This window comes from Drosophila sulfurigaster, chromosome 2L (genome assembly GCF_023558435.1).
Source record: "Drosophila sulfurigaster albostrigata strain 15112-1811.04 chromosome 2L, ASM2355843v2, whole genome shotgun sequence".
Lineage (NCBI taxonomy): Eukaryota > Metazoa > Arthropoda > Insecta > Diptera > Drosophilidae > Drosophila > Drosophila sulfurigaster.
In genome coordinates, this window is record NC_084881.1 from 22,335,045 (window position 1) to 22,903,011 (window position 567,967).

The 567,967-nt window shown below is 38.5% G+C and overlaps 62 protein-coding genes, 2 long non-coding RNA genes and 2 pseudogenes across 88 annotated transcripts in view; 42 read left to right on the forward strand and 24 right to left on the reverse strand.

Moving 5' to 3' along the window:
- Positions 1-8,402: 8,402 nt before the first annotated feature.
- On the forward strand, positions 8,403-14,834 carry LOC133838874 (WD repeat-containing protein 81). The gene is made up of 4 exons (XM_062270117.1): positions 8,403-10,076; positions 10,134-12,604; positions 12,671-14,240; positions 14,304-14,834. The coding sequence occupies exons 1-4, from the start codon at positions 8,476-8,478 to the stop codon at positions 14,536-14,538; spliced, it is 5,877 nt and encodes a 1,958-aa protein (XP_062126101.1). The 5' UTR covers positions 8,403-8,475; the 3' UTR covers positions 14,539-14,834.
- Positions 14,835-20,508: 5,674 nt separating this feature from the next.
- On the reverse strand, positions 20,509-22,984 carry LOC133842427 (opsin Rh5). The gene is made up of 3 exons (XM_062275508.1): positions 21,877-22,984; positions 21,279-21,625; positions 20,509-21,220 (listed from the first exon to the last, which is right to left on the reverse strand). The coding sequence occupies exons 1-3, from the start codon at positions 22,134-22,136 to the stop codon at positions 20,655-20,657; spliced, it is 1,173 nt and encodes a 390-aa protein (XP_062131492.1). The 5' UTR covers positions 22,137-22,984; the 3' UTR covers positions 20,509-20,654.
- Positions 22,985-28,008: 5,024 nt separating this feature from the next.
- On the forward strand, positions 28,009-29,113 carry LOC133842445 (very-long-chain (3R)-3-hydroxyacyl-CoA dehydratase hpo-8). The gene has a single exon (XM_062275532.1). The coding sequence runs from the start codon at positions 28,191-28,193 to the stop codon at positions 28,902-28,904; it is 714 nt and encodes a 237-aa protein (XP_062131516.1). The 5' UTR covers positions 28,009-28,190; the 3' UTR covers positions 28,905-29,113.
- LOC133842418 (cysteine desulfurase, mitochondrial) lies at positions 29,098-30,727 on the reverse strand. The gene is made up of 2 exons (XM_062275497.1): positions 30,480-30,727; positions 29,098-30,425 (listed from the first exon to the last, which is right to left on the reverse strand). Exons 1-2 carry the CDS (start codon positions 30,607-30,609, stop codon positions 29,167-29,169), a joined length of 1,389 nt encoding a protein of 462 aa, XP_062131481.1. The 5' UTR covers positions 30,610-30,727; the 3' UTR covers positions 29,098-29,166.
- Positions 30,728-31,013: 286 nt separating this feature from the next.
- Positions 31,014-36,983, reverse strand: LOC133842367 (FHIP family protein GJ17503). Of its 5 annotated transcripts, none has more exons than XM_062275427.1 (7): positions 36,598-36,983; positions 35,509-36,365; positions 35,053-35,449; positions 33,187-34,246; positions 32,546-33,130; positions 32,156-32,194; positions 31,014-31,850 (listed from the first exon to the last, which is right to left on the reverse strand). In XM_062275427.1, exons 2-7 carry the CDS (start codon positions 36,216-36,218, stop codon positions 31,447-31,449), a joined length of 3,195 nt encoding a protein of 1,064 aa, XP_062131411.1. In that variant the 5' UTR covers positions 36,219-36,365; positions 36,598-36,983; the 3' UTR covers positions 31,014-31,446. The 5 variants fall into 5 exon arrangements, with proteins under 5 accessions (XP_062131411.1, XP_062131435.1, XP_062131417.1 ...); XM_062275433.1 differs by having other exon boundaries at positions 31,015-31,850; positions 33,187-34,222; positions 36,598-36,982; XM_062275451.1 differs by lacking the exon at positions 32,156-32,194 and having other exon boundaries at positions 31,014-31,852; positions 32,551-33,130.
- Positions 36,984-37,301: 318 nt separating this feature from the next.
- Positions 37,302-66,499, reverse strand: LOC133842352 (mucin-2). Of its 2 annotated transcripts, none has more exons than XM_062275416.1 (7): positions 66,090-66,499; positions 39,922-44,333; positions 39,744-39,858; positions 39,162-39,644; positions 38,138-39,096; positions 37,833-38,068; positions 37,302-37,761 (listed from the first exon to the last, which is right to left on the reverse strand). In XM_062275416.1, exons 1-7 carry the CDS (start codon positions 66,319-66,321, stop codon positions 37,611-37,613), a joined length of 6,588 nt encoding a protein of 2,195 aa, XP_062131400.1. In that variant the 5' UTR covers positions 66,322-66,499; the 3' UTR covers positions 37,302-37,610. The 2 variants fall into 2 exon arrangements, with proteins under 2 accessions (XP_062131400.1, XP_062131392.1); XM_062275408.1 differs by having other exon boundaries at positions 37,833-38,086; positions 66,090-66,498.
- Positions 48,341-66,655, forward strand: LOC133842396 (uncharacterized). Of its 3 annotated transcripts, none has more exons than XM_062275477.1 (9): positions 48,341-48,497; positions 58,938-60,182; positions 60,322-60,539; positions 60,672-60,824; positions 61,210-61,339; positions 64,043-64,249; positions 64,574-64,994; positions 65,078-65,240; positions 65,300-66,655. In XM_062275477.1, exons 2-9 carry the CDS (start codon positions 59,024-59,026, stop codon positions 65,765-65,767), a joined length of 2,919 nt encoding a protein of 972 aa, XP_062131461.1. In that variant the 5' UTR covers positions 48,341-48,497; positions 58,938-59,023; the 3' UTR covers positions 65,768-66,655. The 3 variants fall into 3 exon arrangements, with proteins under 3 accessions (XP_062131461.1, XP_062131469.1, XP_062131454.1); XM_062275485.1 differs by having other exon boundaries at positions 48,351-48,501; XM_062275470.1 differs by lacking the exon at positions 48,341-48,497 and adding an exon at positions 52,117-52,886.
- Positions 66,656-66,914: 259 nt separating this feature from the next.
- On the forward strand, positions 66,915-69,772 carry LOC133842435 (trans-1,2-dihydrobenzene-1,2-diol dehydrogenase-like). The gene is made up of 5 exons (XM_062275520.1): positions 66,915-67,066; positions 68,148-68,371; positions 68,430-68,721; positions 69,024-69,270; positions 69,451-69,772. The coding sequence occupies exons 2-5, from the start codon at positions 68,161-68,163 to the stop codon at positions 69,709-69,711; spliced, it is 1,011 nt and encodes a 336-aa protein (XP_062131504.1). The 5' UTR covers positions 66,915-67,066; positions 68,148-68,160; the 3' UTR covers positions 69,712-69,772.
- Positions 69,773-71,946: 2,174 nt separating this feature from the next.
- On the reverse strand, positions 71,947-78,148 carry LOC133838733 (uncharacterized). Its single transcript, XM_062269957.1, has 3 exons — positions 77,676-78,148; positions 74,620-76,724; positions 71,947-73,579 (listed from the first exon to the last, which is right to left on the reverse strand). Exons 2-3 carry the CDS (start codon positions 76,603-76,605, stop codon positions 72,902-72,904), a joined length of 2,664 nt encoding a protein of 887 aa, XP_062125941.1. The 5' UTR covers positions 76,606-76,724; positions 77,676-78,148; the 3' UTR covers positions 71,947-72,901.
- Positions 78,149-78,919: 771 nt separating this feature from the next.
- Positions 78,920-85,947, forward strand: LOC133850181 (ras-related protein Rab-5B). The gene is made up of 6 exons (XM_062286209.1): positions 78,920-79,110; positions 83,043-83,482; positions 83,845-83,965; positions 84,451-84,619; positions 84,694-84,801; positions 84,879-85,947. Exons 2-5 carry the CDS (start codon positions 83,217-83,219, stop codon positions 84,786-84,788), a joined length of 651 nt encoding a protein of 216 aa, XP_062142193.1. The 5' UTR covers positions 78,920-79,110; positions 83,043-83,216; the 3' UTR covers positions 84,789-84,801; positions 84,879-85,947.
- LOC133848152 (ras-related protein Rab-5A-like) lies at positions 85,570-89,136 on the forward strand. Its single transcript, XM_062283591.1, is given in 7 exon segments — positions 85,570-85,692; positions 86,254-86,334; positions 86,337-86,407; positions 86,770-86,890; positions 87,382-87,550; positions 87,625-87,732; positions 87,808-89,136. Coding segments are annotated over 6 exon segments (660 nt in total). The 3' UTR covers positions 87,720-87,732; positions 87,808-89,136.
- Positions 89,137-89,383: 247 nt separating this feature from the next.
- Positions 89,384-91,072, forward strand: LOC133850186 (ras-related protein Rab-5A-like). Its single transcript, XM_062286221.1, has 4 exons — positions 89,384-89,714; positions 90,130-90,250; positions 90,704-90,872; positions 90,947-91,072. The coding sequence occupies exons 1-4, from the start codon at positions 89,494-89,496 to the stop codon at positions 91,039-91,041; spliced, it is 606 nt and encodes a 201-aa protein (XP_062142205.1). The 5' UTR covers positions 89,384-89,493; the 3' UTR covers positions 91,042-91,072.
- Positions 91,073-91,829: 757 nt separating this feature from the next.
- LOC133850731 (ras-related protein Rab-5A-like) lies at positions 91,830-93,157 on the forward strand. 2 transcript variants are annotated; one of them, XM_062286907.1, is made up of 4 exons: positions 91,832-92,274; positions 92,335-92,455; positions 92,519-92,687; positions 92,757-93,144. In XM_062286907.1, the coding sequence occupies exons 1-4, from the start codon at positions 92,063-92,065 to the stop codon at positions 92,843-92,845; spliced, it is 591 nt and encodes a 196-aa protein (XP_062142891.1). In that variant the 5' UTR covers positions 91,832-92,062; the 3' UTR covers positions 92,846-93,144. The 2 variants fall into 2 exon arrangements, with proteins under 2 accessions (XP_062142892.1, XP_062142891.1); XM_062286908.1 differs by lacking the exons at positions 92,335-92,455; positions 92,519-92,687 and having other exon boundaries at positions 91,830-92,274; positions 92,757-93,157.
- A 58-nt stretch (positions 93,158-93,215) lies between these two features.
- Positions 93,216-95,787, forward strand: LOC133850730 (ras-related protein Rab-5A-like). The gene is made up of 4 exons (XM_062286906.1): positions 93,216-93,667; positions 93,720-93,840; positions 93,892-94,060; positions 94,129-95,787. Exons 1-4 carry the CDS (start codon positions 93,444-93,446, stop codon positions 94,263-94,265), a joined length of 651 nt encoding a protein of 216 aa, XP_062142890.1. The 5' UTR covers positions 93,216-93,443; the 3' UTR covers positions 94,266-95,787.
- LOC133848156 (protein eyes shut) lies at positions 95,221-158,586 on the reverse strand. Its single transcript, XM_062283604.1, has 15 exons — positions 157,704-158,586; positions 138,548-139,685; positions 133,420-133,568; positions 118,791-118,943; positions 115,916-118,143; positions 108,089-108,441; positions 103,534-103,806; positions 101,872-102,164; positions 101,134-101,794; positions 100,352-100,515; positions 99,559-100,290; positions 99,248-99,490; positions 96,805-97,308; positions 96,339-96,442; positions 95,221-95,795 (listed from the first exon to the last, which is right to left on the reverse strand). Exons 2-15 carry the CDS (start codon positions 139,108-139,110, stop codon positions 95,607-95,609), a joined length of 6,609 nt encoding a protein of 2,202 aa, XP_062139588.1. The 5' UTR covers positions 139,111-139,685; positions 157,704-158,586; the 3' UTR covers positions 95,221-95,606.
- LOC133850729 (MKRN2 opposite strand protein) lies at positions 96,049-161,953 on the forward strand. The gene is made up of 5 exons (XM_062286905.1): positions 96,049-96,552; positions 129,525-129,652; positions 159,848-160,288; positions 161,029-161,215; positions 161,282-161,953. The coding sequence occupies exons 3-5, from the start codon at positions 160,017-160,019 to the stop codon at positions 161,663-161,665; spliced, it is 843 nt and encodes a 280-aa protein (XP_062142889.1). The 5' UTR covers positions 96,049-96,552; positions 129,525-129,652; positions 159,848-160,016; the 3' UTR covers positions 161,666-161,953.
- Positions 161,954-162,802: 849 nt separating this feature from the next.
- On the reverse strand, positions 162,803-163,944 carry LOC133850735 (Golgi-associated plant pathogenesis-related protein 1). 2 transcript variants are annotated; one of them, XM_062286912.1, is made up of 5 exons: positions 163,797-163,943; positions 163,540-163,626; positions 163,362-163,469; positions 163,081-163,307; positions 162,803-163,013 (listed from the first exon to the last, which is right to left on the reverse strand). In XM_062286912.1, the coding sequence occupies exons 1-5, from the start codon at positions 163,809-163,811 to the stop codon at positions 162,929-162,931; spliced, it is 522 nt and encodes a 173-aa protein (XP_062142896.1). In that variant the 5' UTR covers positions 163,812-163,943; the 3' UTR covers positions 162,803-162,928. The 2 variants fall into 2 exon arrangements, with proteins under 2 accessions (XP_062142896.1, XP_062142897.1); XM_062286913.1 differs by lacking the exon at positions 163,540-163,626 and having other exon boundaries at positions 163,797-163,944.
- Positions 163,945-174,778: 10,834 nt separating this feature from the next.
- LOC133847329 (uncharacterized) lies at positions 174,779-177,033 on the forward strand. Its single transcript, XM_062282299.1, has 2 exons — positions 174,779-174,932; positions 174,994-177,033. The coding sequence occupies exons 1-2, from the start codon at positions 174,894-174,896 to the stop codon at positions 176,953-176,955; spliced, it is 2,001 nt and encodes a 666-aa protein (XP_062138283.1). The 5' UTR covers positions 174,779-174,893; the 3' UTR covers positions 176,956-177,033.
- A 4,006-nt stretch (positions 177,034-181,039) lies between these two features.
- Positions 181,040-181,526, forward strand: LOC133850739 (dynein light chain roadblock-type 1). The gene has a single exon (XM_062286919.1). It carries the CDS (start codon positions 181,160-181,162, stop codon positions 181,451-181,453), a length of 294 nt encoding a protein of 97 aa, XP_062142903.1. The 5' UTR covers positions 181,040-181,159; the 3' UTR covers positions 181,454-181,526.
- A 417-nt stretch (positions 181,527-181,943) lies between these two features.
- On the forward strand, positions 181,944-182,795 carry LOC133850050 (trypsin alpha-like). Its single transcript, XM_062286009.1, has one exon. The coding sequence runs from the start codon at positions 181,964-181,966 to the stop codon at positions 182,756-182,758; it is 795 nt and encodes a 264-aa protein (XP_062141993.1). The 5' UTR covers positions 181,944-181,963; the 3' UTR covers positions 182,759-182,795.
- A 2,726-nt stretch (positions 182,796-185,521) lies between these two features.
- Positions 185,522-188,357, forward strand: LOC133850740 (trypsin alpha-like). The gene is made up of 4 exons (XM_062286920.1): positions 185,522-186,755; positions 186,813-187,022; positions 187,124-187,375; positions 187,466-188,357. The coding sequence occupies exon 1, from the start codon at positions 185,522-185,524 to the stop codon at positions 186,305-186,307; it is 786 nt and encodes a 261-aa protein (XP_062142904.1). The 3' UTR covers positions 186,308-186,755; positions 186,813-187,022; positions 187,124-187,375; positions 187,466-188,357.
- LOC133848168 (myosin-2 essential light chain) lies at positions 187,796-188,245 on the forward strand. The gene has a single exon (XM_062283615.1). It carries the CDS (start codon positions 187,796-187,798, stop codon positions 188,243-188,245), a length of 450 nt encoding a protein of 149 aa, XP_062139599.1.
- Positions 188,358-188,970: 613 nt separating the features above from the next.
- Positions 188,971-247,260, forward strand: LOC133850734 (vesicle-associated membrane protein-associated protein A). Of its 2 annotated transcripts, XM_062286911.1 has the most exons (3): positions 188,971-189,659; positions 189,899-189,928; positions 247,184-247,260. In XM_062286911.1, exons 1-3 carry the CDS (start codon positions 189,065-189,067, stop codon positions 247,222-247,224), a joined length of 666 nt encoding a protein of 221 aa, XP_062142895.1. In that variant the 5' UTR covers positions 188,971-189,064; the 3' UTR covers positions 247,225-247,260. The 2 variants fall into 2 exon arrangements, with proteins under 2 accessions (XP_062142895.1, XP_062142894.1); XM_062286910.1 differs by lacking the exon at positions 247,184-247,260 and having other exon boundaries at positions 188,972-189,659; positions 189,899-190,147.
- LOC133843133 (trypsin delta-like) lies at positions 190,962-191,781 on the forward strand. Its single transcript, XM_062276558.1, has one exon. It carries the CDS (start codon positions 190,969-190,971, stop codon positions 191,764-191,766), a length of 798 nt encoding a protein of 265 aa, XP_062132542.1. The 5' UTR covers positions 190,962-190,968; the 3' UTR covers positions 191,767-191,781.
- Positions 192,653-193,537, forward strand: LOC133846487 (trypsin iota-like). Its single transcript, XM_062281493.1, has one exon. The coding sequence runs from the start codon at positions 192,654-192,656 to the stop codon at positions 193,482-193,484; it is 831 nt and encodes a 276-aa protein (XP_062137477.1). The 5' UTR covers position 192,653; the 3' UTR covers positions 193,485-193,537.
- Positions 194,406-195,347, forward strand: LOC133850732 (trypsin alpha-3-like). The gene has a single exon (XM_062286909.1). It carries the CDS (start codon positions 194,411-194,413, stop codon positions 195,254-195,256), a length of 846 nt encoding a protein of 281 aa, XP_062142893.1. The 5' UTR covers positions 194,406-194,410; the 3' UTR covers positions 195,257-195,347.
- Positions 197,794-198,537, forward strand: LOC133850738 (uncharacterized). Its single transcript, XM_062286918.1, has 4 exons — positions 197,794-197,963; positions 198,015-198,103; positions 198,162-198,243; positions 198,309-198,537. The coding sequence occupies exons 1-4, from the start codon at positions 197,831-197,833 to the stop codon at positions 198,365-198,367; spliced, it is 363 nt and encodes a 120-aa protein (XP_062142902.1). The 5' UTR covers positions 197,794-197,830; the 3' UTR covers positions 198,368-198,537.
- LOC133850737 (S-phase kinase-associated protein 1-like) lies at positions 200,973-202,589 on the forward strand. Of its 2 annotated transcripts, XM_062286917.1 has the most exons (3): positions 200,973-201,051; positions 201,153-201,187; positions 201,243-202,589. In XM_062286917.1, the coding sequence occupies exons 2-3, from the start codon at positions 201,167-201,169 to the stop codon at positions 201,624-201,626; spliced, it is 405 nt and encodes a 134-aa protein (XP_062142901.1). In that variant the 5' UTR covers positions 200,973-201,051; positions 201,153-201,166; the 3' UTR covers positions 201,627-202,589. The 2 variants fall into 2 exon arrangements, with proteins under 2 accessions (XP_062142901.1, XP_062142900.1); XM_062286916.1 differs by having other exon boundaries at positions 200,982-201,187.
- LOC133850909 (hypodermin-A-like) lies at positions 214,846-215,735 on the reverse strand. Its single transcript, XM_062287164.1, has one exon. It carries the CDS (start codon positions 215,713-215,715, stop codon positions 214,894-214,896), a length of 822 nt encoding a protein of 273 aa, XP_062143148.1. The 5' UTR covers positions 215,716-215,735; the 3' UTR covers positions 214,846-214,893.
- On the reverse strand, positions 216,797-217,653 carry LOC133847446 (hypodermin-A-like). Its single transcript, XM_062282493.1, has one exon. It carries the CDS (start codon positions 217,626-217,628, stop codon positions 216,846-216,848), a length of 783 nt encoding a protein of 260 aa, XP_062138477.1. The 5' UTR covers positions 217,629-217,653; the 3' UTR covers positions 216,797-216,845.
- LOC133850829 (trypsin alpha-like) lies at positions 226,995-227,825 on the forward strand. Its single transcript, XM_062287056.1, has one exon. It carries the CDS (start codon positions 226,995-226,997, stop codon positions 227,823-227,825), a length of 831 nt encoding a protein of 276 aa, XP_062143040.1.
- On the forward strand, positions 228,050-228,933 carry LOC133846450 (hypodermin-A-like). The gene has a single exon (XM_062281446.1). The coding sequence runs from the start codon at positions 228,082-228,084 to the stop codon at positions 228,892-228,894; it is 813 nt and encodes a 270-aa protein (XP_062137430.1). The 5' UTR covers positions 228,050-228,081; the 3' UTR covers positions 228,895-228,933.
- LOC133850736 (Golgi-associated plant pathogenesis-related protein 1) lies at positions 229,975-230,828 on the reverse strand. Its single transcript, XM_062286915.1, has 3 exons — positions 230,505-230,828; positions 230,215-230,441; positions 229,975-230,160 (listed from the first exon to the last, which is right to left on the reverse strand). Exons 1-3 carry the CDS (start codon positions 230,697-230,699, stop codon positions 230,073-230,075), a joined length of 510 nt encoding a protein of 169 aa, XP_062142899.1. The 5' UTR covers positions 230,700-230,828; the 3' UTR covers positions 229,975-230,072.
- LOC133848826 (trypsin iota-like) lies at positions 240,265-241,192 on the forward strand. The gene has a single exon (XM_062284524.1). The coding sequence runs from the start codon at positions 240,280-240,282 to the stop codon at positions 241,021-241,023; it is 744 nt and encodes a 247-aa protein (XP_062140508.1). The 5' UTR covers positions 240,265-240,279; the 3' UTR covers positions 241,024-241,192.
- A 519-nt stretch (positions 247,261-247,779) lies between the features above and the next one.
- On the forward strand, positions 247,780-248,643 carry LOC133845027 (trypsin delta-like). Its single transcript, XM_062279366.1, has one exon. It carries the CDS (start codon positions 247,797-247,799, stop codon positions 248,592-248,594), a length of 798 nt encoding a protein of 265 aa, XP_062135350.1. The 5' UTR covers positions 247,780-247,796; the 3' UTR covers positions 248,595-248,643.
- Positions 248,644-249,094: 451 nt separating this feature from the next.
- LOC133850271 (trypsin alpha-like) lies at positions 249,095-249,957 on the forward strand. The gene has a single exon (XM_062286318.1). It carries the CDS (start codon positions 249,112-249,114, stop codon positions 249,907-249,909), a length of 798 nt encoding a protein of 265 aa, XP_062142302.1. The 5' UTR covers positions 249,095-249,111; the 3' UTR covers positions 249,910-249,957.
- A 3,386-nt stretch (positions 249,958-253,343) lies between these two features.
- LOC133850035 (phospholipase A1) lies at positions 253,344-255,536 on the reverse strand. Its single transcript, XM_062285993.1, has 3 exons — positions 255,358-255,536; positions 255,031-255,295; positions 253,344-254,342 (listed from the first exon to the last, which is right to left on the reverse strand). The coding sequence occupies exons 1-3, from the start codon at positions 255,401-255,403 to the stop codon at positions 253,517-253,519; spliced, it is 1,137 nt and encodes a 378-aa protein (XP_062141977.1). The 5' UTR covers positions 255,404-255,536; the 3' UTR covers positions 253,344-253,516.
- A 2,072-nt stretch (positions 255,537-257,608) lies between these two features.
- Positions 257,609-258,499, reverse strand: LOC133844681 (trypsin alpha-like; annotated as a pseudogene).
- A 1,438-nt stretch (positions 258,500-259,937) lies between these two features.
- On the reverse strand, positions 259,938-260,799 carry LOC133850270 (trypsin alpha-like). The gene has a single exon (XM_062286316.1). It carries the CDS (start codon positions 260,779-260,781, stop codon positions 259,987-259,989), a length of 795 nt encoding a protein of 264 aa, XP_062142300.1. The 5' UTR covers positions 260,782-260,799; the 3' UTR covers positions 259,938-259,986.
- Positions 260,800-261,889: 1,090 nt separating this feature from the next.
- On the reverse strand, positions 261,890-262,771 carry LOC133848817 (trypsin delta-like). Its single transcript, XM_062284515.1, has one exon. The coding sequence runs from the start codon at positions 262,745-262,747 to the stop codon at positions 261,950-261,952; it is 798 nt and encodes a 265-aa protein (XP_062140499.1). The 5' UTR covers positions 262,748-262,771; the 3' UTR covers positions 261,890-261,949.
- Positions 262,772-266,040: 3,269 nt separating this feature from the next.
- LOC133850334 (uncharacterized) lies at positions 266,041-267,408 on the forward strand. Its single transcript, XM_062286393.1, has 2 exons — positions 266,041-266,332; positions 266,497-267,408. The coding sequence occupies exons 1-2, from the start codon at positions 266,168-266,170 to the stop codon at positions 267,265-267,267; spliced, it is 936 nt and encodes a 311-aa protein (XP_062142377.1). The 5' UTR covers positions 266,041-266,167; the 3' UTR covers positions 267,268-267,408.
- Positions 267,409-267,784: 376 nt separating this feature from the next.
- LOC133834954 (endonuclease G, mitochondrial) lies at positions 267,785-268,900 on the forward strand. Its single transcript, XM_062264791.1, has 2 exons — positions 267,785-268,027; positions 268,085-268,900. Exons 1-2 carry the CDS (start codon positions 267,863-267,865, stop codon positions 268,871-268,873), a joined length of 954 nt encoding a protein of 317 aa, XP_062120775.1. The 5' UTR covers positions 267,785-267,862; the 3' UTR covers positions 268,874-268,900.
- Positions 268,901-269,829: 929 nt separating this feature from the next.
- On the forward strand, positions 269,830-271,233 carry LOC133834871 (endonuclease G, mitochondrial). Its single transcript, XM_062264671.1, has 2 exons — positions 269,830-270,160; positions 270,222-271,233. The coding sequence occupies exons 1-2, from the start codon at positions 269,981-269,983 to the stop codon at positions 271,056-271,058; spliced, it is 1,017 nt and encodes a 338-aa protein (XP_062120655.1). The 5' UTR covers positions 269,830-269,980; the 3' UTR covers positions 271,059-271,233.
- Positions 271,234-271,365: 132 nt separating this feature from the next.
- Positions 271,366-277,208, forward strand: LOC133850891 (protein transport protein Sec24C). The gene is made up of 7 exons (XM_062287176.1): positions 271,366-272,012; positions 272,397-273,491; positions 273,556-274,006; positions 274,363-274,478; positions 274,540-275,407; positions 275,470-276,260; positions 276,324-277,208. Exons 1-7 carry the CDS (start codon positions 271,791-271,793, stop codon positions 276,462-276,464), a joined length of 3,684 nt encoding a protein of 1,227 aa, XP_062143160.1. The 5' UTR covers positions 271,366-271,790; the 3' UTR covers positions 276,465-277,208.
- Positions 277,209-278,151: 943 nt separating this feature from the next.
- LOC133840385 (Golgi phosphoprotein 3 homolog sauron) lies at positions 278,152-282,889 on the reverse strand. The gene is made up of 5 exons (XM_062272198.1): positions 282,133-282,889; positions 279,633-279,760; positions 279,444-279,562; positions 279,185-279,360; positions 278,152-279,128 (listed from the first exon to the last, which is right to left on the reverse strand). Exons 1-5 carry the CDS (start codon positions 282,349-282,351, stop codon positions 278,880-278,882), a joined length of 891 nt encoding a protein of 296 aa, XP_062128182.1. The 5' UTR covers positions 282,352-282,889; the 3' UTR covers positions 278,152-278,879.
- A 1,546-nt stretch (positions 282,890-284,435) lies between these two features.
- Positions 284,436-285,078, forward strand: LOC133850971 (protein C10). The gene has a single exon (XM_062264639.1). It carries the CDS (start codon positions 284,528-284,530, stop codon positions 284,876-284,878), a length of 351 nt encoding a protein of 116 aa, XP_062120623.1. The 5' UTR covers positions 284,436-284,527; the 3' UTR covers positions 284,879-285,078.
- A 193-nt stretch (positions 285,079-285,271) lies between these two features.
- LOC133850955 (tudor and KH domain-containing protein homolog) lies at positions 285,272-289,780 on the reverse strand. Of its 3 annotated transcripts, none has more exons than XM_062287226.1 (5): positions 289,625-289,780; positions 287,067-287,582; positions 286,186-287,007; positions 285,921-286,027; positions 285,272-285,861 (listed from the first exon to the last, which is right to left on the reverse strand). In XM_062287226.1, the coding sequence occupies exons 2-5, from the start codon at positions 287,378-287,380 to the stop codon at positions 285,389-285,391; spliced, it is 1,716 nt and encodes a 571-aa protein (XP_062143210.1). In that variant the 5' UTR covers positions 287,381-287,582; positions 289,625-289,780; the 3' UTR covers positions 285,272-285,388. The 3 variants fall into 3 exon arrangements, with proteins under 3 accessions (XP_062143210.1, XP_062143226.1, XP_062143218.1); XM_062287242.1 differs by lacking the exon at positions 289,625-289,780 and adding an exon at positions 288,500-288,691; XM_062287234.1 differs by lacking the exon at positions 289,625-289,780 and adding an exon at positions 287,649-287,938.
- Positions 289,781-290,169: 389 nt separating this feature from the next.
- LOC133850948 (GATOR2 complex protein MIOS) lies at positions 290,170-294,051 on the reverse strand. Its single transcript, XM_062287212.1, has 5 exons — positions 293,636-294,051; positions 293,327-293,578; positions 292,321-293,260; positions 290,585-291,631; positions 290,170-290,523 (listed from the first exon to the last, which is right to left on the reverse strand). The coding sequence occupies exons 1-5, from the start codon at positions 293,937-293,939 to the stop codon at positions 290,433-290,435; spliced, it is 2,634 nt and encodes an 877-aa protein (XP_062143196.1). The 5' UTR covers positions 293,940-294,051; the 3' UTR covers positions 290,170-290,432.
- An 8,964-nt stretch (positions 294,052-303,015) lies between these two features.
- Positions 303,016-303,525, forward strand: LOC133848177 (mpv17-like protein). Its single transcript, XM_062283623.1, has one exon. It carries the CDS (start codon positions 303,016-303,018, stop codon positions 303,523-303,525), a length of 510 nt encoding a protein of 169 aa, XP_062139607.1.
- Positions 303,526-309,173: 5,648 nt separating this feature from the next.
- Positions 309,174-310,341, reverse strand: LOC133850545 (uncharacterized). Its single transcript, XR_009895648.1, has 2 exons — positions 309,775-310,341; positions 309,174-309,649 (listed from the first exon to the last, which is right to left on the reverse strand). It is a non-coding gene; the product is annotated as an uncharacterized LOC133850545 (long non-coding RNA).
- Positions 310,342-310,432: 91 nt separating this feature from the next.
- Positions 310,433-311,085, forward strand: LOC133850544 (protein midgut expression 1). Its single transcript, XM_062286669.1, has 2 exons — positions 310,433-310,584; positions 310,853-311,085. The coding sequence occupies exons 1-2, from the start codon at positions 310,553-310,555 to the stop codon at positions 311,034-311,036; spliced, it is 216 nt and encodes a 71-aa protein (XP_062142653.1). The 5' UTR covers positions 310,433-310,552; the 3' UTR covers positions 311,037-311,085.
- Positions 311,086-328,014: 16,929 nt separating this feature from the next.
- Positions 328,015-329,899, reverse strand: LOC133844714 (ribokinase-like; annotated as a pseudogene).
- A 13,794-nt stretch (positions 329,900-343,693) lies between these two features.
- LOC133849970 (uncharacterized) lies at positions 343,694-344,218 on the forward strand. The gene is made up of 2 exons (XM_062285959.1): positions 343,694-343,896; positions 343,972-344,218. Exons 1-2 carry the CDS (start codon positions 343,767-343,769, stop codon positions 344,127-344,129), a joined length of 288 nt encoding a protein of 95 aa, XP_062141943.1. The 5' UTR covers positions 343,694-343,766; the 3' UTR covers positions 344,130-344,218.
- Positions 344,219-366,273: 22,055 nt separating this feature from the next.
- Positions 366,274-367,952, forward strand: LOC133850225 (uncharacterized). Of its 2 annotated transcripts, XR_009895606.1 has the most exons (4): positions 366,274-366,752; positions 366,824-367,032; positions 367,085-367,223; positions 367,282-367,952. It is a non-coding gene; the product is annotated as an uncharacterized LOC133850225 (long non-coding RNA). The 2 variants fall into 2 exon arrangements; XR_009895605.1 differs by having other exon boundaries at positions 367,085-367,952.
- A 121,397-nt stretch (positions 367,953-489,349) lies between these two features.
- LOC133847021 (protein no-on-transient A-like) lies at positions 489,350-490,923 on the reverse strand. The gene is made up of 4 exons (XM_062281746.1): positions 489,940-490,923; positions 489,657-489,881; positions 489,566-489,597; positions 489,350-489,508 (listed from the first exon to the last, which is right to left on the reverse strand). The coding sequence occupies exons 1-4, from the start codon at positions 490,694-490,696 to the stop codon at positions 489,401-489,403; spliced, it is 1,122 nt and encodes a 373-aa protein (XP_062137730.1). The 5' UTR covers positions 490,697-490,923; the 3' UTR covers positions 489,350-489,400.
- A 596-nt stretch (positions 490,924-491,519) lies between these two features.
- Positions 491,520-492,194, forward strand: LOC133847023 (S-phase kinase-associated protein 1-like). The gene is made up of 2 exons (XM_062281762.1): positions 491,520-491,624; positions 491,684-492,194. Exons 1-2 carry the CDS (start codon positions 491,541-491,543, stop codon positions 492,062-492,064), a joined length of 465 nt encoding a protein of 154 aa, XP_062137746.1. The 5' UTR covers positions 491,520-491,540; the 3' UTR covers positions 492,065-492,194.
- A 6,061-nt stretch (positions 492,195-498,255) lies between these two features.
- LOC133850329 (uncharacterized) lies at positions 498,256-499,466 on the forward strand. Its single transcript, XM_062286390.1, has one exon. The coding sequence runs from the start codon at positions 498,435-498,437 to the stop codon at positions 499,113-499,115; it is 681 nt and encodes a 226-aa protein (XP_062142374.1). The 5' UTR covers positions 498,256-498,434; the 3' UTR covers positions 499,116-499,466.
- Positions 499,467-522,974: 23,508 nt separating this feature from the next.
- On the reverse strand, positions 522,975-524,720 carry LOC133834916 (uncharacterized). 2 transcript variants are annotated; one of them, XM_062264697.1, is made up of 4 exons: positions 524,484-524,720; positions 524,214-524,405; positions 523,789-524,157; positions 522,975-523,714 (listed from the first exon to the last, which is right to left on the reverse strand). In XM_062264697.1, exons 1-4 carry the CDS (start codon positions 524,649-524,651, stop codon positions 523,358-523,360), a joined length of 1,086 nt encoding a protein of 361 aa, XP_062120681.1. In that variant the 5' UTR covers positions 524,652-524,720; the 3' UTR covers positions 522,975-523,357. The 2 variants fall into 2 exon arrangements, with proteins under 2 accessions (XP_062120681.1, XP_062120680.1); XM_062264696.1 differs by having other exon boundaries at positions 522,975-523,717; positions 524,484-524,718.
- Positions 524,721-524,772: 52 nt separating this feature from the next.
- LOC133834914 (bridge-like lipid transfer protein family member 3A) lies at positions 524,773-538,735 on the reverse strand. 8 transcript variants are annotated; one of them, XM_062264693.1, is made up of 19 exons: positions 537,991-538,735; positions 535,364-535,565; positions 534,692-535,291; positions 533,647-534,370; positions 533,078-533,107; positions 532,184-532,276; positions 530,980-532,121; positions 530,834-530,915; positions 529,799-529,940; positions 529,178-529,738; positions 528,993-529,107; positions 528,450-528,470; positions 527,280-527,422; positions 527,097-527,220; positions 526,884-527,031; positions 526,647-526,824; positions 526,464-526,581; positions 526,259-526,310; positions 524,773-526,126 (listed from the first exon to the last, which is right to left on the reverse strand). In XM_062264693.1, the coding sequence occupies exons 1-19, from the start codon at positions 538,032-538,034 to the stop codon at positions 526,095-526,097; spliced, it is 4,551 nt and encodes a 1,516-aa protein (XP_062120677.1). In that variant the 5' UTR covers positions 538,035-538,735; the 3' UTR covers positions 524,773-526,094. The 8 variants fall into 8 exon arrangements, with proteins under 8 accessions (XP_062120677.1, XP_062120671.1, XP_062120672.1 ...); XM_062264687.1 differs by having other exon boundaries at positions 530,756-530,915; XM_062264688.1 differs by lacking the exon at positions 528,450-528,470 and having other exon boundaries at positions 530,756-530,915; positions 537,991-538,733.
- A 766-nt stretch (positions 538,736-539,501) lies between these two features.
- LOC133834915 (UBX domain-containing protein 7) lies at positions 539,502-541,341 on the forward strand. Its single transcript, XM_062264695.1, has one exon. It carries the CDS (start codon positions 539,663-539,665, stop codon positions 541,187-541,189), a length of 1,527 nt encoding a protein of 508 aa, XP_062120679.1. The 5' UTR covers positions 539,502-539,662; the 3' UTR covers positions 541,190-541,341.
- Positions 541,342-541,501: 160 nt separating this feature from the next.
- Positions 541,502-543,962, forward strand: LOC133834918 (voltage-gated purine nucleotide uniporter SLC17A9). The gene is made up of 3 exons (XM_062264698.1): positions 541,502-542,105; positions 542,364-542,751; positions 542,811-543,962. The coding sequence occupies exons 1-3, from the start codon at positions 542,038-542,040 to the stop codon at positions 543,669-543,671; spliced, it is 1,317 nt and encodes a 438-aa protein (XP_062120682.1). The 5' UTR covers positions 541,502-542,037; the 3' UTR covers positions 543,672-543,962.
- Positions 543,963-544,335: 373 nt separating this feature from the next.
- LOC133837679 (serine/threonine-protein kinase ATR) lies at positions 544,336-552,386 on the forward strand. The gene is made up of 6 exons (XM_062268525.1): positions 544,336-544,667; positions 544,719-546,972; positions 547,033-547,326; positions 547,385-547,913; positions 547,975-552,191; positions 552,255-552,386. The coding sequence occupies exons 1-6, from the start codon at positions 544,441-544,443 to the stop codon at positions 552,378-552,380; spliced, it is 7,647 nt and encodes a 2,548-aa protein (XP_062124509.1). The 5' UTR covers positions 544,336-544,440; the 3' UTR covers positions 552,381-552,386.
- Positions 552,387-553,227: 841 nt separating this feature from the next.
- On the forward strand, positions 553,228-553,984 carry LOC133835297 (inosine triphosphate pyrophosphatase). The gene is made up of 2 exons (XM_062265293.1): positions 553,228-553,661; positions 553,719-553,984. Exons 1-2 carry the CDS (start codon positions 553,228-553,230, stop codon positions 553,849-553,851), a joined length of 567 nt encoding a protein of 188 aa, XP_062121277.1. The 3' UTR covers positions 553,852-553,984.
- Positions 553,859-555,009, reverse strand: LOC133835296 (mannose-P-dolichol utilization defect 1 protein homolog). The gene is made up of 2 exons (XM_062265292.1): positions 554,712-555,009; positions 553,859-554,651 (listed from the first exon to the last, which is right to left on the reverse strand). Exons 1-2 carry the CDS (start codon positions 554,797-554,799, stop codon positions 553,981-553,983), a joined length of 759 nt encoding a protein of 252 aa, XP_062121276.1. The 5' UTR covers positions 554,800-555,009; the 3' UTR covers positions 553,859-553,980.
- Positions 555,010-555,877: 868 nt separating this feature from the next.
- On the forward strand, positions 555,878-558,196 carry LOC133835294 (protein FAM151B). Of its 3 annotated transcripts, XM_062265290.1 has the most exons (5): positions 555,885-555,989; positions 556,110-556,277; positions 556,377-556,616; positions 556,675-556,916; positions 556,975-558,196. In XM_062265290.1, the coding sequence occupies exons 3-5, from the start codon at positions 556,508-556,510 to the stop codon at positions 557,536-557,538; spliced, it is 915 nt and encodes a 304-aa protein (XP_062121274.1). In that variant the 5' UTR covers positions 555,885-555,989; positions 556,110-556,277; positions 556,377-556,507; the 3' UTR covers positions 557,539-558,196. The 3 variants fall into 3 exon arrangements, with proteins under 3 accessions (XP_062121273.1, XP_062121274.1, XP_062121275.1); XM_062265289.1 differs by lacking the exon at positions 556,110-556,277 and having other exon boundaries at positions 555,878-555,989; XM_062265291.1 differs by lacking the exon at positions 555,885-555,989 and having other exon boundaries at positions 556,100-556,277.
- LOC133848184 (uncharacterized) overlaps positions 557,548-567,967 on the reverse strand; it is a 12,889-nt gene continuing 2,469 nt past the window's right edge. Inside the window, exons 4-10 of the mRNA XM_062283637.1 lie at positions 567,790-567,967; positions 567,456-567,735; positions 566,892-567,243; positions 563,395-563,790; positions 559,618-559,926; positions 558,765-559,549; positions 557,548-558,703 (exon numbers count right to left, since the gene is read on the reverse strand). The exon at positions 567,790-567,967 is cut by the window's right edge and continues 120 nt beyond it. Coding sequence (XP_062139621.1) covers positions 558,238-558,703; positions 558,765-559,549; positions 559,618-559,926; positions 563,395-563,790; positions 566,892-567,243; positions 567,456-567,735; positions 567,790-567,967 — 2,766 coding nt within the window. The 3' untranslated portion in view covers positions 557,548-558,237. The remainder of the gene's footprint in view (positions 558,704-558,764; positions 559,550-559,617; positions 559,927-563,394; positions 563,791-566,891; positions 567,244-567,455; positions 567,736-567,789) is intronic.

Sequence of the window (567,967 nt, forward strand, 5' to 3'; positions counted from 1 at the left end):
GCCACATACATAAATCTTTGATAGCAGCGAACGCCCCTTGAAACATAATAAGTACTACATATAGGCAATAAATGTACTAATTTGAATTCCAGACATGTCGATAAGCAGTTCCTTGAAATACCTGAATGAATTTGTGGTTATCTGAAACGGAACTTTTCTCTATGTGATTTAGGACAGTAATTATGTCAAATGTCATATTATTTGGTGCTTAGTATCAAAAAAGCTTAACTGAACAACTTGAATTTCTTATCTTGCATTTCTTAACCTGATCGCTGAAGTGCATATTATCTGAGTGAGTAGTGTGTTAAACACGTGCAACGATCCGTTCTTTTTGGATTTTACTAACCTTACTAACTGAAAGTCGTTACGAGTTCGAGGTAGTTTTTGTTTTATTTTTGTATTTTTGTTTCATGCATTAGTACATTATGGAGGGGGATTCTAGGGCTGAAGCTGGTTCTAAGCGGGTGCTAAAGTGAACGGTTTTTCTATTAGCCGAACACGCTACATTCGTACACGCCAGTTACCAGAATATATAAGATGTATACTTGACTATAAATATTATTATATTACCAGCTAAAATTGGATTGTAGTTCTTTGCATTTGCATGGTGCAAAATTGTGGGCTAAATAATTGCGGTTTACTGCGGTTAAGCAATGATAAATACAACTCAGTATATACTCAGAGATATGTATTTGTATATGAAACAGTCGAGTATTGTAGTTCATAGTTGATTAACGTAACCTGAGCTTTTTGCGCTGCCTAACACTTAATAAATGATCATTGCCAGCGGTTAATTTTTATAGTGGAAACGTGATACGAGACGAGACATGAGTGTTTTTTTTTTTTTTTTTTTTTCAGTCAGCATGCAAATGCACAACATTTCAAAAAGATCTATCTTATTCCATCTTTATTGCCCCTTAAAGTATATATAGTGAGACCCTCAACTATATAAAATGTAAATATTAACAAAGTCAGATTGCATTATTCAAGAGGGATCGATAAGGAAGATGCCCCACCTTGAAATTGTAGAAAATAGTTGTGTTATGTTTCTCCGTTTATGCGACAACTTTCAGATTAGATAGTTAACCTAAAGTACCTTAAGGGTACTATCAAAATTATGCTTTTAATCGAGGACAAGTCGATTAGTATTCAATTGGTAAGGGGTATAATTAATCGCGTGGAGATTACAAAATCTCTATCTACGAACGTCATCTGCTTATATGCAATCGAGTTAGTAACCTAAGCAGTGCTTGGTGACATTTTAATCATATATAAACTAATACTCGTATTATGGGCATTCCAGGTTTATCAGTTCAGTTGTTTCTTCATTTATTTGATTTCGTTTTTTTGTGTTCCTTGTTGTTTTTGCTTGATTTGCTATTATCAATGGCACACTTTGTCCAGACTGCAGAGCAGAGTGTACGATTGAACTCGACAAGTCTGATAATCAAGAGCAAGCACTCAAACATATACATATGTCTGTACAAACTGTATTATATGTAGTATATAAATTGAAGTGCACCCATATAGACCATGGATTTTGTTTTTGGAACTCGTGAGCGAAAAGGAAGCGAAATATTAATTGATAATAAAAACTGTTAATTTAGCATATTTATTAATTGTTAATGCTATCAGCGTCAACGACAAGTTTATTTGGATTCCTCTCGCCTAACCTCAGACTCAGAGGACACAATTTTGATTAATAAATACATAAATAAAATTGTTGACAGTTTTAATGAATGCGCGCCCCAATCACATATCAAATGGCATATCTCATCTCACGAAGATCTCTCGCAATTTTGAACTCACAATTAACCACGCATGTGATCCAATCCGATCTGATAAGGTCGGATCAGACATTTCGGGAATTGTATATTCAACATACTATATATATACTATATATCATATATGTATATCGTTGATGATGATCTTCAGTTATGTTGTTCATCATTGTCGTTGTCGCCTCTTTAATTGGCCCATAAGTCAGCGAACCATCAGGCATGAGGTCTGCAATTGAAATTGAAACTGAAATTGAAATGTTTGTACAACATTTCAATAAAAAATTATGCCAAATCATATCAAGAAATGACCGAGCGTTATTAATATACAAAATATAGCCAGAGAAATACTCTAACTAAAGAGCAACAAATTTTAAGCAAAATAATGGAACCCAACTAATTTGTATTTCAAATAATAAATGTTTACTTTATTGAGATTGTAATATTAAACAAATTTCATTTCATATAATATTATCAATAAAAGGTCAACTGATTTTTTCTGAGAATTCATTTATGAATTGTTTTTAAATTTGCCTTGCTCATTTTATAATTTATATTTATAATTTCAAATTAAGCATTCAGCATTTATTAATTAGTATAATATAATTGCACATTAAATGTTAATATTTTTATACCCGTTATAAGTGTATGGGAATTGCAAGCAAGTATTGGGTACATTTCCATTTCCATGTAAAGCCCAAAATCCGGCTCAAACCGATGCCCCATTGTCCCTGACCGAATATATTTCCGGCTCGATCTGGTCTGCTGTATATAACATAGTAGACTCCGATGACCAGTCATAGATTCCTCCAGCATCTAACTCACATTCGAGTGCGAGCATTTTGCGTTATTTTGTTCATACAAATTAATTGAAGCGACTTTGGATGTGAATATCTATTTATGGCAACCGGACTGTTGTCAATCAGTAGTGTGGGGACTGTGACCTTTGAATTGATGGAACTGGAACTCGAAGCTGAAACAGAAACTTAAACTGGGTGCCACATTTTTGCGTGTCGCGTCAATTAAAAACGCATTTCATCGAACAGTGTTGTAGTTGAAGGCAATGGAGTCCAATCCCTTTTTGCTTGAGGACGCCTCTGCACTTCTGAGATGATGCATATCAGATGCAAAACTGCAGAACTGCAGAGGATGTGACTGTAGAATATGTGCACTTGATTAGCCCATCAAAAAGAGAGCAAAACTTATGGCTCATTGCACTGGCAAGTCCCGTGACATTTTCGAAAATACTCGTAACTTGTCCAAGTGTCAAGAACAAAACACACTTCCATTTGTTTCCGAGACGATGGGAAGGGAGCTTGTCCAGCAGCTGCAGCACATCTTGTGTTCCATGTGTCAACTGCTCAGTAAATAATGCTGATCTTAATTGGGGGACGATGCCACAAATGTGGAGGCTGTTGCAAGGCCAATGAGAAGATCAACAAAATGCCCAGCCTTGAGGGTACATTTATTTTCTCTTCGCTATTCAAAACTCGTTAATTACATATATGTAAGTAATTTTTATGAGTTATTCATTTAACTCTCGTAAGTCTCTCATTCTTTTGCATTTGACAGTTAATTTTGAGGATTTTTTTGTAATTTTCCGCTATTCTATTGATTTATATACTTTTCCAACTATTAGCTATTGCGTTGCTTTTCAATCAACTTAGTGAAATGAAAATAGTTGACTAAACTAGGAAATGAGTTACTTGACAGCTTTTTAAATGAAGTATAGACCTACCAAGGTGCTACTAGTTGTTATCTGGTCATATACGAGGGTGGGCTGATAAATATTCGGCCTTACAAAGAAAATACGTTTTTTTTAAATTTTGCTTTTTTATTTCTCAACATAATCTCCTTTTAGACGTATGCACTTGGACCACTGATCCTCCAGTTTCCCAATACCTTCCATAAAATAGGATTTGTCCAGGTCCTCAAAATAGGCGTTTGTTTCACAGATTACCTGTTCATTTAAATGAAATCTCTTACCCCCAAGCCATTTTTTTAAGTTTGGAAATAAATAATAGTCACAGGGTGCTAAATCTGGAGAATAGGGTGGATGGGGTAGAATTTCGTAGTGCAATTCACACAATTTCGACATGGCGACAACGCTCTTGTGAGCGGGAGCATTGTCCTGGTGAAACAAAACTTTTTTCTTCGCCATGTGCGGCTATTTTTCTTCAGCTCCGAATCAAATCGACCCAAGAGATTGGAATAGTATTCTCCCGTAATTGTTCTGCCTTTTTCCAGATAATCCACATGAATTACACCTCGGGCATCCCAGAAAACCGTTGCCATCACCTTGTTGGCCGACAAACCGATCTTTGCCTTTTTCGGTGCCGTTTCTCCAGTGGAAATCCATTGCTTTGACTGTTCCTTACTCTCTGGTGTATGGTGATGAATCCAGGTTTCGTCAACAGTCACAAAACGACGAAAAATTGGTGTTTGTTTGCGTTAAGCAATGCCAAACTCTCCTTCGCAATGTGCAAGCGGTTGCGCTTATTTTCCATTGTGAGCAATCGCGGCACCCATCTTGACGAAAGCTTACTCATGTGTAAAAATTCGCGTAAGATGTTTCCAACGCGTTCCCGAGAAATGTTTAGAGCATTTGCAATCTCTCGCAGCTTGATTCGGCGATCATCCAATATCATTCCATGGACTTTATCCACAATTTCTGGTGTTGTCACCTCTCTGGGACGACCCGGGCGATCATCGTCAAAAATGCTTGTCCGCCCGCGTTTAAATTCAGCAGTCCAATATTTTATAGTTGACAACGATGGAGCTAAATTCTTATAAACTTTGTCTAACTCATTTTTAATATCGTCGTTGGATTTCTCTTTTAAAAACAGAAATCTTATGACAGCACGATATTCGATTTTATTCATGTTGACGACAATGCAAAAGTGAATGCGCTAAAAGTCCCGCCAAAATTACCAGTGTTGATAAAACCGCATGAAACTTTCACAGTTATCGGCTGATAGAAAACACTAATCGAATAAAATACTTACGAATTTTTAAAAATTTTTTTCTTTGTTAGGCCGACTATTTATCAGCCCACCCTCGTAATCTCATCATATAACAAGAAAATCTACAAACTTCTTGCCTAATCAAACTATATAGTAATAATTCCCTAGGAAACATATACATATATTTTTCTTTTAAGATTTTCAATTACACAATTACTCTGTTGGCAATTTTGCAAACAAACCGTTTCCATTCAAGTTTTTACACCATTTTCAACACAGTTATAAATCACAAAAAGTGTAGGCAACAATTAACAAAATAACAACAAAGAAAAGCGAATTGCGGCACAGCGAAGATTTAATACTCTTTATTAGATACAATATAAAGTTTTATTTTATTAAAATTATGATATAGTAATTCGGTCCAATTGATTTTTGCAAGATGAGAGGAGTATATAAAATTTGACCACTTTCTTCCAAACTGAGAAAAAATAGAAAAAGCAAATATAAGTAATAATACTTTAACATCTGTATTCTTAAAACAAAATTAGAACAGCCATTGAAACAAGTTAGTTAATACATATTTAAAAAAAACAAAAACAAAAAACTAGTTAATAATACAGCTCTAGTGCTGTTGTTATTGCAAGGTTCGCCACTTAACCTGGAAAACCCGCAACCGCAAGTTCTTCTCTTAGTTGTAGTTGAAGTTGTTGTTGTAGCTATTGAGAGATATCGTCACGAGACTTCAGTCACACACTTGCATGGAGTAGAGAGGAGCAAGTACCAGGCGGTGGCGGTGTCTCAATCTCTAGAGAACTGAGTTGAGTAGAGTTGAGTGATCTCAACGGGTGTCGGGAAAAAAAAATATCGAAGGCTGTCAAGTCTCAGACGTATGTCCGCTTGCAGTCGGCCAGCCTGTTTTGATCTTTACCCTACACACAACACCTTTATGTTGGGTTTTTTTTTTGTAGTTTGTGTTGTTGTAGTATTGTCACCTTGTTTTAGGTAATATTCCTCTAGTGACATTATCTTACTTATGCACACACACTATAAACGGGGCGACTTTTTGCTATCTTAAATATAGCATTTACAACGGTACTAACAATAATAATAATAATAATGGTATAGTACAGTCTAATCTTTATAGCAAGCGGCCAACAACAAGCTCGTTTTATAGATCGTTCTGGTGAAACTTTCAGTGACTTTTGTACCCTACTTTTGCTGCCATATCCTATGACCTGGCACCCCCCAATGCAGATAAGATTTGAGATTTCAAAGTGTTTTTGTAGGATAGCATACTTTTAATATCCGTTACCATAAATCTGAGTGTAGCATGTGACTCAAAAATTTATGAAAGTCGCACGCTTACAATCTAGTATCGCTAGCTAATACAATATATACTTGTAGTATGTGTCATTCCGGGTGATTATACCCAATATCTTAATTGCTTGAGCAGCTCATTAGAACCTCGCGAGCGCCCGCCGCCTTTGATAATGATTTATAAGTAATCGAAATACTTGGCAAAAATTCCCAATTATTTCCGAAACCTGTTAAATGCCCTCATTATATGCACTTGCTGCGATATCCTTTCCACCTGGCTGATTAGTAATTCACACATATAGTACATATAGAGGCAATAAAAATTGTATAAAACGCCACGCGATCATGGCGGAGGCTTGCTTATGTACTACTGCAATCTAAATATATATTTATATATCGCATATAAACATTTAATTACGACTAAAGTCTCGATTGTGTGCACAGCTTGTTAAAAGTGTGAAAAACTTGTAAGAACCTTTCGCATGCATGCAAAATACAAAAAACTGCAATTGAATTGAAGATTATAATTGTGACATTTTTAAATATTTGTGCTTCCTAATAAACACAGCCGGATCTCTGTCTCGAGAGACGGGCCTTTAATAAAGTCATTTGTTAATAATGTATTGAGATGATAATTTTCAAAAGAACGGAAGAGAATTCATATTAATTATTATTACACTTATTGACAGCTTCAGTCAAATCAACAGCAGTTTCCACTTGAGATTTTTTCGGTAGCGCATTTGCTGGGTTGTTGAGGCTGAAGAACGAGTATTTTTCCTATTTTGTAGCCTGTCTACGAGTTGCGTCTTAACGGCGTTTTTACATGGTAGCTGACCTACTCTCTCTCTCTCCATAGTATGCTGGCCATAATCTCTAGTCACAAATAAAAACTATGTGGAAAACTAACTAAACTGCTGCTCAAACATGCACACACACACACACACACCAATACGTAGAGATCTGAACACACGCAGAGTCAACAAATACAACACCTTGACCTTAGAGGCAGGTGTAACAAACCTCTATGGCTCTTTTGGCTGCCGACAAGACAAACTAAGTAAATAATTACAGACACAATTACAATAATCGCAGCATAGAAACGAAAAGCAAAGACCCCATTGATAAGATTAGATTTACACACACATGAGAAAAAGCAATAGGAAACCTGTAGATTGGAAGCTGTAGAAAATTTATTATCCAATATCTGCGTTTTCGTTTTCAAAATGATTCACATAACTGGTCAGATGATATGCACATATTAATCAGATAGTGTGTTTAATATATTCTTCTCAAATTTGAGACGCAAATTCAATAAGAAACTGGTTCTCAATTCCTCAAAAAATTCTGTTATAAAATTGGACTATGGGGTCATTATAATCTAGGGTTGCATGCCGTGTCTGTTCTATGCGGCATTTGAAACACGGTTGTGTTTGTGTTTTTGGTTTTTGTTTTGTTTATTCCTCTTAATTATCGCTTTTGCATAAATAAATAAATTCTGAATTGCGTCTGATAACGTCAATGAAAGTGAAAGTCTGTCTGGTCTGTAAATAAGTACATATATAATACACTCGTTGTTCCATTGTGCAGCAAGTGTTGCAAGTTCGCAGCAGCCAAGACTTATTTACTGTACTCGTAAGTATGTTATTAAAATAATTTTTGTTTATTTTCATCTGTTCTTTAAAATAACACAAGAGTTTTGACATTGTATAGTTGTGACCAGTCAACAATGAGCCTTCACCGAGTGTTTTCGCAGCATTTTTTTTCTCGCAGTTCCGTTGTTGCTGTTTTTTCTTTTTCTTCTTTTGCTAAGGTCGCCGCCGGCCTTTTGAACTCGACACAAATCCAAATGGCATATTATTTGGCCGTTGACCCCAGACAACCAGCAGTTTTCTAAGAGCCCGACAGTCTTACCTTTAGCACATGGGTTAATTTGTGAAAGTTACGCAGATTACTAACTATTTTCATCACTTGCAATACATGTATTATCTTTACACTTAAGTTTAATTGCCAATTTCAAATGTTATCGAGGGTAAATTAAGAGCGCGCTATACAAGCGATATCGATAAGTGCACTACAAGTATATTTTTTTAGTATATTTACGCACAGCTGATAGTGCTTTGGTGGGCTATCGATAGACTGCCAGTATCGTGATTACAGCAGGACAAACAATTATTAAAAGCTCATTTTAAAGTAAACAGTAATACAATTAAATATGTAAAATTTAATTTTAAGACAATTGCGGCTGCAATTAATATTAAAACAGCTCTTTTTTGCCTTTAAATACTTATGAATATATCGTTCGCTGTTGCGTGACTGTCGTGCCGCTTAATTGCAGCCCGAGCCCATCGCTATATTTGCACAGTGCAATTTTTGTTTGTGTTAAATTTAGTTGGTTCGTTTTGGTCGCAGGCTTTGTCATGGGCGATAGCGACGATGCGATATGGCTGCAAATCGGTATTAATCCGCAACATATTGTTTGTGACTCAGATGAGGGCGTCTACAAGCTGATTTGCGACAAAAGCTGGCTACAAACCCTCGAGCGACAGCGCAAACTTTCCCACTTTACGAATTGGCCACAGTTGGATCGAAGAGCGCATCCTACTGGACCATTGGAGCACCCCTGGACCCGCATCCTAGTGCAAACGTATCGCAAGCAACCACAACGCAAAGTTTACCCCCTGCCACCACGGACAACAGTCGAAGATCACGCCCAGTTGCCCCTAAGTTACTCACAAGCTGTGGCTAATGTGGCAAGCAGCAACTTCAAGCAATTGTGGCAGGCAGCTTACAAACAATATGCGGGCGCCCATGTCAAGCAGTGTCGCAGTGGTGCCGCCAAGGCAGCCACACACAATGCATCATCGGCTGCCACACTGCAACCGCACGATGTTGTGCTCAAAGAGTTGATACAACGCATCTACAACTGTTCGGTGCTGCACTGTCAGCAGGAGACGGATGCCACAGCCAGCTGGGAGCAGGACTTGTCGGGCGATTGTCATGCGAATGTGCTGCCCGCGTTAGTGGCCATTGAAACCAGCTGCCACTTCTGCGTCTTTCATTATCCGCCCGCTTTGGAGTGCAGTCTCTATGACTGCATCAGCTACAGTCCAGCGTTGCTGGGTCGAGGCTACAACAAGTCGCTGTTCATCATCTATCAGCTGCTACAGCTGTCGCGACAGCTACAGGCGCAGGGCTTGTGCCTCGGCGACTTGCGATTGCAGCACGTGATGCTGCGCGAGAATCTCTGGCTGCAAGTGTTGCCGCGTCTGCCTTGCAATCTGTTAATGGCTGAACCACTGGCCGCGCTAGACATGTCGCCGCTAAGCTGTTCTGAGCTGCCCGAGTCACCGGGCCATCAGCCCATGGAACCATCTATTGATCTCAAGCTGGCCTACGATCCAGACCAGTTTAATCTGCGCGAATACTGCGAAATGTGGTGCAATGGACAACTGTCCAACTTTGACTATTTGACCGTGTTGAACAATGCGTGTGGTCGTAGCTTAACGGATGCAGCGCACCATCACATTATGCCCTGGGTGACGGATTTTGCGGGACGCAATGGACTCAATTGGCGTGATCTCACAAAGAGTAAATATCGCTTGAACAAAGGCGACATACACTTGGATTTGATGTACACCCATGCCACACAGCCTGGTGCGCCTGTAGAGCAGTCGCAAGTGCCGCATCATGTCTCCGATTTTCTCTCAGAGATCACATACTTTGTGTACATGGCGCGGCGTACACCCCAGTCCATACTTTGTGCGCATGTGCGTCCCATTTGGGTGCCCGCAGAGTATCCGGTGTCGATACAACGACTGCAGGAATGGACGCCTGATGAATGCATACCGGAGTTCTATACAGATCCGATGATCTTTAAGAGCATACACGAAGATTTGCCTGATCTGGAGCTGCCTACTTGGGCCAGCTGCCCAGAGGATTTCATTTGCAAGCATCGCGAGGCACTGGAGTCGCAATATGTGAGTGAGCGACTGCAGCACTGGATCGACTTGAACTTTGGGTAAGTCTTGAGGTATTCAAAGAACAGAAAATTAAACTAATTTATGCTGTGTTATAGCTACAAATTGAGCGGCAAGGCGGCGGTTAAGTCAAAGAATGTCTGCTTGAGTCTTGTGGATCAGCATTGCAATTTGAGTCAGCGCGGAATTGTGCAGCTGTTCACACAACCGCATCCGCCACGTCGTTATGCCTCCGCCTGGTTCAGCAAAACGGCACCCAGGCTGTCGCAGCTCTATGGCCAAAGTGGTGGCCCAGTGAGCAGCAGCAATAAGCGACTGGCGCGCAGCACAGAGAATCTACAGGCAGCAGCCGCCAGTTATGGGAGCGTGGAGCACAGTTCGCCACGCATGTCATTACGTGTGCCCGACGAGCAAGCTGTCTCGGCCTCCAACTTCTATAGCATGACCAACTTTATAGAGCTGCCAGCGCAATACAATCCAGCGCTGTTGCTTCAGCAGCTGGAGACACTCGAGACGTTTTACGCACGCACCTTTCCACAACAGCAAGCGGCCACAAATCCCGAGGAGCAGATGATCAATAGCGACCTGCTGTTTGAACAGAACTCGGCAGATCATTCGTTTACGAATCAACTGTTTGCTTTCGATGCTGCTGCAATACAAACCAAGTCGAAGAATCTGCTGGTCAGCTCGAAACGACGACAGCAGAGTCTGCAGCAGTTGCAGGTGGAAAGGCGCGAACGCGAGTTGCAGGTTTTGGGCTGCCTGATTGTGGAAGTGTTTGCCATGCAGCGACTGCGTCCGCTCTTGACGAGCAACGGCGCCAGCGCCAGTTTCGAGTGTCGCTTGGCCGCATGTCGCACGCTGGCCCAGCATCATGTGCAGGAGCTGCCCAAGGCGGTGCGTCGAGTGGTGCGATTGTTGTTGCAACTGGAGCAAGGAGAGGCAACAGTTGAAGGGCTGCCAGTGCCCACGCATGCGGCACAGCTGTTGGAACCGATGTTTGCCAACACGCTGCTGCCTTTTCCCAGCCACTATTTGGCTGTCTATGGCTTGGTGCGTTCGCTGCACATGTTCCAGCACAACTTTGAGCTGCTCGAGCTGCACACGCATCTCAACTGCAACGGTGGCAATGAATGTGCTCGCTACACGGAACTGGATCGTCAGCGTGTGCTCTTCGAGCGCAAGATTGCCGAATGCAAAGTGATGTCCTGCTGTGCGCATGTGCGTCGCCTGCTGGAACCTGTCACGTTTGGCTACGAACAGTTTACGCCCGTGGAGCTGCTGCTGCCGCACATCATAGATTTGTTGCGCGACGAACGCACCTCGATTCTGACGGCTTGGCATCTCTTTGATTGCATTGCCCAGGCGCTGGGCGTGACACAGACGCAACAACAGCTCCTGCAGCCGTTGCTGAAGTTGTACGATGTGGAGAGCATCACAGCGGTGGATGAGGCAAACAGCAGCAGCGGCAACAGCAGTGGCAGTGGCAGCTGCGGCAGCAACAGTGCTGGTGGCAGCCACTTGCGTTTCTCATCGAGCAGCAGCTTCAAGTCACGCAAATCGGTAAAACTCTATCATCACAGCTTCCTGTTGCGCTTGATTGTGCGCTTTGGGTTGCGCTGCTTCCTACAACATTTCATTGCGCCATTGATTGAGGCTGTCGGTGGCTACAAGGAGCCAGAACAAGGCAATGGATATCACTATCACAGCGGCGGCAGTCGACGCACCAGCAAGAATCTCAGTTTTGCCGTCGAAGAGCCGTCGACACAGCAATTGCAGCAGCAACAACAGGAGTCGAAGCCCGATGTTGAGGAGTTGTTTACCTTCGAGGAGGATCAAGAGAACAAATCCATAGACTCCTTTGACATGCGTCCCTCGTCCACGGCGATTGCGGAGGAGGCTCGTGAATCCGCGGGCAGTTCACCCGACAAACTGGCCATCAATGAGCTGATGTACGGAGCCAAATTGTCACCGGATAAAATCTCCCTTCAAAGCCAAGGCCAGACACCGCCTCCCATGATGCCTCCACCACCAATTGGACCACGTTCACCCACCATTGAGATACCTGCCAGCGGCATTCGTCGCAGCTTCCAACTGAGTGCCATCGACTGCGACATTGGCTCACGCAAGAGCGTCGACAGCTTTGAGCTGATCAGCCAGGTCACGAGTGCTGTCAACGAGTCGACGGAATCAACGGATATCCAGCCGGAGACGGAGGGCTGTGACTCGCTGCAGGCGTCAGTTATATCCCGCATCTCGGAGGCCAAAGCATTGCAGAATAATCGCATCAGCGAGATGAGTGCAGAGAGTTTGGTTTGGCTGTCGCATCGCTTGGGTCCCGTGCTCACTGCCCGCCACATTACACGCAATCTGCTCAAGCTGCTCTCGCTCTGCTACGTTGGCCAGGAGAATCTGCTGCCCGAGATGGACGCTTCCGAGACGAGCAGCAGTGGCATTGATCTCGCTGCTGCGGATGCCGCCAATCTCAACTACTTTAGCATTGCCAATGCGCGAGTTGTTGGCGATCGCAGCGCGGCTCGTGTCCTCGAGTGTCTCATGTCCATTGCGGGTGAGTCAAACATTCAATTTTAATAATGTAAAAACATCATTTAATATTTTATCTCTTCCTTTCCAGCACTCTACGGCGAAAACTTTTTACTGTTGCAGTATTTTCCACACATCAGCGAGCTGATTGGACTCTGCTCAAAGCGCATTACTGGCAGCCTTGAGGGCGCGATCATCAGTTCGCTGCAGCTGGTGAAGTACATGCTGCCATGCCTGATGGACGCCAGCATTATGGAGCATCTGCAGCACATACTGCTCGACGCCATCCTTCTGCCCATATTGCGATTGCTAAGCTCGACTAATCTCCTGATGCCAAGTGGCTATTTGGGTCGCTCGCTGCTGGCGAGAAAGTTCCTCGATGCCTGCTATGCGCTAAGTGTTCGTTTGGGATCTGACATGACGCGGGAGCATCTCTGCCAGTCGCTGCTGACGCCATTCTTTATGATCTTCAACAAGGCCTACGGCTTGCCCAATGATTTCAGCTGCCAGCTGGCGAGTCTTACGCTGAGTGGCGGTGCTGGACAACAGCAGCGCGCACTGGAGGAGCTGCGCGATGTCTTTGGTCCAGAGTTGGCACACACTGCATACCTCGCATTCCTGCGCTTCCTGGGCGAAGCCATCATGAAGCGCTCGCTAAGCAATCTGGAGTTTGTATTGACGCTTTGCCACGAGCATGAGCAGCCCAATGCTGCACGCCGCAAATCCGAGAGCAGTCCTTCGGCTGCAGTTAATCAGGCCGATGTGGTGGATGCTTCGATGGCGCCGAATAGTTTTGGCACACAGATTGTGGGCAACCGGCTGCAGGTGGCCAGCAGCAGCATGGAACTGCTCGACATGGTGGCCTATAAGCTGGATCATATGCCTAGCACGCGACACCTAAAGGGCAACTGGTTGGCCTATTGGCGTCATGAGACCACACGCAGCGACAAGGATAATCAGGCGCTGAATCTCAAACAGATACGTCTGCAATCCTTTGTGGGGCACACGAACTCGGTGCGTGCCATTTATGCGCTCGAGAATGAGAATAGTTTCATCTCCGCTTCAAAGGACAAAACTGTGAAGTTGTGGTCACTGCGCAGCGAGGGCGACGGACGCAAGAGCAGCACCTGCCAATTCACCTACACGGCACACAAGAAGTCCATACATTCCCTGAGCTTCCTGGAATCCCTGCGCTACGTGGTGTCCTGCGATGCAGGCGTGCATCTCTGGGATCCATTTATAGGTCGACCACTGGGCATACTCGATGCCCCTAGACATAGTGCAGTGACGGTGGTCAAGTGCTTGCCCTCGCATTCACCACTTGTGGTCGCCGGCACAGCGGAGTCCACAGTTCGCATAATCGATGCCCGCTCCATGCAGTATGTGAATGAGTGGCGTGTTTGCCATGCGGCGCTGCCCAATGCCACAGTCCGTTGCTTGGCTGTCGCTCCGTCGGGCAATTGGTTGGCCGCTGGTCTCTCGTCGGGTGCCATTGTGCAGCTGGACACGCGCACCGGCATCGTGCTCAACTCGTGGCGACCCATGGAATGTGATCTGCTGCAGCTGACGGCGCCCAGCGATCAGCTGCTCATTAGTTCGGCGCTGGATCACAGTCTGGCTGTGTGGCATGGCCAAACCGGCATACTACACTATCAGCTCAAGTAAGTTGCCAGCAATTTAACATCACATCATCTTTGCTAATCCCTTCCATTCACTCCATGCAGGCCACCAGCGGAGCCAGCGCATTTCCTGCAGAGCGTGGGCACATCATTGGTCTATGCGACAACGGGGAATCGCGTTGGCGTCTATGCGGATGTGGGCAACTCGCATGCCTTGAACACCATCACCAAATTGCGTCCAGAAACATTCCGTGGCGTGCTCACCTCCCTCGCCGTGTTGCCCCTCAATCGCGCCTTTTTGACCGGCAACGAGAGCGGCAACATTGCACTCCTGTGCTAGCCAGGATTGGACAGATGATATTAAGACAGAACAAAATGATTTATCTCTATTTTTAAACGGCACCAAATATTAATCTAGATTACCTTATATATACTCGATCGAAGCAATAGGATTTAGTTACCACTTTAGTTAGAACTTACTCCAAAAACAGGACGTATTCAATTCCAGCACAACTAATTTAATTTGTTAGTTTTAGGCAATATTGTTTTTTATTGTTGATTTCGATCCACATCAAAGGTAAAAGGCAAACAAACAATACACATGTTTTGTATTATACAAGTATAAATTACACAACTATTTAAACATAAACGTTGCGTTTTATTAAATATCGAAGGAATATCCTTTTTTAAAGATACTCTATGTGTCGGCCACATCCTTGCACATTTTGAAAGGTCACCTATTGCTAGCATCACCAGGACCAATTCTATCGTTCATAATCAAACAAATATGGTTTCATTATTTGTTAATTTTTTTTATCAGAAAGCGAAAAAACCCGTACGAAAATCACAAATTCCAGGATAACTCGGGAACCACGAGGACGATTTGAATGTCCTTTGGTATGATGATGGTCCACACAAATACGCTTCGTTTGGTGCAGGATTCACAAGGATCAGACAGGATATGACCGCGACATACGTAATTTCCTGTATATCAAAAAGTCCTTGTAACTTGACTGTTTGAAGGATATTCGTCCTTTTTATTATTTCAATCGTTTTGTGTAAATTATACTTATTATTTTGCCAAATGACATTCTGATGGTACTTCAAATGTCAGAAATACGGCGTATTTCAACCAAATTCCAAAATTTTCCTAAATTTTCCCTTACAAAAAATTGAAATCCATTTTTTACGCAGGAGTTGCAAAGATCGCATAGGATGTCGCCGAGATATCAACTACTTTCTGTATACAAAAACAGCTATTTAACTAGACTGTTTAAAGAATATTTGTATATATTATATACCAATATTTACACGTTAAATTTTTATGTGTGATTGTTTTTGTTTATAATTAACGCGCCTTTAAGATATGCAACAATAATTTTGTTAACAGGATTCCTTGGGAAATATTTTATTTGGTCATAGGTCTTAGGTTGTGGTTAATAGGTATTTAAAACTGATTATATGTTTTTCCCTTTAACATAAGTATAAGCTTAAAATAACAAACAATTGTTACAAACAAAATAACAAATTGATTGTTAACGTATGAATAATGCTTATTCATAGATACATACATAGTTATTTTAATATTAAAGCAGCTGGAATATTCTCTGAAGGAGCTGTGCAGTTATTTAATTGTTAGTTCATATACAAAATAGAATTTTGTTTTTCTTGATCGATCGGAAGAGAAATATTCTTTGTTGGAATATAAATTTCTTACCTCAATTTTAAGGCTTTCCATATTATTATAATACTCTTCTTACTTCTACGTGCGAAGTATAAAAAGTCAATTTGTATTTTATTTTTTCTTGTTCCCCCCTTAATACATGTATGTATATTTTTATTCGTTTTCATTTTTTTCTCAATTTCGTCTTGCACATCGCATTGAGTTGGGGCAATGAACTTGGGGAGCAGACGAGTTAATCAACGAGTTTCGATCTTAAAGGCAACTTCCCTCTGCATCTCTGTGTGAGTGCGAACGTCTGCGAACGTAAATACACATGTACATACATATGTATGAGTGATTGTATGGAGGATGTACATACATACATATACTAAGTATATAGGGAGAGCGTTGCATTTATTTTGGGCGTCGCGACATTTCGCGTGGCTTCTTTTTATGGCAACTTTTTGCATTGGTTGTTGTTGCTTGTGCTGCTACTGCTGTGGTTTTTATTGTTGTCGCTTTATGCAGTTTACGGCAGAGTCTGGGCGACGTATGCGTAAGACAATGATTCTGGGCGCTTGTTACAATGAGGATTTACAGAGGACAATAGTGCGTCTAAGTCATTCGAGCGTGCATTGCTCTCCCAATTGCATTGCATTGAGTAACCCCCTTGCAAATCACATTCTCTCATTCAATTTGTAGATGTCTTGCATTTCACCTTGAGTTTAAGGAGTCGTTGGAGCATCCAGTCGTGCGTAAATTGCATTTACAGTGTGAACGAACTCAGCTGGAACGAGTTCGCTGGTGCCTTCAGATTTGTTGCATGTTGCAAGTGGTTCGGCATTAAGGCTCTCGAAAATACCAATAAATAATACAAAAAATCTATTTAGATAAAGCATAAACAATAGAGACAAAACAGTTAAATATTATAATATCAAATCACAATAAATTCAAGTTCAAATAAATAAACTGCGCACTAAGGCAAGCAAACAACAACAAACGTAACGCGTTCAATCATACACACACTCCCATAGCAGACGTATCAAACCTCAAACAAACGTCATGATCACGCAATCCAAAAAATATCTCGTGCGACACACAAGTATGCGGGGAATTTAAAATTTCCGAAGAATGGTTTTGCATGAAATTTCACTTACTTGCCCGAACAGGCAAACAGCGTCAAAGAGACGGGCATTGTTATGCTTGGAATGCTTTGGCATTGGAGTGAACACACCAACTATACATACCACTATGTATATGGGTGTGTTTGTGTTGAGTTTGTATGCAGGGTTGCCAGAGCGCATACCAGCGCCAAATATGCAGCAATGTGGCGTCCAGCGATCGAATCTGGCAGCCCGACAGCACTGCCATAAGACCACAAGAATGTTGAGGTTGTGTGGTGGTCTGATGATGATGTTGGTTGGGTATTAAGGTTGAGGTTGAGTCGCAACTCGAAAAATATATGTGTACACATGTTGTCAAGCTGCATGTTGTGCGTTGTGTTGTTCTTAACATTGCGCGCAGCAGGTGCGAACGGTATGGCAACAGCGGCGTTGCCAGAGTAGCAGCAGCAGAAACAGCAAAACAGCCACATTTACGCTAGGGCAGGACTCAAATTGACAATGTTACCAACATACAGACGAAAATTGGCAATAGGCGAACAGAAACGAACAATTGGCTGCCGCATGTAGTAAAGTGGGCGCTGTGTGTTGTGTGCACCAGTGTGGCCCACTCATATTTATAAATTCATGACAGTTTATGCCATCAATTTTATAACTCACACCCCGGTTGCCGGGGGCGGCGAGCCAATAAATTCTCGGAGGCCGACTACGTATTTTATAGTCGCGCATTGCAGATCTGACATAATAACTAAGAGGCGCGCAGAATGTGTAGCTACAGGTCTGTTAACCCACAGCAGCGCTGTTACTTACCCACACACAGCTTGATGTGGGTTGGGGACGGGAGCCGGAAGCCGGCAGCAACAGGCGTAATCATGCTCTCTCCCGCTCGCAGCGCTTTGTTTACCAATTATTAGCTCATAGAGTAAAGTCGATGCTTGGTCTCTTTGTGGGCGTTGCTGCATTCTATAAAATCGAATTTTTAACGTTCAAATGCTAACAGAGGCACAGCATTGGGGCATAGGCATGCAACAGTCTATCGATTTTGATGACATGTTAATTTCGAGCGCGCTCGTTGCCTGCTATTTTAACAGGCGCCCACCCCATGAATTGGCATTACATATTAGGATTGCCAAAATAATAGCAAGACGATTAATAGGCCGCAACACAATACAGCACAGCAGGCGAGCGAGCGAGCGAGAACGAAAGTGAGTGCTAGCGAGTGGCCCTGCTTATGAGTGTGTGTGTGTGTGCGTTGTGAAAGTGTGACGAGAGTGCAAGCGAAAGAGCAACAACAATTGTGTGTCCCCTGTTGCCAATGGACATGCGCAAACAATGCGCTGAACTTCTACGATATTTGAATTTCGAACGAGTTATGCGACTGGAACGAGCATTTCGTTTGGCACTTAGCCAACGCCTTGCCATTAACTGAGTGGCCAGCAACCCCAACAATGCTGGCAATAAACGACGCTGCAAATTGGCAACTGGTTTGTCCGTGCAGTGCAAGCGAGACAACAGTAGTGTGTGCGTGTGTGTGCATTGCTTTTGTGTATAGTATGGGCAATTTGAAATCGTTTTAATTTCGAAAGAAAAAAGAGCGTCGCGTGCACATCGCTGTGCGCCTGTTCGCAAACGATTAAATTCAGTTTAATCATCCACTAAACAGCTACGAGATACCGTTTCGTTCGTTATTATTATTATTACATGCAACAAGTCGTCGTCGTTGTCGTCGTCGACTCTCCACACAGAACACACAACAATAAGGGAAACAGCAGCAGCACACGACGTGCGAGAAATGGACAAGTGTTATTTTCTGCCTCTTCACACAAATTGGATAATCCGACGCGTTGAGGAGGAGCTCAGAGTCAGGCACAAATAGCAGCAGCAGCACATCAAACTATTGCAGCAGCCGCACAACTTGTGTAGAGCAACATCTCTCTAATCCTCACACACGCACACAATCAAAACACATTCAAACAACGCACACCCAACAGCAGCACTCGCTCTAGCCAGTTTGTATGTTTATCTCGCTCGCACCTGCGACCAGGTTTCTAACATCATTTCTATTGAGTTTTCATTGAAAATCTAATCGTACTGTGTGTGGAGAGCATGCTGCTAAATCTCATGCAGACCTAGTAAAAATGTTTGTTGTTTCTTAAAGAGCAAGAAGAAGCCCCAGACCAGTCGCTCTATCTGTCTGTCTGTTGTGGTGCGCCAGCTATTCAGTGGTGTGTGGTGGTGTGTTGTCTATTTGGCAATGTTGCTGGCTGTGCTGTGTGGTTCGACCGATGTCGCTCCTCCTCTGCCCTTCTCCCTTTTTTTTCGTTTACACTACTCGTAGTCGACACACAGATACACACGCATACAGGCGCACACCAATCACTCGCTGCGCTTTCTCAGCCAATCACGCTTTCAACTTTGTGTAGAAATGTTGTAAACGGCTGCTGAAAATACTGTTCGCCTGTTACCGTGTGGAACATTCGCTGAATTGAAACGCTGCTGTTGGCCACGCGGATTGGTTGGATGTGCGCAAGCAACAAAGAAGCGCAACTTTTTCAACTTCATATCGCTCGTCCATCCATCCATCCGTTCATCCATGTTTGGATGGGCCTCAGAGCCCCTGGGCAACGCAACGCATTTCATCGCAACGTTTCCCACTTTTTACACACACAATAACACCGAAGCGCAGTCGCGATATTATTGTCGAATGAGAAATGAGAATATTTTTCAATTGCCGCATTCGACATATTGACAACGCAACCTGACTGAGGCGAGACATGCTGTGGTGCTTTGTTGTGCTGTGGTGGTTGTTTGTTCGCTTGCTTGGTTGGTTGGAACGCTGTCCATTCATTGGACAACATGCTCTAAACTGGCCTGAACAACAATGCCCGAGATGTTGCCTTCAAGCCGAAAACTGCATCAAACATGTAAGAACAGTCAACTGTGATATGTGTTGCGACGCGTTTTGTATACCTTTGCAATAAGTATCAATTTGACGATCAACTTGAATTCCATTTTAAAATACTCTTTGGAAACACGACCACAAATGTTGCTAAAGAAAAATGTATCGAATCCACCAAAAAGAGATCGTTACTTCTCCAGCAAGTTTTCGTTTGGAGTTCATGTGAAGAATCTGAATCATATCAACATGCGATCTACACTAAATCCACTTGAGATCCATTATAAGATATACTAACGAATGAACATTGCGCGATGTTGCTAAAGAAATGTATCCAACAATTTTGGAATATTAACAAATGTAGCGAGAAATGTATTTTTGCCGCTAATTTACGATCAAGTGGAACTGAATGAAATGTGAAAACTAAAAACTAAAGAAATAAATAATAAAAAAATATTAGAAAGGTATATAAAATATAAAGCCAAGAAAATATAAGAAATAAAATGCTTTCTTTACTGACTTCTAAAATAATGGGTAATACGAATTTTGCGTAGTACTTAAGAAAACTTTCTTGAAAACTAATTTTTCTTATCTACAAATAAACTGGTCGACTCACCAATAAGTAAAGCATTATCAATGTTTGTTTTTCAATGCCATCTTTTTTTGTTTTTGTATTTTTGGAACTCATTTAGTTCATTGCTTGAAGTGATCAACATATATCGAGATCGAGTACATCTATTATTATTTCAAAGTGCAGATATCCAAATTCAGCTCGGTCAGTTCTGGACGCTCATGGCCAGCGTATCGCCGCTGACACTGGCCACACTCTCCTGGCCACCTGTCGCACCAGTTCCCGTTTGTTTCTCCCGTATGCCCAGCCAGGGAAGTCGTCTCTCCAGTTCCAGACGATACTTTGGATGACTTGTCGCATATACCCAGGGATCGAGACATGAAACCGATTTGCAGGCCAACATGGGCAACATGGATACAAATGGTGTAATCAACTGCTGTTCTCCAAAGCAACCAATCAGGGAAACCACCGAATACGGAGTCCAAGCGAGCACAAAGAGCATATAAATTATGAGAGCTGCCTTGGCAATCTTGAGTTCCACGCTCATCGAGTCGTTGTTCTGATTTGCGGACAACGACTTCACATTCATTTTCTTGGCCTGTTCCGCAAGCATCTGCTCATGGCTTCGTACGTGGGTGAAGAGCTTGTAATAAGAAACAATAATCACGGTCATCGGGATGGCATAGGACCACACAAAAATAGTGCGGACAAACAGTCGGTTCTCATCGGTATTGGTCAGATAATCAAAGCTGCAGGTGGTCAGGAAGCCCTCTGAGAAGAAAAACAATGTAGTTCATTAATGATTGGAATAATCAATCAATGAACTTACCTGGTAAATAGCGACCCCAGATCTGGAAGAGGGGCAGCACAGAGAAAGGTGTTGCCCACAGCCACGTGAAGATGATGCACATAAGAATTTGTCCATAGCTCAAGCGTCCATCGATGGGATTCGATATGGTTTTGTAGCGATCAAAGGCAATAAAAGCGTTTGTTATAGAAGCCCCCATGCCAGAGATGCCACCATTTAGGGCATAGATGTCGCAGCCCATTTCTCCACCGGCAATATATCCCAGGGTGGCATTAATCAGATAGTGGGGCATGTTGGAGGCCATAAACAGATCAAAGACAGCCAAATTCAGAATCAATAAATTAGAAGGCGTCCGCAGAGATTTTGAGCTAAAGAAATGTTTAAGTGTAAGCAAAATTATTATGCTGTTTCTTAATATATTTACAAATTTAAGCAAAAAAGAAAAAACAAACTAAAAAAATTATGATTACTATTTTCCTTGAGGAATAAGGATACAAATTACTTAGATGCATTGCATTTTTAACCTACTTTTAGAAACAATATATTTGTCCACGGGATGTTTTTATTATTACTTTTTCTAATAGACATTTGTTCACAATTATAAACATGGTGAACTTACGTGGAGAATATCCAGATGACGAGTCCATTACCAAAGATATTGAGGGTCATGAGGACACAGAAGGCGATGTAGATGCCAGCACGATGGTAAATGGGAGGCGTACGAAATCCTCGCCAATGAGCGTGCACCATGTGCTGGAACTCCGCGGGATAATCATGTCCCAAGGGCAGCACAGAGCCGCTAGCATCGCCCAGGCTGTCGTTCAGGAAGCTTGCATAGGGCTGAGGTCCGGTCAAGTCACCAGTATAGTTGATATACATTTTGCAGTTGAGGTCCTTTTATTATTTTTTTGATAGAAAATTCCGTCGACTAGCTCTGGTGGAGGAGGCACATGCTCTCCATTGACGTCTCGCCTTTTGGCTGACCTCTGGCCTGCTGGCGAATGGCATTTTTATAGTGACCACACTGGGTTGAGGTGCGGAATTCAATTAATGTGATTAGAAGCTTCTGCAGCGTGACTTAGCCTGGGATTAGACGCCGCTAATCTGCGTCTTAAGACATTTTTGTGCGGCTCAAATTACGTATCAACATCGCCTCCCCACGTTATCGTCGTTGACATTCAAATTCAAATTCCAACGTCTCTGGCGGGCAACGGCAGAAACGAAAACGGTTCGTTCACGTTCTCCACAACTCGCTCGCGGTCTCGCTCGCTCTCTCGTCTAAATCGTAAATTGTAGCAGAAAATACGAACGAACTTTTGTGCGAAATATGACACTAAGTAACGGGTGCCCAGCATTCGGCAGCAAGCAGCTTGTTGTTGTTCTCTCTCGGTCGGCAACTGACTGCGGCACGTGCGTCTTTCCATTTCCGCGGGTCTTTTGCTTTTGCGTGCTTCGACCTGTTTCTTTCAAAAGCAAAAATGCGCACCGGCGTCCAGCAACGTGCTGGCGGTCTCTGCGCCAGAGCGAGACAACGCTAGCAACGCAGCTGCGCGTGCACACACTGTCGTCTCGTTCTAGCACGCCGATTGCATTGCGAGTGACACAGCAGCTAGTTGGTGAGTGCTGTGCGCCTGGTTGGTTCGGCGCTGTCATTTCACAATGACCCACCTTCACGACGAAGCGTTGTTTTGACGACTGTCAGACGGCACTTTGCTTTTGCGGCTGCTTCGACTGCGACTGCGAGTACTACTGCTGCTGTCTGTCTGTCTTGTGTTGGTTGTGTTTGTACAACAAACGTGTATTGTAGCAACAAAAAACAAGAACAGCAACATTTTCATTAGGCGGACAGAAAACAACGTACACATAACAACGGAAACAGACGCAGAACAAGAACACGAACAAAACCAAAAACAACAATAATAATATACATATCGTTGTTATTTTTGTTGTTCTTGCTATTGTTTGCTTTGCTTGTGTATATTGGCATGTTGTGTGTATATCCGTAACCAAGGGGAACCTTGTACGCCCGCCCTACTCCAAAAGATACAAACGATACTCGCAATGAGCGAGTACGAACCAAGCGAACTGGAGAAATCTCCTACCATTGGAATTCTAAAAGTATTCCTTCATATACATATCATTTTTCATAATATATATAATAGATATTGTAGTCTAATAAAATATATAAGTACGTTAAAATGAATTTCTGTAATGTAGTGTAATTTCTAAAGTAATAGTCTTTAGTGTTAAAAATGTATAATCAATTTAAGTGAAATTTGGCAAAGAATTCTAAAGACATTCTTTGGTCTCTAAATTTCCATATAAATAAATAATTTCTAAATTCTAAATCGCAATATTTTCTACAGTTATAATTTCGTTATACAAATGCCTACTCCCAAGCTGTGTAGCGCACTTTCAGAACACAAGGCTAACGACGCTGACGTCTACTTGTGACTCGTATTCGTACCCGTATTCGCGTATTCGCATTCGTTCTCGTTTTCGTTCTCGCTCGGGGTTGACTTGAATTCGCCTTGACCGTAATTTGAGGCCGTTCCCATTGCCAAGTGAAGGACGCACCTTGAAACTCAAGGATTTTGCGCGATTTGCGAAAATTCGCAAACTGTTTCGCCTCGCACTGGGTCAAAGCAACAATTTTTGCAAATGTTGTGTGTGTTTTTGCTTTTGGCAATTCAAGTGGATGACATAAGCAGGCAGTTCGCTGATATACATTCGACTCAACTCAACAATTTCGGGTGGCATTGAGATGTCATGGAACAAGTTTGCTCGCTGTGTTGAGCATAGCGGAGAGAAGAGTGGAGAGTGGAGACTGAGTGTGTTGTATACACTCGATGCGTTGCGTGGCGGCCAATTTAAATGAACTCTCAGTGGTGGTTGCTTGTGTTTGAGAGGGGAAATGGTGGAGGGGAACATTGGTTGGTGGGGCAGACAACGCATTTTGGCAGCCGCAGACACTTGCTCTGCATTTTGGGCGCCTCATAGCACAGGTTGTGATTTGAGCTTTTTTGGAAGCTAAGGTTAAGGTTACTCGCTAATTGCTGCACCGCATAACGGTAACTAACCACAGTCAACACGTGCCATTGTCATCAGTGGTGTCAGTGGCGTCAGTACGAGATGTGGTGGTGGTGGTGGCATTGTTGGTGGTGCGCGAAACAACTTGAAATATGCATGTCCGTCCCGTTTAAGTTGTGCGGTCAGTCAGGCCCCAAAATCCAGTTTGGGGAACAGGCGCACACAACCCGGCAACAAGTCGCCCCGCGGCCCCAATGTCATCCCATGAGCATGAGAGAGTACAACGACCAGTCAGCCAGTGTAAATCAGAAGTGTACTTCTGCTGTCCCCCTGCTCTAATCGGACGTGAAGCGTCTTTACGTGATGATTTGTATTGACGCTGATTACGGAATGTGTATGCATAAGTATTTAGTGCTTAACACGCCCAACAAATTCAGCTTGTTAGAGAATTTTGATTAGGAATCGAACTAAATATGGGTATGCATAGGTATTGAGTACTTAATATCTTCAATTATTGAATGTGATTATATTGCTTTTTCTTAGCTTTTCAATTACTATTGATTGCTCAAATAAATTTTGCATGTATTGAAAATTTGTATTTAATTATTAACTAATTTCCGCATTTGAAACATATTGTTGGCTAAATATGAATTTTTCTATCTTTTTAATAATTACTTGTTTAGTAATACAAAAATTTATTACATTAACATAATTTTGTTCTGTTTTTCGATTCAATAATTGATTGCTAGTTCACGTTGAGTAAATATAAAGTAAAATTTGCATCTATAAAATGTATGCATAATAATTTTAAGATTTTAATTTGTGCAATAGAAAAATGAGAAATATATGTGCAACGACTAACATAAATTCAGAACAAAAAAACTACTATATATTATATATACATACATATGTACTACAAATATAAATACTCACTGGTTATCTCCACATATTCTCCACATATACATATGTATGTATATTTGTTGTCTGCGCCTGGTAGTTGAGTCCACTTCTGTTAGAGCAGTAGGGTTGCTTATATAAAAGAAAGCCAAGGCAATCATCAAATGCTGACCGCGCGCTGACCACTCTCAGCACTAGCAGAAGCAGCAACAACAAGTGCCAAACAACAACAACAACTATACGCACGCAAACTGGTTCTGCTTTGCTTGATGTTGTTGTTGGCAGCTTCTTCACAAGCACGCACATTATTAACACATACACTTCCACACACATACATACATACATATGTATTTATGTGGGGCTGCACATGTGTGTATGTTTGTAGTATGGCTGCTTTTATCTTTTGGCGACATTGATCGACATCTTGTTTGCGGTGCTGTTTGCCTGTTAATATGCATGTGGGAAAACGTTGAACGCCCACAATAATAGATGTTTTTTTTGTGCTTTACACTCTTGTATACACACAGTCTTTGATTGTTTTGGTAGTTGTTGGTGTTGTGCCGGCGTTTAGTTATAATAGTTGCAGTTGTAGTCTTTTTGCCTTGGGGCAGCCAATTTGGCCACACTGTAACACACTGCTTGCGTTTGCTGCGAACCTAGCTAAATTTTGCGCAATAAGCAAAATGACGGGCACAAAACAAAATGTCCGGGGCAAATCCGATGGGTCTCGTTGTCGCTTCCGTTGCCGGGGGCCATGATTATTAGCGCTGCGAAAAAAAATATTTAAAAAAACTCGTGAGGCGCCATTACAATCAATTCCAATTTCTAGCCAGCCCCACTCAGCACACAACACAAAAAAAACCACTCACATCGCCCCATCTTATCGTCAATAGTTTTGTGCGGCCGCGCAATTGTTGGCGCCTTTTCTGTTGGCCTGTGATGTGAGCAAACAAAATGACTACTCAAATTTGCGCAAAATGTTCGTTCGTGCTGTTGACTGCTGCAACTTGTCTGCGCGTCTGCCATTTAAGGGGATGGCGGCATCAAGGGCGTCATCACGCTATGTTGTTTGCGTTAGAAATTCAAACAAACATGTTGCTGTTGCTTTTCTACCACTCACACACACACACACAGGCGCACACAGAGAGTTACGCTGTTATATTGTTGTGACGCTTGGCAAGTCACTAGGGGGCATGTCCGGGCGCATTTGTGGGCGTATTCGGTTAAGGCAATATGTATGTTCAATGTAATTGCCGGGCTTTGTTGCTCAGGCCAGGGAAATTTGCAATTTGCCAGTGCGCGCCATCTGTGGGCCATTTCGCAAAGTCAAGCCCCCAATTAATTACTCACGAATACACACTCAGGCACAACACTCATAAGCAAGCGAGTGCAAACATCTGGCTGAGGAGGGCGACAACCTGTATGAGTTGCATTGCAACTCAAGATTACTGGCTGCACTGTATGACATCATAGTTGCAGCCCATTACACTTGAATATGTATGCAATCAACCCTGCAAGTAATAATCATTTTCAACTACTGTAAATTTCACTTAGCAGAAAGAGCAAACACACGCACACAGACACACACACACTCGTTCACATTCAACTTCTGTTCACTCACTCAACAAACACTCACTTACACAGTCATACGCTCACTCTCGCACACACACACACAAACGACCAGTCACATGGCAATTGAACCAAACCCCTGCCACTGTAACAGCGGGCATCTCGCTCGCACACACGACTTGGCCGCACCTTCTCCACCAGTGTTGAATATGCCAAGTTTTCGTTTAGCTATTTTTCCTGGGCACTTGGTAAAAAAGAGGGAATTCACTTTTGGCGGGGTCTCGTTTTTCCTGCTTTGTCCAATCGGCCTTTTTGTGGGCGCTGTCTAAACTAGTCCAATTGTATCGACCGTCGTCGTCGTCGACACCACCACGTCGCGCGCACAACCCTCGCTCGACCAGTCGTCGATGTTGATAACATGCAGCCAGCCAACAACACTGTTGATAACAATTGTTGTTGTGCTGAGTGAGGCCTGGAGAACGCTTCTTGCAAATTAATTTGTACAGTAGGCGTGGTTGTTAGGCCTCCGCCCACATGGCACGTGCTGATTACAAAATTGCCATTGCGCATAAGCCAGGCATGCTTTGCTGCACAACACACACACATTCTCAACCTTTTTTACCGTTTTCAATTCGAATTAGCTTTCGAATAACAAAAACGCCAAAATTGCCGCTGATGATGGGAAATTTTTTTGCGCCACTATTGTGATCAGCATACTAGTCAGCGCGGCGCGGCGCGATGCGATGTGATGGCCCGGCGCAACAAAAGTTGGGGAAACAATTGTGTGCCCCACACATGTGGCTGGCAGGTGTGTGCGCGCGTCCGCGTTCGACCCATGTGCACAGACCGTGCCAGACTTTTCAGACACGTTCGGTTTTCGGTTCGGTTTTCACCAGGCGAACAGCAACGACAGCAGCTGCGCGCAAAACATAAAAGTGTGCGAATGAGCCAGCTTGCTGTGATGCCAAGGCAAACAGTGCTGCCAACTCGTACAAGTGCTTGAAGGGGAAAGTAAAGTTAAATGGGTAACACTGGAATAATCGATAACAATATCTAATATTGATAAAATCATCCATTTACAAATAGCAGCACGATAAATATAAATGTAGACTTAACATTTAAAGCGTTTTAAATGGTTGTACATAATTAGGATTGCATATGTGTTTGTGCACTGCAGACATAGTTTATATCATAATAGGCCATGTTGGCAACACTGATTGCGTGTGACCGTATTGCGCAATAGAATACGCCGCAAACAACAACAGCAACACTTAACTAAAACTAGTCAGCAGCAGGTGAAAGCGAGCGGCGCTATCAGTTGAGTTTTGCTTGTGGCGCGTTCGTTCGCATATCGCGCGATCGGTGGTATTTATTGCCTGATTAGTCAATGAGCTGTGCATGTAACAAGACAAGGTGAAAGTTCACACAGCACACAAAATGTCCGCAAAAACAGCAGTTAAAACGCCTGCCAAAGAGCCATCTTCATTGACCAAACTCTATTTGTTTGGCTACAATGCTGTGCAAGTCGGCGGCTGGAGCTACATTCTCTATCAGCTGGTCAACTACTACGTGCTCCAGGGTCCCGAATTTCGTGCCCAAATCACGTTGTGGGATTACACACGCCTCGCCGTCATCATCTTCCAGAATGCTGCATTCGTCGAGATCCTGAATGCTGTCTTTGGGCTGGTTAAATCCAATCCTGTGGTCACCACATTCCAGGTCTTCAGTCGCATGATGGTCGTCGTGGGTGTTGTGATGGCCACGCCGACAGGCAAAGTCTCTCCCGGTTTGCCAATAGCGCTGTTTGCGTGGGCAATCACTGAGATCATCCGCTATGGTTTCTATGCGCTGAACATCATCAAAGTGGTGCCATCTTTTGTAGTCTTTCTGCGCTACACCACATTCATCGGGTTGTATCCCATTGGTGTGACGGGAGAGCTGTTGTGCTTCTGGTGGGCACAACGTTATGCCCGTGATCACAGTGTGTGGAGCGTGGAGCTGCCCAACAAATGGAATGCCACCTTCTCGTACTATGCACTGCTGTGGATCGTCATGCTGGGTTACATTCCCATCTTCCCCCAGCTCTACATGCATATGTTTGCATTGCGTCGCAAGATTCTCGGCGGCGGCAGTAAGAAGAAAGCCAACTGAACTTTGAACCGAAGCATTTCGAACAAAACATTTACATTCAGTTTGCTGTTTCAGCTTCGCACTTTGGAGTGAACAAGCAGTCACCTCAAGCTGACATCCAAGTTTAGACTTAATTCATTATTCATCATAACTTGACTTTTTAAGTTAGCTAATTAAGTTTCACCTTGGTTGTTGTGTACAAAAACAAATAAACTTAACCAATCACTTAACATTTTTATTCTTATTCATTTGCCACACTTTTAAATTGGGGCACGTAACACTCTTAGTGCTGTGACCATTGTATGGTCTTAAGGTCAATGCCCTCCTGTACCATTTCCCACAGCGGCGACATTTCACGCAAACGCTCCACATGCTTGATACACTTGTCTGCCGTATAATCCACCTCCTGCACCGTGGTAAAACGTCCAATGCCAAAGCGTATGGAACTGTGCGCTAAATCCTCATCGGTGCCAATGGCACGCAGCACATATGACGGCTCCAGCGACGCTGAGGTGCAAGCCGAGCCACTGCTCAAAGCCACATCTTTCAAGGCCATCAACAATGATTCACCCTCGACGTAGGCAAACGATAAATTCAAGCAACCATTGTAGGTTCGCTCCGGATCACCATTGCGTATCACATGCGGCAACGCAGTCGTAATGCGATCCATTAAACGCTTCGACAGAAAGTCCACCCACTTCTTATCGTAGTCCATCTCCTGCATCGACAATTCCGCTGCTGTACCCAAGCCCACAGCCAAGGGAGCGGGCACTGTGCCGCTACGCAAGCCACGCTCTTGGCCGCCGCCACTCTGGATGGGCTCGAGACGCACACGCGGTCGGCGACGCACATACAAGGCACCCACACCCTTGGGGCCGTAGATCTTATGTCCCGAGATGGACATAAGATCGATCTGCATGGCATTCACATCGATGGGTATTTTGCCCACCGCTTGAGCGGCGTCAGTGTGGAAAAATACTTTGCGCGAGCGACACAACTGACCAATCTCTTGGATGGGCTGCTTCACACCGATCTCATTGTTCACCGTCATTATGGAAACAAGGGAGGTGTCTGGCGTCATTGCCTCGGCCAGTTGTTCCATGTTAATGATGCCATTGGCCTCCACGGGTAAGTAGGTCACACGGTAGCCTTCGTTCTCAAGCGCACGGCAAGAGTCCAGCACACACTTGTGCTCCGTCTGTGTGGTAATCACATGCTTTTTGTTCGTACCATAGAAACGTGCCACTCCTTTCACAGCAATATTATTTGACTCAGTGGCTCCTGATGTAAAGATGATTTCCTTGGCATCGGCACCGATGAGGCGAGCAACCTGTTCGCGTGCTTTCTCCACAGCGTGTTCCGTTTCCCAGCCATAGGCATGTGTTCGCGAATGTGGATTACCATAGTAGTTGGTGAGATAAGGCAACATAGCGTCGAGCACTCGCGGATCCATCGGTGTTGTGGCCTGTGCATCCAAGTACAGCGGTCGTCCCTCCGTCTGGTCATTTTTGATGTTGAAACGTACCTGGCGCTCACGAAATTCTAGAATAAATATAAGATAAAACACTATGTAACAGCGTTTGTTGTTGTTTTTACCTTTGGAGGTGGCCGCCAATTTTGTTGTTGTTGCTGCCGCTGTTGTCGATTCCGGGCGCAGCAAGTACGCCATAGCTTTGGCATGGGGCCGCAGCATTTGCGCCTGCAATCGGCCCAGCACGTTTTGCATATTTATTTAGCACGTGTGTGAGTTGTTAACTATTTATTATTGTATTTATTATAAGTTTTTCGTTTTTATTATTTCACAATCTAATCAGCTTGCCAGTGTGACCCTAACGCTCTAGGGAAGAAGCAACGATAGCAAAGTCGATAAGTAGATGTATTGAAGCTCTAAAAATGCCGATAACAACAGCGTTGCCATACAATTGTGGGTTAGCTTGCCGCCTTCTTTCGTTATTTAAATGCAAATATTTTTTTTATTCAGAAGTACTTTTCAATTTAAAATGCTTTATAATTGTATGTGCAGTGTTTAATTAATTGGACCGATTTAATACTTTCACGTTATTTAAAAACGTTTTTTTTTTATATGTATGTACATAAAAGCATAAAATATATATTGCAAAAATAGATTTATATATGTATACATATTTAAATGGTATGCTGTGGTGTAAAAACTTTCTCATCTAATATCCAACTTCATTTATATAAAGGTGTATATGTATGTAATATATTTATATATGCCTATTGCTTGTAATTAGAATAATTTTTGTTTCTTTTTTTACATTTGAACACTTAAAAATTGTCGATTCTGTCAGCTAGCAACATGTTTTGATTACAACTTTAAACCTTATAACTAAAATATTAGATTAACGAGTGATTGTTTTCATTTTTGTTTTTCTTTTTAAAGGGTAAATCTGTTCAAAAGTGCCATTTTGTTCGTACGAAATACAGACTAATACAATTTTTGATAATTTAACAGCAAGATTACAAAATAATTGAACTGGTTTTCCAAAATAAATAAACGTCAACAAATCCGATAATCACCATTGTGCATTTGCCGTTGTTGTCAAAGCAGCTGCTCCGTTACGAGCACTACACTCTGCTCCAGCGCAATAGCCGCCAGCTCCTTTAGCCACTCATCCAATAGCACAGCACATAAGGCCAAATCACGAGAGCGCTCCGTGCCACTAGTATTGGCAATGATGCCCATCGAGGCAACGGAATCCAATGATACGGGTTCCGAATTAAAGCTTGCTGCGCCACTTTCGCCTCCAAGCAGCGTGCTTGACGAGTGGGGACCGGATAAGGTTTGTGTGGAGCTGTTGTTGCTTCCCGTGCCTGTTCCTGCGCCACTTGCCTGTGGCGTGGTGCTCAGACTTGTCTCACAGGTGTTGCCCCTTGCAGAGTCCTGCGCTGAGCCGCGAGTCACGTCCGTGTTGTTTGCTCCGCCCACAAGAGTGGAAGCGGCGCCTGTAAGATGCGTAAACATTAATTAATATTGCAAATTTTGAAATTGTTTGCTGATTAACTTGGGGGTTAAGCGAATAACGAGAATGGTAAACAAATGCGGAGTTTAGTAAGGAATTAAGGAGAGCAGCAATATGTACAAAAGCAATAATAGGAAGCGGCAAACTACTCAACAAATTGTCAACAGCTAACAGTTTACAACGACAACGAGGCATAAGAATAGCATAAATACTAATAGTTAATATAATTAAGATATCAATATAGATTTTTTTTTTTTTTGGTTTTTGTTTTAAGCGTGAAATATTTACCGGTGAAGAATGCGTAAATTTGTGATAAGCCAGATGAAGCTAAGAATTTTCGTAGGAGAAAATTTTTCATATCGATCAAAAAAAGTAAACAATAAAAAAAGAGAGACAAATTCATTATAAGCAAATGACATCTGCAGACATATTACAAAATCTAAAATGTGTATAGTGTAGAATTAATGATTACACTGCTCAATCAATCAATTTCTTGATTAATCAAGCTGTGTGTGTGTGTGTGGTGCGTGTGTTTTTTGTTTTAAGATCCCGCAACCGACTTTGTTCCAACATCCGCTGCTGCGTTCTATGTTTTCATGTTTTGAATTCTTGTGAATTTTGTTTGTAAAATAGAATAATTGTGCAATGTCCATAACTTAAGCATTTCGCTGCACTTACTCGAGGAGTTCGTTGTGGTTGCAGCTGCTGGCGCTGCCTGCGCTGTGGATGAAGCGGATCTGCGGCTAAACATACTTGTGATAGACTTGCTGATGCTGCGTCGCTTATTGTCGCTGCGTCTAAACGGATCATAGGCGCTGCTTGGGGAAGCCTGCACTGGTGTCGCTGCCGAAAGTGTGGCATATGTGGAACGTTGATGACTCGACTGCTGGTTGCTGGTGTTGTGGCCGTGCTGTTGGTGCTGCAGCTGCTGCTGATGCAGGGGCGAATTGTCGCTTACTTTGCGCGCATTGACCAAGCGAAACTCGCGATCAATCAGATACGAACGCGCTACATCGATAATTTCCAGTGAATTCTCAGCCACCGGCAACTCGGCATCAATTTGCTGCTTCAGCATGCGCAACACTTGATGGAACGACGGCGTATCCGACGTGATGGCAATGTCTGAGCGAAGCAGCAGAGAGTGCACCAAAGGTAATGGATACCAGGCAAGGCGTGTAATCAGACCAGTTAGATGCAGATTGACGTACAGCGAGTTGCTCGTGAAGGTTTGCAGTTTGCCCCAAATGGCATTGAGAAAGGGACCTGCGAAAGAAACTAGTCATTTAATATGTCGTATTTAATAAAAGCTGATTACTTACCTAAGCTTACGGTGCCCTGCGCAAACAAATCCTCCGAGAAATCTAAATCTGTGAGCAATAGTTCGTTGCGTGTGCTGTGCGAAATACGCCACGAATCGCGTCGCCCGCTGCTCAAGCTGCTGGTATTATGATGACTGCTGCTGTTGCTGTGCTCTAGATCCGTTTCGCTGGTCACAGTGGTATTATTATTATTGGTCCCTTCATTGCCATCGTCTGCATCATCTGCGGGCCGCCACTTGAACGATTCATAGCCACTCGATTCGCCAATGGATTGCAAGCTATCCAGTTGCTTCTCGCCGAGCTCACTCACAGCTGGCACAACCAACGGCGTCGCTGTGCTGCCAAATTCGCTGAAGAACTGCTTGGCTAGCTCCAAGGCATGTGCTGTGGCACGCGTTTGTCCTTGACGTGGCCATTTCTGATAGCGATAATTGTTCGCCCACTTGACGCAATCGCGTTGACATTGTGCGATTCGTGCATGCGCCTCAAAGAGATATGCTTGAATGTTGGCATACAGACTGTCACCCGCATAGTGACCATAATAGTTCCAGTTGGCGCCAATGGTTTTGCTCATCACCGGCGACGGCAAACTGGGCAACACAGCAGAAGCTGCCGCTGGTTCAGCGCTGAAATCCACGCTCTTTGGACGCGCTAAATCGCGGGCCCGCTTCATCACATCCGGTGTGAGTTCCAAAAAGAACTCGGTGGTGTTCAGATATGGATCGATTTTGTTGATCTTGTGGCGATGTGAAATAGGCACATGTTTGCCCGGCAGCATGTACTTTAACAGCAGCTCCAGCATTAGATCTTCACAGTGCAATCCCAGCAGCGTATCAAACAGCGCCATCGTAACCATGCAGAGATTGGCATCTGGTGAATGAAGACGCTCTACAAGCGCATCCAGAATACGTTCACCATCGAACTTTTCCGTGTCGAGCAAAAACTTAACAAAGGCACGCATCAGTCCCGGTTCGGTGATGGAGCGTAGGATCAGATCCAGATAGGACATGGCCGAGATTTGTGAGTCGATGTTCGTCTGAAAATGTTTGCCCTTCAGTGTCTGCGAATTGAACGCGCAAAAAGTTGTTTCGACATTTCGAGGCGAGGTGTTTTTTTTTGTTGTTTTTGGTTAGCATTGGGGTCGGCCCATAAAGATAGATAGAGGATAACACACATAAATTGTATATATTCGCTACGTTTATGCTGTCCACTTATCATGATTTGTACATTTTAGATTAAATCTATTATGAAATACTTGCATCAATTTTGAAAACTTATTGGTTTGAAAGTATCTATACTTCTTTTAAATTATATTTATCCATTTATTTGATGTGTTTTTGAAATAATGTAATAGGTATGGAATCACCTTTGGCTTTAATTAATATGTACTAACAAAAACTTGAAAATTTCGCCGCAGAAACTCTGGATTAAAGTTACGCGTAAATTATAATACTTTTTTAGAAATAAAATATATATTTATGCTAAGCAGTTCTATCATAAAGTTGCCCAAAAAAACAACCAGTAAACAGATAAGAATTCTGAGAACAAAATTACAATTATATTTTTTTCATAAAGTTGCTAAACAATTATCAGTCCAAAGTAATTTTTTGTGGATATGAAATAATTGAAATTAGTAAAAATACTTCAGTCTGCAAGGACGTTAAATTTCAGTTTGCTGATTTATCTTAATCACGATTAGTAGCTGCGCATAAACGTAGCAATATATATACTAAGTAGAAGCATCAAACAGACACATATACCACAGGGACAAGTGACAAACTTTGCAACCAACACCACAAGAAATGCATCGAAGACAAGTTTTTACGTGAAGAGCCAAGACAAGCGTAACAAACTGCAAACACTCACCTGGAGTATCGCTGGTCCAAGGACCGGCACAATAAAGCCCTGATACATGAAGTCCAACAGCTGCTGTTTGATCATCTCATGGGCCACTTGGACAACAGCATTGCAAAACTCCAGGGCATTCATAAACAAGGTCAACTCGGGTATTTCGGTGACATCATCTGGGGTAATGCGATGCCAATCAATCGAGCTAATCTCAATGCTGTTGGGCAACCGAGAATAGAGGCCACCAAGGCCAGTGACGAGTAGCGGGCAAATGGACGAGTATTGTGCAATGTAGTGGCCAATGTTGGAGTTCTTCTGCGACAGCGCCATGCAGAGCAGTAACGCATCGCGTGCCTGATGTCCCAAGCTGCCCTCACGATGCACATACGGTATGAGCAGGGAGAAGATAATGAAGCTGTAAATATTTAAAAAATTATGACTGACAATTAAAATGAGTAAACTTCAAGACTTTACTTGGTGGTGGTGCCGCTTTTGGGCTGCGGCAGGCTGCCGTTTTGTATTTGCTCCTGCACTTGCGTCTGTGCCGAGAAGAAGAACAGATCCAGCAGATGCACATTCTGCATTAGAACCACACACAACTGATTGAGCAGTATGACCAAACGTTTCTCGAGATCTGGCGGAAATATCTCGCCCTGACTCGACGCTAAGATTTTGAGCAGCGGCCGCAAAAACGGCTCGTGACATAGCAGCTGATGACGCGAATGGCTGACAAGTAACTCGTACAACTTCAGCTGCTCCAGCCGTACAGCGTTGGCATAGCGTCCTGTTGTGCTCGCCCATTCGTAGAGCTTGTCCAGCAGATTCTCGCTGAGCAGAAATTCCAGACAAGGTGCCGCTGGAGGCGCTGCATCCGTGGTGGGCAGTGACACTTTGTTGCAATGATGCAGTTCGACCAGCAGCAGCGTTACCATATAGTCCAGATGCGACACCACGCCCAGTACATCGTCATGCGTAGGCGGACCGCCCGAGTGTTGTATGATCTCATGAGCCTGTTGCCAGTGCTTGCAAAAGCTATCATAGCAGGCACGGGGATCACAATCGGTAGCCGCATCGATGGGTCGTTGAATAGTGTGGCTACTGCCAGAGTTGCCGCTGCTGCCGCCAGAGCTGCCACTGTGCCGTGTAAGACTCTGACGCAATGGACTGGTTCGTAGCCAACTCATTGTTTCCGTTGCGATTTTTGTTTTTGTTTTAATTGTTATTTTGGCATGTATTTAATTAATTCTTATCTTCCAATTTTTGTGCGCTGAGTATTCTCGTTTGCGTTTCCAGCTATACATAGATATGTATGTCGTGTACGTATTTCAAAACTGAAAGCAAACGCGAATAGATAAGCTTTGCCCATTGCATCTTCTACGAGCGACAGCAACAACAACAACAATTGCAGACTGTTTGTCAGTGTGTGTGTGGGAGAGTGAGAGGCAGCTTGCATACGTATTTGGAAGCGAGCGAGCAAGTGGCATTTTTTTTATAGTCACTGAAGCGCTGCAAATTGTTGTTGCTATTGCTGGCACTTTACACAGTTGTGTATTTGCTGCTCACCTAATGTATTCTCATCGTCATCGCCTTGCTGACTGATTCTTACACCAGGTGTTGCCTTCTTTTTTTTTATGCCAGGTACTCATGGACGCTATTCAACTAGCTCTTTTTTTGTATTTGGCACTGGGAAATGACAACGACGACGACACAGCACAGCAATCTCTGGCCCCCGTCCTTGTGTTGTGCGCACACTTGGCAGGTGGAAAAAAACGCAATTGTGCTTCAGTTACGCGGTAAACAACATGCATAAAGCCTAGTCGACACCTTAAAGCCTCATGTTGCACTATTTGGGATACGTTTTACGCGTAGTTTATACCATTTTAAAACAAAAATATTTACAACAAATAATAGAAAGTAATGAATGAATTAGTAGGCGAGCGATAGACTGTGTGGTGGTCGGCCGATAACACAGCACAATCAAAACACTGCCTGCGAATTGCAACCCTAAAATCACCTGATGACGATAGCTGTCTTGCTCACGAATCGATAAGAAATGATAAATAAATATTTAATGGCGGAAAAATTCAAAATGCTTATGCGGGATTTGCATTTTATTGAGTTTATTTATATATTTGAATATTTTTGTTGGACATACACTTTTTTATTTAGTATACGCTCATAAAAGTTACAAAGTCATGTTATAAACGCAATTTTACAAAACGAACAACAGCACATAGTTAGTAGATATGCAGTTAATAATAGTAGTGTACATTTATCGTTTGTTTTTTCATAGACTGACTATTTTGTTTTTTTTTTGTTGTAAAGCTCTTCAAACATTGATCCTTGGCGGATGTTTGTTTGCTGACAATGCAAGACTTCTTAATTTGATATAACCATTAACCAAGTTAGAGTTGCACATGTTCAAAATTCTTTGTATGATTTTGCTAACAAATAACATAGTTTAAATAAATTGTCACTAAATATTTGTAATAATAAATGATGTATTACACGACGACGGAGATAACGAGCTAGAACAGTGTATCTATCTGTCTGTGTTGTTTCCACAAATTGTCAACTCACATCGGCAACAGCGACTGACTAACACTGTTTGTCCGTGAGCTGGGCCTCTCAATGGTCATGGATTGCTGCGGCACTTGGCTATCGGTGCTAATACCCAATCCTGCATAGATTTCCTTCATTACAAACAGAATTGTGTCCTCAGATGCCCTAAAATAGAGGAAGAAAAGAGATTACTGATCGGTTTCACATAGTATATAGTAAATTTGTTAACTTCTTACCAGTAGCAGACGTGACTGCTCAGAGCGAAGATGTACTCGTTGATGAACTCCAGCGGGGCCTCTTGGAGCACATAATCCACGCGCTTTGAATCATTCAGCTTGCCAAGTGGAAAATCTAATTCAATGAATTCTGGATCTGATGTTGTAGTGGATTCTGAATCGGTTCGTTGACGCGCATGCGTCGATGTGGTCGCCACTGATGATTCGTCTTGGTCCTCAGTTTGCTTTTGGAATACCTGCGAGGAGGAGGAGCTCTAAGGCAATTGTTTAGAAACTCTCTTGGCGAAATTATATATTAAACTCACCTCTTTTTCTAGCGACTCCTCGGCCTCCTTCTTGACTTTAGTGACCGTGGCCAGGAAATTAACGCTATCCAGTGTTGTCTTGAATGTGTCCATGAATCGTTGCTTAATATCTGCACCCACGCGCGTCATTGTCTCCTTCAGCTCCAGATGCATGCGTTTGCGTCCCTTGTGATGTGGTATCAACACCGGACGTATGCCCTTCATGTCGGGATTAACCAGGGCCTCGATGCGATACGCAACCGGATCAAAGGGATGGAATATGTTGTAGAAACCCGCGCAAGTGGGTAGACGAAAATCAAGACCAAGCTTATCGATGCCACGTATGGTGACAAACATGCCAATGGGAGAGCCCAAAGCAAAGAACTTCTTGGGGTGGAATATCAACTGTGTGTAATTGATGACCGGTTGCCCAGTGCCTGCCACGCCCATTCCCATGGCATAGCTGACCTGTTTGGGTAGCATTTTATCATTGTTGGGCAACTGCACCTGGTCGGCCCCCTGTTGATACTGCTGCTTGCGCGGCAACTGATCAGGATTCTCTTTGTTTTCCTCTTCGCTTTCCTTGAGTGGCTCCTGATGGCACAGCAAATCAAAGAGGATCAACGAGCCCAAACTGTGACCAGCCAAGGAGACGCCGCCATTAAATTCAGGATGTCGCATGCGATATTTCAGATACACTTCGTTCAAGGCATCGGCCACGGTATTCATGATCTTCTGACAGTACTTGGGACTCGTGTAGAACAACACATCAAGCAGCGTGTCGTTGGTGAAGTTGCGCAAACGTGGAATGGACTCTAGCGTAATGGACTTGAGCTTCTCATCGATGCCCAACTCCTCGGAGTGCAGATGGCCATGCCATTCAATGGGCAGTACTTCGACGCGACCCACCAGACCCATGTCTGTGGAATTCTTATAGTGTGATTGTACCAGCTGCTGGGCAATAATGCGGAAATCATCAACTGGAACGAGTTTTAACAGATTAATAACTTAACTAGACAACTAATTCAATATTCTGTAAACTTACCAACTTCCTCAACGTTGCGCATCTTCAGATCGCAAGCTGACCCAATGCCATGTACCATGAATAGCAAATGATCTACGCGCTGTGATTCACCCTGTTGTATTTTGAAATCATTCAAGTCTCGCTTGACCACCAAGGGACGTGACGAGCTCTGCACGGTGCCGCCCCAAGTATCTGCATTTGACGGCGGCATAAAGTGTACAATGACGTTGGGACCATGCATCGTCACCTGCTCGCCGTTGCCCAACGGTATCTTCTTCAGCCATTCACCCGTTTCGGTGGCACGTTTGTATTCAGCCTCAAGTGCTGCCGCCGTTTCTTCGGCATATGGCACGTACTTTGAGTCGACACCTTTGTAGAACCAGGAACAGCGTCGCACCTCGATGGCCTTGCCCTCCCAGAACACAGGTGTCTTGGTGCGCTCCTTGATGTTAACATCATAGCGACCACCTTCCACGGGCACAATGCTTGATGAATCCGATTCTTCTAAGGGAGTGTGAAGGAAAGTAAAGTATTATATATTAGTAATAGCACATCTAAATACTCTATTTTAATATAATTAAGTACTTCTATAGAGCAACTTACCGCTAGTCAGGCTAGTCTCGAGTAGAGCTGAATCGTAATGACTGAATGGAGTCCACACAAATTTGCTGTCTACACTGCGCTTGTAGAACCAATGCAGCAACACAGGAGTGTAAACCTACCAATAAATAAGAAATTTTAATTTGAAATACCAACGAAAGGCGAAAGTTAGCAAACTTACAACCGTATCGGCTGGCGGCGCAATCGCCTGACCCTTTTCGCTGGCCATTCTTAATTGTTGTAGAATCTCCTCGGGTAATTCTCCCTGATACAATCGCTGCAGATCTTCTGCCTGATTAGACTCGGACTGCTGTTGCTGCTGTACTTGTTGTGGTTGCTGTGTCTGCTGTTGCTGCTGCTGTGGAGTTCCCTTTGTTGCCGTAGAGAAATCAGAGCAGGCTGAGGAAGGGGGCTCAACCTGATTTGAAGCTGATGTTTGGGAACGTCCCTCAAAGTGTTTTGTGGGCAAACCACTGTGGACTAGATCGTACTTGAGTTCTCCTGGAGCAGCGGGTTGATCCTGCAGCGGTGGATTGTTGAAAAAGTTTTGTATGCGTTGATCCTCCTGTTGTCCCGGAGCAGCGGCCGCAAAATGATCGAAGAAATTTCCTGAGGGCGGTGCAGCAGTAGAAACTGCAACTGATGCCGGAATTTGTGGTTGTTGTTGTTGAACAAGTTGTGGCGTCTCAGATGGACCGCCAAAAAAGCCCGAAAAAGAGTTTACACTTGAATTTTGATAGACGTTTGCGTTGGAATTTACAATTTGCTGTGTGTCGCTGAGCAGTTGCTCAAAGCCAAGTGCGCCAGAGACTTGGTTGCTATCAGTTGTGGTTGCCGGTGGTGGTTCCTGCACTAGCGGAGGCGGAGCTATGTTTAATTGAGCGGGCAATTCCGGGAATTGAGCAGCTTCCGTGGGTGCCGCAAAGAAATTGAAATCACTGCCACCGTTGCTAGCTGGCGTAAAGAAGCTCTGCAATGGCGATGGAGCAGATGCTGGATGTGCAATGGCGTCGCTGCTTCTGCGGAATGGATTTGCCAATGGAGCTGCTGAGCTATCCGTTGGTTTGGCTGCTGTGGGTGGCGGTGCTAGGGCTGTTACTTGTTCGGTTTCTAGCACAGGCTCAATGGTTTGCGCCTCGAAAAGTTGATTTGCGTCGGGTGCTACAAATCCTATCGGTGGTGGCAGTACTTCCTGCGGAAGTGGTGTCGTAATGGTCTGCGCGAAACGATTGAAGAATGTCGTAGTCGTTTGTGTGGTTAGCGCAGCGCTTGTGGCGTCGATGGATTGAGGTGGTAGAGCAAAGAAATCGCTGGCTGATGGTGGAGCAACGTTGCCGATTGGAGCTACAGGCTCTTGAGTAACTTGAGGTGCTCCAAAGAGACTGCTGGTTGTGAGGGTATCTGAAGTTTCCTGACTAATGTCAGCGGTAGCAGCCACAGGAGGATAAAGCTCAACTTGTTGGGTAGTTTCAGCTGTTGGCACAGGCACAAACAATGGTGTGCTTTCAGTAAAATCAGTTGACGGTTCTGTCGCATCAGCTTCGGTCTTATTTACTTCTTGAAGAGTTGCTGACGAGTCTGTCTTGGGAATGGTCGATGTTTCTATCTGCGCTGGAGCAAAGAATGAAACGCTTTCAGCTGTGGAACTTGGAAACAGTCCTATTTCCTGTGCAGCACTTGTTGGCGGTGCAGTAAACAAGGGAACTTGCTGACTGATCTGTGCTTGCAACTGTTCGATAGGAATCTGCGGCGTAAAAAGTCCTGATACGGGAGGATAAGGTAAGTTTTGTGTTGTTTCCGCTGTGGAGCTGGGCAAGAGCTGGGAAGCTGCTTCGAATGCTGTTGCTGTTGGGGGTGCAGCAAAAAGCGGAACTTGCTGAGGAGTAGTTTGATCTACCTTAGACTCAACGCGAGCTGCAAGCAATTGTGGATCAGATGGTTGATGGAGGGAAAGTTCTGGTGCTGCGTCGGTTGCAGAGCTTGAAAAGAGAGGAACTTCCTGTGTTGGAACAGTCGTAAAGAATGATGCGCTGATGGGAGGAACTTCTTGAGTTGGCTCTAGTTTAGGCGGAGTTGTTACAGCAGATGATGGATAGAGGGGAACCTCTTGTGTTGGAACTGTGCTAGATTCTGGATAAGAGGAAAGTTCTGGTACTGTTTCAGCTGCGGAGCTGGCAAAGAGATCCTGCGTTGAAACTGGTGCAAAAAGCGAAGCGCTGATAGGACCTTCTTGATTTTGTTCCGGTTTAGGCGTAGATTGCTCTGCAAGCGTTTGTGATGCAGTTGGTGGATAAAGAGGAACTGCTGGTTCTACCACAAAGCTGGCAGCGAGAGAAACCTCCTGCGTTGGTACTGGCGCAAAGAGCGATGCACTGATGGGAGCAACTTGCTGACTTGGCTGTGGATTTGCCGAAGTTGGCTCTAGTTTAGGTTGTGGTGGCTCTGACTTTGGAGGAGCTGGCTGAGTGATTGTCTGTTCAGCTGCTGGTGGATAGAGAGGTACTCCTTGCGTTGACTCCGCTGTTGAGCAAATAAATGGTTGCTGTGGAACTGGCGGAAAGGCCGACGGCGGCAATTGCTGAATTGACGGAGCTGGCTGGTGTCCAGGATATGTTGGTTGGGCTGCAAATAAATCAACTCCGGTGGTCGGTGCTCCGAAAGGATTAAAGATAGCCGCTGTTGGCGCTACCGATGTGGGTGCAAAGGGACTGGCTGTAAAACCAGCTTGTTGTCCAAAGGCTCCGATGGGCGTTGCGGTTTCCTGGGCTGTCAACGGACTTTTATAGAGACGGGTGCCCTTCTGCAGGCGATATGAAGTTTGTCCCGCTGCCGGAGGGGGTACAGCAGGTGCTGCTCCTGTTGGTGGACCGAAGGATGGAACGCTCTCAACTTGAGGTGGTAGTTGAGGTGGAAGCTGAGGTGCTGGCTGAGCAAATGGCGGAGCAGTTACTGCAAATGGTTGACTAACAGCCGGTGGAGGCGCTCCGAAAAGTGACTGAGCTACGGGTGGAGGACCTGCTGATGAAACTCCTTGAGCAGTTACTGAAAGTGGTTGACTAACAGCTGTTGGAGGAGCTGCTAAAGGTGGTTGTCCAAAAGTCGATGGAGGAGCTCCGAAGAGAGACTGAGTTACGGCTGGCGGAGCTCCTGCGTAAGCTACTGGAGCTGCTGAAGAAATTTCCGGAGCAGCTACTGTGAGTGGTTGACTAACAGTTTCAAAGGGTGATTGCGAAACGGCTGGAGCAACTGCCGGTGGTGGAGCAACTGCCAAGAACGGTGTTGATGCTGGCGGTAGTGCGGCAACTGGTGGCGGAGCAGCTGCCAAGGAAGGAGCTATAACCGCTGGTGGAACTACGGCTGAAGGTAATGAAGTAGTTGGTAGAAGAGCTACAGCTGGTGGTCCTGAGACTCCAGAGGGTAGAAAAACGGCAGCTGGTGGCCCTGAAACTGCCGAGGGTGGAACAACGGCTGACGGCGGAGCAACTGCTTCTGGAGCTGCGGCAACAGGCAGCGGATTAAAGTATCCCCCGACACCAGATGGAGCAGAAACTTCAGTAGGATTAAAGAAGCTGCCAACTGCAGGTGGAGCAGCTGGTGCGGCTACTGCAGCAGGATTGAAGAAACCACCGACAGTGGGTGGTGCAGTAGCAGTGGGTGCAAAGTAATCAGTTGATGCCTGAGCGGGTGCAAAGTAATTGCCGCCCGAGGAGGTGCTAATGTCAAAGTAACCAGGATTTGGAGCGTTGTAAGCTGCAGCTGGAGGAGCTTGCGGAGCTGACTCGGAACCGCGACCTGTAGCTGATTGCACTAATCCAGAGATGTTTTGCAGTACTCCACTTGGCACCAAGTTGGTCAGCGAGAAGAGACCGCCTCCAGACTTGCGTTCTTCCTGCACAGGAGCAGGAGCTGGAGCTGGAGCCGGTGGCTCAAATGTGGCTACAGCTGGCTGTGTTGGGTATGGTGGTGTAGCAAAGGGTAATGCAGCTGGTTGAACAGCTGCTTGCTGATGCTCGGAGAAACCGGGAATGGGCGCGTAGATCTTCTTTCTAGCGGTGTTGCGATACGTATTTTGTCCACCAGCTGTTGGTGGCACTGCAGGAGCTGCGCTTAGGTTCGGCAGCTCAGTGGGCGCATAGAATTTTGGTGGCTCCGGTGCAGCTTCACCTACAGTCGAAAGCGGTGCAGCATAGAAGGGCGGAGGCGCAACTGCAGCTGGTGGTGGCAAGTGAGCTGCTTGTTGTATGTACGTCGGTTGAATGTCCAATTGTGGCTGCTGTTCGTCTGTTGCTTCCCTCTGGCTGCCTGCGTAGATGCGTTTCGAGAAGGTAGAGAAAACGTTGGAGGCCACCGAGGGCAACGCACCAAATGAAGAGGCTGCCTGGCTAAGCAACGAGTCAGTATTGGTTGGGGGATCTAGCAAGGGATTTGCATTAGCATCGCCCGCACTTAGATATGAATTGTTGGCGCTGTTGGCTGCAGCGGCGGCGGCGACAGAAGAGTCGTCGCTGCTGCTGGCGTTCAAGTTGATCTCGTCAAGCGTTTCGTTGTCATCAATGCTTGACGATTGTCCCACAGTCACCAGCGTTTTGGGCTCTATAAAGAAAAAGGAAAGAGAGCTTGTTTAGTTAGGAAAACGCAATTGCTAACTTGGCATTATTTTCTTGCAGTGCAGCGAGTTTCATAAAAAGCCAAAAATTGACATTAGAGCTGCGCTGATGAGCTGGGGAAATGTCATGACATTTGAGTAGCCAAGCTGTTTGTTGTTGTATTTGTTGCCACGCTGTTGTTGCAACAATGTCTTGTTTGAAGAAAGTCATGGCAAGTGCAGCTACAACTGCAACTGTGGCTGTGGCTGTTGCCTAGCCAAACGTGCCATTTTGTCTTCAGTGCAAGAATTCACCTCGCTCTTGAAACGTGCTGCAAAACGTGGAACGAGGGGGGCAAAGCTGAACGGCCTCTGAGGTTTTTCACACCATGCTGGTGGCTGTGTAACCTGTGCTCAAGTATTCCAAGCATGGCAATTTGACACTCGTAAATATTTATGTTCTCAGCTTTTTGGAACAGCTGCTCGCTCCATAGACATTATTAGACATAGAGTTGCGATAGCAGTCTTAGAACTCTTGCTGGCTCGACGATAAAGTCGGGCATAACGATAAAGCAGGTACATAGCCATGTTCCATGGCGACCTAGTTATCCAAATAGTCACGAATCGAGCTGTGCATATCAGGGGGGTTTAGTTTGAATCATCTTTCAGGGGAATTCTATAACGTGTCATGTCCAATAGCAGGCTTAACGCCAAGAACGTTATTCAACACTAATTAGCGATATTTGGTTAGGGGTACACAAAATTGTATTTTATTTAAGATACAATATAAGCTTAATCGTAGATCAGATCCGTAGTAAAACACACTTACATGAGGATCAAACTTGAGTGTTACAAATTTTCCGTTTACCAATTTGTAGACTTGATGCGTGACTTAAATTTCATTTCTTTTAAAGCTGTGCATTTTTTTGGACACAAACGATGACTTCCAAAGTTTGTCTGTTGCACAGAAATTGAAATTACCAGACCTCAAACTTGTATAACTCGAGCAGATCAAACGCCTTGCAATTAGATAAACTGAATAACCATAATGTGGTAATTTTCCTAAACAACGCAGATAAGCCTCGAATTGAAGATGACGCACATCTTTCCAAAACGTATTTTGAGCATAAATTAATAAAATAGCTTAAACAAACATAATTTTTGTTCATATGCAAAAATATAAAGCCTATCAATAATCAATTTATGCTTCAAAAGAAACAACGCCTTTACTTTTCGACTCATTTAACAAATATATAGCAAAGCACGATGAATCAGAACTAATGCTAATTTATTCTACATATATGAGGTCAATAAATAATACGAAACGATTTAAGCGCGACAGGCGACGACCAGTAAAAAATAATAAAATTGTAAAACTGAGAAATGTGAGTTTGTTTTGTGCTCTTTACTTTTCATTTTGTTTTTTATTTGTATCTTTTTAGCACATTTTAGTGATGCGGTAATTTGCGGGCAAGTATATTATGCCATGAACCATAAACCTCAAGCCAATATTCCCATTGCAAAGCACTTGACATTGCCAACATTTTTTCCCTCCATCGGTTTTTTTTTATTTGTGTTGGATTTCTTGCTGCGGTGGCGTCTCGCAAAGCGTTGGCATATTTCACGGTGTCAGCAATTGTTTGGCTAATGTAACAGCCATAAAGTCGGGCAAAAGCAAACAAATAGAACAAATAACAATGACAATAACAATAACAAATAAACAGCCTAAAACAAAGATTAGCTAGTTAAAAAAAAAACGATTTGTTAAAAGGGGACGACGCGTTGCCATTAACTGCCTAACGAAAATTTCCAGTTTCGTCTTGAAAGGTTTTTTTTTTGTTTTGTTTTTGGTTTTTGTGTGTATGTTTTTTACGCTTTTTGTTGCTTAAATATTTAAAAATTAAAAAAAGGCCGCAATGACAGTGACGCATTTTCAACAAATTGTTAAAAGCAAATAATAGGCGATTGTCTAGTCACATAAGAAAAGTAGAACAACGTATTTCAAATATGGCTCGAGCCGCAAAGCCAAAAAAAGTTATACAAAAAGAAAAAAAAAACCAGTACAAAAATGAAGAGGAATTTGCTTTGGCATGACATCATAACGATCATAAACGAATCGAGGCAGCATAAGCACTTAAGTAAAAGACAAAAAAAAAAAAAAAACAACCAACGACATCAACGAAGAGGAAAAAAAAAAAACTCAAAGTGCCTGCACATAATGGCACTCAAATAAAACAATTAAGGCCCACATAAGCACGTCAAGCGAGTGAGAGACGATGAAATCATTTGCAGGATACACACAGCACACAACACCATAAAGATGCCCCAAAAGATTGCCAACAATTTGGTCGTCTTTAAGGCTCGTGCAGGTCGCATGCCAAAAATGAGGGGCTCCAAAAAAAAGCAAAAAAAAATAAACCAAGTTTAAAAAACAAAATAAACAGCAGCTTGGCATTTTTGGCATTGAACCCTCCGGCAGCCAAAAAGAAAAAAAGTAAAAAAAAAACGAGAACAAAAAGACGAAATAAGAAGAGCGAAATGAAATCAAAATAAATCTCAATAAAAATGCGTGCTCGGAACAACTGCTTTGGAGACGCTGCTCGAGACGGTTTGTCTGCCAGCGGCAAAACGATGATATAAATAAAATGCACGATTTTTCTATAGCCACTTCACACAACAACAACAACAACTCCGACAAAAAACAACGACAACCGCAACAGCGTGCAAAAAGAAAATGGGCAATGGTATTTTGATTGCTTATCATTTTATAATGTTGCCGAATCATTTATACACTAACTTTTAATTCGGTTTATAGCTTAATTCTTATGGCATTAATTAAATATTATTATTATTATTATTTTATTAACCGGATTCGCACTAACTGACTAACATTCTCATCATATTAAATTAAACTCCAACATGTGATTGGCAATTTGACATTTACTTGAGCGATGTTGAGCTAAGACCTTGCGAATAATACTTAGATAATAGCCGGAATAAACTGATAATATTAAGTTGATAAGTTGACTATTTATAATAAAATATTTAATTAAAAAATTGGCTATTTATTAAAGAATTTTTAATTGATAAGTTGCCTATTTATAATAAAATATTTAATTGATAAGTTGCTTAAAGCCTTCTTCAAAGAAAGAGAATTTTAAGTTACCAATAAAAGCTAATTGATAAGGTGCCAGAGTCTCAATGCCTATAAATACTTAAATTATGAAATCCAGCTAAGATTTTAATGGTATACGAAATACGAAAAGAAATTCTCATTTAGTCATAAAATTGCTATAAATAGTTGCAATGTTGGATACATTGTTTGTAATATTAATTGTTAAGAATCTCTAAATTCTCATCGCACGATTCCAAAATAACTTTTCCAAAAATCTAGCACATTCTTTTTGCTATCTGCCGCAAACACATTCATTCAGCTAAACCCGGTGAAATATTCTGCACACCCGAAAAGTAATCAACGTAGGGCAAGGCAAAACAAAAGACTTAGACAACGAACTCAGGTAGCAGCGAGTTCAAGTGAAATGCTGAATTTGAGGGCTTCATTTACTCAAAGTCCTCTCGCACTGTCAGCTCGGTAATTCCAGCAAATGCTAATTAAGTGAGCTCATCTCAGAGATAGGGAATGAAACAAAGACAGCGCGAAATGTAGAAAGAGATAGAGATGGAAATGGAAATGGAGGAATAGCCAAGTGTTCACTCCCACAAATGGCCTTGTGACGCATTTAAAGCGAACGGTAATTCCAATGTAGATTCTGATGAACAAGCGCTAAGCAACTATATTACTATACTATATAGTTGCTAATCTTATCGTAGTATCAGTTGTCATAATACTGTGTCAGCTGAAGGTGCGCCCAATGTTTGTGCACCATAAAAACGCATTGTCTAAACGTCCGTTTGCAACCAATTGACAAATATTGAAACAATTCATAAGCCACAAAAATTGTACAAAAAGGGCATGCAATGGGGGAACTTTGTTTCAGTTGTTCGTTGATCATAAGTGCGTACACCCACACGACAGGATATATTTAACCGGATATACAGCATATAGTTATATATACATATATAATCGTGACTTGCACGGACTTGCACCAGTTTGAAGTGGTAAACCGCATTTCGTTTATTGGCCGCAAACAAAACAAAATAAAACGCAACAAGTTGGTAACTTTTTCAATTGATTAGCACTTTTTCGAATTAAGCGCGAATTGAACCCTCTAAGTGAGTGTTTAAGTGTGAGTGTTGTGAGTTGTGAGTGTGTATTCAAAACAGATTTATACTCTCGCAAGACACGTCTCGATTGCAAATAAAATAATACTCCCCACTTTTTTTTGCTTTGGGTTTTTCATGTCCAGAAACAAGCAACGAATTGTGCAAAATCAAAATGAAAACAATAACAAAACGATAACAATCATCAAAAGGAAAAAAAAAACAAGCAAATTAATTGCATAATTATAACGAAAGCGCGAAATGCATGAAAATTGCGTGAGCCGCATAAATTCTCAACGCAAAATGTGCAATAAATAAGTTTATTGAAAGTTTGCAAAATTTACATAAAGTACGGAGAAATAAACGGCAACAACAAAATGAATAATAGAGCGTGAAATTTCAGAGCTTAAATTCAAAATATACATTATATAAGCTCGAAAACAGTACGCAAAAAAAAAAAGAAGGAGGAGAACAGGCTACGTTTGGGTGCCGAATTCTCTATACCCTGGATATGATATTCCTTGGAAACTCTTTCAACTCTTTGCAATCTTTTTAACTTTTTACTTTTGCCACAACTTGTCAAATTTCTCTTGCAACAAAACACGAGTCCTTAAGCTGAAATAGGTCTAAAATGTGTCATAAATACATTACAAGCAAAAAACAAAAACATTATGATAAAAAAAGTATATTTTGCAATTAAAAATTCAACGAACCACAGTTCCAAAGCTGAACCGCATTTGAGGAAGCACCGAACAACGCACGTAGGTCATAACGCACACGATTTTTATGTGGAAAAGACAATTTAGACAAACAATCAACAACGGACAACAACTGTTTGTCCAAAAAGCAGATGAGACAGAGACACATTTGTGGCTGTCATTAAATCAGCGACAACTTCATTCAAAGAGCGCACAAACACAAAATAAAAGGCTTACCAAAAGCAACATTAGAAAACTGAACGACTAGATGATACCCTGACTTAAGAATGCATTTTTATTTTGTTGCATAAAGTGTCAGTACTTGTTTTATGCCATATTTAAGCAGACAGAAAACATTTATTCGTTTTGAAAACTGTATTTCATTGTCTCTTATGCTAAAACTTTTGAGTATGACGAATTTATTTATTATACAAATAATTTGTAATAAAAATACATTTCTAAGAAACATTTGTATTAATCATTTTAATTACAAAATATTAAAACTACACATTCTAGACAATTTCAACCTGAATATTAGCTGCTCATTAAATTTTTACCTGCTACACACTCTAAGCAATTTATTACACCTTTTTTTTGCAGTCAACTGAATTGCACAGGGTATGCGAAATAAAATGTTGTGTTGCCTTTTTTGTTGGAACTGCACAACAAAATGTCTCGTGAAATTTGTAAAAAAAAAAAAAAAAAAAAAACAGAATACAAATAACTTATAAAAATGTCTCGCCTGAGTTTTGCTAACGCAAAGCATTTTAACAACATTGAATAAACCTTGAGACGCCAACACAACAATTAACAAGACGCAAATGCAATTTAAATTGCAGCGAAAATGTTCCAAGAGTGAAAAATGAGAGAAAGAACAGCAAACGAAAAATCAATCAAGTGACCAAAAAGAACACAAATAAGATTCATTTGTCTAAAAAAAAACTTGAAGAAACTTTCAAGTCGCTTTTTATGTCAAGCAGTTCCGCATGTCTTTTTTTTTTTGTTTTTTGTTTTTTAATTTTATTTATATTAAGTTTTAGTTCGTATTGTTTTGTTAGTGTCTTTTTTTGTTTTATTGATAGGCTAATCGATGGCATCGGGCATGTTTATGAGGTTTTATGAGGCAGCCCGACCAGACCTGGGCAACAATATTAAATTCGCTACACGCTCCATTTTGGCGACTTTGGGTAGACGAACTTCCTCCTATATGTACATATATGTTATATGTATATATATTTGTATATATTTATGCGAATGGAGAGAGAGAAGTGACAGACCTCAGTTCGCCTTGCATTATGATTTCGGCATGAATTTTGATGACGCCAGATGAGCATTATTTATATTGCTTGATTTTGTTTTCTGTTTTGATCGCTGGCTTAGTCACAACAACAAATAAAAAGGTCAACGTGCAAAGAACTTCCAAAAATGACTGTAGTAATAAAATAAAGCAATCGGGGCAATAAATTTAGTTTAGTAGTGTCGAATAACGCAAAAGTTGTTTTGGGGTAGTAGAAGAAGTCGTTTACGAAGTAGTAAATATGCAAGTTGATTTGGAAGTAGAAATAATAGTAGAAAAAAACACAAAAAAATAGTGGAAACGTTGAAAGAAAAGTGATAGTATTAGTTGATTTAGATTCTGTTTAAAAGAATAAATGTTGAAGTTAAGGAGATAATAGGAGATTAGTATAAAAGTTATAGCAGCAGTGTTTAGACACAATAAGTAGAATTTATATTTTATTGCACAGTTGGAATTAATTCATAATTTCGATGTTTAATCTATTATTATATTTTTATATCGAATTGTGAAAAGAATACTTCCACATTACATTTAAATTTTTCAGAATAATTTCTGAAGGAAATGGAATTTAAATTAATAGTTCAATATTCAATTTATTATTTTTAGTACGATTTCTGAAGAAAATTGAATGCATTTTTATTAATGCAATACTTTAATATTCAATTTATTATTGTTTGGTATAATTTCTGAAAGAAAATTCATATTTAAATTGATTCAATACTTCAATAGTAAAAAAATTCATTGAAATTAATGCAATACTTTAATTTTCAATCAAATAATAATTGGAATGATTCTTGAAGATGTTTCTTCAGTCATAAATATATATATAAATATAGTTATCGAATAATATACTCAATTTTTTGAGTATGAAATTTATTTATTTTCCTAACGTTTCTTTAACATAATATTTATTTTATAAAAATTGTCTTTAAAACATTAATACATCAAATAATATGCGTTATAAATATTACAACAATTTCGCAATAAATGCTTGAATTAGTTGCCACATAATTGCTACAATTATGAAAACATTAGCATACGCTATCATGTCTAACTATCTATTACGAGTACATGTAATATTTATGACGTTGTAAATAATAAAGTAATCTGGGTTACGTCACTTGCAGACTCTGCATAACTTTGAGCGCACAAATTTGGTTTCCCTCATATTTCAAAAGAATTGAGCACTGAATTGCTGAGTTACCTGAGATGCTGTCACTGGGTATCTATAAGTTGAGCACTTTCTAATAGATTGAGAATGCCAATACGTACTAAATCGAAGCTAAGCACACACGCATAATGTATGCACATGGCGCCTAGTTGAGATTTGGGGGCCAGCACGTTGGCACTTTATCAGCATCACGCTCTTAAGATTCCAAACTAAACAGAGCGAACGCAACTGAAACGAAGCTGACTGACGTCGCGTCGCGTCGCAACGACTCAGCTGAGTTGAGCTCAGGTGAGCAGAGCTGAGCTGAGCAGAGCAGAGCGAACTGTTGAAGTTGAGTCAAGTTAAAAATTGAGCTGAACTGAGTTGGTTTCGGTTGATGGTTGGTCGCGGTTTCTGTTTCTGCTTTCAGTTTCATTTGAGACGTTGTCGCGGCCGCAAGTGTTGATGAACACACACAGCTCAACCACAGTACACAACAACACGCAACGTGTGTGTCGCTGTTAAATGAACTAAAACAACAACAACAACAGAGAAGTGAACATTTAAACGGGTTAATCAATACAACAACAGCAGCTGGTAAAATACAAAAACAAACAAAAAGACTGCACAAAGTGCAAGTGATTAAATTTTTGTTGTTAAATTGTTGTCGTTGTTTCTTTCGCTGTTGTCGCTGCTGCTGCTGTTGCTGCTGCTCTCAGTGTTGCTTTGCATAACCGTAACCGTCGAGTCGAGATTCATAAACAATGCAAAGAAGTGCGCAAAAAGCATAAATAAAGTGCAATCGTTTTTACATTATCATTTCAATTCAATTTATATACACAGATATATATGAAAAATAATATACGTATATGTACATTTTTTATATACATATATGAATGAATATATGAGAAGAAAAAAAAAAGTGCGGCCGCAAAAACAAGTTCGTTGCCTAAGTCATTTGTTTGCCAGACAAACGTCTGGCCGTCTCTAAGCGTCTCTAAACCGTCTGATTCGCGCTCCCAACAACCAACTATCCACACTTTCAAAAACTTAATTATTTATAATACTCGCCATTTATTGCTAATATATGCAATATATACAATAAAACACAAACGTTCAGTTTTTGCCAGGCCGCAAAGCCAGCCACGTCAACAAGAAGTCGCCAACATAAGAAGCACAAACCAAAGTCACCGAGGCAAGTGGTATAAGAAATGCGAGAGAGCAACGAAAAAAAGAAGAATTCTTCTTTTTTTTTGTTTTGTTTTTGGTGTGTTTTTTGTTTGTTTGTTGGTGTGTGCTCAAAATGCCAAAAGTCACAACGAAAATCAAATACGAAAAATAAACATAGAAAACAAATCACAATAAAATATGCATAATATATAAATCAAAAGTCGTAAATAATATAAACAAATGAGGCACATCGATAAGCCAAAGCCAAATAAATCATTTACAAAATTGCTGCCATTTCAATGTCAGCCAACAACAATAACAATAACAACAGCAACAACAACAATGAGTCAACGGCGCGTGGGTTTAATCTGAAGGGTTTTCAGAGAGAAAAAGAGAGAGAGAAGTCTGTAGAACACACAAAACACAACTGCCGCAAATTTCAGTGCATTTCTGAGTTGTATTGTAAATTGCAATTTTGTGTTGTGTTTGCGTTTCAAATGGAGGCAATTTTAATACGCAACGAGTGTGATAGACTCCCAAATACCCTATAACTAGCTTGAACTTTAGAATGCGAAACAAATCAACTCAACAACTTTGCACTGATTAATTGGCATAAAGTCTCTTTCAAATTGTTCAATTTGCATACAACATTTAAAGTTCATTCTACTTCCCATTCCACCTGCAGCAGACATAGGGTATTTAATAACAACAAAAGTGCGCAAAAACGCAATTTGAATTTATAATTTTTGCAATTATTTTTCATTAATTTGTCGGGCCATAAAAAAAGCGTCAGGCAAGTGATATAAAAAATCATAGCGCATATCTCAAATGCTTACGCGCCGTGTGAGTTATATAGTGGACCCCCTGATCACTTCCCTCCCCCTCACCGTTCGCCACCCCTCACACCCCCGCTTGGGTGCTGGGAACTCGTAGAATTGCAAATGGCAGCGCGTTTCTAATTTGTTTATAGAATTTCAAATATCAGCTGCCGTTTGCTGATTGATGAACCTGCTGTTGACGTTGCTCCCTTCTCCCATCTCCCTCTTCTCTCTGTCTTTTTTTTAATTAAAAATAAATTGCCTATAAAGAATAATAAACAAATTAACAAATTACTGACAACACTGCTTCGAGTGTTTGCTCACTTTCAGTTTGTTCTGCGCTCACAGTTTGTGTACTCACAGAATTAACAATCTCACGTCAACTCGACCATCGAAAAGTGATATATTGAGTTCTCTCTGATTGATGTCAGCGATTTAAGATCTCGCAATGATGTTGTTGCGATTGTTTGATTAAGACGAGAGCACGTTTCATTTCACAATTATGAAAATATTCCAAGATTTGCCATCTGTGTGTTTGTCTGGCCTCTGCTAATATGGCACGTAAGCATTTTGAAAGTTATTCCATTAAGCGCTTTGTCTCAGATCACTTAAGACTTAGATAACAATCAGTTGGTACACAAACTGCGAGTCTCAATTAATTACTCGTTATGCGCTTTATCTTATGGGAATTATCTTGGCAAATTAAAGACTTTTACAGCGTTCTTTTAATTAAACAACAAACTGTTACACTTCTCCGGAAAACACATTAAATTCAAAGAAATAAATCAAATAAAATATATATACAAATATAATTATCATATATATAATATAAAAAACGAACATGTAAGGATTGAATAGCATAATATTACGCATTTATCATTTATTTATTAACTTTCTTCATTCTAATTGTGAAATGTTCTTAAATTTTGACATTACTTTAGAATATAGAGAAAAGACAATAATAAAATGAATGAAAGCAAACAGTGCGGTATTATAAATTACCAAATTAATATACACCCAAAATTACTACAAATATACCAAAGGTTATATTTTGTATATTTGTATAGTACTATATGCAAAATATACTACAGTGCATTAAAAAGCAAACAAAATGATTATTAAAAAATATTTAAAAAATGAATATGCCGCAAAACAACTACAAATATATCAAAGGCTATATTTAGTATATTTGTCGAGTACTATATACAAAATATACCAGAGTGCAATAAGAAAAGAAACAAACTGATTATTTAAAAATACTACAAAAGTAACAGTAATACCTCAAAAGCACTACAAATATACCAAAGGCTATATTTGGTATATTTGTATAGTAGTATTTGCAAAATATACTAGAGTGCAAACAAAATTGATATTTCCAATTCAAAATTCGTTTGTGAGTTTTTGAATTGTTATTTTGAATAACTAAATAAATGAATTCATAATTCGCTTTTCTAATTGTGAAGCGTTGTCACAACATGACTGTTCTCTTAATTATCGGAATTACCACAACGAATTGAATTTTCTCCAACGTTTAATATCGAGTAAAGGAGCTGTTTAAAAATGCAGCCTTTTTGCTTATGTAAGCCTGTTTAGTTGTATCCAATTGACGGGCGATTATTATAATTATTTTGTGGCCATAAAATTGATTACAAGTGTCAAAATGAGTTGCATGACCGACAATTAGCAATGTGATCAACTGATTTCACGCTTCAACGAAACGGACTTGACTTCGAACACCTTTAAAAATAAATATCAACAATATGTTATATTATGTATGTAGTATATATAGTATGAGCTAAGTGGAGTCTGTTAATCATCTGGAGTGACGGAAACCTGTAGTCCACATAGATTATCTCATTACGTGCAAACGTTGAGGAATGTTTTACGAATGATTTATGAGTGTTTATGAATGAATATTCGATAAAAACAACAAATCGATAGCATATCAACTTAATACGTGTCAATTGAAAGCAGAACTGCATTTCACTGAGTTTCATTCAAAGCAAAGTTTATCTCTCTTTGAAGACTCTTTGAGCTTCGATTCAAGTGGAGCGTTTGATGTCAGGGTGAATTCTATGCCAAGTGGCGGCCTCTCTCAGAGTCGATCTTCACAATTTTCTGTCGAACCGGCTGCTACACGATATGCGCATTGACCTTGCAACGCCTCCAAAATGTACAAATCAATTTTCGTATTCGAATTCGAATTCGAACACCAAAATAAAAGAGAAGCAGCAGCTGCCAACCAAAACCAAAACCAAAAGAAAAAACGAGAAAAACGAACGCAGAATATTTTAACTTAATTTATTTCCACATGTTGTTGTCTGCGTCAAGAAAAAAAAAGCGGCTTAACGTTTCAGTGTTTTTTTTTTCGGCGTGAATTAATTTATTATACATTTGGATTTGATTGCTGTTGTCTTTTTTTTTTTGCATGTGTTTAATTAATGGCAACTGTTTGAAGGAGGAGCAGTTGACCACGTTGTTGCACACACATCACGAGACAAAAAAGAAAAGAAAAAAAAAACAAAGCAACAACAAATTTAACAACAACTGAAGAGCCAAGAAATCAATCATTCAAATTGATTTGTTGCTAATTTGTTATTCAAACAAGACGCCATCCAACTCAAGTCAAACCAATAAACGCAAAATGCATTCATAAAATAATAATAAAAATAAATAAAAGTAATAAATATATATACAAAAGGTAACTAGTATCTTTGTATTGGTGCTGAAATGACGCGCAATCAAAGTGCTAATTGCATTCAGTTAATTAAATGTTAAAAGTTGAGCAAATTGAGTGAAACAACATTGGAAATGCGAGGGCAAAAAAAAACCTTAAGTGAGAATGACAAACGAAGACTGCTCGACTAGCAAATACCTTGTTCTCCTAGAAGAGATTATACGATTATCAAGATATCGTTATATAAAAGAGATTTCTAGTATAAAGCTTAATCGAGTTTTAAAATATTCGCACTGGGTATATAAGTAATTAAAATATCATTCTCTTCTCATTCTCAAAAGATCAACATATGTTTTTAGATTTTCATCTATTCAATCTATTCAATAGCTATTGGACGTTAATTAATCGATTTCTTGTTCCTTACTTTCTTTTCAATCTTAGTTTCTCTTATCATCGCATTTTTTTTTAATTAATCTATATTAGTTTCACATAATTTAAATTGCACTTACATTGCCTATGATAGAAACACAGTTTATAAAGATTGTGAATTATAAGAGGATTACGAAAATGATCTTGACTGATTAAATATAACTCTTTAATGCATTTTATGCCTCTTTAAACATTGTGAAAATGTTAGAAGCAAGTTAGGAAAAATTGACTAAATAAAATTTATTATATTTTATGAAAGTTTTTTGCCAAGAGAATGACTAACTAATTATTAAGTATAAATAAAACTTTCATACAATTTATTATATATAAAATATCCAATAAATTTGATGGAAATTTGATATATTCTTATGAAAAAGTCATTCTCTTTTCTCTCTCAAAAGTTCAACATATTTTTCTTAGTTTCCTTATATGCATTATTTAGTTAAATTTCCCTCCCATTCTTCGCCAAACTTTACAGGGTATAACACCATCAAATTGACGACTTTAATCAAGCGCAGGCATCGACTTTACTTAGTTATTATTATTATTATTATTATGGCTATGGCTTGGCTTTTTTTAGGGGCCTAACAAAACTATAAACACACATTGGTCTTCATAAAGAAGTTGTCAGAGTTGTTGGTTAGAGTTGTCTGCGTCGTTGTTGTTGTTGTTGTTGTTGTTGGTGTTGTTGTTGTTGGTGTTGCTGTTGTTATTGCTGCATTTTGTGCGTCTCACGCTTTGGTCATTTGCTAATGTCAACGGCTCAAAAGCAGCCGCCTGCTCTTCGTTTTTCTCAGCTGCAGCAGGTTTCGTCAACAACTAAAACTACTACTAAAAAAAAAACTAAAATAAAATAAAAAAAAAAAAAACTGCCGAAAACCTTGACCATATCGTTGATTTGTTTATTTTAGTTTTTTTTTCTACAATCCATTTATACATGTTTCTAATGCGCTACTTGATTTATTGAGGGGTTTTTCGTTTGCTTTAGCTGCAAAGTTAGCAAATTTATTATCAACGTTTCATTCGCTTCATTTTTGTTTTTGTTTTTTGTAGTTTTTGCAATGAAAACTTTTCACCAACTCAATTTGTGCCTATACAACATTTTTGTACATGTTTTATTTTTAATTTCATACTTTGTTTTGTTTATGTATTTAACGCTCGTTCGCTGCTCATGTTTTACATTGAGTCATGCCTATGAACATGACTTTTGTCAACTATTTGTCTTGCAGTTCATCAAGTTTCGAGCGTGGTAAGCGCATTTTTTTCCCACATAATTAGCTTTCAATAATAATAGCACAGTGCTGAATTGATGATTATCAAGATACCCTGTTAACTCCAAACAAGAGATTAACAAAAAGAAAGCAGTAAAGAAAGCTTCTCAATCACTTTTAATGGTGTTTGCTTTTTTTGGTATATTAATTTAAAGTTTTTTTTTTTTTAATTTTTGTTCTTCATTAACATGTGACGAAAATTCCCACAATTTGTGCTTTCAAATTGATTAATAAACTGTCATTAAGTGCGGTCATTAATTTTTAACTTTGGTATTTGAAATTTAGCAGCAAATTGTTTAAAAATATTTGCTTTGGCAGTGAGATTTTCAAAAAGTAATTAAATAAACTCTTTGACAGATGATTAATTATTATTGTTTAGAACAATTAAAGAAAAAACATTCTGTTCAAAAACTGGCTGAAATCTTAGCTAATGAATAGACAACAAAATAATTTCTAAAAATATTAATTTTACATTCGATTTTGCAGAAAGTGTATTTAAACTTCTCCTATATATAAAAGCCTGTTCTTCTCTTTTTTTTTGTGGTTGTTGAGGGCCCCATTATCGGTAATTATTGAAAATGTTTTTAATAGCAGAATAATCAAATAATTGTAAACACACATTTCACTTTTTCGCATTGCGAAAGTGTCCGAAACTACTTATGAAAATAACGGCAATTTGAGCGTAATAATTGTAACAAAAACAAAAATCATAATAACGACAACCAGACTCATAATACAATATAATAAAAATAATAATAATAGTAACAATAATAGCTGATAATTGCGTCAACTGAAAGAGAGTCAATCAATCAAAAACTCTCATTGGTTTGCTTTCAAAAACTGTTTGATTTATTGTTGAATTGTTTTTTTTTCATTTGCAGATTCGAGTGGAGCAAGCGAGAAGGCACTAGAAGAGAAGAAAAGAGGAAGAAGAAGCAGAAGACGAGCACAAACAGATTCCATTTCAATGATACTCCGAACGAATCTTTGGCTGCTCGCACAGTTGCTGTTGCTGGCAACGCTGCTGCAGCCACAAGTGGAGGCCAAGGATGAGGATTACAGTGGTGGAGATGTGAGCGCAGGTGGCGGAGGCGGAGACGGAGGCGATGACATCTACGATCCTGTGCAACAGGAGGCGGCAGTCGAAGACGAGGAGCAACGCAACAGCCTCGAGGCTGAGGACAACTCGCTGCAGTCCAATCAAACGGACAATGCGCTGCCCGATGCAACCACCGAGAAGCCACTTGCACCACTTGCACCACTTGCCACCGAGGCGCCAGCATCCACAGAGCGAGATGAGAACACTGCCGCCGAGGTTATGGACGATGCGCCCACACAGAAGCAGGAAACCAAAGTGCAAAAGAAGCCTGGGAAGCAATCGCAAGAATACTACTACGATGAGGAGCAGCCACAAGAGGAACAACCCGTGGCAACCACAACCACAGTGCCCGAGTATGTGCGCAAGGCCAAGGCGGAAAGGTATCCCCAGGACTATATGCAGGACGTCCAGGCGGAACAGCCAGTGGAGCAGCAAACGCAGCCCGTGCAGCACGAGGAAGAAGAAGAAATCATGTATCACGATGAACCTCAACAGCCGCAGGCGCACATGCAACAGCTGCCAACGGCCAACAAAGCGAAGTCCTTCAAGCCCAGCTCCGATGAATACTACTATGATGAGCAGCAGCTGGATCAAGTGGCGGCCACAACACCGAGAATCAGCACAACAGAATCGCCTCCGATGCCCGTGTTGCAGTCGAGATTTGGCGGGTTCATTGGTTGGCCCACTTTGACACCCAATTATGCGCCACTTCCCACCGTTGTTGCACCTGCCGCCCCAACAACAACAACTTCAACTACAACGACAAGCACAACATCTACGACAACAACCACAACAACAACGCCGGCGCCTCGCAAGCAATCGAAGCATATTCACCTGGCCAAGCCGGAACTGTTGCCAGCGGATCAGTTGCGCAACTACATCAAAGATGTGTACATTCGCATGCCGCTCGCCGTCATTGTGGATCCCTCGGCTGCGTCGCTGGAACAGGCCAAGCGACTGTACATCGATGCGTTGCAGGACAAAAATATCAACATCAAAATTGTGCTGGTCACACTGAATGCATCGGGTGAGCAAAGCAATTAAAATTATCTACTTAATGCACCACATTTAATTGTTTGTCCAAGTTAACAGCTTAATACAAAATTCAGTTTAGTTACTCCACAAAGCGTATCGATAGTAATCGATAAACAATTCTATCTTTGCAGGCATGCCATCAGCTTTCAGCTTTAATAACACACGCGAATTTATTGCGGGCTTGAACAGCACCAAGGAACACGAGGGCGGCAATGCGTTTGTGGGCGTGCTGCAGGCCGCCGAACTTGTGCCCTACGACAGTGCCATATTCCTATCGACAGCTGTGATACCGCCACACACCGAAATGGTGCAGGACACAGCCATCACGTTGCTCAAGAAACGCATACGCGTGAGTACTAACAAGAGCTTTTGAGAGAGCTTTTTGCGCCAGCAGTAAACGAAGCCCAGCTTAGCCTAGCCACGGCACACACTGTTTGTCTCGCTCTAACGTACTTGTTTTTGCCCTTTTTGCATTTTGCAGTTGTTTATGCTGTGGTATGGCGAACGCTGCGCTAGCGAGAACGAAACCGAGGAGGCTGTGGGCGGCATATTGGGCGAGGTGGCCATTCGCTCAGGCGGCGAAATCATACACATTGTGAGCACCGAACATGGACAGCACATAGCGGGCAATACGGTAAACAAAACAAAACAGAAGAAAAACAAAAAAAACAAAAGCGTTCGCAATTGTAATTGGTGTAATTAAAAGCTCGGCAAGCAAGCAAGCCAAGTGTTGAAATTGAAAGTGACGACAACAACATCGAGTGTTGCCCAAGCAGCCAAGTGAGACGCAAAATATCAGCTTGGATTACCTTTCAGGCAGGTGCTCAAGAGCACGACTTTGTTGTTGTTGCCGCTGTTGATGATGTTGCATCTTTGTGCAAAACTAGGTTATGGAAAGAAAAGTGAAGGGCAAATGTTGTAGTTGTTGTTGTTGTTGTTGTTAGAAAGGAAACACATTCCACAAGCAACAATAAGTAATCGTTTAACTTCTCTAATTTCCTCCCAACTTTATTTTGCAGTTAACACTCGTGTCGGATGAGTATCAGGGCTCCCAGGAGTTGGACCTGCCCGTGGATACTACGCTATCCAGTTTGCATGTGCGCATCGATGCCGACATGCGACGTGCAACACTGGCAACGCCCAATGGCGGTTAGTTCAAGCGTTAACCAACACTGACACACACTAAACACACACACACACACACAAAATACACATTACAATATCAGCTATTTCACTCTAACCAATTAAGCTGTTGAAGTAGCTTTTAAATCAAGAGCAGGGTTGTTTTACACACTACTTCCGGTTAGAGTGTTGCAAAAGAGCGTTCAGCGTGTACGGGTTTCAACAATTTAAAACGGGATCTTCAATGTTTTGTGTGGCACGGTCACATTAGGCTTAGCAATCGATTTAAGTCGTTTTTCTGTGTAGCTAACTTTACTATATATCAATTACGTATGTATGTATAATAATTTAACTCCATCCACACTCTTCCCCTCTACTCTCTTCACTTTACTATCCAGTGTTGTCAAATGTCTCAAGAGTCAACTGTACTTGTATTTATATGTGCTTAGCCTTAAGTTTCCCGCGATCGTTTTAACTAATCCTCTTTTATGTATATAGTCAAAAGCAATAAGCTAAATGACATTTCGCCAAATTTTTCCCACACTTTCCCCAAACGCTTTTCCTTAACCAAAACGCTAGCCTAACATTTTAACTTGTAGTACAAAATGAATTTCTTCAAATACAATATATTAATTTACCTTACAGCGATACTATACTATATATATGTTTAATGTTTTACACACACACACAAAATAAAAATAATAAATGTTTAGCTTTAAGGGTCTACAATAAAAACAAGAAACAAACAACAAAAATAAATAACAAACAACCTTTTTTGGGACTTTACAAAATTGTAGTTTGGTCGCACAACTCTTATTTTCTTCTGCACTTTTTTTGATTGTCCTTTTATGTTTATCGTCCTTTGCGCGTAAGTATTTATTTTTAAATTGTATTTCTTCACTTATTTCTAACACGAGCACAAATTGTTAACTGCTTTCTAACCCAGTGAGTACAAACAGTACTCATTAACTAATAATTGCTATCAAAATTAGTCTCATAGCCGGATCGGAGCATTAATCACTCCCAACGCAAGTCCACGTCGTGCAGTGTTCAAAGTTCAGACAAATAGATTAAATGGCCAGACACAATAATTCGCATTGTATGAGTCAAGAATTCCGCTTGGCTGAGCTGAGATTCCAATTGGACTCGGACCAGCCAGCAGCTTATCACAAAAGCTTTCTAATTGGCACACTGTCAATTGTTCAATTTCAATGTATTATTATTGCAATATTACTGGCCCATGAGTCAGTGCACTTTGTAAATACATTGCGCATTCATAAAATGTCAAAATATCAATGAATCAAGGATTTTAGCATAGCAGAGCTTCCAGTTGGAAACCGTATCAAATTGTTCTAATTGGAGCATTTGCAATTGTTTATTTTAGCTATATTACGAAAGTATTGTCGCTCCTCACTTAACTTAAACAATATGCATCTTTACACACAAAACATTTTAAATAAATTTGTGAATTTCTTGGCTGAGCTGAGATTTTCTATAGGAGTCAACGGTCAGCTGCTTATCACGACAACCTCATTAGATTCTATGCCAATTGGAAATGCTCGCTTTTATTTATTGCTATATTAGACAGCAAGGCAACATTGTATTTATTTTAGCGTGGTAATTATTGCTATAATATATTGCAACAATAAACCCTGCATATGTTTTTCTGCTAACAAACAAAATGCGAACAACACGCAAAACTTGACGAAGTTTCCCATTGATAAGGGTGAGAGTGAGAGAGAGCGCGATAGCCTAACTCGACGAAAACACGCACTCCCACAAACATATACACAAGCAGAGCAAACATTGCCGCTGTTTTTTGTACAAATCAATTGAAGTCGCTTAACCTGCCGCAATACCGAAAACATTGCAACGCATCGCAGTTAGTTAATAAAACCTAAATATAAAACCATTAGCGCACATAAGAAACACTAATGAATCACAAACAAACACATTTACACAGACACACTTTTGCCCATGTGGCAAACATTATATTTGTTTAAATAATTGCCAAATTTTGCAGTGCAGCAATAGAGTCCATTACATACATATAGAGATACACTAATACATACACATTTATTTGCATTTAGTAGTTGTCCATTGCCATGGCCAAGTTCAACAAAAGTGGCCTGACTAAATGAAATCGACCAAAACCGTCAAAACTGATGCGACACACGAATTAATATTGAAATTTATTTGCTGTGAGCTCACATTAAACACTTTAGTCAGCTAATTGTTTTAAATGTAATTTCACAACGCGAAACAAATGTTTTGGTTTTTTATTATTTTTTTTGGTGATGTCGTCAAGTTGTGTATTTTATTTTTGCAGAAGTGTTTTCCTTGCACAACAACAGCAACAATAATAACATACACACACATTCACACACGCGCGTACAACTGAGCAGCTGACTGCATAACATACACAACGACGATAGAGCTGCCAGCTAGTAAAATGACTGCGTTCGCCTTTAAATTTTTTTGCAAAATTAATAAATTACTAAAGCAGTTGGAATTTTTACTTGCACAAATAGTTAAGCATTGAAACTGGCCGTACTTTAAGTTAGTTGCGCACTTTAGTTAATTGGCTGGCAAATTATTGCGAGCTTCTTGAATGTAGCGGTCTGGCAGCTCCATGCGCACACAGCTGTGCACACGGGCACTGTGAATGGCAAAAAAACAACACCTGTTAACTCTTGTTTTCACCAAAATATATTGTATATTTTTTTGTAGATATCAATTTAAAGAAACTAGTGAAATTCAAGTCCACAAATGATACACGAAATGGCAATAACAATAATACAAATGAACTGGATGCCTACGTACCGCTCAATAAGCTGCGCAAAGCGGCAATAATCAAGCTGCAACTGACGCCCGAATTGAGCAATAACAAATACAATGTTTTTGTGCGCGCCGAACGTAAAGCTGATGTTTTTCTGGGTAAGTTATGTGAAGCAACTGAGCGTTGTTTTTAATTATATGATGGTGTATCAGCATCTCACACATTGGTGATAACAACTTGCTGCTGATAACCGTATCAACCTTGAGGGCGTCGTCATCTCAAGCTTAATTTGATTGCTGACGCCATCCTCCTTTCTTTTTTGAATACCCGCTAACCACAGCAGGGAGAGAAGGGTTCTAATTTTAACAGGACTGTTATTGAGCCTGCGACTATTATGTTAATTACTTCTGTTAGCGAGAGACATTATCAACTAAAATTGTTATTTTTTTAAATCGGTTAACGGGTTTTTTTTACTTTGGCAGGTGATATCATTAAGCGCATCGATAGCTATTACTCCCAAAGCGAGAGCCATGCCAAATGGTCTTCCCAGGCACGCATGGCCAAATTAAAGTTTCCCGAGACTCGCGAGAAACTGGAGAATGAAATTGATGTTGCACCCAAAAGTGAAGTGGAAACATTTTCGGAAACGGAACTCGTTACGAGTCTCAATCAGACACAATTTGCGGCAGCTACGGGCGAACCACAGCGCGCCAGCTTGAGTGCAATGTTGTTGCAACGTTGTGGCACCAAAATCGAATTGAATACCCAATCACAGCTACTGGTGACAGCGGGACAAATGGCGACGCTGCTTTATGAGGTGACAAACATGCGCAGCGAACGCGTCTATCAAACGGTGCAGGTAACCGACGAGCGACGTTTTCTAGTGCAGCTCAGTCCAACGAGGTGAGTGGTGTAAAAAGTGGGGGAAGATTAGATTCAGTCAGTCACCACCAAGAACTTTGTAAATTGATTGATTCTACTTCTAGCTTCAATTTGGGCGCTGGCGCAACTGCCACCGTGCGTCTCCAAGTGCTGGTGCCCACGGGAACTGCGGCGGGCACCACGGATCGCATCACGTTCACCAGCTATGGCCGTGAAACGGCAACCATGGCGGTTAGTCTGAAGGTCATCAGCAGTATTGATGCGCAGGTCAGTCAATACAATTCCAATAGTTTCTATTTCTTCAAACATTTGGCTGCATCTTATAGGATTCAACTGGACCATCGCTGTCCTGGGAGTTTGGCAATCGTTGCGACTATGTGACCAATGACGCCCAAAGCTGTGGTGATCGTTTCTGGACTCTGGACATCACGGCACAAGATTGGCAATCGGGCATATTGCGCTTGCAGACAACGCCAGCGGATGGTTTATTCTATCGGAATTATTATACCGCCGGCACCACAGAGCCACTAAAAGCCACCTATATGGCATCGTGTTGTGAACCCAAAGTTGCCATCACCGCTTTTGATGCGGCAGGAAATCAACGTAGCATTAATATCGATGTGAGAGATATTGTTTTGACCGAAGCGGCGATAGCAGCAATTTGTCTAGGTTGCATTTTATTGCTGCTGCTGATTGTCTTGCTGGTGTGGAGCATTATTTGGTGTTGCAAGCGTCGCAAGGTATCGCTTGAGCTGCCTACATATCGTTCGCATTCCACACGCAGCATGGAATAGTTTAATTTTATGAATTTTGCCAAGAACTAACAAAAACAAACTTTCAAATTTTTAAATTTGAACAATAAAAATACCAAAACAACAAGTAGCAACAGGTGAACATAAAAATGTAAAAAATACCATCAAGTATCAACAGAAAAATACCAGAAAGTAGTTAACAGCTTATCAGCAGTAGAGATGCAACAAGTGACCAATGTACTTGCAGATGGTCACTCCACATTTCTCTCGCTCTCTCTGTCACTCTTGCACACTATTTACTCTCTGTTGTTGAGTGTCTCGTTTGCTCTTTCTCCCTGTCTCTCTGCTGACTTGACACACTTACCGCGATTGAGAATGCCAGCGATGAGAGCGTTTGTGGGTTGCGGGGGCGGTGCATGCACCACTGGCGGCGCTGCTGGCAGCAGGAGCGGCTTATTGGGAAAGTCGTCAAAACTGAGACCCGTCACGGATGCGCTTAGCAATGGATTTTTAACAACACGACCTGCTGCATTGTTGTTGACGCGCGACGACGACGACAACAACGACGACACGTCACCTTTGGAACGTTCAGACATGTTTACAAAACGCGATATCACTGTGTTACCTTCACACAAGCCGCGTTTGTTGCGCAATGCTTATGTGCTAAACAGTACAAACGCTGAATCGAGCTCACAGATGGAAGCAAATGCTTTAGAAAATAAAAAGACAGTTAAAATTTACTTGCAACGCGCACAGTAAGCTCTACCAGGGCTCCATTGAGAGCACAGCAGCCGCCAGGGAGGAATAACAATCATTGTTGGGCACACACGTGAATGGCAAAAATACCAGAATGGTTTATTCAAAGAACAGCTTTCAATATACTTAATAATAATATGAAAATTTAATAAAATTAAATATATATTACATATATTATTATTATATTTCGTTGCTAATTTGCTCTTTTCAATCAGCAGTTTTTCGAATGTAAAACAACAGATAAAAATATGCTTTTCGGTATTTTTTCAACCACAAGCCACTTAAATTCCGTTAGTTGATTTTCGGCTTCGCACTTTTTTAAAAGTAACGATGTTTTCTAGATTTTGTTAAAAACATGAAAATAAAACATCTTACTAGAGTTAATCGTAGTTCATATATTTCGGTATATCAATATTGGCGCCACTGTCAAAGCGCTGTTAATGTACAGTGTATACTATTTTTGTTTTGTTCTAAATGTGTGACAGCTGAGCGAACAGCAGCAAACAAAACTCAACCCAGTGGAAAGTTTTTCGTAAATTTAGCTCGCACTTCTAATTTTACTTTATACCGGTGTAGTACAACACGGTAAGTTCTTGTATAAATTGATAGTTGTTCAAAAAGCAAGTAGCTTCAATGATAATTTTGTAATTCTAAAAATGGCCGGCAGTTAGACAACTCAAGGTCATATAATAATTTTTGTGTTTGGTAACGTAAGCTATATTTGAATAATCACTATAGGACATCTAAAACTATTTGTATATAAAGACCATAAATAGAAAATATTGATTTTAATATAGTGAAGTGGAATTTGCAATAAAATAAACTAGAATTACGTTTGCACCTGTTGCTTATACATCACTGCAAAGTTGTCGTACATATGTAAAGTGTATTAGACATTAACAGAATAACAATGACGCTAACATATATGTATGTAAGTGTGTGTATGTTAGTAATGTACAAATGGGTTGTGTGCGTCTGTAATCGGAATTTTAATATTTCCTGGTTTATAGGAGGGGCTCGTAGCAAGATAAAGCTTGCGATAAGCATTTTAAAGCTAAAAATACAATATCTAACACAATTTTAAAAATATAAATTTTTAAATAATAATAATAATAATAGAAGTTTGAGTAAAGGGATCAAATATTGAAACTGGTCAAATTCATATACAAATTTTATAATAGATACTACAAAAAATACAACATTTAATTTAAATTACTTGTTAATACAATTAACGCTGCCTAACTCACTAAAGCCATTTTCCACAGCAGAAGGTCAGCTTCAATAACATTGTGAAATTCGATGTATATTTTGATTTGCTCTCCGATTGACTGCAATTAATATTATTAACTTTGATGATGTAGCAATATATTAAAGTTGTTCATCAAATACCCTTTACAAAGGGCATTGTGATAAACAATGAAGTGCTCTGCTTACCTGCTATGCTGCCTTATCACATGGAGTGGCGCCCCCTATCGTGCCCCCAATCAAGCTTGTCTCTCTCGCTGATAACTTGGAGTAGCGCCCCCTATCGTGCCCGCAATAAAACTCAACGGCTCCTTTGGCTGCTTCTCTCACTATCTCTCTCTCTCGCGCTCTCTTACTGATAAGACGCCCCCATTTTGATATTTAACGAAGAATGCAACTAAACGAAGTATTCATTCTCTAGCTAAACGTTCACCATGTCGGGCAAACTCATCCGTTGGGGCATCGCATCAGCTGGCAAGATCAGCGAGGATTTCGTTATTGCCTTGAGCACTCTCCCAGCCAGCGATCACAAGGTTGTCGCTGTGGCCGCTCGTGACCAGGCTCGTGCTGCAGCGTTTGCAAAGAAGCATGAAATCCCCACAGCCCTTGGCAGCTACGAAGAGCTGGCCAAGAGCAAGGATGTGGGTAAGTTATACTCACAGCTTGAAGTTGATCAGCTCACTTAGGATTACTTAATTTTTAGATGTGGTTTACATTGGCGTGCTGAATCCCCAGCATTATGAGGTGTCGCTGCTGATGCTGAACGCTGGCAAGCATGTGCTCTGCGAGAAGCCACTGGCCATGAACCAGAAGCAGGTCCAGGGTATCCTGGCCGCCGCCAAGGCCAACAAACGCTTCTTCATGGAGGCCGTGTGGTCGCGTTTCTTCCCATCATACCAGCATGTGCGCCAGCTCATCCAAGCTGGTTCACTCGGTGAAATCAAGGAGGTCGTTGTCAACTTTGGCTTCCCCTTGGAAAATGTGGATCGTCTGCAGTAAGTAGTGGGATGATATATTATATTAAGTATACCAGGTGGGGTACACCAAGTTTCTTATGGAATTCCTATTGGAATGTCTGTCGGTCTGTCTGTCTATTTAAATACCAAAATTTCATAACAGGTAACAGTGACTATAATGTTAAGGTTAGAAGTTCTGTTAATTGAAGTGGAAGAGTCACTGAGCATGTTAGCTAAACCGAATTGCTTGGTTAAATAATAGGAAAATCTTTGTTATAATATCTAGAACTGAGTTATTATCGAGTTATCTTTTACTTACTGAATCCCTTTTTTACTTGCAGGAAACGTGAGTTGGGAGGAGGTGTCGTCTACGATCTGGGCATCTACACCATTCAGGCAGCACAATGGGCCTTCCAAGAGGCACCACAAAAGATCGAATCGAGCGGCACCACCAATTCCGAGGGCATTGATGATGACGTCAGTGCCACACTCACTTACAGTGGTGGACGCACGGCACGCCTACGCGTCTCCTCCAAGGAGAAACTGGACAATTTGGCCGTGATCAAGGGCACCAAAGGACAAGTGACGGTAAGGCGCAAACAAACTCAATGAGTTGGCACATTTTTCAGGCCAACTGATAACTGATAACTGCTGCTGTTCACGTTCTTAGCTCGTGCTCATGTTCGGGCATGACGTAGCAGCTGGTTATCAGCTTATCACCTCGCTCCGTTATCCATTAACACGTTCTTTGCTTCATCTGTTATTTAGCTGGTTGACTTCTGGACGCCCAACAAACTGATCGACATCGATGGCAAGGAGAAGGAGTGGCTGCCACCCAAGGGCAAGCATACCACCAACTATGCCAACTCCGAGGCCATGCGCTACGAGGCCGAGGCAGTGCGTCAATCCATTCTTGCCGGCGATGTGGAGAACAAGAATGTCAGCTATGCCGACAGTTTGCTCTTCGCTCAGATCGAGGACACCATTCGCCGACAGGTCGGTGTGCTCAACAAGTACGATGAGGAATAAATATTTGTATTTAATAACTATTATAAACCATAAAGAAATCTATTAAAAATCTGTATATTTTTTAACATTACTTCTTAACTTTGAGTATTTTATTTCGTCGGAAATTATTTCACATTTATTTAGGTGGCATCATCGAGATAAAGTGCAGTACTTCAAATCCAAATCAATTCAAGATTTATTAGAGCTTTCCCAACGATAAGATGAACTTGTTTCATTTTAGGGGACAAGTTACTATCAATTAAGAACTCAGAAAAGGAATAAATAAATGAATAATTCCTTTCATTTTCTATTATTTTATACGATATAGAAATTTATTACAAATCTGTTTATTTGAATATTATACAAATTATTGTTGATATTGTTTCTTTAAAAGATTTGATCAAATATTTATATTTTCAGCCATGAAGAAGATTCGATTAATAAAAAACAAGTAAGAAAGTTACAGTCGAGTGTGCTCGACTGTGAGATACCCGCTACCCATTTTTAATAAAGGCAAAATATTGCGGTATTAATTTGAAAATATAACGAAAGTATTAAAAACACTAAAAATATACCAAATGGTATGTTTGGTATATCAACTAAGACCCCTAGTAAGTAGGCGTTTTTGCTCAATCAAAAGTATTTCTTTAATAACTTCCACAATTTTTATCTGATCGCAATTAAATTTACAGGAATCATAACTACTATAGTAATTATTGTTTGCACCAAAATTCGCAACTCTAGCTTTAAAATTACGTTTGTTATTCGATTTGTTTGATTTGCGGGGGCGGAAGTGGGCGTGACAAAAATTTAAAACAAACTTGATCTGCGTGCAAACATAAAAAATGCTGTCGAAAAAAAATTATAGCTCTATCTCTTATAGTCTCTGCGATCCAGTGTTTCATACGGCCGGACGGACAGACACAGAGGCTGACATAGCTAGATCGTCTCTGCTGTTGACGCTGATCAAGAATATATATACTTTATAGGGTCGGAGATGCCTCCTTCTACCTGTTACATACATTTCCTGCCGGCACAAAGTTATAATACCCTTCTACCCTATGTGTAGCGGGTATAAAAAATATATCTTCCATATTGTTTCTTTTACTTTTACTTTAACGAAAACTTTACTATACGCCAGCTTTTACATTTAGTGTCATTGAAATAAACTTTAGTACTCCAAATCCAAATCAATTGACGATTTATAAGAGATGTCCCAGAGATAAGATCAGATGGGTTTCAATTGGGGGCAAGTAAATGACTTCTATGACGAATCAATAAATTATCAAAATAAACACCCAGTTATTATTATAATTATTTATATTATTGTCGCCTATTACTTAAACGAACGTTGCATTAGTCAGCACTTTTATTTAGGTATCATTAATATACACTTTGGTTTTCCAAATGCAATTTCACAATGTTTGAGAACTTTCCAAGCGGTAATCAACTTGTTCCAATTGAGCGGCAAAGTTACAATTAACTTTGTTTGGCCACAAAACACTCATAAATCAGTTAACTAACTAATCTATAAGTACAGCAAGTTCTCTGATCATTCGACACGTACAAAATAGTCATATAGAATTTCAGCACGTAATCCTGTGACGTTAAATGTTTTTCTTAATTTCCGATTTCATGTTTTTTATTTTGGCTATTAAAAAGGGGGCTCGTCTTGAACTGATAAGCCTGGGCAAGAAATGGGCTAGACATGTGACTAGAGCTATAGATAACATAGTATTTCCATACTAGACAGTTTCAGGCACAGTGGGTAATACTCATCTTGGATTTAAACAAATTCAAAATCCATATCTTATTTAAAAATAATGTATATTTTTATAATATGTGTCAACTTCGTATCGATTCACATTTTAAATTTAAAGTGCATTTTCTATTTCGAAATATTCCAATATTGCAATATTCTATTCTAAAGTTGTAGCTTTTATTATTTAGATTAAATCTAAATTTTACTAACACATTTTCAAAATATTTCCGAGTCTCTTTCTTAAAATGAAATGTCATCTGTTACATTTCAATATTCAAATATTCCGAGACTATATCGTTTATTATCTAGATTATAAATATATTTTACTAACCCATTTTGGAAATACTTTCCCCGACTCTTCTGAAACTAAAGCATTATAATATTCTGAAATTGTATCTCTGATTAGCCAGTTGTTATGAAAATTTTGCTGTCCCACGTTGGAAATACTTTTCAAGTAAAGCATTCCACAAACTCTTTAAAATGAAACCACAAAATTATTTGCTATTTTGTATTCAATATTTATTTAAATAATTGCAATTACTTTTTACTTTTATTTAGTTCACTTTATGTTTTGTTTTACTTTTATCTTATTTCTTTTAGTTTTTCTTTTTTGTATTTTTCTTGTTGTTTATCGAGTTTGCATATACATACAATAATAAGTATTACTACTTAAATCGTGTCTAATGTATATTTGTTGTTTCTGTTATTGGTTTTTATCTTGTTCTTGTATTGTTGTTGTCGCTGCTGCCATTGTGGGGTTCATTAAGGCTATACAGCCGAGGTCAAAAGAAATAGGCGGAACTTACAGAACTAACTGAATACTTAAGAACATCACGGACAGGCGATCAAATTCAATTTGTTGACATTACAAAAATAAAATTCATTCACAATTGGTCAATTTGGAAACGTTAAATGCAAAAATAATAATAATAATAAAAAACAGTTGTACAATAAATATATTGTGAAAACAAATTGGCTGAGCTCAAGTGTGAAATTCGTTGCAACAACGAGGTAAATTGTAGTTTCAAATTGAGGACGAACTTGGAAGTAGCAAGGCAGATAACCAAAAAAAAAGGAAGTTTTAAGATCCAAACCTAAGCAACGAATTAGTGACTAAATTACATTGTGTATCTTAAGGCTAAATTTAACAATTAAAACTGATTTATACAAAGGCGCTAACTCTGCTGCTGCTGATGTCGGAGCGGAGAGCGGAAAGTGGGATGGGAAAGTAGTAAATTGAATCGGAGACAAGCATTTTGCGTTTAGTGCTTTTTGAGTTGCATCTGCTTTCGAGACCGTTTACTCGATAAAAAGTAAACGGTTCTGTATAAACTATTTTATGTTTTGTTTTTGTTTGCTTTTGATTCCAACGCTGCCCACTTAAACATAATTAAGTCTTCTGCTGTGTAAAATTGCTATAAAAACTATCCCAGGATGTGACGACCATACTTAGATGACATCGCCCTCTACCGCTCCGGCTCCCGCTCCTCCTACCACTTCACCACATGCTGTAGCTAACGGTTGACGTGGCTGTGGCGTCGAGGTCAGCGTTAAGAGCTGCTGCTTGCGTTCGGGTTGCTCCACAACGGCCACAATGGGCGTGGGATTGATGAGCGGCGGCGGCAGCTCCTCGAAGGTCATGCAGCTGCCGCGTTGCGCCTCCTCCACAATGGGTGGCGTGTCAATGGAGTCAATGGTGCTATTACTTTGGCTGCTGCTGCTGCGCACTGTGGCAGCCGCATAGCCCTCGGATACCGCCACCAAGGCGGCTGTGGTGTTGCGATTGTGCTGCAGCAAATCATTGATCTGCGAGAGACGCGACGAGCTGCCAATGGGTGCATTCAAACTGATAAAATCCGCAGGCACTGTGGCGCTGCCAAGGCGTCCCATCACCGTCGAGCAATTGCTGGCGGTGACCACAGAGCAGTTGCTGCTGCTGCTGATCGAGGCTGCGACGGTGGTTTCCAGTGCATTCGTGTGCTGATATTGCGTCGCATTCGAGGCTGTCGTCGTCGCATTGCCATAAGGTGGAGCCGATGGCACCGAGCACGAACTGTACGATCCGGGCGATGCACTTCCACCGCCACTCGTGGACGTCGTCTGCTGGTAGCCGCTGTACGAGTTGAGCTGCAAGTGCAAAAAGAATCGTCAGTTAAAAACGGGTAAATTGGTTGCAGAATGGGTTTAACTCCAGCAATGTTTTAAGCAATACGCTCCTAATGCTCCCATTATTCTGACACTCTCATTTCTCTCTCACATCTTTCTCTCTCTGTGTCGCTTAATTTGATATTTTGACTGCCCTTTGCTCAAAAATTGTGTACGCTGGTTTTACAAAACTAGAGAAAACCAAAACAATTCAGTTTTTCAAGTGACACGCCTATTTTATAATTATAGGGTCGCTATTGCAGTTTACAATTTCTTTTTATCTACATTTTAATTGTTTTATATTATTAGTGTGATATCTTCCAGTCCAGCTTGACACGACTTTATTTTCTCACGAATAGAGTTTTTAATTGCTCTTAATGTTGTAAATTTTTATTATTGTGGCCAACTTAAAATTTCTTGGGTTAAAGTTTTTTAGTTAGTTGTAGAAACCCTGCAGAGATCATTTATTTTTATTGTAGTAAAGCGATGTTATTGCGTTCCCTAAAGAATTTGTTAATTAAGGATACTCCTTCCATGGATTTGAAGTCAATTACTTGTGAAAGTATGTTGAGAACATGATTTGGAATCATTTTTAATCTTCCAAGCGCCTTAAAGCTTTCTAATGCTCCCAACTCATTGAAGAGTGGATGGATTCTCTAGAAAATTCGATTCTGAAACAATATCTCTTAGTGGCTTAAGGGTTTCTAATCATTATAGAATAGGAAGAAATTATTCACTAACCCTTTTAAGATAAACAATTGGAGAACCATATTTAGGACACATTTCTAATGAGTAACCTAAAGAATTACCCTTTCAAGCACTCTTTTTATCAGGATTAAGAGCCAAAATGAGCGCATAATTCATTTAAAATCGTGCAAACAGAGACATGGCTTTGGTCTTTATGTTCCTATTGCTCCATAGTCAAAAAGACGAACAGATTCCTCCCCTCTCTTATATATTTCGGTCGAAGTTTCGAATTCGGGGTCTTCTACTGTCTGGAGGATTCACAAAGCTCTACTCACCTGAGCGCTGCCATAGCCGATGGTTTGATGATAGGTGGGCGTCAACAGCTCTCCATACGAGGGCGTGGCATTGCTACCACTGGCAAAGAGACCCGAATCAAGGCTGTCCAGCTGCGGATAGCTGCTCGCATAGCTCGACTGCTGGACAGCAGCAGCGTTGCTGCCTGTCGCTGCAACTGGCGATTGTGGTGTCTGCTGCTGTTGTTGCTGATAGTAGCTGACGCTCGTCTCGGGCGTGTAAGCTGGCGAGGCATAGCCGGAGCTGTAGTTTGATTGCGGCTGCATGAAATAGCAATGCGATGAAGCGGCAGCGGCGGCGGCAACAGCAGGTGAGACGCCACTCGCGGCGCTGCTGCTGTTGCCATACGCCAAGCCACTCTGATTGCCACTTGCCACAACTGGCGCTCCTTGGCTCTGTCGCTGCTCCATGTCCAGTCGCATCACCGTGTGTATGTAATGGGTGCGCACACGCGTCGGATTGAATTCCACGCGCCCCACCGTGTTGCCACATGCCTCACGCGTACAACCGCACGGAAACATGGCGCGATCTACCTGACACTTGATGCCCGCCTGGCTGCATGCGCAAGTCTCGGGATCACAAAACTCGCGACACGAACAGCCGCACACCTCGCGCGAATTCCTGATGTCCCGGCAATCGATCTTTTCGCTCGCATCGATCTTGCGCACACCGGCTGCCTTGAGCAGTGCCCGACGTTGCTTGGGCGTCACCGGTTGCAGGAAGCCATTGGAGCCATCGTCGGCATCGCTGCCGCTGCCCTCGCTCAAATAATCCTCCTCGGACTCTTCGCTCTCGTCGCTGCTCGAGCCGCCCAAGCGCAACTGTTGTTGCTGCTGTTGCTCCTGATTCTGGCTGCGATGTGCACGTCGAAGTTCAGCGGCGTGCTCCGCCAGCGTCATGGTCTTGAAGGCAATATGCATCGCGCCCATGCCGAGCGTGCATCCGCCGGCGGTGGGCACACAATTGAAGCCCTGTTGCCGCGGAAAGTAATAGACCTTGACGTTGTCAAAGTTGATGGAACGCTTGGCGCGTTTCTGGGTCGTGGAGGCGCTGGTGGAGGAGCAGTTGGACGTGGAGAGATCGGGCGGCAGGGCCAGCTCAATGGCATCATCCTCCAGGCGGCGCTTCAAATTGGACCGCAAAGGTTTCACCGCACTTGTGGCTACCACAGGAATTGAAGCTGAAGCAATCGTTGTCGCCGTGTTGTTGAGTCGATCGTTTTCGCTTCCCAAACCCGAATCGGAGCCTCCATCGCTGCGCAGTTCCTCTTCTTTAGTTTTCACCGGCGTCTTGGGCGTTGCGTTCCCTTCGCCCGGAGCTTCAGGCAGCACCATCGTGTGGCCATCAATGTGGTTGCCATCGCTTGTCACCGGCATTGGAGTGTCCAGCTTTAGCCAGAGCAGCTCCCCATTGTTCTCAATGCCCTCCTCCTCATCCTCGGGCTGCTGCTGCGTGAACTCATCGATGGCCAACGGATCCTCGGATATGTTATCGGAGGCGAGCGATGAATTTAACTCGTTATCGCTGATCACAATAATCTCATTGTTGGGAAAACTATCCAGCTCCAGATACTGTTCGTCCAGTTCCTCGTCATCTTCGTGCACCACATGCTGATGCACTTCGTCGTCGTCGGTGAGCGGCTCATGCGCGAAATCCGCCAGCTCATCGTCGAGTTGCAGAGGCACCATTAATTTCGCTTTAGCCGCCGCCGCTGCATGCACTTTACTTGCATCAATGATGGACGTCTTAATTTGACGCTCAATATCATCCTCATCCTGTGACTGCTGTTCGTGTTCCTGTTGCTGTTGCTCTGCCACTGCTTGCTCCTCTTCCTCTGGCTTGCCACTAGTTGTGGCAACGTCCAGCTCGCTGTTTACGCTTGTTGTGCTGCCAAACATTGTGCTGTTGCTGGCATTTTTTTGGATGTACGTAAAAATCTTCTTGATCGGACGGAACATGCTCCTCATGGCCGCCCCTCCTTTATGAAGCACTCAGATAAATGCTTCAGAGCATTCAGGCTTCCGCCGCTGTTGCTGCTTCCTCAGTACTTCAGCCTGCCAGTCAAAGGCTGCTGCTTCAAAGCCATCTGTAAGGGAGAGATAAAGACAAAGAGAGTTAGGTATTGCTTTCAAATGCAAAGAGACAAAAAGAGTTGTGTGGAAGTACGGTTTTTAGCATAGAAGAAAGCTCAAAAGCAGCTAATAAACGATCACATTATGAACACAACTTATCGGTGCAATAAAACAATAGATCCTTACTACGGTGAGAGACATTTTGTTTTGTAAGTTAAAAAAGTTATTATTTTCATTTCGATAAAGTTCTTGCATTGAGTGACATAAAGCGACGAATAAACTTTGTCATCAAAATGCAAAGAGTTGTTTTAAACTAGAATATAGAAAAATTATAATGGCCATTATTGGCTTACCCTGCGTACATCTCTATAACAACCGACAAAGAATGAAAGTCGTCGATTGCCATCAATAACAAATTGAAGACAACAACTTATCGTTGCAATAAAATGAAAGTATCCTTCTTGTTATAAGAGATATAGAGACAAAGACAGTTTGTTTTGTAAGCAAAGCTTTTAAGAATTAGAAGTGAAGTGTGCAGCAAAGCAGAAAGCTCATAGCTAGATAGATCAATGAGAAATTCAAGCACAATTCTATAGAAGAGACAAGTTATCGATATATCCTTGCGGTTGTTGTGATCAATCATATCAATCACATACTTTGTGTACATCTCTATGATAGTCAAGCAGAGTGATTGAGAAAATTCCAGGGCAAGCTCACACACACATAATTGTTGCGTGTGTATGCGGAGGTCACACCTAGAGTGAACCGACAACGACGTCGACGTTGGCGACGACGCCACGTGCAAACTGCGCCAGGATTCATGCAAATGCGAATTTTTCTATTCACGCATATGCAACAGCTTGTGGCAAATTCAATTAACATCAATTGATAGACTGCTGCTATGTGTTCAATAATGCAAATAGTTTTTATACATGTAAATTAAGCAAAATCAATATTTCTTGCACCTTTTATAGATTTGTAGATTTTACAATATGCGCTTTAAATTCCTTTTCACGGGTCACTTGATGTTAAAAGTGTAGAAACTCCTTTTTGGAATTTGCGTTGCAGCTGTGAAAACTGCGACGACGGGGAGACCACAACGTATGTTAGTGTATGCGTGCGTATACGTGTGCTGTGTGTGTGTACGACAGCAAAGGAGGCGCAGCGCAGAGATCACAAAAATCGTTGTAGTTGTGTGCGTGTGAATAATGTACGCGTGTATGTGTGTAAGTTGAGTTCGCAACAGGACGCAGTTGTTGGTTTGCACAATTTGGTAATCACTGAATGTTTTAATAGTCACAGTAATCTTAAGCCGCACTCTCAGTTCTAGTAAAAGCACAATTATTTAATCATATACATAGGCAACGATTTAACCAATTTTTTTGCTCGACGTTTTCACTTCTCTCGCCTCAAATGTTATTATTAACAGTGTGACCTCTCAAGTCCATTTGAAAATATACGTTTTGCTCTGCGAAACATACCAAAAACTTGCCATTTCCGCAAATACCATGGTTACCAATATTTAATACACGATAAAAAGAATAAGATTTAATTTCTTTTTAATAGTTTTTGTTAATTACTGTTTAAGCAAGGTTAAGGTTTAAAAACTAACGCGGGGCAGTATTTCTTCTTTTGTCAAAATTAAACAATATTCACGTTATCGCTAATAATTTAATAAAATACCTATATTTTCACGTGAATTTATTGAAATTTTCATTATTAACAGATTTTCAGCATAATTTCTGGTATAACATAGAGTTTCATAATAAATAATTGAAGTGCAAATTAAACTTATAATTATAAAATTATTTACAATATTATAGTGAAAAATTACATTCCAAATTAATTCGATTCAACGAAAGTTGAACTATATTCGGTTGGTTTCGTTGAGTTGGTGAGTCGTTCAATTATATTTTATGGTACATTTTGGTATATTCGGAAAAACAACTTGCGGTCACGTTGGATACAGCTCTAAAAAAAATTTGTAAGTGGATTCTTAAGTTTAATTGAGGAAAATTATTCGAAAACAGAGTGGGTAATTGCTATTAAAATCGCGAACTAAACATAATAATAAAAAAGAATATTTAAAAGTGCAAGTCACGTCTGACATTTGTTGTAACGCCTTGAAACTGACAAAAACAAGAGGCTGGCTGGCAACACAACTACGGCTGAGCTGAGCTGTGATGAGAGTCGTGGTGTGGAGCAGAAAGAAAGAATCAGTCGCTGTCTATCTCTGTCTGCGTGCGTTTCGTTTCACCAAGTGCTCCGTGGCTGCGCTACGTACAAAACGCAAATAAGAAATCGTAAATCACAGACAAAAACACAAAACAAAGAGCGTGTGGCAAACGGCAAAAAAATAAAGCGTGCAAAAAACAACAACAACTAGAAGCTGCAATCAAAGTGCGTAACGTGAAACACAAGTGTTTGGTAGAAAGGGCGCGCGTTTATTTCTCAAATTAATTAAGAAAGTTGTGTAAAAATTTTTCATGTCCACCATTACAATCGTCATCGATAGCAGCCGTTGCTGAGCGCTGAGAGAGAAAGAGAGCGCGAGCGCAATCAATTCGCCCCACAAAAACATACACACACACACACACATGCATACTTTGAACCTGCTGCTGCAAAAGTAGTGTGAGTAAACGAGTGCGATAGCTGTCCTCGAATTTGGGTGCGTTGTATGCGATAGCATGAGCCAGAGAGGGACAGCAGTAAGTCGCTCGACTGCAGCACCGCGCACAGTGGCAACAAATCGCGCAATAATTGTGCGTTTGTTTTTGCACATGAATGATAGCCAAAAGGGCGATATAACTGAATAATAGAAGTGCTGCAGGTGTTTAAGACAGTGAACGGAGGTCTCAGGTTATCAGCTCAGAGTTCTTGCGAGTATTCTGCCTGATTCTTTGTTTTATTCTTATTTTCATTTTTTTGCGTCTTAAAGTGCAAAGCTTCGAAATATCTCTCTGTGCATGTGTGTGTACTTTGAATTTATCTACAATCGTCGCTTATCGTTGACGCCCCCGGTTCTACTTCTACTTCATATATCATTCTTGCACCCTGTATCAAGTATAAGAAAAAAATAACAAGAGCCTTCGACAAATGTAAACAATGTCACATATTGAATTTTCTTTGTTTTTGTGCTTTTATTAAATTATCGCTGAACCAGCTAAAAAGAACTGAAATCTGCCGACGTGTTAGAAAACGACATCTCAACTTTCTGAAATTACGATCTTTTTTTTTCTCACTTGTTGAATTTTGAAGGAAAATCAATGATGGTTGGCATTGGCCTTTACCTTTTACTTAACATTACATGTTAACGAAGATCTCCCATCAGGTTATCGATAAGAATTAGCAACTGTTACTATGTCAAATGATGTGCGTATTTCTTTCTACTTGCTCTCTCAGTACCCTTTGGTCATTTGCTCTCTTTATGCCCATATGAATATTTGTATGTACGTATGTACATATGTGTATGTATGGGTGTTTAGTAGCCGTTTAGTTTTCTGTGTGAATGACGCATCGTCAGCTGTTTAAGTATTGTACGGTAATTTCCTGACTGGCCGCCGCTTTGTACTTTTGTTTTCATATTTTATTGAATTTTCTACAAACAACGAGTCGCCCGCCGCAGTGTTTATTTCTTGTGGTGATTTCTGGTACGATCGTAGTTTAATTTTGTATATTAACTGTGGTAGTGTTTGCTAAAACAATTAACAATACAGCCTGTTATTTAGAATATATTTGCTTTTCTCCAAATCATGTGATCTTTTGATTAAGTTCAATTTGAAGCGGCCGTTGCAGTGCAGCTTTATGAGAGACAAAAAGACGCCAAATGAACTGAATTGAACAAAAGCGTTATAGTAGTATAATAAAATTGCGATAAAAATGCAACGACGTCATTTGGCAAAGCAAGCGAGAGCAGAACAGCAACAAGATATACTGTTTTAACTTTGAACTGGCAAACGAGAGTGACAGAAACAGCGAGAGTATTGGAGAGTGAGATGTTTCATGCACGTGTGTGTAAGTCGAGCTTAGTGACTTCGATATTTACGACCGTGTGTGTGTGAGTGTGCACTTTGCTCCTCGAAAGCGTCGAAAGCTCAAAACGAGTATGGAATGGCAAACAATAGAAAACGTCAACTGTTAATGCGGCAAGGTTTTTTTTTTAGCGTTTTTGTTGTTGTGATGTTAGTGCTTAATTTAATAACAACACACACATATACAAACAACTGTCATTTACAGTATGCGGCGCATTCCACTTTCTCTCAGCGTCTACTTCTACTTGCAACTGTATAATTAATTTTGCATTGATTTTTATCAGGAGGCACTCTCCCTCCACATCCGCCCCTATATCTATTTCCGCCAAAGATCTTTCTGTACTCACTCACACTCTATCTCCCTTTCGCTAAACCTCCATCCGCATTGTTGTAGTTCCCGCCTTGTTCCTCCTACAGATTTCTCTGTACAGTTTAGCATCGCACTGTTAATTAATTGTGGAGACGCAGTACGCGAGTGTGGGAGTTAACAGACACACGCACACTACTATTTGCATTTATGAATTACAGCAGCAGCGAATCGACTGAATACTTAGCAGAGAATGTGCAGATTGTGATTCACAGAACACAGAGGACTGATAACAGTTCCAGTTAATGCTACTCTGTAGTTGCTCTCTATCTCACTACCTACAATCGCATGACTAACATTGGGTATAAATTATATTTTCATCGAGAATGACGCACTGTTGTGTAAACTGTTTTGTAAACTATGCTGATCCTTTGACAAACCAAACAAGCTAAGCTAATTTTAGTATACATGACAAGTTGATGAAATCGTGCTTGAATCTGATCTGAAGTCATTTAAAAGTGGTTTTCATTTATACTAATTCTTCGCTTTTGTTGTATCGTGTTGACTGTGAGTAAAGCTATCGCTATGCAGATAAGATAGAACATGTTATCGATAACAGTCTGGCGGTGTGTGCGAGTGTTTTGTTTACAGAGTGTTGCTCATGAAAGAAAAAGTAGACAGATGAGCAAACCATAAAAACCCTTTTAGTGTCTAAAGAACACACATACATGCATATTTACATAGACAGAGAGTGTACAATAATTGCGCCTAAACATTTTTAGGGCTTCGCCTGGTTGTTGCGCGTGTTTGAAGTATTTTTAGTTGCTTTGTTGTTGTGATTAGCGCAATTTGCAATTAACTATGTTTGAGTGTATGTAAATGTGTGTGTGTAAATGTTTGTCGCTGACACGCAATCATTTTCTCCTCGCCACATTCTTGACATTGAACTTTGTCGCTCAATTAGCATACGCTAGATTTTAGCTGACCAGCGTTGCCATATTATTATTATTTTTTTTTTTGAATAACAAGAAAACATGCATTTATATATTGGTCTTTAAGTGTGTGCAATATAATGATAAGATTTCGGCCTTGCCTGACCTTGTTAGAGAGCAAGATAAAAGAGAGCATTAACCGGTTTTGTGTGCTTGTACAAGTATTAGTGAGCTTTCAGCTGAAAAGCTTTACGCTTTACAAAATATGATTTATATTTGACTGTTTTGTAGGCAGTGAAGTGCCCAAGAATCAACCTTACACTTAAATATAACAAATGTAGTGCTTATCAAGAGAAATAGTTTTGGGATTTTGTCAAAACCAAATGTTGGTTTGGCACATTGTTATTTTTTTCAGATTTCTAACAATTATCGTTACAGTCCCTGTTTTTTTATTATAAAAATTACAGTTTAGCTATTAAATAAAAATTGGTATTGTATTTTCAAATTTGTATACTTTTATACACGGAAATAATTTCAGAATACTTTAAATCTCTGATTGTATTGTCGAAGAGTATTTAAATGGTTCTTGCGAACATGACCTTTACAATGGGCAAGCAATGGCAAGCTTGCTTGGCTGTCAGGTGTGCATGCGACAAAAAGGGGGGCTTTAGATATGGCTGTTAATGTGGTGTGATAAAGAAACATATACTTTTTGGCCGTCGAGCATGAGAATTATAGTTTTTGGATGCTTTTTTGTTGCCTACCAACATATTTCTTTTGGTGGGGCGTTACTCTGGCATATGTTTTGTCGAATCATTCGACACTGTTACAGTTACTGTTACTTTAATCTGCATGCTCCACTCTCCGTTGCAAGCCACAGAAACGATAACTCAGAATAATGCGTGTGTTCGACATGAATAATGAATTTCGATTAGCGGCAAGGCGGCGATGTAAATAAAGGCGCCAGAAGGCCAATGACGCGGCGCAGCGTTTTTATTTTGTTTATCAACGCGCATATTTCGAATATTATTTTCATATCTCATTCTCCCTTTTTTTTTATAGATCACACACACTAACACAGATAGCGAAAGAGAGAGAGAGAGAGAGAGCGAAGCTTGTTGACCGTCCGTAATTCTATACTGAACATATTTAGTAAGTTTTAAGCGCAATTTAGAGCAACTGCAATAGCAGCAGCAACAACAACACCAGCAAAAACAACAAGAACAACACAGCAAAATGGCAACAACACCACGCAGTGGGGGCTCTGGCTCTGGAGCCGCACAACGCCCCAATGGAACCTCGCAGAATAAAAGTTGCCAATTCAAATTGGTGCTACTTGGCGAATCGGCTGTGGGCAAATCATCGCTGGTGCTGCGCTTCGTCAAGGGCCAGTTTCACGAGTACCAGGAGAGCACGATAGGTGCTGCCTTTCTCACACAAACCATTTGCATAGAGGATACGGTGGTCAAGTTCGAGATCTGGGATACAGCCGGTCAGGAGCGGTAAGTTTGCAATGAACTGATTAAATAGATGTTAAGGTTAACGTTAATGTCAACGTAATGTTACTTTAGCTACTAATGTTAAATCAACTGTTAATGTAATGTCGCATATTCTGCTATTGATAACATGGCTGTTGCTTTAGCTGTTAATGGTACTGTTAAAATTACTAAAAATTTAAATTGTACTGTAGCTTAATCTTTCTGATTGATTATCTGAAGTATTGTTTTGTCTGTTAATGTTAACTAATCTTTACATTTGATTATACAGTTTTAGTTATCTAAATGTGTATATTATTGCTGTTGCAGTTCATTAAAAATGTATCTTGATAAGGGTTATTTATTAACAAATATTTCTTTGTTTACAGGTATCACAGCTTAGCTCCCATGTATTATAGAGGTGCGCAGGCCGCCATCGTTGTCTACGATATACAGAATCAGGACAGTTTTCAGCGTGCAAAAACTTGGGTCAAAGAACTACATAAACAAGTGAGTAATGCATTCAATCAAGCCGCTCTGCATTCTTGCCTTTTGTGCTTCAGTTCTCATTAAACGTACTTCAGCCCTGTGCTTTTTTTTTACGCCGTTTCATGCATACGTATTTATTGAATTGAAACATTGTCTCGTGCATTGAACTTATTTATCATTTCCGGCATTGTTCACGCCTCACTGCATACACGTCAAGTCATGGCCTGTTGAAGGTTTGCCAAAAGTAAAAAATCCATTTCATAAATGATGGCTAAGAATAAATGCACGAAATAGTAAGATAATAAAAATTACTATTTAAGTTTGCTTTTCTGTAATTTGTGATATAATATTGTTGAGTAAATGTTGTTACTATTTTATACTAATCAAAATTTAGAAATAAAATAATAGAATTCAGGATTTGCTCATATTCACATATTTTTCCTGCATACTTGTATTTATTTTTATGTCTTACAAATTGAAATTTATGTTACGCGCTTATTTTTCAGGCCTCACCGAACATTGTCATTGCGTTGGCTGGCAATAAGGCGGACTTGTCCAACATTCGCGTTGTTGAGTTCGACGAGGCGAAGCAATACGCAGAGGAGAACGGATTGTTGTTTATGGAGACGTCCGCGAAGACGGGCATGAATGTCAATGATATCTTCTTGGCAATTGGTAAGTGCTGCTATTAAATCAATAGATTATTGATTATTTGCAATACTAAATGATATAATTCTTGTTCATTACAGCCAAGAAACTACCGAAGAACGACAACAATCAGGGATCTGTTATAAAACCAAATGGAAATGAGCCGACTCAAACGACGAACAACTGTTGCAAGTGATGTCCCTTTGTAGGTGTGTGTGCGCCCCTAACAAAATTGATTGGATCATAGAGAATTTTACATTTAAATCGGTTAATTTTGTCATTGCAGAAAATGAAATTTCCAACGAGAGATTTGAAAAGTTTATGCTGATAATTATAAATAAAAACATTATTTAAAATTTAAAACTAATGCCGGCTCCCAGGGGCAAGCAATTTAATTTCACATAATTGATAATGATGATGATGATGGAAAACCAGAAGATAACGATAATATTAATTATAAATTAAATTAAATGATAAAGAAAACCACAAAAAACTAAACCAATCACAACAAAAAACAAAAACGTAAAGCAAATAATAAAACAACAAAAACAACAACAGCATAGTCCCGTTAAAATCAAGCGTAAAATGTTATCAAAAAGTAAACAAAACACAACGCTCCTAACATACTTCTAACTCTGGTCCACGCTCCCCGATTCCCTCACATAGTTCATAACCGCCACTTAGAGAGCTCCCTCCTACAATTTCATCTCGATCAGATGCAAAACTTCTAAATAACGCATTAGAAATAATATGGTAAAGAATAAACATGATAAATATGAAAGCGAGAGTTCACGTCGTGTCGTAGAAATGTTTAAAATTGAATTGTAAAGAAAACAAAAACGAAAAAATAATGAAAGAAACTTGATAAGTTTGTTTATAAATGGGTGACGATGATACCAGAGAAATTCCAGTTGCAGTTGTTCTCAGCAGCGTTCCAAAAAGAAAAAGAAAACACAAATAAAATAAAAAAAGTAATGATGAAGATAAAACCGAAGATCAGTTCAGTTTTGTTCAGTTCAGATCAGCAGCTGAAGATTCGCTCGTCCTCGATCTGTGGCAATGTGTGTGTCTATCCGGCCGTCAAGTTGCGATGGACACGTGTGATAGTTGCAATTTATATAAATTATATATATATACACATATGGAAAAAGAAAAAATGAAATGAAAATCTAAAAAAAAAAAATAAAAAAAATAAATAAATAAAAAAATACATGAAAAGATTGAAAAAACATACAAAGAGGAATTAATGAAATTATTCATTTTTGTTTCAAACTTTACGTTTAGCTTATTTTATTTCCACATTCTCTAGCAACAATCGAAGATTAAATGCTACTCTTTAAATCATCGTAACAAAACATAAACATAAAAGATAAACTTTCAAAAATTAAGATGAAGTTTAAGCAAATGAAGTGAAGTCTAAGAACAACAAGTAAATCTTATACATAAACGACTTTGTTTTGACTCGCTTAACAAATGCAATTTAATTTTCAATTCGATTTCAATGTATATGTATATCAACCAGCGATCAACCAAGCAAAGCAACAAAAAATATAAAAACAACAGAGAAATCAACCAATAAAACTCAAATAAAACAATACGAAAACAAAAGCAAAAACAACAAAGATAACAGCATAAGATATGGGAAAAGATTCGACTCCTAGCAAGCTGTGTCATCGCTGGTGCTGCGCTTCGTCAAGGGCCAGTTTCACGAGTACCAGGAGAGCACGATAGGTGCTGCCTTTCTCTGACACAAACCATTTGCATAGAGGATACGGTGGTCAAGTTCGAGATCTGGGATACAGCCGGTCAGGAGCGGTAAGTTTGCAATGAACTGATTAAATAGATGTTAAGGTTAACGTTAATGTCAACGTAATGTTACTTTAGCTACTAATGTTAAATCAACTGTTAATGTAATGTCGCATATTCTGCTATTGATAACATGGCTGTTGCTTTAGCTGTTAATGGTACTGTTAAAATTACTAAAAATTTAAATTGTACTGTAGCTTAATCTTTCTGATTGATTATCTGAAGTATTGTTTTGTCTGTTAATGTTAACTAATCTTTACATTTGATTATACAGTTTTAGTTATCTAAATGTGTATATTATTGCTGTTGCAGTTCATTAAAAATGTATCTTGATAAGGGTTATTTATTAACAAATATTTCTTTGTTTACAGGTATCACAGCTTAGCTCCCATGTATTATAGAGGTGCGCAGGCCGCCATCGTTGTCTACGATATACAGAATCAGGACAGTTTTCAGCGTGCAAAAACTTGGGTCAAAGAACTACATAAACAAGTGAGTAATGCATTCAATCAAGCCGCTCTGCATTCTTGCCTTTTGTGCTTCAGTTCTCATTAAACGTACTTCAGCCCTGTGCTTTTTACTCCGTTTCATGCCGTTTCATGCATACGTATTTATTGAATTGAAACATTGTCTCGTGCATTGAACTTATTTATCATTTCCGGCATTGTTCACGCCTCACTGCATACACGTCAAGTCATGGCCTGTTGAAGGTTTGCCAAAAGTAAAAAATCCATTTCATAAATGATGGCTAAGAATAAATGCACGAAATAGTAAGATAATAAAAATTACTATTTAAGTTTGCTTTTCTGTAATTTGTGATATAATATTGTTGAGTAAATGTTGTTACTATTTTATACTAATCAAAATTTAGAAATAAAATAATAGAATTCAGGATTTGCTCATATTCACATATTTTGCCTGCATACTTGTATTTATTTTAATGTCTTACAAATTGAAATTTATGTTACGCGCTTATTTTTCAGGCCTCACCGAACATTGTCATTGCGTTGGCTGGCAATAAGGCGGACTTGTCCAACATTCGCGTTGTTGAGTTCGACGAGGCGAAGCAATACGCAGAGGAGAACGGATTGTTGTTTATGGAGACGTCCGCGAAGACGGGCATGAATGTCAATGATATCTTCTTGGCAATTGGTAAGTGCTGCTATTAAATCAATAGATTATTGATTATTTGCAATACTAAATGATATAATTCTTGTTCATTACAGCCAAGAAACTACCGAAGAACGACAACAATCAGGGATCTGTTATAAAACCAAATGGAAATGAGCCGACTCAAACGACGAACAACTGTTGCAAGTGATGTCCCTTTGTAGGTGTGTGTGCCCCTAACAAAATTGATTGGATCATAGAGAATTTTACATTTAAATCGGTTAATTTTGTCATTGCAGAAAATGAAATTTCCAACGAGAGATTTGAAAAGTTTATGCTGATAATTATAAATAAAAACATTATTTAAAATTTAAAACTAATGCCGGCTCCCAGGGGCAAGCAATTTAATTTCACATAATTGATAATGATGATGATGATGGAAAACCAGAAGATAACGATAATATTAATTATAAATTAAATTAAATGATAAACCACAAAAACTAAACCAATCACAACAAAAACAAAAACGTAAAGCAAATAATAAAACAACAAAAACAACAACAGCATAGTCCGTTAAAATCAAGCGTAAAATGTTATCAAAAAGTAAACAAAACACAACGCTCCTAACATACTTCTAACTCTGGTCCACGCTCCCCGATTCCCTCACATAGTTCATAACCGCCACTTAGAGAGCTCCCTCCTACAATTTCATCTCGATCAGATGCAAAACTTCTAAATAACGCATTAGAAATAATATGGTAAAGAATAAACATGATAAATATGAAAGCGAGAGTTCACGTCGTGTCGTAGAAATGTTTAAAATTGAATTGTAAAGAAAACAAAAACGAAAAAATAATGAAAGAAACTTGATAAGTTTGTTTATAAATGGGTGACGATGATACCAGAGAAATTCCAGTTGCAGTTGTTCTCAGCAGCGTTCCAAAAAGAAAAAGAAAACACAAATAAAATAAAAAAAGTAATGATGAAGATAAAACCGAAGATCAGTTCAGTTTTGTTCAGTTCAGATCAGCAGCTGAAGATTCGCTCGTCCTCGATCTGTGGCAATGTGTGATCTATCCGGCCGTCAAGTTGCGATGGACACGTGTGATAGTTGCAATTTATATAAATTATATATATATACACATATGGAAAAGGAAAAAATGAAATGAAAATCTAAAAAAAAAAAATAAAAAAAATAAATAAATAAAAAAATACATGAAAAGATTGAAAAAACATACAAAGAGGAATTAATGAAATTATTCATTTTTGTTTCAAACTTTACGTTTAGCTTATTTTATTTCCACATTCTCTAGCAACAATCGAAGATTAAATGCTACTCTTTAAATCATCGTAACAAAAACATAAACATAAAAGATAAACTTTCAAAAATTAAGATGAAGTTTAAGCAAATGAAGTGAAGTCTAAGAACAACAAGTAAATCTTATACATAAACGACTTTGTTTTGACTCGCTTAACAAATGCAATTTAATTTTCAATTCGATTTCAATGTATATGTATATCAACCAGCGATCAACCAAGCAAAGCAACAAAAAATATAAAAAACAACAGAGAAATCAACCAATAAAACTCAAATAAAACAATACGAAAACAAAAGCAAAAACAACAAAGATAACAGCATAAGATATGGGAAAAGATTCGACTCCTAGCAAGCTGTGTGTGTATTTTTCCAATTTATAATTTTTATGTTGTATGTATGTATTTAAATTTAACATTTATAATAAAAATCGTATATATATCTCTATATATATAAAAATGAATCACAATTGTATTGCATTTCTTCACTTCATATCAAATCGTGAATTTTTACACCGCTTTTAGCTATGTATATGTACATAGTTTCAGTGTGATATATTTAGTTAGTTACTGAAAACAATGAAGTCTGGAGCTGTTTCCTATGCGGTGTCTCAGTTCGAATTATACGCTTAAAGAGAAGAGACCGAAGCTCCATTATAAGAGGGCAGGAGATGGGCAAATCGATGAAAGTGTCTTGGGTGATGGATTACCACAGAGTTGTTATTTTAGGTGCTGCTGAAGTGGGAAAATCATCGCTGGTGCTGCGCTTCGTCAAGGGCCAGTTTCACGAGTACTTGGATAACACGATAGGTGCTGCGTTTTTCACACAAACCATTTGCATAAAGGATACGGTGGTCAAGTTAGAGATCTGGGATACAGCCGGTCAGGAGCGGTAAGTTTGCAATGAACTGATTAAATAGATGTTAAGGTTAACGTAATGTCAATGTAATGTTACTTTACCTACTAATGTTAACTCAGCTGTTAATGTAATGTTGCATATTCTGCTATTGATAACATGACTGTTACTTTAGCTGTTAATGGTACTGTTAAAATTACTAAAAACTTTAATTGTACTGTAGCTTAATCTTTTTGATTGATTATCTGAAAGTTAGCATTAATTATGATGAGTAGAGTTTTGTCTATTAATGTTGACTAACCTTTTACATTTGATTATACAGTTTTAGTTATCTAAATGTGTATATTACTGCAAAGAAAATTCTACAGTTCATGCTATTACTGCTGTTGCAGTTCATTAAAAATGTATCTTGATAAGGGTTATTTATTAACAAATATTTCTTCGTTTACAGGTATCACAGCTTAGCTCCCATGTTTTATAGAGGTGCGCAGGCCGCCATCGTTGTCTACGATATACAGAATCAGAACAGTTTTCAGTGTGCAAAAACTTGGGTCAAAGAATTACGTAAACAAGTGAGTAATCCATTCAATTAAGCCACTCTGCATTCTAGCCTTTTGCTTCAGTTCTCATTAAAAGTACTTCAGCCCTGTGCTTTTTTTTACTCCGTTTCATGCATAGTATTCATTGCATACGTATTTATTGAATTGAAACATAGTCTCGTGGATTGAACTTATTTATCATTTCCGGCATTGTTCACGCCTCACTGCATACACGTCAAATCATGGCCTGTTCAAGGTTTGTCAAGAGTAAAAAATCCATTTCATAAATGATGGCTAAGAATAAATGCACGAAATAATAAGATAATAAAAATTACCATTTAAGTTTGCTTTTCTGTAATTTTATAGTAATCAACATTTAGAAATAAAATAATAGAATTCAGGATTTGCTCATATTAAATTTTTTTGCCTGCGTACTTGTATTTATCTTAATGTCTCACAAATTTATATTACGCGCTTAATTTTCAGGACTTACCGAACATTGTCATTGCGTTGGCTGGCAATAAGGCGGACTTGTCCAACATTCGCGTTGTTGAGTTCGACGAGGCGAAGCAATACGCAGAGGAGAACGGATTGTTGTTCATGGAGACGTCCGCGAAGACGGGCATGAATGTCAATGATATCTTCTTGGCAATTGGTAAGTGCTGCTATTAAATCAATAGATTATTGATTATTTGCAATACTAAATGATATAATTCTTGTTCATTACAGCCAAGAAACTACCGAAGAACGACAACAATCAGGGATCTGTTATAAAACCAAATGGAAATGAGCCGACTCAAACGACGAACAACTGTTGCAAGTGATGTTGCAATTTCCAACGAGAGATTTGAAAAGTTTATGCTGATAAACCAACTATTGTAAATAACGCATTATAAATAATGTGGTACAGAATATACATGATAAATATGAAAGCGAAAGTTCACGTCGTTAGAAAGCTACAGTCGAGTGTGCTCGACTGTGAGATACCCGCTACCCATTTTGAATAAAAGCAAAATATTGCGGTATTTTTTTAAAATATACCGAAATACAAAATATTAAAAATATACCAAATTATGCATTTTGTATCTCGATATAGTACCGCATTCAAAATATACCATAGATGGCTCAATATACCAGATTGTCAGCCAAAGCAACTAAGAGCCCCAGTAAGTAAGCGTTTTTGCCCATACAAAAGTATTTCTTTAATACCTTCCACAATTTGTATCTGATCGCAATCAATTTTCAGGACGCATAAATACTATAGTTATTATTGTAAACACCAAAATTCGCAGCTCTAGCTTTAAAATTACGTTTGTTATTTGATTTTTTTGATTTGCGGGTGCGGAAGGGGTGTGGCAAATATTTGAAACAAACTTGATTTGCGTGCAAACATAACAAATGCTGTCGAAAAAAATTATAGCTCTATCTCCTATAGTCTCTGAGATTCAGTGTTTTATACGGACGGACGAACAGACGGACATGGCTAGATCGTCTCGGCTGTTGACGCTGATCAATAATATATATACTTTATGTCTCCTTCTACTTGTTCCATACATTTACTGCCGGCACAAAGTTATAATACCCTTCTACTCTATGGGTAGCGGGTATAAAAATCGTATATATATCTCTATATATATAAGAATGAATTACAATTGTGTTGCATTTCTTCACTTCATATCAAATCGTGAATTTTTACACCGCTTTTAGCTATACATAGTTTAATTGTGATATACTTAGTTAGTTACTGAGAACAATGAAGTCTGGAGGTGTTTCTTATGCGGTGGCTCAGTTTGAATTATACGCTTAAAGAGAAGAGACCGTAGCTCCATTATAAAAGGGCAGGAGATGGGCAAATCGATGGAAGTGTCTTGGGTGATGGATCACTACAGAGTTGTTATTTTAGGTGCTGCTGAAGTGGGAAAATCATCGCTGATTGCAAATTACACGCAAGGCAAGGATCTGAGTTATAAGGAAACGACACTGATTTCCTCTTACTATCCAATCCATCCGGAGAAGACGATAAGATTAGATTGTTGGGAATTGGCTGGAAATGAGCGGTAAGTTGGTTTAATTAAAAATATGTTATAAATACTTTATAATGTAAATGCTTTAAATAGCTGGCATCAATTGGCCCCCTATTATTATAAGGATGCTCAGGCAGCGCTCGTTGTGTACGATGTGCAGGATCCTCAGAGTCTATGGACTGCCAAAGAGTGGATCAAGAAAATGCAAAATGAGGTTACTATTCTGTAAATATAACAAAAGCTTTGAATATATACCATTTTTTATCAACTGTTATAGGTCTCTCGTGATATTATCATAGCTATAGTTGGCAATAAATCAGATCTATGGGATGCATCTTGCATCGATTCTATAGAGGTCCAAAATTATGCTTTCGAACATGGTTTTATATTCATTGAGACGTCTGTTAAAACGGGTCAAAATATAAATGAGCTGTTTGCGACAATAAGTGTGTATAAGGAATTTTGCTAATACTTACACAAATGTTTTATTTATATTATATTTTTCAACATTTTAGCACAAGAACTGAAGACTAGGAAAACTCCGATGTGTTACAAACAAGAACAAACAGTATCAAAGCACAGATGTAGATGTGGGTGCATCTAAATAGAGGAATTTTTAACTACATCGAACAAAACATATTTGCTACATGCAACGGAGGCTTTATAAATCACTATATTTGGATTTAAATTCCGTATTATATTGCAAATAAAGATTTGCTATGAAACAAAGAAAGAAACAATTGACTAATAATATTACGAAGAATAATCACTTAGTTTTAAGAATTGAGTCATCTTATAATTGCGAAATATTATATTAAGATTGATCCTATGTTATTATGATACATGTTTTACTTTTAGTTATAGTTATATTGAAATGACACTGACAGACATATATAAATATATATACGTATGATATTGTATATCATAATAATCATTGGAATATTTTTAGCATTGTTGATTGCACTTAAAGTATTCCATTATGAATCCGTTCTTCGTATTTATGAAAATCTAATTAAAGAACATAATACAAATCGACTGGTGAGTATATAATAATATATAATATATTGAATCACACGCCGCAAGCAATAAAAAATAAATGCTTTAAAATCATATATACAATTCCCGAGTACTGGAATTACTCGCATTTAATTACATGCTCAGTTTATGGTCTAAGCTCATAGAGTACGTATCAAAAAACAATTATGGGACGGTTCTCCACTATCAAAAAGGTCAGCAGATTCGATGTTATGTTGCTTGGAGATAAAGAAGTGGGCAAAACATCATTACTCTCGCGGTTGATAGACGAAAATTCTATAGAGTTAAAGAAAACATCAAGCACCGCTGGAGCTGAGAATGTAGTAAAGACAATTGTGTTGCCTGATGCCTATATAAAACTTAACATTTGCGATACTCCCGGACATGAACGGTAGATATATCACTTTATAAGACAGCATAAATTCTAAATGTTTTTTACGTAGTTTTATTCACCTGCTGCGAACATATTACCAAAATTGTCAAGGTGCAATACTCGTGTACGATATACAGAATCGAGAGACCTTTGAAAAGGTTCAGGATTGGGTGTTTACCCTCAGAGAAGAGGTGAGTAACTCCAGCATAGTAAAAATATGACTTTCAATTGTTTTTCAACAGATTTCATCAGACTTCGTAATCGCTTTGGCTGGCAATAAAATGGATATGGAAAACAATCGGCATGTGTCGAAAGAAGAAGCAAAACAATTTGCAACTGTGCATAATTGTTTATTTTTGGAGACATCTGCAAAGAGTAACAAGAATGTGTCATTCATTTTCAAAGCGCTTGGTGAGTCTAATTGAATTACATATATACCTAATATTATTATAATTATAATTAATCATATATACTTATAGTCTTCGCACTACATAATCAGAAAGAAGAACGCAGTAAGGTTGTAAAAAACCAGGTATCCAGCAATGAAGTTGACCCCGAGCCTGAGGGGATGAAGAAGAAGCGAAGACGTTGTTTTTGTCTTTGCTCCATATGTTAAGCAATTCATTATGCGATACGGCAACACCATGTCGCTTATGCTTATTAAGTTGGTTGCACTTGCGGTCGGCATAAATAAGTATAGCTTACCGTTAGGAAATAGTAAAGCCTTGAAATTATTGCTTTTATTAACTCATTCTAGTTTTTATTTTGAAATCATAAGTTGAAATAAATAGTACATACTTATTGTAGTTCTCGATTACATTTTTTTCAGTTTCATTATAATTTTCCATTTTTATTTTACTTTACTCTCGCATTTTAATTGTATAATAAAGTATTGTATATGTGTATATATATATTTTTTTTTTATGATTTACTTTCTTGATTTACTACTTGTTTCATTTTATAAGAATAATATTTGTTGTATTGTATAAATTTCATGAAGAGTCAAAGTTTTTGAGTAGTTTCTTTTTTCTTGTTTGTTTTTGAAGAAAACAATAAATCATAGCGAGAGTATTATACTAACTTACTACAAGGCAACTAAACGGCTTCAATTTGAGTAGCGTTTTGCTCATTTAACATATCAAAAAATAACAGGAAAAACATTAGAATATATAACATAATAAATTTCAGTTTAATCTAAAAACTAAACAAAGTGGCAGAAAATTGTTTTAAGGGCAGTTTCAAAGTTGATAAAGAACACATAGAATTTAGATTATAAATGTGAATGAGAGTCGAATAATAAAAATAGTTTAACAAAACAAAATATGCACGTATGTATGTATGTCTGTTAAAAAATGTTGATTTAAAGGAAAGTATTTCTTCATATTTTGTCATATGCATTTTATGTTTATCATTATTCCACATTAAATATCACTTACGTAAGAGAAGTATCTGTTTTTTTTTTTTTGTTTTGGTTTTTGCTAGATTTAGCTCCTAAACTACAATTTTGTTCAAGTGTTTCTTAGTTCTGCTCAATTTATTGATAAACCACAATTTTTCTTTTTATTATAATATCATTTCTGATCCATGATATTATGCTTCTTTTTAATCTAAACTTTTTGTTTTTTTTTTTCTCCTTTTTGTCAGTTATTTCTATAAAATTTACAAAATTACGTTCCATTTCGTTAAGCTTCAAATAGCTTGTCTCCATCTGTATACATTGAATTTCATTTTTCGTTTTTATTTTTTTGGATTGGGACCTTTGCGATATATAAACTCCCTTAACATTTAGCTTATGTACTATATTTATCGGGGTTTTCTTTTGTTTCCAGTTTTTCTTGAAATTTCATCCACAATGAGTTAATTGCAATTCACATAAATATACGAATAATTCTATAATAGGTTATACAATCTTTATATTTTTATTTTCGTCTATTTCTTGTTTGATTCCTTCTTTGATTTATACAACAATCGGCTCATCACCATGCAAATCACAAGAGCCAATATTCTCGCCCTGGTACGCCGAGAAATCGCTTATAACGGCTCTCGGCTCTGCACCGAATTGTATGTCTTGAAGGCAGCCCTTAAACGGTTCAAAGAAGCGGCCTTGCGTCCGTTTGCTCACCGATTCCTGCTTGGGGGAAGCCACCTGCAAAACGAGTATTTCAAAATTCAGTTACAGTACATGTGCAGTATTGCCACATGGGCACAAAACTAAGCTCACAGGGAGTTAACAGAGCTACGTTAACACAGCAGCTATTAACGAATGCAGGCTTATGTTAGCTAACATAGTACGATCGATCATATGAGCCCTCTTAGCAGTGTCATTTGAGCCCCACAGTCTGCTTAACAGTCGATACTTATGTGTGGATGTCGATAAACTAATGTTTGCAGTCGCTGTGCATCTCTAATTAACTCTGGTTTAGTATTTTGTTTAAGCTTCTTTGGACGCGGCGCGTTCGCTTTTGCATTTATTTCGTGTTTATTTGTGAACAGAAAGTTACATTATAATGTTGATGGCGACATGTACAACGTACATCTGCATATTACTTTGTTAATGGAAACATTGTAATTTGAATAACGCAAACAGAAACGCTGAAGACTGCAGAAACCAAAAACCATTCACGTTTCTACTCGGGCACTTTAATTCATCTCATGTGCAGTGTGTTGTATATGTGTGTGTGTGTCGTACGGTGTTCGCAACTCTCTTGCTTTCGCTTATTGGCTGTGCGGTCTTGCTGTTTCTGTTGCGCACACGTTCGCTTTTGCCGGCAGTTTCGTTATACGTTGAATTGACTTCGAGTTTGGTGAAGCGCAAATCGCGCAAATGCAGTGGAAGAATTGAAAGTCACACAGAGGCAATAATAATAATAGCAAAACCAGCAGTATTAATTAATTACAAGTCGGTAAGTCTGCACTATTGCATTATTAATTTTTATGAAGCAAACACACGCAGTGTCGAAAAATTAAAGATGGTGCACCATTTGATTGCCATGTTAAGCTTGCAATTTTTAACGGTATTATACGGAGGTATGACGTCACATCGCAACCTTTCACTCTCTCTATGTCATTTATTAGTAATTACGTTAGCGAAAGACGCTCTGTTAATTCTGTGACGTCACAATATGCTGCGCGCGAAATGTATCATATGCACTTACCTAAATAGAAAATATCCTCGTAGCTAATCGTTGGCTCTTTACCCGCTCTTCGCTGCAATGCTGTTGTCGTTGGTGTTGTTGTTGTCGCTCGCCGCATAAGCTCCGGCAAACGTTCGGTGAAAATGACCTCGCCATCCAGCTGCAGTTCCAAACGTGTACGATCCAAAAGCACACTTGTGCCGTGCCAAGCGCCATCGGCAATAAAGCCACTCGCTGGGGCCTGAACTGTATCGTTATTGCTGCCCAACAGATTGCTGGCGAGCTTAAGATGCCCATTCTCCAGACCGAGACCCAAGAATTTCATTTGATTGTGCTCACTCCAGAGCAATAGACCGTCCGGTTCGATGGTGGAGAAGTTTAGCGAGATTTGTATGGCTTCGCGCGGTCGGGCAGGGGAATAGAGCACCGAAGGGCCGCGTCTTTTGTCTTTCATGGGGATGCGAGGGGGTGGCAAGATCAGGTAACTGTTGCCACGGAAGCTTGGCGTTGTCGGCTTGCTTAAAGCTTTACAGAGAGAGAGAGATAGAAAGAGAGATTGAGTGAATGAAGAGCGGGAAGTTAATGCATAAAGTATATATTGCATGCGAGTGTATAATTAAATTACAGCATCACCACGCTAGTAATGCAACGAGCTTCATAATCATATTTTTATGAACATCATTATCATATCATTATGCTATTTGTTGAGTCCCTGATCTCGTTTGCCGCCTCTTCTGCTACTTTGGCTGCCTGTCTAATCGCTTATCGCAACATCTTTTTTTTGCTTCTTTCACTTGATTCTTATGTTTCTTGCTTGTATTCGTTTCGTTTGGGTTTTTTTTATTGTTGTTGTTTTGCTACCACTTTAGCTAGACACTCCAACTTGATTGCACTTGTTGTTTCGTGTTTTCACCAGCTTGTTTATTGCTTATTGTTGTTGTTGTTGTTACTGTTGCTGTTGTTGTTATTAGTGGCATGTTAATTCAGTTTGTTAATAAGTGAAAGGCACTCAACAGCTGATTGTGATGCCAGATCAGGAGGCAATTGTTGTATAACACAAACAATAACTAAAAACATAAACCTCTTTTATAGCCCTAAACTTCTAAGCAAATAGTAATTCTTTAGAATTACCTCATACATATTCCATCTGTTTGAAACTAGAATCTTAATGAAAACAGTATAGCTATAAATGCTGATAAGATGAAAACTTCACTGAAGAAGTGTCTACGAATTGGATAACGATTCTAAACCGAAGAAACGGGAGCATCGATAAGATATGCAAAACGATAGATAGTTAAAAAAGAGTTTTAGAAACTAATTTTAAGAGGAGTATTTAAAAAAGCATACATAATCCAACAAACTATATATTTATATTCTCTGCCAACCTTGTGAAGAATGTATGTGTTAATATGAAATGAATTTACAATCTATGTTCCCTCTTTATATAATCTCATTACTTTTCGTTTTATATAATTTTGATAACTTAACTTTACATAACATTTCATTAGAAATAAAGCAGAAATTGAAGTTTATTGCCGTTGTTGAAACCACAAAGTTCTATTGTGTTTATACTATGCCTTTAGCTGACTATGAAATTGGGTTGAGTTTCGAATTTTTTCCATTATCTCAGCAGGTTCAACTCTCTGAGTCAGAGTATGCCAATTTTTCTGTATCCGATTTTATTTTTTTTTTACTACCTATTTTAGTTCACTAATTTTACTGCGATTTTGTTAGGGTTTTTTTTTGCGAATACACAACTTCCTGACCCCGCTGCGCAACGAACCGTAAGATTCATGGTGCTATTAATGGCTTTGTGTGGAGTCTCTCTTCCCGTTGTCTCCCCCCTCTCGCTATAGATCTCTAATTATAATAATAATATTGTTGTGTTGGATTTGATTTTTTGTCGTTTGCTTTTAACATTCGAAATTGAAAACTTGTTTAGATGATGAACAAAAAAAAAAAAAAAAAACAAATTAAATAAAAAGGAAAGAGAGAAGGAGGTACAAAAAAAAACAGTTTTAGGTAAAGGCAATTTCTGTACAAAATAATATCAAAGATCTGACGTTTTAAGATCTACTTGGGTAGCTTCTGTATAAACAACAATATAACTTTTACTTTGCGTGCTGACACATTGAACTTTTTTTTAACTTGGTTGTTTTTGTAGATTTATGAAACTCGTTTTTGAAGATTTTTCAAGTGAAATGATTTATGTCTTTTATTGTAGTTGTTGTTCAGTTAGTGTGCAGCTACTGTAGTTGTTGTTACGGATATTAACTCGCTAACTAAGCATCTGGCGCTTGACTAATTCGATGACGAATTGCTGTTACTTTCCTCCTCCCCCCCTTCCCAACTTACAGGAAATGACAACTCGCAACACGAGCGGGCAATTAAAAATAAAAGCTCATCCAAACACTCACACACACACACACACTTTCAATTAAAAGACGAAGGTCGTTGTACTTACCAATCTCACAGTAGAATCCGCCCCAGCCATTGGGACATGAGCAGCGTCCACTGCGCAAACAGCGTCCATTGTTCTTGCAGGGTATCAGCTTACAGGTCTCCGAGTATTCACAACGATCGCCCTTGGCATAATCCGGACAGATGCAGTGCGGCTGCAACTTCTCATCTAGCCAGCAATGACCGCCCGATTCACATGAGTCGCCACCGCAAGCGGTGCCATCGCAATCGCGAATATTGCGAGATTCTGCTCAGAGAGAAGAGAAAGGGTTATTAAAGATCGATTCCGTAGTAGAAATTTCACTCTCAACGTACCCACAATATTCGTTTCATTCAGCACAATGCGAGTGCCGCTCACAACCAGGCCACGCACACAGCCTCGGAATGGGATCGGAAAACCGGAGATGGCATTGTGCGGCAGCTTGGACACATCCTTCAAGCCGCCAATGTAGAGCAATGAATCGGGTTCGACCAGCACTTCTGCTGAGGGAGCCAAAGCGGACGAGGCACTGCCCTCCACCCACAAGGTGAGCCAGCGTCCCCGTTGAGCCATCTTGATCTTGTGCCATTCACCAATGGCCAACATGCGTACGCTGCGCACCACAGTCACATGATTGCTGGGACCCGAGATGCGGAATTCAACGACGCCGCCTTGAAGCGACAGCGACACAAAGCCAATCTTCTTGTCTTGATTGTTGTTCAGTGTGCCAAAGTAGAGCAACAGTCCACGCTCAGAGAGCGGTCGCAGTTGGAACTCGATGAAGAAGAATTGCACACGATGATGCTCCTCGAAGGTCTTGGAGCCCATCAACGGCACTGGGGAGAAGCTGCGCTGTTTCTCCACCTCGTTGAGCAGTTTCATCACAAAATGTGTGCTTGGCGTCGAAATGGGTTTGGGTGGCATAAGTTTCTTCGTGAAGTTGCGATAGCTAACCATTTGAGAGCGCTTGGAACCCATTTTGTCGCCACCATCATAGAGATATGGCCAACGCACGGCCAAATACGAGCGACGACCAGTCAGTGAGACATCGCTCAGCGAACGTATTTCTACGAAGACAAGGTATTATTCGTATATTCATTATAGTTTAGCTTTGAGATTGAGTATTACCTTCCTCACAATTCTTGCCGGTGCGTCCCACCGGACAGTCGCATTCGTAGCCATTAACGAGAGGCACACAGGTTGCCTCTTCGTAGCATTTGTTGTTGAACGAATCACAGGGATTCGAGGGTTGTGCACACAGAGGACCATACCAGCCTTCCTGGCAAATGCAGCTGTTAAAGTAAATGGGAAAATATTAAATTGGAAGTTAAGTTAAAAGATTGGAAGTAACTTAAGTGAAGTGTATTTCTAAACAGCGTTTCTAATAATGTCAAGGAACGTTTGTAATTCAATTTGAGGGGCGGTTAATGGGGATTTTTTTACTTCAAAATCATTAATATTTTTAGATCGTATTGTAACCCCCGAATAATTTTTGCTAAGAATTTTTTAATGTTCGCAAAATCATTGCAGTAGAAGTTTTCTTGTTGTAATTTTACTACTTTACTAGTATTTACTAGTATTCTAAAAACCAATAATAATTTAACTTTAATAACTTTATTGTTAAAAAAAAGCTGGGAAAAAATTGAGCCTAGTAGTAAAAAAAAGCACAAAAACATTTCTGCCTTAAACTTTCTTAAAGATTGGCCACATTTCTCTATGAAACTTAATTGATATTGCAAATAAATAATTTTAGCTTAGAGTTTTTAAATGTGAACAGTCGAATTCTTTTCGTTGCTTAAGCGCCCAATGTAAATTTATTTATTCTCGACTCTGCAGATTACGATTACCTTAAAAGCATTTTCCTAGACTGCACCACAACCTCCATTATCATTTTGATATATAGTACTCACGTGAAGGTTGCACCATGCTGCAAGCAGGCGCCATCGTGCTGGCAGGCATGTCGGTGGCACTCCCTTGTGCCACATTGTCCCACACCGCGGCCACGAACGCCGCGTGTCTCCTGCAGCGGCACCGTTACCTGTCCGGCCTTGAGATTCACATCGTAGATGCAACCCTGGAAGCCTGAGTGCAGCGGCAGATCATGCGGCAGTGTGTTGAAGTTGGCAATCTCATGGCCACCCAAATAGAGGATGGGTAGCACATCCATCCGACTGACGCTGCCCGGCGAGCGACCCGTAATATTAAACTTGCCATCCACCGAGAGCCAGGCCTGACGTCCAATGCGACCGACTTTGATTTCGTAGGGAACGCGAGGCGCATCCAGCCGGAAGTCGATAGGTTTCTGGGTGAAAATGCGACGCGGTCCAGCACCCAGATTCCATGTGAGCATAATGTAACCCTGTATGAAGCTGACGGCAAGATGATCGCTCTTCTCGTCATGATAGCCCGACTGACCGAGGAAGGCGAGCAACGAGATTTGTGACATGGTCTGGGGCAGAATTTTGAAGCTCAACTCCAGCGAATATTCCAATGGCACAGGCACAGTGTAGGCCACAAACGATGACAGTCCATTTACGCTGCCCGAGAACGAAGGCAGCGCCACCTCGAGATCTGTAAAGTGGGGAAAAATCGCAGCAATTGCAGTCGGGTCACAAAATTGCCCAAATTGCAATGATGGATTAACTCACTGTGTTCGCAGTAATGTCCGTGCTTGCCCAGCGGACAGAGGCAGAGGTAACCACTGCCCGGGAATTGCACACAGGTGCCACCGTATTGACATGGATTGTCCTCGCAAACTGATATCTCGCAGGTTGGGCCCATGTAGCCGGTGGGGCATTTGCATTTCCATTTCTCGGCCTTGTCACCGTTCTCGTCCAGCTCATTTGATTCGATCTTAATGCAAGCGGCGCCATTGCGGCAGGGACTCGACAGGCAGGCCAATGAGCCGCATTCCGTAATGCCAAAGCCATCCAGCGCATCGCTATTGCAATGAGAAAGGGAGAGAAAAGTGAGAGAGAGAGAGAAGAATGTTAGTTTCAACATCAGGCTAGTGTTAGTGTCATCTCTAATTTCATGACCTCGCTAATTCGCATGTCAATATTGGGGAGACATTTCGCCCACAGCTGTTGTCCTATCATTTTCCCCAATACACACACCCACCCAAACACACATTTGTCGCCACTTGCGTTCCACTCGTTGTCAGCCTCCATCTGCCTAGATTTCCCCACTTCTGATGGTGTTTGTGAGCTTCCTTTAATGCGTTGACGAATGGTTTCCGCCCCTTGTCGCCTAGTAGCACTTACTTTCTTTTTTCCTTTTTGCTTTTGCTTTTCAAACGCTTTCACTTGTTAAATTGGTTAAACTCGTAATGTCCTTGTAAGATTGACATTTTCTTTGCCATATTTTCTCTTTATCAAAGAGTTTATTCAGACAACGTTGCCATAGTTTTATTTGGGGTTTGTTAATGCCTTCGTAATGCGGTTAAACTGCTTAAAGTCTTAGGAAAGCTATCGAAAATTTACCGCTTGTTTGCTTTAAGAGGCTAATATATATTTGTAGGGTGCCAATACTTAATCATAATTAATTCCTAATAATGGGTATTGATTAACAATTTGACAAGTTGCTGTTTTTCTGCTCAGAGTTTTGTATTGGCTTTCATGGCATAATGCTCAAATTAAGCATTTATTAAAAGGTTCTTAGGTAATATAAAGTATGTTCTTGAAAAATATATATTTGAAGATTTTCTATTATAATTATATTAAGCTAACGTTTGATGACCCTGTTTCAGCGTTAAACTCTACTAAAATAGATTTGCTAGAAATCTTGAAAATTCACAATTTATGACTAACAAAACCTTAACCTTCCACAAGGCTGTCGATTACTTTTAATTGCCCTTTTAAGGGTGTTTTATATTCGCTATAGATTGAGGCATTATTTTATGTTTTACCTTCAAAAACATTTACCCAATTTGCACAGCTTTGGCAGCTTACATTTACTTCTTAATTTGTTCCCAACTTTTTCGCGACCCATGTTCTCAGTTCTTAGTTTTCTCAGTTTTCGGTTCACTGGCTTACTGTCCATTGATGGCTGAGTTTACTGCACCACCTGCAACTTTGTGGGGCATTCGACACGTTTTTAGCCCCAAGGCACACGCGCAACGTTGCGCGGCGCAGCATGTGGCATAAACATTTAAGCGTTGATGGTGGCAGCAGCAGCAGCTGCGTCATAACTACGCGTGCTGTTCATTAGGCCTGGTCCAGAGACCAGATCCAACTACTTGTAGTTGCCCGAGGGCTCCTCTCTCCAGTCGGTGGCAGTGGCAGAGGCAGAAGAAATGAAAGAGCACTTACCCAAATATTTCGCGCGCTTGTCCATTGATGCGGAGAGTGTGGAGGCAGCCGGTGAAACCAGTGCCGCTTTGGGCTGGCGGCAGCTCGATAATGAGGCCAATTGGCGCCTGAGGGGCGCCGCCCAAATGCAGCCAAGTGTTCAATATGACCTCGGGCGTGTGCAGGCGCGGTGGCAACAGCTTCAGCCATGTTGGTTGATCCCCGGACATGGCCAACGTGTCGTTGACGAGCAGCGAGGCATTGCAGTGCGTGTAATTGCGGCTGAAGTCCAATCTGAAAGCACACAAGCAGAGCACAGAGTTCCGAGGATGAGCACCGATAAAAGTTTCATCTCCCATCCCGCCCAATCGCATCAAAAACAACAACAACAACAAAAACACGCTTCGGGGTGTCCTGTTGGTTGTGTAGTTCACATATAAAATATTTAATATGCCGCACACTGCGGGCAACTTTTACTCTTTACTCTTCCCTTTCAATATAAAACAACAAGAGCAGACAAAAGCAAAAATGGGAAAAGAAACCGAAGAGCAAAAGTAAAAATAAAAGCACAAAACCAAAAAAAAAAAAGTTATATTCAACATGCCGAAGCGTGCAAATATTTATGACGCCCGCACAAAGATGCCTCATAAACCCCCGCATTGGGGCAGATATTTTCCCTCAACTGACCTTTTATGCGCCTTAACTCCATCGAGTCACAGTGGTGCTGAGTGGCTCATAATGACAGAAAACTCGATATTTACATCAGTCAAAAATCTCTGAACTTGACAGTTTAATTTAGTTGTATTATAGCTACTCGATTTTTACATTTATCTAAATATGTGTATTTCGATTTTGTATCTCTTTCTAAATATAATTGTACTGCCGAACCACTGTCAAATTCTGAACCACCAATTGGTTGTAATGTCAATCGAGTGTCAAATTTGTTTTTGCCTGTCCCGGACACACAAAAACCGATTCGACATTTTTTCGAACCTTTTTACATGGTGCACAAATTGTGATGATTTATTTTTTATTTTTGGAGAATTTTTTACCTGATTGTTTCATAGGGCAAATGTCACCTGCCTTTATTTGAATGCCTTTTGTTCAACGTTTTTGCGTTCAAATTGTTACGAATTTTATTTATGCGTCAGTTGTTTTGTAGTTGTTGTTCTTGTTATTGTTGTTGGATATCCTGACCGATGTTGGAGCTGAGAATTCATGACCCATTCTCTGTGCTCATTCATTATATTTGAATGCTGGTATTTAGTGCGAAATACGAGTGCCACTTGCGACACCAATAACACAAACCATTTTATTGTTACAACGCTTTTTGTGTTGCAAGATCATAGTATGAAAAACAAGGGCTGTCAGGTTTTTACCAAGCGACAAATATTGAGATATTCGTCAGGGAAAATTCAACAGCAAAAAGTGTGTTCAATGCATTTCGAACGATAGTTTACACCGGAATGGATAATGAAGAGTTACGGTTGTAAGGGGAAAAACGATAATTTTAAGTTAAATTGTATAAATGGAAAATCACATTTAAAGTTTAACAAATCCAAAAGAAGCAAAACAATTTTGTTTAATTGCATAATTAAGAGAATAATTTTAGTAGTTTTTTTTTAGCTTCCATTCCCTTTTTATAATCCCGATTAATTGCAATTGAATGTTCTGTTTTTTACTTTCCATTACATTTTTATAATTCCAATTACAATTTTATTAAACGTGACCCTGTTCAAGACTCTTCTAAAGCCCAATGCCAATGAAATTTATCGCATAATTTGTAAACTACTCGATGATATTTATAGACCTTGAGATACTTTACAGATTTTGTTCTTTATGGTTCAATTAGCTACACTTGATTAAACAATAAATTAAATTTGCATTGTTGGTGCGCACAGTTTAATTTCCCAGCGGAGGGAAAAAACTTTGTTCTTCGTGGGGTTTCGTGGGTTCTTATTTTTTTTTTTTGGCAATGAGCTTTTAAGATGGCGGCAAAGTTGTGGCAATTATTGCACTTAATTTGATTTGCATAATGTGAAATGGCAAATAATTAAGAGCAAGAGGCGCAACGCTGCGAGGGTAATTGTTATTGCTTTCTAATTACACGGAATTGTGCAAAATCCCTAAGTAAAATGTCAATTGTGTGGAGCATTAGGCTCATTAGACGTTGCCCCAAATCCTCGCCAGAAGGCAACAAAGCGACGCAAAAACCGTTCAAATTGTTGGCAGCACTTTCACCGCAGGACAATCATAATTGTGCGAGTGTGTGTGTGTGTGTGTTAGAATGTGTATGCGTGTGTGTGTGTGTGTTTGGGCTAAGAACTAGTTCAGTAAGTGCGTGTGTTCAATGCCAGTGTCGCGACTCAGCGACGAACCTAAATCGCCTTTGGGCGAATGAATGTGAAAGTCCTGCGAGCGAGTGGGAAGCGTAGGTGTTGCACCCCCTAACCCTCCTCCCCCCGCGCTGTTGGCCCAAAACGCTTGTGCATGGCCATTAAGCACGCAAGGCAAATAAAAATAGGCAACAAACATAAATTTGTTGGTCGTAAATCCAGTGTTTTGGGAACATGCCTCCGAGCTGGGACCAAGTGCTAAAAAGTAAATTTGTGGTCGATTCGATAGTCATAAAAAAAAACGAAAAAAAACAGAAAGAGATATCAAATGACCGACACTATTGCCAACTCACTTTAACACATTCATTCTCGCTCTGTCTCTCTGTCTCATTTGGTTCAATTATTTATATGGGACAAGTCTGTTCTGGTCTGGCTTTTGAGGCCAACAGACTAACAAGCCTGATATATTTATTCCTTAATGTCCTGTTTATGCTATTCGTCGTCGTCCTAAGCTGTCCTTTCGCGTTCAGGGAATTTCATTTGCTGTTGCTGGTGTTGCTTGTTGATTTTATAAAATGATTATTTGGTAATTTTCCATCAAATTGATGTGTGTCCTAAGTAATTGCACTCGACAGAATTGTAAACTTGGCAATTGCTGCATAAACGATATGATCACGTGTCCAACCAAATAGCTCTCTCTAGTCTCTCAATCGACCTCAGCTTGCCGCATTCATGTTGCTAGTTGGTTTTGTGGCTGAACTCGATGATAATGAGTGGTCAGTCGGTTATGCAGTCAGCATAGCATGAGTTGCACTCACTAATGAGAAAGTTTCATATCAGATTGCCATGCGAGGAATTTGGTTTTGAGGTGTAGATATTAGTTGCAATTAATTTCATACATGCTGCAATTGCATTTCATTCGATTCAGATCCACAAACATTGGACTCAACTTGAATAATAATTATATATATATTGCTCTTCAAAGCAAAGCTTTAAATTATCTTTACTTAAATGGGAATTGGGGAATGATAAAGTCGAAGCTTGTTGACTTAATCATAAATGTTAAATGATACAATGACAATTGAGGAACAGAGATGGTACTATACAGTACTGAGAGTATTCAAAAGAATTTGAAACCGTCTTTAATAGCAACATGAAATGACGATCGAAATATCTAAAGACAAAAGTGGATAAGTGGCTTTAGCCATGCGGCCACTTATGCATACTTCCGCATCCTTTAAACCGCACAAGGAAAAGAATATTTCTATAGCATATTTGCCATCTAAGCGTGGCATAAATTGTCAAAGAGAGGTTTTAGCATGGCTTCCGGCCACTTGGATACATTCAAGTTGTATGCCTTTGTTATCGCAATTGTCTTTTACGCCATTACATTTCTCATTTGAAAGTGCTGCAATTTCCAGGAACTGTTAGTTAAACGATTAATTACGCACGAGCCCGCATTACTCTCTTGCTGTGGCCAGGATTCCCCTTCACCCTGCCTGTCGCTCTCTCTTTGGCTTTTTCTATCTCGCTTTTTCGCTTTTTCACTGGAGTAGTTGTGGGTGGTTGAGAAAGCAGCCATTGAACTTCCGCTTCCGCTGCGAACGCAGCAAATGCGGCAAATTAAATTTCAGCCAAAAACCAACTACGCCAACTAATTACGCATGAATGCGAAGCCAAGGATCGTCGAATGCCGCGCACGTTGCCAAGATGGGAGAAGGGACAGAGACAGGGATATGAATAGGTAGAGGGACAGGGACAGGGACAGGGACAGGGAATGCGGTTCAGAGTAATGTTGGAAAAACGGAGGCAACATCGCAATTTATTGTACACTTGAAGCATTATAATTTGTGGCGGCCAAACGGCATGGAAATCGACATAAGGCAACTTTAATGGCCATCCTCCTGCAATAGTCCTTCTTGCTTCTTCTTGCTCCTTCTCGCCTTCAATGACAGTGACCCACATGTTGACCCCGACATCGTCCCCAGTGGCTGTTGCACTCGACTCTGGACACTCGACACTCGTGTCAGGCGCAGTTTAAAAAGTTAATTAACGTGCCAACCTCCCTTCTATCACAGTTGCCATGCCTACGACCCCGTGGCTTCCACTTCCACTTCCACAAATGCGACTCACACACACAAACTCCATCAACTCTGTCGCCCAACTTCTCTCTTCCCCGCACTTTTCATCAGCTCTTGGGCACCACATAATTGCATTCCGCGGCGGGGTGTTTCACTTACTCAGCTCGAATGGTAATTTCATGGCCTGTATTCACAGGCGTTTCCAGTTCGCTCAGCAGCATCGTTTGTAGACCGCACGAGAACTGGAACTGCATTAGACCCTTCTGCAGAAATAGCGCCATGTAGTGACCACCTTTTGTGCCCTGCGCTGCGGCCAGCATGATCAATCCGTTGGTCGCCCGCGTGCGCACCTTTAGCTGAATGTGCATCGGCAGCACGGCATCCAATGCCTCATGTGATGGTATGTCCTTGTAGATGCGATGCGAGACATATGAATCGCCAGAGAATGCGGCATTCCTTATCACTATTGGCAGCTCACAAAGCGGTCCCTGACGGTCAAAGCGGCAAACACACTGTGATGAGAAGAAACACCAAGATAATTAGCAATTAAGTCAAGATGCAAAAAGTGTTCTTATTCAAACTAAAGGACGTTGAGAGAGATGACCTAATAAAGCTTAAGGGGTGTTAGTATTGACAAAATGTTTATATGTAATATGTATTTATATTTTATTATTTGATATTATTTAACTTTTTTTATATTTTCAAACAATCGGACGCTTTATTAAATTTAGTTGCTGGTAGTGTTCTGATTAAATTGAATGAATATTTAACCACCTTATTTAAATATTCATTCATTTTAATCAGAACTCTACCAGCAACTAAATCGAATTTATTTTAATGTTAAAAGCGGGCCAGTATTGGTGTCATAATATGTATGTATCACAGATCTGTTATAATATGTTTTAAAATTTTGGGACTCAGTTTCCTTTTATTAAATGGTTTGAAAACTTAAAGTAATTCAAACTAGATTACCGAATGAAATTGAATGCAGTTTAAATTGAAGTTAAGTCACAGCTATCAATGCCATAACATTCGTGTTCTAAAGATTATTTATTGGTCGGTATTTGATAATTGTTATTTATATCATTGATTATATGACATAATTTGTGGCTCTGCAGCATTGCATATTTCATAGATCTATAAATATATGTTTAAATTCTGCAGCACAGTCTCCTTTTATGCAATGATTTAAAATTTATGATGCTCTTTGTTTTTTTTTTTTGCTAGACTAATGGAATAAGAAAACAATTATTTTCAATTTGTTTAAATAGATTGTTATTCTGCTTATGCATAAATTCGTTATATCAACAACAGTAAAATTTGCAGTTCAGTGAACAGGAAATTTAAATATTCCTTAAATAGAATGCAAGACGCAAGACTTTGCGGCATTTGCATAATGGAAATGTGCTCAAGAAGAAGATGCGTAACTGGAGTGTGGAGTGCATTTTCTTTTATTTTGTTTTATTTAGTGTTTTCTCAAACATATGACCAACTTCCATTAGGTTGTTGCCTTTGTGGCGCGGGTCCGTAGGCCCCAAGGCTGTTGCCAGTTGCCAGTTAACAGTTTACAGTTTACAGTTTTCCACGTTCCACGCAGTACGCAGTCTTGCACGTTTCTCTTCTCAACTCTCCAGTTGCCTTGCACTTCATTTGTTCAATTTGATGGGGTCGTCTCTGGGTGCGGGTTGTTAAAGTAAAAGTTACAATAAAAGTTTTTTGGGTGCCTTGACGTTGCGAGGTCCTTGGCGTTGCAGTTGCGTTGCACTTTAAGTGTCCCCTCGGTGGGGCATAAATTATTAAAACCAGGACAATGATGCAGCTCGACGACGACGTCGACGACGATGGTGAGGAAGAGGAAATGGAAGTGGAGAAGGTCGTGAAAGTAGCGAGCCAAAAAGTTAATTCATATTGCTTTTCAATTTATTGGAATTTTTGGCCGCGCTACAACTTATTGAAAGGACTCCCAGGACGTTGCTGCAGGACTTTTGCTGCAGCAAACTTTGTTTGGCGTTCCCCGAAAAATAAATTAAAATTTTGGTCCAATTTACTTAAGCTTCAATGGACACGAACTTTGCCATATTTATGTTAGTTTTCTCTTCGCCTTTTCTTTACTATATTGTAATTGATACGCACAGAATTTATATAATAATAAATTCAAAATTATGCTATAGAAGAATGCTGTTAAAGGACTATTTGTAGTTGAAAGTGAACATGAAAAGTCAATACTGTCCTTGATATTGAAATTTTCAATAAAATGCTCAAGACTTTAAGCAATTTTGCAACGTGCTTATTATTTTTGTCAAGGATATTATATGCTTTGCATGCCAATGTGATTATGAGCTACAGCTTTAAAATTTGGTATGCAGCTAACGTGACTTTTGAATCTTATCAGCTAAAAATAAGAGCATATTTTTAGGTGAGAGTACTCGACAACACGATATCCTATTACGTCTATTAATAATGAAGATACAATTAGAAATAAGCGTTAGCAATGTGGCCTTTAAAAGCCTTAAGAAGTAAACGTGATATTCAACATGTTAACAAAATTTAATATGCGTATGGATTACAAATTTTGACATCTCTGATGTTTTTAGAGTTTGTAATGCAAAGGCACTGAAGGAATTGTGATGCTTTCTGTTTCACACAAAAAAAAAGAAGCATTATAATACCCCATTTTGAATGAGCTGAGTGTGTAGGTATTGTAACGATTCGCACAACTTTCAATTTCTGTTTTGCGCTCTGGCAACGAACGCTATAGTAATAATGAGCATCCGAACGCTCAGATGTAGCTCAAATATTAATGGCCTGTGTGGCATAATCTCCCTCAACACACACACACAGACACCACATGCCTTCAGTCTAACAGGCAGTCAAAGGATTGAGCGTAGTAACGTTGTTGTTTTTCACATCCTGGAAAAACTCAGCGTGCAGCCGAAAGCTTTGTTGTTGTTTTCATTTTTCGTACTCAGTAAAAACATGACACAAAAATTAACGCCGGGGCGATGCGTATCGTCAGTGCTGCAGCTCAATGTTGCGTCGTTTCTGTTAGGAGGGTCAGATTGTATGTGTGTGTGTGTGTGTGTGTGTAATGCCATGGCAGCCCCCCAAGGGACAACGAATTCTGTAGCATGCTACAAGTACAACAACCGAGTACGATGCCGCGCCATTTTCACATGCATTCCGTTATGCGAAAACTTTTCATACGTCAGTCAGTTTTTTACGTGTTTTTTTCCGGCCTGCGTTGAAAAAAAACAAGATAACTTTCCCCTGATGCTTTTCCCTGCGCTCCTTCGCTCTACTCATATAACAATTATTTGAAGTGTATGCTGCAAGTTGCTTTTTTTCTTCTCTGCGTTGCCTAAATGAAGCTGCGATTTTTTTTATGGTGCTAGCTACGAGTTTAAATTAGATTTGAGAGATTTAAGAGCTGCTTCCTGCGGCGTCCCTATATGATTATGGTTATAAGAGGGTTGCAAACAAAATAATATAAAAACGGAACAGGATTTCAACTTAACTTTAAGTGCTGCAGTTTGAGTTACGTGTCCTTGAGTATTTCATCATGAGAAGATTCTTATTACTATTCCATAGTTACAGTAAAAAGAACTACACTGAAAACATTGTTAGCCGGAAATCCCTCTTACTTTTTTTTAGGGATATTAATATAGTTTCCGTAGGAATTTCACTTCTTTTAAGCGTACAAATGCTGCTAGTTGATAAGTGTTTGACGGAGAGAGTTTTCACTGTACCTACAAATATGCTGACCAAAGAAGGGAACTTTTCACACGTCACTTCAAATCACTTAAAACAGATATCAATGTCAAGCAGCAATCACTGCAAACTGATATTAAATTGATAGTATCTCGACAACTTTGACGTAATGACAGCGCAAGAGGATTCCAGTTAGTGCAATTATTTAGATACATTTGATGGCTGCATTAAGGGCGAGCATTGACACCCAAAAACTAATTGTGAGGCGCTTGGGAGGATTGTCAACAGAAGAGGCAAAATGGGTGAAAGGCTTTGCAAATGAGTGAAGTGCACTCATTGGGAACAGATGCTTGGCACAAAGACAACACTCAGGGCGCATTATGCGATGCGAGACCATGGTGAACCATCCAGTGATACTGCATGGAAGCAACCAATGCAGACAGCATGGCGGATGGGACAAGGACGACATGGATACGGACACGCAGACATGTGGTGAGCGTCTAAAAGGGCTCAACAAACTTTTCATTAGTGGCGCCGGCTTTTGGCACACAGTGAGCACGCGACAGAAGGTGGTGCCAACGGTGGGTGAGGGTGTGAGTTGGGGTGAGGGGGAGGGTGGAAAAAGCCAGGCAAACATTTGCAGAAACCCCAAACTTGGCGGCTGGCACTTGAAATGTGCTTAATGCCACTTTACGAGTGACTTTCGCTGAGTGCGAGTGCCACTTTGCGTGCACACCCGCTCCATCTCTCTCTCTCTCGCTCTCTATTTGCATCTCTTTCGCACTTGCGTTAACCGGGTGCTGTATCTCTCTCTCTCTCTCTCTCTATTTTGCGCCTTGTGTCTTTTTGACTAGACACGTTAAAAATATGCTTTTTCATAAGCTCTGCTCCTTCCACCAAAAACCCGTCATAGCCCACTAGGGTAAACGAAATGACAGCTGACATATGTAAGTGTCTGTCTAACTGTTTGACTGTGTCGCTCCCTTTCTCTCTCTGTCTTGCTATCCCTCTTACACCCTCCATCCATCTCATGCATATGTATTTGCTCTGGCTGTTGGCATTGTGTGTGTGCGTGTGGCGTCAGTTAAATTACTTGGCAACAATAAAGTGGCATATGCTCTATGAAATAATTTCCACTAGCTGCTATCTCACTCACACTAATCCACACAAAGAGCCGTCATTCGTTTTGGTTAAGCTCACTATCTCCATCTCTTTCTCTTTCGCCGACATAACTAAGTCATTCTTGCGGTGTTGTGCCACTCGCTCAACCGGCAAATTTGTTATGAAAATTAAATTTCTCTTTTTTTTTTTCGTTGCTGTTGTTGTTTGCTTCTTGTTAGCATGTTGGCCAGCTCAGGTGTTGCTGGTGTGTAAATAAGAGAACTATGTCGGGGCCAGAGAGATGTAGACAGACAAAGTCCTAGGTGCACTTTAGAGATCACAAAACTTTGGTTTGTAACTAAATTAACGCTCTGGCTAGAAATTTTAGTAGTGAAATTATAATTTACAGTGAAAAGTTGCGAAGTTTTAATTTTGCTTTGAAGCTTAGATAGATTAGATGAAATGTTCTTTGGGTGCTGCTTAATATAATTATTAATCAATTTAACTTTTCGAAAATACAAAATTATTTTTACCAAGTTATTTAGTTAACTATATTTTAGAAAAAATGCATCAACTAAAATTGTTGGAGTGATGCATTAACTTCATATAATTATCCCTTAGTTATAGAAAGTTGTGTTGGAAGACTTGGCTTGGCAAGTTCTTGAAAGATTTTGTGAACTAAACTTCAAAACCAAAATTGGACAATCAAAATTTCGAATTTCCCTTGCAACACTTTGTGGTCACATGATTTTCATCCTGAATTTCAACTGTGGAAAATAGTCCATTAGCATGTGCCAGTTTTCCCATAAAAATCAGGCAAAACTTTGCTTGCCAATTGTCGATTGCCAGTTAACCGTATTGTAAAATTGTTGCATGCCACGCTTGTGTGCCTCGTGTTTAATTTTTCAGTCACACATTTCGTATGCCAGCCTCAAATTGCATATGTGTGTGTGTCGGTTGTGTGTGTGTGTGCTGTTTGCCAAAATTTTAGGCTCGAAACTTTTTTTTGCTTTGTTTTTATGTGTGCAAAAATTACCACAAGTATTTTCATAAATAGTTGAATAGGCATACTTTGCAGCTTGTCTGCCCACAATGCTCTCGTCTCCCCTGTTTCCCCTCTGTCTGGCCCTCGTTTTGGGCCAAAAATGGGGGAAACGCTTTGTGCCTTTATTTTGTTCAACAACATTTCGGAGCTTTTGCTATTTTGTCTGATTTTGCCAGAAATGCTAACGTCAACTTGTGCAGGAGGCTACTTAGCTATTCAGTTGCCACTGCAATAGGCATTTGATGATGGCCATGTAAGAGAAAGCCTGCCAGTTCTATTGCACTTTAGCAACAACTTTCCTTGGCCAAGGACAGTAAAAGTGAAAAATAATTCAGTTGCTGCGAGCGTGATAAAAGTTTGGTAAGTCTATTTATAAGAGTTTTTGCTGATGATGCAAGGTGAGACAGCATAATGTGCAAAAAGTTGAATTTGGATGGACGTTAAGGTCTATCTAACTTTCACTCTCTGTTGACTTTTAATATTTAAATGATTAACTTGGGAAACAAGGTGTACTTAAAGTTTACCAAGATCTTTACTAAATTTTCAATTATTTTACGACACAGTTTGTAAATACATGTGCCTAAATAGACATGTCTTGACTTGCCAACCAACTATTGTTTGCCTTATAGATTGTGATTATTTGATCACATTTTCCAATCGATATAATTTGCATTAAAGCTGCATTGTAACATCTCCAGAATTGTGTCATACTTTCAAGTTAATGAATAATCCTTGTACTACTCTTGTGTTATGTTATGTATGCGAATTGTTATTGGAGCATAATTTGGTCTTGACTTGTACCATCTCAACTGTTGGTCTGCCATTGCCTAAGTGCGTGTTCGTGTGCGTGTGTGTGTGTGTGTGTGTGCGCATGTATGTTTGGACCAGAAGCCTCTTGTGTTTGGCTCCAAAGCAACCTAAGTAAGCAGCTTACAAATGTTGCAGGCTCAATATGTGCGTGCTGTTGTCTCTGCCACTTGCCACTTGTGTTTGACTCACAAGCAAGACTCGACAAGCAACATGATTATTTATGCATTGGCCTAGGCATAAGACATATCCATATGCGAATCTCTGTTTTCTGTGTGTGTTGGTGTAAATGTGTTTATCATTTCGACTTGTGTCAGTTTGTGTATGTGAGGATTTTCCTATATCGAGAGCCTTGCTTTGTTCCCACATTAAATGCTGTGATTACAGTTTCTCCCCTTAGTACGAAATGTGGGGATTTATTTATTAGCTGCAACCATTAAATTCACAACTAACCGAAACTTCCCTCCTTTATGCATAGGATATAATTTCTAATGTAGTTCTAGTTGTGTTCGGTTGGTTGTTTTAATTGCAAATGCATTGTATGCACTGTATTAAAGTATATTTGGCTTTGATGGGCCAAGTTGCAGTTCAAAGAGTGCTTTTATGCATATTCAAACTGTAAAACGTTAATGGGAATATAGTGTTTAAAAGGCACTAAAAGCTGCTCCAAGTTGATTAGAAATGTATTTAGAGTTTTAAAGCAAGCTTAATGTGCAATGCATAAGAAAATAAAGGTTTTTAATGTATCAGATCTTTAAAGCATATTAAAACCAATGAAATCATATAATTCCTTTTGTTCTGTTCAAGTTTCAAATTTATCTTATGTATAGTAGATTCAAAGGGAAAATTAGGAATATTTTATTAAATGAATTTTTTTTTAGGCGTCGCTAACTTTCCTGTTAATTACAGGGTATTAAACAGTGTTGCCATCAATCATATTAAATATTTGTTATTGTTTTGTGGTAAGTCTTGTTTGCCTATTACCAAGGTAATTTGAGTGTTCACGCTCATTTAATGGCTCCTACAATGGGCCAAACTGGAGCCCAGCCGGGGGGCGACTGCAACAGGGGTCGAGCCCACAAGGGTTGTGCCATGGCCAATTAACAACTCAATAGGGGTTGAAAATTGTGTAGCTAACTTTGGTTATTGTATGCTTGTTTTTCCACTTTCTATGTTTTTTTCTCGTTATTTTTTTTTTGGGGTACGCATCGAACAAACAAATCCATTTGAAAGTCGATCGATTGGGGCTTCAGGCTGACCTACTGCTGGAAAAGGGACAGTGGCGTAGGGGTTCAGGGGGAATGGGGAAATGGGGACACACTTACCCGAGATCCTTCCGATGTGGTCACACAAGTGCCGCCATTGTAGCAACCCAATTTAATGCAATCGACGTCGCCAGACTTTTCCTCTGCACCTCCACCACCTCCACCACCAGGAGCAACAGCTCCTCCGCCTGTTGCCACTGTGTTGGTGCCATCGGTTTCCTCGCTGCTGCTGCTCTCGGTGACGGGTGCCTTGGTCTGTGCTGGCAACTCTGGCTGCCCAGGTGTGCTATACACATACAGCGGGGACGTGGGCGGTGGCAACGTCTGCGCGGACTGTGTTGAAGGTGGCGTTGGTTGCACCGTAGCCGCGGGTTGACTTGGCAGCGGCGGTTCTGTTGGCATCGGCGAAGGTGGCAGGGTTACCACTGTCACTGGCGGTAATGTAACCACTGTTACGGGTGGCAGGGTTACCACCGCTATCGGTGGCAGAGTTGTTTCCCGCACAGGTTCCAAGGTAGTCAACGGTGGTGCAATCGGTGCATGCAGATCCTCGGTGACCATAGGTTGTGGTGTTGTTAGTTCCACCGGCATTGGCATTGTGATGGCCGGCGGTAGTTGTGTGGTGCTCGGTTCCCGTTCGTAGGGTACGCCAGTGGTTGGGTTGGTTGTCTGCACCACCGAACGTTGCGTTGTCACTACGGGTGGCAACATTGTGGTGATTGGCGGCAATGGACTCGCCTCGCCGATTGTGACCACAATGTATGGCGGCTGGGCTGTGGTTGGCACCGCCATTGGTGGTTCATAGTCTACTGGTACTGTGGTTGTCTCTTGCACAATAGGTGGTTGCACTGTGGTAAAGCGACCGGCACTTGTGCGATGTGTGGTAATGAGCACCTCGGCCGGGTAATCGGTGAAGAATGGCGCCGCTGTGGTGGGGACTTCACTCCACGGACGACGTGTCGTCTCCTCCACCGATGGTTCTTCGATACCACGCGCTGTGGTCTCGGGTGGGAAATAGGGAGTCGGCGTGGGTGGTGCGTAATCCACCGAGATGCTGGTATCGATTGTGGTCACATGATGCACGTAAATGCTGCCCGGTGTGGTCAATGGTGGACTAGGCTGTTCCACCGATTCGGAACTGCTCGACGAAGCGTAATCCACAGCAATGGTGATGCTCGGTGGTGCAGGTGGTGCTGTGGGTCGCGGGGTGGTGGCGGCTTCCTCACTGCTGACGCCGCTGCTGCCGCTGTCGCTGTCAAAGCGTCGCACTGTCGTGTATTCCTCGGAGGTAACGACCTCGGAGGAGGATTCCGCTGAAGAGGAAGTTACTCCCGGTGCGGGCAATGGCGGCAACGTTGTGTAGATGCTGTGACTCTCCTCGGACGAGGACGAGCTGGATGCAATGCTTACGGCTGGTGGTTGGGTCGTGGGCACAGCTGCTGGCTGTGGCTCTTCTGTGGGCTCCGGCTGTGGTGCAGTTGGTGGTGGTGGTGGTGGTGGTCTTAGTGTAGTCGGTTCGTTGACAACCACATGACTGTCGCTCTCCGGTGGCGCCGCTGTCACTCGCGACTCGACCGAGTTCTCCTCGGAGGAAGCCGAAGCCGAGGAAGCTACTGTGGTTTGCACCGCTGGCACTGGCGCTGTTGTGGTGGTTTCAATGGCTGCCGGTGCGGCTGGTGGTGCGCTAGGCGGCAGCGTTGTCTCTGGCGGTGTAACTGGACGCACTGTCGGTGGCGCCAGTGTAGTAGGTGGCGGTGCTGGCGTTGCCGGCACCGCTGGAGGAGCCGATGTTGCTGGCGCGGTGTAATTGCAGTCGAGTGACTCTTCGCCCACCATCAAACACTCGCAGAGCATGCCTGTGAGTAGTGGAGGACAGGAGCAGGAGAAGGTATCGACGCCATCGATGCAAACACCGCCATTCATGCAACGCGGACCCAGTTGACATTCGTCGTATTGGTATTCGCATTTCTCGCCGTGATAGTCGGGCACACAATAGCACGTGGGCACATTCTCCTCCATCAGGCAGAGCGCATTATTCTGGCAGGGATTGTCGGCACAGATAAGTATCTCCTCCTCGCAGTTGACGCCCGTATAGCCCATGGGGCAGGCACAGGCATAGGCAGCCAGCTTGTCGACGCAAACGCCGCCGTTTTGACAAGGTGCCGAGGCGCATTCATTGATCTCCTCCTGACAAATGCGGCCGTGCCAACCGGCTGGACACTCGCACGTAAACTCCAATCCGGGACCTTCGATGCATTCGCCTCCATGCTGGCAACGTGCACCGGTGCCTGAAAGAGATCAAGTGACGGTGAAAAGACGGATAAAAGGAGAAAAGAAAACAAGGAAAGAACTGAGCTTGACTTCAAGGTTCTCGCAATTCACTTTGTAGAATACTTATAAAGGAGATGCAAAGTGTTCATGAAATAAGGAAAGAACTGAGCTTGACTTTAAGGTTTTCGCAATCCACTTTGTAGAATACTATTAAGTGATATGACTACATTTGGAAATCAGCCCATTTCGTAACTAATAATATAGTTTTGAAATAACTTTGAAGTTATTATTTGCTCAGTACCCTAACACAGTTATGAAGCACAAATATAAGAAAATGATGATAGATACACTTCAATTAGATGCCATTTTTGTATAATTCTTGGAATACGTATGTCTATAATTTATATTTATATTTCGATTTGTTGCGTCAAAAAAAATAAGTATTTTAATTTTAAGACCTATTTGATTTGCCTGTGGCAAAAAGGTGTATTGTGGAAAAAATTCCAGCACTTGTAATCTTTTAAATCGCAGTATTTATACGGACGGACAGACAGACAGACATACGTATATGAATCCTACATACCTAATACCCTTCAAGCCTTTAGGCATAGCAGGGGCACAAAACACAAGTGATTTGATTGAATGGATTTGTGCTTGAACTTACCCGTGTCACAGACGGCAACATCCAGCTCACAGTGATCACCCAGATAGCCCGGCTGGCAGGTGCAGGTGTAGCCATTGTTACGGTCGCGGCACAGTCCGCCATTCTGACATGGATTTGACATGCATTCGTCCACATTTTCCTCACAATTTGACCCTGCTCGTTCGGCGTTGACGTTCGCATGATATGGCCAGGAAACAGCAACAGCGAAAGCAAAGGGCAACCAGCGAGAGATAGAGAGAGAGAGACAGACAGAGATGGAAAGATGAGAAAGTGACGTTAATTGATGGGACCACAATGCTTTCTGCCTTGTAGTATTCAGTTGTGTTCTGTTCAGGTCTTTTCAGTTTCAGTTCTGTTGAGTTCTGTTCCGTTCTTTTCAGTTTTTGTGTCACTCTGCGACATGCGCTGTCCTTTTAATTAAAAATTTATGTTTGTGGGTTAAAGTTGTCTCGCTTTCCAGAGTGTGGCGTGCAAATGGATCATAAATAAAACTTGTGTTATATATGATACATATAATATTATATATTTATTTACCCTCAGCTCAACTCAATATTTGTTATTCAATATTATGATAGTCCAGTTGTAGCTTTGGCCTTTCACAAACATAGCCAAACATGTTATGCACCATATTTATATTATTTTATTTGATTTGCGGTTTTTGCTTAATACAGTTTAAATGCCAAATGCAAAGTGAAAAGCATTTCAATTTCAATTTTAATTTTGCTATTTTACATTTGCCCTGTCTGTAATAATTAAAGTCAATGCGCAGTCAAAAGGAATAGCTCTAATTGCTGTCTAGCTATAAAAACAGGCAGCTTGTAATCCTTTTACCATGTTGTACATCAATATATTGTATAGCATGCTATTCAAAGGAGTTACATTTCTGTTTTAGTAACCTTTATTGACTTTTTCCCTTGGTTTCTCTTTGAATTCTTGGAACAAGTGCACAAAATCCAAGTGCAATTGAATGGGTTTTCATTATACTAAACATTGAAAGAGTTTTTTCTCTCTCCGTCTCCGTTTGGGTCTCTGTCTCTGTTTCACTTTTTCTCACTTTTCTCTCGAAACTCATTCTGCTGCTATTTGTGCATCTTTCACTGACAACTTTTTCGATACAAGCGCATCAATGGCAATCAAAACAAACCTTCAAGGGCTGATTTCAGTGCATGCAATATAAACAATTCAAATGTGTACACATCCAATACACACAACACACATTGTACACACTCAACATGCACTAGCACACACACACACACACTCACACTCACACTCACACTAACTGATGATGATTGTCGAGTATCTTTTAGTAAAGGGAAATTGCTTAGTCGAATTTGCAATACTCTAAACTATGAAAGAATAAGAACAGTTCATCAGAATTTTCCCTAATAGTGGATAGATTAATGCTGGATAAATGTATTATTTCATTTAATATTAATGTTTATTAAATATTTATTATAATTGCAGATAATTTATTTCCTTTAAATTAAAAAAATCATTTAATTTAGTTACCCATATATTATAAGAATATTAATTTCTAAGTATTGAACTTGTCAATAAGCTTTTACTGCTTGATGACTTCTTTAAGAAAGATCCCTTAAACTTGTCTACAATCATTCGGTATGTATAAAATCTTCCCTTGTCTTGAAGACATGCAATGAAGACAAATGTACTTAACCACACAAAATATATAGAATTTGAGGTCGATTATCGAATCACGTCTAGACAAAGGTGTCCAAATTGATTAGTCGCGTGCTTCTGATCAAATATTTATGTGTGCTTGCATAATGAATGTTGTATATATACTTGATGGCTGCTCGATAGTGCTACTACGACAACGACTTCGACTACGACGACGACTACGACTGCATGACATGACACAGTTGTTAGACTCTTCAAGAGTTGCTCAGGGCAACAACAGCAACAGCAACAATAACGAAAACAATGCTTGAAAATACTTTTCAATTTTGTGCTCAACAACGAAGGCGAAGAAGACTAGAAGTCTCCGTCGGTGGTTGCCAGCGGCAGTAACTGACGGCTAAACAACAAAACTGCACAGAATGCGTGAGTGGGAATGAGACAGGAAGTGCAAGAACAAGACAGCCAGACACTGACGTGACGGAGAGACGGATAGAAAGACAGACAGACATACAGGAAGGAAGGCATTCAGAGTTGGTTGAGCTGCTCGAAAGACTGAGAGAGCGATAAAGAGATAGAGTGAGAGTGAGAGCGCCCCATTGTGTATGCTATAGAATTCTTATGTTGTTTGTGGCACTGGCAGCAGTGCGTATGAGTGATTTTTTGCGCTACTTCCATGTGTTTGTGCTGCAAATTTATTGCCAGCGAAATGTTTTGTCTGAACTTTTTGGAAATTTATTTGCCTGCCTGCCTGTCTGCCTGGCAACTGGCTGCGTTTTAGTTATATAGTTTTCTTTTTTTTTTCTTTTTGTTTGGCAACAAGTTGCTCAAGAAATGCTCGAATAAGAAAAGAAAATATGCTTGAAAGTTTCTTTTTTGAGCGTCAAAGTTTTGCCCACTCCTACGTTTGTATCTCTCCCAAGTGTCTGTGCATCTGTCTATCTGACGGTATGAAACTTACGAAACATCGCAACAAAGTTCAAAAGCACTTCAAAGTGTCGAAACAAAAGTGTCAAAAAGCCTGCTGCACCGTGTGCTGCAGCACAAGACACAAATTCCTGCCACACTTCTTTTTTTTTTGCTAAATTAATGCGTTTAACTTTTTAATTTAATGCAGAAAATTGTGTTGCATTGTAGTATGTGGGCATGTCTACCTGCTACAATCGAAACACGGTTAACAGCACTCAGGTGCCGCTGAAGGGGCATTTATCATTCGTGTGTCCCATAAATAACACACAAATTTACAAGCAGCTGATGGACATAAAAATGTAACTATATGCAGATGTCGACTCATTCTCATAATGTATTTCTTTCGCTCTTTAGTCTTCCCTCTCTCACTCTCTTTGTATGTGTTTGTCTCTATCTGTGTATTTTTGTGCTTTGTTTATAATGCAACTGTAATGTAAGTCTATGCAAATGGGGTATAAGGTCGCCCAACAGGCGAACGAATATTAAATTTGCATAAGCACTAAATCAACACAATGAACAACTGAAGCTGGCGTCAGCAACAGTAGCATCCAACAGGACAAGAGTTTGTTACATAGACTATGATATGCCCTGTAGTTAACTCTTAATATTTAATTAACTTGAAGTGCACTTTAAAGTCTTGAATACTTTAAATAGTTTGGAAAAAGGTAAATTATGGAAACAGGAAAAACTTAATATAAACTACTTACTACTTTCTGTTTATACAAGTTTAAATTTAAGACAACAAATTCTTTTATAATAATTAAAAGATCTCATGCTAGTTGAAGCTTATTTTTCAATTGTTTATCTTGTTCGCAGTAAGACATTACAATATTAATGAGCTTTGCTTAACTGAATTTATTTCCTTTTTTCTGCGTCCATCTATTTTCTCATCTTTACACCTAACGTGCGACCTTTTGTTTGCTATTTATGTTACCCATTCTCTTTTCACTTATGTTAGTCAGGATATGAGCAAGTCAACATTATGAATAGCTACTTATACTCTCCTCATCAGATGTCAGCCACTGTCTTGCTCAATGACGTGGCTGTTTTTGCACTCAGAAGTATGTGCGTGTGGTTGCAACTTGTGTGTGTGTGCTTCTGACCAGAAATAGACTTGGAAAACCGCAGTTCTTTCGATACTCGCTCAGACCACAAAAGTCGACAAAGAAAGATGCGTGTTACATTTGTGTTGCATACTTTGAGGCTGGATGTTTCACTGGGCAAAAGATACTACAAAGTGTGGTTCCAGTGAGACAAATGGTATTGCATTTGATCAAGCATTTTTCAGCAGAAATTGCATATTGAAATTCTGTTCAGACTTGACGAAATTAAAGCGATTGTGGGCGTTGGAACAGCCGCAAATAACAAAACATGTTATCTTATTTATCAGCTCTGAGTAATGAATGTTACAGTCCAGTCTCGTATTTCATTCACCCTGCAGCAAAGCTTCAACTGGCTTCGACTCTGACTCCGTCTCCTACTCGGGCTCATCCATTAATCCAGCAGGCGTTGTTGCTGGTTTTCGGTGGCATTGCAATTCAATTTGTTTATGTGCCGTTGCCGCTGCCGTTGCTTTATGTTTTGATGGAGCCATACTTGAAATGTTACGGAATGTGATGCGATGCTCGTATTTCAATTTTATTTACTGTCGCTGTTAAATTTAACAGTTTTCGAAGTGCTGCACTTTATGGTTGCATTAAAATAAAAATAGCACGCAGTTTGACCGGAAATAAATCGATCAGCGGAATTGAACGGTGAACGAAAGTGAGTGAGTTGCAATATACTCAAGATAAAGTGTGCACGTTTTGTCAATAAATAAAGTATAGTACTTTAATTAATACTTTTGCTTTCAAAAGTCATATTATTAAAAAGGAATTTTGAATGATTCCTTTTGTAGTTTCATTAATCTTTTGACTTAATTTATCCCCCAATTACCATGTTATGTTTTCTACAGCATGCTCACCTCTTTGAGTTTGAGTAAGCGCTTTGAATATAATTCACTTTATGTTGAGCATACGACACGTTGCACAAGAGGGGAGCTCTCTCTGTAAGTGTGTGTGTGTGTTTGTGCTCTGTGTGAACCAAAGACCGCATTGCAAACGCAGTGCAACATGAGAATTTACCTTTGTTGCCAAAGGCACAACATGAAATGTCACATTACGCTCCAATTCAGAAGGAAAATGCTGAAAGTGGTCAGCCAATGGGTGCAAAAGGGATCGAAAGACTAAGAGAGAGTGAGAGAGAGAGGGAATACTCAGGGGCCAAGGCAGATACATCTCTGCAACTTTTGAACTAGCTGTCCCTTAAGCTGCTCCTTTTCTCCTCCTTCATTTAACCATTCCCTTTCTCTAGCTACCTTCCTTATTCCCTTTGCCCCGTTCATCCGCGCTGTCACCCACAATTCTTAACCTAGTTTCGATGCCACTTGCAGCATGGAACTGGACAGTGAGTGCCAGGTAGCCATCGACTTGTCAATGGTCACCTTTTTTTTTCTCCATGCAACGCCATTATGTTCTTCTATTTTTGCTCTGTTTGTGGTTTCAGCGACTGCCACGAGGCCTTTTCAACTTTATTTTTCACCCTGTTTTTTTCGGTTTGTATTTTCTGTGTTTTTTTTTTGTTATGTGTGAAGTCGTTAAAGTGAAAATCGATTTTCATTTTATTGCTGCATGTGCGTGAACAGGAGCTAGCAATGGGTTGGAATTGACGGTGGGTCTGTGGCCAGAGGCCGTTAGTTCGGTCTGGTCAATTCTAGGACAGCAGAGCGTAAGTGCTCAGGCGCAGGAGAGGAGGAGAGGGGCAGGGGGCAGAGTAGGTGGTTCGGAAATGTTCACTCTCAGCACTCGGCCGTGCCGCAATCTACGGCATGTTTTATGAATGAATTTTTCGAATTGGACGCACATTTTTTTGGTGGTTAATGGACGACACTGGTTGCCCACTCAAACCCGTTTCGTTTCCCTCTACTTCGATTGCTCTTGATTTTTTTTTTTTTTTTTACTCCTGTCGTATTTTATTTATGCCTTTTTCGGCTACGTTTTGTTGTGTTACAAATGTGAATTTACAACGCAATTCTCGGCCGGACTTTGCTTTCAACATTTGTTTCCCCCATTCACAGAGAGCAAGACTGTCTAAATATTTGAAAATGCAACATTAATCAAAATTTTATGCAACATAAAAAATAAAAAAACCAATGGCCAAAGAGCACTTTCCGATTGAATAAAAAGTGTGGGAACATGGCTCAGACATGCATAAATATTGATAAACACTCAATGGATTTGTTAAGTGCGTGGCTACAAATGGATTTAAGCGACGCGGCTTACAACAAAAAATTTCAATAAATTATTGTATTCTTGTGAGTGGATTTAAGAGCATAAAAGTTTATTGAATTTGCACTCAAAGAATTAAAAAAAATAGTCACACTAACACCATTAATTATTGATAAAAAAAAGCATACATTGTTTTCCAATCAACAATTTTGAAACATTTTCAATTATTAATACAAAAATATGTTGCTGTAAATGTTGAACAACTTTATGCTTTCTCTCTGCAAAGTTTATCAGTTTGAATAACTTTTCTGTTCATTTTTTACTCTCATGCCCTTTGCTTTCAGCTAACATACAGATATTTACGACTTGTTCCCTTACTTTTAGCATATCAGTATTTTAACTACTTTCAGTTGTGTTTTTCTTCGCTTAAAGTAAACTTTTTTCTGTCACTTTTGTGCATCCGGTGCTTGAACATACTCCAACTAGTATGCACTATATACCCTTCAATTTCCAGCTACAGCAGTTGCTGCCACATCGTCTGGCTTCTCTCTGCTCCTCCATCTGGCAACGAACTGTAAACATTTGTGCAACAAGGTAGGAACATTTGTTTTGGCATCGAAGAAGAATCACAATAAGCATGAACTCCGAAACTGTTCATATCCCATATATACTAGAACTATTGTGTATAGTATGTGCTATCATCTCCCCACTGTCGAGTGGATATTGTCGATGTTCAAATTGAAATTTGAATTTTATCTGCACACATTTTGTGCTTCTTATTTGCTTTGTTACTTATGTTATGGACGCAGGACTACGAGGGAACTTTTGGTTATGTATTCCGAATCTGGGATCGTTTAATATACAAAAGAAGCAAATAACAAAAAATATAAAATAAAATTGCATGAGTTGAATATATTGCACATTTCGTTTGCATTTTAAGTTTTCGCTCAATTCTTTGTGCATGACTTTTGTGTGAATGTGTGTGTGCGTGTGTGTGTGTGTGTGTGAGAGTATGTGCTTGAGTGTGCTGCAAGTGCAAACGAGTAACGAATAAATGCATATGTAGGATGAATGAATGAGTGCACAGCATGGCATAATTTGACTGCAAATACAGCAAACAAGAATTCACTTTTTCATAATAATTAAGAAAATTCCATTTTGTAAACTGCACAGCATATTTGTAAAGAAAATTCGAAAAATGTGTTGATGAAATGACTAGAAATTTACGATGTGTGCTGTGCATTGTACGAGAATCGAATAAGTTTTAAATAATAAATTTAACTATGCAACCAATTGTTTAAATTTCCATCATATTTTCTCTCGAATCCAATTATTAATATTTGATGGTCTGTTCCCAAAATAAGCATTATTGATGTGCGAAAAACTTGCGCTGCAATGCGCTGTGAATAAATTATGAATTTAAAATAAACAATTTCACAATTCTCTCTGTGTCCCCAGGTGCTAATAATGTTGATGGCTTAGAATTGCAGCTGGGTTTACCTTACTTAGCTGGCAATTTGTATGCGCATTTAATCCCCGCAATCTGTTTTCGGGGGCTGCGTTTAAATGCGCTGCGACAGTGAGCAATGAAATGCACTTTACTTGACTCATCTGTGGGAAACTAATCACAGCTTGCTGTGGATGGGTTCTAAAAATACGTCATGCAACCCAATCCAGTACGCAGAGGGAGGGAGAGGGAGAGAGACCCCATTAAATCAATTCAAGTATGTCACTCAGTCAGCTCAGCGGCAAGCAATTGGAATTCGTATATCCTTTGGTGGGTGGGTTGTTCGAGGAGGTTTGCCTCTGAGTTCGTTCACCACTTGAATGTCTTGTGGTGCGCATTGTTGCGCTTTCAATTGCACTTTTTCGCTGTGCCAACGAACAGCAGCAGCAGCAGGAAGTCCCCCAAGCGTTGCCAGGACAATGTCAAGCCGGGCCAAAGAATCCTGCCAAGCTCATTTTCACGGCGATTGCCGCGGCAGAAACAGTAGCTGCATATGGGCGACACCCACACACTCTTACAAATGTGTGTGTGAGTGTATGCAACATTTAACCTACATAGATGTGTTTGTATGTGTGAGTCTTACAGCTTTTAATTAATTGAATTTTGTACTATATTTTCTAGCTTGGAATTTCGTTTTCCTTTTTATTTTTTTACTCGATCTCTCTCTCTCTCTTTCTCTTCGCTCTTTTTTTCTCTCACTGCCTGCCAATTTCTATTGAATTTGCCAGTCGCGTTGCTCTTCAGCATTTCTCCTATTGAAATGCATGTGAACAATTTTCTATCGGCAGCCTGCAACGTTGCGTAAAATTAGAAAGTATTGTGCTGAAGTTCAATGGGAAAATTTATGAGTGAGAAAATCGCATTTCACTTGATCCAGCTAGCTTTTCACTGCTTTTGCTGTCTCGCCCATCTTTGCAAGGGTTTGTGGCAAAGTACGAAGTATGCAATTAATGTACTTTAGGTAGAATTTATAATATTCAACTATTCAATGAATTTTTCAGAGGAATATTTTGTGGAATTTTGAATGCATTTTCAATATACCAAATATATCCTTCGGTCTGTTTTAGTACTTTTGTGGTAAATTTTTGGTATATTTTTCTTAAACATAAGTGACGGGTATCTCTCGGTCGAGCACACTCGACTGTAGCTTTATTACTTGGTTACTTTTACTAAGAATTTACAGCACTCTTTAGCTAATGCCCTGGCATTAATTAGTATTTATCGGCATTGATTTTTCATAATTAAAACATATGTATTTAAATTCATTTTGAACCCATTTAAAGTTATTTACAGTGTGCACTTTCAACCTAATTTAGCCAGAGACATAATAGTGTGCACACAAAGTGTCATCGGGCAGCACAAATCTGGCAACATTCGATTATAAAGCTAAACCAAAACACAATAATAAACAACATTCTCTCTTTCTCTATCGCATGAAGTGTGTCAAAGGCAGGCGCATAAGAGTTCAATAAACTCGAAAAGTTTGTATTACAAAATCAATATGCAATATTATGAATATTTTATTGCTCGCCACACACTCTGTAATGCAAATAACAACAACGATTGAACCAAAACTAAATCCCCAAAAGGCAATTGATTAGCTTCAAAAATGGCGACAATTGGATGGTCACAAATGTATTTTAATGTATGGCCTAACATATTACCGATTCTCTCTCTCTCACTCTCTCTCTCTTTTTCACTCTCGCTTCCTTTCACTCTTTCTGCCTTTCACTCATACCTTGTCTCTTTCATGCTTAACCAAAACACCCTGGCAATTGAGTAAATGAAATAAAAAATTTATGCAAATCGCCGAGCCACGTGAAATTCAATGAATTTGGATTTGTTTTTTGGTCGAATCCCTCGATAAATCACCATTAGATGAATTTTTAAAGTTTCCTTTGCCCAAATCGATGCTATTTAAAGCTTTCCAATATCTCACCCTGGATTATGATTAATGGCCCAAAATGGTGAATGGGAGGCGAGTTTTGGGAATGCAATATGAAGTTTGTTATTCGCGCAATCGCTCCAAGCTGCCTCCTGTGAGCACCCAAAATTGCACAAAGGAAAATTTTGATTGGTGAAAAACAACGCACACACATAAAAAAGAGAGAAATGAAAATAAAAAACGCATCAGAAAGACAAAAATCGGTTGGTTCGCAAATGAAGCAATGAATGCATGCGCAGCTGAGGCAAATGCTTGTTTGATTGAATGAATGCGCATTGAATACGTGAAAATGCACAAGCGTATGAGATCCATTCGCAATGCTCCAATCATGCACATATTTACATATTCATATTCATATTCACCTGCTGATAGTGCACAGAAAAAGCGACAGGAAAATTACGATAAAAACAAGCAAATGAAATAAAGTATGCAGCAAAGTTAAGGTAGACAAAAAGAAAATTAAAAAAAATGAAAAAAACTGCAATGCTGCAATTTGAATGCATTTTTTTTACGTACTGCACAAATAAAATATTAAATGGGTAGATTCGTAGTATGAGTTACTTCAGAAAGTAATAGGAAAAATTAAATGTAAATTAAAAGTAAATAAATATACCAATTTATGCAATTTAAGTTAAGTCAGAAAATTCAAAGAATTAACTTTATTATTTTTAAAATTGAATATTAAGTTATTCAAAGAAGTAGTCGAAAAAATTAAATGTAAATGTAAAGTTTGAATATTTATTTGTTAAATTCTAGTTTGTGAGTTATATTAATTTAATTTTTATTTTAATTTAAAATAAATTCTTACTTAAAAATTTTTGAAATTACAAGTTGAAAGTTTAAAGAATGTAAAGAGTATGTTCAAATAATAGAGAAGTTTTATTTTTCTGTGGATTGCAATGCTTATTGTTGATTTGGTGAATTTTACCTTATTTTTTTTTGGTTTTTTACTTGAATATGAAATGCAAATTTCAATGTGAATAGGCCTGGCAATGGCTTCAACTGCAATTTGCATTGTTTTCGCGCTGAATGCCCCTCAGCTCTTTGGCCTTTTGGCCTCCTCGCTGGCAACGGTGCAATGATTGTACAAAGCCCAGCCAAGGCGATGCCTTTGCTCAGGATAAAAGGTATTGTTGTTGGGTTTCACAGTTGGATTGTGGAGAATGATGTGTGTGTGTGTGAGTGCGTATGCGTGTGTATGGCAAGGGGAGCAAGGTTATGCCGCAGTATTTGTAGATTGTTTGATAAAATGTGTGCCATTAGAGTGGAAGATTTAGGGAAAGCATTGTTGTGATGCGAAGTTGACTAACACGTGATAAAGAGCCTAAGCAGCTCATGCTATATGCATTAGTACCTACCCAAGGTTAACAATAACGTATTCGTAATATATTCTATACTTAATCTACTTACAGATATCAAACTATCAGCAGTAGTTGAAGTCAAAGCCGGGGAATCTAAGTCAAACCGATTCAAAGGAAATACGTTAAATGCGGTTTAACTTAATGCCATTTTCGGTTTGTGATAGAAACCAGGAAATTCGGTAAGTGGAACATACAAAAAACAAAAATATCTTTTTGTTTACATGATCTACATTTTTGGTGGGCGGAAAAGCTATAAGCTTTTATCTCCAACATGCAGATACCAGAGAGTTGACCACCTCAAAGAAATGCAAACATCAAAAGGTGAAATGCAGCTGAAAGGCAATGTACACATATAAAAGACCATAAAAACCCAACGCGCGAGCAGCTAAAAATATTAATTAGAATGTTGGCTGCATTTGCAGCAACATGCGCCATTTTCATTTTCATTTGCATTTCGAAATTTTTTAATGTTGGGGCGAAAAATGTGCAAATTTTACTTCATATTATATTTTTATTTGTTTTTCTTTTTTTTTCGCTTTTTTCGGCATTGCAAGGTAAAAGGCACCTCAAAAACTCAATGCGCGGTTTAATAGAACGCCAGGGGAACTTGTTCACTCTTCACTGCATACCCTGTAAGCTCGATATAGTGATGATGATTGACTTGGAAATATTTTAAACACAAATAGTTCAGTCTCAGCATTTCCTTTTCATCCTCTTCAATATTACACCATAATATCTGGAAGTATTCCTCTCTAAGTTGACTTGGAAATGTTTAATATACAAACATTTCAATTTCAGTATTTATTTCCTTCTCAAAGTATTCTCGAAAAAGCGATGATGATTGACTTGGAAATATTTCAAATACAAATAGTTTAGTTTCAGAATTTGGTCCCTTTAATATTTCAACATTAGAGCATCTCGAAGTATTCGTCTGTAGACTTGAAAAACATGTGATGATTAACTTGGAATTTGTTGAAATATAAAAATTTCAGTTTCAGCATTTATTCCTTTAAATATTCCAGCTTAGGGTATCTCGCAGTGTTCCCTACTTGAGTGAAGTGCTCGCACATGTTTCTATATTTCGCTTCTTCCACTATTTTTGCTTTGTTTCCTTTTTCTACCTTTTTGTAGCTCTTTTTGAGGCCCATTCATTCGACGCTTTTCATTTCCAAATATATGTATATATGAAATTTTTGCGTTTGCTTTTTATTTGCTGTAATACGAATATTTTTTTTCTTTCTATTTTTCCAGACTTTTGCATAGTTTATTGCTTCATTTCCGTCGCTTCGCGCGTCTGCAAAAAAATCTATTTATTATATAAATTTCTCCCTTTTTATACTTATTGTTGGCTTTACGGATGGATAGCATATTTTTGTATATTTCATGTCGTCTGTTTTTTTTTCTTTTTTGTACTTTATTTACATTTGAACGTGGCGCAGTTTGCAAAGAGCAGACGCTTAGTTTCTGGTTTTGTTGTATCTCTTCCGCTGATCCACTTAAAATTACTGGCAAACACAACACCGTGCATAATTTCATTTGTTTTGTCTACCCTTTCAATTGGGTATTGTGGTTTTTCAGTTAAATCCGTTGTCCATTAAGATGGAATAATTCAATTATGCAGATAATCTAAAGCAGCTCTTGAATTTAATCAATTATCGATAATCGCTAGATAATAGAGAGAACACTGCTTCGCTTTAACTAATTGAATTCGATTAGAGTAATCAAAACTCGTCTTAATCGTCTTCTATGCTTAATGCTATATGTTTTCGCTACGTGTTTTTTCGCTTAACGAATCTTTTATTCATGGTAATTTAATGCAATTGTTATGCTGAACAAAAATTAAGCAAGCAATCGAAATTATTGCATAAACCGGGGCGTATGCGTAATATTTCGTATTTGATATAACAAAATTGGTTAAGAGTTTGCTGGTATTGTAATGAACTTCTCTCAATTGGCCACCCAATTTCCGTTCGAGTTGTAAATTGTATTATGCTTACCGCAAATCTCACTTAACATGGCCTTAATTGACACGTGTTTTGTCTAATTCGACAACTATGCGAATTGTTGAAGCTTACATTTATTTTCATAGTACACGTTAGACTCTGCTAATCCCATCTGTATGTCAATTACTCAATCCGCCCTACACCGCCCCGCCCCGTTCCGACCTGGCCATGCCTCTTAATAAACTTTTGCCAACGTTTTGCTAGACCACAAATTTGTAGCAATTTGTATGCGGTATTAGTTGGCGTTGATGGGTAATGCATATAACACCTACACGATGGCTATAAATTTCACTAAATTTTATAAAGTCAACTCTTGAACACACACACACATACACCCACACACAAACAGAGAGATGGAGAGCCTTTTGCTAAGTGCTCCTTCTCACACGTAGCAAAAGTAAATGTGTTTATATGTACGTAACACGGACGGAAAGTACACGAAGCCAAAAGGATGAACATTAGATACATTCATGCTGAGACTTCCCATACTGGGCCAACACACACACACACACACACACACACTTAGATAAACACCCACACAATCGTGCTCTCTCATACATGGTTGGACACACAGTCGAAGGAGACTCATACCAGCAGCATTCACACGTAGCAAGTGGCAAGTTAAGCACCCAACATTGACTACCACAATAGACAACATTAAAGTTAGTTTGCCAGCTTTCGCTCTTCCTCCATCCTCTCTGTGCTTCTCTCTTGAGACACCTCCTCAACCATTTGCTAGCTGCACTTGTTTTTTTTTTGTCATTTTCTTCGTTTTTGGGGCATGATGTTTTCCTTGTGCAGTTTGACAGCTTCGAAAATTGTATTGAAAAGTTCAGTAATTATTTTGATAGCTGCTCAAAAGTTGCACATTTTCATAAACAATTTGATAGCATAATTGCTTTATACAATATTCAGAGTTAGACATTGACTTTTACAAAAAAAAAAAACTTTAATTGTAATAGTTTTGTTATGGTTAAATGTACAGTTTGGAACTGCAAATGAATTGTATTAACTTCAATAAATGAATAAATTGGCAAAGTTAGGAAAACTTTTTAATACAATTTAAATTATGTGATTGCAAAAAATATTGTTAACATATTTATTTATCTATACAGAATACAAAATTGTAACATTTAAATATGTTACAATAGTTAAACTTGTGTCTTTTTACGTTACAGAATTTCGTGTCACTTTCTTATTTGTTTAAAATATATTTATTTTCAAATTTAATATGTTGCAAACTAAATTATCAAGGGTAATTAGCTTGTCGACTTGCAAACACTTTTCGTATATATATTTAAGTTATTGTTCAAATTCTTTAGTTTCTATATTTTCTCATTTTGCCACAGTGCGCGGGCGTTGCAATAAAGAATAGATACATGTGAGCGAATGTTGCAAGAAAAACTAAAACACATGGAAAGGAAGAGAAAGCATCGTCCATTATGTTTTTCTTCTTTTTTTTTGTTCCTTGACTTGCCGCAAATTTTACAAATACGTTTGGCGTGCTTTGCAGCGAAGGAGTAAGGAGTAAGAGTCGGAGTATGAGTATGAGTACTCGTACGAATGAGTGAGTGAGTGTTTTGTGCCCACCTAGTGGCATCTCGGTTTGGTGTGTGTGTGTGTGTGTGCACTCCTCAGCCTTAACGCTCCCGGAGTGGCTGCTGTGGGCGTTGCTTGTGCACCACTCGCTACTATTTATATGTATTTTTTTCGTTTGCTTAATAAAAATACATTTTGCACGTGGTGTGTGTTGCGTTGCCCTGCCCACTTTAACAGTGGTTGCTCAGCGGGCTGTGCAACAACTTTTAGTACTTACTGTGGATATATACTATACATATTTGTTGTACCAGTCGAGTATCAGCTGTATCTGTGTTGAAGTCTGTGTCGGTGTCGGTGTCTGTGTCTGTGTTGGCATAGCGCAAAAATAAACCGCACACACTTACCAGAAAATCCTTCCGGACACGTACAATTGTAGTAGGCAACGCCATCCACACATGTGCCGCCGTTTTGACAGGGTCCCGACCAGCATTCGTCCCAATTCGTTTGGCACTGGATCCCTGTGTAGCCGTCAATGCAGTAACACGAATACGAGCTGTCGTTGTAGTCGTTGTTGTTGTTGTTGTCGCAGTTGGTGTTGTTATCGTGACACATGCGGGGACGTGGAAGAAGATGGCGGTGGTGTGGGCGCAACGGTGTGTCAATGATGCATCAAACGTTCAGCAACACAAAAAAATTTGTTTTGTTGTAGGCAAACCCATAAAAAGAAAATAGTACAAAAAAGATGAATAAAAAAGGAAAATGTAACAAGAAAACGTTTTAGATAAAAATAGTTTCACAAATAGCACAATATGGCGTAACACACTGAGAAAAACAGCCCACACAGAAGTGTCATCTCAACTTGACGGGTTTACGTAATAAACTTCAAGATGTTAGTATTATTAAAAACGAATTCATTCGAAGTGGAAGTGACATAGCGGCATGAAAAGGATAGTCTGGCGGAAAATTAGAGAAATTTATATAGAAAATATTCCTAATTATTATACCCGCTCTCCATACGGTAGAAGGGTCTTAGTTGCTTTGGCTGACAATCTTTTGTATTTTACACCATATGGTATATTTTAAATGTATATTTATATATACCAAATATAGCCTTAAATATATTTTATGTATTTTGCGATTTATTGATTTGGTATATTTAAAAACCCCGCATTTTTTTGCTTTTATTCAAAATAACTAGTGGTCGAGCACATTCAACTGTAGCTTTCTTACGTGTTTTTCTTTGATTGATTTAATTTAACAAAATTTACTACAATTTCATTGCTTCAAATGGCTGACCGTGTTCATATATTAGTCGTCAATTTAGCGTTAAATTTACTTATTAAATAAATGACTGTAAACTTGGTTAGAAACATCTGCTTTAATAAGAATAGATTTAAGTTAAGGTGCTAATAACTATTCTAAACTATTGCTACCATATTTATGGCATCATTTTATTCTGTGGCAAGTGTATTTTGTTAGTCCTCCAACGTTCAATCCTTACGACTGCTCTTATTTCACAGCCATGCATCTGTCAGTGGAATTACTACAATCAGCCTTTAGCCTTCAATGTGCTTGCAAAGCTCTTGACACATTAATATGCAAGTGTTGTGGAAGTAACTTTTTATCAGTGTGGCATGGTGTGATTGTTACACTCGTTGCTAGTAATTGAAGTGGGCCACACTTTGTGTGGTCATACAAATATATACACTCTATTTATCTAATAGAAGAATGTGTTCATGCACATACATACTATATGTACTATGTGTATATGGATTGAGCTCAGTTTGGTGCTCAGTGCTCTGGCGAGTGCTATAAACTTGGCCAACGTACTCGAAACATTACGCTTGAGTAGTGGAAATAAATATTTGGTAGCCATTTGGGATTGGTTTTTCGTACTAAGAGTGAATTGAAATTGAAACGGAAATGGCAATGGTGACGGCAACGGCAACGGCGACGGCAGCGGTGGCAGATACTAGTTACGGAACTGCAAAAGTGTCAGGGGATTGTCACCGACATGGCTCAACATGGCAGATATTTTCTAGCTTGGTCTTCTTCTTGTTCTACTCGTAACCAGCTTCACTGTCATCTCATGCAGCTTGGATAACTTTTGCAGGTACACAGCTTAATTAAAGAACTTTTGTAGTCGGACGAGCTTAGGCGGATTGCATAGTGGGTTCTCTCTCTCTCTCTTTCTATCTTTTTAAGCCTCTCTCTCTCTTTCCGTCTGTCTCTTTTATAATGGATTACATTACGTTGCATTTTGGTAGAGCGTTGCTTTGTTTGTTGTTGCCCATGCTGAAGCTCATGAGAGGCCCATTGAAAGGGTAAAGAAAAACACTTTTGTTACTAGCTTTGACTACTTGACTTCTACACCCTGGAGGCCTGTTGATTTGTTGTCCTGCCAAAAACAATTGCAGTGAGTAGATAAATGGCCTTGGGGCTCGCATTAGCTACTAACCAAGTACCATGTCCGTGTCTATGTCATGTCCATCATGTTGATGGCAACTGCATCAACTGAGCACAGCAATAATGCATGAGTGTATCGAGCTGCTCAATCAGAAGCTGAAAATATGTTTCAGCTTAATGAATTTGCTTAAAGGAGCGTCTTATCTTTGGTTATTAAAGATGTTTGTGCTGTTGTCACCATGTTGACATCATGAGATTCACAAAGAAAGGTGTATATTTATAAGTACATACGTAAGCTTAAAGATGCTGGTGTTGCTGTCATCATGTTGATTGCATAAGAAGCGCAAAGAGAGGCGCATATTTACATATGCTATCTTAAGGATTTGTTCAATTTTATTAAGCTTCCTTTAGCTGCTCATAAATTGTTGTCAACCTTTCCTATCGTAAACTTTAGCTGTTTGTTATCGCATTAATTCGATTTTTATGAAAAACCCGTCCATCCATTGTTATGTTGACTAACTCTGTAAACAATTTGCTAAACATTACACTTTGCACATTTCGCGTGCCAGTTTTATGGGCAATCATTAAACTTTGGCTCATCTTTGATATGAGTCATAAATACTGATATTTGCACAAAACTAGTCGGAACATAAACCACGATAAGCCAATAAAATATCAATGTACTCGCTTTCTCTCTTGCTTACACATCCATAATCAGAACTTTTGCCTCAAGGGCAACTTAAAGATGGGCGAAACTATTCATTTAATCCGTTTAAATCTCATGGAAATCGTGTTAAATTTAATTGCAGCTATAAATTTTTCTTGGCAACACATAAACTTCTATCCGACCAGTTGTTACCAGTTACCAGCTCCTCGAGCTCCTTTTGGCTCCTTTGGCTCCTTCGACCAAACTAAACTGGCGGTTATGTCAAGAAATTCGCGCTAGAAAACATTTCAACCGTTCCGCCATTTGGAGTCTCGCATTTGACTTGCAGCTTTGCGCAAACTTATCGTAAAAATATCGTAAACGCTTTTTATAGAGCAAATTCACTGGCTGTGAGATTGTGTGTTGTGCTCTTTCTCTCTCTCTCTCTCTCTATCTCTCACTCGATGTCTGACTGACTTGAGCGTTGGGATTTTAAGGGGTTTAGAGGTTTTTGAGCTAGCCACATTCAGCGGTCGCATATATCGCGACAAGCGAGACGAGCAAAATAAAATGCCAGTTACTTAGTTGTATAAATGTTGCCCAGAACTCCCAAAGTGGAGAGAGAGAGAAAAACAAAACCAAGACAAATGCAATGGCAGCTGTTTCAACTGCGCTTCAGCATCTTGCCACTTGTTTGTGCAATTGGCATTGAGCAATAGTCTTCATATGGCATTCACACTGTAGGATACGCGTAACTCGCACTCATATATCCTTAAGTAGCGTTGGCAGTGGCAACTGCGTTACTGATGGTTCTTGCAACATTGTGCATTGATATACTGTCGCACAAATAACTGAGCGCACACGAGTAATGCCTTTGCGAATTGTGGCATAATGACAGCGCATAAGCTGGACGAGAGCGTTGCCATGTTGTTGGCAACAAGATTAGCGTGAGATGAGGGATTGAGCATGTTGTTTAAATGCAGTGGGGGGAATTGATAATATGGAACTAGGTGACTTGAAGTTTGAAGTAAATACGAGATCATACTTTAATTGGCTCTACGCCTTTGTCTTATGCAAGACTCTAAAGAAAAATTTAATTCATTATGTGATACTCTTGAAACAAGGTTATAAATGCAAGTATTTATAAAAAGATTTGAAACTTGACTTGAGGTACAGAAAATAATGTGATTTAAATTCGTGAAATTAAAGTACTAGCTTAATAAATTGAAAGTTTTAAATCCTTTTATTAAATTTCGATTGTTTCATGGTTTCAAGACGTTGCTTTTTTTTTACTAAATCGGAAATATTGTCAACTAAATAGCGTGGCTATTTCGAAAGACTAGGTAGATAATAATGAACTAACTAATGTAAAGTTTAAAGTAAAGATGATCTTTTAAATGGTATTTCGCCTTTGCTTTATGATACTCTTCAAAGCAATATGTGCCTATTATGCTGTACTTTCACTCCTAAAACCAATTTGTGACTGCTAGACAACACATTTCATATACATATATAAAGTAGATTTCCGGTCTGTCTCAATGTCTCTACCGAAGAGAAAGTGATTTAAATTCGTGAAATGAAAATACTAGTATAAGAAATTGCAAATTTCAAATACTAATTTGAAGTATAAACTGGATGTAAATAATGTAAATATTGATAGTTCACAGTTATAGAAATTTGAACTATTGTTATTGTTATAGAAAAGTTTAGAGTACTTAACAAAATTAATATATTTCAAAAGAGATTTATGCCATTCAATTGCTACGGTTTTCGCTAATTTTGCTTATGCAATCTATCTTAACATTTTCTGCTCTTATTATTCACAATCTATCAATGCAAATTTTTTCAATAGTATGCATATTTCAATAATGTGGAACTCTACTTATTTAGAAGCTTAATAATGCATGGATTTGCTAATATAAAAAGCTTAGTTTAAGATAGATTAGCTGCATAATTAACTGTGTGTATGCATTGGACTTTGGACTTGAACACAACACTGTAAGTTAATAACGTGAAGCTTATGCTGCTGTTTCTGCTGCCAATGAAACCACTTGTTAATGGGCAACCCACTCGACTGGCAGCACAACTTGGCCTCATTTGCTAAAGGGGGCATGCTTAAAAAGGCAAATAGGGGCAGATAGAAAAGCAAATAGGGGAGGATAGAGGCAGCTGCAGCAGGAGCATCAACATGTTTGCCATATGTGGCGCTGAGGATTGTGGATGGGCAATCGATGACCAGCAGCGGAGAAGCAAACAGAAGGCGACGCTTGGCGTTGCAAGTGCCACTGCAACTGCAACTGCTGCTGCTGATGCTGCTGCTGGCGTTCAAGTGGTGCAAGTTTATTGCCACTCGAAATGTGTTGAACGGAGTTTATTGGCTTGGCGATAATAAGCGAAAAAAGCGCCTTGTTTGAAGAGGGCAACTAAGTTGCTTGTGCAGCGGCTTGTGGCATGCGGCATGTGGCATGTGGCAAACTCACCTGTTCAGGCCATCGATGCAGACGCCAAATACACACGGATTGCTGAGGCAAGCGAAACCCGCTTGACTGCCGCACACCAGCAGGCTGAGGCAGACCGTCAATAGCAGTGGACCCGACTGTCCAGTCCAGCTCTTTGCTAATGTCCTTAATGTCCTGACGATGCCGTTGCGATGTGTTGTTGTTGTAGCTGCTGCTGCTCCTGCTGCTGCTGCTGAGTTTGCACAATTTGTTGTTGGTTTTTCTATTGTATTTGTTGCTGTGGCTCTTGCTGCTGCTGTTGCTGTAGTTGTTGGCATCTTTAGCAGGTGGTTTCGTTGCAAGTCCGTTAATGGCTTCGTGGCCAACTCCAGAGTGGGTCCAGTGGTTGTTGCACCATTCGCCGTCAGTGGAGTGGTTGCTGCTCCTGTTGCTTCAGCTTCTGCTGATGCTGCTGCTGCTGCTGTTAATGTTGTTGTTGTTGTTGATGTTGATGTTGTTGCTGCTGTCGTCTTTGCATATTTAATGCATTTATTAATTAAATCACGTCTGCGGCACATTTCACTTTGCAATTTCTCTCGCTCCATTTTGCAGAAAATTCCTTAAACTTTGTTAATCATACGCCCCGTGGCGCGTTTGATTGATGCTTCTACTGCTGCTGCTGCTGTTGTTGCCGTCTCCTAGCTGCTGCTGCTGTTGTGTGTCGTTTATTTGCTTGCTGTTGTTGTTGTTGCTGTTGCTGTTGCTATTTGCATAAAAAATTCGCTCTAGTGCTTTATTAGTTTGCATTGTTTGCTCGGCAATTGTTCATTTCATCTAGAACCCCTTGCGTTTCTTTTTTGCACTTGAATGCTTCTTTAGTTGCTTTTATTGTCCGACATTATTGAGGATGCAGTCTCTGCAGTGCCTTGCATCGGAATCGTATTTCTTCTTTTTCTACTGGCCACTGGCCAACTGGGGGGAATGTCTTTGCACTGTCCCCTTCTCACTTATTATTATTATTACGATGTATTATTAGGTTTTATTTCTTTTCTTTTCCTCTTTTCGTATCCGTTTCGCTCTTTTGCTGCTGTTGCTGGTGATATTAGTTCTACTTTTTCTCCATCTGGCTTCTTACATTTTTCCAACTACAATTTCGTGATGCATGTTTTCAATTTGTAAACTGCAAAAAAAATACAATAAAAATATTAATGTAAAGTATGAAATTCTTGTTAACAATGTCTTTATTGTCTGTTGAACAAGTGCTTTGTGCTCAGCGAATGTTTTAATGGATAGACAAGTGTAATCTTTGATGTGCAGCTGGAACTACTTAGATTAACTATAAAGTAGCAAAAAACTGTTGGATTTTCTTTAGAGGAACGTATAAACTTCTTAATGAGAAAGCAGACTAAATATACTTATATACTTATACTTATGTAGCTTATGATTAAAACTTGTCTGAAAGACTGGAGATTTAAGAGAAAAGTTAATTAAGCTTATAAATTTGAGAAGTGTTAAGTTAACAATATTTCTTGCTGTTTAAATTCTCTCAAACTTTTAATATGTTTTACTCTGATTATAATATATAAACGATTAATAAGCTTCAAATTCAAAATGTATTGAAATTAAAGTTTAAAATAATTTAATATAATAATATATCAATGTGCTGCACGAAATATTGATTTCAATAATTTTGATGAAAAGAATTTATTTTAGAGAATTGCCTTATTTAATGTACATACTATATACCATTTTATTAACATGGAAAATACTTTTCCATGGCAAAAAACTACAATCGGATCTTAAATGCTTTAGGTGATCATCTATTATATGTTGTACTCTATTTTATATTTTTATAATGTTGAATTATATCGATATACCAAATATAGCCTTCGCTATATTTTGTCATATATTTGGTATATTTTTTAGAATATAATTTTGTTTAAAAGCATATTTCAAAACAATGGTTTCTTGAGCCATATACATATGACCTTTAATCTTCAACTCGTATTTCACAGCATTTCTCATTTCATTTAATTTCGCTGCGCTTCCTTGGCGTTGCACCATGTGTCAAAATAGAATGGCAACTTGTTCGCATTTCGAATGCTCGCCATATGTGTTTGTGTGAGGTACTTAGTTTTGGCCATTAAAACGAAATGGCTAGACGGAATGACTCGACCAAAGCGCACAAAATACAATACAGTGCAATGGAGCACTGCCAACGAAGAGGATAGGAGTGAGGTGGGGCAAAGAACATGTGCTGGGATAAGCTGCAGCAAAAACCTAACAACTTTTTGTTTTCCAACTGCGAGTACAGAATAAATATATTTTATGTGCGACGCCAGACAGAAAGAGGTAGAGACAGCGAGTGAGAGAATGGGGAGGGAATGATAAGTTCAAAATTGAAACCGACGACGAACTGTGCACGTCAATTAAGGCGCAAGTAGCCAAAAAAAGCGTATGTCCAAGGCAATAAACTGGCCAGACTCACAACAAAAAGAAGCACAAAAAGAAACGACAGAGAAAAAGAGCGAGAGGGAGAGTGGGGAATGGAGACAGGATCAGCATAAATCCGACTTAACGTTTGCCAGCTGGCAATAAAAGTTAGCAGCCAACGGGACGTATGTGTAATGTTGCATTTGCTTGCCAACGGCGGCGAGTGGGTAATAATGCTTGGATTATGGCAATGAGTGCAATTGCAACAGCATAAGGATGTGGTCGACAACAACAGCAACAGCAACAGCAGAAGCAGAAGCACTCGGACAATAAGAGACGCAAACACGCAATCATAAAGTTAACACAATGAAAAGAGACAAGGATGATTGAGAGGGGTTAGGGGAGGGGCAAAGGCATGCTACATATGTGGGCAATAGATCATCAACATGACGATAAGCCTGATATCCTTGTTAGCCGCAGTCCAGTTGACACACTTGCTACTTCTGGTTGCTCTCATCACGTAGCCAGAGCTGAGGCAATCTATTAGGGGCACCTCGAGTGCAGAGGGGATAGGCGAAGGCGAAAGGGAAGAGGAGTGTTTGTTTGTGTTGCTGCCACAATGCTGTTGACGTCCTATAACTTTTGTGTGACATTCTCGAGTGCTTTTTGCTGTGGAGTGGCTGACGAGAAGAGGGAAGAGTGGCGAGTCGAGTGCTCGGTGCTCGTTGTGGAATGCCAACAAATTGGTTACACCTGCAGCGGCAAATTTTCGGAAATTTTAACTAGCGTAGAGTGTGTGTGTGTGTGAGTGTGTGAACGAGAGTGCCCCATAAAAACCGTTGCGTTCTCCTGGCTCATGCTGAAAAGCTGTGTCGCCAGAGCATCTACAGCAGCCAAAGAAAACCGAAGCTGAAGTAGAAGCACGTCCTGCCTTGGTTGCCTCTCCATTTCTCTTGCTGTTTATTTTTGTTGGCTTCCTTCGCTTTACTCTGCTATTTTTCTTTTTATGGCATTTGCACAACTGCAACTTTGTGACGGAAAGAGAGGGCGAGGGAAAAGGAACTCACGTTGGGGTCGGAGTGGTGTCATTAACGTTTGGTCCGTTTGGCTGCCCGTTGGGTGTGTCAACAAAATGTTGCAGATTTTCAGATGTTGCCTTCCCAGTTTCAGGCATCAACTTCTGCTTCTGCTTCTGCCTCTGCCTCTGTTGCTCTTTTTGATGACATTAATGAATGGGCCTTGTTAGGCAAAATGTGTAATCTAGAGGGTAATTATAAGCAGGTTTATACTTCTACCAGCCAGCCAGCAATATGCGAATTTCTCGCTCTTTCCCTCTCTCTCGCTCTGTGTTTGTGCCTCTGTTGAGTGACAGCTTTGAGGAGCTCTACAAGATGGCAGCAAAGCACACACAACAGCGAAATGCGAAATGTGAAATGGGGAAATGGGAAATGCAACTGGCAACTGGCAGCTGACTGTTGGGTAGGTGATGATAATGATGAATTGCGAAATGATGTCTTTTGTGCCATTATGATGAAGGGCTCAGCTCTTGGCTCAGCGTCAAAGGCAAACATATTTTTGCATTTCAAGCACTTTTCCAGCCAAGCTGAAGACTACTTTTAAAATAGGTTTAAAGCTTTTGAACTCAAGCTGCTCAAAATAAGTTGTAGTTATTTAAAAAGAGCTTGACATACATGCTCCATAATTATCAAGATCTTTTTGAAAACGAAATGAATACTAGTTATATGCATTTCTATTTATAGTTGCTTGTGTCAAGGTTAAAGTCAAGCATGATATTTTAAAAAGTCTGAGAGGATTAGCTACACACTCTGCCCTTGAAGTTATGACAAGTTACTTGACATGTAACTCATAGAGTTCAGCTTTTTAAATCCGCTACCCATAGGGTAGAAGGGTATTATAACTTTGTGTCCCCATGTAATAGACAGAAGGAGTCATCTTCGATTTGATCAGCGTAGCGTTAAAATTGTAGTGGCTGTTGCTATCGAGTCTTAGTTGCTTTGATTGAGAATCTGGTATATTTTGTACTCTACGGTATATTTTAAGTGCAATAGTATATCGATATACCAAATAAAGCCTTCGTTATATTTTTTGTATTTCTTCAGTATCATAGTTTGGTATTTTTAAGATTAAAATCGCATTTGTTGCTTTTTTTTGTTTGCAACTTACAGTCGACCACACTTGGCTTTAGCTTTCTGACTTGTTAAGTTATAAAAATAGTTCACAGTCATTTATAGAAAATATTTGCGTGCAATATAGTGAAGAAAATGAAGTTGGATGCTGTTGAAAGTGCGCAGCATGCAGCATATCAATATCTCTAGCTTTAGCTCAAAAGTAGTTGGAAACCCCTCGGGGCGATGACCATAAATATTTGGTATATTTTCATATTTTCATAGACTGAGAAATCTCAAACGCTGCAGGCAACTTTTGTATTAGCCACTGCAGCAACTGTCAACTGTCATTGAAATCCGTCGTGAACAGAAATGCAACTAAATTTTTTGGGTTTACATTTGGCTTAAAGTGGTTGCAGTTGCCCAGTACTTTTAGTTCTAGTTTGTTGTTGTGTGTAGGCAATTTGTGCACATAAATTTAATTAAAATGTCATTGTTTATTATTCCGGATCTATTTTTTTGTTTAGCCAGTTTTGCATATTGTGTCTTTGAATTTATGCAAAGCGTCGACCGGCAAACAAAGTTGGCACAACAAGAGCAAAAAAAAGCGAAACGAATGCAAAGAATCAACTCGAAATATGCTGAGACCAAAGAATGCAAATTAGTTGAAATATCGCTCTTCCTCTCTCTCTATTTTGCCTCTGTCTCTGTCTCTATGTTTCTATGAGCTAACTTTTGACTTTGCAGAGACACTTGAAAATGTTGTTAATTAATTCCGACAAACATTGTGTAAATATTTGAGAGCACTGTAAAGGCAAACAACGCTACATGGCGCTGCTCTTGGTACTGTGCTCAGTTAATGTTGTATTGTTTGAAGACGCCCGAAAGTAGGCAACACATATTACAAATGAGTCGTAGACACGTGTGTGAGTGTGTGTGTGGGGCGCGTGAAAATCGATTTGCCGAAAATAAACACGCACACCACAAAATAATTAACTTGTCTGTGCAAGACATATGAGTAAATACATTTTGCCACTCTTCCTTCGACAACTACACAAATACAATTACAATTCAGACAAAGCGCTACTCGACTGAACCCCTAAGTAACCACCACCCAACTAGACTCTGGAGCGTACCTTCTACCACCAGCTCCTCTTGTCCATATAACACGTGTCTGGCAACCACTTCCGCTTGCCTTATTACGACTCGTTCTACATAGCTTTTTCTCTCTTTATGCCAACTTGCAGCATTGGGGCATTGGAGCGTGGGCGTGGCTCTGTTCTCTGTTCTCTGTTATTGTTGTGGCTCGTTTAAATTAATTGACTTAAATCAATTTCTGACTTTGACGTATTATGCGCAATTTCTCGACCACAGTTGCCGCAAATAATTTTCATAACTCATACGCTGCATTGGACAGCAGCTCCACAGAGCTCCCGAGTCTAAGCTGACTTTGAGATACCAAACAATTGAATAATGAATGCTTTTTTTGGCTGTACGGGGCTATGACGAAGTGCTTTATGAGTGCGGAATAAATTGACAAAAGTTTTGCTTGTTCCGTATGCCGAATTCAATCAAATTATAGACCAAAAAAAAAAGGAAGCATTGACTGTTGCTCTATGCTGTACTTGAAGTTGCTGTGTAATTTCGTTGATGTGGGCCACCGTGAAATAATTTATTAATTATACGAATTATTAAACAGCATAAAAACGCAAAGCAAACGTGATTGCTGATTGATTAAACATGAATAAAATATCGACTAATTTCTTACATCGAATTTGGAGAGTGAATTACATAATTAAATAATTCATTAAATAAAGTTTGTCAAACTTTGAAGGAAATCTTAAATCGATTTTAGAGAATGAATTACTTGAAGAATAAATTAATTATTTATTAAATAAAATTTCTCAAAAATATTGCAATGTGAAGAGTATGGTATAGTTTATATTTAAAGTCTACCTACGATCAATTCTAAATCATTTTTGAAACCATTACCTGGCCAACATATTTCAAAAAAAGGGAACACAATAACTTATTGCCACAGCAAATACTGTGATGCATTGTTGCAATTCTAGTTCTGTTTTTCTCCGGTAAGTTTTCACCAATATTTCAGTAGATTACAGCATAGTATCGTCGCTATGTTTTCGTGCCACGCCCATGTGTCGCGTGTTGAGTGCAGAGCATTTCTTTGTCTGCTATATTTGCGAAAGTGCAGAAAGCAGCAGGACATTCGAGAGATTCTTGGGCAGCAGATATATGGCCGGCATATCCTGGCACTGCATCTGTGCCAACTGGAAGATTAAGTGCCAGCACGCGCGCTTCTCACAGCATACACTGTGACTCGACACACACACACTAAGTTACACTCTTATGTATATACTCTTACACATGCTACAAGAAGATTGCGTATACGCCGCTTAGTACGAGGGACTCATATTGCTTGCTCTGGTAACTTGTGCTTGGCTCTCTTAATGCGCCCATAACTGCGAGTGGCTTTCCCTTCTTCTTCTTCTTCTTCAATTTCCCGCTCCTTTTCTTCGCTGTGTTTCCCTCCAGCTTCGTCGTCTTGCCTTGATGGCTGACCCAACGTTTGCCTTTCGGCATTAGCATTGTTTTTTGCTCACTTCTCTCGTTTATGTTACTTTTTTTTGTTGCTGGTTGCCCTTGCCGTTTTCTAAATGTGTTTTAAAAGTGTTTTGAAAATTGCTTTTGATTTTCTTTACTTTTCTTTATTTGCTGCTGTTCTGCTGCTTCTTTTTGGGTTTCGGCTCCACTCTCTGTTCTCGGCTCTGCTTTGTAAATGTTATTGTTGGCCGCATATTTTGCGTGGGGTTGCTGCTCTTCGGTTTGGTTTTGGTCAACAACCATCGCAGACTCTGTGCAAACACGTTTATGTCGTTCGCTTGTCCAATATTTATTAAAGCAATCTGTTCCTTTGGATTTCTACAACAATATTTATCTTGCAATTTATGCTCGAGCATACAGATAAATGTTACTACTTGTTGTCGACTTTGTCTAGGGGACAGATGTTTGGCCACAATTATGCTTAGTTATTCCCCTTTACGGATAACATCGCCATTGATTTGTTGCATAGGTAACCAGGGCAAAGTAATGGATTTAATATTTCGGAAATGAATGAAAATGCTTTCGAAGTTGAGCGAGCATTAAATGATGGATCGCATCAATTACTTTGGCATGCGTAAAGTGAAATGGGAAATGGATTCTTATTAAATTGTCTACCAAAAGGGAAAGGTATTGAAATATGATTGAAATAATAATTTGGAAATTAATTCAATTTGAGAACAAAGTTCACTTTACTTTTAAGCATTTAAATTCATCTTTTAAATGCCTCTAAAAATATGCTTTCCTTTAATTGTTATTTATCTATCAAAAGGGAAAAGAATTAAATTATTTTTGAAATGTAATTGAAATAATAATTCTGAAATCAATTCAATTGAAGAAAAAGGTTTACTTTAACTTCAGGCGTCTATAAATATCTTTAAAATGCCTTTTAAAATTGTGCTCTCTTTTAATTGCTATTTTCAGACCAATTATTTATCGTGAGTTGCCAGTTCTGAAATTATTTTTGTTTATGAAAACTGACTGGAATTTGATAAATGTCTTTGATAAGTTTGCTGTTTACTCAATTGTTGTTGTTTTTTCTCAAGGAATTTTCATTTTTGGTCTCTCGCAAATACGCAAACAATCGTTAATCTTCGACAAGGCAAAAGAAACGAAAATAATACAAGTTGTTTACAGTAAAGATTCGTTGGCATTGCCCAATTGTTTCCTATGCTCGTATTTCACTGACTTTTCGGATATTTACCTCTCCTTTTTTTTTCTCTTTATACCAGGTACCCATAGGGTAGAGGGGTATTATAACTTCGTGCCTGCAGGAAATGTATGCAACAGTCAAAAGGAGGCATAAAGTATATATATTAAGTCTGTCCGTATGAAGACCTATATCTCAGAGACTACAAAAGATAAAGATATACTTTTTATTAACAGCACTTGTTATTTTTGCACGCAGATCAAAAAAAGGATACTTTAATCGGGTCTTAGTTGCTTGGCTAACAATGCGGTATATTTTGTACACTATGCTAATTTTTTAAATGAAGTTCACAATGCGTATCGGGTATCTCAAAGTCGTGCACACTTGTTTGCAGCTTTCTTACTTCTTTGTTTGTTGCTATTTTCATTTTCCTTTTGCTTTTTTCGGTTGTTAAGATGGCCAAGCACTTTAACGAATTATGTGAGGCTCTTTATTTATCAAAAATCAATAAGTGCACACTGCCTCCTACTCGGAGTAGGGAATATATGTGAGGTACGTGGAAAATGTTTTGCTAGCAACAGTATTTGGGGTAAAGTCTCTACTTCGTACTTTCTGAGCTCACCGCAAAATCGTGCCGCAAAACACAATAAAATGCCAACGCAACCGCACACAAAATGTAGCATAAAACAGCATAAAGTACGGCTTCGGCCTACAGGCTCCAAGGCAATTCTCGACTGCCAGAGGGAGTGGAGAGTGAGGCGGAGGGGGGCGTGGCCGCAATCGGTTGGGATAGGCGATATGGTAACGGCTACAGCATGGATACATCGATTATACAAGGCACACAGCAAACTGGGCGACGATTACAACGAGTCTTTGCTTCTGTTTCAGTTCCAGTTGAGCTCAGCCTATGCTGTGTGTGTGTGTGTGTGTGTGTGTGCGATGGTGTGTGTTGTTCTGCCAAAATGTTGCCTCAACATGATTTCAGATAATTTCTTTTTTGCAGTCGTGTTGGTTTTTATCATTTTAAATGGCAAAATATACCCACCATCAGCTTTTGTTTATTATTGTTTGCATATTTTGGGCGCATGTTTGTTTTTGTAAGCCGTGTGCACATATTTTTGTGGTGCACTGTGTGTGATATGCAATTTGCAATTGACAAAGTAAATTAGCTTAATTTATATGCAGCTTTATAATTTGCAATTTAGTTTAACGCATGTACAACGAGGTCTTATTCCAGTTAACGAGTTCGCCCACATTACGTGTTGATTTTCATAATTTTAATGCGTAAATTGGACAGATAAAGTGGTTTTCGTAATACATTTTCCATTACACGCGCGTTGAAAGAGCAGTTCATAATCATTGTTAATAAATAATATATATTATTAATGACTTCTTTAATAATATCATTTTAATTGAGAATGTTTGCCTTGGGGTCAGTTTTGATTTATGGCTCATTTTAACCATCATAAAAAACTTTTACGAAAGAATTTTCCTCTTTCTCTATCAATTTTCATTTGCAAAGATTTCCGAAAACTTTCATGTTAGTTCTTAGTTGAATTAACTAAAAATTGTTAAGCTTGAATATTAAATAAACAAAATGCTGATTTCAACTCTGTGTTTTAAAATATAATGAGACAAGGATGTCAGATCGCAAATCCAAATGTATTATCGAATTAATTATAAAAAAATGAGCTTAGGATGCTGGCTGTTCATTTGGGTGAAACATATTTGCCACATTGTTGCTAAATCTGTGAAATGTTAAAAATGTGCAAAATTAAAAACAGCCGCAATTAAGTTTCTTTTTAATGACATTTTAAATGAGCGCTCTAAATATTTTTAATTACTCGACTATTTCCAATAAGCTGCAAATTAATGTTAATTTACGCTCGCCTTCGCTTTCGAGGGTCGCGCTCTGCGTTTAAGGTCGCCGAGGAGGAGGAGGCGGAAGTGTGGGAAGCTGGTCGGGATTGAGGCGTGGAGCGTTGGTTGGCTGCCACGCCCTAATTGCAATATTTTCAACTGATTAAGCGACATCACGTAGCTGCAATTAAATTAGCTTACAAAGTGCGCGCTGCTCTGATGAAAAACCATTTTGGGGAAAGTCAAGCATTTAACTTTGTTGTCGTTGTTGTTGTTGTTGTTGTTGTTATTATTGTTGTTGTTGTTGTTGTTGTTGTGGGGCAGCAACATAAAAATAAAATGCGCTCAAAGGAATTGGCTGGCGAGTAACGCGATGAGGCAAGTTAATTAAGAGTTGGCCAAAAGCAAAGATGGCTGAGGGACGCAACTTCAGCGACAGCGACATAAAACCGCCAACAGTGTTGTTGTTGTTCTTGTTGTTGTTACTGTTGCTGTTGCTGCTAGTGGCTGCTGTCAGCAGCTGACCAAATGAAGAGCTGACTGGACCGGGCAAACGCTTTTGTGTGTGTCTGTGGCCCCAGAGTCGGTTGAAGGGCAGGCCAATGCTGCACATCGCTCTGCGCTCGGAAGTTAACGCTGAGGAGACTCCACCTCGTATACGTATTCTCGTGTAGGCACCGTTAACCGCATGTTCTGGGTCTGCTCTTGCATGGCGAGAATTGTGGTTTGAGTGACTGAGTGTGTCAGTTGCTGCTGCTGATGGCAGCGACTGCTTTTGACTTTGATAATGTTGGCAGTTGGTTCGCGGCTTGTTGCAGTTGTTGTCAATTGGCATCGGACTTGTTATTGTAAAGTGCCAATTGAACGTGGTCTCCCTATATACACTTTCACATACGTATGCGTAGTTAGTGTCCTTTGAGCTATTAAGGATCGTTTATTGCAACTCTGTTTACTTCAGATTCAAGCAAATCTCCTCTTAATTAGCGATTTAAGCTTCAAAAGCTAGAACAACACGCAGAGCAGGAAAATTGTAATTAGTTGAATATAATGTACATTGTTACATTACATTGTCTACGGTTAATAAATAAATATTTCTGAAATTAAGTAGCTTGGTGTTATGTCATAATATTTATTAAATAAGGTTGTCTGAAATAATAAAAGGAAAAACTATTCCAGAATAAGTGTTATTTCAGTATTATTTTAAGTGTAAAGTAAACTTTTTTGTTGAGGCAAATTAAAGTTTTCTTTATTCCATTTTGGAATTATAATTTACATTTTTCCCAATGTTTATTATATTACCATATGCTAAGCATTTAATAATTTATATCAAAGTATGTAAATGCTGTAATATATTCGCACTTTGAGTTCTAGAAACATTTCTCAACATGCAAAAAATGAAGTTTTCTTTCCAGCGCCAACATAAAATCTATTTTTATGCAAATGAAATCTATTCCAAAATTAATGTTATTTCAGTATTATTTGAAATGTAATGTAAACTTATTAGTAGAGATAAACGAAAGTTTATCTTATTACAATGTAGAATTACTCTTTTAAATGTTCCCAATTTATTATGTTATAAATATTACTTTATGCCAAGTATTAAATAATTCATATCAAAGTGTTTGGTGTCAAATATTCGCACTTTGACTTTTCGTAGTATTTCCAAGCAGACAAATATAAAGCATACTTTCCAGCGCGTGCATAACATATATTTTTATGCTAATAATAAGAATGCAAATTCAAGAGACTATGAAATATATGTGTGTATAGAAAGATATGAAGAACATTTGCTAGATCTTGCACCATAAATTGAATGCCACAGAAATATTCAATGTAGAGGTCGCTTTTTGGCACTTGCCACATGGGCACTTGGCACAATCGGAAATAAGAAGAAGGCGCAGAAGGCGTCTTTTACGATTATTTAATAAAGTCATATAACTGGTGGCTGGACCTCATGCGGTGCTGGTCATAAATAACGATAACTTTATGCGTTTTTATTATACGCAGCATTTTATGAGATACAAATACAAAGCATGCGACGAGAGATACAAGATACAAGATACAAATGTATCTCGTCGAAGGCAACAAAGTTTAGTTGGTTGGTAACTTGATACACTTTCACTTCTCGTATGAGCTCTCTGTGCCCATTTAAGGTCGCTGGCAATAAATAAGCGACTTATGTGTGTGCTACACACACACCCGCATATACACACACACACACACTCATATGCACCTGCTCACACTTTTGCTACAGTTGCCAATAGCAAGTATTTGGGTTAGTAATGCCATTTACGAGCCAAAATCGCCGCATAAAAAGAAATGCATAAAAAACGAGCTTTGTTTACATTTCTTTCTCTCTTTCTCTTGTTGTTGTTGTTCTTTTATTTCTCTGAGTTGTTGTTGTTGGTGGCAAATAAATCCGTCTCCAATGTAAGCCGCAAAAAGCCAGAGAAATATGCTTTGGAATACGTCGCTGCTCGGAGTCTCTTACGAAAGAAAAGAACCTCAGCCAAATGGTCTATAGAATATGCAGAGACACAGCAAAAGAGACAGCGACCGAGTGACAGACCGAGCGAAGGTCTATTTAACTAACTGTGCATAATTCATAATTTAATTAAGAATCCAGCGAAATGAAAAAAGTTACACGAGGGACACATAGACACACGCTCTATGCGCGAGTGTGTGTGTGTGTGTGTGTGTGTGTGTGTTTGGTTGCTTGTTGTTGGCTGAGAAGCCCCGCCACAGCTGTTGGCCATGTTTGGTTTACGTTTTACCCTTGTGTCTGGCAACAGCACGAGAGCACGAGAAAGAGAGAGCGAAGAGAAAGCAGCGAGGGGGGAGTCAAGAATTTGTGTGGCAAATTCTGAAATGGCCAATGCTGCTGCTGCTGCTGTTGCTGCTGCTGCTGCAGGGCCGTAAGTCAAGCGACGCGTCAAGCAAATCTGGCCACCCAAGTGCCAAGATTGTTGCGTGTGTGTGTGTGTGTCCTCTCCCTCCCTTCCCACCATCTGTTTTTCTCTGTGTGCACTAAATACGAGAAGTCGAAGTAAACTCACAGATTTAATGGCAGGTGCCAGAAATCTTGAGGGCGTTTCAATTTCAGTTGAATTAATGGCAGCTATACCAGCCATAACATATATGAACCAGAGGTGTGAGTCAGAGGGGCAGTCGCCGCTGGGGGAAGGATAAGTAATTGCTTTGGGTATTAGTGCATTTAAAGTAGAGATGATGTTCTTCACTCACGTAAGTTATGAGGGGGTTTTTTTTCTTAGTGGCAGCAACAGCTGCTGCCCCTGATACTTTCTGAAATACTTTGCTAAAGCTGTGAGAAATATATTTGTGTGATATATACATTATACAAATTAATATTACGCCTAAATTCATATATTACATCAAGCAGCCACAGTCCATTAAGCTGATTTGCTAAAGTAGTTTCGATGTTTCGAATGTTCGAACAGCAGAAGTAAAAACATTTCAACACTTCTTATTGATTGAAATAACTAGCGTAGCAAATACATTTGTTGTTGTATATTTTCAATGTCTTTATTCGAATTTGGACACAAACTAGCAACATGTTTGTAGACTAAGTGCGGGAAAAAGTGCAAATGATATTAAGTATTTATGATCCACACTAATAATTTATCTATTTTGAGTAGAAGGCCTTAGCATCTTAGTACTCTCTTTTCTCTAAAGCTATATACAGTATTTATTTCCAATTACTATAAATTAATATGCCAATTTTACGCCATACAAAAAAAAATAAATAAATAAAAGTCATTCAGAATGACTTAAATGTTATCAGAAAATTACAAAAATAAATATGAATGGCTTTGAATTATTAAATTTTATTTTTCCTTGCTTCTACTTAACTTGAAGAATGTGTCATTTTCCTATTTGCTTGGTTTGCTAGTATGACGTTTCTTAAAATATTATTAAAAATAATAATATTCTTAATTAAATAAAAAGCTTATTTTCTTTGCTCACTATAAAAAAGGAGATCTCATTAAAACTCAGTTTTACTCATTTTTTAAGATATTCTTTTCTATAATCAATGCCATGGAGAATTTTATATTTAAACAGTTGAAGTTCTCGATAAAGTCGCCCTTATCAACCGCTTAGACAGTTCTGACTATGGGCATTGAAGAAGTGTCCAAAAAGTTTTAAGCAACTTTAATAAAATTACATATAAATTGATGCGCTCTTAAAGCTCGAAAGTTTCACATGAGAAGGCACATACACAAACACGTTGTTCGGTTGGGGTAACAAATGCCGCTTGATGCGCCCACTGAAGCTACGCACAAGTGATAACTCAATGAGAACAAGGCCTAAACTAAATTAGGTGCTTTGCCAAGATGCAGAAGAGGTCGACAACTGGGGGCTGGCACAAGATAATGTGAGCTTTAAATTTGAAATTTAACATGATTTAAACAACAGCAGCGGCGGCGGCGGCAACAACAACAATGACAAAGCAATGAGGATTCTACAAGCAATCTGAGCACGTTGAGTGGCTGAGTGTGCCTGCTATGCGTGTGTGTGTGTGTTGTTTGTTTGCTGGTGTGCAAATGTGCGACCAACTTGAAATGAGTGTGCCGCCGCAGCAACAACAACGACAACAATGCATTGTTCAGTGCGGAAGCGGAAACTTCAAAGCGTTCGCACACTCTCTGGCTTTCGGTGTGGTAGCTGCCCAGCTTGTGGGCGCGTGTGGGCGTGGCATGTCGCAGTCCCCTCAGTCAGTATTCTCTATGGTCATGTGTGTGCGAGTGTAGCATACATTTGAGCGCACCTGAGCGCGTTTGTGTCTCTGAATTAATTCGTATTCCAGCCTCTTCTGCTCAAGCAGTTGCTTTGGGACTCAACTGGAACACTGTGGGAGCAGTTCGCAGGCAACTTTGTTGTCAATTTGGCTTATTTCATTTGCTCCCTTTGTTTTTGTTGTAATTTATTTGAGCGCACCAAGTTGCAGACACCTGCAGCCAACCAAGCAGCAACACAAAAACAAGCAAACAGAAGGAAGTACGACAATATACAAAAGGAAGCGAGGCAACTAAAAGCGCGCAGATGACAATAAAAATTTTGAGCAATTTTAGCTGCCGGTTATTGTTGACATCGTAGCACAACAACACAACACAACACGCAACGCAACGCAATGTCCTTAAGGTCCTTCGCTTCGCTCTGTTCTGTTGTCTTGGCAGCCAATTGCTCTGACGCTCTTATGCTGTTGTTACTTTTGGCATTTGCCATTTGCCATTTACTGTTTTCAATTTTCAGTTTGGCAAAATCTTTGCAGTTTTTATTGCCATAAGCGGGGTATTAAAACTTGGTCATCAAACTGCAAATATTTTGTATTATTTGTTGCAGCTTTTTGTTCTGATTTTGCCGTTTAACCAAGTAAAGTTCTTTGAAAGGGTAAAGAGTTTAAACCTCTTGTAATAAACGACACTTTTAAAGTATGTGAAAAGGTATACAAATTCAATTTAATGGTATTTTTAGAACCTTTTGAATGCTTATTTCTTACACATTTCTCATATTTCAGATACTATTAGAGCACGTTTCAAATTTACAATAAAATAATCTCTACAAAAAATTTGTACTCTCTAATATATTTTGTATATCAATATACAAAATATAGCCTTTCGTTTATTCTAGTATTTTTGTGGTATATTAATTTGGTATATTTTAAAAACAATACCGTACTGTTTTGCTTTAATTATAAATGCGTAGCTTTCTTCGAATTAAAGAAGTTAAGCGAATTCACATTGAATCTTATTTCCGTAATAATAATATCAATTTTAGTATTTTTTAATATTTAGGGTATTTTGAAAATAATACCGTACTGTTTTGCTTTAATTCAAAATGGATGGCTTTCTTCGAATTAAACAAGATAAGTGAATTCACATTGATTCTTATTTGCACAATAAAATTTGTTGTTTACATTTTCTACGAGAGCATTAAGCATTCGTTGTTCTCAAAAGCGACGCTGTTGCCTTTGTTGTGCCGCGTTTATTGTTTGACTTTTGTCGCAGCATGTGTCAAAGGGTTTTCAGCCCAATTCTCACTTCCTGTTGCTCCAACTCAACTTCAGCTACATGTTATTTTTTTTTGTCGTTTTTATTTTTATATGTGCTTTGCATTTTTTTATACAGTACGTCTGCTTTTTCGGCTGAATGTTTCACTAGGTTCTCTTCTGCCAATGTGCATAATAAATATTTGATTTCAGAATTTTGCGCACTTTTGCGACGATGTCTTCGTTGACTTTTCTTTTTTAATCTTGGCCAAAATGTTGCTGCTGTAGTTGTACTTGTATGCATGTGTTAAGGGCACTCATTAAATTCACTAAAATGCGTAAGCTGAGTTTTTTTTTTTTATTTTTGTAGCTTGGTTGTATTCTCTACTCTGACTTTCTGAAGCTGCTGCCTTTTTCATGTTTTCACTGGGCAAACAATTCTGCTGTTTTCTTTTCACATTTTTGTGTAAAGTCCTGCACCAAAAAGGATGCAAGTTGTAATTTCATTTCTGACAACTGTTCACCCAAGTATCCAACATCACCCATGTGTGTGTGTATGTGTGTTGAAAGAGGAGTGTGTTTGATTCACAAGTCGCAAACAACATTGAGATAAAGTTTGTTTGGATTTCTTAGCTTCGCTTCCTTAAAATTGTTGTTTGTTATTCCTGTTGCTCTACCGTTGTTGTAACAGCAAACCAGCCAAAAGGAATTGCACAGAAAAAATATAGCAAAGAGAAATACGAAAAAAAATAAAGGCTGCACTGTGTCCTTGTCATATCCTTTATTGCATTTGTTTTGCCGCTTGTTTGCTTCGCTTTTTATACTTTCATACTCTTTCAAGTATCATTTTCACATCGTCACAAACTCCCAAGCAGATTGGACTACAAATTATTGAGGAAATTAGATTGATAAGAGACGATGGAATTTCTATAAATATTCGTTCAAGATCTAAATACTTTGAATACAATTTTTCATTTTAGAAATATTTCTTAAGCAATCTTGTAATAATTTACAAAATTTCTCTTTGTCGAAATTCCTTGACATACTAATTTCCTAAACTTATATCACTTGTTACTTTATTTAAAATATAATCCATTTACTCCCTACTGAGATTAGAGTGTCCAAACGTCGTTATGTCACATATACAAAGTTGGGTTTATCCAGCTTTTTATTGTCACAATTGCTGCTCGCAAGGAGTCGAGTGTGTCAAGTGCTCTAAATGAAATTTCTCAAATATATATTTGTGCCGTTATATTTGTCATCGTTGTTGTTGTTGTTGTTTTATTGTTTGCTTTACTTTTTACCTCCTTTACTTACATAAGTACGTCTGGGTTTTTCGCATTTGCCTAAAGTAAAACAAATTGAACTTTTCACTTTGCATTTGTCATGAAACAGCAGCAGCTGTTGAAAATCTTAAAATTTTGGCATAAAAACAAATTTAATTTACAGAATCAACAAGAAAACAAATTCCTTGACACAAACAAAAATCTTCGAAAAAAACAAGTGAATATTTTGTGTTATTAATTTCGCTCGACTCTAAATAACATAAACCAATATGTGGAGTATTTTTATTTGCTGCTGCCAGCAAATTGCTTATCGAATCTCGGATTTCGTATTTCAATTTGTGTTATTCGTTCAATTAAAAAACCGTTTTCTATGCAATTTGCAAATTGATTCATCAAATACCGGTAGTTTATTAAAAATTGTTTGTATTTGGTTGGGTAAGAAAAACACAGACTAAAATGTTGATGTTGTGGAAAACAATTTATAAACTGCAGACAATAATAATCACTAGCAAACATCTAACCAATACATTTTGAAGTTAAACGAGTTAAATGAAAATTTCAAATATATATTTGTTTTAATTATCGGTTTTAGCTAAGTCCCAAGTCATGTTTAAATTCCAACTTTCAACAAACTCGACATTTCTTTTGGTTCAAGTGTTGCTTGATTATCCAATTAAATAAATACAATTTCGCTTGACTTCTTAAGCAATTTTAATTATAACCTGTTTGTTTGACAAATTAATGCTTTTTTTATGCATGAAATGCGTTAAAGTGGGTTAAATTGCTATCCCAAGAGTTTTGTATTTGGATATTTCTTAAGTCTAACACTAAATCGACATTAAATTTTTATTATAATTTATTATGGAAATCGAACCAAAAGTGAAATTTACAAATCGGCAATCTGCTTAGGCAAATCTTTAAAGCGTCGCAATCTCATCTCATCAAAACATTCGTTTTGCGTCTCCCAAGTTGGCCACTTAATTTGCATTTAAAATAAATATATCTTGCGGCAAAAAGTTTCGAGCACCCTTGTGCGGCATCTTGAAAATTTGTTTTTGTCTTCTGTCTGGAAACTAACAAATTTGTCGAGCATTTTCTATCGACTCCGTGCAACAACCCATATCAAAAAACTGTTCACTTAATCTGTCATCTTTTCCTTAGTAAGAACTGAGGATGAGTTTGAGGTTTGTTTAGCAAATTGCCACGCCCATTGAGGCGCATTAATTGACACAGAAAAGAGAAATGTGATGGGCTGTCAGACATATAGACAGAGATAGATAGAGAGAGAGTGAGATAAAGCAACTCAAAGCCATCAACTTATTCAACTAATTTCTTGGCAATTTCTTTAATTTAATTCTTGGATATTTTCGTTTCGTTTTGCCGGTTTTCTTTATACATTTTTATTGTTTTTGCTGTGGCTGCTGGCCAAGTTTTGATATCTTTCTGCGATAAAACCAAAAATGTCACATTTAACTTTTGTGACAACGTTGACAACGTTGGCAAAAGGCAAGATGCAAAAAGCTAAATGGTAAATGGTAAAAGCCAAAAACATCAACCGCAAACAACGAGGAGGCAACCGCAAAAGTTTGCCAGCGAATCAGTTAACGCCTTTTGCATTATTGTTGACTTGGCCTATTAAAAATGAGTTTACGCTTTATCAGCTGCTATAAAATTGTAGTAGTCGAACATATGTATGTCTGTATGTTTGTGTACCTACCAAATCGGTTTGGGTCATTATCCTTGTGTTATCCTTGTGGGTGTGTGTGTCCGTTTTTTCGGCACCTCATCGATTAGCCAAGTGTTGCCATGCAACAAAGGCGGCCACTTGCCAGCAGCAGCGACACACACACTCTCTCCCGATGGCTGCGAGGTGGACTCGAAGGCAGAGGCGGAGGCGGAGAAGGACAATGCGAGGAAACCGCACAAACTATATACATACACACAAACCAACACACACTCACGGGGGGAAACTATGCACACGCGGAACCGGTGGAGGGTTTTGTTGTTGGGTAACTCTTGCCAGGAACCGAGAAAGACCACAACGTGGTTGACACACACTCACTACTGACTCACACAAACAACAACTAAATGTTGCACGTCACTTGGCGACGAGGACAACGGCGACGACCACGACGACAACGGCGATGACGACGACAGAGATAGAAATAGCGATAGCGAGCGAGAGAGCGTCAGCGTGAGCGAGATGGACGACGTATTTAAGTTCAAGTCCGAGTTGTGTTTATGTTTGCGTTTTGGCAGGATAATGCGGCGTGTACTATATCCTGATAGCCAAAAACGATATCCTTGATACTTAATGGCAATTGACAGTTTCGACAGGCAGCTACGAGATGCTGCAACTAAATCCTTTTCGTTTTTTGTCATGCGTTGCAGCACACTTCACACTACTCAACTGCAGTTTCTTGCGATACGAAAATGATGATTATGCTGCTGATAATGATGACGATAATAATTGTGATCAGGGCGATGTGTGTGTGTGTGTGTTGCTTGGAATTCACAATGCGACACTGTGTTTTGCCAAACAGTTTGTTGCCACTTGCGACAACAACACGACCGTCTGCTCGCACGGCTCGCCGTCAACTGGTTCCGCCTCGAGCTTCGGGCCACACACGTTGTTGCACGAGGCAGCTGAAGCAGCAGCAGAAGCGGCAGCAAAGGTTCTTTTTTGTTTTTGGGAAATTGCTCGATGCCTGCAAGTTTTCACCACAATGCAACTCGAGGGCTGTTCTCTCTCGCAAACTGCTTTCACACTCTCTCTTACTCTCTCTCGCTCTCTCTCTTCTGCTTTGGTGAGTTTGCGCCTGGGGTGAGTTTATATTTCGTTATGAGGTTTGTTTTCATTTTGCCGGTTTGTTTACGTTTTTCGGCTTTCCACCATCAGCCGGCTTTTCATGTGGCGAAAAACATCTGATATTTGGCCAAGTGTGTCTCCCCACACAAAAAACAAAAAAAAATTGAGTGCTCTCAGCTAGCCTTAAAGGTATGCAAGGGAATCGTTTTAAGGGCTGTGAAAAAGATTTTATTAATATTTAAAAATATCATTTAATGGAAAGTTGTACATTATTTTATGAAAGTGTATTATTGCAAAATTAAAAACATAAATATTTGAAGCTAATTATGCAACAATAGTTTTGTAGCATAATTTGTGGAATTTTAGAGATTTATATTCATAGTTATTTTAATTCACATTTGAATGCTTATGCTACATATTCCATTTAATTAATTTACATAATTGTGCCATGTTTCCATTTTATGAATTTACATAATTTCGGCAATTTTAGCTTAATCTCTATAACTATCTGACCTTATAAATATTTTTGACCACAATATGTTGTAAATGTTTTTACTCTGATTAATTCATTACCATCATTTATTTAATAGCTATGCCAGCTAACTAAATCACATCTAATCATATCCTTTGCCAGACGACTAAAGTTGCAAAACTGGCCACATTTGTTAGCTTTCAACTGTGTTAATTTCGTGCACAATAAAATTCTTTATGGCACATTAAAGTGTCACTTTGCCACACAATGACACAATAAACAACAAGCAAGCTTAGAGTCACAGTAAGATTGAGGCTAATCATGGTTGAGAACAAAGAGTTCGTGGCAGTTGCAGATGGTATGTCAATAATAATAATCGTCGTCGGTCTGACTCTGTCTGTGTTTCTGTTTCTGGTCGGTGTTTTGTGCATATTCCTGTGAGGTGAAGACCATGCCGACCGCAAAAGCTGTTTGGTTGGAATGGACAGCGGTCGCTTCAAAGTCCAGGCAAACAGCTTTGGTCACATTTCTGGCTCGCAACGATTCGGTTTATTTACAAGAAATGTTCGTTTTATTGCAGGCCTGCGTAACCGCAGCAACCAAAGGAGCACAAGCAGATTGAAGCAGCAGCAACAGAACAACTACAGAAGCAAAGGCAAAAACTGGACACAAAGTGTATCAATTATAATACGGGTGCAAGGCAAACGACGACGAAGGATTCAACATCGGGGGGAGCAGCCACATTCACAATGACAACAACATCTACAACCACAATTACCTCAGATCCGGGCATTCTGTGTTTTCATCACTGCAACGTGAAAGTTTTCTGCTTCACATTGCCACACACTTGCCCCCATTGCAACGCGCAACTCGATGCGGATGCAAATGCCGCTCCAGACAACACAACTGGAGATGCGACCATAACGAGGCTGCTGCCCTTTCGTTTACCCTATCCCTTCGTCCGTGCCACGCAACATCCCTGCGCCATTGTCCTGCGACCCTCGACGGGCGATTTTCTCAAGTGAGTATGCCATTAGGGGTCTACGAATGGGGTAAACACGAGTGGCAAAGTGTATTAATAGCTCTAGCTGAATTTCTGTAAGATATAGGGTCAACAAAATTTGAAAATGTATTTTAGATTCGTAGAAAATCTTTAAAAAATTATTTGGAAATAAAGACCTTAAAAAGTAGTTTAAAAGTTAGTTAAAAAATTTATATAAACTTTAAATAAAAGTGAGAATATTTCTAAGAATTTCGCAATACTATATTCCAAATTTAGAAAAGAATTTATAAGATAGTTATGATAAAGTCTTATAAGAAACCTTAGAATTGCGATGGAAAAAAATACAAACTTTTATTGCAATCTAAAAATTTGTTCGATATTGCTGCCAAATATTTCATAGCATACTTTTGGTTGTTCGATCGAATGGAAAAACGCAACAAACGGATTGCTTTTCTGCCTGCAAAATTGAAATTAAAGTATGCAGCTATGTTATAGTAAATCGTCAGTGTAAGACCCTCTCTCAGTTTTGTGCTGCATTCAGATAACTTTTTTATTATACAAAACCCTAAATGCGGCAGTGAATTTGTTGGTCCGTTGAGTTCAGTGAGCAGCATCCGCTTGTGAAGCCCACAAATTTCAGATTTTCGCTTTTGCATTTTAGTTTAGTTGTTTTTTTGTTGGGTGGCGAGCTCTGTAATATGCAAAATTTTGTGGGGTACGAGTTTTTGTGTGTTTCTGATTCGGTTTCTGTTCCGCAGCGATTACAGCAACGCGACAGATTTGCATATCGCGGTGACCACATCCGCCGGCGACATTGTCGAATTCGATAGGTATGGACTCCGACGGCATCGGCGCGACGATAATCCCCGCGACTGGCGGCAGTCGCTGCTAGTCGGCGATTTGCCGGAACCCTGGCACGACTACTGGGATGAGATCCTCGAGCAGGTGAGCAGTCAGGTCGCCATTTGTTTTCACTATTTGTCACTATTCTTCGACTAATTTCTTTGTTAGATATGCGGCCAGTCGTCGCGTTGGTCCATCGAATGCTACGAGGAGACTAGCCACAATTGCTACGCATTTGTCCTGGCTTTCCTGCAGGCGCTGGGCCATGCCCAGCTTAGCGATGCCGCCCGCACCAAGACCAGCTTCTGCGAGAAGTATATTGTGCCCCGCACCACCACCGCCGGCAAATACATCTCTCTCTATCGCAGACTGCGACACGCGGGCATTCATGTGCATCGTCAGCAGCCGAAGCAGTCCAAACACCGTGCCCCCAGAGTGGATATCTGCGATGGCTTGGAGAACAGCAAACTGCCAACGAACAAAACAAAGTTCGCCAACAATATGACAGCACGTTCGCTTGGGCGTCAAAAGCTTTGCACCATCGAGGAGTGACCCAGATGAAATCCAATCTCAAACATTAGAGTCTAAGATCACATAGAATTTCCTATATTCCTAGATAGTTATTTGTTCCTACGGTTTACATAACTTTTGTATTATACGAAATGCCCGCTTTGAGTTCATTTTATGTTATTCGTCCCTACATTTTATAAATCTGTATTTGTATTTGTTTAACTTTAAGAGCGATGTTAATAAGCAAACCGTTTACACTGTTATGTGTTTAATGTGATTTTAAACAGTGATTTGTCAATTAAATAAAATATATATATTATATTAACGTTATCCTTTCTTTTTATTACTGCATTTCAAGTTAACACCCATATCTTTGGATTTTAATGAAATTAGTTAGTTCTCGCGAATCTTTGTAACCATGTTTAAGGCATATCTCGCTCATATCCTTAAGGGTTTTCAAAGGACATGTGTTTTTGAAGTCATATTCAACAGCCAAATCGATTTGCATTCAACGTTTTCCACGAAATTTTCAAAAATTGTATAAGAAAATTTTTTAAGGGGGAGGCATGCAAAAATTGGTGAAAAATCACAAAATACCTCGTATCTCAGCCATCTTAAGAACTATAATGATGTCCTTTGGCACACAGATAGTGATTTTCAGTCAAAGTCGAAATATAAAATAAAAAGGACGAAAGTCCTTCAGACAACAAAGTTACAAGGACTTTTTTGTATTCAGAAATTAAGCTATAACTCGGCCGTATCCTTATCGATCCTGTCGAGCGATGTGTCCTTTTACTCGTATTAATAAGGACTACCAACTGGCCAAAGGACATTCAAATTGTCCTTGCGGTTCTCGAGATATCTAGGATTTTGCGGTTTTGAGCAGTTTTTGTTGGCCTTCGAAGCAAAATTTTACAAGTGTTGAATTTCAAAATAACTCCCATATTTTTGATTGCCAATCGATAGAATTGATCCTTACGATTGTAAGGAGACGTGTCCTTTGATGATCTTTAAGGATATGGCTAAATTAGATTAATTTTTTCCAAATATTTTTCAATTCTTTTATCTAGGGAGTACGGTAAAAAGACTAAATGAAGAAAACATAATAATAACATATGCATAACATTTACTTACCACCACACGTCAGTTCAAAAATCAACTAATAAAAAAAATTCAAACTATATTCATAAGTTGTGCTTTATTCTAAATTAAATACATGTGTAAAATATAATATTGAAGTACTCTAAATAACTATTTTAAATGGGATGTCTTGAAGGAAAAGTTGCCGTCTAATCCACAGTGTTATTATTGTGGACTAACGTTACTCTGAAACTGGTTCATGTAATTGCCTGGAGGATCGTAGTTGCACACCACAAATATGGTGTCTCCACTGCAAAGAAATGATAATAGGAAATATGTTAATTGTTTTTATCTATTACTTTTAGATATTTTCTTACCGTTTTGCAAATCCCACGCCTAATTTCTGGGAACCCTTCCAAACGACTTGGGTAAAGTGGCCAGTGTTGGATTGAAATGAAGGACTACGCCAGTTATATTGTTTGATTTCATTGTACCAGGATCTAACAGCATCGGCCCCGTCAAGATTTCCACCAGATGCCCAATAGATGTTCTCGCCGTAATTATTATTCTGACGATGCTCCATGCGATTGTTGGCCATCAGATACTAATGATAATGTTTGACAATGATTGATCAATGCTGAACAAATTGTTATGTTACCTTCGCCCATTGAGTAGCTAGTTGAGACAGTTGGGAATTTAACACCAAGGGAGCTGCACCGTGGCGAGCTCTGTATTCATTGTGGGCCTTAAGTACCTCCTGTTCAAACTGAAATTGGTTGAAAAATAATACGAATTAATTCGCATGGAATTCCACAAAGTTTTATACACTTTTTTACGGAAGCTGCTGAACTGTTGTCGAGGAGCATTGTACAAAACAATATCACAAACGAAACTCGTACAGTCATTGTTGTTGTTTTATGGAGCTGCAAATATAATATACACGTAAAGTTTTCTCCACTTCATCCACTTATCGCATTTCATCCCATCATATCATTTGTCACATTATTCTGATAATTGTTCTCATAATTGTTTTCATATGCAAATATGACGACGCGCATGAGATTAATTCACATTTATTTGGAACTTTGCTTACTGCCTGAACACTCATTTTGTTGATTGCAATTTAAGGAATTCTTATAATATATTTTAATTTTGTTTTTAATTGAAAACCGCACGTATTGCACTTGCACTTGCAAGTCTGATATTGAAATGAGAACTGAGTGGCTTGAGCCAGCAACGTTTCGCTTTTATGTGGCTTTTATTTATTTGCGTAATGCTGATAAGCAGCAAACAGCTGATCCATACTTCACTAGTCATAACTAGAGCAACTTCCCTTGTCGGCGTCGCTGACTAATCTTGCTTATCAGCCCGAATCGAGCAGCATTACAAAACAATCCCCTCAGCTGTTCAGATTTATACTTAATTATTTTTATGACATGCTGGTGTTGCAGTTTTTTCATTTTATAACTTTAAGTATACTGATACGGGATTTTACAAGAAGTGCAATGTGTACATTTAAGAGTAATTATTGACTGCTATATATGATAGAGTTAATAAGCAAATAAACTCATATCAGGGCATTTAAATATTTGGTTAGATATTATTATTTATTTGTATCTTAAGAGTTACTCACGTAGGTGACTCTCTTTAAGAGGTTTTCGGTTTTATATTTTTGTTTTTATTAAATCATGTCAAGTTTTTCACTCACCTTTATGGTTAGGCATTCGTCCATCAGGACTTAAGCCAACACATGTCACGAGATGCCATCCTTGGGCTTCAGCTTGGGCTTTAGCCTTTTGTGGTGTCGCTGCTATTCTGGCGCCTGCCTCATTAATAATCGCAATATCCATGGCACGAGGCGGGTTTCGTTATGCAAAACTGTCATGAATCGGGGCGAAAATGTAATTATATTCTCTCCTTGATGAGCCAACCAACCAGTCAGCCAACAAGCTCATCATCTTCGTCTCTCACGCTGCAGCCTCTTCTCCATTCTCGTCTTGGTTTCCCAGTCGAGTCGGTACATTTCATCTCTTGGATAGCAGCACGCAATACGTGCATATAAATTGTATAATGCTTCGCTCGTTCGTTGCCAACTTTGAGGACACGTAATCTAAAAGTAAATAAGTTTTGTCTCCTGTCTCGGCTGCATAAACTTTTCCTCATGAGTTTTGAGTCCACAAAACTTTGTATGCTGTTTTGTTGTCTCTTCGGACCATAATGATGATGTTGTTATTGAATTTAACCATTTAGGATACTTAGCCTGATCGTTCAAGTGAAATGACTTGTAAATACCCAGATAGTTGCGGCAATAAATTAAATGCATTCGAAATGCAGAACTTCAGGCAAGTTCAATTAATAAAGGAAAAAGTAAATTTTTATTTAGTGGTATTTCAAATCTATTTATTATATAAAATGAAACCTCTTTAATTTAAAGTCAAATTTGTATAAAAATGTCCAGAAACAAATAAAACAAGTACCCATTTTAAATAAGAACAAAAGAGTATTATTGTTAAAATATATCAAATTAATATACCCAAAAAAATACTGAAATATATTTGGTATATTGACATACATTCAAAATATTCATCCAGCCGAGCTATTTGCGGGGACTAAAGTGGGCGTGGCAGAATTTGAAACAAACTCGATCTGCGTTTAATGACAAGTGCTATCGAAAATTATATCTATATCCCTTATAGTCTCTGAGATCAAGTTGTTCATACAGACAGACGGATAGAAAAAGAGATAGACAGACAAACAGTCTGACATGTCTATATCGCTTCGGCTGTTGACACTGATCATGAATATATATAATTTATAGGGTCGGAGATGCCGCTTTCTGCCAGTTATATATGTTAGATATGTTATATTTTATGGAGGCAAAAAGTTATAATACCCTACTGCCCTATAGGTAGCAGGTATAAATACATGCAGTAGATTTTCATTTTTATAGATAAGAATGTTGAATATTGAATGCAGCATTTGTTTCATAAATAGAATTCCAGCAACTTCAAAGAATAACTTCCGATTTAAAATATTTAATCAGCATTTCCGTTTTTGCTTACAACTGTTATCACGAGAAAATGCGTTAAAATTTCATTAGCTCGCTTTCATTAATAATTACACACACAGATTGCAGCGCAAGCTATCAGGTAATCTTTGATCAGGGAGTCATACGCTTTATGGAAAACAATCAGATTGACAGTTGACTCACACACAAAGAGGCTAAATGGTAAAGCGGCAAATAGGGCAAACTGGGGCAATGTCATGCCACAATTTTACAGCCCTCATTTTATGAAGGTCGTGGCCACACCCCGTCACAAATATTTGTAACGCTTCCAAAATTGGGTGTGCCTTATCGGGAAACGTGAGTCAAAAAGAGCAGCCTCAGAAACGAGAACAACCAAGCCAGAAAGCCACCTATTTGTGCTCTGCTAATTGTTGTTATTCAATTAAAAATGTGGCAAAGTGTTTAGCATAAATGCGTAACACAAATTTGCGACGAAAGGCACAGAAAAGTGGCAAACACAACACACACATTTTGAGCGGAATTGGCAATTGGAAATGCGAGACTGTGAAATGAAATCAGCACAGAGACCTTGGTCAGCACTTAGAACCAATTCTTTTCTGTGTTCATTTCGAACTTTGCACCTAACATAAGTAGCAATCGGCACAATGCAGCCAAACGCTTTCTTCTGCTAATCATGTCGGATGACAAGTCAGCCGTTGTATGGCTGCAATTCTGCCGCCCAATCCGCAATCCCCAATCCCCAGACGCCCCGTTACACCCACACATTTCGACACGTTTTCGACGCATTGCAAAATCTCGACTAATGTCAAACGCTTTGTCGTCATCGTCATCGTTGTTGTCGTTGTCGACCGTCCCTAGAGAATGGCTTGCTTGACAGTTTTAATTTAGTAGCTGCATATTTCTCAATGCATTCAAGTGGTAATACTGCCTCGCCATTTTGGGCAGCTTTGAAAAGGATAAATGCAATGCCCACTTTGATGAATGGCTTGCAGCTTTCCCGAAAATAAAACAGCTTACGATTTTTCATCATAGTCTGTGAACTTGATTCATGCGCCTTTATAGTACCCATTTCTTAAGTGTATTCACCGCATTCAATTGCACTCAAAGTTTCTGTTGTTGGCTTGCTTGTCGATTATATGCTATGTAAGCGAATTCACATTCAAATTAATTTCTCCGGCCCCGGACTCGGATGCCAATAGTGTAAATAACATAGTGGAGCAAGTAACAATAGCGCTACTTGTACTAGCAAGTGTTTTACAAATATTTGCAAGCGAGCTCAACTCAAGGGTCTCAATTGACTTTGATAAGCTGCAGCCATTTGCAGAGATAACAACTGATTTCATTAAGCAAACTGTAAAATCCAGCATCTCTCTGACTCTTATCAAGGTCGACGCTGGAATGCACTATTGTTGAATTTGAATTATCTGCAGATACAAATAATTTTCTTGTATGCTTACGGAAACAGTTCAATGATTCAGATAGTTTGTTAGCTTGCAAATAAATTGCGATAAAGATTTGTATAATCTAATAAATACTTTTAAAAGCTTTAACAAAATTTAGGAAATACTTAAACGCCTTATACTTAGATACTTTCTACAGCTACGATTTACATACTACCATTAATCATTTATTGATCTGCTGCCATAAATGTCTTTCACCATCAACCGTTCAAATATTGCGCTATTGTAAAGTAAGCCAAAGTAAAGTCAATTTCCGCGATAGCCTTGTTTTCTATGCCATTCTCTCGATTTTCCTTATTTCTATCTTTTAATTTATCTCTTTCTGGCGAGTGAAGCTTTCGATACTGCGAGGCGATGTGGAAGCGCATAAAAATGAATTCACACAAATTTCTTGTGTCAACTTTGAAGTTGTTGAGCGAATTAGCAATTTGCGCAGAGCTTCTCGTTGTGGCAAACTCAAAACCAAATTGCCGTTTCGTGTTGACTTTCGTTTTGTTTTTCTTTCACTTCTTCAAGGTTTCTGTTCTTTTTTTTGTGTCGTACTTTTGGGGAAATGCTTTTTCTTGTCACTTGCGCTTTTGTTGCCAGTTTGTTGACCGTGGCGTAATGTAAATAAAAGTCTGCAACTGATTCCCTTGTAACTTTTCCCATAATTCTGAGGATTTTGTCCCACATTACTAAATTGTGAATTGGAAAATGCAATTTGAAATGTGTAAAAGCTGGGCTTAAATCCTTTCCAGTCGAATTTTACGCATAATTTGTTTGCATTGCAATTATCGGTTCATCTGTTTTCATTTTCTGCTTTGTGACTTTTACGCCGCTTTGCCATCACATGAAAATTCGATGGCCAAAATAATGGATGCACAATTTTTAGGAAAATTCTGTTTATGCATCATTTAATTATGATAATTGACGCTGACAGCGGTATTTACACGATGCCAAAGCACGAGCTCGTCGTGATGCACTCATTGCACTTTAAAATGGTCTAGTTAAGGATTATTACGCATACGCAATGTTTGCAGTGGGTGGCAGGATTTGAAAATCTATTTGAATATTTGTGGAAAATAAGCTTAGTAATCAACAAACATATTATTATGCAAATCAGCGACATTTAAATGTTTTGTATAATAAATATGTTTAGAGATTAGCGTAGCCAGTGTAAATAAGCTGAAGATTAAAAAGTGAGTGCTCATCTATTGAAATTTAAGCTCAACACTATCCGATATATGCAAAGCAGACTACATCAACTTTATTAAAACCTTCTTAATATTGAGCTGCATTTGCATTTACAAGGTTTTTCCCCCACTTTGTTGGTATTTCCGAGATACAGAGACACATTATTGTTTCTGCCGCTGAGCACTTTCCACTTTACTCTCATCTTTTACAAACAAAATACATGTTATTGCATCTCTTGCTAACCGCAGCAGTTGCTTCCTATCATTTGCATGCTGTTTTATTTCACAATTTATATGCTTACGAAATGGATATCCAATACATTTGCCTTCTACTCAAGCGCTTTCACTCACATGCTCCTGCTCTTATGCACTTACTTATATGGACAAACACGTGTCCGGTTCCGGTTGCTAAAGTGCAGAGCGGAGCAGTGCAGAGCGGCAGACGGAAACATACATACATACATATGTATCCTCATATCCTGGCGTCTTTCTTTCAGCTCCTGAGTCTATTAGATGTGTGTATTCCGAGCAAAATGCTGCAATAAAACTAAATCGAATTCAAACAGAAACTTCATTTACAGTTCATCAAGTCGACTCAACGCTGCCTCTTTCCCTCTTTCTCTCTTTCTCAGCTCTCTTCAACTCTTCAGCAAACAACATTCAGCTACCACCACTCGATATGAGCTTCTTGCTCTTAGGCAAGTCTGCCAAGTTCTTGGCTGTTGCTCTTGTTGTTGTTGTTGTTGTTAGCTAACAAAAAACTTGGAGCATGGCTTTTATGCTAAATTAAATAGGGTTAGAAAAGCAGCATACGTTATGCATATGTGCTGAGTACCCTCGACAAAATAAAGACTTTCGAGACACTCTCTAAATCATTCTGCTTATTGATAGTGTATCTTCTAGTCGTTCATTTCCCCCAACACATTTGATTTGAGCACGTGTTCAATTGGCCTCAAAATGAGTAAAAAAAAAAGGAGAAACTTCTAACGTGTATATGCTAAATTGGTTTTTGCCAATTTATGTGTGTACTTTTGCATCGCATATTGCAAACTTTTTTAACAACAGGAGGCTTAAGGTGCTCTTGTTGTTGTTACTGTGGTCTTAATATAATTATCTCAACTAGTTCACAATTGCACGAAATCAACACAATTTCCATAGCTTTATTTACCATTAAATGCTATGCGGTTCGCACGCAATTGACACAATTTCCACACAATTGCCGCAAATGCCAAAAACCAAATACAAAAATATATTTTCTAATTGTATGTGGAAAGTGTGGACACTGTTGACTGTGCGGTTGCAGCATTGAATTCATTAAATGTCTAATTATTTTTGATAAACGCCACGTGCCAAAAAATTTTGCTGAGCGCTTTATTGTCCTCTCGTTTTTTCCTCTTTTTTTTTTGCCTCACCATTTTGCATTGGAAAATTGGCAAAGCGTGCAGAGCCTTGTCAGCTCGTTTTCGGTCCAAAGTGCACAATAAACAGTTTATGCGATTTACGTATCGTTGCATATTTTCTTGGATTTTTTTTGCTCAATTTTCGCACACACTCACTTACACTTTTCTTTTCTTAAAAGGTCAGAATCGTTGACTTATTTGCGCCCGAACGCGCTACTTAAATCCCTTGAAAAGAATCTGAATGGCCAAGGCATTGAACCGTTCAAATATTCTTGAAGCTATTTCTTGAAAAATATATTAAAGCCAACTGGGAAAGGGTTAACCTACTGTTTCACATAGGTATTTGGCTTTTACTTTGAGCAAAGTAGTTTCATTGTTCAAATTGGTTAGAAGATTGCAAAATCTTGCTAATAGTTTAAAGTCTGCTGACGCATCAAAATTACATTCAAATAAATTAAATGGATACAAAGTAGAATCACTTTAAATAAACTTTCGTTTCCAGCAATTATTTCTCATAGTAAAGGTATGCAAATCAAAATGTTAAAGCCCGTTTTAAAGCTGCATGCAATAGTTTTCCATCAAATTTCATAATGAATGGTAATAATATTTTTGCTCTGCAATCAAATGCAAATATGCATATTGCGGTTATGCAGCTCTTTAATGACCTCACAATTTAATAAATAGATTTATTAAAACGAAAATGTTTTCACATTTCTAGGCAATTAGTTGGCAAGTGGAGCACGGAGCGGAGAGAGGTTGAGGATTTCGGGGTCATTCTTTCAAGTTTTGGTTGTTGTAATTTGCGTGCTAATTTCCTGCAGCACAAAACTGGTGGAAAACTGTGCAAACACTTCAAGTCGTTCCCCGTCAACATGCAGCCAACAGACTGCAGAGTGCAGAGCGAAAATCAGACAGACTGATAGAGATTTGCATATCTTTTGATGCCGTGCCAAAGGCAAGCTTAAATGCAGCTCGGCAGCAGCTACTTTGAGGTCCCTGACAAGACTCTCTGCCACATCTGCAGCACGAGTCAGCCATCCATGTCGCTGTCTGCGTGTCTGTCTGATGGCTGGGAAACGTTTCAACATCTAACACTTTGCAGCTTCAGCTCAGTTTGTTTGTGCGGTTGCAGCTGCCAGCTGCAAGTTGCTGCTGCCAAAGCCAAAAAGCCAAAAGTTGCCTTCGTTCCTCGCGCCAAAAACTGAGCGCGTATCAAATTGACAGGCAACATATTTGCGCAAATCCTTTAATATTTATCACTTAATTGGCATGCCGTTCTCTCAGACATTAAACTCGAGTCGAGTTTCGCAATGCATTCATTAAATGAGCCGTCGAATTGAAGCACAAATCTCAATTCAGGCAAAAAGAAATCTCGACTGTAAAATGGAAAGAGTTGGCAAAAAGGCCAAAAAAAAATTTGATTGTGTTTATGTGAAAGTCAAACCGAGCAGCACAAGCCAGAAGAACCATAAACAAAACTGGACCCACGGCCCAACCAGCTATTCAAATAAAATTCAACAAGTATTAACAACACGACTACACAATACCCTTTATACATTAGATTTATATACTGCCAATTCACAAAAGTTGCTTTTTGTGTGGATGCCTCAAAGTATGCAGTGTATGTTTGGCAATTGGAACAATGCACAGGTAAAAGAAATAACTGCTGAGCGTACGCAACGTGAGCTACTTTGATGTTGGACTAGAGACAAACGAACTGGCATAATGTATAGTAGAAAGCCCCAAGAGCTGTAGATCCAATTGGACTGAATGTTTGTTTGAGGATGATATTTGCTGCTTAGATGACCAAAAAACGACCGAAAAGACCAAAAATTGTAAATTGTATCTAGGCAGCAAAAGTTTGCCAAAAATGCGAAATTACACTGCGGAAATGATATGGAGAGTAATCGAAAATTATCCGAATGATAGGATATAACAACATTTTAGTAATTTGAACTATTGATAATATCGAATATTATTTAATATTTTACAAAAATTTAATATTGATAAGACAAATGGCACAAAACAATTCGTCAGCATAAAATAGAAGACTGGTTTTGTAGTTGCTCTAGTTATGTAAATAAGTAAGATATATATTTAGGTTTAAATAAATTTCTATAGGAATAACAACAAGTTCTTATAATAATTACGATTGTTTAATTTGTTTGTCAGCTGATTTATTAAAGAGTTCTTATGGCAGAAGAGTCAATAAAGCTAAGAAAATATTTAAAAATATGAAAGACAAATATTATATATGAAGATCAAAGTGAATTTAAGTAAGCTTTTCTCACTACGTTTTCTCAGTGCAAGTCCACATTTGGATTTGGTCACATTTACCTTGCTGCCCACAAAGCGTAAAAGTGGCAGATGAGAAGACAACTGCATATGAAATGCCCACTGATTATAGTACTACAGTAGCTTGTCCAATCCTCAACTGCTGCTGCTGCACACTCTGTCTACTATTATAACTCTTGAGTGATGGCATTTGTTCAGACAGAGTTGTGCTCGGTGTGCAGCTGCCAATTAGATGCAGCCCGGCATGGTTTGAGGGGAGCAGAATGAAGAGAGTGAAACTAAATTTCCATTGACGGCAGCATGTCAGGACTGCACGTCGTTGTCATGGCAGCCATGGCACATGATGTTTCACGTGTCCTTGTTCTGAGTTGGCTGCCACATTTGCTGCTTCTACTGCTTGCTGCTTGCTGCTTGCAATGCGTTATAAGCGGGTTACGGTATTTTCATCATTTTTCCAGGCCATTCAAAAGCACAAAAATAAGAGTCAAAAGACTCAAAGGAGGCAAAAAGAGCAGACAAGAACACGAGCGCACAGCTGCCACTTGAAGATTTATGATTGCACACTCACTGCCAGAATATCTATGGCAGAAAGACGAACATCGAACCGATAAGATGACATTGTATCTTTGGCAGTCACTTGACAGCGTTTCAGCTCAGCATCGCAATTAAATAAGTCTTCTCTAATCTGCATACCATACTTTCAATTTAATACTTTTCTTCGTGCTGTCATTGTTGATTTATCGCCACGTCCAGCCTAGTCTCAAGGTACCTAGAACTATGCTCCATATACATATACCAACAAAAGTCAAAGCTGCCTCAAAGTGTGTGTGTGTGTGTGTGTGTGTGTGTTGCTCGGCCCTTTTTGACATTCAATTAATATGCAAATTAAGCTCCACATCTCAACAACTGGCAACTGGCTGGGAAAAGCATTTCACATGCGATAAGCCGAAATTTAACCCTCTTACTCTCTTTGGCATCGCGAAGAATAAACAGCAGCAGCATTCGAGTGCAGTATGGGAATTGGCCAGAATGGGATTCTACTACTATGTTGTATACATATATCCGAGGCAAGCGAGAGAGGAGAATAGAAATTAGAAAACCAGCTTAGTAATTCAGTCAACGTTTGCAGATTTCGTGCATAGTTTCAATTGCTCGCCACAGGCAACATTCGGGGGCATCATAGTTCGTAGTTCCTGCTTTGGTTTCTGTGTCTGTTTCTGTTCCTGCTCTTGGTCTCGATGTGGTCTGGATTTTGGAGATGGGAATGGGGCTGGGTCTGGGGATGGGGACAAAATGCCCGTTGGAATTTACGATACCCTCGAGATTAGTTTGCGCTGTTGTTTGCCTTAATTGCAAGTAAGGGGCGTGGCTGTGGCCGTGTCGCCAAGTCAGCGGATTGCGGATTGTGTTCGGCTCACACAAAACAACAAACAAAGCAAACAAAAGCGTGGCGCAAAGCAAAAACTGATACAGCAGCCAGACACAGCAAAGTTGCCAACATTTTACATTCCACATACGACGCGTGTGCCGGCAGTACATCGTATTGGCAATTGGTGTCGCTTGGCTGTACAGTAAATACTCGCCATGCAGCGCCACGCTGCTGCCACACACAAATAAATACACTTATCGAGTCACAAGACATTCGCAAATATCTCGCATGCATAAATTGTGCTCAAGAGCTGAGAAATGGCCTAGAGAGGCGCACAAAGTAAATCGAAAGAACCAGAGAGAGAGAAAGAGAGAGAAAGGGAGATAGAGTGACAGGGAATTTCTTTCCTTTTTTTGTTTGGTGTATTTGTTGCCATTTTATATCTTATTTATTTCAATTTTTTGCCCATTCGTTTGCGACGTGTGTGTCGATGTGGCACATTTTATTGCAATGCTCTCTTATCCTCTGGGATGCAATTTTAAAATATTGCACACACTTCAAGTATCGTCCATTCCGGCCGAGTCAAGCAGAACTCCATTTATATTTCATGCATTACGTTCTCCTTTTGCTCTCTCATTTTTTTTTTGCTGCCTGTCACCATCGACATCGCCGCTGGCTTGAGTGATTGTAATAAATTTATTGCAAGTTTATCAGGAGCAGCGCATAGGCTATTGGCTTTTAGACAACTTAAAGTGTCAATTGATTCGTTTGTCCAAAGCTCAAAACTATCAATTTATCCACGGTAAATCTTCTACGTCTGTTCAGTCCTTTTCACAGTTGATATGCTTCTATTTTTGTGTGTTTCCCATTAAAAACAAGCAGCGGCAATTTGCCACTCTAAACACTGCTTTAAACTTCTTTTAGCGACCAGATCTGCGTATTTGTTGAGAGTACGTGCGTGAAACGTTATGTGAAAACTTTTTAAATGCCGCTCAATATAAATGTTGTTAAAACTTCTTTTCGAAGGGATTTGTAAAATTTGCTTACATTATTTGCAACATTATTATTAGTGCAGTGAAAAGAGTTCCTTAAATAATTTGTTAAACAATGAAAACTACATTTTAACTGGATTAAAAATGAAATGTAATTTAAATTATTATCATGAGGGTGTTTCACATCTGTGAAAGAGTATGATCAAATTTAAGTAAAGTTGTTTAGTAGCTCATCATGAAATACTTTAAAATACATTATTAAATCTGTCTATTTATATTGCCTACCTATCGATTTTTTTAAATAGTTCCATAAAAGACTTCTCTACTGTAGTAGAGATAATCAAAATTTTGTGATATGAAGTAGGCTTTATACTTTCAAAATTATTTCTATGAAAGCTTTTTTGTATCTGGAAGCATTTTACGTTTAGTTTCCAAACGAACAACAAGGCAAAATAAAGCAAGTCAAGAAATATGTATCGTGCTAATTTTAATAAAATAAATACTGGACAAGTAAGATTTGAAAAATAATATTTTTAAATAATAATTGATATTAACCAATTCTTTAATATAGGTAGACATTTCTGAATGTTTTTATCAACGACGGCCGGTTTACGGAGTCCATGAAACTGACAGATATTCTAGGAACCTGGAGATGACGGAGTGTAGGAACTTTCTGCTGCAGTTGGGACTAAGACAATACTGTGTCAATCAACTGACGATGGAGTTGATGCAACGACCCGACGTTGATCTGTTGCAGATGCGTGAAAGTTGGAATCGTGTCAAGCAGATGATGGGACCACAACGAAAAAGCGAAGCGGATACTATCGTGTTGCGTGAGATACAACAGTTGCTGCAAGAACGTCAGATTAACACACAGAAGAGGGATAGATCACCGTCGCCCCCACGTGAGATAAGAACTTCAACTCCAACTTACGCCAATAGGGGTAATTTTGGTTGTGATGATTTTGATCGACCCAATATGCAAAATCAATCTCCCAGGGCGCAGCCGCCGGGAAACTTTCGCAGTCCTTATATTGAACCGCAATATCGTGAGGAGGACGTTTACAATATACACGAAGATCCTCGTGATCTACAAGATCGTCATCAAGCCATCCGTTACGATGATAGCGGCGAAAATAGGATAAATGACAATTGCAATCGCTATCCGCAGCACGAGCAGCTCGGCAAAAATTATAATCCTCTTTTGCAGCAGGAACAGTTCAATTACAACTGCGATCCTTCTTATCCGCAGCAGGAACAGTTGCAGCGTAATATGTGCAATTATCGTGAGGAAGCTCCTCAACCCTTTCCCCTTCGAGAAAATAACCGAAACAACTACGATACACAGTCGAGGGAAATCCCAAGAGAGCAACACCTCTATCGGGAAAACAATTACGATGCATATCCGAGGGAGCGTTTACGAGATCAACAGAACCATGAAAATGAGTTCCATAGCAGAAACTACAATAATTCATTTCCGAGAGAGCATCTGAGGGATCAGCAGAGCTATCTGGAAGATAGTGGTAATGAAACTGGTAACTTGACCAGGCAACAAATGAATTTTTACGACGACGGCGGAAATAAAAATCATAACCACAATTATCAGCCATACTCACATGAGCAAAGGCGACAACAGTTTCCACGTAATGACAATTATCGATATGAGAGAAGTAATCAAGGAAAAGAGTCTCAAGAGCCCAAAAGACGCCGTTTAGAAGAGCTACCGAGGCAAAGAGAATTTCGCATCAGTGAATTCGTAATGCCCTACATAAAATACAGAAAAGATCCGTTGCCACAACCGGAGCGCATTTCCTTTGCCATCGGTTTTTATCAACGTCGGCGTACTTTCCTAGCCGGTGGCATGAAAGAAACGGCAAACCAAGAGAATGAACCCTTGGAACCCTTTGTTGCGCCTTTTAATCCTCATCGCCAAACATATAAGAAAATTCGACGAACTATACGCGCCGCTTGGAAGGATGTTTATGTCACCCAAGAGTATTCGAAGTGGGATCTCTGGTGGAGGGGGCACAAGTGGTGTGGCGATGCCATTGAGAATGAGCTTAGACGCTATGCAGACGTTAATTTTAATGAAATGTCATTTCTGGTCAATAAGCTTTATTATGGAAAACGCAAAGATGCAGTTAACAAGTTATTTCGTATGATAAATTTAGCATTCAGCGATAGTAACGATTTTCATGCCACGCTATCGACCATATGTGAAATGATGAATCTTCAGTTCCTAACGAACTTAAAGACCTCAGAGATGGGACAACTACAGGATCTTATACGATATGTGCCCAATGAATCGTGGGTTTATAAAATGAAGGCATTTGTGTATTTGTGGGCTCGCTACAGTTCCATACAATGTTTCGTTGATCTAACATTGCCAACCGAAGACAAGGAGGTGTTGGCCACAAAAAACCAGTGGAATCGTCCGATGTTCCATTGGATGGCCCGAGAGGCTTTCGCTGAACTCAAAAGGATCAGTGCTATTGAGTGGCCAGAACATAAGAAAACCTTTCGCGAGAATTAATTGAATTGTATATGCATTAATTAGTAAAGAATACCAATTTATTTGGTTGATCGCACTAAACCCATATTTCACTTATAATAATAAATATTCTCATATCTGTCGTTGTTGGGCATAAATTGAAAGTAAGTAGTATCAAAAAAAAGGAGTCAACGACTTTATTTAAGTACATAAAAGTCTACAAAGCTGCTTCACAGTATACCTTCACTTCTGTTTGTGCGCCAAACAGAAATTCAACGCATTTATTTTATATTTTGTAGTGTTTTTTGTGTGTCGCTTGCATAAAGTTGTTTAATTTGTTATCGCAAAGTGCACCTGAGCCAGAGAGCTCACGATTGTGGTAAGAAGCAGTGAGAGGAGCTGTTCGTAGGAAAGCCAAACTGGAGGAGCCCAAAGGCAAATGAATAAACCAAAAGGAAACAACACAAGGAAAGGAAAAAAGAAGAAAAGTGGCGACAAAAAAAATTGCAAAACGTTGTTGCATATTAATCCGACAGAGTATTTCACTCAGCGGGTGCCTCAACCGCAGTCATGCAGACAGACAGACAGACAGATGGTGAGTCGGAGTCGGAGGAGGGTAGACGAGCGAGTCCTGGCCAGGACATTGAGCGCGTAGCGACCACGAAAGACATTTATTGTATCCTTAGCGCGCTTGACAGACGCGTGCTGAGACGATGATGAATTTGCCGACGTTGTCGTGTAAAAAACTTGGCCCGAGTTTTCGACACTGTTGACGAAAGAGAGAGAGAGCGATGGAGGGGGAGAGGGAGAGAAGCTGTGCAAACTGCTGGGAATTGGGCAAGCAGCCAGGCAGACAGCAAGTGACGAAAAAAATGCAAATAAAATGCCAGCTTATTGAGTGAAGTGGGACAGAGTTGAAGTTGAGGGCGGACACGGGTAGCTGCTCTTTAGTTGATTGAAAAAGGTGATGCCAAGGTTCTTTATACCCTGTACGCCACCCCCTGATATAGGGTATGCCTCATCCACAATTTAAGCAAATGTTAGCATAGTCGCTAATCAAACTGAGTATCCGGCAGTCGTATCATATAATATTTTGCGACAATCCTTTCGAGGTTTTCGCTTTTATGTTTTGCTGCTTGTTGTGCTGTCAACATTTCTGTTGCTCTGTTGAGTTGAATTTAAAAGCAACTTGCATTTTCGAGTGCTTTGCTATAAGTGGACGCTATTTATTTATATTTGCGATATTTATTTGTCAATCAATCGAAAATGCAGCCAGAGAAATGAAAAAGGACAGCAATTCAGGTGAAGAGGACATAATAATTGCTTAGCATCTAAAATATATGAAATTCTTGTCGGAATTGAATTGAAATTGAACGGAAGCCAAATCAAGTGGGGATGGAATGGCGACAAAACAGCCGAAAGGTGTCATGTGGTAGACACACACACAAACACACACATACAGAGGGAATGTGTTTGCTTGTGCGTGTGTGGAGGACATTTATCAGGCCTTGCGGGGTGTTTGCATAAAGCCAACGCTATAATATTTAATTTAAAATTGTATCCTCGGGCATTTGGCTTATGACTTTGAAACTGAAGCGACTCAAGCGAGCGGCAAATGAAAAATCTCTGCACCGATGTGGAGTGTAAGTATCGTGTATCTGTATCTTAAAATTCCAATTGCAGAGAGATGATACCAAAAAGGAGAGAGACGAAGAGATTTGAACAGATTTGTGCGTCATTCGTGAGCCGGCTATATGTTATTATCCTCGCTAAGCAAAGGAAGACACTTGGTGTTGGTGTTGGTGTTGTTGGCATTGCGTGTGTGTTAAGTCGAGCCCAAACGGCATGTTCAAAATTTAATTAAAATTCAATTAAAAGCTGAGCACGCACGTGTGCCGCCTAGGCATTCGCTCAATCATAATCATAATTTTAATTTATACTAAATTAAATTACGAGTATTCCCCCAACCCAGGTTAAAACCCCTTACCCAAGATGATACTCCTGTTGCTCTGCTCATAATTGGCAATGTGTGTTTGTGTTCGTCTGCTCGCAGATGAGAGAATATTTTGCAATTAATTGAAAAGTGTAAACCAGTTTTGCATTAACATTTAATGGGTACACAACTCATTTGCATTTCGGTTAGGATTGCAATTCTGTTTGCAGTTGATTTCCCAGATGCCATATATGCACACTATATATCCGAGTCCTTTGAGTATCTTTCTGCGGTACCCTGGCAATCGAAAGCTCATTTCATTAACACCTTGCGACGAATATAACATTCATAAAATATTTGTAGTTGTGTGCAAATATGGCCCGTTATTAAATTCGTTATTGATTAATGCACATTAAACAATAAAACCAACAGAAAGCGCACAGCAGCTATTAAATACCCTATTTCATGTCACATTAACAATGACATTTAATTACTTGCATTACACAAACCTTTTTATTGATTTCCTGACTATCGAACAATGAAAAAAGCGTAAAAAATCAATTTAACTGCAATTAATCAAAAGTCAAAAATGCATAATACAAAAGAAATACATTGATAATTAATTTAATACGCTGTCGAATTGAAAGAATTTAATAACGTATGCAAATTACCCGAATCAACGATATGTTAAATCATTTTATGGGGAAGTAAATGCACATAACTATAAAAAACCAAAATAATATAGGAAAGTAAAGAGGCAATAATAAATAACTAAACTAAAGGTAATCAGAGAGCAATGAGATGCATAAAAATATTTAAAAGAAGATGGGCTACAGGTTAATTTATACAAACAATAAATTTAAAATTAGCTACAGAAACAAATCAAAAATGAAATTTTAATAATAATGGAAACAAAAAATCTGTAAATCTGCAAACAATTTGTTGCTGCGACACACACAAATAAATGCAAATGTTTGCACATTGCCATAAATTGCCAACATCAGGAGAAACAACATGGATATTTGTAAATATTTTCGGTTGCAAGCAGATACACATCCTGTTGCACATCCGTTGCATAAAGCTTGCGCGACTTGTGCAACATTTTGCTGACACTCTTGCTTTTACAACATTTATCACAGTTTCTATATTTGCTCAACAAAAATATACAAATGATAATAACTCATAGCATTTTCCGCAACAATGCTCTGGTATTGGATAACAAATTACATTTGAGGTTTTCAGTCTGGACATTGATTTAATTATAATATGAATTTCCACTCCCTTACTTTAATTATAACATGAATTTCCTTTCACTTAACTGGTAATTTGCACATTTTCGCCTGGAAATCTTCACCTTCCAGCTGACATCCTGACTTCCTGATGCAACACCATGTGTTGAACATCAGAATGCCTGTGGCACTTGCCACGTCACTGTCTCCATCTCTGTCTTCGTCAGACTGTCCAGCTCGCAAGTGGCTTTTGTCTGTGTATCTGTCTGACTGCTGGGTAATTTCATTATGAGTTTTATGACTTTTAATTAATTTTGAAAAGTGCACAATTTTACACCCCTGACTATAGAGGCGCCGACAAGAAGTTGGAGGGAGTTGTTGGCCGCCTCTGACCGGAAGAGTGCCATAATTTCCGCATAAAACTTGATTCAAAAGGCAGTTCATCTGCAATTCGAATGCCAAAGGACTGAAAACCGGAGACTCCGGAGTCCGGACTGGACTGGACTTTTCGTTAGTCGACTTCTGGACTCGAGGACAACTCGTTTGCCAGCTGTGTAACAAGAGTCAACAACATTCAATTAATTTTCCGTAGTTTTTGGTCACACACAGACACAAAAGGGAAACTTTTCACAGTTTTACAGCTTACTGCAGCAGCCAAGCATCCAAATGTTCATCCGGCTTTTGATATAAACTTTATGCTTATTTACCGTCAACAATGCATGAAACTTGCATTGAAATGTGCACAATAGACATGGCAAACAAAATAGCGTATGGCTATCGAATAAATGAAGCATATATTAAGTAATGTCATAGAATTCTATTGTATTGTTTGAAAAACTACAAATTATTGATGCATTTATTAACTCAATATTATTTTTCATTTGATGTTTAAATAGCTAAAACCGGGTACACATAACTTTTGTTTAAAAAACCAAGTGCTTTGAATTTAACGTTGTTAAATTGTCATTACTTGGGGCATTAAAATTTATTCAGTCACTCAAACTAAAAACACATTCGATAAATAGATTAATAATCACTTATTTATAGAACAAACCCGTGACGCTTTTTACAAAATACTTTCACAATGTCGGCCGAAGTTGAGGAGATGCTGAAGCGCTTTAGTACTATGAAGAACATTGTTGGCATCGTTGTTGTGGATTACGATGGCATTGCCATCAAATCAACCTTGGACAACACAATGTCAGTGCATTATGCAGCCCACATGCAATTACTAACGGAGAAGGCTCGTCAGGTGATCCTCGATCTGGATGCCACCAACGAGTTCACATCGATGCGAATGCGTACCACATATTTTGAGATCATACTCGTGCCACTTGAGCACTACTTTATAGTTGTCCTCCAAAATCCCTGTGACTAACTCTTTGATCTATTTAATGTAATTCATTTTGTTAAACTAGAAAAATTATACAATTAACAATAAAAATCCAAAGCTGAGATATGCAAAGTAATAAATGATATAACTATATAAATGCTCGACTGCGAATAATAAATTAATACCGCAATTAAATTGCCTTTCGAAATAACGGAATTTAACAGAAAAAGCTTCATCAATATTGGAGAATCCTTACACTTTTTTTAAACACCTTACAGAACATATTTATTTATACTTTGTTGCATCTTAAACCCCCTTTTAGGTATATATGTTACATATGTTCTGATAAATTACGAAACTTCTAAGCCGTCAGCAAAATAATTAGTTGAGTGCAACATAGTTGTAATCACATCAATAAATTATTATTTTTAATTGAATTTCCCATATTTTTGAGCTGATAAACTTTCATAGCTATTTAATGACGTTTTTCCGCAATGTTCCTTTCCTATAAAAACTCAAATGCTGCGGGTTTTGGTATTCACAAGTCAACTAGAAATGTTCCCTACATTATTAGTCCTGCTCTCAGTGGCAACTTTAAGTTGCGCATTGCACTTGCCGATTGGACCTGAATTTCTATTGAACAAAGGATCAATAAACAATCGCAACGTTGGAGGAAAGGTCACATCAATAGAGAGAATACCTTGGCAAGTTTCGCTGCAAAAACTAGGACGGCATGATTGTGGTGGCGTTATTTACAGCAAAAACATCATTATAACAGCCGCCCACTGTGTTCAGAAAGATTATCCGATGATTTATGATGTGCGCGTTGGCAGTAGTACATCTAACAATGGTGGATCGGTAATTAAAGTTGCCAAGATTACAGTGCATGATCATTTCATATATATAAATAACGAAACACCGGAGTATGACATCGCCCTGCTTTTGTTAAGTTCCCCGCTTGAAATGGGTCCAGCTGTCAAGGCCATTCCACTGTCAGAGTCAGTTCCTAATGACGGAGCTGCAGTGCTTGTCTCTGGCTGGGGACAAACAGAGACCGAACCCGTTGCAAAATATCTAAAAAGTGTCTATTTGAACATTGTAAATCGCGAGGAGTGCGCCAGGTCGCATGGAATGCTTGTAAAAGCAACAATATGTGCTGCTTCCCCTTGGAAAGGTGCGTGCGGGGGAGATTCTGGTGGACCATTGACCCACAATGGTAAACTTGTGGGCATTGTTTCTTTTGGGCCTGTTAATCCTTGCGGTAATCCTAGTCTTCCTGGTGGCTATGCAGATGTCGTGGAGCTTCGAAAATGGATCGAAGAGGAGGCCAAAAAACTAAGCTCAACCTGAGATATTTATGAATTAAATTGCCAAAATAAACTTAAAAATGAACATTATATTGATTGCATCTTATTTTATTTTATACTTATTTCTTGTAATTGTTAGATAACTATATTCTATCATTGAGGGAAATATGTAGAAAAGCCGCAGTCGAGTACACTCCAATACAATAATTCAAAATTTCTCTGGCTTTAAAATTACGTTTGTTATTCGAGTTTTGATAATTTACGGGAGCATGGGGTATGGATAACGTTTGAAGCAAACTTGAACTTTGTGTAAACATAACAAGTGCTATCAAAAAAATATATATATATATATATGTATATCTAACTCTTATAGTCTCTGATATCTAGACGGATGGCTATATTGTCTCGGCTGTTGACGCTGATCAAGAATATAAATATATATAAGGTCGGAATGGCCTCCTTCTGACTGTTATATACATCTGACTGGCACAAAGTTATGATACACTCGTACCCAATGGATAGCGAGAATAACTGAAAAATGTTAAAATATAAAAAAAGAATTAATAATATAAAATTATATTGAGTAATATTAACATTGTTTTCAACTATGCAAAATACCTGTGACTAACTCGTTGATTTATTTATTTAACTTTTTTCCGCTATGTATTAAATTATGAATTATGAATTATGAAGTTAAAGTTAATGTTGAAATATGCAGGACAATAATTGATATAAGAATGATAATATTAAAAACGATAAAAATGAAAATGTTCACATTAATTAGCTCGTATTCCTTATCAAATAATCAACCAATAATGTAACTCAATTGACTTTCTCAAAGCAGAATGCAGCAGCAAAAGCATAATAGACATTGGGAAATCTTCCAAAGAAAACAAATTTATCTTAAAGAACACAAATTTATGCATTACTTTGTTGCAGAAAACCCCCTTTTAGGGTATATACCAAACATATGTTCTGATAAATTACGAAGCTTTTAAGCCGTCAGCGAAATAATTAGTTGAGTGCAACATAGTGGTAATCAAATCAATAACTTATTATTTTTTAATTAAAATTCGCATTTTTTTTTGAGCTGATAAACTTTCATAACAATTTAATGACATTTTTCCGCAATGTTCCTTTCCTATAAAAACTCAAATGTTTCGACTTTTTGGTATTCACTAGACAATTAGAAATGTTGTTTACATTATTAGCCCTGCTCTCAGTGGCAACTTTCAGTTGCGCATTACACTTGCCGGTTGAAAAAAGGACCAATAAACAATCGCATTGTTGGAGGAGAGGACACACCGATAGAGACAATACGTTGGCAAGTGTCGCTGTAAAGACTAGGACTGTATCACTGTGGTGGCGTCACTTACAGCAAAACATCATTATAACAGCCGCCCATTGTGTTTACAAAGAAAGTCCAAGGATTTTTGATGTGCGCGTTGGTAGTAAATCTAACAATGGTGGATCGGTAATTAACGTTGCAAAGATTATCGTTCATGATCGTTATATACATATAAATAACCCAAAAATTCCATATGACATCGCCCTGCTTTTGTTAAGTGCGCCCCTTGAAATGGGTCCAGCTGTCAAGGCCATTCCACTAGCAGAGTCAGTTCCTAATGACGGAGCTGTTGTGCTTGTCTCTGGATGGGGAAGGACAGAGACCGAACACGTTGCAAAATATCTAAAAAGTGTCTATGTAAACATTGCAAAATCGCGAGGAGTGCGCTAGGGCTTACAATACAGAAAGTACGAAAGCAACAATCTGTGCTACTTCCCCTTGGAAAGGTGTGTGCAGTGGAGACTCTGGTGGACCATTGACTTACAATGGTAAACTTGTGGGCATTGTTTCTTTTGGGCCTAGTGATCCTTGCGGTATACCCGGTACACCCGTTATTTATACAGATGTAGTGGAGCTTCGAAAATGGATCGAGGAAAAGGCCAAAATATTAAGCTCGACCTGAGATATTTTTAAATTCAATTGCAAAAATAAACGTGAAGATGAACATTAAATTGACTGCATATTTATTTTCAGCAATCGTGAGAGAATTATATAAGTAAGAAAGCTGCAGTAGAGCACGAAAAACCAAAAAACAAGAAAGCTATAATTAAGTGTGCTTGACTTTGAGATACCCGTTACCACTTTTGAATAAGAGCAAAACGGTGCAGTGCAAGGCAATATCAACAAGGCCGATTACGCTGACCATGAGTATATGTATATACTTCATGGGATTGGAGATGTACTTCCGACAGCCACAAAGTTATAATATCCTATTACGGGTTGCGGGTTTAAATATCCAAAAGTTAAAGTTCAAGTATGCAAAACAATAAAAGATGCAATGATAACAGTAAAAGCAATGCTAATGCACACATTAATTGTAGTATATTTCGTATCAAATATTCAACCATTAATGTATCTAAATTGCCTTTCTCAACAGCAGAATGTTGCAACTAAAGTAAAATAAGCATTGGGAAATCTTCCTTTTCAAAATTTTTTAAAATTTAGAGAACAATTTTATCTCAAAGAACATAAAATTGATGAGTTACTTTGTTGCACCTGAAACCGTCTGTTAGTATTACGAAACTAGTTAAATATTACGAAACTTTCAAGCCGCCAGCAAAATGATTACTTAAGTACAACACAGTTGTAATCAAATCATGCAACTATTTTTTTAATGAAAACTCGCATATTTTTGAACTGATAAGCTTACGAAACAGTTTAATGGCATTTTTTCGCAATGTTTCTTTCCTATAAAAACTCAAATGTTTCGAGTTTCTGGTATTCATAAGATAACCAGAAATGTTTTCCTCATTATTACTCCTGCTCTCAGTGGCAACTTTAGGTTGCGCATTGTACGTGCCGATCGGAACTGAATTTCTATTGGAAAAAGGCCCAATAAAACGCATCTATGGAGGAAAGAACACACCGATAGAGAAAATACCTTGGCAAGTGTCGCTGCAAAACAATGGATCGCATGTCTGTGGTGGCGTCATCTACAGCAAAAACATTATTATAACAGCCGCCCATTGTGTTGACAAAGAAAATCCAAGGATTTTTGATGTGCGCGTTGGAAGTAGTACATCTAACAATGGAGGATCGGTAATTAAAGTTGACAAGATAACCGTGCATGACAGTTATACAAGTAGGTCAACAGTGGAGTATGACATCGCCCTGCTTTTGTTAAGTTCCCCGCTTGAAATGGGTCCAGCTGTCAAGGCCATTCCACTGGCAGAATCAGTTCCTAATGACGGAGCTATTGTGCTTGTCTCTGGCTGGGGGCGAACAGAGACCGAAAAAGTTGCAAAATATCTAAAAAGTGTCTATGTGAACATTGTAAACCGCGAGGAGTGCGCCACGGCTTATGATGACAAACAAATTCCAAGAGCAACAATCTGTGCTGCTTCCCCTGGCAAAGATTCCTGCTCTTGTGATTCGGGTGGACCATTGGTTTATGAGGGTAAACTTTTGGGCATCGTTTCTTATGGCAGAGGTTGCGCCGATCCGGGGCATCCTGGTGTCTACACAAATATTGTGGAACTTCGCAAATGGATTAAAGACGAAGCCAAAAAACTAAGCTCAATCTAAGTTGTGAATTAAATTGCAAAAATTAAAATACAAACGAGAATTAAATTGGCTGCATATTTGCAGTTTGTGTAACCATTGAGTATAATAAGTAAAAATCCTTAGTCGAAATATCCTGAAATATCCGTTTCATAATATATTTTCAATAAAATGAACACAATGCGGCATAAAAAATGTAAACCGTTAAAATGTAAGGCCGACTTATTAATTTACATTAGTTGTTTTCAACTGTCGAAGTTACAATGCCCATAAAGTTCAGTTATGAAATTTCCGATGTTAAGCAAAATAATAAATCATGCAAATAGATATTAAAAGAAAGTTCTACTCAAGGGAATATTTTAATGATGAACCACTGATGCAATTTTCAATTAGCTACTTTAATAAAAAGTTCATTTTATTGGCTATACGTCAATTGAGTAACCGCATTGAATGAATAATATGTATGAATAGTGTATGTGTGCCACACTCCCAACAATTTTCGCATTCCATTATTACAAATTATTTGCAGTGGGAATCATATTGAATTGAATTAAAATGCAAATATCTCTTGCAATGAGAGGTATTGCAGCTACTGCTGCTTCTGTTGATTCCACTTTCATCTTCACTCTGACTGTCGAAATTCATTTACAATAAATGAAGACAGACTGTTGCATTCGCTGAATCAAATAATCTTTTTTTCCCCAAGAAGAACAGGGCATGTGAGTTCCCGTTCGTAAGTGTAAGTTTTTAATCATTTAATTAAATATTTTTTATTACAAATAGTTATTAAAATAAAACCAGCTCTTGCACCATACGAATTAATCAACAACCTAACTGCAGAGCACTCAGTTTGCTAACCAATCAAGAAACTTCTCTGACAATTCTCACTTGAATTCCAATGCCGACTATTCGTGCACATATAAAACTGTTGAGCCATACTAACTTTGTTAAGTGCGAATTGCATGAACTGTGCAAGGAATCAATGAAGCGCAGAAGTAGAAATTGATGCAAATGCTGTTAAAATGTGTCACAGATTCAGGCATTCATTTAGCCGATTGGATCAAGTAGTTTAAACCATTTTTACATAAAAAGGTAAAAATAGGGAAACTGAATATTAAGTACTAAATACTAAGTGCTAACATAATCTTTTAGATTTTCTTTAATCTGTTTTTACATCTCCAGCAAGCGCTGCGTCGAGTTTCTGGGACAATTGTTTACATTTGTGTATTGTCGTTCTGTTCTTTTAACTGTTAACATGTCAAAATTAATAAAAAATTTGTTTTTTCAAATCACATATGCCCAACAATTATTGGATTCAATTTTTGACTGTACAGTTTGCCAGTAACTGTGCAGAAAATGCGTATCCGATGAGCTCACACTTTGACGCACAACTGCAGACATGAACACACACAGGCCCACTCACACAATCACGCCCTGTCGTCAATCAATCAATCAATCCATCCATCATCATTGAATCGGCAACAACAGCAGCAGCAACAGACCAGCATCAAAATGGCCAACAAACTTTCAGGAGACCGGATGCGTCGCGAATTCCTGCAACACTCGCAACGAGGAGATGCTAAAATTGCGCATTCGCAGCTGGGCGATTGTCTGCGTGTCCTGGGCCTCAATCCCAGCGAGGCAAGCATACGTCAGCACATCCGACAGTTGCATGAACAGCACATCGAGCGCATATCCTTTGACGAGTTCATGTCCATCTACAATAGCATTCAGTCGGAGGACTCCGATTCTCCAGAGGCCGAACATTTTATTGCCGGTCTACGCCTTTTAGATGAGCAACATACGGGTTACATAGCAGCGAGCCGGCTAAGATACGTTCTGGGCAACTGTGGTGAATGTCTGACTGAAGCCGAATTGGACGAGTTGTTGGATCATCATGTCAACGATCAGGGTTTGGTCGATTATGCAGAGCTAGTGCATGCCCTTATGGCTGAAAGCTAGATGGAAACACACAACACACTCACTTCAATGCTAAACACGAACATTTTGGAAATCAATAAAAAAAAATATTGTATAATGAATGACAAAAAATTCATTTTATCACTCTTATAAAGCTTCGTTTTTTTTTTTGCAAGGTGTATAAACTTGATATCATTCATATTCAATTCCTTTGCAAATATATCAAAAACTTCAATTATTATTCCATCTCATATTGAAATCCTACTTGATTATTTAGTAAGCTGATAACATTCGCACGAGTTGCATTTTAATTTTGCATGTGATATTTTCATTTGCAGCCAACAACATATGTATGTTGCATTCCAATGCGGTGCAGAGGCTGCCGTTGCATGCAACCCAAAATTGTTTTGTCCGCCGTTGCTATTTCAATTGACGAAAGCCGATGCGACGACCAATATCCATAATAATGCTTTATGTCTATGCAATATATTTGCCTGTTTCAAATTGCGAGTCTGTTGTGCATTTCGATAAATTCCAAAAATTGTCAATATTTGAGAATTGTGGGCAACCATCAACAGCATCAACCTTTACTTACTGTCTGGCATATAATTTGAATTGTTTGAGCCTATTTCTAATGCCTCAATGCTGATGCCACACAATCCAATTGCGCTCATGCCGCACACGCAAAATGTTCCAGCTGCCTAAACATATTCAATTGGTTGCTATTGTCCTCGGAGTAGCATATGGAAATGTTGTCACAGCCATTTCAAATGCTGTCATAGTACTTTTCAAAGTTTTGCCAAGTGTCGAAAACTTTTACAATTTTACAATATATATTTTTCATAAAAGTTCAAATCACAGATGGATTTGAATCAATTGAATGCTGGCCTCATCAGTGTTAGCCCACAAAAGATGATATTCTATGCGCCCTACGATCGCAGCCAGAAACGTATCATCACTATATTAAATCCCACGGCAAAGCGACTGCTTTTTAAGATTCGCTCAAATGCAGCACTCAACTATGTGGTTCTCCCAAATTGTGGCTGCATTGAGCCCTATAATATTAACGAGGTGTCAGTCTCTTTGAATTACTTTGATTTCCATGACGACCGAGGCTACGATCATCACTTTACAGTTCTATATATACGATCGCCGTGCAATGACAATACTATGCCAGCTGAAAGTATTTTGTGTACGTTTAAGCAGGTGCGCGATCAATTAAAGATCAATCAAGTGCGTATCCCTATTGAGCTGCAACCGAATCCCATTTGCATACCACAGGCAGAATTGGATATGCTCCTGCCTCCAGATACTCGGAATATGATGCTGACAAAGTTGCCAGTGTTCGGAGAGGACCATCTCAAACATTTATCTGCGCCAATGAAACGCAAAAAGCGCTGCAATTGGCTGCGAGTATTAACAAATTTGGCAGTAATTGTGTCTTCATTGGTGGGAGGTAAGCTTACAGTGCAAATAATTTGTAAAATGTTAAATTTGAAAGAGACAATTTTGTGAATAAATTATTTGCTAAAAATGTTGTAATTATGTACAACTTCTTGTAAAGCTGAAGAAGCTTACGAAACGCATTGTATGACTCTTTAAATCGGTTTCTGGAGAGCTTTTATGAGCTTATGTACATTTTACAGACATTGTCATAAGTATTTCAACGTAATTTATTATGTTCTTTCTTTCCAGCATTCACACAACGCCATTTTATTGAGGAGCTAATATATCTACACTTCACAGTGGATGAAGTACAATTTTAGATTATTTTATAAATGATTAAGCCAAATGCTATCAGGATATCGTTTTGTTGACAGCTACCCGATGAACGTATGAATATTGGCTGGCTGTTGCTTACACATTAATTCAACCACAGCTGTCCACTTAATTCGTTTCAATTAATCAATAAAGATGCCAACCTTTTAGGCCATTTTAATTGCATTTTGCGTTGTGTTTAATCCATGACATTATTGTGAAATTTAAACCGAACCAACAGAACGAGCGAGAGAGAATCTAAAGCACTTAATCAGGCAAGGGCAAAGCGATTGTCAAAAAGGTCACAGTTTCCCCTTGGGGGCGTGGTTTTGAGGCAAAGCTCGTGCGTTGTTTAATTGTTGGGCCGCACTTCATTAACTCGCAGAACATATGCTGATTAGGCGGCTCGACTGTGGTTGGAATTTAGTGTATGGCCACAAAATACAAGAGGACAAATGCGGCTAGCATAGCGACAACCACAACCACAAACATGACCACAATCATAGCCACAGCAATAATAATAATAACGATAACAATGCAAATGCACTCGGTGATTATCGCGGCTTGATTGCAAATGACCTGGTTAACCTCCGTAATTTTCCGTATCAAATAATCAACCGGCAACGTAACTAAATTGCCTTTCGCAAAAGCAAAATGTAGCAGAAAAACATTGGGGAATCCTCCTTGGGGTTCTTTAAACATGGCCTAGAGAACAAATTTATCTTAAAGAACACAAATGTATATCATACTTTGTTGCAAATAAAACCCCCTTTTCGGGTATATACATAATTTTTGAGAAATTACAAAGCCGTCAGCAAAATAATTAGTTGAGTGCAACATAGTTGTAATCAAGTCAATAAATTATTTATTTTTTATTAAATCTCCCATATTTTTGAGCTGATAAACTTTCATAACAATTTAATGAAAATGCGGAAAAATTCCGCAATGTTCCCTTTCCTATAAAAACTCAAATGCTGCGGGTTTTGGTATTCACAAGACAACTAGAAATGTTCCCTACATTATTAGTCCTGCTCTCAGTGTCAACTTTCGGTTGCGCATTGCACTTGCCGATTGCAACTGAATTTCTATTGAAAAATGGAAACAATCGAATCATTGGCGGAAAGGACACACCGATAGAGGCAATACCTTGGCAAGTGTTGCTGCTAAAACTAGGACGGCATGATTGTGGTGGCGTCATTTACAGCAAAAACATCATTATAACAGCCGCCCACTGTGTTTGCGATACCTATGGCAATATTCTTGATCCCAAGATTTTTGATGTGCGCGTTGGCAGTAGTACGTCTAACAATGGTGGATCGGTAATTAAAGTTGCCAAGACAATCGTGCATGATCGTTTTACACTTTATCCAATAACTGAATATGACATCGCACTAATTTTGTTAAGTTCGCCCCTTGAAATGGGTCCAACTGTCAAGGCCATTCCACTGGCAGAGTCAGTTCCTAATGACGGAGCTGCTGTGCTTGTCTCTGGATGGGGATATACGGAAATTGGAGAGGCTTCGCTCCAATTGAAAAGTGTGTCTGTGAACATTGTCAGTCGCGAAGAGTGCGCCAGGGCTTATGGTTACAAAAGAATTACACAAGTAACAATTTGTGCTGCTGCCCCTGGAAAAGATTCCTGTGGTGGTGATTCTGGTGGCCCATTAGTTTGTGAGGGTGAGCTTGTGGGCATTGTTTCTTATGGCAGAGGTTGCGCTGAACCAGAGTATCCTGGTGTTTATGCCAATGTTGTGGAGCTTCGCAAATGGATTGAAAAGGAAGCCACAAAACTGGGCTCAACTTGACACATTTGTGAATTAAATTGCAATAATAAACGTAATAATGAACATTAAATTGATTATTTTATTTTATACTTATTTCTTGTAATCGTAAGAAAACTATATTCCATCATTGGGGATATTATGTAAAAAAGTCGCAGTCGAGCACACTAGAATGTGGAATATCCGTTACATATTTGAATAAAATCAAAACACCGCGGCATTATTCTTTAAGTATACCAAATACCGTAAAAATACTACAAATATACGAAATATGGTATATTTATATAGTAATACTAAGTAGTAAGTAGGCGTTTTTTTTTCCATACAAAAGTATTTCTTGAATAACTTCGACAATTTTTATCTGATCACTACCAAATTTTCAGGAATCACAAAGATTATACGGTCATTGGTATATCGTCTCGCCTGTTGACTCTGATAAAGAATATACATTTATTTTAAAGATCGGAGATGCCTCCTTTTGCCTTGTACGTTTATTTCCTGCCTCCATAAAGTTTTAATATTATTCTACCCTATGGATAGCGGGAATAAAAACCAGCACAGTGCTGCGTAAACATTATAGGTGAAAATATAAAAAAAGAATAAATTATGTAAATTAATATTGACTAACATTAATATTGTTTTCAATTATCCAAAATACCTGTGACTAACTCGTTGATTTATTTATTTAACTTTTTTCCACTATTCAAATTATGAAATTAAAGAAAAATACTAAAATAAAAGCTGACATAACACATTAAATAATACTAGGATGATACGAGTCGTCAGCAAAATAATTAGTTGAGTGCAACAATAAATTATTATTTGTTATTACAACTCGCATATTTTTAAGCTGATTAACTTTCGTAACTATTTGAAATTTGTTCTTATACAACTTTTCTATAAAAACTCAAATGCTGAGGGTTTTGGTATTCACAAGACAACTAGAAATGTTCCCTACATTATTAGTCCTGCTCTCAGCGGCAACTTTCGGTTGCGCATTGCACTTGCCGATTGGACCTGAATTTCTATTGAAAAAAGGACCAATAAACAATCGCATCGCTGGAGGAAAGTACACACAAATAGAGGCAATACCTTGGCAAGTCTCGTTGCAAATACTAGGATGGCATCACTGTGGTGGCGTCATTTACAGCAAAAATATCATTATAACAGCAGCGCACTGTGTTCACAATAACGATTCCAAGCTTCTTGATTCCGAGTTTTTTGATGTGCGCGTTGGCAGTAGTACATCTAAAAATGGTGGATCGGTAATTAAAGTTGCCAAGATTACCGTGCATGATCGTTATGTAAATATAAATAACCAAAAAACGGAATATGACATCGCCCTGCTTTTGTTAAGTTCGCCCCTCGAAATGGGTCCTGCTGTCAAGGCCATTCCACTGGCAGACTCAGTTCCTAATGACGGTGCTGCTGTGCTTGTATCTGGATGGGGACGAACAGAGACCGAACCCGTTGCAAGATATCTAAAAAGTGTCTATGTGAACATTGTAAATCGCGAGCAGTGCGACAGGGTGGTGCTTATAAAAGCAACAATATGTACTGCTTCCCCTTGGAAAGGTGCGTGCGCTAAAGATTCTGGTGGCCCATTGACTTACAATGGTACACTTGTGGGCATTGCGGTTTTGGCGTCTAAAATTTGCGGTGATAACACTCTTCCCAATGTCTATACAGATGTTGTAGAGCTTCGCAAGTGGATCGAAGAGGAAGCCAAAAAACTAAGCTAACTAAGACATTAATGAATTAAATTGCAAAAATAAACGTAAAAATGAACATTAAATTAATTGCTTATTATTTTATTTTGTACTTATTTCTTGTAATCGTGAGAGAACTATATTTTATTTTTTTCAAGGGCTAAAATTAAATTGACTGCAATGTGATGGTGAGAAATTTACATATATTTATGTTATCATTGAGTAATACAATTAAAAAAGCTTCAGTCGAATGTGCTGGACTGTAATATCTCACAAATTAAAATAAAAGGAATACAATGCGGCGTAAGCGTTTAAATATATCGAATTATTATAACGAAGAATAGTAGAATGTACTAAAAGTTATAATTATGTATATCATATATTTATATTCTAATACATCCAAAATATAATATCCTATGTCATAAAATCTTGAACAACTTTAATTCAGATCGCGACCAAATCAGAAAATAAAATCTTTGGATCTACAAAAAATTACTTTTTATTTGTTTTTCTTTTGATTTTCGAAGGACGAAATAAAAGTGGAAGAATCTTTTAAATTCAATGATATTCTTAGTACTAATTTCATTTGCAAGTTGTGTACTGCTAAATATGAGAAACTAAATAAGGAGAATCTCTACACTTCTTTAACACACTGAACAAATTTTCCTAGCTTTAAGTATTTCTAAATAAATAGATATGTAACAAAAAAGCAATATTTATATTTCTTACATCACCATGAAAATTTTACATTTTTCAAACTAGAAGAAAAGTTCTTTTTCTTATCTAAAGTAATTGACGAGCGGAAGTACTTAAAAGGAAAGTACTAAACTAAGTTTTTAATTAAAAAGCAAATATGAAATTACAATGGGACGATAAGCTGGCAGGCAATATGTTAACTATTTAAAGACACTATTGTCAAGTTGCTTGCATATAAAAACTGCAGTGCTTTAGCGCACACAATGTCACAGAGGCTAAAAATGTTCAGCCAAGTCTTAGTGCTGCTATCGGCAACAACTTTATTCTTTATTGTCGACGCTCATATTACAAATGTATGGCCGAATTGGTTGAAATTGAAGAGGATTGGACCTGATGGTCGTATCATTGGTGGATTGGACACGACAATAGAGACGACACCTTGGCAAGTGTCGCTGCAAAGCTACTCTATGCATTTCTGCGGTGGAGCCATCTACAGCAGCAGCATCATCGTGACAGCCGCACATTGTGTGGACCACAAGGATCCCCGAACTATTTCGGTGCGTGTTGGCACTAATGCCCACAACATCGGTGGATCGATAGTTAATGTGTCGGCAAAGTATGTCCATGAAGAGTATTCAGATCCTGAAGTACTCAATGATGTTGCCCTCCTCTTGCTGAGCTCTCCCCTTGAAATGAGTGACAGTGTTAAGGCCATTCCACTGGCAAAGTCCGAACCAAATGACGGATCTGCAGTTCTTGTCTCCGGCTGGGGACGGACTGAAACGGAATACACTCCGCTCAATCTGAAAAGTGTTAGTGTCAACATTGTGGGACGCGACAAATGCGCTGAAGTCTATGGCATCACCTGCATCACGAAAGCCACAATCTGTGCCGCTTCCCCGGGAAAGGATGCCTGCCAAGGTGACTCTGGTGGTCCGTTGGTTCATAATGGCAAGCTAGTTGGTATTGTTTCGTGGGGCAATGGTTGCGCTGAGCCCAATTATCCCGGAGTCTATGCAAATGTTCCGACGCTTCGCAAATGGATTGTGAAGGCCGCGAAGAAATTGGGTTCAAAACACAGATTGCGAGCAGAAAATTACAAAATGTGAAGAAACCAAATTTCCTTGACAAAAATGGAACACAAATGTGCTTATAAAAAATACAACTATCAATAATAAGTTACTCTGTTCGAAATCATAATACCAATTGAGTTCTTGGGAAAACTAGTTAATCTAAATTACAAAATGTGAAGAAACCAAATTTCCTTGACAAAAATGGAACACAAATGTGCTTATAAAAAATACAACTATCAATAATAAGTTACTCTGTTCGAAATCATAATACCAATTGAGTTCTTGGGAAAACTAGTTAATCTATGACTTATGACTTAAATGCAAGTTTTATAAAAAAAAACCGACTGGAAAAATACTAAAGCTTACATTTGACTAGCAACTGCGACCGAAAAGCGTGCCTATCAATTTGGAGCAAGTCAAGAACAAGGGAGAGAGGCCAAAGGCAGATGCCTCTAATCCTTTTAACGATTAATGGAATGAATGTGAATACGAGCATATAAATAGCTAATCAGGAAGGGCATCACTGTTATCGTACTCTTGTTTCTGTTTGCTCGAACAACTCAATTAGTTGGATCGATATACTTGCGAGACTCAGACAATTAGACACACATGGCGTATGAGTAATGTGCAAGAAAGGGGGGAAACAAGGCTCAGTTGTGTTGACTGGAACGTTTGATATCCTACCCTAATAATAAAATACGAATAACGAGAAAACTATATACTTCAAAATTAAACTACATAATTTAATGGTACTGAATAAAAGACAGAGACAACATAGATACAATAATATTTGAAGATTTCTTTCCCCTTAAGAGATTAAGCTTATTATGATTTACAAAAGTGTAGATCACAGTAAGCATTATTTAAACACTAGAAAGATGAATTTATTGTTTTGAAATTTTAAGTCATTGCATTCAATATGTGTCTTTGTGAAAAATGCGAAGGTCTAGATGAATGGTGTTGTTCATTCGAACGAAAGCTTTGGTTCTTTTCTATTTTTTCTCTAGGAATGACAGTCTTTTGTGCCATATTGATGTATGCCTTCCGTAATAATATTAGTAAGTATTACCCAATCACAACGATCAATATTAAATGTAAGTTTCATTCTCAAGAAATAATACCTATTTATTGTCTTACTGCAATCATCGGCATCCACTTGATTGCTGCTATTACTGTGATAATCAGCATTAAAAAAGTAAGTGCATATCATAATTTTTTGAATTTTTAACTAACGAATTTCTTTATCGAACTAGTCAATGGACAAGCTCTTCCTGATAGGCCTTATTTTTAGTTCGATCGCTCCCTATACCTTTTTCCTAACGATCTTTTGGCCAAGTAAGTTTGAAATAGTGAAGTGTCATTCTCTTGAACAAAACTACATTTTTGTTCATTTTCCTTTTTTAGTTATGCACACACTTTTCATAATCATTGGATGTAGACATATAACAACCGAACCAGATGTCTAAACTGTGGTAAAAAAGCTAGCAGAATATTTATATGAGACAAAAAGACGAAATGGATGAGCTACATTTGCCAATCAGAAACCATGTTTTAACTATTTTGATTCCATCCTAATGTCTGATGAAAGTGTTATGGTCAATAGTATAACGAAGACTGTGATCAAAGTAGGCAACTAAATATACTGAAATGTATTCGATATTCAATTCACTAGTCCGTAACTTAATATGTGCATTTGTGAATCGTTTACTTTTCTGGATGAATGGTGTTGGCCGTTGAAGCGAAAGATTTGGTTCTTTGCGATTTGGACTTTAACCCATGGCATTCTTATATTAGCAGTTGAATTGGTGTTTTTTATACGTAAGTCATTTTACACTGGTTTTTGAATTTTTACATATATCTTTTATAAGTCTCACTGAAAGAGTCCAATATTGACGTGGGATTTATTATTGCTATTCCTCATATAATTGCTGAAATTTTAAAAAAGTAAGTGGATAAATTTAATTTTCTTTGCTTTAAAAGTTTTATTCTTTTCTAGTCTAAGGCTTTCCTATTTATGACGAGTATTGTTATTAGTTCAATTCTTCCTTTCGGTTTCAGCATTTCTATATATTTGCCTAGTAAGTGTTTAATAATTTTATCTTGCAAATTGTAAATTAAAATACTCAATGTTTTCTAGTCATGCAAATCATATTCATAATAATTGGATGCAGATATTATAGTACCGTATTAAACGAATAACTTCAAGAGTATGAAAAATTTTAAGCAATGTAAATATAATACTATAAATAATATTAATCAGTTGGCCAATGTAGAAAGCTAATACAGAATTTTTTCTATGGTTGCAAATTATTGTACTAAGTAAAAGGTTTGTTTATATTATTACATTATATTTATATTTTTTTAAAGACTTAACAACATAGTCTGAAATTTGTCCCAAAAGGGTATAAAGCTAAACACAAATTTTGAATTTTGTCATATAATTTGTTATTAGTTTTATAATTAGTTTAGCTTTCCTTTTTGAATTAAATTTCAAAATTCCAAAAAAGAATAAATTGGAGTAGGCATTACAGAGTAATATATATTTCATGCGTATGTGTAAATACATTCAACAGATGGTTTATTAATCAATACAGAGGTATTAGGAGCGAGATGTGCATCTGCAGCGCATGTAAATGGATTGACAACATTTGCTGCCCGCTCGCCAAGAAAGCACAATTTTTTGCATGTTGGACATTGATTCATGGCATGGTAATGACGGCCCTCAGTCTTATTTACCAATTCTGTAAGTATTTCTTTTTAAGAGAAGCAATAACTCTCACTATTTTCACAAAAGGGGAGGAGAAAGAATGGAAATATGCAGCATTCGCAGTCGCTATACCTCACTTAGTTGCCGGAATATTAATGGTATATAGCATTTACAAGGTGAGCAAAAAAGTATATTATTTGTGTATGAATTAATATAAAATTTCTGTCTTGTTAGTCTTTACCAACTCTCTATCTAGTGTCTGTGATTGGCTCATCGTTCGGTCCCTTTGCGCTCTTTTTAGTCGTATATTTGCCAAGTGAGTTTTGCAATCGAATTGAATATCTGGATGTATTTAAATGAATTCTGTTCTGCCGCTTTCAGTAATGCAAATATTTGAAATAATCGTTGCTTGTCGGTTTTATAGTACGGTTTTGAAATAATTCAAAATTGCAAAGTACGAAGTCCCACTGTCATGTTGAAATTATGTTATAAGTGTACTCTATTAATTCATCGTTTGTTTTCACGCACGGCTAGCGACATACAAATGCCGCAGTTGCTGCGTTTTTGGTCCAATTAAGAAATAGAGGGGAATTAAAACTATGCAAATTTACTTTGGCTTGTGTTTTGTATGACTTGCCGCACCGCACCCACATTTTACGCACCTTTTGTGGCGCCTCCTTTTGCGCAATTGTTGACTCTTGCATAAATTATAATTATTAAGTGCAACAGCGGAGCTTGCAGCCACAACAATCAGCAGCAAAATTTCATTTTGCTATATTTTGTTGGTTGTTGACAACTCATTGTTGCTGGTGCTGCTGCTGCAGCAATTGTTGCAGCAATTTGGTGTGCCCCAAAGAGTGTGCAACATTTTAATGCAGTTTGTGTTGCGCTTACGTGCGCAGCCACAGCCAAAATAGAAACAACAAGAAATTACTTTTGCCAACAGCAAATCGAAATCTGAATACTCTATTAAAAGAGTCTCTTCAAAGTAAATAAAATAATAAAACAAAATAGTACAGCTCATACACTCTGGATTCAATTATAATTTACCTGCAACGTGTCGTATTTCACTTCAAAATCAAGTGTTCTTAACATTCATCATCAAAAAGTGCGAAAAAATGAAAGAAATAAAGTGCAACGATGCGTGCTCTACAAATGTACACATAAACCGAACAAAACAAAGAAATATACACACGCAATACACAACTCAGAGCTATTGTTTTTCTGCGTGTGTTTGTCCCCCTTTCTAGTTTTGTATAATCAATGTTGCCATGCGCACTTACAGCCTTTGCCTTTCACTTCTTATGCATGTCTGAAGTTTACCTACATTCTTAATGCGCTTTAAAGGAAAGTGTGTCAGAATAGAATAATGCGAATTGCAACGCTATTTTATCGAGTTGAAATCAACAAAAAATGTATAAAAGCTTATCTAAAATGTAGTAATTGGCAATTATATGACAAAAAATGGTTATAGATTTCAAATATTCAAAATACACAATTTGTCCATAATTAATTAATTAACATTAATTAAGAAAATGAATGAAATATTCTTGCACTGTAGTTTTTATGATTGCTGGCAAATTTCCCTTTTTAGTGATGCGCTCTTTATGTGGGAAATTTGGTGAGTTTGCGTTGAGCTCCGGTATCAATGGCACAGAAAACTTCGTGTGTTTGGGCTTTACATACGAGTAAAGAGAGAGAGTGTGAGTGTGTTGCCTTTTTGCCGGTTTGTTTATCTTTTATTTGAAGCGATTCGACATTTTTATGAGACTTTCTGACGGCACTTATTGTCCATCCCAAAGAGAAAACAAAAGTGCGTAGCACAATGTGTAAAAAGTGTGTGATTTAAGCTGAAGAAAAATGCAAATTTCACCGAGAAAACAATTTCTGAAATTGTTAGAGCAGAACAGAAGTCTCCAAATATTTATCGAAGCTTTTGCTTGTGCGAGTGATTTATTTAAATATTTATGCAGTTCGATTGTAGAAAGGTAATTTAATTGAAATCGCTCGTCGGGTAAAGCACATAGTTCTCTCAGCCCGGTATTCAACTGGTGGCCATCTAAATTAAAGAAACTAGACACTTTGGCCAGAGTTCAGATGTGGGCCATGAGTTTGAGCAAGATGAAAGGGGAGGAGAGCAAAAGACCGACGAATAGAGAGCAAGAGGCAGCCATAAAAATGACACGGTGTTCTCTGTTTAAAAAAAACCCCCAACAAATGCGGTTGGCAAGTTATTTAGTTATTTAGAAAACCGCAGAATGCAAATGCAGCAAATGTAACAATTGTGCCGATTTCCACATATCTTACACACTCACACACACTTCATACACACGCAGAGTGCGAAAGGGAGCAAAAGCCAAACAAGTCGACAGACTTTGTTACAATTAAAAATCGGTGTCAAAATGCCGAGTGTTTAGAATTTTAAGTACATTTCAAGGTTTCCACTAGGCACGCATTAAGCATACGCAATGTAGTACGACGATTGCAAATAAGAGTTTTTTGTGTTAATCTAATTATTATTATTATTAATGTTTAAGGGTCTTGATCTTGATTGTATCTTCATAATATTTCGTTGATCGTTCCAAGCACTTAAATCACTAATTTCCAGACTTTTTAAATAAGATTAAATAATACAAAAATAAGGTTGCGTTTGGAACTCACCTTCTCGTTTTGTTGATGACCAATGGGCAAACATAATTGTAATTGCCTTGTCCTGGTTTCCATTTGCCACCTCGTTTGCGTTAGATAAACAGCGATTAAAATTACAAAATAATATATTTAGAAAAATAAAAATTGCATATACAAATTAATCATAAAAATAAATCAACAACAAAAACATAAAAAATAAGATTTATGAATTTAATTACTGTTCATGCCAACAAGCTTTTCTTACTCGTTTTTAATTGAAACGGAAAATACAACAAAATTCTGATTAATATTACCATTTCACAAATATCATTGTTATATATTCACACATCTCTTTGCTTTGTGTGTCACTTTATTTGGTTACATTTTGAATTATTGTAAAATTCGTGAAACAAACTTTGAAACAAACAGATATCGTATCTGTCAAATTGTCTTAATTAAAACTTCTATAATATAAAATATAAATTATTTCTGAGGAGTAAGTTCAGATTTGAAGTTGAAAACATTTTTTTTTTTCTTGTAACATAAAAATGCCGTTCATCAAGCTGCAGACCTCTGATAATGTCATTTTTAATATAGATTTGGATTTAATCATGTGCTCGGGCACTATTAAGGTTAGTTCCGTTTTAGGAAAATTCTATTTTATTGATTATATGTATATTTTTTTAGGGTATGCTGCAGAGTTGCAGTGGAGAGGATGAGGTTGTGCCATTGCCAAAAGTGAGATCGGGGATTCTAACCAAAATTCTTGAATGGGCCGAGTTCCATCGTAAAGAGTTTAGTGAAAACACTGAAGAGGAGGATGAGGAGTTTACTGACGTGGTATCCAAATGGGATAGCGAATTTATTAAGGTTGATCAAAGCATTCTATTCGAGCTAATTACGGTTGCCAACTTTCTAAACATTGAAGGCTTAATGCAGCTAGCCTGCAAGACTGTCGCCAATATGATAAAGGGCAAGACCACGGAACAAATACGCACGATTTTTAACATCCAAAATGTCCTGTCCAACTCGGAAGAAAGAGCTAATGAATTGGTAGAAAATCAGAAATAAATATTTTAACTTATGTTTGAACATAAATTAATAAATTAATCAGATTATATTATATTAAAATAATATGAATCAGTCTGTGTTTGAAGAATTAATTAGATTATAAATTAATTAAATGAAAATGAATTATTCTAAAATTATGTGTTTGAAAATCTCAATGGTTGATGACACCATCAAAGTTGTCCTTTGTTTGTTTTGCGATTAGAATTAGAATTTAACAATTTCAAATATATGTCAACCTACATGACACCGAATTGTTTGTCATTGTTGACGCTTAGTTGGGAAAACATGTTTTTGAATACTTAAAAAAAAAAAAAATTCGTCAACGTTTCTAGTTAAATCTTTAATATTCAAAAAGTAAAAAAAAATAAATAAGAAGTAAAATGTCTCTGCAAAGCGCGCATGATGGGATCTTTAACTTTATCTGCAAAGTGACACCAACTGGTCAAATGTGTCGCAACCATTTGAAGGCCAAGTATCCAGAATGTTTCAAAAGCAACAAGGGCTATGTGCGTTTAGCTTTGGAAACACCTCTACGGATTTGGAATCGGTTTTTTCCCAGCTAAAGCCGTGCCCAATATGGATCCCTCAGTCTGTCCAATATGCGAGGATGAGGACAATGAGAGTGCATTTATATTGAATGGATTCAAAATTCTATTCCTGCTGGCTGCTGCCGTTGCTATTCTGTATGCTTTTCTCAAGGTTGTGTGCTGTCGACGTCAATCGGCCCAGTAAATAAAAGGACCACAACTGATTTTATGCAGTCACACACTCCACATCAATTTCTTTTCTTTTTGGATCAATGTCTATGAACGAGTTCCACACGCAAATGTCACACTGCATACGTAACTGCTTACATGGAAGGAATTCCTCATACATCAACAAATTACCAGCTCATATTATATGTACCAGTCAAATGGAGCATATATAGTATGTGTAATAAATTTCCAGCACTCTATCAAATAATTTAGTATAATCATTCATTATCTTAGAGAGGAATTAACGATCGTATAACCAGCTAAGATATTAATTTAAAATTGGATTATCATGTTATCTTGTTATTTTATATATGGGCATTTCCAAAATCGCGCACGGGACATTCGTACGCGTTCAAAGTAAAAACACGGCAAAAAGGAAACGTTTTTTTTTCAGCTGAAACGCTTAATGTACAGCATTTTATTAGCTCTTTCATTGGTGCAAAGATTGATGATGGGTATTTTTTCATTTAGAAGATAATTGCAGAAGTCAAGTGATTCGCACGGGACACAAAACGGAAGTGGTTTAAGAGGTCAACCAATTCAAACGCAAATTTCAGCTAATCCAGAGGCAATATTTTAATGCAACTAATTTTAAATTTTTGTGCATTGATGCCTCATTAAGAAGATTATCAGGCATGCTCCGGTTTTCACTTTTCGTTTTCGTATAATTTTTTTCAAAAACGACTTGTATTTTTTTTTTAATTCAATTTGAAGTAAATTCGCACGGGACATCGCGCACGGGACATTTTTTACCACCACTATTTTTACACCCGCTACCCATAGGGTAGAAGGGTATTATAACTTTGTGCCGGCAGGAAATGTATGTAACAGGTAGAAAGAGGCATCTCCGACCCCATAAAGTATATATATTCATGATCAGCGTCAACAGGTGAGACGATCTAGCCATGTCCGTCTGTCCGTCTGTGTGTCTGTGTGTCTGTCCGTATGAACACCTAGATATCACAGACTATAAGAGATAGAGCTATAATTTTTTTTCGACAGCATTTGTTATGTTTGCACGCAGATCAAGTTTGTTTCAAATTTTTGCCACGCCCACTTCCGCCCCCGCAAATCAAAAAAGTTGAATAACAATCGTAATTTTATAGCTAGAGTTTTCTGGTATATAGAATAATAACTATAATAGTTATGATTCCTAAAAATTTGGTTGCGATCAGACTAAGATTGTGGAAGTTATTAAAGAAATACTTTTGTATGGGCAAAAACACCTACTTACTATGGGTCTGAGTTTCTTTGGCTGACAATCTGGTATATTGTGCCGTCTAGGGTATATTTTGAATGCGGTACTATATCGATATACCATATATACCAGTTGGTATATTTTTTAGTATTTTGTTGAATATTTGGTATATTTTGAGAATAATACCGCAAAATATATTGCTTTTTTTCAAAATGGGTAGCGGGTATCTCACAGTCGAGCACACTCGACTGTAGCTTTCTTACTTGTTAATTTTGCGGCAATGCTGCCAACTTACTCCATCATTCATATTGTGTAAATATGAGAGAGGAATAAGTTGGTACTTATGTTGTGTACTTACGGTCGCGCACGGGACAAACTTTAAATGATCACCAAAAATACAAATATTTTTTTCTCCAAATTTTTTATATATTTACTGCGCGCATAAACTCTGTTTGCAAAAAAAATTTGATGCAATTCGAACAAGTGATTTGGATTTACTGATAAGAAATGTTGTTTTTCGGTCGCGCACGGGACATTAAAATAAGTGATAATGCAAATCAAAATTTTACCGTTATTGGAGATCGCATGTTACTTTTTGCGTTCTCTTTCGTTTCTTGCAATCTCCAAATGATTTTACAAAGCAAAATATAAAGCATAATGCATTTATTTTAGAAGTTGTTATCAAAACAAAATATGCCCTACAAACATCATAATCACAACAGGTGCGTTTGCGGGACTTTGCATTCGAATATTTTGAAATCTATAAATGATAAATGCAAAATTCTTTCAAGTTTATTAAATTTGAATATTTCTTTATGTAACCATGTTGGAAAAAATCATTTTCAAGAAATTTTAATTTTTTGGTCGCGGTGGACCTTTCTGTGGAAATGCCCATATGTTATTTGTCAAGCTCATTTCCGCCCCCGTATATTTATAGTATATTTTGAATGTATACCACATATGAAATCTGATACATTTTTACTATTTCTGTGGTATATTGTTTGGTATTTTTAAAGAATATGTTTTGCTTTTATTGAAAATGGCTAGCGAGTATCTACTGTAACTTTCTTCCTTTTTATACCCGCTACCCATAGGGTAGAAGGGTATTATAACTTTATGCCGGTAGGAAATGTATATAACAGGTAGAAGGAGGTATCTTCGATTTTATAAAGTATATATATTCTTGATCAGCATCAATAGCCGAGACGATCTAGCCATGTCCGTGTGTCCGTCTGTCCGTATGAAACACTGGATCTCAGAGACTATAAGAGATAGAGCAATCATTTTTTTTTCGACAGTATTTGTTATGTTTGAACGCAGATCAAGTTTGTTTCAAATTTTTGCCACGCCCACTTCCGCCCCGCAAATCAAAAAAATTAAACATGCTTGTGGGCATTGTTTCTTATGGCTATGGATGCGCTGAACCCGGGTATACTGGTGTTTATGCAAATGTTGTGGAGCTTCGCAAATATATTGAAAAGGCAGCCACAAAACTAACCTCCAACTAACTTGAGACATTTGTGAATTAAATTGCAAAAAGAAATGTAATAATGAACAAAAACAGTATATTATTTTATTTTATACTTATTTCTTGTAATCGGAAGAAAACTATAGTCTCTCATTGGGGAAAATAAGTAAAAAAGACGCAGTCGAATACACTCCAATGTGGAATACTCGTTACATAATTGAATAAAATCAAAACAGCGCGGCATTATTCTTAAATTATACCAAAATAATAAAATAAATATTCTAAATGGTATATTTGGTATATTTACATATATAGTAATACCCTTAGTAGGGTTTTTTTCATACAAAAGTATTTCTTGAATAATTTCGACAATTTTTATCTGATCGCAACCAAATTTTCAGGAATTACAAAGATTATACGGTCATTGGTATATCGTCTCGCCTGCTGACGCTGATCAAGAATATATATTTTAAAGATCGGAGATGCCTCCTTCTGCCTTGAACGTTTATTTCCGCGTCCACAAAGTTTTAATATCCTTCTACCCTATGGTGCTGCGTAAACATTATAGGTGAAAATATAAAAAAAGAATAAATTATGTAAATTAATATTGACTAACATTAATATTGTTTTCAACAATATAAAATCCCTATGGCTAACTCGTTGATTTATTTATTTCTCTTTTTTCCACTATTCAAATTATGAATTAAAAAAAAAAACAAGTAAGAAAAGTGTGCTCGACTGTGAGATACCCGCTACCCATTTTGAATAAAAGCAATATATTTTGTGGTATTATTCTCAAAAGATACCAAATATACTACAAAAATACTAAAAATATACCAAATGGTATATGTAGTATATCGATATAGTATCGCATTCAAAATATACCATAGACGGCTCAATATACCAGATTGTCAGCCAAAGCAACTAAGACCCCTAGTAAGTAGGCGTTTTTGCCCATACAAAAGTATTTCTTTAATAACTTCGACAATTTTTATCTGATCGCAACCAAATTTTCAGGAATCATAACTACGAGTACTATAGTTATTATTACATATACCAAAATTCGCACTCTAGCTTTAAAATTACGCTTGTTATTCAATTTTTTTGATTTGCGAGGGCGGAAAAGAGCGTGGCAAAAATTTGAAACAAACTTGATCTGAGTGCAAACATAACACATGCTGTCGAAAAATTATAGCTCTATCTCTTATAGTCTCTGAGATCTAGGTGTTCATATGGACAGACGGACAGACACACAGACGGACAGACGGACATGGCTATATCGTCTCGGCTGCTGACGCTGATCAAGAATATATATACTTTATAGGATCGGAGATGCCTCCTTCTACCTGTTACATACATTTCCTGCCGGCACAAAGTTATAATACCCTTCTACCCTATGGGTAGCGGGTATAAAAACCTAACTTAAAAGCTGAAAATGCAAATGCTCACATTGATTACCCCATAGTCCTTATCAAATAATCAACCATTAACCTGACTGGATTACCTTTCGCAAAAGCCAAAATCCTTCTTGGTCTTCGATTGAACATCATGTTAGCCTTAGAGAACAATTTTATTTTAAAGAACACAATTGTTTATGATACATATAAAACCCCCTGTTTGGGTATATACATATGTTCGGAGAAATTACGAAGTTTTAAGCCGCCAGCAAAATAATTAGCTGAGTACAACATAGTTGTAATCATATCCATAAATTATTATTTTTTAATTAAAACTCGCATATTTTTAAGCTGATAAACTTTCGTAACAATTTGAAATTTGTTCTTATACAACTTTTCTATAAAAACTCAAATGCTGCGGGTTTTGGTATTCAGAAGACAATTTGAAATGTTCACTACATTATTAGTCCTGCTCTCAGTGGCAACTTTAGGTTGTGCACTGCACTGCCCGATTGGACCTGAATTTCTATTGAAAAACGGACCAATAAACAATCGCATCGTTGGAGGAGAATACACACCAATAGAGAGAATACCTTGGCAAGTGTCGCTGCAAAGCAATGGATCGCATGTCTGTGGTGGCGTCATCTACAGCAAAAACATTATTATAACAGCCGCCCACTGTGTTTGCGATAACAATGCCAATATTCTTGATCCCAAGATTTTTGATGTGCGCGCTGGCAGTAGTACCACGGACAAGGGTGGATCATTGAATAAAGTTGCCAAGATAACCGTGCATGATCGTTACATAATTATAAATAACATGCTTATAAATGACATCGCACTAATTCTGCTAAGTTCGCCCCTTGAAATGGGTCCAACTGTCAAGACCATTCCACTGGCAGAGTCAGTTCCTAATGACGGAGCTGTTGTGCTTGTCTCTGGATGGGGAAGGACGGAAACTGGAAAGGCTCCGCTCCATCTGAAAAGTATCTATTCGAACATTGTAAATCGCGAGGAGTGCGCCAGGTTGCATGGAGTCCTTGGTAAAGCAACAATATGTGCTGCTTCCCCTTGGAAAGGTGCGTGCAGGGGAGATTCTGGTGGCCCATTGACCCACAATGGTAAGCTTGTGGGCATTGTTTCTATAGTGTATGGAAACTGCGGTATAATTGGGATAAATTGGTATCCCGATATCTATACAGACGTTGTGGAGTTTGGCAAGTGGATCGAAGAGGAAGCCACAAAACTAAGCTTAACATGAGACATTTGTGAATTAAATTGCAAAAATAAACGTAAAAATGGATTTTAATCTGACTGCATATTCTTTTATATTTATTTCATATGATATTTAAGAGATATTTATATTAATTCATTGCTACAGTCGATTTTGCTCGACTATGAGATCTCCGTCAAAATTTTAAATAAAATGTACAAGACAATAAATATGTTAATTGTTTTCGACAAAAAAAATTTTAAGTAAATGATCAGATATTATGCCAAATAGTAAAATATGCACATTAATTTTATAGCTGTTCTGTGAAACTCCCGAGACTAATTCTTTGATTTATTTATTGTAATTAATTGTTTTCAACTATCCAAATTATGAAGAAAAAAAATGCTTAATTATTATGAAAAAAATATATTTAAACATTTTGTTAACCTTGGAGAACTAATTTATGTTAATGAACACAAATTCTTAGTTTACTTTGTTGCATATCTAATCCGCTATAGAGTATATGGTATACATATGTTATGTTCTTAGAAAATACGAAGTTTTTAAGCCGTCAGCAAAATAATTAGTTGTGTGCAACATAGTTGTAATCAAAGCAATAAATATTTTTTATACCCGCTACCCATAGGGTAGAAGGGTATTATAATTTTGTGCCGGCAGGAAATGTATGTAACAGGTAAAAGGAGGCATCTTCGAAAATAAAAAGTGTGAAGGTTATTAAAGAAATACTTTGTATGAGCACAAACGCCTACTTACTAGGGGTCTGAGTTGCTTTGGCCGACAATCTGGTATATTGTCAATATTGTGTATTTTGAATGTGGTACTATATCGATATTCCAAATATACCAATTGGTATATATTTAGTATTTTTGTAGTATTTTCGATATATTTTGAAAATAATACCGCAAGCGAGTATCTCACAGCCGAGCACACTCGACTGTAGCTTTCTTACGTGTTTAAATAATTTAAGTAGCAATTAATGAAATTTTTAACACATTATTCAAGTGTAAAATTAGACAAAGTTGGAATCCTAAACAAGTTATACTATAACGACTATTGGTTTTAATAGTCGTTAAAGTTGTTATAAAATATTTTCACAGTATATTGAAATATGTGTACATGATTTTACTGAACGACCAAAGCAAATAAATGGCATACTGTGCACAATTATTGCACAATATTAATTACTTTTAATGTTTATTCTGAAATATGTGAGCAATTTCGTAGCATCAATAATTTAGCTGCTGCCACATTCAAACATTGGCGCACATTAATCACCGAGGCCAAACAAGAAACGAGACCTTATAGCTTCTGGATAGCAAAAGTGCAACTAGATTAATACATTTTTATATATTAATTTGATCTTAGCTAGCTTCTAATTATTTCCTACGTTAAGAATATCTCTACTTCCCAGAACTTCTGTTGTTGATTGAAAACTTGGTCAGTAATTGCATAATTAGAGAGTCATTTGGAAATCGTGTTAACACATATTTGCTGACCTGCAAGTATAAACATTTATTTGCATTTAGTTTCGCTTTGTTTTGCAATTGTTGGCTTCGAATGTGGCAATAACAAATTGAGCAAAGCGCAATGCACAATAGAATTTTTGCAAACATATCGCATGCTCTTGGCCCACCGTGTTCATAGGTCTGTCCGCCTGTCTTGGAGAGTGGGTAAATATACATAACAAACAATGTTTAAACAACATTCGATTTGGCTGCATTTGTTATGGCATTCGAAATATGCGCAAATATTGGCTCAGCATACAGCAATCGGATTTCAGCATTCGCATGAATATCAATTTGAATCGATTTAATAAACCGCAAGATTTTCCAGTAAAGCATAATAAATTATAAATGCAAAAATGTATGAAATGCCTTTTCTGCATTATGCATTTTGCATCAGATGTTCAAATAGGTGCTGCAAAATTTTGCAATTTATTTAATTATCGTACAATTCCCAATTGTTAATCAATCTTAGTTTATGTCTTGACTTGGTTTGGCTCTGGAATTATCTTGGCATTTTGTGATTTGTTTTCTAACATCCATTCTCTATTTGAAACTTGCAAACTCGTTGCATAAATCACAACAAAAGTTTTCCATTTAATTTGGCTCATTGTCAAAATGAGTGCAAAGAATCGAGGCAAAGACTGCACGACTTTGAGTTACGCTGTCAATGTAAAAACTGTTTAAGTTTGTTTAATGTTTAAGATCTGCACTTTATTCGTAAAATACATAAATAAACATTATAATGAAAAAGACTCTCGACACTTCTAATTGTTGCTTTAAATACTTTAACCCAAAAAAAACTATAACTCTTTGCATATTTTCCTAAGCAATGTTCACATTTTCACACCTCTGTTGCAAGTAGTGTATGTAGCTCTATTTTTCCTTAGAAATGAGCAAAAACAATAGTTGCATATAGGACAGGCCGACACTATTTTAATTTGGCCAAAGCTCGGCAACTGCTCGGCAGCTCGCCAGGCACTGAAGCAGCACAGTCAAAGACCATCCGGCTGCTTTTCTGTCCACGGGAAGCAGTTGCTCCTTCCCCCCTTCCCTTCCCATTCTCCTGCTGCTGCTGCTTCTGAGCCTGTTACTGCAATGTCCTGTGTTGCCTGCGCTGTCTGCGTTGTCTGTTAACCGCAATAATTTATGCCTTTGAGCCGTGTTTCAGTCAAAGCCTTTTGTGTGGGCATGCATGTGTGGGTGTTTGTGTATGAGTGTGAGTGTGAGTGTGCCCATAATTTTGCCTATTAAAGTAAAACACTAACAGCGCTTATCATTACAAACATCACCATGCCAGGCAACAACCACAACAACAACAGCAAGCAGCAAACACTGCGTTGCGCATCCTTTCGTCGACGCCATTTTGTTTAGTTTATGCTCTGTGTGTGTGTGTGTGTGTGTGTGTGTGTGTGTGTGTGCGTGTAACTATGTGTGTGCGTCTGTCCCTTCCTCGTCTCGCACTTCCCTAATGCAAAAAAGCGACTTTTCAGCACAAATTTTTAGCAAAATTAAAATATTTATGTTGCCGACGTGCTTAATGCCCCGCGCTGCTGCCGCTGACATCGCTGTCGACGTACATGATGTCCACCTCCCTAACCTTCTCCTATACCCCTTGGAGCACTCCTCCGCGTTTTCTGCAACTCTCTGCCAAGCACTCTGTTTAGTTTCTGCTCTCTGTGTGTGTGTTGAGGAGCTTGCGTGGGTGTATTCTTGGTGTATACGTGATTATGAGCGACAACGTTTTGTGTGAGTTAGAGAATACCCTACAAAACGAAATAGTTCTGTTAACTTTGCTACCGAGAAGACGAAACACTATCCCCAATATATACTTCATATATGTAAGAGTAGGGAACTTTCTAAGAAATATAGATTTTAATAAAATAATTTCGATTTAATTAAACCAAAATAATATTCAACTCTTAATGTTTACTCTTCATATTCTATGAAATATTATATAAGTTGATCATTTAGCGAACTAGTTATTTCTTTCCATTAATTTATTAAAGTGAACTTTCTAAGACAAATTTAATTGAATTTCGAGCGCATCTGCGTGCCACATTTGCTGTCTTCTGTCGTCTCCTTTGCCATTTTAATGCAGCTCTTAAACAAACGACAACGCTTTGCTGTGAAACAAGGAACAAGCAACAACTGCAACACACACCGCCACCTGCTTCTCACTTTATGCTGCGTTATCACCCCATTCTCCAGTCGTATCTCTAAAGACAACATCATGATGCTGCCACTTACTATTCGCGCTTTAGCAACATCATTTTGCTGCATGTACATATTGCCATCGCCCCTCGAAAAAAACTTCCTACTTCTTGCAGCATGCAATGTGGAAGCTTATTGAAAACAATATATTAAGTTGTTAAGTTACCCCGACTATGCATGCGATGCCTTGGCAAGCAGACAGTCTTCTACATTATGAATATTTCGACAAATTCCTAAGCTGAAAGTCGCAAAGATTAAACACATTGTAATCTGCATGTCATTTAGTAAATTAATTACATTAAACTCGAGTTTATGTATATTTTTATGTGTAAATTAAATGAATTTTTTAAAGTGTCATTAGGGCCACAGTTGAGGCGCAAGGAAACCACAAAAGAAAACCAAAACCAAGACGATGAAGATGAAGATTCGGAAGAAGAAGAAGAAGCGAAGGATGCGCTCGTAGAAATGGCAGAAGTGATTGTCCTGCAAAAAGGGAAGCAAAAGTAAATTAAGCACAATTCCTCGGGCGTAACTTGGCCAAGTTTCATTTGGGCCTCTTTCGTTTTGCCCTTTTCCATTTCATTTTCATACTTCCTCTCTCTCTCTCTCTCGCCCTGTCTTTTTCTATAGTTCTTTTATGCCTGCTACCGTCTGTTTTTTTTTTTCGCTTTTTGTTAAAAACGCTAAAATTTATGACTATTTTGGGACCTGCCGCGCTGCTTGCGGCTGAAGCGTCCTTAGATTTTTGTCCTGCTTTGGGATTTCTTGCTTTGTGTTGCTCGCGGAGCATAGGTTTAAAGTTTAAAACCATATTTCACTGTTGTAATTGACTCTGATCTCAGTTAGAAAACCTTTTAACAAAAGCGTTCATGTAAGTTGCCCGATTAAAGTTCAGAAATTCATCTTTCGCCGATGATCTAGAACGATAATTGCAATTTCAATGTATTCGCAGCTAAAGTTAATAGACTTCTCCTACTTCATCTAGCTTCTAGAATATCTGCACTAAACAGACAACATTACGTTGCATATTAAGCTCTGGTCTCCTATCGAACTTCGCTTTGCAATTTTACACTCGAATGGATTTAATTTCATTTATCGTATCGTTTCATATGGAACATGGAACATGACAAATAAGTTGCGCATACGCCATGTTGAGTACCGTCAGAAATGTAAAAGGAAAACTGCCAAGTGAAATTCAATTCCATAACAAATGAACTGCAAAACAGATGTCCATCTCTGGCTCGAGAAAAACACAAGAGAAGGAAACAGAGAGAGAGAGAGAGAGAGAGAGGTAGAGAGAGAGAAAAGGAGTACCATTTGAAAGGGTAAGGCAAAACGAAAATATAAAAACGGAAATTAAGCAAAGGCAACCATGTAGAACTCTTACCAAGCGGAAATAGTTGAAATATTCAATAGGAAATTCACCTAAAAAAAAAGAAACAAGACTGAATTGAAAGAGCAATGCTATATATGGATGGTTATGCTGAGCACATTCCTGTGCATTGCTATTTTGGAGATACTTTTGTTTTGTTTTAGGGGCTGCACGATGCAACTTAAATTTAAACAACTAAAAGCTTGTCTTTCGTCGACAGACGGAGAGACAATGCAAACGCTGCAGAAATTCCACAAAAACTAAACCATTGCCCCAACAAACAAAAAAATGAAAAGAACAACAGCAACAACAACAAATTGAAACCAACCAAACCCCAAACCGATGCGATGCCCGGAATGATGGAGAGTGTTTTGTGTCGGGTAGACTGCAACCGCATTTCGCACAAATATTGACACATGTGCGGCTGCACATCGAGGGAGGGTAGGAGGGAGGGAGGCAGGCGGGCAGGCGGGCAGCGAGGCAGACTGGCCGAAATCCAAACCAAACCAAACCAAACGCTCGCTGTGGCCATTAGATGATTTATAGGTCAGATCGCGGCCCCCTGACCTCATCCCCCACCTCACCCTTGGAGCTGTTGCTGTCTCTGCTCTGTGGCTCATAGCAAAACAAAAGCGAAATCGAAAACGACAACGAAATTGAACAACAGCTGCATCGATTGACAGGCCAGGGGCTCGGGCAAGACAAAAGCATCCTCCCTCCCCCACCCACCTTCTCCCTCTTCGTTTTGGGTCGTGCCTGGCAGCGGGGTTTCAATTTTGGGGCGTTGCAGTTCGCAATTGAAACGAACACTTTATAGACATCCAGCGGACCTTTGTAATTAACAACAACAACAACAGCAACTAGAACAGTAGCAGCAAACAATATGACTGTAAAAAATGCACTAATGAAAAATACTCAAAAATTGTGAATTGCATTGACAGTTAAACCTTGATATGAAAAACAATGGCACTAGAAAAACGCGCAATGTTTTTACTGCAATACATTTCTAGTTTATCGTTGCAGTTAATCCGTGGCACAAAGCATTTAAAAGGTCTTACAAAGCGACTATATATTGAGCAAAGTTAAATTGAAATTACATTTGAATTTACACAAATATAACTGACAGTGAATTTCGCAGAAATTTATAATAAAGATAATGTATTAAAATTAAAACAAGTAAGAAAGCTACAGTCTATTTTGCGATATTTTCCTCAAAATATATCGAAAATACTGCAAAAATACTAAAAATATACCAAAATATTTGGTATATCGATATACTACCAATTTCAAAACGTACCAAAAACGGCACAATATACCAGATTGTCGACCAAAGCAACTAAGACCTCTAGTGAGTAGGCGTTTTTGCCCATACAAAAGTCTTTCTTTAATAACTTCCACAATTTTTATCTGATCGCAAACAAACTTTCAGGAATCATAAATACTATTTATGCTGATCAAGAATATATATACTTTATAGGGTCGGAGAGATGCCTCCTTCTACCTGTTACATATATTTCCTGCCGGCACAAAGTTATAATACCCTTCTACCCTATGGGTAGCGGGTATAAAAAATGTTTATTGCTTTGATTACAACTATGTTGCACACAACTAATTATTTTGCTGACGGCTTAAAAACTTCGTATTTTCTAAGAACATAACATATGTATACCATATACTCTATAGCGGATTAGATATGCAACAAAGTAAATTAAAAATTTGTGTTCATTATCATAAATTAGTCCTCCAAGGTTAACAAAATGTTCAAATATATTTTTTCAAAATAATTTGGCTTTTTTGGATAGTTGAATTACACTAAAAAAATCAAAGAATTAATCACAAGAATTTTACAGAACAGCTATAAAGTTAATGCACATATTTTATTATTTGGCATAATATCTGATCATTCACTAAACATTTTTTAGTCGAAATCAATTATTTATTGCCTTGCATATGTTATTTAAAATTAACGGAGGTTCCACAGTCCAGCACAATCGAGTTTAGCAATGAATTAGTATTGAGTATAAATATAAATATCTCTTAATATCACATGAAATAAATATAAATAATATTGCAGTCAGATTAATATTCATTTTTACGTTTATTTTTGCAATTTAATTCAGAAATGTCTCAATTTGAGCTTAGTTTTGTGGCTTCCACATCAATCCATTGGCGAAGCTCCACGACATCTGTATAGACACCAGGTTGACTGGGATCACCGCAAATTTCGGGCCCAAAAGAAACAATGCCCACAAGTTTACTTCTGTAAGTCAATGGTCCACCAGAATCTCCATTGCACGAATCTTTCCGAGGGGAAGCAGCACAGATTTTCGCTTTCGTACTTTCTATTTTATTAACCCTGGCGCACTTCTCGAGGTTTACAATGTTCACATAGACACTTTTCAGATGGAGCGGAGCCTCTCCAGTTTCCGTATATCCCCATCCAGAGACACGCACAACAGCTCCGTCATTAGGAACTGATTCTGCCAGTGGAATGGCCTTGACAGTTGGACCCATTTCAAGGGGCGAACTTAACAAAATCAGGGCGATGTCATATTGAGATTTTGGAGTGTCGTTTTTATATACATAATGTATATAATGATCATGCACGGTTATCTTGGCAACTTTAATCACCGATCCACCATTGTCAGACGTACTACTGCCAACTCGCACATCAACAATCTCGGAATCAAGAATTTTGGAATCGTTATTATGAACACAGTGCGCTGCTGTTATAATGATGTTTTTGCTGTAAATAACGCCACCACAATAATGCCATCCTTGACTTTGCAGCGAAACTTGCCAAGGTATTGTCTCTATCGGTGTGTCCTCTCCTCCAACGATGCGATTGTTTATTGGTCCTTTTTTCAATAGAAATTCAGGTCCAATCGGGAAGTGCAATGCGCAACCTAAAGTTGCCATTGAGATCAGAACTAATAATGTAGGGAACATTTCTAATTGTCTTGTGAATACCAAAACCCGCAGCATTTGAGTTTTTATAGAAAAGTTGTATAAGAACAAATTTCAAATAGTTACGAAAGTTTATCAGCTTTAAAATATGCGAGTTGTAATAACAAATAATAATTTATTGGCTTTATTGTTGCACTCAACTAAATATTTTGCTGACGGCTTAAAAGCTTCGTAATTTCTCAGAACCTTTGTATATACCCTAAAAGGGGGTTTTTGTATCATATACATTTGTGTTCTCTGAGATAAATTTGTTCAATCGAAGACTAAGAAGAATTTCCGCCTTTGCGAATAGCAATCCAGTTACGTTAATGATTGATTATTATTGATACGCGGTAATCAATGTTAGCATTTGCATTTTCATCGTTTTCACTATTACTAGTATCATCCTAGTATTATTTAATGTGTCGTATATGTCAGCTTTTACTTTAGTATTTTTCTTTAATTTCATAATTTGAATAGTGGAAAAAAGTTAAATAGCTAAATGAAAGATTTAGTCACAGGTATTTTGGATAGTTGAAAACAATATTAATATTACTCAATATAAATTTACATTATTAATTCTTTTTTTATATTTTCACCTATAATGTTTACGCAGCACTGTGCTGGTTTTTATTCCCGGTATCCATAGGGTAGAAGGATATTAAAACTTTATGGAGGCAGGAAATAAACGTACAAGGCAAAAGGATATTCTTGATCAGAGTCAACAGGCGAGACGATATACCAATGACCGTATAATCTTTGTAACTCCTGAAAATTTGGTGGTGATCAGATAAAAATTGTCGAAGTTATTAAAGAAATATTATTGTATGGAAAAAAAACGCCTACTTACTAGTTACTTAGTATTACTATATAAATATACCAAATTTCGTATATTTTTAGTATTTTTACAGTATTTGGTATACTTTAAGAATAATGCCGCGCTGTTTTGATTTTATTCAAATATGTAACGGATATTCCACATTCGAGTGTGCTCGACTGCGGCTTTTTTAATTATTTTCCCCAATGAGAGACTATAGTTTTCTAACGATTACAATAAGTATAAAATAAAATAATATGCAATCAATTTAATGTTCATTATTACGTTTATTTGTGCAATTTAATTCACAAATGTCTTAGATTGAGCTTAGGTTTTTGGCTTCCTCTTCAATCCATTTTCGAAGCTCAACAACATTTGTATATACACCGGGAATATTGGGTGGACAATAAAATTCTCCATAAGAAACAATGCCTACAAGTTCATCATTAAAAACCAATGGACCACCAGAATCACCATGACAAGAACCAGGAGAAGCTGCACAGACAGTTACTTTTGTAATTTTTCTGTCACCATGAACCCTGGCGCACTTCTCGCGACTTAAAATGGTCACGTTGCCACTTTGCAGATGGAGAGGATTTGTTTCCGTTGTCGTCCATCCCCATCCAGAGACTATAGCTGAAGCTCCGTCATCAGGAACTGACTCTGCCAGTGGAATGGCCTTGACAGTTGGACCCATTTCAAGGGGCGAACTTAACAAAATTAGTGCGATGTCATATTCAATTATTGGATCAAGTGTAAAACGATCATGCACGGTAATCTTGGCAACTTTAATTACCGATCCACCATTGATAGATGTACTACTGCCAACGCGCACACCATAAATCATTGGATAATCTTTGTCAACACAGTGGGCGGCTGTTATAATGATGTTTTTGCTATAGATGACGCCACCACAATAAGGCGATCCATTTCTTTGCACCGACACTTGCCAAGGTATTTTCTCTATCGGTGTGTCCACTCCTCCAATAACGCGATTGTTTATTGGTCCTTTTTTCAATAGAAATTCTGGGTCAACCGGCAAGTGCAATGCGCAACTTAAAGTTGCCACTGAGAGCAGGACTAATAATGTAGGGAACATTTCTAGTTGTCTTGTGAATACCAAAACCCGCAGCATTTGAGTTTTTATAGGAAAGGAAACATTGCGGAAAAATGTCATTAAATTGTTATGAAAGTTTATCAGCTCAAAAATATGGGAGATTCAATTAAAAATAATAATTTATTGATGTGATTACAACTATGTTGCACTCAACTTATTATTTCGCTGAGGCTTAAAAGCTTCGTAATTTATCAGAACATATCTTTGGTGTATACCCTAAAAGGGGGTTTTCTGCAACAAAGTAACGCATAAATTTGTGTTCTTTAAGATAAATTTGTTCTCTTTGGAAGATTTCCCAATGTCTATTATGCTTTTGCTGCTGCAAAAGAAAAACAATTGTGTAACATTATTGATTGATTATTTGATAAGGAATACGCGCTAATTAATGTGAGCATTTCCATTCTTATCGTTTTTACTATTATCATTCTTATATTAATTATTTTCCTGCATATTTGAACTTGAACTTTAAGATTTTTCTTTAGTTTCATAATTTGAATTGTGGAAAAAAGTTAAATAAATAAATTATCGAGTTACTCACAGGTATTTTGAATAATTTAAAACAATTAACATTACTCAATATAAATTCACATTATTGATTTTTGGTTTTTATTTTAACTATTATCGGTTATTCCCGCTACCCATAGGGTATTATAACTTTGTGCAGAGAGGAAATGTATGTAAAGGAGACATCTTATAATTATATTTATATTCTTGATCAGGGTCAACAGCCGAGCCGATCCTTACCATTTTCTTTTAGAAGGCTTACAATAACCGGTATAATTAAAAATAATATTGTCACCTTCATAAGTTCATCGGATACTTTTTATAGGGAACCATTTGTTTTCTTTGACGTCTAAATATGAAAAAATATTCTCTGGTTTTTTTTTTAATTATATTAATATAAATATCAGCTCAATATCCAACACTTTTCCGTTCTATTTACTTTGCCAACTTGGAATGGAACATTTCGCAAACTTAATTCGATTGCTGCCAGGGGAAAAGCATCTAACATCGCAGGTGCTGGCAGCAAATAAATTCAAATTTGTTACAAATTAAAAACAAAAATGTGTGAACCGAAATGAAAAATTTGTTGTTGATTGCAAAATTTGTGAGGGCCACTTGTAACCCCAGTGGGGACAAAACCCTTCCCCACAATGTGGTGTTGTTTTCTTTACATTTGGCATTGGCTTTATGCATCGATGTATGTTTGTATTTGTGCATGTCCTTGTAATGTCCTTAACTCCCCTTACTCATTGTTGAGGGCATTGTCGTGTATGAATATTCGTGTTTCACTTGCTCGTTTATTTGCTCGCATTACAATTACCAAAGGACCATGGAGGCAAAAGGACAAAACAGGACCAAAGCGCAACATACACGTACGCAATTTGTTTGAACAGCACCTGGCTTAGAAACACGCCGAGTGTTCAGACCTCGTCCTGACCAGAGCAAACCAACACCGGTCCAAATGTGTCACGATGTGGAAATGGAATGAAATTGCTACAGTCCTTGTTGTTGTTGTTGCTGATAGTGTCCCACAGTTGCAAGTGTTGTTGTTAGTTTGTTGCTGTTACACAAACAAATTAATTTTGGACCAGACACTCGAAATGTTTAGCACATTTCAGCAAATGCTCGTAATTGAATATTGTCTCTCAAATGTTGTATGGAGGGGCTGTTTGTGGGATGAGGGGAGAGGAATACTGTGTGAATAATTTAACATGTTGCCAGAGTAGGTCAAATTATGCAAATACTAATTGTGCAATTGATGCATTGTATCATATCATAATGAACACTGCGATTACACATGTGCCATAAACAAAACTCTACAACGAATGCAACAAGATCGCTCGTGGCTTTAGTTTAATGTACATTTGTGGAACAACTAGGAATTAGTTATTAATAATTAGAATTACACAGACTTAGTTTCAAATGAGGAAATAAATTAATGTACTATTTTGAGAGAATTATGTTATTTAAAAGGGCTTTTCTTACTCTGTAAAAATTCTTATTAGGAATAAAAATGTTTAATTTTAAATATTCCATAATAATATATTTTATATATAATATACATATGTAATTTGAAATGCTCCATTTGAACCACAAATTTTAATTCCAAACTAATTTTTAAAGCGTCATTTAGAAAATTGAGTTTAACTGACTGACCTTCTGTAATTCAATATTACCAGAAAACCTAGTAAACCTCAGTGTTGAAAAGTTCCCTGAATTTGCGCTCAAAATTCCCTGCGCTAAAAATGTTAGTGAGCATTTGTTGTATTCGCATTCTGTTCTTTATTACGTTATTTATATGCATAAAACAAAAAATGGTGAGTGTGTTCATTTATCATTGTATTTTTATTTATTTATTTGCGACAACGGAAGTTTTGAAGCGTCGCGGCGCACACACACAGGATATTAAAAGGACACGTAGTCATGCATGTAAAGTGCCAACGGCAACGCCGCCATCTAGCGGCCACATATGGAAGCTGTCGTCGTGCGGACATGAACCGCAATGTTTTCCAAATTTTTGTCAACTTTTTTTTTATACTTCTCTTTATTTGAAATGAATTATGAGTGCAAGAGGGCAATGGCCACCACCGAAAAGTATAAAAGAACAAAAAAAAAAACAAAAATATGAAAGCAATTCCACTTCTTTTTTCGAACAGAATTTTAATTAAAACGTTTTATGCATTTTTAAATGGCTGTCAACCTGTAAGGCGAAAACTTTAGAAGGCTTCTACCGTAAATTTGTTAGGCAGACAAACAGAACTTAAATTAATTAAAATATGCGCAAAATGCAAAAACGCGACTCGTACCATTTTCTTCTGGGTTTCTCTCTTTTCCACCACATATCATTTGTTTCTTTCGTTTTTGGTTTTTGCTCGTTTTCCTTTTTGTGGAAATTATGAGCTGAGCTGTTGAAAGAAATGCCAACCACAGGGGCAGCGGTCGCAGCTTAAAAGTCATCACGTGACCACACAATTGTGGTCAACCTCAACCTCAACCTTCAGCCTCAGCTTCAGCTTCAGCTGGGTGGCCCATTCAGCTGTTGACTATCCCCTGGCTTGCTGCCCGGCAGCTTTGTTCAGCAGATTGCGCTAATGGCGTATCAAGCATTTTGATCCTTTGCATTTCGACTTTGGCCCTTCCTTTGTGCAGCTAATGGTAAATGCCATTTGAGTTTTTATGCAGATTATGTGTGTCTAATTAGGGGATTATTTGCTCCACTCGAATGCAGCTTAAGTCTTCAATAAGTGAAGTGGATTGTTCAATTTCTCAATGCATGAATTATATTTTATAATTGAATGCGAATAAGTAGTTCAAGCTTGTTAAACTAATTGCCAGTTGTATAAGTAAATCAACAAAGTAAATTGCTTGCCAGCAGCGCCACAATAGCTCACAGTCGTTATGCACATTGCGTATACGCAACGTTGATATGCGCAAGCAGAAAGATCAACAGCAGGTGGCAAGACAATTCCCGTGCTAGTTTATCAAGCAGTACAACTCGGCAGGCAAAGACGTCTTTGCCTTGGCTGTTGATTTTTATGACCAAGCGGAGATGAGGCGGCAAACAGCGTTGCAACCAAATGGCTTCCTGCGGCTACTTGCTTCTGCCTCTGCCTCTACTTTCTCTGCATACTTTGTGCTTGCCTCTGTGTGGTAGCATCTGGAGGTGCATGTACATACATACATATATATTTTGTGCAAATTGTAATTTAAACATTTTGGCGGCGAGCCAAGTAATAATTTGTGTCCTGACTGCTGCTCGTCCTGCAACGCGGATTTGTAAATTTTATTTTACGTCTTTACTATTTTTGCAATTGATGCGCATCGTTGCACAGAATGCGCTCACAGAGGAAGAGCCGCGAAACCAAAGGAAGAGCCATTCTTATCGCAATACTTTGGCTGCGTCTGCGATTCCGTCTTGAGAATAGCATTTTGTTGCAACATGAAAGTCAAGTGTTGCAGTTCACTCTCTGTCTGTGTCTCTCCCACTCTTCGCCCCCACCGGATACTGTTGTGGGAATTTCTTTTCGAATCGTTTGGCGCAATAAATTCTATTAAAATGCAATTTGAAGGGTTTTCTGATTTTAAATAATGCCAAGACGGCTTTAGGGTTAATGCAGCAGGCAGTTCTTTCTCCATTCTTCTTGACTCCTTTTTGTTGTGTTTCATTTGTCTGTTGTTTTGTTATTTTAACCACCCAGAGATTTCGACAATGCCACCAAATTCGTTTACGTTCCACGTCACTGCATATTGAGATTTATGCAATGCTGCTGCTTCTAAAGCATCTCGTTATTGTGAGTGTCTGAGTGTGAGTGAAATGCCAGGATATGCATAATATTTATAGCTCATTCGCGAGACCAAATCAGCGAGTCAGTTTAATTTGGCTGTCGTTGCAAGTAAACGAATTGCTGAATAAGTCAACATGATGCCAATTGGGACTATTAGTTGAACTATTTTATTCTCTCTTGTTGCCCATCTACTTTGTATATTGTCTCTCTCAGTTTCAACAGTTCAATGTAAATGTAAATACTTAATACTTTAATTCTTAGCTCGAACACCTATCTACCTCATTTTTATATTAAATTCAAAACTATTGCGATCCTCTCCTTAAAGTCAAAATATAAATTAAAACAACATTGGTGAAATTTCTCAAAATTAGTCACTTGTTGGCACAAAAAGAAAACTGTTTCAATGTCATGTTTTGACAGACAAAACTTTGCGTGTTATGTTTATTTTTTGTTTAACAATTTATTGTATGACGCTTGGTGTTCAAATTGAAATTTAATTCGTTTGCTTTGTGCGACTTAAGGGGCGTGTAGTGTTGGCAAAGGCCACACAGTTGAATATTATTAATACGCCCCATAAGCCCAATAAATGCGAATCATTATTGTTGTCATTGTCTGTGAACAGGCGTATTAAAGTCTGTGCGTCTGGCTGTGCGCGTGTGTGTGTGTGTAGCTGTGCATTTTTTATGGTTATGGTCTTATTGTAATGACCATTAAAATTGGCATTGTTATGGCTGCTGTTGCTGCTGCCGTTGTTGACCCACTGAAATTGAATGAAAAGTGCATCAGCAGGCAGCAGACGACACACAGCTGCAATGTCAGCTTAATAATTACACCATATACACACACACATATACCAAATGCTACACACACACACACACGAGTTGCAGCTGCATCTGCAAGCAATTTTTAAATGAAAAAGCCAGAAGAAGCAGCGGGGTAAAAAAAAGAAGAGCTATGTATGCAACTGAAAAGCCCTGGCAATGGCAAACTGGCAGCCATTTGCACGTCGTCAGCGTTGAACGCATTAAAATAAATGAGAACTTTGCCGTAAGCAGATGCCAACAGTGTTGCTGTTGTTGTTGCTGTTGTTGGTGGTGGCTGTGTTGCCCTCTGCCCGTTGTTGTTGGAAAAATGGCAGAGCATTTTCACGTTTTCCATGTGAAATTACGCGCAAATTACAATGCATAAAAGCATCGAGCGGTCTTCCAGCATCGTTCAGTTTGTTTCCTTAAGCGGATCATTCGACGCGTCTGACGTCGCCATCCTTGTCCTGTCTGTTGACTTTTTGCACATTTGCATCGCATGAATGAGATTTGCCGCTTGCAAAGGTTGCAAAAGGTGTACAAAGAAACAAGGAAGAAACTTGATCTGATTGTCAGGTTCATCTGGTTTAATTACATTGTATAGCATCATGGCAGATTCTGTTGACGTTGATGAGCGACCTGCTATGTATGTGTGTATGAGTGTGTGTGTGTTGCCATTCCATTAATATGTTGTTCAAATTGCTCATTCAATGTTGACGCAATTGAAATGCAGCTTTAAATAAAAGTGCGAGCTGCACACAGAACAGATGCTGTGGCATGCGGGTAAGGAATATGCAAGCATTGATGAATTGCATTCACTTCAATGCGCTGCAAATTGTCGTTAATGCAAATATGTAGCAAATTTTCCATTGGTCGCTTAATGTCCGTTCGCTTTAATATTAAAGCACAAAACTGAAGTTGAAATTTAAGTGCTGTCATGTTGTTTAACTCAACGTTATTTAAAATATAATCAGTGCAAAAATGTAAAGAATTTCATCTTGATTAAATTAGTATTCTGCCAACAACGACAAAGCAGCTTAAACTTATTTTAAACTAAACAACATAATCAAAAACTATAACAAAAAGAAGTGATTGCATACTTTCAGGTTGCTACAAGAGCTAAGCGCATTTGCGTTCAATCCTAAAAGTATGCTATAAAACTGCATATGACAGTATCGTCAATCAGTTTACTGCCAAGAGCGCTTATATCGGCTTCTTCCGCTTCTCTTTAATACCCGTCTTGTCACATAATCTCTTTAAATTGCACATCTTCAGAGTGTGCTCCAAAAATCGTTGACTTCCGAGAGAGAGAACAACAACATAACCGACTTTCAACTTGCCACATAAACCGTAACCCTAACCCAATAAACCACTTTCAGAGGGTGTTTGTTACGTTGACTGTTGCTCCTGCTGCTGCTGGTGCTGCTGGCTTCAATTTCACACCGCCAACAAGTGACAAGTAAACGAACACTCACACACACTCACACACATACTGGCACACTCATACAGGGAGCTGGCAACCCATCAAAGTTGGTTGGCAGCATGCTGCAAAAATGCTTCTGGCTACAACAACGAAAACAACAGGCAAAACGAAAGTCAACAAAAGGCGCAATGGCAATATATGAACGACAACAACAACAGCATTGCAGAAAATACAGTGGAATGTGTGAAAAAGACAGAAATAATGAAAGAGAGAGAGGGCGACAGAAATGTGATCACAGCACTCGACGACGTCCCGGGAGGTAGACTATGAATTTTTATGGTGAATTTCCCGTTTTTAATTTCGACTCGGCTTGCCAAAAATAAATAAATAACAAAAATGGCTAACAAAAACTGTTAGCCATGTTGTCAGAGGGATAGGTCATATTTTTTGAGCCCTCAGGGCCAACGCACAAGCGACACCTTCGTCGCCCCATGGAGGTTGTGTGAGTGTGTGTCGGTGTCAAAGGGCCATGACAGGAATCAGCAACGTGTCCACGTCACGTCACCAAAAACCTCCCAACTTCCGACTCACCCACCCAGCCAGGACCTAACAGGATATTTATGGCAAAAATGCAAAATTAATGACGTGTGACGTGAAATTGTCGCAAAAAAATGTGCCAAATTAAATTTTGGCCTCAACTCAGAACGCAGTCGACACAAAACGCAAGCGAAGCGTTAAATTCCACAACCGCAGCATAAAATTCAATAAAATATTTCACGCCGAGGCATCAAGTTACATTTCTCTGCCTGGAACAATTCCCAAAAAAACTGAAATTTAGCCTGCATTTGATGCTGTCCCTTGAGGGCAGTGTGAAATCTATAATCTTTCCCTGCGAATTCTCGCGAGCTATGCAAATTATTTTTGTTGGCCTGGCAACACGGACTTGGCAGCGATTTCATGCCGAGTGTGAGAGTGGAGATTAGATGCTAAGCATAGAAAGGCAACCATGATTATTAAGACATTTATACCCTCTACCCATAAGGTAGAAGGGTATTGTAACATTGTGGCAAAAAGCGCTTACTGCAATCGGAACTTAGCTGATTGGCCTGACAATCTAGAATTTTTAGTACTCTATAGTATATGTTGAATTTAGTTCTATATTAATATACTAAGGCAATATTTTCTGTATATCGACTTTCTTCCTTGTTATACCCGCTACCCATAGTGTAGAAGGGTATCATAACTTTGTGCCGGCAGGAAATGTATGTAACAAGTAGAAGGAGGCATCTCCGATCCTATAAAGTATATATTAATATATAATATATTCTTGATCAGCATCAATAGCCGAGACGATCTAGCCATGTCCGTGTGTCCATCTGTCTGTCTGTCCGTCTGTCCGTATGAAACACTGGATCTGAGAGACTATAAGAGACAGAACAATAATTTTTTTCGACAATATTTGTTATGTTTGAACGCAGATCAAGTTTGTTTCAAATTTTTGCCACGCCCACTTCCGCCCCGCAAATCAAAAAAATTAAATATGCTTGTGGGCATTGTTTCTTATGGCCATGGATGCGCTGTACCCGGGTATCCTGGTGTTTATGCAAATGTTGTGGAGCTTCGCAAATGGATTGAAAACGAAGCCACAAAACTAGGCTCAACTTGAGACATTTGTGAATTAAATAGCAAAAATAAACGTAATAATGAACATTAAATTGATTGCATATTAATTTATTTTATACTTCTTTCTTGTAATCGTAAGAAAACTATATTCTACCATTGGGGAAAATATGTAAAGAAAAGCCGCAGTCGAACACACTTAATTGTGGAATATCCGCTACATATTTGAATGAAATCAAAACAGCGCGGCAATATTATTAAATTATTCCGAAATAATATACCAAAAAAATACTAAAATTAATATTCGAACTGGTATACTTGGTATATTTACATAGTAATACCCTTAGTAAGTTGGCGTTTTTTTCCACAGAAAAGTTCGAATTTTTATCTGATCACTATCAAATTTTCAGGAATCACAAAGATTATACAGTCATTGGTATATCGTCTCGCATGCTGACGCTGATCAAGATTATAAATTTATTTTAAAGATCGGAGATGCCTCCTTCTGTCTTTTACGTTTATTTTCTGCCTTCATAACGTTTTAATATCCTTTTACCCTATGGATACCGGGAATAAAAACCAGCACAGTGCTGCGTAAACATTATAGGTGAAAATATAAAAAAAGAATAAATTATGTAAATTAATATTGATTACATTAATATTGTTTTCCACAATCCAAAATCCCTATGACTAACTCGTTGATTTATTTTTTTTTTTACTTTTTTCCACTATTCAAATTATGAAATTAAAGAAAAATTCTAAAGTAAAAGCTGAAATATACGACACATTAAATAATACAAGGATGATAATAGTAAAAACGATGAAAATGCAAATGCTCACATTGATTACCCCATAGTCCTTTTCAAATAATCAACCAGTAACCTAACTGGATTGCCTTTCGCAAAACCGGAAATCTCCTTGGTCTCTGTTTGAACATCATGTTAGCCTTAGAGAACAAATTTATCTTAAAGAACACAATTGTATACGATACTTTGTTGCATATAAAACCCCCTTTTAGGGTATATACCATACATATGTTCTGATAAATTACGAAGCTTTTAAGCTACCAGCAAAATAATTAGCTGAGTACAACATAGTTGTAATCAAATCAATAAATTATTATTTTTTAATTATAACACGCATACTCTTAAGCTGATAAATTTTCGTAACTATTTGACATTTTTCCTTATAAAATTTTTCTATAAATACTCAAATGCTGCGGGTTTTGGTATTCACAAGTCAACTAGAAATGTTCCCTACATTATTAGTCCTGCTCTCAGTGGCAACTTTAGGTTGCGCATTGCACTTGCCGATTGGACCTGAATTTCTATTGAAAAAAGGACCAATAAACAATCGCATCGTTGGAGGAGAGGACACACCGATAGAGACAATACCTTGGCAAGTTTCGCTGCAAAAACTAGGACGGCATGATTGTGGTGGCGTCATTTACAGCAAAAACATAATTATAACAGCCGCCCACTGTGTTTACAAAATAAATCCAAGGATTTTTGATGTGCGCGTTGGCAGTAGTACATCTAAAAATGGTGGATCGGTAATTAAAGTTGCCAAGATTACCGTGCATGATCGTTATGTTAATATAAATAACAAAAAAGCGGAATATGACATCGCCCTGCTTTTGTTAAGTTCTCCCCTCGAAATGGGTATAACTATCATGGCCATTCCACTGGCAGAGTCAGTTCCTCATGACGGAGCTACTGTGCTTGTCTCTGGATGGGGAAGGACAGAAACTGGAAAGGCTCCACTCCATCTGAAAAGTGTCCATCTGAACATTGTAAATCGCGAGGAGTGCGCCAGGGCTAATGATGATGAACAAGTTCCAAGAGCAACAATCTGTGCAGCTGCCCCTGGAAAAGATTCCTGTGGTGGTGATTCTGGTGGCCCATTGGTTTATGAGGGTGAGCTTGTGGGCATTGTTTCTTATGGCATTGGTTGCGCTCTACCAGGTTATCCTGGTGTTTATGCAAATGTTGTGGAGCTTCGAAAATGGATTGAAGAGGAAGCCACAAAAGTAAGCTCAACTTGAGAACACAAATGTATATAATACTTTGCTGCATATAAAACCCCCTTTTAGGGTATATACATAGGTTCTGAGAAATTACGAAACTTTTAAGCCACCAGCAAAATAATTAGTTGAGTGAAACAATAAATTATTATTTGTTATTACAACTCGCATATTTTTGAGCTGATAAACTTTTGTAACTCTTTCAAATTTGTTCTTATTCAACTTTTCTATAAAAACTCAAATGCTGCGGGTTTTGGTATTCACAAGTCAACTAGAAATGTTCCCTACATTATTAGTCCTGCTCTCAGTGGCAACTTTAGGTTGCGCATTGCACTTGCCGATTGGACCTGAATTTCTATTGAAAAAAGGACCAATAAACAATCGCATCGTTGGAGGAAAGTACACACAAATAGAGGCAATACCTTGGCAAGTCTCGTTGCAAATACTAGGACGGTATCACTGTGGTGGCGTCATTTATAGCAAAAATACCATTATAACAGCAGCGCACTGTGTTCACAATAACGATTCCAAGCTTCTTGATTCCGAGTTTTTTGATGTGCGCGTTGGCAGTAGTATATCTAACAATGGTGGATCGGTGATTAAAGTTGCCAAGATTACCGTGCATGATCATTACATAAATATAAATAACAAAAAAGCGGAATATGACATCGCCCTGCTTTTGTTAAGTTCGCCCCTTGAAATGGGTCCAACTGTCAAGGCCATTCCACTGGCAGAGTCAGTTCCTAATGACGGCGCTACAGTGCTTGTCTCTGGATGGGGACGAACAGAGACCGAACCCGTTGCAAAATATCTAAAAAGTGTCTATGTGAACATTGTAAATCGCGAGGAGTGCGCTAGAGCTTATAATACAGAAATTATAAAAGCAACAATCTGTGCTGCTTCCCCTTGGAAAGGTTTTTGTAGAGGAGATTCTGGTGGACCATTGACTTACAATGGTAAACTTGTGGGCATTGTTTCTTTTGGGCCTACTAAGCCTTGCGGTAATCCCAGTCTTCCTGGTGTCTATACAGATGTCGTGGAGCTTCGAAAATGGATCGAAGAGGAGGCCAAAAAACTAAGCTCAACCTGAGACATTTATGAATTAAATTACAAAAATAAACTTAAAAATGAACATGATATTGATTGCATCTTATTTTATTTTATACTTATTTATTCTAATTGTGAGATAACTATAGTACATTCTATCATTGGGGGAAATAAGTTGGAAAGCCGCAGTCGCACTCCAATACAATAATATAAAAATTCTCTAGCTTTAAAATTACGTTTGTTATTCGAGTTTTGATAATTTACGGGAGCATGGGGTATTGATAACGTTTGAAGCAAACTTTAACTTCGTGTAAACATAACAAGTGCTATCAAAAAAAAAAACATATATATATGTATATCTAACTCTTATAGTCTCTGATATCTAGACGGATGGCTATATTGTCTCTGCTGTTGACGCTGATCAAGAATATAAATATATATATAAGGTTGGAATGGCCTCGTTCTACCTGTTACATACATTTCCTGCCGGCACAAAGTTATAATACCCTTCTACCCTATGGGTAGCGGGTATAAAAATTGTGGAAGAAATATTTTTGTATGGGCAAAAACGCCTAATTACTAGGGGTCTGAGTTTCTTTGACCGACAATCTGGTACATTGTGCCGTCTATGGTATATTTTGAATGGTGTACTATATCGATATACCAAACGTTCCATTCGGTATATTTTTAGTATTTTTTTAGTATTTTCGGTATATTTTGAAAATGATATCGCAATATTTTGCCTTTATTAAAAATGGGTAGCGGGTATCTCACAGTCGAGCACACTCGACTGTAACGTTCTTACTTGTTTTTTTATTGTTTTGAAGAAAATTGTTATGTTCTCAACAATAAAGTCTATTCTGTGGTTCATATGAAAATTATTGGACACTTGAATTGAAATGTTTTTAACATATCACGAAATATTGAAAATTTGACTTGACGCACCCAAGAATATGCCGATCGAAAGGTCTCCTATCATTTTGATAATCCCAAAAGATAAATATTCTTAGAATTTCGTTATAAAAACACAAAATGAAATATTGTATTATTATGTTAACTTAAAATCTAGTCTTCTTATTATGAAATGAACCTGCTTTGGTATTTAAGAAAATTACCTTTAAAATTCCCACCAATACTATTTAAATTAAGAGAATTTTTAGTTTTTTCGCTATTAAAATTTTAAATTCTGGAGCTTTATCAAATGTTTACAAAGACATCGCTCTATAGTTTTCTTGGCACATTCTCCTTGAACTGTCCCATAACATTGCCAGGTGGATTATAATTGCAAACAACCCAAGTACGATCCGCCCTAAAAAACAATCGCATATTAAGTGTAAACCAAAAACAAATCTGTTTGACGAACTTGCGTGCCACACCCGCGCCCATTTCTGTGCATGATTTCCAGATGAGCTGCGTAAAATGCCCCGAAGTGGGCGTAAAGTCTGGCTTATCGAAATTGAAGGCATTTATCTCTCGATACCACATCTCTACTGGCAAATCACCAGTTACATCCATGCCGCCTGAGAGAAAGATATTCTCACCGTACTTGGGCTTCGGCCGATGCTGCATTATGTTCTTATCCCGCAAATGCTGAGGAACAGTTTGGAGACATAAACAAAATATAATATAAATAGATGAAGTTTCTTTGCATACATTCGCCCATTCCTGAGCGTGTTTACTGAGAGCAGCATTCACTTTTAACTCAGGACAACCGTGCATCTTGCGAAACCGATTTGTGTTGGAATACAAATCCTGCAGGAACTTATCATTATTGCTCTTGGTATCCTTGCCCAGCGGACCCGGCGTACGCTCAGCTGTCTTGGGTATCGGCGGCGGTTGACGGGACATTTGTGAAGCATCCGATGCGCCTGGGTCCAGAAAACAACTCAACAGCGAATTTCAACTAAATGTTTTGTTTTTTAAACATTATTTTCGAATTTTGATGGAAATCTAACAAACTACTACTACAACTGATAATAAATAGATTATATTCAAATTAAAAACTCTGATATCTATTTCACCTTCTCATTCGCAAGTTTTTAAGCACACGGACACCAACTGAACTTTTCTCATTTGCAATTGCCATATAATAGAAATTAATGATATTAGCAAAAAGTTTATGCAAATCATTTCCTAGTTTATTGAATTCCAATCGAGTTTTCCTTTTGGCCGCTTTCGCTCTCGTCAAGTTGACAACTTCACTAACAACTAATTGGCGCATTTGGAAAACTTTTCTTAATGCCATCAATTTAATTATTTAAGTGCACAGCTTACGAAGGTGTTCATTGAGGAAGTTGTTGCTGCTGCCGCTGCTGCTGATTATCCAACTGATGGGGTTAAGGCTTGGACATCTAGTGGGCATAATGAAGCATTTGCCAACTAATGCTACCAGCAGCTGACCCGAAGGCAAAGGGATGAAGCAAGCAGGAGCTTAGCATTGTGATTGATATCCACAAACTGGAATTGAGGCCCAACATAGCCGTCAACCATAGATTAGACATTTAACCATCGCCGAGTGATGGGCGATGGGAGATGAGCTGTCAGTGGCGTATGCGAAAGCGTATCCAACTTGGATCTCAGTCACTCACAGGCCACAGCAGCAGGAGTAGATACGGCAGCAGCAAAGCAGGCATCTAATGATTGGATTAACCCACATGACGTATGAGTGATGTATGAACATTTGCATTGAGTTTGCTGGTTCTACGGTTATTAATGAGATGCCCTTTTCTTTCCATCCCTACACAAAAAGGAGCAACACAACACAACTTGAGCAGAGTCACATCTGGGCGACATTAATTGACAATTGAGTCGAGTGGCATTGACAGAAATACCAGACACATATGCACTCACTCTCTCTTGACAAATTTAAATTATTTAATAAGTAGAGTATAGCCAAAGGTGTGACAAATGCAAATGCAAATCAATGCAGACACGGATTAAATAGCTATATTCCAACTGCACGACTTATACAGCTTCCACGCTAATGTCCTTTGACCAAGCAAAGGCAGCAACTAAATCATTTATGCAACTGGCTACACTGCACAACATGAATTTCAACGAGTTGATTTCAGGCTATAACTGAAGTTTACCTCAGTTAATCTGAAGTCGAAATCAATTTAATTAAATCTCAGAGCAAAAAATGAAATGCATTTTCAATATCTTATGACATTCCTCTCCTGTGGTTGGGTTGCGCAGTGTCGACGTTCATTAAGTTGATCAGTTTATTCGCTTTATCCATTTGACAGCGAGGTATTCAGGTTTAAGCTCACACCTGTCAACCGTTGCAGCTTAAAGTTATTCAATTGATTTTACGCATCGATGGCGACGCAACAAACGTGACTCCCAACGTTATTCACATTCGCATTCACAATCGGAATCGGCATCAGAATCGCATTCACATTCACATTCGCGAAATGCCACAACCAAAATGTGCCGTTACTTTCTGTCGATTTAATTAATTTCGCAAATTCGGTATATCGTTTATTTGAACGATATTATATGGCAAATGTACGTCGAGTGTGTGTGTGTGTGTGTGGGCAAACATTGAGCGGTTGAGCGTTGTTGTGTTTTAATGACAACCGCAGCATCTGTTGCCGGATGCGCTCGATTGCACATTGTAGGGGAATTGTATTATATGACGATTGTATGTGTGTGTCGATTGTGTACGGTCGTGTTCGCCCATTAAAAATGCCCAGCAATTAAAGCACACGCACACTCACACTCACACCTCACACGCATACAATCACACTCGTAGAGCATATTCCATTTGGTTTTTTAATGAATAACCAAATTGAGTGGTGTGACACGCACACTAAAGTGCCATAAATAAATCAGTAAGGAATTCCTGTGCAATCCACGCGCATTATACGACTCAACTGGCGATGTTTTGTTTAAAAATATGTACACAGTATGTTCATATTGGTCACATGGAAGTTCACAATCACATAGTAGACAGACGCACGAGCTTAAAGCTATTGGCAGACGCTGTGATCGTCAGGAGAGCAAACAAAAATTGAATTGGAAATTAAATGTGTCAATATTGTAAAGTTGTTAAGCTAAACTTTATTCACGAAGGTTACAGATTGGTGTATTTTGTGTTGCTCGTAAAATCGATCTGTATCTACAATCTACAGCTCTATATATCTGCATATTTATCTGTATCTATCTATCAGCAATATCTTTATCTCTTTCTATGTATATCTCGATCTTTACCTCTATCTATATGTGACTTTTCATATATCTACATCATTATTTAAATTTCACCTACATATATTTCTGAATTTCAGTCTATAATTCTACCTGTATCTCTCTATAAAGGTGTGTATCTTAATATATATAGATCATTATATACATCCTTATCGAAATATTTCTATCTATTACTATATTTTAATACTCAACTCTATCTTCAGACTTATCAGGTATGTTTTCATACCAATTTGTAGTACAAAATAGTATAATTGATGAGAGAAAACCTCAACAAAAAACGATACATTTTTAACTTATTGTTAAATATCAAAGTAGAAAGCATAAATCACCAGCTAAAGTTCATACTCTGAAGTAAAAGTTTTGTACATCTCAATCTATAGACTTATCTCCATTCTTCGCTCTCGATATTTGCCGTACGTTTAAACATATGCATTCAAATTTAATACTTTGCTCCAATAGGAAATCTGAGCTTTTCCAGCTTATCGAGTGGCAATCACTTTAACAAATTCATGGCAACGCATATGAGAAACTGTGAATATGGAAATTGAAACGCATAGCGATTGACGAGACGCGAACTTTTACGCAAGTTTATTGCATCAGCACTGAAAGCCAATAAAACGAGGCCAGCCACTTAGAAGCAGAGCCAGACGTTCGGCGATTTCAAGCCGGATATTAAGCAGAGTTTGGACCGTGGACCGTAGACCGTAGACTCGTGTAGCGTACGCTGCACTTGTTAACCAGTTCAATTGAATAGACAAAGAGAGTGCTGCACTCAGGTCAGGCCAGTCAGGCCAGTCAGGCATACGTAGACGCCCACAAAACCATGCCCACAAAATCCGTGACCAACGCCAGGTGGCCGCGATTTCAAAAGGCTCACAGAGCACAGAGCTTTGAGAGAGAGGCAATAACAGGTATACCAACACCTTTTTAAGTGGCCAAAGTGATGGGCAGCATTTGGAGAGAGGGAGAGGGGGCATGGCAGCAGCAGCAGCAACAGCAGTTGGCAATCCACTTTGGCGGCATTCGCTTCTTGCCGCGTTTTCGTTTTTGAGCCGCCAAACATTTTAGCTTTTACAGCCCAAAGGGCCAAAAATATGGCAATACACATACAGTGTGTCTCCCCCGATATCCTTTTTTCTCTCTTCATCTCCTCTCTTCTACTGAAATGGCGCAAATGCAATTTCCAAAAATTTTGTGTGCAGCGCCAAAAAGTCGTCTATGAAAACGTCGAATTTGGCACATGAAAATTTGTTGTAGTTTTTAGGCAGCGGCGTTTCCGTTTTTCCCCAACATTTCTTTCATTTCTTTATTTATTCTTTTTTTTTTTGAAATCCAACTCGATGGAAAAACGCTTCGAATACGTAAAGTTGGTTTCTATATTTCTGAATGTTTCTTTTTTCACATGTGCAAATGGAAAATGGGCGCTAAATACATTCACAACCAATGTTGTAGATTTCTTTTTGGGTTTTGTGCCACAAAAACTTTTAGTTGTCGTAAACGTTTCAAAACAAGTTTATTCCGTTTTTCGATAGCACTAAAAGCTAGTTGGCTATTCCAGTCGCTTTCCCCAATTCGAAAGTCGAATCCCTTTGGCCGAAAAGGCAACAGCAGTTAGAATAACTTGAGCCACAAGTTAAACATGTGGCAAGCAAATATGCTGCATGTTGTGCAATGATTGGGAATTATCAGTTCGAGTAACATTTGGCAGATTATCAAAAGTTGGGGATTGGATTAGACAAATGTAGAAAGAAATGCAATCAGATTACGATTTGAAATGACGAAGGAGAAACTTAAAACAAGTTATAAATAGCATAACTAGAATTGAATCTACAATTTGAATTACTAAGAAAGCTTCAGTCAGAGTATGCTCGACCGTGAGATAGTTGTTATACAATAAAAGAAAAACAATATCAAGCAGAATTATCACTAAAGTACACCATATAAATATTTCTACAAAAAAGCTTAGATATACTACATTAACATAAGGAATAAATATGAAAAACATACCAAACGGCATGTCATTTCCTCTTTTGACGCTAATCAATAATAAATATATTCTGTAAACGCAAAGTTATACTAAATAAATATGTTTTTGCAATCATCAATAGCAAGTAAGAAAGATACAATCGGTCGTGTTCGACTATGAGATATCCGCTACCCATTTTCTATAAAATCATATGGTAAAAATATACCAAATAAATATACCAAAAATACTAAAACATACCGAAGGCTATGTTAGGTATACCAATATACTATTTAAAAATACCATACCAGATTGTCAATCAAAGCCACTAAAAATTATAAAGTTACTTCTTAAATAACTTTTATCTTCTATTTTTGTATAATCACAATCAAATTTGCTGGAATCAAAAATAGTGCACAAAGTTAATACTTTAACTAGAAATTGTAGATTAAATTCATATACATTTTGTAAAATTATAAATAAATTTAGATAGGTGAAAAACGCATTACTAAAATATTATTTTTCCTAGACTTAATTCGTATCAACAAATTACCATAAAAACTAATATACTTTAACGTAGTTTAAAATGATATTCAATTTAATTCTGCGCGTTATTCATTAAATAGAAAAAGTAATCCATCCTCTTTCTCTCCCTTTTGTTCTCTCTGCCTTCCTCTATCGCTGTAAGTGGTAAATTATAGCGTTTGCAACGCCCCAGTGCAACTGCCGCTTTTTATTATGCTCATCAAAATTATATAATTCAATTTTTCCAATCGAACAAATCGCAGCATGCTGTGAAATGAAATCAAACCAAACCAAACCAAACCGAAACGGACGCGAAACCAAACCAACAAAAAATTGCGCATACGGTTAAATAAATGGCAGGCCATAAGCAACGCCCTGTGACCTCTGATCTCCTTGCCACGCCCATTTGTCCGTTGGCAAAACTCGCCGCCCCCCAACGGATTGGTCATAAATTATGTCATTGCATTTTGCGGCTCGCAAGTTTTTGGTTTGCTTCCATGCCAGGCCACAAAAGGAGTTTGGCAAGTTTTATGCAGTCGATGGGCAGAATTTCATTTGTTTGACAGCCGACATTTATCATACGCATTGCAACACATGGCGTTGCATGCAACAGAATAAACTACTGTCGAGCATGTCTTTAATTGCCGGCAATTGCAGACTGTTGACATTTATTAAAACAATAAACAAATTTGCACGCAATTCTCCTCCCGTTTTTCTTCTTCAGCAGCAATCAAAATGTTACCAGCAAAAAGTTGCCACACACACAACATGAGGCAGCATAAACATGTGCCTCACGTTCCATGCATAAATATTTTAATTCAGCCTGCATTTCGTTGATAGTTTTATGCATCCCAAGGACTCAGCTGCTGCTGTCGCAAATATTCGGATTACCCGCAAAATATATGCAACAAAGGAGTATTTACTATGTTCAGAAAAATATGGAGAGGGAAAAGCAGTTACATGAAATATGTGACAAATGATAAATGCCCGTCTCATATTTCAATTTATTTTACAATTTCCTAAGCTGACAAACTCGTAACTAAGTTTGTGCACAACAAATTAAAGCTGCAAAACTTGACACAAATGCGAAATGAATACATTTTTATTAAGCTTTCCTCGAGACATGAAATGTAACAACGAAATGATGATGAAGATGGAGATGGAGATAAAACTCAACTGGATTTATTTCAACTAAGATTTGTGGCAATTTATCTCAGCTCGACCGATGAATGCTCTTCAGTTAACAGTGAAGTGTTTAATGGCTTGGCATTTAATACAATTGAATAAATGTATAAATTTAATAGTCTTTTATCAGGGTTTGGCTTATTAGTATTTTACAAATAAATTTGGTAACATTTAATTTAACATGTTCAGTACTTACTTTCTCTAAAATCTCTGATGCAAAACATCCATTTAGTTGACCTAAAATAGAAAACAAAAAAAACACGATAATATTGAATTCAATTTTAATAAAATAATACGATATGCTTTAACATCTCTAAGATGTTTATTTCTTTATGTGTTTACTCAATTTATTAATAATTTCTGTAGTTACATTTACATTTCATGTTGTATAGAAATTGATACAAAAAGTCTTTTCAATTGCAATGAATGAAAGAAGCTGCAAAATTCAGCTCTGCAGTTATTTTTTCCTCTAATTTGGCCAATGAATAATTTGCAACACGAAAATCACAAAGAAAAAAGAAAACTCAGCCAAGCATACACATGAAAACATATTTGTTAAACCTTATGCAAAATGATTTTTCCCCAAGGAGCCATGCAAGATGTTACCCGCCACTCAACTGCGTTCGTTCCCTTTGAGGAGTGTCTGCCCCACCTTTAGATACCTGCACACAGAGATACATAGATACACAGACAACTCGTCAACTCTTTTGGGCAAATTCTTACTTTCATTGCACATGTTAAAAAAGAAAGCAAAAGAAAAACATTTCGATAAAGTTCTTTCCGCTTTTTTGTTGTTACTCCCTGCTGTGCTGTTTGTTGTTGCAGTTTGTCGAATGCGCTCCATTGGGATGCAATTAAATACATCGTTGGTAAAAGTATCCACGTTTCCTTTTCCTTTGACTGTGGATCCGTTTCCTGTCTGAAAGGGAAGCACAGGAGCGGCAATGAGAGAAGTAAACATACAATTTGAGTTGATTCGCTTTGTGAGCGCGCATTCATTTTGTTTGTTTGCTTTTTAACCTATTAATTGCAATGAAGAACTGAACTCAACGGCGAATCAACTCTCTGCCACATTTCCATTTCCATTTCCGTTTCCCGTTTCCTTCTCCCAACGCTTTTGCTTGCATTTAATTAAAAATCAAAAGTTTTGACCCAAACAAATTTTGTGAGTGGCCAAACAAATGGGGCAACAACTTTTATGGCCATTACATTTTTTGGGCCAAGTTTGAAAATGTCTGGCCCTTGGGTTTGGGTATTCTGTAATCAGTTAATAACTTCATTGCCAGCAACAAGAACAATAACAAACCGTTTGAAGGTCGCTAATGCATTGACAATAATTGAGTGCACTTTAAATTGCTGAGTTCAATTTAAATCGTCAGCTATTATATTAAATGATCAACTAGCAATTTACTACATTTACATAAATGGTATGAGAAGCATTTCAATTTCATACGAATTCTAAACAAGTTTTCATTTTACAGTTTTTGCCAAGTTATTGACTTCATTAGCAAGAAAGAACAGCAGAATGCATTAATCATACGCCCCTTGGTCTGTTTGCGATGCACCTTGAGAGCGCATGGCAAGTACAAGCGATGAACATGCATCAAATTAATGGAATTTCATATTTGCCAAGACTTCAACGCTCAACATGCATTTTGTTTATGCAGCTAAAATGTTATCGACTTGCGTTGCGAGTTGATTGTTTGCAGTAACGCTGTTTGTTTTAATAGAATTACTTTCCAGACTTGTGCGCAACAAAACTGCAAAATGGCCCGTGGCTAATGGTTGTTGCAAGTGCTGCTTGTTGGCTGCCTCTTTCATCGACAGCAAATTTAAAATGCCAGCACAAAATGATGCTGACTCATAACTTATTTTTAACCCTTGAAGATTTTATTGAATTAAACCAATTTGGTATGCATGTTTTTTCCTTTCATTTTATTTTTTTTTTATTTGCTTTGCTGCCTCACTACAAATTATTCCAAACACGTAATCGCAACCCTCAATGCTGGGCAACGCTTTAAACGCTTTTCAATCCCACACACACACACAGACACACAGACACGGATACAATGCAATCAGATGGCCATGCAACTAACCCGAGGCCATGTCGCGTGGCTGGTCAACAGTTTCAATCCAATCCAATCGATTTCAACAGCACTCCTCGCCCTCGCCCTCTCCCTTGTCAACTGGCATCTATCCTCGAGGTGACAATGTTCGTTTTTGGTCGCAATGTCAGACTTTTGTGGCCAGCGGCTTGTTAAGCTAATTTCGTTGGCACCCCTCGTGCCAAAAAGCCAACTCCATTCTCTGACTTTTCGGACTCAAAGCGGACATTGCGTGCGGCCAATTAAATCAGAAAACGGAGAACCAAGCAAGCATCATTCAATGCTCCTCGTACTTGGCATTCAAAATGCTCAAGTGGGCGTGGCGGCAATTGAATGATAACAGAAGCAGCAGCAGCTGCTGCAGCTTTGCTTCATTTTTGCCTCTCCGCTTTGGCTTTTTGCATTCGAAAAACGGCGCGTTAAACTAAATTGGCCAAATGCCTGAATGTCTACGCGCAGTCTGCCAATCCAATCTGTGCAACGACGTCTCCTCCGCCACCTTCCTCTCAAACCTCTCTCTCTCTCCATCGCAGCCGACGGCAATTCGCCGGGAAATTGATATGAAAAAGCTACCGCCGCCGCTTTGTTCCCTGGCTAGCAAAGTTGCCAGCTCGCTGATAAAGATATGACCGCAATATGCAAACCACGTAGATGCAAACGTTCCCAAATCCAGTTTCGTTAAAAAAACAAATTAACGCTCATGGCAAATTATTAGCAACGACGGAGAGCAGCATATAGTAGTGAAAAAAATATACTCCTATTTCTACCGATATTCAGTCTTATAAATTCAATTCGTAAAAAAAATCTCATCAATTTAAATTCTATAAGTAAATACGAAATGTAAATTGCCTGCAGATTTTCAATATATATTTTAATTTTAGTTTAATAGCAATGATACTCTTTAAAATATGAAAAATGAATAATATTTTAAATATACGTTGAGTGAATAATTTCCTACATTCAAAAATATTTCGATAAACTTCATTTGATTTCATTAATTTTATATATAAGTTGAGTGAGCAATGAGTACTTGCATTCTTAACAACAATAAGAGGTTAAAGAAGATTTCAAAATATTTCTCAAATTCCTAATTTAAAAAATTATTCAAAATATAAAAAGTCACAATTAATTATTGTGATATATTATATTAAATTATTAAATGGAATAATTTTGCCCAAATTAAATAATACGTTTATGACGCTTAGCTTAGCTAATGACATCATTCAATGTGTCACTTTTCACTTATAAATACCTACCTAGAACATTTAAATGAAAAATACCTCAAGTATTTAAAACAAAAGATAGAGCTTAGACTTCCTCAACTTGCACTTCAAATAAAGATAAACTATCAATAATATTTGTGATTTATTGCCAACTACCTGCAGCTCTTGGGCTATAAAAGAAAGAGTATTCAAAGCAAAAAACTCTATTTTAAATATTTACAATGTATAGCAAGTGTCTCGCGCTACTGTTCCTAAATATTTTAACAATTTCCGTGGATAGTTATTATGTGGATAATCGCATTATTGGTGGCCAAGATGTAACAATTGACGAAGCACCTTGGCAGATCGCTTTGCTCCTTAATAATGAATTCATTTGCGGTGGCAGCATATACAGTGAACTATTTGTAATAACGGCTGCGCATTGTGTTGTAGAGAAACCCGAACAACAACTCCAAATTCGAGCGGGTTCTATAAACTACAACGAAGGAGGATCGTTGATGAGCATAGCTAAAACTCTCTGCCACGAGGATTACAACAGTACGCGAAAAATACATGATATTGCGATGCTTCTTCTAAAGAAACCTCTAGAGCTCAGCGCAAGGATTCAACCAATTCCGATGGCTGAAAAAAGTCCCGATCCCTGGAGTTGGGCAACGATCACAGGCTGGGGACGTAGCAGTAACAATTTGAATCCATCGACAATATTGCAAGTGGCGCAATTGCAAGTCCTGAGTCATTTCTGGTGTTTGTTGGAGTACTTCCCAGTAATATTTGACGATAAGTTTTGTGCGTACAATGCGTACAGTCAAGCCTGCCAAGGTGACTCTGGGAACCCTTTGGTCCTCGATGGCAAGCTGGTGGGCATCGTTAGTTTTGGCCAGCAGAATTGTGGGGGCTCTAGTGTCTATGTCGATGTGGCGAAGATGCGACAGTGGATTGAAAAAGCAGTGAAAATACTCAGCTAAATAAAAAGTGTATATATTGTTGTTCAATTATCTGCAATCTGTATACGTTTAACTGACAATTTGCAATAGAAAGGAACTTCTAAAATATTCTGTAAATTGCAATAATGTGATATTATATTCAATGCATTTAGGTTAAACGATTTATAATGAATAAAGTGTAAATTATTATTTAAATAGAATTTGTTGAGAATATTTTATATGTTGCATTTAAATGAGATGACTCAAAAATGTTTGCAATATGTCAATTTTAAGATGAAGTGTTAATGAGTTGCTTACTGCGGTTGACATTGTATTTTATGCACTTATCTGAAATTCAAGTACTTATGACAATTGCATCTATGTAGGTGCAATTGTCGACAATGAAATTTGACTGTTAATTAAATTTCTGTTTAATTGTATAAATGAAAAACGCTCAATTCTATGAACTCACATTGACAAAGAGCTACATCAAATTCTCTTTCACCTTTTCAGTAAGCGATTTGCAATCGAAATCTCTTTCTGGAACTCAAACAGCGTGCGCAATACAATATCGAGGCAAAATGTGATTGCAGGAGCACATAGAAATTCATTCATTCATTTCGCAAAACGCAAATGCAACGCATTCAAAGCACCGCAAACTATTGGGATACCCTCTGGATATAGTACGCAGCCATTTCCGTTGCCAGCAACATCCGCTCCGCTTGGAGATGGCCGCAGCTGTCGGTTTATGGACTCGTCGTCGCTTCCCCACATTCCACCAAACCCGCGATTATCTCTCTCTCTCCATTTCGCTGAAATGAAATGAAGCCACTCGCCGAGTGCGGACTTTAAGCGTTTTGGTGGAGAAAAATTTTAATGCGCCAATGCGCAATTTATGACTATTTCATGCCATTTTAATTTGCACAGTCAGCAACTCGTTGCTCGACCACTTTAAAATGCGCACTCGTAATAGTTGAGGCTAGAGTTGGGATTGCGAAATGGCTTCTGGGGGGGATTGTGGGGTAGCTCATTAATGCCACGCACGTTGCCGTTGGGGAAGGGACCGAAGAGATGAAAGATACACCAAGCGCTAATAAAACAAAAATGGAAAACATATAAATCAGTGTCCTTGGCACGTGTCGCCAACGTCGTCGATGGCATTTTCCGACTTGCCCCGCCCTCCCAGCTTGGAAAAAGGTGCTGCAGGTGTGTGTGCTTGGATCGTGTCCCTAGGTCAACCTGCATCTGCCTTGTGCGCTGCCACGTTGTAAATCTCGTGAGAGCAAACACCGAACCGAACACCAAGCACTGAGCAGAGACAACACAACGGCGACAGACGGCGACACAACACGCGTGCTTAGCCATATTCCCATATCCATTTACATACAGAGTCTGTTTGCTTGCTTGTGTGTGCGAAAGAGAGGGCAAGAGAAGGAGTGAAAGGTGTGACACTCGAGTCGAAATGCGGGCCGTAGGGGCTTCAGAAGGCGATAAGCCAAGCGATTGCATTATATATTAAAAGACGTCAACGCAACGAATCAACAGCTGTCCCCAAGAAAGAAAAGAAACTTGAAAAAAATCCGAGATGAAGACAAACCGAAATAAAGGAGAAGCAAGAATCGAAGTGAAGTCAACGTTGCAATGCAAAATATGTTCATCAATCAAATGCCAATTGTCCAATAGTGTTTGCGTTTTATACACAGCAAAATTTATGAAACTTAATTAAAGTTCTTGTTCTAGAGAGATGTGTGCAAATTTCATTTTATTCATTTTCGTTGTCCAATAATCCAGTTGTGCAAGTTATACAGACACTTGCGCCCTCTGGTGGCCCAAAAACAAAGTTTGGCCAACGTCTGGCAAACTATTTGCATGGCTTTTTGTAAGCGTTTGTGCGAGTGTGAGAGAAAACTGTCCGTTGAGCTGAGAGCTTAATGTCTGTTTGGACTAGAAAAGATTTCCAAGCCATTGGATAATGCAAACTATGCAATATAATCATAATCGCATGATATATGCGCCCATCTCTGCAGCAAAGTTTTCAAAATTGCTTTTCCCCCTTCTCTATGCGTCTTGGTCCCTTGAAGTAGGCAACAGACGAGACACGCTAAGTCTTGGGTAGCATCGCACTCTGGAGAGTCAATTTCCAGCGATTAAATTAAGAATGCATAACTTGCAGGGTTAACAACGTCAGACGGCAGTCAGCCAATTGCCGTGGCCCTCCCTTTTCCCTTCTTTTCATATTCTTCTTCTTCTTCTTCTTCTCCTTTGCTCTGCTACTGACTCTGATTTTTATTTGCCATTCTCTTTGCGCCTCTGATGAGGCAAGGCGGCTGACCAAGACTGCGCCAGCTGCTGCTGCTACTTATCTGATTTCTTTTTTTATACCCTTTTAACTTGAAAACGCTGCAATTGGCAGTAACTGACTTCTGAAATCGATACGATGTTGTTAACAGACTGCATCAACGATCGTGCCAAGCAGAGATTGTCTTGCTTAACTAGTGCATGACTGTTTGCAATTAGCTGCTTGCTACGAAACTCTTAATGTTACAGGGTGTTTACGTAGCTGCTCACGTTTGACTATTGCTGCACTCCTTCGTTGCTTGTTTCAATTTGCGATTTGTTTGCACTGTTTTCTTTTTGCAGCACATCCTGACCTGCCCTACAGTTGTCCTTCTCTATGGGAGAAATGTCCGGTTCCGTTTCTGCTGTTGTTTGTATATGCATGTATGAGTATGTATAATATACATGGCATAACATGAAACGTGCTCAGAGTCTCGCCTTTTGAAAACAGCATCTTGCAGTGTAGTTTTTTTTTGCATTTGCTTTTAATGCCGTTTGCATTTGCAAATAGTTTTCATAAATGTGTTGCTGCATCTTGTGCATAGCAACAATGGCAACATTTTGCGGTAGCATAAAGCACAAATGACAACAACAGCAGCGCCACAGCAGTGGCGACAATGATAATGGGATTGGGATTCAGGCAAAGCTGCAGTCGAGTTAAATGGCGACTCAGGGAGTTCCAGAGTTGCCATCGCATTTAATTTGTACAAATGCGCGGCGCGAAAAAATAAAGTAAAACAATGTGATAACAGAACAAGAGGTGAGACGTGAGAAGAGTTGCCAAGGGGGGCAACCGCCGCGCAGGCGTTGCGTTCATTGTTTACACTTACACGTCTGGCCAGTGTGTACACACCATACATAATTGAATTAAGGCAAAGCTTTTGGTTTCTCTCACTCTCTTGGGATTTTTTCCGTTTTGCGTTGGCTTTTGTTGTGAGAGCTTAACGCTATTTTGAGTGCAATGCAATGCAAAACACACATGCAAGCAAGCGCACACATACACACACAAACCCACACACGCATAAAGCATAAAGTTGCAACAACAATATTGGGTGAACTACAGCAGCCATTTTGCTGCAGACGCCTTTCGCTTTATTGCTGACTTTATGTTTCACTATTTGCATGTTAACAAAGTGTGCACTTTGTTATGCGCTTAAAGAGCATTACAATTAATAAGAGGCAGAGATAGAAAGAGTGCAAGCAGGAGCGAGAAAGCAAAACAACTGACAGACTTATTTAATAACACATCAAAATAGTAACATTAAGTACTTACATGCAGAGATACTCACTACAAGTGATTTATTTATTACATTAATTACACATTTCACTACACAACACAAACTCATATCGGTAACAACAAAAAACCGCGACGCTTTCAACACTCCACGCGAACTGAAAAGAATTTTTGAACGCGGCAATTGCCAAAAACAAAATATAACTGTAAATAGGCGGCATTTATTGAAAGGTGTTGTTGTTGTTGTAATGCAGCTTTAGCTCAACGACTTTGACTTGAGTGACTTTAGAATTTTGAGTGATCTCGAATGTTGTTTTGTGGCTTGGCAAGTGGATAAAACGAACTCGCAAAACTATGCAAAGCAAATGTAATTAATAGTCGAAATGTAGAAAATATTCTGCAATATCTGGATAACAAAAATGAAAGAATAAAACCAAAATCTCTTGGTTTCTCCATAACAGTTACAGTCAGAGCAAGACAGATGTATACAACAATTTTTGCAAACCGCATGACACGCTCAACCTGTCAACACAGTCAAGTGTGCGTGTGGCAGTGAGTGTGGGTGTGCCCAATTCGAAGCAAACTTACGTATCTGGTATATTACATGTGTATGTGAGTGTGTGCTTATATTATGCATGCAGCCCAAGCAATGGCCAGAAGAATATTCAAAGCATTTAGCAACTCATTGTCCCTTTTCGGCACTAGCAACAACAAAGATGAGGACTAAAAATGTATTCATGGCCCTCAAATTGTATAATTTAAGTTTGCACATAAAATCACACCGCAAAAGTAGGCGACGGGACTACAAGTGAACTTACTATTTACACACACATTCACATGCATACCATGTTGGGTCAGCAGGGAATCTATGTCTACGACCAGGGCTGCACACTTGCAAGCGGCAAGACACTCAGCTCTTGCCACATATGCCAAGCTGATCACTAATGTGATGTTAATTTTCATCGATTAGTTTTGAATTTGTAAACTAAAATGTACCTTCAGACTTGAATGCATCCCTGGCATACACCTTACTTGGCGCCATACAAGACAACACATTACACAGCTGAGAGCGCACACATGAAAGCAAAGTTTGAAGGCGATGCCGAAACGGAAAGCAGAAACCCTTTTTGGCACACCGTAGACATCGAATTTAAATATTTTAAAGCAATGGCATGCCTGCCTGTGACTGGGCAACTTGTGCACCGTAAAAATGCTATAAAATTGTGCAAATAGCATAGATACAATATATGTATGTATATAGAACTTACGACGAGATACATAAGTATCTAAGTATCTGCTGACCTAAGTGCGTGTTCACATGAACTTTTACGAGTCTGTGGGCGCATTGTCAATCCCAAAACTTTAAGTGCTCTTCCTTCCCCTTCTTTGAAATACGAAACTGGATGACAAGTCATTGTCATTGCCATTGTCATTGTCATTGTTTTTGTTCTTGTTCTTGTTTTACCCAAAAGTCTCGACAGCACCTTCTATTTTTGCTTTACTTTTACAGATTTTATTTGAATTTTTTCCCTTCTTTGTGTGGAACCCTTTTGGTGAACAATCTCAACGCACACATAAAGTGAGTTATGTTACATGAAGAGGAGAGAAGCGGAGAGAGAGGGACGACAAATTGGTCGTCAAGTTGGTAGCCAAAGGTTTTCGCCAGCTCAAAGTGTAAATTGCATTGGGCGACGCCAGACGTACATACATACATATAGAATATGTATAGTGTCCTAGTAGTCCTGTAATAATGACCATTAGTTGGTTAGTTCACCCTGCTTGGGGGAGACATTTGAGCTAAATTATGTTCATGTCTTAATTAGAATGCCACAGCTGCAGATCCATGGCTCATAAATTATTTATACGCAATGAGCTTGCAATTTAAATAATCAAATGCTCAACTCAGATATCTCTCTGGCTCCGTTTGTGAAATCGAATTGCTGCAGCAAAAACCAGTCGAAGATGTCGCATAGCCCAAAGTTAAATCATTTTGCATAAATTGAGCCCACATTTTGCCATGTGTAGTATCTCGAATGTGGCAATGTGGCATGCCACTCAGTCATTCATTTCAAAGTGTCACTCTCAACGATATTGATCAGATTGAGATTAGAAAACTGTGAATACGTCGATAACTTGCCCAATTGCCAGGCATTCATATATCTTAATTGGAATTTCTCTAGTGCACATAACCATATTAAATGGTTATGTTAGTTGAACTATCTAACACATGTATATTTATTCAATTCACAAAATGAATAGTAATTGGCCGAACTAAATATAGTAAAATCAATTGCCTTTTCATAAACTTTTATTATTATTAAATTATATTGGGTTTGCTGTATGGAAGATTTGATTACATTGATTTGTTCTTGCTTTGGCAAATCATATTTAATTTAGTTGTATTATTTTGTGTATATAAATTCGAATTTTCATGCTTACGAACTGAACTGAAGTTGCTTGAATTTTTTTTATAGCGCCTAAAACTATTTTTATTTCTGTGTACTTGAAGTTATTATTGTGCTTTCTCTTATTTATGTAAATATTCTTTTTAATTGCTCTAAAATTTACATTTTTCTTGCTTTGTCATTATTATTTTTTATTGTACTATGATGAATATTGTATAAATATATATAATATATCTACACTTGACAGTGGATGAAGTACAATTTTAGATTGTGCTTTTATAAATGATTAAGCCAAATGTTATCAGGATATCGTTTTGTTGACTGAATATTGGCTGGCTGTTGTTTACACATTAATTCAACCACAGCTGTCCCCTTAATTCGTTTCAATTAATCAATAAAGATGCCAACCTTTTAGGCCATTTTAATTGCATTTTGCGTTGCGTTTAATCCATGATCAATAATAATAATCAACCGTTAACGTCCTAAATTGCAAAATGCAGCAGAAAAACATTGGGGTATCCTCCTTGGGGTTCTTTGAACATGGCCTTAGAGAACAAATTTATCTTAAAGAACACAAATGTATATGATACTTTGTTGCATATAAAACCCCCTTTTAGGGTATATACATAGTTTTTGAGAAATTACAAAGCCGTCAGCAAAATAATTAGTTGAGTGCAACATAGTTGTAATCAAGTCAATAAATTATTTATTTTTAATTGAATCTCCCATATTTTTGAGCTGATAAACTTTCATAACAATTTAATGACATTTTTCCGCAATGTTCCTTTCCTATAAAAACTCAAATGCTGCGGGTTTTGGTATTCACTAGACAATTAGAAATGTTGTTTACATTATTAGCCCTGCTCTCAGTGTCAACTTTCGGTTGCGCATTGCACTTGCCGATTGCAACTGAATTTCTATTGCAAAATGGAAACAATCGAATCATTGGCGGAAAGGACACACCGATAGAGGCAATACCTTGGCAAGTGTTGCTGCTAAATCAAGGACGGCATGATTGTGGTGGCGTCATTTACAGCAAAAACATCATTATAACAGCCGCCCACTGTGTTTGCGATACCTATGGCAATATTCTTGATCCCAAGATTTTTGATGTGCGCGTTGGCAGTAGTACGTCTAACAATGGTGGATCGGTAATTAAAGTTGCCAAGACAATCGTGCATGATCGTTTTACACTTTATCCAATAACTGAATATGACATCGCACTAATTTTGTTAAGTTCGCCCCTTGAAATGGGTCCAACTGTCAAGGCCATTCCACTGGCAGAGTCGGTTCCTAATGACGGAGCTGCTGTACTTGTCTCTGGATGGGGATATACGGAAATTGGAGAGGCTTCGCTGCAATTGAAAAGTGTGTCTGTGAACATTGTCAGTCGCGAAGAGTGCGCCAGGGCTTATGGTTACAAAAGAATTACACAACTAACAATCTGTGCTGCTGCCCCTGGAAAAGATTCCTGTGGTGGTGATTCTGGTGGCCCATTAGTTTGTGAGGGTGAGCTTGTGGGCATTGTTTCTTATGGCATAGGTTGCGCTGAACCAGGGTATCCTGGTGTTTATGCAAATGTTGTGGAGCTTCGAAAATGGGTTGAAGAGGAAGCCACAAAACTAAGCTCAACTTGAGACATTTGTGAATTAAATTGCAATAATAAACATAATAATGAACATTAAATTGATTATTTTCTTTTATACTTATTTCTTGTAATCGTAAAAAAACTATATTCTATCATTGGGGATAATATGTAAAAAAGTCGCAGTCAATCATACTCGAATGTGGAATATTCGTTACATATTTCAATAAAATCGAAACAGCGCGGCATTATTCTTAAAGTATACCAAATACCGTAAAAATACTAAAAATATACTAAATATGGTACATTTATATAGTTATAAGGTAAGTAGGCGTTTTTTTTATACAAGTATTATACAAAAACCCCCTTTTAGGGTATATTAAAAGGTTCTGAGAAATAACGAAGTTTTTAAGCCGTCAGCAAAATAATTAGTTGGGTGCAACAATAAATTATTATTTGTTATTACAACTCGCATATTTTTAAGCTGATAAACTTTCGTGACTATTTGAAATTTTTTCTATAAAAACTCAAATGCTGCGGGTTTTTCAGTATTCACAAGACAACTAGAAATGTTCCCTACATTATTAGTCCTGCTCTCAGTGGCAACTTTCGGTTGCGCGTTGCACTTGCCGGTTGACCCAGAATTTCTATTAAAAAAAGGATCAATAAACAATCGCATCGTTGGAGGAGAGGACACGCCAATAGAGGCAATACCTTGGCAAGTGTCGGTGCAAATAGAAGGATCGCATCACTGTGGTGGGGTCATTTACAGCAAAAACATCATTATCACAGCCGCACACTGTTTTTTCGATGACAATGGCAATATTCTTGATATCGAGATTTTTGATGTGCGCGTTGGCAGTAGTACATCTAACAATGGTGGATGGGTGATTAAAGTTGACAAGAGAATCGTGCATGATCGTTATAGTCCTTATCCAACTGAATATGACATCGCTTTAATTTTGTTAAGTTCGCCCCTTAAAATGGGTCCTGCTGTCAAGGTCATTCCATTGGCAGAATCAGTTCCTAATATCGGAGCTGCTGTGCTTGTCTCTGGATGGGGATATACGGAAACTGGAGAGGCTCCGGTCCATCTGAAAAGTGTTTATGTGAACATTGTAAATCGCGAGGAGTGCGCCAGGATTGATGGAGTGCTTATAGACGCAACAATCTGTGCTGGTTCCCCTTGGAAAGATTCGTGCAGTGGAGATTCTGGTGGCCCATTGACTTACAGAGGTAAACTTGTGGGCATTGTTTCTTTTGGGTCTGAAAATTGCGGTACACCCGGTCAACCCGCAGTCTATACAGATGTCGTGGAGTTTCGCAAATGGATTGAAGGGGAAGCCACAAAACTAAGCTTAAATTGACACAGTTGTGAAAAAAATTGCAAAAATAATCGTTAAAATGAATATTAATCTGACTGCATTATTATTTATATTTATTTCATGTGATATTTAAGAGATATCTATATTTATACTCAATATTAATTGATTGCTACATTCGATTGTGCTCGACTGTGGAATCTCCGTTAAAATTTTAAATAACATATGCAAAACAATAAATAATTGTTTTCGAATAAAAAATTTTTAAGTAAATGATCAGATATTATGCCAAATAGTAAAATATGTACATTAATTTTATAGCTGTCCTGTGACTAATTCTTTGATTTATTTATTGTAATTAATTGGTTTTAACTATCCAAATTATGAAAAAAAGCCTAATTATTTTGAAAACAAGTAAGAAAGCTACAGTCGAGTGTGCTCGATTGTGAGATACCCATTTTGTAATATTATATGTAATATATTATGTAAAAGTAATATATTTTGCGGTATTATTCTCAATATATACCATATATACTACAAAAATAATAAAAATATACCAAATGGTCTATTTGTTATATCGATATAGTACACATTCAAAATAGACCAAAGACGGCACAATATACCAGATTGTCGGCCAAAGCAACTAAGACTCCTAGTAATTAGGCGTTTTTGCCCATACAAAACTACAGTAGAATCCGGTTATAACGACTCCGCTTATAGTGTTAGTCCGGTTATTGCGACGAAAAGTCGATGGCTTGATTGGTCCCCATACAAACTTATATGAAAGGGCCTCTGCTTAGTACGTCTCCGCTTTTAGCGACAAACCGCTTATACCGACGAAATTTTTCACAAAAAAAAAAAATACAGCGAAATAATGCCAACAAATTTAAGTATCAAACCACGCTGTCATAAATGTATGAATTTATCAGTGATTGGCACTCTTGCTTGTGTTCGTAGGAGCGACAGGAAGGTTTTTGTATTCTCACTACTCTCTGTTAGTTTTAGCTGACGCCTTAGCTTATGCTAAGGAACATGCAGGTATACGATTTATTATGGAAAAACCATTCTATTAAATTAAATTTATACATTTTTTGTTTTGTTTAAAAATTAATTTGTTTTATCTTAAAACCCTATTACGAACATGGCATCCATAAAAAAAAAACAAAACAAAAATTAGTTTTGCTCCTTTCGGTAAGTGCGTCTTCCGGGTATAACGACGTAAAGTCGTCGGTCCCTTGAAAATCGCTATAACCGGAATCTACTGTATTTCTTTAATAACTTCCACAATTTTTATCTGATCGCCGCCAAATCGATCTAGCCATGTCCGTCTGTCCGTATGAACACCTAGATCTTAGAGACTATAAGAAATAGAGCTATATTTGTTATGTTTGCACGCAGATCAAGTTTGTTTCAAATTTTGGCCACGCCCACTTCCGCCCCCGCAAATCAATAAAATCGAATAACAAGCGTAGTTTTAAAGCTCCAGCTGCGAATAGTATACACAATAATGTTTATAGTATTTATGAGTTCCGAAAATTTGATTGCGATCAGATAAAAATTGTCGAAGTTATTAAAGAAATAGTTTTGTATGGGCAAAAACGCCTACTTATATACTAGGGGTCTTAGTTGCTTTGGCCGACAATCTGGTCCATTGTGCCGTCTATGGTATATTTTAAATGGTGTATCGATATACCAAACATACCATTTGGTATATTTTCAGTTTTTTGTAGTATATTTGGTATATATTGAGAATAATATCGCAAAATATATTACTTTTATTCAAAATGGGTAGCGGGTATCTCACAGTCGAGCACACTCGACTGTAGCTTTCTTACTTGTTTTTTCTGTGTACTTGAAGTTATTATTGTGCTTTCTCTTATTTATATCAATATTCTTTTTAATTTCTCTAAAACTTAAATTTTTCTTGCATTGTCAGCTATTACATAATTTATTTATTTGTATTTTTCTGAAATCTTTTAAAAGTTTTTATTCTTATACATAATTTATGTTGTATGTTTGCTTTTATATTTTGTATGAAATATAATATATTATTTTTTATTGTATTATGATGAATATTGTATAATTATTTTAATTGCTTAATTTAAATATTATATATTTTAAAATTGTTAATAGGAATCATTGCAGTAATATTTATTTATTTTTTTATTACTCCATGTTCATAGTGTTATCAGCGCCATCTATCGTCATTATGTGCAAACGCCGTCATGTTTGCTTTGATATATGGCGCGCTTTTAATACCCTTTACTGCCTCGCTGCTAAAACGGGCATCACAACAACAACAACTACCCTCGAATAAGGTCACCGTTGCCTTTACGTGGCTTTGATGACTCTGCGGAAAGTCTGCCGCATAACAAAATGGTTGCCCCACCTGTAGCTTGTTCTGTTGCAGCTCTTGCACTCGGGTTTAGTTGTCGGGTCGCATCTAACCTCAGCACGTAAACGACAACTTTAATTATGTAAGTGAAAATTATGATGAAGGGAGAGGGCAGGGAAAGGGCAGGGATGTGATGGCAAGGCACAACTGCGGTTGCAAACCTTTGCTGGGACGGTCACACATGGCGTATGAATAATGTAAAATGTCAACTAATTAAGCCGAGTAAATGCATTAACAACTTGCCCCGACAACTTGCCATGTCTGACAACGTTGTACTGCAACACTTTTCTTTTCCACCTTTCCTTTTTGTATGTGTGTCTGTGTGTGTGAGTGTAAAACACATTGTTTGTTTTAATTAAAATTCCTACAAACTTTTAGCTGGGCCGGAAAACAACAATTTCGCAGTAGTTCACATGTAAAGCTGGGCATATTTCTGATTGCGTTTCAGCATTAGCTCATAGTGCCAATCATCAAGTATATCCGGAAAGTCCAGGCCATCCTCCAGATAGTCGGGATTCCAATTTGGCAAAGGCAATGCTCTAATGAACATCAACAGATAGAACCAACAAATGCCAAGCCAAAGAAATTGCATGCTTGCCAACTCCAAAGAAAAATCCTTTGACTTTTCTTTAAATATATGAGATAACTTTTGAGTTTGTTGTAAGAGTTGAGATTGTAAATATTGAGTGTGATATTATATTTTTGATTGAAATTAATATCAAATAGTGCTTTATAATAACTTGATTTTACATATAAGTATTTTTAACGCTTTTAGTATTCTGGAATTTAATTGAAAGTTTGAAGTTTCTGAATTTTTAATTGTTCCCCTTACTTTTCTTAAAGGGCTTTAAAGGGTTTTCGAGTTTGAGACGGCAGAAGTTGTGACTTGAAGGATTTAAAGTGAACTGAAATAATTATAGATATATTTCTAAATAAAATGAGATATTTAGGATACTTCATCATTCTTATGTGTTTTCTTACTTATTATAATTTTCTTTTTTTGCTATCGTTTTCTTCTAATTTAATTTCTTAAACTGTTCTATTTATTTGTTAATATAATTTTATTTAAATTTTAATAGTAAAGATTTTTGATTCTTTTTGATTATAATATTTATTTAAAATGTATTTATACATTTTTGAGAATTAAAAAAAAAGGAATAATATTCGAAACTATTTCGTAGCTTGGCTAGGAATCTATAAAAATATCTCTGACAATCTCACTCGCTGTGCACATTAAATAATATTTGTAATACTTTCCTAATGATAAACCACTGTAGTGACTTCCTCCTTGAGCGGTTCCTTTTCCAGCTCCTCTCTTTTGCCCATGGCATAAGGAGGTTTATCGTAGGTCTTCACATAGAAGGTGCCGTTCTTGGGATTCGAAGGTTCGCCACCCATGCGAAACTCGCCATCATTATCCAGCAATACCCAATTCTTGCGTGACATGCGTTCACAGCGAATGCCCCAAAAGCCTTTGGTGCTATTGATGGACTCGGCAAAATAATCGTGAGCTCGCTTATGCGAACAGCCATACATATAGCACTTTTTCTGATCCTTGCCAAAGTTCGGATAGAACGACGCATGTCCGACGGGCTGCTCAAAACCTAATCCCGTGCTCGTCTGTATCGATTCCACATAGTGCGCATCACTGGCATCGACGCGATATTCATCGCTCTGATCACGGAACGCAGGTCCAGCCGGATCGAGGGCATAGATCGTATTGAAACGATAGGGTTTTATTTGTTTTCCAGCACTTCCGGCGATTTGGGCACCCAGCGAGTGACCAATCAAGTAGACATCGTCATAGTTAAGTCCCGCTCGCATATGAAGATGACGCACAAATTCGGCGAGTAGAAATCCCAAATCTTCGACCATATCGGCGACCCCGAAGTAATTCACATTCGAGGAAATTTTACTCCAATCGCAAACAACAATATTGAAGTCTTCATAGAGAGGAATTTTGATTTCGTTATCTTCGTAACCTTCAGCTTTGGGTCGCGGTTTTGTCAAGCTCAGATAGGCGGTCTTCACGTCTCGATTGAGCGATCCCTTACCCTGACTCATCCAGCCGTGTATTATAATGCTGGAATATCATAAATAGATCAGTAAACTTATCTAATCTTGAAATTTATTTAAATTCAAATGTTATCTGCTAATTTCTTTGGCAAATATTTGGAAAGATCATAATATTGACGATGTATTTATTGTGAAGTGAGTCATTGATAAAGAGTACAACGGAAACCACTTAGAAGCTAACAATGTAAATAGTATCGACTTAAGACTACCCTGTAACTAATATAATTTATCTTTTATTTATGGGCTCGTTGATAGAGAATACAACGAAACTCACTTTATAATACCCTGTACTAAAGTTAAACAATAATTAATGTACGCCTTTTTCTATATGCTAAATTATATTGAATACTTTTCTATTAGAAGTTACTCTTATTACATACTTCACCTAAGCTACAATATACCCTACCGCTCGTTCTCGTAATACAGAAAAACATCAGCTGATAAAACAAAATTTAAACAAAACCAGTTTTCGCATGTGAATCGACAATAACAACCCAACTAATGTTTAACTTCAATTTTTACAACAGCAAATATATAGCAAACTGTTTTTCAGCAATAATTATTACGTGTCATTTAATTATAAAATTTTTCGTACATGTAAATTACAAAACGAATTCCCACCACCAAAATGATTGATTTGCTAATCTAAAATGAATTGATCTGGGAATAACAAAAATAGTAAATTGAAAACTTACCGTGTGGGATGACGTGAATCGAAACCAGAATTCTCCAAGGTTTCATCGTCGCCTGGGAAAAGTTCACGACCACAATCGGGGAAATCCTTTTTGAATAGAAAGAATTGCATTTTGACACGCGAGCTACTTGTGAATGGAACCCAATGCTTGAAGAACTTCTTCCAAAATGGATAGTCCAAATATTTGTTCGATTTCGTCAACTTGTGATCGCATTTGTTATTCAGCTCTTCCATTGAGGAAGCGGAAGTTTCGGTTGAAGGCGCCGCTGATAATGTAAAGATTAAATACTATAATTTATTTCTTAGTAATAATAATTGATAGACTTACCTAGCGTTACGCTGAGCGTAGCTAGAATGATGTATGTAATTCGCATCTTGAATTAATAGACTCCCAATCGTTCGTTGCCCCAAAGACGCACTCACAAACACAAACAAACACACACAGAGGAGCAGCAACCAATTTAGACACTCCACCTCGCTCAATGGTGCGTGCTCAACTGACTAACAGCAAGGCGAACGATCGAAGCGCATTCAACTGGAATTGACACTTCCAGCAGAGATCTGTCAGTGGCGACATATTGTCTACGCTCTTTTACTCACTCTCTCCCTCTTATTCTCTCTCTTTGCTGCTCTGTCGCGATAAAAAGCGCCCACTAAACGCGGGCGCCGGCTATTTAGGCAGAGGCGTTAATTATTCAATGTCCATTAACCGTTACACATTTAATCTGCAAGAGAATAATCGTGAGAGCAAGACAAAAAGAGAGAGAGAGTGAGAACATGACAAAATGTGAAAAATATCTCTCAGCTAAATAGCTGAACTTGGGTTTTGTTGTTTGCGAATGTGAAACACATGAAAGCATGTTCTGTTTTTATTGCTTATCTAATTTTATGTTTTATTTTGATGTTAAACAACGTAGTACATTTGTAGAAAATTAATTGAATTAGAATAAATAAAATAATAATTTTATGTGCATTAAATGCTGATATTGGCTAATAGAGCCAATAATTTAATTGTATATCATTTTATAAAATTTAATTACATTTTATATCTAAGTGGATGGCGTTGAATACAGATAATGGCTTAATTGCATTGAACAAATTGTTTAAATTGAATATAGAATTATGTATTTGCTTGAATTGGGGTATTCTACTGCAATAAAAGCTAACAAAAATAAGAGAATACCTTATATGATAAGTGTATAATTAAATCAAACAAATTTTTAATATTGAATGTAATTGGATAAAATAGTCTATTAAAATTCGATATCCGAGGTAAAATCTAATTAAAAGTATTACCTTTGATTAATGATAGAAAATACTATTAAATACAGATAATATAAATATATTAATTTTCTTAAAATGTAATGTGGAATATTAATTCAAATTCAATTTGCTCTTAACATACTTGTATGTTATCTTAACAGTTCAGAACGTTTGCTCTCAAGTTGTGTTACTTAACCGATGTGATCTAGAAAATTATTAACATCACTGTAAAGCGAATGTTAAAAAAGTTGATAATCCTTCTTAACAGTTATAGAGCCAGTGGTCCCCTCCGGTTACACATTACTCTGATTTAAAACCAAGAACTAATTAACAGTGTTGCTATTTAATGACTAAAACAACTAATCAAAATAAAAACTGCTATAAACAAGTAAGAAAGCTACAGTCGAGTGTGCTCGGCTGTGAGATACCCGCTTGCCGTATTATTTTCAAAGTATATCGAAAATACTAACAAATATTGGTATGACGATTGAGTACCACATTCAAAATACCAAATACGGCACAATATACCAGATTGTCGGCCAAAGCAAATCAGACCCCTAGTAAGTGGGCGTTTTTCACAATTTTTATCTGATCGCAACAAAATTTTCAAGACTCATAAATACTATTTATGCTTATCAAAAATATATATATTTTATAGGGTCGGTTTTCAGGAATCATACTATCATAGTATAGTAATTATTGTATATACCATTCGCAACTCTAGCTTTAAAATTAGGCTTTTTATTCGATTTTTTTGATTTGCGGGGGCGGAAATGGGCGTGGCAAAAGTTTGCAACAAATTTGATCTGTGTGCAAGCATAACAAATGCTGTCGAAAAAAAATTATAGCTCTATCTCTTTTAGTCTCTGCGATCCAGTGTTTCATACGGACGGACGGACAGACCGACAGATGGACACACGGACATGGCTAGATCGTCTCGGCTTTTGACGCTGATCAAGAATATATACACTTTATAGGGTCGGGGATACCTCCTTCTACCTGTTACATACATTTCCTGTCGGCACTAAGTTATAATACCCTTCTACCCTATGGGTAGCGGGTATAATCAAAGAATTAGTCATAGAAGTTTCACAGGACAGCTATAAAGCTAATGCACATATTTTATTATTTGCCATAATATTTCATCATTTACTTACAATTTTTGTAGTCGAAATAAATTACTTATTGTCTTGCATATGTTATTTAAAATTAACGGAGATTCCACAATCGAATGTAGCAATGAAGTAATATTGAGTATAAATATAGATATCTCTTAAATATCACATGAAATAAATATAAATAATAATGCAGTCAGATTAATAATCATTTTTACGTTTATTTTTGCAATTTAATTCACAAATGTCTCAATTAGAGCTTAGTTTTGTGGCTTCCACATCAATCCATTGGCGAAGCTCCACGACATCTGTATAGACAGCGGGTTGACTGGGATCACCGCAAATTTGAGGCCCAAAAGAAACAATGCCCACAAGTTTACCATTGTAACTCAATGGTCCACCAGAATCTCCATTGCACGAATCTTTCCAAGGGAAAGCAGCACAGATTTTCGCTTTCGTACTTTCCATATTATAAGCCCAGACGCACTCCTCGAGGTTTACAATGTTCACATAGACACTTTTCAGATGGACCGGAGCCTCTCCAGTTTCCGTATATCCCCATCCAGAGACAAGCACAGCAGCTCCGATATTAGGAACTGATTCTGCCAATGAAATGGCCTTGACAGCTGGACCCATTTTAAGGGGCGAGCTTAGCAAAATTAGTGCGATGTCATATTGCATTTTTGGTGTGTCTTGTATATGTACATAATGTATATAATGATCATGAACGATTCTCTTGTCAACTTTAATCACCCATCCACCATTTTCAGACGTACTACTGCCAACGCGCACATCAAAAATCTATGGATCAAGAATATTGGCATTTTCATCGAAAAAACAGTGGGCGGCTGTTATAATAATGTTTTTGCTGTAAATGACCCCACCACAGTGATGCCGTCCTAGTCTTAGCAGCGAAACTTGCCAAGGTATTGCCTCTATTGGTGTGTACTTTCCTCCAACGATGCGATTGTTTATTGGTCCTTTTTTCAATAGAAATTCAGGTCCAATCGGCCAGTGCAATGCGCAACCTAAAGTTGCCACTGAGAGCAGGACTAATAATGTAGGGAACATTTCTAGTTGACTTGTGAATACCAAAACCCGCAGCATTTGAGTTTTTATAGAAAAGTTGTATAAGAAAAAAATTTCAAATAGTTACGAAAGTTTATCAGCTTAAAAATATGCGAGTTGTAATAACAAATAATAATTTATTGTTGCACTCAACTAAATATTTTGCTGACGGCTTAAAAGCTTCGTTATTTCTCAGAAACTTTTAATATACCCTAAAAGGGGGTTTTTGTATAATATTTGTGTTCTGTGAGATAAATTTGTTCAATCGAAGACCAAGAAGGATTTCCGCTTTTGCGAATAGCAATCCAGTTACGTTAATGGTTGATTGTTTAATAAGAAATAATCAATGTGAGAATTTGCATCTTCATCGTTTTTACTACAATCATCCATGTATTATTTATTGTGTCCTATATGTCAGCATTTACTTAAGTATTTTTCTTTAAATTCATAATTTAAATAGTGGAAAAAAGTTAAATAACTAAATCAACGAGTTAGTCACAGGTATGTTGGATAATTGAAAACAATATTAATGCTAGTCAATATCAATTTACATAATTTATTCTTTTTTTTATATTTTCACCTATAATGTTTGCACTGTGCTGGTTTCTATTTCCGCTATCCATAGGGTAGAAGGATATTAAAACTTTGTGGAGGCAGGAAATAAACGTACAAGCAGAAGGAGGCATCTCCATCTTTAAAATATATTCATATTCTTGATCAGCGTCAACAGTCGAGACGATATACCAATGACCGTACTGGTCAGATACAAATTTTCAATCCATTTGCGAAGCTCCACAACATTTGCATAAACACCAGGATACCCGGGTACAGCGCATCCATAGCCATAAGAAACAATGCCCTGAAGCAAGCGTAGTTTTAAAGCTAGAGTTGCGAATTTTGGTATATAATATAATTACTATAGTAGGTATGATTCTTGAAAATTTGGTTACAATCAGATAAAAATTGTCTAAGTTATTAAAGAAATACTTTTATATGGGCAAAAACGCCTACTTACTAGAGGTCTTAGTTGCTTTGGCTGACAATTTGGTATATTGAGCCGTCTATGGTATATTTTGAATGCGGTACTATATCGAGTACTATGTCGAGTACACTCGACTGTAGCTTTCTTACTTGTTTTTTATTGTTTTGCATACTTGAACTTTAACTTTTGGATATTTAAACCCGCAACCCGTAATAGGATATTATAACTTTGTGGCTGTAGGAAGTACATCTCCAATCCCATAAAGTATATATACTCATGGTCAGCGTAATCGGCCTTGTTGATATTGCCTTGCACTGCATCGTTTTACTCTTATTCAAAAGTGGTAACGGGTATCTCAAAGTCAAGCACACTTAATTATAGCTTAATTCTTTTTTGGATTTTCGTGCTCTACTGCAGCTTTCTTACTTATATAATTCTCTCACGATTGCTGAAAATAAATAAAAAATAATATGCAGTCAATTTAATGTTCATCTTCACGTTTATTTTTGCAATTGAATTTAAAAATATCTCAGGTTGAGCTTAGTATTTCGGCCTCCTCCTCGATCCATTTTCGAAGCTCCACTACATCTGTATAGACAACGGGTATACCGGGTATACCGCAAGGATCAGCAGGCCCAAAAGAAACAATGCCCACAAGTTTACCATTGTAAGTCAATGGTCCTCCAGAATCTCCATTGCACGCACCTTTCCAAGGGGAACCAGCACAGATTGTTGCTTTTATAATTTCTGTATTGTAAGCTCTAGCGCACTCCTCGCGATTTACAATGTTCACATAGACACTTTTCAGATGGAGCGGAGCCTCTCCAGTTTCCGTATATCCCCATCCAGAGACACGCACTGTAGCGCCGTCATTAGGAACTGATTCTGCCAGTGGAATGGCCTTGACAGCTGGACCCATTTCGAGGGGCGAACTTAACAAAAGCAGGGCGATGTCATATTCCGCTTTTTCGTTATTTATATTTACATAACGATCATGCACGGTAATCTTGGCAACTTTAATTTCAGATCCACCATTGTTAGATGTACTACTGCCAACGCGCACAAAAATCCTTGCATTTTTTTTGTAAACACAGTGGGCGGCTGTTATTATGATATTTTTGCTGTAAATGATGCCACCACAATAATGCGATCCTTGTCTTTGCAGCGACACTTGCCAAGGTATTGTCTCTATTGGTGTGTCCTTTCCTCCAACGATGCGATTGTTTATTGGTCTTTTTTTCAATAGAAATTCAGGTCCAATCGGCCAGTGCAATGCGCAACCGAAAGTTGCCACTGAGAGCAGGACTAATAATGTAGAGAACATTTCCAATTGTCTTGTGAATACCAAAACCCGCAGCATTTGAGTTTTTATAGGAAAGGAACATTGCGGAAAAATTTCATTAAATTGTTATGAAAGTTTATCAGTTCAAAAAAAATGCGAGTTTTAATTAAAAAATAATAAGTTATTGATTTGATTACAACTATGTTGCACTCAACTAATTATTTTGCTGACGGCTTAAAAGCTTCGTAATTTATCAGAACCTTTGTATATACCCTAAAAGGGGGTTTTTGTATCATATACATTTATGTTCTCTGAGATAAACTTGTTTAATCGAAGGCCAAGAAGGATTTCCGCTTTTGCGAATAGCAATCCAGTTACGTTAATGGTTGATTATTTGATAAGAAATACGCGCTAATCAATGTGAGCATTTTCATTTTCATCGCTTTTACTATTATCATCCGTGTATTATTTAATGTGTCGTATATTTCAGCTTTTACTTTAGTATTTTTCGTTAATTTCATAATTTGGAAAAAAGTTGAAAAAAATAAATCAACGAGTTAGTCATAGGGATTTTGGATTGCTGAAAACAATATTAATGTTAGTCAATATTAATTTACATAATTTATTTTTTTTTATATTTTCACCTATAATGTTTACTCAGCACTGTGCTGGTTTTTATTCCCGCTATCCATAGGGTAGAAGGATATTAAAACTTTATGGAGGCAGGAAATAAACGTACAAGGCATAAGTAGACATCTCCGATCTTTAAAATAAATTTATATTCTTGATCAGCGTCAACAGGCGAGACGATATACCAATGCATTGCAATGACAGTATAATCTTTGTAATTCCTGAAAATTTGGTGGTGATCAGATAAAAATTGTCGAACTTATTAAAGAAGTACTCTTGTATGGAAAAAAACGCCTACTTACTAAGGGTATTACTATATAAATGTACCATATTTCGTATATTTTTAGTATTTTTACGGTATTTGGTATACTTTAAGAATAATGCCGCGCTGTTTTAATTTTATTCAAATATATATCGGATATTCCACATTCGAGTGTGTTCGACTGTGGCTTTTTTACTTATTTTTCCCAATGAGAGACTATAGTTTTCTTACGATTACAATAAGTATAAAATAAAATAATATGCAATCAATTTAATGTTCATTATTACGTTTATTTTTGCAATTTAGTTCACAAATGTTTTAGATTGAGCTTAGGTTTTTGGCTTCCTCTTCAATCCATTTTCGAAGCTCAACAACATTTGCATACACACCGGGACTATTGGATGGACAACCCATTTTTCCAAAAGAAACAATGCCTACAAGCTTATCATTGGAAACCAATGGGCCACCAGAATCACCATGACAGGAACCAGGGGAAGAAGCACAGACTGTTACTTTTGTAATTCTTTTGTCACCAAAAACCCTGGCGCACTTCTCGCGACTTAAAATGGTCACGTTGCCACTTTGCAGATGGAGTGGATTTGCTTCCGTTTCCGTCCATCCCCATCCAGAGACTATAGCTGAAGCTCCGTCATCAGGAACTGACTCTGCCAGTGGAATGGCCTTGACAGTTGGACCCATTTCAAGGGGTGAACTTAGCAAAATTAGTGCGATGTCATATTCAATTATTGGATCAAGTGTAAAACGATCATGCACGATTGTTTTGGCAACTTTAATTACCGATCCACCATTGTCAGACGTACTACTGCCAACTTGCACATCAAAAATCTTGGGATCAAGAATCTTGGCATTGTCATCGCAAACACAGTGGGCGGCTGTTATAATGATGTTTTTGCCGTAAATGACGCCACCACAATAATGTGATCCTTGTTTTAGCAGCAACACTTGCCAAGGTATTGCCTCTATCGGTGTGTCCACTCCTCCCATAACGCGATTGTTTATTGGTCCTTTTTTCAATAGAAACTCTGGGTCAACCGGCAAGTGCAATGCGCAACCTAAAGTTGCCACTGAGAGCAGGACTAATAATGTAGGGAACATTTCTAGTTGTCTTGTGAATACCAAAACCTGCAGCATTTGAGTTTTTATAGGAAAGGAACATTGCGGAAAAATTGCATTAAATTGTTTTGAAAGTTTATCATCTCAAAAAAAATGCGAGTTTTAATTAAAAAATAATAAGTTATTGATTTGATTACAACTATGTTGCACTCAACTAATTATTTTGCTGACGGCTTAAAAGCTTCGTAATTTATCAGAACATATGTATGTATATACCCTAAAAGGGGGTTTTCTGCAACAAAGTAACGCATAAATTTGTGTTCTTTAAGAAAAATTTGTTATCTTTGGAAGATTTCCCAATGTGTATTATGCTTTTGCTGCTGCATTCTGATTTGAGAAGGACAATTGCGTTACATTATTGGTTGATTATTTGATAAGGAATACGCGCTAATCAATGTTAGCATTTGCATTTTTATCGTTTTTACTATTATCATTCTTATATCAATTATTGTCCTGCATATTTGAAATTTCCTGCCGGCCCAAAGTTATAATACCCTTCTACCCCATGGGTAGCGGGTATAAAAATCGGTAGTTAATCATAGCTAAACTTTAGCACATAAATAAGAAACTTGATTAATCAAGACCAATTAACCAAATTGTGCTTCTTATTTATACAATTCCCAACTGATTTAGCAGAAATTTATTATCGTTTCCCTTTGTTGTCGTTGTCGAAAATCGCAAACAAATTAAAATTCACCTGTAAGAGTCCAAAGACTTTTTTTTAGCTGCGGTCTAAGCTGTAATAATTAGGACACAACAGGCAACAAAAAAAAAGGCTGTGTTGGTGCTCAGTTATCGGGTAATTGCTTGGCTCAAATCGGATTTGTAGCTTGAGTTAATTATGCAGACCGAAACACATAATTTATTTATGAGTTTACCAAATGAAGCGACAAATTTCTGCCACTTAGCAAGTCAATCGCTCACCAAACGGAGCTGGCTCGGATGCCAGGACACGCTGCCAGGATATGCCGCATACCCCGTTTTGGGGCTGGGGCGTGTCAAGTTCTCAGCACTTTGGTCACGGACACACACCTGACAGTTTGTCGGCACTGGGTTCTTTGCATGCCACACCTGCCAAGTTGAGCAAAGTGAACGTGAGGCGGTATTTCAATTATGCAAATTTTCGTGAGGCTCGTTGATTAGAAAATCCGCAAAAACCCTTGAGCACAGCACCCCACTTCCCAGTCCCCACTCCCCTCTCGCAGACGTCAATCAATATGCAAAATGGAGGCTGGCCACGCCCACACACTAATGAATTGGCAAAACCGCAAATTAGAGTTGAGAAATTAATTGGCAAGCCTCACAGGACTCGCTCAACAACAATCCCCACAGAAGCCTGCTTCAATCCACAATCCTCACTTAAGCCCCTGGATTATATCCTTTCTATTATTTTTCTGTAACTGCGAATTAAAATATTTGTTTCGTACGCAGAATTTACTGCACTTTCGGCGCATTTTGCTCGACAAGTCGTAACTTTGTTCGCTCGAGTGTCACAAAACTTTTTCAACAGTTCCTTTGTGCCAGTGACAAGTACAGCAGGACTCTAAAGGATGTGGAGGAGGGGTGCTAAAGGTAAAGGATTCTGAATTAACTGCCGAGGACTTTTCGCAAGCTTTGTGCTTCAGCTTAACCCCAACTGCTTTTTATCCGAAAAGAAAGTCATTTTGGCATTTTATTATAATTTATTTTTCAAACAGAAAGTCTCGACAAATTTTGAACAGATGTCGACAAAAGTGCTAGATGACGAAAGGGAAAAAGTTTTAAAACGAATTTTCTAACTGAAAAAACTATCGATAGTAGCGATGAATGGGAATGAGAAGCAAAGTTCTTACTGAAATTTTTCGAAAAGTTCAAGACATTGAAAAAAATGTGTCCCTTATAAAAACATCTAATAATGTTGTATTTTAATTTACTATCGATTAATTTAGCAAATCTTCTAGGCAGTGTTTCAAAAAAGTTTTAAAAATAATATTAAGTTACGAGAAATTGGAGAGGGAATGAGAAGAAAAGTTCACACTGACGAAAGAATGAACAACATTTTTCGAAAGGTTCCAGACATTGAAATAAATATATTCCTTTATAAATAAACATAATAAAGTTGTATTTTAATTTACTATCGATTAAATTTTTAAGTCAGAAAAGTTATAAATATAATAAAACAATAGTAAAATTAATATCATGTTTTTTTTCCTTTAAGTTTTATTTCCCCACCAATTATGTATTATATTTTCGATTTAATTATATAAACATTTAAAAATATTAATTATTTTATCGCTAATTTAACAATACCTGTTTAAGAACATACTTACAGAATTTTTTGCAATCAACAACTTTAAACTGCAAAATTGTGTTTGTTGATGTATAAACTAATGATCACAAAATCCACTATCGATATGTTTTTAGTGTGCTCACAAGCGGATTGTAACTGGCCAGAAAATTCGAAATTGGACTGCTTTGTGTGCTTGTCAATGGCTGAACTTTCATGGAAACTCGCTAGACCCAATGGGCACAAAAGTTTTGACTTGAAAAGCGGAAAACTGTAAATCCGCAACTAACATTTTTAAGCATAACAAAGTGCGACGAGCTTCGTCGAATAAATCTTAACGCCGCTTTTTGGTTTAGTCAGCCATTGGACTAGTTCGCCGCTTATTATAAACTTGTGTCGGGTCAGTTTGGTAGAGAGCAGAAGGAAAGGAGGGTTAAGGAAACGATGACTGCAACTTTTCCTATTGACTTAATGCAGTTGGCAAGTGTTTGGCAGTAGATTCTCGCAACAAGAAGCGAGGAACTTGCCACAAGACACGAAAACTTTCAAAATGGCTAAAAGCGATAACGTTTTCGTTTTGTGTTTCGCGTTGCCAGCAACTGACTCAATTAATGTAAACAATAGCATGACTTTATAATGTTTAATCACTGTAAGCTCTCTGAAAGCTTACAATGAATTTAAGAAGTTATGAAAATCTGAAAGATCAACAGCGAAATGAAGTTACAGGAAACTGCCAGATAACATTCGTAATTAAAAAAGAACTTATAAATAAATATATAAATTCTGGATGCGCCTGAACCTGTTAGCAAGCAGCTTACAAAATTAATCCAACATTATTAATATAATATATAGTGAATTAAAAGTTAAAAGAACAGAGAAAACAATTATATTTCTTAAAAATACTATGATAGATTAATTCTGAAATGTTTATACAGCGATATAATTTCAGTAAGAATAGTGTAAATAAAAGCTCTTTATGATTAATTTCAATTCTTGTTAATTTACAAGATTTCTTTGCCACAGTTCTCAAAACAAAACAAATCTCATTCAAATTTAAATACTTTATAAATTAAAATAAAGAAATTTTTGTAAGTTAATTGGAAAATTACAGAGTGACCTCTATTGGAAATGTGGACATGGATATGCCCCTGAGTGGTAAATTAGCGATTGTCGCAGCCACAGCTGGAACTTTTTTTGCTCTAGGTGCTTATTATCAACATCAGCATGTGATACGCAACATCAAGAAGCTGGAACAGCGCAATCCACACGCCTATTTTATCAGGCGTAAGCTGTATGCGTTGGTAAGCCAATGTCCTTGAAGCCAGTCTGTCTGCCTGTCCGTCCGCTCATATAAACACTTCGATCTCTGGGGTTATAAGAGCTATAGCTACAAAATTTGGGGAAAATACTCGAGAGGTCATCTAGGCTTCATCTTACAAATTCAATAGGAATCCTTCTTTTACAGCTGGATATATTCTATGTGCAATTTGGCACTGAGTTTTTCGATGAGGAAAGCGATGAATCGGAATCCCATCGCATGGGCGGAATAATGAAGTATGGCTTCCCTAGCATGAATGAGATTAGCTTGAATGAGACGTACAATTTTGTGACATCATTCGATCGTCGCAACTCCGCCATACAATGGATGTGCGAACGTGTCGAACCCACAAGCTATACGAATAATCCCCTATCGCAATCCTCCCGTTACGGCCTCTCGGTACGACCTCGACCCTTGAATCACATGGCGGATGTGTCATTTCAACACTCGGAGGCGGCGCGTGTCTTCTTCATGGCGAATATTAAACCGTTCTTGAATCGCGGCTTCAATGCACGCGTTTGGGAGAAATTACTGCTCTACATTCATGAGATGTCCCAGAATTATGGAGATGTTTTTGTGTACACCGGTTCCATTTACTTGCCTCGCGAAATGAAGAGCAACAATTGGTATTTGGAGTTTCAACCGGAAGATAACGCCATCATTGCAGTGCCCACGCATTTCTTCAAGATCGTCATAGTCGATCCGAAGGAATTGCATAGCACGCCCTATGCCGAGGCTTATGTGATGCCCAATTCATCGATAAGCGATAACACCGAGCTGCGATCGCTGCTCAGCGATGTGCGTGATATCGAGAATGCAACTGGCCTCAAATTCTTCGATGGTCTCGATCGCAACTTTGTCAACACGCAAGTGACCAACCAGGGTCATGAGCCAGCCCTGGCAACTATCACCGATTAATCTGAGTTTGTCGCCTAAGTATTTTTATTTGATCTGCGGATTGTTTTCTTTTTGCGCGTACTATTATCGCTATCAAAGTATTATTTAACGTTCGTAAATGCCTCGAAATTAGTGACAAATATATATTCAACAATTATTTAAGTTGTTGTGTGTAATTTTTATGATATTTATTAATCTTAATAGTGTCAACATCTACCTTCCTAATATCTTCCTCCTGAATGTAATCTAAATATGTAATACATATTATTATGTAATAATAAAATTATTTATAAAATATTTGTGAAAATATGAAAATCTTTTGTGAATAATTTTCTGCTATAATTACATAAAATAAGATGATAATTCACCTAATTTAATTAATAATATTAATATCTTAAAAACATCAAGGTATTGTATCCTTTGTTAGTTGAAATTCTGATTAACCATTTATTCAAATTGAATAAATTTGGATCACTTAATTACAACAGCAATACAAGAAACTATCCCTAGCGCCACCTAGCGTTCGTTGCTTGTATCCCACCCAGCAAGCATTGTGCGAGATGTTCACTTCAAAATTTTCGTTTTAAAATTACAGCTCATCGTATTTGTCAACTTTATGAGCCGCCCTTGGCTGCGCTTGACTCTGGGATGGGCGGTGTCTCTTCTAGGCTGCTTTGTGGCGGGCGTTTACTTTCAACACTGGCATGCAACGCGTCAGTTGCGCCAATTGGTGCAACAAGATGCATACGCCTACTACATCAGCCCCCAAATATTCGATGCAGTAAGATAAAGCAACATAACTTACCATCTTTTTTATTATATTTCATTTCTACTGTAGTTCTCGTTCTTTGCCACGCAAAATGAGCAAATGCATCATGTGCAACGGATCATGAAGTATGGCTTTCCAGGACTGGACGATGTGCGCATCTATAGCGACTTTGTGCTCTCCTACGATCGTCGCAATCGCATTGCCCACTGGGTCTGCGAGCACTTGCAGCAGTCGACACTAGAGGGCGTGCCTGGTGTCAGCCGCGCCAGCGCCACCTATCGGCCAGATTTAAGTGTTCCTTCGACTTTTCGCGCCTCGCTCGCCGATTATCGGCATTCGGGTTTCGATCGTGGCCATCTGGCGGCAGCGGGCAATCATCGAAGTCAGCAATTGCATTGCAATGAGACCTTCTTTCTGACCAACATTGCACCGCAAATACATCAAGGCTTCAATAGCGGTGCCTGGAACAAGTTGGAGAACTATGTGCGTCAACTAACACAGCGCTATGGCTCCGTTTATGTTTGCACTGGACCACTGTACAAGCCACGACCGACGCAGAACTCCAGCAAGTGGAGCCTGGAGTATCAGATGATTGGGTCCAATATGGTTGCGGTGCCAACGCATTTCTTTAAAGTCATCACCATTGAGTCGCGTCTGCCTTTGGGCAAACCCTACATGGAGGCCTATGTGCTCCCCAATGCTTCGATTCCGGAGAAACTCACATTGCGCGCTTTTCTCTGCGACATCCGAGAGATCGAACATTACGCGGGACTCAAGTTCTTTGATGGGCTACGTCGGAGCATGCTCTTTGGCAGCAATTATCCCAGTAAATCGCAAGTCTTTCGTGATTTTGCCTAGAATTGTACGTTGTAAATAAAAATGATTGTAAGTTTACTCAGTTAAATTCTACATTTTTATACCCGCTACCCATAGGGTAGAAGGGTATTATAACTTTGTGCCGGCAGGAAATGTATGTAACAGGTAGAAGGAGGCATCTCCGACCCTATAAAGTATATATATTCTTGATCAGCGTCAACAGCCGAGACGATATAGCCATGTCCGTCTGTCCGTCTGTCCGTCCGTCCGTATGAACACCTAGATCTCAGAGACTATAAGAGATAGAGCTATAATTTTTTTTCGACAGCATTTGTTATGTTTGCACGCAGATCAAGTTTGTTTCAAATTTTTGCCACGCCCACTTCCGCCCCTGCAAATCAAAAAAATCGAATAACAAGCGTAATTTTAAAGCTAGAGTTACGAATTTTGGTATATACAGTAATAGCTATAGTAGTTATGATCCCTGAAAAATTGGTTGCGATCAGAAAAAAAATTGTGGAAGTAATTAAAGAAATACTTTTGTATGGGCAAACACGCCTACTTACTATGGGTCTGAGTTGCTTTGGCCGACAATCTGGTATATTGTGCCGTCTATAGTATATTTTGAATGCGGTACTATATCGATATACCACATATACCATTTGGTATATTGTTAGTATTTTTTGCAGTATATTCGGTATATTTTGAGAATAATACCGCAAAATATATTGCTTTTATTCAAAATGGGTAGCGGGTATCTCACAGTCGAGTACACTCGACTGTAGCTTTCTTACTTGTTTTCTTTATAAAAGTATATGGTCATATACATATATTATGAAACTAAACTAGAATAATTAATAGCCAAATATGTTATCTATAAATACTTTAGTTAGTTATCTCCATAAGACTATAGGAATAATATAAATTTTAAAAATTCAATTTTAATAAGTATTAATATTATATAAATTATATATATAACAGCTTCCAAAAGTAGGCGATGACATTAATAATCTCTAATTTATAGGAAATTTGTCAAGAGCGAAAAATTCTTTTGAAGACAAAATTACAAGTTAATAGGTGGAATTTTGATCCAAACTATATAAATAGCAGACAATATATTTGCATTATTTTAAGATTGATGTTTTATGAATGTACCAAATGGCTTTAATAGACGAGAATGCACAGCAATGTCTTTACTATGCGATGGCGGGTTTTATGGGATTTGTTTGTGGTGCCTACTATCAACAGGAGATGTCGATACGTGAGCTCTTCGGCATGATCCGAAGCGATCCTAATATTTTTCACCAGCGCCAAAAGCTATATCCTATTGTAAGTACTCATCGTGCTTAGATATATTCTATAGTTTAATAAGTAAAATTACCTCGTTTAGTTATCGACATTTCGAACCGATCATGAGGCACGACTTTGGAAGCGATCCACATGTGTTTCGGATAAAATTCGAAATTGTCTAATATTCTCGCTGTATGATAGCATTAGCTCATTGCTTTTCGATAGGAAACCACCAGTATATACACCTGATCTCTTGGATTTAATAAAATATGGATTGCCCAGCAACGAGAATCTGTATGTGCACAAGGATTACATTGTATCGCAGGACCTGCGTACTAATGCTCCCAAATGGATTTGCGAGCACTTGAGGGGAAACTTTCGCCGATTAACTACAGACGATGCCGAGGGGGATTCATTGCATCTACGCTACAATGATGTCTTTGTGCTGAGCTGTGGAGGCACACGACATTGCAAGGCCTTTCAACGTGAGATCTGGCGCAAGTTAGAACAACACGTCACCCGAATGACGGAGAAATATGATTCGGTTTATGCCTACACGGGTCCAATGTATTTGCCCACTCGACGGCCGGGAGAGAATTGGTCGTTGGAATATCAGATTGTCGACTGGATACCGTTGCCAATGCCATCGCACTACTTCAAGATATTGATTATAGATCCCAAGATACCCGATAGTACGCCATATATGGAGGGTTATATCATTGATAATAAGAACACCACGACGAGCAACAGTTGCGAATTGCAGCATCATTTGTGTGATATCGGGGAAATTGAGCGACATACGGGTCTGCGATTTTTCGAGGGAATGCAGTCGGTAGTGCGTTTCGAGAAGGAAAAGTGTAAAGCTGACAGGATAACACGATTTCAATATCTAAGTGAATCTTTCGATGCACTGCATGATGCGTCGTTTCCAAACTAAAACTTCAATTAAAAGCGCGCGCTGTTTATACTGTGCGCTGCTTAACAGTGTATGTTAATGTTAACTCAGCTGTAGGGCTCGATAAAATATCGATATATTGATAATAAATTTCATACTAGTGAACTTTTCTTTTAAATAATCGTATTAATAAATTGTTTTAATAAATGTAACTGCATTGAGTTGTTTGCCAATTTAAATAGTTATGATACGTTTTCAGTTTAGCTTCAACTCAATCTAAATTTTTAAATGTTTTGAAATTTGATTTCAAACAACAGTTTTGTCAAGAGAGCTGTGTGACCGTAGTTAAAGCATTTAGTTCATGAAAGCTTCAAATATCAACTTGGTGCGTATATTGCGGTATTTATTGTCGTAAATTAGTATGTTTTGAAGAGTGCAGCTACGGTTACGCTTTATGCGACAACTTTACGTGGCAAAGCAACAAAAAAAATAAGCAGCAGAAAAAAAATCGAATTAGCGGACTGACGTGGAAGTTCGTTTTCGTTTTGCGATTGGTATTTGTGTAATTAACTGCATTTAGCGAATTGTATTGCACAAGTGCAGCTAGCCAATCTTTCGTATTTGTTGCAACAAGGGGAGCACGGGAACGGTAAACGGCGAACCCCGAACTTTGAGCTAACAAAATCTCGAGTGTGTTGTGTGAAAGTTGTTGCTACGTTTGTTGTTTTATGTGCTCAATTTGAGAGAGAAAGCAAATTACAAAACACAAAAGCGATGAATCCGAATATGTATGGCCCACCGCCCACGCAACAATTCCAGCCGCAGCCACAACCACAATATGCACAGCCACCGCAGCAAGCTTGGCCACCACAACAGCAGCAGCCGCCGCTTCAGCCACCACAGCAGCAGCCGCCGACGTCGCTGCCACAACAACAATATGGAGCTCCAGTGACGTCCGCTCAACAGCAGCCCTATGTGAATGGCAACTATCAGCAGGTGAGTGAGAGAGCGCATGAAAGCTTAATTTGTTGAGCCTGCGAGAGCTTTGAGAGTCCAATTGTAATTGATCTGCGGATAATACAGCTGCTTGACAACTGAAACGGATCGCGGTTGAGCGATGTCCGCCAGAGGGCGTCAGTACACTCAATGCAATTCGCCGATCGAGTTTCTCATTCTATGTGTCATTTATCAGCTGCAGCGCTCTAAATCTTATTCATAACTCCAAAGCATTGATAATTGTTTTGTTTTTGTTTTCTATGCATAAGAAAGAGGTCAACTGACAACTCGTTATGTATGTTTCTGATAAGAACGCACACATAATTGAATTGATTTAGCATGTACACTATATCTCCCTCTCTTTCTGTCTTTATATTTGCTTAGTTGGCCACGTCGATGAGCGGCTTAAGTGTGAGTGGCAATCCCCTGAAGCCTGCGCAACCGCCGCTGCCTCTTGGATCAGCAACTGCTGCTGTTGCAGGACCTCCGCCGCCTGCTGCATTTAATCAATTCAATGCGAACGCTGCGCAGCCGCCGCCAACGTCGCAACCAAACTACAACAACAACAATGCCTATGCGGCAGCTTATGCAAATGGCTCGACCACGGCACCCTCGCCTGCTCCAGCTGCTGCTCCTCCACCAGCACAGGCTCCACCCGTATCAGCTGCGCCGCCAGCTGCGCTGTATCCGCCCACATCCGCAGCGGCAGCAGCTCCCGGATTACAGCCACAGAGCGTGCCCGGCGGCATTTCCCAGATGACATTGAACAGCGCCAATTTGGCTGGTTTGCCGCATATGCCGCCACCAAAGTCAGCGACTCCTGACCACCAGCTGCCACGTCCAGCAGGTGGCGCACAACCTCCAGCTCCGGCATCTTTTGGCAGACCTCCGCAGCCGCCCGTAAGCGGAGCCCCAACTCCGTTCACGCAACCTGGTTTGCCACCACAGCCTGGCATGCCACATCAACCGGCACAGCCTGGTCTACCGCCTCAACCTGGCATGCCCCATCAACCTGGCATGCCGCCACAGCCTCATCAACCCCTGCAGCCTGGTCTGCCTCCATTACCCGGCATGCCACCTCAACCAGGAATGCCTCATCAACCGCCGCAGCCTGGTTTGCCTCATCAACCGCCGCAGCCTGGTCTGCCTCCATTACCAGGCATGCAGCCTCAGCCTGGCATGCCGCCTCATCCGGGAATGCCTCCACAGCCAGGTATGCCTGGTCTGCCACCACAACCCGGCATGCCACCACAACCAGGCATGCCACCGCAACCCGGCATGCCACCACAGCCTGGTATGCCTCCTGCGCCGTCACAGTTTGGCGCTGCACCACCGCAAGCTCAAGGCTTTGTGCCTGGCTATGGACAACAGCCCATACCGGGCTATCCGCCGCAGCCTGGACAGCAGCCCATGCCCGGCTATCCACCACAACCGGGCAGCTATCCCGGCCAACCCGGTGCCGGGCGTCCCGGCTACAATGTAAGCAACTAATATTGAAACAACATCCAACATTTGCTCATTTTACCTCTACTCTGCCTTGCAGCAACCTCCCATGCCTGGTGGCTATCAACAAGCTCCGGCGCAGCGTCGTTTGGATCCCGATCAGATGCCAAATCCCATTCAAGTGATGATCGAGAATCAAACAAATGCAGGCGGTCCATTTGTGACCAATCAGCCGGGACTTTTGCCTCCGCTCGTTACCACCAAGTTTGTGGTTCACGATCAGGGCAACTCGTCGCCACGCTTCATGCGCTCCTCGCTCTACTGCATCCCCAATACGGGTGATTTGCTGAAGACAACAGCGCTACCGCTGACCCTCAACATTTCGCCATTTGCTGCTGTCGCCCAGGGTGAAATGGAGCCACCGATTGTCAACTTTGGTGACATCGGTCCCATTCGTTGCAACCGCTGCAAGGCTTACATGTCGCCCAACATGCAGTTTGTGGACGCAGGTCGACGATTCCAGTGCCTTATGTGCAAGGTGACTACGGAGGGTAAGTTTCAAAGTTGAAAGTAATTAGAATTAAATTATAGTCCTTGATGAACAGAATGTGTTGCATATAGAATTTGAATTACTCTTCGAAAAGGTTCATAAATTATAGGTTGCTTGAAAATTTTGCTATTCACATAGAATTTTTATGCATATAACTTAGATATTCCATCAAGAATTATCTTCTATTGTGGGTTTCAAATTTTAGTCTATACAAAATTCTTTTTTATTTTAATTTTTCCTATTTTAATAACCATTAAAGTGTTTATTTTTGACATATAAATATTCGCTTAAAAAATGTATTTCTTATATAATTTAATATTTTAATAACTTTATACATATTTTTAAATTTGTTTGCAGTTCATCCCGACTACTATCAGCATTTGGATCACACCGGACAGCGTGTGGACAAGCTGGAGCGTCCAGAGTTGCTGCTGGGCACCTACGAATTTCTGGCCACGAAGGATTACTGTCGCGTAAGTTCATTTAAATAAATCTATACATAGCCCTCTTTTAATTTGATGATTTACTTTGCAGAACAATGTGCCTCCCGAGGTGCCAGCGTTTATTTTCGTCATTGACGTGTCGTATAATACAATCAAATCGGGTTTGGTGCATTTGCTGTGCTCACAGATCAAGAATATACTCAAGCATTTGCCGGTGGATCAGGGACAGGATAAATCAAAGGTGCGCGTCGGTTTCATCACCTACAACAGCACCGTGCATTTCTACAACATTAAGAGCAGCTTGGCCCAGCCTCAAATGATGGTTGTGGGCGATGTGCAAGAGATGTTTATGCCGCTGCTGGATGGTTTCCTTTGTCATCCCGAGGAATCGGCAGCAGTTATCGATGCACTTATGGAGGAAATACCACGCATGTTTGTGGACACCAAGGAGACAGAAACCATACTCTATCCGGCCATACAGGCGGGTCTCGAAGCGCTCAAGGCATCGAATACTTCGGGCAAACTGTTGGTCTTCAATTCAACGCTGCCAATTGCCGAAGCGCCGGGCAAACTGAAGAATCGCGATGATCGCAAATTGCTGGGCACGGACAAGGAAAAGACGGTGCTGACGCCACAGACAACGGCCTACAATACGCTGGGACAGGAGTGTGTGCAACATGGTTGCTCGGTGGATCTGTTTCTCTTCAATAACGCGTACATTGACATTGCAACCATTGGCCAAGTGTCGCGTCTAACTGGTGGCGAGGTCTTCAAGTATACCTACTTCCAGGCAGAGCTTGATGGCAAGCGATTGATCGAGGATATTATTAAGAACGTGTCGCGTCCCATTGCATTCGATGCAGTGATGCGAGTGCGCACCTCGGCGGGCGTTCGACCCACTGAGTTCTATGGCCACTTCTTCATGACAAACACAACGGACGTGGAGTTGGCCAGCATTGGTAAGTTATAAATGAAGTGTGTCCTTTCTCAAATTATGCTAATTGCGTTCTTTATTCTTTAGATGCCACCAAATCGATCAGCATTGAGATTAAGCATGACGACAAGCTGCCGCCAGAGGAGAATATCTATATACAGGTTGCTCTATTGTATACCTCGTGCAGCGGACAGCGCAGATTGCGTATTTTGAATCTGGCTCTGCGCGTCACAGTCACCATTGCGGATGTGTTCAAGAGCTGCGATCTGGACGCCATAATGCTGTTCTTTGCCAAGCAGGCGTGTTTCAAACTGATGGAGCACACACCCAAACAGGTCAAGGACAATCTGATACAGCGTTCGGCACAGATTTTGGCCTGCTATCGCAAGCATTGCACATCGCCCACATCAGCGGGTCAACTGATTCTCCCCGAGTGCCTCAAACTGTTGCCTCTCTACGCGTCTTGTTTGCTGAAAAACGATGCCATCTCTGGTGGCTCCGATATGACATTGGACGATCGCTCGTATGTCATCCAATTTGTGCTGGCCATGGATCTGAATATGTCTGTCAACTATCTGTATCCACGCTTCATTCCCATCCACAATGTGGAGCCCGACGACACGTCGTTGCCATCGCCAGTGCGTTGCACCCACGAAAAGATCACCGAGGATGGTGCCTACATATTAGAGAACGGTGTGCACTTGTTCATCTGGCTGGGACAAGCGCTCTCGCAGAGTGTGGTGCAGGCGCTGTTTGGTGTCCAGTGCACGCAGCAAGTGAACGCCGAGCGATTTGCCATCACGGGCGATACGCCGTTGGCGCGTCGCGTAACCGATATCATTGATCAGATTATGGAGGAGCGTACGCGCTACATGAGGGTAAGCTTTTGGGCCTTAATGAGAATTGTATAATTTCTGATTACTAATTTTACTGTTTCGCAGATTACCTGTGTGAGGCAGAACGATAAGCTGGAGAGCGTATTCCGTCATTTCCTGATCGAGGATCGTGGCACCGACGGCTCGGCTAGCTATGTGGACTTCTTGTGCCACATGCACAAGGAGATCAAGGATCTGTTAAGTTAGCACGTAGGCTACACGTACAAACTGCCGGCAAACACATCAGCAGCCGCTGCCACTGAGGAGCGCTGGTCCAGGAGCTACTCTCAGAATCGGGCACGCATGCGTCGCCTCTCGCTGAACAGCCGGCGGTTTAGATGAGCATAGTTCTTAGCATAAAACAGAGAAAAAGATAGACAGAGAAGGAGATAGTGTGTTTATGTGTGTGCAGAGCGATAGAGCTGAGAGGAGAGAGAGCACTTCAATTAATTATATACACATATATATACATCTATAAAGATACATACTTATAATAGCTGCGACTTCATTTCGAGCGTTACAAATCTTCCATTATTTTTATTAAACTTTTCATATTTTGCATGTTTTTTCTTTAGTTTTTATCTAGCAATCTTGATTGACCGATATGATATCATCATCAAACTCTATATATTGTAGTATATGTGTATTTGTTGTTCTTCTTTGTGTGCTGTGTGTATTCCTGCGCTGCGAAAACATTTGTTAAACGAGCAACTGCAATTAGACCAATATCAATTTTGTTTCCATCATACTTTTTTGGCTTCAAATTTCCCACATATTTTTAATGCAATTAAAAAATTCCCCTTAGTTAAAAACGAAAGTGAATTAGGCCTGAGGCATTGAAGTTTGTAAACCCTGTAAAAGGTGTCGAAAGTTCTATATTTATCTGTAGCAATCCCCATTTACGATATGTAGCAAAAGATTCCATCATTATAATAAAAGTGAAAACAAAAATTAAGACAAGACGATATTTGCATGAACTATAAGTTAGTTTTGTGGCTTAACTTTACTCCTGCGTAACCTTAACTATTTGTGTTTCCTGTGAGAGTTATGTTTACTGTATTTGGTTTATGCAATTCCCTCTCCCCTCACTACTCCCATGTGCAAAATCATTTAATTATTATAAATAATAAAAAACTTTATTAAAAAATTAAACAGCATCGTTTTTTTTATATCCGAAATGTTCAATAATAGGCAACTAATTGGGTTTCCGAAATAAAAATTCAGAAAACGATTTTTCCATTTTTTTATATATTTCAAAACCAAACTATTTAAAATGTGTGAAAGTCTTTAAGAATTTGGAGTCTTTGTCGGTATTAGAAATAAAAAGATTTAATATATAAAAATAATTGGATAAAGGATCTCTATTCTCGACACTACACATGAAGTTTGTCAATTAAAAATCAATTGGAACACAGTTGTATATAAGGTATTTGTATATATATTGTATTGTATTTATTAGGCCTTTAAATATCTAGAATTATTATTATTTGACGTGCACATTTTACATTTACATAAATTTGTAGATTGTTTTCATTTTCTGTTTTTATTTTCTTTAATTTTTTTTTTTTGTTTTACGTTTAGAAAAATTTTCTTCGTTTTTTCAATGTTCCCGAAATTTATAACAATTAAATAAACATTGCCTAAGATGCCCCCTCTCTTGCTCTATCTATCTGACACTGTGTGTATGAGTGTGTGTGTGTATTTCCTTGTTTATTATTATTAAGCAAATCACAAACGCAGAATTGAATCGAAAAGTTGTGAAACAATGGGAACATGAGCTGAGCAAACGGCACTGCACACAAGATACTTGATTACAGATCAACAGATTCAACATTTTAAGTGTTTTGTGTAACAGATTTATAAACATTGTTGTGGATGCATTAAAGTTCATTGATTTTTGTTTTTTTTTTTTCTTTTTTGTAGCTGTTTTGCTCTTATAAATAATGTTAAGTTTATATAATTACAAAAAAGACCTGTCGCAGTTCAAAATATTAAATATAGTTATCCGTTTTTGCGTTCGTTTTGCACTTAATTTAACATTGATTTTTATTGTTGGTATTTAATTTAGATTGTTTCAACATTCACATATCGAATCGAACTTAATTTTGATTTATTGTTTTATTCGCATGCCGAAATTGCTGTAAATTACGTAGAACACAATTAATGGAATAATACGGCATTTATTGTGTATGTTTTTTTTTGTAAATTGAACTATTTTCTAACATTTCGTTTATTTAAAATAAATTGCGAATCGAATTTGAAGTAAAATAAAAAGAACGAATTAGAACGAATGATTTAGCTTTTGCTTGACATCAGGCCTCGGCGTTTTTAATTATCGCATATGTATATAGAGATATATATAAAATATATATGCATATGAAGAGCCATATATATCTCCCGGTCCTCCTGATAATGGTGCCTCTATACAACACACGGTCATTTTTCAAAGTTGAACTGAAGGGAGTTTGCGAAACTGCCCGCATTTGTTTTCTTAAAACAAGCAGCCAAAGTTTACTATGTGTGTGTGTATGGATCTTAGATTGTGTGTATGTGTGTGTGTGTGGTATGTGCTGCTAGCCGGCATATAGGGGGGAAAGGAGGGGGTGTAGGTATGATGATCATCTATTTCGTAAACGCCATAAACACAGCCCAAAGTATCTCATTCGCATTCGGCTTGGCCGCCTCCGTTTCAAAGTCGAGATCGAGCAGCTCCCGCACTCGCTTCATGGCCACCTCGTAGTCATCGTCGTTGAGCGGCGCAAAGGCATTCTCGATGACATCACTGGCATGCGCCAAAAATATCAGCGCCAGCATACGCTTGTCCATGCGCTGCGGATCGTTCACCCACTTGGAAAGCACCGAATCCTGAATCTGAAATACAAAATGATGAGTAATTTATAATATTATTCCAAATTTTACTTCACTACCTTCTTGACCAGACGGCACTTGACCACATTGTTGTTGAGCGGATGTGTCGTCATGTCGAAGAGCAGAAAATTTTGCTTTTCCGTTGTGAGCACACCCTTCTCCACCAGATTCTTGGCCAGACGTTCGCGCACATTTTTCAGCTGGTAGCGCAATTTCAATGGGTTCCAAGTTTCACCTATAAAAATGGGTGGATGTGTGTGATGCATTAATATCATATTTGAAGGGCTGTCTGGCAGTTAATCCGTCATTATGACGTACCGCTGAGATATTCGATCCAACTTTGCACCGTCTCTGGGGGATCTGTTTCCTTAATGTGTTTCAACGCTTCATCCAGCAGCACATCTCCGGTCTGCTGATCCGATTTCAATATCAGTTTTCTACAATTGCATTTTTATAGTTAATAAATATGGTTCTATTAGAATTTACTTGCGATGTGCTCTCACTCACCTTGTGCACAAGCCACGTCGTCGCATGCCCGACTTCTCGATCATCACACGTCCTCGCAGTCCCAACTCGATGAGGATGCAACCTCGCAAGCCACTTGATATGCAGTCATTCCAGAAAGATGTGTATCCCTGAAAAGAAATGAGAATATTACGAAAATTATATACAATAAATGAAATATAATGAACAACAATTCGTAATCATTATTATTATTATTATTTGTTTAATTTAAAAATCTAAATAAAACAAGATTAATTTCTTAGTATTATAATTATATTATATAAATATTTTCTAATTTAATTTTCAGTTTATTAATCATTGCGTTAGTATTTTCTAACACCTAAATATTTTAAATGAATTTGATGATTTATCATAAAAGTGAATCAAAAATAGATAAGTTTAATCCCCGATGATAATAACAGTGTTAAAAAAAAGATATATAGTATGCAACAAATTTGAATAAATTTAACTCAATTATTAATTATTCAAATAAATATTATAATTACAAGCGAATAGTATAGAGGCTGGTCAAAACAGCGACTAAAATAAACAAGAAATCCCCTTTAACACGTTCTATTTTTAACTCATTTATCAATTTGTTATACATTAGGATAAATTAATCATACATGATTATTATTTTATAATGAGTAATAGCATACGAAATATTAACAGAAAAATCTAAGCGAAAAGAATTTCCATAGCGTGTTCCATTTTTTATCAAGCTTCGGCTTATCAAACATTACGATCGTTGCACGACTAATTGCTTATTCTTTTTTAAAGTAAGATATAAAAGAATATCAACAAACCGTGGATAGTTTACCCAGTGTATGTTGAAATTATGGACTCTTAGTTGAAAAGCTTAAAAGCTGGTCTATTTAACTATACAACGAAGAATTGTTCAATTCTTCACACCTGACGCAGGCAACTGTTCAAAGTTTGAACAGTTGAATTTGCTTAAGCTAAAAAGCATATCGTTACGCGATGACGTCTGCAGACTTTAGATAACTTGAGCTAATGTAACTAGATCCATAAAATGATAACTTTATATAACTGCGAGTACATAAAGTAAAATCATCGATAATCCAATTGGAAATACCGGATGAATCACGCTACGTTGACAAAATTGCTTGTTTCTTATCATTTTGCTTTTCTTTTTTGGTTTCTTTTCGAGAAAAAAAAACAATATAGTTAATGACGTTATGAACGATAAGCAGAAAAACGGAGGGAGGAACAACTTCCTCAAAACAATTAGCTAAATGAGAAATATGTCGTTTGATAAAAATGAATTGAAGACTCAAGAATGAACATTTCAAGCAGCCCAATATGAAGAATGATCGTAGCGAAAATAAAATAGAAAAACGACACGTTAAACTTTACATGGCAAATGTACTGAGAAAGGGGAGTGCGGAATGTTTTGGAGCAGATGCGAGACTGCGGGCAAAAAATAAAAGCAAATATGTACACACTCATACACTTGCAAGTGATAAAGCACACAATACAGCAGCAGCAGAAGAAGAAGAGGAAAAAAGTATTATACTATTGCAGTCCCAATACGGGCACGTAGATGTGGCATATGGAGAAGAGCCATCGCAATCGCCAGTTTGGGTCCCAAACATGCGCGAGATTAACGAGTATTTCAATATTATGCAAATTAAGCAACCACTTGGCAAGCAAAAAGCGTCGCAAAGTGCTGCCAAAACTTGTTTCTATGTAATCTTAGCTTTTGTTCTGCCCTTTATTTTTAGCAGGAGTCGCAGCTTCAAAAAGCTTTTGCTGCCGTTGATCTTTCAGAAAGAAAGCTTTCATTGGGTAGCCGAAATACTAATCAGAAGTTGAGTAGCTTGTTTTTAAAGTGCGCCCCACTTAAAAATGAAACTATTTCATACACTTGACCACAACAAAAACAACAATAAATGTGTTCAGACATCCAAAAAGTGCGATAAGCTCAAATTCAGCCAAGGTGAAGAAGAAGACAAAAGCATGAATTTATGGTAGCAACAAATGATAAACTCGTTCTCTATTTATTGGCCAAAGGCGTTGTAATGATGAGTGAGTTTAAGGTTTATTGCACAAGCATAATAGACAGCAGCAAAAGGTGAAGCTGAAGCCAAAGTTGACGGTGGCGTTGGCTGCGACGCAACGTCAATGCACTTCAATGACTAGCAGCGGCAACAACAACAACAACAACGACAACAACATTAGGGTTAAGCACTGTTGGGCCATTTGATGCTTGCCCAAGGCGAATGAGCGAGCGATAGTTGGAGATCTCAGGTCATCTCTCTCTAACAATAACGGAAGCTCCTTATTAAATGTTTAAGCTTTGCTTGTGTGTTTCTGTGTACATTGTGCAAGTGCGAAGAGTGCCAATACACACATATACAAACGTGGAGTTCATGTACATGCGTTCCATACGAATAATTGAAGATAAAACGATAGCTGTTTTAGCTGGCAACTCTGCTGACAGCTGATAAAAAGTTATCGTTATCACAGAGACAATACGAACCTCTTTATCCTTGAGGCCCAGCAGCAACACTTCCTCCATGAGCGTGAGTCGTGTCTCTTTCGAGTCGCCGTCATCGATGTTATCCTCTTGATCCTTGTTGCTGTCGAGCGTGTCCTGATTGTCATCCGGCGTATTTGCATTTAGGCCACCGCCACCGCCCTCCGCACCGTTTTCGCGTGGCTTGACAGCGCGCCTAACCAAGCCGTCACTGCGATTCATTTTATTTATAATGCTCTTTTTTCTTAGATTATTTTTATTTTTTGTTGAATTTTGTATGTGTGGCACAATTGCTGCCTCTGCCACCTGCCTCCTCTTTCTCACACAACTCTCGCAGTGATGTTCCTGTATGAGTGTGTGTATCTGTGAGTGTGTGTGTGCGTGTGTTGTTACTTTGTGTTTTATTATTACACTGCTGTGTTTCTGCTTTTTTTTTCTTATGTGTGTTCGTTCTCGTTTTGCACTTTTCCCACTTCTCTCTTTACAGATGCAACACACAAAATACTGCGTTGTCTTTCGTTGTTGTTTTTGTTGTTTATATCAATCTATTATTTTTTTTTTTTGCACTCAAAACTTTACAATTTACGTTGACAATTTTCTCGAATTTAATTAGTTTGCACAGACTAAATGCCCAATTTGCATATTTTTCGTTTTATTACTACAGCGTTTTAAAAAACTTGCACATTATTGTGATGACTTTATAATTGTATTCTTTTTTGTGTCTTTTCTGTTTCTTCGACGTGACATTTTCCGTCTAGTGTTGGGAAACGTCTCGTTCGCTACACTGAATCATAAGCCACGATTGAATAGAGTGGTGTGCGAATGTTCTAACACTGGTCAGAGGTACAGAGACATCTGTTGTGCAGTCAAATATTTTAAATGCATGTATTATAGCCTCTTTCCACCGCACGGTTTTCTTTGGTTTTCTTTGGTTTTTTTTCACGTTCAGGCCGAATGTTACGTTCGCCCCATGTAAAAACCCATAAGAAAAAAAAGTCGGTTTTTCTACGTTCGCGAGCTACGTAGAAATAGCGAACGCACTTTTTGGGTAATTATGCGATATTTTGATCGATATGGCAACGAAAAAGAGCTCACCACTAACAAAACAGCTGACATTAAAGTGCGCCAAGGTATGAAAATAGAAAAATAAAAATTTTATTTTGCTTTTTAAAGCAAATTTTTTATATTTTAGATGAGCCAAAAAACTCGAAAGCCGTCAATATCGTGGAGTGGCATCCACAAGGCTATGTTGTTCGAGTTATGGGAGGAGAAATGTAGTGCCTTTTTTGGCCAACCCACAAAGGCGCTCCACAAGGATGCCAAACTTCTCCCTATTAATTCGAAAATTATCTTCAAAAAATGATTCGTTGTTTCCAGGATAATCGCGCTCCTAAAAACACCCATGCCGTTGATAAAAAGTAAATGTATTTATGTAAATATTACATTGCTGCCAGCAATGGCCTATACTATATACTTCGCTAATTTTCCCTCCACTTCGTTAAAATCCTCATAAAAATTCTGCAATTTAATGAAATTTTCCATTTTCAAATGCGCGTGCTGTTTTTGAAATGTTCGCCAACTCGTGTTTACATTTGAACAGCTGATATTTCAGAGCGGCCATATTGAGGAATTTACCGTTGCCCATATTTTTCGGTTCGTACAGATGGAAACCCCGAAACGGGACTTTAAAAAACGTAGAAAAACTGAGTGAGGTGGAAAGAGGCTATTATTGGATAAACTATTTCCATATGCATAAATTCAGTCTATTTTGCTTATTTTGCTTCAGAAAGCTGTTTTTAGTTTAAAAGCTGGGATAGGGTGTGACCATTTATAATTTTATGAGTATGAAATAATAGGGAAATCCCGATATGGGAAATCTGGTTACTCTACATTTAAATTGTCCGTATATGTGCGCCTCTTTAAACCACTTTTTATGTTGGTGTCTTTCATAAATGTAGACGTTGTTTAGAAAATGTTATTTCGTTTTATTTGTGTTGTCATCCCGCTGAACAGATTTTCGTTACACAATTGCAAATTTGTAGAAAGTCAAATGGAAAAACGGTTAGCACAGACTGGTAAATAACAGCCGATAGAAGCTCGAAAAATACAAAAAATTATTGCATCAACGCAACGTTGACTTAAAAACTTATGTAAGTTAATTGTAAAAAAAAATATTTATTTTTGTTTATGCAGATTACAATTAACATTTGTCTGATTGTACAATCCAATCAGCTGTTAACAGACAGTGTGCAACACTGTTCTTTACTTATCGCTGTGAATGCTTCAATTCCTTGTGATTGGCATTGTTTAAGTGACTGTGTGGGGGGTGCGTTTGTGTGTAGTAGATAGAAACATTTTTGTGGTGCTGTTTTGTTTGTTAGCAATTAACTTGTTGGACATGTCCTATTTGTCGAGTTTTAATAATGAAAGCGCCAAGCAAATACTAATGGATATCATACGTACGGTGAATCAGCCCGATAACTCCAAGAAACTATCCGAAGCTAAAGCATCAGCTGGCAAAGAGATGATTTTAATGATGCAGCATGTTTTCCCCTTGGTCATGCAGCTGCAGTTGGAGGTGATCAAGTTGCATGGATTTCCTGGGAATCGCGAGGGTCTCGTGCAGTTCTCGCAGCTAATACGCGAAATGGAACGCGATGATATGGAAATAGCACGTCTACGCAGCCAAATACGTGCAATATACTTGCCTCCCATAGCCATCAACACTACCAACGATATACTCATCTAAAAAAAGAGTTCCTTGATTCATATTCTGTGGAATTCCCCAAGACAAAATGAGACTGCAATAGTTAATAAGTGTGTGTGTTTTTCTTGTATTTTCGAGCTAACAAATAAAGCAGAGAGAAACATTCATCAACATGGAGTTGAACTCGGCTTAAGTAACATGGCATATCTTTTAAGTAAACAATAAAAGGAATAAGAAATAAAGTATTATGCTGAATTCATAAAGTTACAATATATATATATATATGTATATATTAATTGTTCAAGTAGAAGGGCACACAATGGATATGTCCACAAACAGCCAATTTGCAATTAGTGATAAATTAAACAATTGCAAAATTCCTAAACAGTAAATAGTAAATTGCTTACAGACTACGCTTTTATATGCATTATGTACATATATATATAGATATAAATACATACATGTATGTATGTCAAGAGTGCTGAGCTGCCGCATTTAAGATTAACAAATGAGTGTGAAACAAGTGGATGAACAAATGATTTCCATTCTTTTTTAGTTACTCGAGACATTGCTGTTCTGCAAATCATCCGCCGTTGTGGTTAGTTTGATTGGATTAATGCTGGCTAAATCGTTGCCATTAAGTTTGTGCTGCAGATGCTGCAGCTGATCTGCGAAATGTGAATCCTCTGCGCCCTCCACATCGTTGATAATCGACATGGACATGGGTGAATGGGGTGTCAATGGCGTATTTGTGGCACACAACTCTTCGATGGTGGAATCACTTTGATTCGAGGGCGTGCTCGAGCGTGACCGCACAGGATATGCATCATCCAGGGGCAGTGCAAAGCCCTGCGTGATCAACAGATCCGCAATATTCAGTTCGATACCCTCGGTGGGATCGAAGAGCTCAACGCCGGGAAGTGGAGTGCCGTCCCTGGTGGCGGCATTGACAGCTTTGCTTTGACTGATTTTCGGGCGTTCTTTGTAGGTAACTACGCGTGCGATCAGTTTGCGCCAGTGTGCAACTATAAGAGCAAATAACAATTAGATTTTAAAGGTTAATTTGGGGTATTTCAAGACTTGCCCTCAGTCAGTTCCTCAAACTTGGAGATGGATGTCTTTTGCCAGGTGTTGGGCTCGTCTGTAATGGTGGACTTGACGTTAGCCAAGAAGCATTCAACTGCTTGAAATCTAAAACATAAATAATGCATTATTGAAAAAGATATGCATAATTACAATTGAGCTTAGAGGGACAATGACGAATGATCGGTGATGGTTTAATAAGTAGCTTACGCTTAGATCTGAAGTCAACATAGCATAATCACAAATACAGATCTCATAAAACGCACCTGAGTGTGAGGAAATCGGTGCGCAGTTCGCAGATATCGGCAGGCGATATATACTCGCTGTCTCCATAATCCACAAAGTACAGATCAATCACCTGTTCCTTGGGATTGTACTGATTGGGCATGATGTCCACAATCTCGGCACGATACCATTTCTCGTCGAACTTGAAGACGGCGGCCACAATTTGTCCTATGTACGGCGTAGTCAGTTGATGCTTGGCACGATTCTCTGCGCTACTGTAATAGCTGGTCATTTCCTGCACCATATCATCCAGTTTCTTCGACTGCGGTCCGACCAGCTGCACCCAGAACTTGGTGGGTGATGCCACCGCCGAGACGTATACTTCCATCGGCTTGTCATCACCACGGGCGGCCATCAATTTGTCGCGTGGCGGCTGCGAGCTAAGCGACGTTTGTGACGAGTACATCGAGGAGGTGATACTGAGGCTGGTGGGCGATCTACGAGGTTCGCGACGTTGTTCCACCTCGTCTACAGCCAAACGCAGTTGTTCATCCTCTTCGATCTGATCGTCAAGCAGTTTGCGTGCAATGTTTACTTGCTTCTGATTGCCCACAATTGTGACCTTTGCCTTGCCATTGCGCCCATTCGGATCGATGTTGATCTTGGCCAACGAAGTGCGACTAATGTCTTGCAGTATTTCACCGCCACGTCCGTTGATCTTGTTGGCCAAGCGTTGTGGCACCAGCAGCTCCACTTTCACAATGGGCGCTCGCTCAATCTCCCTGATGAGCATGACGCGTGCCGCTTTCACGGAATCCGGTTGACCGCTGATGTCGCAGAACTTTTGTGTGGTGTCTTTGTCACTGTAATTGGAGAGATTATTAGAGTATTTGTAGTTCGACTAAGCTATTGTCAGCATTACCGTAATCTTATCTTTGCGCCCGTTTTCTCCTCAATTAGCTTAATGTTGGCGCCGCCGCGTCCAATTATCAATGGCACATGGTCGTTGTCCACAACGATTTTCTGGCAGATTTCCTTTTGTTTCTGTTGCTGCTGTTGTTGTTGTTGCTGCCCACCATTTGTTAATCGCCGTTTGTTGTTGCTGTCATTTTCATCTTTATCATCATTGCGCGACTTAAAGTACGCATACAACATTGCACTGCCCAGTGAGCAGAGGCCAAAGCCCAGTAGCAATTTGTAGGTAGGCGTGCCGGCAAAAGGCGTATTGCGCAACATTGCTATGTGGGTTTGTTTATTTGAGTTTTTATTTTGATTTGTGTCTTGCTTGTGCGCTGCAATTGCGTAGCACGCAGCTTTGTGTCAGTCAATTTAGTGTCTTCTTCCTTTCGGTCTTGTGCGCTGCACTTGCGTAGCTTGCAGCTTTGTGTCAATTGAACGTCTTGCTCCTTTGCTGCGAATCATACAGCTTTGTGTCAGACTGCAAAGATATCACAAATTAAATAAGAGTTTTATTTATCATTTGCACTTTTGTGGATTGATTTACCGCTGCTTAAATCGATATATGATTTTCTCTTTCCCTCCCTCTACTGGTTGCTGCTTGTTTGCCCTTAAGTATGAAGCTGAACGACAAGAACGTCGTTGCGTTAAGTGAAGTGTGTCATGTTAAAAGAAACCTATTTCTGTTTCTCTCACACTACTTATATAATAATTATTACTCTTATCAGTCCACGTAAAATTATTAATGAAAATATGTGCAGAGCAAATTTAAATTTCAAATAAATTCTTTTTTTTGTGTTTTTGGCAGACAGATATACAGACCGACTGAGAATGACAGCAGCAAAACAAATAAAAGTGTGACGCTTAGACACTTTACACCGTGCTACAAACTTTCAAGACAAATATTGCACCCTCTCTTGCTGTATTGTTTTTATGTGTGCGACTTTATGACTGTAATTTCAGCAATTGCTTTTGAGTGTGTAGCACAGTGTCCCAAAACTCATTAAAACTACATATTCTCAGCTTCTACAACATTATGGATCACGTAATGTCAAAATAAGTAAAACGCATTAAGACAAAAACTCAACCGAGAAGTTTGATCTGCGTTCTCACTCCCTTTCTCTCTCTCTCGCTCTCTCTCTCTCTCAGTTGGGGTATCATAAATCACAGTTCGTTTCTAGCTTTTTGCATCTGTCCTTCGACAAGTTGAAACAAGTTTGAGTGTGTGCAGCAATGAGACCGGTTTATTTATAAGCCAACTACTCTTCTTCCGCTATTTGCAAGAACAAAACACACAATGCCGTGTTATCTATTTTATACAATAGCAACTGATAATCACAAAAAGAAAGCCATTCACTGTATTTCGATAAAAATAAACTTTCACATAATGCCGCCGACCTTGATATTGGAGCGTGATTAATGTTCTTCGATTTCGTTTTACACTTGTATTAGATCTTTTTATTGTTCGCTGTATAAACAAACGCTTAAGCTCAATCAAGCGATTTATTTATATGATTGTTTTATTTGCATCGTTCGAGAAATCGTTTCGTTTAATGGGAAGTTATCGTTCATTCAGCTGCGTGAGCCTAACGATTCGTCTGCTTCGCTTCGCTCGATATGCATAACTGTTGCAATTATTTGAATTTTTACCGAGCATCAGCTTCGTTAAATGGCGTCAGCTGTTTTTACGCTCGCCTGTGAGAGCAAGCGACGCACTCTCTGATTGGAACAGTCGCGCTCTCTCTCACTTTCTTGTTGCGCTGTCAGGCGCATCAAGTTGTCTTGCGTTTTGCTTTGTTTATTTTGCCGGCTCTGTTTTTGAATGGTCACAGAAGCATAAGAAATAATGGATTATGAATACAATGACAACGGCAATTAAAACGGCATGCGATTATTACGTGTGAGCGAGAGAGGAAGAACAAAAGAGACAGGGAGAGAGAATGAATGGTGCTTGGCTTCATGCGCTAAACGCTAAATTTAGTCAATGACATAATATGCGGTTCGTTGACTGTGTTTACTATTCCAAAACTTGAAGTTGTAGACGAACGGCAGTTAATCAAACAAACTGTGTAACGCAAAGATATTTCACACATTTTCCGCATAAATTCAATGAACAAAAAAGGGTCACGCGGTGAAAATGCCTGAAAGTGACTTCGAAAATTGTTGGCAAAGTTTCAATTTTCAAAAACAGAAACAAAAAACAACAAATACACGATTTCGACGTCATTTTAAAGGCAGATAGATTTAGCAGGTATTTGTTTTTTGGATAACAACAACATCAAACGTACTCTATAATCTATAATTAATATATTCATATAGTTTTGTTCTGTGCGTATTTTTGGCAACATTTGACCGTGAACTGAAATTTCAGTGCTACTTCGCATGTTGCACGCACGTTTCACTTTTTATGTGTTAAACTTGCAAACACAACGGCAACTGATAGTAAAAGTTCTGCTGAGCCTTTTTGTCATTTCAATTTATTACACAAATATTTGCACACACACATGCACTCGACTCACTTACTTGGTTTGTTGTTATACACGTTTTGTGACTTTGTGTTGTACATTTAATTTGCTTATTTTAGTAGATATGTTCCTTAAAGGAGTTTTGAATTGGAAGCACAGTCTTTTTGTAATTGATAAAAAAAACAATTTAATTCTTATTTCAGCTGCGCTGCGTGTGCTTTGCGCTGCTGCTTCTTCTAACAACGTGTGTAGTGTGTTGAGGCGGAGGGAGAAACATCGATGACACTATCGATGATGTTTCACATTTTTTAAATATATCGATTAATGAGCAGCTGGATAATAATTTTTTTGTTTACATAAATTCAGTTTTCTTTAATAAAAAAAGCGCTATGATAAGGCAAATTTATTTAATACTATTTTCATTAGCAACATTAAACTAGCGAAATGTCGGTTAGTCAAAGAAACTTAAAAAATAAATACGCATTTGAATTTAACAGCTATTTATCAGCTTCAACTATAATCGGCGCTGTTAGAACTTTTTGTGCCTGTTAAAGCTATCGAAGTTACATCGACAATTTACATGCGCGCGGAATTTGAAAACAATTAAATTTTGATTTTTGTATTTCGTCATAAAGTTGTAGTTGTAGATGTTTTAATTATTGTAAGTATAAAATGCAATTTGAGCAGCTAACAGCTGTAGGTCATAATAAACTAAAGCTATGGGCACATCAACCGTTAATCGTTTTTGTCTAAGTACAATGAACACTTTTCAGTTTAAGGCGAACCATATGGCATGGGCGTTTTGTTGTTGTAGGATGTCTATATAGTCTGCAGCAATGGCAGCATTGAAGGCTTGCCTTAGGCAGCTAGGAAATGTCACGCAATGCGTTTAGTTTGGTGCCATCCATGTCAAAGCAGCGACAGTTGCACGACGACACGGGACACTCGGAATTTTGTCTGCAAACGGAAAACATTAAGATAAACATTTACTTACTGAATGAATGATTGGATTACTCACTTGAACCACTGCATAATGTGTTCGGTGTGACCGCCATGACGACACGTCTGGCACCAGGAGAACCACTTGGCAAACGGCTTCAACTGCCAGCCGCCCGCCTGATCCGTAGATGCATCTCCAGCTCCGCCGCCGCCTCCGCTTGTGTTGATCATGGTGCCCATGTGCATCAGACACAGCGAGCATCGTGGTAACGGTTTGCGGCAGCTGGGACACGATGACAACCGATTCGTACTCGTGCTTGTGCTTCGGGGACGCGGCTCATCCAACAGTGCATTCGACACGGACTTGCCACAGAAATTGCAGCTCAAATAAACGGTGCGTGAACTGCGCGATGAGGCGCGGATATTCTCAATCTTAATGTCCAGTTCGGCGCGTTTCTCCCACAGTCCCCAGCTATTTAAATAATCCAAATAGCTGGCAATCCAGTACTGTATACGATTGTCCGTAAAATGCTCATTCCTAAAGTAATTGATGGCCACCAAGGCAACAGTTTGCACATCGAAACTGGCATCCATATAGGATTGCAATATGTTGATGCCATCGAGCGATTCTCCAGTGAGCAGCAGACCATTTAAATCACCACATTCGATTGCACGCTGAATACGTTGCTTTATGTAGTCAGCTAACTTTGTTTCCGACAGATATTTGCAGGCGAAAGCAACACGATCCGCCAGAGAAACGCCCTCCTCCTTGAGCACGGCATCAAAGTTATCTTTCTCCATGGTGAGGAACGAGAAAATGGCACGCAAATGTGGATCCTGTATCTGCATATTCGCCGTGGAGCGTTGATTGCGCCACGTTGAACTGCAACGATCCGCATTGAAGCTGGACAGCGCAATTGCTGTGATGCGATACATGCTGGGATCACGCATCATATCCGCCGCCTGTGAGAGAATGTTGCAGGCAGCCAGCACTTTCAAGTGGAAGACACAGATCATGGCAGCGCGACTGAACTCCTTGTTGGCATAGAGTTGCTCTATGAATCTGTCCAGCTCCTGGTCAAAGTACCAGCCACACAGCTGCAGCGCCAAGTCGCGTTGTTCGCTTCTGCAATTAAGAAGGGAGAAAGAGGGAGATTAGAATGGAGCAAGTTTATAATGAGCCCTGTTAAGAAAACCAAGATTAAAGTGAAGATGTTAAGAGAACCAGAATGCATCTTGTGTAAAAATTGCAGCCTCCTAGCTCTACCGATTTGACTTAAAAGCGATATTGAAGATTATTAGCGTAATATTTTTTAGAAATTTTGCAATACGCACAAATTGTGTTTGTTTGGTATAACATTTGCAGCCTTCCAGCTCTTACCGTTAGAACTAAATACGCGTTTTAATATGGTTAGAATAGGAATTTTTAAAAATTCGGAATTATTGGATGCCTCAATTTTGAGGACTAGAAGGTCTAACAATTGCAGCCTGTTAACTCCTACCGATTAGATTTAAATGCAATATTTAAGATAAGTAGAGCAGAAATTTTAAGAGAGAGAAATTGTGTAAACTATTTGGTATAACATTTGCAGACTCCTAGCTCTAGCTGTTTAGACTAAATGGTTAGAATAGGATATGTTAAAATGTTGAGAAATATGTAGCATGTCTAAGAATTTGGAACCTCCTAACTCTTATGTTCTGGACAGCGATTAATAGCTAACTATCAGTATAGGACTAACATTAAGTAATTTATTAAGTTACAGAATGAAAATCTTTAAAAAGTCCTCAGTCAAACTCAAGCCTTCTCAAACTTACCGATAGCACACGAGTTTGTTGGAATTGTTGATGCCATCCGGCCATTGGAGCAGCTGCGATTCAATGCGTGAACTTGCCATTAGCGCCTCTGAAGTGTGTCCCAAGTTAATGCCCAGCGTTGACTTCAAGCCCGTCAAGCGTTCCTCACAAAACACATTTCCCAGAGTTGTCCACACATTGCGCAAATACGGCGTCAGCTGCAGCTCAGCGAACCTTTTATTGTCTGGTTTATTCATGCCATAATCCTGCAGCGCCCGTTGACGTGTCTCCTCCAGCAGATCCTCTTCGAGCAGCTCACGGTCCAGGAAATCAAAACTCAGCGAATTTTGACCCATTTGATAATCGGTCAGAGAGCTGCCTGTACTGTGTGTGCTGCAGCTGCTTGTTGGCGGCGCTGTGGGTGAGGCAGGCGCAGCAACAACTGCTGGCGATGGAGCAGCATAAAGAGGACGTTGCATGAGCAGCGGCAACTTATGGCGATTGCTGTAAGCCGTATGCAAACTGGCGGGCAGACGAAAGTCGAGTATATTCAAAGCATCCGCCAGCAGCAGCATGCGCTCAAAGTCACGCGGATGCCAGGACAATCCGTTGAGGGCGGCAAACTTGCTGCTGTGCTGATACTTGGCAGGAAACGGACTAATCTGACGCTTCACATGATAGACTTCGCGACTCGACTCGTTGTCCACACTGCGAATGTCATACAAAGTGATGTAAGGCGAGTCCCGCTGCAGCGAGGAGAGCAGTGAAGTGCGCGTTGGACACCAGGCGAGCTGCATGTGATTGCGCGATGAGGAGATCTGACGCAGAGGCCGTTCAATGGCGCGCAGATCCCACAGCATAATCATGGAGTCCACGTAACTGCACAGATAGTTGCCATTGGGGGCAACGGCCAGGCCTTGGACAGCCTTGGTCTTGATGGACTGGCAGGTGGCGTTGCTTTCTAGAAATGGGAGAGAAAGTTAGTAAAGCATTGAAGTGAGAAAGCTAAGGCTAAGATTCAATTTACGTCGCAGATCAAATAGTTTAATCAGATTCTGACTCATGCCAGCGATGAGAACACGATGATTGTGATCCCAGCACAGTGAATTGGTTGACTCGGAGAGGCCAAAGAAATTCGCCGTTTCCTTGGGAACGCCGCGTTCAATGTCCCAGATGGTGATGCACGAGTCCGAACGATGTTTGTCATGGCCAATGGCCAAAATATTGGCATCCAACTCATTCCAGGCGAGACAAGTGCACATACGTTGTTGACGCGGTGCTATAAGGGTAGATATATTAATTAGGGAGGGATATATTAAGTATAAACTGATCTTACTATACTCCCAGCTGCTGTCAAAAGTGTCTCGAAAATTGCAAATACCAATTTTGCCATCTGCTAAACCAACAGCGATAATCGGTTGATCACTGTGATAGGAGGCGGCCACACAGCGTGCGTATTGATAGCGCGACTCATTGGATAGATAATTGCAGGGTATGTAGGGCAGTCGACTCTTTTGTTGTTGCGGCTGTTGGATTTCCTCCTTGCTGCGCACCTCGTATAAATTAATTTCCTGGCCCCAGGAGACGAATTTGTCGGGAAAGTTGGGAAACCAACTGATGCCATGTATGTTGCCGCTCATTTTGTTGCACGCAGCAAATGCACAATTTTTATTTTATTAGTTTTACACAATTCACAATTCTCAATTGCGTCGCTTCTTATCAGTCGTGAAAGAAAAAAAAAACAACAGACGGCAAACAACTGAAAACAGCTGATAGTGCAATGCGTCGTAGAGAGCTACAAAACATCGATGACGACGTACTCTCGATAACAGCTGAGGAGCACTTCTGTTGTTGTGGCTTATGTTAACCATGTTTGCTGTAATGGCAAATATCTGGCAACGCTCAAAAGTAACGGTGCTATCTGAAGAATTGAGACGCGCATTGTGAAATTCGTGAAATTTTATTATTTCATTGAAAATGTTTAACAAAATTCGGAATACAGTTCGATATAGTGTCGTGTTGAAGCAGTACATTTTATAACTTCGTTTCTTCAATAGCTCTGTCATGATTGCAAGTAAGTAGTTTTCCAAATACTTAATACAAATGCATATATTACAATTATTTAAAGCAAAGGTGAATATTAAAATAGCTCAGTGACATTGTTTATAGCAATGCTGTTGCCCACCAAGCCAGTTAGATGGCGTTTTTTCGAAGTATTTTAGCTACCAGCTTTAGCTCGTTAATAGATAGTTGTCAGAAATGTCTCATAGATGGTGCTGTTCCCTCAATTTACAAAGCAAGCAGCTTGGGCTCGTTGCTGGCTAGTTGTTAGCAATGTCCCATAGATGGTGCTGTTGTCTGAATTAACAAAAGTAAATTTGAAGTTTTACGCGTGCCATCTGGTTGCAAGTTGTCTCACATGCATACATACATGCAGTTCCAGTTGAACGCACACACACACACATGAGTAAGATACAGAAACAGCATAAAAGCTGTCATACTATCGTGTTTTTGCTGCTCTTTATAAGGTGTGCTTGAGGTAACTACTCAAGTGAATCATCATTATAAATGCATAATTGGTATTTTTGGGGGAACCTTGTTTTCTGTTTTCTGTTTTCTGTTTTTAATGCCAACATTACGCGCAACTGTCGCGTGAAATGACTTGGGCTTCAGTCTTTAGTTTAATGTTGTTAACGTCGCGATTATAAGCAAAATATTGTAATGGAATTTCTCTCGTTAGTTGTTGTGATCATAAATTAAAAAGCAAATGCATTTCGCTACGCTATGTGTATTTATGCAATAAATAAATGTTGTTCGACAATTCAATTGCAAATAACAAAAGCGCTTTGTATATTAAAAGAGCAAAAAAAAGATAAATTGAAACGCGCAGATGTCATGCGGTTCACAGCGGAAACGGAAACAAAGCAGCATCAAAAATATCTGCCCATAATGCCCCACAACTCATTCAGGTCATAATCTACCAAATATATATATAGAGCTGGTCAGCTGGCCACATATCAAATATCCATCACAATCATCATCAACATGATTATCATCATCATCTCATCAGCAGTGTTCCATCATTCTCGTGATGAGCTTATTTTGTGCGTGGTCTTAATTGATTTCGTTTGCAAAAATGGCAATAAAAGAACAATTGTGAATAGCAAATGCGGAAAGTGCATAACGGGAATATACCGTGTAAATAGGTCACAGATTATCAGATAATAACAAAACGAGTTGCAAGCTGTGCCCGAGAGATGGCGCCAGCTGCACTTTGAGCTTACAATTTGGAAGTTAACTTGAAATTTCGAATTGAATGTGATGCAAGTTTGTTTTATTATTGAAAATATTATTCAAATATAATATTATTTTTTCGTTTTCTTTTTATTTATATATGTGATCTTCCCTTTAAATAATCTTGTGCAGAGTATTGCAAAAGAAAATTATAATAACAATAATAATTATTCCCCGGGGTCTCTTCAACTAATTAGCATTCGAATATTCAACTAATTGCAATTGTGCGTTGCCCCAAAAAATATCGTTCAAAATCGTTTGCCTTTTTCCGATTACACAGTTTGATTTATGCGTTGTTGTTGCATGCGAACTAAAATTGCATAAATAAATGTTGTGCCAGGATGCAGGCAACAAATCAGCGTAAATCATATTTCATTAATGTATAGAAATATCCAAAATAAATTATACAACAAAATAGGAATGGAATTTTGCATTGTTACAAGAAATTGTTAAATTAATGTGAGTTCTATTAATATTGAGTGAATTTTACTGTGAATACCAATCCAATTAATTAATTGATGGCAAGATATTTTATATTGGATGCAGTTGATTTTATTGCTTTAATTAATGAATTTAATAGTTTTTTTTTAATGATATTCTCATCCATTTAATTAATTATTTTCAATTTTTGTCAAGCAAATGCTTTCATGATGTTTAAATTGTTTTTTACAACTATCTCTTTATTTACATCACCATTTTTTATTTCCGCTCATTTTACACAAAGCAAATATTTAAACACTTTGTATGTTGTAAAACCTGCTGATGGTCTATTATATTATATTCGTGTATTTCGCATCTCATATTAAGCAATAGCTTAGCTCGCAGACAACACATTTGATATTCCATGCCATTTGTTGCATATTCATATGACCGAAAGAGATGAAGGAGTGTCATATATCAATTTTGCATCGCTTAGCGTTACACAAAAAACGTAAAAAATACATATAAGAGAAGTGAGAGAGAGATAACGGGAAATGATAATAATAACAAGAGCCAATGAAATTGCAAAATTAATGCCTCTCATGTAAATGTGTGGCATGCATATTTCATGACAACGCGACAAAGCTTCAACCAAAAAAAGAAAACATCAACAATTATGTGGTAGCATCTTGCAAGGGAAGTATGATCAACTGGGCAATACCCTGTAGTATTGCATCAAAGTGTTCATTCTTTGTATTCTCAATAAATTTCAACACTCTTTAAAAGTAAACTCTTCTCTATTCCCTCCATTTTTTATCATTTGTTTGCACAACTTGTTGATACCCTGTTGTATTCGGGGATGTTAACGAGGGATGACAACAGTCGCAACGTCGCAACAAATGTGCCCCCAGTGCGCGTTTAACTTAAATGGGTCGTGTCTTTATGTCTCGCTTCGTTCCTCATTGTATTTATGCATTATTTATATTTGTTTTCAAAAAGCTCGGTTTTTATGACCGTGTCTGTGAGCGATTTTTGTTTTGCATTCATTTCATTCTTATTTTGTATTTGCCATTTATGAACATATTAAAAAATATTTATTTATATTTATGCACAAGTTCGCAGCGCGAAAAATTGCATCACACACGCAGCAACGAACAAATATTTTTACGCAGCGCCCGTGCATATGCAACGATTTTTTTTTTAACCAAGAGTCATGCGCCATGTTGTCAATGTGTGTGTGTATGTGTGTGTGTGTGTATTGAAAGAGAGGAAATGTGCTTGTATAAAATTAAATGGAGCACTTCAATTTGTTGGTTGTTATTCCTATTGTTTATGTTCTGATGCTTTTTATTTAGCGGAAAGGCTTACTCGATACTTCATGAAATATTTATATTAAATTGCAGAGCAATTATGTCTAATAATTTTGTATTGGCTTTGGATTTATACATCTCGATCTCAGTTTCACACGTTTCGCACTTGTTTCGTGCATTGTTTTCACATAATTTTCCATTTCATGTATTTCATTTAATAATAAATTTCACACTGTGGCAGATACAAAGCGACAATGCCATTCGATTGCAGTTTATTTATGGTACGAGGGCAGTTAGCAAGAGATATATATTATATGCATCTATATTCCACAATTTATATTCATTTATTTTGGACAACATTCATGTGCACAATTTAAGATTCAAAACATTTTCCATTTCAACTGCAAAGTGTATATTAAATTGTTTGATTATTATTATTACTAATTTAGTTTGCTACTTTTGTTTCAATATCCTTGGTCCACTTTCAGGTTCTGCATGATTCGAATTGAAATTAATTAATAACTTCCTAAATAGTTTACTTTTTTTATTAAATAGTTGGTATCAAAATTTTAAAGTCTTTTGCACAATTTAAGATATTAGTTAGTAATTATCCTTTTAAGATACAAAATATTTCACTTTTCAACTGCAAAATGGTTTAAGGGTTTAAAAAATACTCCATAATTTAAACAATTTTATTTTGGTCCTTATAATAGACCCGAATTTATTGTAAGAATTGAAGCAAAATAATTTAGTAGTTTATATTATAATTGGTATACAAAATATACCACACCTTTTACCCATTTATTTTTGTTTATTGGCTCCATTTTCCGTGGCCCACATTTGAGCTGCATTTAAAACTCCATCGCAAGTGAAAGAACTCCCCACGTCACATTGTTGCCTCATCCGCAACGTTCTGCAGTTTGTTGCACTGTTGTTGTTGCTGTTCTTGTTGTTGTTGTTGTTGATGCTCTTCACCCCCTCAACGTTGCCGTTGACACTTCCTGTTTTTGTTTTGTCCTCTGCTGGTGTGTGTGTACTCGAGTCGCGACTGCTGTATCGCGTTTTAAAGTGCAATTTTATGAGCCGTTAACAGCACATTACGTATACGTATTGCATGCAGTCAGTGCACACACTCGCTCATACACACACTCACACACACTCAACCAATATGTATTCACAGTGCACTAGCAGCGTCATAGATTAAGTTATTGTTGATTTGCAGATTTGACAATTTATTGAAGCAGAAAATTCGCAATTTTACAAATTTATTGCAGAGACACTGCAAATGTTGGTAGGAAGCTGTTGGGTCATTGAAGGCGGGCGGTGGGCGTGACAGGGGGCGTTGTTTCACGTTAGCATCCGCTGTGTAATTTTTACTTTTATTTATTTATGCATTTTTTTGTTCAAGACACTTGACAGCTGCATATGCGCAAACAGTGTTGTACAACACTGGACGACAGCGAAATTAATTGGAAAACATATCAAGAAAACGCTGCAAAAACAATCTGCAACTGGTTGTTCGTAGTTGGTTCAGCCCAGATGCTCACAGTTCTCCCTCATCCAAAAAAAAAAAAATACATAGAACGAACAATCTGATAATTTGAGCATTTGGTGCTGGGTAACGGAACGACTCGAAATAATTGCTTTTTTGCATTTTATTTGCATAATTAGAGTTTGATATAAGCCTTAGAGATGCGCATGGTGAATGTAATCGATAGTTATTGTAAAACTTTCTTATTTTGGGTTCATAACTTTACTTTAAATACTGCAATTTGTGACATGGCTTAGTGTCGTTTCTAGTGGATTAATTAAATTCTTCTTCTATATGAATTAAGTTCTGTTTTATATATAAATAAAAGTATTAAATATTTTATATTTTTATATATTCAAATATTTTTAATGTTTGCTACACACTAAGCTTACGTGACAGAACTTAAAAGAACATTAATATGCAATATAAATAATATATTTTTATTAAATTAAATATGGATAATAGCATTTATTAAAAAAAATAAAAATTTGTATTCTATGTTTTTAATATTTAAAAATTTGAAAATATTTAGTTTTCGTGACACGACTTGGTTTTATCTCTTGGGACAGTAATTTAAGGTATAAACAATATTTTATGTTACATGTACATATATAGTTAACTTTTACAATATATATACATATGTATATACTATACGACTTGTGTTATAGTAACCGATTTCATTAATTTCAACTACTTTTTTTCGTGCACTTATAGCATTTAAGTTATTAAATTAGACAGATTAATTTTTAAAATATTTTACCCAAGTTTAACTTGCTTTTCCATTCCATCAAAATTATTGCAGCTAAGGCGATAAGTCAAAATTGTTGATGCCGACGGCAAAATGTTATTTCTAAATTTGAGGTGGGGTAAAAAATTAGTCGTTTTGAAAATAATTATGTTAGATTTAGAAAACGGCATTTACTTTTTATTTCGGCAAGATAAACTTGCACGATTTGCAATTCGAAAGAATCATGTGAAAGTGAATACCGGAGCACGGCTGATAAATTACGTTTACTAGTTTTTATTTGATTTAAACGATATATCTAAGTTTTGCGTGACACGATTCGGTGTCACCTCTAGTTGCAGTAACGCTTCCACGCTCGCTGCATCAATATGCGTGCTGTGCAAATTCGATTTTAATAATTGGAATTTATCTGGCTGTAAAATTTAGTTGCACTCAAAATGTGTAGCATACTTTTCGGCTTGCGTGTGTATTTTACTAAATGAAATTGCTTTTTAATGGGCGATACTACGATAGAAGGAAGGCTACACATGGCGATGGCGATGGCGATGGAAATGGAAATGGAGACGATGTTTTTGGGATCGATTGATTTGGCAGTTAACACACTCGTCAAAAGTGGGCGACAAACAAATTTGTGAGAAATAATTTTCAGCAATTGCAAATTGCTAGCTGTCAACGCCTTCGAAGCGAGTATTGGGAATGAGAAGTGGGGTGTGGGGTGTGGGGCGTGCCACAGAACAGACATATAACTGACTTACAGCCATGTCGTGTCTGTCGTTCACTATCGCTGATCACCCGTTAAGCTGACGTTCTACATGACAACAGCAGCAGCAACAGCAGCAGAAGTCAAGGCAGAACGCAGCATGCAGCACATCCTTGGTTAACTTTGACTCTCTGTCTTGTTGTCTGTGTGTGTGTGTGTTGAGTGGCGTGCGTGTTGCCAATTCCTTTTTGCAATTGTATTGACATGCCATCCGGATTGTAACTTGCGCCTTCGTTCTGTTCCTTTTGCTGATGCGACAAATTGACAAACGCATCGAAATGGATCTGACGCACTTATTAATAATCTTAGCTAGAATCTATGAAGCTGCAGCCTCTGCCTTGAGTGCAAAATGTCAACTGTCAGCTTACACAATAAATTCAATTAATTACGACTTGTTGAGAATTTAAGATTTTCAACTGATTCGTCAGCAAAAATAATGTTGCTGTTTATGCTTTATTATTTAAATTCCATCTACATAAAAGTTTAATAGGTTTTCTCGATAAAATATTATAATTTCAATTTCAATCATCGTTTAAATTAATATATGTTTGACAACTCTGCAATATATATATATATCTTTTTTTTTTACATTTTTTAATGCAAGTTTTAATTAATTATGCATTTATGGAGAAAAAATGAAGCGATTCGCTCTGTTTGATTGCTGTCCTCTCTCATATTCCTTATTAAATCAAACATTTTTACAATAACCTCGTTAAAACTGCAATCAATTGCATTACAAAAAAAAGTTGTATAACCAACAGTTTTTCATATTTTTAATAAAACTCAATCCCAAAATGAAAACAAACAAGAAACTTGGAACAAATTCCGAAATTCCGTTTTTTGCGGTGATTCTTTGCATTAAATTTGCTGTAAAAAATATTTGAAATGTAATATAAACCAATATGAAAAAAATTACAGTGTGAAAAAGAATGACTGGGAGATATCTTTTAGTTAAATGGAAAATACATCATATTACTAACATAAATGAAATTGCAGCTAAGGGAAGTGTGAAGAAGTGTTTATTGTAATCGATTTGTTATAACAAACAAGTAAAAAAGCTACAGTCGAATGTGCTCGACTGTGAGATACCCGGTACCAATTTTGAACCAAAGCAGTGTAGTAATAATTTTAAAATATACCAAATTATTATACTGCAATAATACTAAAATATATTCTGTGCTACATTTGGAATATTGAAATAGTACTACATAAAAAATGTACTATAGCGTACAAAATATACTAGATGCCAAGAACTAAGATCTTCAGAAGAAGTGAAAGAATTAATAGAAAATAAATTTAGGCTAGGTATGTTTTAAGTTTAAACTCGTTCATTTACATGTTGTTCGCTACCTCCCGTGGTGAATATTTTATTTAAAGGGTATAATGAAATGCTGTTCGTGAGCTGGTTATGAAAAAAAGATGCCGGGCATATTTTTGTTTGAATACAACTTTTGAATAAACAAGGCCAACGCGGTTGAATACAACTGATACGGCTGCCACACACTGCCACGCCCACCACAATGCAGATGAATATGACATGTTTATTATTTGCTTGCTCCACATTTGCCGCAATCGTAGGGCAAGCAGCAGCAGACGCCGCCACATGGGGCAACCGGGGAGCTCGTTGTAGACGCTGGAATTGTGCTTGTAAATTATAATTCAATTAATGAATTTGCGCTGTGAACTAATTTGTGCAGCCCCAAAAGGAAGGTAGAGGGATGAGGTGCGACATTCCCCCATCATTAGCGAGTCGCTGCACGTGCTACGTGCTACACGAAGGGAAATGATTAAGTTGATGCGTTGAAAATCCGCCAAAAAAAAAATAAAAACAAAAACCAAAAAACAACGATGAGCGCAACAATAAAGCTCGACAAAAATCTCGTGTGGTTGTTAAAATTGTGCCGAGCATTGCATAAAATAAAGCAGAGGGGAAAGGGGCAGGCTTGTATTTCATTTTTTTTTATGTTTATTGTCGCTTATCGCCAGCCCGCCTTCTTTTACAGGATTGCAACAGGGGTCCTGTCATTAGAGTCCTGGCGCCAAGATGAAAAAGAGTAAACACTGCGATGAAAAAACGTTAACAACTCTCTTGGGTTTGCATCGTACTATATCTGTGTGTGTGTATGTGTGTGTGTGTGTGTGTGTGTGTGTGTGTGGAGTTGGGCTCGTAACAAAACGCGTTACACACACAGAGATTGTGTGTGTAACCCGCTCGCTCCTTCTCTCTTTTTCTCACTATCTAACGTTGTGAGCACGTGTAACTTTATTAGCAGTCTCCTGGCTCTGTGTGTTACCTTGTCAAAGTTATGAAAACGACTGGGGACCGCCTACTGTCTCTCCAGTCTCTTGTGCCACATGCTGCATGCCACATGCCACATGCCATGCCATCTAGCCGTGTGTGAAATTAGTTTAGGCTACGTGAACAAAGCCAAACTCAAACCCAAATAAAATGCTATTCCTGATTTAAGTCTTTAATTCGAAAATTCAAATTCAATGCATTTAAAATTGCAGTCGACTTTTTTAATAAATGTATGTTCTATAGAAGGCCTTTAGTTTTTGAGTTTATTATTTGTAAAAGTAATCCAATATAAAGTCTAAATTTGTTGTTATTGTGACAGAGTTTTGAATATAGTTCGATTGACAATTTACATATATTATGTCTCTAGCGATTCTCGCACGCGAAGGCTTCAATGCAGCCATCATAATGGGCATTAGCGACATGATCGCACAACTGGCGATCGAGAAGCGATCCTACAAGGATTACAATCTGTCAAGGACTGCTCGGTATAGTGCGATTGGTTTGTTTGTCTGTGGACCGTTGTTGCGTCGTTGGTACATCAAGCTGGACACTTTGGTGTCCAAGGATCAGCCCGCTTTGCAGCGTAGCCTCAAGAAAATGGTTGTGGATCAGACGTGCTTTGCTCCACCATTTACTTTGTTGCTGTCGTATCTGGTGCCATTGGTGAACGGCGAGCGGCACGCAGATATTGTGCAACGCATACGTGAACAGTATTTTACAATCTTGCAACGCGGCTACATGCTGTGGCCCTTGGCACAACTGATTAATTTCACTCTAATACCCATCAACTATCAGGTGTTGTTTGTACAGCTGACTTTACTCATTTGGAATTGCTATTTGTCCATTGCGTTGAATGAGAAAAAATGAGGGGAACTGTAAGAATCGAATAAACTTTATTACATTCGGTTTATTTGTTTCTTTTGTTGTAGTATTTCATTTGAGATTGACTAATTCTGCCCGCTAATTATGGCTACTATAACCTTAATAACTGACAGAAGAATAAAACAGGATAGGATATATATTCTTGATCAGGGTCAATAACCGAGGCGTCTGTCCTTTTGAACACCTGCATCAAATAAAAACGTTTGTTGAAGTTATTCGAATATTTTTAATGTAATAGTATTTTAATATACTAATTTCACAGTTGCGCACACTCGCTTTCTATCTTCAATATTTCATTGGACTGCATTCAAGAATTTATTCCATTTTAGTTTCCTAATTATACGAAATTATTTTCGCTTGAAATTAAATATTTTATATGTAAGTTTTCTTTCCCCATAAATTGAGATTTTACTTCGTTCTACTTTTATTTAGTTGTCGAAATGAAAAGATATCTTTGATTGTTGTCAAAATTCAATAGTATTCAAGGCTGTAAAATTTGCTGGGAGAAATCAAACCATACACGCTTTTAAATTTGAATATTGATTTACATAGAAATGCCATATTTATGAGCCGAAATGGTCAAAGCTTTTGCCAATTGGTAATCAATCAAAAGGACAGTTGACTGGACTCTGGCTTTGCTACAGATGTCATAGAGAAGTCCTAGCATCAAACGGAAAAAGGAATTTCAATTATCCAGCAAGAAACTCATTTCAGTGTCCCAGGCACGCAACAAAAATGAGGTGCCACCTGGGGTGAAGCCTCAAGTCATGGCCATGGTCCAGGGCGCATTCTATGCATAAATTGCAGGTGGCGAAGCAGTTTAGTCTGGTGGTTTGAGTTGCTCGTACATTTTTGCTTTAATATTTTTGCAAATGATGCGACAAGGCGATGGCGCTGTAAAATCTCAGCTTGGGTCATTTAAATGCAGATTGCAATGAGCTGTGGAATGCCCAGGCCACTACAGAGAGTGAGAGAGAGGGGGAGAGAGAGAGGGGAAGGGGCAGCATTTGCATAATGGCGGCGACACATTGCAGCGGAAACGGAAACCTGAAAGTTCGCTCACTGCTCACTGCTCGCTCACTTGCAGGTGTCCATGAGTCGTGCTTATGACTGCTTGAGCTGCCTGTGCGTCCAACCGTGGCCACATTGTCAACTCCTCCTGTTGCTGCCACACTTATTGCTCCCACTGTTCCTCATTGTCGTTAGTAAACGGAAGCTGGCTGCATTGTCGGCGCATTCTCCGAGGGGCATCGGGTCCATCGTCCATTGAGCCTTGTCGTCAAGTGACGCGCTCACTCTCTCTCATGCGAACGTAAACTGAGAGCACCCAGCAACGTTTTTCATTTGAATTCAACTGCAATAAATAAGCTGGCTACTGAGCAAATGTAGCGCCAGGTGATAGTGCTGCATTACAATTCAGATACAATAAAGCCAAAAACAAAAGCATATCAAGCGTGGAGCCATGCTGACTGTCATACTCGTCTGACCAATGCCCAATTCAGCAAAAACAATATTCGTATGTTGGCAAAGCCTTTTGTTTATAATTCGCAGGGATTCTCAAAGGAATATATGCACTCACTTTCTTTTGTGATATAACATTGAAAAAGTACTAGAGTTTTGATTACTTTGCATTTTTTAAAATTTAACATTTGCCTGTTTTTAGTAGATTTGAAAAGTTTCATTTAACATGATAAAATTATTTATCCTTAAATTCACTCTGTTTTTGTTTTTAATGCTCATTTTATTTGGGGATGGTTAAGATAATATTTGCATCCTTGTTCTTTTAATATATTACTAGAAAATAAATTAAAAAAATTTTCATGATTACGTGATTAAATTAATAATGTTCTTTGTTTCGCTATCTGTTGCGAGTTAACTGATTTATTTCGTTCTACATTTTAAAAGTATACATTTTGAATTGTATCATTTTTGTTAACTATTATTAGTTCGAAAACTTTTGCTAATAATTTTCTAAGCTCCTTAATTTCAAAAGTTTATTAAAGCGTAATATAGCTTTAAGCTCTGTTTTTGCAATTTTTCGAAAATTGTTTTAATTAGATTTTGCTTAGGAATCTTAAAAGCTCATTCATGTTCGTTATAGCTTTAAACTCCATTGTTGAAGTTTTTGCTACGATTTTACGACTGTACTTTGTTGGTTCATTTTCTTAAACAATTTCTTAAAATGTGTTGTTGATTAAGTAGAGCCAGAATGAGCTTAAAGCTGCGCTTTAGCTACAGATTGCCAACAGGGCATGCAAGTTGTCAATTCGGCCTGCTGCTTTTGGGTGTTGCAAGTAGGAGTAGTTGCCGTTGTTGTTGTTGCTGTTGTTGGTTTTATGTTTATGTTGCCACATCGTAGCCGGGCACGCATGAAGCCGCGACGTCGAGGACGACAAGGACGACGACAATGGCAACGGCAACGGCGACTCTTCGACTCCAAACTCATATGCGATGCTGCTGTTGAAAGATGCAGCAGAATCAGAAGCAGCAGCAACAGCAACGGCAGCTGTGGCTGCGGGCGGGCGGTGTCAACCATTGTCAGTGGCATGTGTGTGTGTGTGTGTGTGTGTGAGGGGGATGTAGCAGTGGCTGTTGCAAGAGTTGAAGCTGTAGCTGTAGCAGTTGAAGTCGCAGAAGCAGCAGCAGCTGCTGTTGCTGCTGTAGTTACTGGTGTGGCATAAATTTCGTTGTGGTTGCACGTGAAAATTGCATTTGGCTAGCACTTGCTCTGTATGTGTGTGTGTGGTTGGTTGGTTACATGTGTGTGTGTGTGGTGTGTGTGGGTGTGTAGGTGTGTGTGTGTGGTGTTCTGCCCCTTTACGTGCTGTGCAAATTGTGGACTTAAATGTTTATGCGCTGGTTTGAGCCCACAGAGTCACCGCCAACTGCCATTGCAACTAGTATGGCGAGTATTCAACGAGTATTCGCATTCGCATTCGCATCCGCACCCCATTTGGCCGTTTGTTTATTAAGCTTTTTGGCCAAAATAGAAAAAGGTGTTGAATGCCACTCGCTTGCTGCTTTTTTATTGCCCCACACACACACACACACACATCGCTCGCTCGCTCTCTAAGTGCAGAAGCAGCTGTAAAATAAATATATATTTTTATTTCTTCTCTTTGGCCATTCTTTATTTTGTTGTGTTGCCGTTGCCAGGGCGAGCGTATAAATTAAACGCGTTACAGCTGGCAACCACAGCGATTTCTTTTTTTTTTTCTCGCTGTTTTGCCCCCCGTTTTGCTTTTTTTTTTGGCTCGCATTAATTCGCGTTTGCACCCGCAAAAGCACTTAATGCAGCCCTGCCAGCAGCCGCTGCCCTCGTTTCCCTCGCTGCCGTCGCCTGCAACAACTTGCCCTGGTTCAGTGTCGCTTCAAGCGTATACAAAATTTAAATAAGAAACAAATCGAAGTAATGGTTCCACGCTCTTCCTCCTTCCCTTCGATCCACAGGCGCGCGTAGATAGCAAATGCCAAATGTTCAATGTAGTAAAAGGCAATCAAAAAGTAGAGAGAAAATGAGTTTGGATGGGGGCCACAGCCACTATAGAAAAGATGCTGAAGAAGGCGAAGCCATCGGCATAATGAAAAATTAAAAAAATAAATGAGAGAGAGAGAGAGAAAAAGGAACCCGAATATCCTACAAAATGGAATTCATTGAAGCGTTCGACGCACCATATTAAAGGGCATTAATGAAATTATGCTGTTGCCAGCGAATGCAGCGAGCTTTCGAATTTCGAATTTCGGCTGCCAGTTTCAATCTTCCCACCTACCTCTTAAACAAATCTCATCTCATTTATGAGCAGCGAGGATATCCTCAATAGGCAATCACAGCGGAACAGTCTCAATATCCCTCAAGAGCTGGAAAACAGTTTCCTTATAGAATTCCCAAATGATTTCCATCATTTAGTTCCAGCATAATGACAATCTTTTGTTACGTTTACTGGAGATTTTGTTAGGCAATAGATTGCCATTATTACAATTCAATTATAAAACTTTTATAGTATTTTTTACAAAGTAGATCTTAATTTTCGAATCTTACTAACGTATCACAAGAATTTCTTAGACTTTTTGTTTATTTAATATCCCAAAATTTTTTTTTTCTATCATAAAATCCAAATTTAGTAAATAAGAGACTAGCTCAATTAGCAATGGCAATGGATATAAACTTATTACACGAAATAATCTTCTGTTTAGAAATCATTTTATTCCTTCGATAAGATACAAATTTTACGAAATAATAGGAACACATTGTAAAGAAATTTTGAAAGTCTGATTAGTTGGAAGAATTACCATTCTATTATCATACAATTCCAATACTATTTTTATATCAAATTTGAATTAGCAGCTCTTTAGTTTAAAATGTTATTAAATTATCTTAAACTTTTTCTCAGTATTAAGGTATACCAGATTCTTTTACAGTGAACAGATTGCTCGTTATTTTTTATATAATATAATTAGCATGTGCATAAATCAAAGTCTCTGATCAGTTGGAAAACTAAGTGCTTATCGACAAATTGCCAGCTAAAGCCCAGGCATCGAGTGGTCCACAGTCTGCGGTAATGATATGCTGAAGCATTCAATCCACACTCGCACACACACACACACACTCAGCCACAGCTGGCCATGGCCATAGAAGCAAAGCCTTGAAGCCGCAAGACCAACACTCCCCCAGCTGCTCGATGGAGCGTAAAGAGTAACAAAGAGCTTAGGGCCAACACTTAAATACAACGAAACGTTCTTAATCACACGATAGATACGTAGATACGTCGATGCAGAAGATACGTTTCGAGTACTTTCGAACTGAACCCAAGCGATTTTGAATTTGCCTTCGACATTTCAGTCAGCTGTCAGTTGCTGTTGTCTCCACCTCCTCTTCAAGCGTCCAGCTATGTAGCTGTGTATAAACGCTTACAATCTACAAAATAAAGTGCACATAGCAAGACAGCCAAAAGCAGCTCCAGCGTAAAAAATAATCAAACACAAGCTGCTGAGCGCTTTGCGGCCTCCACCAGCTATGTTCCCCCTCGTTTCCCCCTCCTTTTCATCGTTCACGTGGCTTTGGCTAGTTGCTTCGACTATTCGGCGCTTTTGGCACTTTACTTCCGTTTTTTGCACTTTGCATACAAAGTACCGTTAACTACTAGCATCAGTTTTGCCTCACACAACAATCACGGGACTCTCTCCTCATTCTTCCCCACTGACATTGCGGTTTTTCACAGATTTCTTTTCGCTTCGCATTTCGGCAGCTCTTAAATGGTTTCCTTATGGAAATTTCATTGAAATGTTACGCCAGAAATGTAGTGTGAGCGGGGGAGACGATCGAGGAGGGAGAGAGGGGGCCTAAAATGAAGGCAGTCATCGTTTGGTCGTGGCTTGAAAGCCATCAGCCACAGATTTGAGCTCAACAGTTTGCCCGATTGGCCCCAGCACTTGGCCCAGTCATAACTTTGGCTCATCGTTAACCTTAAGTACTCGGAAAGTTTTGTACAGCCTTCAATGAAAATTAAGAGCTATATAGTATACAAGTATACTACTTATAATCGATGACTATGGCAAACTTTTGAATTTATTTTAATAATGTGTAACTGCAAGTTTTAAATATATTGATATTTATTTATACGATGTTAAGTGCGTTTCATACACTGTCGATGATATTTATAAATAGTACTTATTTAATTTTCTGCATGGTTGTCTTTACGTTTCCTTTGATTTCAATCCAAACATTTTGTTGACTGGCTTTTCTCTGAAATTGCTTCCTTGCTGGATGTAAACAGCATTGACTCGATGCAATGGCTAAACGCACTATCGATTATCACAAGAGCTAACAGAGATATCACAATTGGCGAACTATTTTTCAAAGGCATTTTCGATTTTGAACATGTTGTTAAAATTACAAACGAATTTTGATACTTCAAATTTTGTAAAAATTAATTTAATGCATTCTTCGATAAATGATTCTAGCTATATTGATGACAAATAGTAAAAATATCATGTAAGCACATGTTATTAGGATGATCAAAATGTGTTTCTCAAAATTATTCATACCGTTTTTTTTTTTGTATTTTTACAAATAGTTTTACTTGAGTCGTGATGCAAATGTTTGTGCCAACTATGTTAGATTAAGGCAATTGGAAAAAACTAAATATATTTCGATTGTTTTCGCAGCTCGACTTCAACCAATTGAAATCGATAAAAGCAACTCTTTAACAATTGTAATCATTGCGGTGTTCTTACCTTGACTCCGCGAATTCAGCTTTTGGCATTTGTTTTTCTTCGCTCGCTTTATTTTTTTTTGGTGGCTTTCCCCACTTTTTTATGTACTTTCTTTTGGGTTTGAAGCCTGTGGCTGGGCTGCCCAGAGGTCATAATTTCTTGTTAAGCCCACAACGCAAATGGCACTTTTACCTAAATGGACTATAAGGCGTTAAAATGTTGTTATCGCCCCTCCACCCCACAAAAAAGTCCCCCTTCAAAAACTCAGTAACCGGTAAGAACAGAACAGGACAACCACAAACCCTTGGCTTTGGCTGGCGCAATAAAAAGCCAAAATACATTTCGATTATGCGTGCCGTGAGTTGTTTTTTTTTTCTCTCGTGTTTTTTAAATTCGCTTTACAGTTGGCTTTCAGGCAGCCCTTAGCAACAATTGAATGAATGTATGCCTGGTGTAAGTTAATCGAATTTACGCGTTGTAATAAAAAAATTGCTCAACAATGTGAAATAAAATAAAAGAAAATACAATAAAATAAAATATAATTTGCCTGAAAGCGCACAAAATATGCCACTGGGACATAATTTCATATTAAGCTCGCTGACGTAAGTCGACGTTGCTCTTACTCGTATCCTGCAGCTTGTTTATATATCTTTTGTGTATACATATTGCCGACAAATTCAATTCATTCGGCTCAAGGGTTCTTTGTCATATCACTCATTTGCTACTTGTTTTTATTTTATATCTGAACACTTTTTCGAATTACATCTTCTCAATAAAATTTTAAATTGTCTCGAGCAAAATGTGTAAGCCCATTAAAAGTGCAATATGTTGGTGAGTGTTTTACTATGCACAGAAAGAAAAATCGGGCTTAAATCAAGAATAAAATCTTGAATCAAGATTGTTCGATGTCAAAATTGAACCATTCTACAAATTTAGATTGCTCAACCTTTAAATTCAAGATTATAGCATTGTTTCAAGAATGGAATATCTTAAAATTGAACCAAAAAGATTTGCAATCTAACTTTCGATTCAGAATTTTTTTCTCTCTGTGTATAGATACGATCTGCAGTATATTTGTTAAAACTGTGCAACCTTTTAGCTGCTTGGAATGTGGCCTGAAAATTCTTTGCATGATACTTTGCTCGGTGGTTGGAGTGCTTCTAGTTATTGGACTTGTGATCTACTTTGTATTTTTCCACAACAAGGACACACCATCGCTGAAGGCTGCCGACTTGCGCGACATGGTTTATAGCAATAGATTATTGAATCTGCTACAGCCTTAAAATTATTGACAGTTGAATAATGAATAAAGTTTGTAAATAAATCTGTAAATTTAGAGAAGAGAAGTTGACGATAGTATGTTAAGTTGTCCCGTTGCCTGGGAGACAGCTCAGCTGTAGCTTTACATTACTCGCTGTGTGTGCACGACTGTGCTTTATTGTTTTGTATGCGGAGTGTTGTTTGTTGCTGCTGTCTCTCGGCTTGTGCTGTCGGACAACGAGGCGTATACGCAATTTATTTGCATATGATGACCGGCATTGCGTAAAAATTAATGAAAGGCAATTAAAAGCATTCGGAAATGTAATAAAATGCGTAATGTGCACACAGCCACAGCCAACCATCGTTATAGCGAAATGTCCAGCAGCTACAACAAGAAGAATTAAATGCTGGCTATTGTTGTGAAGCTGCTATTTGCTTAATGCAAATAAAATATGATACGCACAAAACTGTCAACTATAAATAAACAATTTTAAATTGCGGCCGGTAAAGATGGCAGCCAGGCCAGCTTTAACATGTAACGTATTCCATGAAACAATAGATAAGTACTGTTCGTTTGTTGCTATCCAATTGATTGCAATTTGTTATATGCTCAAATACTTTGTAATATATATATTTGCATTTGTGTGTGTGTGTGCGTGTTGTGGCTACATGTTTATGCCTATGAAAATTGAATTCAATTGTGCAACTTGTTTTAGTGTTAAAAGCTAAATTGAATTTGTTTTCGGGTTTTTAGTTGTTTTCGGCAATCAATTGGCATGACAATTGCTGTTTGTCGTTACAACATGCTTTTTGTAGATACCGTGTAAAGTAAACAAATGTGGCAAGGGGTGTATCAAAACATGGTAGTAAAACGTTTTAATAACAAATATATAAAATATTATTATTTTTCTATTCTTTACTTTAATATCAAATTAAAGTAAATTACAATATATATATACAATTGCAATATTTTTTTCAACCAAAAATAAAACATTCTTGAAAGTTTGAATTACGATTTGTTCAACAAGAAAATCTTATTTGAAGATTTTGTTTTTAACCAAGATTTTCAAACTACTTTTCAATCTACGATTTTTTCTTATTGTGTGGGAAGTGAACATAGAAGACAAACGAGAATTATTATTATTATGATTTTATCTATCTTATTCTTACTTAAAATTGGGAATTCGATTTGTAATATTTGGTTTCGATTTTTTCTATATATTTTCTTTAGTTGACGTTAAAAAGGTTTAATTGGTCTATAATCATTATTTTATATTATTTGAAGTAAATACAAATTTCTCAAATAATGTGTTCTTAAAAATGAAAATATTGTTGCTGAAAAATTAAAAGAGGTAAATTTAAATAAATCGAATGATTTATATTTTTCATTGCGAATTGAAATATTTGTTTATTATGCTTTTTTTTTAATGATTTATATTATTTTTTCAATTGCTGGGCATCTTATAGTCCATCTTTTACAACGTAGTTGTAGAATATTTGTTGAAGTTGTTTTATTTTTGTTGATGCTGCCACAAATCGGTAACAAACACTGCGCACGAGTTGCGCGCACTTCGGACATGGGCACAGTGCAACACATTTTTGGTGGAATCTAGAATCTGGTGCATTATTGCGATTTTACACGCTGCTGCACTCGAAAATGAAACGGACAATAAGCTCCACTTGGTGGGCAATAAGTTAGTCAGTTTGCAGCTCTTTTTTGTCCAATGGATGCGGCAGCAGCAGAGGCAGCAGGGTGATAGCTGCTGGCTATGGGATATGGGCGTGGCAGCCGCATCGTTGTCCTCCTAAAGTCCTGGCCATCATTGCCACTGTCCGCCACTAAAAGCTTTTTGATTATGAAAAATGTTCGAAACATATGCTCCAAATGACTGCGGAGCGTGCAGCCAAAAGAACTAGACAAAGATGCTGCCAGAGCGGAGCTCATTCGCTTTGTCTCGCTCTCGCACTGTTTTACACTGCCCTGCAAAAGTATGCGTATCCACCGCATTCTAAGTACATGTAATACACGTACTCGAGTAGTGAACATTTTTTATTTCTCGGTTGCATTTCACTCGCTTCTTCTCTTGTTTATTGTGGCTTGACTGGAAATTGTGTATTTCACATTTTGTTGTTTTCTTTACACGGTTGTGTTGCTACTGTTGTCGACTGTTGACTGCTTTCTCTGCTCTCAGCTGCATTGTTAATGGTTGCACCATTTTATTTTGAAATTAATAAAGTGGCAAAAAAGCATAGAATAAAACGAACTACTTCAACAGTCACCACCACCCCCTTGAGTGGCGGTTTGCAGAAACTTTTCCATATATTTTACGATTTTATGCATATACAGTTCTTACTCTTTAGTTTTTGTGTGAAGCTGCAAACAAATTGTTGAATAAGTTCTGCTGCAAATCTAGTTTTAATGAAGCAAAATTTGCCAAATTTAGTATTAATTTGATTTCACTTTAATGACACAAAGACACTAGCTGAAAGTTGGCATCGAGAAACTTTAACTAGGACTCTCCAATTACCAATTTTGGTTACAATTGACATATAATCTTCAAGTATATGCTTTAAAAATTTAATAAAATTAAAAAAATGAATGAAAGTTAATGAGAGTTTATATATTTTTAAATCTCAAATCGATAATTCAAGAATAAAATCTTGTTTTAATATTTTTTCAACCTAAAATGTTTGTATTAAGATTTTTTTTACGATCGAAAATTTCATACTTTTTAATATATTGTAGAATAACACATTCTTGAAGTAGGATTTGAATATTATAAGATGTTTTTAATCTTCAGACAAAACATCTTAATACTAGATTCGTACAACCTAAAAATCTTGGTTTTAATTTTTTACAACCAAAAAATCTTATATGAAGAATTTTTTATTAAGATCGAAAAAATGTGAAATCAATATTTCCATTCTACTTCTTAATTTATTATTTCAATATTATATAAACAATATTTTAAATTATGTTTGAATTCAAATGTTTAAAATAAAGTTCAAGCTAATTTGCAACGCTGCCATTGAAATATGTCGTTTAAATTTGCCTCCGAGTTGGACAATTGTTGGTTATGCCGGCTGACAAGTTGGAAACAACTTCGAAACGAGATCAGACGTACTTAAGTTGCTTCGTGCCACACACAACGCGAGGTACACAAAATAACAATTAAACATCACAGGCTGGCGAAAGTTTTGTCGAAGAGCAAACAAACAAAATACATAAGAAGCGACAGCCTAAGGCGGCAGAAATACCGCACATCAGAAAGGATAGACAGAAGACTGTGTGTGTGTGCGTGTGTATGGGATATACTTTTGGTATGTACTATGTATGGGTACTATATAGCCACAAAAGGACGCGATGGTTGGAAAGTTGTCGCGCCTTGGTACGGCTAAAGGTTACGGGCCAGAAACTTTGTCAGCGAACGTGACATGAAAATCGCAGCGCTGATGAGAAATGCTAAATCGTGACTGGAATATGTGAATGCTGCATAGCCAAAGTTGCAACTTCAGCTGCTTTCTACTTTTTTTTTTTTTTTTTTTTTTTGCGACACATGGCCCCATACAAAGCCTACATGAATGGGGGCTAGGCAATTGAATTTTTACCTCCACTTTGATAGAAAATATGAAACATTAGAAACACGCCCAAAAAGCAAAAAGCAAAGCGTAACTCGAGAGCGCCATGTGGCAGCCAGGCCAAATATAGTAACTCCATTCGAGTGTTAGACAAAAGCAGCAGCAGAAAAGCAAACTATATTTTTAGGCCACAATTTCGTATAGATGGCCGGAGACGTAGATGCAGACTAATGGCTTCATTTGGTACTATCCCCCATCAGACTTCAGAGAACAGGCCAGACAAACAGACGATTCGTTGGCTGCTTGCTTGGCTGGTTACTTGATGCCAATGCACAATGTGTGTGCTCGGAGTGTGTGCACTTGACTTCGCCTGCTGCGATTTTATCGTTTAAAAATATCATAAACTGATCTCTACACAACTTTTCTCTCTCTCTCTCTCTCTACGTGTGTCTGTCTCTTTTGCGTTTGCTCTTTGCTTACGCAGCTCGATCGCATCGCGTTGGTTTCTATAAATACTACGGCTCTTGTTTTTTTTTTCTTTCGTTGCATTTTTTTTCGGCTTCATTTCATGTTGTTGTTGCAGCTTCAGTTACGTGTTGATCAGAATCCCCTGCTCCCTCTCCGTTTCCCCTCTTTGCATCTGTAATTAGATGTCGCCTTGGGTTGGTCTCTTCCTACTCAGCTAGACAAAGGCTATTGCACCCAAGTTGTCTGGCTGGCTGGCTTGGGCATTCAATTACCAACGCGTTGACAAATATTTTTGTGCTCCCAATTTTGGTTGCCAGGCAAGAGATTTCAAATTTATCACCATCGAGTTCAAAGGCCCAACATGTGCACGTGCATCTCAGCGATGAGCATTGAGTAGATCACTTTAATTGCTCAATAAGTAGCAAATGGTCTACAACTGCTGCTGCCTGTCAAATTGTTAAAAGTGGATGTGCTCAGCACTCTTGGTGACTTTAGCTCTTTAGCCAGCCAGCCATGTGGCCAGTCAACGTGGGAGGCAGTTGCCTCTTCTTTCTGTCTCTCATGTCAAATGGCTCCCTTGGAGGCTGTTAGATAATAGGCATTTCCAAATGTGTTAGAAACGACAAAGATATTAAGTTTAAGATGAGCAAAAGTGCCTTGAATATTAGGAATAATTGAGGATTCCCAAGATGTGGTTTAATTTTCAGATTACAGACTTGAGTGTTTGGTTTATATATTGAAGGAAAAAAGATTCTGAATTTAACTTCTGTAAGCTAGAAGTAATTATTATTTGTTTAATAATTTTAGTTTTTAAGAAATTCTGAAATTTTGGTTGAAATCAGATATAAAATGTGGAAAGAAAAATTTGTTTATGAAAAAAAAAGACGCCTGATGCTGTTGGGTGTTAATTGCTTTGATTAACATTTGGTATATTTCGTGGTCTTTAGTATAATTTGAATGTAGTAGTTTATCTACGAAATATACATTTCGGTATATATTTTATTATTGTTATTGGCATATTAACTAGTATATCGATATACCAATTATACATTTTAGTATATTTCAGTATTATTTTCGGTTTATTAATTTATTATATTTTTAATATATCGATAGCGATACAGACTGCTAGTTTCTGGCAGTCGAGCAAACTCGAATGGAATGATAATTTATGTTCTTTCGTGAATAAAAATAGAGTTTTTAATTTTAAAATTTAGTTGCTGTGATTCTAAATTATGGTTATAAACGAAAATAATATTTGAAGCTGCAACTTCTTTTAAATTAGCAGTTTTTGTTTTGTTTTACAACTCAAAGAATTATGTGATATAAAAATAAAACTCTTTTATAACTGTTGAATATTATCTTGAACTTTTATGACTCACAAGTTTTTTATAATTTAGAAATTAAACTTTAACCACTTAATTTGCATACTTTTAATATGAGGTTATATCAACTTGTAAACTTGTGCTTTCGATGTAAGTAAAGCTAAAAGTTTTAGGTTAGTTATGGCTATGAATAGTTTCATCCTTTTGCTGAGCTTAACATCATTTGGTCTTTTCCTCTGTGGCCGTGTAACCTTCGAAGATTCAAGAGAAGACACAACCCCCCTTAGTCCGTCCCCGCACCTCGTTTGACCAACCTGTCGGTGTTGCCCCCGTCTCCGTCCGGTGAGCAATGTGTGGAATAAAAATAAATATTAGTTGCCAACGCAGACGCAGAAAATAGCATTCTAGGCGTACTATACCATGTGAGAGCAATTGTATCTAAGTATTTGTATCTGTAGCGGCATTTGTTGTATTTGTATCTGTCTGTAGCTGTGGTTGTATTTGTATCTGTATCTCTGGCAGTGGCTGTGCTAGCTGACTGTTGGCGTCGAGAGCATTTTATATTTTAATTCCTATTTATGTATGTGTGCATGTAAGTGCTTAACTAGCAGAGCCGTGGCCGCAACTAGAACCACATCCACAACCAGAGGCACCATGGCCGCTAGCAGGAGGCAACGGGGTGGCAAGGAGAAGAGGCAGCAGCACCACCCACACACTCAAAATGTTGCCTGTATCCACTTGCGAGCGATTTCAAAGCGTTATTTATTTGTGGCACAAGCGACCATATTTCAAATGCACACCGCACTCCGCCACCGCCACCGCCACGCTGCCACCGCCACAGCCGCCCCCTCTGACCACCACCTCCCAATGCTTTCTACAATCTCTAACCGCCGTTGCCACCGACGCGTCACAGTCGCGCCCAAGTTGAAAAGTCGACAAAAATACAAGCACACTGAGTGTAAAGGGAAGAGAATGAGATAGCTAGTGTGTGTGCGAAAGAGAGAGCATGCGTGTGTGTGTGTGAATGCGGAAAATTTTGTAAATGCGAGTTGAGCAACTAGGCAACTATTGAATGCCCTAAGGAAATGCTTGAGAGACTTTTTACTACGCTTTAATTTGAGGATTAGCTGCTTCATTTAAAGTGATCTTGTCTAGGGAATTATTCAATTATTTGAATATTTAATTACATTTATTTTTATTATATTATTTCTAAATAATAGCTACAAGGTCTTGGGCTTGTTATTCATATTTCTTCGTTTGTTTTCATTCCTCGCTTTGCAAGCTTAAGCTGTTCAAGTCTTTTCCTCATCTTTAATGCTCGTTTTATAAAAGAGTATTTAGATACAAACTATCGTGACTGTTTTTTTTTAAAGTTATTTATTTTAAAACACATTTTAATTTTGCATGTTTTATTCTATATCTATTGAATTATTTCTTGTTTTTAAGTTAGAAATGCTTTTTATTTAACATATATACATTTAAACTTTAGACATTATATTTTTATGAATTTACTTTTAATTTAATCGAGGAACATATTCCTCTTGAATAATTTCCCATTACCTTGGTTAGATTTTCCAGTTGGTTTCTGCTCTAAGCTGCTAGCTTTAGCTGTAGTATCTTATTTCGTTATAGTATCTAACAAATGCCAAAATAAAAAGTTGCCCAACCCTTGTCGTTGTTGTTGTCCAAAAACGCTTGCTGCATTTTTTGCGTTACCCTCCGAAAACTTTTTCGCACTCGTTGCCTTTTGTTGCTGCTGTTTGTTGTTGTTGTTGTTGCTGTTGCTTTTGTTTTTGTTAACGTGTCGCACAAAGGTGCACATGTAGTGCACGTGAGTGTGCGACGCAAGAGTGTGTGTGTGCATATCGGACGCATGCAACGAATGCTACTTGCTACTTCCTGCCTGACGCTTGATATTTGGCTCTAACCAGCTCTACAACTATCTAGCGATTTTGCTGCCTCTTTGCCTCCCAGAACTATCCCAAAGGGTCCATTTTTTTTTTACTAAATTTATGCGCTTTCATTTTATGAAAAACTTTTGCAATAATTTCTCAAAACGTTTTTGTGGTGAATTGAAATGCGAGAAAAACATTTTGCGGATGGCGACTAAAAACTTGAGAAAAACCTTAGCACACACATACATAAAAACATACACACACACACGCATGTACACAAACGCACACTGTGATGAAAAAACAAATACTTAGCAGCCACATTTTTTCTATTTTATTTTATTTTTTACTATACATTATATATGGTATATATATTTTTTTGCTGCTTGGTTTTGCTGTTGCATTTCGGCCACGCCCACAAATGACGTTTCGCAGCGGACAAAAGTTTTGCGCGCTTTTCGCTCTCTGCTTTCACGTCTTTTGGCTCTGTTGCGTCGTCCTTCCTCTTGGCCAAACTTTAATGAAAAGTTTTGTTAAGAAGTTTTGCGCGCTGGAAATTTCAACGGTTGAATGAAGGCGCCACCGCTGCTGCCTTTAGCCGAAAGGGGCGGAGGCGGGGCGGGGGCCTGACATTAGATTGTTTTTGCAGCCGCGTTCGCCAAAAAGTCAGCGCGTCTCACTAACCTGGCTATAAACAACAACAACAACAACGAGAATTGGTAAAATGGTATCAATTTTGTTATTGCAGTTGCCGTTGTTTCTCAACTTGCACTTTGAAATTATTTACCTGAATAAACATTCGGTATTTTAATTACGCAGCTGTCTTGCCTGTGTATGTGTGCAAGTGTGTGTGAGACGACTGCAGTGGGAAGGCGATAACTTGGCCATAATTGAATTAACACACAATTTACGGTACATTGCGTAAACTTTTTGCTGTGTGCCATGTTTGCTGGGAGGCTCTGATGATAGCATGTTTGCAATGCTAGAGCAGAAGGCATCTTATGTATGTATGTGTGGGTGATGGAAGAGCAGGAGGACGAGGAAGGAGAGATAGTGAGGGGTTTATGCTGCAATACTTGGCGAGTTGCCTGCTTATTGGGTGCACACTCACTCGCTCTCTCTCTCTCTCTCTCTATTTCTCTCTCTCATACATTTCTGCAAAATATGGCACAAAAGTTTTGTAAAACTCAAAAATCTGGCACGAAATATCGCCAAAGTTTTCATTCTTTTGTTCTTGTTGTTTTTATTTTTTTAATATCTTTCATATTATGTTTATGTGGGGAAAATGGGAAAATGTGAAGGAAGCTATAACTAACGAAGCTGTGAAAGAGCACAACAAAATTAGTTGAGTTGTCACACAAGCTGTCTGCTTGGTTTCCTTCGGTTTTAAAATGGGATTAAATCGAATTGGCATTTTATAGAAAAACTATTAAGTATATGCAGTTAACTAGATCGATTAACTAAACAAGTAAATCGAGTAAGGTGATGTTCGAATGCCTTATACCAACAAAGTTATTTTAAGACAAGTAAGAAAGCTACAGTGGAGTAGCAAGTATATCAAAAATACTGTAAAAATACTGAAATTATACAAACTGTTATATTTGGTATATCAAAATATCAAAATATACCATAGACGGCACAATATACCAGATTGTCAGCCAAAGCAACTAAGACCCCTAGTAAGTAGGTGTATTTGTCCAAATAAATGTATTTCTTTAATAACTTCGACAATTTTTATCTGATCGCAATCAAATTTTCAGGAATCACAATTGTATAGTTGTAAACATAAAAAATGCTGTCGAACGAAATTATAGCTCTATCTCTTATAGTCTCTGAGATCCAGTGTTTCATACGGACAGACAGACAGACAGACAGACATGGCTAGATAGGCTCGGCTGTTGACGCTGGTCAAGAATATATGCATAGTATGTACTTTAAAGGTTACATACATTTCCTACCGGTACAAAGTTAAAGTTCTACTCTATGGGTAGCGGATATTCCGAGATTCCAAGATGTCTTCTTCTACTTCTACCCTGCTTTCTGTTTTAATAACCAACAACTACAATTGACACCTATGAAGCAATCAAACTTATTAAATCACCAAGGCTCGAGGCAATTGTTTAACCTTTTATGTACTATTGCTAATACTTTAAACTTTTAATTAAATCAGCCTGCATTCATATGCTGCTTGTTGATGTATTTAAATCTAAATAAATGTAAATCTGTGTGTAATTGTATCTGCATCCAAAATATACATAAAGTGTTTGCATGTCTCACATTTTACATAAACTATTTACATGCTATTTAATTTGACAACTTTGTTATCAACTAGCAGCTGCAATTTGAATATTGCAACCGATGCAATAAAATTTACATAAAATAGAGCACAGCAAAGAGGATACATTATTTTATTGTTATTATTGCATTTACTTTTGAATATATGCATAATTTATTTGCACAGTCTTTTGTGCACTAATTGGTATTGCATTTCAAGTAAACATCATCTGCTTTCAGCTCGCATTATAAATATTAATACATTTAGTTTGTCTGATTTATAATTTATATGCGAGCATTTAAAAGATTTGCTTTGTTTGTCTTTAAAATCCGTTTACTTTTTTTCTTGTTTTTTTGATTGTAAATACATTGAAATTGCCGCCACTTGAGTTCATTCATACTCGAAAGGCCATATGCAATAATGCGAGTACGAATATTCAAAGTGAATGTGAGTGTGAGTGTAAATACATGCCAAGTATAGTCAGAGGCATGTGGCATGTTCTACATGTGTCCGATTGCTGGGCCTGACTTCCACGTAATTACGAAACAGCCAGACAAACGTTGCAAGAGGGGCCAAGGCAAGAAGGCAAGAGGCAAGAGACATAAGGCAGAGGCAGAAGCAGAAGCAGAAGCAGCGACTGTGGCAATTGCAGACACAATCCTCGGATGGGGAGCTGCGTCACCATATCACAGATGGCTCTGAATGAGAGAGAGAAGGGCTGAGCTGCGTTGAACTGAGCTGACTGAACTGAGCTGGGCTATGTATTAGGTAGTCCAATGCAAGTCCAATATGCTTGCTGTCCACTTCCCAGATCCGAAGCGATGAGTGTGTTACACATGTAAGACGTTGCAGACACTAGCCAAGTGGGCGTGGCATTAAATTATTGAGCATATGTGAATTTGTGTACACTCTGATGAGCAAGGAGAATATAATTAAAATACTTTTCATAAATATTTGTATCAAAATAGAATGAATTTTAAAAGAGAGAAATGTGTAATATAAATTTAAATTTAATACTCTAACTCTTTGTGAAAAATTGTATAATATATTATTACCAAAAGTTGTACGAAAAGTTGAATTTAATTCAAATACAAACTATTTTAAGTTTTACCCTTGATCAATCTATTGTAAGCTCCAGCACAACACAATTTTGTTTTAACATTTCCCACATTTGCCATTATACCAGAATTGTGCTGTCATTTCAATAATATATTTAATGCATTTGCTGGGGCCAGGCAATGACTTTAAAGTTCTCACTTAAAGTTTCGATATTTATGCGACGTCAAGGGGCATAAAATCTAAAATCGTTTGTCACGTTTTGCACATAAAAGGATTTTCAATTTTCCAATGTGACAAGAGCGTGCAATGCTCCTCCCCCCATTTGCATACTCAAGTTGGCTCTCTGCACAAGAAGAAGGGGGCTAGGGGCGGACATGAGTGGGGTGGCCATGGGGCGGGAAACTCTGCAAATGTGAAGAGAAATAAAATCAAATTTTATATAATGCAAGGCGGGCGGTGGAGACGGCAAGGATGGCGGCATTTTGAGTTTTTGGCTTTTTATTATCAATAAAATAAATTAAATCAAATTCTGCAATTTAATTGCCATCGTAAAAAAACAAAGACAAAATACGACAAAAGATCTGAATACTGTTGCAATTGACGAAGTTCTAATACACTTCAAACGGCATTGGAGTAGTGATAAAGCTTTCACATGGGATTTAGAAAGAGGAAGAGAGAATTCAATCAAATTTATAGTTCAAGTTAGTTATAGTTATAGTTATAATACATATTTATCTCACAATGCATATAATAAAGATGAAAACTTCACAGACATATTTTGTTACGAAATAGCAATACTCTAATCGAGTGTATTCCAAGAAACTGCTGAGGATTCGTTTCGTGTCTTGCGGCTGGGTGCCGCATTATGAGAGAGTGCCACAGAATGTGGCATGTACAAACCTCATAAAAATGAATACGCGGATTCGATTTTTGAATCAATGCAGCGCTGTCACCTATTCGACTCTTAATTTGCCTACATTTTTTTCTTTCGTTTTTTGGTTCTCGTTTGATTTTATAAGTATTTTAATTCTCTGCTGTTTATGGCCACAACAACACAGTCAAGTGCAATGTTTTGTCTCTGTCTCTGTTTCTTTTTGGCTCATAAAATTGGTGTGTGGGTTTGTCACGAGGGCCTTTTAATATTTGCGAAAAATTGTGTAATGCCTTTGAGAGCTTATTAGGTGTGCTGATATGGTCGTTGGCTTTATAATTATCTAGAATGTTATTATTAGTGACAAGTAGATCGGGTTACTAAGCATTGAAAACGCTTTAAGGCATTTATTTTAAATTTAACATTGTCTCTTCTTTGATATTTATTTAAAATGTATAAAGAAGTGATCTATTGAATTGTCTTACTTTTGTTAATCAAACCTTATCAAAAAGTCGACTACCCAAAATGCGAATTTCAATTATGCGATCTTATGTTTACCAAGTTTCAACTTTCGATTAAGCTTCAGCAACATTAATCAAGGGTATTTCATATTCCGAACGGCAAAGATATCTTTTTTTTTCTATATATTTTTTTTTTTTTTGCTTGTATTATTTATTATGTATTTGGACCATGCGTTTTTATGGTCATGTTGCCTTCGATTCTTTTGGGGCTAAATGTATTTGTATCTGCATAAGAGAGAGATGTGTATGTCGGGGTTTGTGTTTGTGTATGTTTTGTGTATGTACTTCTTAACGAGATTTATTTGTAGACAACAGTTGGTGGCTATGTTTTTATGGCGCACACAGCCACAACAGAGAAATTCATCAACCTAACGACAAGGACGAGAATCATCTCTTTGTCTCTGGGAGCTATTATTGCCACCCAAAAATACATTTCATGCAGGCCAAAGATGAACACACACAAAATAACAAAAAAAATTCGAAACGAGAGAAAAAATCATTGAGAGAAAAAAAAAACGAAAAGAAGAAAAAAAATTAAATTGCATTTGTGTGTTTCGCTCGCATGTAAGCAGACAAGGCATCAACGAGTAGTACTTCTACTTTTGCCTCTACTTTTTTGCTATTGCAGCTTCTTCTTCAAGCTGGTTGAATCTATTGGATGCTGCATCTATTGTGTGTGTGCATCTACTTCGCAAATGTGTGTGTGTGTTTGTGTGTGTGCATTAGTTAAGCTTTACATTTGCACATTAAAAGGCGAATTGTGTTCGAGCGTTTTGTGAGTTTTCTCGCACTGCAAAATTTTGCTAAGCTCTTAAAAGGGCCCAATTCACGAATGCGGCAGAAGCGCAAAATGCTTTTCAAGTATTTTTTTGGATGCTAACAAAAATACATTCACATAATAAGCATTGCATCTCTGCATATAAATCTAGAGCAAGTAGATTAAACCAAGTGCATTTGCTTAATAAGATCTGCGGTTTACATCTGATTACGTTCACGACTGTTGCACAGTCTATAAAAGACTTGTTAACGCGTTACGATAAAAGGAGAATATATATTAACGTACGTATTCTAGGAATAACTCATTCTGGCTAAATCTCATACTCATACCATAGGATAATTTTAACGAAAAGACTTTAACAGGACTGAAGACTATAAGAGATAGATTTATAATTTGCTTTGCTCGCGTATTAAATCGTATAACAAGCGTAACTTTGAAACTAGAGTTAATATTCGGTACATACAATAATAACTTCAGTATTTTTGACTCCTAAATATTAGCTGCGTTTACTGACAATCTGGTATGTTTCGAATGTGTGACTATATCAATATACCAAATACAATAATACTTCTGATAACAAGTAAGAAAGCTACAGTTGAGTATAATATTGAATATACCAAACTATGTAGTAAACCGAAAAATATGAGAATACGGTATATTTAGAATATTACTATATAAATATACTAAATACAATATTGATATAGTACTACATTCGAAATATACCGTATTTTCGGTATATTAATTTGGTATATTTAATATTTTACTGGACAGTAGCTTTCTAACTTACATTAAATTTTTGTAAATTTTTGTTATATTAAATTTTGTTTAAATTTGTTGAAAGTTTAGTAACAATTATTCAATTATTATTAAATTAATTTTTTTTCTAGCATATTTTTCTACAGAATCTTAGATACTTTCTGAATCTTAACCTATAGTCTGCGTTTCAGTAACAAAATAAGAAATTAAAATAACATAACATATATATTAATTTTTTTTTTTTTTTTTTTTTTAGCAATAGATTCCAAAACGTATTCACAATTCTAGTTGTTTATTTACTTCAGCGGATGTTTTGTTATATAAGAAACATATTGTACATAAAAACAAGATCGAATGCTTCGCTCATTTGGCTAATTCGATTACATTCCCATGCGCTTACTCATCGAACTTGTAGCTGAAGCAAGATAAGAATGATTAGCTAAAAATAGACCTAGTCCAAATTGAAAATGCGAAACGAGCAATGCGACGATTGCCCACGCGAATGACGAATCAAGAGAGCACAAATTCACAAATATAAATACGGAAATATACGTATAATGTTCACACTTTAATATTCCTTATACGAGCAGACTTGTTGTTGAGCTTGTTTTACATGAGAGCAAATTGATCGTTACATGCCTGAAATCGATCTGCTCGGCTGGCCAAAACACATTTTCCAATCAACAACAAATATGTATGTATATAGAACCGATACCAAACAGAAATCGGGATAAACCGATCGGCAAAATTGGAGCAGTGCCAAATGTGTGTTGTGAGCAGAGAAAAAGTAATTAAGCAATTCTAACGTATTTTGACATTTCCAAAAATATGTCAACCCTCAAAAGAAAAGAGCTATAGACAATTTGGAAAACGAAAAATGGAAAATCGGGAAATCGAAATGACAAACTGATGCTGCCTGCTGCGGCCGGTTTTCAGTTATATGGCAATTTCGATTCGATTGCCAAAAAACCGAAACCGAAACAGAAACAGAAACTCTCCGATCAGTTTGGTGATCGTAATGTTAGATCGTCTTTGGGGCTAGTCAGACACTCACATAGTTGTGTGTGTGTGTTTCTGGATGTTATTTTTATAGCACGAATGCTGTTCGCATTGGCACGAAGAAGAGGCCGAATCGAAGCAGCTAAAACAGTTCGACGATCGCCCGATCTTCCGTATATACGGCTAAGTATAGACGTTGCTACTTATGACTGTGTGTGTGTGTGTGGAATGCGCCTGCGTAAGAGGATCATTTGCGGCAAAGTGTGGAGGCAAAAGCCCGACGACGACAACGCCGAAGTCTTTGGTATATTTTGGGCGGCCGATTTTAGCTATATGCGCTTTATATACAACACACACAGATCTGTATATATATATACAAGTAGCAAGACAAGAAGACGAGACAAAGCTATAAATATGTACGAAATAAATATATATATATGTATATACATATATGTTTATGTACGAAATGAAAGTTCTGCTCAGGCAGGCTGAAGGGAGGCGGAGATGTTCTTTTCGTTTGATTCTGTGGATCTTTTTGGGATAGAGTTCGTTCGCTCGGTCGGTCGGGCAGCGCCGGTACAGTTATAACCGGGGGCATCGCGACTCGACTCGACAGCCGCCAAACAGCCCAAGAATTAATTTGAGAATATTTTTTGCATCCTTTAGTGCATTACCGATTCTGTTCTCGAGCTGTGCAGATCGCCCGATTTCGGTCTGGGCTCGCCGCTTTGTTTATACTATTTAATAAATACCAACTCAAAGCAAAGACAATCTAATACAATAAAAAACAACTAAAAAAAGGAGCAATATAAAACTGAAAACAATCTCTGTGATACACCAAAAATTAAAACCTGGAAAAAATTCAACAAACAATTTAAATGAAAATATAAATATTAAAAGCAAAAGTACATTTAAAAAAAAACATTGCCGAAATTTATTGCAAACGCGTCAGTGTGCGGTTCAATGTGGAAATTCGGAGAAACGATGGAAATAACTTGATAAAAATGCTGAGAAAAGTTCAGATATAGTTTTTGGTGGTGTGCACTTTCAAACTCGTCTGTTGCTATTTATGGAGAATGCCGCAAACTGCTATAAATACAACAGAAAAACAGCACAGAAATCGCCAACATATATGCATATACATCATATATGTTGTGTGTGAGTGTGTGTGTGTGTGTGAGTGAGAGGGATAAAGAGAAAGACTATACTATATGAAGAGCTGTGGCATGCATATGGTGAATAATGCGGAGCCCACTTGGCTCATCGCTATTTTCGTGTTTGTTGCGGAAATGTATAGGAAATACTTCAGCTATATAACGGCTTATGCCATATACATATATAATACACTCATGTATATATGAATATAGCTACGGATTGAGTGGAGGTGACTTAGTGAAAGTTCCCCGACAGAATTATATTATATAAATTCTAGTCACATTTATTTTTTGTATTTGATACTGAAACTGAAAGTATTTTTTCATCAGTTATATAAGCTCAAGTGACATTAATTTTTCTGTTTAAATGTTTCCAAATCCACATTAATTGATGACCTTGTTTTAACTTTATGTCATGCATAGGGGAGATGCAAAAAGCCTTATCAGCATTGTTAACATTAACCAAACCATTTGGCGCACAGCTCGTTAATTAATCGCAATTAAAATATGGACACATTAATGGCTATAATAGCATTTAAATAATTAGTTACATGGCCCAAGCCCTAGAATTCTCGCCCTACCACAGAGCATCATCTCTTGCTTTGTAATTCAATGCTATTAATATTCTTTTCACAAGTCTCCCTTTCCATGGTCCAATTTTACTGCCAGTTTTCATGCATTTCGATTATACAGATATTATAATTTAATGAAAGAGCATATAACTTATGCGTAGTGCATTAAAAAGCACATTAAACGCAATGAGCGTTTTATAAATGAGCATGATAGACTGAAAGATACCTTGTAGTGGAACTATGATATACCTTTGATTAGAATAAGGATAATTATCCTTCAAAGGATACTTTAAATATGAATAAAGGATATTTTAAATACAAATAGCATTTATCGTCACAAAGTTAAAAATGATTTGGAATTTGATATGTCTGCCTTTACTTTTATCCTTTCTTTTTGTTTCTTTGCTATCGAACTTTATTTCCATGATTCAAAGTTACTCGTAAGGAATTCAGAAATACTTGTGAATATTTGTTCATATTTTTGTCTTCTAGTGACAGTTGATCTGTTGTATTCCTGTTTCCTTTACAGCGTATTCATTTGATCATGATCACAGTTCGCACAGCACACAAATTGCTAATTAAAATGCACAATTGTGAAGCCATTTTTTGCTCGTTTGCCAGCTTTGCCTTTTGTCAACACGCGGCGCTGACAACACGTTGACAATTTTCATTACAATTCGATTAAGTTTCGTTTGAAAATTCGAAATTGGGTCTGGAAAAACGTTAATTGTGACACACTCACACACACTGATGCATTTCAACAAAATGGTCGTTTTAATTATGCGTCTATTTATTGACAGATAAAATCGAAAAGATTTACAAATTTAATTTGCCAAATACTTTTGCCAAATGATTGTGTTGAGTCGCTGACTCATTTACGATTTGGGATCGGTCTCTTTTGAATTTGCACCTTGCGAGGCTTGTGCATTATGCGTCCGGGCACCACATGAGCTGTCACCTCTTTGGTCCGCTGTGTGGCTTGAGATGAGACCATCGCTGCTGCCACTTCTGTGGCACGTTGTGCAACACGTGCTGCTGGCACAGTTGCTGCCACTTCTCGTGTATCCAATGAGACACGTTTGGGTTGCGCTGTTTGATTGTTTGAAGTGCGAGGTGTTGCGATTGAGCCGCGCATTGGCGCTTGCTCTGGGGTGGCAGCAAGAATGGGATTGGGATTGGGAGTGGGAACGAGTGCAGGAGCGGGAACGGGAGCGGCAGCTGTTGGTCGCTCTTCTGTAACAGCCACTGGAGCTGGAGTTGGCTCTGGTTCTGGAGGTGCAGCAGCAACTGGAGCAGGCGCAGCTTCTGGCTTGGCAACCGCTTCGTTTTGTTTCGCCTTTGCGGCCTCTGCTTCTTGTTTCTTTCTTAGCGTCGCCTCCTCTTCGGTTTCTTCAGGAATCACACAAAAGTTCGGATAAATATGACACAGATCATCTTGTGCGATTTCCGAACCGGGAAAACTGGGCTGAGTGCCGCGATGCCCAACCGAGTAGGCAGCACAAATATTCGCCGCATAAATGTGACTCTCGGGATTGAGATTGGGAAAGCGAAGAATGTGATAGGCCAGGCTGCCCAGAAAAGCATCTCCAGCGCCCGAAGTGTCTGCCAAGTAGCGCACCGGTGCCGCCGGACAATGAATGCAGTACGTGGGATCACTTTGAGATAAATGCACAGCACCCAAAGCACCCATCGTAATGATGACACTTTGAGCACCTTTCTCCAACAATTCGCCAGCTGCCGCTTTGGCATCCTGCAAGGTCTTGATGTCCTCGCGATCGGTGAGTTGGGCTGCCTCCACCTCGTTGACACACAATATGCTAGCTGCCTGGATCAGTTCAGCTGGCATATCCTTCATCGCAGGCGCTGCATTTAGTATGGAAACTCCTTTGAATAGTTTCAGAGCACAGAGCACAGCTTTGTGATTCGTTTCCAACTGACAGAGCAACACTTTGGCCGTCTTAAACAGCTTCTTGGCTGCGGAGACATCCTTACTGTTGAGCCTTTGATTGGCACCGGGCAGCACGACAATTGTGTTCTCCGCGTTGTCATCCACGTTGATCTGGGCAATGCCCGTCTCTACGCCCTCCAGCTGCTCTACATAATCTGTGTTGATGCCCATTTGTTGCAAATACTCGTAGTAAATGCTGCCCAAGTCATCGTGTCCGAGTTTGGCAATCAAAGCGCAGTTGGCCCCCCAATTTGGCAGCTGCCATACATTGATTTGCCCCCCTTGCCGCCAAAGCATTGCTCTCTGTACATCGCTTGGCGTGTTTCACCCGGCTTGGGCAGCTCATTGAGGTAACTGCGATCGCTTAACATGCAAATGAAATCAACTCTCAAGTCTTTACTCACGTTATGTAGTCCATGTTGATGGATCCAAAGACCAACACTTCAATGGGGCCATTGTCCTTTGGCGGTGGCGGAGGCGGCTGCTCCGTTGTTTGTGACTGTGGCTGTGCTCCTCTCCTAGTTCTCGACATTTGGTGTAAAGCACTCGATTTGAATCTCAACCACCATGACCTGAAACTCACAACGGTGTTGTGATACCTGATCTTGGTCAGCTTTAAAACAGATTGCATTTTGAATTTAATACTTTTAAAAATTTTAAACAACTGACAACTTACCTATCCTAAATTGACTTAATTTATTTCATTTTCAATTTGATTTTCTTGTCAATTTAAATATTAATTAAAGCTGCTTGCGAAAGATGAAAATGACTTTTGTTGTTCCTTCTTAGAGTTGAAGCAAGACTTGAGATCACTTGTCTCAAATAAATTAAAGGATGTCCTCAAAACTTTAAATTTAAGCCTAATTTAAAATCGTTTATAAATTTAGATTGCCTTTAATGATCAAAATATTTTATAAACAATTTTTTAATTTTTTCTACAAAAAAATTTAAGATGGTTTTTCAGAAATATTTGTCGATTTTCTCAGCCAATTTCTGTATACAAGAAAATATACTAATTTATTAAACTGTCGAACTGATATCAAAAATTTCATAAGAAATTATTAAATTTGTCTGAACTAAAATTTGAAATTATTTTTGAAATTTACGTTTTCTACGTACTAAACAAATATTAAAATTTATTAACATAAATGATTAAATTGAAATCATATAAATTTTTTGTGATATATTTAAAAAAAAATGCAAATAGTTTCTCATAAATACTTGTAGATATTTTATTCAACTTTATTAAACTATCAAAATTATAAGAGGAGTTTCAAATGATATTATTAAATATTTCTGAACTAAAATTTTAAAGAGTTTCTCAGAAATATTTGTATTCTGGAGACATTTGAACACAAATCACAAATTTATTACTTAATAAAATTTATCTCGTAGGAAATTATGAAATTTAAAAAAAAAAGAAATTATGAAAGCGTTTCTGAGAAATATTTGTAAATACTTTCAGACAATCTCGGAGACATTTTCTACGTATAGAACGAATATTCAATATTTCAAGAGATTTTACAACTTTGACTTGAAGTAGTCGCAATTAGTGCTAAGCGTGTAAATTGCGAATGCAATTTGATATACGTTGCGACGAACGGTTTTTGGGATTGAGAGGGCTGTAACACATATGATTAACATTTGACATTCCTTGCTGTGCTGTTTATTTGTTGTAAAACAGAAGAACGCACACCACATGGCAGAGTTTGTCTGCCTTTTGGTACACTTAAGGCGGCAACGGGGACATGGGAAAACGCCTGCAGCGTCTGCAGATTGCATCCATGTGCCACATCCTGCTGCAACTCAGAGTCAAAGTCGAACTCGAACTCGAATTCAAACTCGAGAACTCGCGATGCATTTACAGTCCGCGTGGGTATTGCCACAATGTGCTTCAAGTAGGTAAAAACTACAGCGATGATGCACCACATGGTGGCAGTCGTAGTTGTAGTTGTTGTTGTTGTTGTAGTTGTAATTGTGCCTGGCTTGGCCGCGACTTGACCTGCAAAGCGGATCGGGTCGACTGCGACGCTTCATGTGGGTCCTCGAATTTAATTTTAGGCACCTATATAAACGTCTGTTTACAATGCGCTTAGATGACAGTCGCATTTGTCAGTGCGCGCCGTTAAGTTGTGACTCAGCAGCATCAACAGCAGCAGCTCAGCTTCAGTTTCCATTTGCAAATGTCTTTTTGACAGTTTTGTTCGAGTCTCGAATATATGAATATCGGTTTGAAGTTCGACTTTGAGTTGTGTTCCTAAATCGAAATTGCAGTCGCGGATTTTGTTTTGCTGAGCGCATATTTCGCGTACGGAATGTGACCAGAAAAAGACATATCAAAAATACACACAAAAAACTCGAAATGTAAAGGAAAAAATCGTTTAAGCGCAAAACTAAAGCCCTGGCCAAGGCGTGTTTGAGGGGGAGGCGGGCAGCGACGCGCGGTGTTCGGTGTTCGGGCTTTGGCCATGTGGTGCAAAATATGCGCATAAAAAACAAAGTCGAAAAACAACAACAAAAAGGGCGCAATTTTATTGCGGGCGCCACTTCGTGCCCCAAACACACACACACATACACACAATCGTAGTAGCAACTACAAGTCGAGCAACACAACAAAAAGCAGCAGCAAAAAAGTTTATGAATTTTTTGTGCAGGCGCGTGAAAGATGCAAAAAATAAGAATAAAGAGAAATAAAAGAAATACACACAAAAACAAAAGCAGATACACGACGAAGGGCAGCGCTCGCTACTTCCGCCCCCCGGCTTCCCTTTCACGCCCCCTTCAACAGCCGCACAGTCACATATAAACACACTTCAGTGCGCTTAAAAATTGCTTTATTGCAGTTGGACTATAAAAACGCACGGCAAAAAGTATTAAACCTCACCTCACCTCACCGAGTTCCCCTTCCACAACACGGCCAGCGGAAAATTCAACGCAAAACAGGAAAATTTTGCAAGCCACAAGCGAAGTCGTAGTCATGGCGATTGCAAGATGCAAAAGGAGGATCCAAAGGATTTAGTTCTAAATAATAAAATGAACAAAAACAATGCAAGGACCATGAATGCAAACACTCTTGTTCTGATAGCTTTGGGCTAAGCAAAACAGGCGACAACTAGGAACATTTGGTTTGCCAAATGTTTGGCAACTTTTTGTGATGCAATTACATTCGCCATTGTCATTATTTATGTGTGAATCAGCAGCGAACATAACAGAACAGACCAGACAACAGCAATTTAAGAGGGAGTATAACAACAATATGTGATGCATGTTATGGTAATGGTAATGGTAATGGTTTTTGAATAGCCTTTGTGAGTTCCATGCTTCCTTGCATTCAATAGTATATAATCAATCATATGGAATGTAAAGAAGTATGGAGCGAAATCTGGCGAAACATCATGAAAATCCACAGAGCAATAAAAATGTGCAATATGCAGTGTGTAAACTGTATTTAAGTGCAATTATTTTTAAGTTTTCATTAACAAACAGGCGGTAAGGATTTATTTTTAGTTTAACATTGTGTCGAATACATAAAATAATATTGCTAATTTGAAATATTTTATTGTTTAAAGTTCCGCGGATTTTTTTATATTTAAATAAAGAAAACAGATAACTTATTTCTGGAGTAAGCTGGAATCGAGTATAATAAGTACTGAATAATAATTAGTTAAACAGTTGGGAATGTAGGAAGTATATTTAAATATTCTTAATTCCTATTTTATACTAAAATTTATGCTTTACGAAATAAGAAACAAAATATTGTAATGTGTTGTAAGTAATGAATAATAATTTGTTGAACAGCTGAAACTAAATATTTTTTTTATAAAGTTTTCTAGGAGTCTTGGAAGTACGTTTCAATTTAAATAGTTCTCATTGGTTAAAAAATAATACTACAATACTAAAATCATGGAAAGTTATAAAAATATATATACTACAATTTATACTTAAACAAAAAATGTTATAGTTAATAGAAAACACAGAGCCGGATTACAAAAAATACAATTTACAACTCTTGATAATTATTTCGAATCGAAAAAGTTGAACGCTTGTCCATTTTAATTTTTTCATAAAGTTGTTTTTTGGATGATAGCCAAGTTTTTCCTTAGTAATCATAGGAAAATTGTCACTCCTAAGTTTGATTTCTTAAGTCTATTAACTAGGTGTTCATACAGCTGTAAAGGCTGAAAGAATAAATATATACTATATATACTTTAAGCTGTTACACATATTTCCTGTTGGCACAAAGCTATAATACTCTGCTAACCAACGGAGTACCGGGTGTATAAATAAGTATATTTCATATATAGTATTTTGTTGGCAGGTTAAAAATAGCGAAATGATCGGCAAACATTTTCAAATATTTCCACATGGGATAAGTATTTCTGTATATGAATGTTTATATGTGTGGATGTCTGCTTAACATGCGTTCGCGTATCGCATTTCATTTTATCTATTGGAGTTTGTGTGTTTATAAATAAATTTCAAGTGGGCGAGCAGACAAAATGTTTGTGCGTTAGTTAAACATAATATAAATATGAACTTACAGTCTGTACAAGCAACAGCAAGAGACAGAAGAGAAGGATGAGGAGGAGGAGGAGGAGGAGGAGGATGGCGCCCAGTTCGAGTGGCAGTTAAGCACACGGCAACAACTAAGCCTGAAACATGTGCAGCAAAGTGGATTTACCAAGCTGAAATTATCACTGAACTTCGCAAGCCAACCTTATGTGTGTGTGTGTGAGTGCGGGTGGAAGGTGGGAGCCAAGAGAGAGAGAGAGAGAGACTATGAGAGAGACTATGAGGCACATGTGGCGCCAGGCAACGCACCGCTTGCTGCCGTCGGTGGCTATAACTTAATGCAATTAATATGCAAAATCGTGACATTGTATGGGGATGAGTAGGGTATGGGTGTAAGGAGCTGGACGTGCACAGCATGTGCGGAACGATGCAGTCAGCCAGGTTCAGAGTCAGGTTCAGGTTCGTGTGCAGCAACAGTAAACGAATATCCACTGGCAGTTGTAGTCTCCTCATCATCGTCATTCCCACTTACCATCGTGATCATCATCATCATCATCATCGTTGTCGTTGTCCTGAAGCTCTGTCTCATCCACATGCTCATCCTCATTCTCATTCTCATCGTTGTCGTTGGCAGAGCGCATTAAAAACACAACGGCGAAGGCAAAGTGCGCCAAATTGATGAGCGTCACGTGCGTTTTGCTCACTTTGTGCCACGCCTGCAGCTGGCGGTGTCGTTCGCCATGTGTCTGTGTGTGTGTGTTAGGTGTGTGTGTGTGTGTATGCGTGTAAGTAGTGTGGGTGTGCTGCTCTGTTACTGTCAGTACTGCCAATTTAGCGGGTTGTAGACACAGCTTTTACAATATTTTGAAATTTGAATTCGTTAATTTGATAATTAAAAAAAAACCTTTATAACTCGCACTTTTCAAAGACTAATGGGAAAAAGTGCTTTTTTATTTGAAACCTTGCTCAATCAGTATTTTTTCAATATATTTTATTCAAGTAAATGACATATTATTTTTTGTGGCATTATTGACTTATTCGATATCAACTTTACGTGTATGTAAATAGAATTATTAAATTCAGTGATTCGTGATTAAAGGTTTTAAGGTCAATCAAAATTGTTCCATTTTTTCTAGACATTTTAAGTACTATTTTTTAAGGAGCGTAATCAAGATGATAACAATAAAAATGTATTATTACTTTAGTATTATTAATGGATATTATATTATATATTTTAAACTAAAAAATAGAAAGCATGTGTAAATAAATAAAATACAAAATAAATTACAGTTTCTCGGGTTTTATTGTATATTAAGATTCAATTATGAATTCATAATTTTTTATTTTTGTATACATTTATATTTTAAATTATCATTAGTACGTTTAAAAAATTACACTTATTTGATGTTTTAAAACGATTTTAATCAAAGCTAAAATTTTGGCATTATTCACGATTATTAAATTATGTAAATTTTTTACCTACTGCGATCATCATAAGATATCAGAATGCTGACAGTATTGTTAGCTTGTTTATTTCTAATATTTCTCTATAATTATTAAATGCATAGCAAAACTCACTTTATAAATTGACATTACTTAACTAAACTAATTTTCAATATTACTTTCACGCATTTCTTTTATTAATTTCAGTGAAACACTTATTATTTTTTTGGTATAATATAATAAGATGTATAAAAGTTAGATGTTTTCTGGGTATAGTTAAGTTGGATATTCGGTTGGATTTTTAGTTGGCTTTAATCTAGCCTTTATTGCTAGTCAACAATGAGTGCAGCTGCCACACTTCTGCTCTGTATTATATGCAGTTCCTTTTTAGTTTTTTCTTCTTTGGGGAAAAATCGTAAAAGTAAACAGAGCATGTGCTGTACTCCAGTGTCAGTGGCTATCTCTCATTCCCCCCCCGTTGCCCAACCACGCACCGTTGCACGAGTTGCATGCATGCCATAAAGCGCTTAATTTTTTCTTCGTGCGCGCAATTTCTACAAGGTGAAAAATATGGCAGAGCTTTACAGGTGGGGAGGAAATGTTACTTTAATTTGCACTCTACTTATTTTCCACTAGCATATGAGCAATCATGTTCCACTTGCCACATGTTGCCACACATTTTTTTGGGGCACAGCTTAAAGTCGCTAAGCAAGAATGCTTTGAGTGCTCAATGGCAGCAGACTGCTGCTGACCCACATTAGCCGCAAAAGCTGACCAGACGACGACAAGCAGCTCAGCAGCTGTTCCAGTTTGTTGCCACGCCCCCCAGCCCCATCCCCAGTCCCAGCCCCAGCCCCAGCCCCAGCTTGGTTGTATGCGAGCAGCATTAAATATTTTGATGGCGCCCACAAAATGGCAAATTAGTTTCAATTAAATAATGTTGTCGCAATTTAGACACAGCAGACAACCGCCCCCCCAAAAAGGGAGCCCAGGACCAACCACACTCGTCTCCTGCTGCCACTTGCCACATCCTGGACACAGCGACGGATAAAGGGGGATGCTGAGAGGGGGGAGTCTCTGTCTACATGTTCTCAGTTCATGCATAACGCAAATGTTGGGAATGCTAAGCGCCGCAAGGAGCAGCAGCAGCAGCAGCAACAAGATCCATGGAAGGACAGCATCCTTGTCCCAGCATGTCCATGCAATAACGATTGTGGATTCAACATAATGCCCTCATAATTACTGCACACACGCCTCAGAAATTGAGGTTCTCTGCGCTGGCTCGATGCTCCGCTGGCCAATGAGTTGACAGTACACGACTCTTCTCTCTGCCCCAGACTCCGCTTCCACTTTGTGCTTTGCCCCTGAGGCACAGCAAAATGGCAGAGCTACAGTTTCGGTCTCAGGGCTGCAATTTGCATTAAATGTGCGCTTTGTGTTATTAATTTCGAGTGTTCTCATTTCTCATTAAAATACACGCAACATTTATGAAATTAATATTTGCCTGCCACCAAATGGGGCACTCGAAATGTATGTGGCAACCACAAAGAAATTATAAAAAACGTAACCTTGCGACTTCAAAATGTCCAACAGCAAGATTTAAAAAAAGAATGAAAATATGAAAAATGTGCAATACATAAATTTGCATAATTTTGTTCTTGGACTCGATTCACTTGTTATAAATTAAAAGCCTTGAAGCCGCGGGTGAATGACGGCTTTTATTTATTAGAGACCAGCTTGTGATCTGAATTTCAATTCAGATGCGGAAGAACGCAATGGAAAAGAGAAAGTTAAATGATTCAATAAACAAAGAAAATACTTTTTGCTGCTAGTTTTCTTGTAATAAATACATTTTAAATACCCAATACTCAAATTTATATTTATTATTTTAATATTTATTGAATTATGAGCTATTCGATTAAAATAAATTAGTATTAAATGGAATCATAGATTTTATTAGATATTAGCAATTTGCTTAAGAGGTTAATGTGTTTAGGCCAAACTAAACTCATTCTTCTTTTGTAACTACTTTGTGTTGATAATGTTTGGAAATGTATGTAACATGAAGAAGGAGTTATCTTCGATTCTATGAAGTATATATGTACGTATATACTTGCCATGACCGTCCGTATGTTTGTCTATATGAAGCACATAATCTTAGAGAGAGAGATAGAGCTATAATTTTTTATACCCGCTACCCATAGGGTAGAAGGGTATTATAACTTTGTGCTGGCAGGAAATGTATGTAACAGGTAGAAGGAGGCATCTCCGACCCTATAAAGTATATATATTCTTGATCAGCGTCAGCGATCAGCAATATAGCAATGTCCGTCTGTCCGTCTGACCGTCTGTGTGTCTGTCCGTCTGTCCGTCCGTCCGTATGAAATACTGGATCTCAGAGACTATAGGAGATAGAGCTATAATTTTTTTTCGACAGCATTTGTTATATTTGCACGCAGATCAAGTTTGTTTCAAATTTTTGCCACGCCCACTTCCGCCCCCGCAAATCAAAAAAAATCGGATAACAAGTGTAATTTTAAAGCTAGAGCTACGAATTTTGGTAAGTACAATAATTTCTGTAGTAGTTATGATTCCTGAAAATTTGGTTGCGATCAGATAAAAATTGTCGAAGTTATTAAAGAAATACTTACTAGGGGTCTGAGTTGCTTTGGGCGACAATCTGGCACATTGTGCCGGTTATGGTATATTTTGAATGGTGTACTATATCGATATACCAAACATACCAGTTGGTATATTTTCATTATTTTTAGTATTTTCGGTATATTTTGAAAATGATACCGCAATATTTTGCCTTTATTAAAAAATGGTTAGCGGGTATCTCGCAGTCGAGCACACTGGACTGTAACTTTCTTACTTGTTTTACTACAGCAATTGTTACGTTTGCACAGAGATAAATTTTATTTGAAATATTTGCCACGCCCACTCTATTATGTTCTCCATATATTGAATGTAGTACAATATCGATATACCAAATATAGCCTTTGGTATATTTTAGTATTTTTCGGTATGTATATGATTTTATTTAATATAAGTAGAGGACTAACATTAACTTTGAATTTTATTTAGTAGTTGAAACAGCTATCAGGTATCTATTTTATTACGAACAATTGGCTATCGAAATCAAACAACTATCGAAATTATGTATGCCAAAGCGAAATATGTGCATAATTGAATGCTCGTAAATAATTTGGCATGCTAAACTGCCGCAGTGAACAACTATAAAACTCCATATAAAAATAAATGAAAATAAAGCCAATAAAAAAAAATGAACAACGAAAACAGTAGAAAAAATAATTGAATGAAATTAATATTTATAACGTAATTTTTGGTTGATTTGGTTTTGCACTTGGTCGCATTTAGTCAACACAAACGAAAGAGAAGGAGATATAAAGAGAGAGAGAGAGAGAGAGAGAGAGAGAGAGAGAAGTGATGTGCAACATGCAACATGATAGAACTTGACAAACATAACATGCACATAAGTTGTACTAGTATTTATTTATTATTGTCCATAAAGTTGTAATACATGCGTTTACTCCCCATTAATTTATTTACTTACTACACATATTTTATTTTTTTGCTGCACTTGTTGTGGTTTTTGTCAGTTATCGTTGTTGTTGTATTTGTTGTCGATTGTTTGACAAATTTGCATTTTGTTTTGCGGTTTCGCAATTTGCATAAATCAATTGAATGTTCTATGCACGCAAGAAAGAGACGGACAGCGAGGGCTGAAGCAAGAGAGAGTATCATATTTCTAATTATGTTTACAGCATTTTTAGTTTATTTAATTTATGCAAATTGTTTGCTTCCCAAAGTACTCTCAATCCCTTGTTTCGCCCATTTACTACACCCAGCCATGCTCTGATTAATTGTTTTGCGGCTGCTCACATTTTTTGTCATTTATCTTGCGCTGCTTTTGTTTACATATATTGGAAAAAATAGAACGCAATGCGTCGTATTTTAAGTGGAAATTTAATTAGGCAATATAAAAGGTATCCAAACTATTAGCTATTAATATTAATGCGTTCGTTTAAATGTTAGCGACAGTTTACACGATTTAATTATAGATTAGATTTGGCATTTAGTTTTAATACCCTGCGAATAAACGATTCATGAAGTAGGAATATGCTACTGTATTAAATGCATAATATCTATGTGTTAAAGTGATTAAATGGGTTACAAATTACAGATAAAGTGTCTAAAAAAGTTAATTAATTTCGGAATATTCGAAAAGAGGATTATTTAAAATCTTGTGCGGACAAGCGCATTGAACCTTCGACTGTTGATATAAGATGCGCCCATTGTGTCAACAAATTGTATTATTATTATTAAATGCATAATTTTGAGATCATAATCTGTCTGTGAAACTAATTAAGAGGCTTAAGAAATCCCAGCCAAAGCGAACTTAATTAATTCCTGAAGAGGATTATTTAAAATCTGTTTAGTTATAAACGCATTCAAGCCTTTGACAATTGTTATTAGATGCTATTGCTTAGCGCACATTATGGCGACAAATAATAATGATTTCTACATAATTATCTATCTATAAAATTGATTAATATGGTTATAAAATCCCAGGCAATGTGAGAGCTCTCTTTGACTTAAAAACTTAATTATTTCCCGAATTATTTAAAATATCTCACTTAGAGTATCTGCTAGTTAGAAGCGCATTCAAACCTTCGACAATCGTTATTAGATGCTATTGTTTAGCGCCCATTGTGCCGACAAATTGTATTACAATACTTGATTAAACTAATTTGAAGAGCCAGGTCTAGTTTATTAAGGCAATTAATGGAGCAGCTTTGTGTTGCAAATGGTAATACAATTTGTGAAGCAGTCGTCAAGAGGGGCGGAGGGGAAGAAATAGATAGCGAGCACTCGACTCCTGTATGGCATGCAATATGCGCAGTTTACTATTAATTGGAATCATCTTTTAATTGCCGTATTAAGGACGCCATATAAGTACACAGCACAGCACACACATACATACACACAGACGCATACATAAGCGTACGCATACATGGACAAGCAATTACGCATGAAGACGGTATTTAGTTGAAATTGATTGCACACGAAAGAGACAGTTGATTGGATTGGATATGGAGCATAGTTATGCAAGCAAAACATCAATGCATTCAGGTGTTGAGGTGTCTGTGTGTGTTCTTCGTTTCTCAGTGTGTGGGTGTGCACTCAATTAGACAGAGCTGACAGTTGAACAAAATACATACATAGAGCATCATCATCAGGTTAGCCAAAATGTGTTCTGTGCTGCATTTGACAACAATTTTCTCAGTTAATTGCTAAATTCTGTTTCTTGAACTGCAAACTCACGCAAATGTGTTCTCATAAACAAGAAACTAGTTGGGTATTTAACTAATAGATGAGCGCTTAAACAAAAGTTTGCTTAAGTCGATCAAAGCTGCTTATGCTAAGTGAAAACTTCAGTGGAAATTAATTTTCAAAGTGAAAATTATTCTCTCCGTATGGTGTTTATATGTTAGATTAAAGCAGAATCTCTTTGCCAAGAATGCGAAGTTGAAAGCTGCTTATTTAAAGTGAAATCCCAGTTGGAAATTGATTTTCAGAATGCTGCCACAATGAAACTGTGCCAAATGTTGTGCTTCACTGCAGCATAGAGCAATTATTAATGCAAAACAGCAAATTGCTCAAATGTCCGTGCAAGTGTGTGAGTGTTGTGTGTGTGTGTGTGTGTGGGTGAGTGAGAGGGTGTGGGTGTGAGTCGTTAGGTGGTTGAGTGGGCTGCCCAGTAAAAGCCTTGTAGAGCTTTGGAGAGCTCCATTTATTACGGTATTTATGTGGCACGTAAATCATGTGTACAAATGGATTGGAATTAATAAATGAGTCTACAGAAACAACAAGAACAACAATAGCAGCAGCTGTAGTGGCCAGCTTCGAAAATAAAAGCGAGTTAAAAGCGAGGCAGATGGAGAAAAAAGTACGCGTCGGAAATTATGAAAAAGCTTGTATGCTGCCAAAGCCAAGCGCCCTGAAAAGTATGCTATAATAAATTGCATTATTTAACTGCAGACACACACACGCACAATTCACATAGACAAACGGACACTCACACAAATGAAGATTCTGAAGAAGTGCACACAAAGTCAGTAATTCGATTTTAAATGTAATTTCTGTTGTTTGTTGTTGTAGCTGCAGCCGTTGCATATTTTATGTTAATTAAACTTGTTGCAACGACTTGTTGTGCTTCTATCCGCAGCAGGTGTAGCGTAGCGAGTGTATGTGTGTGTGAGTGCCGTTACTTGAAACCAATTACGTTGCAAGCATACGCACACTGAGCTGCCCAGAGAGACTCATACATACTGACAGTTTGTTACGCTGCTTAATTCCTCTCTCAACTCACCAACTTCTTTAGTCCCTCCCCTCGTCCACGCTTTCTGCACTCTCCTCGTTTGTTACTTCGTTAGTTAGTTTTGACGTGGAGCTGTGAACAGTGAGCTGCGGGACGCTCCAAGCGTGAAATAACTTCCGTTGCGAATTTTATGTTCGCTGCAAATTTTTATTCACAAAATGCACAATGCGCAGATACCAAACATCAGTATGAGTGTATGAGTGCACTAACATATATGTTTGTCAGTATGTTACATAGTTTTGAATGCTGCGTTTGCACTTTGTGCTGCAGTTTTTCCTTTGCCTTTGCCTCTGCTCTGTTGCTGTCATTCACTTGGCGGCGAATGTGTTTTAATGAGCTTCAAATTATGATGCGGGCACCATCAGCGCATATATCAGCTTCAACAGCAAACTCAACCAGCAAAGCTTTATCCCAATTGCTGCAAATTGGCCAAAAATTATCGCGTTTGCCAACGCAAAAAGCTAGAATTTAAATATAATTGTGCAATAGTGTCATTTGGTTTAATTTGTCATTTGCACCTAAAAGAATGCAATGATAATTTTAGAAATGCCTTTCCCCTCGCTACTTCGTGTCAAAAGCTAAATGCTACGAATTACCTTGGTATTTTTAGAGATGACATTTGAAATTTTCAATTTAGAACATACGAAATTATTTTCAATTGACTCACAATTTATCGACATATTGAAATTTAACTCAATTCGATAGTCTACTAAATTTGCTTTAACAATAAGCAAATTGAATTCAAGCTGAATCTGCTTGCATAAATCGCCTAAATATGTTAAGACGAGATAATAATAATCGAAAATTAACTAATGCCTTTATCTAGCTTATTGAAAATTGTGGCTTTGCACAGTCCATAAAATGGATAAATGAAGCTACTCAAAGAGCCGAGATTCACTTAAGTGCTACAAATAAAAGCCACAAAATGGGCACGAAAATAGGCAGCATTCAAATTAAGAACTCGGCACGAAATGCAAATTGTCGAATGGAATTGTTGTCTGCATGGCTGGCATACACACGTATATATACAAACACAGGCACAGACACACCTTGTTGTGTGTGGAATTGCAGTTCTGAGACAGTGAGAGCGCCTAAAGGCTGTCTGTGAAAATTTATTTACCAAAGTGTTGAAATGTTGCACAACTTAAATTAAAATGACTTTGTCAAGTTGTTTGCCATATCTTTGGGGTGCTCCAAACCCCTCAAACGAATGCATTTTTTAAAGAATGTACAGGAAATAGAGTTGAGCTCATGATTAGAATACCCTGTAATTTAGGTAAAAAAGCACTTGGTTTAGAGGTGAAGCGATTTCCAAGTATTTCGAAGATTATAGATTTTCGCTCAAAATATATATTTGCAGGGTATGCGTTTAGTTGTACTTTTGGTCTATTATAATTCTTATTTATTTCGTGCAGCTTTACTTTTCTTTTGGTCATGTCCTTGTCGGCGTTGTCGTCGTCATCGTCTTGCTTGAAGTTTGTAATTATTTTCCCACTTCGTTTACCACAAGTGTGAAAATAAGCACAACTTTTTTGTCTGAAGTCATTTTCCATGTTTCCTTCGAGCTCCATCGTTCCCTCGCACCTATAACTGAGTTTTTCTACCTTTTTGTTTAGCAGTTTCAATGTTGAGTAATAAGAAAGGTAAAGTTTTTATAGCTCAAACTGCAAAACGAAGAACAAACGCAAAAGTTTGTCATTAAAAATGTATAGAAAATATTTATTTGAAATGTACGGTCAGTGGGGAAATTTTTGTTGCTGTGTACTGTATAACAGCTCTAGCTAAGGTTTGGGTCTTGGCTGCGGCTAGCCAAGTCACACGGCGAAGAAACCCACCACCAAAATTAGAAAATGCTCAGCGATCATTGCTGTAAAATCCACCACCAAATGTAGTCTTGATAAGCACAGAGAGAGATAGTGAGAAAGAGAGAGAGAGAGAGAGAGAGAGAGCGCATGAGAGCGTATCTTTTAGACTCTACAATTTAGAGGGCGGGGAGGGCAACTGCATTGGTACATTTGTGTGTGTGCTTGAGTTGGTGGTGTACTTTTGAAAACCGGTTTTATTTTGGGTGGGAGAAAGAGAGAGTAGGCGGAAAATGAGAGACCTGTGAGTTTGATCTCACAACACTTCGAGTTGTGCTGTGAAACAACACAGACGGCAATTTCCAATATATTTTTGATAAGAAAACATTTTTGAAAATGTCTTTGGATGATTTATTTTACAAGATGAAACAACGCCATCCTGGCATATCGGAACACATTTGGCAAACCTTATTGAATGCCAAGTGCACTTCACCAGCCACCTCAATAACTCTCTCCCAGATACGTGGTAAGTTCTTTGAATATTATCTCAAGATTGTCTCTCTTCTTGACACTCATTTTCTCTCTTTATCGCTCGTTGCAGCTGGTTATTATGATATAACTGAAGAGCGTTTTCCTCGCATGGGAGATCCACGTACTGAAATGCTCTTTCTGCTATCGATTCCGTTTATTGCTTCGTTTAGCAATCGTGTTGGTACTATACGATTTTATATTATAGAGGACCCAGAATTGTCTTATTGAAATGGATAATTTAGTCAACATTTGTGCAATGGTTTTAGTTTTTAAATTAGGTTGAGTTAGAAAATTAAATAAACATGTTTATACAGAAAATTCAAATTGAAAGTTTCCGAAACTTATTTTTTAGAGACAGCTTTAATACTTGTATGCTTTCCACACAAGACTCTAAATTTGGTTCTGTATTTTTCGACAGATGGAACAAGCCATAATATAATTAAAGTTTAACGTCTGTCGGGTGTCAGTTTTGCATTGTGCGAGGAGATAACAAACCGGAAACTCAATTTAAATTTAGCCAAACATCTGCCAATCGAACTGGGGATGCAGGATGGAATTGGAATTGGGTGCGAAGTCAATGACAGGACAGCGCCAAAAACAAGCCACAGCAGCCAAAAGTAAGAGCAAAGCAATCGCAAATAGCAAATAAATGTGAAGCGACAGAATGCACATCAAATCAAATGAATATGCGCCCGCAGATTTGCATAGCTAAAACACACACACACACACACACATATGTATATGGTATTTGGCTATAAAAAACAGAAAACCAAATAACAAACAAAACAAACTCAACTGAACTGAACTGAATGCGAACACGAACAGAAGCAGAAGCAGAAGAAGCAGAAGCAGAATGAGAACAAACAAATAAACAAACCAACTGAGCAAACCGAATCAAAAACTGACTCGGCCACACTTTTGCGGCACAGTGAGTACAAGGTACAACTTGGTCAAAGAGGTGGGAGGGAGGGAGTTTATATAGCTGGGTCACGCAGCCGCAATGCAGCTCGAAGTTGGTGGCGAAGCTAAAAACGTAATGAAACTAAATGCCGTAGAAGAAAACCCCAAAACAAATTCATTACGGAACTGCACCTCAGGGGGTGATAATTCGATTCAACGAAACTTTCCTGATTATTTATTGCTTCATGCGGCGACTCTGATTTGCTCTCTCTCTCTCTCTCTCTCTCTATTTCGTTTCCCCGCTTTCGCTTCTCTTTTTTACTTTTTCTCTCTCACACTCTCGAGTGAATGTGTTGGCGTTGGGTGTCCAGAGTTCTATGTGTGTGTGTGTGTGTGTTTGTGCCTGACGTTCTCTGCCTGATGTTGAAGTTTTCCCCGTGGCGTTTAGCTGTTAGTGTCATAAAATGTTTTGTGTGGCACAAAACTGGGCACTGCAACTCATTATTTTGTTCATTAACACTTTTTGTTTTTGTCGACATACCCTAGAAGTAAGAGGGAGTATTACCTATTTCATGTTGTTATTTAAACAAAATTCAGAGCTGCACTTTATTGTTCGCATTTTATATTATTTAGTTTAATTGTTGTATTGTCTGCTTTTTAACGTCGTCAAATTGACGAATAGTATTAGAATTATAAATTTGTCATATTAATTTAATACAAACTCATTAATTCAGACATGGCAGGGTTTAATAATTTTTTATGGCATACTTTTCGGCCCTGTATAAAATTGTGTATATAACAGTTTGTTATATGAAAAAGTTTCCTATTAGAATTGTATACATGAGGTTCTTTTTACATACAAATTGAAAATTATTTGTATATTTGTCGTACATGAAATTAGACTTGAACTATTTTTATTTATAGTGATTCTATAAATAATATAAACAGTAGCAAACTTTTTAATACATGCTAGAAGCATAAATATCTTTCTTCTTCGAGGATATTTATATTCTATACATATGTAGATGAATTCTTACAACATTATTTTTGGTATCCATTCTTGTCTCAATGGCAATGGCTTGTAGTCTGCACCGGAAGTCAAAAGCAGAGTCAATCTGCTTCCAATATTGAGCAAAACTTTAATTTCGCATAATTTGCAGTCATTAAAACAGAGTATCTTGTAGTCAAACACCCGCTTCGCTCCCATTTCCGTCTAAACTTGCTGCTGGTTTATGTTATTTTGAGCAAGTTTCATTTTTTTTCTCTTATTTTTCTGTTGGTTGTGGTATGATGTGGGTTTTTGGCGGACTGGATGGAGGATGGAGGTTGTCGGATGTCCTGGCTACGTATTAAATTATGCGACCTTTATATCTGTGTTTTTTCTTATTTGATTTATGCTCTTCGAGTATATGAGTTTTATGCCCAAATGTAAAATTATTTCAAGTTTACTTTTATGGCTGGCTGGCAGCGTGTTTGTTGTTGTTTAGTTTGTTTTTTTGCCTTACTCGTTGTTGTGTGTTGTTATGCAAATATTTTGCTATCTTTAATATTATGTGAAGCGAGCTGTCTACTCGTAGTTGTCTGCTTGCTGGTTAACTTTTAATGGCTGTGGCTTTAATTCATTAGCAAAAGTGAGAGAGAGAGAGAGGGGGGGAAATGGAACGGGATACAACACAGACTCCTTCCGAGGGATCTGTTTGAATTGGGTCTTTCGTTTCTGGCCATTTCGCTGGGTTATGGCACTTTGCCGAGTTATAAAATGTTATCGACGGCGCAGGTTTTTATGCTTTTGTGGGTCAGATAAATGTGTTTATTGGACATTTTCGGCCAAGTCGTCAGGCGGCTGTTTAATTTTTGTGGTCCTTTCTTCTTTTTTTTTGTTTTGTTTTGCTGCTAGCGACTAGAGAATTTTTGGGGCAGATAGAAAACATGTTTACGACACGCATACGCCACGGCTGTTTGACGGCGCAGTTCAAGGAAGATTTGTCCAGGGATTAGAATCGAAATGTTAAGAGCCGCTCATTAAGAAGCTAAGAGAATGTGTAAGAGTTTATGGCCAGGCCCAAGACAAGACAACGAGCTAACGAAAACGAAAACTCTGAAATAGATACGAGTACATAAAAGAGACGGACCCTCAAGATGAGCATGTTTGTCGACAAAGTCTTTGCGTATGTGCCCCATTAACAAGCTGATGAAGTAGTTGATAGTGTATTGTCCGCTGGCTGGCTGTCTCCACTTGCCATTTTTTGTGGTATAATCTAAAGCTTTGTGCATAACAAACCAAGCCAGGTCTTTAATACGCTCACAACTTTCTCATAAGTCAAGCATAATAAATGTTTGTGGTCTTCAAACTTGACGGAAGTGTATGCTAAGTACTTATTTTAAATATGCATAAAATAAAATGTCAATCTTTGATATCATTTTTTGTTATATTAGTATTTCTATTGTATTGTATATCATAACATTTTCTGCAGAATATTTTACATATTTTAATTGCAAATATTAACATTTAATTCTATGAATTTTTAATTTATTTTTTGATAATTTAGCTATTACTTAGCTTAAGAGGGTTTGAAGTTAATTTTCTTTGAAATCCCTTATCTATGTCATAAGCCAAGCATAATAAATGTTTGTGGGCTTAAAACTTGAAGAAAGTGTTTGCTGACTACTTATTTCAAATATGCATAAAATTAAATGGCAATTTTTGATATCGTATCTTAATTTTAGCATTTGTATTTGTATATATTGCAGAAATTGCTTATGTTGTAATTATTTAACTTATTTTCATTTTATTGCCGAACACACATTTCCTTTTATAATGAATTTTTTATTTATTTTTTTGGGAATTGAACAATTGAATTAAATAATTTGTGTTGATATCGCAAAAATTTGTCCGACTTTTGCAGCTATTATTTAGCTTAGCAGGGGGGCTTTTAGTAAATTTTTTTGAAATCCCTTAACTAGGCCTAGGCTAATGTTTAATATATTTAAAAGTATAAGTCAAGCACAATTAATGTTTGTGGGTTTGAAACATGAAGGCAAATCTGATTGCTGAGAACTTATTTACTTATTTTTAATATGCATAAAATAAAGTGCCAACCTTCTATATTATATCTTAATCTTAGTATTTGTATTTGCATATAATTCCGAAACAGCTTTTGTTGTAATTAATTTACTTATTTTCATTTTAAATACTAACATTTGCAATGTAATAATTCTTTAATTTATTTTTTTATTCCTAAATTATTATTCCTAATTTTATAAAATTATATTTGCAGGAAAGTATAAAGTAAATATTATATATATTCTTGATTTTTGATTGACAAACTGATATACTTTTTACACTATATAGTATATATATTTTAGTATTTTGGTAATATAATTTTGATATATTTCTAGCATATGATTTTGTTAAAAAAAAAACGCAGAGAGTATCTCACAGATGCGCACACTCGACTGTAAATTTATTTCTTTTGTTTTAATTAAATGCAATTAAATTAAATGTTATCCTGATGATATCGCAACAAATTGCCTGAGTTTTGCAGCTATTATTTTGCTTAAAAAGGAGGCTTTAAGTTAATTTACTTTGAAATCCCTTAACTAAATCAAAGTTAAACATTTTATTGGCTGGCCCAACGGAGTCAGAAAGCAAGTTTCAATTAAATAGCTGCCTAGATCCTATTTCAAGCTCACTCAGCTCATCCCAGCTCAGTGACTTGGTGTACTCAGTGTACTCGGTGTGCTCTTGTGCTTGTGCTTGTACGCAGTGAACTCCTTGCGGATTTAGAGCCGTCAAACAAAAGAGGGAACATAGCACACAGAGGCCATGAATTCATTTTAAAATTGTAGCTCGGCAAAACAAAAGGAACTGCCATTGTGCAATTAAAATTGTATGGCACTGGGGAGTTTCAGGAGCAGAAGTAGGAGCAGGAGCAGGAGCAGGAGCAGGAGCAGGAGAAGGAGCGCAATTGTAGCTGAAGAAGGACCTAAAGATCTAGCTGGAATCAGAAGCAGCTGCCTGCCGATAAGAGAAATTAAAACAAACAGACGCTGCACGCTCTGTAACTGTTGGACAATCTGTACAATTTCCAAAGTGACACACAGAGCAAAAACAAACACAACTCGCACACATACAAACAGAGACAGATTCACAGACCGCCAGAGTTCAATATGCGTCCATGACCAGAATCCTGGCTCAGTCACCATCTCAGTTCTCAGTTCCTGGCGCCAGCAGCTTCAGCTACAGCTACAGCTGGTCATGTTTACGGCATATCACGACAGTTTTTCTCTCTCTCTCTCTCTCTACAAAACTCCCACTCTGTCTCTGTCTCTGTCTATTTTCCTTTTTTTTCCCATATACTATATGTATTTTTTTCTTTATTTTTTTTCTTCCTTTCTTACTTGCTGGGTGATTTTCCTGTTCGTTGCTTACTTCTGCTTTAAGTTGTCACAGTTGTTCAAGTTGTCGAGTCCAGTTTGGGTTCAGTTCCAGTTCCCCCAACAGCTGCACTTGTCGTGTTGCTTAAGTCCCCAATGATATCGCATAAGTTTTTCAATTTTGTGCGTTATTAGAAGCGATTAGAGCTCGAGTACACGACTCCAAGTGTAGGAAGCAGTGCAACAGAGACGGCAACAGAACACAGGATGGAGTCTTATGAGAGCACTTTTCACTGTTCACTGTTCATCTAGAACGAACCGAGGAAACTTTGGGGACAAGAGGGGTATAAAAACAAACAGCAGCCATAAACACTTCACACCAATTGGCAGCTGGCTTAATTTGCTGTGAATATATAAGAGTTTACAACACCCTCTAAACCGGACAACACTGCATCGCACATTGTTTAAAAGTAAACGATCTGACTCTCTTCAAATAATTAACCAATTGGAAGAAAAACATAATTCTGTATGTATGTTATATAAGAATTGATTTACTACAGTATATTGCGTTATAGAGATTATTATAATTCTCACACAGAATACGAAAGGGATTATAACAAGTAAAGTTATAATGAAAATTTGGAGAAAATCTCTAGAATTTCAGCTGACCGGAACACAAAAATTAATTTAACTTAGTAGCTTAGAAGAATAAAGTTCACCATTAATAAGTCTCTGCACAGTTTCATTTCAGCAATGAGGCAATAGGGCTATGTGAGTTATAAGTGCTATAGGCGACTTATTCCGAATATGTCGAATATGTATTGCATAGTATGAAATACATTTAGAAACAGCTGCCCAACTGTTTTTCACAGTTTTACATAACTTTATGGGTACATTGAAAAATTGTATTTTGGTTTAGAGTAAAAGCTTAAAAAGTTAATTTTGCTACTTTCGAGGTAAGTATCAAAAATAGTAATTTAAGATGATTACGAATTTGATACGCAAATAACTCTGTGCAAATCGACATAAAAAGTGTGGAGTTATAAAAGGATATAGCACTTATAATATTTATGTACTTTTGTTTTTGCGATACGTTTTTGCGAAGATTCATGACTTATGACTTTAAAACTTATGACTTTAAATCTTATCATTATGTATAACTTTAGAATGAAGAAATACGATAATTGACAATATTACTTGACTTCAAATTACAAGGAATAAATGGAAAAGACATAAATCTGTGTTGGAGTTATAAATGCAGTTTCTGTTTCCATAATCTGGTACTGAGAAAGGCGCAAACTGTATAATCCTGAAGTGCACTTAAACAAAAAATACTTTGTTAAAGATTTGCTAATGCTAATGCTAATAATGTTTCCATTATATACATTGGATATTTGTTTTGTTTCGCTCACTTTAACTTAACAGGAGTAGAGTGCAATTAATAACAACATCTACTTCGTTTGCAATGTTGCATATTTCAAATTCCGGCGGTTTTTGTGCATAGCACGTTGAGTGTGTGGAAGGCTTAATGAATGTATATGAGTATATTTCTTTAATTAAAAGTTGCACACTCATAAGTATATACATCGGAGGCGAGTTAATGGCGGCTGGATAGAGGTGGATAATGAGGAGGGGAGGGCATGGGATGCGAGGATGTGAGCTTAGTCGACGGCCGAAATTATGGGCAATTAGGCTAGCCACAAGCCAGCAAATGGATTTGCAGCCGAAGGTAATGTGTCAACAGGCGGTCAGCTGCACAGGATTGTGGTTCACTCTGTGTGTGTGTGTGTGTGTGTGTGAGTGTAAGTGTGAGAGAGTGTGTATGTGTGAGTTGGAGTGTGCGTAATGAGGCTTAATTTGTAAAATTCCATGGCTTTTAATTGGCATTGGGGAAACCACAAAGCAAAGCAATGCAACTAACCGTAAACTGAGAGCTGCAAAACTGAAACCTGGAAGCTGAGAGCTGCGAGCTGAAAGCTGGAAGCTGGGAACTGGGGGAAGTGCACGGCGTAATTATGTGGTCAAGCGGTTAAGCCTTAAGGCCAAGACAGACACATATGAATAGTAGGTGTGAGAGAGTTATAAGCCTAAGCTCCAGCCAAATGTGTTGTTGTTGCATTGTTGCTGTTGTTCTTATTGTGTTTATGGCATGCAATAAACGTAAGTGGTATTATTTTGCCACCTTGCCTTAAGTTGCCAGTTGGCAGTTGGAAGTGCAAGTCGCAAGACCGCAGAATGCATACCAAAAATTAAGTTGCAAAAATAACAAGCATAACACAAAATATGCAAAATGAAATAACAAACCCAACATGGCCACAAAAGCAGCAGCAGCAACAGCAGCAGCAGCAGCAACTGCAACGTGGCTAGTGTCACAAAGAAAACTTGGCTTTTTTTATTGCTCAACTTTTGCCACGTTTTATGGAAAGAAAGGAAAGAGATGGAAAACGGGAAGCTGAAATGCAACGCACATTGCATGCATTTTCGCGCTGGCCAAAAGAGTTTTTGTTGCCCATTGTTTTGCTGTAAATGTGGCCCACGCCCCAATAGTTTTTGCGCTTGTTCCGCCATAATCTCCGCCCGATTGTTGCCACTTGCCTCCTGGCATGGCTTCACTGCGGTGGCAGCTGTTTGGCGCAACTTAAAGTTGCATCAGCAAGTTCTTGAAGGGCGGCAACTTGCTGACATCAAATGCCGATGCCTGGCATTTATGTAATGGTGCGTATTATGCGTGTAATTGGCATTGCAATTTCTAATCTAATGAACCCTATGAACTTTCCCCAAATGCTAAATTGGGTCGAGAAATGCACAAAGCACATTCCACAATGCAATACTTGCAAATTGTTAAAAATTTCGACAAGTGTCGGGCAAAGTTTTTGGCATTCTATTGCCATTCTATTCAATAACTTGACTAAATTCAACAATTTTAAATTGAATGTTAGGAATTTTGTGCTTAGTCGCAAAAAAGCAAATCTTTTTATTTTTATTAAAATACTACAAATCTATTAGAACTTAAGTTTTGACAAAGTTTCTTACAAATTTTTTAAATTATTCGACATGCCATTTTCTTGTTGTTAATTTAAGGAGCCTAATTTAAGAACTTTCTTACTAAACTTCATTAGTGAAAATATGTTTATGTTAATTGTAAAGCCCTGCAGCATGTTAATTTAAACCTGTTTAAGAAAATGTTACTAAAAGGAGAAAATGTTTCTAAAGTTTCGACTGGTGGAAGTGCGCCTAAAAGTAGGCAACATTTAATGTTTTTTGGGCTTTGTCATTTGCATTTCCAACTCGTTAGCCAAATTCAATTGTTGCCTTTGAGGCATTTGAAGTTGCTGCTTTAATAATCGACACTATCAGCAGCAGTAGCAGCAGCAACATGAACAACAACAACAACAAACAACGGCAACAACAAGGAGAGCAACGATGACACAGAACTAAAAGCTAAAACAAAAAGTTTTGGCCAAAGTTGGCATTGCCATTGCCTCTTGCCGTTGCCGTTGTCGTTGTTGTTGGCCCCGGGGCAGCGTTAAGACCACAAGTAACATTTGTAAAATGCACATTTAAAACTCAACAAAACTCAAGTACACACACACACACACATATACATGGTAGAGGTGGTGTCACAGGCATTGGCAGCCCAAAAGGATAATAAGAAACGCCTTTGCCGCTGCCTTGACTTGACTTCAGAAGCAGCAGCAGCAGCAGCAGAAGTAGCAGCGGCAAAGCTGTGAAAACTTTTCAATTTATTGTTAAACTTTTGCACTGAGGCGCACAATTATAAAGTGTCATTTAGCACAGGGTACCCCAAAGGCGTTGCACAGCAGCAGCTAGAAATGAGAAGGTAGAGCGAGACAGAGACATAGAGAGAGTGAGAGCAGAGCTTCTGCTTTGCTAGCAGCAGGAGCCACTGTCAAGAAATTATGAAGTGCTGGACGAGCAACCAACCGACCGACCGACCACGCTGACAGTTGCGGCTGGGCCACTTCCGGTGTGAGCTAGGACAACAACAACAGCAACCACAGCAACAACAAAATAGAAAAGTGCAGCTTTGGCGTCGTCATCAACAACATCTCGTTGACGATGTCGTCGTCGCCGTTGGACATTTTCGGCTGTCCTTTAGTTGTTGCTCGCTCTTTCTAGTCTTCGAGTTGACACTCAAGTGCAAGCCAGTTTCATGCGGCGGTCGCATTCAAGTGTTGTTATGTTGCTCCCCTTCCCGCTCTCCGCTCCCCTACATTCTCCTCCAATCTGTGCAAAAGTGTCACAAACACAAATAGTAGACGGCTCTCTCGCACTTGGGCGCTGCGTGATTTACAGCGAGCGACTTTTATTTGAAGTGGGACATTCATTTTACGCTAAAGTGAACCTAAATCAACATCAACACTAACACCTCTTCACCTCCCCCACTCTCTCTCTCTCTCTCTCTCCGTCTCTCTGTCTCTGTCTCCCTTTCGAAGTCAAACCTACTTTGTATTCGCATTTTTTGGCAGCTGCTTTCATCGTTTTATTTTTTTCTTTAGTTTCTTTCGTTTTTCTCTCTCTTGTGGCGACGCCTCTTGATTGAAATGCCTGGTAGGCCAAAATGACGACGTCGGCGACGTCAGCGTTGCACTTAAGTTGGCTTAATTAGTTTTTGAAAGTTATGCCAACACCACAGACACGCCCCCTTAATGGCTTGCAGAGGGCGGCGATTGCGTCAAGTGATTGCTGATGCACTGCTGCAGTTGAGAAGCTATTGGGCCACAACATTGCCTCGCTGCTTGCTTGGTAAGCAGCAAGCAACTTCAATGTTCCCCTCAAGGCAACCACACTCTCTTGCCCACTTTCTCATCTCCTCAGCAGCTGCAGCTTCAGTCAGCGCCAGCTGTTCTTGTGTGCCGCATTATACAGTCGTAGCATGCCACATTATTCTAACCGACTGCAGTTGCACTTTGCTCTTTTATGGCTAAGACAGCTTTCAACTAGAAGGTAAAAGCACAGCTAAGAGCTTTAGCTTAAGTGGCAAGGCAACGAAAAGCTGCGGCATCTTTTTTTTAAACAAGCTGGAAGCTTAACTTGAGCTTCATAAATGAAGGAAATATTAGCAGACATTTTTAGAGCAGCATTAGAAGCCTTTTTTAGCAAAAATTGAAAGGAGAGCTTAAACATTTCCTTAATCATTTAGTGGCAGAAATCTTTAATTTAATTAAATCTTTTAAGAAGTTTTAGTACAAAGATTATTTAAGTGAATAAGAATATCAATTAAATATTGTATTTATTTATTGCTATTTATTATATTTTATTTTACTTACTTAATAATTATATTATGAATTAATTTGGTTATAGAAAATTAATGCGATTGCAATAAAATCACATTTAATTACTGCAAAATTTGTAGATAAAGCCAAAGCTTTATTATTTAATCACTACACAGTTTCTCAAACTCTTTAAGCTTAATGCTCAATTAACTCTTCATGTCCTTGGACTTTCGTTAAGCCAATGCTTTAATATTTAATTACTTTGTGTAATTCTTTAAGCTTAATGCTAATGATAAGGTAAAGCAAAGCTTTCCCTTTAAGATTTAATACATTGTGAAATCTTCTCTTAACTGTAGTGTATTCAAGCATCGCTGTCATCAACTCGTTCTCACTCTGTTTTCAGTTGCATTGTTGTTGTGCTCCTCTGTTGCCTTTGGGATTTTTATCCTGGCCGCACATATTTTCTTGCAAGTTTTCTGTGCGCATTTTTGGCTGGCCCAGGCGACGACTTTTGCAGCATAGCTTTTCTTTTTTTTTTTGGTTTTTTTCTTTCGCCTTTATTTCACATTTAATTATGGAAATACTTGCGGCAAAAGAAAATGGGCGGAGAAATTTACATAAATATTGAGTGCGACAGACTTGAAGTTTGTTCGCTTCGCACTGGTATTTAACAAACTGCTGGATTTGTTCGTTTCTCTCGTTGTTTTTGTGCATTTCACAGTTTTTGTCACACTCTGAAGGATTTGCTGCTGTGCATGCGAGTGTGCAAGTGTGTGGAAAGTGTCAAAAAAGCGAATTGCTAAAAGCCAAATGGACAAATGCAACAAGAGCGCTATCAGAGTGTCGCACGTTTGCTGTCGCATGGCCATCAAACCGTAACCAAAATGCTTTTATGCCTGCTGGCCAACCAGAGAGAGACAGAGACAAAGATAGAGTGAGACAGAGAGTAGAGAGTATGTGTGAGCTGAACATTCATTTCCAATAAAACTCATTTTGCGGTAACACTTCACACACACACACACAAACACTCTCTTGGCACTAGTTGACTCTTGTGTCCAGTCGGGTTATCCTATATCCTGAATGTTGGCTTTTGGCTCTTTTACAGCTGAGCGGTTAGACGCATCCCACAACCGCAGTCTGGCCAGAGGAGCGAACAGTATGAGTTTGACTGTTCAAATTAACTTGACTACTGACACCTTGACAATATTTTCACCATGAGGTGAATGCCGCTTCACATTAAATGCCCAACCACATTTTAGATGCTAGACTCCTTTTTTATATACATATATTTTTTTTTTTGGTTGAGCGTAGACCGCAAGACGTTTGTTGATTTTGGCAGCACGAAGCACGCTGAATTTTCAATTTTGTTTGCAATTTTTCGTGCTGCATCAGCATTCACATCCGCATCAGACTCGACATCAGGCTCGACATTTCAGTGCCTGGAGTCAGAGACAGAGAGAGAGAGAGGCCGAGTGTCAAAAAAGCGTCGACGTGTCAGCTGCCAAACGTGACCCTGTCCAATGTGGTTAAAAGATTTAATAGAATTTCACTAGCTGACAACTTAAAGCCAACCTCCAACCGCTGCCGCTTCCCCTTCTCTCCCCCTCTTCGGCACTCATATGCGGCAGCATTCATTCGGAGGCAGCTCTCATATCAATGCAAATGCTGGTTGGTTAAAGTCAAATTGGAAAAAGAGGTCAACAAGAAAATTGCAGCATATGCACAAATTAAAACGTTCTCGAAAACGTTACTCTTAGCTAAAGTTACTCACTGCAAAATTGTATACATGAATAAATTAGAGTTTAAATTATAATATTTCTACATATCACTTTAAAGATACTGCAAAACCGTCTACCGTCTGATATACAAATCAATATATTCCATATCAATAATTCTAAAATTAATAGGAAGTTTTTTTTTTATAGATTTTAGATATTAGAAAAAGGACTGTAATGAAGTAGGATAACAATACATTTTACGGAAAACTCATTCATATCATAAGGACGTTTTTCATTAATAATAATTTTCAAAATTCTATTCGAAAAATATAATTCTTTATAAAAGCATAAAGCTTTTTGCTTAACTTAATTGTTGAGCATACATATCTATTTATCTAAGTATATATCACATATATATATATATGACATTTTTTTGTCGAAATTCACTCTTACACTATAAATTAAAATTATTAACCCAAGAAAATTCTATAAAATGAATAACCTAGTTCTATTAATTTTTGTAAAATTATCTGAAAATGTTTAAAATATTCAATGCGCAGGAAAATTCATGGAATTTGAAATTTATAAAATTAAGTTGTTATATAATTACGTTAAAAAACGGATAGAGATTTATACTTATGTCCGCAGTACTTCAAATTCATAAAATCTTCTTACATTTATTTTATAGCTGTCCTTATAGCGCGTTCGAAATAAATGCGAATTCAAAATGCATAAAGTGTGTTGCATTTCTTGGAACACGTGTGCTTATAAAAAATGAATGCTGAACAAAGTTGAACATGCATATTTATCAGTTTTATGGGCGCCAGGCAAATTATCTCATCGGGGATGTCAAGTGAATAATTATCTCTCTCTCTCTCTCGCTCTCAATTTCACACTATCTATCTCTTTCTCTCTCTTGCGGCATTGATGATGCACTCACTCATTCAAAGGCGGCAGCGGCAAATGGTTCTGTCAGCAGCGGCTATGAATCAATACGAATGCAAATGTGAATGCAAAGTTGAATGCGTATTTGAGGGAGGCATTTCAAGTTAGTATGTATGAGCATGTGTGTGTGTGTGTGTGTGTGAGCAGCTGACTGGATAGCTGCTCATTCGACTGCTCATTCATTATGCCAATGCCAGGCGCTGGCACTTTTAAAGAATTATGCCATAAGTTAACTTTAGCCAGGATGAGTTTTGGCTGCATTTGGCAATTTGGCTGCCATGCTGTACGTTGCCTCCTGCTGAATGCTGCATGCTGCATGTTGCATGTTGCATATTGCATGTGGCCTGTTGCTAGTGGATGCAGCTTTTGAGCTTTTGCTTATTTATAAAGCTGACAGCTGCTTCTTTTTCACTCAGTCAGCTGCTATAGCTGTCTGTCTCTCTCACACTCCGTTGCATGACTTGAGCTCAGTGCATAAATGATTGCCGGCAACGTGACGTATACTTAATTTGTTGATGCTACACCAGCAGCAGCAGCATCAGCAGCAGCAGCAGAAGCAGCAGCTGTAAAAGTTGCACCATCTGCACTAGACGACAAGCAGCAAGCTACGCACAAGAGTGAGGAAACTCTATTAAATGCATATTTGCTGCACACCTTGGCGAAAACTCTTAGACAAAATTGCTTTTGCTTTGGCTTGACTTTGGCTTTGGCATTTGCAATTTTTTTTTTTGTTGCCAAATATCCCAACAAATTGCCAATTTGTCTATTCGCCTTGAACGTTCTTCATTTTTCTTTTCATTGGGTTGCACAATTTTATGCATTTTTACGACAGCAACAACAACAACAGCAGCAACATTTTTATGGCCAACACTTTACGAGATTTCTGCTAATTAAGACGATTGAATTGCATTTTCATGCCATTTTTCTTCCTCAATTTTAAGTTTATTTTCACTTTTCAATAGCTGCATGTAATTTGAAAAGCTATTCATGTGTTTGTGTCATTGCATGTAGTTTATTTCAATTTAGTTTAATTCAATTGCCGCAATATTAAAGATTCCACATTTAACGAAGTTCTTCGCTTCAAAGCACATTTGAATATCGAATTTGTGAATCTATGGCAATTACAAAACATTTCATTGCATCTTTAGCTTAATCTGTGCTTTACATTTCTCAATATTTGTAATTTATATTTATTTGCACATAATTGATCTGACGGCTGCTGTTGAAGTGGATAAATTACTATGCTTTGCTTACACAAACATTACTAACAATTAAGGACTTTGATGTGCTTAACAGACATTAAACTTATGTTTTGTTTACAATATATTTAACTGCTTAGAAATGCACTGGAGAAATCTTTGATTGAAGCAAAAGTCATGAATTATTAAATATGAAAATAATTTTATTTCTCATAAATTGATTGTTTGTTCAAAATTAAACAATCATAAGATATTCTCTGGTAAAATAAAGATTGCATTTATTTAGCAAATTATTAGCATTAAAACATGCAAGAAAGTTGCAGTCGAAGGCTATATTTGGTTTATTAATATGGTACTACATTGGAAAAATACCATAGGGAACAAAATACACCAGATTGTCAGCGAAGCAACTAATACCAAGACTCTTGCTTAAAAATTACGCTGGTTATTGATTTATTTGAGTTATTCGTATAAACAACAATTTCTTTATAAAATATATATAAAATGATGAAGCTAAAAGCTAAAAATAAAATGACGAAGCTAGCTTCTTTAACGTCCCACGACTCTTCTATCTTTTAAATAAATTCCACAATTTCTCACTTCATTGACAGTTTCAGCAATTGCGTTTTCTGTCACAGCTGCTTTAGTCACCTTTGGTTAAACTCTAATTTAGCAAAGTCAATAAGAATTGTGCTTGGCTATCGCATATGCGCATCTTTAGTAGGATGCAACAATTTAATTTTTGTTGCACACCTTTTGCTGTTGTGTTGTTGAATGGGAATGTTCATGAAAATTGCAAATTACCATGCAGAATGTGAAAATTTTTAATAATTGTGCAAAATGTTGTCCCCATTTAACCCAACCGCATGGTCAAAGTGCTTTTCCGCTGCACAACGAGTGGGAGAGAAAGGTTTGCTATCGCTGGGGACACTTCAAACTGGGTGATGTGGCTGGATTGAGTTCGTTTTGCCGCAGGGGCACAACTGCTACGTTGTGCAGAGCTGTGCTGTGCTGTGCCGCGTCGTCATGCAACTGTCATTATCTGCACGTCCACGCGGCATGCGGAAAGTGAAAAGAGTGAAGTGAGGGGAGGCGGGGCAAGTGAGGTTAGCTGGTTGGCTAAATGTAATGTGCATACATTAGTCATATCTGAAACGAGGAAGTGTGTCCTCGGGGTCTGCGAATGGGTCGCATCCGGTGCCGTATAATAGAGATAGAGATACGCACGCGTAGCGGCAATAACCGTAAAGCGCGTCGCGTCCTCTAATTACGCTCGTTCTCTCTTCCTCTTTTCCTCTCTCTCTTCATCCAGTGCGAAACAATGCAACAGCCACAACAGCGGCAATAACAGTGGGTGCAAAATAATTTCCGATAAGCCTTCAATGACGGCAGCAGGTTAACAAAACCAAGTCAAGCCCTTGGAAATCCGTTGCGTTAACCCACGCGCTCTGTCTTCTCCTTATCCACCACGCTTTTCTTTTCCCTTTCCAGTTCCTCCCTTCCCACACAAATCAGTTCAGGCCTGACAATTATTCAAAGCGGCACGCGTTAAACTTTTGCGCTCGACACTCGTAATTTTTATTAATTTTACAACGCCAAAAACTTTCGTTATTTTTTTTCTCAAATGTTTTTTCGACTTTCTTTTTCTTAAATGTATTTTTGGCTTAGCGGCTGCTTACAAGCGTTTGGCGTTGTCCAACAACCAAAAAAAAAAAAAAAAAAAGAAATTATAATAAAAAACTTTTGGTTGCCAGAGCAGAGGCAAAAGAAAAGAAAAGCGCAGCAAGTAGAGGAAAGACATAAAACATGAAATTTTCTTTTACTTTGGCATTGCTACTTAAGCGGAAGTTGGACTCAACTTGGGGGGACGACGATGGGAGCGAAGGGGAGGGAACGGCCATTGTGGATTTCCGTTTTAATTAGTCGACTGTGGCAGCGAGTACACCGGAATCTCAGAATTCAGCAACTGTATTCAGTATGCACAGCGCTGGAGGCAACATCGGGGATTGGGGAAGAGGGCGGAGGGGAGCCAAAGGTCCAGGAGCAGACAATGGGCCCGGAGAGTCTCAGGCCGAATGGCAAAAGTTGCCCATTGCCAGCCATAACTGTAAAATGCGCCTTGACACAAAGTTTCTTCAAGGCGCAAGAGAACGAAGAAAGGCGAGAGTGAGAGGGAGGGTGAGAGAGGTAGAGAGAGAGAGAGAGAGAGCAATGTGTATGTGGAATAAGTCTTATCTTGCATACAGCTCTCATTTACGTCCTTTTGTCTGCTGTCTTCGGCTTCAACTCAGCCATGGCCTCCATATCCTTTAGCTCAGCTCTACCCTTTGGCATTGTCTGCGGCCAGGAAGTTCAAGTGATGTGCATAATTTAAATGAAAATGTCAACGCGGCTTTCGGCAGCTCATTGCAGTTACTTTACTTTAACTGCGTTGCTCTCTCTCTCTCTCTCACTCACTCTCTCTTTCTCTTGCTTATTGTTGTTGTCATTATTGTTACTGCAGCTGCGGCAGATTTTTGCCTTGTGTGTGTGCCGGAAGTGACAAAAGTTGCTTGCATCCTCACTTTGCAGCTGCCTCTTGAGTTTTGGTCTCCTGAAGATTTTGCGCTAATGTCCTGCGGTTGGCTTTAAGTGACTTAAATGAGCCAAGTCTGAAAGATTTGGCTTTTGTTAGTGGGGTTTTCTGCCAATCGATCTTGCCAAAGGATATTTGTAAGCGCTTGCAAATAGTTGACATCAATAATAAGCTTTTTAACTTAGTTGCTGTTTGTGATTGTTTCACACAAATTCAAATTTAGTTGCTTATAATAACACTACAAAGCAATAAAAGCCAAACAGTGCGGTATTAAAATATACCAAAAATACAACAATATACCAAAACACAAAAAATACCAAAAGTCGATGCTTACTATAGATAAAATAATTATACAGAAAAAAAAGAAAAATCTATGCTTACAATAATCCAAACAAATATACCGAAATATGCTAAAATACCAAATAAATAATGCTAAAATATATGTTTTAAAAACATACCGAAGTATGTGATTGGTATATCGATGTTATTGTCAGAAAGTGTTTTAAATATACATATACTCGAAAGAAAAGACGAATGAATATTTAAATTAATGCAATTAGTAGCTTTCAATTTGTGATTGATTTGCTGAATTTCAAGGGATATATTGTAAATTGCATGCTGAACGTTCTACATTTACTTAATTTAAGCCTCATATTTCAGGGTATCATAAGAGAAAGAAGAACAAATCTAAATTTTGAGAGCTTTAAACTAAAACCTTCGCACATTATTTCATCCAAGAAATCATGAAAGTTTGTGAGTTTTGTGACTAAAATAATAGATTGCAAGTGAAAGCAAATGAAACCATTCAGTGTTGTTAAATACTCGGCAATAACTACTTATTCATAACATAATAGCATGTTAATTGGAAGCCATTGCAAACATAAATATTAAACAAATTGCTATTGTTTTTATGAGTCTGCACAAATAAATGCGCAATGACAAAAACTTTAAATTGCGTTAAATGTTGACGCATCATAAAAAATGGAAAACGTCGAGTCAAAAGGAGCGGGAGAAAATGGGATAACTTCAACTGCAACTGGGGAAATAGTTAACGCCATTTTTATTTATGACGTAAATACGATGCAGCATATTTCATGCCGACTACAAACTGATAGATACAATACATTTTCGAGTGGCCTCGTTTTTGTACTCACTTTTTCATTTTTTTTCATTTATATGTATATTGTTTGCATATTCGACGCCTATCAGGCCTGCAAAAGCGGAGGAGGAGGGAGAAGGTATTCGGACTTGGGGACTTGCATTTGATGCGCGCCTGTCAATGCCATACAACAAAAGAAAAACGCTGAAAAATGTGTACAGCTTCGACAGCTGAGCGCACAAAAAAAAAAAAGAAAGAAGAGAAGAGAAGAAAGAGAAATGCAAGGAGAGAAGGAAAAAGAACAGATAAATTTATATTCAACCACACACAGATACACCGACACACAAATACACCTACAAGTATAAGCCCACATAAAGCACTCAGAGAGCTGAAACGAGCCTGCATTTAACAATTTATCTGCAGCTGTCAAAATTAAAACCCCATACGGAGCAGCGCCTGATCCAGAAACAGAACCAGAGCCAGAGCCAGACCAGAGCCAGAGAGATGGCGAACTGGGGGAATCGGAAGCAGGAGCAGCGAGCAGCGGCAGCGGGCAGCGAACCACGACGAGTCAATACCCGTGGCAGCCGTAGCAGTGCCCAGGACATAACCCAGTCGCAAGTCAGCTGCAGGCTGCTGCTGCTGCTGCTGTTGTTGCAGCATGGATTTGGAATAAAAAAGAAATAAAGCAAGCCAAAGGAAAGATGCCAGCATTGGATTGGAGGTGGCAGGAATCAACAACGAGGCAAGAGGAGCCCAAGGGGGTCACACAATAATGCCGGTCACAGGATAAGCAAGCCAAAGCCAGAGAGTGAGAGAGAGAGGGAGAGGGACAGCTTCTGCTATTCGAGAGGAGCCGGTGGAGGGGGTGGCACAGTCAATAGCAGCGACTGACTGTAAAAAACGGAAATGGGGCAATCATAAATTTACACAGATATGCAAGTGCCCTGCACTCTGCCTCTGTCTGACTGTCCGTCTGTCTTTGTGTGTGTTTGTGTGATTGTAGGTGTGTTTGTGTTGGTAACAACTCTTCCTCTTCCTCTCTTAAACTAACCGCCTACAACAAGACACAAACAGCGCGCAGCAAAAGCAAAACTGCAGCGTTCAACTCAAAAGGAAATCTCTGGGGAATTGCAGGCACTGTGTCTGCGAGGATTAGAGATGAGCACGTGATGCTACCAAGTACAGTCAAGCTTCGCTATCTAACTGCGCAAAATACTAAAACCTATTTCTACATTTTTCAATATCCCATTCTCTCGCTGCTCACGTTTCCATCTCCGTTGGCAAACAAAACTGCCCGCAAACAATTCAGCTGCCAAATGGCAAAAGCTGTTGTTGTTCCTCGAGAGGGGCAAAGAGAAGGGGATTGACTGTGCTGTGCACTTCGAGTGGCGTGTCACGGGAACGACTTCGATTTAATGCGAATGCGATGCGTTGCCCTTTGCCATTGCCATTGCCATTGCCTGTTTGCTGTTTGTCTGCCTGGCATGGCATGGCCTGGACTGCTCGAAATATCCTTGTCGGAGATTTGCTGGGCCACAATTCTATTTCTGGTTGTACCCTGGACTACAAATTGATTGTTAGATGGCAGAAATTGCTGATATTGAAATTTGGTACATTCAATTACATATATATATTATTCAAATATTCTACATTCAATATTTATAATATTTCCTAATTATGGGTTATTTGGATTTATAGTTACATTACATTTTTAACATTTTCTGTTCTATTTATTAATTAAATTCTATATACCCAAAACAATTAAAAATATATATTAGCAATTTTTGGCACTGATAGATTTAGTTTTCTATTTAATTCATTTTGAGTAAATAAAGAAATATATTGTATTAATTATATATTAATCTGTTTATTTTTTATATTTCTTTCTGCCACTATTTCAGACTTAATCTAATTACTAATTGTAATTCGATACATCTTCACAACTGCCACATTATATTTGCCTAAAGTCCATTCCATGTTTTTACAAGGTATCTTCAGGTCAACCTTCTCTTTGCAACTCATTCCTAGCAGCTTTTTTTACTGCCGCTTCGCTGCGTTCGCTGAGCTGAGATTTGTGGTGTGGTGCAAATAGATTTCTAGCGTAGAACATAAATAATACTCACATACACACGTACACTATGCATGTGTGTTGGAGTATAAATGTGTATGTGTGTTTTCTGTTTGCCGGTTGATCCTCTCTCTCGCTGGTTGGCATGCAAAAAACGAAAATCAAAGTGTTTGCATTTGTTCAAATCGCACACAAAAGCAAAACGCAGTTCGCCCCAAAATGGGCGTTGAATTCTTCATCATCTTCTTCTTCTTCCCAAGGGTGGACATAGTGGGTGTGGGCGTGGCCATGACAAGGCTATTCTCTTTTAGTCAGGGCTTTGCATGCAAATTTTCAGCGTTCGGGCAAAACGTTTGACATTTGCTCCGTCTCCCCAAAAACTTGAGATAATGTGCCTCCTTTCTCTGTGAGTGTGTGTGTGTGTGTGTGTGTGTGTGTGTGTGGATGGGAGACTGGAAAAACTCGAGAGTACACACACACACACAGCTACATTGTGTTTCAATTTTGCCTTCTTCATTTTTTGCTCTTGCACATTTTTGCATTCAGTTTTTGGCAGTCGCATATTTTACGAAGGGTTTTCTGGCCACGCATAATGATGGCCCCACTTCACAGTCCACAGCTAGGAGCCAACAGTCCTTTAGCCGAGCTGCACTTGTTTTTGTATTCCCGGCAGGATACTGCTTGCGGCATTCAGTCGATCCTTGCATATGCACTTTGCATATCGCCTGGCCACACTGCATTGCATTGCACACTGTTTGCCTATTGGTATCAGTAACAGACATTGCGACAGCGACAGCGACAGCCAGAGAAAAAGTCAAATGCTAAGTCAGAGGCACTGTCAAATACTGAAAAAAATAAAGTTATAGATTCAAGATTTTGTTCATAGATCTAAGAATTTTGGTGTAAGAAGTGCGTCAAGAACATGAAAATCTTAAAGCTAGAGAACACATCTTAATTTAAAGAATATTTGATATAAGACTATGTTCTTATTAATAGAAGGCAAAAATTTTATAATTTTAAGATTCAAAATCTTATTATAATATGATACATTAATTTTGTGTTTTGACTTGTTTTTGTCCTTTTTTTTATCCTTTTACTAGTATAATATATTATTTACTTCGCAATTTCGGGTATTCAGTTGTTCGTATGTTATGTCACAAATTGTTGATACTAGACTCTACTTATGGACCCAAAGAACAAGGATGAATAAAAACTAGACAATAACTTTATAGAAATTTCGATGTATTACCGAAATTTGAACATTTTTTCTTATTTTACAAATTTGTTTCTAAAGTGGTCTTATTTTAAGAACACAATTTATGAGACGAATGTTCTTTATTTCAGAAACTATTGTTTTTCAGTGTACGTGTGTAGTTGCTGTTGAAAGGTATTTGCCAGTTATGCAACGTTTTGTGGCAATAACACACATTTCTTTTTGACAACTTCATTAGTAGCAGTTTGAGGTGTAATTAGTACTTTTGCTATTGTCAGGAGTCATTTGAATCAGAAAGGTAGAACAGCACAGACATTTTCTTGGCAAACTAGTAATTGAGAAACTATTTGGCATGTTCTAGTCATAGGAAAATTCAGATACTCTTGTGCCTTTAACAGCAGTCCAAGTAAAGCAAAGAGCGAGGAGTGGGCAGACATGAATAATCATAATACATCTTAATTGTGAAATAGATAAATAAGTTATATTATTAGCTTTGGATTATTTAATACTTATACATTAATTTAGTTAATACATTATTTAAATGTATATAGTGAAAATATGTTAATTTCTAAATGTGAAAATCATTTACGTTTTAAAATAAGTAAAGTCAACAAGTAAGAAAGCTACAGTCGAATGTGCTCGACTTTGAGATACCCGCTACCAATTTTGAATAAAAACAAAATATTGTGGTATTAATTTGCACACTCGACTGTAGTTTTCTTACTCGTTTTATTTGATTGTAATCTAAATAAATAAATATCTTTTACAATTTAATAAAATCACAACAGCTATCAAACTCGATACATTTATTAATGTGATTATAAAATAAAATATTCTAGGGAAACCGACAAAATAAAATACAATAAAAACTAACAGAGAGAGTTTATTTAGTGCGACCATTTATTATACTTTGCTATTTTAATACTCCAAAAATATTTGAAGAAATCCACAAATCACTCAGAATTGTTTCTATCCCCAAGCTAAAAGTTTGATGACTTTAATTTATGCTTGTGCAATGAGTTTAGTTAAAATTGCAAGCCATTTGATAATTGCGAAATGAAATTCATGAGAGAGCGATATGAAAAACTGTTGACTGATTGTCTGCCTTGAGGCTGGAGCAATGAAAACATTCAGAGTTGAGTTGAGTTCATATTCAAATACCCAGAGCATTGAATTTTTAAAGGTAAACACTGAGAGAACTAGGCTGCTAACTGAAAACTAAAACTCAAACAACTGCAATGTGAGAGAGCTATAGCAAAACTCAAAGTGGAATGCCAGCCACAACTCCAACTCCAACTCCAACTTCTCGAGTTACAGCTCCGTCTGGAGGCAGTTGGTAATCCCCAAGTGCTGCTGAACACGAGTATAACACACGTAATACATATTTAAACATTTGCTGATAGCAAATGACAAAGGTGGTGCCCAGGAGAATGAGAGAGCGAGATGAAGAGAGAGAGCGAGTGAGTGGCAAAACAATGTGTGGCTAGAAGCAGGCAATAAAGTGGAGTGGAGTTTGGGTAAATGTTTGGCCAACTTAAACCTTAATCAATGCAAAAGTTTTTGGCCTAATCGCTCTCAATTATTCAAGTGAAACGTGGCATTTAACAAGTACGTGAGCCAAGCCACTCACCTGAAGAGTGACGACTGTCGAGGAGGAGATGGAGGAGAAGCTGTGCTGTTCCATGTGCTGGTCCTTAACGAAGCAGAACTTTCGCTCTCAGGCAGAAAGCTGAAGCACTCAAGTCTTGCCTGGCGACGGCGGCCTGTTAAGTGCCACACACACAAGCTGAGTATTATGTGTGTGTGTGTGTGTGTGTTGCCAGGGTTAATAATAATCATATTTAACTAGAGCGCAGTGTATTCGCAAGCTCCTCGCTTTGGCGTGAACAAAGTTGCTAGCGGAAACGGAAGCGACAACTACAACTACAACACGAGGTAGAAAGCTGACTGAGCTGAACTGCACTGGACATAGTCAAATGCCAAACGATGTGTGTCTTTCTGTCTCGCTGTGTCTTTCTCTCTGCTATAAGCCTTTTGTATCCATAGTGACTAAGAGAGATGCAAGTGGAAGGCAGGAGGGGGAAGGCAGAAAAGTCACTAAACTGTAACTGGAATTACTGAAAACTATTCACACACAAAAATATTGTTCATGCTGCACACAAAAATTGAAAATTTTCTACTTTTGCCTGAAATCGGAGCAGAGCAGAGGAGAGCAGCAAAAACTTTGTCTGGTTACAACACGCTGAACAGGTAAACCAAGCTGCAACCGCCGTCAACCTCCCCTGCCATCCCCTCGAAGTGAAAAGGGTACGGATGCGGACTACTGGCTGATGAAAAGTCAGGAAGTAAAGTTTTACGGTTCACATAAAAGCTGAAATGTTCATACAATCAGCATGAATTATAACTCGGATGCGGATTAATAGTTGGCCAGCTACATATATATATATGTATGGGCTTGTATGCAGGTGTATTTGTATGTGGTTGTGCAGGTGTGCGAGGATTTTGATTTTGATTTGGCTTCGGCTACTATTGCAGCTTATTCGCTTTTAGTGCAATTGTTGCCAGATTTTGCTCAAAATCTCGTGAAATGTTTGAGAGCTTTTGTATGCTGCATTTTGTATGCAACATTTCGCATATATGGAAAATTATAATTAAATTTTGCAAATTGATTGGAACTGTCAATGCTGCCCAATTGATGCCATGAATTCAGTGATTGCAGATCGTTTATTAATCATTAAGTATAATGAAATGATATAAAGTTATTTATTAGAATAGTATGATTTTGATTGAAAACTTTTCATTAGAACGTATTTCAATGAAAATACAAATTCCAGCAATAATTGAATTTAAACATTCAAATACAAAGTATTACAATTCGGATGCAAGGATATTATGAAAGTTAAAATATTCTTTGAGATTATGGGTATGTAAGGCTGCAAATAATTAATTACATTTTAAATTTGGTAAATGCTTTTGTAATTTATTAAGAATTACGTTCGAAGCATGTGAACAATTTAAATGTGCGTCTCTGCGTTATATTCCCTTTATAGCAAATGAAACGCTCGACGTCCTCTGGTCGTGACCATAAATTAGAAATGCTGCGTTGGCACGACACCAAAAAGAATTCAGCATCAACATCAACATCAACAGCAGCAGCAGCAGCAGTAGCAACAACAACAGCAAGAGAAGCAGCATCAGCAAATATTTGCAGCACGTTTTTCGTTTACATATCAGCTTGACAAGTTTTGCATTACGATTAAGATGTACAGCAGGCGACGCCTACAACAATAACAGCAACGACAACAACAGCAACAGCAAATACTAACGACAAGAACAACAATAAAACAACGTTATCAACACCTTGGCCAAGAGAGCAGCCACTGTTGTCAGGATTTGTGGGTGGAGCGAGGAACGAGGATTCAACCGAGTCTCAAACGGAGACGGAGATGGAGACAAAGTCGGAGTTCAAGTCATGAGTGAGATTTATGTGTTTTGCTTGGCTGCGATTTGCTCAGCTATTCTGCTCATTCTCTGTGTGTGTGTGTGTGTGTGTGTGTGACAATAAAACAAAACAAAACTTGCGATTAGATGGCAGTTATGACTGTGAAGAGCAAAAGGGGGCGGAGGAACGTCGCTTAAATATCAGCTGCAAACGTGGCAAACATCGAATGCCAAATATTTTGACGTATTTCAATGGCTAGCCACATTCGAGGGCGGGTCAAAGGGAATTCTTTCCCCCTCCCATATATAACGCACACTCACAGACACACAGACACACCTACACAATGGTCATTATGGCCACAAATGTCCAAAGAAATGAAGGCAACGTTGCTGCCTCCCCTTACACAGTTCGCAGTTCGCAGCTCCTTGCCACATTGCAACTTATATTTATGAGTGGCATTCGCGAGAGTTCTTCTCCCTCCCAAATTGCGAGTGCGTTGGAATTTCGCCTTTGGCTCGTTAAGATTTACGAGCCACTAACAAACACATACACACCCGCAGACACACATACACACATACACTCTTAGATGCGGATGTGGCACGTCGCTGACTTTAGAAATTAATTGGCCCAAATAAGAAATTCGAGAGTAAACGTTGTGCTCATAAGTCCTGGCATCGCATCCTGTGCCACAGTGTCCACCTCGCAGTCGCCAGCTTCTTGCTCCTTGTGGTTTTTTTCGTTGTTGTTGTTGTTGTTGCTCTGCTTCCTTTGCCTTTGCCTTTCGAACAGACAAAATTAATTTGTTATCCTCGCTTGTTTAACGCAGCTATAAATTATGATGCCAAAACTTTTTGGCCACTCAAAAAGCAAACAGCTAACAACGAGACTGCGAGACTCCTAGACTCTGGGCCCAGTTTTCAACGTGGCCAAGCACGTTGCTGAGCAATTATTAGCTTTTGTTACGCACACTTTATCACTGACCATGTCGATATGCAGCAGCCTCCCTTTCGGCCTTTAGTTTCCTGTCCTGAACTGAGCCCAGTTTATATATGGGCCGCGTAATTGGTGGGCACGTTAATCAACACAGGAGCTCTCTCTCTCTCTCTCTCTCTCTCTCTCTCTCTCTCTCTCTCTTGTTTGTCTCTTTGTTGTTGTTGTGTCTGTGCCCAATTAGAGGGAGCCCAATGACTGCAGCGCCTTTAAGATAGCATATAGAAGATGGATGCTGATGAGCATGCTCCTGCTCTTACTCTCATCCCTTGGCTAAGCCTGCTGCCTGATGCGTTGCTCTGCCCGGCGAGGCAAGAATGGATGTTGCCACATAAATCGTAGATAGTAGCTGCTATTAGTGTGGTGTTTAGTAAGCCTTGTGTTTGATGAGCTTTGATTAGACGCCCAGATGAAAAGCCAATATTAATTTGCCCAAGTGAACTTTGCACTTGCTGCAGGCAACAAATGAATAAACTTTATCCAGACGATACTTGTTTGCTTTCAACATTTGTGGAAATATTTTTGAATCATTAGTAAATGGATTTGCATTTGTTTCAACACATTTTAGAAATTTCTCATTCTAATTTCTGAGCGAGAAATAATTTTCTACTTAGTAAAATCAAAAATTAAATATAGAAAATATAATTGCACAAGATTCAAAAGACAGCAAATATTATATTGCATCTTAAAGGAATTTTTAATTAGCCATTTGACCCGAGATTAAAAGCCATTGCTTAGAAAAACTTTATCGATTTTGTAAATAACAAATTTAATGCTTGAATACTAAGGAAGGTGGTGTTTCCGTTAATTGCTTATCAATATGATGCTGAATAACTATCTTATGAAGCCAGTTTACTATATCAAAATATGCTTAAAATATTCGCAAATTTCTATGTTATGTTTATGACAAGACCAGCCTTAAAATCAACATCTTCATGTTTTAATAAACACAACTTAGAGTCATAAATATCACTTGAACCAAATTTTTCTTGGAATATGATACAAAAATACATATTTATTGCAATTTATGCATAGGAACTAGAACTTGAGTAGACTAAAAAATTCAATTGAAAGCACACCAAATGCTAAAGGTCGAGGAAGATATGCTTGAAGTATTAAAACAAGCACTAGTTAGTAGAACGTAAACTGTAAAGTTGTTCACAGAACATGACATTTTGAAAGAGACTTCAAGGGCTGCTCATTGGAAGCTTACAGCATTTAAAAAAGTTTAATTGGCTTGAATCTGATATAATTGCCAATCTTGCATTGCATTTCGAAAACAGATTCAATTTCTTTATCAACTTTATGTTTTCTATATATTCAGAATATGGAATACACAGTAAACATATCTAAATTTAATTTGTAATTAAAATTCTAAATATGATATTTATTTTACGAGTATACTGAAAGAATTTTACTTTAAGCTTTTTGCCAAGAATATAAAGAAAATACCAGGTTAAAGACGGCTTAATCCATTTATTAACGGAGGTAATGTTTTCATTTTCTTTATTGCTCAAAGGTTTCCTTTTAAAGTAGTTTATTTTACTATCCGGAATTTATGCTTAATAATTATTTTAAGAAGTCACTTAACTATCTCAAGATATACTCTTTACCTTTACAAATTTATTAGACATATTTATAACCAACTTAGAGATCAGCATCTTCATGTCTACCGCTGTTCATATTTCAGTTAAGACAACAAAATTTACAAGCCATCAACAAGACTCGTAAATATCACTTGTAAAAAACATACTTTGAATATGCTATAGAAATACATATTTATAGCAATTTATGTATATGTTCTTGAACATGGGTAGATTACAAAATTCAATTCAAAGCTCATCAAATACCAAGAGTTGAGGTAAATACAATTCGAGTACTAAATAAGCACCAGTTTGTAGAACGTAAACTGTAAAACTGTTAACAAAACGAGAAATTTTTGAAGGAGGCCTGAAGTGCTATTTAATGGAAGCTTATCGCTTTTGATTGTAGTTTCATTGACTCGAATCTGATATTTTACAGTGGGCATGATTGCCAATTAAGTTTAGCTTAAATACCGCGTTTAGTTCGCAATTGCTATGCAGCAACTCGAAAGTGTGGCATGCAACTTTTCGCTCGCTTGGTAGCGTTTCGTTGCGTTGCGTTGCGAAAACAGATTAAATTTCTTTAGCAACGTTGTTATTTTCAACTCCCCAAGTTGACTTTTTTTACTCGCTGCCTTCTCCGCCCACTTCAGTTGCCTCTTAACTTCCACAACCGCGACTGTCACGAATGTGTGTATGTGTGTGTGTGTATGTGTGTGGCATCGTTGTCGCCTTGTTAATTAAACGTAGCATACACCGTGCGGTACGGAATTGCGCCTCGATTGCGATTGACACAATAAATTGTCAATTACAGTGCAATTACGTATGGAAATCGTCGCAGGTTGTGGCGCAACAAAATACACACAAAATGAAAAACTGAAAAACTCAGCACGACAACAACACAAAAAATATAAAAAGCGTGAAACGTAGAAGGAAAGGTGGAGGGGGGAGTGCTTGGCTGCCGCCGCTTGATTAAATCGATAAAAATCGAGTCGCATTTTAAGCGTCGCTACAACGCGCACACAATAGAAACGTGCAAATTTGCCAAGCGAATCCCCCGATCATTCCCTTCCCCCCGTCCCCTATTTCCACCCTTTCATTTGGCAACAACAATACCAATGCTTGCTGTCTCGCTCTCTGGCGAGTGAAACATTTAAAAATTGTCGAACTGTTATCAACTCTATGGAAAAATTCGGTCAACATGGCGACCAGCGGCCTGTTCAATGGACCTGGGATCATTCTCCATTCCATGGGCGGAGGGAGGTTTGAGGGAGAGCGGCTGAGTGCACTGGGGGTTGCAAAGGTTTTTGGGTACTGCTGCCTTGCGGCAGTGACAACACAGCGAACAGTTAACAGTGAAAAACCAACCAACAAACAACAAAATAAACGAGCCGCATCGAAATATCGAATGCCCTACAGACAGCTTGAGAACTGAGAACTCGAAACGAAATACTTGAAAGTCTTTAACTAAATGCGCAAAGTTTAGCAACTAACTAATTGCTTGAAGCGTAAATTTTACAACCAACATAGATTGACAGTTGCTTGATACATAAAAAGGGTTTCTTTTTATACAAAAAAAATTTAATTAACAAAATTAATAACAATATAGAGCATTTTGTAAAGAAATGAAATGTAATTTTCTTAATTCTACAGAAACTTAATTTAATATGACTTGCTTTACACATTTTATATATTTGATGTTAGTTAGCTAGCTAAAAATGTTATTTTACAAAAAAAGTAAATCAGCTTAAAAGAATCAATCTGAAGATGTCTGTTGCTCTGGCTGTAATTTAACGTTAATAATTATAAAAAATTAATTATTATAGTACTTTTTTTTTAAATTACTAAAAAACATTTTCCAATTATTGGACTTCAAAATATGGAAATTCAAAGTGTAGGGTCAACTATAAAAAACATTTCCCATCCGTTAAATTTGGAAAGAAAGTGAATAGAAATTCATAATATAAACTATCAACTGTAAAACATATTTCCCATCCATTAAATTTGAAAATAATTTGATTTTTTTTTATTATATTTTTTTTATTATTTTTAAATATGTGATCGCAACTAAAAGAATTCTTATTAACATTATTGAAATGATTCTCCGTTCAAATAAATCTATATAATAGAAAACTATTATTTACAGGGTATTTGGTTAGGTGAATATCCTTTGAACTCGTTGCAGTAACAGACAGTCAAACATGCAGCAGGCAACACAGCGTAAGCCCACAACATGTGTCGCCAATGCGGCACAAGCTGTGTTTATTCAGTGTATCTATATATTGAAGTAACTACCTCTCCCTTTCCCCTTCCCCCATTCATTCTCCTCAACTGTCAATGTGTGTGTTTGTGACTGCATGGAGTGCGTGTGTGTTTCCGTTTCCGCTTCGTTAATAGAGTTAGTTACACATAGTCTAACGACAACTGCAACTATTGGTGTTGCAGCCAAAAATACGCGAGTAGCTCAGACGCTTATAACTTCGTCAAGCGTGCGACAGCAGAGGGAGGGAGGGAGGTAGCAGCATGGCGAGTGCAGTTCCCAGTTCCATTTGCAGTCATAGTCACAGTCGCCGTTCGAGTCACAGTTCGCACAACAGTCCATTGGGCATAGAAGCTGTTGGTGGTCAGCAACGTTGGTCTGTCCTTGATGCTGTGTTTGCTTTTCTTGCTGTTTTGTTTTTCAGTTTGCAGGTATGTGCTAGTATTATTCTCTGCCTTCTCCTCTTCATCTTCCACCTCCTTGATGTTGTTGTTTGTTTCGTTGGCTCTCCTCGAGCATTTAACTATTTTTTGCAATGGCGTTAATTGGAAATGGCAATTTCATGCGACCGACTGCCGAAACGTGGCAACATGCGCGCACTGCTCGCAGCTCACTGTGTTGCATTTTGCAACCATTTTCGTTGTCCCCATTTTTTGTTTTTGGGGCATTTTTATTTTATGGCATTTTTGTTGTCGCATACAAATACACACACACACACAAACACAGCTCTCTTGCTGTTGCACACATGAATGCGTTAGCATACAAACACACACACAGAGAAAGACAGATAGACAGAGAGAGAGAGAGAGAGAGACTCAATCAGTGAATGTGCTACATATTGCGTCCTATAGATAGTTCGATCGGCTACTGAATGAAATCTATACTCGTCTCTTTCGCTCTCTATTTCTAAGCATTTTTAGTTGATTGAAAAATTGTGCAGTTGGTTGGCAATTTGTGTCTGTGAGCGGGTGTGTGTCTGTGTACGAGTCTGTGTGTAGTGGAGGGAACAAATTTAAGCTGAGTTTAATTGAGCAAAATGGCGTTTTGGTATTGAAAAACGAATTGAAAATGCATCGACAATGGGCGTTCATCGTTTGTGCGTGGCACAGCAACAAAATATAACATTTTTGGCTTAACTCGAAAATATGTTATGTATGTGTAACATTTAAGTAAATATGAAGTAAAAGATTTTCAGCTTACAATACAAATAATATAATCTGACTGGTTATACATATGTTTCTGGGTAATTCCATAACGGAATTTGTCCCGTGCGAGACTCCTTACATTGAAAATAACATAAACTGAAGCAATTTTAAAAATAAGAAAAGTTTACTTTTATAGCTCTAGATAAGTATTTTAATTAGAGCTAAGAATGGTTTTGGAATTTTCTGTTGTGATAATTGCAAAAATTAACCAATTCGTACGCAAAACCAAAAAATTAACGAATTTATATATTTTATCGTAAAACAGATGGAGTTCCTAAAATTAATCTTAGCTCTAAATATAGTGCTTATCTAAAGCTTTAAGAATAACATTCACTTATTTTTAAATTTGTTTCAGTTTATGTTATTTTCGCTGCAGTGCACTGTAAAAAGTCTCGCACGGGACAAATTTTGCCATGGAATTACCCATATGTAAGTAAATAATTACTTAGAATCACGGAAAATGTACCAATATGAAAAAAAGTGATCCAATGTACCAACGCATAACAAATGGACCAGTTTTGGTACAACCGTGCTTAGAATGTCTTAAATCGCTCATACGTATACAAATCATGCATTGACCGGTCGACCGGTAGATGGCGCCAACGTTGCCTACAACAATATCTGTAGCATACTTTTCAGCATACCTTTAATTTGTCGCAGCATTTCATTAATTAGACAGGTTTAATTAATTAATTAGAAAAAAATTATGTACAGATTAGTGAACCTGACGAATCGAGTTTACTAGAACATCATTATTAATTGCCAACTTTTTTGCGCAACTTTCAACTAACTCAAACTCCTTTATAGAAACAACTCAATATAAAAATTATATTTTATGCAAGTTGTAATTAAAATATTGCCAATTATAATATATTTCGCATTTATGGTTATTTTGACAATTAAAGATAAATGTGTTTAATTGGTAATTTTAGCAGGATTTTTGGCAATTTATTTTAGTTTTAAAACACTTCAACTGTGCACAAATAGTTGCCACCCAAATTTTCGATGTCTGGTACCAGCAGCGATTCTCCCTTTATCCCTCTGCTTACACTAGAGCCCCTTCTCTCTCGTTGAAAAACTAATTAGAAAGCCCGTGGCCCAAAACAAATGCGAGATAAGTACATTAAAGTTGAATGTTTTGCATGCAAAATGCAGCGACATACATAATATAGTAAAAGTACCACATATAATATAATTATATATCTATCTGATGAATGTAATGATATCCGAATGAGTGTATGTGTGTGTGTGAGTGTGTAAGTGTGTGTTTGAATTTATCATTATATTCACATGCACAGTGAGCATTGCAGATGGCGAACTAATTAAAAAACTACGAGTGCCAGTTGGCAAAAATATTTTCGCATTTTCTAATTGCTGGCAAAAAATTAAATTAGAAACCTAAATTGAATTTGCAAACGAGGCAAAATAACATGACGTCAAATGAGTAATGGCAACATACATCTGTGTGTGTGTGTGTGTGTATTTGGGTGAGGGAGGCAATACATGTGTGTTTGTGTGTGTAGTATGACTTAATATCGTTAGCTTTTGTTACAGCCGTGGCTCAACAAAAAGCAGACACATCTTACTACAACAACAACAACAGAAAAAGGGCTAAGAATTGAATAACTAAATGGGGGGAAAAAAGTACAAAAAAAGGGGAAATGCAATTTGAAAATTGGAAACGCGTCTCGTTTTGTGTCCTTCTGTCTTTTTTTTTTGCGAGCTGTTTGCTGTTTAACTTTGCCCTCCAACTCATTTGCATGTGATTTGCTATAATTGAGTTTGCCATAAGAAGAGGCAAGTAAGCAAGCAAGCTGGCAAGCTAGAGCTGTCCTTCTTCTAGTCCTTGCAAGCCTCCACAATATCCTTATCCCCCCTTCCACTCGACTTGCTGTTGTCGTTTAGTTTTGTAGTTGTGAGAAGCAACTCAAAACTTTTGCCTTCTCGGCACAAGACAAATGTGCGTAAACACAGAAGATGTAAGCAGCAGGAGAGCGAAGGAGATAGAAGGTCCTGCTGCTTGCTCGCTGGCTGGCTGGCTGAACTGACTGCCGCTGCTATGTCACTGGCTGATAACGTTTAATGGATTGCACAAGTCCTCGAGCGTGGTGGTTTTTTGGTTTTTTGCGTAGGCCTCGCAATGAAGACATTAAAATATTAATGTGCAGCATAAATCAGCAGCACAAGGAAACACAAAGAGCCAGTGGCGAGGAGGGTGACCAAAAAGGCGGTGGTCGAGGCTGCGAAGTCAGATGCAGAGCGCGATAGCTAAGCCAAGTGCAAGTGTTTCTCAAATGAAATTCTCTCGGAATTCACATTCTTGTATTCAAATTTACATTTTCAGCTTTCTCTAGTCTATATTACTGTATTCTCTGTCCACCCTTTTTTTAGTTGCTTACTTATTTCATACCCCAAGTCTTTCGTTTTCTATTAGCTTTTATTCAGTTAGCTTCGCTTGGGTTCTAAATTTGGAATATTAAAATGTATATTCGCAAAGTAAATACAAATTTCATTGTCCTTTTCTTGCAAATAGAGCGATTCCATTCCTAAGAAATCTGTATTTATACTAGACACTTTTCCACATCCCTTTTTTTGATTTTATTATACAGTAGCTTATTCGGTTTTCTTTTGCTGTCAAGTTAATTTATTTTCTCAAATAAGAGCACAATTTCTCGTCACTTTCTCAAGCTCTTTACATTTGTTTCAACTAGCAGTAGACAACTTAATTTCAGTTTTATTAAATTATTTAAAATGTTTTTTGAAATATATGATTTCTCTAACAAATATTGAAGCAGAAAATTAAAGAGAATTCGTTTGACGAAACACCCTTTGAATCAAGTGGACTTTAAATGCCTTAGCGAATTGTGTATCTGTGTCTTTGTTTATTCGCCTGTCACAGTTCAAAAACAAAGCCCACACTTTTGACTGCCTCAGCTTCTTCAGCCGTCTTTTACCATGCTTTGCTGGCTGTCTGCGATATGCCAAGCAGTTGATGAGGTGCCCACAAATGACTGTCATATATACTACTTAAGAGTTATATCCAAACTAGAGAAGACAGTTGCCAAGTCAACAAACAAATTAATTACAGTTTGTCTCAATAGTTGCGGCGCTGCTCTGCCTGTAGCTTCCCCAAAAAGCTGCTGTAGCTTGTCGCTTGTATCTATGAGATACAATTTACGCCTGTCAACAGAGCTTAGCGCAGCTTCGCCCCCGAAATTAAATGCAAAACTCATTATGACAAAGTTAACAGAGAGCAGCTGCTGCTCCTGCTTCTGTTGTTGTTGTTGTTATTGTTTTTTCTCGTCGACGTCAATACTTGCTTCTGCTGCTGTTGCTGTGGTTTTACAAAACATATTAATTAGCATTAAATAATTAAAATATGCCCGTCGCTTAACGTCATTCATTTTAATCAGTTTTAATCCTTCGCTGGTTTTTGCGGTCTCTCCCCGTATGTGTGTGTGTGTGTGTGTGCGAGACATATTAAATGTTAGTAATTAAAAAGATATGATACATATGTAATTACTACTAATTAAACGATTGCCATTTCCATTGCAAGTTCCCCTTTTGCATTGCTTTAAAGTCGCATTGCTTCAATATACATTGTGTATACGTAACATATTATTTCCTTGGACTTTTATTTTACATTAAGTTAAAGTTTGATTAAGATTAAAGTAGGGAAAATATTTTACAAATAACTTTTTTTACTAAATATTTAATGAACAATCGAAGTTAATTTAATGCTGAATCAACACTTTACAAATAACTTAATTTATACTAAATATGAAAAAATAAGAAGAAAATATTTAGAAGTTAGTTGAATGCTAACAGAATGCTTGCCGTATTCCCCTTCTAAATATTCTTTAAGCTTATTGAGTTTTTTGCTCTGCTGTTTGAGTTTAAAAACACCTTGATGCCTCTTTAGGCTGCTTCTTGTTTTCTCTTAAAGATATTTTTTGTCCCAGCTGTGCATGTTTTCTGCCAATGCCAATGCATTTGAAATGAGCTCAGAGTGAAAGTGTATTTGCGTTGTTTTTGGCTTGGGCATTCGTTCGTTCGAATATGAATCCATTCAGATATTTGCACTGTTCGCATGCGAGGTTCCATTTGTGTGGTAGGCAAATATGACAATGGCATAGGCCAAACAATGAAACTATACAGAAAAACCAATACCGCCCTATCTGCCATCTCTTTCTCGCTTTGTTTGCGGTAGTTTTGGTGCGTTGACAATAGGCTCAAAAATGTTAATACCATGCTTCGGCTAAGAGACGCCATGACTCTCTCAACAACAACAATAGCAATAGCAATAGCAACATGGCCAATTGTGAAAATGTTGTTTACCAACATGGCTAAAACATAAATACGAATATTGGCATACTCTTTACACCCGCTCATTCATTACATTCATTCCTCTTCCCCTTGGCACTTACGAGTATTACGAGTCTGCAATTTGCCTAAAAGTATAAAAATAGTTACAGCCAAAAAGAATTGTAAAAACTGGCAACTTTTGTCAAATACGTAAACAAAGATGCGAGCCAAAAAAATGAGGGACATATGACAATTTCTAGGGGATATCAGTTTAGCAAGGCAAGATTTTATTTCAAGACAATAGATTGTTCAATTTCTACAAATTATTAAAATGTGATTTGAATAATAATGTTCAAACGGAGAGTAAAATAAAAAAATTTAAAAAAAAAATGACCGATAATTTTCAAATATTTGTGAGGATTTGTTTCATAAATTTGTCCCTCATATTTCAATTTCTCTTAATAGAAAACTAATATTTGTTGTTTATGCCTAAATAATATACAAGTTTAGTGCAACTTTTTACAGACAGAGCACATACAAAATTCATTGCAGCCGCTTCCTATGTTGTCGTCACGTTTATTTAGAATATGTATTTGTGTGTCTCTGTCTGTGTGTGTATGTGTGTTTTTATTCTTATTTTTGGATTGCCGCTGGCAAAAACAATTTAAATTTTGTCTCTGCCAAGGCAGCAAATGAAAAATATAAAACGACGACAAAGTTCGATGGCGTTGGCGTTGGCTTTGGCTTTGGCTCTGGCGATGGCTCAACATCGACGATGTCGATGCCAAAACCAAAGCAAATCGAAATCAAATCGAAATGTAATCGCGCGCGCAAAGCCGAAAGCTGAAAGCAATCGCATTATCGCCACATTGGCGTGAAAGTGCCACACCCACGCCTACGCCCACTTCCACCCACACACACACACATACACACAACACCTCTAGTGGGTCTACTGATATTTATAGTCGGCTCATATTTATGGTTACAATATTTGCCTTTAACCGGAAATCGATGAAATTTTTATGCCTCCGCCACGGCGCCCTTTTTATTTTATTTATGTTTGTGCGTATTTCTGCATGGGCTGGCAAAAATATTTCACTCCAAATGTACCACAAACACACACACACACACACACATTACACACACCCACACACTCGCCCCAAGCATTTGCACTCAGCTTGATTTTCCATTTTCATTTTCATTTTTTTGTTGTTGCTCTCCTCTTCGAATTTAGGCAATTTAGCGGCTTAACTAAATCGCTTTTGGTGCTCATGAATTTATACGTTTTGTTTGTGCAGTGCATGCAAAATTCACGTATGATTATAAATACAAAATATATATTATATAATATGGGATGATGCCACCACACAGTGTTCGAAACGTTTTCGCTGGCCCATAAAACTTAAATATGCCCTCTTTTGCCCCAAAAATAACTTTCGTATCGAATACATATGTGTTTTTGTTTGCGTGTGTGGAAGGCCACCAATTACGTGAGTTTATATTGTTTTGTCATTTTCATAGCTTGATTTATACATCTTTAGTGCAAATTGGCAACAACGCGCCGATCTAACTGCCATAAGCTGACTGCTCTAATAAATTATGTTTGAACTAGTTTCTAATTAAGTTTTCGTGCTCTGTTTTACATATGTGTGTGCGGCTTTTACTTGTTTCATAAATTAACTGCTGTATTTACCTGTGCTGTATGCAGCTTAAGTTACTAATCTCTGAATTTTCGTTTATTTAAATGGTGATATTTGTGCAACACAGCTTTCCATTAAGTCATCAAGCAATTTATCAACATATTCCTAGAAAATTTGGCAACAGCGCAATTTAGCAAAATGTTAAATATTTTTGCAGAAATTCTTTAATCCTTTTTCCACCACGTTCGCTGCTTTCCAGTTCCATTTGTAAAATCCGTTAATGGACTTCCGTTTGCATTGTTTGCAAGCGATAAGCAATATGAAGGACTCGACGCGCTGTGAAATGTGGCAACAATGCAGTAAAAGCAGCTAGGATTTTCGACTCGTAATTATATGACAATTTCATTGATTACACGCTCCACTTAACAGCAGATAGCAACTAAATCTGCGGCACGTATTACGACTGTATTATACACAGTTCTCTTCTCCGCTTTTTTTTTTTTTTTTTTGATATTCGCGAACAATGGAGCTGCATTTGAAGCGTAAATTTTCTACAGCTGCAATTTAGATATGAGGGGAAGAGAACTACGGGAAGCAGCGTCGATGATGATGATGAATAATACTTATACGGCCCGGACAAGCCAAAAGTCCGACTGGGCACGTGCTAAGCTGACTATAGGAAGTTACTAAGGGGACGAGAGGGGACTGCATTGTATAAAGCTTCACAGCTCCGAGTCGAACTCTGCCGCAGTTATATTTCATATTTTTCCAGTCTCAGTCCCTCAGCCTCATTCTTTTTCTAGCTCAATTCATTGCATTCACTTGGCCATCTTAGCTGTTGCAGTTATCTGAATTGGTTTCTCACTTTTTCATGGCTTTGGCTTTGGCTTTGAGTTCAACTCTGACTCTAGTCGAGACTGCAATGCTTAAGGAGCCGAAGAGCAGCAGCAGCAGCAACGTTTTTACCTGCATGGAATTTGAAATTTTCAAATTCGAAGCAAAATCGTAGCGAAAGTCACGTAAGCAGTTTTACTTTGTCATTGACACACACATACGAGCAAACACACACACACATATACATATTCAGACAAAGTCGTTGGGGTTAGCTTCAATCATTTACTGTCATTTACTTGGCTGGAAGTTACCTGCAGTTGGATCAGCTTCCCATTTGTATTTGTATTTGTATTATGTCCATATTAAAAATGCTTCCAGCTTATGCACGATTGCCCCCAATCCGTGTGTGCTAGTGTCTGTGAATATGTGAAAACCCCAAAAATGTTGAAATGAGTATATAGAGAAATAACGAGAAACCGAGAAGGAGAGAGAACTAAGCACTCAGCGTTTAGTGTGTGCGAGCAGCATGTGAATTGAAATTTCTAGGCAGCCAACACGTAACGTGAATCAACAAAAAGCTAAATAAATAAATGGATTTTTATGCTGGTGCACTTAATTAAAAGTCTACAACAACTCCACTCAATGGCAATAGCAAAAACCACACACATTCACATACACAATCACATGTGTTGTGGCAACTGAAGGAATCTTAATCAGTCTTCAAACCAAAGTCAAAAGCGCTCAGCGAATAAATTCTGTATTGAGCTCAGGCGAATGCAGTTGATGCCTTCTGCTTGCCTGTAAAATACTCAACAATTCACTGCGAGTACACGTAATGTACATACGTATTTATGGAATTGCTTGCAGCCAACGAGCGCTAGATGGCGTTAATATTGATTTTACCAGTTTTATAGATTGAGACATGAAACCAAGCAATTATTATTAATAGCTGTATGACGCTATAATCTCTAAACTTAAATTTACAATAAAAAATTATTTTAATGTTTCTCATTTTAAATGTGATCTACCCCTTTAAGTCTAATTTTCAAAGTCAAACAAATGTTAGATTGAAATAATGAAAGCCACTAATTCAATTAACATTGCACACAAATGCCGTTTGATAAAGTGATGTGAAGAGGAAATACTAAACCAAGTAACATTCCAAGTTTGGATATATAAAATTTTTTTCCAATTAGCAAGAAAACTCTTATTATAGCTTTCTCATAGCTATTTTTGGTATTCGCCATAAAAATGTGCAACAATTTATGACATTTCTGAAGCAAGCTGCAATTTCGTCTCAATTACAACGACAAACATTCAACATACAATTGCCCAAAAGACTGATTTGCTACTTTGCTCAAGAGAATGCTTTGCGCATCCTTTGCAGCAGCAGGCATAGTTGTAAATTCATGGAGGATTTTCAACAGCTCTCTCAATGCCTTAAAGTTAGGCGTATCTATAAACATTCCATGTACATAAAATTTATTGGCAAGACAACAGTATGAATGCAGAGTCAAAACAACAATGGATTAAAATTCCACAGAGCTATTTTTGAGATTTCAATTAGAAGTGAATTCTTTGGTGACCAAGTTTCTATTGAATTTCCGTCACAGCTGCGTTCTAAATTTAGTTGTAGTTTTAGTAGATGTTATTTGCACTTTTCTAAATGTCAATTTATAATTGGAATAAAACTTACATTTTCGTGTTTGAAATTCTTAAATTAAATTGCTTTGCAATTGTGAATGAATTGCCGTTTTTTGAGAGACTATTAAAGACTTGAAATTGTCACAAAACTAAAAGTGAAGTCTGCATTTAAATACCCTGTGACTGCGACATTAAATATACATATTAAAAACAATTTATTGCTAAATAAAAAATAAAATGTTTAATAAATGTTAATCTTGTGGTTATTTTGTTATTTGTTAAACCATGTTGAATAAATATGTGCAAAAAAAGTATTCAAAAAGTATAGCACACTTTTCTGCGCAACTTTCCAAAGATTTTTATTGGGACTTGCATAGACTCGCTTGCAAATAGTTTAAATGGGTATAAGAAATAGCTTTTTGTCTTTGATCGCTTCGAAAATATTTCTTGACACAGAGTTGCAAATATTTGCGAGGCAAATCAACGCAACACACACACACACTCGCACATTCACACACAGAGTTGTTGGGGAAAGGCGGTTGTAAATACAATATAGGAATTTATGGGAAATCGAGTTAAGCAAGAGGTAGGCGTGGCAGCTCTTTGCCCTTTTTTTGCATGACAAGACATGAAAATTTGCAACCAAGAAACAACCATGAGAGAAGTGCGAGATGTTGCGTAACCCCCAAGAACGAAGAACGTACGACAACAACGTGCTGATAGCAAAACTTCCGCTTGTGGCACAAACACATGAGTCTGTTGTTCCCTCGATGGCAGCGAAGCAGCTTGACTGCTGTTGCTCGAAATGAATTTCTAATACGAGTGCCCAAAAATTGCATTGAAAAGTGCAAAAAGAATGGAGGAGATGATGGCGCGACTTCAGCCTCAGTCTCAGTCGCAGAGTCAGTCACAGCCAAAGGGTTTTACAATTGTTTTTCGGGGCCAAAAAACACGCTGCCAACTTCTCATGCAGATGCATTGCCTCAAAAACGGGACACGCACGCGGCACAGAGCCAGCTCGCAGTCTCACGCCTCACTTTTCAGCATCCTCCCCAACGAAGCGGAAGTGGTTCGTGTGCCCAAAAGAGAGTCTGCGCCTCACCTCGACTGTTGCCTTTGTTGCTTGCCTGTGGCTCACTTCACGCTGGGCATGCAAATGTGAATCTAATACAATGCCAAGCGCAAAAGTGCCAAAAAAGAACAATAACAACAACAACAATGGTAATACACATAACACTATACAACAAAAATGCGGCTCACATACATACACGAAAAACAGGAAATTGAATTTTCGACTTTGCCAAGTGCGTGGCAGGAAGAGGAAGAACAGCTGCAGGAACTGAAGGAACACACTGTATGTTGTTTTGTGTTGCTGTTGCTGTTGTTGTTGGCCTGGCTGCTGCAACTATTACGAACCCAGAGCCAGAACCAGAACCAGAAGGAGAAAACAGCCCTGACACTGGCAGCGCCTCATTTTGCATACCAAGCAGCTGGCAAACATTGCTAACGGAAACGAAATATTTAACAACAATGCACCCAACTTTTGCCTCTGAACCCACTTTCTGCTTTTCTGTCTTCTCTCTTGCTGTATTCCGACCCAGATGGGCGAATAATTGAGTGGGCGTGGTCCTTACATACTCGAGCAGTCCACAGTCAAGTGGCAATGACACTAGCCTCCAAGTTGTTTTCCATAATGCAAATGCTTGTGATAACTACAAAAGAGTAAAGAGTTGTTTAAAGCTTGGCTGGCTTGGTGACGAAACTAGTGCTTAAAGCTATACATTTGCTAATATTTTAACCTATAAATTTAAAAGATCATTTCAAGAATGAAAGCATGCAAAATAAGCAGAAGTTTAATTTATAAATCTGCAGATTGCAGAGTGTATCTTAATTTAAGTAATTTAACAAAAGCCTCTAAAAACTTGTTTATCAAAAATGCAGAAAAAGACTTCAAAAAATCCATAAGATAATCTTGTATCAGTAGAGAATAATTTTTAGTGTTTTCAACCTAATGATTGAACAAAAAAAAAATGGTACAACAAAACATTTTTCTATTTTGAATAAAGGTTAATTTCACAGCTCTTGATAAGCACTTTAATTAGAGTTAGGTCTGATTTTTAAGATAAAAATGAACAAATTGAACGAATTTATATATTTTAACGTAAGTCAGAGCTATAACAATAACCATAAGTTATTTTTTAATTGTTTTAGTTAATGTTTTTCTCTGTAAATAGTGTCTCACCTGACATTTTTGCCAGGTAATAACTCATAAAAATTTTAAGCAATTTTAAAAAGATCTTTAATAAGTATTTAATAGGCAATTTCGATGGAAAAACTACTCATAATTGTGAAGCAAATAAACAGAAATTGGAGGCTATCTATATTCAAGAATGTTTTAAAATAAATGATCATACAATTCTAAATAAACTTCCATTTTAATCAACGGTTTATTTTAGTTAAAGGGTTTTTCTATAATGCAATTTATATTTCGCATTTCAAATATGAACAGCCAGTGTCATTGGCTCATTTGTTGTACTCCAATATCAAATGAAATTCGAATAAGAGTTGATGCTTAAGTAGTTTCCGACAAAAGTGTCTCATGCTGAGCAGTGTTCAGATCAGCACAGCTCAGCTCAATGACTTATCATGTACAAATTACAAAGTGTGTTGATTACGAGAATCATCCAACCCAGACACACAAATACAAACACACATTACTCGAAACACACAGACACACGACGATGCGCATAAAAACAAAAGTCACACAAAAGTTACAATTTACGCTTGTAAATTGCTTTAAAAAGTTCTCTTCAGTGCTGCGCTATCAGCCCCCGTTACAATTTTGCTAATTAACTCAACGCGCAACGCTCTAAGAGCCAAATACGCAATGCGAATCAGAGCATGAGATGAGGATAAGGATGAGGATGGGAATTCAGACCCAGAAGCGGTTCTCTTGCTTCTGCTCCGTCCCGCAGCTGTCGCTAATTTGGCTAATCAAAGTCAAGGGGGCCAAAGAGTGGCGAAGGACTTCGATTTTATTAAATGAAAAACATGGCAAAACAACACCAATAACCGAGAAAGTGGCGGAGAGGCGGAACGGGGCGAGGTGTAATGACGCGAGTCGCGTCGGAAATTTGAAAAGGAATCTTTTCGTCGCTGGCAATAATTTGTTAGCGAAAGCAATAATAACAACGATAAATGTTGAACTTTTGTTTTGTCGGGGGCAAAATGGAAAACTCGACTGATAATTAGGCGAGGTTCCTTAAAGCCCTTTAGAGCCGCAACACGCGTCGCCCTCTCCGACATTAATTGCCAGCGGGCTTTTGCCTTGTGACAAAAAGTCCGAAAATTCGATAATGCTGCCACAAGTTCAAACACAACAGAAGAGCAACAGCAACAATTGCCATCGCATGCTGGACTCGTCGCTAAACTAATAACCAAAAATTGGGCTCAAATTCGACTCCGACTATCGACTCGAAACGTTGAGCACAGCGCAGGGCCAAAAAAAGAAAAACTCATAAAATGCAAACCATTGAGTTTTCGAAATCGCTTCAAGCTTCCTCCCCATGTTACTCCTCCTTCTCTTCCCACTCTTCTCCCTTGTTGGCCTTTTGACTCTCCCGTCTCTCGCAGTCTGTTTCTCATTCTCTCAGTGTGTTTGCGTCTGTTGGCGCATTGTTTGGCCATTTAAATTCGTTACGTTTCGATTGCCGTGGAATATGCAGTCAACTTTATGAAATTTATAGTTTAATCTGATAGATAGGAAATTGCTTTGTTTTCCACGCACTCGAATTGGCAAAAATATGAACGAGGGACCTACTGTCGACCCAGGGGATAATTCCCATTGACGACGGAGAGGGGAGCAGGGGGAGTTGAGCTTGTGGGTCGCGGCACTTTAAAGCTATCGAGCGAGCCGACACCGGAAGATAAACCTCACAATTTATGCGAATAAGCGCAAATAAAGTCAATGTAAATCAAGTGAAAGCGACTTTCGAATACTCTCCTATAAATTAAGCGCAGAATGAAGAATTTATTTCAAAAGGTAAAAGTTAGTAAGTAAAATATAATAAAAGTAATAACATAAATTAAGCAAATTCTTTGAGAGAAGACACAAATTTCTTTAGGAATTAATTTGAAATATGTTGAGAACAAATCCAGAAATTAAATTCATCTTATGTATTATTACGTCCTCATGATATGAATCTGAGATTTGGGCTGGCTGAGTTTCCCTATAATGTGTTGTTCTAATACTGTGCTGATGGTTCAATTACTTACGAAAATTTAAAATCTATTAAAACTGCATATTGTGAAAAATATTAATGAAAGTATAACTTAAGTTATTAATATTTTGTTTTTGTTTTGTAGTAAAATAAGTTTATCTATTCAAATTAAGCTAAACATAATTGATCAATTATTATGTCATGTATAAAACTCTTCATATAATCAATATTTATGCATCAAGAACTTTTAGCACATAAATTAATCATAGCAGAGACAAGAGACTCATTGAATTTATGGACTCTTCGGCTGCTTCTTGGATGCCCAAGGCGATGGGCTTTCGTTTTTCAAGAGTGTTGCATAAAAATAAAGATATCCTCGCGACCCGAAAACACTTAACCCCAAAAAAACTGTTAAATTATGTTGTGATGCTCAGACGCTCGAGAAACAGGAGCGAAAGGAGAACACAAGAGAGGAGACCCCTTCGATATGCTTGTAGTGTCTGCTGGCTTTTATGCTTGGACACATGTGAGCTTTCCGGGCAATTGCCTAATTAAATTTTATAACAAATATCGTAAAACGAAATTTCAATAAACAAGCAACGGATGCAAAGAAGAAGGGAGCATGAAGAGAAGAGCTTCAAAAGCCAACAAAGAGCACAGAGCACACAAACACATTTTCCACAAGATTTGCATCTCGTCGAGCAGCTTTAACCAATATGCGCTGGCCAAGTTAATAACATGGACAAAATGCTATAGAGAGAACAGAGAGAGGACAGAGACAGGGAAGGGAGAAGGGAGAAACAGAGAGCATTAAAATCATGCGGTTCATTGAACGAATCGTCTGACCAAAATCCCCTGAAACATTCCGAGTCGATTCGCTTCGCTTTCAATATCAAAAGTGGAAGTGGAAATGGATAAGCAAGTGGAAGTGGACAACAGCGAAGCAGAAGCAGAGGAGGAAGTGAACGCCAAAATGGATGAGGAAGTGCATGGAAAACAGGCACATGAGACTGTCTTCTGTTTGGCCGTTGTCCTTGTTGATTCAACACTGGCCGTAGAGTTTGACAAGTGGCTTCAATGTTTGGCCAGGTTGCCGGTTGCCGTTGCCGTTCCCTCACCAGCTGCTGCAGCTGCCTCTTTTCGTTTGCTGCTGGGTCATCGTGGACTTGTCATCAGTACACACACACACACCACATGCCACACGCCGTGCCTCCACCGATACTTCCGCCTCGAATTTGCTGCAGCTGCAGCTGCAGTTCAAAATATATATGTCAATGATGCTGCTGCTGCTAGCGAGGCCTGAGCTGAAGCCGAAGCACTGTTTGTTCTTATCCTTTGGCACTCATATAAAGTTTGTTTGCGGATTTGTGCAGCGCAATATGTCATTGCCTGAGCCAGCAGGCGGACATCCAGATGCGGCAGAAGGGGTTAGAGGGGAGCTTGCTGATGGCAGGCAACGACCACGCTTAATGGCAATGTACGTTGAAGTAAACACACTCACACACTCGCCTACAACATATTTGTGCTAACGAGAGGGTTACTCTCAATTTTATTTAAATATAATAAAATATATTTATTTCGAAAGAGTTTAAGAAAAGCTCAAGATAAATTCTAAATGTTGACCAAGTTTATTAAACGTCTTTGTAGCAGCTATAAGTATTAAGATATACAATTTTATTATTTTGTATCAGATAAACTTCAAACAAATATTTTAATCTTTTGATTCATTTTTATATACTCTACTCATTGAATAGAATCTTGTATATTTTCTACTCTATGATACATATATTTTTAATGGAGTACTGTATCAATATACCATATATTGCTTTCGGTATATCTAAGTATTTCTGCGATATTTGGTATTATTTTAGAAAATGGTTTTATTGAAAATTGGAAGCGGATATCGAACAAACTCGACTGTAACTTTCTCTCTTGTTAATGTGTAGTTAATAACAACTTTTATGAAATCGCAAAAACATGAAAGAGCATAAGCAGATTCTAAAACTGATAAATTTAAATACTTCTTGTTTAAATCCAAAATGTACTAACGTTTATGAAACACTGCATGACTTGGACAGCGAGCAACTGAGTAAGCTTATTAATTTTTAAAATAATAAAAAGCTATTCAGTAAAGCCTTGAGCTTTGTTTACATTTATAGTGCAAAATATACAATTTAAAAAAAAAGGTTATACTTTCTTATATTTTTCCTTTACAAAAATGAATATAATATGAATTCTGAGAGGAAAGTTTAGGGCAGCTTAGAATGTTATGGATGGTAGCTTTAATTTTCCGATGATTCTCTTCTTTAATTTGCAGCAACAGCTCCCAAAGAACTTCACTGACTGACCTCTGCAACACACATATGCAGTTTCAGTGTACAGCGTCGACTAACAAATCCTTTTGGCATTATAAACATTATTAAAATTTCATGTTTCCTGCTACATGCGATGGTCTGATCCCCAACCCACAGTCTACAGCCCACTGGCCACAGTTTCGCTTGCCTCCCTGCCACCTCCATGCCCGCTCTTCGTCTCAAGTTTCTTCATCGCTGCTGCCATTGCGGAGCTCGATGAGCACAAGCAACTGCCAGCAAGCCGATTCAGCGCCCACTCGAAAAGCAAACGTAACGAAACATGAAGCACGAAACAAGGCAGTCGCTGAGTGGCAGAGTGGGAGTCGAAGAACGGGCGTGGCGGGACAGGAGGCTCGAAGGGTATAACCTGTGTGGCAGCTTAGCTTTCTCTTTCGCTCTCTCACTCTCTAGCTGTCTCGTTTCTGACCAGATCTTTTGCCCACGTCCCACGTCCCACTCGAGCGCTCGCTGCCATCTATGGCATCCTTAAGGCTGTCTAGCCTTACTTATTTGCAGCATGCTTTATGCTTTATGGTTACTTGGTCAAGGGCCTTTCATGCTCACATGCACACACACGCACACATGTTTGCTTAAGTACAGCACACATACACACACACACACTATCATCCATGCAGATGCTTACGCATAAACACAACACAGTGTGGCACATAAAATGCATGAAATTCATTCGCAGTAAATCGTTAAAATGGTTAATATTTAAGTAAATATGCCAAAATGCTTTGTTATATGCATTGGCATTGACTTTGGCTCTAGCTTCCCTTTGAATTTAGGCTACATTAATATATACGTATGTATGTAGATCCCTCTTCAACATCTCTTTTCCTCCCCCCTCAGCACTTTACGCAATTTGCAATTTACAATTTAATGCACAAAATTTAAGAATTCACATAAAACAGAACGTCGCTTTTGTCGGTAAATATTTATAAGCATAAGCAGCTTTTTGTTCTCCATTTTTTTTACGAGTTGCGTTTTGATGCTTCGCATTTTTTCCTGTGTAGTTTCTTTGTTGTTTGCCTTTTGCTGCATAATGTGGCGTATGCGTAATCAGTTTAAATTTAACTTGTTCCCTTTGTGCTTGAAATTGTCGAGCACAGAGCCAAGGGGGTTTGTTTAAATCATTAAATAATAGACATTTCTGGCTTGCACGTAAATTCTTGTCATACTCTTGGTGTATAGTTCTTGGAAGAAATCTAAGTTTTTGTGCTGAATTTTGATGTTTTTAAACAGTTTACTTTTATTTGCTTAAGAGACTGTTGTAGTTATTGAATAAAACCAACAAATATATTGTTTTTGGATTTTTACTTGAAATTGTTGTGAAACTAATATAATAAATATATTGAAACTATAATTCTAAGTTGAAAAAACTTTAAGACTAGATTTCGATGTTGTATTTGTTCTTTGAGATTAAAAAAAATCGATGTTTAACAAGAATGTTTATTCTCTTCCTATGTAATTTAAATCTAATTTCTGGTATTGTGCATGTTAGGTCAGCAATAAATGTTGACTTCATAAAATCATGTTTCTAGATTTTTTTCTTGATTTTACCATTATCATTTATTTCATATTAACTTTTTTTTGTCACACCATAGAAAATCTGCAAGTATAGATATACTTTATTAATATATTGAAGTATTCAAGTTGCATCTGTTTAATGTGAAGTGAAATGTAGATGGCATTGCACAAGAATGCGAGCAAATCAATAGACTGACGTTGAAATGTGTGTTGAATTCTTTTCAAATTGAATTGAACTCGGGTGGCCTTCAATTGTTGAAAAGAGTAAAATGCAAAGACTTCCACCATTTTTATTATTTTTTTTTTTAAGAACGCAGCGGCGGCATAAGAAATGACAGCTGTGGGGAGAAGAGCAGAAAAGTGCTCGGGGGTATTGTTATGGCAAGTTCTTAGGTACAATAGCTTTGCAATTTTCTTGGCAGCTCAAAGTTCAGCTGCGGCACACGGAACTCTTTTGCTAACTAGCTTGCCAAATCCCCACCACTCCTATCTCTCGCTCTCCCCCCTCTCTCTCTCTCTCTGTCTCTGTCTAACTCCCTTCCGCTCGAGTCGTCGCCATTATTCTTCGGTTGCTTGGCTAACCCAACGCACTTAACACTTGCGTCTGAGTTTAGCGCAACTTTTGTGCACGGCAAAGGCTGAAAACTATTTTATATAGCAGTATATTTTTGTTCTTCACATTTTTTTCTATTTTATTTTTATTTTTACCTGTACTCCTTGGTGGGTTTTACAGAAATCTGCTTCAGTGCGTCACGTAGGCGCTTCAAAGTTTTCCTCTACTATTTTTTGCTGCTCAGTTTTTTATATAAAATTTACGATTTAACGTGAAAGTAGAACAAAACAAAAAGCCGTATGGGTTTCTAAAGCGGCAACGGCAGCAGCAGACTGCAGGGGGTTTATCGTCCTTATATATACCATATATACTTATGCTATATAGAGCTGGCACCATGTACTACTTAAAAGAATGGCAAACTTTTGCAAACATGAGACCGAAAATCCCGCTAAGTAAGTGAACAAGGGAGGAAGTGTGTGAGTGTCCTGGCAGCTGAATCTCTTTCTCTGTAGTCCTTAAGGTGGGACATGGGGATGGAGATGGGGATGGGGATGAGGTCGAGGTTCAGCTGCACGTACTTTGGATTTTGTTGCGTCGCCCACCTTTATTGCACTTAAGATTTACTCATCAGCAGGTGTGCCAGCCTGCTAGCCTAACCAATCTCAATTCCAATCCTAATGCCACCACTGAAGAGCAGCAACCAGGTGCTCAGCATGTACGATTGAATTTTAGACAGCAGTTGCAACATTCACCCACAACGCACGCCCCTTTGCAATTTTTATGTGCAAATTTTCTACATTGCTGTCTTTTTTTTGTGTAAGTGTGTTGGAGTGTCGCCTGTCGCCTGTCGCCTGTCGCTCGTTAAGGTTGGGCGTTATCCTTGCATTGATTTAGTGTGCATCACCTGCCCCAGAAAAGCAGTCAACCACCAGCTGCCGCTGCCGCCCGTTGCTGCCGCAAATACAATTTAAATTTTTAAGCGGCATCTACTTTGGCACCCGCCACCAAATAAAGACTAGACGAAAGGCGAAATGTGGAAGGAAGTGTGTGGTAAAGGAGTGAGGACACTGGAATTCGTGTCACGCAGCAGCATCGACGGGTGGCAGCGTCATCAACGTTGACATCAGTTTCCCCAGTATCCGAGCATCCCAGCAGCCATCATCATGTTGTCCTGCGCCGGTGATTTGACTTGGGCTATAGCTTAGCTTAGTTCAGTTTTGTTCAACTCAGCTCACCTCACTTCCCTCTACAGCTTGCCTCCCCTTTTTTGGTATATTTCACGTTGAATGTTGCAATTTCAACCCGTTGATGGATTTGATGCCTCGTTTTTTTTTTTGCATTTGCTGCAAAATCAGCGCCAAATCAGTGCCAAAAACAGGCAGCACACGGGGTAGGGAGAGAAGGCGGTGAGGGAGACAGACAAACTCAAATTGATGACACCCGCAGCGACGTCGACAGCGACGACGACAGCGACGAAGTTGACTGTCACTGATACTCACAAATGTGTTTGCTCGCCCCTCTCTACATCGCCAAAGCTCTTTACATGCCACACGCACTCAAATGACGCTAAATTCTGTTGATTAGATGCCCAGCAAATGCGACAGGGAAATAAAGAGAGATAGAGTGAACAAGAGAGGAAGAGAGAGGGCTGCGGCATGTTTGCTTTTGCTTGTACTTTTTTCGCTTTCCTGTTTTCCTCGTCTCGCTGCTTTTTTTTCAGTTTTCGTATTATTTAGTGTATGGCGCATTTTGTTGTGCAGGAAAATCGCAGGCTCACTTTTGATAGCATGACATTTCATTCACGATGAAAGCTGACAAAAATGCAATGATTGTGTGAAAAGAGATGTAAAGCAAGGATGAGTGTTCACAGTTTGAATGAGTCAATAAAACGCTTACATTTGCCTATAATATACAACGTTATTCTATGTATTGTATTTACTCTATTTAAATACGAATAAACATAATACAAATAAACTTTATGAAGAAGAAAGTTAACGATCAAGCTTTTATTATTGTTAGATTATCTTATGTTACTTAAGTTTTATCCATAGCAATAAAACAATAAATAATTTACTCATAAGCTGAAATATAAGATAGTTTGTTAATAAAATATGAAAAAATAGACTATTGATTTTTCAGCAGTAGTCTAACCCTCATTATTAAATCATTTTTAACATTTGCAGAATTTAGGGCACCGATTTATTTCCTAAATATAAAATATAATCATTTTCAACTGTCAATAAAAATCAATTATTTTGCTATTTTAATTAGTATTTTATAAATATTTATTCAGTATATTCTAGCAAATTACAAGAAGGGTCTACTTAGAAAATTAAAACACATTTATTGACTAATAATTAACCCTCAAAGAAAAGGAAGCCATTTAACTATTTTTTAAGATATTCACTTCATTTCGATTACTCTAATTATTTCAAAAACTTTGTTTTCCATCTCCTAAACACTTGAACGAAATACAGGGTATCTCTTAGTCATGCCAACGAGCTATGTATTTTGCTAGTTTGCTTTTTAGGTTTTTCGCTTGTCATCGTTTTGTGTGGCCGTTAACGATGCGGCCTAATTGACAAATCTGCGCGTAACAAGCGAACTCAGACCAAGCAAAATGCAACAGCACTCAGTTGCAACATCAACAGAGGTAGAAACAGAAAGGGAGAGATGGATGGAGAGTGAAAGAGAGCGAGAGACTGCGCCATCTAAATTAACACAAGTATTTCACCTATGCCGCACTCACACACACACACGAAAACGCACACACAACCATCCGAAACACCTTTGCAAAATGCATGCTAACAACCACTTAACGCACACACACACACTCTGCCACACACACGCCGCCGCAGCTGGGGCTGCTGCTCTTGATGATGATGAACAACTATTAAAGAAATTACGAGCTGCTGTGTGTCCCAAAAAACGCGGGCCAAATTTTATTTGCAACAATTTGAGGCAAGCTGCAATGTATGCGGGTATGCGCGCCGCACACCAAAGTTGTTGTTGCCCCAAAAATTTCGATTCCCCGACACAAACTTTATCCAACTGGCAACAGCCTGTGTAAATAGTTGAACACCCCAAAGAGCAAAGCTTGAGTCTGAGCTGAGCTCAGTTTTGAGTTGAGTTCAGTTGAAGCTGAATATCGTACGGCAAATAATATGCACCCTCAGGTTGCCAATCAAAGTTGCCTTATAATGATAGCAGACTCCATTCCCCTCTTTATCGTTCTCTGAAGTCTAAAGTTTGTTGCTACCTTTTTTCGCAAGTCGTGCAAAAACTCCAACGTCAAGTCAAAGTCGCAGACTCTATCTCGAAGTCGAACGGAAAAGTCTTAACCAGCACTTTTAATTCTCGCGCTCATCTTGAATGAAATTTTAAACAAATAAAGTGGCAAATGTGGCAGGCAACCAAGGGGCGTTGGAGGAAAGGTCGAGCTATCAGTCGGCTGCTTCAACTTAATGATGTGGTCTATTCATGTGCACTCACCTCACCTGGGAGTTGGCCAAATAAAGCGTCTGCCAAAAGCAATAATTAACATTTAAAAACACAACTCGCAAGCTTAATACTCTATTTTGATTGTGGTTTCTTTAATTCAGTGCAAAAATGATAATTGCTAAATTATTATTAAGCTAAATACACATAAATAAACACATTGTTGCAGTGGTTTTGACTATTCAAACAGCGAAGAAATGGTTTCTTAAATATATTAAGAAATGATTAACTGAGAAATGAATTATCTTGGAATTTGTCAAATTTATGTACTTCTTACGAAAAGTTATCTATGAATTGAGTTTGAAATGCCTGTGAGTTACGATGTCTATTAAAAGGGCATATTGAATTAATCTTCAAAGTATTAGAAGTGATATTAACTCAAATCATTTTTATTGATTTAATTTATTGTCAACAATGTTTACATTCATTTGCGATGTATTTATAACTTCTAAGATAATAATGATGAAGATATATAATATTAAAGATATTTAAGCACTAAGAACAAAATTATTGCATATTTTGCTTTATCATAGTCATTTCTTTAGAAATGTTTCATTTTATTTAATTAAGAAATACTCTTGTATGTCAATAATCGTCTACTGGAAAAGTCTTAGCTGCTTTGGCTAACAATGTGCTATATTTTTAAAGCCGAAAATAGCCTTCGGTATATTTAGTTTTTTGCGGTACATTTATTTGGTATACTTCAAGAATAATACCGCATTGTTTTGCTCTTATTCAAAATGGATAGTGGGTATCTTGCAGTTGATCACACTCGAATGTAGTTTTCATAGCGTCTAATTCAAAAAGTGATGCTCACTTTATATATAACTTACAAAAACTATTAATTTAGTATTCGTTTCATTTGCTTTAAGATTAAATAGTAATATCAATGTGTGCTTGTTGTTAATAATGATAGTATTGGTACTATTTAAATTTTGAAATAAAATATATTCTTGTTTAATATAATAAATAAATAAATACTGTTCAATAATTACAGAAATTCTTATAAACATGCCTAATGCCGTCTGTGAATTGCATATCACTCTTAGAGTTAGGGTATCAGAAGTTGGAGCACAACAACTGAACTGAGTCAGCATTAATGAATGCAGCACCACGAGGTGAGAGGTTCCACTCGCTCTTGGATTGGCTGACTGACTGACTGACTGACTAGCTAGCTGGCTGGCTGGCTGGTTGCAACTTAAATTGCTGCCGCTTCCGGCGGCTTTAAATACCATTTTGTCACGCACACACAATGTTGCCACACACACATACATATACAGAGGGGCACAGCTATTTTTGCTTTTGGATGGTGTCCTTTAAGAGGGTCGCCTTGCCGGCAAACATTGTCTTAGTAGCATGCCAATTGGATGGAGGGAGGGAGCTAAACTCAATATGTCTGGCCAACTGAGTCAGCACTTTGATTGCCAAGCTCTACCTATTGCGTTAAAGCGAGACAGCGAGAAGTGGAAGCAACTTTTCTTCCATTTTTTTTTCTCCCTTTACCGTTTGCTGTTTGCTTCCGTTTCGCAGTCGCAGTCGCAGTCGGAAGAGTCGAGGGAAAACTTCAACTTTGGCTTAATTTCGCGCACGAAGTGCTGCCAAAAAGCGGGTGGGGAGCTCATCCTTAGCACATTCCAATGACTGAAAACTACACATAATAAAACACTTGCGCGCTAAGGTTAAATTCCTGCCAGGGTGTGGCACACACCCCCTCTTCCCCTTTAACCACGTCTCTCACTAGAAATTAAAACTAAAACGTTGCAACATTTTTCGCGCCATGTTTTCACTTTGTAGCACAGTCTCCACTGGGAAGGCAACGAGACGAAGCAGGCTTGTCAATTATTGAAGAACCAGCTGGCGAACCAACTCCCCTCCCCTTCCCTTCCTTCCCTTCCCTTCCTTCCCCTCTCCACTCCACGCTTCTTAGCCACAGTTACCGTGTCGTGCCGTCATCGTCGTGGCTGCAAAAAGGTGTGCTTTTAATTGTAGTCCTCGCTCTTCGTCATCATCATCGTCGTCGTCGTCGTCGTCGTCGTCCTCTTTGGCCCTGGCATCGTCTCGATATTTAGCACAAAACGCCTCAGATCCTGTGAGGCGCGGCACAAATAGTTGTTGCCTTGTTGTTGTTCTTGTTGTTGTTGTTATTGCTTCAGCTTGTTTGACTGCTTGTTTTGCAATAATTTAGAAACTTTCGCTGAATGTGTGCTTTTGCTTTTGTGGCGTGCTCAAACTCGAACTCGAACTCGTCGTGGCCCACGGGGTCAAGGGGGCAACAGCAACAGCAGCTGGCAAAAGGATTGCTGCATATCGCGTGTGCAGCCTACAGTTGGCGGCAAAAGTTTATGCTCAACAACATAATAGCCACAATAGCGCGGCCGTGCTGCTCCGTTGTTCCAAGTTGCCAAGTTTATGAACTGAATACGCTGCGTATACTTGATTACAATTTGCAGGTTTCTAACTCAGGTATAAATAACACAAAGTGCTACGCTATCTTTGCGTTATTAACTTGAATTTTCACGCACATTTTGGTTACAAATAGCCTTTTGGATATTTAGTTGAGTTTATTATAGAAAACCTTAGTAAACTTGCATGCCCAGATGATAAATATTGCTTTCAGAACTTTAAAGTAAACAAAACAAATTAGCTTAAATTTTCTTTACATTCATTGGCAAAATGTTTTAGTTATATTGAATTTATTCCTCGAATATATATCTATTCATGTGAATATCTAAAGACATCTAATTATCTACAGAGCTACCTTAAGATGTGCATTACAAAATTCTAGGTAAAACTATATTAATTAATGTATTCTTTATTACAAATGTTTTTAATAATGTCATACATTTCTGCATCACTTTTTCCAAAAATGTTTTCATTAATTTCTCTTAAAATAGAATGCATATTCGTAAGCAATTATGTTACTACTTAATTAATTTTCAAGAATCAGCTTAAACTCGCAATTAAAGTTTTGTTGTATCTAAAGCTATCTAAACATAACAAAAATACTTTAAAATCTTACATTAATAAATTCTAATCAAAAATAATTATCTATACTATTTTATTTAATTTTTTCTACAAATATTTCAATGCATTATTTCAGTTTAGAAAAACGTTTTAAATCATTCTTTTCAAAAGATTTCCATTACGTCTATTCTAATTCAATTATTAGGAATTATTTCTTACTCAAAATAATAATAATTATTAAAATGATTTTGTACAATCATGCAACTCTTTTTATAAATAAATTTTGAAGTAAATTCATGTTAGTTATTTTCCAAGAAATTGAGTTCGCTTAATTATATGTTAAAAATACATTTTTATAAATTTTTATTCGTTATTTGTGCACTTTTTGAAGAATATTCACATTGCTGCACCACTTATTACATGATTTTTTGTAATTTTAAACTCTCAATTATGATTTTCTTGAATTCAACCTTTTCGTAATTTTCAACGTAGTCTGCATATGTTTATTTAAAGCAGCCACTGTGCCTAGCAAATTCCTGCCACTTCCTCATGTCTCCCAACCGTATTTCGTCTAGTATGCTGTGTCTCCCCCCCTCAAGCGAAATGCCGCCATCAGACAGGTAAGTCCTTTGCCTTTGAGATTTGCGTGTTTCGCTTAATGAAGAAGACAAATAATCGCGCAATTAAAGCCTTTTAGCTTTAAGCGCGAGTAAATAATTGCTGTGAGTGCAAAATGAAACACGCACACCCAGCAAAAGTGAGTGAGAGAGAGGGCGAGAGAGAAAGAGAGGGAGATAGGCACACACTTCTATAGACACATTCACATTCACATTCACTCAACGCGGGCTGCACTAACAAATGGTAAATGTATTCAAACAACAAATCTTAATGGCACGCTAGAATGAATAGTAAACGAGCCCAAGGAGCATGGCAAGGGGGCAGGATAAGGCGCTAGAAGGGTAAATGCTTGAGGGGTGGCAAAGGGTGGTGGCAGGTGGCCAGGTAGATAGCAAAGCAACGTTGACTGCTGTTGTTGTTGTTGCTGTTGCTGTTGTTGTTCTTGGCTGGCTGCCCGCCTAGAAGCGCACTAGTTAAACAGAGGTGTGGGTATCTCCTTCTCATTCTCTCTCTGTCGCTCTCTCTCTCCAGCTTGCTGTCTCTGTCTGTTGACTTGACTTGGCTTCCGTGCAAAATTCTTAATTGCACCTGTGTACGGCGTTTTCCGCTGACGCTGCCTGAGCTGGAATATCTGGATAGCGAGACTCGGCGCCTCCGCTTGATGGCTTAGATTAACTGCCTGACAAGTAAACCCATCCTCTACACAGACACAGACAGAGACACACGCACACACACATAGACACACACACACACACTCGTACACTTTGTTGCTGCTTCCGGGCGACTGTCAGTTGAACGTAGCAATCCGCAATCCACAACGTGCAACGTGGTGCGAGAGCAGGCGCAACTTGCCTCGACTTGTAATTTTTTCACGGCTTATCCTCACCTCTCTCAGCCCTCTCCACAACCCTCAATACACGTCTTCTTCTTCTTCTTCTTCTTCCGCCCTCGTCAAGTGCTCTTGACTCACGTGCTCAGCACTCGTAATTATTTTTCTTATTGTTCGAATTAAATGCTCAAGGATTTATGTGATTTTCCTTTGGCGCTGTGCGGCGTCGCTAGTTAAGATTTGTGCCAAAAGATTTACTATATATGTATGTGGCCGGAAAACCTTAAGAAAAACTTATTAATTGACGCTATATTCCAAAAAGCTCGCAAGTGTTGTGAAAGTGGAAAGATGGTGTAAGAATTCCAGCTGCTTCAATTTTAGTTTTGTTGCGGTTTTATTTTCATTTTGCATTCTTTTCCCTCTTGTTGCATGTTGACACTTGGCATAATTATTGCATTCGGAAATTGAATTGCTTAACGGAAATTGATTTTATAACCAAACCAAAGACGAAGCTGTGCTCACAAAGCTCGTTCGTTCAACTTATCAACACACTTCGAGTGCTTGAAAACGATTTCAACACTATTTCGCCAAAAAGTGTATTGCATAAAATCATCTGGATGATTGGCATAAATAAATAAATCTCAGGAATGGTTTGCATACATTTTGATTTCCAATTAAAAAGCTTTGATCAAGTGGAAGAAAACATTTTTCAAACTTGCACGAAATTTACGAGTGCGACACTTCCTTAAGCCGTATTTAATAGCCATGATACAGATTTATAGCCTGTGGCACGTTGACATGACTTTTTAAAGCTCTCTATTTACCTAGCGAAATTTAAAACTACTCTGCATGAAGTGCACATAATTCTCTCCCCCACTGTCTCTCCCTCCCCATGCATGGCTCTGCGTAAAGTTCGTTGATGGCCTTTTGTGTGCTCCCGTGTTAAATTCAAATTTATTTGTTGCTACTGAAATTGATAACATAACTTTCTTCAGGTTTCCGCATCGTTAGCTCGTTATGCAGCGGAAAGTTTTATATTTCAACGCAAAATTTTACAATTTCTACCCACTTTACTCTCACCCAGCCGTTGTTCTATGCGAATCGCGGCGAAAATTGTGCCGAAAATTTTCATCTGTAAAGGAGGCTTTCGCCTGGCCACTGAGACTGGAGACTGGAGTTTGTTCGCAGTGCCAAGTCATAAATTACAAAGCGAGTCATTGGAAAAGCAGCCGCCGACGCCTTCCCACCTTCCCATCTTCCCTTCTCCACCTCTACATCTTCGAAGTTTTCTAGCTACTTTCGGGCTACTGAAAATTGTTAAATTTATGCATTCATTATTTGATTTGTTAGTTGCTGCAGATGTAATTTATTTGTTTAAGGCACGAAACACAATAAAGCTGCGCGTCGATGCGCCTTTAAGTGTTCACTTCCCTGCTGCTGAAATTGTGTCGAGCACTTTGGCCAAAAAGTCATATAAATGTTTATTAGACTAAACAAATGTGTGTTGTCCCCCAACTCACACTCTCTATATGTAGTAAGTGTCAGACAGCCACTTGTACAGACAATTTGAAAATATGACAATGTTGTCTCTTTAGATATTCAATGCTTTTAGCTCCCCCAACTGCATGTCGCCAGCACAAAGGAAATGAATTTAGTTTTGCACAGCTGTTTCACCCACTCCCAATCCCCTCTTCTCCCTTTCCCGCACTCTGAAGGTCCAAAAGGTACAACGCCAGCACTTTTTCTTATCAAGTGGCTGGGGGTTTAGTTACATATATGAATATTTGTATGTGCTGCAAGCGTATAGAACTATCATCCATAACCAAAGGGGCAGGCGAATGAGGTATGAGTGTGAGTACGGTTATAACATATCCTTGAGGGCAAAAGTCGCTTTCGAGTGCGATACACACAATAAAAATTGCTCATAAGTAGATAAGCAAGCTGTGTTCACTAAGACGGCTGATTAGTTACCCTGTAATGAGATTGAAGTATTTATTTACATGTTAATTATTATACAAAATAATATAATAACTAAAAGAAGGGAGTGTTAACAACTAAGTTATTGATGTTTAAGAGTTTAATTAGTAGTTTAAGAGTTGGAAATAATTAACTTTAGTTGAACTACACGAATTTTTAAAATAACATGTCCGGATTGTCATAACTGCAATCAATTATAGTTTTAATAATGTGTATAGCTAAGTCAAACCTTTGCAAATCAATTTATACTTTATTTTAATCTTTAAAATTAGCAAGCTATAGAGAATATTTAATTAGGTATTTAATAATTAATCTTTCTTTATTAATTTATTTAGCAATCTTGAATATTATCCAGCTAATGAGAGCACTTTCGAAAGCATTTCAAATGAAATGTTTTCTAACTATTTAATTTATAAATAAACTTCGTAAACGTCTCAATATCGTACAACTATTGTTGCAAATATTCATGAAAGGTATGTGTAAAAACTATTTACATCCTTACGTAAGAGTTAATTTTAAATATACCTAACTTTATCAAACAAATAAATTTAAGCTATAATCACGAAGTTGAAATATTGCATGGAATACAAATTGATTCTGATGTATGTCATAAAATTCTGGAATTACGATCAATGGAATTACAAATATTCAAAAATAATAATTCAGAAAACTAACTAAAATAATTGAATGTAAAAGTAAAAGCAGCCAAATTAGTTTACACAATTGAATATATATGAAAACTAGTGCACTAATTACATGTCGATAATTCATCTATCATTTTTGCCAACTACCCTTTGTCAGAGCACACTTTACAGGGTATACGCTGTGTTGGCGTTCGCGGTTGTCATCTTGGCTGGTGCTGCCAGCATATGATTCGTATCAAAATACACGCACTGAGATCCTTTGCCCTTCCCCCTTCTCGAAATCCCTTCCACACACGCTTTTCTTCTGGGTTTCCCTTACTTGAATTAGCTCATACCTCGTGCTTTCGCTGCTCTTCTGCTAGTTTGACTGTCACAGTAAAATTTCAATTGAACTGAAAAAGGAGAAATGCCAAACAGCAAACGCCAAATGCCAAATGCCGTAGCATTCGCATTCGCATTCGAATTCGCTTTCATTTCATTTCGCTGCCACAACTAATTCGCACACCATAACAACACACAAATGTGGCAGTGTGTGAGTGTGTGTGTGTGTATGTGATGTTTGTTCATAAACATGAAGTAAACAGGATAATAGCAATAAAATATAAGCGCCAGTCGCGCAGGATTCAAAACGAAATGGTTTCAGGGTCGTATTGGGGGGTGAGAGAGAGAGAGTTGGGGTTATGCTCAATTGGAAATGGGCTACGATATTTCAAGGGTTCCACAGCGAGAGAGGGAGAAGGGGTGGTGAAGGGGACGGTGGAGACGTAGCTTTGACTTGCTGCTTGTCACAACATAAGTTTGACTGTTTTGGCCTCGCATTTTTATGGCTCGTTCGCGCGTTTCTGCACAACAATAGCTGTAATATCAGATACAACAACAATCATAACAACAACAACATCAACAACTAGAACGAGAAGAACAACAGCTCGCGTAACAACAACATTTACTATTACAATCGTTTACATGCTTTCCAATTGTTGTTGTTGTTGATTTTTGTTTATTTCGTCTGCTTTCTTTTTTTTTGCTGTTTTGTCGGTTATGTATTTTGCGGGGCTTGTGGTGTTTGTCCTTTACTATTGCCCCTCTCCCTCTTCCCGTCTCTCTTTCCCCCATAACTCTTCAACTGTGACGAGGAAAATTGTGGTGAAGTGGGAGGGGAATGGGGGAGGGCTTTTCCGACAGCAACTGTGACGTAATATGCCCAATAAGTATGCTTGGCAATTGGTTTGCTTTTCTAGCTCCCTCTTTTTCTTTTTTTCGATTTGGGTTATGAAAATTTATTAAAAATCTATGTTTGCCGAAAGTTTTTTCATTGCAGCCTTTTATTTCGTTTTTTTGCTGGCCCTTTTATATTGTTTTGTGTATGTGTGTGTGGAGATTGATTATGCACAAAACAAATGGACAAAACAAACGAAACTAAAAGTCGTATGAAAAGCGAAAAATCAAATGATGTTGCAGTGAATTGACATAAAATCAATTAAAACTTGAAACTTAATCACAAAACTCTATTAAAACTGAATTACTGTTAATCAAGTGCAGTTTTCGGATGTATTAAAAGTATACAGCAATTTTTTTTACCCGCTACCCAGATAGACATCGTTGAAGTTATTTAAAAAAAATATGTTTTTGGGTCTTTGCAGCTTTTTCTGAAAATCAAGTATGTTTTATACTCTATGATATAATTTTAATAAGGTAGTATAACATAATAATAAACCAAGCTTTCAACATATTTTAGTATTTTAGCGCTATATTTATTTGGAGTATTTAGAATATGTTTTTTTTTTTTGAAAATAGGTAGCGGGTATCTCACAGTCGAGCAAGCTTTTTATATTACTTCATTTTAACTAAAAAAATATTTAAAGGCCATTAAAAACAATTTAAGAAAACTGTCAATGAATAACCACAGATTAATTAAATTCGACACCAAATTTAAAAGATTATGGAAATAGATTTTTAATTCAAATTCCAGAAATAATAATCAATTTCGATGACAAATTTGTATTGTCATAAACCAAAATGGAATAAAATCCTACCACAATAATGGCAAAAGTTAATAAAACACTTGCGAAAATAAATTTCTATATTTAAGCCTATTATTACAGATTTCCAAGGCCGGCATTAAACTGGTTATGAACTCAAACCAAAAAACACTGACCGTCATGCGGTGGAATAACAACAAAACCGTAACAAATCAGACAATTTAAGCAAACTATTATTAATGGGCAATTAATTTAAGAACCGCCTATTGTTGGTTTTTATTGCCATTTAAGTACAATTATTAATTATGGGCAACCGTTTAATGCGCTCGCCTATAAATAATTAATGCCATTTGAAATAGCACAACCAGCAAAACAAATAGTGACTTTTAAATATTAAAATGTATAATTAATATGAAATATTGAATTTGATTTATATGTAAGTTTTTTGTCAACAAATGTAAATGGAAATTGTGCTGCGATGACTCAATAAGAAATTCACTTTAATCAATTTATGCAGAATGCGATAGAGGCCACAAACGGAACATTGTAACAAAAGGATATGAATTATGCGCCGCAGTCGAAACCATAAAATAATAAAAAACTGAAGAGAAAAAAGAAAGAAAAAGGAAAAAACGAGTAATGGAAAAGAGAGTGGAGATCTGTCCATACTTCAGTCTGGCATATATAAAGCGCCAATATTTACTTTGGCTACATTTGCAAATGGAGCATTACGAAAATAAACAAATTTTCATAAATGACAAGTACAAAGGGTGCAGAGCAAAAAGGAGTCACAGATGGAGCAGCAGCAGCAGCAGCCTCCGCACAAAAGGATGCCCCGTGTGTGTGTGTGTGTGTGTATGTGTGTCGTTGTATATGTGTTTGTCTACGAAAAATTTTCAATTTGAACGACGTTTCAGGCAATGGACGAGGCGGGGCTGCAATTGGGGCATGTAAATTGTCGCAGCAGCAGCAGCAGCAGCAGTGGCAGCAGCAGCCAGGATGAGGCAACGAACGGCACTGGGAAATCCTTGATAGTCGATATTATTTTTCTTACGGCGCTCCATTTGTTCCTTGGCTGCAATTTGTCAACTTTGCTCGCCGTTTGCCGTTTACCAATGCCTCTCTTTCTCCTTCTCGCAGTCGAATCGATTTCCATTTTATTGCCAAATAATGCTTTTCTTTTTTTCTTCTTTATTTTACCCATAGATTGCGTCATGTTATTTATAGAGCCAAAGCGCGAAGTGAACCGAAAAGGGGTGTGTGTTTCTACTGTTTTGTCGCATAAGGTATGAATTGCATGTCAAAATGTTTTATTGGCTAACCATTTTTTATGCAATTTGATAATCAGATGCACAATAAATCGACGCCCCAAAGCAAAATGTCTACCTGGCCGTCTTGCCAACTTATCGCCCGTTTCTCCCAAGACTTTGACTAATAGCATCACTGCGAGAAATGCCTTATACGAAGGCGAAAGCGACCCGCAGTCTTCGTGTATGTGTTTGTGTATTGTGCGCGACTGAAATCAGCCACCTGGTCAAACTAATTAAGGCCCAAACAATGGGCCTCGAACACATAAATCAATCAAGCACAAAACAACTTGACGAGTTTCATGTCGCAAAGCTTTCTCCTTTCCTCCTCATTGAAGCCCTTTAGGGGGGCAACAACAAAGCACCCAACAATGATTAATCGCATTGCACGAATTGCAAATGCGCCTGAATACCCTTTCTATGAGTAATAGCAGCCAACTTGTTTGAAAGGTCAACGATGGAGCAGCTTCAAACATATTCATCAATTGTTTACATTTAATCCCTGGCTTAAAAAGCTTTAAAGCATAGCACAATTTAAGATAAATACATTTATAATTTTCATATATTCATACAAAAGAACTATTTTAATGTAAATAAGATTTTTATCTGTCCTTGTATATACAAGTTTTGAACACTCCGATACTGCATTTAATGAAGTAAAAAGCTTACATACTTAAGTTTAAAAGCGCATTAAAGCTGCTTTTCAAATATACATCATTTGATTATATTAAATTTATAAAATATTAGAGTATAAGATTTATATGAATAAACACATTTATTTTTAAAAGGTTTTAAATTCAATTTTATTTTATATGCATTGTTTGATACTTTGATTTTGAAAGCACATTAAAGATCTCTCTGTGCACCCAAGTTGTATGCTCAAAGTACTTAAAGCACATTAAAGCTTGCTTAAGCACAATTCTCTGTCGTGTTTAGTAACCTTTTTGAGTAACTTATGCAAATCTCGAAGATTAATCCACTAATGGATAGCTAAGTCTACAGTTTAACTCCAAGTGGTTTCTCTATAAATAATTCACGCTATAAATATTCGAATCTATACCGCGTTGTATCGTTGTTAGCCCTAATTGGATCTGCAAGGGTAAATAAGCTGCGACGACCCTGTTAACGCTTTTGCTATTCGCATTTCAAATGGCATTTTCTATTTTTCCCATTGGCAGGGCAAAGCAAGAGGTTGAATTGAGGGCCGGGGGCCGCCATTCACGCTAATTAGCCCAGACCCAGATCCAGATCCAAATCCAAATTTAGATTCTGACACAGACGACCGGACGCCGCCGTCACAAGTCTGCCCCGCCTTCAGTCTAGCAGCAGCAGCGCTTTTTTTAAAAAATAAATTCACGAATTGTAAATAGCTTTTGGTGCGCATTATTTTGTGGATTATGCGCACGCCCTCTCCTCCCTACGTCCGTTACGCCCAGCGCTTGTTTACTCTTTGCCATAACAAATGCCACGACATAAATCTCAGACGACGAACCGCAATCCGCTCCCCCTCAATTCCCCGCTGTTGAGTCTCTTTCCTGTTGGTCAGCGAGGCACCAACTCTCGACTCGACTCGACTCGACTCAACTCGACTTGGCTGGCTGGCTGGCTGGCAAAAGTTAATCAACATTTCATTAATTAATTTCTTTAAAAATGTCCTTCGCTTCGTGCATTGGCAACGCTGGCTAAAGAAAAATGACTCGAGTCAGACGACTTGGAAAACGCGACTTTTGGACTACGGACTCAGCTCGACTCAACTCGACTGCGATGCGATGCGATGAGTCGACGACTTGGACAACTCGACTCTTTAGCAAATTATGTAAATTGGTTAAAAGCTTTTCCGGTTTTGAATTAGCAGCTTCATCAGCAGCCATTGCAAGATATTATTCTTCTTAACTTGGCAGAAAGTTTTACTGCTTATTTATTGTTTTTGTGCAGCACCAGGGCTATAAAGTACCTCACATAATGATCACTGCTCGATTAATATTTATTATTTTCAGCTAGAAATGTTAGCTAAATTATATGACAAATATTTAGGCAAGTAAAATTTATTATATTTACCTGATTAAATTCAGTTTATTGTATATTATTTTAAATATAACTTTAAGAATTACATTTACTAACTGCCTGATTAACTAAAATCTTATTAAATGAATTTGTGCACAACTGTGGTAAGCCCTGATGGTTGAGTAGCCCTGGTTCAGGAGTTTGTGCGAAATGCAAATGCAAATCGATGAAATCTGAATTTGAGCTGTGTTTTGTGCCAATTAGGAATGCAGCGTGAAAATGCAGTAAAGTTTTATTAACTTCGCTCGACAATGAAATTAATTAGAGAAAGAGAATTGTAGAAAGAGAGAAAGAGAGATGGAGATAATGAGAGAGGAAACAATATAGTGAGGGTCACAAGACAAAGGCCTAGAGGCGATGGCTGTTACTGGACAATGACGCAGCAACTCGACGACACTCAAAGTGCATTTAATTAGGCACATTGTGAGAGAGAGAAAGAGAGAGAGAGAGAGAGGGAGTGAGAGAATGATGGCTGCGGGGATGGATGATGGGAGCCAACAAGAAATGAATCAAAACAATTGTAAATACTGAAACACAAAAGCAATTAGTGACACACAAAGCGGAAGTGCAAAAAGTGAAGCTGTTGAAAATAACTCGACAAAACAACAAAACCAAAAAACAAAAAAGGAGAAAAAGAAGTGGCAATCACTGCAGCACCAAATGATGGTGAGGGGAGAGAGGGAGAAGAGCAACTGTTGTTGTTGTTGGCTACGTGCAACAACGGCCATCGTCACATTTGGGGGCAACGAGTGCACAAGGCGCCAAAATAAACAAAGCGCAGTGTTTGTTAGGCTCTAGACTGATGAGCGACGAGGAGACGGGAAAGAGAGAGAGAGAGAGAGTGCGAAAGGATCAGGGAAGGGGAGGCGACGCTGCTGCCGCTGCTGCTGTGGCATCCGCAACTGAAAAGTGGCCAATGTAAATCTAATTAAAAGCAAAACAAAAGCGACTCTCAACATGCCACTCAAATTATAATGCATACAGAGAATAAAATGAGCAAACGAGGGAGACAAGAGATAAAGGAGAAAAGAGAGAGCAACAGGGTACAGAAAAGCATGAGAGCATGGGCTGAGCTTCGCAGCATACAGTGGAAAAATATTTACAATATTCTTCAATATGAATTATTATTTACGTGTCAATTATTATACAAAATAATATAATAACTAAAAAAAGTGGAGTGCTAGCTACTAAGGCCTTCGACTTTTTCAATACTTAATTCGCCGTATTACTTTAACTATCGTTTCAGCTATGTTCAAAGATTTTTTTATAAGTTATAATAAAATAATTTATAATTTAACAATCCATAATTAATGTTAAATAACAGAATTTTTGTAAAAGAAAATTATAGAAAAAATTGACAGCTTATCTGATAGATTAGATTTTTAAAACTGCCTTTGAAACTCTGTAAATGTTTTTAATTCTTTGTATTAACTCCCTAGATTTAATTAACCAATAATTATACTTTTGTCAATAATATAATAGTATTAAAAATCTTAAAAAAATGTAAGCACATTCTATTTTTAGGAATTCTATTTAATAGAAAATCATGATTACCTTTCATAATACTGAAAGTTTTGTCATAATATTAGTAAATATATAATTTCTCTTCGTGTTGATTGGTATCTAAATAGATTACAATTTTATCAAAATCTTTCAATAATAATATGTGTAAGGAATTGTGGTGTTAGTATTCTTGTTTCCAAAATATATTTTGTTTTATAGAAATTTAATATTAATTATATTAAATTCTTCTTATAAATATTCCTAACTATATAAATTTGTTAAAAGTTTTTATGTTCATTGATAAAGTTTCATTTAGTGAATTGACTTTTTGGCTCTTTCAAATATTAATTTGAACTTATTTAATATCCCTGACTATAACTGTTATAATCTTCAGAACACAGCCCACTGTGCATTAGTTTCTGCAACCCGTCCTGCAACTCACAATGAAGCAGCGACAAATGCCAACACGGAAATGCATAGAATTTCATGGAGCGAGCCTAGAGAGATTTCCCATGTCCTCCTCATCCCCAGCCACTTTCCATATCCTGCTTCCCAGCTTCCCACATCGCATTCGCATTCGCATTTCGTGTGTTCAACTTGAACGACGCGTCGTTGTCCTGTCGCTGTTGCTGTTTCTGTCGCTGTCCTGTCGCTGCTTTAGTCCTTTGTGCTCTGTGCTGCAACTTGGCTGGGCATATTCTTGGAAAAGCGGCGGGGATTTGGGGCGACTTTGGCACGTGAATCGACCGTTGTCGCATCGTTGCCAAAATCCGCATTAAATTTATGCAGTTTTGTTGTACGACAAGACCGTAGCTAAAATGTCACTACGGATACGCTTTTCTTAGCCATTTGCCGATGCCATTGCCAAGCAGTCACTGATGATGATAGCCTAGCTGTAGAACCTTTCTTTTTTCTTTCTTTTTTTTTGTCGTATTTTCATTTTTGGCCATTGGCAGTATTATTGGTGGTTCATCCGACTCAGGTTTCGGGCGCGTTTGCTTGCTTGCCACTTGGCAAATCGCCCCAAATGCCCGGCTCAAGCCAAGAAAAAATCAGGCAGCCAAAGGAAAAACAAACATGCACTCAAACTCGCAACTCGAACTCAAATAAAACGTTTTGCCCACTTTTGGCTGTGATTTTGCAATTAAATAGATTTCACAAACAACACAAAAAAAAAACAATTCGGTTGCATCGTCCCGCCCTCTTTCTCATTGGGTAAGCAGATGAAAGAAAATACGAGACTGGGATTGAGACAGAGACTGAGATTCGACTGAGTTGAAGCAAAGTTATCGTCTTGGTCTTTTGCGAGGCGACTTCCATGACAAATTCGTGCAACATCTGCAATGGAAAGGCTGAAGGTTGGCGCATATATTATATATATATTTTTTGACTATATTTATATGTCGCCTTCAGCATAATTTGCAGTTTATTTTGCCGTTTTTAATTTAAATATTTTTTCTTTTTTGTATACGTCTAAATTGTTGAGTGGAAAATATATTCCTTGATGTTGCAGTATTTTTTTTTGTTTTCTAGCCATAATCGCTTGTCCACTTTACATACGAGTAAACAAGAAAGCTATTACTCTCTCGAATATATTGACCATATACAGCTAAATATGACCAATAAGTCTTGGTCATTTTGTACTTTATTGTCATTTCCGATTCGACTGCGCCTAATGGACTTTGTAATGTTCTTGCGACTAGCCATTTCTTATTGATTGCTAGTTTCGGGTAATTTATTCAGCTATTTATAGCTTAAATGATTTCTTTTTAATTGTAATGCAAATGTTTAATATCAAATGCGTAAAAGATTATATGAATTATAAAGATGAAAATTTATTTATTTGCAATAAAAAAGCGAATGTCTATTAGTTTTGGAATTTAATTTTATTTTAATAGAAAAGCTAGAAAATGTTTATACTCGCTACCTATAGGGTATAAAGGTATTAAAACTTTGTTCCTCCATCAATTTTATATTTCAGCTTATTCATATTCAGCTTCATATTTTAATAATAATGCCGATATCTTTTTAATATTAATGGGTACAAGGTATCTCACGAACGATCACACTCGGCTGTAGCTTTCTTACTTATTATTTTAAGTTGTTTATTATTATTTTAAGGAGTTTACGAATTTGTCTTAAATTTTCCGAATTGACCTTAAAAACTTTTAGATTTTTATCCGCAATTAAACTGAAAGAATAACAAATGAAAATTTGTTGCTTCAATTCTTATATGCTAAACTTTAAAATATTCGCCAAAGAATAATTGTTTGACAATTTGTTTCATTTAAGTTTTGCTGTTTCTTCTCTCAATCTTTACCTCTTCTCATGCATGTAGTTTGCTTTTACTCTTCGACACTTTTCAATTTTTTAATTAACAGTGACTAACTTGAGGCTATACCTGAAATACCTGTACAATAATGGAAACATTTCATATATATTATATACATATATAACAAAATGAATTCCATCCTTCCGTTTCCCCTCTGTGTTCCCACTGCAATTAGCCAACAGCATTGCAACTGTTGCTATAGAAAGCTGCTTTCAGCATTAACTACATTTGGGAGAGCAGAGGCAGAAGCATCAATGCCAATATAATAAACTTTGAATCGAATATGTTGTTGGCAATTCAAGACTCGTATCCTGCAGCGATAGGGATTTCAGCTGACAATCGAGTGCTGCCCGCAGGGCTGAGAAGAGCGGGCAGGTAAGAGGGGGAGGTATTCGCATTTTATTATGCCAGAGGGCAGAGACAGACAGACGAGCACATTGAAACATTTGAGTGAATTTATTAACGCGACACATATATGACATTTGACACATTGTGCAAGTTCCGCTGCGTGCTTAACTGCCTGTGAGTGGGAGTGAATGTGTGTGCGTCAGTGTGTGTGTGTGTGTGTATGTGTTAGTGTATGCGTAGGTGTTTGCCAGTCGCATTAGGCGATGCACAGCACGTGTCCCCTTTTCCTTTCCCCTCCCTCTACGCTGTCAGCATTTGGCTCATAAATCGCAAATTATACACGCTGCCACGCCTATGCAGCTCGCCTACGCCCACATATGTGCGTTTGCCGAGGCTTGGCTTTTGCCACTGTCTATGTCTATGTGTCTGTGTATCTGTGTGTTGAGTCTGTTTGTATTTGTGTGCGGGAGCTTTCTTTGTTCGCCCCAACAGCAAACTGCGACTCCTCTCTTCCCCCTCTCCCTTCGGCTGCTGTTCTCCCGCTGTTGTTGTGCATCAATGCGCTGCGGAAAATGGAAAATGCACTTGGAAATTCGAACGCTCAACTTCACACATTGTCTGCGTTTTATTGCATTAGTCACTTGCATATGAGTGAGTGTGCGTGTGTGTGTGTGAGTGTGAGAGGTATTGTTGTTGCTGCTATTATTATTTAGCTTTTGATATGACACTGTGCTGTGTGCTCTGGTCGCGTTTCAACATGTTCGAGTTCAAAACAAACAGCAACAAAATTTGCCTGCGACAAACTCAATACAAAAATGTTCCGGAAATTTTTGCCAAAATTTGTCTGTCATTTGCAGGAGACAACTCAGCGCAATTTATTGCACATTAAAAGCAAACATATATAAAATAAAATATGAAAATAAATGTACACTTAACAGATTCAGCAAACGGCCTATTAAAATTGTTCGAAAATATATTTCAATTAAGGTGGCAACAAATTTTTGAATAGATAAATTTATTAAAGCTTTGCTATCAAAACGAAAATTTATTTCTACCTATTTAAATGAATACATTCGAGTTTAATTATTAAATTGTGAAAACCATTTATCTTACTACAAAATAAAAATGTTTTCAATTTATTACGGACAGTAAAGAATTAACATATTAGCAAATAATAATTGTTCATAAAGCTAAATGATGATAAAGAGAATTATTAAGTTAAACTGAAGAATGTTTATAAAAATCGTTGTTTTTATTACTTTGGCATCTATTTGGATATAAGCTTGGGTAGTTTTAAGTCGGGTATTATTGCAAATTTAGTTCAGCCTTTGAGAATCGAAAGCAATTTAATATTCTTTCTCTCTGAGCATTTTCCTCGACATTTGCCTATCCAATAATGCGCTGAGTTTCCTTTTGCGAAATGTCGCCTGAACTCGCATTTATTGTTTATTTATTTAGTTTTGTTGTGTTTTTTATTTATTAGAAATATGCTCAAACAATGTTGTCGAACGCATAAAGCATGCCATGACAAGCAGCGAGCAGAGAACAACGCGCAATGTGGGATTGGCTTTATTGAAAATCGCATGAAAATCAATTTGCCAAAGCGACAGGACTTTGCAGAGCGTCATAAAAGTCATAGCAATGCTTCCCTGCTCTCTTTCCCCCCATTTTGACAACTCTTTGCGCCCCTCTTGACGATGCGTGGCGTTGCGTGCTTGAAACTGAGCAGAGCTTGCATCGACATCAGCATCAGCAGCGATTTGCTATCAATTTTAATATCACATAAAACTAAAGGCAGAGGCAAAGCAGAGCAGAGCAGAGCAAACGGGCGCGAAAAACAACAGATCCTGAACCTCATAAAAAGAGAGAGTGGGATGAAGCAAAGGGGTACAGATAAGGAGAGATAGAGAGGGTGAAAGAGGAATGAGTTGTAGAGCGCGCAAGCAAAGTGACGGGTTCAACTATTGAAATTTTATCAAGTGCACATAAAACTCAAAAAGCCATGATGATGTTGGGGGCATCAAAAGAGGGGAGGAAGAAGGAGTGAGGAGTGGTATATGGGAGCCTGCAACTATTGTAAAACATTGACAATTTCCGTCACATCTCTGGGGCTAGTGCAAAATGGCAAATCAATAAAAACAAATTGAACTCGAATTCAATAATAAAAAAGAACTACTGTAATGTATAGAAGCAAAGGAGGAGGGTGCAGGGGGGCAAGGGGTTGGGGCATTGGGATCAGCAGCAGCAGCACAACTAAAGCAAAAACTTTAACAATGTTTTTAAAAAGATATACTCGCTGCGAATGCTGTACGTGATCCCACGCCGGCTTTGCAATGGATTAGGGCAATTGAAGCTGAAGAGGGGGCAAGTCTGGAGCGAAGGGAAGAGGAGGAGGAGGAGGGGGAGGAAGAGTTTGCAACAACGATGAAGTCAAGTCAAGTGCGACTTGCCAACTTCTGTGCTGCGGCTGCTCAAGCTAATAAAAGCCAAAATCAATGCCAATGAGCGACTGTGAGCTAGTGTTTCGAAGTGTGAGTGTGTGTGATTGTGTGTGTGTGTGTGTGTGTCAAATGCGATAAAATTTGGTCAACATAAGGTTCAAATACTTTTATAAGGTGCTGTTGAAATGTATTTGTTGATTGCTTGGGTTTGGTTTTTATTTGCAGCTCGTTCTCTCTGTGCTTTCTATTTGCTTTTTCCTTTTGGCTTCCTTAGCTGTTGTTTATGTTGTTATTGTTGTTGTTGTTGTTGTTGCTGCCGCTGCTGTTGCCTTTTTTGTGGTCAACTCGTTCGTAGCCAGGAAATTGGCAAACACATGCACGAAACAAGGCAAAAATTGAGCCAACAACAGGGGCAAAAAAAGGTCAAGCTAAGCGAAAGAAATGCGATTCTATACATGCTTTATGCTCCCATACGTTTTATATGGGTTAGTTCTTTTTCCCTCTGTGAGTGTGTGTGTGTGTGTGTGTGTGTGTGGTAACAGCTTGGCTCAAACTAAACCGCTACGCACATAAAAACCAACAGAAAAAAGAAAAACATACAAATAACAAATATAAACAACCACATCAATAAAGCAAAAATTTTAATATAAATAACTAAAGTTTAATATTGCGCCCATATAACACACACACAGCGAGTTTTCCATATGAGCATGTTTGCGTGTGTGTTTTTGTGTGTGTGTGTAAGTGATTGAGTGTGCGTGTGTGCAATGGCATGTCATTGTGCGTTATGCATTTTGTGTGAATTACAGCTCAGCATAATATTTGCATAATTATTTCATTGATTTGTTGCTTGCGAGCTGAAAATCAAAATCCGAAATTTCTGTTGCATACTTCAGTGCGAGGGCTGAAAATCCCAAATTCTGGCTAGAAAGCAACTGGAAGACAAGCAAATTAAACGAATGAATAAATACCCTAAGCCTAAAATTTAAAAGAGAATTAATTAGTTAATTATTAAAGCACATTGAAGATAATTAAAAATGAGCATTGGGCATTACATTTATTAATTAACTTCAGCTTGACAATTTTGCATTTACAGGGTATTATAATGCCAATGCAACTATAGTTTGTTACAGCATTTAGCATTGAGCAGCAGCAGCAGCTGGCTATACATTTATGCACAGGATATGCTGGCAATCAGCTCGTTTGGCAACAAGACTTCAACTGCAACTTGTCTGTCGCCGACATAAAAACTCTCTTTCGCTTTCACCTACAACTTTCTTCTTCGTCGGCCATAGCCCAAATTCAGCAATGAAATGAAATGAATGGATGCTGCTGCTGCTGCTGTCTTTCAAGTTGCAACTACATACAACAACTTTAGCTTTCTAGATGTTTTTTTCCTTGTGCTTTTCATTTGGTTGCTTTTCAGACACATAAATAAACTTGTCACACGCAGCAGCGGCAGCGACAGATAAAAAGCCAAAAAAAAAAGTTGCTTAGCTTAGGAAAGAGATATAGTATATAGTAGTGGCAGCAGCAGCATAACTGTGTCTGCAGTGCGCAGCTTTCCCCGCCTCGAGTCGTGCTCATTAAGTGCAGAAAAACGCCTTTTCACTGTCATTGATGTCATTCACGTGCTGGCAAAAAGCGCCCAGTTGGCTCAGACATGTGCTGCATGTGCAAAAAAGAGACAGTGAGCGGAAGATAGCCAAAGCATTACAGAGAGAGAGAGACAGCGAAAAAAGTCGAAATGGGGGAGGAGGACAAAATTGTGGTGGAAGTCGCGACAGACATTCGAGTTTCTCGCTCATTAACCGCGCGCGTTGCTGACACGCTTGAGTTATTTTCAATTAAATGTCGATGAAAAACCCAACGCGACTCACACACACACACACACACACCCGCAGATATACACACATATACACTCACACCAGCAATCACTCGCATTCGACTTGGCTGTGAGTGTGTGAATGAGCATAAATTAAAACTCGAACATCGTTGTGCCATGGCCTCGATGACGGCACTCATAACACTCACACACACACACACACACTTATCACACACACACGCTTATACACTTACATATTCAACAATATTAAGAGCAATTGTCTTGCGGCTGAATTATGAAATTGAACAAATGGAATCTACAATGGCAGCAAACAGCTTTAGCTTCAGCTTCAATATGAGCTTAATCCCGACACAAATAATTCTATGTTTAGAACGATAATATCTGTATATCAATCTGACATTAAAAGTACACGCAATTGCAAAACAGAGAGAGCGCTCTTTCTCTCCCCATGGCACCATTAACTTGGCTAATATCCTGCGATTTGATTGATGATTCAAGCGATATTGTTACGCTAAGCTTATCAGCCGCGTTTAATATAATGATTTGCTTAACTGGAGCATTCGCTAAAAGCGCCCATTAGCTCAGTTTATTATCTCTTAAATGACTGAGTATGCTGCCGGGCATATTTTGTAGCGGAAGTTAAAGCTGCATTTCAAATGAGAGGTAGAGAGAGGTTCGGATGTTTTAAGGATGTTTTCAGGTAAATTTTTATCATAATGAGATTATACTATATATATATACAAATACAAATTATTTACAAAAATCAAATTAAAATAACAACATTCAAGTAAATTTTAAAACTAGGATAGATTTTGAGTTGACTTTGTATGAGGAGAGGTATTCAAATTAGTTCATACGACAACTAATTAAATAATAGTAAATTAAAGTGATTTTAAGCAAACCAATTCTACTTTATTCACTCGTACCAATTAATCATTTCAATAAAATGTTAATATACCATTTACTATTTACGTATCAATTAATCATTTCTATTAAATGTTACTACACACTTTTGCATTTTATTTACTTTTCCATCGCAAATGAGGTGTCAATTTCTTTATGCTAATTGCACTTTAAACTTTAACTTTAAAAAAATTTTAAGTGGATAGGGGGCTCATTTCAAATCACAGTATACTATTTAAACATTTATAATAAAGTAAATCCACCCTATTTAAACTAATTGTCGTATGAGTAATATATACAATTATTAAATCATACAGAATTCAAAGTTTCTCATTCTATTTGCCAGTCAATTAGTTTAATTAAAACTCAGCATATCATTTACTTTTGCATTTGAAATATTTCTTTCACACGAATCAGGTGTCAAATTCTTCACACTAATTGCAGTTTTTAAACTCACACTTTAAATACATTCATATTGCAGGTAAGCTTAAATTTAAGGACCACTATCGATTAATAATTCTGTTTAAAATACGCTTTAAATAACGCTAGCTCCACCTCTACTGAGTGCACTTGTCGTATGCGTAATATTTACAATTATGTTACCTCTAACTCGACTACAAATTGCTTAGCATACTTTCAGGCGATTTCATTTTTTCCTAAACAGAGAACAATTACAAAAAAATTAAGTCGTTGCATGTAGTTACAGTGGAAACGCCTTTTGCATGCGCGTAATTTATTTGTAAATTTCATGTAATTTATGCAATGCACACACACACTCAAACAGGCACACATAGATATAGATACAGAGCAATGCATAGCCCTAGAGACTGCATTTCATGTAATTTATGCAATGCACACACACACACACAAACAGGCACACATAGATATAGATACAGAGCAATGCATAGCCCTAGAGACTGCATTTCATGTAATTTATGCAATGCACACACACACACACAAACAGGCACACATAGATATAGATACAGAGCAATGCATAGCCCTAGAGACTGCTGTATGTGTGTGTGTGTGAGTGTGAGTGCAAACCAATTAAATGGACGACAACGACGTGTTTTTGTTGCTTGCTTTACAATTTTGTATTTTACTGTTGTTGGTGCGCTGATTTTGTTTGCCACATGCCACATGCCGCATTCCCCTCGACTGTTGGCGATTGCCAGCTTTTGCGCTGTTAAAAGTTCATTTTGTTTGGCATTTTACGTGCGCAAAGTCTTAGATAATTTGTCCAACACACGCACACACAAACACACATACACTAACGCATGCCAATTTAACGCTTGAGTTCGGTTGAAGCGTAGAGAGAAAAAGAAATTTGTTTGTTACGTTGATTTATGCAAAGCTGAGCATAGATAACGCGTTGCGGCTCGCCGCCCAAAAAAGCGAAAAGAAAAAGAATATATATAGCTGTACATATATATAGTAAAATTCTATAGCCTCCACCTGCTGCTGCTCCACCCCTCTCCCTCTCAACTGCCTCATCTCTTTGCTGACCAGGCTCTGATGTGATGTTGCTGTGTTCTCCAGTTTTGTTGGTCGCTTTTGTTTCGCTTTGATTGTTATCACGATGTGTTAACGAGAACTGCGGTTGCTAGTTTCGCGTTTTGTTTGTTTGTCGTCCTTGTATGTGTGTGTGTGTGTGGGTGTGTGTGTGAAGTGTGTGCATGCTACTTGTGATGGCCTGTGTTGTTGGCAAACAGCACCCTCATCATCATAATCATTATCATCAACATTGCATTCAGCATGTTGCCACACAGACTTTTGTTTAACATTGCCCAACCGTTAAGTGATCTTTGTCACACACACAAACAACACGCGCACACACACAAAGAGAGAGAACATACATACACACACACTTGGAACAAGCTGCTTAGCTTTAGAGTGTGTGTATAGAGTGTGCTTGTGCCTACTCCAAAAGAGAGACGCTGCCAGTTGCAGATAATGCCTCGCGAGATTAAAGATTCTCTGCAATTGCCTCGAAAGCAATTCAAAAAGTTTGCAACGAATAGCAAAAGTCGTGCATGCTTCACTTACAGATGTGCTTTGACAGGCTTTGAGATACCCTGTTATAAGATATTAAAATATTTTTTTAAAAAAGCAAAAAATGTGAGTCGTATTCTGTATGAACTTCCATGAATTAATCTTATAGTGTAAATATTGTTGTTGAATATTTGTGTTGGATTAAAGACTGAAATTTGTCACAATTTAGACAAGCAAATACTAACTTTAGTTGTATTATATTAATATGAGAGTTAAGAGTTTCATATGACAAAAGCTTTATTTCTTGAACCGATTTAATGTCAAATTTATTTTGGTACAATGCAAAAGTCTTTAAGTGTAATAAAATATAATGACTAATTTGAAATTAATTTTGTAAATTTAACAAGCTGCGATTATTTAATATTATAGATAAAAAAAATTCATCGCAATTAAATGTAGCTAATCCCACATACTTTAAATATAATATGTAAACATAAATGTTAATGACTTATTATTCGACTTTGGTATAATATTCTTTAATGATTTCTTTAACGTTTGTGTTACATTTTTAGACAAAAACGAAAATGTTGTACACTAAATGAAAGTTAGAAGTTTAATATTACAATTAGTTTTTTTGTTTTTTAACCAATTTAATATCAAATTCATTTTGTTGCATTTTAAAATCGTTCAATATTATATTTAAATAATAATAAAAAAACATTTTTTAAAGACGATTAACTAACATTATTTATATTTAAATTTTACATAACTATTCATTTAATAATTATTCCATTTAATTTTATAATTAATTTGCAAGTGGCTTCAATCGCAATGCATATTTTAATTAGTTGCTTATGAATTTTTAATTAAATTTTGCCAATTATCTATGCAATCAATTAACCCCTTTTTTCTGCATCAAAGTAAATGAAAATACACCTAATGAAGTGTAATTCCCATCAATCATTGCACTTTAAAGATGAATCTATTTTATTTAAAGAGCCGTTTTCTTCGTTAAATTAAATAAAAAACGTGTACAAGCTTTTATGTGCCGGGACAAGTAGAAAGTGCGCAGCAAATTGTGGTATGAAGTGCCGTCTGCGGCAAACTGTGAAAAGTGCATTGAAGTGTCATTAAAACCAAAAAGAGGAAAAACTCAGAAAAGCGAAACAATTTATGGATATTAAATCGATGGCGTTGCGTTAATTACGCAATGAATGCAATTAATCAAGCAAAAGTCGCGGCGCATTAAATTATCTCGTCTGTCTGGCTTTAAAGGCCACGCCCACCTAATTAGACTGTGTGAGAGGAGAGGGCGTAAAGAAATGTAAGTAATATAAAAAGAAAATGCTGAAAAACGAGCTGGCAAATTTTTGAGCAGCCACATTTGGTGCCCAAGCATAAACACACGCATCTAGGCACTAATAGCTACTCACACTCACAAACACACACACATATGCATGGAGCACACACACACACACACACACACACATGGAAAACAGACAATAGACAGCTGAGCAAAGTAGTAAAGGAAGCGCTGCTGGCGCTCGTACACATTCTGTGTAAGTAATTTGCATACCGGATCAATCTTGAAAAATTAATGGCTTCCCAGACAGATAATGGTAGACCACACACACACTCCCACACACACACACACATATACACGCACCGTGCTCTATGCTCTATGCCGAAGGAAGCCGGCGCAACAACGTCGACGATGCCACCAGCAGAGTTTACACAACAGGGAAGGGACGCGGAGGGAGAGAGAGAGAGGAGTGTGGTCCGCATCAGCGAAGCGTGTTGCGTTGTTGCCTTGCTTGCAAAATGCTGAAATATTACGTATACGTAGCGTTGCTACGTCTCTCTGCGGTTTTCAGCAATATTACGCAGAGACCACAATGCGTCGCCAGCAACGTCGTCGTCATCGTCGTCGTCGTCGTTGGCGTCTGCGACGTTGATGTCGCTACGACAATGTCGAGAGTGCCATGGCAACGTGTGACTTGCACTTGGCTTGCGGTTCCTCATTTTGTGGGCGTCAACGTGTGGCCATGGGAATGGGCCTCAGATTGTCGGAAATGAAGCGCCCATGTGTCATAGGCGCACTCCATTCCGTTTCGTACCATGCCGTTCCGTTCCGTTCCGTTCCATGCTGTTCCCCACACTTCCTTCCTGTCGTAAATCCAAAATTCTCCGCCTAATCTTAAGCCTTTACGCTCGATAATACTCAACCAACTAATATTCAGATTTCAACAGCTTAGCAAATAAGGCTGCAAACATAGTGCACGCTAAGACGAAGATGAAGATGAAGAAAAAACGCATGCAATCAGCTTCAAACGGTGCAGTACTATTTTTGAAGACGAATCGCTTGCTATTTTACCTTTGTTGTTATTTTTCTTTTGTTCTACCCATGCTTGCATGTTACAATATACTTGTGATTTGTCATTTGCCTGAAGCACATATTTTGTGAAAATGTCACTTATAAATGAAGAGTTAATTTTTAAATTAAGAAAAGTTAAATAAACATGTAACTAAATAAAAAGATAAAATGATTAAAATGGATGAAACTAAATATATTTTGAATAATTTTCTACTTTAACGTTACAATTAGCCTTTCTGCAGGTATAATTGGGGTTTTATTAAAATTTGTCAAATTTAATATTCTCATTTGATTTTATTATGTGTTTATTTGTTAATTAATAACAATACTATTTGCATTCAATAAATGAATACGCATTTACTATCTTTTTTTTGCTAAGCAGCTAAACGTCAGCTTCACTCAGAATTATCCGCAATTGTTAAAAAGACTTTTCCAAGTCTACTCCGAAACACATATCGTATTTGAATTCACATCCATTTGTATTACAATCCATTTCCAAATTCATCCCTTTTGCATCCTTCTGCATCCGAATTGGCATCTAATGGCATCCAATTCTACATTATATTACATTATTTTATTATAGAATGACTGAACTTACTGCTAGATGCTACAATTTATCAATTATCACCATCGGTCGGCACCTACAAATTATTTTCTAATAAAGTGCAATGTTTGATTTAAATTTAATTTAAAAAGTATTCGCAACATTTCAATCTAAGATGAACATATTCATAATCAACATACAATCAACTAACAAATTCAACGCTGCAAAAGATATTTCGAAGCAGAGCTACAAACATAACTTTGATAAATATTTTTGTAGCGTCCATGGAGAAGACTCATCTTGCTTAATTGCCAACCATGCCGTCATCTAAAACTTTTATATTATATTTGGCAATACGCTTTGTCATATCTTTTCCGAATAAATTAGAAAGCAAATGAAATTGTGCATCTGCATTGTGTGTCAGTTGTTCTAGAATCGTGGCACTCAATTGCGAGTTCGTATTTCAAATGCAACACAATTCTCTCGCTCTCTATGTCTTTTGCAAATTGTTGAACAAAAAAAAAAAAAAAAAACAGAAAGAAAAACTTTGATACGTCGTAGTCCAACTTTGGTTCAGTTGCTACTCCGCCTAGCGCTCAATTAACATTTCAGCCATAAATTCAACAATTCCGCCTACCTCTCGAAAAACAAACATAAAGCAGGAGCAGCAGCAGCAGCAGCAGAGGTACGTCTGACCCCCGCACCGCTGCTGCATTTGCGGAGATAACTCATCAGACTAAGCCAAACAGATTCATCTAAACTCCGCTAGCCACTTTCATTTCGTGCAACTGGAGCACTGGAAGTTGGATCTGCCGCACACACAAAACTTTCCACATAAATTCTGCGCAATTTATTCATGAAAATAAAAAGAGAGAGCAGAAAGAGAGCGAGAGAAAAGCGTAGCAAAAGGTGCGTCGCTTGGTGACTTGGACTTGCAAACAGTTTCATCCTTCCCCCTCTCCATTCTACATACAACAACAACACACACACAAACACACACACACTAAACTTTTTCCTCGAGTCGAAACTGACGCTGAAGCTCTGACATTGACAACGACTGCGTTGGGGGAAAGCAACGACAAAAAGGACATCAAGTTGTAGCAAGATTGATATAAGACTTTTATATTCAGGCATTTGGTGAGCTTTATACCTGCAGATAAACAACTATACAGCGCAACGCATCAAAGTTAAATATGCTAATGTGCCTCGAGCTGAGCGACCCGAGATAAGGCACTGAAAACTCTCCAAGCACTGGACACTGGATACTCTTAGGCTCTAAACACTCTCGAGGTGGCAAAACAAACATTGCGCTAGCCTTGGCAATTAGCTGCGAGGCAAAGTCGTAAATTCAACCGAAAGTTTTCAATTTGCCACTGGCTGCAAAAAAAAAAAAGATGTGGAGACTTTACCTACTTCACGCTTGTTGGATTTCATTTTATTGTGACATAACATTGCGAGTTAAGCTCTCAACTGTTGCTTCTCAGCGCAGCTCAACTCGTCGTCTGTTGCTGCAGTAAAACTTCTTTTATGGCGCGCTTATCATTAATTTTATGTGAACGCGGCAACTGTGCAACATTAGCGGTAATTGGTAACTGCGTTTCGGGACACACAGCCAGACACAAACAGAAAACAGAAAAGCGGACAAACAAAAACGACAGACAAAAGTCAATTTGTCACTTTTGCTGATTGCGCATACGACACGTTGACTTGAAGCTTACTTCTTTTTGATATTCGTTGCAGCGTGTGGCAACACTTTAATCGAACTGCACACAAATTGGCCATACAAATTGCAATTGCAACATCGCAGCTGCCTCGAGGCGGAAATTGCATTGCACTTGACACGGCTGCTGCTGTTGCTGCTGCTGCTGCTGTGAGTCGCTGCTCGCTGCTCATTAAGGAATTTCAATAATCGAGGAACGTTGGCATAGATCAAACGTCCCTCGACCGTTGCACGGTTGCAGCGTTGACAATGATTGGCGTGTGTGCGTGACGCACGTTGTGGTTGCTGCTGCGTTCACTTCCATTTCCATTTTGCTGCCTCTCTCCTCTTTACCATGCCACGTCACACACATTTTTGGGGGAGGGCAGCACTTTGTTGTTGTTATTGTTGTTGGTAGCTGCTGCTGCTTTATGACAAATGCGTTTTGTCTGCCGCTGCTAATGACATCACGTGCTGCCAAGTGACGCCCTGACCTCTCCCACTGCCCATGCTCCATGCTTCGCGATAGATTTCGACTGTCATCAATGTGCGCAGCATGGCCCATAAACAAAATACATCAAGCATTCGTCTGTCCATTGTCCCGCTGTGTGCCATGTCCTGCGGCTTGTGTTTTGTGTCCTGCTTGCTACTTCTCATCCGTCTGTCTGTCTGTCTGTCTGTCTGGCATGTTGTTGACAGCGCTGCTCAAATGTTTGTGTAGACCTCATCACAAAACCAGCGCCCACCAATCGAAGGCATCCCTCGGGATTTTTCATTAGTTCCTGGTCACTTTTCCACCTACTCTCTCTCTCTCTCTCTCTCTCTCTCTCTCTCGCTGTGTGTCTCTTTAGCTGTAACAACCTGCAAGTCTTTTGTGGGTGGGGCGTATGTGCCAATATAAACAACGCTGTTGTCAGCGAACATGTTCATAAACCAAGCAAAACTGCTTTCTTGACATTGACGAGAGCTCTTCGTTTGCCGATTTGTATCTCTCTCTGTCTCTGTTTCCCTCTCTCTTTCTCTCTTTTTCCCAATGTATGCTTAACTCACTTCCCTTCGTCTCTGTTTGTGTTTGCGTTCTGTGTTTGCTCTCCAGCTTGTCAACATATTTTTCTCCTCCTCGCGTCTCTTTTTTAATGTTTAACTAAAAAGTTACACTCAATTGAAGTGCGTGTCCTACAATGAAATATGTTGTCATTTATATTAAATTGTTGTTGTTGTGCCTTAAACTAAAAGCAGTTGCAAGAAATTTGTGAAGTCTTTTATAAGGTGCAGCTATAACTGAAAATTAATTTCGCACCCCAAAAGAAACAACAAATTCATTAAATTATTTGAAAGAATGGCTGTTAGTTAATGCTACATAATTAAATAATGGATCAGTAGTAGTAGTGCTTTTAATAAGTCTTTTTATTAAAACAGATAATTATAATACATTTAAGTATCAAGCTAATTAAATAATTTAACACTTTTGCTTATAAAAATTAACACATTTAGTTTTATACATTTTTGTACTTAATGTATGCTGAAATTTCCTATAGTTTTCCTTTACTGAGCTCTTAGCAACAGCTGTAACATATAATTCTATTTAATATTTGTGCTTTCTATTGCGTAATTTTGTGCCTTGCAATTTATAGTATGAATCTAAAATATAAAATCTAAAGTCTTTATGTTTGCAATATATTTTAGAAAGAAATATAATACTACCTACTACCTACCTCAATACCTAAACAATTAATAGCTGTTATATATAGTCGTCATATTTCAAATCCAGTTCAAATTGCCATAATTGTAAATAACGAGTTTCACTATGAAAATGTATAAACATAAATTGTTAATAAAAACATATATTACTTTAATGCTTAACAAACTGCTGCATCTGTTGTTAATACGTTTTTATTATTTATTTAATAGTTAGGTAACAAGAAAATAACCTGTCAAGCCTGGCAATCCATTCTCTATACAAATAAAAATCAAATTTATGATAAGCTTAAAAAGTTGAATGGGAACTTGGCTTTAGAGTTCAAGTGCTTCTTTTTACTGCATTTCATTTCTTAACAGCTTTAATCCTTCATCGTATTTCTAGGGTATAAAAAACATCCATAATCCGCAGACTAAAATCACGGACAGAAGCGACAACCTTTTGCAATCTATCAACGCTCAATAACTCAATTTTCTATTAAAAGCCAGGCACAAATCTCGAGTATTCGGCATTTTTGGACACTTGAGTTGTCGATGCTGTTGAAAGTCAGAAATCAATTTCTTTATCGGCCTTTACTAATATGTCAAATGTATAATTCGTGTTGGGTTGGGGTTTTTGGGATTTAGAAGGGCTAGGGGGAGGCGGGAGTGTTGTGCGGCTCTTGAAAATGTCCTTTGCACAAAGGGAAAAGGCAAACAAACAAACAAACAGATGAACGGCAGCAGACTGCCGATGACTCTTTGGTCATTGGACAAAGTGAGGCAGAAATTGGGCAACTGATTGATTGCAAAGGATCCAACACACACACACACACATACTGCACACATACGCACACGCTTATATAGGCAGACGCAAACAAATACGTATTCACACACACATACTAAGGCAAACACCCATACTTTGAATAGAGCTGAAATTTCTTTATTCATTAGCTGCGCTTTGGCACAAATTCATTTTTAATGACTGCCTACCGATGCTGCCCGCCCCTCTTGGGGCCAGTGCGGAGGGCGTGGCAGTGGATGGGAGCAAGGCGTTCCGCCACATTTTTCGTTTCACTTTAATCTATTTTTCATGAGTTTGTAAAGTGAAAAACTTTGCTATGCGTGCAAATAACTCATATTCATTGATATTCCTTTTGCCGCCTTGGCCAATTCCTTCTCTGGTTACGTTCCTTTGCTTTTTTGCTTCGACTCTCACTCTGCTTTTTGTATAATTCATAAATTCCTTGGCCAGTCAATGACTTTGGCAATATGTATTATCGTTTCTTTTTTGTGCTTTTATGCTCGCGTAATTGCCACGTCCTGCACTAAATTCCTGTCTTGTCCCTAAAAATTGGCCGCCAGCAACGGTCGCGTGCACAACTCATAAATATTTCTAGGCTTTGCCAACAAAAAGCTGCTGAAAATCTTACACTTCAAAAAGCGCGGCCATCAGATATCCTTTAGTTAAAACTAGAACTACAAGACTCCAAAAAAGTAATAATTCCATTCTTTAGAATTGATTTTCTGTAGCGCATAAATAAAGGTTCAGAATATCTAATAATGTTTTAAACGGACTGTCGAATTTTTACAGAATGTTCCATATTATCCAATCCCTGAACAATCTGGACAGTCTTAAAATAAAAATTATTTATACTTTTATAATAGAAAACTATGATAAATATATTGGAAAATTATTCAAATTCATAAATTTGTAGTAATCTTTGATTTTCACTGGGTCAATAAGAATGTCAATTCTTAGTTGAAAATTATACATACCTTAATAATAAATTTAATGGACATGACATATTTATCATTAATATGTTAATTCTTCCATTAAAATTATTATTATGTATAATTTTCAAGCAAGAATTGACATTCTTATTTTAAATTGTTATTGAATTGTATTATTTATTTATTTTTATATATCTAACGATATTAGTTTCTTAGATAGAATACTTAACAACATATTGTTTCATCATATACCCGCTCTTTTTGGTAATCTACAGCGAATGCAACAAAATTTCTTTCATATTTATACAATGCTTTACTCTGCAAAAAAAACAATCTTTATAAGAGGCGTTGCTCAGTTTGTGCACATTCACTGCTCGGAGTTGAGTTATTTATGTCTGCCTCACTTACTGGAATCAAGGCCTCAACCTCTGCTCACTTTGGCAGCCTCGCACCCACATTTTTGCACATTGACTACGCCCGAATTGGCGGCAATGATCGTTAATCATAATCGACGCATAATATTTTGCAGTATTGAACGACATTCGGAACTAATTTATGTGGAAATGAGTTAATTTCCTTGAATTGTGATTTTCTGCTGATTTCATGGAGCAGAGTTCCAAAAAACTAATTACAACTCACTTCAATCGTTATAGAGATTAGGCTGTTGCTGTTGTGCACTTTTCAGGCTTAATTAATTATGGTTCTTGTGTGCAGCTAAGTAATTGCCCAATGGGGAGGCTCAAGGTTCAACAAATATTACAATAAATGTACGTGAAATTGAGAAGTCATCAGCACTCACAGGAATATGAACAGACGGTAAAAATCTCATGGTCAACATAAACGTGAAACTTACATGGAAATCAATATTTCATTCCCAATTAAGCCATTTTCCTAAAAGGTAAAACCCATGAGATTGATTTAATACTTATGCAAAATTTAAATAAGATAAAAAATATTTTACAGACATATTACAAAAATTTAATATTATTATTATTATTTAAATACACTTTGTTGTATTATTGTCTGCGAAAATAACGTAATAACTATAAATATTTATTGAACTACTTTAGTAAATTTAAAAAAAAAAACATACAAGAGAATTTTTTATAAATCAATTAATGTCAAAATTCTCTGCAAAACAAAGTTTCGTTTAATAGAATAGCTCACATTCCTATTTATATTCCCAAAAAAGAGACAACCTCATTAAATATATTTTTAGCATGTGATAAAACATTTACCAAAAGAATAAATCAAAATCAGGCTTTAACAAAACATTAAATGCGCTAAAAATATCTCTTTCTTGAGCTTATTATAATCCAAGTTGTCAGTTTTATTTTTAGCTGCTGTCAACGGTCAGTAAGCAAATAAACAGCGCAACAAATAAAAAAGTTATAACAAAAATGTAATCATAATTTTTTTTTAAAGCGCATTAAAGGGAATTAAGTGAAAGTTCTTCATTGTTGTTGTTGTTATTGTTGGCCAGACAGAGGCCTCAAAGCAGTGGCACTTGTTGGTGCTCGTGTCAGGCATAAGGTGTCCGAGACCAAAAGCTGTCAAAATAAAGTTTCACAAGTTCATGCGCTTGAACGCGGCTTTCCTCATCCTTCTCCTCCTCCTCCTCCTCCTCTCCCTCCACTCCATGACCTTAAATAAAAGAAAACGTTTGGCTAATTTGCGCTGTTTGCTTGACATTTTACGTAGAATGACAGCAACAACAATGACGGCGACAGCGACATGGCCGCAACATGAGATTGTTCCCTTCCCCGTTCTCTGTCATCCCCTCTTCATGGTGTCGCGTCTCGTCTCGTCTCGTTGCCGCCCTTTGATTGGCACAACATTCGTCAGAGTGTTGTTCTGGTCAGCAGCTGTCAGTCAGTCACGCGCCCCGAAAGGTAGGCAACATATTTTTTCACATTATTTTATTTCACAGCCAAAGCAAAAGGAAACAATATAAAAAATAAATTTATAAAAATGATGAAACATGAAATATGCATTTCGTGTGGAGCATCATACAAATAAAATATAGGGCGTGACAGCCACATCATCTAATGGCAATGTAATTGCCAATTGTGAATGGAACAAAGCAAAACAAAGTAGGGAATGGAATGGAAACTTGCTGAATGTTGCTCATAAAATACCCTATGATAGAACTTATGTTTAGAACAAAGGACTTCTGCTTTGTAGTAAAACAACAAATAAAAATTTAGATAAAAATATTATTTTAAACCTTTAAGGCCTTTAAGCCATTTGAATTATATTTGTAAATTGGTAATAATAAAATATCAAATATCATATGTCTATTGCCAACTGACAAAAATAATTCAAATGGCCTCTCGTTTTTTTGCTAATACAAATTATAAAAGGACTAAAAGACTACCAAAATGAAAAAACGAAGTAGAAAAAAATAAAATTAAATAATCAACATAATGTATTATTATTATAAGTATCTAATTGACTCAAAGATAAACAGCTAACAAATAAACGTAATATTTATTATTTTTATAAATATCAATAAATAATTTTCCTTATTCTATATTTTATGTTATTTTTATACATGATAAAAGAGCAACGAGAAGACACCCAAAAATATGTTCTAACAGCTTTGCACGCCCTTCTCAACTGCCTTGCGAGGGTATTCAAAACGAGAAAACTTCATTTTGTGGGCATTACTTTGTCGGAGCTTACGATTGACATTTGCTGCATTGGCGTTATTTCGCTGTGAATTGTAATAAAAAAGAAAGTTTTGTTTTCCCCCCGCTCTGCACACCGATTTTCCGATTTTCGAGGCACAAAACACCTGAGAGAGTTTTGGCCAATTTTCAATTGATTTTCGCCTAGCAGCTGCGTCCTTCAATTTTGGGTAGCTGTAGCTGTAGCTGTGTGAATGCCACTTGGTAAGCAACATTTTGCTGACAGATTGTATGCCATTTTTTACGAAATACTTGCAACAATATCGGAAAACTTTGAAATGCGAACCGAAAAGCAGCTGAAACAAGCAGCTGAAAAGCTGAGTGAAAATAACAAAAATAAACAACAACAAAAAAAACAACACCAAAAAAAAAAAAGGAGAAACAAGAAGTAAACTCGAAAACTTTGCACAACTTGCTAAACTTTTGCTGCCGTGTGACATTATAGCAGGGGCCCAGAGTTAATGCCCACAAAAGTCCTGGGGACAGTCGCAGTTGGAGCCGCACTTCAAAGCAGCTGAATCCTTTTTCTGTATTTTGTTTTTGGCCTTTAACGTGCATATATATAAATCACAACGCGGAATGCCGAAAGTAATCATAAAACGCTGCTTTCCACATAAATTACAATAAATGTTCGCACAACAAATTGATGCGGGACAGATTCTTGTTATGGTTTTTTCTCTCAGTTTGGTTTTGGTTTTTGGTTTTGTGTTTTTTTTTTTGGTTTCGGTTTTGTTTTGGTTTTTGCTTTTGTGACTAATGCGCCTCAAAATAATGATGCCTGCAGGGACTGCGGCTGGACGATCTCTTTCCTCTCTCATTGTGTCGCCATGGGGCGCAGTGCCACATTCAGCATTCTGCCCCCTGCGTGTCCTGTGTGTCCTGCGGCGCGATTTGTCCTGCATATTAAGTTCACTGCGGGAAAGGACAGGGGACAGGGAACAGCGACAGCAGTTGGACTGTCCTTATGTGGTTTCTGTCATTTAAATGACCACGAAACACACACACGAGGTCTGGTAAGCTGACTTTAATGGATTACCTCAAGTAACTGGAATCATAAACAAAACTTGTCATTGCCAAAACGATGCCAGACTGAATGTCAAGCAGAAATAAATATAGTGGAGAAACAGAGGATGGTTGAGCGCGTGTCTCTGTGGGAAATATAAAAACATTAAAATAAGTCCATCATAAAATCTAAACAACAATATAATATAGTTGCTAAAATAGACATAAATGTAAATAGTAATAACATTTTAGAAATTCAGGAAATGGCAATGCTTAATTCTTAACTCTTCATATGTAATCGCAGTTATTAGAAACTTATTGTGATGGAAAGTGGAAACTGAGTGTGCAAGCTCAAAAATAATTAAATAAATAATGCAACCAAAATACAAGTCAAATATAGATGCTTGAAAACTCAAAGCCTATTGTGAATATTATTCTATCAATTGTAAAAATAATACTAGACTGAATTGAAATAAAGAAAAACAAGACAGAAAACTTCAGTCGAGTGTGTATTATTCTTAAAATATTCCAAATTAATATGCCGAAGAAATACTTAAATATAGTATAGTGTTATATATAAATATATTATTACATTTAAAATATACCATAGAACACTAAATGTACCAGATTGTCAGCCAAAGCTGATACCGAAGATATTTATTTATTTAATTTTTTTCGAACGCTATCGAAAAATTATAGCTCTATATCGCATAGTCTCTCAATTTAATAATAATAGTTACAGACAGTTACAGGCTGTCAAAAACTGTAAATTTAATTACCAATACATGATCTTTAAACCGATACATTACTTGTTATACTCCACCTATAATTGTAACATTCCAAACTTTACACTTCAATGTAACTTCATTTATAACTCTGCACCTCCCCCGCTACAATTGAAGGCTTTGCCAATTGTCTGGCATTTACTTAGGGAAATTTAAAGAAAACACGAAACTAAGACTATGCGAAACACTTATTTGATTTTACATAAACTGCAAAGCTGCCCGCCCTTATAATTTAGTTGCCCCCAGGGCGTGGCTTACCTCCGTTTTTCTGCTCCCCCAACTCTCTCCCCACTGGTAAGTGCCACTTTGCTTTGTAATTTATGCAGTTGAATGAAAAGCGTTTCTAACAACATTTAATTAAGTTGAGAGGCGGAGAGAAGGAGGCACATTGGAGGCGTCACAGACAAAATTCAAAGTTAAACTTACGAATTAAAAAAAGGAAAAAGCAAAAAAAAAGTCATTGGAGCCCAAGAGGTATTTTTTGGCTCTTCATTTAAATGGCCAAGTCATTTAAAGGCGTTGCTTGCTCCACCAAAGTGGAGGCACCTCAGTGTAAGCACTTCAAATACCTGACCTCCCATTGCCTTCCTTGGTGGAAGGAGGAGGGAGAAAAGTGCGTGAGCCAGCAGCAGGCATACAACAAAAAATTGGGTCGTCTTCTCTCGTTTGCTTTTAATGTGCTTTGCCTGCCATTTTTTTTTGTTGGTTTTGTTGTTGCCTGTTATCAGTAGCCAGAATTTCGAAATCTGCACGACGGCCAAAAAGTTCCACTGATAACACAGCGCAGCAACCAAAAAAAAAGAAGAAAAAGCCTAGCCAAGAGGCAGCGACGTCGACGTCTACGGCGGTAGCGGCAGCGCAGCAACTAATGGCAAACGCATTGGCTCAGCCTCTCTGTAATCTCTGTCAGCAGTTTGTAAGTATGAGTGCGTCTCTGTGTGAGTGTGCGAGTACGTGTCACATACACACGTGCGTGTGTGCGGGAGTATGTCGCTGTGTAAGTAGGGCTAGAATATGTGGAGCAAGTTGCGCTTTGTGTCCATTCGGAAATTCTCTGCGGCTGTCGCTGCTGCTGTTGCTGTTGCTGTTGCTGTCGATGCCGACGTCGGCAGCAGCAACAACGACGACGATGACGACGACGTCGCTCTGACGATGACTGTGTCGGAATTTGGCGTCCTCTGTTTCAGTTCGTAGTTGTTGTTGCTAAAACGCATGCGCTTAGCTGGTCAGAGAGAATGTACCTTTTGAGTTAATGTTGAGAGTAATGTTATTTCAATTCCATAGCATTCCCTTTAGACATGTTATGTTAAGTCAGTGTCTGCAGCTTGCAATCGAAATTAAAAAATAAAACATTAATTACTACGAAGGAACTTTAAAATTATTTTCGATTTTGGTTACAGTCTTTGACATACTTAGTGAATCGATTTTGAACATAAAACTAAACATAACTAACTAATACATTAGTAGAAAAAATTAAAAGATGAATGGCATATTGACGTATTTATTTAATTATAATGTGACTAAATAAGAAAGCGACTTTATACAAAAATCATTTATATTTGTTACTATTTGAGAAGATTTGGATCAAATAAAAAAAGCTTTAAATCGTAATAAGATGAATTGAAAAATTATATAAATTTAAGTTAGATTTAAAATATGAACACGAAATAAATAAAATAAAATAAAATAAAAATATTATTAAAAATCTAAAATACCGAATATGAATAAATTACTAAAATTAAAGTAGTATATTCTGATTTTAAAACGTTGGTTTCATTAAGACAAAGAATGTCTAATAATCGTTAAACTACATTTAATTTTACTTATCACGTCTTAAAACATTAAATATTTGTTTTAAAAGATATTAATACCAAAAAAAAAACAATATATGTACTTATAAAAGTTTTCAAACTTTTTTGTATCGATATTCAAAATGTGTCAAAATAATGTTAATATCAGAAAGACACAAAAAGATCCCACACTCTTGAGAAGATTTTGAATTATAAATGAATTTCCCTTTAGATATTAACCCACATATTGGCGAGCGGGCCACATTCCAATACAGTTCGCAAAAGCATAGAGCATAGAGCGCCAAGACAACTGTTCCAATTCCACACGTTGCACGCAATTGACTCGGAAATGTATCGGGCATGGGTTGATTTTCCTTCAGCTTCAGCTTCAACTGCTGCTATTGCTCTGCATTGAGGCAACAATTTTACACCCATGCAACACGACAACAACAAGCAGAACTTCGGCAGGAAAATGCCGATGCGCTACGCAAATTGCAAGCTTCACCAAAAATAGTTCGTGGCCCGATTGCCATACCACCGCACATCGCACATCAGCGTCAGAGTCAGAGTCAGTCAGCTAGGCTTGCCTCCATCGTCCTTTTGTCGTCCTTCGGCTCTCACCCACTTGCCGCTCTCGTTGCCGAGATTTTACTCATCGTGTCGCCAATTTGGCTCGTATTTTTTGCTGCTGCCGTTTCTGCTGTCGCTGCTGCTGCTGCGACGACAGCGTCGACTGCGACTTGTGTCGACTTAGTGCCTGGTGCCTGATGTTTTTGGTCCTTTCGCAATAGCTCGTTCAGTCGTCGTTGCGTGTTGTAGGTGGTCTGGTCTACTCTGCGCTCTGCTTGCTCAGTTTTTTCTGCTGCTGCTGCTATTGCTGCTGTTGTGATGCCACCGTTTGTTTGCTGTTGTTGCTGTTGCTGTTGCTGCTGCTGCTGCTTCCACATCTGACGACGACGACGACGACTCCCCCAAACTTCAGTTTCAATTGCCGTACGCGACGCGACGCGTTCAGTCTTCGTTTTAGTGCGTTACGTAGTGCAACAAAGTGACGCGTCCAATTTACACAATTCTCTGACTTAAAGCTAAAGTTTTGTTGACTTGAAGATGCATCTCAAGATGAAGATGAGAAGCTGAAGCTTAGAGAGGACAAAACTGTGGCAAATTGGCCTCGTTAGGCAAAGACTTGTCTAGTTGCTGTCGTGGCTGCTGCTGCTCATCAACATAGTCATCATAATCATCAACAACATCAACTGCCGTCAGGTGTCAAGTGCTGAGCATGTGTGTCAATTAAAATGTCTCAGCTCAGTGAGTTGCGTGCGTGACTGTGTTTAATTTTCACACACAGACAACACGGCGTATGTGCAACGTGCTCAACAACACAGACAAAAACCAAAAACAAAAAAAAATAAAAGAAAAACAGAAAACGAAAACGTTAAAAAAAGCTTACAACTTAAATTTACAACAAAATGCACACAATGAAAACCAAATATTGCGGTAAGTTCCGATTCACAAATCGTATTTAAATGTTGCTTATTAGCTGACAGCCAGACATATAAATTTTTAGCATCTGCGGTTTTGCCCCATCCTCATTGTCATTGACAAATTCTATTCTAAACCAAAAATGCAAATTGCATTTTAATTAATTACGTTTGCACTTTGGCTTCACGCATTTTCATTTTCACATTTTCGCGATTTTCATCCGATTATTGAATTTATTTTGCAGGTTTTTTTACTTTCGTGGTTGTTTTTCTTTATGGCAGAGTATTGTTTAATGATTTGCAAATTTGATTGCGCTGTTATTCGGGGTAAACCCTCAAATATCTGCTGCGTGTTTTTGCAGTTGAGTGTGTTGATAATAATTATACATGGATTAGGCTCTTGGCTTTGCAGCACTAATCGAATAATTGCTGAGTTAATTGAATTTAATCTAGTGTTGATTTTGGGCATTTATTAAACCTGATAGTTGGCGATATTATATTACCACAATTGTATTAACGCTTAGAATTATAACAAATAAATAAATAATCTGACTTAAGACTAATTTTCTACATATAAATTACAAATTCTGAAAGTGCAGATGTATTTGCTGTTATTTATTTGAAATAGTTGGACTAGTTCCCTAATAAATCTATTTTATAAAAATAAAGATTTCTTGTGAATCTTAATTAAATTAAAGGTACTTTTTATACATTTATTTATACTAAACTTCAAAATCACTTTGAAAGATATGTGAACAATTATATTTATACAATTTTAAAGTGCTTTTGAGTTGAATTTAACTTTTATACTCATAAATCTATAAAAATATTTAATGCTTTCTCTGGATAATCTCAACTTAAATATTTATAATAAATATTTATAATTTTCCTACTCTACTGTACATATTCCATATTTACTCTTTTGAGAAAAGACACATATTAACAATTCTCAATTTTATAGAAATCTTTTATATATTCCCATAAAATTCTTTTCTAAGAAACCTATTTCATAAGTCTTATCTTCTTCTTAAACGTTTATTATATGTATATATAAGAGTTTCATAGCCAACATTTGCCGTAATTTTAATTTTCCTTTTATTTCCACAACGTTTTACTCAAATTATATAACTTAGAGGCCAAATAATTGCCTGCAAGTCTCTCAAATTATTTGCTTTTGAGTATTAGCTACTTTTGCTAAAAGTCTCGCATAATTCCCGTCGATAAAAATGCTCTCAAAGAACTCGAAGTTTGATGGAAAAGAGGGATGCGAGGAGTGTTCTTAGGACAGGACTCAGGCAATCAATTTGGAATGCATTTGAATTGAGTTGGAGGTTTTTTTTGGGAGCAGGGAGGCAGCAGCTTTTCGCTTGGCTGCACACAAAACAAATTTCATTAGGCTGCAAATAAATCAGCTTTAGAGGAAGGTAATAAAAATGAGCAGACACTCACACGCACAGAGAGTGAGCCATGTGTATGTGTAGAACAATACATTAAGTATACGCCAGGTGTGACAAATGTGCAAAAGTGCTGAAAGCACAAGAATATGTGAATGTGTATGGGAGAGCGTTGTTTATGCATATAAATTGTCTAGTCTCATGTTCACTTTGCTATTTTACTTTCTACTCTTCTTCCATTTAATTCCATTCCATTCCTTTTGCTCTTTCGTTTTGAATGTGGAGCAGCAGCAGCTGCTGCTGACTTCGCTTCTGCTTCAATTTAATTATAAAAATCAACGCCATTAAATATTAGCGCAAAGTAGCAGCAGCGGCAGCAGCAGTTGTGAATGCGAGTGTAACACATTCCTTTAGCTGCTTCTTACCTCCATCCCTTGTCTCAGTGTCTGTCTCTGTGATTGTCAGTCTTGTTGTCATTACATAGAAAATTAGATGGCAGTGAGGCTTGGCAAGAGCGTGTGTTGAAATGTAAATAAAACAAAAGCCGAGATACGTTTGAAAAAGCGAAAGCAGGCACACAAGCACAGACAGAGCTCCCATACACTCAGAGACAGAGAGAGAGAAAAAGAGAGAGAGAGAGAGAGAGAGACAGAGAGACAGAAAGCGACATAAGCATGTATGTAAAATAATAAAAAGCGACATTTACGACATAACATAGCAGCATATTACAGTCGTCAGCAAGACTCGTCGTTGGCAGACGAGCTAAAGTTGAGCTGCCTGAAATGCGAAAGCGAATGTGGCACACGCTGCGTATACGCATTACAATGTTTCACACTGATTCCTGTCGCTGTCGTTGTGTATCTGTGTATTGTGTGTTGCCATGCAAATGTACACAAAGTAATTATATGCACATGTGTGTGTGTGTGTGCGAGTATCTGTGTCTGCCTTTTGTTGTACTACAACTCAAATAATTGCCAGGCAACTCCCAACTCTCCCAGCTCTGACTTTTTTGTATTTTTAAAACAAACAACAACAACAACATTGTATCTTATTAACAAAACAACTTTGTATGTTACTCACACACATTGTTACGCTGGAATTTCTGTGCCGAGATATTTTGCAGCAGACAACAACACACAGCACAGACATTAAATGACCGAAAAAGTTTCCTCTTCTTTTTTTTACGTTACTTTTTTGGGGCATACGCAATGAATTTTCATTTAATTAGCCAGCGCCTCATCAGCTGCACCCTTAACTTCCTTCCTGCCTTTCTTACAACCGCACAAAACCAACTCTCATCCCTTTGATGGTTACGCAAAATTGCTGAAACGTCTCGCAACAAAGCTGAGGAATAAAATTATCAACACACAGAATGCTACAAAAAAATAACAGAATGAAGAGTAAAACGCACCAAAAAAAAAAAGGAAACCATTTTGCTTTATTGTTTGCTCTGTGATGATGCGTCCTTTATAGCCAAAAGCAGGAGTTGGGGGAGTTTGGGAGGGGAGGCAAACACTTTCAAATGATTTAATTTTGCGTGAAAAACCGCACACAGGATATGCAGACGAAGAAGAAGTTGGCCGAGCTAGCCAAAAGCTGACCAATTTGTAGCCCTTTTTGCTCCTTCTAAGCAGCAGCCGCAGCAGCAGTTGAAAAACAAACCGAGATCCTGCACATCCTGCCCGACTTGGACATGGAAACCAATTAATTTTAAATTGTCTGAGAGTTGAGCAAACCCAAAAAAACCAAGAGACCAACAAAAAAAAAGTCTTTGTTGCAATGGCTTCCTCCTCTTGCGGTCTTCATTTCTCTTGTTGCCTTTTTCCTTTTCAAATAAGTATATTTAGCCAGGCTCTGTTTGTTAGCCCCGTTTCATGGCCCAAGCAAGTCCAATTTGCTTAGAGTACGCCGTAGACAAGGTGTTGATAACGAAAGGGTTTTTTGCCATCTATTTTCGGGCCTAATTGAAGCAAGTTGCCACCACCATCATCACCACAATTCTCCCTTTGCCACCCTTGAGGGCAAAAACCATACACACACACAAAAGGTCACCAAAAGTCCAAAAATGCTGAAGAAATTGCCATTGAGAGTGAGGTATTGAGAGAGACCAGAGTCCACCTTCTTTGATAGCAAATTTTCACACATGATTTTTTTATAGGCCAATTTGCACACATTATAAGTTTTCGACCAGTTTTTTGTTGTTATTGTTTGAAAAGTGGCCTGCCCCAAAGGTAAACTGTGGCCAAAGTTAGCTTGCCTCAATTTTGCTCTTTGTTTAGAGCAAACTTTTCTTTCGAATTACTTCTCAACACTGCAAGAAGAAGAAAACAAAAAGAAAAGCAAAGAAAAGAAAATATATTCTTAATGTGTGTCGTCTCTTGTCTGCTAAACAAGCTTTTTGTAATGATGCCTAATTATAAGCACTGCTTATGCTCGTTTCAATTAGTTTTAAAAGTTTTTAAATTCATTTTCTTCTTGAGCTAATTTTAGCTGGTTGTTTTTATAGAATGTTCTTGAATAATGAGAAGTGAAAGCACTTGATGAAATTTAATGCGAGTTAAAAACATTGCGAACACGTTTTGATAAACAATTTCATCATGGAAATTTTTGGAAATTGCACTTCAGAAAGGACATAAAGAAAAGTTTGCTAAAAGCTTTATACAACAATTTAAAATTATAAATAGAAATGATACAAAACATTACACGTTAGTTTAATAATTAGAGAACCAAATAAGAAATTGCACTTCATATTTTAAAATAAATTGTATTAATAAACCTAAGATATAAAATTGATTTGAGAAATTAACATAACATATCTTTAAATTGATTTGATAAATTTCACATATTGAAGCATAACGTGATTGAGAATAAAGCAAAAAATTCATTTTAAAGAGAATGTAGGAAAAATATACTGCTGAAATACCAAATTGAAATAATTATGTTAAGTTAACTTGAATGATCTCTCTACTTTATTGAGATTCTCAGAGCTGTGTAGTTAAGATAAAAGTAAATTAAGAAGATTTTATAGGCAGTTCTATACAACACAAGCATTTCGTAGATGTGCCTACTAATTTTCTCTGTTTGAAATACATTTTCTATTATGCCCACAAAAAACAATTTAGAAAAACAATCTCTTTAGTGAGCGAGTGTGTGCTGAAGTGAAGTGCTTAGCAAAAAAGCCGCCCATCAACTAACATATCCAACTAACTGGTTACGAGAGTGAATTGTGTGAATGGATGGTGAGAAGGGGAAGGGGAGTTAAGCAGGGAAAAGCAACTGAAACAGTGGTCGTAAATGACGCCTTATGTGTTTGTGCTTTGGCTGGAAATCCTTTTATGTTATCAACGCTTACGAAGCCCGTAATTATTTGCTACTTTTGGTTGCCTTTTGCTTGCGTAAATTAAAGCTGGCTAAAGTCCAGAGCGGGAGCAGAGCACAGCATGGGATCAGAGAGAGAGAGACACAGACAGACAGACAGACAGACAAACCACCCGCTCAACCCAACCACCCCCTCAGTTGCAGCTCGTAACGTATGTTAATACAAACGTTTTGCGTATTCCCACGTTCCCAGTGTGCGAGTGTGTGCGAGAGTATGTGTGTGTGTGCGTTGTGGGAGCTGCCAAAGCTGGCCAAAAGCATCCACTTCCTGTTTGTCTAATGTCTTTATATGTGGCTGCCATATATTTTCAGAGTGTATGTGTGTGTGTGTGTGTGTGTGCGGCAGCCAAAGCCAAAAAGGACTCGTGTCGTGCTCCTTCGCTCGCTCCCCTCATTCACTTTGCTCCGCTTAACCGCAAGACCATAAAATTAAACTAGTGCATAATTAAACACTCGCAATTAGGCGTAATTTACTTTGTCTCAGTGTGCGTTCTCTCCCTTCCCCTCCCATCACCTCTCCAACCAACCCTCGACTCTCTTCACGCCTTGATGCCTTGTCTCATATTTTCGCAACATTAGTTTTTAATTAAAAATTTTCATCACATGCACAAGTCAGTCAGTAAGCTGCCTGCCACTTGCCACTTGCTAGTTGCCACACAAACACACAAACACACACAAACACACACACACACACACACACACACAAGGCTGCAAGTCTTTTAATTGTTTTTTGTGTGCGTTCAATTTGGTTGCCAATGAGGCAGCTTCTCGTTGTGGCTCTCTCTCGATTGCAATCTTGAGCAAGAAAACTTGAGAAAACTTGCCGGCAAGACAATAGAAAGAAAAAAGCTTAGAAAAACTCTGACTGCGGCAAGTTAAGTTACTTAAGCCTGGCCAAGAAAATAAGCTCTGAAAATTCATTGTAAACATTGCCAAGTTGTAATAATTAATCCGTTAGATTTACAAACACACAACTTGCGCATAAATTTGAAGCAGCCAGCAACGATGCTGGTTTCATTACTCAAAACAGGATAAATGGGGATAGAGAGAGAGAGGGAGAGAGCGATAGAGGAAGCGCAGTCGAAGTTTGCTTTGGCTACCCCAAAAAAGCTGCATTGTTGTTACAGGCTTTCGCTTGGTAATTTTTTATGCAGCTGCCAAGTTGCATGCCACAAGAGCAAACAACACAGACAGACAGAAAGACTGAAAGACAGACAGACAGCGCGATAAGACGATGGCAACAACAGCATCCTGCTTGCAACATCTAATTGTACTTAGCATGCGGCAAGCAGAGAAAAGCAAGGAAGCAAAACCAACTGACTGACTGACTGACTGACTGACTGACACTCATTCCATTAACATTTTGCAGTGACTGCAAATTGAAAGAGTTTCGCTTCCTGCTTCCTCTCACCGTCTTCTTGACGTTGTTGTTTAGCATTCAGTCAAGTCAAATATTTATGTGGCTAGTCAGGATTGCGGATTGTTGGCTACGCTCGAGGATTCGCCATCTCAGCAGCAATTGCAAGTAAATTAATTAATGAAAATAGTTGGCATAAAAGTAAATCCCTGCAGGGAAGCAGACAGCTATAACGAAACATCTTCAGGTGGGCTAAGACGTATTTAAGCCGCTTTTACTGAGGATTTCACTGCTGCCAAATTGAAACTATGCAAATGCTGTGCTGACTGCTGTCATAATGCATATCAAATGGTGCGACTATTTGTTCAAATTTAATTCCTAATTGAGAGCTGACAAGTTGATTATGCGCCTAATTGCCAAGATGTGGCTAATTGAAATTAATGAGCCGACTATTTCACTTTTCATTGCCTCCCCCCAATTAAAGTGTATGGCAGATGATTTAAGCTGCGGCTCACATCAAATCAAATTTAATAAAAAATCAATATTTCGTGTAGCGAAACCTCATCAATATAATAGACTTGAAGCAGGCTGTTCTCAAGGGTTTGCTGTGCTATTTTTGTCTATACACTTTTCTCTACACACGCACGCACACAATTTTCAATTAAAATGGCAACACAACTACAACAATAAATTCGCTATGTGGGTGTGAGTGTGTGTGTGTGTGTTTGGGGTAGCCATTACTTGTAGCACCATCGATCAAAGAGTGCTGGCGCTTATCAGGATTGCCACGCCCCACACTCGACTGCCGCAATTTCACATATATTTTCGTGTTAAAATCAAATGTGTGTATACTATATACCTAGTACAATATACAATATACAGATATTTTTGTGGCTCGCAGCCAAACCTAAGCAATGTAAATATTGGCATAAACATTTAAAAGGCAACCAGACTCAGGCTAGCCAGACACGAACAGGATTTGTTGGCTGCCCGTGTCGAGCATATTGAACACACCCCAAACACAAAAACAAAAAAAAACAAAAAACGAGAAAATAATATAAAACTGAGCAGAGAGCAAAACAAAACTGAAACGAATTTATAAGCATCAGCGAGTCCGTCGCTAATAATCAAGGCAGTCCAGTCCAGTTGAGTTCTGGCCAGGTCGGGGGCTCTGTTGACCTGGCCCAGAATCAGAAATCAACGAGCAACGAGCGGAAAGAGGGAAAGAGGAAAGCAACCTAATTTTTCGTATTTTCGCTTTACTTTGTTTTGATTTTAACCTTTGGAAAATGTCGTTCAGGCTGTCGCTCTAGGCCAACAACTCGTAACGGGACAAGCTTAGGGGTCACTTGGGGTTGGCCACCTGGCCAGCCCCTGAAGAGGGAGAAGTTGGGGGAAGTGCCAGCATTTTCCCCATAATAAATCACATAAATATGCAACGCGAGCGCTGTAGGTAAAATGGAAAAATATTTGGCTAAGCAGCGAGTGACGTGGATTTGTGCCATGGATTCCACGTTGATGCCACAGGCGGTGGCACAACCCCAACCCCAACCCCAATCCCAATCCCTATCGCAATCCCAACACCAGTCGCAACCTAAATTCAACTTCAACCCAAATCGCCTGGAATGAAACGTGTTCAGCTGCCGGCTGCTGGCTCAAAACGGGATTAGCTTTTAATGCTTTTCGGTTATGTTATTTACAAATGGCTTTTCAAATGATTGCCATATCTCTCACTCTCCATCTCTGACGTTGTTCTTCTCGACCAGGTAGCAACAATTTAATATCTTTTTGTAAAATAGTTGCCATTAATCAAATCTTGTTTAGTTAGTTTGTCAGTTTGTTTGCACTTGCGTTTCATTTGATTTCTTAATATGCGCAAACATTTATTTCCGAGAATGATTTTTAGATCTCACCAGGTTTGAGTTGGGTTTGACAGTTATGTTTATATTTGGCACGTAAACTAAACAGCTTCACGCTCTTAATTCGCTAAGTTTACCGAGCCAATTAGGAAAGACACTTTCATGACAGTTTAGTTGGGATTATAAATAAGTTGATCTATTGACAAACGAATTTGTCTTCTTATCTGTCGAATTATAATTATTCAACTTACATTCAGCTCATTCGTACTATTTTTAACCAAAATTTGCTTAATTATTTTCAAAAATATCTTCTGGTGTTAATATTATTTCTTTTCCTTTTTCCTTTTGGACTTAAAATTTTAAATATTGAAAAATCCTTAATTTATACTTATATTTATTAACCAACCATTTGATTCTTGCCCATTCTCTATTATTTTATTTTATTTGTGTTCTCTATTTTTCTGACTGTATTATAACAATGTTTCCTTTAATTTTCTATTCTTTTATTCTTTTCTAAGTAAAATTTTAAATTCTTTACCCAAAATTCTTCTTAACTTTTTTTAGTTCCCCATAGTTGTTGCCTGAATCTTTAGCGTATAATTGCGCCACAATTGCTCGTTGCATTGTCTATATATACTCGTTACTATGGCGAGCTGAGATATTTGAAACGTGCCTGCAACACGTTCTGCTGACATTTTGCCGCCGCTCTTTCCCCTCTTCTGCTTTCCACACTCTTACATACAGAGAATTGCAATGATATTTATGTAAAATTCCAACGGGCTGTGCACTGTTGCTCTGTTGGCATTGTCATTCCGTTGATGTCTTCATTTCTGACTGACTGACTGACTGACGGACTGTCTATCTGTCTGTCCGTCCGTTGGTCTCGCCTGTGCCGCGCTCTGGCAACGCTTCAGCTGTCAGCCAAGCGCTGAACGCGACACAGCGCAAGATTCATAATTGTCACACACAAAAATGCATTGCAGTTTGCTTTCACTTCACTTCAGCTGCTGTTGCTGTTGTTGTTTGCACACACATTTGCTTTGCTTTCCATGCCATTCCATTTCATTTCCATTCCCTGGTGTGTGTGTGAGTGTGCAAAAGCCATTCGCCATAACTTTAATACATTGTAATTATGTCAACTCGTCGTCGACGACGTCGTCAACGTGCCTGGTTTTATATGAACTGATGTGTTTACCGTTGCTGTTGCCATTTCTGTGTTTGCTTCATCAGCAGCTTGCAACGTTACGTATACGCAATTTATACATTGCACAATCTGTGCTTCAGCAGTACACTGCAGTGGAGCAGCATCGCCTCACTTAACGGCTTAATATATTGTTACGGCAGCTGGCATTGCATAATGCGTACCACACTCGTTCCCTTCAGATTAAAGCACACATATAGAGAAATGACAACAAAGCAAAAGACAAAAGCAGCAATTTAATGCTGCATACTTTCCAGCGCTCGCACACATGGCCCTATTAAAGTTATCAGTCGCCACAGTTAGAGAAGCCTGTAATTTAATTATAAACTTTACACCATTAATTTTAAAACTTTAGCCAAACTGTGCACAGCTGCCACAAGGCTCGAGGCCACTTTCGGGCTCCACATTTCAGCCCGACTCTTTGGATTTTAGGTAGCGACGACAACGACCACAAAACGGGCCCAAACTGTCAGTTGCGAGTGCACAAAAGTGATAGAGGCGTGGACCGTTCCTCCTTTTTTTGTGTGTGCTGTCTAGTTTATGCAACATGCGTGCAACATATTGAAAAAGGCAACGCGTCGAGTTTTTAGCCATTTATCAAGCAGCTGCAACCAACTGCAGTTGCAACTTTTGTAATTAGATGAAGTGGACACAAGTTACGAGCGTGCTTGTGTGTGTGTGTGTGTGAGTGAGACAGCTGTGGAATGTTATTTTGCACGCTTCAAAAGGCCAGCTAATAAATCGCTGAGCAAAAATTTATAAATGTATATCAAGTTGGCCAACACTTTGCATAATGAATGTGTCAGTTATGTATGTGGAGTGTGCTTTAGTTTTATATTTGCATAATGAGAGTAGAAAATCAGTTTAACTTAAACTGAAATTTAGTGAATTACAGAAAAGTTTCTACTTGTTGAAAATTGTGATATTTCATTAAGAATTTTTTAGATAATTTGATTTCTGAAATGTAAATAAATCAAATTAAAGTAAATAATTACATTTTACAATTTTTCGTAAATGCAAAACATAAATCATTTGTTTTTTTTGTCGCTGCACTTGTCAAGATATTTAAGTGTTATTTGATTCAAATATATATTATACCACATATAAATACATCTAATGGTCTTAACTATTTGATAGTCATGCATAAGAAATTCATAAAAAAATGGGTTTGGGCAAGATCATAGAATTTCAGCTGAGACTGTCTGACAATTTTTCATGAGGCAGCAGCAGCAACAGCAGAAGCAACGGCAACATTTAGGAACATTTTTCATAATTCATGACAACCCAAAACGAATGTCAGCTTAAAAAAAGAAAAGCCAACGAAATGCTGTAAAATATGCAATGTCAACAGGCAACAACAACAACAACATCAACAACTAAAACTAGATGAATACGAGTTGGGGGAAATGTGTAAGAAAAAGCAAAAGACAGCTCGAGCCAAATGACAAGCAGCCACTGGGAGTGCATTTTCTTCTTATCAAGCGAGGCAAAGTGCAACACCAGCACCAGCAGCAGCAGCTGCAGGTAGATGTGGCAAGAGCATCCATCAGGAGGCAAGCATAGTTGCAACAGCATCAGCATTTCACCTGAGCGCACAATATTAATGGAGTCACTCGACTCAGTCCATTCCATTTTCTCAACTATAATCCATTTTTTCTCCTTTCTGCTGCTAACATTTTCCATTTTTTTCATATTTCTTCTGTTTTTTTTTTGTTTGCTTGAAATATGTAAATGTGCAAAAATATATTAAAGCTTGAGTCGAGTGTCTTTCGGACAAAATTTCATTAGAAGTTTTCAGTCAAGCCACTCAGCTTGATGAAGTTGGCAGTGAACTCTCTGAGATCTCGTCGTCTATCGTCGTCTGCTACCATAATTCCTGCCAATTGCATTTGGCTTGGCGGAGAGCTTATCCGCTTTCCTTCTTGCCACCGCTGACGCCGCCGACGCCGAAGCTCATCGCTTTTTGCTTATCAACGGCATCGACATCGCCGACATCCACATCGACATCGACATCGACATTGGGCGTTTGTAATAAATCAGCTCGTCGCTTCATTCGCTTCCTGTCGTTTCAGTTCACTTTATTTTCATTTTTTGCTACTCTTTCTGCTGTCTGTTGCAAGTTAACCTTTCACACACACACACATACAGTTTCATATCGCTAGGGCATCATCTTGTCAATGCCTCAGTCTGGGCTGTGGGCTTAGTCTCCTGTGCTACATTTTCGACACATCATTTTCTATGTTAAGGTGACAAGGGGAAGACGACAACAAGCATTTCCATTATTTTTCCACCATCATTGATAGAGAGCGAGAGCTGCTCCTTTCCAGCCAGCCTCTTCTCTCATTTGACGTGTAAAATATATCATCAAGTTAAGTAGATAGCATAGTGTATATAAGGAGGCTGAGCTGAAGAGTTAGCCCGAAACGTTTTGATAATGTGTCAAGTTTGCTTGTAGACTGAGAGTCGACTCTTGACTCAGGCTTTGACAACTTCAACAACTGATTAGCCTTGCAAAACTTTGCTTGTTGCCAGGCATCAACTTGCAACAGACAATTATAAAGGAATCTCCGCCTGCCTGCCTAGAGAGACAGAGAGATAAAGTTAACTTTAGCTTTGAGTTATAGTTCAAGCAGACGCTTAATAGTTAAGCCATAGTTTTTTCATCCTGTGCTAAGACTTTTAATACCTCCAACTCTTGTGAAAAGTTTGGTATCTATTGAGGTATTAATCATGATATGTACATAAATATCTTGATAATGTAAATTGTTATGGATTATTCGCCATTTTACTTTAATAACTATTAGTCCAAAAGTTTGCAAATAAGAATATACGACTTTCTTTAAGATTAAGCATTAAGAACATTGCGCATACGACGCTTATGCCTAACTTTTACTGCAATAATTTTTAATTGTCATTGTAAAATTAGATTTACTTAGAAAATATCTATGTATTTAAAGCTTCAGCACTCTAATTTTTAGTAAAGCTGTAGCTTTAAATACATTGCGCATTCGACGCATTGGCTTTGCACTTTGGTTTCGATAGAGTTTAAACTGCACTTGATACATCTCCTAATGGACACATTTTGTTGGATTTTGCCTAGAGGCGATGGTATCAAGAGAGTGATTTGCACAAAGCTGGCAAACTCAGCAGCACACAAATAGCTGCATACATAACGTATACTGCATATATGTATATTTTGTCAGATGAAACTAAAGTAGATTTGGTTTGGCCAAAAGCGCTTAAACATAACATTTTCGATATCTGAAGCTGAAGCTGGTGACACTCGAGTGTGTTTATGTGTGGGGCATTGATTACACTTGCTGTCAAGTGGCAGTTCAGAGTTCAGAGAGTTTACTTAGCAACCAACCTCAGGCACACAAATAGACTATAAAGAGAGAGAGAGAGAGACTCTTTTGAAGCACTGAGTAGAAAATGTAGCTGTAAGTTGAAACGATTGAAACTCATCGTTGCCAAATCTCTGTGTGCATTGGCAATCAGTGTTAAATAAACGACTAGACACAGACACAGACACAGACTCAGAGACCAAGTCACCAAGTCTACTAGTCGCATGAAGAGTAAAAAAGCTGACAGGCATGCAAAATGCAACATGAGTTTGAGCCATTCCGATCAGCATTTATAAAACTTGCAACAGTTTTTCGGAGCACACTCAAAGAGAGCACTGCTTGATTGATTTTCAAGTGGAAATCGAAAACCCAGCAAACAAAATCCGATTGCCAGTCTCATAGAGTATGGCTGTGTACGTTTTTGGCCTGCGGCCAAATTTGGCCACAGCTTTTCGGCCAGATTTGTGCCAAACTTATTAAGAGCCGAGGAGATTACCTATTGTCTCTGGCCAGGCAGGCAAGCAGACACTTTAATTAGATTTTGCTGCTGTTCTTAATTAGTTTGCATTCAGTCTGAGAGATAAAACGCACACCCACATGGCCGGATTTTAATAAACAGTGCATTTCCATTAATTCCATTAATTGATTTGCATTCTGATATTGCAGATTTCAGCAGCATAATTGAGCTGAGAGCGTTTCATTACTTCTGATGTTGTCTCATGCATTATGCGATTATGTTAATTCACGAATACGAACGCACACACATATGCACATGCATACACTCTTAGTTTGCCTGCAAGCATTTGTGTTTATCTAAAATTAAATTTATGTACTAGCCACAAAATTAAATTGCTTCAATGAGCCACAACTCCTGCACATAAATCTCAGTCTCAATGTTGTTGTTAACTACTGTTATGGCTCTTGTTATTGTTATTACAACCGGGCAGATTTAATATGCATTATGCAAATTGTTAATGCCAACTGAGCACCATAAATACTCGTTTTACAGATTTTAAATATGAACAACTGATTGAAAAATTTAAATAAAATTCTTAAAGTCAATATGTATTAAGAAAGCTACATTCGAGTGGGCTCTACTATGAAATAATCGATACCAATTTTCAACAAAACCATATAAAAATTCTATGTAATACTATATCGATATTGTATTACATTAAAAAATATACCGTAGAGTACAAAATATACCAGATTGTCAGACAAAGCAGCTAAGACTCAATTGCAGTAGGCATTTTTTTGGCATACAAAAGTATTTCTTAAATACCTTCTACCAAACTTTCATTTTGTATGTTTTAAAAATCATTCTGCTGTTCCTGTTACACAAAGTTATAATACCTAAGGCCATATAAACTTTCTATCAAAAGTTTTGCGGTCTAAGATAAATAAATTTCGAATATTTTGATGGCCAATCTAATGGCTAAATATTTGGTTGTATTGTTTAATCAAGTGCATTGCACAATCTAATAGATACAACATTTGTTAAATTGATTTTAAATTAACGCAATATAAACAATGTCGCCACGCAAATATCAATTAAAATGATTCACAATAATAATGCTGACATAAAAACACGCCACCAATGGAATGCAACATTTTTTGGCAAATTAATTACGGTAATTTATTGCCCAGGTGGAAATAATTGCAAAGTATTCGAGAGAGCAACCAGAAAAAATGTGTGTGGAAAATAAATATAAACATGTTTAAATGCTTATAAAGAGGTATAAATTACAGCTGATTTCATTTGCCATTAGGCAGCATGTTTGATGGTGGGGGATGTGAGGGGAAAATGGGCAATAATGCCAGTGTAGAATGCAGTAAAGTGTGCCATAATTTATGGCGTTCAACCGACAATTTCCTGTTGTCAACACACACATGGGAAGAGGCATGGAGAACTGCAAGGGAAACGAAGATTGAGAGGTGTGGCCAATAACTTGGCCATAAGAGTAACATAAAAGATATTCCAGATAAAGAGCTATCAAGGATTGTGATAATCAATTATATAAGGAAAAGTACTAAAAAGAAATTGAAATAATAAATATAATAAATAAATATTATACCACTAATATACCAAAGATTATATTTGGTTTATCAACTAAATTCAAAATATACTTGATTATTGATAAATAAGATTTTGTTGAACTATTCTTTAATTTTTAATTATGTTTAAAATTGAAATATATATTTATTAAAAACAAAAGTTGAGAGTTTTGACATTTTCTATATTTTACTTTTTCATTTCATATTCCGCGACATTTTCTATTCTATTTTTAATTTTAATTTACAAAATTTGGCACAACTGAAAACTCATTTACAAGAAAAAATATTGTCAAGATGTCCTCTATAAATCATTGAAAAGCTGATTTAGCTCAAAAAAAACGTCGCGACAAATGCCTTTAAAAAGGCAACTCGAGAGAGAGATAGAGAGAGAGGGAGAGAGTTGTGAACTCAGCTGCTGGCTGCTGACGGTGCTTGTTATTAAATTGAAACCCTTGATAAAATGCAAAAGGCAACGGGCGAAAGGTAAAAAGTAACTTTTCGATCAAGTTGAGCAGGGTTCTCTCTGGGTCTCTGGCAGCTGTGTGCCAAGGATTCAAATTGCAGGCGGAGGGACAGACACGGATAAGAGGGATTCCGGGTAAATACATCATTTTGCCAAAGAGTGCCAATTTAATTCTTTCACTTATAAGGGTTGCTCTACACGTGAAGGGTCTGGTAAAAGGAGAAAAGGAGAAGGAAGCAAGTAACGGGTTGTTATGTCAATAGCGTTAATTTCAAGCTTCAGCGAATTTGTCGTCTTGTAATCAACACAATATTATTAATAACCAGAAGGTATGCTGGATGGAAAATCTTTAACTGCAAAAAGTGTTTAAACAGCAGAGCAATTCCAGAGTTCTGAACACTCTACACAAGTGTGGGGCATCATCAACAGATAAGATGCCTCTCATGATGATGCTCTGATCCATTTCCATCAATAGCAAATTGTTTGCCCTTTTTGCTGTTTCGCCACAAGCACCACAAAACTACATTTTGCCCCCCACTGCCTCCATTCATTTTTCATTCCCTTTTTGCGCTGACTCTTGGAGTGCAGCCCGCATTCGTGAGGCCAATTATTATGCAAATGGCAAATGGCAAACGACTTAGACTTCGACTCTTCATGCTTCGAGTTCAATCCTAAAATGCAGACATAGAAGCAAAACTTAAAATAGAAAAACAACTGCCACATCCTGTAGTAATCACACCCCTTTGGGCAACTACGTGGCATAAAGCAGGTAAAGCTCATGGCAATGTGCTCCTTAGTCTGTGGCAGAAAAACCGCACTAAATCAATATATGTATGTATGTATGTATGCTAGAGAGTCCGGTTGCTGCGCGCTGCAGCTGGCCACAAATCAACATTTGACTTTTGCATAAATTGCAAAGCAGCAACAAAATTGCAGAAAACTCATTTTCTCGCTTTCCCAGCTTTGCAGGTGCAACTCGAGTGTGCCACGCCCACTGTTGATGCGTTTGCGCTCCCTTTGCTGATTGTTGTTGCTCTTGTTGTTATTGCTCTTCCCTCATTTGCTTGACAAGACTCGGGACTCTCATTCCCCATTGACATTGAGAATTCTTCATTACGCTGCGAATTGCATTTGCCAGCTTCGATTTGCATTTCATTTGCCGAGTTGTCAATAACACTGAAATAAAAAGAGCAAAAGAAAAAAAGTAAAACTACAAGTGGGAAACACTTTTTACATCAGCTGATCCTTAAAGATGCCAGCTTTGAGATTCGCATCGCCAGATTGGCCTAAGCCGCTTGTTGGGCAACCTATTTTTTTTCTCCCATAGTTTGTTGTTGTTGGTTGCTGGTCGGAAACACCTGAAACCAGTTGGCAATCTGTGGCACAAAAAGCCGTTGCAAATCGAGCTCAATCGAATGGTGCAACAAACAAAAACAAGGAAATGGACGTTGTGTGCTCAACTTTGTTTCCGCTGCGACTGAAACTCGACTCGACTCTACTCGATGCGTTTACCTCCGCCTCTGCGTTTTGCCTCTTTACCTTATCTGCCTCGTTTTTTTTGCCTGCAACAATGTGCATGCAAGTGTGTGTGCGAGTGTGTTGCAAATGCAAATTTGTTCAAAGTTTATTGAGTGCACGTGACGGCAAACAAAAGTGCAAAGTTCCCTTTGTCCTTCGCATCCTTGGGGACGAAGATTTTCTTGTTTTTCACTTTTATTTCTTCCCCTTCCTTTTTTTATACTATTTTTTCCTGCTGGCAGCCCATAATTCTCATTGCCGCGTTGGTTCGTTTTTATGCCACCTTTTTGTTTACTTTAAAGCACCATTTTTGACTTGCAAATTTGTTTGCCATTTGCATGCTCACAATACTTTAAATAAAACTAAACAACAAGAGTTCAAGTGCCACTTGCACATGAAAAGAGCAAGAAGCTATGAAACAAAAACAACACACTCAAAACCCTTTTAAAATATTTATGATATGCATTAATTGCTGAGTGGCTATTGTTGTAACGTTGAATGACTATAATTATAGATATTACTTAAAACTTTAAAATTTGTTTTGAAAGCAATAAAAGTTTAAATTAATAGGAGTAAATGTCATTTTTAAGTGAAATACATTTAAATTTATATATTGAATACAATATATAGATTATAACTTTGTGACTGCAGGAAAAGTATGTAGCAGGCAGAAGAAGGCATACCCAATATATTTTCGATCAGCGTTTTTCGTCTTTCCGCCTTTCTGTCCGTCCGTCCGTCAGTAAGAAGTTATGAAATTATAATATATTGTGAAAAACGCCTATTGCATTTTATTCTTAGATGCTTTGGATGACAATCTGGTATATTTTACACTCTATGACATATTTGGAAAGTATATTAAAAATACTCATCGGTATATTTTTGTATTTTTGGTATACGAATTTATTATATTTTAAGAATTATACCGTCGTGCATACTTGGCTTATTTTTAAGTAAACGGAATCATTTATTATTTACTTATTATTCGAACTTGGTTAATGATGTGTTCAATAAATGTTGTGCTTAAGCTCTCAAGTTTAGTGAACTTTGCATTTTGTATATTCTTATCCGCTACATTAATGCAGCAGCATTGTCGAAACAGAAAAATAATGTAATTTTATATTTTTGCCTCATTGCAGATATCGCAAAAGCAGCAACCAAACTGACCAAGCAAAAATGTCCAAATCGAAACGAATGTTCAAAATCAATAAAATGGTAAGTACTTGCCAGCAAATTTTTGCACAGTATATCTCGCTTGTCTGTTTTTCCTTTTTCCTCCGCATATAACTTTTCCTGTCTTTTTCTCTCTCTCTCGCTATCGTTCCTGACCAACTCTTATCTTTTTTGTTCGTTTTTTCGCAAACATTTTAAGTGCAGAGTTGTGGATACTTTTGGCAATGCTTATTGCAAATGCTTTTATAAATTTTATGACTCAATGGCTTCCATTGTCGTTTGGCAAGCAGGGAGAACAAGGACGACATTTAACCCAACTGACTTTTTTACGAGCAGTCAACAGAAATCTGCAACTACGAATGCAACTGCAACACAAATTGCCATATTATTCAGCCACATCCTTTCGAATCTAAACCGACAATAATTTTTAAAGCCACAAAATCCACTTGAGTGGATGGGGGCGTGTGCTTTTGGGCGTGGCTCCTTCACAACCAAATTGCGCACAACTTGAGCTTGAATTTTGAATTGAAAAGGCATGTAAACAGCTAAAAAGAACCGACACACAAAAATGCTAAAATGCAAAGGCAAAGAAAACAGCAAAAGAAAATCGAGCGGGCAAGTGGAAAATCGAAAAGCGAACATCGCTGCCAGCTTTCGTTAAACTCAGTGCAATAAACGACTATTTAATACCCTTTTATATATTTTCAGAACTCAAATAACGAAGTTATTTCATTGTTTGTGTCTGATCCTTTGAAATTTAATTAGACACACTAACTGTCAAAGTTAAGCGGCAAAAGTTTTCTATGTATTATTTGTACCTTTTACTTTTTCATTATAATTGAATTGCAGGCTGCCGGCGGATGTTGAAATTTCAATCAGCTAAGACTCTGATAGGGGCCGCCGCCGCCGCCGCCGCAGCCGCATCACGAAAATAAAATGAAAATAATCTGCAATAAAAATGTTTTCCTTTAATAAAAATTCAATTTCCTTGAAGCGACACATGTTACAGACTCTCAGCCAGCGCAACAGTCCACAACGACGACAACAGCATCAGCTGCCAGCTCTAGACTTCCTTTACTTCTCTTACCTCTCTCTCTCTCTCTCTCTTTCCATCTCTGTTGCCGGATGCAGTTAGGAGAAGCAGCAGCAGCAGTGTTAGCTGAGAACTTCACGCTGTATATCCTTTTTGGCTGCAGGCGCTGGCCGCTGCTGTTGCTGTTGCTGGAAATGTCTTTCAATTTATAATGACGACTCTTGCCGATTGGCGAGCTAGCATTAGTGTTGTCGCTGTGTGTGTGTGTGTGATGCTGTCTGTCTGTCTGTTGCATTCGCAATACTGCATTAGAAACGACGACGAGGACGTTGTTGACTATGCGTCGACTGCTGCTGCTGCTATCATCTATCTTTACCTTTATGCAACTGCCACCGCGCTCTCGTTTCTGGTGTCTGTGGCAGCAACGTTGCAAAAGAGTCAGAAACCAACTAACGGATATGCGTTGCGCGTGGCAGACAACGTCAGACGAGAGAGATCGAGATGCACATCGATGATTGCACAGCTTAAAGGCAGTCGGAATCCTAACCCTCAACCTGCTGTGTGTGTGGCAACATTAAACATCAGTTGCAGCAATTGAAAATGTTGCCTTGCTGCTGCGATGTTATCGAAACGGATTCGTCTGTATTTCCGTTGCCATTTCGTAACTCGAATTGCCTATTGTTGCTTTCAATTTGCCAGATTGTTTTCAACTGCAAAAGTTTTAAGCCCAATTCCATAATTAACTGCAGACAATTGCAATTTGTTTGGGATTATGACCACAGAAAACATTCGCTCGTCAATCTTAAGCAAGCTTACTTTAATTATACAACATTAACTGGCACTCGAGGACACCAAATCTTCCTCAACAATAGCTATACTTTATCTTTCTCGTTGTCTTAACTGTGGAATTTTGCCGCTTATCGTTTGGAGCAGAGATTAAACCAACACTGTGTGGACAACAGCTGCTATGACTTAAGCTTAAGCTTATCCCTCATGTCTGTTCAATATATCACGCAGTCGATTCTTCTCTCTCTTCCCCACCACCCTCCAAAAGCAAACAAATGGCGCAATTTTTAGTGCTCTATCGGCAAGAACCAATCAACTTGGCCTTAATACGTTTAGGCTGCTCATAATCACGCTCCGGCAAGCGAGACATCAATATGAGCAGAGATATTGAACTGAACAGACACACTCACAAAACTGGACACTGGACAGAGTGTCGATTGTTAGATTGAGATAAAAGCAACGCTGGCTGCAGCTGTTCTTCAGCACAATCTGCAGCTCATCGTCATCAACTTCATCATCGCTCTTCAGTTTTATCGCATGGCAAGCAGACATGACGCTTATTGTTCTTATCTCATTATTACAATTTCTATTTACTTTATAAAGCCGCAGGAGCTTTCTCGACCATGACTCAATCTGCTCGCAAAAGAGAAGGATGCTGCTCATCCTGCTGTTGCCGTTGCCTTGTCAGCGAGTGGCTTATTTATATGCGCTATTTGTCTTACTATCCGACAACTAATAATCTCCCATTCTCTGCTTCTCGTTCGTATCTTTTGGGTCTGTTTCAGCGTTTATGCTTTCGCTTGCACTTAACTCGATTCATTGTCTATTGGCTTAGCGGTCTGCCAACCTCCCCCCAACTTGCCACCAAATGAAATGTTACTTATTAGTTGTGCACATCTTGTGCTCCCACTCTCTCTCTCTCTCTCTCTCTCCCTTTGTGGTCTCTTTGCAGCAGACACTTCCGTGCCTTATCAAATGCAGCATCCGACACTCACACACACACACACCCTGACCACACGCACACGCATGTCTTGCCTTAGATTACAGTTTAAGCTTGAGCAGCTGCCCGTGGACTTCCGGCTATTTAGATTGCCATCCTGCTGCAGGTGATTGCCCACCATTCACTTCCTGTTCCTTCTACAAGCGCAGCTCAAAAGGATTCCCATTCTTCTCTCTCCAACACGGTGCGAATTCAATTTGCAAAATCATTAACACATTTTGTCAATAAGCTGTTGTCAATACCCCAGGAGACAACATCGCCGGGGCGCAGCATCATTAAAGATTATTATTCATTTTTATGTAATTATCTGCTTACCCAAGTGCCCAACCAAGGACCATAAAATATATACTCATACTCTTTTTTTGCCTCGTTGCCGAACGTAGCAGGAAGTGTGCAAAGTGGAAATGGAAGGGTGGCAAAGGAAAACCCTCTTTCACTCAGTGTGCCGATAACCTGCTTTGGGCCCAAAAACTGCCATGAAATTGATGGCTTTAATGTGTGTTCGCAGCAACAGCATGTAGAGCATAAACAGCGCCCACCATTAAATTACACTAGGCAGCAAGAGTTTGTCCTCGAAATGGCAGACAATGAAAATGTTCAATGTTAAAATACAATAGAATTCATTTAAAGTGAAGCATTCAGAGTCCTGTTTTCATATTCATAGTTTTTATAACACTTAGCTGAATTATTAATACGAATTATAGTATTGACTATATTTATTTTATTAAAAAAGTTTACTGTTATCAATATGACAAATGTGTTAAGACTAAAGATTTGGACAAAAACATTATAGTTTCAATTAAAAAACGAAATCTATTTTGAATTTTTAATGATTTTTTGTTACATTTTAAAGATATTTCTTATATCACTTATGACTCTAGTAAAGCTTTTTTATTTTGCCTAATGCTACATTTTGAAACTGGTTTTCAAAATCAACTCCCTATCGTTCATACAATTCTTGCAGCATACTTTCAGGCTTACTCCAATAAATAACTTCCTTCGAACGCTACTCAAAAAAGTATGCTATGTATTTTACATTTAGTTCTATCCCACAAAAAGTGGTGTGTAGTGCAGTGTTTCGCTGTAACTAGCCTGGTAAAAGCATCCTGATGCCCATATATACTAACGGTCCATGAGTTATGGCCGCAACGTGTGGCCCTGCCTGTAGTTACACTTAAGAACAGTGCCCAGAATATGAGGCTGCTAGGCTAGAACGAGCGAGCAAAACGAGTATATTTAATGCAGAGCACACAACGCCAGGCAACGCCAGCTGGAATTGGAGTCTAGGCAACAAAAAAGACGGAAAAAAATAGAAAAAAAGAAGGACGCACCATTTAAGTTTACTGCATAACAGGCTCAGTGTGTGTGTGTGTGTGTGTGCGAGAGTGTGTATGTGTGTAAGTGTGTGTGTTAGTTTCATAATGTAACCGGATGTGCCAACACAATGCTCGCACATCCGCTTGCCAGACAACAGAACAACAGCTGTCACATACACACATATAGCCAGAACAACGGAGAGAACGAGACAGAGAGGAGAGAGAGAGAGACAGAGCTAGAGCATGTGTGCCGCTGCTGCGCTTTTGTTTGCGAATCTTTGGCAGCATTTGGGTTGAGGCTTTTGTCTATGGCTCAGTGCTGCGAGAGATGACAGCCAACGGGCGCATTATTAGAAGTAGCAGAGCATATAATAGGGGTATTCCCATAACAAGAGGCGTGAGACAAGCACACACACACACAAACACCGACACACCCACACACACACGCATGATGAGGGAGTGACATAATTATTAACTGCATATAAGTAAATATAAAGGCGACCAAATGGCCACAGATAACGATGGTCCATTGTGAGAACGAGCTCTATACAGAAGAAGTGTGTCCGTCTGCGTGCGTGTGTGTAGGAGAGCTACGTGTCCTGCAGGATGTTGGCAGACATGTCACGTGTGAGGCGCATCATTTAAGTTTATGTTTGCCGCCTTTTGACAGCTCTTAATTGATTAAAAATAATATGAACAGCCAGCGCCAAGCATTTTGATTAGCCCTGACCTGCTCTCTCTCTCTCTCATTCTCTCTACTTTTATTTCTCTTTCTCTTTTCAACTCTCCTCTTATCTTCCACTCTGATTTCTAATGCATGCCAGCTAATGAAGTTGCCGCTTAACTCGGCTTTTAACTCCAAAGCCAAGAAAAACTTGCAACTGGCACAACGAGCAAAACATTTTTAATTTACTGCAAAATTTTATTATTTTATTTTCAGTTATTTTTGTTGTTGTTGCGTTGCTTCTTTTCTTGTTTTCAGTTTGCGGCTGCTGCTGTTAATTATAAACTTTTTAAGTGGCTTATTGGGACTTGCGGTTGTATAACCACCATCGCTCCCTCTCTCTCCGCCTTATTGCCACGCCCACAGCGCCCTGCGGCAAGTCATCAAGTGCTGCTCAAGTTTCAAGCTGTTGCCATTTTTTTTATGTCGGCTTTTGCCCTTGCGTCGTCGTCTTTGCCGCCTGCGGCCTGCATTTGGAAACTCCCTCTCAAAACAACAACAGCAATTTCTCCCACAATTCTCAAGAGTATTTATTATTTAAAGCCAATGTTGTTGCTGTTGCTGTTGTTGCTGTTGTTGTTGTGGCCGAAGTAGTTTTTGCATTGAACATGCAAGTAATGGCTTGGCGCATCGCTTTTTACGTGCATTGATAATGAAGTGCGCTGCAAAGTAGGCAACAGTTTTTTTTCCGTAACCCTTTTTATGCTCTTTAGGCAGACATTAAACTTTGATTAATGTTTAGTCAGTAAAAATTTCACTCGCCTGCTTTTTGCCTTTCTTTCCCACACACACACACACATGCGGAAAGTTAACGCTTTTTCGCCTTGACGCCATAAATCAGCATTAAAGGCATAAACACATCTCGGAGCTGCTTCGTCGACTTTTGGCCATTTTTAACAGCCATGCTCATAAATATAAAATTATACATAAATGCGCTACAAAAATCACGTCAGACAAGCGACAGGAACTTTCACCCCTCCCCCCGCTTGCTCGTTGCTCCCTCGCAATTCACTTCTTTCCGCCACTTTTCTTCATTTTTCCTCTGCAAACGGAACAACTTCGACCTGCTGCCATATACAGCATAGTTGATGGATCACAATTCGATTTTTAGTAGACATTAAGCTGTGTGCAATCTGTTTAACGCCCCTCGCGTCTCTCTCTCTCTCTCTCTCTCTTCGCTTTACAAGCTACTTTTACGGTAAAACAAATATGCGCATAAAACTTGATGACGACGCAGCAGCAGCAACAGCAACAACGACGTCAACAGCAGCAGCTACATTTGCACCTACAGCAGCCACAAAAGAGAGGGGGGAGAAGGGTGTGAGGAAGGAGACTGTGGCAGCTGCTGTGTCATGTGGGTGGCGCCTGTTGATGGCACACGTTCATAAATTTATGATAACATATGATACCAGAAAGTAAAAAAAAACAGCAATTGGGGAGAAAGAGATGTAAAATTGAGTGTGTGTTGCATGCAACAAGCAGCTGCTGTGCAACAAAATTGAAGTCACTTTTAATACCCTGCAGCTGAGTGCAAAATGTATGTACAAACGATGGTCCAAAGCTTTTGATCCTGCACAGAATTGTTGATTGTTGGCCATAAAACTCTTGATGGAAAAACGTGCTAATTAAAGTTGGTCATTTCAGTTGATGAGCGTAAATCGGATCTGTTAAGTTTCACAATAAAATGTTAGTGTGTGGGAGGGAAGAAACAATGTGGCAACAAAATGCAGTTAATATCTGAGTATAAACTATATGAGAATATAGAAGAGGAGAGAGAGCTGACATGAAGTAGTTATTAGAGCACTTTCTAGGAGATCAATAAGAAGATAACTTCAGATTTCTAAATGGAAAACCAAATGAAGAAATTGTCTAGTTAATTTTAAATTTTAGTAATACAATAAAAAAGAAATTTATTCAATTTTAAATGAGAAACAAAATAGAAAAATATATTGAATGAAATAAATTAAAGAAGCATAGATACAAAAAAAATTAAATAATTTTATACTTTTTAAAAATCGGTTTTCAATTCGTTGGCTATTTTTGAAAAATATTCCTTCTTCTTTACTAACTTATCATATTTAGATACTTGAATTATTACTTGTTCTTCTTACTTGTTACTGTTCTTATTTATACTAACTACAAGAATTCTATCTGTCCACTAAATATATTAGTTTTTCTCATTGAATAGTGTTTATAAGTCGAGCAGCTGTCTTGAAAAACAGAGGAATTTTTCTCTATTTACCACATTTTTGTAGAAAAAAAAGCGAAAATTGGCAAACGCTTTGATGTCAGCTGAATGAATTGCTGTTAAATTTGAGCTGTTTCCCTGCTTTTGTTGGTGCTGTTGTTATTGGCCATCAATATTTACTTAAAAAATTGTGTCACAAAAGTGTTGCCAAACAGCCAGCGGAAACAAGTGTGCATGTGTGTATGTGTGTGTGTGTGTGTTGCGCAGCTGGCAAGGCATAAATATTTAATATACTTTGCATCGAGAGAGTCGCGCGCGCGTTGTGCGTTGTGCATGATGATAAAGTGCGTTGCGAGCCTTGTCTTCATGTGGCAGATTAATCATACGGCAACTTGCTGGCAGAGGCAGCAGCTGCCAGAGGTGAACGTGGGGGGTGGGGTGTGGCAAGCACCTTGCTGATGTTGCCACTGCAGCTGCTATCATTTGACATTGTCTGCGCCAGCTAGGTTTAGTTTGCTGTCTCCCTCACTACCTCTCTCTCCCTCTGCTACTCAAATTATCAGCATAAATTCAAATAAAAAGAAAGAAAAAAAATGTAGCCCGCAGTGCTAAATAAATGATGTTATAACAGACAGACAAAAGGCAATGAGGATGGGAGGAGAGGTGATGCAAAAAAAAGCTGACAGGATACAGGATATGCAGACAGCGGGACAGTAAAGCGCAGGACACTGGGGCCAATCATACATATACATATATATATACATACAATGCGTAGTAAACACCACAAATACACATACACAATGTTTTTGGCAATTTTTCTTGGCAAGTTGACTAAGCCAGGACACGTTTTCGTCTTCGTCGTTGTTGGGCGGCAGCAGCTGTCAGCCAGGACGTTCCATGATGAAGCTCATCATGGAGAAGCAGTAGGGTGAGGAGGAGAAGGCGAGAAAGCAACGGCAGGAAGAACAATGATGAGATAAAAGCAAATCCAGCAGCGCCAGCGGCAAATTTCAACAGACTTAGGCAAATGGAGCAACAAAATGCCTAACGGGAACGAGAACTGTCTTCCTGTGTGTGTCTTCGCATGCCTGGCCAAAAATCCTAAGGCGTGATTGATTAATATTATTCTCGGCTAATCTAACTTAAATGGGCCGCAGGCAAAGAAACGCACACATACACACACACACACATAAACAGCAGGCAGCCAAATATAACTTATTCAGCAACTTTGACAGCTACCAGTATGTGTGTGTGTTTCTGCTGTGTGTGTGTGTGAGTGTGCGTGAGTGCGACTCGTTGACTACGCTTCATACATAATAAACACGATGGCGGCGTGTTAAGTGCACAACACAACACAACACAACACAAGGAGACAAAAGTTGATCAGTTGCAAAGTTCTTTATTTTTATTTTGCTGGCTGGCCACGAATTTCTCTTCACTGTGTTAACCTTATTTTTGGCTACCTCGTAAAGCTGATGAAATGCCAGCACGCATCCGAGTGAAGCACACGTATTTGTTATGCATACAGAGCAGCCAAAAAAATACTATATACATTTATATATATGAGTACAAGCACATAAAGCTAAATTCTTCATTCAAACTTATTGCGGCCCTTCACCTTTTCTTTTATTTTTTCGCTTTCACTTTCGTTTCGTTGCTTGTCAAGTTGTCAGCGCGAATTTGGCATATGAAAAGTTGTGCAAACGTAAAGAGATGGTGATGTGAGGCCATTAATGCCATCAGCAAGCATTTGATCAGACGACGGACGTAGGCAAACATGTGACAAAAATATGAAGAACTTATTGTGGAAGACTTTTATGAAAAAGCTTTCAGAGCTAAGATATTTTATTTAAATATTACACACTTTAAATCAATCAATCATTGCATTGCATATTCACAATTAATTAGCAATCAATTGCATACATAATAATTGTATTATAATTATAGCAAATCAAAAGGCTTCATTTATTATGACGGCCTCTTCAAACATGCATAAAATATTAATTAATAAAATTATGCGCACAAATTGCTGACTGAAAGCATTTTGTCTTTAGCCCCAAGGGTTTTGCAGCAGCAGTAAAAACAGCAACATCAGAGGAAAGCAATGGCAGTATCAACATCAGCGACAGCATCAGCAACAGCAACAGCAACAACATTAACAAGTACAAAGTAAAACTGATTGCTCACTTTGTGAAGTCATCAATAAATGAAATTCATTAATAATTAACATGAAAATGACGGCTGCAAAAAGAGCAACATTATCAGCAACAGCAGCAACAGCAGCAACTGCCGCCATAAGGCGCACAACTTTTTGACGTAAATTGAACAACTGTCAGCAACACGTTGCTGCTCTGTACTGCCCTCTGACCTCTGCCCTCTGCTACAGGCAATTGACAGTTGCCTCATTTGATGCGGTCACAATTTTTCACCTGACCAGCAGCAGCAGCAGCAACAGCCACATTTTCACCAGCTTAATTAAAATAATAAATGATTTTTCGTTAAGTTTCTCCGCACTCTTTACTCACACACACATTGTTGACAATAATTAATGGAGTTGCCCGCAGGTGACCCAAAAGGCAGCAAAAGCTGCTGTCTCCAGGTCAATGCCAAGCCCGAATTTTAATTAATTATATTGACAGCAATCGCTGAGGCCTACAGCTTGCGGAGAGTGCCTTAAATTGTCACGAACGTAAAATAAATATTCCTTAAGAGCGAAAAGAGTTGACCAAATAAAAGCAAAGAATACATTTTTAAGAGGCAATGGTATAAATATTTAAATTGCGCTTCGGGCAATTAAATATTTACGCTTGAAAAGTTTTCCATAATAATTATTAATTGCTGGCTTTTAACACAATTCAATCCTAGTTTTCCTATTAATTTGTACTTAATATTAACTATGCAAATCTCATCAATCTAGTCTCCAATTTTGGTCAGCTTAAAGTTACCCAAGTGAATAGCTTTTACGTTTCATAGAAAAGGTTACGTTTTTATAAAATATTCAGCTCGCAACATCTTTCTCAATTTGGGCGAAATTTACTTTGTAAATTTACTTTAGGCATCTCGCTGACGCTCAAAAGAATTTTAATTAATTTTCACCCACGCAGCAGATGAAAATGAAGATGAAACTGTAGGCGCTCCATCTGCAGCTGTATCTGTGTCTGTAATGTATCTATATCTATAGCTGCTCGCATAACTTGAACTGTGGCAAGTTATGAGATGCCTCCGCAATACATAATTGTTGTTTGTATTACAGCTGCTGCTTCGGCTGCCTGAGTTTTCATTAGCGCTTCGAACAGCCCCACACAAAGTAGGAAAATCGTTGCACAAATATCAGTAGCAAAGTTTGTGGCATGGTGCGGCAACGTCGGATGCATGCTTCATTGGCTTGTGCATTATTTGAGCAACCAGGTTGCAACATAAAAAATGCACGAACAACCAACGGCATCCTTGGCAAAGTGCAACGTTAACGGCACAGAAGCAATCGGTGGCAGTGAGTCAAGAAACCTCTTTCTGCTACGTGGCGTTGTTAAGGGGCGTGCCGCCAACACACACAAACACACACATCACATATACAGAGGCGAACTACATGCGAGAAACAAGCCACAGTATTTATGGCGCTGCGGCTGGCAACGAGTTTTCCCTGCTCTCCCTTTGAACACGGGCTGACATCGAGGTGCCACGTCCACCCATAAAACACAATCAAGCATAAAAATGCAGGGCGGGCACTTAACCCAACGACGACAACGACAACGACACGTCAACTTCTTGTTGTTGTTATTGTTGCTCGTCGCGTTGTTTAAATATTTTAAAATGTTTGCTTAGCCGTGGGCACTGGTTGAACTTGTTGTTGTTGTAGTTGTCGCTTATTTGCTTATGCAAGTGTTGACGCTGCGTATTAAAAATGCATGATTTTAATTGCAGTTTGCACAACGCGTCGTATGCGCAACATCCTTTGCAGCGACTGCATTTAATGTTGCGCATACGCAACGTGCTCCAATTTATGACGTCTTTTTCCTCTCTCTCTCTTTCTCTCTTTCTCTTTCTCTCCATTTTTCCTCTTCCCTGCCTTTTCTTGCTGTTTAAATAATATTTTCTCTCTTTTATTTTGCCATTAGCCACGCGTTGGCCTCATTCGTATTTCCTTCCTTCCTCTTGCCCTCTTCACATGTTCATTGTCTGTCGTTTTGTTTATTTATTTCTTTATTTGTTCCTGCTTGCATGCAACACACAGTTTGTGTTGTTGCAGCCATAACTTCTATTTGCCTTGCCACCGCAAATTTTCATTATGTTTTTGGCTTTTACCTTTTCTATTTTGTTTTTTTTTTTTTAAGCAATCAAAAAGCTGAGCTGCTACTCACGAGCTTTGATTATGTGGCCAAAGCGAATGCAAAGCTGACAGCTGCAACAACGTTATATAAGCTACTTAAAAACTAGCGTTTGCCATGAAAAATAACAGCAAATTAAACGTGGTTTACAATATACGACTAGTATATACAAAAACAAGCACACACAGCACTTGAATAAGCTCGCTTTTAATACTCTTGAATTGCGATTTTTTTAAAGTGACAGTTTGCTGTAGGGTAATATGTAACACATTTTTATTGCCTAAATTTCACTATACTTATTTTGCTATTTTAGTTAATCCTATAAATTCTTTTCATATATATTTTCGTTGGTATATTGCTATCTATATATAAACAATTTTTTTTGCTTTTTTCTTCTTATTTATCGCTATTTCTTTTATTTCTCATTTTACTTTTTCATTTCATTTTTTTCAATCTCCAGAAAATCCTCATTATTTACTTCTTTCTTTAAGTATTAACTATATTCACTTTCTAACGCATTCACTTCCTTTTTATATATCTTCAAAATTTGTTTTCATTTCAACTCTTTCTCATTCATTATTTTTTACTTTGAATTTCCCACACACTTTTCCTTTCCGTACTTATATCTCCTCTTCTAGCCTTTATCTTTCCCTGTGCGCAATTAGTTTGGTTGCCATTGCCCTGGGACATTAACTTTGACTTTGACTCGATACAAATTGGTTTCCAAAGCCATTTTTCCTCTTCAAATTTACTACTTTCGCGCTGTCTTAATTTCTCTCTTTTTATCCCTGTCTCTTTCTCTCTCCATCCCTCTCTCTCTCTCATTCTGTATCTATCTGCTTAAAACTCTCTGGCAAAGCTTTTAGCTGCTGTTGTTTTTGCTACATTAGCGACACAAATGCGCTGTGTGTGTGTATTTTGAAAGCAATTAAATGATATTTATTTTATTTGTGACATGCACGCGCTTAAATACACACACATACACACATACACGTGCACACGTTCAAATCCCAGAACATTTAATTTAATGAAATAACAAACAAGTTCAGAAAACAATGTCAAAACAGCAAAAAGCAGGCGAAAGAGCTAAAGAGAGAAAGAGCGCAAAAGGGAGGCGAACAACAACAACAGCAACAACCAGAACAACACTAATGGCAACTTTAATGTTTTAAGGCAACTACATATATATATATAGATATATGTATATGTGTGTGTGAAATGCTCGGAGCCAGGCATAAGGATGCGCATAATGTGCAAAGTTTGCGACGCAAACTAATTTCAAAGTAATTACGTAGCACAAAAGTGTTGATATTAGACTGCAGAGAATAAGCAGCGACCCATCCCGACTTAGAGGGGAAGGCCACACCAGCGGCGAAGAGGGGAAAATAAAAACAGCAAACGTTGCAAAAACACAATAAAATGTCATCAGCAGGAGCACCGAAAAAAAACTAAAGGGAAAGCGCCGAAAAAAACGTGCAACACAAATGCAATGGCCAAGTTTCTGCCTACCTCAAGCTCTCTCTTTCTGCCTCTGCCACATCATCAGTTAAAAACAACAGCAAAAGGCAATATAAAAAAAAAAAATATTCTAAAATGTTGCTGTCACAGCTTTTGACTTTAATGTGAGTTGTGGCTGCACAGGGAGTTAAACCTAGCAGAAGAGACCGACAGAGAGAGAGAGAGAGAGGCCGAGGAGATGCTGTGGTGTGGCAGAAATTAAAGACGCTCAAAACTTTTGTAGCTCCCCAGGGTGTTGTCTAAGTAGCCGCTTCTTCCTCTCTTTCTCTCACACACACTCTCTCTATCTTCCTCGCACACAATTTCTATTTATTTGCGTAATATTTTACAATTTTATGAAGTAAACGAAAGGCAGGCGAAATATGAAGCCAGCCAGAAGCGTCTGCAAGGAGTTCAAAGACTTCTTCAGGCGCAAACAGGAAGGCAAGGCACAGACAAACACAAACACAAACACACGCATACACACACATACAGTAAGCAAAGTCAGCGGAAACGGAAGCTGCCACAACAACAGAGCAGAGAGTGGAGCAAAAACAAAAGCAGCTAAACAGCTGCAGCTACAACGAACAACAAACAACCAACACCGAGCAACGAACAACGAACGCTCTGAGCGCGCCAAATAACAAAACAACTAAATACAACAAAAGCAAAAGTTTTTGCAACAACTACACAAACAATTGCCACGCACACACTCACACTAACACGCACACACTCCCATAACAATAACAATAACAAGCACAAAAGAAACACGCACACTTCTACGGCTGAGTACACATGTCTGCGCTAATGCAATATTTTTATACCCGCTACACATAGGGTAGAAGGGTATTATAACTTTGTGCCGGCAGGAAATGTATGTAACAGGCAGAAGGAGGCATCTCCGACCCTATAAAGTATATATATTCTTGATCAGCGTCAACAGCCGAGACGATCTAGCCATGTCCGTCTGTCCGTCTGTGTGTCTGTCCGTCTGTCCGTCTGTGTGTCCGTCTGTCTGTCCGTATGAACACCTAGATCTCAGAGACTATAAGAGATAGAGCTACAATTTTTTTTCGACAGTATTTGTTATGTTTGCACGCAGATCAAGTTTGTTTCAAATTTTTGCCACGCCCACTTCCGCCCCCGCAAACCAAAAAAATCGAAAAACAAGCGTAAATTTAGAGCTAGAGCTGTGAATTTTGGTATATAGTATAATTACTATAGTAGTTATGATTCCTGAAAATTTGGTTGCGATCAGATAAAAATTGTGGAAGTTATTAAAGAAATACTTTTGTATGGGCAAAAACGCCTACTTACTAGGGATCTGAGTTGCTTTGGCCGACAATCTGGTACATTGTGCCGTCTATGGTATATTTTGAATGGTGTGCTGTATCGGTATACCAAACATACCATTTGGTATATTTTTAGTATTTTTTTTAGTATTTTCGGTATATTTTGAAAATAATACCACAATATTTTGCCCTTATTAAAAATGGGTAGCGGGTATCTCACAGTCGAGCACACTCGACTGTAACTTTCTTACTTGTTGGCTTTAGCTCTTGGCATTGGCTTTAGCTTTAAAGCACAAACCTCTCAGGCGACTTAGTAAAATTTAATGACAAGTAACTCTCTCAACAACACCAATCACTTTCCCTTTGTTCATTAAAAAGAAATAATAAAGAGAAAGGGAATAAAATAAAGTTAAAGAAATGTTGACTATATAATTTTCCATACGATTATGCTGACTATTTCGAAAGCATCTAAATCTAAAATTTGAAAAAACAATTCAAATTAACAGTCCAGATATGGAAATAACATCACTGTTTGAAAATAATGTTCGATCTAAGCTTGTGCTTTTTTCGACTACATTTTCTGCTGTAAATAGAAAGGACAACAAACTAAACAAATTCGAATAACATTGTTTTCGTAACACAGAAAAGACCAAGATATACTTTCCTTTGTGTTAGAAAAATTTTAATTAAGGCTTTATATATATTTGTATTGAGCCTCAGACAAATTAAATGACAAATAAACGCATACTCACGATTCAGAGATAGGCATTACTTGCAAATGCGACAAAATATAGTGAATATGTATGTATATTACATTTATTTAAACTCAACTTCCTCGAAATCAGATTCACACTCTTAAAAGTTCATTCTTAGTCTTGAAAAATAGAAATCTACAATGAGCATTGCCACCAGCAAAATTTACAGGGAATCTATTTTCCTTGGTATAACCTCAGCTACCTTATTAAACCTAACAACTAAAAAATGGATACTCTATTCAATTACTTGACGCATTTACTTGATAGGAATATGTAAAATTACTTTTATAATTTTCTCTAAAGAAGAATTTGACTCTAAGACACAAAAATTAAATAGATAAATTCACTTTTAACACGCCACTCGATTAATTGATCTGCACTCCTTTCGCAGCCACATTCATTCTCCACCTTTTGGAGAACATGCCCAATACATTTTCACAAGCAATTACAAAAAATGCATTCGCGTATATTTTACAAATTTCATTAAGTGCATCACTTGGCTGGGAAAAATGCCGGACGCCAATAAATTGCAAGCTTATGCGAGGGTAATAACAATTTTTATAGCACACATATCTTCTTTTTTTTGTTTTGGGTTGCGAGTAGGGGCGCAAAAAATTTGCAATTAAACAAATAAATTTTCCACCATAAACCTATTTGGCCAGTGGGGCGTGGCGCAGTACCGCAAAGGAGGCGTCGCAAATAAAAAAGAGAAAAAAAATGACGTAATTTACCTCAATTAACGCGCCAGTTGGGTCGATGCAGAGGCTGGGAACACGAGACAGATACAACCCTGGGGTGTTTGTTCACAGCTCAATGCAGCCCTGGAAGGAGTATCCGCCTGTCTGTGGGTGTGTGTGAGAGTTTAATTGCAGCCAATGGTCAGCAACGCCATTTGGCAGCAGACAAAACCGTAAACGTGAACGTAACCGTAACCGTAACCAATAGCGCAGATCGTTGCCCAGCTTCCGTCTGGCTGGGGGCAGGGGGAGAGACAGAGAGGGAGAAGGAGACTGTGCATTTCGTTCAGCTGAATTTTATCGCCGCTCTTAATGACACTCCAAGTGTTTGAGTCTGTTCCTCAGCAACTTAAACGCTTTGCCAAGTAATGACCATTGGCAGCCAAAACATATCGACCCAGGGGCGTTTGTCCCTCCCCTTCCCTCGCCCTCTCTCTCTCTCTCTCTCTCTCTTTGCCTTGCCTGTTCCAAGCAGAGAACACGACTATCTGTCTGGTCATTTAATGTGCATGTAAATGCGAGACAACCTCTATCCGCATCCACCTGTCGTCTACCGAGCCATTAAAGTTCACTTTATGTGCGCCATTTTGCAGCAGACAAACTTCTCAGTCGATCCCTCGAACCTCCTCCGCCTCCTTCTTAGTAAATAAACAAAAATGGATGAGCACTTGGTCAGTCGACCTGTGCCTCACACTGCTCCTAATTGTCTAGCTGATGCGCCAGGGAATGGGAATGGCACTGGACAAACGAGACAGCTGCATAAAAATGCTAATTTTATGTTCAAGCATGAACAACAGATGCTTCTAAAATCGAACGTAACAAGACTAACAGATACCTCGTAACAGACTTTGTTTTACTTTTCTTCCAATTCAAATTTTAATCTGAATTGAATTTATTTGAATTACATTTGAATTTAAATGTATAAATGAATTTAAAAGAATAAATGCAGGATTTAAAGACAATTAAAATTTTTTAAAATCATTATTTTAAACATAGTTTGTTTTACTCCAAACAAAGTTCGTATTTTAATTTCCTAAAAAAGATTTAAATTTAACAAATCTTGTTGCAAGATTTTAAGTTCAAAGTAACATATTTCTCCTTACAGTTTCAGTCGCTTATATCCGACTTTTTCAAACATTACACAGTACAGCCCATCATTAGCACTAACAAGTTTTGACCTGTAAATATTAAGATGATGTCCTTTTTTTCGATGGAGGCATAACGACGACGACGACAGCAGCAGCAGCAGCAGCAGATAAAATGACAACAGCTGCCGTCTATAGGCCATAAAAGAACTGTTTATGAGCGTGCTCCGAATTGCCAAAAAATGTTCGTGCCGATGGCCTCGAAAGCAAAAGCAAAGTTAAAACAAACAACAAAAGCTTTTTAGCTTTCTACTTTGACTTAAACACGATCAAGTCAAAGCTGCCTAAGCTGCAGCACTTTTCCAACAGCTTAACTGTAGCAAAATCACATAAAACTAGGGGGCTAAAAACTTGAAAAGCTCTTCAAGTTGAAGTGCCAGACGGGTATTTGATTAATTTGCAGTCTCAGCTGATTATCTTCTTGTCTAGTTGCCAATCGGGTTGTAAATTCAGCCTGCTTATTTGCAAAACAATGGAGAGAGAGAGAGAGAGAGAGAGGGGAAAAGGGGCATAGAAAAGCTGTGTCATCTCAGACGTTTAAGCCTAATTTGTGCGGCGAGCTAAAGCTGAAACTGAAACTGAAGCTGGAACTGGAGCTGATGCTGTGGCAATTACAGTTAAAGGCAATTTTACCTTTTTGTCTCTCTATTTTTTCCCTGCACCCTGATTCTCTAGCTGGCCATTTAGCTCTCTATCTCTAATCACATGGCAGGCTGCAATCGGCTTTTGTGCTGGTGCCGCATCCTGTTGATGGCCTCGTTAGTTGAGACTTAGCGTCCGCCGCACAGCCAAAGCACAATACAATCAACGCTACACACACACACACACACATACACAAAATACAGACTCACACACGTGTTGGCACGGTTGGCAATAAAAATGAATGTCCTGACGTGCTGAGGGAATGAAAAATAAAAAGAGAAGCGCACAAAAAAAGAAAACGGAGGCCATCAACCGAAGGCTTTCAAATTTTAGCTGCCATTTTGCATTTAATGCCTCGCCCAGCAGCAACAAACAGCAGCTTCTCCAAGGATAAGCAGCTTTTATTTACGGCCAACGGAAATAAAATAAATAAATATAAATTTAAGTGAAATAAACGCTTGTGGGCTGTTTGTTCCTAACTACAATAAAAGGGCCTGAAATTTAATTAGAATCGAGGCAAAAGTGCGAGAGAAGTAAGCGCCACAAAATTTATTTTTTAACAATTTTACTGGCTTGCTTCATTGGTGCATGCAACTAGTTGCACAGCTTGCACTTTAATAGCGCAACTGCAGCCACGTTACGGCAGTTTAATGGCCATTTTGAAGGCATACATCACAGAGAGATGGATGCCATGATATACGAGCCAATGCCAGGATATTTTACTTGATTATACAACAGCAAAATGTGCCCCATGTAGCACTTTCGATTACTCATCCACATGACAATTGCAAACTCCATTACAAGATACAGCTTTATGACAGAACATCAGATATTCTAGAGCTTGATGATGAAAAGATTAGTAGTCAATGCTTACTGATTTTTATTTGAAGACAGCAATTTAAGTAGCATCTTAAAGATATTCACTATTTATAATACATCATTTATAAAGAAAAATAATAATAATAAATATTATATATAATAATATGAGTATAGTATTTATTAAAACAAGAAAAAAGTACAGTCGAGTTAGATACCTACTACCCATTTTCAATAAAGGCAAAATACTTCAGTATTAATTTGAAAATGAAAGTTATAATAACCTTCTACCCTATGGGTAGATATAAAAATTTTTATAGAAATAGTATAGACATAAAATAGAAAACATAGACCAATAATAATATTGACAAAGACATAGAAAAATAAGAAAGAAAATTAACTGATGAAATTAACAGATAAGACACAACAGAAAACTTTAAATTCTTGGATGAATAAATTCAAATGAAGAGATAACATTTAGGGAAAAACTTTGTATATTAATATTAAAGCTGCAACTACTCTTAAGCAATCTAATGCGCATACAGGGTATATAAAAGGGAAATGCACACGCAAATGATTTAAAGGCTTAACTCTCATTAGAGAGCATACAACAGCAATAGAGATGGTGATACAAAGTGCAAAAAATAAAGTGAAAGGAGGAAGCAGAGCTCAAGTCAAATCGTATCGCAAGTGCAACAGCAACAGCAACGACGAGTATTGCAATCCTGGGAAGCACTCGGAAACGTTTAAGTGCACTTGAGTGGATTTTAATGGACTTGCAGGATTCGAGTGTGTCTTGTCGCTCTAATCAAGGCTTTTGTCAGCAACACTCTCTCTCTCTCTCTCTCTCTCTCTGTGACTCTATCTGTCTCTTTAGGTATGCGTGTGTGCTATAAGTTTTGTGCGTAAGAATGTTGCAAATGTGTCTCCCTCAAATGCACTCTTTGGAAATAGACATTTTGTATTGTCGTTATCTGGCATTGAGTTCTAGGCGTCTTAATGAGCTTTGAGTGTGCAATCAACGTACTGCAGCAAAATCAGCAGAGGGAGCAAATGTCATTTACAATTAGAAATAGTGCTGCTACAAAATGCCTTAATCGGCAGGTTGCTCTGCTGTGAATTTCCACCTCAATTGAGGCAATTATTGTAATTCATTTCGTATCATAATTGCAGCAGTAAGCTAAACTATGTAAAGATACATTATAGTTACCTGTAGACACATTAAACAAATGAAATATTCCCAGCTAATACATAGTCTTGTCTTCAATCCAGTTGCAGAATACTTTAAGAAATTTGAATATATCTCTATGGTCAGATACTCGTATTCTTCTCGTTGCTCTACTCAAGCAGAAATTCACAATGTCGAGCAACTTAATTTTGATATTTATACGTAAATGCTCGAATTTGTAGTTGTTGCTGGCAAACCGTACGATGGGCAGCATTATCGTTTCAAGCGCCATTTGCTGGACCAAAAACATGGACTCATCTTTCGGGGAACTGTGTCTGGTTTTTGAAACTCCTTCTCCAGCCACCAGCCTAGAGGCTGGCTGATGTGGTTCTGGTCTGGCCTGGTTTGGTAATTACGCACTAAATACACACGCCATTTGCTGCGTCATGTTTGAAGCGCTGATGCGTGCCAAGGGAGAAGAGAGAGGAGAGTGAAGAAGTGGGTTGCCGCAAGGCAACAATAACGAACGAGGCAAAAAGCTAGGAAGTGGAAATTGAAGAGCTTGTTTCGCTCAGCTTCTATTATGCTCGGTGCTTATTGACTTCTTATGCAAATAAACAACAACATGAATATACGAGTACACACACACACACACATACACACTCGTACGCAAAACAACAGAAGGAGGCTGTTGAGTTCGAATAACAGCAAAACGCACAAGTTAAACTACAAGCAGAAAGGGATGCGAGTGGGGGGGAAAGTATGAGTATAACTTGTAAATAGGCCAGGATTTCTTGTTACAAATGCGCCATTCAATAGCAACGTGAACGACCCACTCAATGGTTCGCCTCGCACTTCTATGGCCTACTTCATTAATATTTATACAAAGCCAGCGAGCTGTTCCCCTCTCTCTCTCTCTCTTTCTCTCTCTCTTTCACTTTGAATTTCTAATACACAACCGAACACAAAAAAAAAGAGAAAATGATTTTGGTTTTACAGCAGCAATGTCTGCTGTCGACACAACACTAGTGTGGGTTGCATGCCGCCAGTCAAGAGCCAAGCCTGCTGCCACATGCCACAGTTCCTTGCCTTGCTTCGTCCCTCTCTAAATGAACTATAAATAGGCAAAAACAGTGGCGTCTGTTTTGTTTGCTTTGTTTACGCATTGCTGATTTTGCATTTTCCAAATGAGAATAATAACAAAGCCCGTTAAATGCTATGCTAAATTATACCCTGCATTATTATTATGTACTACAAACTAGAATAAATTCAATGAATTTACTTTTTCATAGCTTTCAATGAAATGACTTTGGGAATTCTCTTGAAATTTGTCAAACGCAAACTTCACTCTGCTTTGCAATATTTCCTTTTCTCAATTCGTATCTGCAGGGCATTTGCTCTAAATATGAAAAGATAAATATACATGTTTGTATTTTAAATGCTTATTGTGATTTCTGTGAAATATTTGCACAAATTGCTAAAATGTTTATCAGCTCAAGCATTTCATTGGATTCTCCATGAAATGAAAGCTTAGCATTTGACAGTTTCAATGATAAATATTTTAATTATTGTTTGCATTTGTTTTCTTTTGCAGATTAACACAAGTGCAAAATGCCAAAAACTGTCGAGAACTGAAATTGCAATGCTTGTTTTTTTAAGGTAAGTCGATAAAAAGGAAGTTCATTTTGTTAAGCACTGTAAAATCTATAAATCTAGCAAAACAAACATTTCAACTTGGCTGCGTTTTGTATTTTGGTCCGAAGCGTAAATTCGAATGAAATTTTTGCCATTGACATTGGCCATTCGCATTTGCTTTCACATTTGCCATGGCCATTGGCACACGATACTTCGAAATGTAATTAAAATGACATCAAAGTAAGTCAAGAATTTATAGATATATCGACTGCTCTCTCTCTCCTTTGTTTCTCACTGCCATTCCTTCGACTCTGGTTGATTTTACGGCCATGTTTGTCTGCACAAAATGTCACACAAATCAACAAACTGGCAGCCGTCGAAGCAGAAAATTAATTGCCAACATTTCAAAAGTGTCAAACGCTTTTCAATGTAACACACAATATCTATTGAAACTCATATGAGTTGCATAGCAAAGTCGCATCGCAAATTTCTAATTTGCTTGATTGAATTGACAGTTTTTGCTTCTTTGCATAAGAACAAGAATTTCGGCAATTATTTTCTTTGAATTTGAGCGAAGCTTTTGACGGAATTACGCACAAAAAGGTATAAATAAATACTTAATTGAAGTTTAATATTTGCTATCGATTTCAGAATTTAATTTGTGCATTACTTAGGCAACATCAATATGCATTGAAGATTTCCTTTCTGATAATGTCATTTGTGGAATGGAATTTGTGTACTCGTATTTATTTATATTTTATTATTCATTAGCAGTTCTTTGATGACTTCTCTTTCAAATAGTTTCTTAATGGACTTTAATTAAAATTCAAATTAATTTTTTTCAACGATAGTACAAGTTTTTCTAGTTGTTTAATTCTTATGTACACTTTAATTTGGTTTATTTATTGCAGCAAATAAGCAGCTAATTTCGAAAATAAATAACAGAATAGGGCAAGTTTTTATATACTATAGTTTTCAGTAGTTCAAACTCTTGCAACTACTAAAAGCAATGCAAACTAATTGCCAACTCCGTCTCTGAAGTCTGAATGCGACTGATGAACTAACTCAACCCTTGTTCACTATCGAGGTTAATTCGGTGTTTGCTGCTTTCGCTGTGTCTATCAATCGGTAACTTGGCCAAAATGAAGTTAAAGCTGCTTTTATGAGTTCAACGTGCCATGTAACTGGCGCTTCAATGTTGTCGCTTGCTTTCTTGCTTCCTTCCTGCAACTGCTCCACTAACTTGGCCAACAACCAAGCACGTTTTGTAGTTGTTGCATTTGTCGTACATCTTTGTTTACTTTGTGCTCATGTAACTAACGTTAACGTTGGCCCGCTCGCCTCTCCCCACTTAGCACTTTCCCCCAACTCGCCCGGAACAACGTTGTCCATAGTAAGGAATTTAATTTACCAGCAGCAACATAAAAACGAGCTGAGTGCAGAGAATCCGCAGCAGTCCAAGGATCAAGATACACTATGAAACACGCTCGCATTTTTGTTTGCTGCAAAATTTGTTTGCACATTTGCTTTAAAAGCAAAGCAAACGCCAAATTTTCGCAATTAATTTGTCATTTTTTCGTGCAAATATTTCTCCAAACTCTGCGACAAACTTGGTTTTGTTGCCCGGAACCGAAGCCGGATTTCATTGTTTCCCTCAACACAGCAAATTCGCTTGCGCTGGCGCTGGCGACGTTCCATTCTGGCCACAACAGCTTAACGAATTTACTTTTACTAACTTTTGTGAGATATTGCATTTATTCTCAGACAGAAAGCAATGTAAAATATTAACAAAAGCTGAAAGCTTGCATATGCTGAAGCTCTTTCTGCTGCTGCACTCTAATCCATGACTTTTATCATATTTACAAAAGGATTTTGTGCATACGCACACACAAAGCTTCCCTTAAGCCCAAGTGTATGTATGTGTGTGGGTGTGTGGGTGAGTTGACCGTAAAAATACACATCGTAAATGCATTTATTCATGAGAAATTTCTTCTATCCACCTTTTTCTTTTTATTTTGTACATACTATTTGCTAAAATTGCAGCTGAGCAGAATGAAAAGCATCACTGGCAAAAGATCAAGCCAAGCCAAGGCAACCCAGTTGCCAGGAAGGACCACAACTAAATCCAAATGTAACTCGTCCTAATTGCATTACAAGCCAAGCAAGCAGAAAGACAAGCAAAATCCAGATAAAATGCATACAACAAGCTAAATGCTAAAATTCCAGCATAGCACTTCTCTGTAAATTCGCTGTTAAAATAAAATACGTTACGATAAAATAATTGAATCACTCAGTTAAATAGTCAATTTTCTTTTCGTATTTTCATTTCTTTTTTCAATAAACAAAAATTCCCCTTTACTGCGCAATTTAGAATGTGCTCGATGAAGCTCTATGAAATTCCACAGCTTTATTAATTTGCTGCACATGTTGAATTTCTTTTCAAATTTGGAATTCGTAACAAGTCTAATAATTTACATTTTGTTGCCTAAACGTTTTGCAAACACAAATGGCTTTTATACAAAAATTTAGATGGAAAAACCAAAAAAATAAATGTAAAATGTATCAAATTTACAGCTTTTTGCAACGAGAAGCAACTCATGCATATTAGACAACAAATAAATACTGGAGGAGATGACGACAACAAAATGTAAGCGCAGACCAGGTCAAAACTTGAGGTCAGAACAGAACAAAGCCGGCTATCAAAAGATTTCGAGAAAAACAAGACACACACACAAACAACAAACAGGCTAATAAGCCTTGGCCAAGACAAGGGGGCAAAACGGGCTGACAACTGTCTTAGATACTCCCACAAAAAGGAAAGATACAAAAATACATTCTGGCATATGTTGTCGAGTCATTGTTGTTGCTCTGCTCGTATTTGCATAGAAAGCTTTTGACTTTCGCATGAGCATAAAAAATAAATGGCAAATAAAATAAATTATATATGTATGTACATTGTAGGGAAATTTTCTTTTGGCCAGCCAGGATAAACATGAGACAAGCCTCTGGTAAACAACACAGAGAGAGAGAGAGAGGCCAAGTGTGTCCTTTCCTTGGGCATTGATTGCCATGTACCAACTACAACGTATACGTAATATTTTCGGGTTTTGCAAGCCAGTTACCACACAGCTAACTTGCCCAGTTGACAGCTTCAGGCGTAGCCCAGCCTGGACTCTGGACTTTGGACTCTGTCACTGGCCATGGCTACGTGACTGTGACACGACCAATTAGTGTTGCCTGCCGAGCATCGCCTGCTGTGCTCGACACACACTCACACACTCAACTCACTCACTCCACTTGTGCCCAAGCATTCAATTTAAAGACTTAAAGCTTATGCAAATCCCATCAACTGCAGCTAACTGCAAAGTACAAACTGCAAACGGCAAACGACAAATGCCTGTAATTCAAGGCACACAAGGCGTTGAATTCAACACCTTTCTTCTCCTTCGCTTTGCATGTTTCTTTGGCACTCACATGCAGTGTCTAACACTTGCCTGCAAATTAGAGGATGAAGTCGCCATTGTTGGGAGGCTGCTGTTTGTCATTTGATGACCACTCGAAAAACATTTTCATGACGTTCCCTTTTGTTGGACTTTCTTGGGAAAGCAAAACACCATGACTTGACCACCTTTAAGAAGATACTCTAAAACGGTAGACATAAAATATCACAATAATAAAGCATCATGGCAAATCAGTTGTTTTTTGGTGATTAAGAATTTTATTAAAACTCTTGTTGAAGGCCACCTTATATTCACAGCTTTATCGCGTATTTAATCACTTTTTAAACTTTCCAACAAGCAGTCAAGACACCCAAGTGCAGAGCATAGAAAAGACTTGACAAAAAGGAAAACAAGTGAAAATCATTGAGTTTAGTTAGCATCAATCGAGACCAAAAGGCGATGGCAGTAAACTTCAAAGTGAATAAAGCTGCCAAAGTACAAAAAAAAGCATAAAGGAGACAACAAAAAAATGTGGCAAAAAGGAAGGCTAAAAGTAAACAACCATTATGCACTCAACATAAACGATGAAGGAAGGAAGAGAGAGCGTGGAGAGGCGGCTGAAGTGAGTGTTGTGGCATCGAGAGGTTTGAGTAGTTAAGGGGCAGCATGAAAACATTTTACTGCCGCACACATACACACACACACCACACCACACAGCACCAGAAAAATAAACAATTTCATAAGATATGCACAGCAAAAGCATCAGCAGCAGCAGCAGCAACAACACAAACAGCGCTTGAAAAATATCTGAATATATATACAAGTATGTAGGTACAAGTAAAATGTGGCAAGTTTGGGCCAAGGCAACCGCAGGGCTGGGCAGGCAGCAAATAATGCAAAACAAACAGAAAACGTAGCAAAAGTATGATAGTGAGGGGTCGTATTTTTTGTTCGTTGTTGTTGTTGCCGCTGCTGCTGGGGAAGCCGGAGTGAAAGTAACGCAGTGGCGACACCCGGCGACGAGACACTTTGCCGCCAACGCAAATAAACCCCAAAAAAAAAAACAGCAAGAGAAAGAAGAAAAATTGGGCGAATGGGGATGGAGATGGTGATGGGGGGAGGAACGTGTGCCGGAAACTGCCGGCGACGACGTTGGCCACTCAGCACAGCGTTTGACACTTGACGCAAGGACAACGTAAGGACAATGGCGACAACGACAACGACAACAACGAAGACGAACCCCCAGTGCGTCAGAGTGTGAGTCAACGAGAAAACACTCTCTGATGCAGGCTGTGAAAAGCGCACAACAACAACAATAACGAAAAAAATAATAATAAAAACGAAAAAGAAAAAACATAAATAAATATTTCAATTTTTGCGCAAAAATTTCATGGAGATAAAATATTGGCGGTGGCGTGAGAGAAAGGACAAGGGAGAAAATACAAAAAAAAAAATTAAATCCACACGCAGAGCCAAACACACATACGCACGCACACTCACACACCCGCACACACACTCAGTTATAGGGCGTAACAAAGTGCTGATAAAGCGAGAAAATGGCACGCGAATAACAGCTGCGGGTTGAAACAGTCGTAAATAGTCTGGAAAACGTATGTGAAAAGCCCATATCCAGCTCGAGAGAGCGAGAGAGTGAGAAAATGTCGCACATAAATTTCAGTATTTTCGGTTTTGTCAATGGAAACCAGTCTGCGGTTAGCTTGCCCAAATAACCCGCAACACATGAACGAGATAAATGCTGAAGAGTGTCAGAGCGGGGAAGCAGGGCACGAGTTTGGTTTGTAGGCAGATGAAAGGGTATCCGAGTTGACAAACCAGCATACGAATACACAGTGTGTGTGTGTATAGCAATTAGATGGCATCTAATTTCCAGCCCAAAAATAAAGAAAACATGCAACAAAATTGCTCTGTTCGGTTCACGTAATTCGAGTGCAAATTTTCATTGCATACCCAACAGGCGCAACCAACTGACAGGAAATACAATCGGGTTGTATTTTGTTGGCATAATGAAGTGTATGTGTGTTTAAAGTACATCAGCGTTAAAGAGAGTTATTAGTATTTATAAAAACGAAATGCAGTCATTAAATTTAACAAAATTATACTCACATTATCCTTCTGCTTTTATATGACATCTGAAAGAGTATGGGAAAAGGTATTTTTATACAAATTTAAGCCTGCATGATATGTAAAATGTGTATCAGACAAAAAGAAGGCATATTCGACCCTAAATTTTAGTATTTTAAAGTATATTTTCGGTATATTTGTAGAATATGATTTTTAAATGAAAATGAGTCAAACATCCTCGACTATAGCTTTCTTACTTATCAATAAATATTAAAAAAATTACATCTAATTTGTATAGAGTTTAAAGTTCCAAATTCAAACAGCTTTCCTCATTTAATTTTCCATTTATAGGCATTTTTTGTTAAGCTTTAAGAAGTTATTATTTAATTATGTTCTTATTATGAAACTTTATAATCGATACTATTGAATATTCTTCAAATTATATGATTCTAATGCAAATTTCTTGAAATTGTATAAAATACTCAAAGTTGATAGCAAGCACACAAAATTTGCATCTCGAACTACTGAAATTATTGAAATGATTGCTGTAGCACTGCATGTATCAAATGTTAAATGCGGCAGCATACAGATATTCTTAAATGGAAAACAAGTCAAATTTGTACTTCAACTAACTGACTCCGCCCAAGGACTTTGCCATTTTTATATACACACACAAAATTGTGGTTAGAGCGAGTCCCAGGAGAGATGGATCTGTGCATTAATTGAAGTGCAAACAATGTATGCATAGAAAAATAACATGGCTTATAACAGATTCTACAGTTCCCAGCGCTCAATATGCTAATTTAGCCAGCCAATATGGTGAAGACAAACGAATTCTGATGCCGTTTTCGGCATGCAAATTAAACGAGTAAAAGAGAGTAGAGAGATTTGCAAATGAAAGATGCCAGAGGGCAAAACAATGCGAGCCACTGGCAACCAGTTAGATAGATAGAAAAAAAAACCTAAAACTAGTTTCTCTCGAAAATATCCTTAAGCAAATGTGGCCAAATTCATTCATGGCAAGTATTGAAATGCAGCTGAGAAATGAAGAGATGATATCGGTTATTGGTTATCAAGTATCTGCATTTATGATTAAGCAACAACAGCAGTGCAAATGCGGCATGTGGCAGGCAAACTATCAACATGCATGCCACGAGGCAAAAATGCGGCAACAGCAACAAAAGAGGGGGGCACAACCGCAACATGGTAAACATGAAACCGAAACTGTAACTAAAACTGCGAGACAGCTTCGCATACATAACTCAGTCTATGCATGTTTCCAATGTACAAGTGTGTGTGTGTGTGTGAGTGTGTGAGTGGGTGTGTAAACACAGTGAGGCAACAAAATTGAAAGCATTGCGAGAGTGCAGCAATACACGAGAGTTGGTAGCACTGCGAAAAATTTGCATGCATATTTACAAACTTTGGGGCAAAGTCAGCAAGCAAGCGGGTCGAGACACAACTCACTAAACTAATGCATGCAATGCAGATCCCCCTCACCCTTCTTTCCCCATTCCCCTCTTCACCCTGCTCTCTGCTGCACCATTGCCACTCCACAGTCGTGTCACATTTGCCACATTTGATGTTCGCTTTTGCAACTATTTGCAAATGCAAATTGCAAACATGCAACAGGGACATGTTGCGTAAATGTCAATGCTACAAAAACACTCCTCCACTGTCTCCCCTTCTCTCTTCTTCTCTCTCCCTCTCTCTCTCTCTCTCCCACTCGTTTTGTGGCCACTCAAAGCGCGTTTTGCTGTCTGCTGTTTTCGCTGCAGCATTAAGCAGCCTGCCTGCGGCAACAGCAATTGCAAAACTGTAGAATACCAAATATAAAACGAGTACGAAACGTTCACCCAGCTGATTGACGTGGGAGTTTTTCCAACAACAACAGACTCACTTGTCTTGCCAAAATGTGGGCGTGACAGCGACTTGTCAATGCATAAAAGACGTTGCTAAAGATTGCCAGTGCAATAGAGAGAGGCTGGCTGGCAGCAAACTCAAGCTTATAGACAGAGCATAACAAGGCAAAAATGCTGATGACAGTCTGCCCGAAGGCTACGCGCAAATGGCGTTGCTTTAACAACGTCTTCGCATCTGCTTCATTCCATTTCTATATGTATATTGATCAGGGCTTAAGCTTGACTTGTTTTAGCTCAGAATAAAAATATTAAATTCTTATGCAATACTATTGAAACAATTTTGAAAAATCATTCATTTTCAGTATATAAAATTATTTTACAATACTACTGAATCATTTTTAAAAATCATTCTACATCAATTTGCCCTCTGTAAACAATTCACTTTCATAAAAATTTCAGGGAAATATTTTAAAAATTTTTGTTGTACTTTCATGTGTGAAATGCAAATAAAATAAAATACAAATTTTATGTAAATGGAAAAGAATATAGAAATAGATACATTTTCGACATGAAGTTTTCATCTAGATACATTTGTAAACCAAATATGGATATCATGAAAATCAAAGCACTTTCAAGTGTGAAATTTGAACAAAATATTAAATAATAACATAATATTGAAAAAACTACAAACAAAAAACAAAGTTGCATTTATTGAAATGAATAAATTTTTCGCATCAATACAAAATCTATATTCCATCGCGTTTAACAAAAATCAAAGCATAGATTTTTGAACAATGCGAAGCGAGAGCAAAAAGCATCAATAATAGACACAGAACGAATTAGAAAACTTTTAAAGTAGTTGTAAAATGCATTGACATGCTGTTTTTGGGTTCAGCAAATGTTGCATAAAACTTGTCTCGAGCTGATCTCAGATACACAATTAGTGCAAATATCGCAGAAAAGTTGCTGCAGGAAAACACATTTAGCAATTATAAACTGTTGGTTTAACGTTTTGCCCAATCACTAGAAAATATTAAGAGACTTTGGCACTCAATATACGAAAATTACTCGACAACTTTCGTTCCCTTCGAAATCTTTCCAAATGAAAACATAAAAGAAACAGATACGAAAGCAATGTTTGGAGGCATGACGGCGTACTCTTAAAGTGAAAGAGAGATAAGGTGCAGAAAATCACAACCCAATTTGGTAAATATCAGAGAGAAAAAAAGAAACACACACAAGACACGAGGGTGAGAGGATGAGTAAGTGCAAATCAGAGAAGTGGAGTACGTTAAATTTTGCTGACTTAACAACATCGAAATGATGAAAATGAATGAGTGCATAAGCGAATGAATGAGCACACACACACACTGTGGCACACACATGAATAAATGTATGAGGCCCAAAAAAAAAAGAAGGAAAGCGAGATGAAGCTGATGTTTGCATGTAGAACGCGATGCTGAAAGCAGCCAACTCACGTTTGTGTAATCAGTGTGAAACCCAGCGTAAGCAAAGCCAAATCCAAAAGAAGACCTCAGCCAACCCCTCGACGCCCGCTCAGTTCCAATATACATAATGACATGAAGCACTCGAACACGACAGCAAACGAGAACTGAAAAGCTAAAGCTAAAGTTGAAGACTGAGGCGGAGGCTGTGACTGAGTCTTGTGGCTGTATTCTGTTCTTCCTTTGCTTCTTTTCCGTTGCCTCTGATGAAAATGCCATGTGACAACGTTGCAAGCAATACTCGCGTGTGTGTGTGGAGGTGTGTGTGTGTGTGGAGGTGTGTGTGCCACGCCCTCACGCAAATACCTTTATCGTATGTCAACGTGTCAAAGCCAGAGTCAATTTGACTTGCGGTTGTCGTTGACATTTTTCATGCTTTCTACGAAAGTCTCGCAACTCCTCCTCCAATATTTCACACACTCACGTGACTTCTTTGAGCGCAACTTTAAGTATTAAACCAACTACTACTGTTACTTCAATCTGCACACCCAACATATATTGACTTTGATTTATGACTCAACCACACGGAGCATAGTCAACGAATCGAATGATCCACTGCTAGCGGCATTAAAACTACTTAACGACCAATTAAATCCAATCCATTTGCAAAACAAAAGCAAATGACCCAAGCCAAATGCCAGAATACCAACAATTGCATTTATCAAATGCTGTCAATTAGTGCAAAAGAGAGAGAGGGAGAGCGAGCGAGCGAATCAATTGCATTACGAGCTGTGTGTGCTGCCCTTTTGCCTTAACAAAAGGGCAAAGTCAGTAAAGTCACTAAAAATTTATGACAGCAACTAACCTCAAAATGCAAACCATTTCATTTACGACAATGCGCGCTCCAAAAGTTTCCCCAGATTTTTCGTGCCCCTCCCTGCGTTCCTTTTGTGTTTTTAGAGTGGAGTCTATGCCGGATACCCTAAAAGAGCCTAACAAGCTGAAACCTCAATCGGCAATTGACTGTGGCAATTTGGCAGTTGGTTGATAGAGAAAAAGAAGAAAATTTCATGAGGTTTACGCTAACTGCAAATGAAGCTGAAGTAAAAAGTTCAACAATGAATATTAGGCTTGATTATTCTATAGATTTCAAAAAATAACATATATTTCTTAATGGGTTTAAACTAACTAACATTTTGTTTGAAAATCTTTCCTTTGATTATATAAAATATTTGATTAATAAATATTTCTTTACTAAGCCAAAGAAAATGAATATCGCCAAAAAAAATTCTTAACTTAAAAATAAAATATGGATACAATGTGCTTTCATAATACTCTATTGTATTCTCTATGTTTATAATGCTACCACAATATAAATATTTAAAATATTTGCAATAATAATTATCTCAATTTAGATAAACAATTTACAAAAAAATTGAACAAAATTATGAAAAATAAAGCATTTTATTTTTGATAGATTGTATATTATATATTTTAAATATTCTTCTAGATTTTTGGTTAAAGTTTTATTACGATACCCAAACCAGAAGTAATTATGTCTGCTGCCATGCATTCATATTTTAACATTAAAAATTAATGCCTTTATAAATAATATAATATAATATAATAAATATAAAGGAAAGGAAAAGCAAGAAAACTATTCTTTTTATACACCCTTCTTTTTGCAGGGTATTTGACCATCGCTTTACTGCTTTATTCTTTCGCTTTTTTTAAGTTTTTAATGTTTCTGCATGTTGCCAGGCTGGCGCCAATGATGTTGAGAGTTGATTACACTTTAATGGCCAAGGCGTTGCACAAAGTTTCTTCCTGTGCGCACACATACATACATACAAAGAAGGCTTACAACTCACACACATGCACAGAGACATTTCTAATTATTTAATGGCCGCAGCGCATGCAGTTTTGTTATGTAAATGTGGCGCAGAGTCGCATTCGCGTTGCTGGCTTCTGCCGAAATATTTACGGCTTTTGTGGCAGCTGCATGCACTGAATTCTTCTTTTTTTCGGAACGCAACTGCAAAGCGAAACTTTCCAATCATTATTGCACACACACACAGAACGAGAAAGAGTGTGGCACACTTGGCTAGGCACGTAATGGCCGCTGCGTCCTTTGTGCACTGATACGTGCGAGAAGCAAGGCAAACAAAAGGCGCAGCAGAGGCGAAACAAAAGGCGTTAAAAATGCAAAACAAAAAAAAAACAGAATTGCAAGGAAAATAAAATAAACCTGTAAAGTACTTAAAGTGCATTTAAAAAACCAAAAAAAAAAAATCGAGTTGTAGGCGTTGGCCATTAAATTACAAGCCAAGTCAAGAGAACGAGAGTGCAGCGTTTGCATTTTATTGTTTTTATGCGGTCGCAAATGAGGGCGTGGTCCGAACTTTATCAGATTGCGCATAAAACACTTGAAAGGAATTTCTCCGATAAAAAATGGGAAAACAAAAAATGCTCAGTTCATTGATTTTTCAAGCAATTAAAGTGACCGGGCGAATGTCGAAAAGTCGTGGCGAACGAACGCTAATTGAAATTCCAGATTAACCGAAAAACCAGTTGAGGCAAAAATTCAATTCCATTGAGTAAAAGAAGAAAGCAGAGCGTTATATGTGTGCGTGTATGTGTGGGTGTCTAGGAAATGGTTATCGATGCATCCGGCAGCTGTAGCTGCTTCCGCTTGACTGCTGCTGCTGATGCTTCTACACATTTCCAAATAAGCGAGGGAATCGACCGACTCGTTGGTCATTCAATGAACGGACAGATTAGCCGCTCTCCCAGCCGCATAACGAGAGTAGCAGCAAAGAAGATGAAAAAAAAAAACGAAATGCGAATAGGAAGACAGCTAGAAAAACCAGGCAACAAAATGGCCAAGAGCAAAGTCTGTAATGATGCGGAAGCTAACAAAAGGCCGTTGCGATACAAAAGACCAGAGACTGCGACTGGCGACAGTAGCCAGGGCCAAGAGCAAACTCAGACCTAGAGAGAAGAGTGTGCGGGTGGCAAAGGCAAAGGGAATGGGAATGGCAACGGCAAAAGCATTCTAAAATTGCGGTCAATTGAAATGGCAATCAAGTTAGTGGCACGTTCTCGTCATGGCCAATATGAGCACAATAAAAGCCCTCTTCACACACAGTGTGAAGCGGTCAATGGGGCAACAATAACAAGAAGAACAACAACAATTTGCTGACATTCATACCAAATCCTCCGATCCGCAACCAAAGCCAAAGCCAAAGCCATAGTCATAGCCATAGCCATAGAGAAGGCACACCACAGCACGCAGCTCTACACCGCATAGAAGACATCGCCACAAAGCGCAATGAACCACAATAATTACAATGGTCAAAAAAGCATTCGCTTTTTGCCAAGGACTCAACTCAACTCAAGCCAACTTAGCGAAATGAAACAGAACCAAATCACGCAGAGCGTCACCATAAAATTTGATAATAAAAGAACAATATCTGAGAATTGATTTTTCGAAATAAAAACAGCTCCAGCTGTTTGATTGACAAACAAAGCACAGGCGATTTTACTTTTTAGAATATTTCTTGAAATAATAAGCAACAAATATATATTAAATATTTTTGCTTGTTGTGATGACAATTGTGAACAACGGACAAATTAGCCAGTGTTCATAAGCCCTTTGTTATCGGTATCGATACTGCATGCACAGTATTGGTATCGCGATACTTAATAAAATACTTAAATATCGATAATCAACCACGAGTAGTATGAAGCACGCACTCGAGCAAGAAACACGTTACCGGACAATATTATAATTTAAAATGTTAAAACATATCCCCTCAATTATTTAAATAATCCTACAAATACACTTGAAGGTTTATTATTTATTTATTATTTACAAATGAGTATCGTTAAATGGTTCTATTACAATAGATTGATTTGAATAAAAATATTTAAAAACAAGTATGAAAGCTACAGCCGAGTGGGCTAATATAAATTAATAGATTAGACCACATTCTAAAAAATATACCGACTTAAAATACCGTAAATTCAAAAATATTCCTAAGGTTGTATTTGGTATATCGATATAGTACTACAAGCTAAATATACCATTAAGTAAAGTAAAAAATATACCCGATTGCAGAAAAAATAAATAAAATGATTTCTTAAGTAACTTTATACAGACGGACGGATAGACGGACAGATAGACATACATACATATGTAGCAATATGATATCGGTCGTATACATCAATAACAAATACAATCAAATAAACAAATTGCTACTAAAGCGCACTCACGTCATTAAAATTATAAAATTACGCATTAAAATATAATATTAAATAAAACAGATATAAATATAATATAAATAAAGACAACTTCTTGGCAACTAATTAGATCCTGGCTTATGATTGCCGAATGAAAAATCTCTCAATACCTTGGCAGACATTCAAGTTTTAAAAAATATGTATACATCTAAAGCAAATTAAATAAAATGCCCAGCAGAGCATTAAGAGTATTATAAATGAATAACCTCGAGCAAGCGATGTGTGGTGATGTGGGTGAGCGGGGAGCAGAAGCGGGATGAGGTCGACCACATTCGACCTGAATTTGGCCAGACATCCTGGCGTGCCGGAAATGTGCCGGGCAAGGCAGGCAGGCAGGAGGCAGGCAAAAATAACTGAAGGACGAAGAACGATACGAAATGGAACTAAAGTCATTTGGACGAAAACGTAACGAGAATTCAGCACAGACTTGCAGCCGCAGACGGAACTTGAGCTGGAGACGAGTCTGGTGTGGCAAGTGTGGCAATGTGGAAAGTGGCAAATCCAAGGAAAAGCACTTTTCAATTTAGTTGCTATCGCCGGGCTCTTATCGCTCCGCAGAGTGACTGGCAATTTGCGTCGACAAACTGCGGCAGCTGGTTGGTAGCAAACTTACTGCAAACTTGCTGCAAATCAACAACAACAGCAAAAGCAAAAGCAACTACAACTTCAACTACAACCACAGGCCTAGACACAGTTCAAAGCTTAAAAGCAGCAATCGTGTGGTTGTTGCTGTTGCACTTGCTGATTTGTCTAGTTGTTGCATGCAATTGCGAGCAGATTTTACGTTTAGCTTTCATTTGATGGCCTTTTAAAGCCATTTTAGCACGCGCTTCGCCAATTTCAGGCCAAAAATTCCCCCAGAACCGCTGCGCCGGAAGTTTAGTGAGAGCCGAAAAGCACAGAAACAAAACCGTAAAAGAGGAAAAACTAGGGGCAAAATGCAGGAAAACTCAGACCACATAGCTTTGTTGCCCATGTCGTTGCTGCATCTTCGCCACTCTTTGCCTTTCTCTGCTGCGGTGGCTGTGGCAATGGCCGCCCTGCGTTGTGGCAAACATTTCCTTCCTGTGCCAGTTCCAAAATATATCCTTTCCCCCCTCACTTTGCCCATTTGTTGGCAGCTCTAAACGTTTTTCACACATTTCGCTTGCAGTTCTTTCACTTTTTTTTTGTTTCCAGCATTTTGTCGGTGTCTGTTCATGATTTATTTTGTCTTGTTGCCTCACCCTAGGGATCCGACTTCACGTCGCCCACATCTTGTTTATGTAAAAATGCGCAGCAAATAAAAAAAAGACGAAATTCGCATAAAAAATGCACTTGTCAGTCACACAGTCAGCGGTTGCACTTTGTTATGAACTGTCAACGGCTCAAACAAGTTGAACTGGGGAATTGTTTAGCGTGCTCAACTGGGAAACGCCCTGCACTGAAAGAAATCTATAGTTTACTATTTATATCCGCTACCCACTGGGTAAGAGGGTATAATATAAGTTTGTGCCACTAGAAAGTGTTTGTAACGGGCAGAAGGAGGCATCTCCGATCTTATTAAGAATATATATTCTCGATCAGCGTCAACAGCCGAGACTATATAATAAACAAGCCAGTGTGTCTATGAACCCTTAGATTTATAAGACTATACGAGATGGAAATATAAGCAAGCCGATGAAGTTTACTTTAAATTTTTGCCACGCCCAATCGGCTCTTTTGTTAGCTTCTATGGGAGACAATCTGAAATGTTTAGTACTCTATGGCATATTTTCATTGTATAGTAATATAGCCTTCGGAATGTTTTTGTATTTGTGGCACATTAATTTAGTATATTTGAAGAGCAATACCGCACTGTTTCCACCAATTCAAAATAGGTAGCGGGTATCTCACAGTCTCTATAGTTTTCATATTGGGTTTTTTTTTTTAAACTAGCTCAACAATGGACTGTTCCTAAAGAATATTTTTTAACTTTTACCTCTTTGCTTCATTCATATTCATCACGTCTTTGAGTTGTCATTTTTTTTGTTTGCAATTTATACACTACCTGAGTTCAAAATGCAAAGACAAAATATTGCTCTTCTAACGCTCTTCTAACGCTTGCTCCAACTCTCGCATCTCTGTTTTGTTTGCAAAGTGAATCTAATGGCTCTGACATTGAGCTATCCGCAAGCAGCTGTGTGGAGATTATCAATGGCCACTCACTTCAATTTCAATGAGTTTATTTGTATGTTTTTCTTTATTTGGCTCTCGAATTCTGTTTTCTTTGGCTTGTCGTTTTGGTCAAATTCAGTTAGGCAAAAAATTATCGACTCTTTGTTCGAGTGTTGAGTGTGTTATTCAAGGGGTAAAGTACTTCATCCATACACACACACACACTCCCACATGTGTGTTGCCTGAGTGTGCTCAAGTTGATAAAGATAAGTGCAAGATAAGCAAACGTTTTGTTGGGCAAACTTCTCTAGTGTTTGCTGCTCTCTTGGACAACACCAACTGCAAATTTACGGGCTTTGTCTGAAGTGCTGTTCGAGTATTATTCATACTAGAGAGATAGAGAGCTTGAAAGTAGAAATGGTTAAATGAGTATGCACATCCTTTTTAAACATTTTTTGAGAGTAAACCAATTTATTGCATCTGATTTTAATCACAATATTGCTTAAAGGCAGTTTAATCAAGAGAGTGACGTATTCCCGATTGGCCTCCATTCCAGGTATCGTTCCCAGTGCTATAGTTTGAATCACTTATATTATAGGATTCTACGAGATCAACCTCGTCCTTATTAAGAAATTCTCATGATTATAGAAAACATAAGCAATCGCAATTGATACTTACCTGTTGATTATAAGACGAGTTCTCATTTGGATCTGAAACAATGCAAAAGAAATGCTAATAACATGAAAATTATATTTATTAATTAGATTACCTCCGAAAACAACAAATGGGCTACTGTTCAAATTAGAGTCGCGACTATTATAATCGCAAAAAGCTCCAAAACCAGTTCCACTGTCCCGACTAAAACGTGGCGCCAGCAAATCTGACTGACGATGAAATTGATCAGCCTCAAGCGAAAACAATTGTTGACTTTGCTTGTGACGCATTCGCAACTCCAATTTGCGACGCTCCTCGTCAGCCTCACGACGCTTTAACTCTAGAAGTAAACAAATAGAAATGTAGATTAGATAAATCGCTAACAATATGAAACAAACCTTTTCGCAACAACTCCGTTTCGCGCATAGTTCGAGCGTAGTCCAACTCGTCCTCCAATTTTTGTTCTTCGTATTTGAGTTCGCGTTGAAGAGCAGCTGCCTTGTTTTTATAATACTCTATTATACATTTATATTTAGTGGCGTATTCATGCTCAAATGAACAGAGATCAGCGAAACGTGGACCAACGGAACGTTCCTCATTAAAGGCTTGTGATTTCGCAATCATCTTTTCCGACATTCCATCGTCGTCATCATTGATGTCCAAGGGCTCGACAATGCACGGACGCAATTTGGCAGTTAGAAGAAAGCATCGCTCTTGGCATAGGCTCAAACAGTTCATTGCCGATGATCGCATTACAAACTCAACAATGCCCTCGCCCTTATGATTGCCACGATTGTCAACCACAACGACAGCACGCTCAATTGGCCCAAAGATCTCGAAAGCCTTATGCAATAACTCGTTCGACACACAGTCCGACAAATTGGTAACACGCACCAACGGATGACTTGGGGCAAAACGAACGCGCAATGTGCGTCCATTAACAATCGAACCATCCACGGCACGCTTGGCCTTAACCGCATTCTGATGGAAATCCATCTTGAGAAAGGCTAAGTTCTTCTGCACATTGACGAAGAGATCGTTAATCTCTCCGTATGGTTCAAACATTTCCTTAAGTTTCTCCTTTCCCATATCTTTCGGCATATTGCCAATGTAAAGACGATTGCGGTTAGAGAAACGAAATTCTTCAATGTCCATAGAGTCCAGCTCAAGAATTGGGCCCTCAATGGCTTGGAGTTTTTTTCTCTATAAAGAACAAATCCTTGTTGTTGTTGTTGTTGTTGTTGTGGTTGTTGGTGTATCCACGATTCCTACTAACACCACTGGAGACGCGATTGCGAAAGGCTTTCGGTCCTTCCAATTGAGCAACTTGATTACTTGGCTCGTGCACAACAAGCGGCCACGATTTCTAAGACAAATATGTGTATTATTAATTAAAATTAATAAATATTCGTTTTACGTACATCTCCCCTGCTCAAAACGACCTTTCTTTAAGGTCTCGGATATCTCATCCTGCTCCTCCAAGTGGCGCTTACCAAGTATTTTGACTTCCTCGCTTGGCTTTGAAATATTTTCGCTGTTCATTATTGCTAATTTTTATTTAGCCTGCAATGAAAATTACCAAGCAAGTTTGATAAAAAAAAAAGAACAATGAAAAAAAAGACAATTAAATAAAAAAGGATTTAATAATCTGCTGATGCTACAACTTGAAAGTCTCAATTCAACTGAACTCTTACTGGAACAGTTGCCAAGCTACTAGCTTTATTCATTACTTCCTCAAATCGATGTGTGCTGCGATTAAATACAGAATCTTTAAGTCGATTAGCAATTTATTGCCAAATGGAATGAAACAGAAAATGAAGAACCCATAGAATTCGATTAAGAAACACATATCGCATTTTTTTTTGTGTCATTCCATTTTGTTTCGATTGCAGTTATCGTAAGATTCACGAAGCAATCCCTGACGACTCTGTCACACGTGTTTTACTTTTCTCTAAATCGAATAATTAATTGTATCACAATTCAACTTTGTTAGATAAACATGGCTGTCATTAAGCTACTGACTTCTGATAATGTTATTATTGAGACTGAAATGGATTTAGTCATGTGCTCAGGCACTATAAAGGTTAGCATTGTTTTGACTATGTTCTGAACGTAATACTCATCGAATTTAATTTGTTAAAGGGTATGTTGGAGAGCTGCAGCGGAGACGATGAGATTGTTCCGTTGCCAAAAGTGAGATCGGCGATTTTAATAAGAATTCTTCAATGGGCCAAATTTCATCGGTACGAGTTTGCTGATACAACCGCTGAGGAGGAAGCTGAATACGTTTGCGGTGTGATTTCTCCATGGGATAGCGATTTCCTTAACGTTGATATGAGCACCCTTGTCGAACTGATTGATGTTGCCAACTTTCTGAACATTCAGCGTCTTTTGCAGCTGGCCTGCAAGACTGTGGCTAATATGCTTGCGGGCAAGACCGCAGATGAAATGCGCAAGATTTTGTGCATCAAAAATGATTTAACTTTCTCGGAAGAAGCGGTGATGCGCAAGGAGAGCAAATGAAAATATCTTACAGTTTTTAATATGATGTTGCTTTAATTAATATTTCTGAAATTAAACAGATGACACCTGAAAGGTCTCTTTATATATAACTAAATGGATTAAATATAATAAAAAGTTCGCTAAAAGAAAACTTTTGTTTATGCTATCAAACATTCGCGTTTCAAAATGGAAACGAAAAACCTTTCATCTAATTATAAAAATCTAAATTTTAATATAGTTGTGAAACCTTAAAGCAATTAAGCCAATTACGTCCGAACTAATAAAGTTTTACGCTTTTTTTGTTATTTGCAGAACGTACAACATGACGTATGTATGTGTGATGTGAAACAAGAAACAATATTTGCCATAGGAACATCGCCGCAGGTGAACTTTTGTAACGCACTTAATATGGTAAAATCTGCACAAATTTATGAACTCTGCTAATTAGCAGCATTTACACAAGTTTCCAAAGGCGAGGAAGAGTAAACAAGCGTTCTGCTGGTCAGTTGAAAGGAAGAACTCAAGGGTGGGGAGAGCGAAAAAAAAAGTTGAAACAACATTTACAACATGGAAATTTTGTTATGGAAAACTCGAACATAAACAAGCAGCAGGTGAGGAAGTAACGCGATGGGATTACACGTGGCCACATGTTAAACTTGTTAATGGCTTCATTTATGTAAGTTCATTAGCAAAGACCGAACAAGATGGTCAACTGCCAAGGGATGGGAAGGAGAAGCAACAACAACAACCGCTGCGTTGAAATGTCAATAGATAGAAGCGAATTGTTGTTGCAAGTTGGCAATGGCAGTTGGCAGTTGCCAGTTGGCAAGTCTCGAGGCGTTGGCCATCAATCAAATCAACAAATGGCCAACTGACTGCACAAAGTTGTCACTCGGTCGAGAAGCCAGCCACACACAGCACCACGGCCAAGGAAATGAAATGAAAATTAAAATGCACACACAAACACATAGAGGAGAGTGAAGGCAGTTGAAACAGACAGACAGTCAGACAGACAGACAGACAGGCTGAGGTACAAGTTGGCCAAGTGGAAGACCACAAGGGCGACAGGGGAGTTGGACAATGCCCGTTGGCGCGTTGTCACGTGAGGCACAGGCAGAACTGAGAGAACTGGGAACAGCACGAATCAGGCAACCAATCAAGCGGCGTGTGACATGCAACTGAAGCGTGCGTGCCCCAGCAAAACTCGCAACGCTCCATGCATTATAAACTCAGTGAGCAGCCCAGTCGACAGTCGACAGTAGACTCAGCCGGTGTCTGGGGGCTGTCTGTCTGTCAGCACAACTTTTAGCTTAGTTTGTAGTCAACTTTGCACAGCACAGCACAGTTGGGTTAGTTTCACTGACTGCGCCACATCTCAAAGCTGTCCACCTGCTCAACAGCTCTCTCTCTCTCTCTCTCTCCGTTTCTTCCCCCTTGCTATGGTACTCTCTGCTGGCTGGCGACACGTCAATGCTTTCATCATTTAATTAACTGTTTCGTGTAGCGTGAGCGAGAACAGTTCACACACACTCCACTCGTTGTCGCCCTGCAGTCCCAACCTGGAGGCTACGTGCCTCGTGTCGTCCGCTGTGCAAAATATGACGAAAATCACATTTCAATATGCGCAACAGCAGCCCGCAGCAGCAACAGGAGACGCGTCTAGTCCTCGGGTGTCCTCGATGTCCTCGTTGGCACAATTTGCATGCCGTTTGATTGATCGTCTCGCTTCAGTTTGTGCCACTTGCAACGGGAAATTTAACTGTCAGTCCATCAGTACAACTCATGCACTCACTCTGCCTCATAGGTAATTGGCATATTACTAGACTAATGCGTAGATTGCTGGCCAGTTGAGTGTGCCTGCCTGTGTGTGTTGATATGATATGTTCAGAAATTGTATTATTATTAACTGCTTTCGAGACAGCGTTGCGTTGCAAATTGATGTGCACAATTGAATGCTTAACATTTATCGGTGTCAATAATTTTAGGTAAAGTGAGAACAAGTTTTGTCAGAGCTTAATTCTACAACTAATATATTAACTCGAGCTAAAAAATTGCTTAATCTGTTCGCACTTGAAATGTGAATAAACTAAACAAATTCACAAAGCTTCATTCTAATCCCCACTGACAAATGCTTATTTACAAATCCGCTTAATCCCGCTTAAGCTTGTTAAAGTTATGCATCTACTTTGAGTACGTTATCGCTTAAGACAACTTCTTTGCATGGCAAATGCTTTAGAATTTATTCGCAGCCCAAAAACAACTCAACTCAAGTTTTGCCCAACTCAACAGAAACTTAAGTCATATCAGCAATAGTTTTTCTCTTTACTGTTTATGCTTTCAACTTAAGCTCTAACAAATCGCATCAAATGCCTCATGTGGCTTTGCAGCAACAACAATAATTCACATGCTATCAAATTAATAGATAAAAACTTGTATAGTGTGAAAGAAGGGATGTGCCACATAATTTATGGCTGGAAATCAGAATGGCAAACAGAATTGTTTACGATTTGTACAAAGCGTGGGGAATGAAAGGGAGTGAAAATGTATTTGGAGCTGTGTGTAGATTGAAAAGAAATTCAACGCGATATTTGCGGTGATTTATGTATTATTTTCGACGTTATTTGAGTTTATATTTAAAACATTAGCAAAACAACAAGCAAGTGAGGAAAACACTGAGCAGCGCAGCGCCACAAAGAGATAAAAACTAAAACTGCACAAAAGAGTTAGACAGAGAAAGGAGGAGGAGAGAGCAAGTTGAATGTAGGTAACAAGCAGCCAACAAACAGACAACCAGACAGAAAGACAGACAGTCAGACAAACAGATAGATAGAGTAAGAGTCAGAAGGGTGGAGCGTGGAGGGGAGACGGTGGGGTAGGCAGAGAGATAGCCAGGCAAAGCGGAGACAGAGACAGCCAGATAGATAAAGTGCAAAGGGCAGACAGACAAATAAAGCGGAAATGTTAACGGCAACGAATGGCGGCAATGGCGACTGCAGCTGAGGGCAGCCATTTTGTACACACATACATTTGCACAAAAGGCAAGTATACGTATGTTTGTTACAGTTTAGGTAGATTTGGTGTGTGTGTGTATTTTTGGGGTTATTTTGTACATGATTTCCGTTTAAGCACATATGTGCTCTCTCAACCTCTCTATCATTCTCCCCCGTCTCTTGTACCACAGTGCGTATAATTTATGTTGCAATTTATATTTTTGGACAACAATTCGAGTCGGTTTCCAATTTAAATTGACTGCCACTCGAGCTGCCTGCAAGTCAAGTGTTTCTTTTTGTGCACTGAGTGAGATTCAGAACACGGCACACAAACATTTGTTGACATTAATGCCTTGGAGAGAGCCAGAATAATACGATGGGCACAGCAGCGCGTTGAAAAGCGCAGCAGAACAACGAGCAAACTGCTGACTTGCAACCATATACAGTTATTTTCGACACACTTACACACGCTAACGTAGGGCAAGTACTTGAATTGTCTACACAGAGCAACTGCAGCAGCAGTAGCAGCAGCAAAGGCAAAGGCAAAGAAGTGTCACTCACAATGGCACTGAAGTGGAGCACTCGAGGCACACACAGAAAGTCACTGTTACTCTCTGCTTACTTATATAGAGTCCAGCACATAAGTATCAAGTGTATATGTATATGCCGTTGTTTGCTTAACAATTGGCAACAGGCTGCGAGACAGTTGCCTAGGGTCGAGTTGACTTTAAGTGTTTTATTAAATTATTTAAGAGATTCGAGTCTCTCAAGCAATTCTGCAGTTCGTTACAGCTAAAGACATGCTTATCCATTAAGTTTTCGCCATAACAGCAAGTCATTATCAATAGTTAACATAATTATTTATTCAACACAGTTTAACTTTAACAAAATGATACGTAAAAGCGCAGTGAAACTGAACACTTGATGGCGAAAACTTTTTCTAGAGTACACTCTGAAGGGTAAATGTGTGAAAAAAGTCTAAACTGTTATTTCAAATATCACTTTCGAAAGAATAAAGTGTAAATGTAAAATGTATGCCTCTTAAGTTAAAAGTCTGCTTTCGTTACTTCAACTAGTTTTGCATTCAAGTCTAGCAAATTCAACTATAAATTTCTGTCATGCCTTTCGCATTCAGCTGCTGCCTGTAGTTTATATGGAATGCTCGATCCTATATCATTCAAGTGGCAGTTTCATTTGCGAAAGCAACTCAAAAGTCAAGCTTAAAATGTGCGCAATTTGTCAGAGAAGATAGGAAGCTAATTCTTTTTTGTTTTTCGGGCGTTTTTGTATTTAGTTCTAGCTTTCCGGAGCTACTGTTTACTGCTCTGGGCACAAAAATAACAATTAATTCAGGATAAACACATTTTATAATTAAAAAATTCCTTTTGTAGCATGATGAGCTGAGCCAGCAGAAAAACAAAAGCAAGCTAAAATGAAATTAAGTGAAAACAACTAAACAAAAAAAACGAAGCAGAGAATTCCACAACGACAAGGGAACAGCTTACAAAACTGACAGCCAAATGGAAGACGATGCAAAAAAAAGTTGGAAAAAGAGAAACCCAAAAAACACAGCGAGAGAGAATGTGAAAAAGTTTTTGGACAAGCGCTTGTGAAATACGTAATTTGGTGAAATGTTCAAAAGGTTTAGAAAGCAAGACAACGACGGACGACGCAACAAACAGCACACGCTAGCGATGACGACGTCGCGACGTCGACAGCTAATGCAACACATGGCGTATACGTAATGCGCTTTCAATGGCTGCTCCAGTCAGACAACGTGTCGCAGGCGCTTTCAATTTCACTCAAAGGCCAAAAAATTTAATCATCTTTCGTCCTCTAAGCTGATTAGGGTCGCATGCATGAACACAAGGAGAAAGTTACCCACTCTTATTCTCCTTCACCCGCTGTCCCCCAACTTTTTCCCTTTCCTTCCACACACCGCCAAAATTGCTCCCACTAATTTCGTCTTTTTTGTAACCGAGGCGAACGCCTGTTGTTGGCATTTTCTTCCTTTTTCGCGTTCTCTCGTTTCTATTTTCTTGTGCATTTCCGTAAAGCGAGTAATTTATTGTATGTAGCGTAATTAACCCGCTTCATGGCCGCGTTTTTGGCTTTCACACTTGGCTGTTGCTCTGTTGCTGCCGTTGCCGCCTAATGACGTTATATACATTACATTTTGCATGCTTCGTGGTCGCCGTTTGGACCTAATTTGTATACCCTGTGAAGTATAAATGAAGCTGAGAGAGTCAAACGGATACAATAAATATGCAAACACTGATGAAAAGAAAATCACATTTTAGAAAATTAAATTGTATACCTTTCATATTGGAACTCTTCGTTAATTAATATTACAACATATTGCTTTTTATTTTATTTTATTATTTGGCCAATACTTATTATACATATTTCAGTAATAATCCTAATAGATTTACCCTTTTTTGTACTACGTCTTTAACAGAGTATTTTCAGTCGCTCAGCTTAATTTTCTTATTTCGCATTTTTCTTATCTGTGCCAACCCTTTGGGTATGAAGGCAGCCAAAAAAAAATACAGAAAATTTCATTTCACTTTGGTGATTTAAGTCTTATCTGCGTGTAAAGTCGCCCTCAGTAATTAGTTTCATTTCGGTCAAGCTGTATATCTGTAAAAACCCAAAGCCCAGAACCTCCAACCCCTTCGACTGTTGGCGACCTGTGTTAAGTTGATATATTTTTTTTTCGCTTACATTTCACAAATTGTGCGCAGCTTGGCAAACTTGACCAAGACGCGTACAGAAATGGGAGGCTTGGGGAGATTTGCTAACGCAGTCGTATAACTGGCAGCTGGCATTTGGTAAATGTCAGCTTAGAACTCTCCAACCCTTAGTTCGCCTGCTGCACACGTTCAAGCCAAGTGAACTGACAGGCAAATTAAACTTGAGTAAATGGCAGGCAACAGACAATTTATCAGATATACATATATACAGCTTTATACCTTTCACACGTACATGATAAAGCTATAAAATTGCACGTCCACAACACAGCACAAAATAAAAAAACAAATGTCGTCTTCAACGTTTAATCTAGAATTTCAGTTTTGTCCTCAAGCATATCCAATTTATACATTGAATTTTGCATTGGGATTTATAGCTTTTGTTTTTTAAATAATAGAAGCTGAAAATAAAATGTAAAGTCCTTTATAGAAAGTCAGTTCGATTTATGTCACACATCTTTAATATGTTTAACACATCGTAGCAGCAGTACTCTTTTAATAACTTTTATTAAAACATTTGACAAAAAAAGAAAAATCATTCGAAATCCTTCATAAAGTTTTCGTATTTTGTGTATTCTTTCGACTCGAATTTCTATAAAGATCTTTATTCACTCTTCTTACGTACAGCCACTGAAGCACTGCACATTGCAAATGGCCAGCAATTCACCCAACCGAAAGCCGATCATGAGCCACAAATCGATAAAGTTGGAGATGCCATCTTTGGCACGATCCTATTATCATCCTCATCATCATCAACACCAGCAGCAGTCAGTGGTCATAAGTGCCAGTGGCAATAAGGACGTTAGCAAGGATAAGGATAAGAAATTCAAACCAACGCTAGTGAAGCTAAATACACCAAAATCCACAAAACGTATTGACATTGCAGAACCGATGGTTTCCAATACACCGAACGTTGAGCAACGCCGTGGAATTGTAGTGAATCAACGCGGAACTCTGGAGTCACATGCCCAAGAATCGCGGCAATCGCCACGGAGGGCGAAATTTGATGTCTTTGCCGCAAAGGATTTGCGTTCGGCTGTTGTTGAGAATATTAGCGCCAACAAGCAAGCGAAAGAGCAAAAGTCACCAGACAAACCGGAGGCAGCACAGCGATCAACACGCACCAAGAACCAAAGTCACAATACCAAAGTATTCTTCGATAAATATCTAAAGTTTGCTTACGATCTGAGCACTCCTAGTGGAGTCCGACAACTGGAGGAACATTTCTTTCCCAACGAATCTGGCAAGCCCGCAATCGACTCCGCAGAGAAACAACATCGTAGCACTGAGGGGAAAGTTACTTCTTCGGAACAGAAAGAGATCCAACAATAAACGCATTCCGAATTGATGATTTAGGCAACTTTTTAGTCAAAATTTTATGGTTTTTATGCGATGTCCAAAATTATAACAATGCACAGAACAAGCAAAATGTGTAAATAACTAGACACAACTCTAATTATTTCTTGAATGTAGCATCGATTTTCAGCTATCAATAGGTTTGGCTTGACCAAAAACCAGATTCTAATTACCAGGTTGGGAAAACTATAGTATTACAGCTTTAGAATTGTGGCCTAGGCCTAATGAGCGTTAATAACAATGCTCCTAGCAGCTGGCTAATTCGCTTCAACAAAAAGGAAAAACCAAAAAAAAATACGAAAACAAAAGCTAAACTTTTTGCACACAGTTTAAATGAAATTTATTGTGTAGGATGACCACATTCCACATGCAAATGTATTATTCTGTTACACAAACACATGCACACAAATCATACACACACATGCAACTAAAACACATCCACACACACAACCCGCAGAGCCGCAAGCTCATTCAGCAAAAGGCAGACAGCAGCAGACAAAAGCATCGCACTGGGCATTGTAAATCATAATCAAAACAATAGAACAAATGAAGCTAATGTGGCTCATATAAACAACAACAACGCCAGCAACAACAGCAGCTGCTGTAACAATGGAGTGTGTGTGTGTGTTATGGGAGGAAGCTTTGGGTAATGTTTTGTGTGTGTGTGAGTTGTAGTTGAAAGCGTGAGCTGTGACTGCATGTGGTCGGAGATGGCAAACTTTAAAAGCTAACTAATTAAAATCAACAAAATACTTTAATTGCAGAGCACGGAGACTACGTTACCCTATAGTAAATACTCTATATATTTCAGCAAATTGACAGTAAGTAAAGTGTATTGAACATTCGCATTGCATGACAATATTTATAGCATACTTTTCAGGGCAGCAAAATCGAAAATTTATCGTACTTGATTTATGGCAGCGTTATTTGCTGTTGTGTTATCTGCACATTTAATTCAATTAATACTATTTTTGTGAAGCGTTGCAACAATGAAGCATAATTAGTGTGAATTGATTCATACAACGTTTTGCAGCAGTTGCAGTTGCATCAACTGCATTAATGCAAACTGATGCAGCAGCATCAACGACGACGGCACAATAAACGTGCTTAATGAAATGCAAACAATGTGCAAATGCAATTCAATTAATATACAAACAATAACAATTTGCACTCAGCTACTAAAACTACAAGTGATAGAGATTGGTGTAATGTTAAACGTGATGAAATGATTTACATTTACAACGCTGTATGTAGCTGGTTGACATCGGGTCAGATCTAGTTTTGAAAGCATTTGGTCCCCTTCAACCAGCTGTATCAGTAGTTGATCCCAACAAGTGAATCAATGACTACAACTCAAAAATAAAAAACAGTGAATACACAACAGAGGAGTGAATGCATTTGAATACCAGCATGCCAATTTTCAACAATAAACAAGCGAATGAAACAAATATCTGTTAAGCTCAGCTGCAATACACACAAAAAGAAAAGTGCTAAAAATTCCACTCAACAAAATGAATGACGACCGAACTCAGTTCCATAAAGTAATGAAAAATAAGCTACTACAATAGAGTGGAAGTCAAACAAAGAGCTCTAAGCCATTGTAAAGTTAATAGCAAATTAGTTTAAGCAGAAGATCTTAGAGAGAAGAGTCTGCTAAAAACATTTCACAGCTTTAAAATATCTTTGCTTAAGTTTTAATGCTGTTAATCCAACACTTTTTGTGAAAATATAAAAATCTGTTGATAAAGTGTACGTTTAAAATAATATATCTATGATATTTAATAGTTCCATAAAATAACGAAAAATAGCTGGACGGATAAGTCAGACAGTTTTAACCCATTGTTAAGTTAATAGCAAATTTGTTTAAGCAAGACTACAACATTTAAGATCTTGGCATGAAGAGTTTACTAAACACATTTGACAGCTTTAAAATATCTTTGCCTAAGTTTTAGTGCTGCTAATTCTGCTTCTCTATTGAAACTATAAAAATCTGCTCATAGAGGGTTGATGAAATATGAGTTTAAATTAAGATATTTAAGAGCTTGGAAAAGAGCTTTAAAATATGTTTAAGTTTTAATGAACCTTTTCCATTGACTTAGAAGCAAATAATACAAAATATCTCTCAACTTAGAGAATAAAGTCTTAAAACTTATTTAGAAATATTATTGTTAATAGTATAGTTTTTACACCAATTTGTATCTTTTCCAAGCAAAACTATTTGTCAAAATTGAATTAAATATAATAATAAATTTAGTTTGATTTTAGAGACAGTACTGCTCAAAGGAGCAAATTCAAGTCTCATAATCTAATAGACTAAGAATGCTAGCATCGAAGAGAAGCACATTCAAGTAGAGTACATGAATTCATGAATGCACTCACTATTGCCACAAATGTGAATTTCATTTGAGTTAATTTGATGCCGATGTTAATTCAGTCAGTTTGCAATTCAAGTAGCTCCAATTTGTGTAATGCGAAATGGATTTAGTTGGGGGCTTTAAGTATTTACAACTAAATTGTATTTGCTCATGACAGTATGAGTTTATATAGCAGTTGGATTATATGCAAATATTTGTTGCAATATGGTAGCACATACATATGTATGTATGTAGATGGTGCGTGCTGTAGTAAATCAAATATTTTACATTATTGAACGGTCTATTCAGCTCGGATGTATGTATTTGAACGCGAGAATGTCAAACAAACGCAACGGATTTAATTAATTTTCGACCCTTTGGGGAATTGTGATACTGTTGGAAATGTGAAATGAGAACTCCTCTCTGTGCTAGCTACTCAATTAGTTAACAAACTGTGCTGCATTTTGTGCACTAATCAACTGACGAACTTCTAATTGAAATTGCCATAAAATTCTAGAGAAATTTGTACCAAAATTTGAGGCAACGTTTGAAGTGTTACGTAAATAGCAATTGGAATTTGAAATTTCACATTTCAAATGAAGGACGATCAAAATTCTAGTCCGAACCACAGACTAAAGTCTTAAGTTCAAATACGAAAATACGAGTATGTGTGTGTGTGTAATAAATTGCATAATCCAATTGAAATGTAAAGTTGGTTGATGCCAGGGAAAAAAGTTCGGATCAAAGTGAATGAACGAGCGGACAAGCCAAAAGGCGACTTGGCTTGGTAATAAATTATTCAATTATTCGAATTTTGCCAATAGCCTCGCCAAAGTTCAAATTGCATTGAATTTCAAAATGGGCAGCATTTAATGAAGCTACTGCAAAATGGAGCAGAACCACACAGTGAGCAGGAAAAAAACCGAGAGAGTGAACGAGATGAAAAAGGAAGCAAATTTGTATTTTTTTGTTTTGCTCTTTTTACTTTAGCATTTTTTTTTTTTTTTGTGTGAGTAGCAAATGAAATTCAATTTAATGTACATTTACATGCAGCCAAAGGCGTGGCAGTTGCTTCCTCTCTCTCTTTCTTTTTTTGTGTATTTTGTGCTTTATTGAATGCGAACGCTTGACAAATCACCGCACAGGTCGCAGCAGCAGCAGCAAACGCACAGAGCGCAGCACATTTGGGAAATTGGGAGGCAGGACGGATCAGAGCGGAGCGGAAAGTTGCCTGCGGCCGTGTCATGAAATGAAATCGACATGAAACCAACGTGACCAACGTCATTAATTATCGCCAGCAACGTTGTGCACTGCTAATTACGACGCGACTGTGGACTGCGGACTGCGGACTCTCGTCTCTGCTGAACTGTGTGTCCTGTGCCGAAGGCCAAAAGCAGCAACATCAGCGGACAGAGAGGGAGATGAGGGATACGACAGGGGATGCGGTGCTCTGCGGGTGGATGTCGTTACTCAACATGATGGTGCACATTTTGCATTTGGCCACGGTTTAAAAGTGCGCGGCAGGCCGCAAATACAATATGCAATTGCGTGAGGAGCAGCGACATCGCGAAAAAGTGAGAGAGAGAAAGAGGAAGAGAATCAGAGAATGGCAGCAGAACAAGCACCTGAAATCAGACATCAGGCTAATGGTCATCAGGTCGGGTCATTTCGGTTCGAAAAAAATCCTGCACAGGAAATCTATAGTCGAATTTGATTATACACTGCGCCTACAGGCAGCAAAAGCTGATTTCTCATTAATAGTTCATTAACCTTGCGAATAAAACTTCTTCATTAGTCAAATTAGTCATCAACTTCTTCCAATCAGGCTTGACTTTCGCTTTAATGAAAGCACAGAGCATTCCGATTTTTTGGCAAAATGAGATGAAGTAAGTTTGGTAAAATATACTTTTAATATTATGTTGTTTTTATAATTGTCCTGGAATTTTGAGATTTCAATAGTTAAAAAAGTGTTAAATTCAATATAAAATATATTTTAATATACATATACATATATGAATGGAATACTCTATCAATATAACAAATATAGCCTATATATATTAATTTGATATATTATTTTAGTATAAATATAAAGTTCCATAAAATATAATATATATTTAAATATATGCATATATGATCCTTTTATATACATATTTTACTATTTTTGTGGTATATTTATTTGGTATATTATAAGAACAATACCGCACTGTTTTGCTTTTTTCAAAATGGGTTGCGGGTATCTAATAGTCGAGCACAGTCGGCTCAAGGTTTCTTACTTGTTAAAATAAACTTTATTTTCTAAAGACTTTGTAGAAAAGATTTTTGGAAGTATTCATATCAAGTCTCAGATTTTAAATTTCTACAATCCATAAAAGTTTATATTTAAAGAAAATATTGTTATCTTAAACCTATTCAGACTATTAAAGATTTGCTCGCAATCATATTTAAACATAAGCAAGTACATAAACCACTTAATATCTGCTGCAAGGCAACTTCTTCCTAGCATATTTGATAAATGTTCCAACATTTGTAACCGCTAACTGGTGACTGACTCTGAGTTATGATGCTTGCATGGGATTGCATTGTATTGCAGTCTGTTGTGTTGTGTTGTGTTGTATTGTGCATTGGGTTAAGTGTGTGTGTGTGTGTTGTAGTAGCACTCAACGTTAGTGGCAAGTCAGCGAAGGAAACTTGACGAAAAGCAGAGAAAGGCGAGCAGATAGAGCAAGATGGCAAAATGAAGATGAAGATGCGCCGCAGCAGATGCTAGAGAGAGAGTTGGGTTCTTGGCCAGAGAGAATGCTGCTGACCGCACATTCATTTCATCATTTTACAAACAAGTCGGTGTAAAAGATAAGTCGTGCCAAGTACGAAACTTAATCCACTGAAGCGTAAGATACACAGCAACAACATGAAGAACGGGGACAGCAACAGCAACAGCAACGGCAACGGCAACAATTGCAACTGCGGGAGTCTCCATTGAGAACAAGCGACCGCAAAGACAGCAGCACAAAGGACAAGCCAGAGCAATTCCTCTGCGGCTGCTGGTCTGCTTGCCTCGACTTGGTATTGGGTTGATTTCGAGGTCTGGGTCTGCATGTTTTGGTCTTTGGCGGGGGTGTTGAAGGACTTACGAGAAGCTGCGGTTATGTCAATATGACGACAATAGGATTTGCTACGATAAGCTGCAACGTGGTGGTCCTTGATTCAGATTGGACAGCGGAGCTGCCAAAGAAGCCGCCACTCTCTTTTTTCGTCCCTCTATCTCACTCTCTGCTGTTCCGATGTCCCCTGAAGTGCTCGCTGATAAATGAAATTCACAAATAAATGCATTGAAGTACCCCCGAAGCTCAGCTCATCCCATTCGCTCTTCTGTTTTTGGTTTCTTGCTGATTGTTGACGTCAGCAGTTTATAAATATTTCACTTCATTGCGCTGTCTACTTAATACGTATACGTAATATGCTCTCATTGTGCCCCATAAAATGGGCCACTGTGTCTGTAGTTTTTCTTTTTTTATTTTTGGTCTATTAATAAACTAGCTACTTATTTTTACTCAGCAATTTATTAAGTATGCCTTTTAAATAAATTATTATTATTATTATTATTATTTATTAGCCTCATAAATTCACTGCTTATGGTTGTGCCTCTCGATGTCAACTAAGAAGTTGTCTTCAAGGCCACTATTTAATATGCTTATGATTATTTGGATTGCCGTATTAAAGAGTTTACAAATTTAAACATTTCTTTACTATGAAATAGTTCTTAAATAATGTGTTTTTGAGAACTACTTGAGAGATTCAAGATTATTTGTTGCATCTGCAAGTAAAACTTGCATTTATTTTCCATCAGTGTAAAAACATTTTCCCATGCACTTAATGACTTTCTTCTTACCCTCTTCTTGGACCTCATCTACAACATTAAGATGTTTTAATTGAAGTATATATTTTATGAAGCATATTTTAAGTAGTAATTCCAAATGAACTCCAATGCGCATCAAAAGAGTTTCGAACATAAAGATAAGTATGTGTAATTTATGGATAAAAAGAATATTTAAAAAATAAATTTATGTGTTTTAAAAACGTCCAAATGTTTGGATTTCATTTGGCTCACTGGCCAAATAAGTCATGAAAGGACTTTAAATGGAAATCTGTGCAGAGGTCAACCAAAATGGAAGCTGAGTAGGGAGAAGATGAAGAGCGGCAGCGCCAAACGAAAAATGCAGCAGCAAAGAGCCTAGGTGAGCTGTAACTTTGGGCTGAATTGCCCATAATATGGGTAATATTTCTTTTGCTGGCATAACTTTTTATGCGAATGGTCCTAAAAGGACTACGAGCCAAAAAACCTTGAATGTCCTCCTGCTGAGACTGAGCTGGTAACTGGAGGCTCAGCCAGAGTGACTGAGTATGTCGTTGTCGTTGTCGTTGTCATTGCGCCGGTAAGACAGGAAATACGCTTCACGTTTTACTGAATTTGAAATTTGAAAATTATTCATGAGCATGTGGAAATTAAATTCAGGTCCACACAAAAGAGATTTATTTGTCTGCCATTCTCTCAATCTCTATCTATGCGAAATGAAATGTAAAGGCGCACAAAAAAAAAAAACAAGAAAGTATGCAGTCGAGTGTGCCCGACTGCGAGATACCCGCTACCCATTTTCAATAAAACCATATTATACAAATATACACAAAATATACTGCAAAAATACTCAAATATTCCGATATACTATATATATATTTAAAATATACTAAATAGTGTCAAATATTCCAGATTGTCGACCATAGCAACTAAGACCAGATTGCAGTAAGCGTTTTTAGGCGTACAAAAGTAATTCGTAAATAAATCGCCTCGTTTGTCGACTCTGATCAAGAATATATATACTTTATGGGATCGGAGAAGACTTCTTCGACTTGTCACATACATTTCCTGCATTGACAAAGTTATAATACCCTTTTACCCTATGGGTAGCGGGTATAAAAATGGAAAACACAAAAAGTCATTACTATCGAACAACCAACTCATATACTCTGCAGAAAAATAGGATTAAAAATCTCAGTTTAATTTTAGTTGCATTTATGTTGAATCAAATTTCTATACAACAACAAATTTACAAATATCATTCCACAATATTGCAGCTTCTACCAATTCTGTGCGTCACATATCCCTTGCCATAGCTAAAATATCCCACGCTACCATACGCAGATAAAAAAAAAAAAAAAACTAAATGGCCTCCAGGTTCAAGGGGAAAGGGGAATTGGGGCCAAGCTATTTATCTGCCTGAAGCGCCAACGACGTCGCTTCCATCATCGTTGTTCAGGGGGGTTTTTCTGCTCCTCCCTTATCTTTTTTTTTTTGTGTTACCAACTTATCGCAAGTTTTCCATTATAAAATTAGGTCAGCTGCAAAAATAACTCAACTCAACTATTTTAGCAGGCACTTTTTTGTGATGCTTGCCGCTGATGCTGCTTCTGATGCTGATGCTGGGCTGCGGTCGCCAGGGCAAATATTTAGTTGGACGCCAGGGCGTTGGGATAAAATGGAAAAAATGCTAATTTGTCAGTTTTAGGGTCTGACATTGGTCAGGAAAATGTGTTCGTTATACACCAGCGAGTAGCCCCAGCGAATCCAGTAGTTGTGTTGAGGGTCGATGGTCGAACATCAAGGCGAATACAAGGTGCCCAGAGTACAAGTATCTTTAAGAAGATGCTTCTATATCGACTTCTGCCCACTACAAATGCTGTCCCCCGTTCGTTGTCATAAAAATTGTTTCCATTACATTATGCTGATTTCGTACATTTATTCGGCCGACTGCTTGGCATCTTTTTAGTTTTGCTTCTTTGCGGCAACTTAATTTCAATTTTTGTTCCTTTCTTTCATTTTCATTTCTTATTTTTATTGTTGTTGTTTCCCTTTCTCCTTCCCTTTTTGCTTCAGATGTTGCTGCTGCTGACATGGGTGTCCAGTTTGTTTGACCAAAAACCAATTTCTATTTGCGCATATCTCTGTAAAGTTTATTTTGCAACAAGGCAACAAAATTTGTCGACTTGCAGATAGCTGAAGCCGAAAGCCCAACGAATTGTTGTGGCCAGAAATAGGTTTTAAAGCCCAAAAATACGAACCAATCATATTCGTATTTATTGATAATACCACTCAGAAATTGTTTTGCTGCATTCAGCTCATTGATAATCGAGATACAAATTGCGATATAGTTGAATGGTCACTTGATTGGAAACTACAAGTGATTTCCTTTGCGGATTTGTTATAGACTCGTTTGAACTTTAAATACAAATATATATGGAAATTGTTTGAATATTAAGCAATAAATTAACAATTTTTAAGAAACAGCATTGCATGAATTGAAATATATTCCCTTTCTAATCGTGTTTGATATAAATTTAAAGTTATGTCAGTTGCCACCTAAGACTAACCAAGATACAGCAAATAAGAAAGAGACTAACATCTAAATAAATAAATAGAAATAGAAATAGAAATGGGAATTATTGCCTGAATTTCAAGTAATAAAATAAACGAAATAAAAAAGGCAATTATCAATAATTCTTGAATTGAATTCTATTCAAACTATTGCATTAAATGGAAAATAACTCAATTTACTATTTAAATACACTTTAAACTCATGTTAGTTTAACATTCGTGTGCACTTTAATCGTGTTTGATATGAACTTCAAGTTTTGTCACTTCTTGCCCCCCCAAAACTAACCAAGACACAGCAAATAAAAAAGCGACTAACAACTACAAGAACAACAACTGACAGCTGACACCCGCGACATAGAGCCGCAGCAGAAAATGGTCGAGGATGGTTGCAAAACAAAAAAGAAGAAGAAACGAAAAAATAGTAGAAAAAAGTAGCAACTGTCACTTTACGCTGATTGCATCAATTGAAGCTCCACTGTGGCGCACGTCCATTCATCATCCGGTTGCTTCATCAACATGATGACATGACAGCAAGGGGCACATACCGGAGGGGGAAAGGGAGGGAGGGAAGGCATGCGGGGTCCGGAGGATGGAGACACCGACGACAACGTTGGCGGTTGAGACAACACCCCAGTCAGACGCTGGCGTTGTCCATTGTATCTATCTAGTTTGGGATCTCATGCTACGCATGGCCAAACTAAACGAACGCGCCCCAAACTAAAAAACTTTTCAACTTAATTTGGCTGTGTGTGTGTCGGTGTGTCGGTGTGTTGGTGTGTGTGTGTGTGTGTTAGCCTGGCACAAAGAAAATAACGGATTCTTGTGCAAACAGAGAACTAAACGAATTTCGAAAATAAAATTACAACTTTGTCCAGGAACCAGGATAGGATCCAAGAATGCTAACGAAATTGCTGCTCTCGTCGTCATCGTCATCGTCATCGCTATCGTCCTCGTCCTCGTCCTTGTCTGGCTAAAGAATTTTCGCTCGTTGTGCACCCAAAAAATTAGTGCACAAAAATGTTGGCGGGTCGCGCACGGCTTAGCCTAACAGCAAGGCTGCTGCCTTGGCCGCTTGCCTTCGACTTTGGGGTTGCTTGTGGGGCCCACCGACTGACTATGTTCTGGATTCAACTTTTGTATAGTACAGTGTAGTACATGTGGCTGAAACGCCCAATATCGACTTGGCTAATTCTGTTCATTACGATTCGTTAGAGCGGTTCTTGTAGCTCTGGCTGCCAAACAATTGCCCACTGTCCGATTTACTCGTATCTACGAAATCTTTCTCCTCCATGTTAGAGGTCATTGTAATCAGCAATGAAAATGAATTTCTTGTGCTGCTTGGCGCTTAGCTTAATTGCTTTCATTTGGCTTCGACTACAAAACAGAGTGCCCAAAGCACACTCGTTCATCTCGTCGTTGCCTCAACACACATCTCAATATTTGACGTTGATTTTTAAGAGAGAGTGAGACCGCAGTGCATGGCTCGGAAATGCAACGACGCCATAAGTGCGAGAGAGGTCTGCTTAGCTGCTGCTGGTTGATGGCTCCAAGAAAATTTTCCAGTGCACTTCACTTGGCAAACAATGATGCAAGAAATTGATTTTCAACAAGCTCAAGCATCAAAGCAAAGAGTGAGAGGCGAGTGCGAACTTTGAGAATTGTGCGAGGCACTCAAGGGGCAAACGGTAAAAGAGCTTTCCCCATCGTTGCATGATGAAAATGTCTAAGACAATTGCTTTGGCCAAAGTGCAAGAAATAGATAAAATTAGTGACGGCCCATTCCCATTCCCAGTCCCATTCTCGTTCTCGTTCGCATTTCTCATTCCCGATCTTTGGCCCTGTCCATGCTGCGATTCCGTCGACAGCAAGTGCTGCTTGAGCATTGGGGGCAGGCAAAGAGTCACCGCCTTTTGTCGCCATTTGTTGCAAGTGCTTCAAGCAGCAGCTGCAACTTCAGCAATTGCTCAACGAAGAGCTCAGAGCTCAGAGCTCAGGTAATGCCAAATGCAAAGCTCTTGACTTTTATATTAAATATTTTCCTACTTTTCCCTTACGTACATATTTAGTTTAATTGGATTTGCGTGCACAAATTTCACTTGCTTCAGGTGAATTTAAATAAATACCCATTACAGGCACCGAGAGAGTTTGATGAGTTTGTAATATTGTTTCTAACAAGGCTACTTATGACAAGGAATTAAATTTGATATAACAATTATGCTATCATATGCTATACTGCATTAAAAGTAAAATGGAAAAATATTACAGTTCTTTTTTTAACACCTTCAACCATCTGCAGGGTAGCTGAAAATGCTCAGTTATTTCGTTTTCTCTTGGTCACGAAAAAATGGAGAAAACTTCATTTGCATAATGTGCAATTATAAACAGGTTGCATGCCACACACTCACACTCACACAAACACACACACAAGCGCATTACGCAAGCACACGCACACACACATGTCTAGCTGCAGAAATTTTGCACTTGCAATTTTTCTTTACGTGGACAGGCATTTTCCTACCTTTTGCTCGTAGCGCGGCCGTTTTATTAATTAAAAATTATTGTAATTTTCTTCATATTTTTTTGTGTGTGCTGTATAATGTGTAATTATTCACTAGCAGTCGTTCGTGGCGCATGCTTTATTTATTGTATGTTTTTTTACCCATTTGCAGCGTCATATAAAAAAATAAACATGCATAAAAATGCGAGTGAAATTATTATGCATGCGATGAAAGTTCGCTGTTTGATCAGAAGTGTGAATGAGACTGCGTTGTCTGTTTACAACTTGAACATTGCGAAATTATCGAATGTATTGTTAAGTTTGACGCCAGTTTTCAATTAAATCATATTTGAAGTAAATTTCGAAACTATGTATCTTGTGTCATCAAATGAAACTACAGCTAATTACAATACACGAAGTTTAATGATGAGTTTCTAGGTTACAAGCTCAACAACACAATATCCATTGAGCAACCAAGATGGGAACAGATATCAAGTGAAGTTCTCTTGTTTCTCTCTCTCTCGAGGCTGCAGCCTGAAATGTTTGGCAAGGCAAATGCAAAATGTGAGGCCATTATCGAATCCTTGTTGTCTCTTTCAAATAGACAAAAACGGCAGCCCAAACAAAAGGCAGCTTTGGCGAATGGCATATGCCCACACACACACACACACACCCACACACCTACACACTCTTGTACATACCCAAACAATTGTGCATCAGCATAAAAGCAACGTCAGGCACAATGCAGGTTGTGAATAATAGGCTTTGGTTGCATGCATTAACCAAATGAACCGCAACGCCTGCCATAATATTATGAACAAATACTTAAGTATACACACATGCGTTATATGTGGTGCCATTCTCTCACCTTCTCTCTCTTTTGTCCCATGTGGCGTATGCGTAATGTGAGTACATCTTTAACAAAAAACAATGCATTCATGAAATATGAAATACTCTATTAAATAATGTGTATAAAAAAGTAAACTCACTGCTTCTTTCATTTGGTGGTTCATCATAGATTAAATAACTCACAAAAAAAATCACTTCACAAAATAAAATCAACCATTACACTTATTAAATCGCAATAAAAAATATTTAATAAATATATATAGTATAAAACACACTTAAAAAGAAGGGTAAAAATATAAACTATGGAAATAAAAAAAAAACACTTCAATGAATATGCGGATGACACATAAAAACAAACACACTTTTAAAACGTAAGCATCGTCGCTCTGCATGCAAATAAATCCTTAAAAATAAAACAAAGATTATATTAATATTTTATATTAAGGATTAAAGTTATACACAAGCATTTTTTATACATTATTTATAATATTATTTTACATGCAGAAACTAATTATATAAATTACTTGACTTTAACTTTAATGTGCTGCATTTTCTTATGAATACCAGCAGATCGATCTTGATGCTTTTTAATTGAGAATGCTTTAAGCTCATCCGCCAAAGATATTAGACAGCCAATGACGAGCGCAGAACAGATGGTTAAAAGGGAATACCTAAGCCCTCTATGGAGTGGGCTGAATGCATTTTGCTGGCGACCATAACTCAGTGGGACTGCAACTGTTGAGAACCACAATTTTGCGGCCACAAATGTGCAACGCATGCCGCATGAAGCATGACGCATGGCAGACAACGACGACGACGGACAACGTTGTCGTTGTGGCATAAGCAGCTTTGCAACCGCAGTTTGGTCAAAGACTAAACCTTCAAAAATCTGCAGTTTACAAGACAGCAATTAGGCTTCTGTGGAAATTAATTTCCTAATTTGCAAGGGACAGATTTTCAATGGAAGAAAGCAGATACATAACTTGCACACAAATCGCATTTGATTCAATTGAAACTCAAAATAATTGAATGAATATCTGCAGTCGAAGGCGGCGCAGCTGCAATTGCAGTTTTTTTTGGCAAAAGGAATTGAAACACAATGCCGCGTATGCTTGCGCGTTCTCTCTTGCTTGCCAACAAAATTACTCGTTTGCACATGAGCTCAGCTGAAAATTGCAACGCGAAACACGTAGCAGCAAAAAGGATGCAGCAAGCAGCAGCAGCAGAAGCAGGAGAAGTTCCCCAAAATGATTGGCTCTGTCAGAGAAACTTATCACGAATCCCTCGTTCGTTTGCGCATTGGCAGTTTATCAATGGCAAACCGCATTTTCAATTACGCGCGTTCTCCAAAGAAGAAATAAATATGCAACAAAGTGAGGCATAAATGCAATTTTCATTTTGACTATCAACCGAACTCAGTTTCTTCAAATTTATGATAAATATATGCCGACCATCTTTGAAAATATTGATAAGGGAAAACATTATAAATTCTCTGACCACCCGCCACAATCTGGTATATTTTGTACTCTTGGTACATTTTTAATGTAATATTGATATACTGAATATAAGCTATAGTATATTATAGTACTTTTACTATATATATTTCGTCTGTACTTGCTTATATTTTGTACTCCATGGTATATTTTGAATGTAATAGTATATTTATATACCAAATAATGGTATAATCTGTACAATATTGTAAATTTTGAATGTAATATTGATATACTAAATATACTCTATGGTATATTTGTAATGTAATATCTTTTTGATATACCACATATAGTCTGCAGTATATTTGATTATATTTTATATATTTGTTTGGTACAATTTGATTTAGTCCATACGACTTTAGTTATTTTACTTGCCAATTCTAAAAACGAGAGAAGCATTTTAACAAACTTGAATAAATCGCTGCTTACTATTTTTTGGATGGTAATGCCAAATAATCATTATTAAACAAATAGCCTATTTTAACTAGAGTAATTTAGATTTAAGATTTTTATTGTGAATAATACAACAACTTTGCCAAAAATTTGCTAGGTAAATGTGTATTTTAAATTATTATTCTGAACGAGCTTCCGCAATCCCAACTTACGTCAAGCACTTTTCTTGAAGGATCTGCCAACTTTGCCATGCCCTTGTTAAATAGAACACTCGTGTAATTGTTGTACATTTGCAAACTGTTGTTTTGGGATCACCCGTCAATAACTATGGGGGCAGCCAGGCCGTAAACAAAAGCTCCTCAAGCAAATTGATTAACAAAATGAAGTGAAATGAAAAGGCTCGTAAAAGAAAATTTGCCAAGAGATAACACACAACAAAACAAAAAAAAAAAAAATAAAGTACAGGCAAACAAAACAAACAAGACTGAGAACTGAGAAGTGACGACTGAGAGGCTGGGCCATAAAACCAATTGGTCATCCCATGACCCACTGGAAATGGAGTGTAAAATATACCCAAAAGGCCGTAGCGTCTGGTTCCGGCTCAAGTCAATACGGTAGCCCAAAAAGAGAAGCGAACGAGTACAATGAAAAATTTATGCTTCACGTGATGGGTTTGGACAGGCAAAAAAAAACCCCCAAAAATAAGAGACGAAAATCCTTAATCATTTAAATGAAATGCACGCAAAAGACAATGGGAGAATGCGTGCGACCTGCCAATACCTTGCCTTGAGGACCTTCTGCTGAAAATGCTCCCCACAATGAGGAGAATGATATGGACAACGCCGTCAGACTTGGTCAATGAAATACAAAGAAATCAAGCGAGTGAAAAATTACAATTGTCACAACAGCAAATCACATTTTCATTGCTAGCGCGAATTTTCACGGCGCGTTTGAGTTGATATGAAAATAATTGTATGAAAATTTGCCGCCTCCACCCACTCGGTCCCTTCAACAAGAATCATTTGTCTTTGGCAGATGGTCTTTTTATATACGTACATCTTATTTCTGTATTTTTCTCGCCTTGCACTTAAATAGTACGTATACGCCGCGATGCTGGCCACTTGCTCAGTTTAATGACTTAATTTTCAATTCCATTGCACGTCATGATGGAAATGAAAAGAAATGCAAATGCTGTTGGAAAATCCCCGTCCACTTTTACGCAGTCCTTGCCCCCGATTACCGATCCCTCAAGCCTCAATCCCGTCGTCCATAACGTTGAACGAAACTCATTAGCCATTAAGGTGCCATTATGCGTTGTACGTTTAATTATGGAAATGCTTGCGACGCCACTTTGCCTTTTGACTCGAACTCTTCCATGACTTGGCCGAGCTGATGGAAATTTAACTTTTTTTTCCCCTAGTTTTCAGCCATTTATTCTGCATGAGTTGAGTCGCTCTTCAAACTAGTTTATCTAAGGAGCCTATCATTATGCAATGACTTTAGTTCAGAGTGGCTTATAGGCAAACACACAACTGAATAAAGCAAGCGTAAAAAGGTTTCCAATAACACACAGTTGGTTTGTCAAGAAAAGCTGACGACGCTTTAAACTACTCATCTCAAATCGGTTTAAGCTAGTGGAAAACTAAATTTTGCTGAGCATTCAACTTTATTCGAGCTTAAACTAATTTACTTAGTTAATCTCTTTGAGAAAGTCCGTCAGCACAATCAACTCTTTAAACTGAAACGAATTTTTATTTATTCAATTTATAAACAAATCGAATGTGAATAAATTTAGGCCTTCTAAAAGAAAGTATATGTGGTTGAACAAATTGAAACATGTCGCACTCATTTTTGGCTGTAGATTAAATGCTAAGTGCATTATGCAACTGCAGGCACTAAAAGCATATTCCTGTTCATAACACACTCACTCGCAAGGAAATTGATAAATATATAATAGTTTAATAACGCAAACGAATGCATTTATTGAAAAAGTGCACTTAAAATATCTACACAAAATATCTATTTTTAGGTTAGACAACGACGAGAACTTTCTTCTTCACTTAATGTACAAATTGCCTAAAAGTGTTTTAAGTGATTAGAACTCTAAAGCAGAGTTAATTAAGAATATCAACGAAAATACTTCTACAATACAGTGCAGTGTGTCTATGCTAGTCTTAGCTGATTTGTATACTCATTACCCATAGGGTAGAAGGATATTATAACTTTGTGACGGGAGGAAATGTATATAACTATCAGAAGGAAGCAACCTCATAAAGTATATATATGTATAATTATAATTTTAAAACTAGAGTCAAAATTTTTGGTACATACTATGATAACAACAGTATTTGATTGTAGAAGTTACTTAGGAAATACTTTGTATGTGAAAGATAAGCCACTTACTACCAATCATAGTAGCTTTGGCTAACACTCTGGTATATTTTGTACTCAATGGTATATTTTGAACATAGTTCTATATCTATATATATGGTATATTTTAAGTATTTTGTGGCATATTAATTTGGTATATTTTAAGAATAATACCGCACTTTTCTGATGTTATTTAAAATGGGTAGCGAGTAGCTTTCTTACTTGTTAGCTACTGCATTACATTGTATTATTAATGCAAAATAGCTGCCCGTAAATTTCATAAATCAACTATGAAATATGAAATACATACGCACTCGCATCGAGTAAATTTCAAGCATGTACAAATAATTTGGTTTTGGTTTCGAGCCACGGCGGCCACTTTGACTGCTGGCCAGAGATTTAGAGAGTTGGAGAGTTGGGTTAGGCGCATGTCAATTATGTAAATTTGTTATTCGCTTTTATGTTATGGCTGGCAAATGTTTAGAAATTTTGTTATAAATTCATTACAAAACTAGCCCTCAAAAATGTTTGTTTAATTTGATTTTCGCCCCAAAATTTATGCACAACACTGCAAAACTACAAAATGATAAGTTCTAACTTTGTTCCAAAATGTCAGAAATTTGCCGCAAAAAAAGCTATCAAAAAGAGAGCTCTTGATTGCATAAAGTGAAGTGATGAAGTAATATTATAATTTCTATTAAATTCCACTAAAAATTAATAGCTTAAAAACATAAAAAATTTTAAATAATAAAGAAACTTTGAGCTACGAAATTTTAGCCAGCAATAAATAGACATGTCGAAAATGGTTAAAATGGCAGCACAGTTAAATGCACTTTTCAATTAGCGGAACAAAAATAAAATATGAACAAAATTAACATAAATTACAATCACCAAAAATATTTTTAGCCGCAGACATGATACTAAAATAAATGCTGCATTTTTTGTACCCTGCAAGTACAGCATATGCACAAAGGGGTAAGCTATGTTAATGTGAGCAGATTCAACAGCAAATTATTAGATAATAAAGTATGGAAATAATAATTGAACTGTGAATAACTAACCATTTAAGCTACAAAAATATTCATAAATTTTAATATCTACATCTTCACGCAATCTCTTAGGGTATATTTCAAACAAGTTTAATCACAATACTATTTTATTTTTGAATACAATTTTCGGTAGTTTTCTATTTATTTCTTTTGCAGTTTAGAGACCCAAAGCCACTGTCAGCGAAGAGAGAGTGCCGCAGAAAGTAGCGTGCGGTCGGGGGGAGGTGAGTATGAGGGTAGAGGGTTGAGGGTTGAGGGTGGAGCATAACACTAACCAGGAATAGCAAAAGTATCAAGGGTAGCAGCAGGAGCAGCAGAGGCAGCGCTGCTGCCACATAGAGTTATATTTATTATCACAAAACATTTGCGCAAATGTCCTTTTGCATAAGCAACGAATGGCGCACAGTGTCGTGCAGTCCTTTGAGAACATTTATCTTATTATCTTTGCATACAGCAACAGCGACAACAACAACAACGTCGCATAAATAAGACTCAGCGCAGTGAGCAACAGCAACACGAACAACAACAGCAACGTTGACTGACAACAACAACAACAACAACAGCAACAACGAGATGATGAGCAACATTAGGCAAGGACAAACAAAGCCACGAGAGCTTCAAAAAGGCTCTGCGAAAACCAAAAGTCAAGTCGAGCCAACAGACCGCAAAGCAACAACAGCAAAGACAACAACGTGGCTTGAAAAACATTTTTGGCAAAGCCGCCTAGCCATGACAGGCAGGCCACAAAAGTTGCTCATACGCCCCGTGTGTTGTTGTTATTGCTGCATTCGCTCTCTGTGTTTGTGTGTGTATTTGATTTGCTTTATTGTTATTTTCACAGCCGCCAACACACACAGTCAAACAGTCACACACAGAGACAAACTGCAAACTTTTGCAAAAGCGTAAAATTTTTTAATTGATTAAAGCCGCATTTGCATTGCGGCTTACAAGCAGCTTAACAATTTTACCAAAATTTATACATTTTTTATTTTATTTACAACTTACAAATTGTAGTTTACTTTTTAAAGTACAACAACGATACATTGAAAAGATTCACACTAAAGGATAGCATTGTGTAATCATCAGTCAAACTATTAAAGAATTCGATATTTTAAACAATTGAGTTTGAAATTTTATTGTGTATAGAATAATTATTTGAAGTTTATCGTATTTTATATACAAAAATATAGTTAAAACTTCAAAATTTGGTTTATATTTAGAAATTCATATTCAGTTACTCTATATACATTTTATTACAGGATATCTCAACATCTATCATTCTCTAAAAGCATCTGCTTGCAGTATTTGCATATCGCATTTGGCATTTTTGCATTCTGCATTTGATAATTAAAATCCAAACAACAATATCTTTTGCATACCAAACAGAAAAATATCAAACAACACGTTAGTTTTGTGTACAGACAATTCGCAAAAAGCCGAAAGTGATATTTGCCCAAAAGCAAAAAATATTATTTTTAAATATTTGATAACATGAAAAATGTGAAACTTGCTATTCACATGCGGGAACAGAGCATCAATAAAGGTTGTTAGCGCAGCGAATAAAAAAGTTTAAATGTAATAATGTAAATGGTTGTGGTAATAGTTCAATATTTTTCATTTCAACGAGGGATGATTTCCTTTCGTCAGGAATATTTAATTAAAGAAGTGTTATGTTTTGGTTTCAAATAAATAATTATTTCATTGTGTAATCAATTTTGTTTGGACTTTATATACCTACGAATTAACCTGAAAGGAATTGTATTGGTTATTACAATGAAAATAAAAATAACAATTTACGAACAAAATATTAACTAACTTTAACTATTCTCTTCGCTCTTTATACATATGATATCTCAACACATTTATTTTTTGTGAATAAGAAAAAAGAGTACAATGTTCGTGAAATATCTCGAAACCCCAAAGGAATTAAAGTTCGCAACAAAAAAAACCTAAGCCAATTTGCAATCTGCAGTAAATCGAAGTATAATAAAATTCAAAGCAGAACAAAGATAAGAAACAAAAAGGGAAACAATGAAAAACAGAAATAGGCAAAGCAAACTTATGTCCAATCAAAGTTAGCCAAGAACATATAAAAAAAATTACATGTTTTTTTCACCTCGAAGATGATGAGTTTTAAGGTTGAAATCTCTGGGGCTTGGCTGTGGACAATTCGATGGGTAAATATTTACATAATAGACATTTTATTTAAATTTGTAATCATTTTGAAAGGGGCAAATATTTCGACTAGATTTTGCTGCTGTAATCGGTGCATTTGGCGCACATGTCGATGTAATTGTTTTTCCAGCAGCATGGCCCCAAAAACCACGCAACAACAGTCAATGGCAAGTTGTTAAACACACACACACACACTCACATGTATATACACACACAGACACACACTCGACTACTGAGCTACATTATGTTTGTTGTTTTTGTGCAATTTTACTAGACAAGTTTCTGTTTTTTTCGTGTTTTCGCTGCTGCTGTTGTTGTTCGACAATATTTGCTGGCAGTGCAGTAGCAATTGTTATTCTTGTTGTTGTTGTTGTTGTTATTATTGTTGTTGCTGCTGATATTTTTGCCGTGTTATTTTTGCGTCGATTTTTCTCTTGGCCGTTCGCACAATTTCCGTTGTCAGTTGTGTGTTTTGTGTTCAGTTCGCATCGCATCGCATCGTATCGCTTCGTTTCTAATTTTTGCCGCATGTTCATGAACCAAAAAATGGCTGTTGCCATTGCCATCTCATTGGCATTTCCAACTCCTGCTCCTGCCTTGTTAGTTTTGGGGCTTACACTCCCATTATTTTGCTCAATTCCACGCTGTTCAACAGTGCGGCTGCTTGGCATACACTGCGTATGCGTATTATAAGCGCCTTATATACTGCAAAAGCAGTGTTCTGTTTTTGTAGTTGCACACCATTTGGCATTATTAACGATGCTCCAAAGAACCTTTTAAATACATTGCGTGGAATTTTGCTATAGCTTTACCGTTATTTTGGCAACGTTATACGCTTATTTTTTCCGCTTTGCACTTTTTGCTGAGTCTTGCAAAGGGAAACTATCGATAGTCATAACAAATTAATGTCTATCGATGAGCTAAAGTCTTTTCATTCAATAACGTTTTTGGTTTTTATTAAGCAAATATTTATACATTAAAAAAAAAGTTCTACCTAAAACATTTAAGAAAAATCATATTCAGCTGACATAAACGCTATCGATTGGCTATTAATACTATCGATAGGCGAATGCTTGTTTATACATAGGCTTGAACAATGTGTTAAACATTAAGTAAGTGCCTATTGCATTTCTTCTTGTCAAGAAAATTAGAGCTTGAATGTGCCTTGAAAATGGTCACCATAATGAAAGAGAGAGAGAGAGAAACGAGCTTAAGTAAAGTGTTCGTAAGTGGTTGAACAACTGGGTTGGCTTCAACATTAGCACGCATCAAAATGCAAAGTAATTAAAAAGCAAACGACAAAAGCAGACAACGAAATTACTGAAATTACATGGGCATAAGAACAGAGCAATAGCAACAACAACACACTCACAATGATTGCCAGCCGTAATGCAATTTAATGGCCAACAGAAGCCAATGGCTGTAACCACAGAAATGACCGGGATGAGTTTGAAGTGTTGCAGATATTGGTCAAAAGTGCCGCCAACTGGACAACAAAAGCCACAGACAGCAGCATGAAGGTGGAAGCATGAGGAAAGCAGGCAGCGAACAACAGTGGTCATCACTGGCTGTCCGGCAAAATATCGAGATAAACGCCCACACTGAGAAGCAGTTATCAGCCAGGATATAAACAGGACACACGGCACGACGGCAGGCATCAGGACTTGCATGCGACAGACAGAAAGTTGTGCTTGGACAGGCGACAAAGTGCGCTCACATAATAATAATGGAAATAATTTAACTTATTGGATTTTAATGGGATTACACATGCGCAACATGGACCATGGGTATTAAAACTTGGTCAACTACCGATAACTGCAACACACACACATACATACATACACTGTCTGTGTGTGTGTGTGGGTGTCTGAGTGCATAATGTCCTTTGTTGAAGCTGATTTTCAATGATGAAACTGCGCTGCGAACATTTGATGTTGATTGCAATGATTGTATCTACCACAAGCGAGTAAAGTCCATCAATGTTTATTTTAAAACTTACTGCAAGCGATTACACTAAAAGTCATATCCAGAAAACCACTTTCCGAGCAACATCTATAAATTATTATACGCTACTTGGCCGATTTTAAATGATTTAACAAGGAAAGAAAGCTAAAGTCGAGGTTATACTAGTAGAGATATAAAATGAATGCATGTCCAATTAAAAAACTTGAATATATGACTTTGTGGCTCTCCTCTTTGAAATATAATTGTCTCATGTATCATTTTATGAACGTAAAGGCTTTGCAGTAGATATGTATGTATTTATTCATTCGCATTTGGTAATACTTTTTGTATTTATTAACCTTGCAATAAAATAAATATAAAGAATAAATAAACATACAAAAAACGATTAATAAATGTTACTCAATGGCCATCTAAATCATAAGATATTATCTTGAAAAATTCAAATTGTAGCTATTATTAAAAATTGTGCATTGTATAGTTCGTTATCTCCATTTATTATATTTGCAGAGATTTAGATGTTTTACAGACTAATTGATGTTATTTCGTGTGGTCTCCATTTTAAATTCGACAAGTTTGATTCTTGCTTTAAAATACATTATATTCAATATTTCTTTCATAGGCAGTTCAATGGAAATCCCCAGAAACCACTGTGAGTGCATAAACTGTTATCTTTAATCAGTTGTGCAATGTTTAATTATGTAGCATAATTGAGCTTTTAGTGGACGTCGCTGGTGTCATCAACGGAACCTGAACAATATCGCATAACACAGTTGCAACAACCGCAACTTGACGGCCTGCCATTGTGTTGCATGTAAACCATATTCATATCCTGCCACTGCTCCTGTTGCTCCTGCTGTTGCTGCTTCATGTAGTTGGAGATTGTTGCAACATGCCGCTGGCACGTTTATTCGTCATGTGTGTGGGTGTGCATTTGTGTATCTGCTTGCAGTTTCATTTGAACATGGCCAGTTGACTGACCTAGTGCTGTTTGGAGCAACTTTAACCATTCGAGTTGCCAGTCTTTTCGTCTGCCCCACTAGATGAAAGTTTGTGCCCCGTCAGCCAGTCAACCAGTCAACCAGTCATCAGCGCATGGCCACAACTAACCACATACCACATCATTTCCCAGTAGCAAACTGTCGCCAACGCTTGTGTTGATGACTTTGATAAGAGCGCGTGTGGGTGTGTGTGTGTGTGTGTGTGTGTGTTTGTGTGTTTGTGTGTGTTGCATCTCTGGCCATGGCACACAGACTTGTCCACATCATAACCTTACAGAAGCCTGCTCATTATCCAACAGTTTGACGGTTCTTTTTTTCTATCTCTTTTTTTTGCCTCTACTCTTGTTGTTTATTGTGCTGCTGCCGCCACATTTGTTGACCGCATTTTAGCTTCATTTGCAGTTATTTGCTGCCTCAATACGATACCTCACTTTTTGTTGTTGGTCCCTGTTCCACACCCACATGCGCAAAACCGCAAATTCAATTTCGGTTGGGAGCTTACAATGCTGTTTTCCAGTTTTGTGTTTATGATGTTTCGGTGCATCTACTGCTCTTGTCGCTGTCGCTGTCGCTTGGTGTGCACTTTTAATGCAATTTATGTAAAGTGTTTTACATGCTTTGTTGGCCTCTTAACCACAAAACGATCATTTGTCTAACGTAAAAAAAGGAAGCTTGGTGTATTGGCAGATTGTATAGATTTTTTAGGACACAATACTGCTTGCCTTGCGCCTATTCTGTAAACTACTTAATGAACGCCCTCTAAGCGCACTGCTTATATGTAACCTGCTTTGTCACTGCTTGCTGATATGTAAACTGCTTGACACACATGTTCAGTAAGCAACTTATCGAATTTTGCCCGTTAAGCTTAATCCTTAGTAAAATACAAATTTGAAAAACCCTGAAAACTTTAAATTTGATTAAATTGTCCAATTAAAAACATAACATAATTAATAAAACAAGAAACAATATAATACTAAAAACCTTTTTTGTGGTACTTTACTTCCAATTGAATACATTCTAAATAATTAAACCCAACTGAAATATATAAAAACGATTACAAAGTTTGTACTACAAACCTATTACTTTAACCCCTGAATTAAAAACCCCTGAATTATTGATGAAGTTCGATTGGCTTTCATCTCGAGCATTTGAAAATATGTTACTTTTTTATGGGATTCTACATTTGGAAAATCCGTTTATTTATTTATTTACATGTTAATTATTATACAAAACAATATAATAAATAAAAGAAGGGACTCGACAGTTAATTTATATGTTGTTTAATAAGTTGTTGGTATCCGTTTATTTATCATTTGCGTTCCCATTAAAAATGGAAACATCGATCATAGTTTTAATTTCCTGGTACATAATTTTTGTGTGTGCTTGGTAGTATTTTCGTTTTTGTGTTGATTTCTAATTATTTCGTGTATTTATATTATAATCCGGCCTGAATAGAACTGATTTGTATATTTGATTGTTTTTGATGCCGTTTTGTTGACAATCAATTTTTTAATATTTTTATTTGTTATGTGCTAATATGATTTGTTATTTGTTTTCCTTCTTTTTTGATACAGTTTCTTATGTGTGAATATTATTTTTGTAATTTTTTTCTGTTTTTTTAGTTTTTGTTTGAAATTCGACCTCTTTCTTTTTAATTTTTCGACTGCTTGGACTTCTTCTTTTTGGATTTCTTCTTGTCATTGCCCCCATTATCCACATCAACAGCGACAGCAATTGAAGCCGGTTTTTCAAACACCACTGGATTTTGCAGAACTTCCAGCGATGGTGTTGGCTCCAGCAATGTAGATAAACTGGGCAAGTTATCAAAAAACTTATCGGTATCTCCAACATGGGTGGTCAACTCGCTGGCGGTTTTATCAGGATAATTCTTCAGCCAATCCTCAAGTGGATCATTTAGAATCTTGGTCATCTTACCTCCATCAGATTTCGGTCCATAGTTTACAGCATTACGACGATCCACCTCATTAAGCTGATTGCTGGTCATGCTCTGCTGTGGACGCAGCACCGAAAAGTATATTTAAAAATAGACATAAAAATAAAAAATAGTAATAAAAACTTTACTTGATATGAATCCATGCGGGGCTTTTTGGGCGACGGTTGATTAGAGTATGCAGGAGTTGCATGAGCGGTTTTTTGTTGTGTCGGATTTGCCAATTGCTGTTGCTTTTGCTGCTGGCGCAGCGAAAGCTGTTGTTGTAATTTCTGATGTTGCTGTTGCTGCTGAAGTTGCTGTGCACTTTGATAGCGTTGTTGTGGATGTAACGCTTGTCGCTGTGCTCGTTGTTGTGATACTGGTGGAATTTGCCGCTCCGGCAATGAAGCCGGTATCTTAAAAAAATCAGCATTCGATACGGTGGGCTTAAATTGCATCGCCTCATAAGCACTTGGCGTGTTAAGTAACACGCTCTCATGGCGCACCGAAGGATAACGCTGCAAATGAGAAACATTATACAGATATTCATATTTTGTATGGGCTAGTCCCGTACCCGTTGTTGCATTGGCTGTACCGTGCATATGGAATGATTTGCCATTCGCTGCTCACGCCAACTCACATATTGCGGCTGCGTTGGTGGATTGCAAGAAAATGGTCCAACTGATGTTGCTGAGCGCAGCAGCGGTCGTGGGGTAATTGCATATTGTGCTCCCGAACTCATCAGATCATTGGCCACTTCACCCACCTAGCGAATATGAGTGAAATATGTACATACATATGTGTACTCACAGAGTGCAATAAATGGGAGAAAATTTTCCATTACCTTGTCCATGCCAATGTAGGGATCTGTATCGCATGTGAGGCATTTGCAGAAATCTACAAAGATTTCCTGCCATTCCTGGTCACTAAAATGATTCGTGCCATACGAAGTAACCACTTGGCTCCACATTATCTCAACTTCATACTTCGTTGGTCTATAAACAAATTCCATTTTGATTTTTAAGCTCTACGGTCATTGCCACCTGATGTTGAAAAGATGACAAAGTAAAAACGGCGTACTGTGCTGCCACTGACAACTTGCCAGTCACAATAAAAAAATTGTCGATAACTTGTCATTTTTATCGATGTTTATTTTTATATGATTTCAATTTCCTTTGCTTTCATTTTGTTTTTGTTTTTTATTTCTACCTAGCTACAGATGAAAACGTTCAAATAATGCATGTATAACAATCAATATTTAGCTTTGTTTTTGCTATTTCAAACATTTGTTAATATTTTCGGGCTTTTAAATTTACACAATCAGCTTGTAAATTATGCTACATATATGTATATATTTTGTATATATTTTTGATTTTGTTTATGTCGTATATTGAAATATGAAAACTTTCGATTAAAAATTTGTATACGAGTTACTTAACATGAGTTCAATTGAAAGTATCTTTATGTTACTTTCCTTTCTTGTTTTTGTTTCTATTTTCTTTTTGATTTAGTTAAGAGTTGAATACATATTTTTTTGTTATATAGTTAAACGATGATCAATTTTATTTGGAATGCAATCAATAATGTAATACAAAAATTTTAATAACTCGCTAGTACTCAATGCTAAAGTTAGTTAATAGTTTAATTTTTTGTAATTTGGCCAATTGTTTAGTTAAGTTAGCACATGAATAACAACAGCAAGTACACACACATGTAATAGTTGTAATATCAATAATTAGAATAATATGTAGGTAATACGTATAATTACTAGAATTCAGTATTTTTGATATGATCATGAATCACAACAATATGTTATCAATATCTCTATAGAATATACAATGTTTCATTTAGTTTTCGACGTAATATCAGTGACAAATTACATTTCAATAGTTATATAGTTATGCAGGTAGCAATATACAATATTTACTTTTATTTTGATTCAATCGATTTCTTTTTGTTTCAAAATCAATGAATTATTCTTTAACAATGTGCTATATATTTAAAAGTTGCAGCAGCAATAAAAATTAAAAAAAAAAACTCGTACATAAAAACAATTAAAATCAATTCTGATCAACAACATTCTCTCTTTGGAACAGTTAGCTATAGCTTATAAATAATAAAAAACCAATACAAATATAAATATATGTATATAGTATTGTTAAGTATATAGTATAGTTTAGTATAGTGTATATAGTTGTATATAATTATGCATGTAAGTATATGACGACGAACGGCAACGTGAATAGTGTCCGTGTTCAGTACGGCTCAGTCTTCTGCTAAAACTCAACGCAATGATGGATTTAAAAGCGAAATGACATTAAATGTGTATATGAGGACGTCTCTTCATTTTCTTCCTAGCTTTATTCCTGGGATGCACACGAGACCTTAGGCATTGTTGTTTTCGCCGCAGCATTGTATGCAGTCCATGCAGTTGTGCTACCTGTTGCCATCGCTTTTACGGCTCATACTCGATGAGGTCAGTTGCAGCTACAAAACAAAAAACAATTTAATATTCAATTTTCCAAAAAAGTGTAATATAGAATTTCGAAAGCAACATGCAACCAGTGGGTGTGTGTTTTTTTGTCTAGAAAATGTGAGTGCGTGCATTAAAAAACTGACCTCTTGTCCTTGCATTATTATTTGTGGTGTTCTTAAGCTTAACGTGTTGCAACTACACGCACAACAAACAAGTTTCAAAAGTGACAGCAACAAACATACAAACAACATTTAGAAGTGTACAACAGATATGTAGATAGAAAGACAGCGATACAGTGGATGTGTGGTTTTTGTCAAGTATTAATACTATTAAACAATTGAAACGCACCTGCATTGAGCGAATGGTGTCCAACAAAGCTTTCTTCTCCTCCAGCAGTATGCTAATATCATCCTGTGCTGCCTTCAAATACGAGCGCAACACCTCTGTTTCCTGCTTGGTCTTGTGCCTATCAGAATTAATTGAATTGCAAATTATTTGTGATTAATATACAGATATAATTACTTCACTCACCTGTAATTGTCAGTGTTGACTTTGGAGTCGACAAGCTGCTTGCGCAGCTGCTCGTTGTCCAGCTTCATTTGCTGCATGACCAGTTGCATAGAAAGCAGCTCGCGATCTCGTTCACGCGGTGCACCAAACAAGCCACTGGCTCCCAGCGATTGCTGTTGCTCAGCGCTCAAGTTTGTATCTGCAATAGGAAATACATGTTTATATATACATATATATATCATTAAATAAATGACTTGCCTATTGGCTGTATTTGAAGTTGACCATCCTTGTCACGCTCTAAATGCATGCGGCCAATGCACAGATTGATGGGCACTGGACCCGGTGAGGTAATATTAACAGGCGGTCGATCCTCCAGCAAATTGATGCGTACATTCTCCAGATTAATCTACCAGCAAAACGAAGAAATTAACTTTTAATGACATCAGATCGTACAATCTCTAGTCAAGTTACCGTCACAGGCATGGGCGGGGAAATGATCTCATCCTCGGCCAAGTCACCCAGGCCAATCACTGTGCTCATCGACAAGTCCAGACTAATGTCCTTGACGCGTATCTCCGCATGGTGCGTAAACCAACTGCAATACGAACAATTGTTATTTATTGCATAACGCGAATTAAATCCATATGAACTTACCTTTGTATGCGCTTGCGATCGATGATGCCTTCAATTTCCTTGGGCATGTTTAAGGTCTCCTCAAGGCGCAGTCGAATGCAGGGCGGCGCTTCTGGATTGTATGGCGCCAGGTTCCAGGCTTTGCAGCGTGCCCCAAACTTGGTCTGCAAGTGGCGGGGATAGTATAAATAAATAGAGCGAGCTAAGAGGTTGGCTAGAATTCAAATTGAAGCCAAGCGCAAGCGAACAAACTACACAACACATGCAAAGCAGTAGGCACACACATGCTGTAAGTGTGTGTGTGTGTGAGTATGCGAGTGCTTAAAAGAAGGTGTGTGTGTGTGGGTGAAAGAGAGATGTGTGTGTTTACTTGTTTAATTTGTGTTTTAATTTCAAGTTTATTCTTGTTGTTTAAAGCTAAAGGTGTTAGTCGTTTGTAATCGTTGTTGTTGTATTGGTGTTAGTGTTGTTGTTGTTGCTTCTTTTTTATTGTTGTTGTTATTGTTATTGTAGTGTTGTTGTTGTTGTTAGCTTAAAGAGTTCGTCTTCGCCCAGCTGGGCTGTTAACGCCTTCACAACCTAAGTGTTTAAGCCAATTTGCAACCAAAGAAATTAAACAAACCAATCAAAACCATAAAACCACAAACAAAATATTCAAACTTATAAATTGGAATTTTTCTACAAAAAAAATCTAGTTTTCTATTGATTAAAAAGTATATAATATATGCTATTATATATTTTGTTAAATAGGTATTATAATAGGTATTATAATGGCCTGGCAGACTCGCTGTAGTCGTTGGATGGGCATGAGGCGGGGGCATGCTCAAAAAACACATTCGTATCAATAAAATATTCAATTCATCAACAAAAAACAAAGCTGCCTATTGTTGTTAACACATTTGACAGTCGTAGAGACATATTTTGTATATATAGTTATTTCAACATACTTATTATCGTTTAACTACTTAACTAATTGGCCAAAAACGCTTTTCAACAGCATTAGCGCTGGCAATTGAAGCCAAAAATAAAAATTAATAGTCAACTACAAAACATAATAAATTTATAATTAATCTCAAAACCAAAACATAGTTAATAATATTTATGTACAGAAGCAGCATTAAACCAAAAGATAGCTTTTAATTAAGTTTAAAAAGAAATTTCAATTTTGTAGTTTAGCTTTGATTTTTATACCTTGTTCGCTTGATGCGCGATCTGTTTTTGTTGTTGTTGTTGTAGAAAGGTGTTGTTTGTTGTAGTTTTAGTTGTTGTGTCATGTTGTTGTTGTCATTAATCAATTTACAAAGTGTTCGTTGTTTAACAGAGTAAATTATACGTTGAGCACAATATTTTGTTTAATTAGCACACATTGAGATCATTTTGATTGTTTTTTTTTTTAGATGAAAACATATTTCATTTTTTTTTTCGTTTTGAGAAGAGAGAAAATATAATGAGAAAATGATTATATGAGAAGTTATCTTACAGTAAAATGTAAAATTCAAATAAATAGTTTAGACCAAATATTAGAATTTGTTTTGTTGATTCAGATAAAAAGTTATCGAAACATGCAGAAACATTATGTAAAAGTTGAGCGAAATAACATTGAATTTTGGCAAGAAAATAAAAAGAAAAGAAATTATGTTTTTATATATATATACAAAAACACAAAGAAAACCAAAGAAAATTCAATATTAATTCAGTTAATTAACAATTAATATAACTGACAGCGTAACGCACCTGCAACTCATCCCAGGGAATGGCGCCGCATTCATCACAGGACACAGCTGCCACCTGCAAACGCACCGAGGATTTGGAGCCCTCCTGCTGACGTATCACCTCCACTGTGGTCAGCCTGCAATAGATTAATATGCAATTAATTTACAAATTAAATCGACAATTCAATTTTCGCTTTTCAATGCAACCTAAAGGTGGCCATGGACACAAGATCACGTCGTCGCCACGTGCTGCCTTCTGAGGGTTCTGAGGGCGAGGACATGTTTGTCTTGTAGCTGCTGGGCTCTTCGTACACCTCGCTGGCCACTTCGACAGGCGATGCCTTCATATTGCTGTCATTGGTGAATGGATTGAGGCGGAACATCACATCCATGCAGTCCATCGTCTTGTCATCGCCCATGACAATGGCAAAATTCTCCGAATCGGAGCTAATGTCGCTCTGCACCGAGAACGTGTCGCTGGCGTCATCGTTGGGCGTGCCCGACTTGATGGCCGAATCAATGGAAGTCATAAAACTGGAGAAGCCCTTCTTCATCGACAGCAAACCCGAATTGATTTCCTTGGTGATGCTGGGCACTGCATCGTTGCCGCCGCTTGAACGTATCGTTGTGTTCTTCACACTCTTCGGGGCTGTAGTTGTCGAGGTCGATTGTGATTGTGATTGCATGGAGATGCCAGTGTCGGGTCGTGAACCCTGACTTGGCGTTGAGGAAGCCAATGTTGGAGTGCTCTGTATCTGCACATTATATCTGCCGAAAAGATGCAATTAATTATATTTTTTCTTCAGCATTACATTGTTACATTCTTACCCATGTGTATTCGGATTGGATATGTGTATGCCACTGTCAAAAGGCGGTTCATTGGTCACTGGCGAGGGCGTCTCTACGCTGCCAAACGTATTGCTCTTCAGCTGATCCAATGGCGGTGGTGTTGGCCAAGTTATATTGCCGCCTGTTAAATGTAAATATTTCATATTTAATTTCTGTTTAAATTGCATTTGAACGATACGTTTATTTTACAATATTTGTTAGCTAGCTAATATCGCTTGGTGTTAGTTAAGTACGAAAAACATGCGAGTTAAGAAATAAGGGCGTGGTTTCGGCAGCTACTACTTTAGGTGATATTTAACATTGTCTTAGCACTACAAATTGTACACTAATTTCTTGATAGTGAAACTAAATCAAAAAGTTTAATGTGCACAAGATCAATCAACGTTTAAATCAGCCAAAATAATTAGAAAATTATCAACCTTTTTGCATAACTTTTATTTATCAACGAATTCTGTGAAACTGAACTTATCTTGAATGTTTCTCTAGAGTAAATAAAGAAATCACGTTATTGATTTTAATATTGCGAAACCACGCCCTCTTTTTGGGCAGGTTTATGAACAAGTGGCATAAAATCCTAGGTAACCAACCTATAGATTGATTACAAAATTGAAAGCACAAAAATACAGCAGTAAAAGCATAATGAAATTGCACGATAAATAAAAATAAAACTGTTCCTAGGGAATCACAAGGGGGGACGGTGAGAACTACGTGTGATTTGCTATTGTTTAACAATTATTGCTCGCTAGGGACATCGAGAGAGAGAGAGAGAGAGAAAAGGGGACACCGTTTTTTTTTCAGTTTGTTAGTAGCGTTAGCTAGCGCTTAGTTGGTTAATACTTTTGTTGTATATGGATTTTAAAACTAAAGTTAATTTTTTTAATAATAATAATAAGGAGAGAGAGAGAGAGAGACAACAAAAGAAATATAAATTCTTACTATTCATGTGTAAATCATCACCCAAACTAGCTGAATCGGGTAAGACACTTTCAGCATCACCACCACTTGATTCCTTACCAGGTGTTGGCGATGGCATCACCAGGGTCACCTCGATCTGTGGCACCACACACCCAAATATTATGGATTTCTGTTGATTTTGCTATAAAACACGAAAGATTAAAATTAGCGAGAGAAGGGCAAGTGATATTAGTATGACGACGAACCTTTTGCAATATGCGCTCGGCATCCAGATTAAGAAACGTGGACATTTCATTGAATTCCTCGGCGAGTCGCAGCAGAAACAGCAATTGATAATGATCGATTTGCAGGCTAACCAAATTCGAAATATGCGCTATTGCATGCATATCCGCACAGCGCTCCACAGGCGCTTCTTTTGTGGCAGCTGCAGCTGCTTGCGGCATACGCACATCTTCCTCGCTGAGAAACGGATTGCGTGGCAGTGGCGGCAGCGATGGCAACGGTGCCAATCCCATGCTTTCCATTTGCGAACTCGCTGCACTCTGGCGTCGCTGCTCCAGCTCCAACTGGGCTTGTGCCTGAGCTTGGCCGGCATGCAGCCAGAGCGTTATGGGCACTGCATCCACAAATGGTATGGATTTGTTCGGGCCCAAGGAGCGTGCGCCCAGAAAATCCACCCAAATGGGATCCAGTTTAATGCACCACACATCACGCGGCTCCGACCACATGGCATAGCGTGACAGGTACTGCGTGGATGCAGATCGTGGCAGCTGTGCTTGCGGCGACATGGGTGCTGCTCCTGCTCCTGCTCCTCCTGCTGCTGTTGGCATCATGCTCACATCCGAGGCAGCCACATGCGATAGTATGCGATCCGTGACAATGCACATATCCCCATCAACCGATGGAAATCCGCTGCCGAAGACGAGAGATCCCTCTTGTAGGGAGTGCAAGGCCTGTGCTAAATCCGCACGGGAACTGCCCATTTCACGTATGTTGGTGAGGGCGAAACGTGAGATCTGTATTTGCATTGTTTTGGGTCGATCCTTTTGATTTGGCGCATCCAGCGCCGCTTCCATGACCACGCGCGGCATAATCGCCTCCACCTTGACATCCATGTACATCAGATTTGGCTCCTGTTCCACGCTCAACGCAGCGGCCATCTGTGTGCCATTGGAGCCATTCGAGGCAATTGATGAGGCAATCGAGCCGCGCGTACTCTGCGACTGTTGTTGCGGCTGTTGCGGCTGCAGTGTGGCCTGGGAGCCGACGCTGGTGCGCAGCAAACTCTCGTGCAAATTCAAGCCAAAGGAATTCAACCACAATATCGAGCTGAGATCAAAGTGCACTTGCAACGGATTGATGTGCACAAACATCTTCGAAGGCGGCACTGAAAAATATGCAAAGGATATTAGCAATATACTTCATTTGTTATATAATCGATTTACTCACGTGGAAATACAAAATCACCGGGATAGTAGAAATACGTATATTCGGCGTGCACAATTGGCATCTCGGCGGGAAACGAATAGCGATCCTTGTCACCTGCAATCAACAAAGACATATTAGCTTAAATATTCAATTAGTTGTTGAATAGTTTTGACGACCAACGGCACAAGCGAAGTAGCCAGGCATGGCTTATATCTACAGATCATTTAATGTCTGCTAGCCATGGGAAATGCTCGATTTGATCTAGAACTAAATGCCAAGCTTGTTTGAGAGTCTTCTACCTAATATCAATATTGAAATATAGGACTTAGAAGGTGCTACATTTAAGCTAAATAAATACTATACATTTATAGATTTAGTTCTATAAATCATCTATCTTACTATATATCTTTTGTATAGAATAAAAAGAATCGAGTTAAAACTACACTACACTTTTAATATGGAATTCAAACTTGAAACTATGTTAAGTTTAGAATGTAAAGCTCAAACGACAAATTTACTTTCATTGTTTTGAAACCATATAAGTTTATGTGGTCTTTAAAGGCAGAAGTAATTATTTCTGTAACACCTATTTAAAATAATCTTAATTTTTCGTACTAAATATATGTTTATATGTAAATAAATATTTATATGACTTATTTTTAGTTTATTTTCAGCTTTAGTATGAACGATAAAATGTAACAGAAAAATTATTTCAATTTTAAAAAATCCTTACTTCTCATACCAAAAATATAATTAATAAATTGCTCTGTTCGCTACACGATATGATTCATCCTTTAAATATTTAAAGCAGCTGCAGCATTCCACATCTCTGCATACATATATTTATCTATACAATAACGATCTGTTTTCTGATTCAGCTATGCCTGGCAGGCGTGGCGTATGCGTGATATTCACCTGAGGAACGGCTTTTCCTTTTGTGTTGTGCTACAATTAACAACAGCAACAACAACAAACGACAGAGGCACAACAAAAACAACAAAAGCGGATGTGTGACAAAAGTGTGACAAATGGAATGATGAGGTTTCAGTTTCGTGATGGCAAATAAAAATGCATGAGTTATGTAAATGCACAAAACACAAAATACAAAAAGCAAACAAATGCAAGAGAGAAAGAGAAAAAAGAGAATTTAGCGTATTAACATTAGTTCGAATAATGTAAAAGCGTTGATGTGTGTATCAGTGTGTGTAAATGTGTTATTAGCCTTGATTTGTAGTACTTTTTAACAGGCTTTAAATTAAACAATTCATGTTAATATGTCTAAAACGTATGTTAAATTTATCTAATTTTTTTAGCAAAGTTATAACTTTTAATTACTGTTAATAATTCAATTCAATTATTATTTACAGCTTGTCACAGCTGTGTTAGCCTTTAACACAAGCGTTGATTTGAATTTACTGTTAGTGCTGAGATGTGTTTTTGGAGATGTTGTGTAAGGATTTGATAAACTGCATCACTACTCATACCTGAAACAAACTCCTTGGGCATTTGCTTTTTACCCGACGTCGTCACACGATACAAGGTGAAGTCCTCGATGCGCAGAATGACACACGAACTCATCAGCTTGGCCAGATTCTCCAAGGTATTCCGCTGCTGCGCTGCCTGCGAGAATTGACTGCTTGCCGAGGCATTCCCTGAGCCTCCTGAGCCAGAACCGCCCAAAACTGATGCTGCTACGCCGGCTGCAGTCGGAGTGCTGCTGCTATTGGAGCCAGTTCCACCGTTGCCAAAGTGTGAGCTCAACAGCGAAGCATTCAGCATGATGGGCGAGGCTGGAGCACTGCGTTCCAGTGGCGCATGCATTGCGGGTCGATTGGGTTGGCTCAGATTCAGTACAGCCTCCCGAAAAGCATTCAAGGATTCTTTGAGCCACAATGCTGGCGCCACCGACGCCTCCTTGTATTTAGCCCAATGTGAGCGATCCGATTTGGCCAAATGATAGGGATAATAGTCAACCTGAAAGGCTGTAACCGACACCTGCAAGGCGCCGCCCTTGTCCAGCTCCGGATAACTGGAGCGACCATCGCCCTCGTCGTCACACAAGTGCAGATCGATGCGCTGGCTGAAGAAATGATACGAAGTCTCGCGCACATCGAATGCATTGAACATTCGCTGAGCGGTTGATGTGTTAACCGATTCCGAGAGACGATTTTGCTGCTGGGCAACCTGCGCCTGGTACTCGGGGAGCGTCTATGGAGGAGAAAACAGGGGGTTAAACAATGATGCATCAACAACAAATCTCTACTATACTTTTTGATACTCGTTACACTTTTAAGGGGATTTCTAAGAGAAGAAAAGGTGTCCACATTTCAGTTTAAACCACAGCTTTCATTTTCTTATTGAATAGTTTAATTGTTAAGTCAAGGCAGTTAACGGCGAGAAATTAGCTTCAGAAAATTCATATCTTTTTGCAAACAATTTAATCAGTTCTTCGACCTCGCCTTGAGCGTAACTAATATGATTTGGCTAGAGACCACAATTTGCTACGACTTTAAATCAATTTACGCTCACCTGCAACTTCCGTGCCGCTTTCGACTTTTGCGTAGCATGTGTGGCGGCCTTGATGAGTCCCGACAGCGAGTCCACAAAGTGCAAGGCTGCCTTCAGCTGGGAGTCCGTCAACACCCACAGCAGATCATCCAATATGAGCACCAATCGTGAAGCCAACAAACTGCAATCGGCCAACCGTTTTCTGATCGTAATCCGACAACGCGCATGATTCGTGAGCAGACGCAGCGGCGTTAAGGACTTGTCCTGGGTGGAACTAGCCTCGATGCGTACTGTTTGCCAGGAGAGCTCCTTGAAGATCAGTATGATACCCTTGTGTCCATCCTTAAGTCGGGTGGAACGCAAATCAGCGCTAGCCCATTTCGGATTCTTGGATTCGACACGAATGCGGGACATTTGCACAGAGGCTGTGAAGGCGGCGCTGACAAAATTGACGTTGACCGTGTTCACCACAATGGTGATGCCATCGACCACCTTGTGTATGAAGCTGTATTTACCCTGAGGCACTTGTGGCAAGGCAGCCGCAGACGTTGAATTCCCTCCGCCCGCATCGCGAGCTGTGGGATTGCAGGTCTCGATGGTGATGCGCACCTCATCAAGTGTCTATGCATAAACATAAAAGATGATTAGAATGCGCGACTACATCAAAGAACACTTAAACCAATTTAACCTTACCAGCGTTATGGGCACACTCTTGAGCTTTGTCCAGCTAATGCGAAAGGAGACATGATTGCACCACGCTGACGTCAAACGCAACCAACTGGGCAACTCCAGCAGCTCGGTGAGAACACGTTCATCCAGTTCCAGATTGGATAGCTCACCCTCGCCACGGAAAGTGCTCAAATTGATTTTGTCCGATGAAAGATTTTTTGTATAGCTGCAAGAAACAAAAACATAAGACAACATAAAGATGTTAGTCAAGACTGAATGTTCGTTATTTCAGCTTCACTGAGCTGTCATCGCTCATTTAATAGCAACAAGTGGCGCCAACCCAAGAAGACGGAGAGATAGAGGAACGAACGACCTGTCAGTTGCCATCAATTGACCCATTTCTAGTTAATGTTCTGCATGCATAATTGAAATCTAAATATTGATTGATTCGACAACGATGTGGAGTTCCATGCTGACGTATCTATTCGAGTTGTAGGTAAGTAATTGGTATGTAAGTGGCAATGTAATTGAATGGCAATCGGGGGAAATAGAATCAGCTGGGGCAAACTATAAATATCTTGTAGGACAATCAAGGACTCAAGGCGCAGAGGGTAAAAATAAATTTGTGTCAATGTTTCTAAGAGTGTAAAGGTATTTCCTAATCCTCAGAATAGTTTAGTACAACTTATTTTACTACAAAAAAAAGTCTCACGCTAAATAAATACAGAAAAAAAATAATACGTAAACATGAAACATGTAAAAAAAACTTAATTTATAAAATGAATAAACCATCAAAGGAAGCGAATAAGAATGAAACTAATTGCAATCTAAAATGTTGAGATTCATTGAAGTTTTGGCATTTTATTCTCTATTTATCCATATACATACATCCTTTATATTGTAGTAAACTTTTCCATTTCTGCTGTTTAGCTTTTCTACTTGAAAGAATTTAAATTAAAAGTTGGTCTAATGAAAATCTAATAACTTATACTAGTCCGATTATCATTAATCTTTATGTAAACAGTAAATAATGTGCCCATTAGGATATCAAGATGGTGTCGCAAATATTAAAAAATAAAAAGGGGAATTTACCCGGCTAAAAAAGTTTATTTAATTGAAACTTTTGGGTCGATGATGAAACTTTTTACTTTAAGAAGAAGCTCCCCGTTTTATTTATCCTGTTGGGTGCTGACTAAGGGCGGGTGGCTTCAAAGCGGATAAAAGGCAACAAGTTTGCTTTGCATTTACACGTTAGTCTTGTTAAAAAGTTAGTTTGTTTGCAGCTTAATTGCGTGGAAAAAATCTTGGGCACATGAAAGCAAGACTTAAAGCACAAGGCCCCAAAGACAAGACAAATAAAAGCGCCAACTTTGTGTACGCACCACACATACACTCGTATTATATAGTTATTTATATACATACATGTGTCGTGTCGCAGGAGCGTACTGCCTATGGAAATCGATAAACATACTGAAAATGATAGAGCAGTAAAGAGAAAGCTATATTTATAGCCCTTATTATTGGAAGTTCAAGTGGAATTTTTTGTGGCTTCTAAATGAAAGAATTTATATACGTCAAGAAGAAAATATAAATTTAGAATCTCTCTTTTCTTTGACAATAACACTTTAAGGCCATTGTAAGATAGTGAAGTAAACTCTGATCTACTGTTATACGTTATATGTAGTATGTACATGCAGATTTTGACAACTAATTAGAAATAAAGTTAAAAATAAATCTATTGTATTTTTGTTAAGTTTATTTTCTGTATACTTCGTATAGACGCTTTAAATATATGTTCGCTTAAACTTTTTAAAAATGATAATTACTAATTCTTAAATTTCGACTATATTCGTGCTGTACATATAAAGGTCATTTGTTTAATTAAAACTTATTCGTTTGCTTAGCTAAAACTTTTACCAAATTCAAATGTACACCTAAAACAAATTTCTTGTTTTGTCTTGCTAAGTTGACTGACAGCTCTGAATGAAAAGGTCAATGATGGGGCCCAAGTCTCTCACCCCCTGCAATCCGCGCCTGTGCAGTTAGCATGTTCTGTTATTTATGCAGCTGGCAGGACACATTCTCATGTACACAAACATGCATGGAAATAAGCAAAACATATTGTGGAGATCTTAAAAATTGAATTGGGCAAAGAGCCGGCGGCGCCTCTAAAACATCAAATTTTAAATTGAAATTGAAATTGTTTTTATTATGGCAGAAGCGTAACGATGTGCGTGTGGGTGTGTATGAGAGAAGGAGAGAGTGAGAGGGAGACAGGGAGAGCAGCCTCATCAATCCACTTGTTACGCTCTAAAATAAAGTCGAGAGGTGGGAGAGCGATAAACGATAATGATAACAAAGTAGCTCTCCCTCACCCCTGTTAAATGCCGCCGCTGTGAAGCTGCAAAAAGAATACACACACACACACACACACAACCGCGTACAAAGACAACGGCATTGAGACAACAACAACAATAACTAAAAACGCGAGCTGTTGCTCGCCGCAGCTTGGAAAAATCAATTAAATTTCCCACAGTAAATAAATGATGGCGCCCCATGCTGCCAGGTCTTTTAATTAGCATAGCTTTTTTTATTATTGTAATGCAATTTTGCGCTAACTCGGTTATAACGATGCTGGTGACAACACTTACATGGACAAATGTTTGAGCAATTGGTTTTTTATCAACGAGACCATTTTGCGACGTCAGCAGAGGCAGCAAAGGCGGTTGGAATGTAATAAATCTCGCTACAGTAGCGATCCAATAACAACAACTACACGATGAACAGCAATAATGATAATAATCTCACTCAGCAGCACATTATTGCATTAATTGGAATCGAGATGAGGAGGCACAATAGGAGCACTTGATTTTTTCTTTTTCTTATTCTATGTATATGATTCTTATTGGAAAACTGGTATTTGTGCTAACGAGCTCGTTAGTTATACAAGCACTTTTGGCATTGGGTTTCTTGTTAAATTTTCGTCAGCATTAGTCATAATTTTTTATGGTTTTTGATAGATATTCGTTATAATTAGCTCTTATCATTCATATTATGTGCGCCCTCAAGAAAATCACTGTTCACAATCAAACAAGCAGCTGTCAATTTTTTCTTGTGACTTTTGTCATTTGATTTTGTTGCAGCGCCGCCTCGCGCGTCATTCGCACTAAAACGAACGATTCGCCAAATTTTACTTGTCTCGCGTCGTTATTTTAGCAGCACAATAAACAACACCCGCACTCGATAAATAAATAATTAAAAACAAGACCGTAGTCGTCATGCAAAACAGTGCTCGATTCGATTACATACAACTTTAACAGTTTTCATACAGTGTTAATAACATTACTTGCTAGTATTTTTTCTACAATCAATTGAATTACATCTAAAACAATTTTTGTACATCTCTAATTACAATTTTTATTCAATTATTTTATCAATTCTAATATTTGACCCAAATTGTTTTGACCGACATCCCATTTGATCACAATATTGCGAATGAAGTTCTACAATCAAAGTAACAGCTGCTAGTTTTGCTGTTGTTTAACATCTCCATATGAGTACTAACAGCGACGTAACACCTACAGCTGTTATCATAAGCTAGTTATTTTATACTGCTATAAATACAACCAACATTTCGATCAATTTGAGTTGCCAATCAACGAGGCAAATGACTCATTTAAATTAAAAAGGTTGAAGTCTTATCATTAGCCGGTTTTTGAATGTGCTGCGCAAATAACATGCTAAACAGATGAAATGCTCATTATTCAATTCAAGATTATTTACACATTATTTAATTTGTTCCAAGTAAGGCTCCAAATTAAAATAAGTTTTCATTATCGTATGACATTGTCGACGCAATTCTTGGAAATTTTTTTATTGATAGATTTAAACAACAGTTAACAAAATCTTCCATGTTACAGATCGACTATATGCGATGTTGGGATGTCCTATAAAAATGTTAATTATTTTTAATGTAAAATCAATGTGTAGATATACAAATCTTCAATAACATTGGTGTGTGCACTTTTGTATATTTTGAATTTAACTGTTGCTAACATATGTTAACTCTATAGTCGAAATAACAACACTCAGCTCGAAGCAGGAATTATCGATATTATCGATTATACCAAAACAAAATAATACTACTACTTTTTTATTCAGTACTGAAAACAAGCATTACACAGCACTACAAGCTTGCATACATTTTGCGTTTCACACAGCATACTGCAGCTACTACTGTCAAAAATTAAAAGCTTGTCTGTTTGTGATATAGAAGAAATCAATTGGTATCCATTCGATTGACTCAGTGCGCGAAACTGTGCAATGTCGAGTGGCGATGCAGTGGTTGCTTCTGTGGACGAACTAGTCGAGCGCGTGGTCGAAGTTACCGCCTGCACAGCCGATGAGGCCAAACATTACCTGGGAGCCTGTGCCAACGATGTCGCTGCAGCAGTTGCATTGTTTTTCGAACAAGGTGGCAGCTCTGCCACCGCTGCTGCTGCAGGCGGCGGCACTGCCTCCACTTCGTCCAGTGCTGCCATCCAGGACGATGACGAAGTGCGTGCTCCCATTGCTCCCGTGCGCGAACAGCTGCTTCTACCGGAGGATGACAATTTTTTTGCGTCCGGCAGCAGCAGCAACAGCAGTCGCTTGTCTCGTATGACGCAGCGCGTAAAAGTCTGTCCACTACGGGACTTTGCACGAGAGGGCGCCTTAATGGAGGAACAATTGCAGGCGACGGGCCTCTACTCCGATGCTAGCACACATCGTCGGCGTCGTGAGCGTTCCGCTCAAATGGTTGTAGCTGGCCAGGCGCTGCTCAACAGCCATCGGTCTAGTGCAGCTAGCTCTAGCTCCAACTCGACCTCATCCCGCCTTGGTGATCTCTTCCGGCCGCCCACTGATATTCTGTATTCGGGCTCATTGGCGGCGGCTCGCGAATTTGCCAGCAAACGTGAACGCTGGCTGCTAGTAAATGTGCAGAGTGATAACTTTCAATCGCAGACCATGAATCGTGATGTCTGGAGCAGCAAGGACCTAAAGCAACTAGTTCGCAGGCAATTTGTGCTCTGGCAGGTGGATGACGATAGCTCCGAAGGTCGACGTTTTGTCGCCTTCTATCATTGCGCTAAGCTGCCGTATTTATGTGTCATCGATCCACGAACCGGGGAAGAAGTTTGGCGCAGTCCCGAGCCCAATCAGCAGAATGTATTGCCTGACTTACGGCAATTTCTGCGTGATCATCGCGACTTTTCGCTGGAGGAGGCGAGCACTTCGAAGCGAGCGGCCATTCAAATCGATGACGATGACGATGAGTTAGAGGAGGGAGCAGCTTCATGCTCCTCATCGACAGCAGGCACGCCCAAGAAACGTGCACGTCTGCTGGAGCTCACCGAGGAGGAGCAACTTGAGCTAGCCATTAAGAATTCCATGAATGAGAATGGCGGCGGCGGCAACAGCGCACCAACGAAATCCGGGAGCAATTCCAACGCTGCGGCCAATAGCGATTGCGAGAGTCTCGAGGAATTCGATGAGGATGAGATCAAAGGTATTGCCATCTCTTATGAAACCCAGCTGGGCACTCAGTTGGAGGAGTTAACGGCACTTAAGTTGCGTCTCCTGAACTCCAGCGGCTCGGATGAAGTTGTCCAGTTGCGTTGGCCGTCGGATACGAAACTTAAGACCTTGCGTCTCTATATAAGGCAAACGCACAAGCACATACCGCTGGAGGGTTACAAGTTAATCTGTGCCTTTCCACGCAAGTCCCTGGAGATGGAGCATAATGAGTCTACGCTCAAAGAATTGGGACTGCATCCCTCCGCAAATGTGCATCTCACGCTTGACGAATAGATTTGCACATGATTCATATTTATTTTAAACTATCTGTCATTCTGTCTCCAACGCCCTTTCCTGTCTTCTACTCCACATGAATTAAGCACATTAATATATTGCTAAAAATAATTTTAAGTGAAACAGCATTGAATAAAAATCATCAAATTGAAGTTGCCCATGCCAAAATTCAATATTTATATTGTTGGAGACACTACAAATTCTGAATTGTTTGAGTGAATTATCAAGAATCGGAAATGTAGTTTATATACTTAATTTTTTTAAATGCGCGCGAATATTTGTGTCGTCTGGCTAATTAAATGGCAAGACATTTACAATTTCGTTTTTATTTTTCATAAGCTGGCAACGCTCACAACATATGTTTTCGCCAAACGCTAGTGTGGCAAGGCCATGCATGCGCTTCCACAGGCATTTCAATACTACAGCAAAACAGCGGCAAATTAATAAAGTTCTGAATGAAACTAAAGTTGTAAAAATGGTTAAATGTTGCTGTAAAATCGTACAATAATAATTTATTTGTAGAGTATATAAACAATCCTTGTAAATATTCGTTTCCAAGTAGCGCATTAACGGGTCGACAATCCCGAATAAATCAGAGTATAAATTCATTAGATGCCCGTTTAATGCCAAGCAGAAAACTCGCCACGTACAAAATTGTGTAAATAATCACAAAACCCGCAACGAATTAGGTGTCTGATAAAAATATAAAACAAAAACCAAATGCTGGCATTAACATGTTTTCCGTGAGAGGGGCGTGCAATAATCAGTAGAAGAAGGAGGAAGAATAGAACCATCCATCAACACAACACAACTACACAATAACAGTAAACAGTAAACACACGCACATAATGGACGAGAAGCTGAAATATTCGCTGCTGCGCGGCGAACTTGTGGACACACAAAACATATGGACGAGGTGAGTGCGGGGCAACTGTATACCGGGTACCCACAAAAGGATTGCGAAATATGGCATAAGAGAGAATAGTTGTCTTTTTTCTTCTGTCCGTCCGTTCAAGTATCCGTCAGATAGTTAATCTGTAAAATTGGAAGTTAACATTGGTGTAAGATTACATCTCACTTATTAACTGTTACATCTCAACGAAACAAGTTCAACAAATTCTCAACTTGCTCAGTTCTCCAACTTTAATTGATTTATTTTAAAACTTGTTTGCAGGCACGAGAAGCGTGTTTGGTTCATCACCCTCTTGACGGGCACCTGTATGTTGTACTCCACCAGGACAACTATGCCGCTGCTTGTCCCCGCCGTAGCTGCCGCACAAAAATGGAGCAAAACAGACTCCGGTACCGTGCTAAGCTCTTTCTTCTGGGGTTATACGTTGACTCAGGTGCTGGGCGGCTATTTTAGCGATCGTTTTGGCGGACAGCGTGTAATATTGTTGGCTGCTTTAGGTTGGTCCGTCATTACCTTTCTTATGCCCACCATCATCTGGTCGGCGGCGTCCGTTAAGAGCTATGCGATACCTTTAATTGTCACCATACGCATCTTGAATGGCGCCTTGCAGGGCGTTCATTTTCCTAGTATGATCAGTCTGACCAGCCAGGTGAGTTTGCCAACAAATTTAGTGCTTCTATTATTTAAATATCATTCTCTATTTTATAGAATCTCTGCCAGAATGAGCGTAGCAGCTTTTTCGGACTACTCACCTCGGGTTCCGCGATGGGCACGCTTCTCACTGGCATTATGGGCTCCTTTGTGCTCGATTATTTCGGCTGGTCGTATGTCTTTCGAGTGATTGGGTTAATGGGCTTTGCCTGGGCGCTGGTCCTGCGCTACTATGCCATGGCTGGCGAACGCAATCGGATCATCAACATTGCGACGCCGGCGCGTTTGTGTGCCAACAAAACGCCAGCGGAGACCACGGTGCCCTGGTTGCGCTACTTCAGCCGTTTATCCTTTTGGGCCTGTGTGCTGACGCATGCCTGCGAGATGAACTGCTTCTTTGTGCTGCTCTCGTGGTTGCCCACCTACTTCCACGATGGCTTTCCACATGCCAAGGGCTGGGTAGTCAACATGATACCTTGGCTGGCGTTACCGCCCTGCACCTTCTTTGCCAAATACCTAACTACGCGGTTGATAGCCAGGGAATGGTCCACGACGACGGTGCGCAAGTTGATACAAAGCTGCTGCTTTGCTGCACAGAATGCAGCATTGTTTGTGATGAGTCGCACAACAGATTTCCATACAGCACTCATCTGTATGACCATCATCATTGGCGGCACCGGGTTCCACAATAATGCAGTTACCGTGAATCCGCAGGATTTGGCTCCACTGCATTCGGGCAGCGTTTTTGGACTGATGAACACAGTGGGCGCCATACCAGGATTCTTGGGAGTCTATCTTGCGGGACACATTCTCGAATTGACGCAGAGTTGGCCGATGGTATTTAGTGCAGCGGCTGGCATTAATCTGATTGGTTGGATCATATTCCTAGTCTTTGGCTCGGCTGAGGCGATTGTATAAGAAGCAACTGAACATTCTCTGGACAAATTCTCCATCTCCAAAAAGAAGGCAGAATCAATAGTATTTATTGCAAATGTGTAAATAGTTTAAGATAGAACAAAAGCAAATTGCTGCTAGCGTGATAAGTTCAAATAACCCATAAATTGAACATATATACACTATATATGACGCATGCCACGAAACTAAAGATAATGATAAAAACAAAACCCATTAAAGCTCGTTGTCAATCAGCGCAAGTCGGAAATTGTATTTTTTAAATGTCAGACAATGTTAGTGATAAACAAAATGAGATTAATTGCAGTTTCTTCAAAATTAAAACAGATTTTTCATTATTTGTAGTGTTATCAATATGTTCAATTTATTTGCAAACAGTTGTAAGAGCAATAGAATGAGGAAATTGTGTAAAATTAATTTGTTATTTATTTTACGCATTGCAATTTATTGGAACCAATTTTTTAGTTTGCGATTGCAAAGCGAAATTAGCACGTTCGCAATATATTAATTATTCACAATTAAAATCCGCAATATTAAATTTGAAACGAGATAAATGGCGCGTCAATTGAAAGGTATTTTTTGTTCGGTATTTTCCGTATATTCGCTGTACTTGATCAGGCAACGCAGTTTATGTATAGTGTTGAACAAAGCCACTTTGAAGCAACAGTTGGTTGTATGTAAGTCTGGCAACGCCAGTCGATTTGCCGGCGCCGGCTGCGTGCGCCTCAAACATTTGCATTTTAAAAGTTAAATCAAAGAAATTCCGTGCATAAAAATGACGGGTCGTCGCAAAGATATGTGGAAATTGTTGTATAATTTGGTAAATCGCAATAAAGCCAATTTGTCGGCGGTGTATCATGTGGTGGACGATATACTCTGTCAGGATCCAAGTCTCATTAGCTGTTCGTCGATGGATGAATTGCAAAATGAATTCCAGGACATTTTTCTGCTGTGGCTGCTCAACAAACTTTCCGTGTGTCTCAATGAGTGTAAGGACGAGGGGTGTGTCAATATAATTTTATCTATAAATAGTTACTAATTGCTATATTCCAGGCAATGTCTGAAGAACGTCCAGCTGCAGCAAAAGCTGCTCACGTCCTGCTGGTGCAATCATCCCAAGCTCTACAAAGGAATCATCATCGCTTATTTAGATGCACTGCAGCAGCTGCATGATCTTATGAGTGCCTTTGACTACACCAGTCCTGGCAAGAATGACAAGGAAGCGCGTTTGCTGCACTTGCGTATTTTTAAAGGCGACATCAGCGTTCTGCAGGAATTCGATACTGATTGCAGTTTTGAGGTGATCTCAGTGCAATTGGAACACAGCGATGCCTTGGCCAAGTATCTGCTGCTTGTGCTGCAGCATGCCCATCACATTGCCCACGCCACTCACGGAAAACAGTTTGTGGAGAGTCTGCAGCAGGCGCTGCTTTGCTTTAAAGAGTTCAACATGGACACGAAACTGACGGCATTGGGTTACTGTCATGCGGTTCTAAAGGCACAAACCGAACACACCTGGCAGACGCAGCCGGAGGTGGCGCACTATGCATGCCTGACGTTGCGTGCCACGTCCATGTTGTGGAGTCTTTGCAGTCGCTTCTTGGCTGCCCAATGCATGACATCGCAGCAAATGGATTTGCTGGCAAACCACACAGAGCAGCTGCTCGAGTTGTTACAGCCACAACAGCTGCCGGATCCTGAGAGTCTGGAGCTAAGCTGCCAAATGTTGCATGAGCTGCTGCGGCACAAACAGGACAACGCTTGGGGCGCTAGTTTGCTGGAAACTCTGAGCGTTTATCTGCAGCACAAGTTGCAACAGAGTGGCGAGAGTCAACAGCTGCCGTCGCAAACCACGAGACTGCTGCTCTGCGAGTGGCAGCGATTGCCCAACGAACTCTTGCCGCTCCTCGCTGTGCTGGCTGTACATAACAAAGCAGTAAGCGACTTGATCTTAGGAAATCTCAATCTACGTTTGCTGGAGTTGCTGCAGAAACCTTCACCCGCTGAAATACCGCTGCTGCTACAGTTGCTGCGTGCACTTAAGCAAATGGAACAACTGCTACTGTTGCAGCAACAACAAGAAGTCGTCAAAATCAGCACAGAAGCGTTGCATTCCCAACTGTTAGCTTCCTTGCCACTGCAACACGAGCTGCACCTGCCAATGGCTGCCAATTGGAATCAGATGTGTCTGCAGTTGCTGGAGCAGCCGCAATGCAGTAGCGCAAGCACTCAGCTCGTGGAGATTAGCGCACAGATGCTGCAATTGAACTGCATACGCTTACAGCTCAAACCGCACACACAACAACAGCTGCTGGGCATGACGTTGCAGCAACCGCTGCCAGCTTTGCAAGCCTTGTCCACGCTGCGCCTTGAGACACCGTCAAGCGCACACACACAGCTGCAAAGCTACTACACGCAGCAGCATCTAAGGCTGCTCAACGAGGAGCACTTGGAGTTGAGGCAACGGTTTTGTACGCAACTGCCGCAGCTCTATGTGGCTGGTTACATCAAGGCGGCGCAGCTGCTGCAAGCGTTGCCACGCCTGAAGATCAGAGATGACGATGCTGACGATGATAGTTTGGCCAGCGTGTTGCGTCTGCTGCTCTGCACACAGCAAGCGGGCGCTGCGCATGTCTTTCAAGTGGAGCAGCGCATTGTTTTACACTGCGCGAAGTGCGCGCCATTGCCAGCCGAGCTGCCTGGAATCTATTTGGGTTGCTGTCGTTCCAGCGGCCTGAAACTCAATGCTTCCAACTTGCCGGATCTGGCAGCTGCCGTGATGTTCAAACCAAAGTGTGGCTTCATCAGTCATCATTTAGATTTAATACAATTGGAGCCAACGCATTGTCTGCGCCTGCTTAAAGAGTCATCCAATCCACAGTCGCTCAATCTGCGTAGCTTTGAGCGCTTGGTGCCCGTGCTCTCAGCTCAATCCTCGGATTTTATGCTGCAGCTGGGTAAACATGTACTTACATCCATAGTGAACATACTCGGCAAGCCACTGGAGGCACAGAGTGAGTCAGAGCAACGATTCTGGCTACGCTTGATTGTCTGCTCTGCGCATCAGCAGCTCGATGAGCTTTGGCTCTTTCATTGGTTCAAGATGACGTTCTATTTGCTGGTGCACACGCGTTCACTGGTTGCTCAGGAGGCGGTTCTAGCGGCGTGTCAACTGTGCGCCAATCATGGACTGCAGCCCTTAACCCTTTGGAACTGGTATAAGCGCGATGCTGTGGCTCTTGTTGTACAGCTTGCCTTGCATGCATATCTCAATGAAGGCGTGCGTTTTACACGCTCTCTGCGAGCTGTAAGTATTTCTTTTACTTTTGATTTCTCAACCAATTCATTTCGTTTCTCCTTTCATTAGCTCTCCAAGATGCTGGGCTTCTCTTGTGTGCAGGAGTTCATCTGCAAGTATCATCGCTTGCTGACCACTTTGGTGCTGCCTTATTGCATACGCGAGCCACGCTGCAAAGGCGTCTTTGTGCTTATGTCCAAACAGCTGGGAAAACCAATTTCGGCACTCTTCTCCATCTCTTTTCTAAGGCTCTACACTCATGTATATCTAACCGAGCAGCCGGAGATCGCGAATCGCTGCATTGAGCTCGTTGCTAGCTGCACAAAGTCCTCGCTGCAGCAGCTTATGAATGCCGATGTCAAGGTGAGTTAAGAGTTCTTAATTACGAATATATATAAATAATAATTAAACTCTCCTGCAGCAAACTGTGGCCGAGCTGCTCATCTATTTCAATCGCAATCCCACCTTTGTGATGCGTTCCTTTCAGAGCCTTCTCCAGATGACGCTGGGAGCCGAGGAGGAGCTGTCCAGTCAGGCAGTCAACGCGCAGTTTGCCACTTTCATTGCAGAGCGCATTCTGGGAGTCATTACATACTTCGAGAGCTGCCTCTCGGAGCCGTCGTTTGAGAAACTGCTCAAGGAGGAGACGCTTCTCAGTCTGGGGCAAATCTTGCGCTTCGTGGGACCACAGCATGTGACGCAGTTTCGTTTCAAAATCATTGCTATGCTGAGTTTTGTGCACACGCTGAAGGAGCCACAGCTGCAGCGCATCTGCCTAAATATTTGGCACATCTTTCTGCATGTGGTCAACATTCAGGAGCTGGGTCCATCGCTTGGACGCATTGTAGCCACACTGCAGCCGCTGTTGGAGTACAGCGTGGAGCAGGTGAATGAGCTTTACGAATTCGTTATACTGCGCAATGCCGCGATGCTGGGCAACTACATACAAGGTGAGTAGCTGGTGGAGATTACGTTTAATACGTTTTAATACTTCATTTTACTGTCTTGCAGATCTCTATTTTCTGGAGAATCTCGAGCAAGTCTCGTCGCCCATACGCGACTGCATTCGGCGGCACACGGCGCAGCTTTGCTTGGCGGGACCTGCAGCTGGCCAGGAGGAGACGACGCCACTGCTGGATCAGCTGCGTTTTCTCCACAAGCAAATCAGCAACGAGTGCCTGCAGGTGCGTGTCTATGGCTTGGAGCATTTGGCCGAGTTGTTTGGCCGGCGTCGCCAGCAACTCAATCAAATGCTGCTCAATGCGCTGCCGCTGGAACCGCTGATGGAGCAGCTGGTGCACACCTTAATGTCAGGCTGTCAGCACGACGATCGTTCGCTGCAGCTGGCATCGGCCAAGTGCATGGGCCAATTGGGTGCCATCGATGCCAGCTACTTGCCGTCCAACTACAATTTTGCGACGGCACAAGCGTTGCCTTTGAGTGTGCTCACGGATGACTTTACGGTGCTCGCTTTAACGGCACTCTGCAGCGGATATCAGTCCCAGCAGCAGACCAAGCACGTGGACAGCTTCGCGCTGGCCATACAGGAGACGTTGGCGGTGTGTGGCATTGTGCCCAAGGAGCAAAAGAAGCTGCAACTGTGGCAATCGTTACCGCAGCGCATGCGTGAAATTATGGAACCGTTGCTCAGCTCCTGCTACATTTGCTCGAATCGTCCCAACACGCTGAAGCAACAGCCTCTCTTTGGCAGCCATTACACGGCGAATTCCTACGAACTGTGGGCCTATTTGTGGGCTACTCGACTGGTGGATTATGTGCAGTCAGCGCAGACGCGTCATCTGCTCAGTTCGTATAAGCCTTGCATACGCAGGGATACAAATATGTTGAGCACTTTTTATCCTTATGTTTTATTGCATGCGCTCTTGGAATGCAATGCGGAGCAGCGACTACACATTGAACAGGAATTTCAGGCCGTGCTCCAAGCCAACGATGAGTTGTCACAGCAGCAGCAGCAAACGAAGACAGCTAGCGAGCAGGGTGTTAAGATTTTCGAGTCGAGGAAATATGGCGCTGGCAACAGGTCAACAATGGAGCAGCCAGAGAGCGCCTCCAAGCCAGAGGATCAATCACGTTTGGCGGGTAAATTATGCGCCGAGTTGTTGGACTTTCTGGAGCGTTGGCTGCGTGAGTGGCAGCGTCTGCATGGCATGAGCACCAGCGGCAAGCCGCCTCAAGATGTTGACAGCAGCTATAAGGCAATCTATGAGTTTCTGCAGAGCATGGATAAGCTGCAAGTGGCGCGTGCCAGTTACAACTGTGGTGAATATGAACGCGCCTTGCGCTACCTAGAAGCATATATTGCAGCAGGCGACAAGTCACAACTTTTACTGGAGCAATTTACGTTTCTGGTGGAGATCTATGGGCGTCTAATGGATGCTGACTCTGTGGAAGGCGCCGTGCAAACCCGCAGCTGTGATATGAGCGTTACTCAAGAGATTCTAGTGAATCGTTTGGTCGAGCGACAGCAGGACATGATTACGTGCTATGAGCAACTGCTGACCAGCAATGAGCAGCTGCAGCCGACGCATATACGCGCCATGGTCGATGCATATCTACGCATGGATACGCCCAAGACAGCTTTGTTGATTGCCGATGGTTTGGCGCAACGTTTGTCGGATCAGCGCATGGATGAGTACTTCAGCGAGTGCAAGGCGGAGCTGCTGTGGCGTCTGGGCAGCTACGATGAGCTGGATGAACTGGAGCAAGCCAGCAAGCGCTGCACGCCGAACTGGCATGCTCAATGCGCTAAAGCTTGTCTTGCCTTAAGGGAAGAGACAACAACGAAGCTGCAGTTTGATGGCCTGCTGGATGGCATGCGTGGCTCAGTGCTGGAGCAGCTGAGAAGCTGCTCGTCACAGCAGCAGCATTCGTATGCACATGCCTACGATCATGTGCTTAAGCTGCACATGCTGCACGAGCTGCAGTGCAGTCAGCTGTTGATGGAGCAGCTGCAACAGCAGCCCGAGGAGCAGCAGGCAGAGCAACTGATGCGCGATTACTTTGACGACTGGCAATGTCGTCTGCAGGTGGTGCAACCGCAGCTGCGTGTGCTGGAGCCCATTTATAGCTTTCGTCGCAATCTTCTCGCGGAACTGCAGCGTCGACTGGGCTCGCATGCCACGCTGCAGAATCAGCTGCAAACGCAACTGGCGCAGATTTGGCTGCAGAGCGCACAAATCAATCGCAATGCGGGACAATTGCAGCGTGCGCATCTTTATCTGATGAAGGCTTCAGCCTACAAGCCATCTGGACTGTTTGTGGAACGCGCCAAGCTGCTTTGGCAAAAGGGGGATCAAGTTCTGGCCATGAACTACCTGGAAGAACAGCTCAACACTATCAAAAGGCAATGCGATGGCAACACAAAGCAGCTGCCTGAGGAGCAAAGACAACTCTACTTTGAGGGCAAATATCTGCAGGCCACTTACAACGCGGACTCCATGAATCTATGCGCTGATGCCATACTTAAGTACTTCCAGGAGGCTATCGCTGTGCAGCGACAATCCGAGCGCTGTTACGTGCAGTTGGCTCAGTTTCTGGAGAAGATGCGAGAGGCGCGCGGGGCAACAACGTCGTCGGCTGCTTCATCCAGTCGCGAGGAGGAGGAACTGCTGCTGCAAATCATGTTAAACTATGCCAAATCCCTACGCTACGGCAATCAGCATGTGTATCAATCCATGCCACGGCTCATCAGTCTATGGCTAGACACGGCGGCCACGCCAAGCACATCCGCCACATACCCTGAGCTTGTGCGCAAAATGAACGATTTGCTCAACAATTGCTGCACCGCTTTGCCCACGGCCATGTTCTACACAGCCTACTCGCAAATGCTGAGCCGCCTTTGTCATCCCTCGCCGGATGTATTTGCTGTGCTGCGCAATGTGATCATCAAGCTGATCACTGATTATCCTCAACAGTCGCTGTGGATGTTGTTGCCGCACTTCAAGTCCGCTGCCGTCAATCGCATCAAGCGCTGCAAACTCATCTTGACCGATTCCCGGCTGCAAAATCCCACTTTTGAGCGGCTGCTCAATGACTTCAATAGCCTGACGGAGCGACTGATTGGTGTGACCAACAAGGAGGTCACGCTGGATCGAACCTATAAGCTGAGCGATCTGGACAAACGCTTGACGTTGCTCTGCAGCCAACCGAACTTTTCCAACATACTGCTACCCTTTGAGAAGTACATGCAACCGGCGTTTAGCTTGAGCTGCACTCCAGATGCTTCAAGCATTACGCAAGAGAAACTGCCGTCCAGCAACTGGTTTCCGTATCAACAGATCTACATTAGCGGCTTTCAGGAGAAACTACTTGTGCTGCGCTCGGCGGCACGGCCTAAAAAGCTGACAATACGCTGCAGTGACGGACAGGACTACGATATCATGGTCAAGCCCAAGGATGATTTGCGCAAGGATGCGCGTTTGATGGAATTTAATGGCCTAATGAAGCGCTATCTGCATCAGGATGCACATGCGCGTCAGCGTCGTCTTCACATACGTACTTACGCTGTGCTGCCCTTTAATGAGGAGTGCGGACTCCTTGAGTGGTTGCCCAATCTCAACTCGTATCGTAGCATTTGCATTGCGCTCTATGCGCAACGCGGGAAGGTGATGAGCGGCCGCCAGCTGCAGCAGCTAGCCGTGCCCCAAATGGAGACTCCGGAGCGTAAGCGGGATGTTTTCCTAAAGCAGCTGCAGCCAGCTCATCCGCCGGTGTTTCAGGAGTGGCTGCTGCAACGCTTTACCACACCGCATAGTTGGTACGAAGCAAGAAATTCCTACATTCGCACAGTGGCTGTCATGTCGATGGTGGGCTACATTTTGGGACTGGGCGATCGGCATGGCGAGAATATATTGTTTGATGAGCGCAATGGCGATGCGGTGCATGTGGATTTCAATTGCCTGTTCAATCAGGGCGAAGCATTCGCTTATCCCGAAGTGGTGCCTTTTAGGCTCACCCACAACATGATCACAGCGATGGGACCCTTGGGTGTGGAGGGCAGCTATCGCAAGTGCTGTGAGATTACTCTGCGACTGCTCAAACAGGAAACCAAGACACTAATGTCAATGTTGCGTCCCTTTGTCTATGATTTGGGAGTACAAAGTCGTCTCGCTGCGTCCACTGCGAGCAAGAACAAAGCGGGAGCGGAACTCACGGATCCCAAGGTCACCAATGATGTGAAGCGAATTGCAGAGCGTCTGCAAGGACACGTGAGTGTGACATGGAAAGTTTCTTTTTATCTATGTTATTAATACTTTATCTTTTTTAATCAGGTCAAGCGGCAACAGGCAAACAGCATTCCCTTGTCCACTGAGGGTCAGGTGAACTTCCTTATCAACGAGGCTACCAAAGTGGATAATTTGGCGGCTATGTACATTGGCTGGGGTGCATTCCTCTAAAGCATTTTATAATTTGGCTGCGATTGTTATGTGTTAATTAATATAGTCCTTAGATCTAAGTAAATAACAATAAGAAACCAACAAGAGTTGTGAAGCACACATTTAGTGCCTTACCTCCGAAAATAACCACATCCTTTTTCGACTTTTAAGAACATTAAAAAAGAACTGTTCCTGGGAAGTCACAATTTTTAAGCATATTAGTTGGAGCTATCATCCTACTAAAGAACATCCCAATAGCCCTTGTAGTTGTCAAGTTATCCTGGCTTTGATCCCATCAATTCGATTTATCCATGCGATTCTAGCAATGTACCCTGTGAAGTTGTCGAAGAATGTGATAGAAACGTGCATAGCTTATTATATTATGTTATAAAAAAAGTTCATTTGTTATTAATTATTACTCGAAATCCTCAAGCATTGAGATTGCTTGTATAATTTCTTACTCAGAGTTACCTTAAGGACAATCAAGGATGAAGCCTTTACTCAAATTTTAAAATGTCATCAAACCACCGTTAGACCAAATATTTATTTGATATAACAAAATTAAAATGGTATTAAAAATAATTTAGAATATTAACAAATTATTATTATTGAATAAATTACAATATGTATACAATTTATTGGATTTAAATACACACAATCCACACGCGCCAAACAAGTGGAACGAAATTGGATTTCAAATACAAATGCATAACAACCCTGTTTTATAGCGCGACCAAACAGCTGATTTCGCAAGTGCCGGCATAACGACGCGTTAGTTAAGTGTGCGGTGCAGCGCGTGTTGATTCGTTGACAATAATAAGCACAGATTACGCACTTTATTTAAATTGACGACAACAATACGCACAGCATGTCGAAACCAATTACCTTTGTTACGGGCAACGCCAAGAAGCTGGAGGAACTAATTTCCATATTGGGGCCAAATTTCCCGCGCACAATTGTCTCCAAGAAGATCGATCTGCCCGAACTGCAGGGTGAGATCGAAGAGATTGCCGTTATAAAGTGCAAGGAGGCGGCCAAGCACGTGGATGGCCCAGTGCTCATCGAGGACACCAGCCTGTGCTTCAATGCACTCGAAGGATTGCCCGGTCCCTATATCAAATGGTTTCTGGAGAAGCTTAAGCCAGAGGGATTGTATCGTTTGCTCAGCGGCTGGGAGGATAAATCGGCGCAAGCCATTTGCACGTTTGCCTACTGTGAAAACAGCAGCGCTGAGCCACAAATCTTCAAAGGCATCACCGAAGGCGACATCGTTGAACCACGTGGACCGCGCGACTTTGGCTGGTGAGGAAGCATTTCATCTTACAACTACTTAAATATTAAGTTTAACAATTATTACAGGGATCCTGTGTTCCAGCCCAAGGGCTTTGATCTGACCTATGCACAACTGCCCAAGCCCCAGAAGAATTCAATCTCGCATCGCTATCGCGCCTTGGCGTTGCTGCAAAAGCACTTCGAGGACCAGCAGAGCTAACTTTGGATTTGGATTGGATTGCGCTAAGCATTACATTTAATTAGTGTCTTGCTAGTTTGTTCTATAATGTCGAGAAAACGTTGACGTTTAAATGTAGTTTAGAGTAAAAGCAAACAGCCTCTTCGTTGCTTAATTGTCCTTCTTGCTCTTGGCCTTCTTGACAGCCGCCTGCTTCTTGGCGCCCGCTGGTGACTTGTTCCAGTAGTACAACAGCTGGGCGAGTATGACGCCATTGGCGAATGTCGATGCGCAGAACGTAATGATAATCATCTGATCGCCAGTCTCCTGAATCGAGGTAAAGATGCGAGCCAGCGAGCCGGCAAACATCATGATCACCGTCGCTGCCGACAATTGTCCTGTGGAGCCGGCATTATAGTTGGTCACCGCCTGGGACAATTTGCCCACCAGCAGAATAGGAATGTTGCAACTCTGTATGGTCAGCAGCACGGCCATCGATGTCAAGCCCGAGTTCAGCACGTACAGCAATCCCGCATAGGCCAGCAGAAAGATAAAAGCGTGTGGTTTGCGACCGCCAAAGAAGAGAACGAGAGCAGCAATCGCTACAGTTTGTAGAGCAAGGAAAGTATTGTCACCCCATGAGCTGAAGGGATAACCGTTCATAAAGTTGTAGGACAAGTGGAATGTGATGGCCAGCAGATCGAGCATAACACCGATCAGATTGATGCCTTCGCCCGACTTGCTGTTGAGAATCTTGAGCACTTGCGGAACTTTCACCAGCACCGAGCCGGCAATGATGCCAATGCCGAGACCTTTGCTCAGCAGCGCCTTGAAGCATGGCACTGCAATAAAAAAAACACTCATAGTAACAGCTGTTTAATGATCCATTTCAACAAACTTACCATCGAGAAAATTGTGTTCCAAAACGTAGTTGTCATAGCATTTTTGGCTCATGAGAAAGAGGGCACCTTTTTTGATTATATCTGCCATAATTGGTAATTTATCTAGTTGCGCGGTGAGTGTGTTTGTGCAGCAATGTAGTTAGTGCCGGCTCTTATCTAAACGTTAGTAAACGCTGAGCTGATAGTGCGCGATTGAACTAACGAACAGTCGCAATGAAATTGAAAGCAACTATAGCAACGTACACTACACGTAATATACACACGCACCTGCTACACTCTTATATCTATGTGCCAGTGTGACCATAAAGAGTCTTTCAGAAAAATACCATCTAAAACAATAGTTTACATGCAAAACTGGTTGTTGGTGGCACCCCCCTGAAGATGTTTACGAAAAAAGGGTATAACATAGCGCCACTTTTTGAAAACAAAAGAAATTGTTTGCCGAGCTTACCACTTTTTGTATTTAACTCAGCAATGAAATAGTGCTTTGAAATGCCAGAAAACTGAAGCTCGAAATATACCGTAAGTGCACTGCTGGTATTCTTTTTTTTCTTTATTTGCCGCTGTGCTATATATATTTTATTTTTAATTTGCTATTTATAAATGGCATTTTAAATAAAAAATAGAGCAAATGTTCATGAACAATAAGGAGTGAATTTAAGTTACTAGCTGGGATGAATTAACGACATTTGTTTAACACACAACTGTAATAGAGATGAGCGCCATTTGTAAGTCGTTACTTATCACTATAGCTGTGATTACTTTCAATACATTTTGTACTACTATCATCAATCGATAAGCAGCGAAATATTTTTTCAAAACGCTATCGGTCACGAACAACTAGTGGACGATGTCGATTAGCTGTCGATAAAGTTTTTAAAACAATTTCGTTATAAATAGTTATTTGCCAGAGAAATGTTGTGTTTTAATTAAGAGTTAGCTTAGTAATTTTTTATTTAATTTGTGAATTATCACAAAATTTACAGAAAATAATTGCAAATAACGATAATTGTAACTAATTAAGTCAGCTCATAACCAATTAATAGCCATTATAAATTTAACGAGCAAAAGTCATCGATAAGCGCGCAAAAAAAATACTTGAATCTTAATCGCTAGATAGATTGGCTTATCACAAATATGTGTATTTCTTCTTGCTGATTAATTAAGGGCATTTCAATTGTTCCGCTGCACTAAGAACCATGGCAATTAAGCGGAGCTCGCAAGCAGAACGTGATCATCATGGATCATCACAAATACTCTTCTTTCTTTGCACACTGGGTAATCTTTTAAAATTTATTATACTCTATACTCGCATCTCTTGCACTGAGATTGCGTCTGCGCATTGAGTCTGTTATTTTCCATATCATACAAAAAGTGCATTGTTTTTAATTTTTGCAGCTCTCACATACAGCATTTGATAGTGTCAATTTATAAGCATTTCATATTCATTAACTATCACTGTGTGCACGAGCGTCGCAACACACTCACATAAACACACACTCGTTGAGAATTACTTCCCCCATTCATGTGACTTGTCTTTGTGAGCGTCGATTTCCATTAGAAAAGGTAAGCAGCCCACAACCCCCTTCCCTTGTTCAGTTATCTTTTGCACTTCAACAGTTACTCGACACATTATTTATAATTTGTATAAATTGATTTAAATAGCACTCGTTGCGGTCGGCATCGATGGCGCTGCATTAAACGACAGCAGCGTCTTCTATTACGAACTTGCCTCAACACCATCACAACAATCCGCCATAGACATTGTACTGCAATCGGAGCCAGCAACAGTAAACATGGTGCGCTTCGACAAGGGCAAACTTCTGGCCAAGGCGGCTAACCTGACCGCTATCAGCTGGGCACATGCAGTCAACAGTCAGCAGCTTCTCTCCGATGCATTGAGCGGTAAGTCGAATGCAGTGCATCTTTTTTAAACTCAACTTCATCTTTTACTTACTTACAGGTGATATCGATATGATTGAGGCGGATATTGTGCTGGGCCAGCTGAATGGAGAGGGTGACAATCTACCTGTGATGGCGCATCCGCCGGCAAACATCTCCGATTTGACGCTGGAAGATTTCCTCTATCAGATCAAGGCACACAACGAGGTGAACGAGGGCGCGGAGAAGGGTGTCAAGCTGGATTTCAAGTCCATTGAGGTGTTCGAAGGTGCGCTGGACATACTAGACGAGACCATTCCAAAAGTATACACTAAATAGTAGTTGAATTACAATTGTTAAGCATGCATTTCCCTTGCTATAGATGACATATCCAATTTGGATCAATGCGGATATTTTAGCCGGTCCCGTGGATCAGAATAGAACGGTGCCCGTGGATCCGGCCCGTTTCTTTGCCGGCTGCAATCGCTACAAGCAAGCGGTGCTCTCCATTGGCTGGACCACAAACTGGGGTGCAGATTTCCGCGATGGCGAATACACGCAGTCGCAATGCGATGCCATGTTGCAGGCCATACGCGACAACAATGTGACCTCCACTGGGCAACCGATCACGTTTCCAGTACGCGCTGGCATTGCGGCCAATAGCATCGAGCAGTTGCACAATCTGGTGGCAGCCGTCAATGATACGAATGAGAGCACATTGACCATCTGGTCGTCGGAGAATGATTATGTGAACGTGGAACGTTTGCGACAGCTCATCTTTGGCTTCGGAGTGGAGCGTGTGTATTTGGATGTACCCGAGGAACTGTCTTCCCAGTTGGATTTGGGTAACACGGACAGCGGAGCCAGCACCTTTAATTCGTTGGTCAGCTTCAGCTTTATTAGCATCTGCTTTTGGGCCATCTCCAGTTGGCTGAAAAGCGTTTAAACACTGTGGTTTTTGTTTTGTTGATTTCGATTTCAATTTGGTTTCTTTTTATTTTTTTAAGGAATTGGGTTTTGTTTTCTTTTTTTTCTTTTAACTTAAATCCCACTTTGAATTGTATCACTTCATTTTGTTTTTGAACTTAAAAAGAGAACTTGAACTTACAAAAATAACTGTTATGCATTAAATTTATGTAATATGTAGTATAAATATAAAAAAATACTTTGGACGTGCGCAGTTTTACTAAACGTTAACGTTAACAATGGATAGGCGATTAATCACTTATGTACAGCGTTTAAATTAAGTTACTAACATAGTTAATGACTTTTTGATTTTTCTCTTCGTTTCTTTTTGCTTTTTCACGTTTCATTCTATCATGTGTTTTTTCTTACTCTTGTTTTTGGCACTAATAAATAAATAATCTTATTAATCTCTCTCTATATGTCCCCGCGCAACAAGTGCGCAGTTGATGTGAGGAAACCATATGAGTGTGAGTGTATATGTGTGTGTGTGTGTGTGTGAGTGTATGTTGCGATATGATATATGTTTGTGTATGTGTGTTCCTTACTAATAGCTTGTGGTGCTATGTATGAGGCAGTTAAGGCTAAAAAAGGCAATCTATAGTATTTATATAGTATATGTATAAAGTTTTAACGGTTGGGTCGATTCAAAATGCAAGATGCAACGATACGTATAGATATATTAACTAATTATCACATCTGTTGAGCCGCTCTCAAGGAGTCGTTCACTAGCCGAACTGCAGCCGCTATCGGTCAATCCCGAGCTGCGTCTATAGTCGAGCAGTCGGACGCCCACACGCTCATTCTGGCTGTCATGCTGATGGAATAACTGCTGCATTGTAATGGCATTGGCATTGGCATTTGTCAATCCACTGCCAATGCCGCCAGCAACGCTGAGCGTGGTCAGAGGTCGCAGCACCGCTGCCTTCGCTTTGGGATCATCGCTGTGACACAGACGCGTCATCTTGCGTGTGGGATACCAGCAAGTGCAAAGCAGACCACCGGCAAGCAAAATGCCCGTCACGATCTGCCCAATTAGCACTATGAGCGGCACCAGTGCAATGTTAGCGGCAATCTCCTCCGTGACACGCACACGTTCCTCGGCCCACATCAACGGCATCATGACACGGGGCACGCGCGCATACAGACTGCAAATAGAGATGCGAAATTGAATCTCAGGTCACGCAAACTGCAATCCAATTAACTTACGATACTCCTCTGATGGGCTCCATTAAAAAGTTGGCTTGGAAGCCACCGCCCACATCCATGGGCACGCCAGCGTTTGGCTCCAGTGCCATGTAAAACTCATGCTTCTCCTTCTCCGGCTGCAGACCGTCCACAGCCTCCAGATAACTGGGATCCGCCAAATAAAAGTGCGGATACGACATGTATATCGATGCATTGTATGCACAGGGAGCAATATTTATGACTCCCGCTGGGTTGCACTTGCCTTTCACGCAATAGCAACTGGCATCCGGATACATGGTGCCGTTGTCCACGGCATGACGTGTACCACTAAACTTGTACGCCGTAACGCCGTGCACAGTCACCGTTTCCGTATAGTCCAAAGGTACGGCGCGACACATTTTGGGCATGTAGAGATATACGCTGTCATTAGTGCTCAAATTGGGTGGGAAGAATTCGCCCATGGAGCCATGAACTGTGCCACAAGTGCCGTCAAACGCACCCGTATGCGTTAGATTATTCCACGTGTAGATTTGTCCCATTTTGCTGATGTCATCGGCGCCCGTGAACATATTAATGTCGCCATCAAAGCTGGTGGTGCCATTGCGGTCATATTGATAGCCAACGCGATCGTAGGGCACGTCCTCAGGCCGAATGAATTTTCCAATTGAAACCAATGGATGAATAAAACCCTTGAAGAGCCATTCCTCGGCAGTGTGGGTTTCGCTCACTTCCTGTGTGCCACTCAACGTTGCTGAGGCTACGAACTTAGCAAAAGAAGACAATTCATCGAGGCGACGTGCTGCGGCCTACAAGAAAAGTGATCAATTAATTGCAATTTTCAATTTAGATTTATTTCTGCACTTTGTCAACTTACATACGCCACAGTATTCACCGAGGTGACAATATCCTCGAGCGTACCATTGCTGCCGGCAGCATCAAAGTAGTAGAAAGCCTTCTTGCGAAAGGACACCGAAGCATTCTGATTGTGCCACTCAATGTCCACTTTGTCGGGTTGTTCCCTAAAGCGATAGGGACCCAACTGCTCGAAGCGTGGCTTCCGCGGGGAATCCACATAAAAGTCCTCCGGATTCGTCCAGTTAAAGAGGTAAACATCAAAGTTAAGGGGCAGCGGTGACACTTTCCAATCGGGGTATGCTCGCGACGTGGGACTCAGTGCCATTTCCTGAAAGTTGGCAAAAATAATTAATTGATGAAACATGCGATATTATAATCAATCAATCACGCTATCAATGCGTCTCAAAGATAATTGCAAATGTTTATAAATAAAGCGCGCACATTAGTAACGCTATAACCTTTTCAATTCTGGGTATAAACAACTAGCTCAAATGTGCTAATAGATTTGCTATGTAATTTGTGTTGTCTGGCAGTGTTAAAAGTAATAGATATAGCGTAATATCCCTTTAAGTCTAACTGAAATACTGTTGATAAGCCTAATGAAATAATGATGTTGTGAGTAACTTGCAAAATTCTGGTTTTAATTGCAGCGTTTCATATATTTAATTGCAAGTCTTAAGATTGACTTATATAAAAAGTATTGGCTTTTTATTAGCTTTTTAAAATAATTTTTGAATGTCATTAAATTTTAATGATATTTAATTTATGTGCAACCCATTGTGTGCATTAATATTATATGAATATAGACCATTAGAAATGTTCTTCTTGCAACATTGTGGCATTCGTACTTCTACAAAATGAAGAAACATTCACATGAGTCGACTCCTAAAGCTCTTGATTATTATAATTATTAGAATCAATCTAGTGAATACATTACTCATATACATTGAAGTAAATGTGTAATATATATATAAATACAAACATATTAAAAACATATTTAATTTGTTGACCACAAATGCTCATATAAAAAAATCTATTTAAGGAAATCTAATATAATATTCGATGTAGTATAATTTGTAAAGTTTATAAAAAGTGTTCATGTAGAAATGACTAAATGAATAATTGAATTATTATAGAGAACTATGATTTACTTTGTTCTATGCCCCTTAATGTATTCATAAATTAAAAGCTATTAAAGCTCAATTTCGCACATTAAATTGCATTAACGGGCCACGATTTTAACCATATTTTATTATAGCCTTTATTTCGTATTAAGTACCTGTCTTAATTTACAAATGAATAGAATGCTAAATAATTGAGGTTCAAGGCATTTCATTAAGTGTATTCACGACCTACAGATCAGTGTGCTTGTCAACAAGGCTATTTAAGCAAAGGTTAACACATTATTACGATAGCTGCAAATATGAAGTGACAAGTGATCATTGAAATTAATGATAAGATAGGGCACTGCAATTTCGATTGAGAAATGTGCACTCATTCAACAGCATAAAAGGGGTGCTATTAAATCTTTATTTAGATTATCAAGGTTGCTCAAAAGATTGCGAATTGAAAGCACTCCTTAAACTTCCTTGTTAAGGTTGTCTACTCAGAAATTGTAGTGTAGTCTGGTTTTTTCTGTTTTTATACCCGCTACCCATAGGGTAGAAGGGTATTATAACTTTGTGCCGGCAGGAATTGTATGTAACAGGTGGAAGGAGGCATCTCCGACCCTATAAAGTATATATATTCTTGATCAGCGTCAACAGCCGAGACGATATAGCCATGTCCGTCTGTCCGTCTGTGTGTCTGTGTGTCTGTCCGTCCGTCCGTATGAACACCTAGATCTCAGAGACTATAAGAGATAGAGCTAAAATTTTTTTTCGACAGCATTTGTTATATTTGCACGCAGATCAAGTTTATTTCAAATTTTAGCCACGCCCACTTCCGCCCCCGCAAATCAAAAAAAATCGAATAACAAGTGTAATTTTAAAGCTAGAGCTACGAATTTTGGTATATACAATAATTACTGTAGTAGTTATGATTCCTAAAAATTTGGTTGCGATCAGATAAAAATTGTGGAAGTTATTAAAGAAATACTTTTGTATGGGGAAAAACGCCTACTTACTAGGGGTCTGAGTTGCTTTGGGTGACAATCTGGTACATTGTGTCGTCTATGGTATATTTTGAATGGTGTGCTGTATCGATATACCAAACATACCATTTGGTATATTTTTAGTATTTTTTTTAGTATTTTCGGTATATTTTGAAAATGATACCGCAATATTTTGCCTTTATTAAAAATGGGTAGCGGGTATCTCACAGTCGAGCACACTCGACTGTAACTTTCTTACTTGTTTCTTTCTGTGTCTAGCAACATTGTTGACTTTCGTCTATGCAATTTCCCCAATCAACTAGGCAAATGTCATGTGAGTGTCATGTTATTATCAGTCTAGAAGCAGTCCGGCCCTGCTCATCAATCAATCAAACAAACATCGACACATACATATGTAATCATCAACCTCGTTATTATTAGCCGCCTGCCATTTTATTAGGCTGAAAACTTTTAGTAAATCCATTGCGGCCATTTTGAAAATTCTAGACTCTGGCTATAATCTTTCTTGGTCTGTTGGGTTTTTTGGCTTTCAGGAAATGACTAAACTGATAAAATGCGATTGGTGTTTCGCTCTTTGTGTGTGCGACAGTGGCACGTGTAAATATGCGACCAGTCTGTTACGGCAAACGATGATGAAGAACTTCTGCTGTGCATTTTGTCTGATACGGTATACAGAATACATTGAATACACGGAATACACTGCGAGCAGGTGTTCAGGTTTCGGTCAAGGGCACGGCACCTGATCAGAGAAGTGTGTGTAATAATAATAACAATAATCACAAGCTGGGTGTAATACACCAAAAGCTTTTTATTGTGATTTTGCCGGATTGAGCGTTGAGAGACGTGGGGAGGAAATGCAAAATGAATAATGCTCATAAAAATGAACAAACCGATTCACAGAGAGACCTCGTTTCTAATCGGCGACTTTAGGCTCTATCGCTAAAAATGCTTTTCGCTCTGATAAGATAAAAAAGTGTATAAGAATGCCCGATTGTGTTGTTATGGAAAAACCAAAAATTATTTGTTTATATGTTTTGGAAAATTGAGTGAATGTAATTTTATTCAGTGTTGGCAACATGTTTGCCAAAATAGATCAATGATCTGATTAAAGCCTTGCCAGGGCCACACAACTGGTGTGTGTTAGTATGATTCATGCTACCATGATCAACGCCCTCCGATTAAATGCCCAAAAAAATGTATGGGTAAATCACCAATCGTTCAGAATGAGTTTAGTCAGTAGCCAAAAAATAAATATTAATGTAATGTTGTTGTTGTGTATCTTATCTGTCCCAAATTTTATTCTGCTGTTGCCTGAACACCTGCACATACTCAATCTTGCTTCTTGGCTTTTTTTTATGCGAAATTGATTCCAATTGAAATCATTTCCCACCCAATTTCTTCTATACTATACGCTACTGTTGAAAGTCTAATTGTATGGTAATTTTCACAAGGTTCACGTCCAGTTGACCCCTTGTGCTATGTATAAAACAGTTTGGCAATTGACTGATTGAGATGCAGACAGTGTTGCAAAATGACTGCAGACTCTTGACATTATGACTCGGCACGTCTGATGTAATTATGCGTATGCACGATAAGATAAAATCTGATAGCAACGTCGTGAGACAACAGAATCTTACAGCACAAACTCACTCACTCACTCGATATCATATACTTAAATCTTACCTTGCCGCGCATGCGCGTAAAGATGTCGATCCAATTGCGAAGCAAGTAAACGCCGGCGGCAATAAAGCATACGCCCAATATCACAATGACCAGCCGCCAGGCACAATGACATGCACGTGATGTCATCTTTAACTGTTGTTGTTGCTCCTGTTCTCGATGATGACGACTTCTGCTGCTGCTGCTGTCACTGTGACTATCACTACTGCTGTCTTCGCCTTCTGTTGTATTTGCAGCAGCAGTTATTAGTCTTTTTGTTTTGCAGGAAACTTTCGTTGATTTTTGTTGTGCGACGTCGGCGTCGTTGTCGCCTGTTCTCTTGCTCTTGCAGCGCTGCACTGAAGCCAAGCGTTTGTATAACGTTGCTCTACTCGACGTTGTCGGAGTCGTTGACGCTGCCTGAAAATTACAGATAAGCAATACAAATACACAACCAACAAAATCTAAAGAGAGCGCGTGTTAAAATCGCTACGCTCTTAAACACTTGAAAGTAAAGCTTGTATGCAGTGTTGTGCAAAGTGAATTTATTATGCATGTGTGTGAGTGGGGAAATAATGACTTATCGGCTGCAGCCGACTTTAGTTATCGATGATGAAAGGCTCGTTCGTCTAGGAATGGGAGAGAGCCTCAATGTCAATTGGCGACCGATAGAGAGCGTGTGAACAGAAGAAAAAGTACCACAGCGGATCACGCGCCGGAGAGCGACAGCGAAGAGCGCAGCTTATGACTACGTCGTAATTATAAATATTATAGCTGTCTAATTGTTAAACCATTTATTGTTTATAACACAACGACCTAGTGTACGAATTGTTCATGAAATAGTTATTTTGCACTGCTTTTAATTTGAATGCTGGTACGCTTTATGATTTTTGGGGGAAGGCTCTCGGCTCTCTCGGAAACCGGTTTTTTTTTATTATTTGACTTGGGGGAGTGGGAGTCATGTGTAGCAATAGCATTAACATTCCTATGCTTGTACGTGCGTTGTTAGTTGCTGTTATTGATGCACAATACAAATCGCCATAGCAAGGTTAAATCGAATCCATATAGGAAAACCCGTTTTACACTCTGCAATTTGCCTACGCCTCTCTTTTGCTCTCACTCCCACTCATAGCCCAGCCTCTTCTAGATTAGTTTACGCGTTCTTTTTGTATTAACATTGCGCAAATTCATTTATGTCAACATATTAACACTTAGTCATATGTGGGGGGTAAATTGTCTGAAGAACTGTTGCCGAGTCCAAGTTATATTAATTAAGTCGTCTAGCGTATGTGAGAGCGAGACAACAATTATAACTATGATTCGCAGGAATTTGAATTAGTGTGAGTGTGATTGAAATGGCAATACGCAATAATTACTTATGGTTATTACTTGCGCTATAATCCTTGAGTTGTTGATTTTGTTCGGCTCGTCACTTCCGCAACCTGTTGACATGTTTTGCAGCTACGCTATGTTTATAGCGAATTTGCTATAATGCTATAAATAGACGAAACCACAGTGCAATGTGCCAAAATTAAGCATTTATGTGGCTATCGTATACATACATTTGTGTGTATGTTTGTTCTATGCGCTGGGATTAATTTGCAAATTCACTGAAAATGCGTCACACTTTGGTTTCTTTTTTTATTTAATTTTGTGCAAATATCGCGACCCCATCCACGCAACAACAAACAAAGTTAATGTTTTATTAGCTTGAATATCAAGCAAGAAGAAGAACGATCGTTCTTCGTTCAGTCAACGCTTCTTCTGTTGCTGCGTGTGTTTAACTCTCTTGCGTACGCGCCTTTTGCTCTCTTTTTCTCTCCCACTCACTCACACACGCGCATGCTCTCGTCACACGCGCCGAGCAACAACAATTCAAGTGCGTAGGGATATTTTTTTTTTCGATATTTGCCCTCTTACGTTTTCACTTTTAGGCGTCGTTTTGTTGTGGCTTGTTGCAACTGCGACGTCTTTCTGTATTATTATTAGCACTCGTAACGCTTGTTCACTTATAGTGCTTCCACTTCTACTTCATTTTGGTTGCCCTTTTGCAACCGCGTATTATTTTCTATTGGTTTCAATTTTAATAGGAATTTTTTGAATTTGCGTAAACGTGAGCAAAACGTATGCGTATATTCGTATTTAACAGCGGCGTCTATTTTTTCGTTTGCGTTCTTCTTGTATCTCACTCACGCCCATTCGTTTTTTAATCACTAGACATCTCTCAACGCATCGTTCGTTAACTTGATCTTGAACTCGCTCAAAATGGCCACGCGTCGTCCGATCTATGCGTCTGAGCGGCACTGCGCCTGGTCTGCGACTGAAACTATTTTGTTTTATATTTTTCAAAACGCCACCAGCAGCAATTATATATTCTTTATTAAAAGCACATATTACAATTAAGTCGACTCGCATATACCCTGCAATAGAGTCGCTGGGTTTTATGTTAATGAAGTTCAAAGCGTGTAATTACCATTTGTGACGAGGTATTTACTTTCTATTGTTGACTTTAGTTGAGCATTAATGTATGATTAATAATAATAATAGAATATTCGCAGCTGCTCTTTGTATATTACCAAACGTTTACTGAACTGATACTCTTTACTGCGCAGGGCATTTACCACAGCAAATGAGCAGACAAAGAGCGGCGACTATCTTACGCTCTCAAACTCGCTCTCACTCATTATGTCTTTGCTCTCTGTGCCTATGTAAACCAGTTCCATCTCTTGAAACGGTAATATTTCGATGTATTCGCTTATTGTCAGTTTGAAACAATAATGCATCGACGTTTATTTTGTGTTAGAACGAATTTTCAATGACTGGATTGGCGCGCTCAATTTAACAATTGGAATGTGAACATTTTTTTAATATATTTATTTTGTTTTATCAGAATTTATACTGTACAAGTAAATTTATATTAAAGTATGATTTTTATTATTATAACCTGCTTATCAGTAAGAGGCAAGCAATTGCTTCGACTGTTCTGAGTATACTAAGTGATTAATTTTGTGATGCGCTCGAAGTACAAAATGCCGATAACAAATAAATCCGGAGTACAACAATTTTGGAGCTATGAATACAGTATATAAAAATTATGTATAAAAAATATGACACATTTGCAGCTATAATCTTGCAGTTTATTGAACCTAAGATTGTTGAACTTTGACTGCTATATTTTAAAAGTGAGAAAGAGTTAGAAAATGGAACAAAAATGTTAAAATGCTTTTAATATACCTGGAATTCGATCAGCTTAACTAATTGTATATCAAACACACTTAATAATATAACTAAAAAACCATAATTATGAAATACACTTCAAGACCGATTCCTAGGCAACTTTATGTATGATTAATCCCTTATGAGTATTACCCACATAGAAAGAAATATATGCCAAATTATATCAAGATGGCTTTCAAATCGAACGACTTATTTTTCTATAAACCGATGGACAGACGGACATACCCTAGAAAACCCTAGAACTGTACACTTATCACATTACATTCTCGCCAATTGCGCGTTCAACTGGCGCATTCCGCTTCAGCTGACGCCGCAACATATTGCAGACCCACCAGGAGGGGGGAACCCTCGGCCCCATAGTTCTTGAGCTCAGGATTCACAGCACTCGTTGTTTGAATGCGATTCTCCAGATTTGTAATATCAATTTGTCGTATAAACTGTCGCTGTATGAAGATTTTCCGCGGATAATAGAGCAGCAACGTTAGTCCCAAAATGATAACGAGAATGCCACAGATTTTGGCAACAATCGTTGAGATGGGCAGCAGGTTCAGGTAGAAGAGCAGATCGGATGTGATTTGCACTCGATAGTCTACCCAAACCAGAGGCAGAAAAGTTCGTCGAGCATTGCGAAAGGCGCTGTAGATAGAAGAGAATCGAGCTGTAGTAATAAATCATATTAACATAAAAAAAGCGAACTAACTAACTAAGCACAAACTTTGTTTTTATGTTTTAGCATATAGAATTTGGATGTCATATTACTAGATCAGATCTTGAAAGCTAAGCTGTGTAGAAAATTTCTACTAGACTTCTCATTAATTAATATAGACTTTTCGTATTTCAATGCTTACGATTCACGTCGTGGCTCCACCAGCAAACTAATCATAAGACGCGCCTTAATGTCGAGCAACATTCCCGTTTTGGGCTCCAGTATGATGACCATTTCATGGCGCTCCTTATCGGGCTTTAGGCCCTCCACAGCGTCGACGTAGTAGGGATCGGCATTGTAGAAGTGCGGATAGGAAGCGAAGATGGGGACATCGTAGTAGCAGCTGGACACATTCATTAAACCGGAGCGCACCTCCTTACAATTGTCCTGGCAGTAGCAGCTGTTATCCGGATTATCGGTGCCTAGAATCGAGTGCTTAACTCTTGTTTCCAAAGACAATGAATCGTTTAAATTACCATTAGCCACAGAACGTCGACTGCCTTTGTAGACATATGCCTCGATGCCCTCGAAGATTGTGGTTCCCGCATAATCCGCCTTCAGCTCGCGACAAATATCGGAGAGAAAATAGGAGATAGGTTCCCCTTGTCGCAGCGGTATCGGATGGAATTCTCCAATGCTGCCCTTGAGCTTGCA

What these genes read in the sequence shown, in the direction of transcription:
- LOC133838874 (XM_062270117.1), top strand. Translation starts at nt 8,476, where the DNA reads ATGGGCGATAGCGACGATGCGATATGGCTGCAAATCGGTATTAATCCG. An exon ending in TGGATCGACTTGAACTTTGG is followed by an intron (nt 10,077 to 10,133) that starts GTAAGTCTTGAG and finishes GCTGTGTTATAG; the next exon opens with CTACAAATTGAGCGGCAAGG. An exon ending in GTGTCTCATGTCCATTGCGG is followed by an intron (nt 12,605 to 12,670) that starts GTGAGTCAAACA and finishes CTTCCTTTCCAG; the next exon opens with CACTCTACGGCGAAAACTTT.
- LOC133842427 (XM_062275508.1), bottom strand. Translation starts at nt 22,136, where the DNA reads ATGTATATCAACTATACTGGTGACTTGACCGGACCTCAGCCCTATGCA. An exon ending in GTCATCTGGATATTCTCCAC is followed by an intron (nt 21,626 to 21,876) that starts GTAAGTTCACCA and finishes ACATTTCTTTAG; the next exon opens with CTCAAAATCTCTGCGGACGC. An exon ending in CTGGGGTCGCTATTTACCAG is followed by an intron (nt 21,221 to 21,278) that starts GTAAGTTCATTG and finishes TTTTCTTCTCAG; the next exon opens with AGGGCTTCCTGACCACCTGC.
- LOC133842445 (XM_062275532.1), top strand. Translation starts at nt 28,191, where the DNA reads ATGTCCGCAAAAACAGCAGTTAAAACGCCTGCCAAAGAGCCATCTTCA.
- LOC133842418 (XM_062275497.1), bottom strand. Translation starts at nt 30,609, where the DNA reads ATGCAAAACGTGCTGGGCCGATTGCAGGCGCAAATGCTGCGGCCCCAT. An exon ending in ATTGGCGGCCACCTCCAAAG is followed by an intron (nt 30,426 to 30,479) that starts GTAAAAACAACA and finishes TATTTATTCTAG; the next exon opens with AATTTCGTGAGCGCCAGGTA.
- LOC133842367 (XM_062275427.1), bottom strand. Translation starts at nt 36,218, where the DNA reads ATGAGTTGGCTACGAACCAGTCCATTGCGTCAGAGTCTTACACGGCAC. An exon ending in AAAAGCGGCACCACCACCAA is followed by an intron (nt 35,450 to 35,508) that starts GTAAAGTCTTGA and finishes AAATATTTACAG; the next exon opens with CTTCATTATCTTCTCCCTGC. An exon ending in TTGGACCAGCGATACTCCAG is followed by an intron (nt 34,247 to 35,052) that starts GTGAGTGTTTGC and finishes TTCAATTCGCAG; the next exon opens with ACACTGAAGGGCAAACATTT.
- LOC133842396 (XM_062275477.1), top strand. Translation starts at nt 59,024, where the DNA reads ATGATACTCCGAACGAATCTTTGGCTGCTCGCACAGTTGCTGTTGCTG. An exon ending in TGCTCAAGAAACGCATACGC is followed by an intron (nt 60,540 to 60,671) that starts GTGAGTACTAAC and finishes TGCATTTTGCAG; the next exon opens with TTGTTTATGCTGTGGTATGG. An exon ending in AGCACATAGCGGGCAATACG is followed by an intron (nt 60,825 to 61,209) that starts GTAAACAAAACA and finishes TTTATTTTGCAG; the next exon opens with TTAACACTCGTGTCGGATGA.
- LOC133842352 (XM_062275408.1), bottom strand. Translation starts at nt 66,321, where the DNA reads ATGTCTGAACGTTCCAAAGGTGACGTGTCGTCGTTGTTGTCGTCGTCG. An exon ending in CGCTGGCATTCTCAATCGCG is followed by an intron (nt 44,334 to 66,089) that starts GTAAGTGTGTCA and finishes TTTTCTTTATAG; the next exon opens with AGCCCAAAACGCTGGTGACT. An exon ending in AGGAGTCGCTAGAAAAAGAG is followed by an intron (nt 38,087 to 38,137) that starts GTGAGTTTAATA and finishes CAATTGCCTTAG; the next exon opens with AGCTCCTCCTCCTCGCAGGT.
- LOC133842435 (XM_062275520.1), top strand. Translation starts at nt 68,161, where the DNA reads ATGTCGGGCAAACTCATCCGTTGGGGCATCGCATCAGCTGGCAAGATC. An exon ending in GGCCAAGAGCAAGGATGTGG is followed by an intron (nt 68,372 to 68,429) that starts GTAAGTTATACT and finishes CTTAATTTTTAG; the next exon opens with ATGTGGTTTACATTGGCGTG. An exon ending in GCACCAAAGGACAAGTGACG is followed by an intron (nt 69,271 to 69,450) that starts GTAAGGCGCAAA and finishes TCTGTTATTTAG; the next exon opens with CTGGTTGACTTCTGGACGCC.
- LOC133838733 (XM_062269957.1), bottom strand. Translation starts at nt 76,605, where the DNA reads ATGAGGAGCATGTTCCGTCCGATCAAGAAGATTTTTACGTACATCCAA. An exon ending in TCGGCTATGGCAGCGCTCAG is followed by an intron (nt 73,580 to 74,619) that starts GTGAGTAGAGCT and finishes TTGCACTTGCAG; the next exon opens with CTCAACTCGTACAGCGGCTA.
- LOC133850181 (XM_062286209.1), top strand. Translation starts at nt 83,217, where the DNA reads ATGGCAACAACACCACGCAGTGGGGGCTCTGGCTCTGGAGCCGCACAA. An exon ending in GATACAGCCGGTCAGGAGCG is followed by an intron (nt 83,483 to 83,844) that starts GTAAGTTTGCAA and finishes CTTTGTTTACAG; the next exon opens with GTATCACAGCTTAGCTCCCA. An exon ending in TCAAAGAACTACATAAACAA is followed by an intron (nt 83,966 to 84,450) that starts GTGAGTAATGCA and finishes CTTATTTTTCAG; the next exon opens with GCCTCACCGAACATTGTCAT.
- LOC133850186 (XM_062286221.1), top strand. Translation starts at nt 89,494, where the DNA reads ATGGGCAAATCGATGAAAGTGTCTTGGGTGATGGATTACCACAGAGTT. An exon ending in GATACAGCCGGTCAGGAGCG is followed by an intron (nt 89,715 to 90,129) that starts GTAAGTTTGCAA and finishes CTTCGTTTACAG; the next exon opens with GTATCACAGCTTAGCTCCCA. An exon ending in TCAAAGAATTACGTAAACAA is followed by an intron (nt 90,251 to 90,703) that starts GTGAGTAATCCA and finishes CTTAATTTTCAG; the next exon opens with GACTTACCGAACATTGTCAT.
- LOC133850731 (XM_062286907.1), top strand. Translation starts at nt 92,063, where the DNA reads ATGGGCAAATCGATGGAAGTGTCTTGGGTGATGGATCACTACAGAGTT. An exon ending in TCAAGAAAATGCAAAATGAG is followed by an intron (nt 92,456 to 92,518) that starts GTTACTATTCTG and finishes CAACTGTTATAG; the next exon opens with GTCTCTCGTGATATTATCAT. An exon ending in TGAGCTGTTTGCGACAATAA is followed by an intron (nt 92,688 to 92,756) that starts GTGTGTATAAGG and finishes TCAACATTTTAG; the next exon opens with CACAAGAACTGAAGACTAGG.
- LOC133850730 (XM_062286906.1), top strand. Translation starts at nt 93,444, where the DNA reads ATGGGACGGTTCTCCACTATCAAAAAGGTCAGCAGATTCGATGTTATG. An exon ending in TGTTTACCCTCAGAGAAGAG is followed by an intron (nt 93,841 to 93,891) that starts GTGAGTAACTCC and finishes GTTTTTCAACAG; the next exon opens with ATTTCATCAGACTTCGTAAT. An exon ending in ATTCATTTTCAAAGCGCTTG is followed by an intron (nt 94,061 to 94,128) that starts GTGAGTCTAATT and finishes ATATACTTATAG; the next exon opens with TCTTCGCACTACATAATCAG.
- LOC133848156 (XM_062283604.1), bottom strand. Translation starts at nt 139,110, where the DNA reads ATGGAGCGAGAGAAATTGCAAAGTGAAATGTGCCGCAGACGTGATTTA. An exon ending in CGGCAAGAATTGTGAGGAAG is followed by an intron (nt 100,291 to 100,351) that starts GTAATACTCAAT and finishes TTGTCTTCGTAG; the next exon opens with AAATACGTTCGCTGAGCGAT. An exon ending in GAATGAAACGAATATTGTGG is followed by an intron (nt 99,491 to 99,558) that starts GTACGTTGAGAG and finishes CTCTCTGAGCAG; the next exon opens with AATCTCGCAATATTCGCGAT.
- LOC133850729 (XM_062286905.1), top strand. Translation starts at nt 160,017, where the DNA reads ATGACAACAACATCTACAACCACAATTACCTCAGATCCGGGCATTCTG. An exon ending in TCGACGGGCGATTTTCTCAA is followed by an intron (nt 160,289 to 161,028) that starts GTGAGTATGCCA and finishes TCTGTTCCGCAG; the next exon opens with CGATTACAGCAACGCGACAG. An exon ending in GGGATGAGATCCTCGAGCAG is followed by an intron (nt 161,216 to 161,281) that starts GTGAGCAGTCAG and finishes TTTCTTTGTTAG; the next exon opens with ATATGCGGCCAGTCGTCGCG.
- LOC133850735 (XM_062286912.1), bottom strand. An exon ending in ACAACAGTTCAGCAGCTTCC is followed by an intron (nt 163,470 to 163,539) that starts GTAAAAAAGTGT and finishes AACCAATTTCAG; the next exon opens with TTTGAACAGGAGGTACTTAA. An exon ending in TAGCTACTCAATGGGCGAAG is followed by an intron (nt 163,308 to 163,361) that starts GTAACATAACAA and finishes CATTATCATTAG; the next exon opens with TATCTGATGGCCAACAATCG.
- LOC133847329 (XM_062282299.1), top strand. Translation starts at nt 174,894, where the DNA reads ATGTATCGTGCTAATTTTAATAAAATAAATACTGGACAA. An exon ending in ATAAAATAAATACTGGACAA is followed by an intron (nt 174,933 to 174,993) that starts GTAAGATTTGAA and finishes TCTTTAATATAG; the next exon opens with GTAGACATTTCTGAATGTTT.
- LOC133850739 (XM_062286919.1), top strand. Translation starts at nt 181,160, where the DNA reads ATGTCGGCCGAAGTTGAGGAGATGCTGAAGCGCTTTAGTACTATGAAG.
- LOC133850050 (XM_062286009.1), top strand. Translation starts at nt 181,964, where the DNA reads ATGTTCCCTACATTATTAGTCCTGCTCTCAGTGGCAACTTTAAGTTGC.
- LOC133850740 (XM_062286920.1), top strand. Translation starts at nt 185,522, where the DNA reads ATGTTTTCCTCATTATTACTCCTGCTCTCAGTGGCAACTTTAGGTTGC.
- LOC133848168 (XM_062283615.1), top strand. Translation starts at nt 187,796, where the DNA reads ATGGCCAACAAACTTTCAGGAGACCGGATGCGTCGCGAATTCCTGCAA.
- LOC133850734 (XM_062286911.1), top strand. Translation starts at nt 189,065, where the DNA reads ATGGATTTGAATCAATTGAATGCTGGCCTCATCAGTGTTAGCCCACAA. An exon ending in TGTGTCTTCATTGGTGGGAG is followed by an intron (nt 189,660 to 189,898) that starts GTAAGCTTACAG and finishes CTTTCTTTCCAG; the next exon opens with CATTCACACAACGCCATTTT. An exon ending in ACGCCATTTTATTGAGGAGC is followed by an intron (nt 189,929 to 247,183) that starts TAATATATCTAC and finishes TATAAATATATA; the next exon opens with TAATATATCTACACTTGACA.
- LOC133843133 (XM_062276558.1), top strand. Translation starts at nt 190,969, where the DNA reads ATGTTCCCTACATTATTAGTCCTGCTCTCAGTGTCAACTTTCGGTTGC.
- LOC133846487 (XM_062281493.1), top strand. Translation starts at nt 192,654, where the DNA reads ATGCTGAGGGTTTTGGTATTCACAAGACAACTAGAAATGTTCCCTACA.
- LOC133850732 (XM_062286909.1), top strand. Translation starts at nt 194,411, where the DNA reads ATGTCACAGAGGCTAAAAATGTTCAGCCAAGTCTTAGTGCTGCTATCG.
- LOC133850738 (XM_062286918.1), top strand. Translation starts at nt 197,831, where the DNA reads ATGTGCATCTGCAGCGCATGTAAATGGATTGACAACATTTGCTGCCCG. An exon ending in CAGTCTTATTTACCAATTCT is followed by an intron (nt 197,964 to 198,014) that starts GTAAGTATTTCT and finishes TTTTCACAAAAG; the next exon opens with GGGAGGAGAAAGAATGGAAA. An exon ending in TGGTATATAGCATTTACAAG is followed by an intron (nt 198,104 to 198,161) that starts GTGAGCAAAAAA and finishes CTGTCTTGTTAG; the next exon opens with TCTTTACCAACTCTCTATCT.
- LOC133850737 (XM_062286916.1), top strand. Translation starts at nt 201,104, where the DNA reads ATGCCGTTCATCAAGCTGCAGACCTCTGATAATGTCATTTTTAATATA. An exon ending in TGTGCTCGGGCACTATTAAG is followed by an intron (nt 201,188 to 201,242) that starts GTTAGTTCCGTT and finishes ATATTTTTTTAG; the next exon opens with GGTATGCTGCAGAGTTGCAG.
- LOC133850909 (XM_062287164.1), bottom strand. Translation starts at nt 215,715, where the DNA reads ATGTTCCCTACATTATTAGTTCTGATCTCAATGGCAACTTTAGGTTGC.
- LOC133847446 (XM_062282493.1), bottom strand. Translation starts at nt 217,628, where the DNA reads ATGTTCCCTACATTATTAGTCCTGCTCTCAGTGGCAACTTTAAGTTGC.
- LOC133850829 (XM_062287056.1), top strand. Translation starts at nt 226,995, where the DNA reads ATGCTGCGGGTTTTGGTATTCACAAGTCAACTAGAAATGTTCCCTACA.
- LOC133846450 (XM_062281446.1), top strand. Translation starts at nt 228,082, where the DNA reads ATGTTCCCTACATTATTAGTCCTGCTCTCAGTGGCAACTTTAGGTTGC.
- LOC133850736 (XM_062286915.1), bottom strand. Translation starts at nt 230,699, where the DNA reads ATGTCCCGTCAACCGCCGCCGATACCCAAGACAGCTGAGCGTACGCCG. An exon ending in ACGCTCAGGAATGGGCGAAT is followed by an intron (nt 230,442 to 230,504) that starts GTATGCAAAGAA and finishes ACTGTTCCTCAG; the next exon opens with CATTTGCGGGATAAGAACAT. An exon ending in GGCGCGGGTGTGGCACGCAA is followed by an intron (nt 230,161 to 230,214) that starts GTTCGTCAAACA and finishes ATTGTTTTTTAG; the next exon opens with GGCGGATCGTACTTGGGTTG.
- LOC133848826 (XM_062284524.1), top strand. Translation starts at nt 240,280, where the DNA reads ATGTATAGCAAGTGTCTCGCGCTACTGTTCCTAAATATTTTAACAATT.
- LOC133845027 (XM_062279366.1), top strand. Translation starts at nt 247,797, where the DNA reads ATGTTGTTTACATTATTAGCCCTGCTCTCAGTGTCAACTTTCGGTTGC.
- LOC133850271 (XM_062286318.1), top strand. Translation starts at nt 249,112, where the DNA reads ATGTTCCCTACATTATTAGTCCTGCTCTCAGTGGCAACTTTCGGTTGC.
- LOC133850035 (XM_062285993.1), bottom strand. Translation starts at nt 255,403, where the DNA reads ATGCGAATTACATACATCATTCTAGCTACGCTCAGCGTAACGCTAG. An exon ending in TACGCTCAGCGTAACGCTAG is followed by an intron (nt 255,296 to 255,357) that starts GTAAGTCTATCA and finishes TTACATTATCAG; the next exon opens with CGGCGCCTTCAACCGAAACT. An exon ending in GATTCACGTCATCCCACACG is followed by an intron (nt 254,343 to 255,030) that starts GTAAGTTTTCAA and finishes ATGATATTCCAG; the next exon opens with CATTATAATACACGGCTGGA.
- LOC133850270 (XM_062286316.1), bottom strand. Translation starts at nt 260,781, where the DNA reads ATGTTCTCTACATTATTAGTCCTGCTCTCAGTGGCAACTTTCGGTTGC.
- LOC133848817 (XM_062284515.1), bottom strand. Translation starts at nt 262,747, where the DNA reads ATGTTCCCTACATTATTAGTCCTGCTCTCAGTGGCAACTTTAGGTTGC.
- LOC133850334 (XM_062286393.1), top strand. Translation starts at nt 266,168, where the DNA reads ATGGATATGCCCCTGAGTGGTAAATTAGCGATTGTCGCAGCCACAGCT. An exon ending in GGCGTAAGCTGTATGCGTTG is followed by an intron (nt 266,333 to 266,496) that starts GTAAGCCAATGT and finishes CTTCTTTTACAG; the next exon opens with CTGGATATATTCTATGTGCA.
- LOC133834954 (XM_062264791.1), top strand. Translation starts at nt 267,863, where the DNA reads ATGAGCCGCCCTTGGCTGCGCTTGACTCTGGGATGGGCGGTGTCTCTT. An exon ending in GCCCCCAAATATTCGATGCA is followed by an intron (nt 268,028 to 268,084) that starts GTAAGATAAAGC and finishes TTTCTACTGTAG; the next exon opens with TTCTCGTTCTTTGCCACGCA.
- LOC133834871 (XM_062264671.1), top strand. Translation starts at nt 269,981, where the DNA reads ATGTACCAAATGGCTTTAATAGACGAGAATGCACAGCAATGTCTTTAC. An exon ending in GCCAAAAGCTATATCCTATT is followed by an intron (nt 270,161 to 270,221) that starts GTAAGTACTCAT and finishes TACCTCGTTTAG; the next exon opens with TTATCGACATTTCGAACCGA.
- LOC133850891 (XM_062287176.1), top strand. Translation starts at nt 271,791, where the DNA reads ATGAATCCGAATATGTATGGCCCACCGCCCACGCAACAATTCCAGCCG. An exon ending in CGTGGAGTTGGCCAGCATTG is followed by an intron (nt 275,408 to 275,469) that starts GTAAGTTATAAA and finishes TTTATTCTTTAG; the next exon opens with ATGCCACCAAATCGATCAGC. An exon ending in AGCGTACGCGCTACATGAGG is followed by an intron (nt 276,261 to 276,323) that starts GTAAGCTTTTGG and finishes ACTGTTTCGCAG; the next exon opens with ATTACCTGTGTGAGGCAGAA.
- LOC133840385 (XM_062272198.1), bottom strand. Translation starts at nt 282,351, where the DNA reads ATGAATCGCAGTGACGGCTTGGTTAGGCGCGCTGTCAAGCCACGCGAA. An exon ending in TGGGCCTCAAGGATAAAGAG is followed by an intron (nt 279,761 to 282,132) that starts GTTCGTATTGTC and finishes ATTTCTTTTCAG; the next exon opens with GGATACACATCTTTCTGGAA. An exon ending in TTGGATCGAATATCTCAGCG is followed by an intron (nt 279,361 to 279,443) that starts GTACGTCATAAT and finishes CCATTTTTATAG; the next exon opens with GTGAAACTTGGAACCCATTG.
- LOC133850971 (XM_062264639.1), top strand. Translation starts at nt 284,528, where the DNA reads ATGTCCTATTTGTCGAGTTTTAATAATGAAAGCGCCAAGCAAATACTA.
- LOC133850955 (XM_062287226.1), bottom strand. Translation starts at nt 287,380, where the DNA reads ATGTTGCGCAATACGCCTTTTGCCGGCACGCCTACCTACAAATTGCTA. An exon ending in GGCGCAAAGATAAGATTACG is followed by an intron (nt 287,008 to 287,066) that starts GTAATGCTGACA and finishes CTCCAATTACAG; the next exon opens with TGACAAAGACACCACACAAA. An exon ending in GTTTGAGGAACTGACTGAGG is followed by an intron (nt 285,862 to 285,920) that starts GCAAGTCTTGAA and finishes TTGCTCTTATAG; the next exon opens with TTGCACACTGGCGCAAACTG.
- LOC133850948 (XM_062287212.1), bottom strand. Translation starts at nt 293,939, where the DNA reads ATGAGCGGCAACATACATGGCATCAGTTGGTTTCCCAACTTTCCCGAC. An exon ending in TAAACTATTTGATCTGCGAC is followed by an intron (nt 293,261 to 293,326) that starts GTAAATTGAATC and finishes TCCCATTTCTAG; the next exon opens with AAAGCAACGCCACCTGCCAG. An exon ending in CACATTATGCAGTGGTTCAA is followed by an intron (nt 290,524 to 290,584) that starts GTGAGTAATCCA and finishes TTCCGTTTGCAG; the next exon opens with ACAAAATTCCGAGTGTCCCG.
- LOC133848177 (XM_062283623.1), top strand. Translation starts at nt 303,016, where the DNA reads ATGTCTCTAGCGATTCTCGCACGCGAAGGCTTCAATGCAGCCATCATA.
- LOC133850544 (XM_062286669.1), top strand. Translation starts at nt 310,553, where the DNA reads ATGTGTAAGCCCATTAAAAGTGCAATATGTTG. An exon ending in ATTAAAAGTGCAATATGTTG is followed by an intron (nt 310,585 to 310,852) that starts GTGAGTGTTTTA and finishes GCAACCTTTTAG; the next exon opens with CTGCTTGGAATGTGGCCTGA.
- LOC133849970 (XM_062285959.1), top strand. Translation starts at nt 343,767, where the DNA reads ATGTCTTTGGATGATTTATTTTACAAGATGAAACAACGCCATCCTGGC. An exon ending in AACTCTCTCCCAGATACGTG is followed by an intron (nt 343,897 to 343,971) that starts GTAAGTTCTTTG and finishes CGCTCGTTGCAG; the next exon opens with CTGGTTATTATGATATAACT.
- LOC133847021 (XM_062281746.1), bottom strand. Translation starts at nt 490,696, where the DNA reads ATGGACATTGAAGAATTTCGTTTCTCTAACCGCAATCGTCTTTACATT. An exon ending in AACGGAGTTGTTGCGAAAAG is followed by an intron (nt 489,882 to 489,939) that starts GTTTGTTTCATA and finishes GTTTACTTCTAG; the next exon opens with AGTTAAAGCGTCGTGAGGCT. An exon ending in ACTCGTCTTATAATCAACAG is followed by an intron (nt 489,509 to 489,565) that starts GTAAGTATCAAT and finishes TTTCTTAATAAG; the next exon opens with GACGAGGTTGATCTCGTAGA.
- LOC133847023 (XM_062281762.1), top strand. Translation starts at nt 491,541, where the DNA reads ATGGCTGTCATTAAGCTACTGACTTCTGATAATGTTATTATTGAGACT. An exon ending in TGTGCTCAGGCACTATAAAG is followed by an intron (nt 491,625 to 491,683) that starts GTTAGCATTGTT and finishes AATTTGTTAAAG; the next exon opens with GGTATGTTGGAGAGCTGCAG.
- LOC133850329 (XM_062286390.1), top strand. Translation starts at nt 498,435, where the DNA reads ATGGCCAGCAATTCACCCAACCGAAAGCCGATCATGAGCCACAAATCG.
- LOC133834916 (XM_062264696.1), bottom strand. Translation starts at nt 524,651, where the DNA reads ATGGAATTTGTTTATAGACCAACGAAGTATGAAGTTGAGATAATGTGG. An exon ending in CCTACATTGGCATGGACAAG is followed by an intron (nt 524,406 to 524,483) that starts GTAATGGAAAAT and finishes CATATTCGCTAG; the next exon opens with GTGGGTGAAGTGGCCAATGA. An exon ending in TACAGCCAATGCAACAACGG is followed by an intron (nt 524,158 to 524,213) that starts GTACGGGACTAG and finishes TCTCATTTGCAG; the next exon opens with CGTTATCCTTCGGTGCGCCA.
- LOC133834914 (XM_062264687.1), bottom strand. Translation starts at nt 538,034, where the DNA reads ATGGTCTCGTTGATAAAAAACCAATTGCTCAAACATTTGTCCAT. An exon ending in CCGAGCGCATATTGCAAAAG is followed by an intron (nt 530,916 to 530,979) that starts GTTCGTCGTCAT and finishes CGTGTTTTATAG; the next exon opens with CAAAATCAACAGAAATCCAT. An exon ending in ACACCATTCGCTCAATGCAG is followed by an intron (nt 526,311 to 526,463) that starts GTGCGTTTCAAT and finishes TTGTGCGTGTAG; the next exon opens with TTGCAACACGTTAAGCTTAA.
- LOC133834915 (XM_062264695.1), top strand. Translation starts at nt 539,663, where the DNA reads ATGTCGAGTGGCGATGCAGTGGTTGCTTCTGTGGACGAACTAGTCGAG.
- LOC133834918 (XM_062264698.1), top strand. Translation starts at nt 542,038, where the DNA reads ATGGACGAGAAGCTGAAATATTCGCTGCTGCGCGGCGAACTTGTGGAC. An exon ending in ACACAAAACATATGGACGAG is followed by an intron (nt 542,106 to 542,363) that starts GTGAGTGCGGGG and finishes ACTTGTTTGCAG; the next exon opens with GCACGAGAAGCGTGTTTGGT. An exon ending in TGATCAGTCTGACCAGCCAG is followed by an intron (nt 542,752 to 542,810) that starts GTGAGTTTGCCA and finishes TCTATTTTATAG; the next exon opens with AATCTCTGCCAGAATGAGCG.
- LOC133837679 (XM_062268525.1), top strand. Translation starts at nt 544,441, where the DNA reads ATGACGGGTCGTCGCAAAGATATGTGGAAATTGTTGTATAATTTGGTA. An exon ending in TTACACGCTCTCTGCGAGCT is followed by an intron (nt 546,973 to 547,032) that starts GTAAGTATTTCT and finishes TCCTTTCATTAG; the next exon opens with CTCTCCAAGATGCTGGGCTT. An exon ending in GCTGGGCAACTACATACAAG is followed by an intron (nt 547,914 to 547,974) that starts GTGAGTAGCTGG and finishes ACTGTCTTGCAG; the next exon opens with ATCTCTATTTTCTGGAGAAT.
- LOC133835297 (XM_062265293.1), top strand. Translation starts at nt 553,228, where the DNA reads ATGTCGAAACCAATTACCTTTGTTACGGGCAACGCCAAGAAGCTGGAG. An exon ending in GGACCGCGCGACTTTGGCTG is followed by an intron (nt 553,662 to 553,718) that starts GTGAGGAAGCAT and finishes CAATTATTACAG; the next exon opens with GGATCCTGTGTTCCAGCCCA.
- LOC133835296 (XM_062265292.1), bottom strand. Translation starts at nt 554,799, where the DNA reads ATGGCAGATATAATCAAAAAAGGTGCCCTCTTTCTCATGAGCCAAAAA. An exon ending in GGAACACAATTTTCTCGATG is followed by an intron (nt 554,652 to 554,711) that starts GTAAGTTTGTTG and finishes TTTTTATTGCAG; the next exon opens with TGCCATGCTTCAAGGCGCTG.
- LOC133835294 (XM_062265289.1), top strand. Translation starts at nt 555,911, where the DNA reads ATGGCAATTAAGCGGAGCTCGCAAGCAGAACGTGATCATCATGGATCA. An exon ending in CTTCTTTCTTTGCACACTGG is followed by an intron (nt 555,990 to 556,376) that starts GTAATCTTTTAA and finishes TGATTTAAATAG; the next exon opens with CACTCGTTGCGGTCGGCATC. An exon ending in TAGACGAGACCATTCCAAAA is followed by an intron (nt 556,917 to 556,974) that starts GTATACACTAAA and finishes CCCTTGCTATAG; the next exon opens with ATGACATATCCAATTTGGAT.